Consider the following 573,909-nt stretch of genomic DNA (forward strand, 5'->3'; position numbering starts at 1 on the left):
ACATGTGACCTTCATTAAGGCAATGGCTAGTTGTAGCTCCTTCTGGTGAGTCCATGAAAGCTGGTACATGCACTATAGATAACAAAACCAATAAATACACAACTCCTTAGCATAAAAATTATCCTGCAATGGAGGGGCTAATTTCAGGACTAGACAATTTGAATTCTCTAGCAGGAAAATAGGGGAAAAAAATTAATAGAAGCCATTCTCTGAAGTGGTCCCAACTGCTTGATGGGTTCCCTCATGCATTTAATGGTTTGGCACCTACCATCCTACATTGTAAGGAGAGGCCGAGATTTTTAGCTGCATAATTGCAGACATAATTGTAGAGAAGGCCTTGCAAGAATTTGCTTGAAACCATTTTTTCTTTTTTTGGGAACAAATCTTTATTGAATAAATGATACAAGACAGAGAATCCAGATGAAAATTTTATCCTGACACCGACCGGTTGATGCTTGACAAAGGGTACCAACTCGGCCCACTTCCTCACACAAAAATCTTGCATACTGAACAAATATTGCATTTTTTTTAGAACAGAGTGAGCTTTGGCTCTCCTTTCATTCTCATCTTAAGAAATGACGCTATCTAGAATGTCATATTATGAGAGTCTGGGACTGTAGAAACTAGGTCATAACCCATAAGCCAAGTCCAGATTCAATTTGGGAGGTTCGAAGGAGGCCCATTTCAGTCAATATTGTGTATTTCATTTTAAATATGATACATAGGAAACCAGACATAAGTATCATGTAGCATCCACCTTTACTGTCACTCTCTTCTCGTATGTTTTGTTTTCTAAAAGGATCCTTGACATCCTGCAAAATTGTGTACAAGGTTTGGTTAATTGGAACTGTTCACATAAAGTTTGTTCTAGGGTCAGAAACGCATTCAATATCAGCTAGAAACAGAGAGTTAACAATTTGGAGTTAAAATGATATAAGAAGAAGTGCATAAGAAAATTTTCACAAGGAACCATAAAGTAAAAATATAGTAGATTGTGGAAGTGCCATGTCCTGGTTAATACCTCTAATGCTGCTGATTTAAATTCTCCCAATACCTATTCTCCCATCTCTCCACTTGCTTTATGGAGTTGGCTTTCTTCCTAAGCAATGCTCCAAGGACTGGAGGATCATAGGGAGGGGGCAGGGCGCATGGGCTTGTAACAGAAGGACTATTCACCAAGGATTCCATCATGAATTTCTTCTCTACCCCTTCTGCAGAGCATGCCACTGTCTCAGAGCAGACTTCCACAGCTCCCTCAGGTATGGTCGGCTTGAATCGCAAAAGCTTTGCATACTCATTCAATAGATGAAACATGTAGTCATAGACATAGTCCATCTTGAGCTCTTCTTGAATAAAGTCGCTTGCCGCTTTCCCAATGGCTTGTGCCTGCAAACCCCATTAAACATTAGAGACCAAGCGGTTCAAGAACTCATCATCAGAAGTAAATCAAAGGCATCAACCAAGTGAACTTTGCCTTCTGCTTATGGCTGTTGCCCCAGTCCACAGCAAACTTAATGGATCTGCACTTGTCGTTGTCCTTAATAGGCCAGTAGTGGTGCACGGGTTGCAGACTTCTCATGAAGAAATCATAGTAACGAGGCTTCACCATCAATGTAACAGAATCACAAGCAAGAATGTATTTCTCACTGACAGACCATGCCCACCCTTCAATGTAGATCTTGTATCTATGTGAATTGTGGAAAGGAGAAAACAAATATTCAAGATAGAATCAGCTAATTTAAGACCATCAGAAAATCGATAAAACATTAAATCTGGACTTGTGTATTCACCTATGAGTGCACTGGTTTGATACATCTGATTGCTTATATCCTTGTTGAGATTCAAGCATCCAGTCCTGCAATTTATACCTATTACTATGCTGCTAAAGTACTCGTTCTCAAACGTATCATCAAAAGTATGGCAGAATATATAACTACCTGGACAAATAGTCGAGCATTCCAGTCCTGTACATCAGAGACATTGCAAGTAAGGAGGTCTCTCCGGGTTTCAGCTACTAAAGGGTTTCCCTTCCAGTAGGCATATGGTTCCCTTTCCATCCATTTGGTCCTGTTGTTGCCTTCTTTTAGGTCCTTCAATAAATTCCCCCATGGCTTCATATTAATCTCAGGCCTAATCAATGTAGCCCTTCTATTAGCAAATAAACTCAATACCATGCTTTTGGAGGGGCGTTTCAATTCAAATTATTGAACATTTATGGTAAAGACTAATTTTGAATTGTTGTGCTCTTTGTCAATGAAAGCAGAAAACAAAATAAGCCGATACCATAGGCTCTGTTTGAGAAGTGCTTTCAATAACCGTTCCTAAAAAACAATTCTTGAAAATAGTTCTATAATATTTTATATAACAAAAGTTTGTTTGAGAATTTGAAATGTTCTTTAACTTGTTTTCTATGTTTTTAAGTATGTTTTAAAAATATCATGCTTTATTTTTAATCATTCTTCGTATTTTTATAATTATTTTTTAAAACACTATAGACAACAATTAAATTTGATAGTTAGGTTATAACTTCTTCAATGCTATTTTATCAACATGAATGCCCTTGTAAATTCAATGGAGACTGATACCAAGATGACTTAGAAAGATTGGTATGGTGTGGCTATCATGGGGACCGTTAGAATAGTGATTGACACCTCTGCCATATGCCAATGCATTTAATCCAAACTCCCTAGTTGAAGTACCGTAGGACCTTACTCCTAATCGGCTTTCCCATGGAGGGCTTTTCAACTTGGGAAACTTGTGTTTTGATGGGACCATTTGGGAAATATATGGTTTTTAGAACCTAATTTTATGAAATCTAAAAATCAACTTTTAATGTGGAAAGTTATATATTTTTCATGTACTTTGAGTCGATTGCATATTTTGTGCCGAGATTACCCTCGGGTTTAGTGATTTTCCAAAATTATCCTTTTTGTTTTTCCTCCCGTACCCACCATCCGCCTCTCCCTTCCTCCCAAGTGAAACCGATTGGCACTTTGCCGGTGTCATTACTGGTCGCCACTCACACCTCTCTCCGGTCGGCAATCTCCCTTTCTTTCCCTTTCCCTTCCTTCTTTCTCTCTCTTTCCTTCCCTTTCGACATCACCAAGAGAGAGAAAGAGGGAAAGGAAAGGGAGAGAGGGGGAGGTTGCCGACCGGAGAGAGCTATGAACAATGACTAGTGATGAAGCCAACAAAGTGCTGCCCAGTTTTGCCGCCGATGAGAGGCAGTAAGAGCAGTGGGTCGCTAGTAGTGGTCGACATCGCCATCGCCACCGACAATGGCATTAATGAGGCGGTGGAGTGGCGAAGAGCAGCACCTGGGCACAGAAGCGGAGGTGAAGGGAGATGGGGACATGTATCTGGAAGAGACCTATCTCGATTTGGGTCGTTTAGGAATGAGGCCATTGTCCTTCTCAGAAGGCAAAAGTGGAGGTCTAGTTGGATTCCGAAGATGGGTATGGTGGGTGTGAGAGGAGGCCTTGGGGTTTGGTGGGTTGGTCAAAGCTGCTTCAGAAATGACAACCATCATCATCAGTATAAGTCACATTCCTACCTCCCCCCTCCACCCACAACAACACAGCTACAACCAAACCCAAAACCCAGAAAAGGTCATAGCTGAAAAAACTTGAAAAAACAAAATCAAGAAATCCCAAAAGAAACGCAAACCCCTGAATGGTTTTGGGTGGCATTCAACATTGTCTAAGTACTCAAAAACACCTGGATTCCATGTGGGCTTTGAATATTGGAGACAGACAAAGAGTAAGTGGAGAGTGGTGGAGATTTGTGTAGAGTGTGAAAAAGCAGAGAGAAGAGAGTAGTGGCAGCCGATGATGACGCTGGCAAAGTGCTGGCCGGTTTCACTGGGAAGGGAGGGAGAGGCGGATGATGGGTAATGGAGGAAAAAAAAGAAGAACAAAAAGGATAATTTTGGAAAATCACTAGACCCGGGGCAGTCTCGACACAAAATATGCAGTCGACTCGGAGTGCATGGAAAATATATAACTTTTCACATTAAGAGCCGGTTTTCAGATTTCATAAAGTTGGGTTCTAAAACCCATATATTTCTCAAATGTCCCCATCAAAACACAAGTCTCCCTTTCAGCCTTGTGTTTGTCTGCCATACGTGGAACCTACCTACTACTGAAAAAAATATTGAACAGATCAGTAAGAAGAAGCAATTACCAACCCCAGAAGGACCAGTCAGGAAACACCACATCCAAAGTCCACCGATCCCCACAGTAGCGAAACAGAGGTGGTGGGCTCGTCGAGTTGGGTCCACGGTGGTCGCCTGATCTGATCACCGGCCTGTCATTGCAGTCAAACGTCAGCTCCAAGTCCAGTAACTTTCCGGGGTACCTTCTGAGAAGTTGCAGAATACCCCATATTGTGAACACATCTCTAGTCTGTATCGACTTCTTGTACTTCTCTATGTACACTTTGCCCTTCACAATAACCAGTCTGAAATGGGCACTCCTCTTAGCTCTCTCCACCATATCCCTACTAATCCCTGTGGTCTTCCATGGCTTCAAATCTTCATGGATCCATCTAAAGTAATCTGGGCAAACAGGTTTCCATGCCAAGTCTGTATCAAATGTTGTTGGGTAATTTCCTGGGCAGGTTTGAGTGAGATTCCTGGCGGAGCAGTTGAGTGGGACTACAATTGGCCTCGGCGTTTTCCGGTGATTTTCAGAGATTGGTACTGCTTTGCGCTCAGAATTATTAACCAGAAAGATAAACTGCAGAAGATAGAAATAATCAATAGAACTCATATGGTCATGAACTAAAGAAGTAACTGAAAGCTCTTGGCCAAAACATATGGAAGATCATGGTAGAGAAGTTTTGGTAGTTACACGGCTGCTGAAGCAGAAAAAAGAGATGAAGGCAGCTGCAACAAAGAGAATGAAGAAGAGGAAAAACGTATAGATAGTAATACTGCAAGCTGCAGGTGCTTTCTTCATTAATGGCAGACGAAAAATTCTCAACCCAGAAAAATCTCTGCCCAGTTGAGACCTCTGCAAGATTGCAGTAGAGAAGCGCTGCATATTTTGAATCACAGTCATGAAGATGATCAGTCAATAAGTTTTTCTTGTTAATTTTATCAGACACAGTACAAAGGGCAATTCTGCTTCTTCTCCACCACACATGCGATTCTAATTCAAAGTGTTCTTCACACCGACATATTGTTGAATAGTTCCAGGAAGAAATACACGGAAGAGTTCAGACGCTAAGTCAACTTAAATCAATTCAAGCAATCTGAGAGGGGCTATTTTATTGGCAAGCCTGAACTCTAGATTAGGTGGTGTGCTTAACTCTCCGACCTCTGCTGGGTTATCCTAAAAAAAATACAATATTTACGGATGAAAAATCATGGTTGTTCAATTCAAGAAATCTGAGAGGGGCTATTTTATTGGCAGGCCCGAACTCTACATTAGGTGGTGTGCTTGACTCTCCGACCACTGATGGGTTATTGTAAAAAACATACAATATTTACGGATGAAAAATCATGGTTGTGGGGATCTTCCCCACGTGTCTGTCCATGTAGCAGTACCCTTATTGGACCACTTGTCACTCCCTCCATATCTACTTGGACAACCATCGAAGTACCCAGAAACGTTCTATCTAGACCGCATAAGTTCACTGAGCGAACAACACCTTCCTGCGAGCCCAAAATCCTCCCTGTTATGTGAAACAATGACCATTTGACACAGTAGTGATTGATGAAACCTTCCCCCATTCTTATGTCTGCAACAATGGACCATCACATCCTGTCAAGTTGCATCATGACACGCCGTCTGATGCAGCCACCAGCCACCCTAAAATGCAATGATTGCTTTGCCACCCACTGGACAACCATCATTGCAGTTTAGGTCAAGGCGTCAACTCAACACTACAATGTTTTCCTCCTTGAGCACTATAAAAACCCCCTTGAAATAGAACTTAGGTACACAACACAAAAAGGGCTCCCACATCTCCTCTCTTGTCTAAAGGTTCCTATCCATTTGGTGCCTGACTTGAGCTTCGAAGGGTGTGTCCGAACGACCTATTTGAACATCTTTTGTGTAGGGGAGAAGCTAACCTAGTCTCTAGTTGTTGGATTGGAACTTTCGTTGCCACAATCGAGAGAGAATTTTATCCTCAATTGACTTGGTATCAACAATGGTGAAAAACATTTTCTTCTCCTCTTTTTGTATAGTGAGTGATTGCTTGTATCCGTGAAGAGTTAGTATGAATTGATTAAAAGAAAAATAAAATGGTAGAGTAAACATATAAGATGAAAATTTTCATACCTTTATTAAGTTATGAGTGAATTGGATGGATTGTTTGAAATTGGTTTTTTTCTTTGGAGAATCGTCAACATATTTCTCATATATTCTCTCTCGTTGGTAATGGGGAGCAATTGTTCTTTATGAAAAATCCATACACCATATACTATTTCTCAACGCCAAATATCATACTTAAAATGTCTTCTTTTATGATTTTAAAAAGCTACGAAGTAAAAAGTCCATCATTATTGATCCATAAATGGTATTATAAGATTTTTGTTTCTTTCCTTTAATAGCAAGTTTTTATTTGCGAGAGAGGTGATGGAGAACATTGATGTCTCGAACTAAGGGAGTGATTTGGTTTTGTCATAATAGAAAATTTATAGTGTTTGACTTTATTGAAATCAAACTAGAACATTGATGAGAAACTTAGATATTAAAGTTGTGTTTTTTTTTTTTTTTTTAACTTTGATGAAAAATATGATTTACCAAAATAAAAGGAGTCTTTAATGGTATTTGACTACCATTATTTAAGTGACTTATCATTTGAATAAGCTCAAACTTTTATGCTTAGAGTGTGTAATACACATTGTGAATCCCAATCTTATAAATCTAACTTTTTAGGAAAATTGATTGTTCGAACATTAGAATCTTGTTTAGTAGGAGGTCATATATGCATATTTATTTCTTCAATTTATTAAACCAAATAAAATCTACTTTATTTTCCCAATTTAAAACCACATGGGGTCTTGACTTATTGTGAACATAGGGGGATAGTCCATTGAAATTTCAAATACCAACGAGGTTTTCATTGCCCTGTAAGTTGGAATTCCGTGTATGACCAGGCTTGTACATGTTACTGTCATACAAAACCCCTGATTCAAGCCTTGTATTATTTTCATTAATAAACATAATTATATTTATACATCTCTTATAAGCATAAAGCCTGGTTTGGGCTAAGAATTCAATTCCAGTCCCGGCTTGAAGACTAGCTAGGGGCAACCTGGCCCAACCCAAACCCTAACCAAGAAGGCCCAATCGGCCTGGCCCAACCTGTTTATACTCAAGAAGGAAGTGAAGAAATTGGACGCTTAGGAGAGAACTTGTATTTTGATAGCTAGTAGCAGAATCATGCAGTTTGAGGTGTTAATTTCTTATAATGCGTAAATTCCTGAAGAGGGGGAGTGGGGTGGGAGGCAAGTGTTGGGCAGAGGAATGTTATCAACTCCTCATGTTGAGCTTGAAGATAAGCAAAGCTATCATCAAAAGAAGTAATCACAACTCGCATCTCTCCTGCTAGCGCATTAGTGGTGGTCATCCTCCCATCAGTTCTATAGCTCGAAGGAATGCCTAAAACCGAGCTTCCTTATTCAGTTGTACAAGGCACCAACTAAGAAAGTCAAGGAATCAAAATGAGACTGGTACTAAGAGAAACGATGTGAAAGATCGAGCTAAGTATAACCAATTGAAGCAAATGTAAGAATGTCTTAATGGAATTTGAAAGACTTGAGTGCCTTGAATGGTCCCCCATGTCTCATGAATGGACTCTTGGACAGCTCTAAACATCTCCTCTGCATTGACACCCTCAATCTCCTTCAGTTGAGTCTCCTCTTCTTGGAGGGCCTCCTGTATTACTATGGGTGGTGTTGCTGACTACATTTTGGAGTTTCTCTAGCTTCATTTGATTTTCCATTCCTCTCCACATCTCATTGACATTGTGCTAAGGCTTCATCAATATGTAGCTTCTGATTCTTTAGTCCCTATATAACCAACCTCAGTACTTTCTTGATAAAGAGGGCTAGACTGATCTTATATCATATACATAGATACCTCTATCTTGAGAGTTTCTTTTCTTGGGAACTCTACATGCCTTGAGAAAGCCCCTATCTTTGAATATGATATGAAACACAAAGAACAAACCCTAGTAGAGCAAAAAAGGAAAAGAAAGAGAAAAAGAAAAAGAGTACTGGAAAATAATACTTCCTGAAGTGAGAAAAACCTTAAATTGTGCAACAACGAATGAGAGAATCTCGATGAAGCTTGGAAGGAGAAGAAACATGCCTAACATGCCTAACATGCAAGCCGTGACTTTTCAGATTTGAAAGCTCTTCTCTAAAATGACGCCACATAAAAAACGAGGAGGTTTCCCTCGCCTAAAGTCCTTTGGGCAAAATGGAAAAGGGAGTAAAGTGCAAAGACTTTCTCATCCGACACCAACATGTGGACTTTTGAAAGCCAATCAAACCTCTGTGCTGTCATTATTAGCCTAGCTCTAAGCCAAATCCTGATAAAGAAACCTTGTAGTGCATTGAATGAAGGCACTTTGGCACCCTGATCAAGTTCTCAGAACCAAACTTTCCTGTGGGCAATCCAATTTCTCGAAGCGCTACTCAGCGATCCATGAGAGGTAAGCAAGGAAGTTCTTCTTTGAGTCTCAATGTTGTATATGCTAGTAAACAATCTCCTACTTAATAATTTGTTGTCTTGCAGGAATCTAGAGTGCTAGGTCCAGACAAGTTAGGAGGAATATAATTACTCTTGATATTTTTAGTATTTCTTTTAAAATACTAAAGGGTTATATTGTTATATTAATATTTTTTAAATCATTTTACTATCATATGGTGCCCATCTTCAATTACTGCATACAAGTAGGTTTTCAAAAATCGACTAATTTTCTGAAAAGAAGAAAAAGAGTATAATATTTAGGGGGTGTTTAATAAATCAATTTAATCACTTAATTTGACTTAATAATTTAATTTAAATCATTAAATATATTAAATATGTTTGATAAAATAAGGGTAGATGAAGAGAGGCGATGTATTGTTCGATCAGAGGATCAACTAACACAAGAATAGAAATCTAGTTGCATTTTATGCCCCCTCATTACATCAACACCCTCCAAATAATGCTAAAAAAAGGAGGAAATCCTTTTTCCTGATCTTTTTCTTTAGTACTTCTAGATCTAGACAAAGAAGTTGAAAAAAATCTGAAGGGATCTTCCATGTGAGCATTTCCTTATACAAACAATAAATGCATTCATTCTACCATTTTGTATAGGCATGCCATAAACGTGAGAACATACACACTCCATTATTGCAGGTTTCTTGGCACTTTCCGGGCTCACGAATTTTACATTTGTCGCTAATTGTTCTAACATCTTGAAGGTTTTACACCACTTCTTGTTGAAAGATACTTAAAGGGCATGCAGTACTGAAGTATTGTTCATTCACAAATCAACCTTTTCTTTCAGATGGCCAAGGTCCACCCTCAAAGACCTGCTCCTCCTTCTCCACCTTCTGATTCTTACATCACTTCAAGGAGGGAGACTTTTACTCTGTGGATGAAATCACTTGTCATACGAGGAAATGGATACACTGTCTTCAATTCTGATGGCGAGATTGTTTATCGGATGGATAATTATGACAAGAAGTGCAGCAGTGAAGTTTATCTCATGGATCTTCAGGGCAAAGTTCTCTTCACCATACTTCGAAGGGTGAGTGATATTGTAGTTTGAATGATCATGTCTTAAGATTGATTTATGAATTTTCAGGACTTCAACTCATTTGGGTTTTCTTCATTTTAATTAATCTGTGCAGAAGCTACGCGTTTTTGGAAGATGGGAGGGGTATAAATGCAGTGGTTCAAAGGTGGGCAGTCAGAAGCCATGTTTTCAAGTCAGAAAACATTGCAGAATTCTGGGAGGAGGTTCATCATGTGAAGTTACAGTGAGGCCTAATGAAGCTCAATCATATCATTACAGAATACAGGGCTTGGCCGGTAAATCAACATTCAAGATTGTAAACAGTGAAGGAGGAGTCATGGCAGAGGTAAAGCAAAAGCAAACATCTTCAGGAGTAGTGCTGGGAGATGATGTATTGGACTTGGTGGTGGAGCCCCATGTTGATCATTCCCTTGTCATGGCTCTTGTGGCAGTATGCGGACTGATCCACCATAGAATGTGAAATAAACTTCTCCCCATGAAGATAGTAAAGCTGACTTGAAGATAAAAGAGGCCAGGGTTTTCCAAAGTTTCATCAACTTCATCATACCAGTGATGAAAGAAAGACCAACACCATTTTGAAATGACCCAATGAAAATCTGGCATATACAGGGACGATGGAGTCTGAGGGCTTTGAAGAGGCTCAGGGTTCATGTCATGAATGTGATGAAAAAGATTTGAAGAACACTCAAGGAAATGGGAAATTTGATGGAATAGTCTGCTATACATGTTTCAGATAAAATCCCAATTCTTTCATGATGTAAAAGGGCCATCAGTGTCATCACATTCAAATAATCAAATGACCTTTTTCACTTTTTCCTTCCACTTGAAATTTAAAATAGAAAAGCCCAAAAAGCTAACTCAAAGTTCCATCTTCCCATCACATTACACTCCCTGTCAACCCTCCAAATTAATAATATTTCTTAACCTTTCTCCCCATTAACTATACTTTTTTAATACTCCTCGGTTTCAACCTCTCTCATGAAGATTCGATCTTATTTATTGGAAACCATAATCTATCGTGTGCATGGCTTCAACGTGATCCAATGTCCCATATTTTTATTTACGAGTTTTCTTCTACACTTTATTTTAGAAATTATAATCACGATGATTACATCCATGACTAATCACTTTTAGTTAGGTAAGCTTTCATGTCAAGAACATATTTCAAAGTTGATGCTCCGTACTCCATTTGAACTTAAACAAGATCAAATTACTCTAATACTAAGTAAGAACGAATGAATTTAACGATCTTATTGTTCCTTCTTTTTTCTTTTTCCTTGTAAACAACGGGAGAAGGTCTGAAGTATGAAAAGTTTAATTGTTAATCGATTAACAATAATCTTAAAGATAGATTAAATTAAAGTATAAGTTTTCCTTCCTTCCTATTACATCAAGATATTTTTAAGTTATGACATGAGGCAACTACCGATTGAATGGTTAAAAGATGAAGAATGAGAAAAAAATTAATAGTCTCAAATTAACAATAATCTTAAAGATAGATTAAATTAAAGTAAGTTTTTTTTCCTTCCTACTACATCAAGATATTTTTAAATTGTGACATGAGGCCACTACCGATCGAATGATTAAAAGATGAAGAATGAGAAAAAATTAATTGTCTCAAATTTTAAAACAACTTCATTGACCATCACATGAATGTGTTTGCATTCATTTTAGGGTTTTTATTTTATTTTTATTTTTTATTGGGTGTAATAATCTTTCTTCTCAAGCGTAGAGGATTACTCAAATGATATATAGTTTTCACATGCAACAAAGCTATAGAATATGATGTCAAACCCCATGGCCTTTGGTCCCTCTCTCAACCACCTAACTTAAATATTACGTACAGATATGAATGAACTGATGAGGGTTGAATCTAAGAGATGTGGTTGGTTGCTAAGAGGGCCAACCCAATATTTATATCCCACATGACATCAACAACCTCCAAAACAATGATATTAAAAAAGGGACCGACATTTTCCTAATCTATTTCATTAATATTACATATTATGCCTGCACATATCAAGTCTAAAAAATTTGAAGTACCATCAACGTAAGCATGCTTTCTTAAACAACAAATGCATTCGGCCTCTTCCGTATACGCACGCCATAAACGTGACAAACTCTACCAGAAATGGTAGAAGAATACCCTCAAGTCTTACCCCATCATCAATCCTAAACCTGGTGCATTGCCATGGCATTTGCTCACCAAGGGAAATGATGATCAATAACTTGAGGTGTTGGGATTTTTGTTAGAACTAGGCTTAGGGTTGATGACTTAGAATGAATTTATTTATAACTTTAGAATTTGAAATCTTTGGGGTAACTTCAATTAATTTTGGATTGGAAATTTGTAACTATTAAATTATTTTTATGATTTGATCATTGAATCAGTAACAACTTGCTACAATATGGATTTAGTTAGAGGTAATGAGGTACAATATAAATTTGGTTAATTAAGTTCGATTTTGAGTTAAGGTTTAGAATTCGACATATGAAATGATTGTAGTGCCCTTCTCTTTGAATTTGGGGTCTCAAAACATTTAGACTGCATTTGATTTTTGAAAAATTTAAGGGAAAGAAAATAAAAAGGAAAAGTAAAAGAAAAAAACAACGAAGTAAAATTAAAAGTATATTTAAAGTTAATAAATTATTTTATATGATATTTCAAATTTATTTCATTTATTTTAATTCATCAATGTAACAATTAAATAATTTAAAAATACATAAATTTATTATTAGTTTTAATTATATTTGATTTTTTTAAATATTTTTTTATAAGAAAATATTTTTTTTTTTTGATATTTTTTTTTCCTTAGTCATTTTCAGAAACTAAACATAATCTTAATTAATGGCATTGGAGCTCTCTTCACTCACAAGTCAATTATTTCCTTCATATGGCCAAGGTCCACCCTCAAACACTTGCTCCTCTAGAAATAAGATTTGATATGAACAACCCAAAAAGAGTAAGGTGGTGTTTGTTTTTTTACTTAATTTTAAATAGAACCTTAAAACTTATTAGTGTTAAATATTAAGTTGTTTGTTTTTATACTATTTTATTTCTATTAAGTATTTAAAAGTAAAGAAAAACCAATATATTATTTTTTTATTTAGAAAAAGCTACATATTTTGATTTTTTCTATACAGTAAAAAGTTTATAATAAGTTATGAAAAAAATAGAAAAACAAACAATCTAAATTTTGAAAACAAATTATTTTCAGTAAAAAAGAAAAAAAAAAAAAAACAAACAAACACCACCTAAGACCTTTTTCGGATAACCCAATTCATTTGGAACCCCGTTATCCACTATGTTTCCTATTTAAAAATCAATCCTTTGTCTTTATGTTTTCACATTGAGAATCTTTATAGATGAAGAGATGTAAACGGGCTTCTTATTTGCCAAACAGATCCTCATACATCTATATATAAACGTTGATTTATCAAGAATAATGAAGAAAAGAAGAGTTTTGTTGTGGGTTAATGTACAGGTAAAGCAAAAGCAGACATCTCCAAGGGTGGATTTTGGGGATGATGTACTAAGCTTGGTGGTGAAGCACCATGTAGATCATTCCCTCATTATGGCTCTTGTGGCCATGTGTGGACTGGCCCACCGGATTACCCTGTGTCCTACATTAAATTTCTTTGAGTGATCAATTTTAGTGTAACAATAAATTCTAATTTTTTGAATTGATTTTAATTGCAAAGAAATTTAATAAGAAAATAATTATATTTGTTAAAATCATCATAGTAAATCCTCATATAAAAAAAAATTGCTAACAAATGAGTGTCCAACAATATTACATTAAAAAAATTTAATGATATTTTTTTATACAACCAAATAATGATTTTAGTACTTTTAAACGATTAGGTTGAGGAAACTTGATTTTTTTAAAAAAAATTAATACAAATGTAATAATATTTCTCCAAATCATCTTAATGAATTTTTATTTGAAAAAAAGGAAAAAGAAAAAATGTATTTACATGCATGTATATAATAATAATAATAAAATAAGAACTTTTTAAAAATAATTTAAGTTTTATATACTTACGGGTCAAAGATAATACTTATAATTAAATGTAGTATTTATATTATTAAAAAGTAATATCTAAATAATAAAAAATATTATTTTGTTTGAACTTATGAATTAAAATATTTACAATAATACCGGGTGGACTAATTCTTGACATGATTGAAATGTAATTTGTATGCACCAATAATTCCTAGAAAACTCATCAAGGCAATACCCCATCCTAATCATCACATGAAATAATGGAATAATTTGACTAAAACCATACCTTTTTCACTTTTTCCTTCAAATTGAAATTAAAAAATCATAGACATTAGAAAAGTTAGAAAACCAACTCAAAGTTCCATATTCCTTCACATCAAATTCTTGTCAAACCTCCGAATTAGTGATGCTTTTTCTCCATGTTAACTAACTTTTTCAATGCTCTTAGGCTATATATTAAAAGATTAATGTTATGTTATACTAGGGAGAAAAAAATAATTTAAAAAAAAAGAAATTTTTTATATACAAGAGTATCAAACATAATTATTAGAAATTGATTTATGTTCAAATTGTTTAATATAAAAGAATTGAAATATTTGAAATGGGTTTTAAGTAGGGTATAAAAATAATATATTTATTTTATTTTTTTTTCATTTTTTGGGAAAAAAAATGCTGTCCAAATTTGAAAATGAAAACAAAAAAATAGTTTTTTGGAGCATGTTTGGTAACAGTTTATAAAAACAAAGTTCCTTCCCAAATTTGAGAACATGTTTTATAATTTGTTGATAATAAAAGGCAATTATTTCATAATTTGATACAAAAATATGGTGTTTTTTTAAAACATGTTTTAATTGTTTTTAAAATAAAACACTATAAATAAAAGTTACTTTTAAAAAAATATTTTAAAATATAAAAATTTGACTGAGAATATTTTGAAGTTCCATGGACAACCATCTTCTAAAAATATTTTCAAAAATATTTTTTTTAAAGAATTGTTTCCAAATAAAAAATAAAAATCTTCTCTCAAATCAATTGGGCTTTCTTTTTTGCCCTCGTTTTTCCCGCAAAAGAATTATGACAGCTAGGTAGTGAAGCTTATCCATGACTAGGCAAAGTTCTAAACGTGGAGAATTCAAGGTTGGAAAAGGGTGTGTGAACAACCCAACATTAAAGGGAGTTTTCTTGCTTAGAACTTAGTTGTCTCATATTCTAGAACTACTCCATTGTCTCTACAATGGGTGTTGATTTTAATTGTTGGGACTAATGACATTTTTAAGCTTAAACAATTATTTAAACCAACAATTCACTTATTAATTCGTATGAAATTAGCTTTCTAGTAATAATTATTAAACATCGTTCCACCCTTGAGCCGATTAACCTTGAATCAACATCGTGATTAATTAGTAATAGTAGTCCTTTTTTGTTATCTTCCAACCCTCTAATTGAATTGAATATGTGGACGGTTCGATAAAGGTTAGACTCGGGTTGAATTTAGAGATGTAATTTGTTAATAAGAGGACAAACCCGATACAAAATTAGAAAGCTAATCATAGTTTATGCCCCCACATTACATCAACACCCTCCAAAACAATACTAAAGAAGACACCCTCAGTTTCCTAATCTATTTCTTTAATATACCTTTACACATGAAGTTTAAAAAAGGAAAGAAGGAAAAGGAAATTGAAAGGCCCATCCATGTGAACGAATGCATTCTCCCCTTCTGTACAGGCACGTCATAAACGTGGCAAAGTCAACCAGCAATAGTAAAAGAATACCCTCAAGTCTTCCCCCAATATCAATTTAGGGTTTCTTTGTATTTTTCTGCTCCACAAAAATCACATTTTATTCTCATTACTTTAACATATTAAAGGTCAGATGGCCAAGGTCCACCCTCAAATGCCTGCTGCTGTTCCTCCTCCTCCTCCTCCACCTTCTGATTCTTGTATCACTTCAAGGAGGGAGACTTTTACTCTATGGATGAAATCACTTGTCATACAAGGAAATGGATACACTGTCTTCAATTCTGATGGTGAGATTGTTTACCGTATTGATAATTATGACAAGAAGTGCAGCAGTGAAGTTTATCTCATGGATCTTCAAGGCAAAGTTCTCTTCACCATACTTCAAAGGGTGAGTGATATTGTAGTTTGAATGGTCATGAGCTGATGTTCTTAAGATTGGTTTATGGATTTTCAAGACTTAAACTCATTTGGGTTTTCTTCATTTTAATTAATCTGTGCAGAAACTACATGTTTTTGGAAGATGGGAGGGGTATAAATGCAATGGTTCAAAGGCGGACAGTCAGAAGCCATGTTTTCAAGTCAGAAAACATTGCAGAATTCTGGGAGGAGGTTCATCATGTGAAGTTACAGTGAGGCCTAATGAAGCTCAATCATGTTATTACAGAATACAGGGCTTGGCTGGTAAATCAACATTCAAGATTGTAAACAGTGAAGGAGGAGTCATGGCAGAGGTAAAGCAAAAGCAAACATCTTCAGGAGTAGTGTTGGGAGATGATGTGCTGAACTTGGTGGTGGAGCCCCATGTTGATCATTCCCTTGTCATGGCTCTTGTGGCAGTGTGTGGATTGATCCACCACAGAATGTGAAACGAACTTCTGGCCATGAAAATTGAAAAGCTGACTTGAAGACAAACCAGGACTAGGGTCTTCCAAAATTTCATCAACTTCATACTAGTGATGAAAGAACAACACCATTCGAAATGACCCTATCAATTTGAAGAGATTCAAGCGAACTCTGGGGTTCATGCCAATGAGAAGAAAAGCTTTTACAGCATTCATTTGGAATTTTGGCCATGAGTACCAAATGGGATGCCTAGAGTGGCTTTTTATAGAATCTGTACAGAGAGCTGCTTCACAATCACACCCTTATCCTAAGTTTCATGTTATTTTCATCAACAGTCGTTTCTGTAAATAAATCTCATTCATTTGTTATCATAAACTTATGATCTGTTGTAGTTTTCGGCCCCTAAGCTCTCATGCTGCTATGAAAAATCCAGGTCTGATATTCTGAGAGAGAACAATTCCTCTGCTTAGTTGTCCATTAGACCAACTGACAAAGGATCTGTTGTCAGCTTCTCATCCTATAATTCTGATACGTAGAAGCCCAACTATGTTGACTCAGTACTAATATCAAAGAAGAATGAATCCAAATCTTACAGACCCAACACCTACCCTGAACTACACCATGGGATCATCTGTTGACCAGGGTGGCTAAGGAAGTTGTTTTACAGCTCATAAAGCCCAGGTTGACAGACAGATTCCTAACTTGAATCAAGCCATAAATTCAGATTAAAACAACACCCAAGAGAAGGTTCACAGAATAAATCAAGCAAAATGGAATCCTCACATGGCATGAGAGTGACAAATTGCTAGAAAAAAAAGGGACAAAAATTGGCTATGTACCTTCTGATTTCTGAAAGTTATTATAGAGTTGGTGGCTTTCGAATTGTAGTATAGTGACTAATGAATTTATCTGGATGTTAAACCCCCAGATAGTATTTGTAATGGTCTATTCCCTAACGGATAATCTAATAAATTCTTACGACTTTAAAATGCATTTTCAAATAAGATAATTACTCAAAACTTTCATACCATGTACGAACCTCATGTAAGTATAAAACTAATACATTTGAAGAATGGATTATTTCATTAAGAGGTAAGAATACATTTTAACACAAAAGATCGAAGGTATATATAAAATATTCGACTAATTAGTGCCAATTTTAGGTGTAGTGTATAGATCTGTGCTGTCAATAGGATCAAATCCATAATTACGAGCATAATGTATGTCAAATGATCATTAATTAGGATTTTGTACTCAATATGATATTCTTTTTTGCACAGAAAAAAATTGATGTTAGAATTCTCAAAAGTTAAATTTACTCATTCATGTCAATTTACATGAATAAATAGGAAATGAGAGAAAATCGCAAATTTGAATTGATTTCATCACACAAAAATAAGAAGGTTTATGGGTTCTCTCATGTAAACGTTTTACCCATTTATAATAATTTATTCTCTCCCATATAAATATTATCCACCTAAACCTCATAGGATTTTACAACTTAAAAACAAATCTACATGATCAAATTAAGCTTACTACATATATAGTGTCAAAAATATTTTCCCTCGGTTAATGTTGGAGGTCACATAGCATATACAAGCACTATGGATAACTCACACGTTACTATGGATAACTTTAACCATGTTATACTCATCTTCGAGATGTCATAGGTTACAATGGATAGGTTGCATGTCTTTGTCTTTATTATTTTAAGAACAATATTTTGTCTCTCCACTCCAATTAAGACACCTTATGAATGGACTTAAGCCTTGACATGATTGGAATCTTATCTGTATTGCCAACTACTCTAATTTCATCATAAGAAATAAAGTTTTAAAGCCTTGTAGGCTTAAAATTCATATCCAAAATGGCCCATGCACCCATCATCGAACAATAATACTACAAAAAGATCTATAAAAGCATAATTCATAGCATTAGTCATCACGTTCAATGATCAAATCATAAGACTAAATTACCACCGTTTCCCTTTTTCCTTCATATTAGGATTAAAAAACTTACAAATAATGGGAAAGTCGAAAAAACTATTTCAAAGCCACGTATTTCCATCATATAGAACACACCTTGTCAACCCTCCAAATTAATAATATATCTCTAGCCTCTTATCTGCCCATTGTACTTTAATATACCATCTACATGTCTTGCATGTGATTGAAAATCCCATTTTCTATTTTATGAATTTTATTTTTTGCTCAATTTTAGAAATCGTAATAGTATGAGGAGGCTCCTACTTGTTGTGTAAGCTCTTACGTCACATTCACTTTCAACATTGTGTATCAAGACCTGTTCCTTCGCTATTTACAACTTCGACATAGATGGAATCAAACCATCCTCGTATCAATCCCACAATGTAATTGTTCTTGGTTTTTCTTTTTTCGAGTTTAAGTCTAAAATAATCCATTTGTTGAAAAAAAATGGTAAGAATAGTACTCATCTTAAAATATTTATCAAACTAATCTTTTGTATTCAGGTAAATATCCATATAATTTTTTTTTTAAATGTAAAAAATCACCGTTGGTGACTGTGGTTTTAAAATTTTTAAAAACATCCTTAAAACCACAGTTAGTAATTGTGATTTCAAAATTATTTTTAATCCACGTCCGTTTTAATAGTATTGTGATTTTAATATTATTTTTAAAATATTCTTTATCATAATAACTATAAAAAAAAAATATTTTTTGTCATAATAACCATAAAACCACAGTTAGTAACTGTGGTTTTAAAAATATCATAAAAACCACCGTCACAGATGGTGGTTTTATAATTTTCTTTAAAACCATAGTTAGAGGGGTACTCATGTAACCATAACTAAAAAAAAAAAAGAGATTTTAGAACTTTGCTTTTTTATTTTTAATTTTAGTATAAATTGTAGATATACCAAAATTTCTTAATGATATACCAAATTTCCGTAAAATTCTTTTTGGAATAGGGAAAATTTCTTACAATTTTCTATTGCCTGTTTAAAATTATTATTTTTATACAAATTATCCTTAATAAATTTTTTCTTTATAACCGTTTTAAAATTATATATATATTTATCTTTATTTTTTCATATTTTCCTTGAAATTTTGAGAAAATAATTTGGCATACATGCATTTTCATAAAAATTTATATATTTATGTTAAATAAAATATTTATTTAAGGAAATTTGTAAAAAAACGAACTTTAAGGAAATTTGGTACATCGTTAAGAAATTTTGGTACCTTCATAATTTATACTAAAATTAAAAATAAAAAAGCAAAGTTCTAAAATCTCTTCTTTTTTTTTTAGTTATAGTTACATGAATCCTACTCTAACTGTGGTTTTAAATAAAATTATAAAATCATAATCTATGATTGTGGTTTTAAAGAAAATTGTAAAACCACGTCACAAAGAAAATTGTAAAACCACCATTTTTTATAGTTATTATGATAAAAAATATTTTTTTTATGGTTATTATGATAAAAAATATTTTAAAAATAATATTAAAATCACAATACTATTAAAATGGACGTGAATTAAAAATAATTTTGAAACCATAGTTATTAACTATAGTTTTAAGGAAAATTATAAAACCACAGTTTGTGATTGTAGTTTTAAAGATATTTTTGAAACTTTTAAAATCACAGTCATCAACAGTGGTTTTTTACACTAAAAAAAATATACGTGGATGCTTACGTAGATACAAAAGATTAGTTTGACAAATATTTTGAGATGATACTATTCTTATCATTTTTTTCAACAAATGAATTATTTTGGACTTAAACTCTTCATTTTCTCTCCTTTTTCTTGTAGAGAATTATGAGGGTAATTGAAGCTTATCTCACAACTAGAAAAGGCTCGGTCTCTGCTATGCTTAAATTCAAAGTTGGAAGCCGCTTAGAGACATAGCATTCAATTATGATAGCCTTAGAAAAGATTGAACTTTATTGAAAAGTGAAGAATAAGAAGAAATGTCACAAATTTTGACACAGCTTCATTGACCCTAAAAGATCAATGTGTTTCCCCTGAGTTCAGTTTTTTTCTTGTTTTTTCTTTGAATCTAAGCATCGATTTGTTTAATTGTGTGAATTGATGTTCCAAACTTTGACAAAAAGAAGGGTACCTCCGACAATAAGAGCAGGTCTAGCACTAATTTTAGAAAATGTTTTTAGCTTTTTTAACATTTGATAAAAAAATTTAGATATTAAAAACGTTTTATAAAATCATTATCAAATAGGTTTGAAGTATATGTTTAATTATATTCCCTTTTGAAAAGCTTTTAATAGAAGTGTTTTTTCTTTAAAGTAACTTTTGAAAACACTATGAAAAGAACTCTAAGAGCATATTTGGTTGTTGTTTTTTAAAACTGTTTTGAAAAACGATTTTTTATGTTTTCAGAAAGAAAAAAATGTGTTTGAGAACTAAATTCTGGAAAACATTTTTTGTTCTAAAAAAAAAACAAACCATGTTTGGTTGAATTAATAAAAAAGTCTTTTAGAATAAGTAAAACAAAAAAAAACATGTTTGAAAGTTTTTTTTTTTTAAATTAATAAAGTGTTTTCTTCCATTAACTTGATATTATAAATATATAAATAATTTTCATATGTGCAATTCATTTAAATTAAAAAAAATATATTCCATTTTGAAATTTTTACACCAATTATAATTTTCTTAAACAAAGAATGACTTTGTCACCATGTGTAGGTCTATTAATTTCAATAATTTAAGGAAGAGGAAAGGTTTGCGGGTGAGAAGTGTGGTGGTTGGATGGAATTCACTTTCATAGAAACACAAAAAACAACTAAGAAAACACAAAAAGAAGGAAGAGAAAATATGAAAAATAATATATTTTTTGAACAATGAAAAAACAATTAAAAATCTTTTTATTGTTCTAAAAAAAGTAGTTTTTGAAAACACAAAAAACAAAAACACACCCCCTTCCCCAGATAAGTTTTTTATGTTTTTTGTTTTCAAGAACATAAAACATTTCTTGAAAAATGTAACCAAACATACCCTAAATCACTTCCAATAGCAAACTATTAAACATATAGACCTGAGTTTCAGGCAGGATACATTAGTTTACTCAGCACAAGTGCACAACCACCGCCCATGTATGGTATTGGCCCATGTCCTTCTCAGTCATATGATAAACTCCCCAATTTAATTTAGTACATGGCCGAACTGATAAGGGTTGAATCAAAAGAGGTGACTTATTCTAAGATGATAAACCAATACAAAAATGGTAAACTAATTGTATTTTATGCCCCCACATGACATCAACAGCTTAGAAATAATGCCAAAAGAAGGCCCCCCATGTTCCTAATCTGTTTGTTTAATGCTCATGTCTGTAGACAACAGGTTCAATAGATCCAAAGGGATCTTCATTATGATTATACTCAAACAAACAAGGAGTGCATTCTCCCATTGTCTATACGCAGGCCATAAACGTGGCAAAGTCCACCAGATTAATAAAAGCATACCCTTATGTCCTACTCCAGTATCTGGGCTTCTTTGTATTTTCCCGGTACGCGAAATCACATTTGTAGATGATTATTTTAACACCCGACTCGTCATATGCCAGTTTTTTTATGTACATTTAAAGGCTCTAGAGGCTAGAGCTCTCTTCATTCACAAGGGAGTCTGTTCCTTTTCCTTTTCCTTTTCCTTCAGATGGCCAAGGTCCACCCTCAAACATTTACTGCTGCTCCTCTTTCTCCACCTTCTGATTCTTGTATCACTTCAAAGAGAGAAGCATTCACTATATGGATGAAGTCACTTGTCATACAAGGAAATGGATGCACTGTCTTCAATTCAGATGGGGAGATTGTTTATAGAATTGATAATTATGATAAGAAGTGCAGCAGCGAAGTTTATCTCATGGATCTTCAAGGCAAAGTTCTCTTCACCATACTTCAAAGGGTAAGTGATATTGTAGTTTGAATGATCATGAGCTGATGTACTTAAGATTGATTTATGGATTTTCAAGACTAAACTCATTCGGGTTTTCTTCGTTTTAATTAATCTGTGCAGAAACTCCGTGTTTTTGGAAGATGGGAGGGGTATAAAAGCAATGGTTCAAAAGGGAACAATCAGAAGCCATGGTTTCAAGTTAGAAAAAATTGCAGAATTCTGGGAGGAGGTTCATCATGTCAAGTGACTGTGAGGCCTAATGAAGCTCAATCATATTGCTACAGAATACAAGGCCTGACTGGTAAATCAGCATTCAAGATAGTAGACAGCCAAGGAGGACTTCTTGCAGAGGTGAGCCTTTTGGCTTTAATCTAAAGTTCATTTTTCTACCATGGAAATGGGATTTGTTATGAACGCATTAATACAAATGACTAAAGATGAGTTTTGTTGTGGGTGAACATGCAGGTAGAGCAAAAACAAACATCTTCAGGGGTAGTGTTGGGAGAAGATGTACTAAACTTGGTGGTGGAGCCCCATGTTGATCATTCCCTTGTCATGGCTCTTGTGGCAGTATATGGACTGATCCACCATAGAATGTGAAACGAATTTCTGACCATGAAATCTGTAAAGCTGAGTCGAGGGCACACGAAGTTCACGAGGGCTAGGGTCACCCAGAGTTTCATCAACTTCACACTGAGTGATGGAGAGCGACAACCCTTTGAAATCACCCCATGAAGTGTGGCATGGAGCCGATGGAAATAATAATAGTTTTGAGGAGATTTAGGGGTTGATGTCAATGAGAAGTATAGTTTTTGACAACACTTAGCAGCAAGTATAAGGAATGGGAAATTAGATGGAATAGTCTGCTATACATTTTTGAGATTTGATTCGGAATTTTGCCCATCTGTACCATATTGAAAGAGGGCCTAGAGGGCTCTTACAGCATTTGTAAAATTCTCTGTAAAGAAATTTCTCATGCCTGGCATAATAACTTCTTGGAGAATTGTTTAGACCTCATAGAGCCCAAGTTGACAAACAGACCTAATTTGCATTACGAGATATTGAAAATTTGCTGCAAAAATGGTCAATAAAGAGCATCAACCCATAATTTCAAATCAGGGTTTTCACATCAATGGATTGTCACCTAAACGGTGAAAACAACACCCAAGACGAGGTTCTGTACAAATCAAGCAAAATGGCAAAAAATCTCTCAAGTGCTTGGAGAATATCAAATTGCTACAAATAGTACAGCTAAACAAAATAAAATAAGAAGGGTATGCATGTTCTGATTTGTGAAATCTAGTAAAGAGTTGGTGGCTTTTGAATTATAGTGGAGTGAAATGGATCGAACAGGCATGGTTGAAAGTGGTTGGTGCCAAGCCCTCAAGGTGGTTGATGTTAAGCCTTCAGAAGTTCAATTGAGTCATTCATACCAATATTACTAGCAAAGAGGAGAAAAAAACTGCTAATGTGAATCATTTTCACCACAAAAAATGAAAAGAATATATTAATTATAGGAATATAACATTTGTCAAGACAAGATTTAATGACATTACAGAAGCGTGCATCGGCCCAGGGAAGCAAAACCTACACTCGAAACTACTTGTATTTTTTGTATTATGACAAATAGAACTTGAAAGAGAGGAAGATATTGATCTATATATAACCCATATACATAATGTTTTATTCTTGCCAAGACTCCAATAGAGACAGCCTGCTGATTAATCTATACATGGTGTCCAGCTTCCTGTAATTCAGGGAAAAAAATTTAGCCCTTCTTAGCATTCTTGAGGTTGCGAACTGTCATTACCAGCTGTTGCCTTTCCCCTTCTACCTCAGCAAACTTGAGACTTATCTCTGAATATCTCTCTTGCATTTCCTTCAGTTCACCTTCCATGGATTTGTTCTTTTCCTTCAATGATGTCATTTCCATTAACAAATCATCAAGTTCAAATTGTTCTCTTATGGTCATAGCAGAGGCTTTGGGTTGTTCCTCCAATAAAATTTCATCCTTACTGTCACACAAACAAATAAACAACCAGTAAATTGCTGCAAGAAAAGGTCTAAAACAGTTTTATTGCAATCATGCTCATGGAGCAAAGGTGAACAAAATTGACTAAGAGAAATAAAGTTTTCTTCCATTTAGTCATTCATACCTCTCAATTAGCGGCATCCCCATCCCATTTTCTTTGGACATTAATGCTGTAGTGGTCAAATTTTCAGCCGCACTTCTTATTTCTCCAGGCATATCACCATTCAAAGCTACCTGTATTCCAAATCAATGAGTTTTCCTCAATTTTTGCTTACTATTACATTGGATGATATTAAAAAGCTAACTCAAGTTTGACTTGGGACGACTATCCAACTCAACTATTTTCACTGCAAATAATGCCACCAATGCTATTGTAGATTCACAGTTGTTGAAAACAACTAATAAATTACTCTCACAATGGTTGAACATGCTGATAACTACACCCCTAAACTAATAAATCCCAGTGTGCAATATTGAATACAGAGTTGCTAACCTTTTGGAGTTGGTATTCACAAAAGCTTTTGCTACTTTGGTTGAGATCTTCCATTCTGCTTTCCAGTTCTTCAATTTTATTCTGAAGGTCCTTTTCCTTCTCCAAAAATGAATTAGTTGAGCTTTCTAGAGCAGTTTCCTTAAGCTTTATTTGTCCCTGTCAGATGTAAAACTTCATCAGTACATTATGTCATTTAGTATCATAATTTTAACAAGTAATGACTAAGACTACGATAAAAATTTCAACATATTCAGATTGTGTGGGATGGGTAATGTTGCAAAATAGTCTGTTCTGTGGTCTCTACAGTAGCATTCTACACCTGGTCTACCATTTACTCTAAGCATTTGCTACTCAGAACTCTTTTCTGTTATGCTACTTTGAGTTGCAAATTTACCTCGAGCCATTTTATTTTCTCCTTCAGACTTGCAACCTCTTTAGAGCCACGAGGAACTGGAGCAGCTTTATTGTTTTTTGGAGTCGCTTTTGTTCCATCAGAAATAGGGCCACGTCCATTGCTATCCTTGAGCTTCTTCTCAACAGTGTTGAATGCGTCTTCCTTCTTCTTGAGTTCATTCTTTAGTTGAAAAACCTGCTTCCTGAGTTTCTCTTTCTCAGTCTCATCCTCAAACAAAGAACGTTTCATTTCATTATATCGAGCTCTAAGGTTTTCCAACTCAGCTTGTAAATTTCCAAGTAGGGTCTCCTTTTCATCCTTTAGATATGTCATACCATTTAGTTCCTCCAGCAACTTTTCTGCTTCCTTCCGCAGCAAAGCAATTGTCTTTTCAAGTTCACTTCTTTCCATTATCCCTCTTTGTACCAGCATCTCAGTTTTCTTTGCTGACATCTTTATCTGTTGAAACTCTGCTCTCAAACTTTCATTCTGTTCTGCCAGTTCAGAAAGTAAACCATTCTCTTCTGTGAGCCTTTCTATCTCAGCCATGAGTGTAATGATCTCCTGTGAGAGAACTCCATGAAATTCCTGCTCATGCTTTTCTTGATGTTTGAGCTGCTTGGATTTATCCTCAGTTTCCAACAGAAGCTGTTCCAACTGGCTTGTCTTCAAATTCAATTGGTTGCAAAGATCTTGCAGTTTTGCTTCATAATCATCTCTAATTGACTGGAGGTCTTCATTAGCTTTCTGAAGCATTTCTTCCAAATGACAGTTCTGCATTCGCAATTCACTGGCTTCTGCCATTGCTTTCATGGCCACCTTCTCATTTGCATCAAAAGTAGATGTCATTTGCTTGGAGAGCCTTTTAAATTCTTCCTGAAGCTTCTCAGCTGTATTAGCATTTTGCCATCTTGTCTTTCTCAAGGCTTCCTCTGCTCGGATGGCTCTCTGCTCCTGCTCAACTTTGGCCGATGTAATAACTTCAAGATCAGCTTCAAACTCCTGGGCTTGTTTCTCCAGTTCTTCTTCCAAGTTCCGAACTTGGGTTTCAAGTTCACTTATGGTGACTAAAGAATCTGAGAATTCTCTTGACTGCTTCTTGAGCTCATTTTCCAATTTCTCAACCTGGTTTTCAAGCTCGTTCATGGTAGCAAAAGAAGCTGAGCATTCATACTGCATTTTCAGTTGATCTTGCAGCTGGCTTTGCTCTAGTCTATATGAAATATCATGGTTTTCTTGTTTCAATATCTCATAGTCAAGAGCCAGCTGCTCCATCTGTGCCTCCAACTCATCTTTGTCCCTCCTATAGATCTCTATTTCACTGTAGAGGTCCATGACCTTTTGCTCCAGCAAGTAAACTTCCTTGGCATCGTTATGCTCCTTAACGAGGTCTTCAAGTGCTTTTTGCTCTTCATCATCGTCTGATTGGCATCTTGATGTAGCTTCCCTCAGTTCTTCCCCATTCTCAGTGGTTGCCAGTTTGTCAGAAAGATTGGATATTTCCAGATTTTTCTGCTCCAACATTTCATCAAGGTCACGGACAGCAAGGATCAGCTCAGTGTTTGATTCTTGAGTCTTCTGAAGCTGCAACCGAAGATTAGCGTTCAGGTCCTTTTCATAACTTAGTTCTTGTCTCAGTTCCTCAAGAAGAGCCCGTGGATCCCCACCCTCAAACTGCAACTTGTTTTTTATTTTTGCCTGGTCAGTACGTTTCTGAAAGGATCTGAGGTTTTCACATTCTGCCTTCAGTGCATCTCTCTCCTCTTTCAGGCCACCAACTTCTTTAGATAGATCCTGCCCCCTTTTCCTCTCCTTCACAATTTGCTTTCGAAGAGTCTGTAATTCCAACTCTGCCATTTCTGCCTGCCTGGCCAAAACAAGAAAATCAGTTTTGAGTTTCTCAATTGCAACATCTGGAGCCTGTTGAGACCTTTCTCCTGGAAGGATGTCTTGAGAACTGTTTATTGAGTCATCCGTACATACTCCCTGATCAGAAGCCACTGACCACTCACATAGTGACCTCTGATCTTCTTGATATGTTGTGGCCAGTGTATTTGTAGTTGGTTGATGAGGCAATGAGGTGTGGCTCAGAGAAGATACAAAGCTGGTAGGGTTCTGATGGATGTTATTATTCTTCGATACAATTTCTCTTGGGGTATCAAGTCCAGAGCTGCTCTCAGAACTTGATAGTGTAATGTCAGATCCACTCGATGCTCTGCGGTTGCTGCTCAATTCCATGTTGGATGTGGTTTTATTAAATGGACCATCCTGTGAAACAGAGAAGAAAAGAACGGTTTAACTCCCTTGAAAAAATCCATATCTTTGAGGTTTTTAATTCCTTCTATTATGCAAATGTCTAGAATCAAAGACACATTCTTAGTTCCTTCCCCTGCTCAAACAAAACCAAAATAAAATAAACCTAGAAGTATTCTTTGTTTGGATGGGATAAGACCTTACTTCAGCAGAATTACTCTTGACACTTCCATCTGCATCACCATTGCTTAATTGGTTCCTCAAGATTTTATCCTGAGACTTAATTTTGGCATCATCACTTTCTTCAACCTCTCTGCAAGAATTCACTCAAGGGAAATTACACAAACAATTTTGATAGATTCAAACATTCAAAACCTGAATAAGTAAATAAAAGAATCAAAAGATTCATATTCACCTTTCATCAACATTTCCCTGTATCCTCTGAATGGAAACCTATTTGAAGGACAACACCACATTTCAGTAAAATCTCTACAGCCAGCAGAACTTAATAAGACATTTCATGATATGGGCTTAACTTTCAATGACACTAAAAATCAGAAGCCTAGGGAAGAACATTTTTTGAACTTCATTAAATAATCTGTGACAAACATAAATAAGAGAGAGAAATGGAACACTAACATGCAAAACTGCACCAGAGTTTGAATTCTTCAGGGGAAGAGAAACAGAGGAAGGCTTTGTTGCCTCAGCATAATCTGCAAAATCAATGGAAACCTCTCCAACAAGACCTGCTTTTGAAGATCCCTACAACCACCCAAAATTAAGCTATAAAAATAAACATTTGATACCAAATAACATAAGAAGTTGAGAAAATGGCAAATATTTGTACCTTTGAGACTATAAAATGGTAGATTCTATCATTAATCTTCCCCGACTTGGGGTCCTGAACGAATTTCACTGTTTCATACACCGCATTTTCCCAATAATAGCTTCCGCCTTCAAGCCAAGCTTTCTCTAATTTCACTGTCGGCTTTCCCACATCCGCAGGAACCACAGATAGAAACAATGCCTCCACACCTAACTGAGGCACCTGAAAGAACATATTAAACTTCCTCAGTTCTCAAATCTCCCAATCACATTCCACATATTTCCTATAATAACGACTTTTATATTCACGTTCTACCCTAACCTTCAGTTTGATTGCTCAGAGAAGGGAAGAAAAGAGAAGAAAAACAGAAAACTGATTCTTTTGTTTACTGATGTTCACTTTCAGGAAACAATGAAAAACTCAAGTTTAACCAAACCGAATAACACAATTCTGAAAAATCGAGAAATTATCTCCTCTTTTCTTTTCCTACCTTTTCTCAGCAACCAAACGCGGCACAATTCAACTCACTACTCAACAAAATTCAACCACATTACCAATACCTGCGTTGCACGAAACTGCAATTTGAACACAGCCTTGATCTTGCTCTTCTCGCTCCTCCATCTCGCCGACTTGAACATCTTCGCTTGCCAAGTCACCTCATCATCTTCTCAAACCGAATCCAAGCTCCGCCGAGCTCAACCTGCAACCTCCACATTCATTTCATCGGACTCCGGCTAAACCCCCCGCCGCAATTCGCCAATGTCCACCAAATCGGAACCAAAAATGAGCAAATTCAAGTTGCAGAGCGCACCGAGTCAACACTGTTGATCAATCCCAGTTCCACTCATTCGAAGCTCCGGTCTCATTAGATCTGAAGCCTCTCCCCACTCATCTGACTCTCTATCTCTGCAGCATCACTCTTCCAGTCTCCCATCAAAAGAGAAAAAGAGATGAAAAGAAAAAAGAAAAAGGAAAATAAATTGAAGAAGAAGCTTCTGTAATAATCTATAATTAAAAAATATTTACAAGACGTTTGAAAGTTATATAAAGATGTCTGCTATTCGTAAACAAGGAGAAAATGGACATTGATTTACGCAATGGACAGAAATACCCTTCTGTTGTCCTTGCGTGTGAGGTGAAGGCTTGTTTGGAAAGAATACTTTTTTGTCTCTATACTGGTTTGGGCATAATTTCCAAGCACTAACCTTCTGATTTTTAGAATCATTTGAGGGTTGAATCATTTGATATTTGATTAAAATTGTTACTGTCCAAGGGTAGAATTGGAAGGATATGTTTGATAAGTTAATAGACCACGCGCCACCCAAGCTTTAGAAGGAAGGATCATAATTGACTGAAAACAAATTATTATTGTATTAAGCTGTATTCCACTGTCACTTTTATTACTTTTTCTTCTTTCTTTTTTTACAAAATAAATATAAAATAAATTTGTTAATAAGTGCTAGAAAAAGACTGAAACACCCTCGAGAGTCCAACATCAAAAATCGTTCACGAAATCCTCGAGGGATCACCTTGGCATTCAAGTCATTTACGAGGTAGCTAGGGAAAGATCTGTAGGGGTACTTCTGCCATAAATTCTAGAAAATGAAGTAAAAAGGATAGTATCGGCATATCATAAAATAAAGGGGCACTACAGTCATTTAACATCTCATATAATTTTAATGTGCCGACGAAGTCCATAGGGGGACCGCGGGCAAAGAGAGAATAAGGTAACGCCAACGGTCTCATCTCACCATGAAACCCCCCTACGTACTTCATTTATTTTTTTTATTTTTCAAATCTTAAGATAATGACATTATAACTAAATGAAATTCTTTTCCTTAATTTATTATATTTAAAAAATTTATATAAATATTATCTACTTTAAGTTTAAATAGTATTACAATTTTAAAACACGTTTAATGATAAAAAAAATCTATATTTATATAATATCATAAACTTTTTTCTCTATTCCAAGTAAATTATCATATATATAAACTTTATTATAAAGTATTCTCTAGAAGGGGAGTTCTTACACCGACTTGTATATTGACTTCATTGAGTTGTAATTACAGTAAAAACAATATAGTACGATCTGATCTCACCATGAAACCCCCCTACCTACTTTATTTATTTTTCTTATTTTTCAAATCTTAAGATAATGACATTTTAACTAAATGAAATTCTTTTCCTTAAATTAATATATTTAAGAAAATTATATAAATATTATTTATTCTAAGTTCAAGTAATACTATAATTTTAAATTATTTATATAATATCATAATTTTTTTTATCTATTCGATGTGGGATATCATATATAAACTTTATTATAAAGTATTATTTAGAAGGAGGGTTATTACACCGACTTGTATTATCAACTCTATTGAGTTGTAATTACATAATTAAAACAGTAATTTTAATTAAATAATTATAAAAAAGATTTTTAAAAAAATTATCCCACTTGGAACATTTAATTTTGTGTACTTCTATACAAGGAGAATGTGCAATTTAAAACCAGGCGATCATATAATAAAGTAGTACGGACACACAAATTAAATGTTAATATTTCTAAAAGAATATGGCCTTCAAGATTCATGCATGAAAAATGTACAATTGTGGTCCTACTGCAAACCACGTGGTAGATTTTACATGTAATATTGTAGTACCTTGAGTATATAACCACTAAATAAGATAGATAATATTAAATTTTACTATAATGTATTTATACTTTTGGAGCATATGTATAAAATGTAACCACCTCGCGTTTTGGTAATCCATGTTAGGTGGGAGATGACGCAGCTACATAACTGTAAAGTCACATGTCAGGGGGGCAAAAATGATTCACGGAAATGCCCAATACTTAAAATAAGACAATATTGGTGCCTTTTCTTTGTCATGTTTGTTCAGTTCAAGCACGGTATCATGATTCAACTTAGGAGAAGGAAATAAATATAAATATTATAGACTATGCTTAATAGTGGTTTTTGGTAAAATAGTATTTCTAAAATCAGAAGGAGATGAAGAAAGTCTGTGAGAAAATATTTTGTATAAAGATTTTTGTTAAGTTGTAAGAGACGCAAATAAAAGGTAATGATAATAAAGTTTGTTGTGATTCTTCAATACAATATGAATTTAATATATTTTTTGCAAGTTTGGGTTAAATATAAATGGGTTTAAATCAAATTCGTGTCATCCTATATAACTTGTTTAATAAATAGGTAATTTTTTGGTCAACTTAAGTAATAATATGATCCAAATTAATTAATTTAATAATTTTGTCATTAACTTAATTATATTTTAAAATTATTTAATTCATATTTGATTAACTCAATTTAAGTATTATAATAAGGGATTGATTTAAATCGTTTAAATATGTTACATCACATGTTACCTATTTAATAATTAGATAGTATTTGAGTTTATATTTTTTACACGATTATTATTTGTGTCGGATTTGGATTGAGGTATGTAGTTAAATATTTGAACTTTGACACGATACAAACACAGTGCACCACATGAGTTGGTGGAAGGATGGTAGCCTTACAAAAGAAAATGTAAAATACAAAATATGTTCGTTGTAAAATGAAATTGAAATTATAGAAATATAAAAGGTTGCTAAAATTTGAAGAAAAATAATGGGAAATAGGTAGAGATATTAGAATCGGAGGGAGTATGGTACGTGGGTTGCTTTCACTTTCATGTCCAGCTTTACTTGGCTTTAAAGCTGCTCATATGTTGGGTGTGAGGGGTGGTCACTGGTCACTGGTTTCTGGTCTTAACCACAGTTAATCAATACACCCACGTGAGTTTAAGCGTGCATCTCCCGTCACCCAGTATTTATTATTTACTAGTGACTACCCCTCGGCCCTCATCCCATGTATGTCTGAAAATTTAGTACTACTCAATTTGACGATCCAAACGCCACTGCCAACTCAACTGTCCCCCAAGTCCTGAGTTCTGAGTCCTGACTCGCTTTCTTCCCAAACTCCCCTCTTCAACTGCCAACTTAACTGCCCTGCTCCCTACAACAAATCGGGTCCACATATCTTCTCTCTGATGGGGTGCACCCTCCCAAGGCCCATTGGGAGTCAGACCATGGGCCCAGGCTTTCAATGCTCTAGGCCCACTCTGTCTCTTCCATCATAAATCATAATCTCCTCCACCAATTCACGGAGTATTCTGCTATTCATATGATGCTTTGCCCCTCCCTCTAATTTGATATATTTTTCCATAATTTCCATTTATTACTTAATTATTTAGATTTTTAATTATTATTCAATTAAATATCTAAATAATTAAGTAATAAATGAATAATAGATATCAAATTAATGAATGTTTTAAATGATTTGACACACAAAAAAAAAAAAATTATTAAGATTTTTTGTTTGGTACAAGGGAAGTAGTACCTACTTTTTCCTAATATCATATTAAATTGTTACAATGTCGATAATTAAGTACCAAAAACAACCCCAATGAGATAATTTAGCCAATTATCACTCATGTTTTGTCATTTAAAAAAAATAAATTATGTCCCCATAATTTATCTTTTCATCCATAATCATTTAATTTTTTTGGTATATAGGATTAGAAATATCATAATAACATATTTAAAAGAAAAAGAATTACAATTTTAATAAGAATGAGTTTAATCACTCCATATAAATGGTGAAAAGGTGACTCCTTTAAAAAACTTAAAATTAAAAAAAGAAAAAGAAAAAAAAAGAGGGCAAGTGTTAGGAGAAAGGGCACCATCTTCACATAAGAGAAAGTGGTGGGTGCCAATAGAGGGATTGGTGGCAGAGAAGATGTGGATGTGAAGGAAGAAGATGGGCATCATCATCACCCAAGATGATGGTCCCCTTTCAACCTTTCTTACTTTCTTACAAGGACTACCCTCATCCCTTTCTGGCTTATCCCCTTTCACTCTCCCAACTCCCTTCCATATTTCCCATTCCCTTACCATTTCATACTCCACATCCCATGACCTAACTAAAGCTTTATTTGGATCAATTGGCCTAATAGAGAAGAGCCTTTTTGGGCTTATTATTAAGCTATCATCAAGGGAATCTACTAGGAAAGCATGGGTCATTATTGCTTGTGGGCTTCACTACATGTACTAATAAAAACTTACCCAAAACAGATGTGAAAGAGAAGATTACATTACACATTATCAATCAAATCAATTATAAGACAAGACTCCTAGGGCATGTACCCACCTTAATGCTGAAATTTTAAGTCATCATTAATCTTGATTTTGTTGACTTTATGGGTTAGAATGAATTCCATGTTGTCAAATTTAAATAATTGATATAAGACCAATAAGGTGTAAACTCAAATGCTATCTAAAAATGTCTTTGAGAGTCTCAACAATACATATTAAACCATCTTAATTTGACTTATCTTTTCTTACATTTATATTAAATATATTTAATTTTTATTAATTTAAAATTTCATTAAATACATTATTTACTTAAAATTAGAAGAGAGATAGGTAAAATCAATAAATGAGGATAATAGGAGAGTTCAAATTGATAGTGGTCAGATACATGACTCAAAATTAATACATGACTTTCTTCATGCATTTGAACTCCCGACGAATGAGAAATAAATTAATGTCAAATTTGTTTTGTAATTTTTGAAATAAGTAAAACATTTTTCTAATTAAAAATTTTGAAGTAATGACTTCATTTTTTTTTTTTTTATCAAAAATGTTTTGATGTATTGATTAATTATCGGATGTTTTTACTTTCAATACTTTAATTAAGGGTTCATAATCTAGTATTTTTATAACAAATGATTTGATTCATATTTATTTAGATTTAATTTTATTTCGAAGTCCTAAAAATTGGAGAGAAATATCTTCATAGCATAATCTAAATTACCCCACATTTAGCAAATCCACCATGCATGCAAACCAAACCAATTTGTCTCAAGAACTACATGTTGATTACCAATAAAGATACTAACCTTGCCAGCTTCTCCCATTTCTTTCATCCACGTGAACTAGATTTAAGATTTTCAGCTTTATCTTTTGGAGACACAATAATCACATGAAGTGAACTAGTGAAGTGCCATTAAGTTGGCTTATAGGTAAAGACACTAAAAAGAGAAAAACCTAGGCCACTTTCGAAGTAGAGAGCTGAATTATGAGCATATGTGGACTCATAGGAGACAAGAGAAGGTGGCCATCTGAAAGTGGCAGACCCACGCACACCCACACTAGAAGACCAAGTGGCTCAAAATTTTCAATACCCATGTCAACTCATGATGATCTGGTTGCCCCATTTTGCTTCCCCAAAAGAGGCTTCCAATATATCTCTTGGATGGAGAAAGTAAAAGTTGGGAATAGATGCAAAGGTTCCTAGCCAGTGTGCTAGCTAAAGACTTTTAAGTCATGTGCCACACAGCCAAGAAAATTGAAAAGGAGTCACGTGAGGAAAGCAACAACCATCTTCTCTTTCTCAAAGTGGGGTTTGGGTATCAGATGGAGTGTGTGTATGTGTGTGATTGATGGAGTCGTGGATCTTATCTGCAAACGAAATTAACCTTTGGGAAATGTCGGGTTCTGTTTGGTTACCCTGAAAATGATGGAGAAAGGGTGGGGATTTGTTTTTAGTTTTTTAACCAAATTGATTAATTTGACCGTAAAGTGACCTTACATGGATGGAAAGGCGAAGGCGTGTCTTGAGCTCATTATGGCACCATGCTACTAGTGGTGATGATGCAGGTGATGCAGGTGATTGGGCCTGTAATTTGGACACACTAGGGCCCAAATTTGGACCACCTAATCCTCCAACCATTAAAAAATACCCATAACTCTTTTATAATTATTATCATTGAAGACTATTTGTTTAAAGTACCAAAACACATCACATTGAATTGAAATTAATCTTAATTTTTTTCAGATCAAGTATCTTTTTAAATTACAGTCACCTTATATTAATATATTTCGAAGAGTTCAACGTTTATGTCATAAAATTGTATAAGGGCCCAAAATGGAGGCTTGACCTTAACAAGAAGGTTGACTAGTGGAACCATTAAGCCTGCAACGGTCAATGGGAACTACATTTAATATCTAAGGGTTAGTTAGGTGGCTGATTGGAACAATAAGTAAATATCTCCAATGCCTAGTTTGCTTCCAAACTCTACATTAAGGCCTCCCAAATTGATGAATTTTAAATTATCCTACATTCATTATTATTCATTATGAGAATGTTAAAATATTAAAAAGTGTATTTAATATTCTTCAACTTGCATATCTACTTAGGGTACGATTAATCCGAGTATCATTTTGTAATCCTTTATATTAAAACCAGTAACAAAGATTTTACTTTTCATCTCTTTCTTTGTATGGCTCGAGAGACTGTGATGTGTAAGATATCACTTAGGAAATCATTAAGTGTGAGTTCTCGGTTGAAGTTTTTGTTTCAAAAATAGGGTATTTCTTAAAAAGAGCGTGAAGGAAGAATTCCAACGTAAAAGTCTAATTAAAAGTCGTCATTGATATTAGAACCTTGGTTTGAGATTGAAACTTGAGGAGAATGATTATAAGTCGAATTGCACCAATTCACTATAAAAATTATTTATATTTTTCCATCCCTTTCTCTTTTTTATTTACTCGTGATTGCCCTTTATTATATTTATATTTGTATTTTTCTTGTGGGCATTTGCATTCATCTTAGAAACCCAGCAGGCTCAAATTTGTAAACGGGCCTGCAATAAATATTTGCAGCCCAATTGATAATAGTACAGAAAAACCCGAACAGCCCAATATGATCACAAGGCCCTTTGGGATCTTTACCATATTCTAAAATACGACTAAATTAAAATAATAATGACAGCAATCGGAGAGAAGATTACTTGCAGATTAAGCTAAACATCTACATTTGGAATATTTCTAACCAATCCATAAGGTTCTGACCATGCTTTTTTTATGTATTAATCATAGGCAGTATCTCGACCAACCCCCACTTCTATATTTCAAAAATACTGACTGATCAATCACATTATTTTCATAATCGAAGTTGGACCAAATCTCAAACAACCACTTTTGATGATGCCAAACAGATCATTACTCTAATCTTATGTAAGTTATAAGCTTAGATATTTGTTAATTTGTCCATTATTGATTAATTAATAATTTTGGATGCGACATTTCAAAAGTGCTTAGTGTGCCTTTTGTAAAATACATATCACACGTGAAAGCGATATTGGGTTCAACGCATTAGAAGGAATAGCTAGCTAGGGTTTCTTAATTTCTTTGATTAAGATTATTGTTTTCATATGAATGGGATTTGTTAATATCAGCTAAATATTGTTGCTCAATTTGCTATTAACATTATGACCCGAGCATTTTTATCATTTGATCATAATAATAAAGGGTATTAGAAATAAATTACGTATGATTAAAAGTACGTATTAAGTTTATTAATACACAATACCGTCTTTAGGAATCTCTAAAACATATGTAAAGTTTGTCAATTATAAAAGATGTCGGCTTTTAGCCTAAGGGTCAAACATAAGGGAGGCCAATAACTAGGTCTGGGATTCGATTCCCCAACTGAGTGCAACCATATATTATATGATAAATGGGCGACAAGGCAACCTTATATAAAGATTTTTCCAATTTATTTCTGTTTGTTGGATGGTACGAAAGTCCATTTTCCTATTGTAAGGTATGGCTCTACAAAAGTAAAACAAAAATATGATTATATATTCACATTTTCGGCCGGCCCTAGCAGGCCTGGCCGGCCACACAATCTTCTCTTAGCGTTCACATGCCTCATAATCTCTTGTAACAGCTTACAAAACCCTCCAACCCACCAATCCATGAGCTTCAATTCTTTCTTTCACTGAGAGAAAGGGAGGGTGAAAGATAGAGAAACTGAAGGAAAGAATGAGACAAGCAGGGACGTATTCAGGAATATTGAATGGTGGGATGTCAGGGAGAACCGGGCCACACTTGTTGCCCTTGGCCAGGATCAAGAAGATCATGAAGAGGTCTGGCGAGGATGTGAAGATGATATCTGGGGAGGCTCCGATTATTTTCTCAAAAGCCTGTGAGCTGTTCATAGAGGAGTTAACTCAGAGGTCGTGGAAGGTGACACTGCAGGGAAAGAGGAGGACACTTCACAAGGAAGATGTTGCCTCTGCGGTTATTGCTACTGATGTCTTTGATTTTCTTGTCAACGTGGTGTCTAAGTCTGGTGCTAACTCTGAGGATACTCCTGTTGTGATGGAGAGATGATGGGAATGCATGTCTTGGAAAAACTTTCTTTCACTTTCCTTCATTTTCTTGAGTTTGCGTTTGTTAATTCTGAGTATTCCTCTTGTTGTACAAGCATGGGATTTTATGATAATCATCCCAAAAGCCTTCATCACTACCTTTGATTTTGCGATCAGAAGCTAGCACCTGCCACTGATTCCAATATGCTAAGAAAGCATATAAAATAAAATAAAATAAGAAGTATTTTATATATTTTTTATCAATATATTTTTTCTTAAAAAATAAAAAGAAAAAAGAAAAAAGAAAAAAACGAAGCCAACATACAAGGGAGTGCAAACCGAAAATATTTATAATTTTTTTCCTTTTCTATTTCTCTTTTTATGTAATTTATGTACACTTCATGTGTTTGGTTCAAAAGAAAAAGATAAATAAGACTGAACTTAAAATTCTCTCCTCTTATGTCGAGACCACCCCCAAACGCCCACGTGGCAACCCCGCAGAGCATTCCTCCATGAGACACGTGACACATCAATCTCTGTTCGGACTCCCTCAGGGGGGTATGTGACATTCTTAAACTCGTCATCCGAATAACCCCACTCTCTTATCTGGACATCTTGTCTGGACCCAGTGCTAGCGTCTTAACCAAAAGTCTTGGCCGCGAAACGCAGGCCATCATTGTCTACATTGCTAGAAGCATGCTCGACGGGACCCTCTTGAGTCACTTCAAGCAACCTGTCACAGCCTACACCCCGCCGCCTGTAGAAAGAAAAGACAGGGATGACAACAAGTCATCCCTCCCACAATTCTGACAGCCACCTGTAGGACAATGATGGCTTTGCCACCACCTCAGCACCATCATGACAAGCCAAAAAGTCTTCCCACCATTAAAGAAGACAGAACTCCTGACACTATAAAAGGCTCTCACACAGTGAAAGAAGGTAAGCGTTCTTGCCCAACAAAGAAGGACCCAAAAGAGAATACACAAAGCGTTAGAGATAAAGGCTAACAAAACCATCGGAGGGTGTGTCCAGACCCCCTGTCCGAACATCTTTTGTAGATCGATTGAAACGGGTACCATCTTTAGTTGAGGAGGTGCGTCCATCTGGCAGTTGTAGTGGCCCCGGTGACACGAGGCTTCAACATCTGTGGTCATAGCATCCCTGTCCACTACCTGAACAAAGATGTCGTTCGGGAAGCAAAAGCGCTCACGGAACCCCCTCTCGTTTAGCTTGTCAGTAGGTTTCCCTGAGTAGGATTACCCGGATGCGCTTTTCCCACTGGGCCCAACTGTGCTGGACGAAATTACATCTTTTTTTGTAGGCATGGTGGAGCGTGGGGCTGAGACAAAACCTGCATGGTGAAATGCCAACAGTCAAAATAGAATTACCCGACCCCACAGCCCTGAGAACAACACCCCAGAAGGCTTAAAATAACCAAACTCCCCAAGCCCAACCCCTAACTCTACCCAAAAGACGATTCAGCCATTCACAGAGGCGACAAGGGGGCAACGGAAGCTACAGTGGGCTCAAAACAAAGCAAATCCCCCAAACCCCCCAAAAACCCCTAAACATTACCTCTAACCCTCAATTGCAAACAAATACCCAACAAGCCAAGGAAAATCGAAGAAACAGGAAGCTGAAGATGAAATGATAGAAACAGAAAACATACCTGGCATAAGCTTGCAACTGGAACGAAAGCCGAGATACAATCGCCCAAATGCACCGGTCGAGAAGTCGCGAAAGGGACACCGCTGACAGAAACCCTAGAAGGCGATGCTCAGTCAATGACTAGATGCACAAAGAAGCAGAAGGAAAAATGCAGCCACGGGGGCTGGATTCCCTATTTATGGGATGAGACTCCTCGGTACTCCAAACGACCAGGTGCCTAATCACATTGTTATTGAAACGACATGCCACCTGGAAATCATCCCAAGGACGGCGGCTTGCCATAAATACCTCCCCTCTCTCAGCACCACATGTCATGTAAACCCCAAAAAGAAACGAAGGGGTTAAATGCATCATTTTTAACTCGTCTTTTTTGCCCGGACAAAATAGCCAGGTTAAAAGGGGGGCATTGTAGGGACCACCCCCAAACACCCACGTGGTAACCCCGTAGAGCATTCCTCCATGGGACACGTGGCACATCAACTCTCTATCCAGACTCCCTCAAGGGGGCATACGACATTCTTAAACTCGTCATTCGGATGACCTCACTCTCTTATCCAGACATCTTGTCCGGACCCAGTGCTAGCGTCTAAACCAAAAGTCTTGGTTGCGAAACACAGGCCATCATTGTCTACACTGTCAGAAGCATGCTCGACGGGACCCTCCTGAGTCACTTCAAACAACCTGTCATAGTCTACACCCCGTCGCCTGTAGAGCGAAAAGACAGGGATGTGTCCGGACCCCCTGTCCGGACATCTTGCCCAACAGAGGAGGACCCAAAAGAGAATACACAAAACGTTAAAGATAAAGGCTAACAAAACCATCAGAGGGTGTGTCCGGACATCTTTTGCAGGTCGATTGAAGCGGGTACCATCTTCAGTTGAGGAGGCGCGTCCATCTGGCAGCTGCAATGGCCCCGGTGACGCGAGGCTTCAACATCTAACTAGTTTTTTTAACGAACAATATAATAAAAATTATCTAAAAATGAAAAGTATATAGCTTTGGATTCCTCATTCTTCATATGCAACTTTTTTTTTTCTTTCACCGAATTTCTTAGAAAAGGTTTTCTCTTAAAAGCCGACATAAAACCCTAATTTTTTTATACCCTAATTTTTTTATTGTTGTTTAACTTATAATACATTTGACAACGATGGAAGTGTTTTTAATGGAGATATTTTTTTGAGAAGTATTTTTAAGACGATTTCTCATAAAATATGTTTTCAAAAAACAATGTAATTTTCAAAAACTATAAGTGAGTTTTCAGATTTTAAAAGTATTTTCTAATTTTTTTTTTAAATATTTGATTACACTTTTTTTTTTTTTATAGTGTAAAACACTTTTTAGACTCTAAATGATTTTTAAAATCATAGTAAATTTTTTGAAAGTGTTTTTCTGGTTGGAACCATGAAGTGTTTTTCCAAAAAAGAATATTAAAAGTAATTTTTCAAAAGGATTTTTTTTTTATATATAATAATTTTTAAGGTAAAAGCACTTATTAAACGGCTAGTAGCGTTACTTATTTCACTTTTAGTGTTCAATGGTTTTTTCCGTTCTCCGTAAGATGCTATGAGTGACCATGGTTTCAACACTTCAAAAACAGAGAACAAACTCACCCACAAAGCTAGCCCATGGTAATTAAATAGAGAAACCATGCAGCTTCCGGGCAAAAAGTGAACCCCCAACCCACACCCATGCAAGCTTCTTTTGTCATTTTCATGGCAGAACTGCTCTCTTTCCCAGAAGCTGCTTACGTCATTATCTTATATATAACATTAAAAATCTCAATGCTTCCAAGTTCTCTTTCCCCTTCAAACATGGAAGTGATTGAACAAAAAGAAGTAAAACAAAGGAGAAAGTGAAACTAAAGCCAAATAAAGGGAAAAACAAAAGGTGGATTGCCGACAATAAACGTCCCCATTTCCAAAATGGAAGTTTTTTATTCATGATCCATGCCTATGGTTTGGATTGGTGGAGAAGCCCAGTACCGGGCCCTAAAGCACCATGGCCCAGCCCAACATGATCATGCTATTTTGTGAGGAAACTCTCTCAACAGAAGTGCCAAAATTCAATCAATCACAAATCCCAATTTGTAACCAAAGAAAAATAATCATAAAGACAAGCACCCATCCTTCTATTCAAGATCACAATGTACATATTTATATCTATAACAAAATTTTCATCAAAAAAAAAAACCATAGGCTCATAATCCTTGGCCAACTCTTTTATGCTGAAAAGCAGTTGAAGACGATGTTTTCACTTTGACCCAAAAGCTCTTTCTTCTCAACCCGGAACGTGGGCGACCGTACTTTCTTCTCATTCTCCATTCTCCTGTCGGATTCCTGCACCATCTCCGACCTGTTTCCGGTCCCAGCAGCTGCTTTTCTCTCCATCCTTCTCCTCACGACATACTCCTCAGGAATAAATACATCCATGGGGATAATTCCAAAATCTGACAGAACAATTTATAAAGATCTAGGTAGTAGAGAAGAAAGCTGATGAGAATAGGAGTGTAGAAGAGGTAGTGGGAGAAAGAAGTAAAAGCGGTATTTAAAGGGGGAGTGGAGATGGGAATCTATGGGCTTATGCCCCCCATGTTTTGGTTTAAACAAGCAACAGTTTCTACTTATGAAGAGGCATGCAGCAGACCTAGATGCGGTCGGTTTTCATAAAGCCCACTTTTTGACTCTTTGCTTACTCTATAACGTACGATCGCAGAGAGAGAGAGAGAGAGAGAGAGAGAGGGTGCTTGAGCTACATGTGTTCCTCACAAACAGGGGTTGAACCCGAGGCAAGTTCGGTGTCTCACATACTTTATTGTTTGGGTTTTGTGTAGTAAACTAAGTGATTCATGTCGATTTCTTTCAGGAGTACTAGGACTTTGCCAACTGCACTAACCACAATCATGATCAAAATCACAGAATTAAGTTCTCAGCAGGACGGCAGCCTGTGTCCTTGCATCATGAAAAATCATGGTATTTCTGATAGAAGAAGTGAAGACCATAATTTGGATTCATGGTGGAAGAAGAAGCTGCAATATTATATCATTTTCAGTATTGCTAATGCTTCAAAGTCTTTCAATCGTAATGAATCGAGTACATCCATAACTGTACTTGAACTGTTAGCGGTGATGATACCATAGTTCCTCCCGTTGCTATTACAGATGGTACATGAAATTTTCATATATATATATATATATAATAAAAAATATTTTTTATATTTATGTTTTATATTTTGGGAAACTTGTGTTTTGATGGATCATTTGGCAAATATATACTTTTGGGAATCCAACTTTATGAAATCTGAAAACCAGTTTTTAATTGAAAAATTATATCTTTTTTATGCACTCTGAGCTTGTTACATTTTTTATACCGAGATTGCCCTTTTCTTTCTTTCTTTTTTCTTTCCGTACCCACCATCCGCCTCTCCCTCCCGTGAAACCGGCCGGCCGGCGTCATCACCGGCCGCCACTCATACCTCTCACTGGCCGACAGACAAAGATTGTGTTTTTCAGCCTGACTCAAAAATCGTGGATTTAGAGTTTGTGAAATTTAAATCCAATGGCACAACAACAAAGAGACCCCTAGAACAGATCCAGAAAACACAAAGAGCAAAAAAAAAACAATTGTTTTGGATTTCCTTGGGGGTTTTGCATGGATTTTTTCGGAAAGCAAACGATGATGAATTTTCCGGGAAATCGAATGGGGGATGGATTTTCTTGGGAATCAAACGAGGTGTGAGTGGCGGCCGCTGATGACGTCGGTCGGCTAGTTTCACGAGAGGGAGAGGCAGATGGTGGTTAAGGGAGGAAAAAAAAAAAAAGGCAATCTTAGTATAAAAAATGTAGCCGACTCAAAGTACATAAAAATGATATAATTTTTCAATTAAAAACTGGTTTTCAGATTTCAAAAAGTTGGGTTCTCAAAATATATATTTACCAAATGATCCCATCAAAACACAAGTTTCCCTTATATTTTTTAATAATAGTAATAATAAAAAAATAAATAAAAAAGCATAAGAAAATAAATGTTGATTTGGGAATATTTTTGAAAATTGTTTTCAAAAAATAATTTTAAAAAATGTTTTTATGATTAGTTGTATGATACTTTTTAAAAATAAAAGTTTATTTAAGAATTTAGAATAATTTTGATATCTTTTTTGTGTTTTAAAATATTTCTTAAAAAATCTTTTATTTATAATATTTTATTTTTAATCATTGTTTATAATTATTTTTTAAAATAATTTTTAGAAAATAAATCGAAACAATTAAAATAAGTTTAAAAAAACAATGAATTAAAAAGGTGGTACAAGTCATAAGTCATAAATAAAGGGATGAAAATGTGTGATATATATATATATATATATATATAATTCCTATAACACCCCTAGGTGGTGGGAGCAACACTAGAAGACATTTCGGACATTTGTTGGCCATACAATGAAATTAAACAAGCTCTTATTCTTACAATTTAATCATTCAAGGTTGATTCTTAAACTTGGATGGAATACCTTCTAGATATTATATAGAAGTAAATTATAATTAAAATTACAATATGAAACTAGGGATTTTATTTAAAAAAAATATCATTTAAAACCTAAATTTTAAAATACAAGACTTTTAATTATGTTGCATGTTACTCTTATTTGTTCTATTTTTATATTAAACCCGTCTTTTAAACTGATAAATTTTTGTGAAATCTAATTTAATAGGAATAATGGTGGTTTTTTCTAAAATTATTTTTAATATTTTTAAAATTCCTATATTTGTACAAAAAGTGAATGAAACTTGTGAACTCGTATTTATAAAAGAATAATTTAAAAGTAATTATACGAGATTTGTTAATTATGACACCTTTTTTTTACCATTAATCAAAGGTAAATGTCTTAATCATTAAATTACAATGATCAAGATCCATTTTAGATATTGGGGTGCAAAATTCTTGACATATAGAAGCTATTAGCGTACCAAAAAGTCTTCCAAACAAAGACAAGCATGACCAAAATTGAAGAGAAAATACATGAGATGCATGGTATTTTCCAAAACCCTTTTTGACTAATTTGGGATAAGATCGTGTTCACCGACTTATATAATCATAATTAAACTAATTAATGATGGAAGTTAATTTTTTAATATATTATGAGTTGATTTTTCTTTATTAAGTTGAGTCCACTAAGTCCCCACTAACTTTTCAATTAATCATAATCAAGTCATCGAGCTTTGCCCGTTAAAATAAGTAGTAAAATCATAACTTGTCTCATCAAATGTTTTATTAATAAATCATTTATCAAAAATGTAAAAATAAATTTTATAAATGCTAGTTCAAACCCGGAACGAAACCACATGGTGTTCACGAAAGGAAATACCCCTTAGGAAAAGGGAAAAAACTCATTCATTATCATTACAACACTTGATAAATTGATTCATTTATACCCTTTTGAAATATGTTATCGTATTTTACCATTTTCTCAGTTCATTTTCTAACTTCATCATTAATTCAAACTTTATATTTTACTGTAAAATTTTATTTAGTGTCTATTTTTCATTTATTTATTTTTCAAAAAGGGCATCAAAATATTTGAAAACTTTTAATTCTCTGAAAAAACAATTCGAAATAGGTTATAATGGTAATTAAAGAGAACCATAATCATCGTTTGGACGAGTGGAGGGAGAAGAAAGTCCGTATCAATTTCCAAGCTTTGGTTTTTGGTGTTTCGGTGGGAGGACATGGGATTGGGAACCAGAGGAGCAAGCACGTCACGTGCAGCCACGTGAGAGTTGCTTTGAAATTTGGCAACACTCGATGGGCTTAACGCTAACTTCACCACATTCGAGAAAATATATAGCCACTCAAAATGGTTGAACCTTAGGTGTTAAATAATTATATTTTGTATTATGAGTATTACTATTATTATAGCGTCGGTCCAAACGGTGGGTCACGCTTGACTTACAATGGGCTCTGTTACTCTTAGTCATCGGTGCCGGTGCGTACCACCAGACATGAAATGTCACATGTTTCAGTATCATTTCAAGTCCATAGTCTTTGGTCGTTGGGAAGGTGGGGGCTAAGATCATGGTTGTTGGAATAAGATTTCAAATATCTCTCTATACATCACCGATTTATCCTCGATATCTCCGAATATGGATGTTGATATAAAATTTTGATTTTTTTCAAATATTTTATTGATATTTTATTTATTTTTAAATATTTCAATATTTTTAATAAAAAATATATACTTATAAAATTTATATTTTTTATCGAGGATATTAATATCAAATACGACAAATTATATATATATATCATCTTAAAAAAAAAAAAAACACTTTAAAATGTCTATTTTTTTTCCTTATATAATTTTTTACGGTTTCTCTTACTATTTTCAAAATTTTAATTAATTTTTACAAAATACCAATAATGTAAAATACTAAAATCGAAGTATATCCGATACATTCGTAAAATCAAAATACGATACATATGTAATGAGTGAAAATTCATATAAAATTTTATAAACTTTGTTAAAAAAATAAAAAAGCATAATTTCTTTTAGTCCTATAAAAATTAAAAATAATGGTGTTTATATTTTTTACTTAATTTTAAATAGAATTTAAACTTAAATAGTATTTAATTATATTAAGTATTTATTTTTAAAATATTTTATCTCTATTAAGTATTAAGAAGTAAAGAAAAACTAATAGGTTATTTTAATATTTTAAAAATAAAATATTTTGATTTTCTTATGTTTAGCAAAAAAAAAATTTAAAAATAAATAATAAATCAACAAAAATTTTAAAAACAAATCATCTGAAATTTGGAAACAAATTATTTTTAATTAAAAAAAAAAAAAACCTTAACTATAGAGTAATAAAAATACATTAGTATGTAGGATGAAAACCCATAGTCATAGAAATACAAAGTCAAAAAAAAAAAGTTAAGAGACTAAGAAAAGATTTTCATACACAAAGTTGAAAGAATCACTTACAAAAACTTCATCTTCACACCTTAACTTGTACCATCAGTTGTAGAATATTGCCTCTTCTTTTCTCTCTTCCGGACATATTTAATTCGGTTCTTCCATGCATCAAAGAATCTCTAGATGCTATCTATATTTGGGCTTTAAGACACCTAAAAGAACAACCCAAAATGTGGGCTTAAAAAAATCTCATGGGCTGAAACCCATATGGGCCTAGCCCAATAGTCCAATCAATCATTGCCCATGGCCTTGTTCATATGCTAAACCCTTTGCAACCTCTGAATTGCCCCTAAGTTCTGCGTCAAGTGACATGCGATGTCAATTTTGGTATACAGAAGATATTACAATGAATGATTTTTAACTGTTAGCTACAGAAATCCATGAAGCTTTAGAATCATGATTAATTAGGTGGGTTTTGCATGCCAGCTGATTATTACATGTACCAACTTTCAGCTCACTGAAATGGGTGGGCCCTGACTTTTTAGTTGTTTCAATGATACCCTCCAACTTCCAATTCTAATCCCATCCACTTCATCATGGCAATATTTAACCATTTCCACCGGCCTTCACACCACTTCTTCTATCACCCCTTAACGTAGGAACAATTAATTTAAATACAATTTATTTATTTTTTCTCATTCAATCCTTATTTACCATATCTCACAAAAATATATATTAAAATTGATATTTTCGAAAAACATGGGTTAATATATAGAGTCGACTTGGGTTAAAGTCTTAATGTCCTGTCGATTTTTAACCGATATTTTTAAAAATCGAGACTCAAATATCATGTTAAACTACAAATTTGATCCAAAAGATTAGGTTCTTAGATAATTGACTAATAATGTGCATCAAACCGAATTTAACTAAAACATAACCATATCAGGTGAAGCTTATGTTGTATATATATGGTCTTGAATTTGGTAAGAATGTGAAGTAAATATGATCCTAATGGTTGGTGAGGTGGGTCTAATAGTTAAATCCTAAGGTTGCCTATATGCCATCTAGAAGAGAGAAGGAATGTGAAATATGATCCAATGGTGGGTGAGGTGGGTCTAATAGTTAAACCCAACAGATAGTTATGAAGCCAAAAAAATAGCTGATTTAGGCTCAAATTAGTAGCTTAGTTTTAGGTGATGTTTAAATTTTTTGTAAGGCCATAGTGTGTGTGTGTGTGTTTAGGTATTGTTCAATTTCAAAGGGATAGCTAGGATGGTGATTGAATAATCCCACAACCTGCTTCTGGTAGTTAAATTGCCTTCCTTCTTAAGCATGACCCATACCCATCACCATTGAACTAAAATTCTCACCAAACTAGAACTAACCATTGCCATGAAAACCCTGATCCATTGATGAATGTACCCAATTGAGAATTGAGAAATCATAAGAGGTTACTAAAGCTATTTGATAATTAAACTGTTTTTTAAAATAGTTTTTTGTTCTTCAAAATAAAAATAAAAAGTAAATACTTTTGAGAATAAGAAAATAGAAAACAAATTTTATGTTTTTTGAAAACAAAAAATATATTGTTATAAGATAATATCTTTTAATTGGTTTTAGTTGTCTTGTGAGAATTATTTTAAAAGATAATTATACAAATATGAAAAATAAATATAATAAATCATTATATGTAAATTTTATTTTTAAAACATAAAAAACATGTTAAAACATTTTTGTTTTACAAATCATCATAGAAAACAGTTTTTTAAAAACAGTTTTTCAAAACACTTCCCAATGGAGCTTAAATTTTTGGGTAAATTGGATTGTCCTCCTCCTATTTATGATTCATTAAAAAAAAAAAAAGGCCAAGAAAGATGACATGATTTTACTTTGAAGCCAAAAAGGTACTGCCAAAGGATTAAGTGGGCATCAAAGTAGTTGTGCTAGGGACCAGGTGATTCCTAATCGTCATTTTCTACTACAGATTGCTAGGGTACTAGATTACACCATCCAGGCAAGCTCTTGTACATACAATTTTGGTTGGCCCCATTTTCCATCTCCTATTTGTATCCACCATCATATTTTGGAGATCGCATCTGCTTTGGTTGTTTCCAAAACATCGAAAGTGTTTTTCCTTTTCTCTGGTGAGTTCTGTTTTCGGGCTTTCGTGGGAATCATGGGAGCAGAGGAAGCAAAGAAAGATACAAGTGAGGTAGCTACAGAGGACCAAGCTCAAGAGAAGAGTGTGATTCCACTGCCCGACCCTGTGGACAAGGTCTCTCGTTCAAAAACATCTGCCAATGTTGAAAGTACTCTCTTCCTCTCCTTTCCTAGTTTATCTTCTTTTAGGCTTATAATTTTCTCAGTGGCCAAACATACAATAAGGAGTTTTTGAATGAATGCTAAATATGCTTTTCAAAACAACATTTGAGATATCCTTATACGAGTTCCATTCTTTCACACTCTTAACATGTCAAAATACTTCTTCATTTGCACAGAGGCAACAGACAACCCCAATGAGAAAAACTCAGGAGCAACGGCTGAAAGAGGTAAATATAAGTCATCACTGAACTTACTTTCATTATTCATAGATTGGATTCACAAAAAAACGACTGACTTCAATTTTGGTTCTTGAGATGCTGTGCTTGCTGCAATCGAAACCGAGAAGAGGTTGGCCTTGATCAAAGCATGGGAAGAAAGCGAAAAGTCCAAAGCAGAGAACAGGTAAGAGAACTTCCAAGTTGGTAGCTAGAATTGAGTTTGTGTGTGTTTTAATTACAGCTTGATGAGCAGGGCACATAAAATGCAGTCGGCGACTGGAACATGGGAGAATAGCATGAAAGCATCTGCAGAGGCTCAACTGAAGAAGATGGAGGTAAAACAACTTTGTTGGGTTCCTTCTTCTTCCCTGTTAATTATTGTCATTGGGATGAACATTGTCATGATAAAACTCTGACAAGAACAGGAAAAATTGGAGAAGAAGAAGGCAGAATATGGAGAGAGAATGAAGAACAAGATCGCTGAAATCCACAAGGCAACCGAAGAAAAGAGGGCAATGATTGAAGCCAAGCGCAGGGAAAATCTTCTCAAGATAGAGGAGGCAGCTGCCAAATACCGTGCGTCAGGAACTGCACCAAAGAAGCTTCATGGATGTCTCGGCAGCTTTGATTTTTAGGCTAAAATTTGAAGGACCCAGAGAATGAGAATGGGGCAATGAGTTTGCCTACTTTGTATATTTGGCTTGTTGATTTCCTTATATGTATGAATTCGTTTCTATGTTGTGCATATAACCGTGTTTGCATTGCTGGATTGTGATAAGTTGATAACTGATAAGCCTAGTTGTAGCTTTTCTTCTCCTTTCCTTTAAACAATGCTTATTAGGTTCTTCGGAATTAGGGGCCTTGGGCCTTTCTCTTCCACTGTTTCAGTTTCGGATCCAAGGCTTTATGGTTATCCATTTATCGTCTAGATATCAAGGCATCCATAGGAGAAGAGGTAGTTTGGTCAGGATTCAGAAAACTAGTTTTTGAAAATCATTGTCAAAAGCATTACCAAACATGCCCTCAGATCTTCTACGGAGAACCAGATGGCGCAGATGGTCTTCTTATCGATAATTTAGTTCCTGTTAAAGGCCAAAACTTCATCTCCTCAACGTAAAAACCTACCATGACCACAAAATTAACATAAAAAAAGCTTCAATAATTGAAGAATCACAAGATAACAGAAACTAGAAACTGGAATACTGCCCTGCTAAAAAAGGGGGGGGGGGGGGGGGGGAAGAACTGAAAACCTTAGTGGTAAATACTTCAATAATTGGACGAATCACAGGTATGAGTGAAACTAGGTGGAAGGTAATTCTAAAATCCCACTACACTAAATAAATGCTCAAAATGTCTTGTTCAAAGGCCTTTTTTTTTTTCTTTTTCTTTTTTTCTTTTCTTTTTTTTTCTTTTTTTTTTCCTTTTTTTTTTTTCTTTTTCCAAATAATCAAAACTAAAAGTAAATAACATCTGCCCTAAGTGCAAATAACACTGAGGAGGTGATTTCACCAAGTCTGAATCCACAAAACCAAACCAGTGGCTCATTCCTTGATCCATAAATATTGTTTTTCCTTCTCCCTTTTTTCTCCTTACCATTCTTAAAGCCAATTGTGGCAGAAAGTATTCGGACCAAAGGGAGCCAGAAGCCTGTAATGTTACATGCAGCGCAACACATTCGTAAAAGCGCCCTGTCATCATGAAGCAGCTTCCATTACCCTGAGAACACAAGAAACTTACTTAACATTTTGCCATAACAAAAATGTAAATATATGTTAATGTTGAACTGGTGAGATGAATTGCACTGATTTGGAAGATGTGTATTTCAGATTCTTGAGTAAAATACATTTCAAGCTTGAAAAGAATGCAAATGGAATAAAAAAATATGCCAAATGTATCAGGAGTCAAGACAGTAAATGGAAGATCCATCAAAGATACCAACCCTGAAACACATGCTCACAAAAATGAAAATAAAACAGAAATTAAAAAAAAAAAAATGAAAAGAACACTCGATTATCTAAGACATAAAATTACTAAAAGGTAATCAAACAGACCATTAAGCTCTCTCTCTCTTCCCCTCCCTCCCTCCCTACACATCTCTTTAGATGGCTCTCAATCAATTTCAATCTTGATTTCTAGAAAGGATGGCTCTCAAATCAATCTTGACCTCAATTTCTCAATTAGCTGCCTATCTCAATGGCTCTTCTTGAATCTTGATTTCTTGGAAGATTAAAAATATTGATATTGATTTTGTTAAAGGGTGGCTCTCAATCAGGCTTTTTTTCAATTTCTCTTTTTTGATAGCTCCCAATCGATCTTGATCTCGATTTCTTGAAGAGTTGCAAAGACTGATCTGAATTTTCTTGAAAGATGACTCTTGATCGATCTCAATCTCAATTTCTCAATAAGCTCTCCCTCCTAATGGTTGAAGGATGGCTCTCGATCTCAATTTCTTGATGGGCTCTCTCTCAAGTACTCTCAATCAAATCCCAATCTGGATCACCCAAACGTTATGAAAATCCAATGTGATTTCCTCTTAAGATTACTCTCAAACTCTAACAAGTTCAATCTCACTACCACCACACACCTTGTTCATCCCTCTCTTTTGATGGCTCTCAATGAATCTATATCCTGATTTCTCAATGAGAAATCTGTCTTGACCTCTTTTGGGATCCTCCTCTCAATTTCTCCTAACCTCTAACAAGTTAAATCTCATCACCACTAAACTCCCTATCCCTATCCTTTTTTCCACAATCTTGATGGCTCTCCGTTTATCTAGATCTTGGTCTCCCAACTAAATATCTCTCAACCTTTCTTGGTCAATCTTGATCTTTATGCATATGAAAATCCAAAGCAGTTCCCTCCATCCCTTGATGTCTTCTACTGCACCTCTAACATGTAAAATCTTTGCTACAACTAAAAATGATGTTCATATCTCTCCTCGGGGCTCCATCAGATGGCTCTCGATTCTCCCTAGATGGCACTTGATCTTGATGCAATATGAAAATTCAAGGCAGTTCACTCTCTCCCCTCCCTATCAATCTTCCCCTTTCTATCTCACAACCTTTGCATTAATCTAGATCTTGATTTCCCAATAAAATCTCTCTCAACCACTCTCTAAATGGCTCATAATCAATCTTGATCTTGACTCAAGGTAATTCCCCCATCCCCTTTCCTACATATGGACATAGACACAAAATTTATATGGATCTCTCTTAATCTGTTTGGATGGATCCCGATCAATCTCAATCTTGATGGTTACAAAGTCACGATGATTTTTCTCTTGAGATCTCTCTTAACTCGTAACATGACAACTCTTGATCTCAATTCCTTAAAGGGTGATGACAATTCAAGGAGCACTAATTTTTTTCTCTTTTCATCGAAGACCACCCTAACAAAGCCTACTTTTCTCTAAAGATTTTTGTGAGACCAAGATTCTTGACTATCTTCCGGAAGAAGCTTTCCTATGCTCTATTTTGCAAGACAAAGCTCTTTCTCTTTTCATTTTTGATGCCCAAAATTCAAACTCATACTTCCCCAACCCATGCACACATGTACAACTGCTATTGCACAATTTCATTTTAAGGATTATTCCATAGTTAAGAGGCTTATAGGTACTCTCAATCTTAATCTCAAATTATTGAAAGGTTACAACACCTCTCCATCTTGATATCAATTTCTTACGAGTGCTATAAAAACTCCAGGTACCCTTGTCTTATTCGATTCTCTCCATCCAAGGTTACAATCCCTTAAAACTAAGATTCTTTGGGAGACAAAGCTCCTCTCCCCTCTGTGCTACATGAGGTAGCTTCTTTTATTCTAATTAGCAAGATGTTCTCTCCAGTTATTTTTTATCTTGAAAATTCAAACCAAAGTTTCCCACATGGTATGGCTCATTGCTCAACAGTACAATCACTACCTATGGAACTATTTTATAATTGCTTTTGAAGAATTATTCCATGTTTATAGGTTTATAACCAATACTCACTTTATTTTGTTTCTTTTCACTTCCAAATTTTTTGGCTCTTGGAATTTTAATATATCATACATTATTCAACATGAATTTAAATATTTTTCCTGAACACATCACTTGTGCCAATGACATATCTAGTTCTATAAGATTGACCATTGCATCATTGCAAAGCTGCAGTATTACTTGTCATAGAGAGTATTGGATGTGATAGCTTGTGCCTTCCATTTATGCATCAAGAGACCATTACACCTTTCCCCTTTTATAACTTCTTTTTATTGGGTAAAGAAAATTTTATTAAAATAACAGCTAGAAAAATAGGTACAACCTAAGTACAATTATAGTGTACATGAAGCAACACACTTAAAGCACAAAGGCCTTTTGAGGGCAAAGGCACAAGTCACAAGTCATAGGTCAAGGCTTTATTACTTGTCATATTGAGCATTGGATACATTAGGTTGCTCCTACCATTTATGCTTTGAGATACCATTGCACCTTTCTCTTTTATTAACTTTTTCATTGAGTAACAAAAAATTTATTAAAATAGCAACTACAAAAAAGGGTGCAACCCAAGTACAAAGAAATACACAAGAAGCAACACACTTGTAGCACAAAGACCTTCTTGGAGCCTTAGGCACAAGTCACAAGTCATAGACCAAGCTTTCAATATACTCAATGTGTTTACTCTTCTTCTTTTTCATGTGTTTCTTCTTCGTCATGTTCTTCTCCATGTATCTTCTTATTCTTTTTCCTTCTTTTTTCTTTTTGTGATAGGTAAATAGAGTTTCTATTAGAGGCGCCTAGAAGCGGCGAAAACAGTACACATGAAGTATACAATTAGAACGCCCAAGAAACTATGCAAAGAAGACAAAAAACCTTTCCCCTAACTAGACATATAGCCATTCTATAAAAATCAATCATAGACAAAGTATGATCCTCTCTATAAACACCCTAACCCAATTTACAAGACTTATTCTTTTTCTTCTTCATGTGTCTTCTTCTTCTTCTTCACCTAGGCGTAAGTCCAAGACCAAGGCTTTCTTCTTTAATAAGGGTTAACCAAATGACATTGTTCTACCTTAATGTTAAGCAATACAATGTCGTTTTGCTCTTCTTTTTTAAAAAATAAAACACAAAAATAGAAATTGAGGTGGGTTAACCAAGAGGCACTGTTCTAACCTTTAACTTAGCTTTTAAGCAAAGCAAAATGACGTCATTTTACTCTTCTTTTAAGATAACAAAAAAACACAAAAACAAAATTTGAGGGTCAAAACAACATCATTTTGGCTTGGGTTAAAAAAAGAAAAAAAAAGATTAAAGATGCAAAAGCATACCTCCACCTGGCTACAGGCAAGCACCCAACAAGGGGTTATGATAAAAGCATCCACATCACAACTTCTAATATTCTACACGAGGAAAGACTAGACCAACATCCCCCTTAAGAGGATCCCATCCAACCAATAAAATCAAGCAGAAATGAAAGTTCCCTGCACAACCTTTCTAAACCAAAGCAAGAGAGACCAAATAAAGACTTCTTTAGCTAGTGAACCAAATGCTTCAAGCCTTTGAATTTTTGCAATTTTACTCCAACCACATCACAATAGGGTTGTTTACTGAACCTTCATACACTTCTACCTACAAAGGTCCCATCCTACCTTTGTAAAACCTCATTCACCAACCTAAAAACAGCCAGGAAATGGCCACACAAAAAGGAAAAAAAAAAAACCTTCTTACACTTCTACCTACAAAGCTCCCATTCTACCTTTGTAAAACCTCACTCACCAACCTTAAAAGCACCCAGGAAATGCCCACACAAAAAGAGGGCGGGGGGAGGAAAAGAATAACTACCACAACATATATAACAAATAGTTAGTCCACTCCTCATCTTTCCTACATAAACACCAACAACTAGCTAGAGACTAACTTTTCTCCTGATCTGCTCCATTGTCAAAAAAAAATTTCACCATCTGCAGAGGAAGAACATTCATATCCAGCTCGCAATTGAAAGATTTAACAAGAAACCTCTCATCTTCAGCACATATCTATACCAGCCTACCTTTCTGATCCCTTAGCACCACTACTACCCAAAGTTGTCCCTTTAGTTAAGTATGATAGGACCCACATGTTTATCTTCAGCTATACAACAACTTGCATCTCAAGAAGCCATGCAAGGAAAAAATTGAGTATATTAAAGTGCTCAAAAGAGGCCAAAAACAGTATCATGAAAGTATGCAGTGACAACCTCAAAAAGGTTTAGGAAGAAGAGAAATGGAAAGACCATAAAAGGGGGAAGGGCCGGGGGGGGGAGGGGAGGAGGATTCAACAGCCCATCCTCAACTATTCCATAAAATCAAGGACAGATGTTATCCCTTCCCTAAAAGGATATTAGCAAACCAAATACCAAGAATCAAAGAGACTTTCATAGCCCCAAAAAAGGTTCAGAAGCTACATATCACTACTTCAGCTGCTTGCCTTCTGATCAACTATGGTGTCAAAAGCTCAAAACTCTTGACACTTCTTATATATCAAGGTTGTGGTGTTATTATTTATTTATCACAAAGATTGATACCAAGACCATTTTTCACTTATCAATTTTCCACCTTAAGGACAAGACATCCTTCCACAATATACAAAGCAAATCAAAACAAAAGGAGAAACTCCCAGAACAGAAGTGATACAAGTTGGACAACTAAGAAAGTACAAAAATCTAAGAGTGAACCAACACAATACTAATTACAACTCAAAGAGGACAACGGAAGACACCAAATATTTGGCTTCTTTTTTGGCTAAAAGGTCTACCACTTGATTGGCTAAGCAAGGAACCCAATAAAAGTAGCACACCTAAAATATAAAAAATTTGGCACAACCACCCAACACTCCTATGCGACCATGAAAGACTTCTTTTGATAGTCACCCATGAAAAAACAACAGCACAATGTTTCACTATTGGTTGATCTCAATATCTAATTATGGATGGCACTGAATATTGGAGTACTGTTGGTGGCATGATGCCAGGGAATATCTTTACTCCAACAAGGCCAAAGATTGCCTTCGTTATAAACAAAGTTGCCCGTTATGCCTTGTCCAATCTCCTTTGATAGGATACAAAGCTTATTGAGTATCAATTGCAAGAAAATTTTGAGTTTTGGCCTAGGCTTTCAAAGCTCTTCTCACTGCCATTTGTCACCTTTTCTAATGCCAACAGGCTAGATGTCCGGATGATCATGAGTCCACAAATGCTTCAGTTGCAACTTTTCTGCTGAAACTACATATCAAGCTGTAGCTTCCACATTCACTGAAATTATGTGGATATAGTCTGTACTACAAGGAACATGGTCTGGTTTCTGCTGAAGCTAAAAGTCAGTTGTAGCTTCAACATCAATAGAAGTTATACTATGTCTATTTTTTCTCAAACTTTCTTTGATTTGTATAATGAAGTGGATGACACTTACATAACATCAGATCTCGTTTTTTTATTTTAGTATCACACTGCATTGAAATTAATTTACATTTTTCCTGCAACAAGGTAGCACGGAAGAATCTTATACTTCATCATATTTCAACCTTTAATCAACTGGTTGATTTGCTCACAAAAGGATTATCTCACCAGCTTTTTCAAAGTTTTACATTCCAAGATCAGCATTCACAACAGAAATCTCTTGCAAGGACATGTCAAGGAAATCAAGCTTAAGTCTACTCTTTGAAATTGAATTATTTCAATCATAACAACCTGTGTAATTATCTCCTGTACCTACTTCTTGACTCTCTCCCTTATAGTTGTATCATCACTCACTACAAGTCAATGAAAAGATGCGGATTCCACAGCCCATCTACAACTTTCACACCCATCATTATTTTTTCCCCATACCATCTATATATTTTAAGGTATCAGATCAGCAAACACATCATGCTCTAGCCAAAGGGAAAACCCCTCTTCTTACAACTTCTAATTTTTAAAATAAGTAAAATGAAATCTCACCAAAATCAGCATTCAATTAATTTTTATACTTTTTTTTTGTTGGCAAACAAAAAGATATATTAAAAAGCATCAATGATCTATGTAGGCAAGGAGTATACAAGCTAAGCCACCTAGATGATGACAACAACAACCCAAAAATAAAAATAAAATCAGCACCAAAGACAAGAACAGAAAAAACCACTATCTGTAGTTCAAATTATCAATAAAAATCCAACAGAGAAACACATTCCCTCTCCAACAGGCTTCCAGACGATTTCAAAAGAGACCTCATAAGGGTTTTTTGCCAGTTTGTAGATGTTGAGCTCTTCCCCATCAAAGATCCTTTTGTTTCTTTCCCACCACACACACCAAAACAAACAAAGAGAAGCCATAATCCACACCTGTGTCTTTTGTCCAAGCCCTTCACCTTCCAAATGAAAAGGAGCTGTTTCAAAGAATCTGGAAATACCCACTATAGCCCAAAGATTGCTAATAACATGTCCTGCATCTTTCTGATTCTATCACAATAGATAAGAATGTGGTTTGCTAATTCCTCCCTGGCTTTATAAAGACTTGATGTATTGGCCACCAACCATCTTCTCATAATAACATCAATAGTTAGGATCTTCCCCATGAAGCCTCCCAATAGTTTCAATACGAATCCGGTCTCATCAACATATGAGTCATACAGGTTTCAGAAATTGTTTCTTCATTTTTATTATTCAATTTTTCTTGGTTAGTCAAGTGACATAACAGATGTGCCATTTCCACTTATTTGATAATCCCATCTCAATTTGTGCATCCATGTGCACAAGACACATGCAATTGTCACAAGATCTGAACCAGGTAAAAGACTACTTAAAACAAGGAACTTAAATGAAAATCACCATAAATATATAGTAAAACAAAATTTACCGATGAAAGCACATAATTACACATTTATAAATAAACATATCTTTGACAACTTGTTTTTGGTATATGGGATCAAATCTGAAACCTCTCCATCAGAATATGTAAAGATCTTAGATATTAAGATCATAAATCAGATGATGGCAAGTAAATATAGTCAAATGTTTGTTTTACTCACATTGGCAGCCGGCAGGACTTCATCTCAAGTCACCTGCAGTAAATAGCCTGATCTATGTGTGGAGGAATTTGTTTTATTTCAGCCCCAAGTTCCTGCTCGATCCTATACCTGGAAGAACAAACAAGAATATTTCTGATATATCGACAAAGCAAACATGACATTCCAATAATCAGCTAGGAGGCACTACTTTTTGACAGGTAGAGCAACCAGATACATACAAGTTGAAACGGTCTTCATAAGTTATTAAATTAACTGCCAGGCCAAGGTGTCCAAACCTTCCAGAACGACCCACCTGAATATGAGAAACCCGACAACCATTAGGAACAAAACAAAAGACACCATCCAAATTTTAAGAATGAAGTCAACATACCCTGTGCAGATATGTTTCAGAGTTCTTGGGAAAATCAAAATTGATGACAACGTTGACTGCCTGAATGTCTATCCCCCTTGTAAACAAATCTGTGGACACTCAGAATTTCAAAAGAATTAGCCAATCCGCACAACTCGGAATTTCAAAAGAATTAGCTTTTACCAATGCATCACATTGTTGCCTACTATATGAATTTTTTCAACTGGTAAAAACTATGACAAGCAAGTAGCATGTCACTAATTTTCTCAAAGAAACAATTTTATTAAAAGAAAAGGGAGATACAAAAGGGAAAAGAAGGGCATCCCCACATTCGTGGAACTTTGACTCTTCAACTTAGTGATCTGTGACAACATGGCATGATACGGATGTGGATATGAGATCCTTGCAGGATACACCTGTTTAGCTACCACTAATCTATTTGATCCTTTTTTTTTTTTGATAGATTAGAAGAAAAATATATTAAAAAGGGTCGCCAAAAGAGCAACCCACAGTATACAGAACATTTACACCCACCACCAAAAGCCAAAGCTACAAAAGAAGGAAGGCTTAAGCAACACCACCCTCAACAAGATCACAACCAATCGAAAAAACTGAAAAGAGTTGAATGAGCATCATTTATAAACAACTTCGATTCCGGCCAAAGAAGACAAACAAAAGAACTTTTACATTTTGGATTGAGAGCTCATCCCCTTCTGTTTGATTCTTAATTGATTGTTTTCCTTTCAATGTCCTTACCAATAGTCACATCTAAGAAAGAAAAGAGTTCGTTGGAATTATGAGAATATTTAGCAATAAGAGAGAAAACGAAGGAGCTTTTATTAAGGATATCTTTGCATATGATTAACTTCTAACCCATTTTCCTTTTTCCCCCCTTTCATTTTGTCATATACAAGTATCTATATCCATTATTGAGATCCTTTCTAGTTGAGTCTCACACCTAAAACTTAGGAGATGTGAAGGTTCAAACTCCTAGACACATCCATGCCTAGCACCCACATCTGAACCCATGCAATATAGCTCCACACAAGAGGAATAGGAACGAGGAAGAAAACTAATGAGGATCAGGACTATTCATTTCAAGTTTATTCTAGGTGTAGAAATAGAGGATAAGAAGCATTTCTATTTGTATTAAAATTAGGATTTCTATTTTTATATACAAAGAGACATAAGAAAGGGGAATAAATCAATATTTCAATGCAACAGTAAAATAAGAGGCAAGAACCAGAAGTTAGTGGAACTTTATTTGAATTTGAAACCAAGAATCAATTTGATTCTGTATTTGGTTGAACTTTTCTCACTATGCAAGTAAAAAAAAAAAAATCATTGATTTCTATTAAGTTCAAAACCATGCTTTCAGGTACATACCAAAATTGTCTGGGTCAGAACCTAACTCAAATGAAAACAGCCAAAAAGCTTTGACATGTTTAGAACCTCAAATAAGCCAAGATATGGATCAGTTTCTCAAGCTGTTAAGAACAACTAGTTCAACTATAATTCACTGAACTTTTATTCAATGAAAATTTTAAAAAACCTGGGACTTGGAACATTGGAACCAATAACAGCCTAGAAATTCCAAAATAAAAAACCAACAGAGGATTGGGAAGATGAATAAGAAGAATGTTTATTTGATAATTTCAGAAGACAGATTGTAAAATTTCAGTTTGTTGATGGTATGGACATCCACTTTCAGAACCCAAAGAAGGGATTTGAGGGCCACTGTAGCACCCCTTATATGCAGATTGTGTGACATATTCCTACAATTTAGGTTGCCCAAACATTGATGATTAATGTCAAGTATTTCACCATTTAAATGTTTGAACAAAGAGAAACCAACTATCTGACATCCAACATCAGATCAATATTAATGAACATTAACAAGCAAAGTTTTTAAGCAAATAGAAATCTTAAGGCATCAAAAACATACCAGTGCAGACCAGATTCCTGCATGCACCATTACGGAAGTCATGAAATACTCTGTTTCGATGATCTTGCAGCATCTTAGCATGAATATAGAAGCACGAATAACCAAGCTCTGTAATTTTTTTGGCCAACAGTTCAACCCGATTGACAGAGTTGCAGAAAATTATCGACTGATTGATTTGAAGCTGAAAATAAACTACTAAATGTATCAATTTCATAAAGAGGAGGGGAAGGGAGTTGTCATGAATGTTATATTCTTTAGTTCAGGTCAAACCTTAGAGAAAAGAGTGTTTAGGCAGTGAACCTTCTGTCTTTCTTCCACAAAAGCATAATATTGAGTGATACCCTTGAGAGTAAGCTCATCCATGAGATTAATAACGTAAGGCTTTTTCAGATATCTATCTTTAAAATCCTTGACAGTCACAGGAAATGTCGCTGAAAACATTAAAATTTGCCGATTCTGAGGAAGAAAACGAATCAGTTGCTCCACTGAAGGTTGAAACTCTGGAGACAACAGCTTATCAGCCTGGATGACGACAGAGGCATGTACAGTATAAGATACACAAATTTTTCTTGTCAAAGCCAAGCAGATTACAACAAATATTAAATCACAGATATATTTTTCTGATTAGTAAAAGCAAATGTACTGGGGTGGTCCAAGGGTTATTACTGTTAAATCACGGATATCAAATCATAAATTATTCAACTACTGTTAACCAAGGGTTATTTGCACTGATGTGAGGTGGTCTTGTAGACTTATGGAGGCAACAAAAATGGGTAAAAGGGAAAAAAAAAAAAAAAGAGGAGAAAAAATTACACGAAACACCATTGGATAAGTTTACCTAGTTATGGAGGCTTTTTTTTCATTTTTTTTAATATGCTTACGAAGTTATGGAGTTTAGAATGTATCAGAAATACTCTACCTCATCCATAACAAGCACGGAACAATCCTTCAAAATGCATATTCCTTTTTTAGAGAGATCCAGAATTCTTCCAGGAGTTCCAACCAACAAATGTACAGGCTGATACAAACGCATGATGTCATCCTTCAAACTAGTTCCTCCTGTGGTGACCATGACTTCAATCTTCAAATGCTTCCCAAGTTCCTTGCACACTTGTGATGTCTGAAGAGCAAGCTCTCTTGTTGGAACAAGTATAACAACTGCGTTAAAAGCATAAATCATAGGCCCATGAACCATCAAATAACAGAGGTGTAATAAATATTTGATACAGAATAAAACCACACATGTTCAACAATGATGTGAAATTCACAAGTAATCATCCACATCTTGGATATGAATACAAATACATAAAGGAAGCAGAGATATGCATATCCTGGCTTTAAACCAATAATCAAAACTCAAACAAAAGTACGTATGAGGCTGTAAGAAAGGTTATGCTACACAGCATAGAGTTGCTAGGAAAGAATGCACTGATATATCAGACCAGCAACAAGCAACATTTTTTATGTCAACTTAAAGATACCCAAAATTGATATGCCAATGGACACATGATATTGGTGTTAAATAAAAATATATATTTGAATGTTTAAAATAATTACAATGAAACATAAAAATAAAAAAAAGGTAAGATTACGAACAAACATTCATAAATCAAAGTAAGCTGATTTTCCCTATGTCTCAAAAAATAAAAAAAAATAAAAAAAATAGTCACAAGCAAAACCTTGATAAGAAGAACTCAAGTTTACCCATAATCATATTAACACTGGTTAACATTTATGTCTTGCATAAAAAGATAGAAGTAGGATTCATGATGCTGACCTAAAATAGCCACAGTTATACAAATATCAAAACTGCTGAGCTTTTATACCATCCAAAAAAAAGCCTCATAAAAACCTCAAGGTCTCTTTTATGTTTTAACTTCGCTTTATTCTTGTGTACAAACATCCTCTGCATTCATCCATTCAAAATTTTTAGGTAAACAAACTCTCAAAAATAAATGCAACATATTACTTATTAGTACAGATGGAGACTAGAAGTTTGAACAGGATTGAGCTTATAATTCATCTTCCCATGATGTCGAGAGATAGAGAGAGAGCAGGGTGGGGGGAAAGAAAGCAACTTTCCTAGTATACTTTGAAAACAAAAAACCAATTAAAGTAACTGAAGAATATCATTTACCGTTAATGCCAAATCATGGCTTTGCCAACATTCCATATTACAGTGCATATATTCTTGAAAGGCATAAAGAGATTATAAATATAAAAGAATTTTATAAATATATATGTGTCAATATATTAGCATATGTTAACATCTATGTACCGCATAATGGATCTGTTGCTCACACGCAAAACATACCATACATACATTTTAGATATCAGAGACTATAATACTTGTCATTCCATTTAAAAGTATAAAAAGCATTCGAAACATCACATGATTAATACAACTGCTGAATTGAAACTATCATATTTCTTTCTATTAGATAAGATATACTGGCATAACACCAATCAAATGTCAGAGGTCAATACCTTGAATTACATTATTATCTGGATCAATTTTTTCCAATGCAGGAATGCAAAAGGCAGCTGTTTTCCCAGTTCCATTTTTAGCTCTAGCAAGAATATCACTTCCAGTTAAAGCAATCGGAATACTTTCTTCCTGGATGGGAGAAGGTCTTTCAAATCCCTTTTCATATATCCCCATGAGTAGTTCCCGTTTCAGAAAATAGTCTTCAAACTCATTTCCTTTTGTAGCAGTTACATCCTGTAATGCAAAAGGAGGGGAAATAATAATTAAAACTAATATAAAAGGAATTCAGTTTCCAACCAAATACTATTCAAGTACAATAGCACCCCACAATCCCAGGTAACAGGACAACTTATATAGAGATGCTTTGATAAGGATCAAGCCACTGAATTCCCTAGCATAATGATGGTAAACACAGCAAATAGGCAAATTATTTCCTGAATTTTTTAGTGGTCTAGAGTCGCATAGCACCAATGAGAGAGGTGAAATTGGTTTTATATTGAATTATGTCTGTACTAAAAATACAATGATCAAGATGGAATATACTCCACCAGTTTTACTAATAGTCCTTAGAAATAAATAAAATGGAGGGATAAAAGAACAAGAAAAAAGTCAATATTTCTAAATTAAGGTGTAAGGTAGGCAGCTCAAATTTTGAAAGGTAAATAAAGGTATGTATAAACTAGTAAGAGAAAAGCTACACCATAGTACTCAGGACATATAGGAGCACCTAAAGCAAAGCCTCAAAAGAAAAAGCACAAAAAACACTCTGACACTCAACAAGACCCCATGCACTCTACAAAATCAAACAAAGGCATTGAGCCTTCACTTTAAGTGCATGCTAACCCAAGCTAAAAGATTACATGAGAGTTTTATCATTTGGTCATTTTGAATTTATCAAAAAAAAAAAAAAATCATTTGGTCATTTTGTTCCTTGTCTTCAAAAGATCTTTTTGATTGTGTTCTCGCCAAATTGTCTAAAAAATGAGGATAACCTTTGTTTTTTTTTTTTTTGATGACCAAGGAATCTTTTATGGTCAAGCCCTTAGGACTCTCCATGGGGACTCAAACCTCGCGGTGCTGACCACCTTGCAACAACCAGCACCAAGTAAATTCATGGTATCATTAGTGGCAGGATTCGAACCCAAGACTATATGTCACTTACTAGGGCCACACTTCCCAGTGTTCACCTTGACCAACTATGTTACTTTAATGGGTGCAAAGGAGGATAACTTTTCACACATTTTTCCTTTTCTTCCCCACAAATGAACTATGTCAACTTAAAAATGTATCTTTCACTGAAGAAGATATCACCTAATCTACACTGAATAAGGAAAACAATAAGTTCCATAGAATCCTTGCTTTGGAGCATAGAAGAAGTGAGTGATCAATAGATTCCCCATCCAATTTGCAAAGATAACATTTATTCATCGGTGGTCTCCCTCTCTTCTAGAGATTATTGGAAGTCAAAACTTTTCCCCAACTAGCTTCCCATGCAAAAAAACTCACTTTAGACGAGACCCACAAATTCTGGATAATGTTCATTGGAAAAAGGACCTCCCTCCCCACTTTTAAAGCCGCATAGAAAGATTTGACTGAAAACGATCCTTTTTCAACATCTTTACACACCACCTTATCATTATCGTCCCTTCTAACTAACTTCCTTCTCAAACATGGAGAAAAAAAATATCAACAATGTCCAACTCCCAATCATTAAAGTGCCTAGTGAGCACAAAATCTAATGTCCCAACCCTCTAGTGTCATCCCCCAAATCCGCCATCCATGCCTCCTTTGACAAAGCCAATGCATATAAAGAAGGAAAGAAATTACACAAGGGCTCCTCCGCACGCCATCTATTTGTCCAAAACTTAACACTTCTACCATTACCCACTTCAAAGGAGGTCAACGAAAAAAAATTCACCCCTTCCAAATAGTTTTCCAAACACCAACCCCATAACCACCTCTAACTTCACAAAGGTGTCAACCCACGCCTTCCTTTCCCCTCTATAATCTACCTCCAAAAAACAACTCCATTAGAAGCTTCTCTCCAGCTCCACTAACCAAGGAGGGCCCGATTCAGAAGAGAGAGGCTTCTAATGCCCTAACCCCACTTTTTAACCAGCCAACCTCATAGGTTCAAGTCTTTTAAGAAAGCATTCAATCTTTAGCATGAACAAACACAAGCATAATGGTTGCCATGCATTTCTCTCCAATTGTATAGTAAAATGATGGGTGTTTAAAGGTATGGAATGATAACCAGAGGAGAGAACAAAAGAGTGGCTGCTAAGATGAGAAAGAAGCCATTGGGAACTTTGTCCATTGATTGCAGAAGTTGTATACACTGGATCAAATTGATAGCCATAAAGTCAATGAGATTATTGATAAGATAATTGCTCCATCTTGAGTTGTCATGGAGGGTTTGGAGTTGTTGCAGAAGAAGATTGGAGAATCACATTGAATAGAAACTTTATTTTTCACACAGTTACCTGGGATTACCTCAAACGTGAAAGGGTAAATATTTCAACCAATGAGAGTAAGCAACTACAATATCTTACAAAATCAACCTCTCTTTGATATAAGATGCTAATACCATTGTAAGATTCATAAGAAAGGTTAAACTCAATAATTAACATGGGCATGCAGTAAAACCATTTGAATTCTGACACATTCTGAATATCAAATCTTAGTTGGATGAATGATTGCTTGATTCTTAACAAAATAAATAAATAAAAAGTCCTTTAAAATGCATATTATATAAAAAATAAAATTTAAAAAAAAAAAAAAAAATCGCACCTCTGTCTTGTAGCGAGTATCAGGTGGAGGAACCCTTAGCTGTGCCTTCCAATCTTGGGAACTGAGTACCAAAAAATGATCAATGGTTGGTTCACAAGTAGAGCAAACAATCTTAGGTTTAATAAAATAAGTAAAAAAAATGCTTTCAAAATAATTATCTTTTACACTACATCAACATGTTTCTGTGCGCTTAACAGCATAAAATACCAGAAAATAAAGAATAAAAATGCAAACACTAAAATGATGTAGAATATGTGATAGACCGTGATCCAAAATACAAAAATGATATACAATAAAAGTTGGAATTTTGAACCAGAATTCAGAGTTCAAAAGGTGTCCAAGAAGTCTCAGTACATTAAGTTTCTCTGCAATGTAAATATCAAAATGAATTATTTAAAATATAAACCAATCAAAATAGATTATTAATTGTGCAAAATATGGAGGAATATCACCAAAACATAAGCACGTCATTCATCTCTAGTAACCATCTCTCCCCATCCGCACCAATGAGCACTTATTCCAGGTGTTGGGGTCACAAAGAGATGACATAGCTTCCCAACCTCAGAATCCTCTATTAAAGCTCTTGTGATTTGAGATAGCCCATGAGAGGACCAGCGACTTGGAAATCCTACAAATTCATCTCTAAGGGAGCAAATTTGATCTACTAGCCATTCTGTTCAAAGTTTCTTTCTACACGAACTTCAGATAATACCAACTAATGAACTTGATAGTGGGAGATTATTCACTTATCTCTTTCCCAGATAGAAGAACAAAACACAGCAGTGCTTCCCTCGAATCAATTTGCCAGTCCAAGAAAGCTAAAGACCCAAACCAATCTACTAAAACCCACCCGATTAATCTTAGGATTTTGCTTCCTTTCGATTAATTAGTCACCAAAAGCCAGAACTTCTGCTCCATTGTAAAATAATTCCGGACTCGTTGTTTATTCCAAAACCCACATTCCCGTGAATGTACACAAAAATACCCTATAAACCATGGGAAACCCCTAAAAAGAGTAAAAAATGTACCTCGAATCAACGACTTCGGACTGTACTGTCTTCTCAACTTCATTCGCAGGCGAATCAGTAGCAATTGGAATCCGTCTCAGCCACTGCTGTTGCTGCTGATTCTGCATCGGTGGTCTCTGAAAATACTGTTGTTGTTGGTAATTAGGGTTTCGGTTTTGAAAATTAGGGTTTGAGTGAAAATTTCCGCCCCGGCCGTTGCCGATCCCCGGCGGATACCGACCCCGTGGGTTCATCAGAACAGCTTAAAAAACAAGGGTTTGAATCTGATCCCAATACTCTAATTTCAAAAAACAGAAATAAAAAACAAATCAAACTTGAAAATCGATGATTTCAAGCGTGTGCGAACCAATTCACTAGGGTTTTGAAAATTTTGCCTAGGCCTGTTTCTCTCTAGCTTTGAGGGTATTTGACCTAGGTGACTAAGGGCGCGTTTAGGTTGTTTTATAAAAGCGGTTTAAATTAGCCTTCAAAACTGGAAAATGTTTTCGAAAAGCATAAAATTCTAAAAGCAATGATTGGAGAACCCACGTGGCAGCCTTCGGAAGGTGTTCTCTTTTACAATAAAATAAATTTTGGAAACCTGAATTACTTAAAAACATTTCCAAAACCTAATTTTGGACACGTCGGCTGCATCTCAAATTTAAATACTAAAATCCAAAGAAAAAAAAATTAATATATATATTATTTTTTCTGTTATGTTTGGTTTCGAAAAAAATTAAGAAAAGAAAAAAATATACAAAAAAAAAGATTTTTTCATATTTGATTGTACTATAAAAAAATATTAAAAAAAATCAAATATAATTAAAACTAATAAAAAAATTTATGTGTTTTTAAATTATTTAATTTTTATATTGATGAGTTAAAATAAATAAAATGAGTTTAAAGTAACAAAAAAAATAATTTATTAACTTTTAATTTTTTTTTATTTACTTTTTATTTCTTTCTACTTTTCTTTTATATTTTATTTTCCTTACATTTTTCTTTAAATTTGATGGACCAAACATAGCCTTCATATTTAAATTTTATCAAATTAGATATTATAAATATAAAATTATCATAATAATGTCCAAGTAAGATGTAAACTTTATAAATATACTTATAAATATTTTTTTTAATTATTATAGAAGATAAAAGATAAAAAAAAATTAATATAATTTCTATTATTGACCAAATATCACTATTTTTAATTAACATGATTTTATTTATAATCAATATTATGCAAAATTTACATCATGATATCTAAATGGTCATGGACCAAACAGGTCTTTATTTTGGTATTAAAAAAATTAATTACAATATAATTTGTATAAGATGTCAGTCTAGATTAGCATGGAGTCTATCCTTTAAAAAATAATGTTTTAATTTTTTATCAACTTATATGATATTATTATTGAATATCACAATTGATATGTAACAATATCATTTTCCTCGACAAAACTACTTATTAGGTATATTATTACTTCTTTTTATTAATTTTTTAGAATTTTTTTGGAATATTTTTATGAGCTCTTCATTCCATTGATAATTTTTGTTCATATTTTTTATTTTTATTTTTTTTGTTCAGATTTTTATGAGGTCTCTGAACATACTATTATGAAAAAGAAACATAGCAAAAAAAAAAAAAAAACAAAAAACAACAGAGTGCTCTTTTTCGTTCTCATTCATCATCCTTAGATATATGAGTAGGAAGGTTCTAGATATAGGAGGTTGGAAACAAAGAATGTTGTAATTAATCTGAAACTAATATGTAGCTAATTTGTAACTAATTCCAGTTCATCCTCTTAGAAAAATACAAAAGCAATTGTTTAACTAACATAACTTTATTTTTCACAGTTAAGAGAATCTTAATACTCCCCTTCAATATGGAGAATGCATATTGTGAGTTCCCATCTTGCCAAGTAGAAGTGTGAACTGTGTTGGATGAAAAACCTTTGTTAATAGGTCTGCTACCTGATGTTGAAAGAAACATGAAGTGTTTTCAATCTGCCATCTTGGACCTTTTTCTTTACTAAGTGACAATCAATTTCAATATATTTCGTTATCTCATGGAAAACAGGATTTGTTGCTATGTGCAAGGCAACTTGATTATCACAAAACAACAATGTTGGTTGCAAATGACTTATGTAAAGATCTTTGAATAAGGAAAACAACCATAGCCACATTAATTCACAAGTGGCATTTGCCATGGAACGATATTCAGCTTCAGCATATGATCTAGACACAATGTGTTGTTTCTTTGACTTCCAAGAGACTAAGGAATCACCAATGAAAAAAATAAAATCCACTAATTGATCTCTTGGTATCTAGACAAGCAACCCAATCAGAATCTGCAAAAGCTTTCAATTCAATGGCAGATGAAGAAGAATAGAAGAGACCTTGACCAACTATAGATTTAACAAACTGTAAAACATGATATGTTGCTTGTAGATGAGGAGTTTGAGGCTTGGCAAGAAACTGACTCAATCGATTGATAGAAAATGATAAATCTAGTCTTGTTATTGTAAGGTAAAGCAATTTACCAATCATTCTTCTATACATAGAAGGATCATCAAGTAAATCTCTTTCATCTTGTGAGAGTTTAACATTTGGATCCATAGGAGTCTTTCTAGTTTTGCAGCCAAGATATCTTGTGTCAGACAAGAGTTGCAAAGCATAGTGCCGCTGAATAACAAAAATTCCTTTAGAAGATCTATCAACTTCAAGACCAAGGAAATATTTTAGATTTCCTAAATCTTTAAGTTTAAAACAACCACTAGGAAACTTCTTCAACTCATCCACATTTTCTTGATTATTACTTGCTATGACGATGTCATCAATATAAACTAGTAATGCAATGAAAGAATTACCATTGATCTTAATGAATAAAGAATTGTCAGAAGCTGATTGTTTAAAACCTGTGTTGATAAGAACACTAGAGAACTTAGAGAACCATTGGCGAGATGCTTGTTTTAGCCCATAAGGGACTTGTGAAGTTTGCAAATAGTGTTTACAGATAAGGGCTCCCCCTCATGGTGAAGACCAAGTGGTAAGGACCAAATGGTAAAGACATGTAGACTTCCTCATGCATCATGCAAAAATGAATTATTGACGTCAAATTGAGTGAGATTCCAACCATGAACAGTAGTTAGAGCAAGAAGAACCTTAATAGTTACCAATTTTGTAATGACAGAAAAAGTGTCAAGGTAATCAACACCTTCCTGATGAGTGTAGCCTTTGGCTACCAAACGGGCTTTATATCGTTCAATGGTTCTATCAGCTCGATACTTGATTCAGTAGACCCACTTGCATCCAACAAGGTGTTTACCAAGAGGTACTGTGGTCAATGACCAAGTCTCATTTTCCTTAAGAGCTCTCAATTTCCTAGACATTGTTGCTTGCCATTCTGGAATAACTGCAACCTCAGAATAAGTAGTAGGCTCAAAATTGGAAGAAATGGCATTGATAAGAGATATGTGAGGGGTAGATAATTTATTGTAATCAAGTACTTGAGATAAAGGGTGGCAAGTAGATTGCGAAGCAAGGGAAACTAAGCAACAATGATAATCTTGAAGGTAAGAAGGTGCTTTCCTAGAATAGGTGGGACAATCAAAATATGATGAAATTGGACTAGAAGAAGGATTTGTTGAATTATTGGAAGAAATGGAAATATGAAGTGGAATAACAAGATTAGAGAAAAAATTAAAATGATAGGGTTGTGAGTCATCATTTTGGAAAGGAAACATTGACTCATGAAAAATGACATCACGGGAGATGAAAATGGTATTGGTGGACAAGTCAAGTAGTTTATAGGCTTTATAACCAGATGGGTAACCAAAGAATACAACTTTAATAGCACAAGGTGAAAATTTTGTACAAGAATGGTTCAAAGTGGAAGCATAGCACAAACAACCAAAGGCTTTAAAATGAGAATATGAAGGTTTCTTTTTAAACAACAACTCAAATGGGGTTTTGTTGATCAACAACGGTGAAAGAGTGCAATTAATAAGATATACAATTGTGAGAATGCAATTACTCCAATAAGGCAAAGATAAGTTTGATTGAAAGTGCTAAGTCCGAGCAACATGCACAAAATGTTGATGTTTCCATTCCAAGTATTATAGTTAGCACTAGTGAGATGATGGGATACGAGAACAATACTAGGATGATCTGAATTGTGAAAGAAATAAGGACTAGTTGAATCTTCCATAGATGATAATGAGTTAGGAACACTGGTGATAGCAAGAGTGACTATGCTTCTTCGAGTCATCAGTGATGAAATGAGACAAAACAAAGTATGACGAGCAATAGAAATTGCTATGATACCATATTATGAAAAAAAAAAAAATAGAGCAGAGAAGAATATAAGAAACATAGTGCTCTGTTTCGTTCTCGTTCATCATTCTTATAAATATGAGTAGGAATGTTCTAGATATATGAGGCTAGAAACAATGAGTATTGTAACTAATCTATAGCTAATCTGTAACTAATTCCAACTCATCCTCTTAGAAAAATACAAAAACAATTGTTTAATTAACTAACAAAACTTTATTTTTCACAGTTAAGAGAATCTTAATACATACTGTTGTTGTTGGTAATTAGGATTTCGGTTTTGAAATTTAGGGTTTGTGTGAAGATTTCTACCCTGACCGTTTCTGAATACTGACCTTGTGAATTCATCAGAAAAAAAAATAAAAATAAAAACTAGGGTTTGAATCTGATCCCAAAACTCTAATTTCTAAAAACAAAAATTAAAAAATAACAATAAATAAAGCTTGAAAATTGATGATTTTGCCTAGGCCTGTCTCTCTAGCTCCGAAGGTATTTGACCTAGGTAAACAAGGGCGCGTTTGGGTTGTTTTATGAATACAATTTAAATTAGCCTTCAAAACTAGAAAACATTTTCGAGAAGTAAAATAGTAAAAGGAATGATGTGGACAACTCACATGGCCACATGGTTGGAGGGTGTTCTCTTTTAGAATAAAATAATTTTTGGAAACCTAAGGCCTGTTTGGTTGGTGTTTTTAAGAACTGTTTTCTGTTCTTGAAAACAAAAAACACTAAAAACTTGTTTGGTTGAGAAAGTTGTTTTTGTTTTTCTCGTTCTCTGTGTTCTCAAAATGACACTTTTTAGAGAATAAAAAAATGTTGTCTTCCTTTCTTTTTTTTTTTTACTGTTTATAGAACAAAAAAAACCATAAGAGAACAATTGTTCTTCGTGTTTTTTTCTTCCCGTTTCTTAGTTCTATTATTCGAATGAGATCTGGGTTTTTTTTTTATCATGTATTGTTAGTTTTTTTATTTTTCCCGTTTGGATGCTGAGAAAAGTGGGGAATGAGAAAGAAAAAAAAATTTTGATTTTTCCCGTTTTTTTAGTTTTGATTTTTCTTGAGTTGTTTTGTTCAAGAAAAACAAAAAAAAACCTGTTTAAAGACATGGAATAGAAAGAAAATGAGTTGCTTATTGAGAGGGTTTTGCAGATGACTTTTTTCTTAGTTTTGAAGAAGATGAGAGACGACAGAGAGTGAGGGTAGTAATATGTAAATAAGGTAGTAATATTGGGTAAATACTTTTCTCAAGATTGGAATGGTCAGAGATATTTTTAAGGGATATGAGGGTCATTTGTATGGATAAAATGGTTGGTAAAAAAAATCTCATATATAAAGTGAAAATCTATTAGTCAAAGCATATTGGTTGGTAAAATATATTGGTCAACACAAATATAACACCATTTTCAGTCGTGGGAATCCCTTGGAAAGTGACCATCTTCAAACTTCACCTTACTTACATTTATTTTCATGTCCAATTTATTTTATTTACAAACTTGTTAGATGAAAATTAGTTGTAAAAATTAAATTAATTATTTTTAAAACTTTTTATCTCATCTTAATAGAATGTACTATAATTTTTAATAAAATTAAAGATTAAATAAAAATAATGTTAATAAAAATGATTTTATCTTGTTTGATTTATTTTTAAAAAATATAAAAAAAATTATTTCAAAATTAATCAAACTATTATCATTTTTATTTACTTTTCTTTCATTTTTCCCCAATTTTTGTTTCAAATTTTATAAAAACTAAAAAAAAAAAAGTATTTAAAATATAATTAATATCAAATCTATTTTTAAAATTTTAAAATGAAATAATTTTTTCAATTTAAATAAATTGTGTATATAAAAATTATTTATAATTTTATAATATAAAGTTACTTGAAGATAACACTTTATTAATTGGAAAAAAAAAACACCTTTCTAACATGTTTTTTGTTTTACTTGTTCTAAAAAACTTTTTTATTAACTCAGCCAAACATGTTTTTTTTTTTTTTTAGAACAAAAACTGTTTTCCAAAATTAAGCTCCAAACATTTTTTTTTTTTTTCTGAAAACACAAAAAAATTGTTCTTAAAAACTATTTTCTAGAACAATTTTCAAAAATAGCAACCAAATAGGCCCTAAATTACTTCAAAACATTTCAAAAACATAGTTTTTGACACATCGGCTGCTTCTCAAATTTGAAATTTTATCATAAACAAGAGTAAATATGTAAACATACTTATAATATGGGTTAGGTAACTTGACCCTTATAATGCTTCCAAACTTTTGTTCACTATTCAAGGTCACTTTCAAGTTTTAATACAGAGAGGTGGGCTGCCAACTCCGTGCAATTTCACATTATTATTTCCTTTTGAATACAAAATTAATTTTCTATTATAATTTATTATTATTTTTTAAAAAAAATTCTATTAAAATTTATTATTATTATTACTATTACTGTACAAGTCAACCCTCAACCCATACGACTGTATTTAAAACGAAACCAAAATTGGCGCGATGGCACTCCATGTAGTATGGATAATGGTAGCTATCACACCCCTGAATTTTTCACGAGTGCGTGGTGCTAAGGACCCTTCCTTAGCCAACCTTCTTTCTCAACGTTTAGAAAAACAGAGTAAAACACAGAAAGAACAAAGCAACAGGGACATACACGAGGTTATGGGAATCCTTTCCCAACTTGTATTAAATCACTCTTATAAGACAAAATCGTTTCTTGAACCAGAGTACAATGCTCTCACCCAAGCATACGAGAAGGAACCCTTTTCCCAAACTCTCTCCCTCTGTTTCAAGGCTGCATGAGCCATTTTAAAAGACTCAAACTGCAGTTACAAATTTGAATTTCTCAATTCAAATCTTAAAGCCAACTAGGTGGTTATGCAACTGGCCAGAACCGCCCTTAACTGCCTTGCATAACCACCCACCACCCAGATAGTGGCTTGCACATGCCACCCACTTGCACCAGCCATCATCCCTTAGCCAACTATAGGTCAAATGACGGCTTGACTTGGTCAGTGAGCTAGCTACCACTAACTAGCTGCACTGCCACTAGCTAGCTGCACTGCCATCTCCTCAGGTCTTGCTCGCCAAGCTACTGGAGAGTCCCCCTAACAAGTCGACCCCTCTCCCACAAGGTGCCTCTTGTGACCGAGTGCCCATCAGCATGTCTTTGATCAAGGCCCTCTAAGCCAAGCAGCGTGCACCGACCATCTGACCAAGCATTTGGTGCATCAGTGTGTCTTTCCCACACTGATGTGTGAGCCCGTGCCATGTCTAGGTGCCCATGGCTTGGGCTTGTTGCTTGCTTCCAACTTCCTAGCAACGAGCCATGGCATTGCGCCCATGGCTGATCTCTCTTGGTGCATAGGGCATTGCGTCCTTGTGCTGTGTGTAGGCATCTTGGTGCGAGTCAGCTATTGCTTGGAGCCATCAGACCATGGCATTGCGCCCATGGTTTCATCAGCTGACTCACCGCACAAGACTTAGGCGCCCTCGTGCCTGCGTGGGGAAGGGGTAGGCCGCACCAGGCCTCGTGCTGTTGCGGCCACGGGGTGCACACCACACATGTCGTGGAGCCCATGTGTGTGTGCTTGAGTAGCGTCGTGTGTCCTAGGCACGCCCAAGGCCGAGCCATGGTGCCTCCTTGGTGCGATCAAAGCTTTCCTTAGTGGCTCCCTCCTTTGAGTCACCTACCCCCTTAAAGAGCAATACGAGCTGTTTTCATTGTTTCCTGAGGAGACATCAATATGTATGAGGAGACATAATGGAATAATAATTTTAATTATAAATTAAAATTTCAAGTCCCTCAACTTTCATCTGCACCACCTAAGTTAGGTGCGGGTGCGATGCTCATGTGGTGCGCACGTGGTGCATGTCTGGCTCGCCCATAGTGCGCGCGGGGTGCGCATTTGGCCCGCTCGCGGTGCACATCTGGCTCGCCCGTGGTGCGTGTCTGGCTCGCCCGCGGTGCGTGTCTGGCTCGCCCGCGGTGCGCACGCGGTGCGTGTCTGGCTCGCCCGCGGTGCGCACGCGATGCGTGTCTGGCTCGCCCGCGGTGCGCACGCGGTGCGTGTCTGGCTCGCCCGCGACCTCCTCACATGGCTCCTGGAGTTTGAACCACCAAACCTCTAGGATTTCACTACTTTCATCCTAGGCTCTCATGGGTGCAAGGCCTACCCATGAGGCCTATTCTTGGTTAAGTCAAGGGGCTAAGGGGCTGACAGTAGCTACCAAACACTTTCTATCCAGGATAATAAAAAAAAAACCATCTATTAACATCTATTTTGAATAAATTAATATTCACTATATATATAAGATTTTATCTAAATCAAGAGCAGAAGAATATTCTCTTGTTAAAGAAGAAGGGAGAAGCGGAACTGAAGAAAAATAAAAGAATAAGAGGAAAATGAAGGTTGTTTCTAGTAATAGAGATTTCTGTCAGATGATGAGGACTGTTTATTCCATTTTTGAAAGCCCGTCCATTAATTTTTTGTGGGGGTCTCCTATTAGAGAAGGAGGGAGAAGAGAGGGGAAGAAAGAGAAAGGAATCGGAGAAGGGAGGTTGTTGATCTTGGAAGCTAAGGGAAATGAGGGATTTTCACACATTTCTTGAGTAGAGATTACCCAGGTATGGTTTCTGTTTATCTGGCTCGCCCGTGGTGCGCGCGCGGTGCGCATCTGGCTTGCCCACGGTGAGCACACGGTGCGCACACGGTGCGTGTCTGGCACGCCCGCGACCTCCTCACATGGCTTCTAGAGTTTGAACCACCAAACCTCTAGGATTTCACTACTTTCATCCTAGGCTCTCATGGGTGCAAGGCCTACCCATGAGGCCTATTCATGGTTAAGTCAAGGGGCTAAGGGGTTGACAGTAGCTGCCAAACACTTTCTATCCAGGATAATAAATAAAAAAAATCATCTATTAACATCTATTTTGAATAAATTAATATTCACTATATATATAAGGTTTTATCTAAATCAAGAGCAGAAGAATATTCTCTTGTTAAAGAAGAAGGGGGAAGCGGAATTGAAGAAAAATAAAAGAATAAGAGGAAAATGAAGGCTGTTTCTAGTAATAGAGATTTCCGTCAGATGATGAGGACTTTTTATTCCATTTTTGAAAGCCTGTCCATTAATTTTTTGTGGGGGTCTCCTATTAGAGAAGGAGGGAGAAGAGAGGGGAAGAAAGAGAAAGGAATCGGAGAAGGGAGGTCGTTGATCTTGGAAGCTAAGGGAAATGAGGGATTTTCACACATTGCTTGAGTGGAGATTACCCAGGTATGGTTTTTGTTTATCTTCTCTTCACTACTTTGTTGCACATGAGTCGGTCGGTAAGCTCTGCAACTTATTGCTTCTATTCTGCTTCGTGGGTGTTAGGTGTTTTCTTTTTTTGAGTCTCGGACTTTGCAGTTTTGTTTGGACTCTGGTGTTTAGTCGTTTTTGTTTCTTGGGTCTTGGGTATGTTGTAAATAGTGTTTGAAATATCGAAAATTTTCGGGAATTTCGCATATTAGCCAGCTCTGACACGATATTTGTCGATTACCGATCGATGGAAATTTTTGGTAATTTTTCAGAAATATCACCGATATTTCGGGAAATTTCCCGATATTCCCTACTAGTCCAGCCCACGCATAGGATACAAAATCTAACCAATTTTTTTTTTTTAAAAAAAAAAACAAATAAGATGGTATTTGGTAATCTGATCATGATTTGCGGGCAAAGGAAGCTTTCTTCAGCCTAGCTCAAAAATCGCGGATTTAGGGTTCGTGAAATTTAAATCCAGTGGCATAAAAGCAAAGAGACCCCTAGAACAGATCCAGAAAACACATGGAGAAAAAAAAATCAATTTTTTTGGTTTTCCTTGGGGGTTTTGCATAGATTTTCTCGGAAATCAAATGGGGGATGGATTTTCTCAGGAATCAAACGAGGGTTGTTGCAAAAAAAAGAAACATGATTAGATAAGTATTTGCGAGGATTGAGAGTGGCAGAGGAAAATAGGGCCTTTCTAGGGATTCTCTCGTCTGGAGGGCAACTTCAGAAAATGGCTTCTTGACGACTGAAGTGAGAGAAATGGGTGGCCTTTTGAGGTTTAGATTTATTAGAGATAAAAAAAAAAGGAAACAAATCATGAGAACAATTTTCCTCCATATAAATAATTATTAATTATTAATTATTAATTATCCCTTTTAATTTTTATTAAATCAAAACCGTGGCTTGGGTTCAATCCCTGCTACCCTTGGACTATGATACTATTTGATAATATATATTTAATTTAAATTTGTTAAGGTTCATCATTAAAAAAAAATCTAATTCTAATTATTTTATTTTAAATTATATTTAATTGATTAATAAAAATATAAAAATATAAAAATCAATATTATAATTTTTTTAATAAGTATTTTTTTATATTATTTATGTGATAATTAAATATAAAAAATATAAAAATTAAAAAAATCATATATTTATCATCATTTATTTCACATTATTAAATGTATTTGAATTAAATAAATTATAGTTTTAATATTAAATGTATCATAATTTATCTCATTAATCCTATTCTAAAAAATTACTATCACTTCATTTTTAAATTTTTTTATATTTATACTTTGAATGTTTTTATTTTAAAACATTAAAAATATAAATTTATTTAAAAGACTAAAATATAAATAATAAAATATATATTAAGACACATATATAATTGCATATAGATATTTTTGTTCGTAACAATATTTATGTCAATTATATTTACAAAATAATGTTAAAATATGAATTTTTATTTATTTTATAATTTTATAGTTTTTTCAAATATTTTTATGAATTTCAAACAATTTTTAATTTATTGACATTTTTGTCAAAATATTTATCTATATTTTCGATATATTCGTATTTATCGATATTTCAAACCTTATTATAAATCGCGTCACGCTACACTTACTAATGCACACCTCGCTTAGTCTCGAGTTGGTGTCTTTCTTTTTGTGCATCAGAATGCATTCATGAATCACTTCATGAACTAACATTGCTACCTGGGATTTTTTCGTTTCATTCACCGCTTTCTCTACTCTACCCATTTCTTTAACCTTTTGAGAAATGGGTATATATAACTTTATTTGCGGTTCACCTTTTGGGAAATGGGTATATATAGCGTTATTTGCAGTTCACTTTTACACTCCATATTAGTGCATGATTGATGGATTGCAAGCATCAAAATATTGTGTTGTGGTTATCCTACAATTAATCTCTTTCTTTTTATGGGTTCTGGGTGTTATTTGAAAATTTGAGATAAGAGTGTAGTGATGACATTAGAAAATAGAGGTCTATGGGAAATGAAACATATGAATTAATGATATGTAGTGCTTTGTATAATGATCTTATTCGGTTTATGACAGTATTAAGTAATTCTAAAATATACAGTTGTTTTTCATTCTTCTTGTGTGAAGAAATGGTTCTCATAAGTCATACCACAATGATTTTTTTTGTTGCTTTGTACACCATCCCATAACATAAACCAGAATAAGGTCTTTAAATTTAATATTTGAGCTCCTAAGAAGACAGCCCACCCCGTTGAAGTGACCTTATCCTCCTACATAATCCGTCAATTTTCTTCTAAATTCATAACTCACCTTTTGTTCTTTGTTCTAAATTGAGAACTAACCTCTTTAACGGTTTCAGTTCATGGACTATGGTCTTAAAACATTGTTTTAAACATTTAAAACAATGTGGCTTTCATTTATCAATATAAAAATAATTATAAAAAATCAAAATTTATTTTTCCTATTATATATAACATTTTCAATTCTATACAAAATTTATTACTATTTTATAATTTTAAAAATAAAAATCACAAATTATATCCAAGAAACACTTAATAATTATAAGTAATTAATCAAAATAATGTATACAAGTATAAGTTAAGTATAAGAAATTGATATTAATATGAATTTTTATAGGAAATTTTAATATTTCTATTCATCTGTTCACACAATTTATATTATTTTTAAAAACTTTTTTTCTTTTAAAAATTAATATTATTCTTATTATTGTATTTTTTTTTTTACAGGCACATATGTTCATTCCTATTCCTATTCCTATTTATTATTATTTTGAGCAATATGGGGATCGTACATGCTGCACGTCAGGCCCATTTTCAATGGCATGAGAAGGCAAAGTCTATTTATATAGTATTAATAGTTGTAACAATTAGTGTAGCATTACTTATATGTTATTTTATTTTAAGGTTATGTAAATCACATAATATAGATTCAAACAGTGAACTAGATAATCAAATAGGGAATATAGAACTCAATAGAGTTCAAATAAATTTATTTCCTATTTCTAGGTTTTCTGAGCATGAGATGTACTCAGAGTGTAGTATATGTTTAGATGCGTTTGCAGATAGGGATGAGATTATCATCCTCCCAGTTTGTAGACACATTTATCATATTCATTGTATCACTTCTTGGTTTACATCTCATTTTCACTGTCCACTTTGTCATGACTATAGTGGTTATAGTTTAGATGATTAGACTTCATTGTACACAATTTGAATTATATGTAATAAATTTTTTTATATTTGAATATTCTTCTTAAGTTGGTGAATGAATGTTATGGTTAATTTATAAAATCTTTAACATATCTTGTTGATATAAATAAACGGACATGAGTATTATCATATTAATTTTTCTTAAATTAAATTATATTTAAAAAAGTTTATAAACTTGATAAAAATTAAAACGCTTAAAACAAATTTTGAATTTTATTTATTCTAGTATTAAAAAAATATTAAATCTATTATCATTTTTTTAATTTGAATTTTAAAAAAATAAATTTATTACCCATTTTTTTTAGTGTGTTAATTTTTTTAAATGAATAATTTAATTTCATTTTAATTTTTAAATTAATTTTAATAGATAAGCTTTTAAATTGAAAATCTGATTCTTTAATTTAAAATTTTAAAATAAAAGAAATATAGTTAAATAAATTAATTTCTTACTTTAAAATTAATTGATATAAAGTAATTTTTAATAAAAATTAATATTAAAAGAAATATTTTTTAATTATTTATCATTTAAAAAAGTAATTATTATTTTTATACTAATATTTCTTATTTATTAATTATAAATAATAAAGAAATAATTTTATTTGAAAAAAATGAGATGAGTTTTTCTATGCCCATAAAATAAATAACTCTTAGTTGTTTTTTTTTTTTGTAATATTCATCTAAAAAATAATACAATACACTTAAAATTAGTAATAGTTAATCATTTTTTAAAATTAGACTAATTAATCATTTTTATTAAGAAAAAAAATCAAGGAAAATAAAATTTTTAAATTTTAAATTTTAATTATTTCATAATTTTTATATTTTTAAATTGAAATTTTCTATTTTTTATTAAGAAATTTTTTTTCCAATTTTTATAATATGGGTTTCAAAATTTTGCTAGGTTTGTGGGGGACCAAGAAGCTAACCATGCTTTTTTATCATTTAAGTGTACATATTTTATAGGAAAAGTGGGATTTGATTCACTAATATGAAAAAAAAAAACTCATAAAACTCTAAATTAGTATTAAATTCATCAATTTAAAAATAATTTGAAATACATGCACTTTTTAATGAGTCATCCAATTATTCCAAAAAATGTCATTTTACTTGTCATGCCATTTAAATCAATTGACAACTAGACTTTTCCATATAAATATTTCCCTTCCTTTTATATATTTTATTATTTGAGATTTTTTTCTCTCTCTAGAAACAAACATCTCGTAGGATTCTTATTTTAGTTTTTTAAAAGTTTAAGAAATATTGTGCAAAAAAATGCTATTTAAATAAGATTAATATTTTTTTTTATTTCCTAGAATTTTAAGAGGAAATATTGTCAAACAAATCCTATTTAATCATAATTACCAATTCAAAAAGTAATAAGGTTGTTTATTAAATAATAAATAATTAATTTAGTATTATATAATTATTTTAATTATGATTAATTTATTTAATATAAATTAATTGTTTATTTATTTATTTTTATACTATATATCAAAGTACAACCATATTGTAAAACATTTTATATTGATGGCAATAATAATAATAATAATAATAATAATAATAATAATTCCAATTATTTTCATTGAATCTGTAAAATCCTCACCTGATATTACTTTACACAATGCTCTTTATGTTCCATTTTTCAATATCAATCTTGTTTCTGCATCAAGATTAACTAAAGATAATTCAATTGGATTATTTTTTCTTCAATCCAAATATATCTTGCAGGACCTCAGCAAATGGAGGATGATTGGGCTTGCTGAAGTTCAATTTGGTCTGTACCATCTTCAACAATCATCTGCTCAAACAAATAAAGAAATGTTTTCTAGTTCAATTGGTTTACCTTCTAGTTCTTTAGTTGAGTCTTGTATTGTTAATTCTGATCTATGGCATTTTTGTTTAGGCCATATTCCAAATGCAAAAATACAACTCATAAATAGTTCTGATTCTTCTGTACATGCTACTTCATAACAAAGTTTGTGAGATCTGTCCATTAGCTAAGCAGAAAAAGCTACTATTTCCTATATCAAACAGTCAATCAAATAAAGCCTTTCAATTGGTTCACATTGACATTTGGGGGCCTTTTTCTATTCCTTCATATTCTCGTTTTGTTTTTACATTTTCTCAATAACTAAATAGGGATAGGGTTGCAATGTATTACAGATTTAAATGAAAGACGAATATTGAGGCATGAGTGGCTTTTTGGGTTTAGAAATTTACAAATCCATCATTCATTGGTCAGTCATATGTACAACACGTGACATTTCCATCCACTTAAACTAACATCGTTTAACAAAAAAGCAAAGTGCTGCAATTTAAGAAGCTTGGGGTGCAATGTGTTCGATTTTAAACTTAAAGAGGTAATGTGTAAAACACGGGATAAGTTGAGGAGGTAAAGTGTATTAAACTCAAACTTTAATTAATATGTTAGTTTCTTTTCTAATTTTTTTGTCCTTTTATGGGGAATGATAAGTCAATTTTTATAAGTCACTAGATAGTAAATCATAAAAGGTAAGACGGATGCAAATCAAAATGGATAAAAATTTAATCATAAAACATAAAACATGAAATGAATTTAAGAGATTAGTTGAGGAGATGGTTAAAACAACGTCAAAAATTGTAGTAAAACACTAAAACCATTAGAATATAATGACACGCTTGAAGAGAGGAATAGGGTAGAGGTGTTTCAATGGTAGATTGGAGTCATTTTCATGGTAGGGCAATGAGTATTCTCTCTTGAGAGATGGTTGGGTGTGTTTTCTTTTTAAGGGTTTCAATTTTGTAGAGATGGTTGAGTGTGTTTTCTTTTGGGGTTTCAATTTTATATAAATTAATAGGTTAGTAGAGGGATGATATTTAGGCTTGGGCTAGGGTATATGTTGCCCTGTGGTAGGTTATATAACATCAAATTAATATTAATTAATGGATTTATAGGTAAGTATTTCTTGAAAAAGTGTTATTCAAATATTTTTTTCTTAAAATGTATTGATTTGACCCCATAAGTGGGGCTACCACCCAATAGCATGTTGCTGTCAGAACCTCGTATTTCTTCTAGAGAATTTCATAATTTAGAAAGAAATTCTTTAATCAGAAAGAATTTAGTTTAGATGTAGGATATCTATTCAACTCAATTTTCTTGATAAACATTTTGTATTTTTATAGATAGTATAAATATATATTAAATCATTAATCACTATGTTGTAAGGTAATATCATGATTAATAATTTTCTAAATAAAATCAAAACAAACTTAAAACATTATCTATATTTTTACCATTACATAATAAATTTTAATTATTATACACTAATTTTTATAACTTTTTAGGTTTGAAATTCACCTTCTCCTCCACCCGTCAAGAATATTTAGAGAAAATAAAAAATAACAATTTTGTTCAAAGCATATTTACCCACTAACCTTATAATTAGAAAAAATAATTATTAAACAATATTTTATTAAATTTTATAAGCATAAGGCGTTATCCTTTGTGATCATTTTGTAATAATTAAATCAATGTGTTAAGATAAAAGAATTTAAATAAAGTAACGAATCATTTATAATTAAAAATAAAGAAAAGTGAATTATTATTTTTATTTTTATTTTTTTAATAAAATCTCAATTGCGTAAAGCATATGGGATAAATGATAATGAAATATATTGAGTGAGTTGTAGTCATGGAGGAAAATATCGGGATATATCGGGAGGGATTGACACGATATTTCATGGAGAAAAATCGAAGAGGAGATATTTCCATAAATATCGTCAAAATATCGGCGATATATCGGTTCGGGGAGATATATCGAAGATTTTTTCAAAAAATCGCCTCTGGTGGCAAAAAATCGGTGATATATCGGAGATATATCGCTGATTTTTTGGTGATATTTCCCCTCTTTCATGTAACGTGATCTGACGGCCCAGATCACGCCCGTGTTGATCCGACGGCCTAGATGTGATTCCAATGGTAATATGGCGATCCAACGGCCTGATTGCTCCCAGTTTTTTATCCAACGGCTAAAATTGATTTTCAACAGTAAATTAATGTTCCAACGGCTATTTTGGCCCAAATTTCTTCTATAAATAACCCAAATTTCATCCATTTTTGCTTTCATTCTTCATTTACTCTCTCATTACTCCAATTTTTATTAAGGTTGCTCAATTATGTAATTATTTTAAGGTATATTTGTTTTAAATTATAATTAATTTTGTTTGCAATTGTAATTAATTCATGTATTTTCAATTAATTAGTATGTTTGCAATATGGATGATTTAATGCTATTTTTACATTCAATTGTAATTAATTTTTATATTTTTATTGAATTAACTTAGGTTAATTTGATTATTTAATTATAAATTGATATGTTTATTTTAGATGATTATTTGTGATTTATTTTCACAATTAGAACTAGTTAACTTAGCTAAATTATTTAATTAATTTAATTAACATGTTAAATTATTTAATTAATTTAATTAACATGAAATAGTATATTTTGAATATGAAATATGTTTATTTAATGAATTTAATGTGTACAAATTATTGATATTTAATTAAATGAAATATTTTATGTGACTTTATAATGAGAACAATTACAAAATTAACATTTCTTATAGATCGACATGATGTAATTACATCTAATATTGCAAATTATATCATATATATATATATATATCAAAATTTTCAATAAAACAACTTTAAAATATCAATTATACTTCTAATTATATTATTATGAGGTTTTTCTTATATTTCCATGAGTTTTTAACAATTTTAAGTCTATTGATATTTTTTTCCAGAATATCCGCCGATATATCTCCGATATATCCGATATATCCGTAAAATCGAAGTATCCGACGTACAGATATGATTCAGGTAGTACGTTTTTACCATTTATCAGCGTCGCATCGCGACATTTTATTTTTCCAATAATCAATTCGTAAATTTTTATTTTTGTTTTCTTTCATTACAATTAACGCTCGACAGTCCACTCTTTCACACACTCTCTAGATTTCTTCTTTCTTTCTCTCTCCTCTTCGTCGTCGCTCCGGCGCTCCAACGGGAAGTTCGGGGAGGGTTTGGTGTGGCGGTGGGAGCTGGATTTGGGCCGGAAGTTTTAGGAATTGCGAGATTCTTGAACTGGGTTTGTACGGACAAGTCATGGTTGGGTTAGGGTTTTGAGGCTGAGAAGTGGTGGTCACTCTGTTGGAGGACTCATTGTTTCTTCAATTCATAGCGATTTTCTGTATTGCAAGGTGAGATTTTCTCTTTTATTTATTTATTTTTTTCAGGTGGAGCTGAATGTAGTTCATCAATTTTGAGGGATTGTTTCTTACTGTATGTTGTAGCGTTTTGTTTTTTGTTTTTTGTTTTTGATTTTTATTGTTTATATGCATGTTTTTGTTGATGTGAACGGTTGAATTTTTAGATCTGTGTTGAGAGGGTGTGTTTTGGTTGTTGAGCTTGGGTGTGTTGAGTTGCAGGGAAAATGGAATATTAGAGGGTGGATCTGTTCCGAAGGATGATGTTTCAGTGCCAGGGTCTCTTATGCGAGCTTAAAATATTCTGATGATTTGTTTTTTGAATGCGAAATTGGATATAGATGTATGAGAATTAGATAAGGTCTTGCTGGGCTGTGTTTGGTTGATATAGATTGCACTTGGTTAAACAGTGAAAACTCAATTGAAACATCAAAGAAATGTTTAAATCTCAAATTTAGTGCATTTGGGTATGATTTGCTTGTGTGTGAGGGAAAGGAGTTCAGTTAGTTTATACTGTTGGAATTGATGAGTAAAATGTGGGGGTTTGGTTGTGTTGTTAGATAAATCTACCTTGAGTTGGTGATTCAGTCCTTCTGGTTGGTTAACCACAGAACTAGAGGTGTGCTATCTGCAGATAGAGACATTTAATATATTGATTAAGAATTGGTGTGACTGACATTCAATACTGGGTTTGTTAATTAGATAATAGTGTTAGTGGCTTTTGAACCATGATTTGCTGGGGTTAGCTATGGCATGATTTGAGGACTTTCAAATGGTCACCAGATCTATTTGCAGAAAAACATTTGTTACATCCTGAGACAAAGTGGCTGTGATGTTGCTCATGTGTTGAGGAAAGAGATAGCATTCTATGCATCAGTTATCTGAATGTTGATATACATCTTTCTTGAATGGACTATGAAATTCTCTTCAATTTTATATTCACCTACAGGGTCACTTGTTTATTACCATGGAATTGAAATGTCAATATGCACCATGCTATCATCTTGCATGGATGCCATGCTGTCAATGGATTAGTTATTGAGGTTAGCAACTTTATGTGATGGTGAAAACCAGTCTCGTGCCCTAAGGTTTATTAGTGTTCTCTACTATTTCATTTATATTGACAATTCAATGCACAGGATACAAAATCTGTCCAATTTTTTTTTTAAAAACAAATAAGATATTTCATTAGAATTTCATGGAATTTTCAACATCAGTCTTGTAACCACTTTCAAACCTTGTACTTAGAATAACATAACGCCATCAACAAAAATAGTAGGCTTGATATGTATATAAAAGTTGTTTGAAGCTAAAACACATATTGCTTGAGTGGAGATTACCCAGGTATGGTTACTATGTCTTCAATGTTTCCATTAAAACCTTCTTCTTCTCTGTTTATCTTCTCTTCACTGCCCTTTGTTGTGCATGGGTTGGCAAGCTCTGCAACTTATTGCTCCTATTCTGCTTTGTGGGTGTCATTCTCTTGTTGAGCCTCGGACTTTGCAGTTTCGTTTGGAGTCCTACTGGTGTTTAGTCGTTTTTGTCCATTATTTAGCACTCCATTTGCTTCTGTGGATCTGCTCTTGCTCGTGTATTTGAGCATAAGAATGTCTGTTTCTTGGGTATGTTGTAAAAGTGTTTGAAATATTGAAAAAATTTCGGGGATTTTTCTCTGAAATTTCTCTTATTGGCCTGCTCTGACACGATATTCATCGGAAAATTTTGGTAATTTTTCGGAAATATCACTGATATATTTTTACCGATTTTTTGGGGAATTTCCCGATGTTTCCTACCAGTCCAGCCCACGCACAGGATACAAAATCTGTCCATTTTTTTTTAAAAAAACAAATAAGATGCTATTTGGTAATCTGATCATGATTTGCAGGCAAAGGTTGTGTTCTTCGCCTAGCTCAAAAATCGTGGATTTAGGGTACGTGAAATTTAAATCCTGTGGCATAAAAGCAAAGAGACCCCTAGACCAGATCTAGAAAACACAGGGAGCAAAATAAAAAAAGCATTTTTTTTGGTTCTCCTTGGGGTTTTGCATGGATTTTCTTGGGAATCAAACGGGGTTGCAAAAAAAAGAAAAAAGAAAAAAATAAATAACATGATTAGATAAGTACCTGCAAGGATTGAGAGTGGCAGAGGAAAATAGGGCCTTGATTCTCTCGTCTGGAGGGCAACTTCAGAAAAGGGCTTCTTGATGCCTCGAGTGAGAGAAGTGGGTGGCCCTAGACAACTGATTGTCACAACCTGTTTAAATGATTCTTCAATTGAGCTTTTATAAGAGTAGGAAGCTTTTAGAACCACTTGGAGTCATCTATGTATCCCTACCAATGGGGAAGTGTAGAGAATTTTAGAGAAGCTTGGAGACATCACTTGTATGTGATGTGGAGTATTATGGAATGTTTTAGAAAATTCATGGGAACTCTTGTACATGACTTGTATGTAACATTTGTATAGGGATTTCTAGAAAATTTTATAAATGTATAGGGATTTCTAGAAAATTTTATAAATGTAAGGAGCAGGGTTCCAAAAAGTTCTCTTGGTGCTTATAAATTTGTGTTAAACTAATTTGGTGAAGGTGCTAAGCACTTGAGAGTCTTGCAAAGCTTTCTTGCGTAAAAGCTTCCATTCTTCCAAACTCTTCAAGTGTGCATCATTTGTTTGTCCTCTACCTTATGAGTATAAGCAGCAAAGTGTAAGTAGCTTTGCTTAGCATCGACAGATAAGACCGGGGAAAGATTGACTTAGAAACTTTTAAGAGACTTAATTATCTAAGTGTAGTATGCAAGTTTAAGAAATATTTAAAGTCTATGACAAATGGCATTAGAGCATAGTTACGAGTTAAGTATAACAACAAAGGAAGAATAATGAAAACAATGAAGAAGAGGGTGTGATCTTTGTAGTTATGAATTTTTTTTATTCATTTTCTTGATTCTTGTATCCATATCCTTTATCAAGATTGTTTCTAGGATTTTTTATTCATCTTCCGTTTATTTATTTATTTATTCTAATTTCCATTTTTTTAATTTCAAATATGTACCATTTATTCCACATTAAATCTTCACTACATCACATTTATAAATTATTTTAATCCGTACATTAAACTTCTTAATTTTACTTTTATAATTAAAGCCTATTACTCCACTCGGTTAACTTTTTCTTTTAAAACTTTTATATTATTAGGGTTACGTTTGGTATCAGGAAAATTTGAGAGAAAATATAAGGGAAAGGAAATAAGGAGAAAAAATGAAAGGAAAGAAAAAAAATGAAGGAAAACAAAAAATAGATTCAAAGCCAATAAATTATTTTATATTTTTTTAAAACTCATTTTACTTATTTTCTTTGATTATATAAAAGATTAAATGATTTTAAAATGTATAAATTTCTAATTAATTTTAATTATATTTAATTTTTTAAATATTTTTTATAATGAAATCAAATAGGCAGAAAATCATTTTCCTTAATAATTTTTTCAGGAATCAAACATAACCTAAGTTTTTAAAATTCTAAATTAAATTTGTTGACTTTTGATTTATAAATTAGAAACTGCATAGAAATAGGAAATAAAATTCGTATTTGAGTTGAAATGAATTTTATATTTTAGGTTGAAAAATTATAAAGTTGTTTGATTAAAAGGATATTTGAAAACCCAATTCTTGAAATTTAACCTCTTACCCTGTTTTCGGTATCATTTGGATAAAAACATCTTCATTATTTTCCTATAAAAATAATTATCTTTTTTAAAACTTATATGTAAAACTTGAAATGATAATGTTTATGTTAAAAATGAGTTATTTTTTAAGAAAAAACATGAAAAATAGTTAAATTCACCATTTGAAAATTATTTCATAAAAATTTCTAATAAAACATTCTTTATAACATAATAATATATGAGATATTTTTGTGTCTAAAGTCATATTTATAATTTTATTTTGTGAAATATTTTGGGTTTTGATTCAAACATTTTTTATACAATAATCAACTCTAAATCACTTTTTAAATTAAATTCATTTTTTTTTTTGCAAAAAAATATTCAATTTGTTGACTTTGGCCTGACTATTACAAACTTTTTTATCCAATTGTTTCTGTATGACTTGTGTGTAATATATACAAACTGCAAGAGCAATGAAGTAAGGAAGTGGAATCAGGCAGATTTCTGAGAATACATTCCGAAAATACACAGAGAATCACAATAGTGAAGGAGGAAAAATCCGCTTGCTGAATGTGTTAACCGGACCGGGAAGGTGTTGACTGGAAGGATGTGCTTTACTTTCTTTCCTGTCACAGGCACCATGATCAAGAAAGTTACGGAAATTGCAGAATAGATTGTCAAAACTGAAAAAGAACTGGGTAGAGAATTCAGACAAGCATATTAATTCTTTGTGCTAGTGGGTATATAATTTCTTTCTTTGTTTCTTTGCTCTTGTAAAGATTCCACAGGAGATGAGGGATAAGTTTCTAGAGTGGAAGACATGAAGAAGGATGATAAAAATAATGACCACTCAGACCCTTCTTTCGAGTCATTAAAAAAGGCTGTACAAAAATGCAGAGAAAATAGGGAGTGTTTAATGAGACAAAAAGCTCTCCAGAGGGGATTTCTGGAAGAAGAACCTCAGAAACGTATGGGAATCAGCGATGATGAGGAAAAGGAGAGAATCAGGAGAAGTAATATTGGGCTCATCGTTCAATTGGAATGGGAGAAGTTGGAAATGGAGAAGAAACGGAGGATGGGGCAGATTGGAATCGGCCATGAAGAAGAAGAAGAGGAGCTAAGAAAAACGGAGACTTCCCCAAGATTTCAAGACTCGAATAATTCTAAGATTGGAGTCGAAGATTCTGGGCGGAAGAGGAGGAGATGCATGGGTGTGAAGGTACTGCAAATACCAGCTAAGTAGACTTCAACAACAATAATATTCTGGTTTTTTCATGCAAAGTGTTCTTCATTCAATGGTTATTCTTAGGGTTTCTTCTTTTGGGGTTTTCTGAAAGATTTGTTCCAGTATCAGTTTTTGAAGTGGAGATCTAGCTATGTCATGCTGATTGATTCTTGGTGAATAAATAGTCTGTAGTTTTCATTAATTTTCCTCTTTGTTTTCCTGGAAAGAAAAAGAAAAAACTTTAGTTGGAAGTATATATTCATGTAAATTGAGTTAACATTACTATTAATCTGAATAATTTGGATTCATTACTTCACATCTCTTTGAAAAAAACAAAAGTAAACAAAAGAAAGCAAATATGTTGCTTAGTTATGGATTCCCTATTGATGATGCATCATGGGAATTAATCTGTCCTGTTTTGTCCTGTTTTTAAGGATTGTTTGTGTTGGAAGGTGACTTAAAAACTACTTTAATTTTATGAAAAATAAGGATAATTTCAATATTTTAAAGGGATTTGTTTTAACTTTAAAGTTAACCATTAATGTTTCATCTCTATTCAACATTGATAATAAAAATAATAATAATTAGAAATTCTATATTATGGATATATCATTTAGTACTTAGTTTGAAATATAATTTTTTAAACCAATTGTATCCCTTTTTAATTTTTAATTTTTTTTCAAGCCCCATCCCACATTTTAGTATTTTTTTCTTTTATTTTTATTTTCATTTTTATCTCTACCCATCCATCCCCGTCCATGTAAACTTTGTTTTTTTCTTTTCTTTTTATTTCTTTTATTTTTTTCACACTCAATTGTTTTTCATATTCTTCTTATATTTTAAAACAAAATAATTTATTTAAATAATAAATTATAAAATGATTTTTTCACCAAAAGTATATTATGTAAAATGATTTTATTATATTTAATATTTTAATGTGAAATTCATAACTTAATTTTTTTAAATAAAAATTATTATTAAAATTTTAAAATAAATAATATTTAATTGGAATGGTTTTTTAAAAAATATATTTTTTATTGTATTCAATATGATTTTTTTTTGTAACCCAAACAAAAATATTACATATAACTAGAGATTGATTAAGAATATGAGCAATGTAATAATTATTCGTGTATGTGAACGTAAAGGGACAACGACACTTCTTCGTCCCAGTTCGATTTCTAGGCACCACATCGGTTTTTCTATTTTGTTGCGATCTATAGCCTCCGAATCTCTCGCAGCCTATCCATACTTTGCCACTTCCTGAACCATCAGCTTTAGTGGAACGACAAATAATCACAAATATATTTTGTTGTTCTCCAATTTGTTTAACCTCTTCAATCAACTCTTCTCGATCTTTGATTCTTTTATGTGTAGTGAAGACAATAACATTACACAAAATATTCATCCTACAAAATAGATAAAAAATTATATTTATATCATGAAGACAATAACATTACACAAATTATATGAGAATGTACATGATAAAGTTAAAGCATTCAAAAAATTAAAACATGAAGCAATTAGTTAAAATTTGCAAAAAAAAAAAGAAATTAAAACATTGAAATTAATAAAATTGGCAAAAACAAATCTTGTTTAAATTAATAATTTATGTGGTTACTATCATATTTTATTACAAAAAATTAGTAATTTAGTAAATATTATAAACAAATAAAAGAATTAGAATTTTATAATTATTATAAGCAAAAATTTATGTCATGAAGAATTTTCTAACTATTAAAAACGAAAAATAATTTAGTAACTATTATAAACAATAAAAAAAATTTGATTTTTATAATTATTATAAGCAAAAAATTTAGCCCAACCACCGTCGCTAGTGGTCGCCGACTTTCATCCTTGCTCCAAACCCTAACCGTCGTCGCCGCTACCGCCTCCCAGGACAAGTCCCACTCAGGTCGTTGATTTTTTTTTAAATTTATATATATATATATATATCTTAATAAAAAAAATGAAAGTTATAAATCTTACTTGAAAATTGTCATCAGATGATTGAATTTCGTCATTCATTATATTTCGTATGTAATTCGTAGCCTTAATCAACTAAAATTTAAGTTCAGTTGTTGAGATGAGGTTAGAGAGAGTTCTTTATTAAAAGGGGTATATGTGAAAAAAAAAATTATGACAAAAAAATGTTACGTTTGCAAAAGGGATGCTACGAATAACAATCCCATTATTAATTATTAATTATCCATCTTAATTTTTATTAAATCAAAACCGTGGCTTGGGTTCAATCCCTGCTACCATTGAACTATGATACTATTTGATAATATATATTTAATTTAAATTTGTTAAGGTTTATGTGGACCCCGCATTTCGGCTCATGCGTTTCCCACTCGATGGCGAGCTCGATTATTATTTGAAAATGATTTTATTTATTAAAAAAAAATGACTTGGAGTCGCCACTTATTTTTGTTTTATTTTAAAAGGGTAAACAAAATAAGAAAGAAAACCCTAAGTGCGACTCCTTATTTTGAAAAAGGTGATCTACGAAAAACCGGATCGGGTTCGGGGGTCAGGTTACTTATCGGGAAGGTACGGTGAAGACTGTAGCACCCCTCTAAATCCCTAAAGTTGAGTCTCTACTAATAAAGTGAAGTTGACATGACAATCAACGAGAAAATAAATGAATACTCGAATCGCTCATGCATATATGAGTATCAAAATATACATAGAGAATAACCAAAGTGGAAGTGGATGCGTACTTGATCAGCAAACGGCAACGTGCTATCACAAAAGGGGGTTAGTGCATAGTAATGAATATAAAGCATGTCACTCATATCGCCAAATAAGAAGAAACACCAATAGCACGCATGTCGACATTTTATTCAAATTCATTTTTATTTTGAAGAAAATTTATTTGATGTCGGGCCCCCACCAAAGCCCATTTATTTTTGTATGAATTAATTTCGTAAATTCTATAAATAAGAATTACAAAAAATAAATTCACACTTATTTTAAAACATTTTGAAAATCAAAGAAAATTCGAAAGTGGCTCGCCAAAAAGAAAATGGCAGACCAAATTTTATTAAAAATGAGATGTTGGTATCTAAAAACCCTGGAAAATTTGATGACTTGAAGTTATTTAAAAACCGGCATTTAGAAAATTATTTACAAAATGAAGTTTGGGAGAATTATTTTCAAAATCTAAAAGAGATGAGGAAATGAAAGATGACACGTGGCCCCTTGGTTGCATGCCAAAGGTGGCCATGCAAAACGGGTCGTGCTTGTAGGTTCAGTGCACAAGTGGGATTCTGAACTTGGTGCACCTTGAACACTAGTTGCATGCCTTCTCTAAAATCCCAACGGAACCAGAGTGATGAATACTGCAAGATCATGAGTATACTGAAACTGATTATGGGCGAGGACTGATCAGAGGTACCCCGAGGTGGCCATATGAATGAGGAGCCTTGTGAACCAGCTATCAAAGTCCAATAATTCTGCATTGGAGCCTGAAACTACTGAAGACCCAACTTGTTCTGTTGTGATCTCTACAGCAGTTGATGTTTCTTCCTTGTAGGGAAGCAGCAAAACTTCAGAACTTTGAATTTGCACTGGGAGTTCTTCTTCCTATGAATAGGTAGAACAAGAATCTATTTTTAGATTTGGCTCTCCCTTTGAACGCTGCAATATGCAGAGGAATTCATCCGTTGCTTTTCAATTCGTTTAGATCCAAACCACGTTTCAGCGACTGATACAACAATAGGTCATCTCCTCTCAAAACTGCAAAACACAAGCTGAGAGGCAATTCCATTCTTCCCTGAACTAGCATGCTCTCTATGTCAGCCAAAACTCCTTCCATTACTGGGTTTTTGTGCTCTTTCAAATGCTGAAGTAGATTGTTTATGATTATTGCTCCATCTCCAATGTTCGCTAGAACAAGATTTAGAAGTGCAGTACGATTCAGATGAAGCGGCTGGCACAGTCACTTGGTCCGAGCCGTGAACAGTTGTGGCCTGTAACAAATCACATCTATCTTACCACAGACATCTCTTGTCCTTGTCTCTCCAATTCAGTTAACTCTTGCACCTATAAGCTCCCCTCCTCTTCTGCCTTGTGAGTTAACATGGAACCTGGAATTACATCATCAATAGCACGGACGCCAGCTGAGACAAGAACAAAATCAGCCTCAAGTGTGCTCTGCTCACCACTGGCTGCTGGTTCAAGTGTCAATTTAACAAGGTCTCCAGATGTATCAACACTTGCTACCTTTATTCTGAACATGGACTGCATCTTTTGTTTCTCGAGAACACGCTGAAATTGCTTGCGGACTTGCCCTTCCATGCTTGGAACAATGTCCATAAATCTCTTTCAGCCGCGGCCTCACATGTTCCTGGTAGTAAATGCCCGTTATGATCCAAAGCTACTCCCGTCCAGCACTCACTCAAATCTGCTACGCGAATGTCTTCTTGCCCGGCTACTAGCTGCCCCTGAAATTCCTTATTTAATGAGTATAGTGAGTACACATGACAGGAGACCAAGTTCTCATGACGCCTGATAAATAAAATCCTTGCCCGCCGTGACCTATCTCTTTTCATATCGCCTCTTTCTTTAGGTACCAATGCATCCAAAACCCTATCATTTAATCACTTATTCAGTTGACTATCTATCCCGAGCATGCCCAGAGAATCATCATTACTTCCAACAATTGATAGCTTGCTAGTTTGGTGAATGGGTAAGGGGTATCTGATTCAAATTCCGTAGCCTTAGGAATCACTCTTTGAAGAAGATGTGCCCCTGATAGTAATGATATCCACAGTCAAGATGACAAGGCGGACCACTTTCAGCTTGCATGTCCTACCACTGATTCATTGATGGGTGTAAAAAAAAACAACTGTACTTTCTGAGATAACCAAGCTGCCTCTCAGGAAGATTGTTACCATACGGCATCAGATCAGTGAGACTCAAATGTACCCTGAAAAAGCTCTCATACTCCCCTTATCTGGCCTTCATTTCCACAGCAAAGACTCCAAGGTCTGGAGTACCAAATGTCAGAAAAGAAAACCACCTCAACAGCAACAACATCCGCTCAGCAAATAACTCCAACCTGAAGTTGCCTCCCCACATTCCTTGGCAAAGTTTGGGCAGCCCATAGCGCGGCAAAACTCATGAGTGTAGCTCTCCATAACCTCGAAATGAGAATGCATCTCTTGCAATTCCCTACTCCCTCAGGTGGAGGTGAGAAAACTGACGCTCCATGCTTCCAGAAATTCTAGCTTCATGTGGGAAATTTGGCTCGAGGTAGTTGGAAGGGCAATTCAATTCACAAGGGAATTTGCAGTTGAACTTTGACTACATTTCGAAAGGTCATCTGCTTCTATCCACCTTTGGCATCACCATCATCTCCACTACTCTGTTATATCCTTGGAGATGATAGATGGATAGATTGGTTTCGATGACCAACAAGAGGCTAGCCTTGGAACTGTACAAGCAAACCTGATGCTATATGAGAGTCCAGCTTCTTCTTCACAGAACTGTTCCAGTGGTCCTTTATGGCATTGTCCATCCTTCTCGGTAAGAATTTTGACAACTCTGGCTACTTGTTTCCATATATTCAGTATGTGGTTAAATGTGAGAAGGATGGGTATAATGGTGAATTGATAGGAAGTAATCAGGTTGGCATGGTGATGAGGGTATTGGAGGTATGAAGGTTAGGAAATGGGCATGAAGGATAGGAGGTGTTCAAGGATGCAGGCATGGGGTTATTGGTATGGAGGGTGTAGGTTAGTGAGAGAAAATGGGTATGAGGAATTCGGTGGGTATGGGAGATTGAAGGATGGCTATGCATGCATGATCCCTATGCCTGAGTGAGAAATGGGTTGAAGGCAGCAGGTTCGGCAAAGCAATGATGAATGACAAACTTGTAGGTGAGGGTGCCATGGTGATCAAGTTTAATGGATAATGGAGGAGACAGGGGACGGTGGGCTTGGCATGCATGGTACCTTTCACCCCTCCCTCAACTTTATATTTCATTCATCAACTCTGAATTTTCCTCTGCTTTCTGACCACACTGCGTCTGATACTATCTTTAATATTGGAGCATGACTCCTCCATTCTACCTAATGCAGCAATATTTCTACTGGCATATGAAAACTTTATGGGTAGCTTCAGGAGTTCTTTTGGACAGTCACCAAGGAGATGGGATTGACTGTATCCTCAATTCATATGTAGACCCAGAAAACCCAGCATCATGTGAATCAGATTCAAAGTCTATCTGCTTCAACCTCCGTCTAGAACCAGACACTTTCTCCTCTTCGTCAATCCTCTTAGCCCACAAGCATGGCTCCACTCAATTCCACCAAGCCTCAGATCAAGCAACCCATCAACCACAGCAAGAATATAGGGATGAGAGTAAAAGCAGAAATTACAGTGAACACAGAGAATAGAACCAATAGGGCAACATGCACCACATGAACGTATAGGACCTCATTTCAAGAGGCCCAAAACAGGTGGGATTCCTTAAACTGGATTTGCACAGTGTATACAAAACAGATTCATGCCAGCTCCAAGTCAAACCACGAGAATAGCAATGAGATCAACAACGGCAGAGTATAAGTGTGATCCAGAAATCAACAAAGTTAAGCATGTAATCCATATTATCCGACCCAAGTAGACGAGCAGTGTAGACTCAAAGAAAATGGAAAAAGGATGAGAAATATATGAATCAAAATAAGCAAGAAACTCACCTCAAAACTCACCTGCAGCCCCTTTCTTTCTCTGTTCTCCTTCTCTAAGCTCCAGCTAGCCAAAAACACGCCCAAAATCTCTGTCAAACAGCCCTGAAAAACCCCCTCCTCTGCAGCCTCAAACCTCTCTGCTCCCTCTCTCCCAATGGTTATCTCCCTCAACTTCCTTTTTCAAAGCACCCTCTGGTTCTTGCAGCGCCTAACGGCATATGCTCCTCCTCAACCGTCTGCAGCTTTTCTCAAATCTCCTTTTTCGTGTCTCATCCTCATTGGCTCATTCAATAGCACTAGCTGAATCCATAGCAGCCTCTTTTGAGGCAGCACGTGGCTCTTGAAAGAGCCCTCCACTCTGCAAGGACAATGACCTGCAGAAAAAATTGAGAACGAGCCCCAAATAATAAAAATATAAAAATCAATATTATAATTTTCTTAATAAGTCTTTTTTCTTTTATATTATTTATATGATAATTAAATATACAAAATATAAATATTAAAAAAATCATATATATATATATATATATATCATCATTTATTTCACACTATTAAATGTATTTGAATTAAATAAATTATAATTTTAATATTAAATATATCATAATTTATCTCATTAATACTATTCTAAAAAATTACAATTTTTTATATTTATACTTTGAATGTTTTTATTTTAAAATATTAAAAATATAAATTTATTTAAAAAAACTAAAATATAAATAATAATGTGCAGACCCCCGTTTGGGCCTTTTTCTTTTGCATCTCAGGTTGCTTTCTTTGCAGGTGGAGGGCTCTCAAGGAGCCATGTGGCGACTCATGGTTGAGGAAGCCAGCTGCATGGCCTCCCATGAAGCTCCATGCACGGACGTGTCATGGTTGAGGAATTCACCTGCATGGGGGACACCTCCCATGAAGCTCCATGCACGGACGTGTGGTAAGCACCAGCAGCTCGCCCGTGGTGGTGGTTGGAGGGGATGACATGCCTTCTCAGGCACAGTGAAGCAGGTAGTAGCTTGGAGGGCAAGCCAGCGAGAAGGTAAGAGGGGGGAGAGGAAGAGGAGCGCATCGAGTTTAGAGGTTTTGCAGAGAGATTATGGAGGGGGCAAAGCAAGCAAGCTGGAGGAGGAATTACAGAGGAACATTTTCGTTTTCTTAGGGAGTGTTAAAGTATATTATGTTATGGGCTCTAGGCCCAGTTAGGTTACTTGTATAGTACTTGTACCGCACACTTGTACCGCACAGTACTTATACCGCACCCTTGTACCGCACCCTTGTACCGCACACATATGCCTCCTATATAAAGGCACTGATGTATATTCTTTAATCACAGAATATAATACAATTATTCTATATTTCTAACATGGTATCAGAGCCACTGCTCTGACATTTTCTTAGCAGTCTTGTCTTCATTTGTGAGACTTCCTTTCTTTCACTAAACGCTTCCGCCATCACAATTGTCGCTGTAGCCTCTTGCCGTTGAACCTCCGACGTCATCCAATCGTCGTCCTTGGGTTCCGGACCTACAGCCGCCGTCGTTAAGAAGTTTCACACTACATAGACCACTGCTCTTTGCATCACCGCTGCGAATATTGCTCCGATTTCATTTTTGAAGGTACCACTGAGATCGTCCAACGCCGATCTACACATTCGTGGATATCTCGCCGCCATCGGAGACCGCACGCGCCCCCACGCGCAGCTCAAAGATTCTGCGGCGCCTCCACGCGCTAGGCCTGGTCTACTGACGTCATCATCTCTACCACGTCAGCCCTAACTGCGTCAGCATCCACTGATCTGCTGACGTCATCTCCACGTCATCTTCAGCCGTTGACCGTTGACCAACCGTTGACCGTTAACCAATCGTTGACCGTTGACCATTGACTTTTCGATTGACTTTTTCCCGACCATGTTCTCCTTACCCAGTTTTTCGTGTAGATTTCATTTCTGCAGTAGGTTTTTGCATATTGTGTCTCTAAATGGATAAGAATGATGTTTTTCTTCCTCGCCCCATCCATACTGTATTGGAGGGGAATAAAAATTACTTATCCTGGTCTCAAGCTATGCGCAGTTTTCTTAAGAGCCGCATGCTCTGGCATTATTGTATTGGTGCAATGACTATTCCTGTCAAGTGAGCAAGTGAAGAAGATGCTGCCTTTCTTAGTGGCATGATTGAATGGGATAGTCATAACCACATGATCCTCACATGGATCCGGAACACTTCCATTCCCTCTATTTCCAATCTATTGGGCAGCTTTGACGATGCAAAATCTGCATGGGATATGTTGACCAAAAGGTACTCCACTACTCATGGATCCATGAAATATCAGTTAGTGGTTGAATTGCATCAACTCAGGCAAGAACCGGGGCAATCCATCAATGACTATTATGATCAGCTTCGCTTCATTTGGGACCAAATTGACCTTTCTGATCCAACTTGGGCATGCTCAAAAGATGCTCAGCAATATGCTTCCATCCGAGATGAATTTCGCCTCTATGAATTCTTGATGTCACTTCACAAGGACTTTGAGCCCATTCGTGGTCAGCTGCTAAATCGCAGTTCTACTCCCTCTCTTGATACTGCTGTGAATGAGTTGGTTAGAGAAGAAGCTCGTCTTGCAAACCTTCAAGCCTAGAATAAGCTCAATGTTTTGGCTATTACTCCATCTACTCCACTCATAGAGCAACCTCAGCAATTAGGTGATTTTTCTGGCTCTAGCAATCGTCGCAAGCAAACCAACAAGAAGTTCTGCAACTATTGCAAGCATCCTGGCCACACCATTGAGACTTGTTACCGTCGTAACAAATCTACTGCTGCTGTTTCTAATACTGAACCTACTCCGCCAACGGTTTCCACGTCCTAGTCTTCTGGATCTACTATCAACCTCTCCTCCACTGAACTACAGGAGATCATAGCTCAGGCTGTTCGTATGACTGGTAATGCATCTCTTTCCACTGCCTTATCTGTTCTACCTGGTAAGTCTCAAACTTGGCTCTTTGATTCTGCCTGCTGCAATCACATGACACCTCACTCATCCCTGTTCTCCAATCTTGACCCTGCACCACATCCTCTAAATATTCATATAGCCGATGGTTCCGCCATGCATGGAAATAGTCTAGGTTTTGTTTCAACCTCTACTTTTTCTGTTCCTGGAGTCTTCCACGTACCTGCCCTATCCTATAATTTGTGCTCTGTGGGACAATTAGCTGAACTAGGTTATCGCCTTATTTTTTACTATTCTGGGTGTATTGTGCAGGATCTAAGGACTGGGCAAGAGCTTGGGACCGGTCCTAGAGTTGGGCGTATGTTTCCCGTGAACAATCTTCATCTTCCACCTGTTGCTCATGTTTCTGTTGCTGCTGCAGCAGCTGCAGTTTCTTCCTTACCTTCTTTTGCACTTTGACATTATCGTCTTGGTCATGCACCATTTTCTCGGGTACAACAGTTAGTGTCTAGAGGTCTGTTGGGTTCTGTGTCTAAAGACAGCTTTGATTGCACTTCATGTCAGTTAGGAAAACAGCCAACTTTGCCTTTTAATAACAGTGAATCCATTTCTAAAAGTATTTTTGAGTTAATTCATTATGATGTTTGGGGACCTTCTCCTGTTGCTAGTATTGGTGGATCTCGATATTTTGTTGTTTTTATTGATGATTATTCTCGTTATAGTTGGATTTTTCCTATGAAATCTCGTTTCGAAATTTTATCAATATATAGCAACTTTGCAAAAATGGTTGAAACTCAATTCTCCAAACGTATCAAAACCTTTCGATCTGATAATGCTCTTGAATATACTCAACATGCATTTCAAGCTCTGTTACATTCCTATGGCACTATACATCATCTAACTTGTCCAGGTACCTCTCAGCAAAATGGTCGAGCCGAAAGAAAACTTCGTCATATTCTTGACACTGTTCGTGCTCTACTTCTTTCTGCCAAAATTCCTGCCCCATTTTGGGGTGAAGCTAGTCTTCATGCTGTTCATGCAATTAACCGCATTCCAAGTGCTGTCATCCATAATCAGACTCCGTATGAGCGTCTTTTTGGGTCACCCCCTAACTATCATCACCTTCGCTCCTTTGGATCTGCTTGTTTCGTTCTTCTTTAGCCTCATGAGCACAACAAACTTGAGCCTCGATCTAGACTCTGTTGTTTTCTTGGTTATGGCGAAACTCAAAAGGGGTATAGGTGTTATGATCCTGTCTCTCATTGTCTTCGCGTTTCTCGTAATGTTGTCTTTTGGGAACATCGATTGTTTGTTGAATTCTCTCACTTTCGTTCTTCCTTGACTAACTCCTCTGTTTTAGAAATCTTTCCCGATGAGTCTCTTGTTCCTTCTACAAATACTTTTGATCCTCATTTGGACTTCTCTCCAGATATCTTTGATGCTTCTCCTAGACAGGTTGCAGATGAACAGATTAATAACGAGCTACCCCACTTTGAGCCTGGGTCCCCTGCTCCTGCTCTGCCTGAAGATCCTCCACAAGACATTCCACCTCGCCACTCAACCCGGGTAAGATCCATTCCTCCACACCTCCTTGACTATCATTGTTACACTGCCCTTGCTACACTTCACGAGCCTCAAACCTATCGTGAGGCCTCTACTGACCCTTTATGGCAGATTGCAATGAAAGAGGAACTTGATGCATTAACCAAAAACCATACTTGGGACCTGGTTACTCTCCCTCCTGGACAGTCTGTGGTTGGTTGTAAGTGGATCTATAAGATCAAGACTCGCTCTGATGGATCCGTTGAGCGCTATAAGGCTTGTCTTGTTGCCAAAGGTTTTACACAAGAGTATGAGATTGATTATGAAGAGACGTTTGCTCCAGTTGCTCGTATCTCATCTGTTCGTGCTCTCTTAGCTGTTGCTGCTGCTCGTAAATGAGATTTTTTTCAGATGGATGTTAAAAATGCCTTCCTTAATGGGGATCTGAGTGAAGAAGTCTATATGCAACCTCCTCCTGGTCTCTCTGTTGAATCAAACAAGGTTTGTCATCTTCGACGTGCACTTTATGGTCTCAAACAAGCCCCACGTGCTTGGTTTGCCAAGTTCAGCTCCACTATTTTTCGCTTGGGTTACACCGCCAGTCCATATGATTCTGCCTTATTTCTTCGTCGTACTGATAAAGGCACTATTTTGCTTCTTCTCTATGTGAATGATATGATCATAACTGGTGATGACCTTAGTGGCATTCAAGAACTCAAGGATTTTCTCAGTCAGTAGTTTGAGATGAAAGATCTTGGACATCTCAGCTATTTCTTGGGTCTTGAAATTACTCATTCCACAGATGATCTTTATATTACTCAAGCCAAGTATGCTTCTGATCTGTTGTCTCAAGCTGGACTCATTGACAGCAAAACTGTTGACACTCCAGTTGAACTTAATGCACATCTGACACCCTTGGGGGGGAAACCATTGTCTAATCCTTCTCTTTACAGACGATTGGTTGGCAGCTTAGTTTACCTCACAGTTACTCGTCCAGACATCTCCTATGCTGTTCATCAGGTGAGCCAGTATTTGTCTGCTCCACGATCAACTCACTATGCTGTTGTTTTGTGCATTCTTCGATACCTGAAGAGTACCATTTTTCATGGCCTTTTCTACTCAGCCCAGTCTCCTCTTGTACTCCGTGCATTCTCAAATGCTGATTGGGCAGGAGATCCTACTGATCGCAGGTCCACTACAGGTTATTGCTTCCTCATTGGTTCTTCTTTGATTTCTTGGCGAAGTAAGAAACAAACTTTTGTGGCCCGCTCCAGTACTGAAGCAGAATATCGTGCCCTTGCTGATACCATATCTGAGCTCCTTTGGCTAAGATGGCTTCTTAAGGATTTGGGTGTATCCACCTTCTCTGCTACTCCTCTTTATTGTGACAACTAGAGTGCTATTCATATTGCTCACAATGATGTCTTTCATGAACGGACTAAACACATCGAGATTGATTGTCATTTTATCCGTTATCATCTTGTCCATGGTGCTCTTAAGCTTTTCTCCGTCTCCTCCAAAGATCAACTTGCAGATATCTTCACCAAGTCTCTTCCTAAGAGACGCACTCGTGATTTAGTTGACAACCTCAAGTTGGTCTCACATCCACCTTGAAGTTGAGGGGGGCTGTTAAAGTATATTATGTTATGGGCTCTAGGCCCAGTTAGGTTACTTGTATAGTACTTGTACCACACACTTGTACCGCACAGTACTTGTACCGCACACTTGTACCGCACCCTTGTACCGCACCCTTGTACCGTACACATATGCCTCCTATATAAAGGCACTGATGTATATTCTTTAATCACATAATAGAATACAATTATTCTATATTTCTAACAGGGAGCAAGCTGGATATTCAAAGTAACAGAGGAGAGTGAGGGACTTTGTGGTTGTTGGAGGCTTTGTCACAGAGGAGCTTAATATTCTGAAGGATCAGCGAGAAGAAGAAACACGTAGAGGAATCATTGTGTAAGAAGGCGTCTCAGGTATTATTCCTATAAACTACTGATTCTTTTCGTTTTAATGCCATTTTGTCGAGAGACTCTGTTTTGATGTTGAAGCATGCTCACACTCATGTTGCGTTTGATTACTAACCTATTCTTATAGGATTATTTTTTTTATTTACTTTTTTTTTTTTGAGTTTTCTTTCTTTCCTTCATGAGTTGCCGGCCATCACGATTTGATTGCTCTTTGCAAAATTTCTTGAAATTCATTTTGGCCCACCTCTTTCATGCGAGCTCATGGACTGATACATGAAATGAAGCTCGTATGGTTTCATTTGGTTCCCATTATTCCGTGTTCTGTTTGCCGTTCCCTCTGTTCCTGTGCTTGGCTGTAGTCTATATCAGACTCCCCATCTCCGCTGGAAGAGGACGACACAGGAATACGTTTGCAGATTATGGGTATGAAGAGCCACAACATGCCTATCATGGCTAGATGACTTTATGCCTATATCTGTTGGACATGTGAACAAGGAAATCTGGATCGAGTTCTGGAAATAGTATGAAAACTTTCAGCAGGCATTCTGGGTTCAGTCAACCTAAAGGACGGCAGTTCGATGATGGTGAATGGAAGCTTCGTGAAGGAGGCAACAAAGAAAGAGTGGCTACAGAAAAAGACATGGAAGCTACATTCCTTTTGGCATTTCAAAGCCTCGGGATAGTTTATGGTCGCTTGAATACTGCCCCACTGTATGTGTTCATGTCAATTCCAAAAGAGGATATAATATCAGAACAGAGGGTATATGAACTCCTCTCCTTTATGTTCTGGACTATAACCATCATTCCTCTGCTGAAGTATGCCTTCATAGTATTGAGAGCTGATGACAATGGAGAGGGCGGTCTTTTTGCTTTATACTCATTGCTTTGCCGGCATGCCAAAGTGGGTCTGCATCCAAATGATAGAAGTGCTAATGAAGTTATGAAAAGCATAAGTGCACTTGCTTCTAAGACCAAAGTGGAATCAGGAGCCAGAAGGGCCATTGAAAAACATAAAAGCAGTCACTATTTGATGTTGTTTTTGGCCCTATTCGGGTCTTGCATGATGTACCTGATGAATTTGAGAGATTATTACAGCCATGAAGTGGATGACGCCTTCCTCACCTTTGCATGGCAATACGTGGCCTTCACAAAACCCATACCCGTCACCACGCCCCACATCATCCATTTTCATTCCATCATCTAATACCCACAAAGTCCTTTTCTCTCATTATCCTACCTTCATTCCTCCCAAACCCACTGCTCATAGCCGATACCCGTCTCGCCACATCCTCTGATTTTTTTTCATGCCCACCTTTCGTCCACCACACCCATCATCATTTCTTTTAATGTCTATTAGCTTGCATTCCAATCACCATTGCCTCCCTATCACCCTAGATAACCCATTTTCGGTTCACTCCATTCCTTTCCTAAGTGCATGAAATCCTACATATGGCCGTCTTCATCTCATTACCTTTCCATCATTCATGCCCTTCACATGCCATACCACCTGTCCATTCCACGCTCACCACGTCCATTACATTCCATGCTCACCATATCCAAAATCACCCATATTCTTCATACCCATATCTCATTCTTCACATGCACATACCCATCTAACCACACCACTAAAACACCTTCTTTCTCTATATCCTCATGCCCACTGTCTACCTCTTCACATTCATTTCATACCCACCTCCGTGCCACACTTCCAATTGCTGAATACTCTTCGGGTCCATGTGTTTCATCACCCTTCATCATTCATTTCATCAAGGATACCCATCATCTTCAGCTTCGGACCCATCTTCTATCATTCCATATGAGACCCAGTTTGGGCGTGCCAAGAGTCTCATTCCCCGTGTCTCTCTCATTTCGGCAGTGGCTTTGTTATTTGTGCGAGTCTCGTTCTCCCACCAATATTCAAATGGATGGCCAGGCGGTGCCATGAAGGTGAGCCAGTGGATGAGATGTATATACGTTCTACATTAGCTGTTGTTCTGGCAGTTGGGGTTGGTAGTGATTTTATCTCTCCGGATTTCGAGCGGATACACTGACCTGCACGATGTTTCTGCAGTAAATAGCTTATAAGTTGCTTTAAGCTACCCTCCTCTTCCTGGATTGGTTCCTATTGGAGGAGACCCATGCTTGGATGGTTGGCAAGGCATCCAATGTGTCAATTCAAACATTACGGGATTAATTCTTAATGGTGCAAATTTGGGAGGAGAATTGAGCGGGAATTTGGATCTTTTTACATCATTGATACAGATGGATCTGAGCAACAACCACATTGGAGGTAGCATTCCATCCAACTTTGCCTCCTTCATCAGCTCCAGCTATGCCACCACCATCTCCTGGAATTGCTAACTGGACAGCATCTTCACCTGAAACACCAACTCCTCCAGGATCAAGCAAATTTTTTTTACAAATAAAAGGATCGTTGGGATATCGATTGCTGGGGTTATACTGCTTGCGGCAATTGCATTAGGACTATGCCTTCTTAAGTCAAGATGCTGTGGAGGCAGGCAAGTGACTTACAAAATGACCAGTAGGGATAAACTGGGTCCTTTCGCAACAGAGAATCCTAAATACAAGGAATATTTGCTACAATCTAATAATCAAATAGAGAAAGTTTCCATCAGAGGTGGGATGGAACCATTATGAAACTGCTGGATGGCCTCATTTTGCATGGCCACCCTCCTAAGCCCATTCCCAAAGCCCACTTGCTCCTTTTTTTTTAATTCATTTTCATGCATGCACGCATTGGAGTGTATTATTTATTTATACAAATTCTTCATTCTCAATATCAAGGTTTAATCCTCCGTTTTAATCTTCATTTTCAAAGTTTAATTTCCCAAAATTCTGTTCTTAAATCTAATTTTTAAAGTTTCTATTTTGGAATGTTTTTTTTTAAATTCTCAATTTCCAGAGTTAATTTTCAAGATTCAAGATTTTAATCAAATTTTCGAAGCTCCAATTTCTTCCAAATTTAATTTCCAACTTCAAAATGTCCCATACTTACGTTCATTTATTTAATTATTATTTTCATTATTATTATTATTTTGTTTATTTGTTTATTTGTTTATTCATTTATTTAAAATTCTTTCTCTAAATAATCCTCCAAAATTCCAATTTTTGAATTTAACTCTTAATTTATGAAATTCCAATTTTCTAATTTCAGAACCAATTTCCAAAATACCAATTTTCACATTTATTTATTTATTTATTATTATTATTATTATTATTATTATTATCATTTTATTTGTTTATTTTCAAAAGAATTCCACATTCGATTCGAACAATTTCCAACGATTCCAATTTATATAATAAATTTTTCACAGTTTTTGCTTCTCAAATAATTTCCAATTCCAATTTCTTTCAAATCCAGTTTCCAAATTTCCAATCCTCAAATTTAATTCTCAAGACCCCAATTTTCAAACGAATCCTCGAGACTCTAATTTCCAAATAAATTTCGATAATCTAATTTTTCTCTCGAACAGTTTTAAGTCCATTCTAGTTTCCAAATAATCTCTCGTTCTTCTCGATTCTTAATAAGCACGAAGACAATTTTCTTAATTCCAAACTAATGAAATTTGTGCGATTAATTCATGCAAGATCGATTGGGTTTCGGTGGAATCTAACATATGTGATTTTCTCATTGATTGTTTGATTGCTATACTTGATTAGCTTACCTCATTCTGTGACCAGCATGCGATTATTCTGTACTTGTGCACTAACATTATCTCTTATGATAGCACTCAGTTTGTGACTAAGGTATGCCTCATATCGACGATGTTTATTGATTCATTTGTTATCATGCGTGTCTTGTTGTCATGCATTTGATTATTGTTCAATATCCACGTTTAATCAATCAATTGTCATACTTGCTTCATCTTATTTAGTAGAGACCCGTTTTTAGGGACTTAGAGGGGTGCTACGGTCTTTACCGTACCTTCCCTATAAGTAACCTGACCCCCGGACTTAACTCGGTTTTTCATAGACCTGCTTTTCCAAACAAGGAGTCACACTTAAGGTTTTCTTTCTTATTTTGTTTACCCTTTTAAAAATAAAATAAAAATAAGTGGCAACTCCAAGTCTTTTTATAATAAATCAATTTTTTATAAACAAAATAAAAAGTGAGCATCGCCATCGAGCGGAACGCATCGTGAGAAATGCGGGGTCCACATAATGATAATAATAAAGTTCTAATATTTTATAAATTAAAATTAATTTGATAAGATAAATAATAAATTATATATTAAGACCGATATATCATTGCATATAGATATTTTTCTTCATAACAATATTTATGTTAATTACATTTACAAAATAACTTTAAAAAGTGATTTTTTTTATTTATTTATAATTTTTTTTATAGTTTTTTCAAATATTTTCATGAATTTTAAATAATTTTTACTTTATTGATATTTTTGTCAAAATATCCATCGATCCATATATTTGTGTTTATTGATATTTCAAATATTATAAAGCGCACCATGTTGCACTTACTAATGCACACCTCACTTAGTCTTAGGTTGGTGTGTTTCTTTTTGCGCATCAGTCTTGCGCATCAAAATGCCCTCATGAATCACTTCATGAACTAACATTGCTACATGGGATTCTTTCATTTCATTCATCCCTGTCTCTACTCTATCCATTTCCTTAACCTTTTGAGAAATGGGTATATATAGCTTTATTTACTGTTCACCTTTTGGGAAATGGGTATATATAGCGTTATTTGTAGTTCACTTTTACACTCCATATGAGTGTATGATTGATGGATTGCAAGCATCAAAATATTGTGTTGTGGTCATTCTGCAATTAATCTCTTTCTTTTTATGGGTCCTGAGTGTTATTTGAAATTTTGAGATAAGAGTGTAGTGATGACATTAGAAAATAGAGGTATCATAATTTAGTAAAACTACAACACGTGCATAACATGTGCATTATCTATAAAACATTCTAATAATTTGTTCCATTTAGCAAAACTACTACACGTGCATAGTATGTGCATTATCAATAATGCCAAATTGCAAAAGTAGTTCAGAAGTAATATTTTTATCCGATATTTTGGAAAATTTTAATATTTTTATATTTGCGTTCACACAATTTATATTATTTTTTATTATTTTTAAAAACTTTTTTTTTTCTAAAAACTAATGTTGTTCTTATTATTGTATTTTTTTTATAAGTACACATGTTCGTTCATATATCTATTTACTCTTATTTTGTGTGATATGGGGACCGTACATGCCACATATCCGATCCATTTTCAATGGGATGAGATGACAATGAAGTCTACTTATATGGTATTAATAGTTGTAGCAATTAGTTTAACATTATTGATATGTTATTTTATTTTAAGGCTATGTATTAAATCACAAAATATAGATTCAGACAATGAAAAAAATAATAATGAACTAGATAATCAAATAGGGAATATAGAACTCAACGGAGTTCAAATAAATTTATTTCCTATTTCTAGGTTTTCTGAGCATGAGATGTACTTAGAGTGTAGTATATGTTTAGATGCTTCTGTAGATAGGGATGAGATTATCATCCTCTAAGTTTGCAAACAAATTTATCATACTCATTGTATCACTTCTTGGTTTACATCTCATTCTTACTGTCCACTTTATTGTCATGATTATAGTGATTATAGTTTACATGATTAGATCTTATTGTATATAATTTAAATTTACATTGTTCCTACTTCTTTCAATTACATGTAATAAATTTTTTATATTTGAATATTCTTTGAATTATATGTAATAAATTTTTTTATCTTTGAATATTCTTCTTGAAGGAATGTTATGCTTAATTTATTAAATCTTTAACATATCTTATAGATATAAATAAACATTGGGATAAGAGTATTATCATTTGAATTTTTCTTAAATTAAATTTAATTATACTTAACTTGTTAAAAAAATGTCTATACACTTAAAAAATTAAAACTCTTAAAATAAATTTTGAATTTTATTTATTCTAGTATTAAAAAGAATTAAATCTATTATCATATTTTTAATTTGAGTTTTTTTTAAAAAAAAATAGATTAATGATTTCCTTTTTAGCGTGTTAAGTTTTTTTTTTTAATGAATTACGGATTGATATTATATGAATTTTTGCACATTATTAAAAAAACATATAAAAAACACTTTTTTTTTTATAAGCATTCCAATAATTTGTTCAATTTAGTAAAACTATTACACGTGCATAACATGTGCATTATCTATAAAACATTCCAATAATTTGTTCCATTTAGCAAAACTACTACACGTGCATAGCTTGTGCATTATCAATATTTTGGAAATTTTTAATATTTTTATCCTTGCGTTCACACAATTAATATTATTTTTAAAAACTTTTGTTCTTCTAAAAACTAATGTTGTTCTTATTATTGTATTTTTTTTTTACAAGTACACATGTTCGTTCATATTCCTTTTTATTCTTATTTTGTGCGATATGGGGACCGTACATGCCACATATCCAATCCATTTTCAATGGGATAAGATCATAATAAAGTCTACTTATATAGTATTAATAGTTGTGGCAATTAGTGTAACATTACTGATATGTTATTTTATTTTAAGGCTATGTATTAAATCACACAATATAAATTCCGACAATGAACAAAATAATAATGAACTAGATAATCAAATAGGGAATATAGAACTCAATGGAGTTTAAATAAATTTATTTCCTATTTCTAGGTTTTCTGAGCATGAGATGTACTCAGAGGGTAGTATATATTTAGATGCGTATGCAAGGGGATGAGATTATCATCCTCCTAGTCTAAACACTCTATAAAGCATTCCAATAATTTGTTCCATTTAGAAAAACTACTACACGTGCATAACATGCGTATTATCAATAATGCAAAATTGCAAAAGTGGTTCAAAAGCAATAGTTTTATCCGATATTTTGGAAATTTTTAATATTTTTATCCTTGTGTTCACACAATTTATATTATTTTTTTATTATTTTTAAAAACTTTTTTTCTTCTACAAACTAATATTGTTCTTATTATTGTATTTTTTTTACAAGTACTTCATATTCTTTTTTATTCTTATTTTGTGCGATATGGGGACTGTACATGTCACATATCCGATCCATTTTCAGTGGGATGAGATGGCAATGAAGTCTACTTATATAGTATTGATAGTTGTGGTAATTAGTGTAGCATTACTAATATGTTATTTTATTTTAAGGCTATGTATTAAATACAATGAAAAAAAAAATAATGAACTAGATAATCAAATAGGGAATATAGAACTCAACAGAGTTGAAATAAATTTATTTCCTATTTCTAGGTTTTCTAAGCATGAGATGTACTCAGAGTCTAGTATATGTTTACAAACGTTTACAGATGGGGATGAGATTATCATCCTCCCAGTCTGTACACACATTTATCATACTCATTGTATCACATCTTGGTTTACATCTCATTCTCACTGTCCACTTTTTCGTCACAACTATAGTGGTTATAGTTTAGATGATTAGATTTTATTGTATACAATTTAAATTTACGTTGTTCCTACTTCTTTGAAGTATATGTAATAATTTTTTTATATTTGAATATTCTTCTTCAAGTTGTGAATGAATGTTATGTAGAATTTACAAAATCTTTAACATGTCTTATAGATATAAACATGAGTATTATCATATTAATTTTTCTTAAATTAAAATTAATTATACTTAACTTGTTAAAAAAAAATGTCTATACACTGAAAAATTAAAACTCTTAAAATAAATTTTGAAATTTATTTATTCTAGTATTAAAAAAAAATTAAAGGTATTATCATATTGTTAATTTGAGTTTTTAAAAAATAAATATATTACCGATTTTTTTTAGTGTGTTAATTTTTTTTAAAATGAATTACGGGTTGATATTAATATGAATTTTGCACATTATAAAAAAACATATAAAAAACACATTTTGTTATAAAGCATTCCAATAATTTGTTCAATTTAGTAAAACTATTACACGTACACAACATGTGCATTATCTATAAAGCATTCCAATAATTTGTTCCATTTAGCAAAACTGCTACACCTGCATAACCTGGGTATTATCAATAATGCAAAATTGCAAAAGTGGTTCAAAAGCAATAGTTTTATCCGATATTTTGGAAATTTTTAATATTTTTATCCTTGTGTTCACAGAATTTATATTATTTTTTATTATTTTTAAAAACTTTTTTTCTTCTACAAACTAATGTTGTTCTTATTATTGTATTCTTTTTTACAAGTACTTCATATTCTTTTTTATTCTTATTTTGTGCGATATGGGGACTATACATGTCACATATCCGATCCATTTTCAATGGGATGAGATGGCAATGAAGTCTACTTATATAGTATTAATAGTTGTGGTAATTAGTGTAGCATTACTAATATGTTATTTTATTTTAAGGCTATGTATTAAATACAATGAAAAAAAAATAATGAACTAAATAATCAAATAGAGAATATAGAACTCAACAGAGTTGAAATAAATTTATTTCCTATTTCTAGGTTTTCTAAGCATGAGATGTACTCAGAGTCTAGTATATGTTTACAAACGTTTACAGATGGGGATGAGATTATCATCCTCCCAGTCTGCACACACATTTATCATACTCATTGTATCACATCTTGGTTTACATCTCATTTCCCAGTCTGCACACACATTTATCATACTCATTGTATCACTTCTTGGTTTACATCTCATTTTCACTGTCCACTTTGTCGTCATGACTATAGTGGTTATAGTTTAGATGATTAGATTTTATTGTATACAATTTAAATTTACATTGTTCCTACTTCTTTGAATTATATGTAATAAATTTTTTATATTTGAATATTCTTCTTCAAGTTGTGAAGGAATGTTATGCAGAATTTATAAAATCTTTAACATGTCTTGTAAATATAAACATGAGTATTATCATATTAATTTTTCTTAAATTAAAATTAATTATACTTAACTTGTTAAAAAAAATATCTATACACTGAAAAATTAAAACTCTTAAAATAAATTTTGAATTTTATTTATTCTAGTATTAAAAAAAAAATTAAAGGTATTACCATATTTTTAATTTGAGTTTTTAAAAAATAAACATATTACCGATTTTTTTTAGTGTGTTAATTTTTTTTAAAAAAAAATGAATTACGGATTGATATTAATATCAATTTTGCACATTATAAAAAAACATATAAAAAACTCATTTTGTTATAAAGCATTCCAATAATTTGTTCAATTTAGTAAAACTATTACACGTACACAACATGTGCATTATCTATAAAACATTCCAATAATTTGTTCTATTTAGCAAACTACTACACGTGCATAATATGCTTATTATCAATAATGCAAAATTGCAAAAGTGATTCAAAAGCAATATTTTAATCCAATATTTTGGAAATTTTTAACATTTTTATCCTTGTGTTCACACAATTTATATTATTTTTTATTATTTTTAAAAACTTTTTTTCTTCTACAAACTAATGTTGTTCTTATTATTGTATTTTTTTTACAAGTACACATGTTCGATCATATTCATTTTTATTCTTATTTTGTGCGATATGGGGACCGTACATGTCACATATCCGATCCATTATCAAGGGGATGAGATGGCAATGAAGTGTACTTACATAGTATTAATAGTTGGGGCAATTAGTGTAACATTACTAATATGTTATTTTATTTTAAGGCTATATATTAAATACAATGAAAAAAATAATAATGAACTAGATAACCAAATAAGGAATATAGAACTCAACAGAGTTGAAATAAATTTATTTCCTATTTCTAGGTTTTCTGAGCATGAGATGTACTCAGAGTGTAGTATATGTTTAGATGCGTTTGCAGATGGGGATGAGATTATCATCCTCCTAGTCTGCACACACATTTATCATACTCATTGTATCACTTCTTGGTTTACATCTCATTCTCACTGTCCACTTTGTCGTCATGACTATAGTGGTTATAGTTTAGATGATTAGATTTTATTGTATTTGAATTATATATAATAAATTTTTTATATTTGAATATTCTTCTTCAAGTTGTGAAGGAATGTTATGCTTAATTTATAAAATCTTTAACATGTCTTATAGATATAAACAAGAGTATTATCATATTAATTTTTCTTAAATTAAAATTAATTATACTTCACTTGATAAAAAAAAATGTCTATACTGAAAAATTAAAACTCTTAAAATAAATTTTGAATTTTATTTATTCTAGTATTAAAAAAAATTAAAGGTATTATCATATTGTTAATTTGAGTTTTTTTAAAAATAAATATCTTACCGATTTTTTTTAGTGTGTTAATTTTTTTTAAATGAATTACGGGTTGATATTAATATGAATTTTGCACATTATAAAAAAACATATAAAAAACACATTTTGTTATAAAGCATTCCAATAATTTGTTCAATTTAGTAAAACTATTACACGTGCACAACATGTGCATTATCTATAAAGCATTCGAATAATATGTTCCATTTAGCAAAACTACTACACGTGCATAACATGTGCATTATCAATAATGCAAAATTGCAAAAGTGGTTCAGAAGCAATATTTTTATCCGATATTTTGAAAATTTTTAATATTTTTATCACTATGTTCACACAATTTATATTTTTATTATTATTTTTAAAAACTTTTTTTCTTCTACAAACTAATGTTGTTCTTATTATTGTATTTTTTTTATGTTCGTTCAAATTCCTTTTTATTCTTATTTTGTGCGATATGGGGACCGTACATGCCACATATCCGATCCATTTTCAATGGGATGAGATGATAATGAAGTCTATACATATAGTATTAGTAGTTGTGGCAATTAGTGTAGCATTACTAATATGTTATTTTATTTTAAGGCTATGTATTAAATCACATAATATAGATTCAGAAAATGAACAAAATAATAATGAATTAGATAATCAAATAGGGAATAAAGAACTCAAATAAATTTATTTCCTATTTATAGATTTTTTGAGCATGAGATGTACTCAGAGTGCAGTATATGTTTAGATGCGTTTGCAAATGGGGATGAGATTATCATCCTCAGAGTCTGCAGACACATTTATCATACTCATTGTATCACTTCTTGGTTTACATCTCATTCTCACTGTCCACTTTGTCATCATGACTATAGTGGTTATAGTTTATATTATTAATTAAAAATAATATATTAATGATTTAATATATATGTACTTAGAATAACATAACGCCATCAACAAAAATAGTAGGCTTGATATGTAAATAAAAGTTGTTTGAAGCTAAAGTACATAATCCCTTTTATTCTTATTTTGTGCGATATGACAATGAAATCTACTTTTATAGTATTAATAGTTGTGGCAATTAGTGTAGCATTACTGATATGTTATTTTATTTTAAGACCATGTATTAAATCACATAATATAGATTCAGACAATGAACAAAATAATAATGAATTCGATAATCAAATAGGGAATAAAGAACTCAACGAAGTTCAAATAAATTTATTTCCTATTTCTAGATTTTTTTTAGCATGAGATGTACTCAGAGTGTAGTATATGTTTAGATGCGTTTGCAGATGGGGATGAGATTATCATCCTTCCAGTCAGCAGACACATTTATCATACTCATTGTATCACTTCTTGGTTTACATCTCATTCTCTTTGTCCACTTTGTCGTCATGACTATAGTAATTATAGTTTAGATGATTAGATTTTATTGTATACAATTTAAATTTACGTTATTCCTACTTCTTCAAGTTGTGAAGGAAAATTTTAATATTTTTATCATTGTGTTCACACAATTTATATTTTTATATTTTATTTTTATAAACTTTTTTCTTCTACAAACTAATGTTGTTCTCCTTTTTATTCTTATTTTGTGCGATATGTAGACCGTACATGCCACATATCCGATCAATTTTCAATGGGATGAGATGACAATGAAGTCTACTTATATAGTATTAATAGTTGTGGCAATTAGTGTAGCATTAGTAATATGTTATTTTATTTTAAGGCTATATATTAAATCACACAATATAGATTCAGACAATGAATAAAATAATAATGAATTCGATAATCAAATAGGGAATAAAGAACTCAACGAAGTTCAAATAAATTTATTTCCTATTTCTAGATTTTTTTGAGCATGCGATGTACTCAGAGTGTAATATATGTTTAGATGCGTTTGCAGATGGGAATGAGATTATCATCCTCCCAGTCTGCACACACATTTATCATACTCATTGTATCACTTCTTGGTTTACATCTCATTCTCACTGTCCACTTTGTCGTCATGACTATAGTGGTTATAGTTTATATTATTAATTAAAAATAATAAATTAATGATTTAATATATATGTACTTAGAATAACATAACACCATCACACAAAAATAGTAGCTTGATATGTATATAAAAGTTGTTTGACGCTAAAACACATATTCCCTTTTATTCTTATTTTGTGCGATATGAGAACCGTATATGCCACATATCTGATTCATTTCCAATGGGATGAGATAACAATGAAATCTACTTATATAGTATTAATAGTTGTGACAATTAGTGTAGCATTATTGATATGCTATTTTATTTTAAGACCATTTATTAAATCACATAATATAGATTCAGACAATGAACAAAATAATAATGAACTAGATAATCAAATAGGGAATATAGAACTCAACGGAGTTCAAATAAATTTATTTCATATTTCTAGGTTTTTTTAGCATGAGATGTACTCAGAGTGTAGTATATGTTTAGATCCGTTGGCAGATGGGGATGAGATTATCATCGTCCCAGTCTGCATACACATTTATCATACTCATTGTATCACTTCTTGGTTTACATCTCATTCTCACTGTCCACTTTGTCGTCATGACTATAGTGGTTATAGTTTAGATGATTAGATTTTATTGTATACAATTTAAATTTACGTTATTCCTACTTCTTTGAATTATATGTAATAAATTTTTTATATTTAAATATTCTTCTTCAAGTTGTGAAGGAATGTTATGCTTAATTTATAAAATCTTTAACATTTCTTATAGATATAAACATGAGTATTATCATATTAATTTTTCTTAAATTAAAATTAATTATACTTCACTTGTTAAAAAAATGTCTATACACTTGAAAAATTAAAACTCTTAAAATAAATTTTGAATTTTATTTATTCTAGTATTAAAAAAATTAAAGGTATTACCATATTGTTGATTTGAGTTTTAAAAAAATAAATATATTATCGATTTTTTTTAGTGTGTTAATTTTTTTTTTTAAATGAATTACGGGTTGATATTAATATGAATTTTGCACATTATAAAAAAACATATAAAAAACACATTTTGTTATAAAGCATTAGAATAATTTGTTCAATTTAATAAAACTATTACACGTGCACAACATGTGCATTATCTATAAAGCATTCGAATAATTTGTTCCATTTAGCAAAACTACTACATGTGCATAACATGTGCATTATCAATAATGCAAAATTGAAAAAGTGGTTCAGAAGCAATATTTTTATTCGATATTTTGAAAATTTTAATATTTTTATCATTGTGTTCACACAATTTATATTTTTATAAACTTTTTTCTTCTACAAACTAATGTTGTTCTCCTTTTTATTCTTATTTTGTGTGATATGTAGACCGTACATGCCACATATCCGATCAATTTTCAATGGGATGAGATGACAATGAAGTCTACTTATATAGTATTAATAGTTGTGGCAATTAGTGTAGCATTAGTAATATGTTATTTTATTTTAAGGCTATATATTAAATCACACAATATAGATTCAGACAATGAATAAAATAATAATGAATTCGATAATCAAATAGGGAATAAAGAACTCAACGAAGTTCAAATAAATTTATTTCCTATTTCTAGATTTTTTTGAGCATGCGATGTACTCAGAGTGTAGTATATGTTTAGATGCGTTTGCAGATGGGAATGAGATTATCATCCTCCCAGACTGCACACACATTTATCATACTCATTGTATCACTTCTTGGTTTACATCTCATTCTCACTGTCCACTTTGTCGTCATGACTATAGTGGTTATAGTTTATATTATTAATTAAAAATAATACATTAATGATTTAATATATATGTACTTAGAATAACATAACACCATCAACAAAAATAGTAGGCTTGATATGTATATAAAAGTTGTTTGACGCTAAAACACATATTCCCTTTTATTCTTATTTTGTGCGATATGAGAACCGTATATGCCACATATCTGATTCATTTCCAATGGGATGAGATAACAATGAAATCTACTTATATAGTATTAATAGTTGTGGCAATTAGTGTAGCATTATTGATATGCTATTTTATTTTAAGACCATGTATTAAATCACATAATATAGATTCAGACAATGAACAAAATAATAATGAACTAGATAATCAAATAGGGAATATAGAACTCAACGGAGTTCAAATAAATTTATTTCATATTTCTAGGTTTTTTTAGCATTAGATGTACTCAGAGTGTAGTATATGTTTAGATCCGTTTGCAGATGGGGATGAGATTATCATCGTCCCAGTCTGCATACACATTTATCATACTCATTGTATCACTTCTTGGTTTACATCTCATTCTCACTGTCCACTTTGTCGTCATGGCTATAGTGGTTATAGTTTAGATGATTAGATTTTATTGTATACAATTTAAATTTACGTTATTCCTACTTCTTTGAATTATATGTAATAAATTTTTTATATTTGAATATTCTTCTTCAAGTTGTGAAGGAATGTTATGCTTAATTTATAAAATCTTTAACATTTCTTATAGATATAAACATGAGTATTATCATATTAATTTTTCTTAAATTAAAATTAATTATACTTCACTTGTTAAAAAAATGTCTATACACTTGAAAAATTAAAACTCTTAAAATAAATTTTGAATTTTATTTATTCTTGTATTAAAAAAATTAAAGGTATTATCATATTGTTAATTTGAGTTTTTAAAAAATAAATATATTATCGAATTTTTTTTAGTGTGTTAATTTTTTTAAAATGAATTACGGGTTGATATTAATATGAATTTTGCACATTATAAAAAAACATATAAAAAACACATTTTGTTATAAAGCATTCGAATAATTTGTTCAATTTAATAAAACTATTACACGTGCACAACATGTGCATTATCTATAAAGCATTCGAATAATTTGTTCCATTTAGCAAAACTACTACACGTGCATAACATGTGCATTATCAATAATGCAAAATTGCAAAAGTGGTTCAGAAGCAATATTTTTATTCGATATTTTGAAAATTTTAATATTTTTATCATTGTGTTCACACAATTTATATTTTTTATTATTATTTTTATAAACTTTTTTCTTCTAAAAACTAATGTTGTTCTTATTATTGTAGTTTTTTTTACAAGTACACATGTTCGTTGATATTCCTTTTTATTCTTATTTTGTACGATATGGAGACCGTACATGCCACATATCCGATTTATTTTCAACGAGATGAGATGACAATGAAGTCTAATTATATAGTATTAATAGTTGTGGCAATTAGTGTAGCATTACTAATTTGTTATTTTATTTTAAGGCTATATATTAAATCACACAATATAGATTCAGACAATGAACAAAATAATAATGAATTAGATAATCAAATAGGGAATAAAGAACTCAACGAAGTTCAAATACATTTATTTCCGATGTACTCAGAGTGTAGTATATGTTTAGATGCGTTTGCAGATGGGAATGAGATTATCATCCTCCCAGACTGCACACACATTTATCATACTCATTGTATCACTTCTTGGTTTACATCTCATTCTCACTGTCCACTTTGTCGTCATGACTCTAGTGGTTATAGTTTATATTATTAATTAAAAATTATATATTAATGATTTAATATATATGTACTTAGAATAACATAACGCCATCAACAAAAATAGTAGGCTTGATATGTATGTAAAAGTTGTTTGATGCTAAAGCACATATTCCCTTTTATTCTTATTTTGTGCGATATGGGGACCGTACATGCCACATATTTGATTCATTTCCAATGGGATGAGATAACAGTGAAATCTACTTATATAGTATTAATAGTTGTGGCAATTAGTGTAGCATTATTGATATGCTATTTTATTTTAAGACCATGTATTAAATCACATAATATAGATTCAGACAATGAACAAAATAATAATGAACTAGATAATCAAATAGGGAATATAGAACTCAACGGAGTTCAAATAAATTTATTTCATATTTCTAGGTTTTTTTAGCATGAAATGTACTCAGAGTGTAGTATATGTTTAGATCCGTTGGCAGATGGGGATGAGATTATCATCGTCCCAGTCTGCATACACATTTATCATACTCATTGTATCACTTCTTGGTTTACATCTCATTCTCACTGTCCACTTTGTCGTCATGACTATAGTGGTTATAGTTTAGATGATTAGATTTTATTGTATACAATTTAAATTTACGTTATTCCTACTTCTTTGAATTATATGTAATAAATTTTTTATATTTGAATATTCTTCTTCAAGTTGTGAAGGAATGTTATGCTTAATTTATAAAATTTTTAACATTTCTTATAGATATAAACATGAGTATTATCATATTAATTTTTCTTAAATTAAAATTAATTATACTTCACTTGTTAAAAAAATGTCTATACACTTGAAAAATTAAAACTCTTAAAATAAATTTTGAATTTTATTTATTCTTGTATTAAAAAAATTAAAGGTATTATCATATTGTTAATTTGAGTTTTTTAAAAATAAATATATTATCGAATTTTTTTAGTGTGTTAATTTTTTTTAAATGAATTACGGGTTGATATTAATATGAATTTTGCACATTATAAAAAAACATATAAAAAACACATTTTGTTATAAAGCATTAGAATAATTTGTTCAATTTAGTAAAACTATTACACGTGCACAACATGTTCATTATCTATAAAGCATTCGAAAAATTTGTTCCATTTAGCAAAACTACTACACGTGCATAACATGTGCATTATCAATAATGCAAAATTACAAAAGTGGTTCAGAAGTAATATTTTTATTCGATATTTTGAAAATTTTAATATTTTTATCATTGTGTTCACAAAATTTATATTTTTTTTTTTATTATTTTTATAAACTTTTTTCTTCTACAAACTAATGTTGTTCTTATTAATGTATTTTTTTTTACAAGTACACATGTTCGTTGATATTCCTTTTTATTCTTATTTTGTGCGATATGGAGACCGTACATGCCACATGTCCGATCAATTTTCAATCGGATGAGATGACAATGAAGTTTACTTATATAGTATTAATAGTTGTGGCAATTAGTGTAGCATTACTAATATGTTATTTTATTTTAAGGCTATGTATTAAATCACATAGATTCAGACAATGAACAAAATAATAATGAATTAGATAATCAAATAGGGAATAAAGAACTCAACGAAGTTCAAATAAATTTATTTCCTATTTCTAGATTTTTTTTGTGCATGAGATGTACTCAGAGTGTAGTATATGTTTAGATGCGTTTGCAGATGGGAATGAGATTATCATCCTTCCAGTCAGCAGACACATTTATCATACTCATTGTATCACTTCTTGGTTTACATCTCATGCTCACTATCCACTTTGTCATCATGACAATAGTGGTTATAGTTTATATTATTAATTAAAAATAATATATTAATTATTTAATATATATATACTTAGAATAATATAACGCCATCAACAAAAATAGTAGGCTTGATATGTATATAAAAGTTGTTTGACGCTAAAACACATATTCCCTTTTATTCTTATTTTGTGCGATATGAGGACCGTACATGCCACATATCTGATTCATTTCCAATGAGATGAGATAACAATGAAATCTACTTACATAGTATTAATAGTTGTGGCAATTAGTGTAGCATTACTGATATGTTATTTTGTTTTAAGGCCATGTATTAAATCACATAATATAGATTCAGGCAATGAACAAAATAATAATGAACTAGATAATCAAATAGGGAATATAGAACTCAACGGAGTTCAAATAAATTTATTTCATATTTCTAGGTTTTTTTTAGCATAAGATGTACTTAGAGTGTAGTATATGTTTAGATGCGTTTGTAGACGGGGATGAGATTATCATCCTCCCAGTCTGCACACACATTTATCATACTCATTGTATCACTTCTTGGTTTACATCTCATTCTCACTGTCCACTTTGTCGTCATGACTATAGTGGTTATAGTTTAGATGATTAGATTTTATTGTATACAATTTAAATTTACGTTATTCCTACTTCTTTGAATTATATGTAATAAATTTTTTATATTTAAATATTCTTCTTCAAGTTGTGAAGGAATGTTATGCTTAATTTATAAAATCTTTAACATGTGTTATAGATATAAACATGAGTATTATCATATTAATTTTTCTTAAATTAAATTTAATTATACTTCACTTGTTAAAAAAATGTCTATACACTTGAAAAATTAAAACTCTTAAAATAAATTTTGAATTTTATTTATTCTTGTATTAAAAAAATTAAAGGTATTATCATATTGTTAATTTGAGTTTTTAAAAAATAAATATATTATCGATTTTTTTTAGTGTGTTAATTTTTTTTTTAAATGAATTACGGGTTGATATTAATATGAATTTTGCACATTATAAAAAAACATATAAAAAACACATTTTGTTATAAAGCATTCGAATAATTTGTTCAATTTAGTAAAACTATTACACATGCATAACATGTGCATTATCTATAAAGCATTCGAATAATTTGTTTCATTTAGCAAAACTACTACACGTGCATAACATGTGCATTATCAATAATGCAAAATTGCAAAAGTGGTTCAGAAGCAATATTTTTATCCGATATTTTGAAAATTTTAATATTTTTAGCATTGTGTTCACACAATTTATATTTTATTATTATTTTTATAAATTTTTTTCTTCTACAAACTAATGTTGTTCTTATTATTGTATTTTTTTTACAAGTACACATGTTCGTTGATATTCCTTTTTATTCTTATTTTGTGCGATATGGGGACCGTACATGCCACATATCCGATCCATTTTCAATCGGATGAGATGATAATGAAGTCTACTTATATAGTATTAATAGTTGTGGCAATTAGTGTAGCATTACTAATATGTTATTTTATTTTAAGGCTATGTATTAAATCACATAATATAGATTCTGACAATGAACAAAATAAAAATGAATTAGATAATCAAATAGGGAATAAAGAACTCAACGAAGTTCAAATAAATTTATTTCATATTTCTAGGTTTTTTTAGCATGAGATGTACTTAGAGTGTAGTATATGTTTAGATGCGTTTGTAGATGGGGATGAGATTATCATCCTCCCAGTCTGCACACACATTTAGTATACTCATTGTATCACTTCTTGGTTTACATCTCATTCTCACTGTCCACTTTGTCGTCATGACTATAGTGGTTATAGTTTAGATGATTAGATTTTATTGTATTTGAATTATATGTAATAAATTTTTTATATTTGAATATTCTTCTTCAAGTTGTGAAGGAATGTTATGCTTAATTTATAAAATCTTTAACATGTCTTATAGATATAAATATGAGTATTATCATATTAATTTTTCTTAAATTAAAATTAATTATACTTCACTTGTTAAAAAAATGTCTATACACTTGAAAAATTAAAACTCTTAAAATAAATTTTGAATTTTTTTTATTCTAGTATTAAAAAAATTAAAGGTATTATCATATTGTTAATTTGAGTTTTTAAAAAATAAATAGATTACCGATTTTTTTTAGTGTGTTAATTTTTTTTAAAATGAATTACGGGTTGATATTAATATGAATTTTGCACATTATAAAAAAACATATAAAAAACACATTTTGTTATAAAGCATTCGAATAATTTGTTCAATTTAGTAAAACTATTACACGTGCACAACATGTGCATTATCTATAAAGCATTCCACCAATTTATTCCATTTAGCAAAATTAGTACACGTGCATAGCATGTGCATTATCAATAATGCAAAATTACAAAAGTGGTTCAAAAGCAATATTTTTATCCGATATTTTGGAAATTTTTAATATATTTATCGTTGCGTTCACACAATTTATATTATTTTTAAAAACTTTTTTTCTTTTAAAAATTAATGTTGTTCTTATTATCATTTTTTTTATAGGCACACATGTTTGTTCATATTATTTTTTATTCTTATTTTAAGTGATATGGGGACCTTACTTGCCACACATCAGGCTCATATAAAATAACAAATTAAATGAAATAATATAATAACAAATTAAATGGTTTGAATAGATTGTTAATAAGAAATTAATACACCAAATATGCTACCATTACCATATAAAATAATGCACTACATATCATTTATATCACACCATTAATATATAAAACAATAAATCATTATCATATGAAATAATAATTTAAAAAATCAGTTTCTCCAAATACCCAATTCACACCCACGACTCTTTTTTTCAATATCACCAATTCAATCACAGGACTCACCCACACCACGATGAGATAGGGTAAAAAAAACAGAGAAAGAGAAGGGCAACAACTGTTGTTGTATTTCCAACGGCTCCACCGAAGGTACTCCACATCCATTCTGCAATTAGTGATGCTCTCAACCTTCTTTTCTTATACATCCCCAACACTCATGGTTAGACCGATGTCTTTCTTCTTCTTCATAATGGGTCATGAGTCTTGGTTGTTGAAAAGTTTTTCCTTTTAAAGCAAATCTATATATTTTCATTTATAGTTTTTTCAAATATTTTTATGAATTTTAAATAATTTTTACTTTATTGATATTTTTGTCAAAATATCCATCGATATTTCCGATATATTTGTGTTTATTGATATTTCAAATATTATAAAGCGCACCATGTTGCACTTATTAATGCACACCTTCGCTTAGTCTCGGGTCGGTGTCTTTCTTTTTGCGCATCAGTCTTGCGTATCGGAATGCCCTCATGAATCACTTCATGAACTAACATTGCTACCTGGGATTCTTTCATTTCATTCACCCTTGTCTCTACTCTATCCATTTCCTTAACCTTTTGAGAAATGGGTATATATAGCTTTATTTGCAGTCCACCTTTTGGGAAATGGGTATATATAGCGTTATTTGTAGTTCACTTTTACACTCCATATGAGTGCATGATTGATGGATTGCAAGCATAAAAATATTGTGTTGTGGTCCTTCTGCAATTAATCTCTTTCTTTTTATGGGTCCTGGGTGTTATTTGAAAATTTGAGATAAGAGTGTAGTGATGACATTAGAAAATAGAGGTCTTATAGGAAATGAAACATATGAATTAATGATGTGGTATAGTGCTTTGTATAATGATCTTATTGGGTTTATGACAGTATTGAGCAACAAGAGCAATGGAAGAGGTTTGAGTTTAATTCTAAAAATACATAGTATTCTATTAACAACTATCGGGTAAATTTTATAATATCATTTCATTTTTTCTTCGTTGTTTTACATTCTTCTTGTGTGAAGAAATGATTCTCATACCACAATGATTTTTTTTGTTGCTTTGTACACCATCCCATAACGTAAACCAAAATAAGGTCTTTAAATTTTATATTTGAGCTCCTAAGAAGACAGCCCACCCCATTGAAGTGACCCTATCCTCTTACATAATCCATCAATTTTCTTCTAAATTCATAACTCACATTTTGTTCTTTGTTCTAAATTGAGAACTAACCTCTTTAATGGTTTCCAATTCACGGACTATGGTCTTAAAACATTGTTTTAAACATTTAAAACAAGGTGGCTTTCATTTATCAATATAAAAATAATTATAAAAAAATTTAAATTTATTTCTCCTATTATATATAACCTTTCAATTCTATACAAATTTATTAAGTATAAGACTAATTCTTGTTTTATATTAATAGTTGTGGCAATTAGTGTAACATTAATGTTATGTTATTTTATTTTAAGGCTATAAATCACATGATGTGGATTCAGACAATGAACAAAATAATAATGAACTAGATAATCAAATAAGAAATATAGAACTCAACAAAGTTCAAATAAATTTATTTCCTATTTTTAGGTTTTTTGTGCATGATGTACTTAGAGTGTCATATATGTTTTGATGCATTTGCAGATGGAGATGAGATTGTCAACCCCCAGTTCAGACACATTTCTCATAGTATCACTCCTTGGTTTACATCTCATTTTCACAGTCCACTTTCTTGTCATGACTATAGTGGTTATAGTTTAGATTATTAGATTTTATTGTATACAATTTAAATTTACATTGTTCTTACTTCCTTTGAATTATATGTAATAAATTTTTTATATTTGAATATTCTTCTTCAAGTTGTGAAGGAATGTTATGCAGAATTTATAAAATCTTTAACATGTCTTATAAATATAAACATGAGTATTATCATATTAATTTTTCTTAAATTAAATTTTATTATACTAATCTTGTTAAAAAAAATGTTTATGAAATAAATTTTGAATTTTATTTATTCTAGTATTAAAAAAATTAAATCTATTATCATTTTTTTAATTTGAGTTTTTTAAAAATAAATTTATTACTAATTTCTTTTTTATGTATTAATTTTTCTATTTTTTAAAAATGAATAATTTCATTTTATTTTAATTTCAAATTAATTTTAATAGATAAACTTTTAAATTGAAAATATGATTCTTTAATTTAAAATTGAAAAATAAAAGAAATATAGAAAAATAAATTAATTTCTTACTTTAAATTTAATTGATATAAAGTAATTTTTAATAAAAATTAATATTAAAAGAAATATTTTTTTAATTATTAATCATTTAAAAAAATAATTATTATTTGTATACTAATATTTCTTATTTATTAATTATAAATAATAAATAAATAATTTTATTTGAAAAAAAAATTGAGATGAGTTATTCTATGCCCATAAAATAAATATTCCTTTTTTTGTATTTGTAATATTCATCTAAAAAATAATACAATACACTTAAAATTAGTAATGGTTAATCATTTTTTAAAATTAGACTAATTAATCATTTTTATTAAGAAAAAAATCAAGGAAAATAAATTTTTAAAATTTAAAATTTTAAATGATTATCTCCCTTTCTTTTAGATAATTTTTTATTTTAATATTTGATATTTTTTTCTCTCTAGAAACAAACACATTGTAGGATTCTTATTTTAGTTTTTTAAAAATTTAGGAAATATTGTTAAAAAATCCTATTTAAAAATCTGGTCAGTTGGGGATGGGACCGTGTGGAAGGCCACAAACATACAATATATCATATTATAAACGTAATATAAAAATAGAAAACGGCTAAAAATGAATTCCACCAATTAAATTGAGTCGTGGGAGACATTTGCCATTTTCCTTACATATATATATATATATATAAAATGCACTTGGTTTTGTGTTTGTCCCCTCCAAACCTCCAACCCTCTAAACATGCCTGCTAATTTCGCTTAGATCCAAATAGCACTATGTCAAGTAAGTACCACTGATTTTTCTTTTCCATTTTTTTCTTTGTGATTTTCTTTATTCTGGTTTCCTTGTTTTTGATCTTTGTGTCAGAAAATGTACTCCTTTTTTTCTTAGTTCCTGTTTGTTTATCTGGAAATGAGGTTTTTCTATTCTTATGATTGACTTTTTGTTTTTTATTTTATTTTATTTTATTTTATTTTATTTTGGAGTTGGGACTTTGATGGGCATTGGGGTTGGGTTTTAGGGCTTGAAAATTGCTTGTGGTTATGCCACGTGGATGTTGCATGTGAAATATTTGTGCTTTTTATCCTCCGTGACGTTTTTTGTTGAATGCTCTGTTGACGTTTTGGTTTCATTTGAACAGGGGAGGATTGAAAATGGATTGATGGGTTTGATTCATTTGTTGGGTTTTTGGGGTTTGTGGACCGGTGGTTGAGGTGGGATCTTTTGGCACATTCTATGGTTTGATATGTTATTTTATTTTAAGGCTATGTATTAAATCACAGAATATAGATTCGGAAACAAAATAATAATGAACTAGATAATCAAATAGGCAATATAGAACTGAAACAAAACAATAATGAACTAGATAATCAAATAGGGAATATAAAACTCAAAGGAATTCAAATAAATTTATTTCCTATTTCTAGGTTTTTTGAGGATGAGATGTACTCAGAGTATAGTATATGTTTAGATATGTTTGTAGATAGGAATGAGATTATCATCCTCCTAGTCTGCAGACACATTTATCATACTCATTGTATCACTTCTTGGTTTATATCTCATTCTCATTGTCCACTTTGTCGTCATAACTATAATGGTTATAGTTTAGATGATTAGATTTTACTATAGTGGTTATAGTTTAGATGATTAGATTTTATTGTATACAATTTAAATTTACGTTGTTCCTACTTCTTTGAATTATATGTAATAAATTTTTTATATTTGAATATTCTTCTTCAAGTTGTGAAGGAATGTTATACTTAATTTATAAAATCTTTAACATATCTTATAGATATAAACATGACTATTATCATATTAATTTTTTTAAATTAAATTTAATTATACTTAACTTGTTAAAAAAATGTCTATACACTTGAAAAAATAAAACTTTTAAAGGTATTATCATATTTTTAATTTGAGTTTTTAAAAAATAAATAGATTACCGATTTCTTTTTTAGTGTGTTATTTTTTTTAAAAAAAATGAATTTCGGATTGATATTAATATGAATTTTTGCACATTATAAAAAAAAACATATGAAAAACACATTTTGTTATAAAGCATTCCAATAATTGGTTCCATCTAGTAAAACTACTTGCATAACATGTGCATTATCTATAACACATTCCAATAATTTGTTCCATTTAACAAAACTACTACACGTGCATAGCATGTGCATTATCAATAATGTAAAATTGCAAAAGTGGTTCAGATGCAATATTTTTATCCGATATTTTGGAAATTTTTAATATTTTTATCCTTGCGTTCACACAATTTATATTATTTTTTATTATTTTTAGAAACTTTTTTTCTTCTAAAAATGAATGTTGTCCTTCTTATTGTATTTTTTTTTTTTTACAGGCACACATGTTTGTTCATATTCATTTTTATTCTTATTTTATATGATATGGGGACCGTACATGCCACATATCTGATCAATTTTCAATGGGATGAGATGACAATGAAGTCTACTTATATAGTATTAATAGTTGTTGCAATTAGTGTAGCATTACTGATATGTTATTTTATTTTAAGGCTATGTATTAAATCACACAATATAGATTCAAATAATGAACAAAATAATAATGAACTAGATAATCAAATACGGAATATAGAACTCAACGAAGTTCAAATAAATTTATTTCATATTTCTAAGTTTTATGTGTAACGACCCGCACCCAACCATGTAGATATTGTCCGCTTTGGGCCCAAGGGGGCCCTCACGGCTTTAAAACGCGTCTACTTGGTTAAGAGGAGTCTCTACATATATAACGCCAGGAACTTTCTCCCCTATCCGATGTGGGACATCACAAACACCCCCCCATGCAGACACAACGTCCTCGTTGTATCCCATGGGATTACGGGGCCAAACAGACAAAGCCAAACAAACCCCCACACCGGGGTCGGGGATCGGCTCTGATACCATTTGTAACGACCCGCACCCAACCATGTAGATATTGTCCGCTTTGGGCCCAAGGGGGCCCTCACGGCTTTAAAACGCGTCTACTTGGTTAAGAGGAGTCTCTACATATATAGCGCCAGGAACTTTCTCCCCTATCCGATGTGGGACATCACAAACTTTGTGATGTCCCACATCGGATAGGGGAGCAAGTTCTTGGCGCTATATATGTAGAGGCTCCTCTTAACCAAGTAGACGCGTTTTAAAGCCGTGAGGGCCCTCTTTGGGTTCAAAGTGGACAATATCTACACGGTTCGGTGCGGGTCGTTACAAATGGTATCAGAGCCGATTCCCGACCCCGGTGTGGGGGTTTGTTTGGCTCCGTAAGGGGTGTTTGTCTGTTTGGCCCCGCAATCCCATGGGATACAACGAGGACGTTGTGTCTGCATGAGGGGGTGTTTGTGATGTCCCACATCGAATAGGGGAGCAAGTTCTTGGCGCTATATATGTAGAGGCTCCTCTTAACCAAGTAGACGCGTTTTAAAGCCGTGAGGGCCCTCTTGGGCCCAATGCGGACAATATCTACACGGTTGGGTGTGGGTCGTTACATTATGAGCATGAGATGTACTCAGAGTGTAGTATATGTTTAGATACGTTTGCAGACGGAGATAAGATTATAATCCTCCCAGTCCCAGTTTGCAGACACATTTATCATACTCATTATATCACTTCTTGGTTTACATCTCGTTCTCATTGTCCACTTTGTTGTCATGACTATAATGGTTATGAGTTCAAATAAATTTATTTTCTATTTCTAAGTTTTCTGAGTATGAGATGTACTCAGAATGTAGTATATGTTTAGATACGTTTGCAAATAGAGATAAGATTATAATCCTCTCAGTCCCAGTCGGCAGACACATTTATCATACTCATTGTATCACTTATTGGTTTACATCTCGTTCTAGCTCATTGTCTACTTTGTTGTCATGATTATAGTGGTTATAGTTTAGATGATTAGATTTTATTATACACAATTTAAATTTACATTGTTCCTACTTATTTGAATTATATGTAATAAATTTTTTATATTTGAATATTCTTCTTCAAGTTGTGAAGGAATGTTATGCTTAATTTATAAAATCTTTAACATATCTTATAGATATAAATAAACATCGGGACATGAGTATTGCCATATTAATTTTTCTTAAAATAAATTTAATTATACTTAACTTGTTAAAAAAAATGTCTATAAAAATTAAAACTCTTAAAATAAATTTTGAATTTTATTTATTCTAGTATTAAAAAAATTAAAGGTATTGTCATATTTTTAATTTGAGTTTTTAAAAAATAAATAGATTACCGATTTCTTTTTTAGTGTGTTAATTTTATAAAAAAAAATGAATTACAGATTGATTTTAATATGAAATTTTGCACATTAGAAAAAAATATATAAAAAACACATTTTGTTATAAAGCATTCCAATAATTGGTTCCATTTAGTAAAACTACTACACGTGCATAACATGAACATTATCTATAAAACATTCCAATAATTTGTTCCATTTAACAAAACTACTACACGTGCATAGCATGTGCGTTATCAATAATGCAAAATTGTAAAAGTGGTTCAAAAGCAATATTTTTATCCGATATTTTGGAAATTTTTAATATTTTTATCCTTGGGTTCACACAATTTATATTATTTTTTATTATTTTTAAAAACTTTTTTTCTAATAAAAACTAATGTTGTTCTTGTATTTTCTTTTTACAAGTACACATGTTCGTTCATATTCATTTTTATTCTTATTTTGTGCGATATGGGGACCGTACATGCCACATATCCGATCCATTTTCAATGGGATGAGATGACAATGAAGTCTACTTATATAGTATTAATAGTTGTTGCAATTAGTGTAATATTACTGATATGTTATTTTATTTTAAGGCTATGTATTAAATCACACAATATAGATTCAGACAATGAATAAAATAATAATGAACTAGATAATCAAATACGGAATATAGAACTCAATGGAGTTCAAATAAATTTATTTCCTATTTCTAAGTTTTCTGAGCTTGAGATGTACTCAGAGTCTAGTATATGTTTAGATGGGTTTGCAAATGGGGATGAGATTATCATCCTCCCAGTCTGCAGACACATTTATCATATTCATTGTATCACTTCTTGGTTTACATCTCATTCTCACTGTCCACTTTGTCGTTGGTTATAGTTTAGATTATTATACACAATTTAAATTTACATTGTTCCTATTTCTTTTGAATTATATGTAATAAATTTTTTATATTTGAATATTCTTTTTCAAGTTGTGAAGGAATGTTATGCTTAATTTATAAAATCTTTAACATATCATATTGATATAAATAAACATGGAGTATTATCATATTAATTTTTCTTAAATCATATTTTATTATACTTAACTTGTTAAAAAAAAATTTTATGAACTTGAAAAATTAAACACTTAAAATAAATTTTGAATTTTATTTATTCATTAAAAAAATTAAATCTATGATCATTTTTTTTAATTTGAGTTTTTAAAAAATAAATTTATTACTGATTTCTTTTTATGTATTAATTTTTCTATTTTTAAAAAATGAATAATTTCATTTTATTTTAATTTTAAATTAATTTTAATAGATAAACTTTTAAATTGAAAATATGATTCTTTAATTTAAATTTTAAAAATAAAAGAAATATAGAAAAATAAATTAATTTCTTACTTTAAATTTAATTGATATAAAATAATTTTAATAAAATTAATATTAAAAGAAATATTTTTTAAATTATTAATCATTTAAAAAAATAATTAATATTTTTATACTAATATTTCTTATTTATTTATTAAATAATAAATAAATAATTTTATTTGAAAAAAAATTGAGATGAGTTCTTCTATGCCCATAAAATAAATAAACTCTTTGTTTTTATTTTTTTATTTTTTTATTTGTCATATTCATCTAAAAAATAATACAATACACTTAAAATTAGTAATGGTTAATCATTTTTTAAAATTAGACTAATTAATCATTTTTATTAAGAAAAAAATCAAGGAAAATAAATTTTTAAAATTTTTAATTTTAAATTATTATTTCCCTTCCTTTTAGATATTTTTTTTTATTTTAATATTTGATTTTTTTTTCTCTCTAGAAGCAAACACCCGGTAGGATTCTTATTTTAGTTTTTTAAAAGTTTAGGAAATATTGTTCAAAAAAATCCTATTTAAATAAGATTTATATATTTTTTTATTTCCTAGAATTTTAAGAGGAAATATTATTAAACAAATCCTATTTAATCATAATTACCAATTCAAAAAGTAATAAGATTGTTTATTAAATAACAAATAATAAATAATAATTTTAGTAATATTTAATTATTTTAATTATGATTAATTTATTTAATATAAAATAATTGTTTATTTATTTAATTTTATACTATATATCAAAGTACAACCATATTGTAAAACATTTTATATTTGAAAAACTCTTACTATAAATTTTATTTGTTATTATATTAAATAACTATAATATTATATAATAAATACAAATTTATTATTGGTTTATTTATTATCAAGAATATGAATTTATTTTTAACTTATTATTACTATAATAAACTTTTTTTTTTCAAATTCTTACTTTATAATGCTTCTAGAGAAAAAAAAATCCTAAATAAAATAATAATAATAATGATAAAATATCCGAAAGAAATGAAACATCGACATAGAAGAGTCTAGTTGTCAATTGATTGGAATGAAATGATAAGTTGTGGACCTTACATTTTACTCCATGCATTCCCACTTGATGGCGCTACTCGCTTTTTATTTATTGAAAAATATGATTTTTATAAAAGACTTGGAGTAGTCACTTATTTTTGTTTTATTTTTATAAGGTAAAAACAAAATAAGAAAGAAAAACCCTAAGTATGACTCTTGAAAAAAAAAAAGTTTGTAAAAAACCGAGTTTGGGTCCGGGAGTCAAGTTACCAAAGAATAATCATACACTGGAAGTCAATCTTGCATGGAGAATAAATAACAAAGTGGGATTGGGAGTGTACCTTAACAGGAAATAATAATGTCATCATGAAAACAAGGTTAGTTCAAGTACAAAATAATCACATGCATGTCATAGAGTAGGACAAAAATAAAGCAATGTTTACTAAGCATAGCAATTAATAAATATAAGAGAAAACTCATATGTGGGGCCCCACCAAAGCCTAATTGATTTTTGCACGAATTAATTCCATAATTTCCATTATTGTGGAATTATAAAAATTCATTCATGTTTATTAAAAATCGAGAAAAACGAGAAATTATCTTAAAATCAACGAAAATTTGTAAAAATGCTTACCTGAAAGGAAATGTGACAAGTTTATTAAAACGAGATTTTTGGTGACCCTAAACCCTAAGGAAGGAAAAAGAAAATAAACAACTTAAAATTATTTGAAAACCAAAGTGGAATTTAAAATTCTTAGGAAAACTAGAGTTTTGAAAATTAAATTTGGACAATTGGAATTTTGAAAATTAAAGTTTTGGAAATTAAACCTGATGTAGACCCCCATTTTGGCATGGGTCGCTTTTTCTCTATTTGTTTTTGCAGATCACATCTTTAGCCAGGTGTCACTGTCCTAGCGGGCCACATGTCACATCCTTAGTGGCCGTAAAGAATCAACCTCGCTTTTTGTAGCTGTAGTAGGACTTTGACACGTGGAGGAACTCTCTGGAAGGGGGTCCCGCAGGCCGTTAAGGGGCGTAGATGAGAGAGAAGGAAAGACGGCTGCAATAGGCGTGCAACAGCAGAGAGAGTGGTTGGGCAAGCCATGCTTGCTGACTAGTGAACAGCGGGGGCAGAAGGGTGGCTTGCGGGAGAAGACACAAAAAAAGAAAGAAGAGGAAAGAAAAAGAAAGGGGAGAAATGAGGGCTAGGAACGGGAGGAAGAGGAGTTTTTTTTCGGGGAGTTCGAGAGTAAAGGAGTATTGGCGGGAACTTAGAGAGGAAGCTGAGAACAGAGGGGCGTAGAGTTGCTGGGAAGAGTCCAGGACACAGAGCTGAGAAGAGAGATTTCCAGGTATGACCATTTGTTTTTTTTGTATATTTTCTTTTTTTTTCAAACTGTCCAAGTCTGGTTCTCAGTGATTTTTCATTTCTGCTTGTTGGGTTGTTCTGTTTTGGTGACTGCTGATTAAATATTGGAAGAGTCTGCTGTGTTTTATACCCTATTCTGACGAGTATTTTTCCATCTTAACTCACTGGGTGTTGGACCCATGGATGATACGATGAAATGGGTCCGATATGCTGGTTAAAGTCTTCATGTTCTTCTTCTTGTTGCTATTCTGTTACCCCCTTGTTTTCTTTTCCTCCCTGAGTGCATACTTAAGGCTCCAAAGTCTCAACTGCTTTCCGTGAAACTTCAAGGCTCTTAACCTTGTGGCTAGAATCTGGGTTTTCAGTGATGATGAGAACAAACCTTTTCAGTTTTCTCCAAGCTTTCACAGTCAGCAAACACCCAAGGTTGCATGCTACCAGGCATATTCATCGGCTAGACGTGGAGGCACGTCTGCTGGTGGCCTGCCCATTGTGTTTATGTCCATGCACATGTCTTCACTCTGCATGACCCTTATCTCTATTCTCTTGCAAGCGCATCCCACCTTCTCCGGAAGTCTCACATCCGGAGTCCTATCCGGTCGAAGTCCCACCTTTTCCGGATGTATCACATCCGGAATCCCTGTCCGGCCAAAGTCAACCTTCTCCGGATGTCTCACATCCAGAACTCTGTCCAGCCGCCTTTCCACCTTCTCCGGATGTCTCACATTTGGAATCTTGCCAGGCAGCATTTCCCTTCTCCGGATGTCTCACATTCGGAATCCTGTCCCGCCGCCATTCCACCTTCTTCGAATGTCTCACATTCGAAATCCTGCCCGGCCGCCATTCCCTTCTTCGGATGTCTCACATCCAGAATTTCTGTCCAACCGCCATTCCACCTTCTCCGGATGCCTCGCATCCGGAATCTTGTCCGACCGAAGTCCTACCTTTTCCGGATGCCTCGCATCCGGAATTCTGTCCATCGACATCCTTCCTTCTCCGGATGTCTCACATTCGACATCTGACGCCGGATGGGAAAGGGGGGCGATTCAACTTCCCCCATCAGGCATGTCCGGATCCTTGTTTTATAACTTCTTTTTTAAACCATTTCAAAGCATCCTATCTTTCATCCTTAGAGTTTTTAAGATCACCCAAGAGTCCCATTTCCAATAAAATTTTGTTGTCATCTTTCTTTCTAGCAAGTAATTTTCACAACTTTTTTGTTTTTTAAAATGTTTTGAAATAAGCATAGATTCAATCCCGTAATTCCGAATAATGGAGTTTATGAAATTAATTCATGCCAAATAAACGGGCTTTGGTGGGGGGGCCCCATATAAGTGACTTTATAATTGATTGATTGATTAATTTAACTGCCGTGCATGATTGATCTTATTCTGCTCTATGACATGCATGCTATTATTCCTTAATTGTGCACTAACCCTCTCTCTCGATAGCGCACGGTGGCTCGTTGCCCAGGTACGTACCCATTTTCCTCTAATCGTTGTCTATGCATGTCTCGACTTTTATGTGTGCATGATCATTCAGGATATTCATTGATTTACTAGTCAATTGCCACGTCAGCTTTATTTTATTAGTAGAGACCCGACTTTAGGGACTCAAAGGGGTGCTACGGTCTTTACCGTACCTTCCCGATAAGTAACCGACCCCCGAACCTGATCCGGTTTTTCGCAGTCCGCCTTTTCCAAAATAAGGAGTCATACTTAGGGTTTTTCTTTCTTATTTTGTTTACCCTTTAAAAATAAAACAAAAATAAGTGGCGACTCCAAGTCAATTTTTCTTAATCAATAAAAACCATTTTTCGAAATGAAAATCGAGCTCGTTGTCAAGTAGGAAACGCATCAGCCGAAATGCGGGGTCCACACCTGAAAATTGAAGTTTTGAAAATTATTTGAAAATTGAAGTTTTGAAAATTATATTTGAAATTTATTTTAAAATTAAAGTTTTGAAAATTAAATTTGAAATTTAGAGTTTTGAAAATTATTTGAAAATCGGAGTTTCAAAGATTATTTAAAAATTAAAGTTTTGAAAATTAAATTTTGACATCAAACGACGAAGAATTAAGAGGATGACAGGCACATTTACTTCAAGGTGGTACACTGGAGGGTGGCCATGCATGAGTGGGGCATTGATTGAGAGGTAGGTGGCGTGCATTACTATGCCAATTACCCATTATGTCTTCTTCAACTTACAACCACATAGAACAGTGTTTGATTGGTTGAGTGGAAATCTGTACCCACTGAACTCCATAGTTGCCTTGGAAATCTCACCTAGTTTTCTTTTCCCGAGTGCTTCTCGGCACTGGTATTCTTATCAATAGATTCACTAAGAGAGGATGTCTTTTGCTCTGATCCACTAATTCCAGCATAATATTTACATATGTACAAAGATTTCAGCACATTTGGACTTATGTTTTTCCCTCCATGTGCAGGTTCAAGAGGTGGTTCCCAATGAGTTGCGCCAACTTGCTGCCAGTCAATGCTCTTTGTGGAATCTGATTGGAAGATGAGCTGGTCTCGAACTTCCTGAACATCCTTCAGACCTCCAACTGAGACTGCATATCAACTCCACCTTTGCAAAGCAATGACTTCAATTTTGGATACCCATGTAACTTAGTTAGAATGAAGGGCTTGACCTTATTGTTCTTAAACTGCCTAGAACACAAATGAATTCCAGATGACATTGTATGTGTAACAACAACTAAGCATTTCTTGTAATGCTTAGGAGTCAAAACCATTGCAGGACCATCAATACACTCCACACTAATCACCTAAACATGGGACGTGATGACCACTTCTCTTGGTTGTGGATCCAGCCCTGGAATTACACACATGACTTCCTGCTTGTGATGAAACCAACAAACCTTACCTTTTTCTGTCCCTTCCTATCTTTGTACAAGTCTTCCAAGTAACCAAGATAGAAAATAATATTAATTTTTATATTAAAAATTTGAGGATTGTATGATTAATAATCGGAAAGATTGTATTTTTGAATTCAAATTTAAGTTGAGCAAAATAAATGAATGATGATATATGTATAAATATTTTTTATTTTAAAATATTAATAATTTTATTTATATATTTTATATAGTTATTATACAAAAGATACAAAAATTAAATCTATTTATTTACAATAATTTTATTTAATTTAATTTATAATATATGTTTATATAATTGTATATAAAATAGGGAAAAATGAGATTTGATTCATTAATATGAAAATATTTAGAAAAAAGAATCTCAAATATTTTAAATTAGTATTATTTTTATCTGTTTAAAAATAATTTGAAATACGTACATTTTTAATGAGTTATCCAATTATTTACAAAAATGTCCATTTGTAGACCCTACAATTTTTTTTTTTTAAGTACTTTTATTGATTGCATTTTATGGGATTTTTGTCACCACTTTCTTGCCACTCAGGAAACTTGGTTTTTTTGGGTAGGTTAATGACACCATCTCTACAGAGGAGTAGGGAACGATCTCAGTGAGAGAGAGTGGGCTGCATGGTACGCATGGCCAAAGACATTGCTACCTCATCATTGTGGTGGTTAGAATGAAAACATCTCTAAACGGAGAGCAGTAGAGCTGGTGGAGGCTTGGACGGGAAGAAAAACGGAGTACTGACTGAGAGAATGGGAGAGGAGGAAGAAGGTTTTCAGCAGAGAGGTTTTGAGAGAATGTGAAAAAAGGGAGAACCAAAGAAGCAGATGGGGACTTTTGCTAAGTTTGAAGAAGCTATGGAATCAAGTGCTTGAAGCCAAGCAATCCTTGCTCAAAGGGAGTCGTTTAGGTACAGTAGTTGCATACTCTATACTCTCCCATTTTTGTACCATCCTACTCTGTTTCTTTGGCCCTGTCTTGGTTTCTATGTAAGATGCTTGCAACCATGTTTATTTATTTATTCATCCAACTATTTATATTTAAAGTCCATTTTGGTTTCTCCCACCAGTTAGGAAGCTCACTGATGACCCATGAAAGGGAGCTTCATTTGGTGTTTTCTTTATTTGTTTTAATGTTTTGCTTCATTGGTTTCCTTCCTATTTTTGTCTTCCCCTATTATTGGTAACTTTTCTAGTGTGCATGAGTATGTGTCTCAATGATTCATGATGTCGGAGTGACTTCTGGGTGGATTTGGGATTCCAATCTGTTATATGAGACTGCGCCTTTTGAAATAAGGAGATTGTTGAATGCTCTCCTTCAGTTCAATGTTTCTGGTGAAATTTGTGATCCTGTATCAAATAAATGGGTGGAAATATAGTCGATGCTATAGATGGAGGATATGAAATGAGTGGTCATCTCTTTCTCTTTGCTGGCCAAAGCTGAGATTGATTCATTTCGCTGTGGGGTTTAGCTCCACAGAGCGGGGTCCAGAAGCAGATTGTATGGATATCTCTCAGATAGGCTTCACGAAGGTCAAGGCTTGTGGAATACAAAACACCTGGGTTGGTTTCGTTAGTGAGCCCAGTGCAAGCTTTTGATTGAGGTTCACGAGGGAAAGAAGTTGCATCTCATATGCTAAAATGTAGCTAAATCCCGGGTGATCAGATCACCTCTTCAAGGAAAAATAGGTCAATTGACATGCAGTAGAAATCAAAAGTTTTGATTCATTGCAATCGCCCATACCATTAACAGTCACCTAAGCCCCGGGCCCCACCTCTAGATGGCTCGCGTGGCCACCTTGCAACACTTAAGAGTCACTGTGCACACCTCATCCGGAGCTGGCAAAGTGATGTAGCTCTCTTGCTAATTTGTACCAGAAGAAGCTTTGGCATTAGCTACCCTTAAGCCCGAGGGGTTCATCACCTTGGGAGTCTTTCTGTTTCTGGGCATGATGCGGAGAAAGAAGCTGCATTGGACCCACTTCTCAACCACGTTGCTAGTTCCACCTATCCACCACCATACTGCCCATGTGCATGTGGCCCGTGCATGCATAGCCACCCAAAACTTTTCCAAAACTTTCCATCAAAATCTCCTCCGTCAAACCCATATCCCCAACCTTCATCCTCACTACCTTCAGTTCCTTTCCTTCCACCTTCCACCTGCATGAATTCCTATGTGTATGATCACCCTTTTCTCCATCCAGTCTATCCCAAAGGAGACCCAATTATGCGGTCCGAACCCATCCTCAACAATCATCTTCTTGAAGAAACAATGACTATTTCCTTTGCCCCTCATAAGATGTTAAACAAGATCACCTGCAATTGACTTCTCTTGTGCCGATTTTAATTTGGTTGAGAGTCTCCAGTTTCCTTGCTAGGAAAATCAATATTAAGCAATTTGGATATCCGGGCGAGAAAATACAGTTCATCCCGTCTTAATCCACCTTTCAATAGACATTTCTCTCAATATGAGAACAAGTAATTTGTCCGAAGCGGGGCAGCCGTGTGGCTCATTATTATTTGAAGAACACCTTGGGGGTTTCAGTTCTTGCAGTTGTAGGAACTGAGAGGAATATAAGGTATATGTTCTATGTTGATTCAAATGAATTTTTGCATGCCTATGAGTGTGACACATTGGTCAATGTGTGCACCAAATGGCGAGCCAGGAGAGGTTGCAGACTGGCTTATATCAGTGATCTCCCATCCACTAGATATTACAAATTCAAAGACAAACATTTCAAAACAAGCTTTTGAATCTCTTGAATTCTCAGTGGCTAGCTCCAGTGCTCGTCGGACCCTTCTTCCAGATCAGATGATCCATGTTCCAAGGAAGTTGAAAGCTCAAAATTTAGAGATTGTGTGGTCAGATGATGCGTGGATTTGTACCAAACAGCTCCAACACTACCCGACCTTTTGATGGGACGAAATTACAATTTCTGTACATTCATTTGTATTCATTATGAAAAGCTTTTTGTAATGTATTACATAATATAAAATAATTTTGAAAGAATCAAGAATGTACATAATTATGGAATCAAGACATCAGCCCAAGTAGGATTATAGGAGCATATATTTATTCATAAAATGAGTAGAGAAAGTACATTTGATCCAGAAAGTAAACTAAATATCAATTTCCAGTTGCACCAGAAACACCCCCATAAAGGATCAGATAACCAGGTTCACCTCCAACATCTTCTTTATTGGTTATATCGAAATTAAAACTATCAGCAAACAGCTTTAGGTCCTTAGGAGGTTTTATAATCGTATTATTTACTACAATATTGGCTTGTGCGAAAAATGCATCATAATTGGTGTCCAACTTTATCCCATGACCGGAGCCCATTCCTGGACTAGGGACATTCGGTGGGCTGAATACCTCTCCTCCCCATTCTGCTCCCGTAGCCGTGCTTCCTAAATTGGTGAATATTCGACTTGGCCACCACCCTATCACGGTACGATTGTCATCGTATTGAAGATACCAGTTCAGATTAATCGTGTCCTACATTAATGAGGAAAATAGAGGTGATGAACTTAATTTTATCGCTAATTCCAACAAGTAAAAAAGAAGAAAAATGTCATGCATACCTGCTAAATTGATAAGGTTATTCCGTACGGTTTTTCACCATATCTTGAAACTGGTTCGATAACCATGTCCACAGGTATATCTGCTGAAGATTGTATAAATCCACATGGTGTGTTGAAACAATGTGCTTGACCAGCCTGTTCATGGTGGAACAAACAATGTCAACATGTATTCTTCCAAAGGTTCAATTTCTGGTTCTATTATCACCACCATATAAACCCGGATTCACCTGAAACACAAAATGAACAAATAAATGAGAACACATTTGCTAACTGAGCCGAAGATCTTAAGGATATATATACCAAAGCAATGAGGTGTGAATGTGTGAACTAAAATCATTAATTTTTCTTTTGTCCACTCACCGTCCACCCAGCTTCTAAGCTTTCAGCCGGAAGATTCCATACGCTAAGCATCGCTCCAACTCCATCAAAATCGATATTTGCGGTAGTTTGAGCCACAACAAACTGTGCAATACAAAGTAAATGTCAATTGAATTGTTTTTCTTCTTCTCTTTTTTCGTACTTCCATCAATCCTAAGATTTTCAACATAAATCAACCTTTCTCACAAACAAAAGAAAATAATTGTAATTTTTTTAAAAAAAATTGCAAATACACTAAACATTAATCAATTATGTTGTTATAACGAAATTATAACTTACATGTTTGCCAGGTTCCTCGTCAGTAAGAGGATTAATTTTCGAAGCATGCATTTCTGAATACAATTTGGCTCTAATGAGATCATCTTTAGTAGTCCTACTTATGGGAACTGTTCCCATCGGACATCCTCCACCCTCTAACCCTATTTTCACGTGTTTATAATCAAGTTTTGGCACTTCTTTCTCTGGGCTCACTCTTCTAGGAGGTGATGTTGGCCTCATTGCATCAAAATGATCTCAATAACATTTTATTTATGATTTACAATTAAAAAATTTTGGATCAAGGAATTCCTTTCGCATTTTTTTTTTTCTTTTTACACCTATGTTTTTCCCTTTTTTTTTTTTTTTTTTTTTACTACATTAAACTCACAAGTTTTAAACATATTACATTAAAATGTAGCTCTTAGGATAAATTAATCTGATGAGGGGTCAATATCCCAATAATAAATATAGATTCTTTAAGCATATTTTTCTTCTAATTTTGCAAAATGGGTGTTGTATTTACTTGCCTAATTTCCATATTTATTTCTCAACATGTTAATAATATTATATGATATGGGAAAAAAAATAAAAATAATTTTCACTAATGGACACACAAATTGATGTATTTATAATAGAAATTAAATTCTAAAACATACCTTGGATGCTCTTTAAGTTGATCTATATACCCAAAGTTACTTGGGGGTTCCATTTCCACTCTTAACATTAACTAATAAGTGTCTACGTGTCATACACGTGAGCCAATAACCATATAATGTTGTAAATCATAAGTTTCCTCTTTAAGATAAAGATGTATTAGAAACCAAAAATCCTAAACTTACTACTTTTATACATTTGATGCTAAATTTATTATAACTCATGTATCAAAATAATTTTAATCAAATTTAAAAACAATATGAAAAATACTAACAAAAATATACAAAGCAAGTAAATTAACTCTATCAAATACATAATAATTAATCATATAAGGTAAAATAAATCGGGTATTGTCAAATACATAATAAGATATGATTAAAATAATAAAAACACACATAAAAGTTAAAAACTTAGGAAAATTATTCTTATAATATTTATGAAAAAGGTTTTATTTGATGTTTTGGACATGACTTTGAATATAATGATGAATGAAAACTTTAAGGGTTTAATACACTTTACCCCATCAATCTATCCCGTGTTTTGCACATTGCCCATTTAGGTTTAAAATCGAACATATTGCACCCCAAGCTTCTTAAATTGCAACACTATGCCTTTTTCATTGGACGGTCTTAGTTTAAGTGGACGAAAATCTCACATATTGTACATGTGACTAACTAATGAAGGGTAGATTTGTAAATTTTCAAGCCCAAAAAGCCCCAAACCCAAAAATCCCTAAACAACTCTCTTTTTCTTCCTCAATCTTCATTTTCATTTTCGTCTACAACACATTGCAGCTCTAACCCTATTTGTGGTGCAATTTTCAGAATTTTCCTCCTCTTGGTTAGTAGTTTTAGCATTTTGTTTTTGTCTTCTTATTATATTCTCATTATTCTTACTACAATCTTCAAACCCTAATCATACATTGTTTTCTTAGGCATGGTAGATCTTCCACCTCTGTAAAATGAGCTAAAGGAGCTTAGAGTTTTGAATTTTGGCAGTCTACAGATGGACATTTTCTAGTGTGATTATTTGAATGATTTTTTTGGTTTTTTTTGTTTTGTTTTGTTTTTGTTTTTTTGTTTATGGGTTGATTTTAAAGGGTATCCATTTGAGCAAAATTGATTTTGTTTGAGAAATGCTCGATGAAATGTGGGATTTGGGTGGTTTGACTTTACATGTTCTTGTTGTTTGGTTGCTGAGAAAGTGGCGAAAAAAAGGAGAGATTGAAATTTTGGGTTGTTATGGGTTTTCTTTGATTTGGTTTCTAGAAGGAAATTGAAATCTCTATTCAACTTTGTTAACTAGTTGTAGTGAGGTCGATGGATATTACAATTTAAGAACTTTGATTCGTTTTGTTTTTACATTTTCTCAATAGCTAAATAGGGATAAGGTTGCAATGTATTACAGAATTAATGAAAGACGAGTATTGAGGGATGAGTGGCCTTTTGGGTTTAGAAATTTACAAATCTATCATTCATTGGTCAGTCATGTGTACAACACGTGACATTTCCATCCACTTAAATTAACATCTTTTAACAAAAAAGGCAAAGTGCTGCAATTTAAGAAGCTTGGGGTGCAATGTGTTCGATTTTAAACTTAAAGAGGTAATGTGTAAAACACGAGATAAGTTGATGAGGTAAAGTGTATTAAACTCTAACTTTAATTAATATATTAGTTTCTTTTCTAATTTTTTTGTCCTTTTATGGGGAATGATAAGTCAATTTTTATAAGTCACTAGATAGTAAATCATAAAAGGTAAGACGGATGCAAATCAAAATGGATAAAAATTTAATCATAAAACATAAAACATGAAATGAATTTAAGAGATTAGTTGAAGAGATGGTTAAAACAACGTCAAAAATTGTAGTAAAACACTAAAACCATTAGAATATAATGACACACTTGAAGAGCGGAATAGGGTAGAGGTGTTTTAATGGTAGATTGGAGTCATTTTCATGGTAGGGCAATGAGTATTCTCTCTTGAGAGATGGTTGGGTGTGTTTTCTTTTTAAGGGTTTCAATTTTGTAGAGATGGTTGAGTGTGTTTTCTTTTAGGGTTTCAATTTTATATAAATTAACAGGTTAGTAGAGGGATAATATTTAGGCTTGGGCTAGGGTATATGTTGTCCTGTGGTAGGTTATGTAACATCAAATTAATATTAATTAATGGATTTATAGGCAAATATTTCTTGAAAAAGTGTTATTCAAATATTTTTTCTTAAAATGTATTGATTTGACCCCATAAGCAGGGCTACCACCCAATAGAATGTTGCTGTCAGAAGCAGAATGTCGTATTTCTTCTAGAGAATTTCATAATTTAGAAAGAAATTCTTTAATCAGAAAGAATTTAGTTTAGATGTAGGATACCTATTCGTTTCGCAACTCAATTTTCTTGATAAACATTTTGTATTTTTATAGATAGTATAAATATATATTAAATCATTAATCACTATTTTGTAAGGTAATATTATGATTAACAATTTTCTAAATAAAATCGAAACAAACTTAAAACATTATCTATATTTTTACCATTACATAATAAATTTTAACTATTATACACTAATTTTTATAACTTTTTAGGTTTGAAATTCATCTTTTCCTCCACCCGTCAAGAATATTTAGAGAAAATAAAAAATAACAATTTTGTTCAAAGCATATTTACCCACTAACCTGATAATTAGAAAAAATAATTATTAAACAATATTTTATTAAATTTTATAAGCATAAGGCGTTATCCTTTGTGATCATTTTGTAATAATTAAATCAATGTGTTAAGATAAAAGAATTTAAATAAAGTAACGAATCATTTACAATTAAAAAAAAAAAGAAAAAGTGAATTATTATTTTTATTTTTATTTTTTTAATAAAATCTCAATTGCGTAAAGCATATGGGATAAATGATAATGGAATATATTGAGCGAGTTGTAGTTGAGAAAAATAAGATTAAAAAAACTGATCACATGTTCTGAGAAGCAGGATAATATGGTGCATACCACACTTTCACCTGTAGGATGTGATTCATGACATCATGAGTATCCGACATACGGATACGATTCAGGTAGTACGTTTTTATCATATATCAGCGTCGCATCGCGACATTTTATTTTTCCAATAATCAATTCGTAAATTTTTATTTTTGTTTTCTTTCATTCCAATTAACGCTCGACAGTCCACTCTTTCACACACTCTCTAGATTTCTTCTTTCTTTCTCTCTCCTCTTCGTCGTCGCTCCGGCGCTCCAACGGGAAGTTCGGGGAGGGTTTGGTGTGGCGATGGGAGCTGGATTTGGGCCGGAAGTTTTAGGAATTGCGAGATTCTTGAGCTGGGTTTGTACGGACAAGTCATGGTTGGGTTAGGGTTTTGAGGCTGGTCACTCTGTTGGAGGACTCATTGTTTCTTCAATTCAGAGCGATTTTCTGTATTGCAAGGTGAGATTTTCTCTTTTATTTATTTATTTTTTTCAGGTGGAGCTCAATGTAGTTCATCAATTTTGAGGGATTGTTTCTTACTGTATGTTGTAGCGTTTTGTTTTTTGTTTTTTGATTTTGATTTTTATTGTTTATATGCATGTTTTTGTTGATGTGAACGGTTGAATTTTTAGATCTGTGTTGAGAGGGTGTGTTTTGGTTGTTGAGCTTGGGTGTGTTGAGTTGCAGGGAAAATGGAATATTAGAGGGCGGATCTGTTCCGAAGGATGATGTTTCAGTGCCAGGGTCTCTTATGCGAGCTTAAAATATTCTGATGATTTGTTTTTTGAATGCGAAATTGGATATAGATGTATGAGAATTAGATAAGGTCTTGCTGGGCTGTGTTTGGTTGATATAGATTGCACTTGGTTAAACAGTGAAAACTCAATTGAAACATCAAAGAAATGTTTAAATCTCAAATTTAGTGCATTTGGGTATAATTTGCTTGTGTGAGGGAAAGGAGTTTAGTTAGTTTATACTGTTGGAATTGATGAGTAAAATGTGGGGGTTTGGTTGTGTTGTAAGATAAATCTACCTTGAGTTGGTGATTCAGTCCTTCTTGTTGGTTAACCACAGAACTAGAGGTGTGCTATCTGCAGATAGAGACATTTAATATATTGATTAAGAATTGGTGTGACTGACATTCAATACTGGGTTTGTTAATTAGATAATAGTGTTAGTGGCTTTTGAACCATGATTTGTTGGGGTTAGCAATGGCATGATTTGAGGACTTTCAAATGGTCACCAGATCTATTTGCAGAAAAAAATTTGTTACATCCTGATACAAAGTGGCTGTGATGTTGCTCATGTGTTGAGGAAAGAGATAGCATTCTATGCATCAGTTATCTGAATATTGATATACATCTTTCTTGAACGGACTATGAAATTCTGTTGAATTTTATATTCACCTACAGGGTCACTTGTTTATTACCATGGAATTGAGATGTCAATATGCACCATGCTATCATCTTGCATGGATGCCATGCTGTCAATGAATTAGTTATTGAGGTTAGCAACTTTATGTGATGGTGAAAACCAGTCTTGTGCCGTAAGGTTTATTAGTGTTCTCTACTATTTCATTTATATCGACAATTCAATGCACAGGATACAAAATCTGTCCAATTTTTTTTTAAAAAAACAAGTAAGATATTTCATTAGAATTTCATGGAATTTTCAACATTAGTCTTGTAACCACTTTCAAACCTTGTACTTAGAATAACATAACGCCATCAACAAAAATAGTTGGCTTGATATGTATATAAAAGTTGTTTGAAGCTAAAGCACATATTGCTTGAGTGGAGATTACCCAGGTATGGTTACTATGTCTTCAATGTTTCCATTAAAACCTTCTTTTTCTCTGTTTATCTTCTCTTCACTGCCCTTTGTTGCGCATGGGTTGGCAAGCTCTGCAACTTATTGCTCTTATTCTGCTTTGTGGGTGTCATTCTCTTGTTGAGCCTCGGACTTTGCAGTTTTGTTTGGAGTCCTACTGGTGTTTAGTCGTTTTTGTCCATTATTTAGCGCTCCATTTGCTTCTGTGGATCTGCTCTTGCTCGTGTATTTGAGCATAAGAATGTCTGTTTCTTGGGTATGTTGTAAACAGTGTTTGAAATATTAAAAAAATTTCGGGGATTTTTGTCTGAAATTTTGCTTATTGGCCTGCTCTGGCACGATATTCATCGATTATTGGAAGTTTTTGGTAATTTTTCGGAAATATCACTGATATATTTTACCCATTTTTTGGGAAATTTCCTGATATTTCCTACCAGTCCAGCCCACGCACAGGATACAAAATCTGTCCAATTTTTATTATTATTTTTTTAAAAAAAAAACAAATAAGATGCTATTTGGTAATCCGATCATGATTTGCAGGCGAAGGTTGTGTTCTTCGGCCTAGCTCGAAAATGAAAGCAAAGAGACCCCTAGACCAGATCTAGAAAACACAGGGAGCAAAAAAAAAAAAAGAAGCAATTTTCCTGGAAATCAAATGGGGGATGGATTTTCTTGGGAATCAAATGGGGTTGCAAAAAAAAGAAAAATAAATAAAAATAAATAACATGATTAGATAAGTACCTGCAAGGATTGAGAGTGGCAGAGGAAAATAGGGCCTTGATTCTCTCGTCTGGAGGGCAACTTCAGAAAAGGGCTTCTTGATGCCTCGAGTGAGAGAAGTGGGTGGCCCTAGACAACTGATTGTCACAACCTTAAATGATTCTTCAATTGAGCTTTTATAAGAGAGTAGGAAGCTTTTAGAACCACTTGGAATCATCTATGTATCCCTATCAATGGGGAAGTGTAGAGAATTTTAGAGAAGCTTGGAGACATCAATGTAATGTCAGTATTATGGAATGTTTTAGAAAATTCATGGGAACTCTTGTACATAACTTGTATGTAACAGGGTTCCAAAAAGTTCTCTTGGTGCTTATAAATATGTGTTAAACTCATTTGGTGAAGGCGCTAAGCACTTGAGAGTCTTGCAAAGCATTCTTGCGTGATAAAGCTTCCATTCTTCCAAACTCTTCAAGTGTGCATCATTTGTTTGTCCTCTACCTTATGAGTATAAGCAGCAAAGTGTGCATTATTTATTTGTCCTCCTACCTTATGAGTATAAGCAGCAAGTGTAAGTAGCTTTGCTTAGCATCGACAGATAAGATCGGGGAAAGATTGACTTAGAAACTTTTAAGAGACTTAATTATCTAAGTGTAGCATGTAAGTTTAAGAAATATTTAAAGTCTATGACAAATGGCATTAGAGCATAGTTACGAGTTGAGTATAACAACAAAGGAAGAATAATGAAAACAATGAAGAAGAGGGTGTGATCTTTGTAGTTATAATTTTTTTTATTCATTTTCTTGATTCTTGTATCCATATCCTTTATCAAGATTGTTTATAGGATTTTTTATTCATCTTCCATTTATTTATTCTAATTTCCATTTTTTTAATTTCAAATATGTACCATTTATTCCACATTAAATATTCACTATATCACATTTATAAATTATTTTAATCCGTACATTAAACTTCTTAATTTTACTTTTATAATTAACTATTACTCCTCTCAATTAACTTTTTCTTTTAAAACTTTTATATTATTAGGGTTATGTATGGTATCAGGAAAATTTGAGAGAAAATATAAGGGAAAGGAAATAAGGAGGAAAAGCGAAAGGAAATAAAAAATGAAGGAGAATAAAAAATAGATTCAAAGCCAATAAATTATTTATATATATATATATATATATTTTAACTCATTTTACTTATTTTCTTCGATTATATAAAAGATTAAATGATTTTAAAATGTATAAATTTCTAATTAATTTTAATAATATTTGATTTTTTAAATATTTTTTATAATGAAACCAAACAGAGAGAAAACCATTTTCCTTAATTTTTTTTTTCTTCGTATTTTTTTAGGAACCAAACATAACCTAAGTTTTTAAAATTCTAAATTTAATTTGTTGACTTTTGATTTATAAATTAGAAACTATATAGAAATAGGAAATAAAATTCATGTTTGAGTTGAAATGAATTTTATATTTTAGGATGAAAAATTATAAAGCTGTTTGATTAAAAGGATATTTGAAAACCCAATTCTTGAAATTTAACCTCTTACCATTTTTTTTGTATCATTTGAATAAAAATGTCTTCATTATTTTCTTATAAAAATAATCATCTTTTTTAAAACTTATAAGTAAATACTTGAAATGATAATGTTTATGTAAAAAATGAGTTATTTTTTAAGAAAAAACATGAAAAATAGTTAAATTCACCATTTGAAAATTATTTCATAAAAATTTCTAATAAAACATTCTTTATAACATGATAATATATAAGATATTTTTGTGCCTAAAGTTATATTTATAATTTTATTTTGTGAAATATTTTGGGTTTTGACTCAAACATTTTTTATACTAGAAATGTTTTTAGAAAAACCCAATAATCAACTCTAAATCACTTTTTAAATTAATTTCTTTTTTTTTTTTTTTTGCAAATATTCAATTTGTTGACTTTGGCCTGACTATTACAAACTTTTTTATCCAATTGTTTCTGTATGACTTGTGTGTAATATTACAAACTGCAAGAGCAATGAAGTAAGGAAGTGGAATCAGGCATATTTCTGAGAATACATTCCGAAAATACTCACAGAATCACAATAGTGAAGGAGGAAAAATCCGCTTGCTGAATGTGCTAACCGGACCGGGAAGGTGTTGACTGGAAGGATGTGTGCTTTACTTTCTTTCCTGTCACAGGCACCATGATCAAGAAAGTTACGGAAATTGCAGAATAGGTTGTCAAAACTGAAAAAGAACTGGGTAGAGAGCTGAATCAGAATTCACACAAACATATTAATTCTTTGTGCTAGTGTGTATATAGTTTCTTTCTTTGTTTCTTTGCTCTTGTAAAGATTCCACAGCAGATGAGGGATAAGTTTCTTAGAGTGGAAGACATGAAGAAGGATGATAAAAATAATGACCACTCAGACCCTTCTTTCGAGTCATTAAAAAAGGCTGTACAAAAATGCAGAGAAAATAGGGAGTGTTTAATGAGACAAAAAGCTCTCCAGAGGGGATTTCTGGAAGAAGAACCTCAGAAACGTATGGGAATCAGCGATGATGAGGAAAAGGAGAGAATCAGGAGACGTAATATTGGGCTCATCGTTCAATTGGAATGGGAGAAGTTGGAAATGGAGAAGAAACGGAGGACGGGGCAGATTGGAGTCGGCCATGAAGAAGAAGAAGAGGAGCTAAGAAAAACGGAGACTTCCCCAAGATTTCAAGACTCGAATAATTCTAAGATTGGAGTCGAAGATTCTGGGCGGAAGAGGAGGAGATGCATGGGTGTGAGGGTACTGCAAATACCAGCTAAGTAGACTTCAACAACAATAATATTCTGGTTTTTTCATGCAAAGTGTTCTTCATTCAATGGTTATTCTTAGGGTTTCTTCTTTTGGGGTTTTCTGAAAGATTTGTTCCAGTATCAGTTTTTGAAGTGGAGATCTAGCTATGTCATGCTGATTGATTCTTGGTGAATAAACAGTCTGTAGTTTTCATTAATTTTCCTTTTTATTTTCCTGAAAAGAAAAAGAAAAAACTTTAGTTGGAAGTATATATTCATGTAAATTGAGTTAACATTACTATTAATCTGAATAATTTGGATTCATTACTTCACATCTCTTTGAAAAAAAACAAAAGTAAACAAAAGAAAGCAAATATGTTGCTTAGTTATGGATTCCCTATTGATGATGCATCATGGGAATTAATCTGTCCTGTTTTTAAGGGTTGTTTGTGTTGGAAGGTGACGTAAAAACTACTTTAATTTTATGAAAAATAAGGATAATTTCAACTTCAAAATGTCCAATACTTACGTTCATTTATTTAATTATTATTTTCATTATTATTATTATTTTATTTATTTGTTTATTCACTTATTCATTTATTTAAAATTCTTTCTCTAAATAATCCTCCAAAATTCCAATTTTCGAATTTAACTCTTAATTTCTGAAATTCAAATTTTCTAATTTCCAAATTTAGTTTCCAATTTCCAAAATACCAATTTTCACATTTATTTATTTATTTATTATTATTATCATTTTATTTGTTTATTTTCAAAAGAATTCCATATTCGATTCGAACAATTTCCAAATATTCCAATTTATATAATAAAATTTTCACAAGTTTTGCTTCTCAAATAATTTCCAATTCCAATTTCTTTCAAATCCAGTTTCCAAATTTCCAATCCTCAAATTTAATTCTCAAGACTCTAATTTTCAAATGAATTCTTGAGACTCTAATTTCCAAATAACTTTCGATAATTCGATTTTCTCTCGAACAGTTTTAAGTCCACTCTGGTTTTCAAATAATCTCCCATTTTTCTCAATCTTAATAAGCACGAAGACAATTTTCATAATTCCAAACTAATGGAATTTGTGCGATTAATTCATGCAAGATCGATTGGGTTTCGGTGGGACCCAACATATGTGATTTTCTCATTGATTGTTTGATTGCTATACTTGATTAGCTTACCTCATTCTGTGACCAACATGCAATTATTCTGTACTTGTGCACTAACATTAAATCTTATGATAGCACTCAGTTTGTGACTAAGGTATGCCTCATACCGACGATGTTTATTGATTCATTCGTTATCATGCGTGTCTTGTTGTCATGCATTTGATTATTGTTCAGTATCCACGTTTAATCAATCAATTGTCATGTTTGCTTCATCATATTTAGTAGAGACCCATTTTTAGGAACTTAGAGGAGTGTTAAGGTCTTTACCGTACCTTTCCTATAAGTAACCTGACCCTCGGACTTAATTCGGTTTTTCACAGACCTGCTTTTCCAAACAAGGAGTCACACTTAGGATTTTCTTTCTTATTTTGTTTACCCTTTTAAAAATAAAATAAAAATAAGTGGCGACTCCAAGTCTTTTTATAATAAATCAATTTTTCATAAACAAAATAAAAAGTGAGTATCGCCATAGAGTGGAACGCATTCTGAGAAATACGGGTTCCACATAATGATAATAATAAAATTCTAATATTTTATAAATTAAAATTAATTTGATAAGATAAATAATAAATTATATATTAAGACCGATATATCATTGCATATAGATATTTTTTTTCATAACAATATTTATGTTAATTACATTTACAAAATAACTTTAAAACGTGATTTTTTTTATTTATTTTATAATTTTTTTTATAGTTTTTTCAAATATTTTCATGAATTTTAAATAATTTTTACTTTATTGATATTTTTGTCAAAATATCCATCGATATTTCCGATATATTTGTGTTTATTGATATTTCAAATATTATAAAGCGCACTATGCTGCACTTACTAATGCACACCTCGCTTAGTCTTGGGTTGGTGTCTTTCTTTTTGCGCATCAGTCTTGCGCATCAGAATGCCCTCATGATTCACTTCATGAACTAACATTGCTACCTGGGATTCTTTCATTTCATTCACCCGTGTCTCTACTCTATCCATTTCCTTAACCTTTTGAGAAATGGGTATATATAGCTTTATTTGTTGTTCACCTTTTGGGAAATGGGTATATATAGCATTATTTGTAGTTCACTTTTACACTCCATATGAGTGCATGATTGATGGATTGCAAGCATCAAAATATTGTGTTGTGGTCATTCTGCAATTAATCTCTTTCTTTTTATGGGTCTTGGGTGTTATTTGAAAATTTGAAATAAGAGTGTAGTGATGACATTAGAAAATAGAGGTCTAATACAACACGTGCATAACATGGGCATTATCTATAAAACATTCTAATAATTTGTTCCATTTAGCAAAACTACTACACGTGCATAGCATGTGCATTATCAATAATGCAAAATTGCAAAAGTGGTTCAGAAGCAATATTTTTATCCGATATTTTGGAAAATTTTAATATTTTTATCTTTGCGTTCACACAATTTATATTAATTTTTTTTATTTTTAAAAACTTTTTTTTCCTAAAAACTAATGTTGTTCTTATTATTGTATTTTTTTTACAAGTACACATGTTCGTTCATATACCTTTTTATTCTTATTTTGTGCGATATGGGGACCGTACATGCCACATATCCGATCCATTTTCAATGGGATGAGATGACAATGAAGTCTACTTATATAGCATTAATAGTTGTGGCAATTAGTGTAACATTATTGATATGTTATTTTATTTTAAGGCTATGTATTAAATCACACAATATAGATTCAGACAATGAAAAAAATAATAATGAACTAGATAATCAAATAGGGAATATAAAACTCAACGGAGTTCAAATAAATTTATTTCCTATTTCTAGGTTTTCTGAGCATGAGATGTACTCAAAGTGTAGTATATGTTTAGATGCTTTTGCAGATAGGGATGAGATTATCATCCTCCAAGTCTGCAAACAAATTTATCATACTCATTATATCACTTCTTGGTTTACATCTCATTCTTACTGTCCACTTTGTTGTCATGACTATAGTGATTATAGTTTACATGATTAGATCTTATTGTATACAATTTAAATTTACATTGTTCGTACTTCTTCAATTATATGTAATAAATTTTTTATATTTGAATATTCTTTGAATTATATGTAATAAATTTTTTTATGTTTGAATATTCTTCTTCAAGTTGTGAAGGAATGTTATGCTTAATTTATTAAATCTTTAACATATCTTATAGATATAAATAAACATTGGGACAAGAGTATTATTATTTGAATTTTTCTTAAATTAAATTTAATTATACTTAACTTATTAAAAAAATGTCAATACACTTGAAAAATTAAAACTCTTAAAATAAATTTTGAATTTTATTTATTCTAGTATTAAAAAGAATTAAAGCTATTATCATATTTTTAATTTGAGTTTTTAAAAAATAAATAGATTACTGATTTCTTTTTTAGTGTGTTAATTTTTTTTTTAATGAATTACAGATTGATATTAATATGATTTTTTGCACATTATTAAAAAACATATAAAAAACACATTTTTTTTTATAAGCATTCCAATAATTTGTTCAATTTAGTAAAACTATTATATGTGCATAAGATGTGCATTATCTATAAAACATTCCAATAATTTGTTCCATTTAGCAAAATTACTACACGTGCATAGCTTGTGCATTATCGATAATGCAAAATTGCAAAAGTGGTTCAGATGTAATATTTTTATCCGATATTTTGGAAATTTTTAATATTTTTATCCTTGCGTTCACACAATTTATATTATTTTTTATTATTTTTAAAAACGTTTTTTCTTCTAAAAACTAATGTTGTTCTTATTATTGTATTTTTTTTTTTACAAGTACACATGTTCGTTCATATTCTTTTTTATTCTTATTTTGTGCGATATGGGACCGTACATGCCACATATCCAATCCATTTTCAATGGGATAAGATGACAATGAAGTCTACTTATATAGTATTAATAGTTTCGGCAATTAGTGTAACATTACTAATATGTTATTTTATTTTAAGGTTATGTATTAAATCACACAATATAAATTCCAACAATGAACAAAATAATAATGAACTAGATAATCAAATAGGGAATATAGAACTCAACGGAGTTCCAACAAATTTATTTCCTATTTCTAGGTTTTCTGAGCATGAGATGTACTCAGAGTGTAGTATATGTTTAGATGCGTATGCAGATGGGGATGAGATTATCATCCTCCCAGTCTGCAAACACATTTATCATACTCATTGTATCACTTCTTGGTTTACATTTCATTCTCATTGTCCACTTTGTCGTCATGACTATAGTGGTTATAGTTTAGATGATTAGATTTTATTGTATACAATTTAAATTTACATTGTTCCTACTTCTTTCAATTATATGTAATAAATTTTTTATATTTGAATATTCTTCTTCAAGTTGTGAATGAATGTTATGTTGAATTTATAAAATCTTGAACATATCTTATAAATATAAACATGAGTATTACCATATTAATTTTTCTTAAATTAAATTTAATTATACTCAACTTGTTAAAAAAAATGTCTATACATTGAAAAATTAAAACTCTTAAAATAAATTTTGAATTTGATTTATTCTAGTATTAAAAAAAATTAGAGGTATTATCATATTTTTAATTTCAGTTTTTAAAAAATAAATATATTACCGATTTTTTTTAGTGTGTTAATTTTTTTTTTGAAAAAAAAAATGAATTACGGATTGATATTAATATGAATTTTGCACATTATAAAAAAACATATAAAAAACACATTTTTTATAAAGCATTCTAATAATTTGTTCAATTTCGTAAAATTATTACAATTATCTATAAAGCATTCCAATAATTTGTTCCGTTTAGCAAAACTACTACACGTGCATAACATGTGTATTATCAATAATGCAAAATTGCAAAAGTGGCTCAAAAGCAATATTTTTATCCGATATTTTGGAAAATTTTAATATTTTTATCCTTGTGTTCACACAATTTATATTATTTTTCATTATTTTTAAAAACTTTTTTTCTTCTACAAACTAATGTTGTTCTTATTGTTGTATTTTTTTACAAGTACACATGTTCGTTCATATTCCTTTTTATTCTTATTTTGTGCGATATGGGGACCGTATATGCCACATATCCAATCCATTTTCAATGGGATGAGATGACAATGAAGTGTACTTATGTAGTATTAATAGTTGGGGCAATTAGTGTAGCATTACTAATATTCTATTTTATTTTAAGGCTATGTATTAAATCACACAATATAAATTCCAACAATGAACAAAATAATAATGATATAGATAATCAAATAGGGAATATAGAACTTAATAGAGTTCAAATAAATTTATATCCTATTTCTAGGTTTTCTGAGCATGAGATGTACTCAGAGTGTAGTATATGTTTAGATGCGTTTGCAGATGGGAATGAGATTATCATCCTCCCAGTCTGCAGACACATTTATCATACTCATTGTATCACTTCTTGATTTACATCTCATTCTCACTGTCCACTTTGTCGTCATGACTATAGTGGTTATAGTTTAGATGATTTGATTTTATTGTATACAATTTAAATTTACATTGTTCCTACTTCTTTCAATTATATGTAATAAATAAATTTTTTATATTTGAATATTCTTCTTCAAGTTATGAAGGAATGTTATGCAAAATTTATAAAATCTTTAACATGTCTTATAGATATAAACATGAGTATTATCATAGTAATTTTTCTTAAATTAAAATTAATTATACTTAACTTGTTAAAAAAAATGTCTATACACTGAAAAATTAAAACTCTTAAAATAAATTTTGAATTTTATTTCTTCTAGTATTAAAAAAAAATTAAAGGTATTATCATATTTTTAATTTGAGTTTTTAAAAAATAAATATATTACTGATTTTTTTTAGTGTGTTAATTTTTTTTTTAAATGAATTACGGATTGATATTAATATGAATTTTGCACATTATAAAAAAAACATATAAAAAACACATTTTTTTATAAAGCATTCCAATAATTTGTTCAATTTAGTAAAACTATTACACGTGCACAACATGTGCATTATCTATAAAGCATTCCAATAATTTGTTCCATTTAGCAAAACTACTACACGTGCATAACATGTGCATTATCAATAATGCGAAATTGCAAAAGTGGTTCAGAAGCAATATTTTTATCCGATATTTTGAAAATTTTAAATATTTTTATCATTGTGTTCACACAATTTATATTATTTTTTATTATTTTTAAAACTTTTTTTCTTCTACAAACTAATGTTGTTCTTATTATTGTATTTTTTTTTACGAGTACAAATGTTCGTTCATATTCCTTTTTATTCTTATTTTGTGCGATATGGGGACTGTATATGCCACATATCCGATCCATTTTCAATGGGATGAGATGACAATGAAGTCTACTTATATAGTATTAATAGTTGTGACAATTAGTGTAACATTACTGATATGTTATTTTATTTTAAGGCTATGTATTAAATCACACAATATAAATTCCGACTCGGCCGATACTTCGAACCGTGCTCCAGAATATTAAACATTGTCAGGACAGCTGCTTTGGCCGCACAGCAGGTGTAGCCCTGAGTGTTCTCCAATACCAAGTCCCAGAATGACAAGCCCTGGTCCCAGCTCCAGAATACAGAGTGGTGCTGTCACCCCTCTTCATCCACGAGCTGGAGCAGCTGCTGCAGAGTCTCCTACCAACCGGCCTGATGATGGAAAGCAACAAAGCCACCGATTGCCCCTTCCACTGATAACAATTTCTAATTCTTGCCCTTTTTCTCCTACATATTCGACATCAACAACTCCCTCAGTACCACAAAGTCCTGGTAGGGCGGAAAACCCAATTAGCCCTGGATTACGCTGGAAGAAGGGTTGGCTCTTAGGGAGAGGCGCATTTGGGCATGTATATCTTGGGTTTAATAGGTTTGTGACCAAATGGGGTGTATGCCCACGTAACTTTATTTTTAGAGAAGGGTATTGTTGTTTTATTTTATAACTGATTTGATCTTTGCATGTAAGACATTAATTTTATTACCAGTCAGAAGTTCTGCACTATAAATAAGCCATAAAATTGAAATTACAATCAGCCATTGTTCGTAATTATGATGCGTTTCAGCATTATGTAATTTTTGTTTGACTTCATTATTGAACTTTGGATTTTTGAAATCCCTGAACTGAAGATGCATCTTTTTTCAGTGATTGCTTGCATTTGTCTATTTAATTTAAGCAATCTGCTATTTCTCATGCATTATTCTTTATAATTCTGACTTTTTTTTTTTCTTTTGCTTGGACTTTAGTGAAAGTGGGGAGATGTGTGCAATGAAGGAGGTTACATTATTTTCAGATGATGCGAAGTCAAAGGAAAGTGCACAGCAGCTGGGCCAAGTAAGTTTTCTCTAGTAGATACGCTGGAAACTTACTTGTTTTGAAGAAAAAAACTGGTTTTTTTTTTTTTTTGGCACCTTCTTGCACAGTTGAAGGAAAAATTATAAACTTACCAGTGCTATTTGGCAGGAAATTTCGCTCCTCAGTCGCTTAAGTCATCCAAATGTAGTGCAATACTATGGATCTGAGACAGTAAGTCTTGTGTAATCTTTGTCTTTATTGCTGTTCATGCTCTTGCAAGTTTGATGTAATCCTATTTCATTGGTTAATCATTCTAAAGAATCTTCTCTCATGCTTATTTCGACCATCTGAAGCTTCTATGAAGTTGCAGTACACTGTCACTTTATACTTAAGCCAGTAGTCTGCAGTTAATGAAACATTTGATTGAATGTTGGATGCTTATACAAGTGCATTGTACCAAAAGTTGGCATCTGGCTATGTATTGTCCTTTGAAGTTTCATCTGCATTACATTATATTAGATCACTAGATGGCGATTGATTCTTCAGCTTATGTGAAATTTTCCTTGGCTATATTCCTTGAACAGGTGGATGACAAACTCTACATATATTCGGAATATGTATATGGTGGTTCCATATATAAACTTCTTCAAGAGTATGGCCAGTTTGGTGAAATAGCTATTCATAGTTATACTCAACAAATTCTGTCAGGGCTTGCATATTTGCATGCTAAAAACACTGTCCATGGGTAAGTCAGATCACCTTACATTGTTGGTTTGGTTATCCTAGGCTATCATTCATTACTCACCCCCAATGAATCTCATCTGTTTTAGTCATCTTAGAACATCTGTGCTAATTAGGTAAGTTTTGTATCCTGTTTAGGGACATCAAAGGAGCAAATATACTGGTGGATCCCAATGGCCATGTGAAATTGGCAGATTTTGGAATGGCAAAGCATGTAAGAGTATTCACATGCATTTTTTCTTAAATACTTTGAAACTATTAGAATGAAGAACCTGTGTATCTATTTGAATTATATGTAATAAATTTTTTATATTTGATTATTCTTCTTCAAGTATCGAAAGTATGTTATGTTTAATTTAAAAAATCTTTAACATATGTTATTGATATAAATAAACATCGGGATATGAGTATTATCATATTAATTTTTCTTAAATTAAATTATATTATACTCAACTTGTTAAAAAAAATGTCTATACACTTGAAAAATTTTAACTCTTAAAATAAATTTTGAATCTTATTTATTCTAATATTTAAAAAAAAATTAAAGCTATTAACATATTTTTAATTTGAGTTTTTTAAAAATAAATATATTATCGATTTCTTTTTTAATGTGTTAATTTTATTTTTATTTTAAAAAAAAAAATTGCAGATTGATATTAATATGAATTTTTACAAATTATAAAACAAAACATATAAAAAACATATTTTGTTATAAAACATTCCAATAATTAGCTCCATTTAGTGGCATAACATGTGCATTATCTATAGAGCATTCCAATAATTTGTTCCATTTAGCAAAACTACTACACGTGCATAACATGTGCATTATCAATAATGCAAAATTGAAAAAGTGTTTCAGAAGCAATATTTTTATCCGATATTTTAAAAAAATTTAATATTTTTATCCTTGCGTTCACACAATTTATATTATTTTTTATTATTTTTAAAAACTTTTTTTCTTCTAAAAACTAATGTTGTTCTTATTATTGTATTTTTTTTACAAGTACACATGTTCGATCATATTCATTTTTATTCTTATTTTGTGCGATATGGGGACCGTACATGTCACATATCCGATCCATTATCAAGGGGATGAGATGGCAATGAAGTGTACTTACATAGTATTAATAGTTGGGGCAATTAGTGTAACATTACTAATATGTTATTTTATTTTAAGGCTATGTATTAAATACAATGAAAAAAATAATAATGAACTAGATAACCAAATAAGGAATATAGAACTCAACAGAGTTGAAATAAATTTATTTCCTATTTCTAGGTTTTCTGAGCATGAGATGTACTCAGAGTGTAGTATATGTTTAGATGCGTTTGCAGATGGGGATGAGATTATCATCCTCCTAGTCTGCACACACATTTATCATACTCATTGTATCACTTCTTGGTTTACATCTCATTCTCACTGTCCACTTTGTCGTCATGACTATAGTGGTTATAGTTTAGATGATTTGATTTTATTGTATACAATTTAAATTTACATTGTTCCTACTTCTTTCAATTATATGTAATAAATAAATTTTTTATATTTGAATATTCTTCTTCAAGTTATGAAGGAATGTTATGCAAAATTTATAAAATCTTTAACATGTCTTATAGATATAAACATGAGTATTATCATAGTAATTTTTCTTAAATTAAAATTAATTATACTTAACTTGTTAAAAAAAATGTCTATACACTGAAAAATTAAAACTCTTAAAATAAATTTTGAATTTTATTTCTTCTAGTATTAAAAAAAAATTAAAGGTATTATCATATTTTTAATTTGAGTTTTTAAAAAATAAATATATTACTGATTTTTTTTAGTGTGTTAATTTTTTTTTTAAATGAATTACGGATTGATATTAATATGAATTTTGCACATTATAAAAAAAACATATAAAAAACACATTTTTTTATAAAGCATTCCAATAATTTGTTCAATTTAGTAAAACTATTACACGTGCACAACATGTGCATTATCTATAAAGCATTCCAATAATTTGTTCCATTTAGCAAAACTACTACACGTGCATAACATGTGCATTATCAATAATGCGAAATTGCAAAAGTGGTTCAGAAGCAATATTTTTATCCGATATTTTGAAAATTTTAAATATTTTTATCATTGTGTTCACACAATTTATATTATTTTTTATTATTTTTAAAACTTTTTTTCTTCTACAAACTAATGTTGTTCTTATTATTGTATTTTTTTTTACGAGTACAAATGTTCGTTCATATTCCTTTTTATTCTTATTTTGTGCGATATGGGGACTGTATATGCCACATATCCGATCCATTTTCAATGGGATGAGATGACAATGAAGTCTACTTATATAGTATTAATAGTTGTGACAATTAGTGTAACATTACTGATATGTTATTTTATTTTAAGGCTATGTATTAAATCACACAATATAAATTCCGACTCGGCCGATACTTCGAACCGTGCTCCAGAATATTAAACATTGTCAGGACAGCTGCTTTGGCCGCACAGCAGGTGTAGCCCTGAGTGTTCTCCAATACCAAGTCCCAGAATGACAAGCCCTGGTCCCAGCTCCAGAATACAGAGTGGTGCTGTCACCCCTCTTCATCCACGAGCTGGAGCAGCTGCTGCAGAGTCTCCTACCAACCGGCCTGATGATGGAAAGCAACAAAGCCACCGATTGCCCCTTCCACTGATAACAATTTCTAATTCTTGCCCTTTTTCTCCTACATATTCGACATCAACAACTCCCTCAGTACCACAAAGTCCTGGTAGGGCGGAAAACCCAATTAGCCCTGGATTACGCTGGAAGAAGGGTTGGCTCTTAGGGAGAGGCGCATTTGGGCATGTATATCTTGGGTTTAATAGGTTTGTGACCAAATGGGGTGTATGCCCACGTAACTTTATTTTTAGAGAAGGGTATTGTTGTTTTATTTTATAACTGATTTGATCTTTGCATGTAAGACATTAATTTTATTACCAGTCAGAAGTTCTGCACTATAAATAAGCCATAAAATTGAAATTACAATCAGCCATTGTTCGTAATTATGATGCGTTTCAGCATTATGTAATTTTTGTTTGACTTCATTATTGAACTTTGGATTTTTGAAATCCCTGAACTGAAGATGCATCTTTTTTCAGTGATTGCTTGCATTTGTCTATTTAATTTAAGCAATCTGCTATTTCTCATGCATTATTCTTTATAATTCTGACTTTTTTTTTTTCTTTTGCTTGGACTTTAGTGAAAGTGGGGAGATGTGTGCAATGAAGGAGGTTACATTATTTTCAGATGATGCGAAGTCAAAGGAAAGTGCACAGCAGCTGGGCCAAGTAAGTTTTCTCTAGTAGATACGCTGGAAACTTACTTGTTTTGAAGAAAAAAACTGGTTTTTTTTTTTTTTTGGCACCTTCTTGCACAGTTGAAGGAAAAATTATAAACTTACCAGTGCTATTTGGCAGGAAATTTCGCTCCTCAGTCGCTTAAGTCATCCAAATGTAGTGCAATACTATGGATCTGAGACAGTAAGTCTTGTGTAATCTTTGTCTTTATTGCTGTTCATGCTCTTGCAAGTTTGATGTAATCCTATTTCATTGGTTAATCATTCTAAAGAATCTTCTCTCATGCTTATTTCGACCATCTGAAGCTTCTATGAAGTTGCAGTACACTGTCACTTTATACTTAAGCCAGTAGTCTGCAGTTAATGAAACATTTGATTGAATGTTGGATGCTTATACAAGTGCATTGTACCAAAAGTTGGCATCTGGCTATGTATTGTCCTTTGAAGTTTCATCTGCATTACATTATATTAGATCACTAGATGGCGATTGATTCTTCAGCTTATGTGAAATTTTCCTTGGCTATATTCCTTGAACAGGTGGATGACAAACTCTACATATATTCGGAATATGTATATGGTGGTTCCATATATAAACTTCTTCAAGAGTATGGCCAGTTTGGTGAAATAGCTATTCATAGTTATACTCAACAAATTCTGTCAGGGCTTGCATATTTGCATGCTAAAAACACTGTCCATGGGTAAGTCAGATCACCTTACATTGTTGGTTTGGTTATCCTAGGCTATCATTCATTACTCACCCCCAATGAATCTCATCTGTTTTAGTCATCTTAGAACATCTGTGCTAATTAGGTAAGTTTTGTATCCTGTTTAGGGACATCAAAGGAGCAAATATACTGGTGGATCCCAATGGCCATGTGAAATTGGCAGATTTTGGAATGGCAAAGCATGTAAGAGTATTCACATGCATTTTTTCTTAAATACTTTGAAACTATTAGAATGAAGAACCTGTGTATCTATTTGAATTATATGTAATAAATTTTTTATATTTGATTATTCTTCTTCAAGTATCGAAAGTATGTTATGTTTAATTTAAAAAATCTTTAACATATGTTATTGATATAAATAAACATCGGGATATGAGTATTATCATATTAATTTTTCTTAAATTAAATTATATTATACTCAACTTGTTAAAAAAAATGTCTATACACTTGAAAAATTTTAACTCTTAAAATAAATTTTGAATCTTATTTATTCTAATATTTAAAAAAAAATTAAAGCTATTAACATATTTTTAATTTGAGTTTTTTAAAAATAAATATATTATCGATTTCTTTTTTAATGTGTTAATTTTATTTTTATTTTAAAAAAAAAAATTGCAGATTGATATTAATATGAATTTTTACAAATTATAAAACAAAACATATAAAAAACATATTTTGTTATAAAACATTCCAATAATTAGCTCCATTTAGTGGCATAACATGTGCATTATCTATAGAGCATTCCAATAATTTGTTCCATTTAGCAAAACTACTACACGTGCATAACATGTGCATTATCAATAATGCAAAATTGAAAAAGTGTTTCAGAAGCAATATTTTTATCCGATATTTTAAAAAAATTTAATATTTTTATCCTTGCGTTCACACAATTTATATTATTTTTTATTATTTTTAAAAACTTTTTTTCTTCTAAAAACTAATGTTGTTCTTATTATTGTATTTTTTTTACAAGTACACATGTTCGTTCATATTCATTTTTATTCTTATTTTGCATGCCACACATCAGACTCATTTTTTATTGCATGAGAAGACAATGAAGTCTATTTATATAGTGTTAATAGTTGTGTCAATTAATGTAGTATTAATGTTATGTTATTTTATTTTAAAGCTATGTATTAAATCACATACTATATATTCAGATAATGAACAAAATAATAATGAACTAAATAATCAGATAGGAAATATAGAACTCAACCAAGTTCAAATAAATTTATTTCCTATTTTTAGGTTTTCTGAGCATAAGATGTACTTGGAATGTCATATATGTTTTGATGTGTTTGCGGATGGAAATGAGATTATCATCCTCCCAGTTTGCAGACACATTTATCATACTCGTTCTATCACTCATTGGTTTACCTCTCATTCTCACTGTCCACTTTCTCGTCATGACTATAGTGGTTATAGTTTAGATGATTAGATTTTATTGTATACAATTGAAATTTACATTGTTCCTACTTCTTTGAATTATATGTAATAATTTTTTTATATTTGAATATTCTTCTTCAAGTTGTGAATGAATGTTATGCTTAATTTATAAAATCTTTAACATATCTTATAGATATAAATAAACATCGGGACATGAGTATTATCATATTAATTTTTCTTAAATTAAATTTTATTATACTTAACTTGTTAAAAAAATGTTTATGAACTTGAAAAATTAAAACTCTTAAAATAAATTATGAAGTTTATTTATTCTAGGATTAAAAAAATTAAAGCTATTATCATATTTTTAATTTGAGTTTTTAAAAAATAAATATATTACTGATTTCTTTTTTATGTATTAAATTTTCTATTTTTAACTGATTTCTTTTTTATGTATTAATTTTTCTATTTTTAAAAAATGAATAATTTCATTTTATTTTAATTTTAAATTAATTTTAATAGATAAACTTTTATATTGAAAATATGATTCTTTAATTTAAAATTTAAAAATAAAAGAAATATAGGAAAATAAATTAATTTCTTACTTTAAATTTAATTGATATAAAGTAATTTTTAATAAAAATTAATATTAAAATAAATATTTTTTAATTATTAATCATTTAAAAAAATAATTAATATTTGTATACTAATATTTCTTATTTATTAATTATAAATAATAAATAATTTTATTTGAAAAAGAATTGAGATGAGTTCCTCTATGCCCATAAAATAAATAAACTCTTTGTTTTTTTTTTTTTTTTTTTTTGTAATATTCATCTAAAAAATAATACAATACACTTAAAATTGGTAATGGTTAATCATTTTTTAAAATTAGACAATTAATCATTTTTATTAAGAAAAAAATCAAGGAAAATAAATTTTTAAAATTTTAAATTATTATTTCCCTTTAGATATTTTTTTATTTTAATATTTGAGATTTTTTCTTTCTCTCTAGAAACAAACACCTCGTACGATTCTTATTTTAGTTTTTTAAAAGTTTAGGAAATATTGTTAAAAAAAATCCTATTTAAATAAGATTAATATTTTTTTTATTTCCTAGAATTTTAAGAGGAAATATTGTTAAACAAATCCTATTTAATCATAATTACCAATTCAAAAAGTAATAAGGTTGTTTATTAAATAACAAATAATAAATAATAATTTTAGTAATATTTAATTATTTTAATTATGATTAATTTATTTAATATAAAATAATTGTTTATTTATTTATTTTTATACTATATATCAAAGTACAACCATATTGTAAAACATTTTATATTTCAAAAACTCTTATAATAAATTTTATTTGCTATTATATTAAATAATTATAATATTATATAATAAATACAAATTTATTATTGGTTTATTTATTATCAAGAATATGAATTTATTTTTAACTTATTAATACTAGAATAAACTCTTTTTTTTCAAATTCTTACTTTATAATGCTTCTAGAGAAAAAAAATTCCTAAATAATAAAATAATAATAATAATAATAATAAAATATTTGAAAGAAATGAAACATCGACATAGAAGAGTCTAGTTGTCAATTGATTTGAATGACATGATAAGTTGTCGATCCTACATTTTACTCCATGCGTTCTCATTCGATGCCGCTACTCATTTTTTATTTATTGAAAAATATGATTTTTATAAAAGACTTGGAGTCACCACTTATTTTTGTTTTATTTTTAAAGGGAAAAAACAAAATAAGAAAGAAAAACCCTAAGTGTGACTCTTGAAAAAAAAAAAAAAAGTCTGTAAAAAATCGAGTTTGGGTCCGAGGATCAAGTTACCAAAGAATAATCATACACTAGAAGTCAATCTTGCATGGAGAATAAATAACAAAGTGGGATTGGGAGTATACCTTAACAGGAAATAATAATATGTCATCATGAAAACAAGATTAGTTCAAGTACAAAATAACCACATGCATGTCACATAGCAGGGCAAAAATCAAGCAATGTTTACTAAGCATAGCAATTAATAAATATAAGAGAAAACTCATATGTGGGGCCTCACCAAAGCCTAATTGATTTTTGCATGAATTAATTCCATAATTTTCATTATTGTGGAATTATAAAAATTCATTCATGTTTATTAAAAATCAAGAAAAACGAGAAATTATCTTAAAATCAAAGAAAATTTGTGAAAATGTTTACCTGAAAGGAAATGTGACTAGTTTATTAAAATGAAATTTTTGGTGACCATAAACCCTAAGGAAGGAAGAAGAAAAGAAACAACTTAAAATGATTTGAAAACCAAAGTGGGATTTAACAGGAAAACTGGAGTTTTGAAAATTAAATTTTGAAAATTATTTTAAATTTGAATTTTTGAAACTTAAATTTGAAAATTTGAGTTTTGAAAATTAAATTTTGACAATTGGAGTTTTGAAAATTTGAGTTTTTAAAATTAAATTTTGACAATTGGAGTTTTGAAATTTTTTTGAAAATTTGAGTTTTTAAAATTAAATTTTGACAATTGGAATTTTGAAAATAAAACTTGAAAATTGGAGTTTTGAAGATTAAATTTGGAAAAAACTGGAGTTTTGAAAATTATTTGAAATTTGGAGTTTTGAAAATTGAAGTTTTGAAAATTATTTGAAAATTGAAGTTTTGAAAATTAAATTTGAAAATCGGAGTTTCAAAAATTATTTAAAAATTAAAGTTTTAAAAATTAAATTTAAAAATTGGATTTTAACAATTGGAGTTTCGAAAATTAAATTTTGACATCAAAGGATGAAGAATTAAGAGGAAGATAGACATATTTACTTCAAGGTGGTACACTGGAGGGTGGCCATGCATGAGTGGGGCATTGATTGAGAGGTAGGTGGCGTGCATTACTATGCCAATTACCCATTATGTCTTCTTCAACTTACAACCACATAGAACAGTGTTTGATTGGTTGAGTGGAAATCTGTACCCACTGAACTCCATAGTTGCCTTGGAAATCTCACCTAGTTTTCTTTTCTCGAGTGCTTCTCGGCACTGGTATTCTTATCAATAGATTCACTAAGAGAGGATGTATTTTGCTCTGATCCACTAATTCCAGCATGATATTCACATATGTACAAAGATTTCAGCACATTTGGACTCATGTTTTTCCATCCATGTGCAGGTTCAAGAGGTGGTTCCCAATGAGTTGCGCCAACTTGCTGCCAGTCAATGCTCTTTGTGGAATCTGATTGGAAGATGAGCTGGTCTCGAACTTCCTGAACATCCTTCAGACCTCCAACTGAGACTGCATATCAACTCCACCATTGCAAAGCAATGACTTCAATTTTGGGTACCCATGTAACTTAGTTAGAATGAAGGGCTTGACCTTATTGTTCTTAAACTGCCTAGAACACAAATGAATTCCAGATGATAGTGTATGTGTAACAACAACTAAGCATTTCTTGTAATGCTTAGGAGTCAAAACCATTGCAGGACCATCAATACACTCCACATTAATCACCTGAACATGGGATGTGATGACTACTTCTTGGCTGTGGATCCAACCTTGGAATTACACACATGACTTCCTGCTTGTGATGAAACCAACGAACTTTACCTTTTTCTGTTCCTTCTTATCTTCATACAAGTCTTTCAAGTAACCAAGATAGAAAATAATATTAATTTTTATATTAAAAAATTGAGGATTGTATGATTAATAACCGAAAATATTGTATTTTTGAATTCAAATATACATTGAGCAGAATAAATGAATGATGATATATGTATAAATATTTTTTATTTTAAAATATTAATAATTTTATTTATATATTTTATATAGTTATTATACAAAAGATACGAAAATTAAAATTTATTTATTTACAATTATTTTATTTTATTTTATTTATAATATATATTTATATAATTGTATATAAAATAGGCAAAAGTGAGATTTGATTCATTAATATGAAAATATTTTGAAAAAAAAATCTCAAATATTTTAAATTAGTATTATTTTTATCTATTTAAAAATGATTTGAAATACATACATTTTTAATGAGTTATCCAATTCTTTACAAAAATGTCCATTTGTAGACCCTACATTTGTTTTTTTTTAAAGTACTTTTATTGATTGCATTTTATGGGATTTTTGTCACCACTTTCTTGCTACTCAGGAAACTTGGTTTTTTTTTTTGGTAGGTTAATGACACCATCTCTACAGAGGAGTGGGGGATGATCTCAGTGAGAGAGAGTGGGCTGCATGGGACGCATGGCCAAAGACATTGCTACCTCGGCATGGTGGTGGTTAGAATGGAGACATCTCTGAACGGAGAGCAGTAGAGCTGGTGGAGGCTTGGACGGGAAGAAAATCGGAGTGAGTACTGACTGAGAGAATGGGAGAGGAGAAAGAAGGTTTTCAGTAGAGAGGTTTTGAGGGATGTGAAAAAATGGAGAACCGAAGAAGCAGAAGGGGACTTTTGCTAAGTTTGAAGAAGCTATGGAATCAAGTGCTTGAAGCCAAGCAATCCTTGCTCAAAGGGAGTCGTTTATGTACAATAGCTGCATACTTTGTACTCTCCCATTTTTGTACCATCCTGCTCTGTTTCTTTGGCTCTGTCTTGGTTTCTCTATAAGATGCTTGCAACCATGTTTATTTATTTATTCATCCAACTATTTATATTTAAAGTCCATTTTGGTCTCTCCCACCAGTTAGGAAGCTCACTGATGACCCATGAAAGGAAGCTTCATTTGGTGTTTTCTTTATTTGTTTTAATGCTTTGCTTCCTTGGTTCCTATTTTTGTCTTCCCCTATTATTGGTAACTTTTCTAGTGTGCATGAGTATGTGTTTGAACGGTTGATGATGTCGGAGTGACTTCTAGGTGGATTTGGGATTCCAATCTATTATCTGAGACTGCACCTTTTGAAATAAGGAGATTGTTGAATGTTCTCCTTCAGTTCAATGTTTCTGGTGAAATTTGTGATCCTGTATCAAATACATGGGTGGAAATATAGTCGATGCTATAGATGGAGGATATGAAATGAGTGGTCATCTCTTTCTCTTTGCTGGCCAAAGCTAAGATTGATTCATTTCGCTATGGGATTCAGCTCCACACAGCGAGGTCCAGAAGGAGATTGTATGGATATCTCTCAGATAGGCTTCACGAAGGTCAAGGCTCGTGGAATACAAAACACCTGGGTTGGTTTCGTTAGTGAGCCTAATGCAAGCTTTTGATTGAGGTTCACGAGGGTAAGAAGTTGCATCTCATATGCTAAAATGTAGCTAAATCCCGGATGATCAGACCACCTCTTCAAGGAAAAGTAGGTCAATTGACGTGTAGTAGAAATCAAAAGTTTCGATTCATTGCAATCACCCATACCAATAACAGTCACCTAAGTCCCGGGCCCCACCTCTAGATGGCTCGCGTGGCCATCTTGCAACACTTGGAGTCACTGTGCACACCTCATCCGGAGCTGGCAAAGTGATGTAGCTCTCTTGCTAATTTTTACCAAAAGAAGCTTTAGCATTAGCTACCCTTAAGCCCGAGGGGTTCATCACCTTGGGAGTCTTTCTGTTTCTGGGCATGATACGGAGAAAGAAGCAGCATTGGACCCACTTCTCAACCACGTTGCTAGTTCCACCTATCCACCACCATACTGCCCATGTGCATGTGGCCCGTGCATGCATAGCCACCTAAAACTTTTCCAAAACTTTCCATCAAAATCTCCTCCGTCAAACCCATATCCCCAACCTTCATACTCACTACCTTCAATTCCTTTCCTTCCACCTTCCACCTGCATGAATTCCTATGTGTATGATCACCCTTTTCTCCATCTAGTCTATCCCAAAGGAGACCCAATTATCAAATTCCGGTCCTAACCCATCCTCAACAGTCATCTTCTTGAAGAAACAATGACTATTTCCTCTGCCCCCTCATAAGATGTTAAACATGATCACCTGCAATTGACTTCTCTTGTGCGAATTTTAATTTGGTTGAGAGTCTCTAGTTTCCTTGCTGGGAAAATCAATATTAAGCAATTTGGATATCCAGGCATGAAAATACAGTTCATCCCATCTTAATCCACCTTCCAATAGACATTTCTCTCAATATGAGAACAAGTAATTTGTCCGGAGCGGGGCACCCGTGTGGCTCATTATTATTTGAAGAATACCTTAGGGATTTCAGTTCTTTCAGTTGTAGGAACTGAGAGGAATATAAGGTATATGTTCTATGTTGATTCAGATGAATTTTTGCATGCCTATGAGGGTGACACATTGGTCAATGTGTGCACCTTCTTCCAGATCAGATGATCCATGTTCCAAGGAAGTTGAAAGCTCAAAATTTAGAGATTGTGTGGTCAGATGATGCGTGGATTTGTACCAAACAGCTCCAACACTACCCGACCTTTTGATGGGACGAAATTACCATTTCTGTACATTCATTTGTATTCATTATGAAAAGCTTTTTGTAATGTATTACATAATATAAAATAATTTTGAAAGAATCAATAATGTACATAATTATGGAATCAAGATATCAGCCCAAGTAGGATTATAGGAGCATAGATTTATTCATAAAATGAGTAGAGAAAGTACATTTGATCCAGAAAGTAAACTAAATATCAATTTCCAATTGCACCAGAAACACCCCCATAAAGGATCAGATAACCAGGTTCCCCTCCAACATCTCCTTTATTGGTTATATCGAAATTAAAACTATCAGTAAACAGCTTTAGGTCCTTACGAGGTTTTATAATCGTATTATTTACTACAATATTGGCTTGCGCGAAAAATGCATCATAATTGGTGTCCAACTTTATCCGATGACCGGAACCCATTCCTGGACTAGGGACATTCGGTGGGCTGAATACCTCTCCTCCCCATTCTGCTCCCGTAGCCGTGCTTCCTAAATTGGTGAATATTCGACTTGGCCACCAACCTATCACGGTACGATTGTCATCGTATTTAAGATACCAGTTCAGATTAATCGTGTCCTACATTAATGAGGAAAATAGAGGTGATGAACTTAATTTTATCGCTAATTCCAACAAGTAAAAGAGAAGAAAAATGTCGTGCATACCTGGTAAATTGATAAGGTTATTCCGTACGGTTTTTCACCATATCTTGAAACTGGTTCGAGAACATGTCCACAGGTATATCTATTGAAGCTTGTATATATCCACATTGTGTGTTGAAACAATGTGCTTGACCAGCCTGTTCATGGTGGAACAACCAATGTCAACATGTATTCTTCCAAAGGTTTAATTGTAATCGTTTAAATTAAATTAAACTTATTACATTGGTATAAATATACATTCTGGTTCTATTATCACCACCATATAAAACCGGATTCACCTGAAACACAAAATGAACAAATAAATGAGAACACATTTGCTAACCGAACCGAAGATCTTAAGGATATATATACCAAAGCAATGAGGTGTGAATGTGTGAACTAAAATCATTAATTTTTCTTCACAAGCAAAATCTTTTGTCCACTCACCGTCCACCCAGCTTCTAAGCTTTCGGCACCATTTTTAATCTTTACTCGACCTAAAGTGTATTGAGGAGCTTGAACCGGAAGATTCCATACGCTAAGCATCGCTCCAACTCCATCATAATCGATATTTTCGAAAGTTCGAGCCACAGCAAACTGTGCAATAGAAAGTAAATGTCAATTGAATTGTTTTTCTTCTCTTTTTTTCGTACTTCCATCAATCCTAAGATTTTCGACATAAATCAACCTTTCTCACAAACAAAAAAAATAATTGTAATTTAAAAAAAAAAATTGTAAATACACTAAACATTAATCAATTATGTTGTTATAACGAAATTATAACTTACATGTTTGCCAGGTTCCTCGTCAGTAAGAGGATTAATTTTCGAAGCATGCATTTCTGAGTACAATTTGGCTCTAATGAGATCATCTTTAGTAGTTCTCCTTATGGGAACTGTTCCCATCGGACATCCTCCACCCTCCAACCCTATTTTCACGTGTTTATAATCAGGTTTTGGCACCTCTTTCTCTGGGCTCACTCTTCTAGGAGGTGATGTTGGCCTCATCTGCGTCAAAATTATCTCAATAACACTTTATTTATATGATATGGGAAAAAAATGAAAATAATTTTCGCTAATTGACACATAAATTGATGTATTTATAATATAAATCAAATTCTAAAACATACTGGGGATGAAAATTATGATTCTTCAATAAAGGATGATCAAATGCAGGTTGCTTGTAGAAGTCCACACAATCATATATATCTCCATGTTTTGTCTGGATGTAGTAAAATAATTTTATGAAATTATTTTCTTATTTTATTCAATATTTAGTAATATTTAATTGTAACTTTATTTTTACCTTAATAGTCTTCACTGCACCGCTTAAGTTCTTTCTCGATTTCCAAATCTTCTTCTTTTGATAATTTCATACATCCTTCAACCCCATTGTAATATAGAAAGAGATAACAAACCAACAAACAAACAAGGTAAAACAACCCTCAAACCCATGGATTTGACCTGTAGCAAAAAAAAAGTAGATTAGGAATGCATGAGAAAAAAAAATTATTTTTGAAACAATTACCTACTAAACCAATGAAAGATGGCTGCTACACCTCCCAAAATCACCCCCAAATGAAAATCAATATTATTTAAATGATTTTTAATAATATCTACAAATTTAATAATCTCTTGATTTAAGGAATAATATTGTCCCATAGTGGAATGACTTGAAGGTGAATCAAAAGATTTGGTATTATTCATTCTCATGAATTTGGTATGTAATATAATTTGGTAAATAAAATTAAGATTTTGATTTTGTTTTTATATTTCCATGAAATGATATAAATCCACATGTACATAAAATAATTAAACAAAATGTAGACATTGTATTGAACAAAGTAAACAAATATGATAGTCTAAAATTTGATGCCAGAAGATGTGTTACTTACACAATTAATGTTTGAAAGAAGTTACAAAAAAAAAGTTAAAAATTGTAAATATTTTTATTTATATTTAAATATTAACTCCTTATTTATAAAAGTATGTATAACAATTTTTGCAAAATTAGATACTTCTCTCATATATGTTCAATTTTTAAATTTGAAGTTATCTTTTAAAAAAAATGATTTTTTTTTCACACTAGACCATCCTTTAAAAGGATGAGTTGACTATAACTTTTGTATATTTTCAGTTTATACTCAACTAGTTTTTAGTTTTTACCTTATAAAAAAGCTCGAGTAAGATCATGTTTTTCAAAAAGAATAAAAAAAAAAGACAATCAAGAGAGAGCACAAAGGAATTCAAGTAATAGATAAAAAAAGAAAAAAAATCTTACTTTGTTCAAAAGTCTGCAGATAAGACACCACTAAAATTTGCAAGATATTCACCATAGAGCTTGTATATATATGGTTGAAAAACATCTCAATTATTATAAAAAATATCTTACATATGAATATAGAATTTTATTAAAAAAAAGAAAGAATTTTTTATGTTATATATATATATATATATATATATATATATGGTTATAAACCAAGATTTTCAACTTTTCTAATTAAGAATATAATGATATAATTGAAAATTAATTATGCACATAATTTTTATCGTTTATTATGGCAAAAATTCTCATACATGCTCATAAAATTTTTGGAAGGAATGTGATTTTCAATGATTACATATTTGTACCTAATTTACTATCCCAAATTATTATTATTATTATTATTTAGAAAAAAATAATTTCTTACTAAATCATAATACTATTCTACATTTTATCCTTTTAATTTTTTTTAATCCAAAGTATAACTTAATTTCATTAAATATCAAGTGATTTGTGGGATTTATTTTTATCAATGTTTGAATGCTATTGGTGATTAGAGGTATTTTTTTTATTAATGTATTATTGTTGTTATGTTATATAATCTTTTTTGTCTTAAAAAAAAAAATCATTTTTTTTATTTTATTTTATATAATTAAGATAAATATATTTAGAAACTAATAATTAAAAAAAATAGTAATTTAGTATTGTAGATCCCTCAGATGGGGGCCATTTTTATTTTGTTTTCTTCTTTCTTCTTCCTTTCTTCTTCTTACCACCCCGAGGTTGTGCTATATTGGGTGGCTAGATAAGACTGGAAGTGAAAGAAAACAGGATGAGTGAGGCGGCCAAAGAGGATTGGGAAGAGGCCAGAGAGGACTGGAAATGAGTCGTTCTGGGTGGCCACGGGACTGATGGGTGAGTTGTTTGAAAAGAAGGGAACACGACTGAGCAGAAAGGAGGCATAGCAAAGCAAAAGGCAGACAACTATTTGGAAAAGAAGGAGCATGTTTGTTACTAAAAGAGTGAGGAGCGTTTTCGGGACTCGAGAAAAAAGAGCCTGGGCTTAGGGAGATAGGGGAACGAGTTTTGCAAGCTTGCTGGTGAGGGGGAGAGAGATATGTAAATTTTTTTGGGCTGTGTTACAGAGAGAGGGGGGGTTCAGGTAGCTGAAGGAGGAAGAGAGTTTGAGAGGAGAAAGGTTTTTTTTTTTTTTGGGAGAGAAATTTGAGAGGGCTTGAGAAAGGAACCTACTGATGGTGTGGCAAGAGGAGAAGAAGCGCAGCTGGAAGCTTGTTGGTACCTCGCGTCCCTGATGATCCACGTAGTTGCCAAATGGATGGATACGCGATCTCAACACACAAAGGTTCTTGATTCAGTCGTTATACTTGCAAAAGGCATCCGGACATGGTGTCCGGACGCACCCTTCGATGGTTTTGTTAGCCATGGTCAGAGAGAGATATATAAATCAGTTGGCCTTTTACTATGTATCAGGAGGTTACCTTCCTCTTCGTGTGAAGGTTTATATATATATGGCTCCAGGGGTACTGTTCCTCTCATTAATGGTGAGGAGATATTTTATGTTCTCATGATGACATTAGGAGGCAGCAGGGTCATCATCACCCTACGAGCGGCTGTCAGAAACCATGGTAGGTGATGCGGCTGTCAGAGATCATGGGAAGTGATCATGTAGAATGATCGTGGGAAGTGACTTGTTGTCACCTCTACCTGTCCTTTCATTTCTGCAGGTGACAAGACGTGGGTCATGGCTGGTTGTTATGATAGCGTGTAAGACTTGCTTTACTTTAGTTAATGATCCGGACCATCATATTCGGATGGCACATGTTGATTGTCCGGATGTATTGTGGAGCGGATGTGTTATGGAGGTTGTCCGGATGTCTATGTTTTGTAAGCGTCGTTTGCTCTTCCTTGAGGCAGTCCGGATATGAGAAGCGCATCATATGTATTAGGGAAATCCGGATGAATGGCGATCCGGATGACAATGCGTGCCACGTGTCACTGTGGGATGCGTGCCACGTGTTTCTCAGAGGGAGGGGTCCCAACATTGCCCCCCTTTTTAACTTGCCTATTTTGCCTAAGCAAAAATGGGCGGGTTTAAAATAATTGACTTTTTGAAAATGGAGACGCCGTTTCGTCTAGTTGGGCCACGTGGCGAGTGAGGGTGCGGGAGCCAAAAAAGGCATTTATGATGAGCCGCCGACTCTGGGTATTCCCAAGCAATATACCGTTTCAATGATGGCATAGCTGTTTCGTTTGGTTTTTCGAGGGGTTGTCCCCCTATAAATAGCGTACTATATCTTTTGTTTCCACTTTTCCTACTGCATTTTCCTTAGAGCTCTTTCTTTTTCTCGCTTCTGTTGTCTCCTTTGCTTCTTTGAGTAAAAACCTCGAAAGTTCTTTCGTGTCGGTGATTTTGTATTGCGACATTTATTTGCTGCTGGTGATTTTGTATCGAGACAACACCTTTCTTCTTCAGAGTTTTATTTGGTACGTGCATCTTTGCTCTTTGTCATTCCTTTTGTTGCGTTTGTTGGTTCATTGAACTTGGTTTCTGGTTTGTTTTAGGCAAGTCGCTTGCGACTGTTGTTGAATGTTGGCATTTTGTTGGTGTTCTGGGAGTTTTTTTAGGGTTTTTTTTCTGACTGTTTTGGGTTTAGGGTTTGTGAGTTTTCTGGGTTGCTTGTGTTTAACTGTTGCGCTTTTTGCATGTAGATTGTGGTTCATCTTCGAACGAAGAAATGTCTGGCAAGAAAACTGTTTCATCTGCCCGGGCTAGCGAGGCTCGCGAAAAGGCGACAGATAAACTGGATGTGAAGGAATTCCAGGATCGGTTCTGCATCCCAAATGGCGTGTCTGTAGAATTGCTGAATGAGGAGGTGTCTTTCTCTACTGAGAAAGCTGAAGGAAACGCCATTATTTTCACAAAATAACATTTCAACGCGGGGCTCCGGTTTCCTTTGCCAGCGTTGTTCAAGGAATTCCTCCACTTCTCCCAGATTCCACCTGCCTTCATTCATCCCAACATCGTCCGGGTGCTGATGGGATGCAGCATCATCAACATGTTGTACAATCTCGACCTCACGCTACTGGAGGTGTTCTTTCTCTATTCCCTGAAGAAGGGAAAAAATGACATCTTCAGTATGTCCGCGCACTTGCCCTCCCTTCAATTGGTGACAGAGCTGCCAGATTCGATAAAGGGAGGGGCGAAGGGACTCGTGGTGGTCCGAGGTGGATGGGCGGGGCTATTGGAGCGTCCGTCGAGGCCCTTCTCTCCAAACTATTCCTTAATGATTCCGGGTAGGTTTGCTTTGCGATTCCTGTCCGGATTTTACTTTGTTGACTTTTTGCTGACTTTTCCGGACGGTATTCTCACCTTTTGTTGCTGTCAACGCAGGTCCGGAAAAGAGAGGCCATATTGTGGACTGGGTGGAAAAGGCGTCTTTTGTCTATGTCAATAAATTATTCGAGATAGACGCCAAGGAGAGGCACTATAAGACGCTGCTCTCTGCGCGGAATCTGATGGCGGTCGTCCGGGAGTCCCAGGATTATGTTGTCAACATTCTCCCCAGGAAGCTGCCAAAGGAGGTAGTACCTGGGGAGCATTACACTGTGAAGGAGCTCCCGATCTACCAGGAGGCTAAAGAGGCTGATGCTGAAAAACGCCGAGCGCTCCTGGAGGATCGGGAGAAGAGAAAAAACGAAGGCACTCTCCGGAAGGCTCCCGGATAGAAACGCGGCGCAGCCTCTCCTCCAAAGAAAGCACCAGCGAAAAAGAGGAAACTGGTGAAGAATAATGGGAAGGGAGTGAAGGAGCCCACTCCTCCCAAGGAATTTCCCCTTCCGCCAATTACCCATGAGGCGGATGTAATGATAGAGGAGCCAGTGAACGCTGCCCCCCACTCCATCTCAAGCGGCCCCGGACACGTCGCGGGGCTGAACCACTCGAGTACCTCCCTGGCCGCAGTTGCCCGTCTGGCTAACTTGGCTGAGGAAACTGCATCCATAAACCATCCCGACTCCACCCATCCGGATGCCGATGCAGTTGAGGCCGTTTGCACGACCCCGATGGAGGAAGTAGGGGCAGAAAGCCAGAGTCAGCCCTCTGACGATCCGGACCGTCTGACTCTTGCTCTGGTAAAGGGGCCACCTTCAAAGAGGCCGCGTTCGGCGCACAATCTGAGGTCCGGACTCATCGAGCGGCTTCAAGATCGTCAGCAAGAGATTGAAGTTAGTTGTGCATCCGCCCACGACGCTTATCCGGAGGGGGGCGAAGTGGGGATGGCAACTAAGACTCCAACCGCCCCGGTGGTAATCCTGGATGAGGATTCACCCGGAGAGACCTGTCCGGCCGAAAATGTTGAGGCCCCGCGCCCGGAACAAGAGTCACCTTCTGTTGCCTCATCCGGGGGGGAACCTGTTAATGATGCAACTTGCACCTCCGCTAGCCCTTTTAGCTACGCGGAGTTGGAAGATAAGCTGAAACAGATTCCACCCGGCTCGACTGCCATCATGCCCTCAGCCAAGATGTTCGAGATGGTGGAATCGGTATACTATTTATGTGCTTCTCGTTTCTTTGCTTATTATGATGTGCTTTTGTTGTGTGATTTATAACTTTGCTTTTTTCGTTTGTGTGTCAGCTGGTGAGTGGTCTCCGCGGCATGGCCCAACAACACGACCTTTTTACTGACCTGCTGCGGACCACTGATTACATGAAGACCTTCGCCTCTCGGTGCAAAGAAAGTGAAAACCAGTTGCGCCTGAGACTGGAGAAGGCTGAAGTCAGTTTATCCACCGCTCAAGAGGACAATGAAGCCCTCCAGGTGGAGTTGGCTGAGGCAAAGAGCCGGGAGGAGTCAACGGTCTCCCGCTTATATGAGACAGAGGATGAGGCAGCCCGGCTGAGGGGGGAGGTGAGGCACCTCCGGACGGAAGCTTCCATTGAAAAGAAACAGAAGAAAGACTTGCAGCTGCGCCTGGTTGCGCAAAAAGAGGAGCTTGAGCGGGAGTTTGCTGCAGAGAGTGAGGAACTTGAAGCGGACTATCAAAAACAAGTGGATGATACGTTCATCTTTGGGTATCGCTGCTGTATGAAGAAGAACGGTATCAAGCGAGACGTCCCTTCAATTCCTCCGAGTGAAGAAAAGAAGCTTTATGATAAGCCTGCTCCCTGATAGCTTTTTCTTTTTGTAAATTTTCTGCTGTAATCTTCCTTTTGTATTTTCTGTGGTCCGAAGACCTGTTTGTACATACATTCATTTATATAAATAAAAATACTACTTTTTTCACTTGTACTTGTCTTTCATTGATAGTACTGCTTTAAATTAGACACATTCCATGGTCTAAGTAATGGAGTTCCGTCCAATTTTTGTAAATGATAGGCTCCATTTTCACTTGCCTTTGATACTACATAGGGTCCTTCCCAGTTAGCTTGAAACTTCTCTGCGCCCAATTCAGCAGTGTTTTCAAAAACTTTTCTAAGTACTAGCGTACCATTTTTGAAGCTTCTGGGCCTCACTTTGCGATTGTAATGTGCTGATGCCCTTTGTTGATAGTCTGTCATCCGGATGGCCGTATTTTCCCTCACTTCATCTGCCCAATCCAAATTTCTCCCTAATTCTGTGTTTGCATCATTTTGGTTTGTTGTGTCAGTCCGGATAGTAGGAAGACCTATTTCAGTAGGAATGACTGCATCCATTCCATATGCGATGGCGAAATGAGTGTTTCCTGTTGGTCGTCCGGGTGTGGTTCGATAGGCCCATAGGACGCCGGGTAGCTCCTCCACCCACTTCCCTTTGGCTTGCTCAAGCCTTTTCTTTAAGGCATTGATTAGTGTCTTGTTTGTGGCTTCCGCTTGCCCATTACTTTGAGGATAACGCGGTGTAGAGTATGAATTCTGGATGTTCAGCTCCGAACAAAAATTCCTAAATGCAATGCTGTCAAACTGTGGACCATTGTCAACTATGATGGTTTGGAAAATTCCAAAACGGCAAACAATGTTCTTCCATACGAACTTGGTGACATCTTTGTCTTTGATGCTAGCATATGCTTCAGCTTCCACCCATTTACTAAAGTAATCAGTGGCGACAAGGAGGAATTTCTTCTGGGCAGGTGCTGCTGGGAGGGGTCCCACTATGTCCATGCCCCACTGCACAAAGGGCCATGGGCCTGAGACTGACTTCAACATTGCTGATGGCATATGTGGAATGGGGGCGTACTTTTGACATTTATCACATTTTTTGACATATGATGCCGCGTCTTTCTTTATTGTTGGCCAATAATATCCTTGCGAATGAGCTCTATGTGTCAGAGATCGTCCTCCCGAATGATTTCCGCATATTCCCTCATGTAATTCAGCTAACGCATACTGAGCCTCTGAATGCCCTAGGCACCGAAGGTAAGGTCCTGTAAAGGATCGCTTGTACAGGTGCCCCCCAATCAGAGTGAAACGTGCAGCTTGCACTCGGACTTTATGTGCCTGTTTGGGATCTCCGGGTAGAGTTCCTGTCCGGAGATATTCTGCGATGTTGTATGTCCATTCTTGATGATCCGCTTGATTTGCCTCAATGGTGTTGCAAGTGGAATTTTCTGCGATAGAGGGATTGGCTTGCACATGTATAGGCAATAGAATGACTTCTTTGATGGGGAGGGAGGCAGCTATACCGGCCAAGGCGTCAGCGCGCCCATTGTCAGCTCGCTTGATTTTTTCGATTGTCCATTTGGTGAATTGCTGCAAGGTGTTCCTTACTTTAGCTAAATATCGTGTCATGCGTGCGTCCTTAGCCTCATATTCCTTCTGGACGTGCCTTACCACGAGTTGTGAGTCGCTGTAAATCCGGAGTTTGGAGACGGATAGAGTAAGAGCGAGGTCCAATCCGGACAAGATGGCCTCGTACTCTGCTTCATTGTTAGATGCAGAGAATCCCAGCCGGATGGCTTACTCCAGATGTTCCCCAGTTGGGGACTGTAGTAGGAGCCCAACTCCCAAGCCTGATGAGCGTGAGGCTCCGTCGACTCGCAGAGTCCACCATTCTTGTTCACCTGATTCGTGGTGTTGGCTGGGTCTTCGGGAATATTCTAGCACGAAGTCAGCCATTACTTAGCCTTTCATGGACAATCTTGGTTGGAATTCGATTCCAAATTCACTCAATTCGATGGCCCATTGCAGCATTCTCCCGGTTAGATCTGGCTTGTGTAGAATGTTGCGAAGGGGCTGTTCAGTCAGTACGATCACTAGATGAGCTTGGAAATAAGGGCGGAGTTTCTGGGCAGCGCTTCGAAGGGCTAGGGCTGTTAGCTCCATTTTTGAATACCTGGTTTCTACGTCTGCCAATGCCCTACTGACGTAGTAGATAGGTTTCTGCTCCTTGGGTGAGGGGCAGCGGAATAGAATAGCGCTGATTACCCATTCTGATACAGCCAAATACATGTACAATTTTTCCTTTGGGATGGGACTGCTTAGGATGGGTGGTTGCATAAGACAATGCTTAATCTTTTCAAAAGCGCTTTGACAACTGTCCGTCCATCCGTGTGCTCCAGCCTTTCGTATTGCCAAGAAGAAGGGTCGCAATTCATCAGTGAAGTAGGCTATAAAACGCCCTAGTGCGACGAGCTTGCCTGTGAGTCACTGTAGCTCCTTTTTGTTCCTAGGAGAAGGTGTTTCCATGACTGTCTTGACTTGATCCGGGCTTACTTCTATGCCCCTTTGGCTGACCATAAATCCCAAAAATTTGCCAGCACTTACACCAAAGGCGCATTTAGAAGGGTTTAGCTTCATGTCGTACTTTCGTAAGAGGTGAAAAACTTCTTGCAAGTGAAGAACATGCTGCTCTCGGGTTTTGCTTTTAACCACAATATCATCAATATACACCTCTACCGTGTGGCCTATCAGAGGTTTGAAGATTTTGGTCATCAACCTCTGATAAGTGGCACCAGCATTTTTGAGTCCGAATGGCATGACTTTGTAGCAATAGAGGTCGTGTGGTGTTATGAATGCTGTCTTTTCTTCGTCATCCGGGGACATGGGAATCTGGTGATATCCAGAGAAGGCATCCAAGAAAGAGAGCATCCCTTGCCCGGAAGTGGAATCCACAATTTGATCTATTCGTGGCAAGGGAAAACTGTCTTTTGGACATGCGTTGTTGAGATTGGTGTAATCGACACAAACTCGCCACTTTCCTTCTTTTTTGGGTACCACCACGACGTTTGCCAACCAATCCGGATAAGATACTTCTCTGATGAATCCGGCTTCTAGCAATTTGTCAATCTCATTCCGGATAACTTTTTGTCTATCCGGGTGGAAGCGTCTAATCTTCTGCCGGACGGGTCTGGCAGCTGGAAAGACGTTAAGCTTGTGAGAGGCAATAGAAGGATGAATTCCCTTCATATCAGAATGTGTCCACGCGAAGATGTCATGGTTTCGTCGAAGGATGTTTTGCATGCTCTGAGTTTCTTCTTGTGTCATGAGGGAACTAATGTTCATGAGATGAGTATTTTCTTCTGAGATTTGGATTGTTTGCAAGGGATCTGCTGTCGGGGGATCTTTGTCCACCGGACCCAATAATTGCTATTGGTCGCGTGTATGGCTGGGGTCAGGGGGAGATGCATCCTCCTGGCTGGTTCCTGCTTCTCGTGCTATTTGGTAGCACTGTCGAGCGGCTAATTGGCTGCCATACAAGTCAATCTGTCCTTCGTTGGTGAAGAAACTCACCATTTGATGATATGTAGAAGGGATGGCTTTCATGTAGTGGAGCCATGTGCGACCCAAAATGATATTGAAGGGTGATAACTCTTGTACCACCGAGAATTGTACGTTGAGAGTGACTGGGCCAGTTTGGACCGGCAGTATAATGTCTCCCAGGGATATGGTTGATGACCCATTGAACCCGGATAGGATTCGTCCAGGGTTTTCAAGGCCTGTGAGACTATGTCCCATGTGGTCAACGACCGATGCCTGAACAAGATCGGTCGAACTGCCCGGGTCGACCAAGATACGTCTCACATCGAAATCTCCTATCTCTAGGGAGAGGATGAGGGCGTCGCGATGCGGCTGCAGTGTCCGGGTGGGATCCACTGGTGGGAAAATGATTGTCCCATCTATGGGGTAAGGGCCCTCTCCAGTTAATCCAGGCCGGATGGAATTAATGCGTTCGTGTATTGACGCGTCCCGCAATAATTTCTGCATTTTTCGCCTGGATTCATAGTCCTCCGCTAATATAGTTTATAACGGCCTTGGGGGCAGTTGGGCCCTAGGGGTTGCGGGGTTGTGATGCTGGGAAAACTCCCTACCCCCAGTATCTGAGCGGAGGTATTGCTTCAAATGTCCTGCTTTGATGAGCCTTTCCACCAGATACTGGAAAGCCCGACATGTCTCTGTTGTATGGCCATGATCCTTGTGGAAGGCACATCTCCTGCTACGGTCTCTTGTGGATGGATCCGTTCCGATGGGTCTAGGCCACCTGAAGTCGGATAGGCCTTGGATCATTGGGAGAAGTTTCTCATACGATATAGAAAGGGGTGTGAGAGGTGGTCTTTCCGGGCGACTTGGCCCTTCCTGCCTCCGGTCAACTGGTTTTGGCCGGTCCGGAGGTTTAGCATGTCTGTCCGCACCTCCCCTAGCCGCTTGCCCGGCAACCATGACTTGTTGGATGGCTGCCCGTACGTCATCCTCGAGCATTGAATATTTGTTGGCACGTTTGAACAAGTCATCCATCATCGTAGGAGGCTTTTTGGCTAGTGATTCGAAAAATGGAGTGCCTGGACAGATGCTTCGCTTGAAGATCTGCAGAACGGCATCCATGCTGCAAGCCTCTATTTGGAGTACGGCTTGGCCAAACCGCTTCACAAATTCCCTAAAGGATTCGTTATCTCGCATTTTTATATTCTACAGGGTGCTGATATTTTGCTTATGTCGAGCGGAGCACAAGTATTGCCCCACGAAAGCTTCGGATAGGTCCCTGAAATTGCCAACAGAGTTGGGAGGTAGGCGATGAAACCATGAGAAGGCTTGTCCTTGTAGGCTGGCGGGAAATACTTTACACAGTAGCGCATCGTTGCCAATATCGAGCGTCATGAGCTGTCGATAGTGCATGATGTGATCGAAGGGATCGTTGGTTCCATCGTATGTGGAAAATTTTGGTACGAGGAATCCCCTTGGGGGCTCGTAATGGATGATATGAGAGTAAAAGGGCGTGGAGAGCATGTCGTCCAACCTTTTGCTGATGGAGCCAATGGGTGGCTCGTTTGGGAGGTTTCTCCCAGTCGATCGCTCCGCGGGGTGCGAGTGATCGTGCCGCATCACTGGGGTGACCAAGGGGTCACGATGCGGGCGCACGTTCTGCACCATGGGAGTGACTATAGGGTCAGGGCGTGGTGCCCAAGTTGTGGCTACTGGCGGCTTAGATCTTCTAGGCTCTTGTGGGCCTAGCCTCGCGCGCATTGAACTTGACAACTGTGATTTTCTATCACGTTGTCTTTTTGCTAAAAAATGAGTGGAGTCTGAGCTTTCCTCACGGGGAGCTCGAGGCATGGGTGTGCATGGCTCATGAGGCCTTACATTGTATGCTTCTGGGATAGCTCCAGCTGACCCAGGATATATTGATTCTGGCTCTGGCCTCGAGTTTGCCACCTGGCCTCTCTAACGCTGACGACGAGGAGGCCCTAACGTTGAGGCCTGAATGCGTAATACAGCGTTTTCTTCTCTCAACCTCTCTGTCTCCTGGAGGAGAGTTTTCAGTTGTTTCTCGCTTGCCAACTGTCTTTTTTCGATGGCTTGACGCCATTCAAAATTATCTTCCCCTCCTCTACCAGAGGATTGGCTTCGGGAAGGTGTGGCCATCTTTGCTAGTGACTGAATCAAATGAAAAATAGTATTCCCACAGACGTCGCCAATGTTGGTACCTCGCGTCCCTGATGATCCACGTAGTTGCCAAATGGATGGATACGCGATCTCAACACACAAAGGTTCTTGATTCAGTCGTTATACCTACAAAAGGAATTCGGACAGGGTGTCTGGACGCACCCTCCGATGGTTTTGTTAGTCATGGTCAGAGAGATATATAAATCAATTGGCCTTTTACTAGGTATCAGGAGGTTACCTTCCTCTTCGTGTGAAGATTTATATATATATGGCTCCAGGGTACTGTTCCTCTCATTAATGGTGAGGAGATATTTTATGTTGTCATGATGACATTAGGAGGCAGCAGGGTCATCATCACCCTACGAGCGGCTGTCAGAAACCATGGTAGGTGATGCGGCTATTAGAGATCATGGGAAGTGATCATGTAGAATGATCGTGGGAAGTGACTTGTTGTCACCTCTACCTGTCCTTTCATTTCTGCAGGTGACAAGACGTGGGCCATGGCTGGTTGTTGTGATAGCGTGTAAGACTTGCTTTACTTTAGTCAATGATCCGGACCATCATATTCGGATGGCACATGTTGATTGTCCGGATGTATTGTGGAGCGGATGTGTTATGGAGGTTGTCCAGATGTCTATGTTTTGTAAGCGTCGTTTGCTCTTCCTTGAGGCAGTCCGGATATGAGAAGCGCATCATGTGTATTAGGGAAATCTGGATGAATGGCGATCCGGATGACAATGTGTGCCACGTGTCACTGTGGGATGCGTGCCACGTGTTTCTCAGAGGGAGGGGTCCCTACAAAGCTGACTCACTTTTTTTGCTTGAAGGGAGCATTCCAGGTATGATTATTCGTGAGCTCCTTATTTCTCGTTTCCTTCTTGACTAACTCTCATTCTCATTATTTCTTCTAGGTATTTGGTTTGTTGATTGGTGTGGATATTAGAGGCCACTCATTTTGTTTTGTGGGACTCTGGGTATGCATGCTCTGTTTTTAGATTTACTTTGGATGTTTTTGACTTCTCTTGAAGAGACATCTGATGCTCTGTTCCTTCCCATAACTTGGTGTATCAAAATCACACTCTTGCTCCCTTTTGATTCCACCTATATTGGCCCATGGATGTCATCTGAAATGAGACTCTATACATTCATAGCTTAGTTTCCTGGGCTATTTCTTTAGTCCTTGCCTTGTTTCTATCTTCTCTTGTTCATTCTCCTATTTCTGGTAAGTCTAAGGTGTGAAGGTCTCACTTGGGCTGGCCACGGGACTGCATTGAAGCTTTGGTATTTGAGATCACGTTGTCATCTGGGTTCATTAAGCAGTACAGTGGCAATAAATATGCTTTGGTGTTATTAATTTGGGTGAAGAAGTTGTTTGTATAAATCATGAAGGTTTAGGTTGTGCTTTGAGGTAGAAATAAATCTTTTCCCATGAGAGCTTGGGTGACGACGCTTTAGTTTTCTACAAGTGCTCCTTGTTGTATCCATCCCCACGCATGCACGTAGGAATGGTGCTCTCATCACCACACCCATGCTCTTGCTACCCACCTCGTCCTTCATAAGCCCCCGCGCATATCACCCTTTTCTTCAAAACCCATTAACCCACTTCTCCTATCACACTTTCCATTCATTATCCATTTGTTGCCTATTTTCCTCACATACGTGAAGTCTCATGCCTACATGGTCATCCTTCATTCATCCTTCACCCTTCTCATACCCATTTTCTCTATCTATCATCATGCTCCATTAATCACACCTCACACTCCACCATGCCCGTAACCATACCCACACCCAAGCTCACCACCTCATCCTCCCTAACCTTCCATGCATACCACCATCTCTTTAATACTCTCTAACCTACTTCATTCTTCATCTCTCATTCATCCTATCCTCCATCAAACCCATTGTTTCACACCCATCTTCATACCCATTTTCCAATACCCCTTAAAACCATTCCCCTCACTATCTTCCATTATCGGTTCTGCCATGCATTCCCCACACATTTGTTTTCCGTTCTCCATGAACTTGAGTCGTCATGCAAACGTCTTGCCACTCATCTCTCTATCCCTCATTCTCATCACCCACAATTCATCTCACATGAACTCACCACTTTGCCGAACCCATTACCATATTCATCTCTCCATCTTTCTTACCAATCATGCCTATCTACTCCACCTTCCATTCAACCCACGAACTCATTTCTTTCAACACCCTGCAAGCCCACTTCCTCCGCTACCCATTTATCCTCATGCATGCATGGCCATTTTTCATGCCTGTTTCTCTCACTACCCGTTTTCACTCTTCCCATACCCACCACATGCCTATGTCTCCATCCATCGTTTCACCACCTCATCCATTCGAATCCGCTCTCCAAGTCCCATGTACATGGTCAGGTCCGATTCCGCACTTGCTCTACTCGTCGTCGCTGCATGACCATCCAGGAAGGAAAACGTGACAATGGATGGTTCAAAAATCGCGAAATCTAGTGAATCAAGGACAGAGTTGCTTAGTAGAATTCAAATACCGAAGAGACAGCCTCGTGGAACGGCTTTATACACTGGTGTCTCGCAATGCCTGGAATGCGACTGCGATCGAATCCATAAGCCAAACGGTGATCGGTATGTGAAAGAATATGTTGTAAACGTATAAAGATTAACAGTTCATACTTATTACAGTGCATGTGATCAGAACGATAACGGGGTGGTTAATCCGGAAGCGGCAAAGCTGGAACAGATTGAAGAATCTGATAAGATGGATGTAGATTTAAAATTTTAAACAATGAAGCCCACCAAGAGTCTCAGTCGGTACATGTGAAACCATCAAAAGTTAAGGAAATCTCTACTCCAGAAGATAGCGAATGTCCAGAAGATGCAGAAGGGTATAAGAAGCAATGTCTGAATGTTGTATTTATTGGCCACGTGCATGGGCGGCTCAAACAAATGCCACTTTTCCAAAGCTGGCAGGCCCTCAACTTGTCTAGGTGTTCATTAGGGATGGGGCGCAACGTGTCCGTGATGCCTTTCAGTTTGCTAAAGAGTAATCTCCTTGCATCATTTTTAAAGATGAAATTGATGCCATAGACACAAAGCGGTTTGATAGTGAAATGAGTGGAGGCAGGGAGGTGCAGCAGACAAATTTAGTGTTATTGGATTAGCTTGATGGCTTTAGCAGTGATGGACGCATGAAGATAATATCATCAACAAACCGAGCTGATATTTTGGGCCCACTGCGTTGAGGAGAGAAGTAAGAGAAGAAATACTCCTCCAGAATGAGCCCAGAAGAAAGTACTCTTGCATGGTGCGCCTTATGCATGGCCACCTTTGGGCCACGTGACATCTCTCCATTCATCATCCTTGATTTTTGAAAATAATTTTCCAAATCCTTTCCTTCAAATAATTTTTCAGATTTTAGTTTTTTTTTTTTTTTAAATAATCCCAACTCCACATTTTTTCTCACCCTTAAGATTTTTAGGTTCCAAAAATCCTTCCATTTTTAACAAAATTGGTTGCCATTTTTCCCTTGGGTAAGCCTTCTTCACATTTTTCTTGATTTTCAAAATGTTTTAAAATAAGTACGAATTAAATTCTATAATTCCAAATGATGGAATTTATGGAATTAACTTGTGCAAAAATAAATTGGCCTTTGGTGGGGCCTACATTGGTGATGCTTTCTCTGAAAATAAAGTTGAGTGAAGTGTGATATTCGATGATTAATTATCCTGCTTAGTGATGCACGCGGCATGTTTTATCCTCATTATTATGCACTAACTCCATTTCATGATAGCGCATTACTTGCTTGTTGTCAAGGTACGTACTCGCTCCCACTCTGACCAATTCTTAATGCATTGTTGTGACTCTCATATGTGTAATATCACATTGGTATCTCTTGATCAACTAACCAATTGCCATGACTACTTCATTTCATTAGTAGAGATCCATTTTTAGGAACTTAGAGGGGTGCTATGGTCTTTACTGTACTTTCCCGATAAGTAACCTAACCCCCGAGCCCGAAATCGATTTTTTGTAAACCTATTTTTCCTTCACGAGTCACATTTAGGGTTTTTCTTTCTTATTTTGTTTTTCCCTTAAAAAAATAAAACAAAAATAAGTGACGAATCCAAGTCATCTTCTAAAAAAAAAATATATCATTTTCAAATAAAAAGCAAGTTCGCCATCAACTGTAAGCGCATGAGCAGAAAAACAGGTCCACAAATATTTTTTTTTTAAAATACTATATATGATTAAGATAGATATTTGAAAATAATAATAATAAAATAATATATTTTGTATATGGCAAAAAAACTAAAAAGATTATAAAAAAAAGGCTTATAATGAATATTAAAAAAAAGTTTATATAATGTTAATAGTTGTGGTAATTAGTGTAACATTAATGTTATTATGGACCCCGCATTTCGGCTCATGCGTTTCCCACTCGATGACGAGCTCGATTTTTATTTTGAAAATGACTTTTATTGCTTAGAAAAGTGACTTGGAGTCGCCACTTATTTTTGTTTTATTTTTAAAGGGTAAACAAAATAAGAAAAAAAAACTCTAAGTGCGACTCATTACTTTTGGAAAATATGGTATACGAAAAACCAGATCAGGTTCGGGGGTCAGGTTACTTATCGGGAAGGTACGGTAAAGACCGTAGCACCCCTCTATGTCCCTAAAGTCAGGATCTCTACTAATAAAATGAAGTTGGTGTGGCAATCAATAAGAAAATCAGTGAATACCTGAATCAATCATGCACATATGAGAATCAGAATAAGTGTAGAGAATGACAGGAATGGGAGCAGATGCGTACCTGGGCAACGAGTCACAATGCGCTATGAAGAAATGACGTTAGTGCGCGCACAATTGATGATCATAAAATGTAGCACCGATGTCACTAAAACGAGCAATAAATCATCACATGCCACAATTCAATCAAATAGATTTTCAAAGAAAACATCCAATAATGTTGGGCCCCCACCAAAACCCGATTTATTTTGCATGAATTAATTCCATAAATTCCATTATTCGAAATTACGGAATTTGATTCTTGCTTATTTTAAAATATTTTAGAAAATCAAAGAAGATTCGAAAGTGGCTTACCAGAAAGGAAAATGGAGACCATATTTTATTGAAAAGCGGATTTTTGGGATTTGAAAACTCTAAAGATGAAAATTTTAAGAAATAAAATTATTTGAAGAATTTAGAAATTGGAAAAAATATTTTAAAATTTGAACTTGGAGGATTCTTTTAAGATCGAAGATGGTGAAAAATGATAAAATAAATAAATATAAAAAAACATGAAATAAAATAAAATAAAAATAATTAAATAAAATAAATAAATAAATAAGTAAAATAAAAAAAGAAAGAGAGGACGTGTGACTTAAAGGTAGCCATGCAGACCATGCAAGAGTGGGTCCCCCAGAGTTGCAACTGTATGAAACTGTAAGGTAACCATGGAGTGACCAGCCACAAACTCCTCAATGAGACCCTTTTTTCTGACACAGCCTTCAGTTCCTCCATCAAAGAATTAATCTCAATGTCTATGTCTTTCAAATCGTCTCTAAGTTTCTTGATTTTGGCCATGACAACTTGCTTCTCCTTCCTCAATTGATATGATTTCATTGAAGTTTTTGGTATTGAGAATACCGAGGCAACGCATACCATGCTGATGGTGCCATTCCTTAAAATACCGCTCAAAAGCCTTATACTCCCAGTAACTGTGATCCCCACATAAATCACACTTGAATTCCTGTCCAAGTGTGGCTCAATAATTGTCAGGAACTTAAGGATGGAAGATGCTTTTCTCTGCAAGTTTGGGGATGGGGTCTTTAAAATTTCAACAAGGCGAGCAATCGCAAAGTCTATGACATCTTTCCTTGTAGTTGGTTTCGATGCGGCTGTCACATCCATGTTTCCAACGAATTGAATAGTGGCATAAGGGCTTCCCATTGCATTCAATCCCTTCTTTGATCCATTAACTGGTACATCATAAAACTTTGATTTCATTTCTTTACCAGGGTCTAAAATCTGTACCAAAATATCCAAAGTCTTTTCCATCAAAGTTCCAGATGTTCCTTTGTGCTTTAGAGCATTAAGTAAAGGATATATAACACCTTCAACTTCGATTAGCTGGCAAATGCTGTTGCTGACAGACAACCTTTCCAAAGCACAAGTGACAGCAAATCTGACCGAAATCATTATTATGGTCTAAAAGTCGAACTAGATGCTTCACGGCTCCAGCTTCCTTGAATGAGACACTGCCCAGGTGTTCTTTGACTTCATTAACCATCAGTCCTGAAAATGCACTAGATGTCTTCCCCCAACTTCCTCTCTCTGCTTCGTCTCCTCAAACTTGCCTCACTGAGCCAACGAATTCTCCTCGCTGCTCAATGTCTTACTCTCCAAGCTGCTTCCAATATCCTTCATCTCAGCTCGGGTTCTTTCAAACTTACTCTCCTTCTATCAACTCCTCTGTAAAACTTTCTTTCTTCCTTCTGGCTTGCTACCTAAGCTCAAGGAATACTCTCCAGAAAATATCTCCTCTTCACCCCTGTTTTTCCTTCAGCTTCTTCCCCGTTTCCTTGAAGATGATCTCTCCCACATCATGCCAATGGCATCACCTCCTAGAGAATCGTACCACAACTTGAAAGCGTTTGGAAACTCTTCCTCTAAATCCCCAATGAAGCACCTCAGTGGATCAAAGTCTACCAGTAGCATGTCTTTCAAATCTGGGGAGTTTTCTTTCATGCGTTCATGGCAACAAAAATGGATGAAAAGCCTTGCTAGCATTGCCCTGAGCAACATGCTTCCCTTGGTTCAATCTCGGATGGGAAGAGAAGACGTGAGTGGTGAGATGAAGATGTAAGTGGGGATGCAAGGATGGGTACAACACTAGTTTAATGAACGGGTTAAAAATAGCGGGTTTTGGGGACATATATACAGGTAGAAATGGTGTAGACAGATATGAGTGGGGTGTTAATCAGTTTCCATGTGGCAGTGTCCCAGAGTTTGATCGATGCACTACTCCCACCTGCAACTGCTAGAATAGAACCCTTAGGATCAAACTGCATTTGCCACACTTCCGAGGGAGGAGCTTCCAGAGTGGCGATTGTAGCATTGGTATCGACATAAAAAACGCGAACGAATCTGTCTAACGAAACTGAAGCAGCGATGATGCCAGATGGGTGAGCAGCAACGGCGACAACACCTAGGCAGTGGCCAGTGTTGTTTGAAATTAGCACAGGTAATGGAGCAAAGACAAAGATACTCGATCCCTTTCTTGTGAGATCTTTTGAAGCTCAATGACACAATCTTCCTCAGAAGCAGACAGCTCCAGAGGCTGCCGCTGGGACTCATCAAACTTTAATGACATGGTTGATAGCTGCTTCTTGGATTCCTTGGCATCTTGCTGAGCACTTCCTCATCATCCCTATCTTCAGGCTTCTTTGCATCAGGATCTGGTATCTCTATCCAGTGATGGCGTCACCTACCACATCTGGGCAACTCTCCATTATTATTCACTTGAACCAAAACCTTCAAATGTTTTCTTCTCATTATTTATGCCTTCAACCATGGCTAGATTGAGGACTGTAGCCAGGAGCTGTTTCATCTTATTGCTCTGCAAATGCTCAATAAAATACCATTCAATGTCTTTTGGAAGCTGTATTGCTCTTTCATTCATCTCTTGAGCGTAGCTTTTGCCAAAACAACGGTGACCGACGTCGTGGACTTGTCAGAGTAGGAACAAACAGGGTAAGCACAGCCTGGGTCAACCATTTAATCAACTGAGTCCTTGACCTCCCATACATGGAGGAAAATATCGGGATATATCGACGATATATCGCCAATATATCGTGTATCGGGAGGAGTCGACACGATATTTCATGGAGAAAAATCGGAGAGGAGATATTTCCGTAAATATCGCCAAAATATCGGCAATATATCGGTTCGGGGAGATATATTGGAGATTTTTTGAAAAAATCTCCTCTGATGGCAAAAAATCGGTGATATATCGGTGATATATCGGTGATATATCGGAGATATATCAGTGATTTTTTGGTGATATTTCCCCTCCTTCATGCAACATGATCTGACGGCCCAGATCACGCCCGTGTTGATCCGACGGTCTAGATGTGATTCCAATGGTAATATGGCAATCCAACGGCCCGATTGCTCCCAGTTTTTTATCCTACGGCTAAAATTGATTTTCAACAGTAAATTAATGTTCCAACGGCTATTTTGGCCCAAATTTCTTCTATAAATAACCCAAATTTCATCTATTTCATCCATTTTTGCTTTCATTCTTCATTTGCTCTCACATTACTCCAATTTTTATTAAGGTTGCTCAATTATTTAATTATTTTAAGGTATATTTGTTTTAAATTATAATTAATTTTGTTTGCAATTGTAATTAATTCATGTATTTTCAATTAATTAGTATGTTTACAATATGGATGATTTAATGCTATTTTTACATTCAATTGTAATTAATTTTTATATTTTTATTAAATTAACTTAGGTTGATTTGATTATTTAATTATAAATTGATATGGTTATTTTAGATGATTATTTGTGATTTATTTTCACATTTAGAATTAAATTAAACTAGTTAACTTAGCTAAATTATTTAATTAATTTAATTAACACGCTAAATTATTTAATTAATTTAATTAACATGAAATAGTATATTTTGAATATGAAATATGTTTATTTAATGAATTTAATGTGTACAAATTATTGATATTTAATGAAATGAAATATTTTATGTGACTTTATAATGAGAACAATTACAAAATTAACATTTCTTATAGATCGACATGATGTAATTACATCTAATATCGCAAATTATATCATATATATATCAAATTTTTCAATAAAACAACTTTAAAATATCAATTATACTTCTAATTATATTATTATGAGGTTTTTCTTGCATTTCCATGAGTTTTTCACAATTTTAAGTCTATCGATATTTTTTTCCAGAATATCCGCCGATATATCTCCGATATATCCGATATATCTCCGATATATCCGATATATCCGTAAAATCGAAGTACTGATATATCCGTGATTATCGATATTTTCTTCCATGTCCCATAGCAAAACCCTACTCACCAAACCATAATCCATTCTCATTATAATAAGCACCTTCAAAACCAACACTGATAGGGCCTGGAGTTGTTGAAACATCGAAAGGCTCTTCTGGCCAACTTTACACAGCTTCACGATAGATCTTCTCAGGCCATTTCCCAAGGGTTTCTCGTGGAGCTTATACAGAAGTCTTACCTGCCTGCTCTTTGATAACATCTTCAGCCTGAGGATATATATCCTTATAGGAGTTCATAACCAGATCTGGGTCTTCTTCCTCACAGCCCATGCATTTGGATAAGAGCTACAAGAAAGAAGAAACCATGAAAATAGAGCATAAAAGAAAACAAAGAAAGATATTATCAAATGAGGCTCCACTTCATGGGTTATCAGTGAGCCCGCTAACTAGGTAGGAAGATCCATGTCAATATGAACAGGTCATGATTCTCAAGCATTTCACAGTGTAATTGCCAAGAAGAAAGAGAAACAAAAAAACTATAACAATGAATCCATATTCATCCCATAAAATCAACAGAAATCGAACAATGGGAGTATCCACACTCAAACCAGCAAACAATACCCAGAAGCAGTAAGAAGATAATAGATAAATAATGATAATAAGAAAAAGATTGGAAAATAATCATAAACTTACCTGGAGATCCTCCCTTGTCTTCTCTAAAAACAGCTACGCCACCCCTGGCAGCAAAAGCACCACCTCCTCTGTTCTCTCTCAGACTCTCAGTTGCTCTCTGTTTTCCTCCTCCCCCTAGGATCCCCCCTCAAAAAATCTTCAGCCAGCATAAAAAAGCCTCCCTTCTGCCAGAAAATCCTCCCCAAAAGCACCTCTCCTCAGCTTTTGCATAACAGACCCGCTCCTCCATAACGACTTGAAGATTCTCATGCCACGCGTCACCCGCTGATTACCTCCAGAAAAGAACACTGCCCATCCACCTTCTCATGCACGTGTTGCCAAAAATAAAAAAGGTGGTAAAGAAGGCTCCCTAAAATGCCCTTACCTATAGACCAAAACTGAGGGTCTACACTTATGTTATTTTATTTTAAGGCAATGTATTAAATCACATAATATATATTCGGATAATAAACAAAATAATAATGAACTATATAATCAAATAGGGAATATAGAACTCAACCGAGTTCAAATAAATTTATTTCCTATTTCTAGTTTTTTGAGCATGAAATGTACTTAGTGTATAGTATATGTTTCTATGATAGTGATGAGATTATCATCCTCCGAATCTGCAGACATATTTATCGTACTCATTGTATCACTACTTGGTTTACATTTTATTCTCACTATCCAATTATCATCCTCCAAATCTGCAGGCACATTTATCATACTCATCTCATTGCAATTGTATCACTTGGTTTACATCTTATTCGCACTATCCACTTTGTCATGATGACTATAGGCGGTTTAGATTATTAGATTTTATTATACATAATTTAAATTTACATTGTTCCTACTTCTTTTAAATTATATGTAATAAATTTTTTATATTTGAATATTCTTCTTCAAGTTGCGAAAGTATGTTATGTTTAATTTAAAAAATCTTTAACATATGTTATTGATATAAATAACCATTGGGACATGAGTATTATCACATTAATTTTTCTTAAATTAAATTTAATTATACTTAACTTGTTAAAAAAAATTGTCTATACACTTGAAAAATTAAAACTCTTAAAATAAATTTTGAATTTTATATATTTTAGTATTAAAAAAAATTAAAGCTATTATCATATTTTTAATTTGAGTTTTCAAAAAATAAATTTATTACCGATTTCTTTTTTAGTGTGTTAATTTAAAAAAAAAAAAAAGAATTACGGATTGATATTAATATGATTTTTTGCACATTATAAAACAAAACATATAAAAAACACATTTTGTTATAAAACATTCCAATAATTTGTTCGATTTAGTAAAACTACTACACGTGTATAACATGTACATTATCTATAAAACATTCCAATAATTTGTACATTATAAAACAAAACATATAAAAAACACATTTTGTTATAAAACATTCCAATAATTTGTTCGATTTAGTAAAACTACTACACGTGTATAACATGTACATTATCTATAAAACATTCCAATAATTTGTTCCATTTAGCAAAACTACTACACGTGCATAACATGTGCATTATTAATAATGCAAAATTACAAAAGTGGTTCAGAAGCAATATTTTTATCTGATATTTTGGAAATTTTTAATATTTTTATCCTTGCAGTCACACAATTTATATTATTTTTTTATTATTTTTAAAAACTTTTTTCTTCTAAAAACTAATGTTGTTCTTATTATTGTATTTTTTTTACAAGTACACATATTCGTTCATATTTCTTTTTATTCTTATTTTGTGCGATATGGGAATTGTACATGCCACACATCAGACCCATTTTTGATGGCATGAGAAGACAATGAAGTCTATTTATATAGTGTTAATAGTTGTGACAATTAGTGTAGCATTAATGTTATGTTATTTTATTTTAAGGCTATGTATTAAATCACATAATATAGATTCAGGCAATGAACAAAATAATAAGGGAGAATTATCTTTTGGGGGTAGATGGGCCCCCAAATTAACAAAAGGTCCATATAACTCTTGAAATTGAGTTGAAGGATATGAAATAGTAACGGACAAATATACCCTTTAAGAACACATATAAAATATTTTATAAAATTAAGTTAAATAATTTTTTTTCAATAATTTTTTTTCAAAAATATTAAATTAATTTTTTGCAAAAATATTAAATTAAATTAAAGTATTTTAAAAAAATATTAAATTAATTTTTTTTAAATATTAAATTAAATAAATTTATTTTTTAAAAATATTATATTAAATTAAATTAAATTATTTTTTAAAAATATTAAATTAAATAAAAGTATTTTAAAAAATATTAAATTACATAAAAGTATTTTTAAAAAATATTAAATTAAATAAAAGTAATTTTCAAAAATATTATTTTTTTTTCTCAAAATCAACAAAGGACATTTTTGGAAATATTGAAGAATGATATCCTTCAACTCAATTTCCATACTTTCATTGGGTCTTGGGCTCAATTTGAAGAGTTACATGGACCTTTTGTTAATTTTGGGGCCCATCTACCCCCAAAACATAATTCTCCCAAATAATAATGAACTAGATAATCAAATAGGAAATATAGAACTCAACCAAGTTCAAATAAATTTATTTCCTATTTTTAGGTTTTCTAAACATGAGATGTACTTAGAGTATCATATATGTTTTGATGAATTTGCAGATGGAGATGAGATTATCATCTTCCCAATTTGCAAGCACATTTATCATACTCGTTATATCACTCCTTGGCTCCTTGGTTTACATCTCATTTTCACTATCTACTAATTTACATTGTTCCTACTTCTTAAAATTATATGTAATAAGAAACAAAATTTGAAAATTGGAATTTTGAAAATTAAAGTTTTGATAATTAAACTTGAAAATTGGAGTTTTGAATATTAAATTTGAAAATTTGGGAAAATTAAATTTTGACAATTGGAATTTTGAAAATTATATGAAAATTAAAGTTTTGAAAATTAAACTTGAAAATTTGAGTTTTGAAGATTAAATTTGGAAAAAATTGGAGTTTTGAAATTAAAATTTGAAAATTAACGTTTCAAAAATTAGAGTTTTGAAAATTATTTGAAAATTAAAGTTTTGAAAATTATTTGAAAATTAGAGTTTTGAAAACAATTTGATAATAGGAGTTTTAAAAACTATTTGAAAATTGGAGTTTTGAAAATAATTTGAAAATTAAATTAAAAAATTGGAGTTTTAAAAATTGGAGTTTCAAAATTTAAATTTTGACATAAAAAAACTGAAGAATAAAGAGGATGTACTTCAGGTGATACACTTGAGGGTGGCCATGCATGAGTAGGACATTGATGGAGAGATAGGTGGTACACTGGAGAGTGGCCATGCATGAGTGGGGCATTGATGGAGAGGTAGGTGGCGTGCATTACTAGGCCAATTACCCATTCTGTCTTCTTCAATTGACAACCACACAGAACAATGTTTGATTGGTTAAGTGGAAATCTGTACCCACTGAACTCCATAGTGCCTTGGAAATCTCACCCAGTTTTCTTTTCCCGATTGCTTCTCGGCACTAGTATTCTTATCAATAGATTCACTAAGAGAGGATGTCTTTTGCTTTGATCCACTAATTCCAGCATGATATTCGCATATGTACAAAGATTTCAGCACATTTGGACGCATGTTTTTCCATCCGTGTGCAAGTTTAGGGGGTGGTTCCCAATGAGTTACGCTAGTTTGCTGCTAGTCAATGCTCTTTGTGGAATCTGATAGGAAGATGACCTAGTCTCGAACTTCCTGAACATCCTTCAAACCTCCAACTGAGATTGCATATCAACTCCATCGTTGCATAGCAATGGCTTCAATTTTGGGGACCCACGTAACTTAGTTAGAATGAAGGGCTTGACCTTATCGTTCTTAAACTGCCTACAACACAAATGAATTCCAGATGACAATATATGTGTAACAACAACTAAGCATTTCTTGTAATGCTTAGGAGTCAAAACCATTGTAGGACCATCAATACACTCCACACTAATCACCTGAACATGGGATGTGATGACCACTTCTCTCGGCTGTGGATCCAACCCTGGAATTACACACATGACTTCCTGCTTGTGATGAAACCAAACCTTTACCTTTTTATATCCCTTCCTATATTCGTACAAGTCTTTCAAGTAACAAAGATAGTTGCTCTCACCTCCAACCATAATGAATACAAATGAATGTACAAAAATGGTAATTTCGTCCCATCAAAAGGTCGGGTAGTGTTAGAGCTGTTTGGTACAAATCCACGCATCACCTGACCACACAATCTCTAAATTTTGAGCTTTCAACTTCCTTGGAACATGGATCATTTGATTTGGAAGAAGGGTCCGACGAGCAGTGGAGCCAGCCATTAAGAATTCAAGAGATCCAAAAGCTTGTTTTGAAATGTTTGTCTTTGAATTTGTAATATCTAGTGGACGGGAGATCACTGATATAAGCCAGTTTGCAACATCTCCCGGCTTGTCATTTGGTGCACACATTGACCACTATGTCACCCTTATAGGCATGCAAAAATTCATCTGAATCAACATAGAACATATACCTTATATTCCTCTCAGTTCCTACAACTGCAAGAACTGAAATCCCCGAGGTATTCTTCAAACAATAATGAGCCACACGGTTGTCCCGTTCCAGACAAATTACTTGTTCTCATATTGAGAGAAATGTCTGTTGAATCCAAATGATTTTCTGAAACTGGAGACTCTCAACCAAATTAAAATTCACACAAGAGAAATCAATTGCAGGTGACCTTGTTTAACATCTTGTGATGGGGTAGGGGACATGGTCATTGTTTCTTCAAGAAGATAACTGTTGAAGATGGGTTCGAACCGGAATTTGATAACATGGTCTCCTTTGGGATAGACTTGATGGAGAAAATGGTGATCATGCACATAGGAATTCATGCATATGGAAGGTGGAAGGAATGAACTGAAGGTAGTAAGTATGAAGGCTGTGGATATGGGTTTGACGGAGGAGATTTTGATGGAAAGTTTTGGAAAAGTTTTGGGTGGCTATGCATGCACGGGCCACATGCACATGGCTAGTATGATGGTGGATAGGTGGAACTAGCAACGTGGCTGAGAAGTGGGTCCAATGCAGCTTCTTTCTCCGTATCATGCCCAGAAACAGAAAGACTTCCAAAGTGATGAACCGCTCAGGCTTAAGGGTGAGCTGATGCCAAAGCTTCTTCTAGTACAAATTAGAAAGAGAGCTACATCACTTTGTCAGCTCCAGATGAGGTGTGTACAGTGACTCCAAGTGTTGCAAGGTGGCCACGCAAGCCATCTAGAGGTGGGGCTCAGGGCTTAGGTGACTGTTATTGGTATGGGCGATTGCAATGAATCGAAACTATTGATTTCTACTGCATGTTAGTTGACCTGCTTTTCCTTGAAGAGGTGGTCTGATCTTCCAAGATTTAGCTACATTTTAGCATACGAGATGCAACTTCTTTCCCTCGTGAACCTCAATCAAAAGCTTGCACTAGGCTCCCTGATGAAACCAACCTAGGTGTTCTGTATTCCACGAGCCTTGACCTTCATGAAGCCTATCTGAGAGACATCCGTACAATCTCCTTCTGGACCCCATTCTGTGGCTAAACCCCACAATGAAATGAATCAATCTCAGCTTTAACCAGCAAAGAGAAAGAGATGACCTCTCATTTCATATTCTCCATCTATAGCATCGACTATATTTCGACTCATTTATTTGATACACGATCACAAATTTCACCACAAAAATTGAATTGATGGAGAGCATTCAACAATCTCCTTATTTGAAAAGGTGATAACAGATCGGAATCTCAAATCCACCTAGATGTCCACTTACGGTCCACCCAGCTTCTAAGCTTCCAGCACCATTTTTAATCTTTACTCGACTGAAGTGTATTGAGAAGCTTGAGCCGGAAGATTCCATACGCTAAGAATCGCTCCAACTCCATCATAATCGATATTTGCGGTAGTTTGGGCCACAGCAAACTGTGTAATACAATGTAAATGTCAGTTGAATTCTTTTTCTTCTTCTCTTTTTTTTTTCGTACTTCCATCAATCCTAAGATTTTCTACATAAATCAACCTTTCTCACAAACAAAAAAAATAATCGTAATTTTTTAAAAAAAAATTGCAAATACACTAAACATTAATCAATTATGTTGTTATAACGAAATTATAACTTACATGTTTGCCAGGTTCCTCGTCAGTAAGAGGATTAATTTTCGAAGCATGCATTTCTGAATACAATTTGGCTCTAATGAGATCATCTTTAGTAGTTCTCCTTATGGGAACTGTTCCCATCGGACATCCTCCACCCTCCAACCCTATTTTCACGCGTTTATATTCAGGTTTTGGCACCTCTTTCTCTGGGCTCACTCTTCTAGGAGGTGATGTTGGCCTCATCTGCATCAAAATTATCTCAATAACATTTTATTTATGATTTATAATTAAAAAATTTTGGATCATAAAGGAATTCCTTTTGCATTTTTTTTTTCTTTTTACAACTATGTTTTTCCTTTTTTTTTTTTTTACTACATTAAACACACAAGTTTTAAACATATTACATTAAAATGTAGCTCTTAGGATAAATTAATCTGATGAGGGCTCAATATCCCAATAATAAATATAGTTTCATTAAGCATATTTTTCTTCAAATTTTGCAAAATGGGTGTTGTATTTACTTGCCTAATTTCCATATTTATTTCTCAACATGTTAATAATACTATATGATATGGGAAAAAAATGAAAATAATTTTCTCTAATGGACACACAAATTGATGTATTTATAATAGAAATCAAATTCTAAAACATACCTAGGGATGAAAATTATGATTCTTCAATAAAGGATGATCAAATGCAGGTTGCTTGTAGAAGTCCACACAATCATATATATATCTCCATATTTTGTCCGCATGTAATAATATAATTTTATGAAATTATTTTCTTATTTTATTCAATATTTAGTAATATTTAATTGTAACTTTATTTTTACCTTAATAGTCTTCACTGCACTGCTTAAATTCTTTCTCTATTTCCAAATCTTCTTCTTTTGATAATTTCATATATCCTTCAACCCCATTGTAATATAGAAAGAGATAACAAACCAACAAACAAGGTAGAACAACCCTCAAACCCATGGATTTGACCTGTAGCAAAAAAAAGTAGATAAGGAATGCATGAGAGAAAAAAATTATTTTTGAAACAATGACCTACTAAACCAATGAAAGATGACTACTACACCTCCCAAAATCACTCACAGATGAAAATCAATATTATTTAAATGATTTTTAATAATATCTGTATTTAAGGAATAATATTGTCCCATAGTGGAATGACTTGAAGGTGAATCAAAAGATTTGGTATAATTCATTCTCATGAATTTGGTATGTAATATAATTTGGTAAATAAAATTAAGATTTTGATTTTATTTTTATATTTCCATGAAATGATATAATTCCACATGTACATAAAATAATTAAACAAAATGTAGACAAATTGTATTGAGCAAAGTAAACAAATTTGATAGTCTAAAATTTGATGCTAGAAGATGTGTTACTTACACAATTAATGTTTGAAAAAAGTTATGAAAAAAAAGTTAAAAATTGTAAATATTTTTATTTATATTTAAATATTAACTCCTTATTTATAAAAATATTTATAACATTTTTTGCAAAATTAGATACTTCTCTCATATATGTTCAATTTTTAAATTTGAAGTTATCTTCTAAAAAAAATGAATTTTTTTTTTCACATTAGACTATCGTTTAAAAGGATGAGTTGACTATTTAAACTTTATGAAATCGAACTTCAAACTTAATTTTTGTATTGAAAAGATAAATTTAGTTTATATTCAACAACTTTTGCCTTACAAAAAAGCATGAGTAAGATCATGTTTGTCAAAACAACAACAAACACACACACAAAAAAAAAAAAAAAAAAAAAAAAGACAATCAAGAGAGAGTACAAAGGAATTCAAGTAATAGATAAAAAAGAAAAAAAACCTTACTTTGTTCAAAAGTCTTCAGATATAAAGAAACCACTAAAATTTGTAAGATATTCACCATAAAGCTTGTATATATGGTTGAAAAACATCTCAATTATTATAAAAAATATCTTATATACTGAAATAAAATTTTATTAAAAAAGAAAGAATTTTTTATGTTATATATATGGTTATAAACCTAGATTTTCAATTTTTTGTAATTAAGAATATAATGATATAATTGACAATTAATTAAGCACATAATCTTTATCATTTATTATGGCAAAAGTTCTCATACATGCCCATAAAATTTTTTGAAGGAATGTGATTTTCAATGATTACATATTTGTACGTAATTTATTTCTATACCACTTATAGATGTTTGTGGATTTTTTTCCAATCTTAAATTCCCAATTATTATTATTATTTAGAAAAAATAATTTCTTACTAAATCATAACACTATTCTACATTTTATCCTTTTAATTTTCTTAGTCCAAAAGTATAACTTAATTTCATTAAATATCAAGTGATTTGTGGGATTTGTTTTTATCAGTGTTTGAATGCTATTGGTGATTAGAGGTATTTTTTTTATTAATGTATTATTGTCGTTATCTTATATAATTTTTTTTATCTTTAAAAAAAAATCATTTCTTTTTATTTTATTTTATATAATTAAAATAAATATATTTGGAAACTAATAATTAAAAAATAGTAATTTAATATATTTTTTTTAAAAATACTATACATGATTAAGATAGATATTTTTGGAAATAATAATAATAAAATAATATCTTTTGTATATGGCAAAAAACTAAAAAGATTATAAAAAAAGGTTTATAATGAATATTGTGCAATCAATTGGGAAATTGATAATTAGATAGTAATTAGGATTTTTAATTATGTTAGGTTGCTATGTGTATTAAATTGTTGAAATTTATTCATTAATTTTGATATTTTTAATATGGGAAATTAGGAAATCAAATCCTAACTTATATGTTTCAATAGTCCATTACAATGATAGATTCTAATCAATATTTAGATGAGTATAAATTATGTTTAGTAGCTTTAATAGGAGAAATTTTATTTGGATGAACAGATTCATTATGGTTTTATTGTATTGTAAGTGTTTGTACTTTAAAGAAATACATTAAATTTATTTCTAATTCAAATTTTATGTTATTATTCTCTTGGTTTTTGAATGAAAATTTTCCTATTTTCATTGTAGAGAAAATACCTTCCATAAGTGGGTGTTGTATTTACTTGCCTAATTTCCAAATTTATTTCTCAACATGCTAATAATATTATATGATATGGGAAAAAAATGAAAATAATTTTCACTAATGAACACACAAATTGATGTATTTATAATAAAAATCAAATTCTAAAACATACCTTGGGATGTTCTTTAAGTTGATCTATATACCCAAAGTTACTTGGGGTTCCATTTCCGCTTTTAACATTAACTAATAAGTGTCTACGTGAGCCAATAACCATATAATGTTGTAAATCATAAATTTCCTATTTAATATAAAGATATATTAGAAACCAAAAATCCTAAACGTACTAGTTTTATACATTTGATGCTAAATTTATCATAACTCACGTATCAAAATAATTTTAATTAAATTTAAAAATAATATGAAAAATACTAACAAAAATATACAAAGCAAGTAAATTAACTCTATCAAATACATAATAATTAATCATGTAAGGTAAAATAAATTGGGTATTGTCAAATACATAATAAGATATGATTAAAATAATGTTATAAACTTATAAAAAGACACACATGAAAGTTAAAAACTTAAGAAAATTATTCTTATAATATTTATGAAAAAGGTTTTATTTAATGTTTTGGACATGACTTTGAATATAATGATGAATGAAAGCTTTAAGGGTTTAATACACTTTGCCCTCTCAACCTATCCCGTATTTTGCACATTGCCCATTTAGGTTTAAAATCGAACATATTGCACCCCAAGCTTCTTAAATTGCAGCACTATGCCTTTTTCGTTGGACGGTGTTAGCTAAAGTGGACGGAAATCTCACATGTTGTACATGTGACTAACTAAGGAAGGGTAGATTTGTAAATTCCCAAACCCAAAAAGCCCTAAACCCAAAAATCCCTAAACAACTCTTTTTCTCTTCCTCAATCTTCATCTTCATTTTCGTCTACAACACATTGCAGTCCTCAGCCTATTTGGGGTGCAATTTTCTGCATTTTCCCCCTCTTATAGGTGGTTAATAGTTTTAACATTTTGTTTCTTATTATATTCTCCCCATTCTTACTCCAATCTTAAAATCCTAATCATACATTGTTTTGTTAGGCATGGTAGATCTTCCACCTCTGTAAAATGAGCTAAAGGAGCTTGGAGTTTTGAATTTTGGCGATTTACAGATGGACATTTTCTGGTGTGATTATTTGAATGATTTTTTTGATTTTTTTTTTGTTTTTTGTTTTTTTTTTTTTTTTTATCTTCCTCTCATAGGAAAACCGAAAAACCCTAACATTTTCCTCTCATTACAAAACCTCCCTGCCTCATTATCCTCTGATTCTGAAAATCCAAAAAGCCCTAACCTATTACTCTCATTCGAAAAAATGAAAATCCAGTGCTGGCGACGACTTCTACCTCACTCTCTAAAAAACCAAAACCTAAGGTAAACACTATTTCTCTTTTTCTTGGGTTCTCTGTTTCTTTAGAAGATAATAGTCAAAATTTTCTTAAATTAAAGGATTTTGTTTTTCCTATTTTGTGGTTTTTTTTTCCATTACTAAGGTTCAGATATTTTTCTATTAAAGGATTTGCAGAAAAACATTTGTTACATCTTGATACAAAGTGGCTGTGATGTTGCTCATGTGTTGAGGAAAGAGATAGCATTTTATGCATCAGTTACCTGAATGTTGATATACATCTTTCTTGAATGGACTATGAAATTCTCTTGAATTTTATATTCACCTACAGGGTCACTTGTTTATTATCATGGAATTGAGATGTCAATATGCACTATGCTACTTCTGATTATGAGAATGGAAACAGAACCACTATGTATAGAGGTTTAGACAAAATGATTCACACAATTCTTATTAGAAGAAGAGGTATAAATACAAATATGTGAAAATAAAGAAAAGAATGAGTTGTACAGATTTCCTAAACTAGCTGATCAAATGCAGTTACGAATTCTGATGTTGATTTTCTGCATGAATACTAGTTGTCCTTATATGCCCCCTCAAGATGGAGGTGCCATCTGCAACACCAATCTTGGATCTTAATAGTTGAAAGCGTTGACGTGAGAGTGATTTTGTAAGGAGATCAGCTAATTGATCAATGGTATGGATGTGCTGAACACGAATAGTTCCCTTTTTGACAAGATCTCGTACAAAGAGGAGATCAATGTCAATGTGTTTCATCCGTGTGTGTTGGATTGGATTTAAACTGAAATGGTTGGCGCCAATATTATCACAAAATATTTGAGGTGCTTCTTTGAGAGTGAGACAAAGTTCCTTGATAAGAGAATGAAGCCAAATTGTTTCTGATGTGGCAGTAGCTAGTGCCCGAAACTCTGCTTCTGTAGATGATCTTGAGACTGCCCTTTGCTTGTGTGCAGACCATGAGATTGGATTAGGACCGATGAATGTGATGAAAGCAGTGGTTGAAACACGAGTGTCCATATTTGATGCCCAGTCCGCATCACTATAGGTCTTGAGTTGGAATTGATCATGCTTTTGGAGAAGGATACCATGAAACATGGTCTGTTTAAGATATCTGAGTGGTCTTTTTGCTGCGGCCCAATGGTTTGTTGTCGGCTTCTGCATGAACTGAGATAATTTGTTGACTGCAAAGGCAATATCGGGACGAGTGAGTCCCAAATACTGAAGTGCTCCAATGATCTTGCGATACTCAATGTTGTCAACACATTCAAAATTATCTTGAACTATAAGCTTAGCTGTAGTGGACATTGGAGTGAGTGTTTCTTTAGCATTTTCCATGGAGGTTCGTGAAAGGAAATCTCGTATATACTGATGTTGAGATAGAAAGAGCCCCTGTGGCGTTAGAATCACTTCTATTCCCAAGAAATAATGCAAGGAGCCCATATCTTTGACTGAGAATGTAGAGTCAAGCTTGTTTATAATGTTATTCACAAAGTTGAGTGTGTTGCTTGTGACAATTATGTCATCAACATAAACAAGGCAGTAGCACAAGATATCATGAGACTTATAGATGAACAAAGAGTTGTCAGTGGCCGAGTGAATAAAACTAAAGCTGAGGAGTGCATCCCGAAGGGCCTTGTACCACTGTCGTGGGGCTTGTTTAAGACCATAGATACTCTTTTTTAGCTTGCAAACATGCTGAGGTTGAGATGGATCTTCAAATCCTGGAGGTTGATGCATGAAGACTGTTTCTTCAAGATTACCATGCAAGAATGCATTATTGATGTCTAACTGACGAAGGGGCCAGCCATGCATGACAGCAATGGTTAAAAGAAGCCTAATTGTTGCTGGCTTTACGACGGGGCTGAAGGTTTGAGAGTAGTTAATACCTGGTCGTTGATGAAATCCTTTAGCGACAAGTCGAGCTTTATATCGACTGATTGTTCTATCTGGATTTCGTTTCTTCCAAAACACAAATTTACACCCAACAAGATTCTGGCCAGGAGTGGGAGGAACCAATTCCCACGTCCCATGTTGAAGGATGGTTGTCACTTCTTCTGACATAGCCTTGCGCCAGTGAGGGTTTTTAAGAGCTTGACTTACACAACTTGGTTCGGGTGGTTCAGGTAAGGGGTGCTTGGTGGTGGTGTGGAGTTGTTTTGGCCGAAAGATATTGTTCATGGAGCGAGTGATGATGGTTCATGGACATGGTGGTGGAGATGATGGTATTGAATTTTCAGGTTGAGAAACAGAAGTAGAAGGTCTAAGAGTTACCTGATCTGAAGTGAAGAGTGGTGCATCTTGAGGTTACACAAGAGCTGGATCTTCACTTGGAGTCGAAGAAGCAGAGGGGATATCTCCTTGAGCCCGTGTGATTGCTGGAAGCTCCCTGGAAGCAAGTTGCAAAATTGGTCCTGAAAAAGAAGAGGTTTCTGGTAGGGATGAGTCAGTGGGTGATTGCATGAAAACCTGTTTGAAGGGGTAAACAGATTCATCAAAGGTTACGTGTTTGGAGGTGTATATGCGCTGACTTTGTAGATGAAGACATAAATATGCACTTTGGCTAGTAGAGTAGCCAACAAAGATACAAGGAACAGATTTCTTTTGAAATTTGTTTGTGTTATACGGCTTCATCAAGGGAAAGCAGAGACATCCAAAGGAACTTAATTTTTCATACCGAGGTTGTTGCTTGAAGAAAGCTTGAAGAGGTGATTTATGATGAAGAACAGGTGATGGAAGTCGATTAATTAGATATGTGGCTGTTGCAAAAGCATAAGCCCAATATTCTGATGGAAGAGAGGCATGACTTAGAAAGGTTTGACCTGTCTCCACAATATGGCGATGACGACACTCAGACACTCCATTTTGTTGGGGTGTATAAGGGGTTGTCGTATAATGACTAATTCCATGGGTTGTGAAAAAGGGTCGAAGAACAGTGAACTCTCCTCCATTATTGGAATAAACTCCTTTAATTTTGATGTTAAAACGAGTTTCAATCATTTTGTAGAAATGAGGAAATATGGTTTTAACATCTGATTTTTGATGCAATGGAAAGAACCACACATATTTAGTAAAGTGATCAACAAAAATAACATAATATCTGTGGCCATTGAGACTAGGAGTGGGAGAAGGTCCCCATACATCAGTGTAAAGTAAATCAAATGGTGTTGTGCTAGTTAGACCGTGTTTATGAAAGGGTAACTGATGAGCTTTATTGATAGAACACGAATGACAATTATTAGAACCAGAAAGACATGAAGTGGTAGGAAGGGAGAAAGAACTAATGAGGCGAGTGACAACTTTGAATGATGGATGACCAAGGGGCTGATGCCAACCAGCTACTGATGTGCATTCATGGACAAAAGCAATTGGAGTAGCAGCAGGCGATGAGGGCAGATGGTAGACTCCATTTTCACACGGTCCTTGAAGAAGAATCTCCCCCGTTCTCCGATCCTTCACAAGAAAATAAGTTGGGTGAAATTCCAAGATAACATTGTTTTGCTTTGTGAAGTGGTGAACAGATATCAAGTTTTTGTTAATGGTAGGAACACATAGAGTATCTTCAACTTGAAATTTTCTATTTGGAAATGAAAGAGTAAGAGAACCGGAATGAGTAATGGGCAAACCTGATCCATCTCTAATAATAACTTCATCAGTACCATCATATTCAGAGTGAAATTGTAAATTTGAAACCTGAGAAGTGATATTATGGGAAGCCGCAGAATCAATGAGCCAACGTTTGTCTGGACTGGAAGTAGTAGTTGTGCAGTTCACAGTGGCTTCAGAGGGTTTCAATTTCGGACAGTATTTTGCAATGTGGCCTTGTTGATCACAATATTGACACCTTGGAGGGTACTTGTATTGTTTCGACTGTCGAGACTTTGATCTGGAGTCATTCTTGGATTGTTGATAAGTTGATGAAGACTGATTCTTTGAGGAGTGTGAGTCCCTGCGTTGAGTGGTATTGGCAGTAACTACCAAGGATTGAGCAGTGGAGTCAAGCCTTCGAAGATATGCCTCATAACCAAGTAGCAGATCATGTAATTCTTCAAATGAGAGTGAAGACTCTCGGGCTCGAATCGGGGCAACAATGTCACGAAAATCTGATCCTAAGCCATGAAGAACATATAGGGTGATGTCATCTTGAGATAATGGGGCATCAATGAGAGCAAACTTATCGACAATGGTTTTTACAGAGTGTAGGTACTCTGTAATGCTGCGATTGCCACGTTGCATGAGGGTGAGATCCTCTTTGAGCTGCATGACACGAGTCCTGGATCTACTAGCATACAGTTTTGTCAGTTTAGTCCAGGCTTGATATGACGTCTGGGAGGTTGTTATGAGTGGTATCACAACTGGGAACACTGAAGTCAGAATTGCACTTAGAATAAGTTTGTCCTGACGGAACCAAAGGTGATGAGCTGTAGTGGCAGCTGCATCAGTTGACGTCGGTAGGAGTGGGCAGGTATGAGTGCCATCGACATAGCCAAAGAGCTTATAGCCGAGGAGGAGAGACTCAAATTGAGCATGCCATGAAGGGAAGTTGGTTGGTGTGAGACGTGCAGTAATTTGCTGGGTGGCATTGATGGCTATTAGAAAACTATCAGAGGAAGAAGTGGCCATAGCAGAAGTGAGAAAGACAAGAAATACTCGTTGGAGTTTTGAGGCGTTAATCTGATACCATATAGAGGTTTAGACAAAATGATTCACACAATTCTTATTAGAAGAAGAGGTATAAATACAGATTTGAGAAACTAAAGTTACTCCTAAACTTGTGCTAACGTATAACAACATATGTGAAAATAAAGAAAAGAATGAGCTGTACAGATTTCCTAAACTAGCTGATCAAATGCAGTTACGAATTCTGATGCTGATTTTCTACATGAATACTAGTTGTCCTTATACTATGAACAACCCTTCTAGGTGAGTTTGCATGTGTTGTTAAAAAGCCATGATGTTTCTCCATGGCTGTGATGCTTGACCCATTGTGGTTGTATTATTGCTTTGTTATTGTGTTTCCTATTCCTACTTTTTTTCTTTTTGTTTCCCTTTTTGTTTGCAATCTGTTTTGACAAGTTTATCTCTACCTTTGTTGAAGCGTAATGCACACGGATCAATCTCCTGTTCTCATCCCGAGGAAGCCAAGAGAAGCATTGAGGCCAGCTAATCTTTTGTTAAACAATCAGATTCTCTCTACATCACCTAAATGGGTACCTTTAAACACTCGTGCCAAATTTGCCAGTTCATGGCGCTTTTGTAGTGCTCTAGACACCTCGATGTCAAGCATGGTTCAAAGTTGAGGTATTGGTCTTTAACTCGGACGGTCCTCAGGCACATTGGTCTCCGTGTCTCGGCTCGGTATCGGATGATATGCAAAATATGATAATTAAAAAAAAATTAAATTACAAAAATATTACAAAAATTTTTAGAAAAATAAATATAATTAAATAGGTTTAAAAAATTATAAAATAAAATTTATTTCACATTTAACATTATTTAAACAATTATAAAGCCTTTGCAAAAAACAATTTATAATAATATTAAAAATTTTAAATTATTTTATTTCACATATAATAATATTTTTACTAAAAGACATAACTCAATTATCAATTCCATTTTTAATTTTGATTAAATGAATTTAATAATATTAATATAATAACAAATTAAATGGTTTGAATAGATTGTTAATAAGAAATTAATATACCAAATATGCTACCATTACCATATCAAATAATGCACTACATATCATTTATATCACACCATTAATATATAAAACAGTAAATCATTGTCATATGAAATAATAATTTAAAAAATCAGTTTCTCCAAATGCCCAATTCACACCCACGACCCTTTTTTTCAATATCACCAATTCAATCACAAGACTTACCTACACCACGGTGAGATAGGGCTAAAAAAGCAGAGAGAGAGAGAGAGAGAAGGGCAATAGTTGTTGTTGCATTCCCAACGGCACCATTGAAGGCGCTCTATATCCATTCTACAATTAATGATGCCTTCAACCTTATTTTCTTGTACACCCTCAACACTCATGGTTAGACCGATGTCTTTCTTCTTCTTCATAATGGGTCATGGGTCTTGGTTGTTGAAAAGTTTTTCCTTTTAAAGGTAATCTTTGATTTTTAGGTTTTTTAGGTTTCCGCCTCCTTGAGTCTCCCCCCCTCGCTCTCTCTTTCGCATTTTTCACATTTTCCCCTTTCCAATTCTTCATCCAACTTGGATGCTCCAAATACACTTCACCTTTTCCCCCACCCTACCCTACCAATAAATGAACATTTTGTTACTACCTTTTAAATATGTGTACAATTATTGCATTTTTATAAAAACAAATGAATCCAATTAACTTTTATTTTTTGTCTATTTTATTTAATTTTTTTTACTTTATTCCACTTATGTGTAATCAAATATTATATAACATATGAATCTTTATTCAATAAAACTGGAATTGTATATAACATGGATATAGAAATTCATTATTATTATTTTTTAAATATGATGAAGAATGATAAAGATTCAAGTGATATAAGCAAACAAAAATGATTATTAAGATAAGCTTTTGTCTCCATGAATGCCTGAAAAAAGCAAACAAAAACTATTATTAAAATTAACCCTGCCCATCTGGACGGTCAAAATATAAGTGACACCGTACAACTAAGACGACAAAAATACTAGGGAAAACTGTGTTTTGGCCCGCCCATTTGGGCCTAATAGCTTTTTCGTAACCCAACTTTTCATAACCCAAAATATGTCCACGGTTCCCAAAAAAAATATAATTTTCATGCACTATCCACTGTTTATAATTTAATTTCCAAAATTACCCCTCCAGCCTTCCATGTCAGCAGCCATCTCCTTATCCGTGTCAGCACGGGAAGTTGTGTTTTTAATAATTGAACACAAAAATATTAAGCTTTAGAGTTAGCATTTGCAAAACCCACGACCCGACTCAAAAATTTGGGGAAACGCTCTGACTTCCTCGCTTTTTGCCCTATTCTCTCCTTTTGCCTGCATTTTCATGGGTGGTTTCTGGAATCGGCGGTGGAGCTTCGTCTTCCTTTTGGAGTAATCGCAGGTGAGTTTCCATTTAACAATTTGTTTGGCTGTTGAGAAAAAATTTGGGCTAAATGTTGTTTTGCATTGTTCACGAGCTGTCCAAGCTTTTTGATTTTATTTTATTTTTTAAAAAACATAAGATGCTATTTCGTAATCTGATTACGATTTGCAAGCAAAGGTGGTATTTTTCTGGCTGGCTCAGAAATCGTGGGTTTAGGGTTTTTGAAATTTAATTCCAATGGCACAATAAGATGCTATTTGGTAATCTGACCACGATTTCCAGGCAAATGTGGTATTTTTGAGCCTGGTTCAAAAATCGTGGGTTAGGGTTTGTGAAATTTAATTCCAATGGCACAATAAGATGCTATTTGGTAATCTGATCACGATTTGTAGGCAAAGGTGGTATTTTTCAGCCTGGCTAAAAAATCGTGGGTTTAGGGTTTGTGAAATTTAATTCAAATGGCACAAAAGCAAAGAGACCCCTAGATCCAGAAAACAGAGGGAGGGAAAAAAAAAACACAACTTTCCCTATATATTAGATGAGTGTCTCCCAACTCCCATCCCACTCTAAGAGAGAACTTATCGCCAAACAGGTCCCTTTTCTTTTATTTTCCTTTATTTTCTGGTTATTTTCGACTGTCTGTGACCTTTTAACTTTCTCTTTTTAGTGTAAGTTTTGTAGAATGTGAAACTTATTTCTGATTCTGGTGTTTTGCACCTTGTATTATAACCTTTCGATTGATAAGATTATGCGAGTATTTGTGTGACTTTTTCAATGTTTTTATGGTACTCGGATTGCATAGTTAAGTTTCAATTAGGTTTTAAATTTTCTATTTCAGAATGGACATTTGAATTTCTGATAGAGCTCTTAAATTGGCCTGAAATGCCTCTTTTACCTAGAGCTTTACTAGATTCCAATGTTTTTCATGGTGTATTTTATATGGAGGTGAAAATGGATTTCCATTCTCTGAATTTTATTTTTTCCAATTTTTTCTAATAATTTGTTGGAGTAGTTTGCCTTTATTGTGATTATTGCAGAGAGCATGCGTATTATTTTTTAATTTTTTATTTTTCTTCATGATTTCCTTTTATGCTATGCTGGAAAATTTTGCATGATGATGCTGAGAAAAGAATGCTTGATTATTTTTTTGTTCTAATTTTTCCTACGTCCAAGTTGCATTGGACTTAAGTGAAGATGAAAAACAACATCTTCAGAATTTGGAAGATGAAGAAGGCAGGTATTAATAGATGTTATCTTCACTTTTGGCTTATTCTGTAATTTACTATAAGTATTTGTGAAATTCTTCTTTCACTGTTAGAAGTACCTTGAGCCGTCTATTAATGGTTGTGTTAGAAAGGGTGTCATAAACTTACCTTATGTTTGGTTCTTGGAAAGTAATAAGAAAAGGAAAGGAAAAAATGCTAGTGAAAATGGTTTTCTCATGTTTGGGTAGCATGCGAAAGATGAAGAAAAAAAAAACGAAAGAAAAGGGTTGGGGTGGTGGTGGTGTCCATTTTCCTTAACAAAAAATGAGGAAAGTTAGTGGAAATTACATTCTTTAGCAATTTAATTTTCTTTCCTTCAATTATTCAATGGACAATCAAATAAAAGAAAACTTTTATAATTTTTTTCTTATATTTCTCTGCTCTATTTTTTTTCCTTAAAACTTTCCAGAAACAAAACATAGGCTTAGCTTATATGGTTAGAAGTCGAATATAGCTGTAACAGTTATGATATTGAGAAGCTACAGATTGCTGATCTAGTGTGGTGGTTCCAAACATTTATTCATGTAATGGATTTGTTAAAGTTTGTGTTCAAAAATATTTCATGCTTCATAGGTGTTCTATCCTGTTTGTATTTCTCGAATCTAGCCACCTTTCATAAATTTAATTTTCATGTTAGTGAAACATATTTCTTGTGCTTGTATATCTATTATTCCATCCATTGTTAGACAAAAGTATATGGCATCCAGTATTTTGGTACTGTATTAATGGAATACTATAATTAAAATACCAACACTAACTTGTTTAAGTATTTAACTCTTCTATCATGCTTCGATATTTTTTTCTCCCGTTTAATCTCATTGCCTTTATTAGTTCTGGTCTCCTGTATCCCCTTGACATTTATGCTATTTTGGGATAAATTGAATGGTGGAAAGTGGTATAGGACTTGTTAGAATGTACCAAGATATTTGTGGATACCTGAGCTCTCAAAACTTTCCTGAGGTTAGAAGGGAGTAAGATTTTAGAATCTTTCGAGTTTAAGCTTGATTCCTAAGGGCCTAAAGGCTAATGAAAGAGAGGAACTCTGTTAATGGAATTTAAATTACTCAATCTTATCCCTGGAGGTGTCTTCCAAAAAGTCTCATGAGCAACAAACTGTGGCTGCTCAAGATGTAGACAGGTGGGCTTATCAAGCAACATGTCTCCTCTTCAATGTTCTTAATCGCTTAAGTCATGTGAACTAATGACCCCAATATTTGTTTATGCAGTTTCACTATATTGTGTCAACAATTCTTAAATTCTCTGAAAAAATAAAAATAAATTCAAATATCCATCTTTGGGTAATTTTGCATTATTAATAATAGGTCACTGACCCTTTTCCTAATGGGTAATGAGGTCTCTAAGTAAAAACTGGGGACTTTACACAGGCTACCCTGTTGTTTACAACATAGCCCCCCACCTCTCCCCCTCCCCCTCCCCCTCCACTCTTTTTTTTTCCTTTCTTTTTCTTATGATACAATATAGGGAAAACTGTGTTTTGGCCCGCCCATTTGGGCCTAATAGCTTTTTCATAACCCAACTTTCCATAACCCAAAATATGTCTACTGTTGCCCAAAAAATTATCCTTTTCATGCACTATGTACTGTTTTATAATTTCATTTCCAAAATTACCCCTCCACATCCATGTCAGCAGCCATCTCCCTCTCCATGTCACAGGTTGTGCTTTTAATAAATAAACACAAAAATCTTAAACAAGTTAGCAAAACCCACGCAACACTCGACTCTGAAATTTGGGGAACCCAGGTTAGGGCAAAAGGAGAGAAAGTCACAGAGAGTCCTTAGCTTCGCTCTCTTCTCTCTCTTTTCTCTCTGTTGTGTGAATTTGTCAATGAAAAATCGAAAGCTTGTAAGTTGTAATCGATTCACGCGTGTCGCCGTACTACTGATCCGCAAATTTCTTCAGATAAAGCGATTTCATCTCCAGGTTCTCGCCTTCATTTAGAGATTTCCACTCTGTTATGAGCTCTCTTACACTATTCAAGTTAGATTCGCTTTCTAGTCCTTCTGTTTGGTTGCTCAGAAAACTGAGGTAAATGAGGAAAATATGAGGCGAAACTTATATGATTATTTTTTTTTTGTATTGTTGTTGGTTTCTTTGCAATGAAAGAGAGCAAATGTTTAGGCGCAGCTGTAAATCTCGAGCTTTGTTCTTTATTCCCGTTTTTTTTCTTCTGGCGACCACACGAACGAACGATAAATATGTACATTTTTGTGTATTCTTTACTTGGTCTTTCCTGATTACTATTTTTGTTTGGTAATTTTTTTTCATTGATTTCATGCATCTGGAACTATTCAGTGCACGTAATTTAGGTTTCTGGCCTAATTTTTGGGATTTAGGTTCTCTTGAGATTGACAATTAATTAGTGTTTGTATTTTTAATTGCAATTTAGCACCCGAGGAAAGCTGAATTTATGAACTTCTGTTGTGTGATTAGATGCTTAGTTTGTGACATGATTGATTTTCTCGAATACCTATGTAATTTCTGCTCTGTGGGATGGTTGATTTTGTTTGACCTTGATTGAATTTTTAAACTCTTTTTTCGCTCTTGGATTTGGTTCTTGAGGTAAGATAAAGTTGTGGGTATGTTTTTATTTTATTTGTTTTTGTGTTCTTTTAATAAAAGCTTGCTGTTTTTATGTTGGGTGTTTGTTTATTAATGTTTTTTTAGCACTTTGTGTGGATTGATTGATTGTAATCCTAATTTTCTGTGCTTCTTATTTTTTTTGTTTTTTTTTTCTGGGTTTTTTGGTTTAATTCGTTCAAGGGTTTTGTTTAAAAGTGGTAAGGAGCAGATTATATAAGCCTAGAAGCATGTATTCAAAGCTGGTTGGATTGAGGAAAGCTGAACTTCTGCTGTGTGATTAGATGCTTAGTTTGTGACATGACTGATTTTCTCGAATATCTATGTAACTTCTGCTCTGTGGGATGGTTGATTTTGTTTGACCTTGATTGAATTTTTAAACTCTTTTTAGTTAAATGTTAATGGAAACTGATGCAAACCCTAATGAGTAGGTGTGGCAATATGAGCTCTTGGGAATTAGGACATGTTTGGGAGACAAAGTTGGAGAATTCAAGAACAGATGGCAGAGACAGTATAAGCTATTTGAACCAAAACCCACCTCTCCTGCCACCTAGAGAGCTGTTTTTTATTTTTTATTTTTAAATTAAGTTTATAATTTGTTTTTCCTTTTTTTAATGCATAGAGCTTCACATCAAACAGCAAATAAGGTTTTCTTACTTTGTGCCAAATGGAGGGTCCTTAGCTTCTCTCTCTTCTCTCTCTTTTCTCCCTGTTGTGTGAATTTCTCAGTGAAAAATCGAAAGCTTGGGTTCTTATCCATCTTAATTTTTATTAAATGAAAACCGTGGGTTGGGTTCAATCACTGCTACCATTGGACTATGATACTCTTTGATAAGATATATTTATTTTAAATTTGTTAAGGTTCATCATTACAAAAATACAATTTTAATTATTTAATTTGAAATTATATGCTGTAATTTTATTCAGATTTGTTTATATTAGCTACGAGATTATTTCTTGCTGGTTCTTGCTTCTCAAAAGTTGTCTTAAATGCTTATTATGTTGCCACTTGTCATAACCCTTGATACTTGGTTCAAGTAGCAAAGTGTTGGGGTGGGATGCTGGTAGGTTTCCAATTTCATTTTCAGGGGAGGAAAAAATTGTTACCTATATAAAATGTTTATTTTGTTGTGATACTTATTTACAAACATAAGTGACTTTAACTTCTTCCTGTTAAAACATACAAGAAGAAACCTATGTTATTTACAATAAGCATTAATGATTTTTAGCTTTTTCATTATGTATTGTATGTCAGCTTTGAAATTTCTGCCCTGTCCCTTCTTCTTTTCCCATTCTCAACTTCTCATTGTTGGATTACAGATATATATATGGACTGTTTGCAAAAGGCAAGATTCCAACATTCAGGATCCAGGTCTTTCTCTCTCTCTCTCTCTCTCCTTCCCTTCCCCCTCCCCCCTCCCACAATACATGCTTGCATGAAAATTGAAGGTTGATTATGCATCATTGGTCACTAATATGCACTTATTTCTCTGGTTGATGTGTCCATGCATCTGACTGTCCTTGGGCTATTCCTTAAGTTATGCATGTAGTTATTGTGAATTCGTCTATTTTATTTGAAAATTTCTTTTAAGTTGATGGTCTAGACCAACTGATTGCTTTTGGATGTGGTAGTAATGTCTCACTGAAAGTTGTTTTACATCAGTAGTTGTGTGAATGATGACTGACATTAAGGGTATATCAACTTTCCTCTGTGGCTATATGGTGTCACTGTTCTAATTGCCATTTATTAGAAGCATTTTTTTTTAAATGTATTATTGTTAAGGATGGTGATATTCTCTCCATTATATGTGCCCATGAGCCACATTGTGAGAACACTGGAAATTTATCAATACCTGTAGGTAGGACTTGCAGAAAGCTATTTGATGTTTCTTGTGATCTGGCCCAGTATGTCAATTCTCCACTGAATTGTCTTTTTATTGGCATGTCTTGTTCTTCTTAGTGATACCCATACCCGGAGGAACTTTTCAAGCCCTGTTTCTCCTATTGGGAGCCCTCTTTTGCATTCAAGATCACCACAACATATGAGTGGGAGGATGTCTCCCTCTCCCATATGAGTGGAATTTTCAGAAGTCCAATTTTTAGATTTAATTTTTGAAAAACTCCAATTTCCAAGTAATTTTCAAAACTCTAATTTTCAAAATTCCAATTTTCAAATAATTTTTAAAATTTCAATTTTCAAATTTATTTTTTAAAACTCCAATTTCCAAGTAATTTTCAATACTCTAATTTTCAAATAATTTTAAAACTCCAATTTTCAAAACTTTAATTTTCAAAATTTCAAATTTATTTTTTTAAAACTCAAATTTCCAAGTAATTTTCAAAACTATAATTTTCGAATAATTTTCAAAACTCCAATTTTCACATAGTTTTCAAAACTCTAGCTTATCAAATAATTTTAATTCCACTCCGGTTTTCAAAATAATTTTCATGCCACTCCGGTTTTTGAAATAATTTTAAGTCCTCAACTTTCATCCTTCATTAGGATTTTAGGTCACCGAAAATCCCGATTTTAATACGCTTGCTGTCATTCTCATTCTAGCATGCACTTGTACAAATTTTCTTTGATTTTCAAATAATTTTTTGTTTCTCTTGATTTTAAATAAGCATGAATATGATTTTCATGATTCCAAAATAATGGAATTTATGGGATTAATTCATGCAAAATAAATTGGGCTTTGGTGGGGCCCAACATCCATGATGTTTTTCTTTAAAAATGATTTGAGTGAAGTGCATAATTGCCATTAATGATTCCTTGCTCTGTTTTGTGACACCTACAATATGTTTTGTATTCTTTATTGTGTCCTAACCCCATTTCATGATAACACACTATTACTTGCTATGTATTAAATCACATAATATAGATTCAAACAATGAACAAAATAATAATGAACTAGATAATCAAATAGGAAATATAGAACTCAACGGAGTTTAAATAAATTTATTTCCTATTTTTAGGTTTTCTGAGCATGAGATGTACTCAGAGTGTAGTATATGTTTTGATGCGTTTGCAGATGGGGATGAGATTATTATCCTCCCAGTCTGTAGGCACATTTATCGTAATCATTGTATTACTCCTTGGTTTACATCTCATTCTAACTGTCCACTTTGTCGTTATAACTATAGTGGTTATAGTTTAGATGATTAGATTTTATTGTACACAATTTGAATTTACATTGTTCCTACTTCCTTTGAATTATATGTAATAAATTTTTTATATTTGAATATTTTTCTTCAAGTTGGGAAGGAATGTTATGCTTAATTTATAAAATCTTTAACATATTTTATTGATATAAATAAACATCGGGACATGAGTATGGGAACGCATCATGCAAAATGCGGGGTCCACGATATCCCAATTAGAATTTCATGGAGAGCACAATATCGTCAGATGAGGACTTTTTATTACCTTTTAGAGAGCACGTCCATTCATTTTTTGTGGGGATCTCCTATTAAGAGGAGGGAGAAGGGAGGGGAAGAAAAAGAAAAGAATCGGAGAAGGGAGGTGGTTGATCTTGGAAGCTAAGGGAAATGAGGGATTTGCTTGAAGCTAAGCACATATTGCTTGAGTGGAGATTACCCAAGTATGGTTACTATGTCTTCAATGTTTCCATTAAAACCTTGTTCTTCTTCTCTGTTTGTCTTCTCTTCACTACCCTTTGTTGTTGCGCATGGGTAGGCTTGATATGTATATAAAAGTTGTTTCTGGTAATAGAGATTTTCATCACTGAATGAACCCATTTTAAAAGAAATTTTCTGTCGGATGAGGACTTTTTATTTCCTTTTAGAGAGCACATCCATTCATTTTTTGTGGGGCTCTCCTATTAGAGGAGGGAGAAGGGAGGGAAAGAAAAAGAAAAGAATCGGAGAAGGGAGGTTGTTGATCTTGGAAGCTAAGGGAAATGAGGGATTTGCTTGATGCTAAACACATATTGCTTGAGTGGAGATTACCCAGGTATGGTTACTATGTCTTCAATGTTTCCATTAAAATCTTATGCTTCTCTGTTTATCTTCTCTTCACTGCCCTTTGTTGCGCATGCATTCATTTTTTGTGGGGATCTCCTATTAGAGGAGGGAGAATGGAGGGGAAGAAAAAGAAAAGAATCAGAGAAGGGAGGTTGTTGATCTTGGAAGCTAAGGGAAATGAGGGATTTGCTTGATGCTAAGCACATATTGCTTGAGTGGAGATTACCCAGGTATGGTTACTATGTCTTCAATGTTTCCATTAAAACCTTGTTCTTCTCTGTTGATCTTCTCTTCACTGCCCTTTGTTGCGCATGCATTCATTTTTTGTGGGGATCTCCTATTAGAGGAGGGAGAAGGGAGGGGAAGAAAAAGAAAAGAATCGGAGAAGGGAGGTTGTTGATCTTGGAAGCTAAGGGAAATGAGGGATTTGCTTGATGCTAAGCACATATTGCTTGAGTGGAGATTACCCAGGTATGGTTACTATGTCTTCAATGTTTCCATTAAATCCTTGTTCTTCTCTGTTTATCTTCTCTTCGCTGCCCTTTGTTGCGCATGCATTCATTTTTTGTGGGGATCTCCTATTAGAGGAGGGAGAAGAGAGGGGAAGAAAAAGAAAAGAATCGGAGAAGGGAGGTTGTTGATCTTGGAAGCTAAGGGAAATGAGGGATTTGCTTGAAGCTAAGCACATATTGCTTGAGTGGAGATTACCCATGGTTACTATGCTTTCAATGTTTCCATTAAAACCTTGTTCTTCTCTGTTTATCTTCTCTTCATTGCCCTTTGTTGGGCATGCATTGATTTTTACTGGGGATCTCCTATTAGAGGAGGGAGAAGGGAGGGGAAGAAAAAGAAAAGAATCAGAGAAGGGAGGTTGTTGATCTTGGAAGCTAAGGGAAACGAGGGATTTGCTTGATGCTAAGCACATATTGCTTGAGTGGAGATTACCCAGGTATGGTTACTATGTTTTCAATGTTTCCATTAAAACCTTGTTCTTCTCTGTTTATCTTCTCTTCACTGCCCTTTGTTGGGCATGCATTGATTTTTACTGGGGATCTCCTATTAGAGGAGGGAGAAGGGAGGGGAAGAAAAAGAAAAGAATCGGAGAAGGGAGGTTGTTGATCTTGGAAGCTAAGGGAAATGAGGGATTTGCTTGATGCTAAGCACATATTGCTTGAGTGGAGATTACCCAGGTATGGTTACTATGTCTTCAATGTTTCCATTAAAACCTTGTTCTTCTCTTTTTATCTTCTCTTCACTGCCCTTTGTTGCGCATGCATTCATTTTTTGTGGGGATCTCCTATTAGAGGAGGGAGAAGGGAGGGGAAGAAAAAGAAAAGAATCGGAGAAGGGGGGTTGTTGATCTTGGAAGCTAAGGGAAATGAGGGATTTGCTTGATGCTAAGCACATATTGCTTGAGTGGAGATTACCCAGGTATGGTTACTATGTCTTCAATGTTTCCATTAAAACCTTGTTCTTCTCTTTTTATCTTCTCTTCACTGCCCTTTGTTGCGCATGCGTTCATTTTTTGTGGGGGTCTCCTATTAGAGGAGGGAGAAGGGAGGGGAAGAAAAAGAAAAGAATCGGAGAAGGGAGGTTGTTGATCTTGGAAGCTAAGGGAAATGAGGGATTTGCTTGATGCTAAGCACATATTGCTTGAGTGGAGATTACCCAGGTATGGTTACTATGTCTTCAATGTTTCCATTAAAACCTTGTTCTTCTCTTTTTATCTTCTCTTCACTGCCCTTTGTTGCGCATGCGTTCATTTTTTGTGGGGATCTCCTATTAGAGGAGGGAGAAGGGAGGGGAAGAAAAAGAAAAGAATCGGAGAAGGGAGGTTGTTGATCTTGGAAGCTAAGGGAAATGAGGGATTTGCTCGATGCTAAGCACATATTTGCTTGAGTGGAGATTACCCAGGTATGGTTACTATGTCTTCAATGTTTCCATTAAAACCTTGTTCTTCTCTGTTTATCTTCTCTTCACTGCCCTTTGTTGCACATGGGTCGGCAAGCTCTGCAACTTATTGCTCCTATTCTTCTTCGCTGGTGTCTCTCTTGTTGAGCCTCGGACTTTGCAGTTTTGTTTGGAGTCCTACTGGTGTTTAGTCGTTTTTGTTCATTATTTAGCATTCAGCTCTTGCTCGTGTATTTGAGCATAAGAATGTCTGTTTCTTGGGTATGTTGTAAACAGTGTTTGAAATATATTTTTCTCTGAAATTTCGGTAATCGGCCGGCTCCCGTCCACAGAAATTTTTGGTAATTTTTCGGAAATATCACCGATATTTTGGTAGTTTTACTGTTCGCAATATTTCCTACCAGTCCAGCCCACGCACAGGATACAAAATCTGTCCAATTTTTTTTTTAAGAAAATAAATAAGATGCTATTTGGTAATCTGATCATGATTTGCGGACAAAGGCTGTTTTCTTCAGCCTAGCTCAAAAATCGTGGATTTAGGGTTATTGAAATTTAAATCCAGTGGCATAAAAGCAAAGAGACCCCTAAAACAGATCCAGAGATCCAGAAAACACGGGGAGCCAAAAAAAGCAATTTTTTTGGTGTTCCTTGGGGGTTTTGCATGGGTTTTCTCGGAAATCAAAGAAGAATTTTCCCGGAAATCAAATGGGGGATGGATTTTCTTGGGAATCAAAAGAGGGTTGCACAAAAAAAAAACATGATTAGATAAGTACCAACGAGGATTGAGAGTGGCAGAGGATAATAGGGCCTTTCTAGGGTTCTCTCGTCTGGAGGGCAACTTCAGAAAAGGGCTTCTTGATGCCTCGAGTGAGAGAAGTGGGTGGCCCATTTGAGTTTTAGATTTAGTAGAGATAAAAAAAGGGAAACAAATCATGAGAACAATTTTCCTCCATATAAATAATTATTAATTATTAATTATCCATCTTAATTTTTATTAAATCAAAACCGTGGCTTGGGTTCAATACCTGCTACCATAGGACTATGATATTATTTGATTATATATATTTAATTTTAATTTGTTAAGGTTCATCATTAAAAAAAAAAATCTGATTCTAATTATTTTATTTTAAATTATATTTAATTGATTAATAAAAATATAAAAATCAATATTGTAATTTTTTTAATAAACCTTTTTTTTATATTATTTATATGATAATTAAATATACAAAATATAAATATTAAAAAAAAAATCATATATGTATTATTATTTATTTCATAATATTAAATGCATCATAATTTATCTCATTGAATCGCTTCATGAACTAACATTGCTATCTGAGATTCTTTTATTTCATTCGCCCCTTTCTCTACTCTATCCATTTTCTTAACCTTTTGAGAAATGGGTATATATAGCTTTATTTGCAGTTCACCTTTTGGGAAATGGGTATATATAGCGTTATTTGCAGTTCACTTTTACACTCCATATTAGTGCATGATTGATGGATTGCAAGGATCAAAATATTGTGTTGTGGTTATCCTGCAATTAATCTCTTTCTTTTTATGGGTTTTGGGTGTTATTTGAAAATTTGAGATAGAGTGTAGTGATGACATTAGAAAATAGAGGTCTGGGAAATGAAACATATGAATTAATGATGTGGTGTAGTGTTTTGTATAATGATCTTATTCAGTTTATGACAATATTGAGTAGTAGGAGCAATGAAAGAGGTTCGAGTTTAATTCTAAAATATATAGTATTATATTAACAACTGTCGGGTAAATTTTATAATATCATTTCATTTTTTCTTCGTTGTTTTCCATTCTTCTTGTGTGAAGAAATGGTTCTTTAATAATTTTTTTTGTTGCTTTGTACACCATCCCGTAACATAAACCAAAATAAGGTCTTTAAATTTTATATTTGAGCTCCTAAGAAGACAGCCCACCCCATTGAAGTGTAATCCATCCATTTTCTTCTAAATTCATAACTCACCTTTTGTTTTTTGTTCTAAATTGAGAACTAACCTCTTTAACGGTTTCCAGTTCACGGACTATGGTCTTAAAACATTGTTTTAAACATTTAAAACATGGCTTTCATTTATCAATATAAAAATAATTATAAAAAATCAAAATTTATTTCTTCTATTATATTACATTTTCAATTCTATACAAAATTTATTACTATTTTATAATTTTAAAAATAAAAATCACAAATTATATCCAAGAAACACTTAATAATTATAAGTAATTAATCAAAATAATATATATATATATATATATATTAGTATAAGTTAAGTAGAAGACTAATTACTGATTGATATTAATATGAATTTTTATCTGATATTTTGGAAATTTTTAATACTTTTATCCTTGTGTTCACACAATTTATATTATTTTTATTATTTTTAAAAACTTTTTTTTAAAAAAAATTAATGTTGTTCTTATTATTGTATGTTTTTTTGCAGGTACACATGTTCGTTCATATTGCTTTTCATTCTTATTTTGAGCAATATGAGGACTGTACATGCCACATATCCAATCAATTTTCAATGGCATGAGAAGATAATGAAGACTAATTATATAGTATTAATATTTGTGGCAATCAGTGTAGTATTATTGATATGTTATTTTATTTTAAGGTTATGTAAATCACATAATATAGATTCAGACAGTGAACTAGATAGTGAAATAAGGAATATAGAACTCATTAGAGTTCAAATGAATTTATTTCCTATTTCTAGATTTTCTGAGCATGAGATGTACTCAGAGTGTAGTATATGTTTAGATGCGTTTGCAGATGAGGATGAGATTATCATCCTCCCAGTCTGCAGACACATTTATCATACTCACTGTATCACTACTTGGTTTACATCTCATTCTCATTGTCCACTTTGTCGTCATGACTATAGTGGTTATAGGTTAGACGATTAGATTTTATTGTACACAATTTGAAATATATGTAATTAATTTTTTATATTTGAATATTCTCTTGAAATGAATGTTATGCTTAATTTAATATAAAATAATTTTGAAAGAATCAATAATGTACATAATTATGGAATCAAGATATCAGCAAGTAGGATTATAGGAGCATAGATTTATTCATAAAATGAGTAGAGAAAGTACATTTGATCCAGAAAGTAAACTAAATATCAATTTCCAATTGCTCCAGAAACACCCCCATAAAGGATCAGATAACCAGGGTCACCTCCAACATCTCCTTTATTGGTTATATTGAAATTAAAATTATCAGCAAACTGCTCTAGGTCCCTAGGAGGTTTTATAATCGTATTATTTACTACAATATTGGCTTGTGCGCAAAATGCATCATAATTGGTGTCCAACTTTATCCGATGACCGGAACCCATTCCTGGACTAGGGACATTCGAGGGGCTGAATACCTCTCCTCCCCATTCTGCTCCCGTAGCCGTGCTTCCTAAATTGGTGAATATTCGACTTGGCCACCACCCTATCACGGTACGATTGTCATCGTATTTAAGATACCAGTTCAGATTAATCGTGTCCTACATTAATGAGGAAAATAGAGGTGAGAACTTAATTTTATCGCTAATTCCAACAAGTAAAAGAGAAGAAAAATGTCGTGCATACCTGGTAAATTGATAAGGTTATTCCGTACGGTTTTTCACCATATCTTGAAACTGGTTCGAGAACCATGTCCACAGGTATATCTATTGAAGATTGTATAAATCCACATGGTGTGTTGAAACAATGTGCTTGACCAGCCTGTTCATGGTGGAACAAACAATGTCAACATGTATTCTTCCAAAGGTTTAATTGTAATCGTTTAAATTAAATTAAACTTATTACATTGGTATAAATATACATTCTGGTTCTATTATCACCACCATATAAACCCGGATTCACCTGAAACACAAAACGAACAAATAAATGAGAACACATTTGCTAGCTGAACCGAAGATCTTAAGGATATATATACCAAAGCAATGAGGTGTGAATGTGTGAACTAAAATCATTAATTTTTCTTCACAAGCAAAATCTTTTGTCCACTCACCGTCCACCCAGCTTCTAAGCTTTCAGCACCATTTTTAATCTTTACTCGACCTGAAGTGTATTGAGGAGCTTGAACCGGAAGATTCCATACGCTAAGAATCGCTCCAACTCCATCATAATCGATATCTGCGATAGTTTGAGCCACAGCAAACTGTGCAATACAAAGTAAATGTCAATTCAATTGTTTTTCTTCTTCTCTTTTTTTCGTACTTCCATCAATCCTAAGATTTTCGACATAAATCAACCTTTCTCACAAACAAAAAAAATAATTGTAATTCAAAAAAAAATAATTGCAAATACACTAAACATTAATCAATTATGTTGTTATAACGAAATTATAACTCACATGTTTACCAGGTTGATCGTCAGTAAGAGGATTAATTTTCGAAGCATGCATTTCTGAATACAATTTGGCTCTAATGAGATCATCTTTAGTAGTTCTCCTTATGGGAACTGTTCCCATCGGACATCCTCCACCCTCCAACCCCATTTTCACGGGTTTATAATCAGGTTTTGGCACCTCTTTCTCTGGGCTCACTCTTCTAGGAGGTGATGTTGGCCTCATCTGCATCAAAATTATCTCAATAACATTTTATTTATGATTTATAATTAAAAAAATTTGGATCATAAAGGAATTCCTTTTGCATTTTTTTTCTTTTTGCAACAATGTTTTTCCTTTTTTTTTTTTTTTTTTACTACATTAAACACACAAGTTTTAAACATATTACATTAAAATGTAGCTGTTAGGATAAAATAATCTGATGAGGGCTCAATATCCCAATAATAAATATAGTTTCATTAAGCATATTTTTCTTCAAATTTTGCAAAATGGGTGTTGTATTTGCTTGCCTAATTTCCATATTTATTTCTCAACATGTTAATAATACTATATGATATGGGAAAAAAATGAAAATAATTTTCTCTAACGGACACACAAATTGATGTATTTATAATAGAAATCAAATTCTAAAACATACCTGGGGATGAAAATTATGATTCTTCAATAAAGGATGATCAAATGCAGGTTGCTTGTAGAAGTTCACACAATCATATATATATCTCCATATTTTGTCTGCATGTAATAATATAATTTTGTGAAATTATTTTCTTATTTTATTTAATATTTAGTAATATTTAATTGTAACTTTATTTTTACCTTAATAGTCTTCACTGCTGGCTTATTCAAGCGCTTAAGTTCTTTCTCTATTTCCAAATCTTCTTCTTTCGATAATTTCATATATCCTTCAACCCCATTGTAATACAAAAAGATATAACAAACCAACAAACAAGGTAGAACAACCTTCAAACCCATGGATTTGACCTGTAGCAAAAAAAAGTAGATTTGGAATGCATGAGAAAAAAAAATTATTTTTGAAACAATGACCTACTAAACCAATGAAAGAGGACTACTACACCTCCCAAAATCACTCCCAAATGAAACTCGATATTATTTAAATGATTTTTAATAATATCTACAAATTTAATAATATCTTGATTTAAGGAATAATATTGTCCCATGGTGGAATGACTTGAAGGTGAATCAAAAGATTTGGTATTATTCATTCTCATGAATTTGGTATGTAATATAATTTGGTAAATAAAATTAAGAATTTGATTTTGTTTTTATATTTCCATGAAATGATATAAATCCTCATGTACGTAAAATAATTAAACAAAATGTAGACAAATTGTATTGAACAAAGTAAACAAATATGATAGTCTAAAATTTGATGCTAGAAGATGTGTTACTTACACAATTAATGTTTGAAAAAAATTATGAAAAAAAAACTTAAAAATTGTTATAAAAATATTTATAAATTTTTTTACAAAATTAGATACTTCTCTCATATATGTTCAATTTCTAAATTTGAAGTTATCTTTTTTAAAAATTGAATTTATTTTTTCTAGACTATCCTTTAAAAGGATGAGTTGACTATTTATATTTTATGAAATCGAACTTCAAACTTAATTTTTGTATCGAAAAGATAAATGCAGTTTATACTCAACAACTTTTTACCTTACAAAAAAGCACGAGTAAGATCATGTTTGTCAAAACAAAAAAAAACAAAAAAAAAAAAAAAAAAGACAATCAAGAGAGAGCACAAAGGAATTCAAGTAATAGATTAAGAAAAAGATTCTTACTTTGTTCAAAAGTCTTCAGAGAAATAAGTCTTCAATATGAAGAAACCATTAAAATTTGTAAGATATTCATCATAAAGCTTGCATATTTATGGTTGAAAAACTTCTCAATTATTATAAAAAATATCTTATATATGGATATAGAATTTTATTAAAAAAAGAAAGAATTTTTTATGTTATATATATGGTTATAAACCTAGATTTTCAACTTTTCTAATTAAGAATATAATGATATATATGAAAATTAATTATGCACATAATCTTTATTGTTTATTATGGTTGAAAGCTTGCATATTTATGGTTGAAAAACTTCTCAATTATTATAAAAAATATCTTATATATGGATATAGAATTTTATTAAAAAAAGAAAGAATTTTTTATGTTATATATATGGTTATAAACCTAGATTTTCAACTTTTCTAATTAAGAATATAATGATATATATGAAAATTAATTATGCACATAATCTTTATCGTTTATTATGGTTGAAATTCTCATACATGCTCATAAAATTTTGGGACAATTATGTTTTGAACCTAGTTGGCCTCAAAAATTAAGTTTTGGTCCATATAAGTTCACTATTTAAGCCAAAGATCTAGAAGAAGTGTGAAAATTGATAAGAGGATATGAATTTTTTATCTTTCCAAAAATAATCTTTATTGACTATGAAAAAAGAGAGTAGAATAATTTAAATTTTATTCTTTTTGCAAACCTCAATAAAATTTAATGATTTGGAAAAAAAATGCACCATTTTTCCAAAAAAATAAAAATAAATTATTATTATTTAAAAATCAAACATCTTGGAAAATATATATATATATATATATATATATATATATATTTAAAATTATGTATATAAAAAATAACTAAAAATATGTCAATTTTTTTTTTAAATGATATATTTTTATAATATATATAGGTTTTTTTTAAAAAATAGTTTTCTAAAAATAATAAATTTTCAGAATAATTATTAAAAAAAATTAAGATAAAAAATTTTCTCATAGTAGAAAATAGTTTTGAATAGTATATTGGTCTTTTCATATTTTTATATACCAAATCTTAATTTTTGGACCCAAATGGTCCAAAAGACAATTGTCCCTCAAATTTTTGGAAGGAATGTGATTTTCAATGATTACATATTTGTACGTGATTTATTTCTATACCACTTATAGATGTTTGTGGATTTTTTTCCAATCTTAAATTCCCAAATTATTATTATTATTTAGAAAAAATAATTTCTTACTAAATCATAATACTATTCTACATTTTATCCTTTTATTTATTTATTTTTTAAATCCAAAGTATAACTTAATTTCATTAAATATCAAGTGATTTGTGGGATTTGTTTTTATCGGTGTTTGAATGCTATCGGTGATTAGAGGTATTTTTTTTATTAATGTATTATTGTTGTTATGTTATATAATCTTTTTTGTCTTTAAAAAAAATCATTTCTTTTTATTTTATTTTATATAATTAAGATAAATATATTTGGAAACTAATAATTAAAAAATAGTAATTTAATATTTTTTTTTAAAAATAGTATTTTAATATTTAAAAAAAAATACTATATATGATTAAGATAGATATTTGAAATAATAATAATAAAATAATATATTTTGTATATGGCAAAAAAACTAAAAAGATTATAAAAAAAAGTTTATAATGAATATTATGCCATAATTAGGAAATTGATAATTAGATGGTAATTAGGATTTTTAATTATGTTAGGTTGCTATGTGTATTAAATTGTTGAAATTTATTCATTAATTTTGATATTTTTAATATGGGAAATTAGGAAATCAAATCCTAACTTGTATATTTCAATAGTATGATCGATTCTAATCAATATTTAGATGAGTATAAATTATGTAATTATGTTTAGAAGCTTTAATAGGAGAAATTTTATTTCGATGAATTTATTCTGGTTTTATTGTATTGTAAGGGTTTGTACTTCAAAGAAATGCATTAAATTTATTTCTAATTTGAAGTTTATGTTATTATTCTTTTGCTTTTTGAATGAAAATTTTCCCCTTTTCATTGTAGAGAAAATATCTTCCATAAGCATACTTTTTAGTTTCGCTTCCACAAAAATGGGAATAGTTTGCCAAAGAGATATTTTAGTGTTTTTTTTTTTTTTTGATAATGGGTTGATTATCAATGATTGGATCTTACATTATTTATGGGCCTATCTTTCTCTAAGAAAAAATAAAATAATTCTTGGCCTACCTCTATAAATCCATGATTAATATAGTTACCACTTATTCATACCTAATATAAGTATCAATACAGTCCTCTGTCTTTTTAGACCTACCGTTAGTACTTACCATCTCTTCAAACCCACCTTTAGTACCCTCATCCCATATGTCGACCCCTTTTCACTACACTTTGATGTTTAGTTACACCATTAAGAATTAAGTTTGTGACATCAATATTACTCTTAGTACAAATATCTAAATCATCTAATCTACTACCACCAAAGCTATCTATATTTGTTCAAATACGGATTGTCACATCTACTCGATCAAATTTACCCCAAAACATCACGTCGACCTAGATTTACTTCAGGCTCCATCACAGATGGATGTTCATCACATGTCACTTGTAAATTTAGTAATTATTACAATTAGAGAGGTGCAATTAAAGAGAAAGAGTAGTAATTAGACAGGTTTTTTCCCTATGGAGACATTCAATATTATTTTTTTATGATTTTGATGAAGCTAGTAAAAATTACATTTTATAAAAGATTTTTTATATGGTTTTACTTTCTACCTTAAATGCAAAAGATCTAAAAAAAAGAAACAATTATTTAAAAAATAAATAAATATTCTAAAAATATTATTAAATTAAAAAAAAAATAAAAATAAGAATAATAAATCTGTCAAACAATTATTTCCAAATTTAAAGTTCATGTGTACAATGTACATAATTGATTTGTTTGTTATTTCTCTTGAATATCTCTTACATATAATTTCTTTTATACTCCGGCTCGAGAAAGTATGCATGTATTTTAGAAAGGAAATTGAATTCGGCCCCACATATTTGTCAATTGATTTGTAAAATTGTTGGGGGCAAAAAACAAAGGGGCATGAGTGAAAACATAATGTCTCTTGCTAATAAAATCTCTCTCCCTAAAGCTATAACCGGAAATTGAATCAAATGTAATTAATTTAAAAACCACATTAATAATAATATAATAATTTTAAAGGATTTTTATTTGACATCCTCAAAATAGAAAAAAAAGAGAGATAATAATGAAACATATAAAAGTGTGATGTTGATAAATAAAATAGTAATTTATTTTTATTGAAGTAATACCAAATCTTTAAATTTAAATATTTTTATAATAAGCTTTAATTTTACGTAAATAAAAGTATTAATTACTAAATAATCAATTTTAATATATGGCATTTACATAATTATTTTATAATTTTAAATTATAATGATATTATTTGTACATAATTATTTTAAAAATAATATATCAATAAATTAATGTCATGCCACCTTTGGATTTTTTTTTTTTTAAAAAAAAAAAATATGCTAGCTATACATCCTCTCAAGATTTTTTTTTTAATTTCATTTTTTTTCACTCTTTTATTTTTTCATATTTATTGATTTTAATTATTTATGGATACTTTAAATATAAAACAATAATAATATAATTAATAAGAAAAATTAATATAAAAATAAATATATAATGAACTAATTTAAATGACATAAGATTTTATATATTCATGCTAAATAAAATAAATCTTATCATATAAATTAAATAAAAATATCATTATCATATTATTTTATTATTTATATTTTTAAAATTTTCATTCAAAATCAATGATCATCGTTAATTTGATTGTAGTTCTAACTTTTTGTTTGATTAAAAAGTTTAATTTTTATTTATATAAAATAAAATTTTCATTGTGGTTCTAACATTTTCCTTGGTTAAAATTTTGAATCTTTTTATATAAAATAAAAATAAAAAATAATTTTTTTAATAAAAAATGTATTTAATATTTTATACTAATTTTCTCTTAATTTTCTAAGAATTAAAAATTTTGCTTATTGAAGTTACGCACATTTCAAATGAACCAATAAAAAATAGTATACCCTTGAGTGTATCCTCTTTCATCAATGATACTTTTTTTATGGAATTATATCATTTTTTCTAAGACACAAAATCTTTCAGGCATTTCATGTGACTTCACTATTGCATAAGACATGTAACAACAATAATTATGGTTTGAAATATCAGTAAACACGAATATATCAATACTTATGGATATATCGAAAATATTGAAGAAATATCAGTGAGAAAAAATTATTCAAAATTCATGAAAATATTTGGAAAAACTCCATTAAATGATAAAATAAGTAAAAATACATTTGTTAAAGTTATTTTGTAAGTATAATTCACATAAGTATGGTTAAGGAGGAAATATCAGTAAACAAAAATATATCGGTCTTAATATATAATTTATTATTTTTCTTATCAAATTAATTCTAATTTATAAAATATTAGAACTTCATTATTTTTATTTTTATTAGCATTTTTTTAACAAAATTATATTTTTAATATTTTAAAATAAAAACATTCAAAATTAGAAGGATAAATATAAAAAATTTAAAAGTGAAGTGATAGTAATTTTTTAAAATAAGATTAATGAGATAAATGATGATATATTTAATATTAAAACTATGATTTATTTAATTTAAATGCATTCAATAATGTAAAATAAATAATGATGCATATGATATTTTAATATTTTTATTTTTATATTTAATTATCATATAAATGATATAAAAAAGACTTGTTAAGAAAATTATAGTGTTGGTTTTTATAATTTTATTAATCAATTAAATAAACTAATTAGAATTAATTTATTTTTTTATTTTTTAATAAGAAAGTTTAACATATTTATTGTGAATATTTACTTACAAAAGTGAATTTGGTTTATTAGTAGCCACGATTCAACCCAAGCATTGTGGCTTGGGTTCGAATCCTCCCGACCCTAAGGAAAATGGCTTAAGGCTTTTGGAGCCGGCTAAAGAGCTTGTCAAACCATGATGATAATTTACCTTATCCTAAATCAATAAAGGATGGTAGGTCCTTCCCACCAATTGTATTTTCAGTATATATTAATGTTACTTTTAACAAATATCAATATTACTTTCAACACACATCAATGCACTAAGTGTATTTGTACCTGTTGTTCCAAACTTGTATAAACATGTCTATGGTAAGTATACTTGTGTGTTTTTATCGATGTTAATAAAAATATGAAAAATATTTTATATATTTAATATAACCGTCTTGTATATTTTTAAACATATGAAAAGCTAGGTGACTACGAGATTATATCTTCCATTATGACTAAAATCATGGTTTCACGTGTGATTAATCCATGAGATTTACTTAGAAGACAAAAGACCTTAAGAGCCTAACCTACTACTAAAGTGAGAAATTGAGTACAATAAATATTAATTTGTAGTTCTTATGATAAATTAATGTGATAAAAGTTCAAAAATCCAATAATAAATTTAGTTTCCTTACTGATAAATAAAAAAATTAAGTCAATGGATAATTTTTTTTTCTACCATTTCTAAGTTTATTTGCCAAAACTTACAAAACAATTTCTATATTTAAAATAAAGAAAAAATTACATGCTTAAGGCATATTAGATTGAACGCATCGTTTTGTTCCAAGACCCTAATCCATCTCTTTTGAGACTCTCTCAATCGACTCTGCCAATCAAGGCTTTTCACTCTGAAGCTCCATCCTTCTGTGCACATCTCGCCACCGCGCATCCTTCTCTCATCATCTCAGGTCGGTTAGTTTCGTTTTCAGTCGTAGGTTTCGAGATTGGTTCGAGTTTTGATTGGGTTATTTTGTTCTGTTCCTTTTTTCCCGGAAAAATTGGGATGCTTCTCGTGGAAAATAAATTTCTTATTTTATTTCACGATGGTTGGGTGGGTGAGTCAGTTCTAGGGTTTTCGAAATTGTTTGGGGGCTTGTTGAGTTTTGCTTGGGTTGCCGAGAAAAATGAGGAAATGAAAGGAAGGCTAAGGGCTTTATAAATTGGGGATCTTTGTTTGGCCCTCCTGACTATGGAGGAAAGAAAGAGATACATTATTCCAGGCCTGTAAATGAAATTTTGCAAGAAGAATTTGCTTTGGACAAAGGAGTCAAATTATTTAAATTGTAATCCTTTTCCCTTGATCTAGATTTAAGACGGTTGAGAAGGCAAACTTTCATGTTGTATCAGTATGACTTTAGCATACGAGTCAAACTGAGCCTGAAAATGATGTGATGAAACTATGATGAAAACATCAAGTTACAAGGAAGAAAAAAAGACAGAAATTGAATATCAATGTTATGATCCACCAATTAAGAAAGACACTTAGGCCATGTTTGGAACTCTAGAATTTCCCATTCATTAATGTGCTTGGATTGTTTTTTTAGAATGGGAATAGGAACAAAAAATTCATTAGTATGGAAACCAAATCTTACTCTCACTCTCACCTCAATTCCCATCCTATTTCCATTCTTATTCCCATGTACCAAAAAATGATTCAATGATAGGAATCCAAAATTCAAAAATTAAAGAAAATAGAAGAACATGTTTCATGTTTTTCATCATTTATAAATGATGGAACCAATTGATGAATGGTGTATTTCATCCTGTTAGCTGTGATTAGTCAATAATTGTGGATTAAAACAGTGCTTTAAAAAAATAAAACTTACATGGATGAGCAATGAGGCTTGCCTTCTTGCTTTGCTGGTGCCCTTTGGATGCATCCTGCATGTTCATTGTGTGTGCAACCACCCATGAGTTTGAGATTATTGTATGAGTTCTACCTTTTAGCTTAGATTCCATGGCCAAAGGAAATAGCTTCTATGAGTTCTGCCCTTCAGGTTAGCTTCTATGGCAAAGAAGATATTGTCGCATTTCTTTTGTTGATAGTGGGATCTTTTACCAGACAGGTTGATTATCAATTGATGGATCTTACAGTACTTATTTTCCAATCTTCCCCCAAGAAAGAGAAAATATCGGTGTGAATGCTATTTAATTCAGCTGCAGATACCGCAATTACTAATGCATGACCCCTTTATAGAGATCACTTATTTTCTATTTAATGTAATTTTAGTTAATCTCGATATCTAACCAGTTAACTTTTCAATATAATTTTAGTTATATCTCAAGTATCTAATTAGTTATTTTTTCAATATAATTTTATTCATATCTCAATATCTAACTGGTTATTTTTTCCTAAATGATTCGCATGGGTAGCTACTTTCTTGGAGTCATGGTTTTGAGATTGAGTGAATTCTAGACCAACATTTCATGTCTCCAACTTGAAATATTCTTTTGTGTGTCTGTTTTATAAGTTTCTAGGAAATTTGAGTATTAACTATTGAGTATAAATTTTATGCTCAGATGGCCTTGCAAGAAAGTTTAGCTAAATTCAAGAAGCAACAAGAAAAGTGCCAATCGACTCTCACCAGCATTGCAGCCAAGGCAGGATCTTCTAAGCCCACAGTGCCTCAGAAGTTTACCCCAGCAGCTCCTACAAAACCTCCTACACCTGCAGTAAAATTCTCCAATGATACTGAGAGACTCCAACATATTAACAGCATAAGGAAAGCCCCTGTTGGAGCTCAGATTAAACGTGTCATAGACTTGCTGCTAGAGGTGAAAATCTGACTCTCTTTTCCTTTATTCATTTAATACTTCCTGATAAATAGGTAAAAAAAATACCAAACCCTCTAAACCTCTTAACTCTGTTTTTTTTCATTTTCCAGACAAGGCAAGCCTTTACACCGGAACAAATAAACGAAGCATGTTATGTTGATACCAATGCCAACAAAGCTGTCTTTGACAGTTTGAGGAATAATCCAAAAGTGAGCTATGATGGGAAGCGCTTTGCGTACAAGGTAACTCTCAATATTATACACTTGTGAACCCTGTTTAAACAAGCTTGCATTTAGTTTTAGTATTGATCACTTATCGTGAATGTCTAAGGGAGTCTATGGATCATAAATTTATGAGTATACTTTTTCCTTTTATCTTTTTAAGCAGATAGTTATTCAATTTTTTGTTTGTTTACAGTCCAAGCATGACTTAAAGGACAGGAGTCAGCTGCTTGTCTTAGTACGAAAATTTCCAGAGGGCATTGCAGTCATTGACCTTAAGGACTCATACCCAAGTGTGATGGAAGATTTACAGGTATACATAACCTTTGATGAAATTTATGTGATGTGATATTTATTTTTATTACAATAAATTAATACTGTACCAGGCAAGTTCTGAGAAACATGTTCATAGCACCTGAAGTCCGCCAAAGAAGTATTTTTTATTATTATTTTTCAATGTTCAGTTTGCCCGCTAAAGAAGCCATTATTTTTATTTTTAAACATCCTGTAAGGAACTACATTCAGAGTTCTGCTGTAACATGTAAATTGAACTTTAATCTAAGCGGAATTGCAAGTGAGATTGAAACCAAAGGCAGCCCATTATTAGAATACCTCATCTGATGGCTGTAAGCAGAGGATTGATTCTTTCATAATGTAACTTCTATTGCCTCTAGTTGATGAAGGTTTTTGGCCTGTGTTATTAGTTGATGTAATATTCAAATTGCATGTGCCCACCTTATGATAAGCTTTATAAGATAAAAGGTTCTCTTAACACTATCATATTAACAATGATCTTTTTAATTTTTTAGGCTTTGAAAGCTGCAGGGCAGGTTTGGCTGCTGTCGAACTTTGATTCACAGGAGGACATTGCTTATCCAAATGATCCCCGGGTGCCCATCAAAGTGGATGATGACCTCAAGCAGTTCTTCAGAACCATTGAACTTCCCCGTGACATGCTTGATATAGAGAAGGATCTGCAGAAGAATGGGATGAAGCCTGCTACAAACACTGCCAAGAGGAGGGCCATGGCTCAGGTTCATGGAATTGCCTCCAAGTCTAAGCCCAAGAAGAAGAAGCATGAAATCAGCAAGAGAACCAAGCTCACGAATGCCCACCTTCCAGAGCTCTTCCAGAATCTTAAGGATGGTGATTCTTCAAAGTAGATAATGGTGATCCTTCAAAGCACCGAACTCATGAGCAAGTTGGTTCAGGGTTCTTCGATTAATTCTAGATGGGCTATGTACATGTCAGGTGTTGGTTGTCCTGCAGCATATGAACGGCCTACATTACAGTTGAATTCCTCTGTACCCATCCCCAAGTTCAGAGCCCTTTCAGGACAAATTCTTCATTTTTTAATTGTGCTATAATCAATTGTGAGTTTATCTGTTATTGTATTGACTGTCAGAACATTTTATGAAGCCAATGATAAAGAAATTGAGGAAAAGAAAACAGAAAAAAAAAAAAGTAAACAGGACAAAGACCCATTACTGAAACTTCCACTTCAATAGGATCAGAATTGATCCAATCATCGTATTTGTTGATGATATTAAGGATTGAAGAGGCTGAAATTTATTCGCCTAAATATTTGGCAAATTAAAGGTATAAATGCCAACAGCCATTTGTAGGCTCTTTCAATTAAAAGAGTAACTATACAAAATTAAAAATAAAAAATCTTTAATATGGAGGGTAATTTGGTAACAAAAAGAAAAATAAAAAAAAGAACTTAATAAAGGCGCCAATGATATTTAAAAGGTCGTTTTTCCTCAACCACCCATATTTTTATTGCTCTCCAAATCTCTTGAGCACCACAATTCTCTCTTTTCTCTCCTTCCTTTCCCCGAAAGCAAACCCATTGCTTCAGAGGAGGAGAGGGCTGGTCAAAAATGTGCTCCACAATGTGCATTCAAACCCCTACTTTCAGTCCCTCAACCACTCACTGCTTCTTCAGACAGCCAATTTCTTCCCCCTTCCTTTCTTCTTCCAGAAAATTATATAATGGTGAGTTTCCTCATCCTTTTCCTCTTACCTTCTGTTCGGTTTTTGAGAAAATGAAAGCTTCATTTTTAGTTTTTTGGGTTTCTGGAGAAAGAAAAACTCGGCCTCACTTAAACCCAAGAGTGGTATTAGTAGGGGTCATTGGAGTGGGGATTTTAGGATTTAGCCCTGACTAAGATTGATTTCTCTCTTTTCCCGTGCTTTCTGTGCAAACCAAACACAGAAATTGGTCTGGTTCAGGATAGTTTAGGTCCAGGATAGCACGCAGCTCTTTAATTTACTTGGTTTATTTCATCGTTTCATCTTTATTTTATCTCTCAGTTTTGAGATTGAATGGAGGTGTGAACGTGCAATTCTCGAATGGAAAGAAACGGGGAGCGATATTTTCAGCTTCTGTGGGGCAGAACTCAAGCAATGACACTGAGGGGAAGAGGTTTTTCCTTTATTCTTTAACCCCAACAAATTTAGCATCATGAGTACAATAATTGGCAGGAGTGCAAGTGCCAAACAGAAGAATGCAGGAAAGCTGTATGAGGAATTGACAAACATGTGCCAATGACAGTATACATAGGATTGGAGTCACAATCGCTTGCTAGAAAATAGTTAGCTTTACAGAGTCAAATATTTTCTTTTTCTCTTATTAGATCTTATAAATTTTCTCATATATCTGTGACAAAACAACTAATCATGCATGAAAAGAAATCTGTGATTTGTCAAGCAAAAATATAGGGATGACATAATTGGTTAGAGATAAGCCATTTGGTAGGTGCAAGATTGATTCATTGATCAGTATATGTTGTTGTAGGTCCACTCTCTTTAATTTAAGCATCGTGATATAGTACTGTTTGTATCTGTTGATTCTGGCTATATTATTGCTTACTAATCTGTGGCTACCATAGCGCATCACATGTATGTTATGTGAACCATTCCAATGCATATGTTTTAGGATAAAGATAAGATTGCTCTGCAGTGATATATAGGTAAGATTATTAATATTCTCACAGAAAAGTTGTGGAACACATATGTCTGCTCAAAGCAAAGGAGAATCTGTCTGAAGAGGAAGAGAAGGATATGCTGGATTATCTTTACACAACACAATACCAAATGCGTGGCATTATTGCAATCACATTAGGTAAGTTTTTGTCTCTGAATGATATGCAGTTGCACATTGCATACAGATTGCATTACTTGCTTGAAAATTTTGATATTTGGCGTATTTGGTTTATCTCTCATCATTGATGTTAAGTGAGGAAATCAATTTTCATTGTGCATGATCATAAATCATTGACATCTAGTAAAAGGATCCAAATTTTAGGCAGTAATCATCTATACCAGCCCTTCTTGGTTTATATGGCAACATGAATCATGCCTTACAACTCTGAAGAATAATTTCCTCTATTTGAGGTTTCAGAAATTCATATCAAGTTTATTTTTTAACGTAGTTCAACTAGTTTTGATCCTAGACACTAGGTGCAGACTCAATGTATTACAGTTACTGAATGTGCACTGGCACATGAGTCGGTGGGGGGTGTCTGCCATATAATGTCTGTAGTTATATCTTTTAACATATATGCTTCAAACCATCCTCTGTGACTGGATGTCCTATGACTCCTATTTACTCCCGCAGGACGTATCTCTGATCAAAACATTGAAAACTATACCCATGCTGTCTACATGCGTTTTCAAAGAAAGGAAGACCTTGGAAAGTTCTATGAAAACCCTTTCTACTTGGGAGTTCTCAGAGAGCGTGTAATGCCTTACTGCCATGTACGCCCTTACATGTAAACACCAACACCCAGTTTCCTTAAACTTTTATTTCCTTCCAGTTTCCTGCTGAAATTTCTTATCAACGGTGAGATACACTTAAGCAACTTATTGGACTCGACTTTTCTGCATATTGACAGGGCCTAATTTATGTGGATTTTGAGTCTGAAGTAGAAGATGATATCCTCCCCATATTCCGGAAAGGAGAGGTGACATATGAGCCTGTGTTATTCTTCTGAATTTGCTGATTTTTGCTTTTTTACATGAAATTATGACTCGCCTTGCTTGTGGACTTATGTTTTAATTCCTGTAATACTGAATCTATATACCACTCTCATACAAATTTAAATCTAGCATAACAAGTACATTTAGATGTTCGAAAATGATTTTATTTAGTTGCCATTCTTTGTTGGAATTTTTGTTTAGCTAACTGGAATCTTGATTATCCCTTTCTAGTTTCAAGTCAGTTCCACGTATTGCAATAAAGCTCTTGTGCATTGTTACTGGTTTTACTGTAACTGAAGAGAGCCTAATTACTTTTGGTGACAGGAGTTCAACTACGGTGTGGAGTTCATACTCCTAATTTCATTTGCTAAGAGCAAATTTGGAGGGCCTGCAGAAGACGCTTTGGCTTCTCTTGCAGAGCTGATTTTGGAGTTTCCATCCTTGATTGTGCAATCTACTCAAGGTATGTTTGATACAATAATACAATTTGTAAATCGACGAGTCTTTCCAGCAATTAATCATACTGCTGTCTGGAAATTCTCTTTTAAGTATACTAAGTATTCAATTCTACATCCCTCAAATTTCTTCTAAAATTAATGCTCATTGTTGGAATCCAGTTATATTTTTCTTTGCAGATTGCAGAGATTCTACCCATTCAATGCTTTTAATTATGTGTTATTCCTTACTAGTATTCCATTTTCAGGTTTGAATTTTTGTCCCAGCAGCAAGGAATATACACATGGTGTAGTGATACGCTTCCGGTCAAGTGAGCTCTCTTGCATTTTGGAACATTTGGTTACTTGGGACCTCCCTTTTTGACAAGTACTATTTGTTGTTACACTTTGCAGTTGAAGCCTTGGAGTTATTCACGGGCAGCACAGAATACAAAGATGTAAGGATATCAATATGTCATATTGGCACTTAGACCTTATGGTATGAATTGTAAGCTGTTCTGGCATGAATATGAGATTCCTGATTTCACATACCTGTATTTTCTAAAAGTAGACTCTATCAATTTGCATGAATCCAAAAGTAATTGGCATTTAATTTTGATTGCAATGTCAAAACTCCCGGAATTGCACCCCAAACTGCAGTTGTTTCGATTTATGTTGATAAAAAGATCAAATGGTTAGAATATGAATTGCCTTTGAATTTGACAACACAGATATGGAGGTCTAAATTCCAGATGATCGTCCAGAAAACACTTCCCATTCATTTTTCTGTTGATCCGGTGGGTACTGAGATTATGTAGCAAGGATCCATTGCTACCAAGGTAGGTTACCCATCTCATTTACTCAATCCATATATAAAGGAATATATAAATCTTATATTTTGTGTGGAATATTTTCAGGGTTCTAAAAGGGAAGACTCGTACACACTTCATTCTGCACTTCAGGGGCAAATACTTGGGTAAGTCATTAAGAATCAAAGCTGACACTTCCCTTTTTGTCCTTCAGTTTTGTTTATTTAGATGTCTTTTATCAGCAACACTATTCCCTTCTTGCACATTATGAGTTCCTTTTCGAAAAGTAAATATAGATTTTCACTTCATGTTGCATCTCTATTAGCTGCTGTAGTTATATCTGGAAAGTTGTCTATTGTTTTTGTGTACAACTAATTATCCATCTAAACATAATATGAAAGATGCTTAGGCCAAATGGGAAAGGAAAAGTGTCTTGGAAGAAAAGCTGTTTTCTTAGAACAAGTCATAAATGTGGACCACAGGCATAAACTGTGGCTATTGGGTGCTTGATTTTTTTGCCTGTGGAGATCTTGCGAGAAATCAACTTTGTCTGGTTGATTCAAACATTCTAATCAAACCCCATTTTCAAAGATAACGAAAGACAAAAGGGTTGTATCACACGAAAAGAGATCTCGCCTTCTTTCATATAATCATCTAGTTGTTTAAACATCTAGTCAACTTGATTTTTGGAAATGAAAAATAATTTTCTAGGGACCCATTGAGTGATCATTCCAGTGTGTCGGTAAGCATATGGCACATGCCCAACTGACAAACCTTCCGCAACCCTTGCTATCCTAAGCGCTCTACCCGTGTAAACCCAAACAGAAAAAAAGGGAAAAAAAAATGTATAGATCGCAATTATATATGTATCAACCCCTCATATTCCTCCAATTATATGCATTTCGGTCATGAAGTTGCATCTTGGAATCCATCCAAATGCATTGTTTGACCTGCAGAACAAGAAAACAATAAATATGTATTAATAAGCAACTGAACAACTGTTTCTGAAATCTTTTCTTTAATCCTTAAATATCCAGAAGAGCCAAAATTTTGCCCCACCATTCAGACTGCTAGCGATAAAATAATACAGAAGAAGAAAAATTCTAATATAAAAGTGAAATTAATTATCTATTTTATTGAGGTGTTTGAGTTTTGACCTCATTTGTAATGCTCACACCTTTAGTCGGTCACTAAACCAAATATAATTGGCCGTCCTTTGTACTTTAGTCTCCTCCCCAAGCCTGTCATGAATTTTTTATTACATGATTCTACAGATGGGTTAGTTGCCCTTAAACCAAGCCACCGGCTTCAATGACTCATAACAATGCCCTGCAAGAAAAGAGAAAGCCGGCAACATATAGAAGTGCAACTTCTTCTATTCCTGCAAGCTTCTATGCATCCATATGGTCATTCAGTATTCAATTAAGTACAATTGCTATCTTTCAAGAGTTAGAATAGCTCACATTCTTTTTCAAATTTGTATGTATTATACATCTTTGGCAGTGAAAAGAGAACAAAATTTACACTGTAAACTGCAAAAACTCGGTATAACTGCAATAACATCAGATTTGCAAAAAAGGCTAATCAGTTGTGAAGTGGGTTTGGTCCCCCTGGAACGGATCGGTGGGAAACTCCATAAATTGGATCTATCTCATCTCCACCGTATTCTCCAGGAGCTGGTGCAGATGAATACGTTGAAAACCTGGGCTCAAATTCAGCTTTAGATGCCTGCTGAGCTTCTTCACTAGCTTGGCGGATGTGGCGGCAACTGGAGAGCTGGCTGATGGCAAGCATGATTATGAAGATCAGTAATGGAAACCTGAGTTTTTGTATTCCCATGGCCTTAATGATGTGATGAAGTTCAGCAGAGGAAAGATGCGATAATAGAGGCAGAGGAGGCAGCTTGAATTGAGTTTGGTCACTAATGTAGGCAGGTGTGAAGTCTTTTAATATGAGATCAGGCAGCAACCTTAGGCCAAGATGGAGCCAAAAAACTCAATTAATTCTCTTGAAATGGCAGGACTGCCCATTTCTTTTCAAAGAATTTGCAGTCATATCCTCACTTACCCAAAATACCCCAACTGCCCTAGCAACATCTTTTGGTACTCTTAAAGCTTCAGTCTTAGGCATGCTATTCATATCTGCAGTTGTTCTGACAGACTCTTATCTGTTTTGCAGGTCACTATACAAGCACCATGCTCATCAAATGATCCGAAAACCTTTGCAGGTCGTTTCCTTTAATGCATATGGACACTGATACATTGTTCCACACATCTATACTAAACCTGGGACTTATTTTTGAGGCCAATATGGTCCTTTGTGGAGTTCCAATATGAATTGCCCTTGGATGAAGGGCTTTGTGCCCTTGTGATTGTGGGCGTTGACTCTCTGTTATTGGATCTTGCCTTTGCCCATTTGGGGTTGTTGATAAACTAACGTGCTATAATTATTGGAAGAGACTTGAGGTACATTCATGGAACACGTGGTCCAATGGTAGGTTGACAAGTGGAGCACATGTTTGCTATAATTTTCAATGGCTTCCTGCTTCACATGTTTCCATCCAAGCTCTTAGAAGTTGTACTTCAAGGACAAAATCCAGTGGTAGGCTCCATTCCCTCCCCTCCCCTTAGCAGGGGTGCTTAAGCGTGTTGAAACAGAACCAAGATTTCATGGTGGGAAATCTTGAGAGGAATAAGCTTGGTGTTCATGAAACGTTTTCGGGGTTTTTTTCTTTCACTTGTGCTTGTGGAAAAAGAAAGTTTTATCAGCAGAGGGTGATGACCAATGACTAGGCAGATTATTTTGAAATTCATTTTCTTGGAGATGGCGTGTTTGGAAGAAACAAATCCCTGGAAAATCATGTCATTTTCGAGGAATTTTCTTGATTTGGACCTATACTTATTTTAATCCTTGCCTTGCGCTAGTTCAAAATAGAGTTTAGTCTTGTCCCCCTAAACTTTCAGCACATGTCTAAGGTGGGTTTATTTAAGGTAAGAAAGTTCAGGGAAGATTTAAAATATCATGGTTGAATCCCAAGGTTATAGAAAAGGGTGTCATTTTTTATTTACTAATGTTGCCCTATTTCAAGTTTTCAGAATTTTGTTTCAAAGTAAGGTCCTTTTTAGTGCAAGTTTGGCATGATATCTTCTTCCTAAAAATCTGTGAAACAATATTTCCTATGTGATAACTAGAACGGTTCTAAAGTATAGAACCTTTCTTTATAAGTCTTTTGGTCAAAGAAGCTATGTCCAACTCAAATAAGAATAATTATTTGAACATGTTTTGTAGTTCATCAATCTGAACTCAGTTGCAGCAATCGGATACGGAAAGTCAACCTAAAACACCTAAAGCTCCCACAGGAAAACCTTGAAAAGCTCTGATCTTCAAGTGGATTCCACTCTTTCATAATTTAATATTTCTTCAGTTTATTCTCTAATGGGTCTGTTCTCTCTTTTCCTAATACCGTGAACCCTATTCTAACACATAGGCTACCATCATAGAAGATGAGGCACACAACATTTAATGTCACATAATAGTAGGTCCTAACCGCATTCAGATTAATTATGCATCAAACAAGCGGTCCAAGACCAGATTCCATAATGACAAGGCATTAATCCTCATATACATTCACTACCAACCAAGGGTTAGGTATGCTGGCGTCGGCATTCATAATCACAAATTGACCCCCTATCAATTATAAATTCAGAATATGAGTGTAATATCAAAGTCAGGATCAATAATCAGCATGCATTCATACTACTATGCAAATTTAAAAAATATCAGAGTTATTGCAGCTATTTCAGCCATGTAGCATCACCAGCAGGCAGGTAGTCATCTTAGTTGACAATTCTCTGAACACATCATGAATCCACGCCTTTCTTCCCTATGAGAAAGGGTATAGATTAATGATTTTCTTGTGACTTCAATAACCATTTTTAAGGCGGTATATCACTCTTAAGGGAGAAAAGGATGGGGAAATTGATGACTTTGAGGGCATTAAGAGTCACGATTGTGACTATTCCAAGCTTGCGATGAGATGTCTTTGACGTCAACATTTAGGAATACCAGCAGTTGGCTGGTGATGAATACCCAGTGGAAGGTATGAAGAATCTAAAATGATTACTGATACGGATGTATAGATTATATGCTTATGGCTATACATGAACCCTATTACAGATTAAGAGTTTGTTATCTCCCCATAATTTATGGGGACTTAAGAAAGGAGCTTCAAAATGTGCTTTCTTTGGAGCAAATGTGAACAATTTCCACAAGCTAAATCACCAATATTAGATGGCAACCCTAGACAAGGAATGAAAAGAGGGTTGAACTGTAAACCAGAGCATAGAGACACCATGGAAACAGAAAACTTTAGCTCTTCTCTGTCTGAGAGAAGCCAAATTGTGGTTGAACTCTACCAAAAAGATCATTCTCCACAACTTAGGTAGGTAGTAAATAATGGAGAAAAGGAAGTTCAAATTCAGCCCCACAATTAAAAACAAGTAAGACTTACATCAAAACCCAACGAGCAATTTCATCTCATGATCTGATCATCTGTTGTATTTTCCTACATGTTTCAATAACCTAAAGTACTGTGTGGAAGCAAATCATTTTGCAGATTTCAGTTCTGATGCTAGATTGTAGTGAACAATTTTCTGAGATTTGATGTAACACATGGAATATTGAAGAATGCAGAAGCAAGAAAACAACAATTACCCAACATTTAGTTTTAAGGGGTTACTGATAATCTGAGATCTATTGGCATGTATTTTCCTTCCCAAAAAGGCACAGACCCCATCTTGTGTAAAATGGTGGAAAGCAAGCATGGTCTTTTGTTGAACAGAGAAACCCAATTGCAAAGCATCAGTTTTCAATATGGAGAAACTGTGAACTTGCAGCATGATGTCACTTCACCACACAAGCCACACCACCAGTGGGCAAGTTCACTTTCTAGATCTTTCCTTCATTTTCTTGACCACCACACAAAGGGTTAAAAAAAAAGCCTCATTCTTCTTAAGTGATAACATGACTAGATTTTTGAGAGAACATTGAGAATCATTAAAATGAAATGGAGCTGAACCCCAATTTCCCTCTGATTCTTATAGTAGTCCAAGTGAAGACGTACAAGCTAACTATTTTGTGACTCTAGATGCGCAAAAGCCTGAGTACAGAAGGGACTCAACATGGTAAACTCATCTCTTTCCAACTTCAGCCTCTATTCAAATTTCAAATTGTGAAAAACAGAAATTGTTATAATAATAATACAGTCAGATAAATGATATGTTCTGCTTACACAATCATTCAATCTAGCCACCAGAACAATCTTTTCAAGTGCAGGTAATCTAAAAACAGGCTTATTGTAAGTTGAACTGTATGCTGGACTTGCAACAGAAAAATATCCATGAAAGCACAACATTGAACTCTATTTGGCTATTTTCTATTCCATTGAGTCTTTCTTATTTAGGCCAAATATTTGGAAGTGCCCATTCCCATGGAAACTATTGTACGAGTGGAAGTGATGCCACAATTTGTGCAAGAATAAGAGTGCATTGGGAGTGATTTTAAAAAGTGTTTTTAGTATTTTTAACACTTGAATGATAAAAATTTTCAAGTATTAAAAATATTAGAAGTGTTTCCTAGAATCACTACCAAACAAGCTCTAAGTAAAAGCAAATTATGCCATATACAAAGAGACACAAGGTTTAATATGGTTTAGCTAAATCATGCCTATATCCATGGATGAAAGAAATGCCCCACCATACGATAGAAAGTGTTAAAGATGAAAGAACCACGGTACAAGTCCCAGATCATTCTTTTTCCCACTCCTAGTATCTCCACCTTAATGCCAAGTTCTTGAAACCAACTTGAGATTTTCCCTTTTGGCCGTCACATTTTCTTCTTATATATAAAGCATGTGGAGTATAAACAATCCTAAAGACACCATGTTTAGGGCAGTCAAAACAAGTTATAAAAAGATTTTCTAGTTCTTCTGCTTTAAAACTTTAGAGCATTTCAATTCTTTTTCTTTTTAATACATCGTGTATACTTTTCTTTTTAATACAATTACTTTTACCCTTCCAAAAAAAAGGTCCATAACTTTTATTCTGCATAATCCCTTCAAGCAACATTAACTTCAGTATAATATGATCTTAGAGCATTTTCCTCAAGTACTAAATCAATTTCAATGTGAAATTTTTAGGGAATCCGAATATGCTGTCTTCTTAAACAAATCATTACTCTCTAATTAGTAATTTCTCCTCAATATGATTGTCTATTATTGATTACATATGAAGCCTTGACATACAAGAAAGATGAATATATCATAAAGGCTGAAATGGGGAAAAGATGGGAAAAAAAGTTCCAATGGTATTTTCCTCAAAACTAGAAGAAAAATATGAGGGAAACAAAATAGATTTAGGCTATGTTTGGTTCCTAAAAAATTTGAGGGAAAATGCAAGAGAAACAAAATACAAAGGAAAAGTAGAAAGAAAGAAAAAGTCAAGGAAAATAAAAAAAAAAATTAAGAGTCGATAATTTTTTTTTTTTTGTTACTTCAAACTCATTTTATTTATTTTAACTCATCAATATAAAGATTAAATAATTTTAAAATACATGAGTTTTTAATTAGTTTTAATTATATTTGATTCTCTTTTATATTTTTCATAGGACAACCAAATATGAAAAAATCATTTTTCATTGCATTTTTTTTTTCCCGTATTTTGTAGGAACCAAACATAACATTAAAAAATGGAAGGAAAGAAAAAATGAAGAAAAAGAAAAAATGGATTTAAGCCAATTTTTCCTTTTCTATTTAAAGATTAAATAATTTGAAAAGGCATAAGTTTTTAATTAATTTTCATTATATTTCATTTTCTTTCTTATTTTTCATGGTAAACCAAATATGAAAAAAATCATTTTCTCCTTGGCACTTTTTTGAAACCAAATATATAGTAAGTTTTCAAGTTATGTTATTGATAGAAAAATTATCAACAAATTAAAATATAATTTTTATAATTTAACCCTTTTTTTCTTGAAAATTGATGAACGGACGTTTTAGGTATCCTTCTGCTCTCCTTTTTTTTTCCTTTCCATGCCAAACATATGCTCAAGCACTCTTGTAAGCATTCGATTGCCCTGGGCACCTACCTTACCGAACATTCTCTCCATATGTTTTCCACTTGCTCTGTGGCCGATAAGGCCCATTGGAAGCAAGTAGTCTCAAATCAAAGCATTTTTGGAGCAAAATTGTCAATTTAATCCAGTTATACTATCACAATAACAGTATCCACAACAGTTTACGTTTCTATTTTCCTCAATTTTCTTAGCAACTAGACAAAGTCAAAATTTTACACAAAAAAATAAGGAACAAAGGAACAAAGAAACATTAAATTAACATAAATATAACATCCAACCTCAATTCCTAGGAAACCCTAAGCTAAAAAAGTATTTACTATAGTTCTTCACCTGAGATTTGTTCTTTCCTCTCTTTCCCCCACCCCCTCCCTCCCCTTTTGGTTCTTTTTTTTTGTTTTCTTGGTTCCTAAAAGGTTAAAATTTACTTTCAACTGAACTCAATTTTTTCTATTTTCCTAAATCGAGTCAATAACCAGATAGTTTTCATGGTGGGTCTTGACCAAACATGGATATTTAGAAGAACAAATTTACTTTCTCAAACCATCTTACTAGTTAAAACAGACAAACCACACTTGTTTCACATGATCAGCCTATGTACACAACAACAACAACAGCAATAATAATAATAATAATAATAATTCAAGGTAAAGGAAGGATTAACACAAGCGAGAAGATGAAGGAAAACAAAGATATACAACTATCAAAGAAGAAGAAGTCACCTTTGCCTTTGCCTTTTCAGCCCTTTGTTGCTAGCCTCATTTTTCTTCCCTCACAACGCTTGAACATCAGATAGAAGTGTGCGTTCTGATTTAAAGAGACCTCACTTTGGAAATATCACAGATGGCTCTTCATGTGGAAGAATGTAACGTAGAAAGAGTATTAACTCAGTTCTTCTGACATGGGTTTTGGATTCCAAGTTTGTGACATCATCAAACCAAAGGCTGGTTTGTCATTGTTGGAGTGGATGCTTATCGTGAAACACAGATTTCCTTCGGATGAAGAGGCATGAGGGTTAAAACGCGGGAATGGAAGATCTTTTGGGATGACTGATGCTTTGGGTTGAAAAGTGCGTAGAGATTGAGTTCTGGGCGTATAAATACATCTTTCTCTATTGCAAGGTTTTTAAATATTTTTAAAAGTTTAAATTTTGAAAGGTTAATCACATACATATCAAATTTTATTGTTTTTTTCCCTTAAAATTTTTTCTTTTAATGTTTCTGAGCAACCAAACATGTTTTATGAACTCACTTCAATAATCCTAAAAAAAATTGGGATTCAACTAACTGCTTAATATTACTTCATGACCAATCTTCAAAATAAAGGGCCACTAATTGTATCCCAGATGATTGCCCAGTGTGGGAAATACTTGCACATTAATTAGACTTCGTTAATTTGCACTTAATTGCTTTCACTTTGTGCATAACTACCTTCAAATGAAGAGAGATATTGGCACATTGATTGCATGATTGCTTTGTGCTTGTGTTCTTTTAATGGTTGAAGGTTACAATAATGTTTGCATCGAATGCAGTGGCTTGACAAAGGACTGTGGCTCTCAAATACATTACACAGAGTGGCATGATGCAATCCAAGGGAGTTGAACTTTCAGGCAGCAATATAAGGCGCTGGTCATGCAGCAAGAAGAATGAAAGGCTGTACCTCATCCAGAAATACACTCAAAGGCTACTCTTCCCATTGAAGAATAGCTGAACCTGTTCGCGATTGACATCTGGGATCCTCACATGTCTCTGAAACTGTCCCTTCCATTCCCATCTAAACTTGGCATAAACTTGGCACCTTGTTTTTCCATGCTTCAAGTTATCACTACCTTCGGATTCTGATGCCAGGTATACCTTTCAAACCCATTTTCAGGGCTGTCTTCCGGAAGAGTAGAGGAGGTTTTTGTAAACCAATTGACTCACAAAATTGGTTGGCTAGCTCAACAAGTGTAGTTTTATCTCTGCCTGTTTCTCTGATCGAGTTATAATAGCCAAGCCAAGCATGATATGCTGCTTCTTTGACACTAGTATCAATCTTGTCCATCGAAGCACCCACCTGCAACCAGAAACAGTTCCCAGGTGTCACACAGGAAAAAATTGATTTAACTTCTATTTCAGTTCACAGAATGGAGATAAATAACACTGGTACGTAGGTGACCTATCTACTTAGCAATCTTTCAGAATTATTAATCACAGAAGTCAGAAATAGTTAGAAAGCAAATTGGTGTGTGTGTGTGAAAAGAGGCAGTGAGGCAATCAAAATTAAAATTTGCAAAGAACATTGGTTTGTTTCCAAAGGGAATCCTGTATTTCTTGCATCTATCAACATTTTTTAGTTAAAGACACTGCCACTCTAGCAATCATGCATTTTGGAAAGCCAAACTACAGTCAGAAGTATGAAATCAATCCATGAACTGATTAACCAACAAACCGGACCATGACATTTGGGACAACCTTTTAGAACATGTAGCCTGTAGGCCATAGTAGATCTTATTTGAGAATCTTATCTCATATTCAATTTTGATTTTAAGCAAAATAATTTGGTTGAATTGCAATAAAAACTATAAAGGCGAAACAAAAACATAAAATGAGTCAGACATGAACCTTGAGCTTTAAGTCTGGATCCAATAATGGTAAAGGAAATTTCTCAATAGGCAGGTCTTTTATTTCATCCAGGAAATATTCTTCCCATGGTGCAACCAACAAGATGCCTTCCCCTTCTTTGCCTTCTCGTCCAGTTCTTCCAAGACGGTGTATATATTGTTCTCGATCAGAAGGAATACCCATCTGTCAAAAAAAAGGTTCTATACATTATTTAACAGTAATGGAATCACAAGCATGCACAAAAACTATGAACAATTTGATGACCAAGGTCCACTTAGCCAATTAGTTAATCTAGAAATGCATATGGATACATCCATCAGCGAAAGGAAGTAAGATTGCTTGTTATACATTCAGATATTGTCCAGAGTTTCATTCTGCAACACCTGAACCTTACTACATAAAAGAAGGAAATAAAAAATGGGAATTTGAACATCTCACAAGATGGAATTGATCAATTGTATTTTACATAGTCTTTAAAATGCGCCTGTTGCGTATCAGAAAAAAAATAAATAAATAAGAGCAACTATTTTTTTTAACACTAATTCACAAAAGGGTTTTGATAGATGCCTGTTTCTTTTTTTACATTCGTGATTACAGTTACACCCCATAACTTTTGGAGAGAGAAAATATAGAGATACCTCCATATATGGCTCCAAGTTGTGCCCTCAAATGCTAAAAAAGGCCAATGGCACAATCCATTCATCACAAGCATTGGTACACAAATACCACTTTTGTGCAAAGAGGGAGACAGGAAAACAATTTGTAAAGAGCCAACATGTTGATACATATCTAAAGAATTTTAAAGGTTCAAGATTTATATGCAGAAGAAAAATGGACAATCATCTCAAGCATTACCCTACCTGAATGACCAAAGTAACATCAGGATAATTAATACCACGAGCTGAAACATCGGATGTGATAAGAACCAAACGTTTTGATTCCCTGAATTCCTCAGAGATGCGAGTTCGATATATCTGAGGCTTTCTAGAATGTATCTCCCTGACATTCACTTTCATCTCTTGAAGAAGTAGAAACACAAGTGATGTTACCATTGCAGTTGTACAGAAAACAATGACCTGAATGAAAGCTACAACAATCATGCCTCAACTATATATGTAGGAAGCTAGGAAAAAGAAATCCCAAAGCTACAACATTGCACCTTGTAATCTGGCACTTGCAATATATGATCCTTCAAAAGGTGGTACACAATTTGAAAATGCAGTTTATGTGGTGCAACAAGGTAAGACTGCCTAACCTGGAGAAGTGAGGAGAAGAAAATTAAACTTGGAAGAGAATGCAAGTTAAAATAAATATAATGAAAATTATTTAAAAATTTAGAAGAAAGGAGAAGAAAATTAAACTTGGAGAAGTGTGTGAGAAAAAATCATTGAACTTGTATCAATCTTTTATTTTCCTTCCTTTTTTTTTCTTCTACATTTCTCCTCTATCATTTTTTTTCCCTTCAAACTCTCCAAGATCTAAAACAAAGCCTAAGCTTTGATAACATATATATATATTATTCAGAATTGAGTTTGCAAAGAATAACCATCTTTTCATAATACAAGGTTAATCACAACAGTAGCTAAATCATACTTTTGCATGAGTTTCTGCATTACCCAGACCCACTGTATCAACAAAAGCATGTTCCTTTTTCAAAACAAGTTGAGATATTCGGCGAACCTGCAAATCAGGTCACAAACTCAAATTTAAGTTGATTTATACAGCAAAAAGCTTCAGATAGGAGAATACAGGACAACTTAACCTCTTTAGGGACTGTAGCAGAGAACAGCAACGACTGCCTCTGGCGGGGTAAACAATCTACAATTTTCTCCATGTCTTTTCTGAATCCCAGGTCCAGTAAGTGGTCAGCTTCATCAAGAACAAGCATTTTCAATCCCATCAGACGAACAGAGAAGCTACCCTTATTCTCAATATGATCCAACAACCTACCAGGGGTAGCCACTATAATCTGCAAAATTAAAATTAGAAGTAACATGAAATTGTTATGTTACATTCATTAATATTTTAGAAGCTTTTAGTATTTCTGGATTTAGTTGACCACTCCCAACAAACACAAGCCTTTCACATAATAAACAATATAAACAGGCATGACATGTAGGCAAACCTGGCATGGATCTGACTCTAGGCGTTTCTGATCAAACTTGAAACGTGTACCCCCAATTAATGTTTGAACACCTATGCCATCATGGTACTTTAGCATAACATTTGCTTCCGCAGCGATCTGACTTGCAATTTCTCTTGTTGGGCAGAGAATAAGAACAAGTATTGGTGGCACCCGTTGAATTCTGTTGCTACTTGTAGCCTTCAAAACTGCTTCAATTGCAGGAAGCTGTTCGTATTTAATCCCATATTTGGAAGAAAGAACAGAAAATATTATAAATCAGTTTACACAAACATTAAGAGGCTTGATATATACCAAGAAAGCAGCACTTTTGCCAGTGCCGGTTTTAGCTTTGACTAAAGCATCCTTTCCTGTCACAAGTGAAATAAAAACAATCTTTTAGTTTACAATGTTAACAAAGGAACATTTCTTTTACAAGTAAAGACTAAATGTCTCAGATTGAAGCCATAAGAAGCAGACCATCTGCAAAAGTTACCTTCAAGGCAAACATCAAGAGTAGCCTCTTGTACCCTTGTCATTTGTACATAGCCTGCTGAAGAAAGTGCCTTGACTGTCAATGGAGATACACCACATTCATCAAATCTGAAAAAACAGACCACAAAGTTATTAATGCCAAGTAGAAATTCCAACTTCAAAAACTAGAACCAAATTACACATACATCCAGAAGCAAGTAAAACACAAATCCCACTTTGATTCATTTCACAATGTCATAAATAATATTAAAATGCTCAAATAGGCTGAAAGATCAACAATCTGAGCACATCTGTATCTGGGCTTCCCAAAAATAAAAAGCTAGCATGAACTAAGGATGGAACCCATATCACACATAGAAAAGATGGCCATTTTACTTCCTCTGCTCCGAAATGAAGAGAAATAAAAAAATTCAAAACCCTGATATTTCTCTTAAATTGTCTCAACATGGCAACAGGTGTATATCACAAATCCCCACTGCATTCTCAAGAAAATTCAGAACCAAATTCACATAAAATGAAATCAATAGTAAGCCAATTTGTCTACCTTTTCTGACTAAGAATGGACTCTTCATCCCCTTTTTCCTCTTCCTCCGCCAAATTCTTCCTACTCAACTCATGTCTAATCAACTCAATTTGCTCCGAAAAATCATCCCCTTCATCAATAGACTTCGGCATCACCCGCCTCTTGATCTTGACATCGTACTTCCCCAAAGCAGCACTACTCATCATCTTTTGTACATTTCTCCTTCCCCTCAATTCCACATCATCATCCACCAATCTCCCCGAAAATTCATCCCCAGAACTCACATCCGAACCATCATCGCTCGACGAACTCTCGTTTCTCCGAAACCTCCTCCGCACTTGCACAGAATAATGCCTAGGTTTCAAAGCCCTGCTCACAATTCTCGCATTTCCGGGCCCCAAACTCCGCCCATGGGATGTCAACTTCCGAAGATCAACCGGAGGCTCAATCTGCCGACTCAATCCATTGGATGGCCGCCGCGGCAGTAGTGGAGGAGATTTGACGGGGCCGTCGTCGTCGTTCCAGAGGTCTTCGGCGCCTTCCTTCATGAACCGATCAGCGAGGGCTTTGATGTGGTCTTGGGGGGACATGGGGTTGTGATTCGGATGATCCGAATCCGGAGAGAATTCGGAAACGGGTTTCCCAGCGAGTTTGGCCCGGATTTGCGATCGGATTCGGGCTTCGTAGAGCTGTTTCTCGTGGTCGAGAAGTCTCTTCTCCTTCTCCCTGGCTTTCTTCTCGTGGAGACGTTTCCATTGCCATTTGTTGATACCGCCGGGAAAGGTTCTTGGACCGCCGCCCATTGGGCGGGCGAAGAAGAAGGTGCAGAGAAGCTTCGAGGAGGAGCTGGAATGTCGTCGAAGGATAGACGAGTACATGACTATAGTTGAAATGGCCAATGAGTAACGAGAGAAGGGAGAAATGGTTTTGAGGCAGGGAATGCGGGGTTTATGGCGTTAGGGTTTAAGGTTAAGAATAGGAGGAGGAGCATGGGCCAAAGTTTTGTGCCATGTCAGCACTAACCATTTGGTCTTTATATGCCTTCTTTCACCAGGTGTGGGGGCAAAGCAAATATGCACTATTCTTTTATACTGTAGAATTTTCCATATCAGACTTCTTTTCATTCAAAATTATATTGATAATTGAAAAAAAAAAATGTATGAAGACTCAAAAGTTCAAAACTCAAACCACCCTTGATTTTGACTTCATTCCTAATTTTAAACGCCATTGACAAGCTCCTCTAAAATGTGTTTTTGAAAATAAAGAGTCATTATTATTATTCAAAATATTTATGAAAACTAAAATTTGTACTTTTGTTGGGATCCTAATTCCTTTCTCCCACTTCCATCTAGTATTCCCGTCCCTCGTCATTTCCTTAAAAGTTAACTTGAAGAATTAAATCTTTTTCCAAAAAGATTCACTGAATTAACCGTTCATAGCCCTTTATGTCAGAAATTGGGAGTTGATTCTCATTTCTAATCATTTTGAAAAAGTATTATTAGTAAAAGTATTTTTTTTAAAAGTGTTTCTGAAATAATATATATTTAAAGTGTGGTTGATTATGATTTTAAAAAATATTTTTAATTATTTTAATACTTGAATAATAAAAAAACTTTAGTATTAAAAATATTATAAAGATTTCTTATAATTATTATTAAATGAATTTTTAGAATCTATTTAGTAATAATTTTAGAAAACGTTTTTAATATTTTATTATTTAAAATTTTTTATTATTCAAATATCAAAAATACTATAAATATTTTTTAAAATCACTCTCAAAAGTATTATTATAATACATTTGATAATGTTTTTAAGAAATATTTCTAATTTTTATAATACTTAAAAAATTTTATCTTTTAAATATTAAAAAAATATTATAAACACTTTCTAAAATTACAGTCGAATACACTCTTTAATATTTTTTTTAAAACAATATAAATGATTTTTTTAACTTATTAAAAATATATTTTAAATTTCATCAAACTCCTCTTTGTTTTTCTTTTTTTTTCTTAAAATCGTTTTCTTGTGTTAAAAGTGTTTTTTTTAAAACACTTAAAAAAAAGTATTACTGAACCTCCAAATTCTTATTGAGCGAGAAGAAATTGATTCGAAATTTTCTTTAAATGGACTCCTGTTCAAATTAATCGAGTTAAACCTACATTTTCTTAATAAGCCGCACTTTTTTAAAAAATGGTTTTATAATTTACTTTGAAAACTCGTTTTGAAAAAATGGTTTCATAATTTGCACTGAAGCTGCATTTTGAAAATACCATCTGAAAAATGATGCCTCAGATTACATTGTGAAACCGCATTGGCCTCAGTCGAAGTAGAAAACTACTTCCAATTAAAATAAATAAATAAGCAGCATGTCATCCTTATGCGCATCACCAGAATACAATGAAACACAAGTTTGAAAGTGTCCACGTTTGATAAAAACAACGGAGTAATCTACTTCTGCACTTCCTCTTACTGATCTCCCATACCCACAGCAAAGAAGCAGAGTGAACAACTCAACTTTCTTTATTATCTGACGCTGCCCCTCTTATCTCTTCCAGTTCACCCAATCACATCCTTTGCTCATTTGTTCCACGAGTCATAATACCAATCCATGAGAGGCCTACAGCACAACCTCGAAAATCAGATATAAATCAGACATCCCAATGCTTTCTCAAGTTAGCCTACCGGGTGATTTTCCATAGAAAAAGACACTTGGAAATTCATATATATCTCCATTGTTCCAACTTCCAACTATTAGTCTTAGAGTGCATTTAGGAGTGATTTTAGAAAGTGTTTATAACATTTCTAATACTTGAATGATAAAAATCTTTAAGTATTAAAAATATTATAAGCGCTTCCTTGAATTATCACCAAACTAAATCATTAACTTCATACATCTCATAAGACCAACTATCACTTTCCTATAAGATCAATCTTTCACTCTTTTGTTTGATCCATGTTAAACCCAGTAGCTTACCTCATCCAAAAATCCACAAAATAGAAGAAACCGTCTAGCTGTGTTTAGCATTGTACAAGTTGCCATCTGGAACCTTTCATTTCTACCAAAGACAGCATTTTTTTTCCACTCAATGCACAAGGCATTTACCACAAAGATCTTTGCTCAGAGTCCCAACTTCTCACTATTCAGTTCACTTTTTCCTTTGGTGATTGATGATTCCACTTCTGCCAAAAAAACATCACCCTTGGCCTATAGTTTCAGATCAGATCTTCAGTATCAGGGGTTGAATGACAACCTTGCAGCTACAACTCACTGAGGTAATGGCAACAGATCAGGTTGTTGAAGAACAGCCCTGAACCATTCACCAAGCATGGACATTAGTTTTTGATTCAAAGAAAAGTCTGGTGCCTGCAGTTCTAGCAAATGCTATCCTATGAGGAATGTACTTGACATTACTAGACATTGTGGAGAATCATAAACCCTCATAATTTTTAAATTTTTATCAAATCCTACCAACTTTTTTTAACAGGTAAATCTAAAAAAACTATAAAATCACCCATACAGCATGAGCAGCCTGTTTTTTTTTTTTTTTCTTTTTCTTTTGATAGATAGCATGAGCAGCCTGTTGATTTCCCCAAAATGACCCTCCCATAAAAACTAGTCTCAAGTGCTAGGCTTTTTGATGCTGTGAATTATATAATCTAAGACACCCCTAACAAAAATGGAATTCTAAATCATTTAGTTGCAGAAGGTACAACTTAATTAGTTGACATGCTCAACCACCATTGTGTCCAAATCATAAGAATGCTCCTAAAATCTCCACAAACAGAAGGCAAGGCAACCCTAATGATCAAGTAGCCAGCTTATTATGACTAGGCACCTATCAGTTCAGATTACCTTAGCTTTCAAATGATTCATACATCATACCAAAACTATCTAGAGAAGCTGTAATTGCATTTTATTTTTTGATTTCGCCATAATCTCTCAATGTTGCAACCGATTATTTTTATTGATAAACATTTTTTACCCTACCCCAACTCCCTATTTCTGCATGAATCTTAGTTGAACACACAGCTTAATCTTTCATCTCTCTTCCCTCCCTAGATATATAATTGAACCTCAGCCATGTGAAATTCCCCTTCCCCTCTGTTCAAATTGGAAACAAGAGGAACCTCAGGCAGTTTTCATGAGCCAACTAAATGGAACCTAATTGATTAAACAGTTCTTGCTTTCTTGGTCCACATGTTCATGAGGTCTACACCTTGTATATATCTGAATCCCACATGACCCTTCTAAATTCCTTTTACTAGGAGAAAACATGCAATGATGTAAATAAAATCATGGTTATCATGGATATGCAAAGGAAAGAAACCTATGGTAGAAACAATACATTGGAGACCAGCTTTTAGAGCCAAATATGTACCAACAAATATACCCAAAACCAATTTGCAAAATTCTGGATCTATCTATGTTCCCTATTTTCTATCACCCTCACTTTTGTACCATAAGTTTTTCCCCTCGCTCTCAGTTAATCATCTCTATCACACCAATACTAACCACAGCTCAGACCAGTTTCTTAAATAAGACGTTTTCTATACCTAGACCAGAAGATACATTAATAGCAATGGCATGAATGGAACTCCCAATCTCCATTATTTTAACAATAAGAATGTGATGCTCATAACAGAACCTTATCTTAATTTCCAAATGAGTCACTTCAAAGTGAACTTATAATCTAAATCCTCCTATACTTGGGAAATTTCCTTTCCTTTCATTCTGTTTTCCCCCCAAAATTTGAGATGTGAGCAGAAACTATACTATCAAGGACCCTTGTAGGCTATAGATATCATATAATGATTGACACCATTCTGGCATAAAGAACTGAAAGAGCAAATAGATAATAAATAGGCTGAGTGAAACACAAACCCAACATGCATCAACTTCTAAATTCGAAAACTCATTGCATCAGTCGAATTTTGTCTTGGTTCTCAGGGAAGAAAAGAGAAAATGATCAGAAGTACACAAAAATAATATCTTTTCAACATCCAAATACAGATTAAAAAATTCCAATACAATCCTACATAGAAACACCTCATACCAATATATATATATAACATTTTCCACAGGAAATTTTCAAATTTTCACCTTGATCGAAATAAAAAGAACCCTAAACACAAAAAGTAGCTTCACAAGGGAAGCCATTTATATCAATTTTCACCAATTTCCTCCCCCTTCCCACATTCTTTCGCAAGATCCAGACAGGGCCTAAAATCTCAGCAACTATTGAAACAGAGCCTCAAAAAATATTTCAAAGAATCGGCCAAACCCTACATAACACTTCAATAACACACCCTGCGTCTCCCTCATTGAATATTCCAACGGAACCCAAAATTCCAAAAACAGGTCATGAAAGCAATCCATTTCAAATAAAATTTCACCATTTCCTCCCAATTACAAATTAAACCAAAAAAAAAAAAAAAGAGAGAGAGAGAGAAAAAGGAACGAATCTAATTTTCATCAATGTTCACCATTTTCTCTCGCTAGACAAACGGGGCCCTGATACCTTACCTCTTCACATCCAAAACAAATTTAAAATACTGGAAAGAGAAACCCTAAATTGAACGAGAAGATTTTCAAATTTCCCTCCATCTCCATTTAGCTCCTAAAGGACCCAAATTTACGAAAATCGAAAAAAAACCAATTTATTTTGAATCAATAAATCCCAATTTTCCTACCTTTCCTGAGAACCCTAAAAAGCTTACCTCTTCACATCCAAAACACAATCTGTATACAAATATACGTAAAAAGATTCAATTTTACACTTGCAACAGAACCGAAACGAAATCAATCAACCAATCAAAGATCACCGCACCCATTGGAGCCAGCCTCACCGGATTGATCTCCGCCGTCGCTTTTGCGACAGCCATGATCATGATGACGATGATGGTCGTCGTCGTCGCTATCGTCCTCGTCAAAGGGCTTCTGCTTGTGGAAGATGCAGCACTTCTTGGAGCTCTTCCTCTGGAGGAACTCGTTGTCGACAGTGCCGTCCTTCCATGCCACTTTCTTCCTACGATTCAGTCGCAGCACCAGCGTGGTTTGCTGCTGCTGCTGTTGTTGAAGTTGCGATGGAGATGGGTTTTGTCGGGTTACGGTTGTGGTGATGGTGGAGGACGACGAAGACGATGATGGCCTTGTGGGCTCAGCCATGGTGTTGGCGGTTAAGGAATCAGCCGCGGAAGAGAAGACATATATCGGCCAACGAGAAAGAATGTGCCGCGAATTTCCTTCACAAACTAACCAACGAATTCTCTCCTTTCAAAAATTTTCAATGGATTCAATCTCATTTCACCCATTTCTCTCTCTCTCATTTCATCTTATTCCAGGTTATTTTTTTATAAATAATTTTCTTATATAAAATTAATAAAACTAAATATTAATTAAAATTAATAAAGATAAACATATCAATTTAATAATTTAAAAAAATTAAATTAATTTTACTAATAACTTTGATACTTAAAGTTCAAATAAAAATGTTTTAAGCTAATAGTTTTTAAATAATTTAGTTTAAAATTAGATTCATTAAAATTAATTTAATAGTAAAAAAAAAAAATCGAAGGAAAATAAAAAAAATGAATTTAAAATTAATAAAAAAATATTTATATATTACTTTAAAAATTAATTCACTTATTTTCACATTTTTATATTAACTTCTAATAATTTTAAAATTAATAAGTTTCTAATTCACTTTAATAATATTTAATTTTCTTTGATATATTTTTTTTTCTTCACATTTTTTTTGCTTTGCTTACTAGTCTCCAACAACCAAACATAACTAAAAGCAACTCAAACACCACCTAAAATGAACTCAATCCTAATTATAAAAATTCAAATCATCACTTCACCCATTTCACTTTTTGCTTTCTATTCTTCATGTATACAACCTGTAAGTTCTATTCTCTATCCCCTACTACTAAGAAATCAAAATACACATTCATATCAATCTTTGACTACTGATACTGAAGAAGAATCCAAATCTCACAAGACCACATTATACCCTGAATCACACTGAAATCATTAATCAACTGAAAATTTTAATTCACAGTTCATGTTGCTAAGTTAACATGGCACTATGAGACTGAAAACTAGCTGCATCCAAAATCAAAGTCAAGATTCATACATAAACCGAGTCACAATTGAATAGCAAAAGTGACAATGCGTTTAATAATGGTTTTTATTTAAAGTGTTTTTAGTGAAAGTATTTTCTCTAAATGTAATTTAGGAGAATCACCTATCAAGTGCTTCTTTGAAAAATACTATAACCGCTTTCTAAATGCTCTGTCAAACAGACTCTTGAAGCAGGGATGGGCTTCAAAGCATAAATCAATCATTTCACCATCAAATTACAGATGCAGATTATTAGAGTGAGCAGGGTTTGGAGCTTTACTAGAGTGGGTGATGAGCCCAAGAATTACCCTCAGAGTAGCTGATATCAAACACCAAGTGGATTGCTCAAGAGCATCATTCAAATTTCTAAGGGCTTAAACACTCAAGATTAACCATGGTCAACAATAAAAATAAAATGATCTCCCATTTTACAACCTGGAATTCACTTTCCATACACCCAATTTGTATTTGTTAGTTGTTTGGAATAACTATGTGAGTCTAAATGTCGTATAGTTTAGAAGGGACTTGAATAACTATATGATTTCTTTCCCTTGGAACCGTTCAGTTCCTGGAAAGCAGGAGATGAAAAGAGTACCCTTAGCCATGGCCACTTTCTTGGAAAACTTATCAGCATTTCCCTTCTCTTCATTCTTCCTCAGACTGAATCAGGGTGCTGGTGTCCATGGACAAATTTTTACATGATGGCTTTCCAATGTTGTTTACACATGAGACAATAAAACCTCCTTTCTTTTTTCCTGTTTCATTTGATAAATGAAAAGAATTCCCAGTTACAAATTAAACAATCGATCTAACAACATGGTCTTGTACATGTATCAGGAAAGATTTCTGAAGACATACTGTTCCTCTTCAAGCTTTAGAGCGGCTGCTTGTAGCATTTCGTCTTGCACAGCATCCCACCAAGTAGACCATTGACTAGGATTGCATAACAAACAAAAGTCAGGTGAAAAAGCTAATGATTAGAGGGATAGAGAAAAGAAAGATTGCTGCCAAAATTTTAGTAAATGTTGAACTCATCATATAAAACTAGAAGCACTTTTATGAAATTTCAACCCCTTGACTACAGTAAGATACCCTTTTCTCAGAATTTTTTCCTTTTTACAATCAAGAAAGGATAATAAATGAAAAAACTTAACAAGACATAATCCCCAAAAGGAAGTGTGAAAAGAAACTTTGAATTTTACAGTTTTTCAGCAGTTCTCTCTCATTGTCATAAATTGGATGAGAGGGGTTATCTTACCAAGACAACAAAGAGAACCACATTAAAGATGGCAACCACTCTCCATTCAGTTTTCATGTATTGTGCAACTCCAGCCCTGGAAATGTGATACAAGAAAAGCAAACAGCAATGAGAATCCTTTTGTAAGAGGAAAACATAGAAAGAGAGAACAGGAAGATGATGGTGTTTACTTGCAGGAATCACAATTGTAGCACTTGATTGCTCGGGAATTCTTGTAGAGTTTGCAATCTTTGTTGGAACTGATTGGGTGAAAGCTCAAGTCATAGTATGAAGCATTGACAGCTGGATATCCACATCTAAAGAATATGTTGAATCCCAGAAAAAATATCAGTTACAAATGTTCATTGATAGCCAGATTAATCACAATTTTTTGTTTGAATAGGACAGACACACACATACACCCACACAGAAACAGATACACATGCAGAGAGACCATAAGAAAGAAGGAACCTACTCAGATGGTGGTCGACAGCAACCAGCCTCAATGGGGGTTAATTTTGCAATCTTATATTGCTTAAGAGTCTGCATGGAATGAGTGAAAACACAACAATTGGAGTCAAAGAAAACAACTAGGCGGTCACAACTTCAAGTTGAAAAGTGGACCTTATATTTTTTGGACAGGTTATTGCAGTCTTCAGATTTCACAAGACAGCTTTTCAAGTGCTTCCAGTTACGTGTATTGTTCAGCTGAAATTAAAAGGTAAAATTGAGTACTCTAGAGTTGATACTCTGATAATGATACTCTATAATGCTGATAAAAATGCGGTCACCTGTTTTAGAAACCATGAACTGTAATCTTGAAGCTGATACTCCTTGTACCTGGCCAGACAAAAATAGATTAACTGCTGCTGTTGTGCGACTACTAGCACACTCATGGAAAGAAGAAAAATAAGAGGAAGAGAAAGATGTTTTCCATTTTTTTTTTCATAGTATGTGAATATATTCCTTTCACAAATAGATAAGCTTTTCGAACATGTTCCTTCCTCTCATGAGAGAGAGGGATGAGAGAGGGGGACTGTTAAATGTATTTTTCTCCTTTTACTCCTCACTATAGCTCAAATTGAGACTTCAAGGAGTGAATTGCACAAGCAGGCATATTCTTTCACCCACAATTAAAATGAGACATGATAAGACTGATGCTCTCAGATATTGCAAGTGCTTTTACCTCAAACCAGCTACATTATGACCAGATCCATTATTTGTTATAATGAACCTATAAGAGAAAAAGCACAAGGTCAAATTATAATAATTAGATGGCAGTAACAAGTTCAAATTATAATAATTCAATGACAGTTAGAAGATCCATGATTGGGAGCTGTGTACAGGTCCAAACCGCAAAATCCTGATGCAAGCAGGGGTCAATCCCAAATCTCCAATACACACTAGAAACTTTACCAAGAGCATAGCTGGCACCTTATTATAACTATTTCTTACAACTTGCTCTAAAACACCAATTATGATGTATCTAGATAGTTTTTAGAGAGCTCTGGAATTGGGCATGCCTAAATTTACAAACCAAATGCAAAATAAGAACAGTTATATTATAAAGTCTGAGTGATGCTGAGAAAGAGAACCTAAGTTGAAGTGAAAAGTGAGGCACCAAAATTGCAAAATAATGGAGTCGTTTCAATTAATAGTATTCTATCACCTATTCATCCAACTATATGAAGCATTTAACAAATAGTGGACTGCCCTACTTCATACTCTCCAAGAGATTTCAATTGATAAAAGAGGCTGAGTCTCTATCACCTTCCCATATCTGCTATGAAGAAAAACTTGCGTTTCAATTGAGGGCAGAACAGTTTTCCTTCTCCTTCTTTTTTCAAAACACCGTTTGCTATGAAACATGATGACTAGAAGCCCTCAATTCCAATCTTAAGCTCTAGTTTGTATCACCTACCCATAGTTCTATAAAGAATCCCTCCACTATAACTTATACCAGCACGGCTTCTAAAGGCTCCACCCCAATTGATTGCAAGAAAACCATAATTTTCCTTCATTTCACAACTAGAGATCTAGGAAACTCAGCATGCATGAATTCATTTGAAAGCCTATGGGTAATGAACAAAAGTATGCCCCAGTTCCCAGTCATGCCCACTACTTCAAGGGTAATTTTCTGAGAGTTACTCATTTCCCTTCACACACAACAGTAGCTTGACAAAAGTAATGAAAGAAAGAAAAGGGAAAAAATTCTCTAGAGTACTACCAAGATACCAACATGGCAGGACATGGTAGGAGTTCCATACAGATTGGCTCAAACCGATCTATTGTAGACATGAAAATAGGAATCAACCCGATTAACAGTATATTATTGTTCTATTTGAAGGTTCCCGTCATAACATGGTGTTTGAATACTGACACAAGAAAAAGATTTGACATTGAAAACAATGCCAGCAAATTACCATTTCATTTAAGCAAAATTACTTGGTATTTGGATAAAAAGTTGAAAAACCAAGTTTGCACAACAACTGGATTCAAGACAACAGATACCACACCCTCAAGTGCTTAAACTTCCTTGCAGTTTTAAAAGTAATGAATTGCAACACAAGCACTGAAATGCAATGCTTCAAACCTAACAACTCCAACTATTCAATGCACCCCCTGCCAACCATGTTTCAGGCCAATTTCATGAATGATTCAATATGGTTCATTGTCAATATCAAACAGAAGGAACTGAGAGAGAGTATAATCCTACAACCCATTCAAGCTAATTTCAGCTCTCCTCGACAAACATGCACTACAACTGAAGACATGCAAGACTTTTTTTCTTCTTCTTACAATAGGCAATAAAATAGAATATATTAAAAGAGGCCTAACAAAATTAGGGGCAGATCCATGCATATGAAGTGTACTAGCAGCACTCAAAAACCTTACACATGAAAGGCTTTGACAATAAGGTGGCATTGATTCTTACAGCATTAAAAATTTTACCAATAGCAAAAGATGTTCAAACAACATGTGGAAGAGAAAATGGAACCTTAACACAGATATAACGTAGCTTTAAACATCAAACCAACCCCACTAGAAATACTTACGCCAATACTGTGAAGACGAGAATTGCCACCAAAATGAAGCACAACATGATCAAATACTGCAAGTTCAAAGTCAAGGAAGGCCCATACCATGAAGGAAAAAATCATTGAAAACTGGGGTAAAAAGGCAACAATGTAGACATTTTGTACTTCACATTCATTTCATAAGGATACAATCCATAGCAGTATGGAGTTGTTCTTCAATGCGCCCATGAACCCGATTATAGATCTGAAAATTAGAAAAAATATATAAATATCTAGAGAAGAAAAATTGGGGGAGGGCAAAAGCTTAGAGAATGAAAGAAAATGGTAAAGCTCACATCAGAAAGATGAAGGCACCAAGGCCTAGAACAGGGAGTGTAAGCGACTTTCGACAGCCGTCGTGATGAGTGCTCATCCATACCCCAAAACCTATAACACCTACAGCTAAAAGCTGCACAGTAAACAAATGAAGTGAGCTTCCAGCACATAGTAACAGAACACCACAAATTTCTGTTCTTTCTCTTCGATTCTCTGCTTATATCTTCACCCCACACATAACTAGAGCTACCCATTCATTCTGGAAACTGGAATTGGAAAATTTTAAAGTTATGCCAGAAATGGCTAAGAAATGGGCAGAAAGATCATATTTTCTTCTACTCCAAAATTTAACCTGAGCAAGAGCATTGAAACTCAACACACACCGGAGGTAATTACCAAAACCAGGCACATGAAATAAAGCAATCCCATTTAGGAAACGAGTGCTGAGGGGCCAAGAAATGGAGAATGGAAAGAAAAAGGGTTCATTTAATAAAGTAACAAAGAATCCGCTTTTGAAGAGGAAAGCAAAGAAAAAAAAAAAAGAGTAAAAATAAACAAGAATACACGAGAAAAGAGATGGCAGACCATGGTGAGAAAGTTGATCCATCTGATCACAAAGGTACTGGTTCCAACACCCATCTGAGAGAGAGAGAAAGAGGGTAGGTGCTGTGAAGGTGGTGATCCAAATTTTAAAAACTCAAACTCTTCTCAGCAGTTTGCACTGTAAGCAACAGAAGGGGGAGGACAAGGGGACAAGAAAACAATAGCAGTGAGGCTTGTGTGGGAATAATGGTCAGAGTTGAGGGTATTTCAGTCAATAAGAAAAACACAAGCACATGGTTCATGTACCATGGTTCATTGCCACCGAACACACGACACCCATAAAACGGAAAGCACAGCTATTAGGTATGAAGTTATAAACTCATGCCTATCTGCCCCTTCAATATACTAAATGACGAGGTTGACCCTTGTAAGGAACATCCAGAATTTTAAGATAGGGATGATTGAATGTTTTTTAGCCATCATTTTGGTTGGTTTGACCAGTAACTTGAACGTGAACGATATGATTAGAATGTGGGCTTTGCAATGCCAAAACTCTTCATCCATTGCTGATATCATGGTTATCAACATTTAAGGCCCTGAAGCTAAGCCATATTTTGCGGGGAGTTCCATTAAAATTGCCCTCTTAGCTCAAAGCTAAATTTCAAGGCATGGAAATGGGAAATCGAAGTTCAAAATCACTATTCCCATCATTCTGGGTGTGTACCCCACAAATTTCTTACCATAACCCCTAATTATTATTATTATTATTTTTAATTTAACAGAAAAAAAAAAAGCATATAAAATTACACAATTATCCTCCCCTTTCTCTTCCCCAATTCATCTCTCCTTTGGGCTTTGCATAAATCCCATATTCCTTGGAGTTTAATTTCAAATAAAACAAAGGAGGCAAGGGGCAGCCATGGGCATGGCAGATAAGGTGGAAGAGAGAAAGAAGGTGAATAATGAGAGGAAGATGGGAACAGAGCTTCGTTTGGGTGAGAGGGAGCAGATGAAGATGATACTGTAATTTCACATATTCTATCTTGTACTGATTGACCAGAAGGGGAAAATGTGTTTTACCTTTTAATAAGTTCATCATAAAAAAGCAAAATCAAAATTTATAAAATCTAAATTTAATATATCCAATTCAAAATATTTAAAAATTTTCATGAATGAGTACTACTTTGACCTACGTCTTCAATTATTTTTAAAAGGTTCCATTTCATCGTTTGAATGTCAATTATGAACATACCAACTATTATGAAGACCAACAATTAGCACAAAATATGTTCACAACCATGATCCTGAACAGAAATTCTCATACCCCAATGAATAATAGCAGCCAATTTTTTCAGAGGCTTCAAACCAAGATGGCCGCAAATAAATAGATTACATACAAAACCAGAGCCATTACCCTTTTTTTAGATGCCAGGCACAAATTGCTAGCTCATCAACTCTACTACTGTTTGTACAATTGTGCCCCTAACAATTAAATAAATACAATATATCATCATATTTAAATTATTTCCCCTAACAGCACGAATGAATTTGTATGAAGTTACCAGCGTAAACAAGGAAAAAGAAATCAATCCAAGGAAATAAGTATCTCGAGGGGTTAGCCCTGGTCGAGCCTGTGGTGCCAAGTTCGCAACATGGAGGACGGGTTCAAAATGGTCAACCAGGAGTGTAGAGAACATTTCCATGAGCCAGTGAACAATATATGATTGTTACACTCTATTGGTACAGGTTAGAATTGCAGATTTCATGTCTTCTTTACCCAAGGATGCTTCAACTATCACCTGCCCAACATTATGAATCAAACATTCATCATTAGATTCTTTACTGAGTTTGTAGAATCACCAAGATTTATAGTAACTATTAAATGAGTAAAAAATCAAAATTAATGCAACATGTAGATGGGTTATCCTTGACAAACATAGAGCTAGATGCTAATTATAACCCAGGCCCTCAATAGTAAAAAAAATGACCATTACACAAGCATAAATAGATTGAGAAGGAAATGTATAAAACCTTGGCCAATTTATTTATGCTGTTTCAGAAGAAAATGTTAGATGACTGTGACATTAAACTCAAGCCAACAGGGTTATTAATGATCAGATTGCAGCGAAAGGCTTTTCTCAAACTATTCAAACAGATAAATTCGTTAAAAGAGATCAAGTTTATTTAATTTGCAAAACTGAGCCGCCAGCTGAAGAATAAAATCAATTGTACTTTTGGTTAACAACCCTAAGGGGTAGCTCAGTTGGTCCGACCTTGGGTTTGTTCCCCAATGGTCACCAATTCGAGTCCCCTCAGGGCCACTGGAGGTTTACCCGGTCGTTAACTTCAGGGCCCCCGTGGGATTAGTCGAGGTACACGTAAACTGGCCCGGACATCCACGATTATCAAAAAAAAATTGTACTTTTGGTTAACTATTACCATTGGAGATACAGGCCAAAACCAGAAGGAACCTTAAACATTTTACCTCTTGTACTTTGTTTCCAGATCGTGCAAGTAACTTGTATTGATTCTCAAACATGGATGCCATGTAAACCTGCACCAGATATTGGTTGGAAGAAAAAAGTTTAGGAAATTGAGTCTGACAAGATTAAATCACCATTCTCAGAAATCAAATGGAACAAAATTGTCAAGTACAAGCAGTTTGTATGAGAACAGAGGCACGTACTTAAATCTTCAATAGTAAGGCTAGTATAGAAAGTAGATGAGCACAGCTAATAGTTTTTACAAACCCAAGGCTGTACCCGAGGGGAAAAGAAAGACACCAAGATGGGGATTGACTAGGAACCATTAACTTGGTTGTGTTACAAAAGAATTGCTCCTGGTAATAATAATATAATCAAAAGAACATAACCTCTCCCTAGAAACAATATGCCAAGGAAGAGTCAACTCTTTGCGTAGCTTCCATAAATGTCATATGCATACTAAGGGAGCATTTAGTAAATTATGTTTAACAAAATAACTTAATACTACTGCTTAAAGTTAAAAGTAACTTAAAAGTAATAAATTTAAAGAAATCATTTTTTCCAAATTCAAAACAGATTCTTGCTCTTATTGCCCATAACTCTGAATTTCTCATCAACTTTTAACACAACCATCATTTCTTCCTTTCTTGTTTCCCTCTTATAAGTTTATTGTTTAATATTAATAAGAGTAAATATGCCAAATTTCATAGTTTCAAAAATTTCCTAAGTAATTTTTACAAAGCAGCCTTAATACTTAAAGTAACATTTAAGTAATAAGTTTTAAGTCAACAAATTTAGAAAAATCCAGATTAAGTTGTCAAATGCCACCTTAGTTTCAAAGTATGTCTTGGAACCTTTGTGTTCAGAAAAGTGAGGATATCTCAGAGTCAGATAAATCCCCAGCCACTTAAAGACTTAAAAGAAAATATCAATGGGAATTTCTTCAAGCCAATAACACTATGCAATGTCTAAGTCAACTTCCCACCAAGCTGAATCTATGAACTGAAGTGCACATACCTGAAATGTGGGAGCTAAACCAGGGCTCAGGAAAAATCGGCCTTTTGATACAGACTGGATCCCCTCAATCTGTTCCAGTTCTTTGATGAGTGATTCCACATCAGGCCACTATCCAATTTCAAATTCAGATTAATTAGATCAGCTATCATGACATAGTGAAATTATATTAATAAAAAAGAGAACCACTTCTCAGGAAAAACTGAATGAAAAAAGAAAAGAATTTCCTGTCAACCAAGAACACCACAAATGTGCAATTTCCATTAAGAGTGACACCACAAAGGAAAGCATCTTTACAAGTTCACTAAGAATACCACTTCTCAGGAAAAACTGAACAAAAAAGAACAAAAGAATTTCCTGTCAATCCAAGAACACCTCAAATGTGCACTTTCCATTAAGAATGACACCACAAAGGAAAAGCATCTTTACAAATTCAGTAAAAGAGGGCCTGAAAATCATAAGTTATATGAGTTGCTGTTTGGATGATGTAAGGGCATTCCAAAAAAAAGGAAAAAAGAAAAGAGAAAACAAAGACCTGATTGCATAAGAATTAAGAAGCATTAAAAAGGACAAGCTGTTTCATGGCTTCTATCAGTTGACATTGACCATGACATTATTATTGGAATATAAATAATTCAAAACACCTCGCTTTCCAGATTGGTGATCCTCTCAACCACCAAAATCCAAAAACCAGTCTCTACTTTTTTTTCCTCTCCTTTTTGAACAACAAAACTTCTTATTCACTTCATTTTTACGAGTTTCTATTAAAATATCAAGAGACTTTCAGATATTTAAGTTGAACATTAGCAGGGTCTTTTAGCATTGGCAACTTCAATCCCATTTCAAAGATCAAGGAAAAATTTTATGATTGGTAGTTTCCAGATTTAACTCTATTTGCATGAATGAATTGATTGGGCTTATATTTTGTTGAATTTTATGTGAGCTTGTAAACCTTGTTAGGCTTTAACTTCTTTATGCACTTGAGATTTTAACATAAAAGAAATCAAAATTAAAAATGCTAACAGGTTCCCTTAATTCATCAGCATGCTAAGCATCCATGGTAAGGAATTGTGATAACTAGCTTGTTTCCTCCAACCCCTCTCCCCTCTTACTTTTTCACTAACATTACTTCAGGATATTTTATTCATGCTCAACATCCAACTTTTATGCAATTGCTGAGAGATGCACGGTACTGCATGCAGTGAGCTTTTGTAAAAATATTATTTGACTCATTTATAGTTTCAATTATGTCCTCCATTATCTCTTCTTGAAATTCTAGACATTCTACAGGCATTTTACGATGCAAATGGCAGCTACTGAGTTCTGTAAAGACCAAATAATACCATGACTAAGACCAATACGCAAAAACATGCTGGAAAGAAATGTCTTTAACCTAGTCATGAGCATAAGTGATTAAATTTGTCCAAAGATGATCCCACATACAGCAAAATAAGAAAATGTATATTTTCCTACTGCTAAGGTGAAACAAAACCTCAGTATCTGCTTGTGCTGCTTCTAATCTCCCATCCAAGGGATTATCACCAACTACAAACTCCAAAGCCTCGATTAGTGGATCTGGCTGCCATGGGAAACGAATGGCAGAAATTTAACATTTCAATTAAAAAAAATCCAAATCTACAATTGAGATTCAGGTAGAGGGAACAGCTATAAGCAAATTCAGAATACCGTTATCTCCTTTAATGATAAGAAAATGCGTTCAAGAGAAAAATCCAATTGGTGGACTTTTGCCTCAACAATCTGTAACCAAAAAAAATATCTTTAGAATATAAGAATCGGAAAGAACATTGAGTTATAAGCATGAACAGGTGAAAAGTTATTTATCTAGTTCAAGCAGACAAAGCACTGGACCAAGAAAGCATACTCCTATGAAATTAACATGTATGTTGTAAAGTAAAACAAACAATTGTTAATTACATTTATTTTGATTGTCAAGGACACTGAAATACCTGACCAATTTTGAAATATGATGCAGGATCCAGAGTTGCATCCCATGACACTTCAGTCTGGTGAACCAGTGCAGGTACTCCTTCAACCTACATTAGTACATTCTCGGTTAAAATATGGTAAAAGAATCTCTGAAATATTGGCTCCATGATGGGGCACTTTAGATATAGCCTTATAGGTGATCAAAAACCATGAGGCATGGATCAAAACTTTACATAAAACTCTGCCAGGTCCAACCACTTGCAACTACTCCTAGGCTCAAACCTCCTCATCATGGAGCTAGTATCATGAAATTAAAGGCACCCATTCTGGAAAACCAAATAAATAAATAAATTGGCTAGAAACACCAGCAGTAGAACTTAGATTTACCTCAACAAAAATACCGAAGTAAGTAATCTTTTTTATGCGACATTTCACAATGTCCCCAATGCTAAGTTTTGCCTGCAATAAGGAACATTAAGAGAGTTTAGAGACTACAGTTCTGATAAATTAAATTAAATGGACATCAATCTTCTCAACATATATATGAAATGTAATATTTAGAATATTAGAGCAACTTCAGAAAGTAATAGATATACTTTCAATTTGAAATAGAATTTTACCAAATTCCCGATATATTTGGAATGATCTGCCACCTTCATTCTTTGTGAATGAATAGTTCAGCAACAAATAATATGGTAGTAAACAAATTGGGAAAAAAAATTGTGGTGTATGAATTCACTAAAAGCAGTTCCAATGGGCAAACCATCTATAAATATGACCAGGAAACTCCATTGGCATAACTTTAAAGTACTTTGAAATAAATATGTATCAATAAAAATACAGAAAATGAAAAGGAAATAGTTTTTTTCCTCTTTTCTAGTAAGCAAAACACAAATAGAAATTAATTTGGTATGTGGTTTCAAGCTCTCATATGGTGATCAATTAAAGCAAAATAAGAACAAACAAAAAGCAGTCATCATAAGCTAGAAGTTAAAACTGCACTCAGCTCCTACCATGAGACTTCTCTTTTTCTCAACCATTTCTTCCTTTTCCTTTGGCCTCCCGGAAAATATTAGTCTTCTAGTTTTTCTATCAGCCATTACCACATTCACATTGATTTTCTGCAAAGATAAAAGACTATTAACATCCAAAATAAATGTGACAAAGCTTCGGCATCAAACCGAGTGCTTCAGACCTGACCAACAAACGATGACAGGAATTTGATTTTCTCTTGGTCATAAATCCTAAGAAGATCCTCCAAGTTCATATTCGGTGAAATTTCTCCCTCGAGCTGTTTATGTATTTCTGGACCTGGGTTTGCATCAGGAGAGGGATTGTTCGCAACTTCATGACTTCCCACAATACCTAGATTTTGCCTGTACATTGATGGGTCTAAACCTTTCCTTCTCAACCATGACTCAAAGGCCAAGAACTTCCACTTAGCAGCAAGATTACGATATGGCAAAAATCCTATCAAAGAGCCAAAAGATACCTGAACAATGTTGGAACAAAGTTAGAGAAGTGAAAAGGAAAGAAACAACTACATAACACTTAAGCATCATAAGGGACAAAAAGTAGTGCATATGTGAGCCTATCAAACCGCCTTTTTAAATGCACTCACAACAAAGCCTCTGGTGCTAGAGCTTATCAACTCTACTTCTTCCCTTCCTCCGGTCTTAACCAGATCTTCTGCCCTTGACCAGTCTGTATCTTCATGTCCCTACAGTTTTATTGCACACTCAACATCAATCATAGGCATATGATATTTCTTGATTTGAACAAATAAAGGAAACAAAAAATAAAGAAATCCTACCTTCAAAGATGATGTTGCAAGGAAATTCTCAAGCTCAACAGAATTGCCATAACTCTCAGGATTCGCTAGCACTGTTTCCGGTTGACTCAGATTTGACATTTCTTTTACAGATTGTTCTAACCTATAACACATTAATCTCATAAAAAACAAAACTATGTTGCAAAAGAAAAAGAAAGAGTCCAAAATTATAAAGATTGTGAGTTAGAATACCTCTTTGGTTTTCCTTGCAGCGCAGCTTCCATAGACAACTTGCCTTTCGGGTCAACTGATTTTCGATTTGATGGTTCACTTGCAGCAGTTTCCACTTTAGCAGGTCCCATATCAATGATATCACTATGCTCAAGTGGCTGTAATCCTTGAAAAAAACAAGCAGAATGTTAACTTTTACATATCCACTATAAATGTCAATTGAAAAATAGTGCATTACCAATTATGGAGTTATCTACTAGCTCAGGTCCCATTGAGAATGAGTCATCCCTAGTTTCTAGAGATTCCTCAATATCATTATTCATGGAATTAGCAGCTCCAGTATATTCAGATGAACCTGATGAACTACCCTCCTCAATGCCAATGCTAATCTTTGCTTCTGCATCACCAGAATGCTCTAGTTTCTCATCAAGGTTTGCACTGATAATTGTAGGCTCAGGCTTTCTCATCAGCATGACATCATTAATTTTATCATCTGTTCCTTCCTCTTGCAATTTCAATTCAGTATCATCAGTAGCTAGAGCTCTGGCATCATCAGAAGACTCTTGCTTTGTTTCATTCTCTGCGTCAGCACTTAATTTCTCAGGCTTTCTTAATAATGTCATGTCACTGAACTTCGCTTCTTTCTTCATTTTCAGAGACAAATTTGGTTTCATCCTCAACCTGGAAGGCTTGCTATCAACATCATCTTCATTAAACACAGTCGGTTTTCGCAATATAACATTAGGAACAGTATTCTTAGTATTCTGTACTGCCTTCCCAGCTGGCTGACTCTGCTTCTTCATCTCATTCAATTTATCATCCCCCTCAAACTTGATTCCTTTCTTTGGAACAGGCCGCACCAAATTCAATCCACTCAAAGAATTGGGCGACCCCCCTTGTTCAGACCCATCAAATACAATGTCCGGTACTTCTGCATCAGCTAATTTACCTTGTTTCTTGTGAAATTTTTTCTCAATTTCGAGAGGAGTGACATCAGGATTTGATTTCCTACCCATTATCTGAAACAATAGAAGAACATAATCGTCAAATGGAACATCATAAACCCCTATAAATGAACTGCATTTATGCCTCCGTTGGTTGCTGAGGAAAACGTAGGAAAAGCGGGGGGAAATCAAAATGGTTGGAACTTTACTCAGTTAATCCTATCGCAACAACTTAGATCATACAAAGACAGTTTATCGTGTCTTAGAATTAAAAAAACATAAGACAAGATACTAAAACTTAGTTTTTCTTTTATTTTCTTTTCGACAGTTTTCTGACCAAACAAACAGAAGGTAATAGATAAAGGACCTTGGCTAGGGTTAGCTTGGGGTCTTCACCGAGCAAACGACCGAACTTGAGCTCCATTTGGTCCCATTTATCGAGCTTAGGATCGTCTTTGGAGGCAAAAACCCGAAGCTTAGGGTTACGAGAGAAGAAGATTCTTCGGGAAGAGAAAGTGGCGACATGGGAGCGATTGATGGAGAAGGAGGTAGTAAGCGCGAGACCGTCCATTTTAAGTACTCAATATCAAAGTCATCAGATTCGCGCGAAAACCATTGAGATTGAAGGATTCGCAGAGCACCAGAAAACTATACTCTATCTGCGTTTTGGCTATGGAGAGAGGAGGGAGTTGAGATCGAACGGCTAGCGAGAATTTTATCCGGACGGGAGGGTTCTGGGTTTGGTGCGGTAATGATCAGCGCTCTACTGTACGCTCGGTGCTTTGTCGCCGCGTGGAGGCCTTGATTCAGAGATTGCGCCATGGTCCCACTTGATAAAGTAGTTTTAAGCAGTGGATCCAGTATGATGTGGATAAAAATAAACCATGGAAATCCAGTGGCTCGCACGTTAATCAAAACGCACCGTTTTGAGTATTGACGACAGTTGTAGAATCGTTTCCGGGATTTGCTTGATAAAACGGCACCGTCTTGTCTTTCCATTAAACAATGAAACTTTTAAATAATATTTTTCTATTTTATATATTAATGTTTTTAAAATCGTAACTCGTTTTAATAAAATTATTCAAATAAATATAAAAACATTTACATTGATGAGAACTAACAAACGTATTCAAAATCTTGGTTTTGCTTTCCTATCAAAACAAGTCCAAAGCCCAATTACAAACATGACATGAGGCCTAAAGTCAAGTACAGAAATAAACATATGCCAAGAATTGGTAAAAATGAATAAATAAATAACAGGGAAAAAAAAATCAAAGATTAATTATGAAAAGCAGATTATGATTGTTCTTGGGTGTGGCCAGGCTCTGGTTCTGATCCTGGTGTTGGATCTTCCTCCGGCGTGGTGGCCAGCTGTTCTTGTCCAGAGTTTTGGTCCGGCAATGGCGCTGCAGCAGTACTTTTCTTCATTGAAGCAGTCTTGTTGAGAGTGCTGTAGCTGCCTCTCTCCCTGAACAACTGAGTAAAGTGAGGCTTGCAGTAGAGGATTCCATCTAGAGCGGCATAGGATGAGGGTGTGAGGAAGCAACCCCCATGAGAACACCTGAAGCATGATTTATGGTAAAATTCTCCCTCCACCGTCACCTGTCACAGAATGTTAAAAAGAAAAGCAATGACCCTCATCCTCACGAGATGAGAAGGAATTTGATTATTTACCTTCTCAAGTGGGTATACGGTTTTCTTACACAAGGAGCATTTGTCTTGGGTCCCCGAGAACATGGAGGAGAGTTTGCTGGGAGTCCTAGACTGCAACAAACGGTCACAACATAATCACAATGAGAATTCGATCAAGCCTTCTGGATTCACATAGGGAAAAATGTAGGATGTGTACCAGATCTGCCTTGCCAGCTGATATCAGTCAGTCCATATAGCAAACAAGAAGAAGCCCACCATTAGCTAAATGAATTGAATGACAATAGTCTACAATATTATATTGGCTAGTATATCTGAGAGGAGAGGGGTCTCACATGATTGGAACTTCTTACTCAAACTGCCAGATTCCCTGAAGAGTTGCTCAAAATGAGGCTTGCAGTACAAGACTCCATCCATGGAAGAGTAGTTGCTCATCTATATCATACATGACATATCATGGCATGAGACCATAAACATATAAAACCCGAACACCTTATAAAATAAAAACTGTGTAGATATTGTCCGTTTTGATTCAAAGAAATCCTGATAGCTTAAAACTTTATATAGTTAAGAGGAGTTTATACATATATAGCTTGAGATCCAGTCTTTATGTAATGGTACGAGAGAAGGAAAAATAATAATAATAATAATAATAAATAAATAAAGATAAAAGACGGGAATTCATACCACAAGAGGTCCATTGCAGTGACTGCATCTGAAGCAGGTCTTATGATAAGCAATTCCATCAGCTGATATTGTATCAATGATATGGACAGTCTTATCACAGGCCTTGCATTTCTGTGTTGTCCCACTGAAAGACATTTTCCCTTGGCTTCCAACCTAAGTCTCAACAACACAAATGTTATGACAGATATTTCACTGAGACGCCATGGGAGTTCTGAGCTTTAACCTCTATCCCAGAATTTGAGATTAAAAAACAAAAAGAAAAGGGTGTGGATTTGAAGGCCTAGATAAAATGGATGGAGAAGGTTGGTTTAAGCAGGTATGCAAGACACGTGATTGAATTTCCGATCAGTTTGGAGCATTTTTAGTGGAAATGCAAGAGAACATATTCTGAATTTTCTTACCCAGTCTTTGACCTTTTCTTGTGTTGGTAGTAAGGGTGTAAATAAAATTGTTAGGGTCGTTTTTTTTTTTTTTTTTTTTAGTAAAAAATGAATAGAATTGATAGTCCAATTATTTAACATAAAAACCAAACCAAAGTAAGCCTTTTAAGATCAATTTGGTTTGATTTCATAGATCGATCGGTTTGGTTTGGTTCAGTTTCGTAGATTGGTTTTTGACCTAATTTAATGATCTTTTTTAATCTTTAGCCTAATTGTAAATTTGTTTTTGTTTTAAACCTAAAATCTATTAATTTGAGTTTATATTAAGTCTTAAGTCTAATTTATTTTTAAAATTAATTCAAATCAACTTGAATATAATGTTAAAAATATATTGAATGCATTTAAAATTAATTTGATCACAATATATATAAAACAATGAATTTAATAGAATCTTATATATATATATATATATATATATATATATATATATACTAAAACCTATTAATTTGAGTTTATATTAAGTCTTAAGTCTAATTTATTTTTAAAATTAATTCAAATCAACTTGGATATAATGTTAAAAATATATTGAATGCATTTAAAATTAATTTGATCACAATATATATAAAACAATGAATTTAATAGAATCTTCTATATATATAGATAAACTTATCAAATATCAAACAATTATATAAGTTTTAGAATGTTAATTTGATTCATATACTGGTTAGAAGATAAGAATATTAGAAATTGAATCGATAAGGTTGGTTTTCAAAATTCCCAAATCGAACCACCTTTTTTATTATTAAAAATTGAACCAATATGATCAATTAATTTTGGTTGGTTTGTATCAGTTTGTTAGTCTTTTCGATTTTACTTACACCCATAGTTGGTAGCTATGATAGTTGGGAACCTATCTACTTATGTATCTAAATTGTTATATCATATGATAATCTCATATAATTATATATGGAGGGTTTGATTATGTCCTGGCTTTTTTTATTTTTTATTATTTTATTTTTTCTACTTGAAAAATAAAAATATTCCATAACTTGGTAACTTTAATGGATAATTTTTATCATATGACAATTAGTAGTGAATAATAACACGGGAGTTTTCAATTTAAAAAATAAATATTATGAAAATTCTCATTCAATATAATTCACCATTAAAGTATTATACCAAAAGATGGATAGCAATTTAGATTTTTTTTTTTTTTATGAAAATAAGATTTTAAAATTGGAGAGTAGAAATTTTATCAAAATTTATTTATTTATGAATAAAATATTCTCATAGAAATTTTAAAATTTTCATGTAGGTAAGTTTATAATTAGGAAATAAACATTTTTATAAATTCTCAAAGTAAATAATTTATTTCAATTTAATTATTAATGTTTTAAAAAACTCTTAATAAATGAAAAAGATTAAGTAGGAGAGACTCTTAGGCAAGCCCACAACTTTTATTATCAAGCTCATCTTAAATTAGGTTCATTACCACCCCCGTGGTGCATTGGGTCTTAAAAATTAAGTGATATGGACTCTTCATATAGACGATATTAGATATATCTATAGTGAAAGTGACCACCCTCGTAGTCTTTACTGGGTGACATTAATAGTTTGAGAAGAGTGGTTATACGCTTACATATGAAGCGTTAGTATTGAATCGTCAATACAATCTCATTTACATAGTTCGTGGGTCAAAGTAAACATATGTTAACCTTACTTTAAGTATATTTTATGGTTAAAGCATAGTGTGTGGGTCAAAGTAAACGTATGTTAACCTTACTTTAAGTATATTTTATGGTTAAAGCAGATAAATCAATTTGAGAAAGTCTTTAACTAGTACTAAGGTCATGATTTTCCCCATGTAAGCTTAATTCTTATTACATTAAGGTGCCTTATAAAAGAATATGTAGTCTTAAGAGTTCTACATTTTTGCTAAACTTTTCTTTGCCTTCAATGCTCAATTATATTAAATGTATGATGATTTTCTTTGTTATAAATATCATGTCTATTTTTCTTTGTCACTCTCTTTCTCATAATGGACCAAAGTCAACTAATTTTTTTTATTGAACATTAATATAATTTGGATACGATAACTAGTTGCAGAGAAGTTAATTTAGGTAAAACTAGTTATTTCTTGTGAATTAACCTAGTGAGAAAAAAGAGTGGTATATCAAATGCGACATTAAATGGATCACAAAATCAAGTATCTCATACTTGAAAACAATTTTGAAACATTCAAATTACAAATATGTGTTACCTCTAGATTTAATATCTATTTTTTATTTTTACTATCATAGTTTCTTATTGCATTAGATTTAAAGGGTTTATAGATAGATAGCATATACTAGATGACATCAAAGTCAAGGAATGGAGTAATCTATATCCCAACATAAAAATGCCTGCAAAGTTTAAAAATTTTGTATCATTTTTTAATAAATTATTTTTCATATTTTTTATTAAATAATTAGAAAAGTATATTTATTTGAGAATTCACCATTTGAAAAAAATGAAAATAATATTCAAAACTCTCATTTTCCCAAATGCAAAACTCCCATTTCTTTTTCTCAAGTCTTATCATGAATCAAACAGCCAAAAACTCAAAAATAAAAATAAAAGTTCTTTTAATATAAATCAGTAAAAATGAAAATTGAAATGTGCAACACACTTGTGAAGAAAAAAAATTCAATATATTGTTGATGAAAAAACAAATCATCAAATTCTTTTGTTGGAAGCTAAACAACATAGGCACAATAATCGAGATCCAAATGGAAAAATTCAACTATTTTCATAAATTTATTTATTTTTTTACCCAAAAACTAGGCTCCATGACAATGGGTTTTAGGGAATGAAGATTCAACAACATCAAAATGAGGAAAAAAAATTGGATCCAATCCACTAGCATGCTAATAAAAAAAATATCAAACACTATCTAAATTTATGTTATAATTCAAAAATAAGTTCTTGATGTAACAATGAGTTATATGATTCAATTATTTACCTTCAATTATTGGTAAATTTTTTTGCTTGTTGAATAAGTACGGACGTTAAAGCCAAAAAAGAAAGAAGTTCTAGACGTAATAATGAGCAGTTCAATCACTATGTGATTCAATGATTTACCTATTGGTAAATTTTTTTACTTGTTGACACCTGGATAACAATTAAAAAAGTTTATCATATTAATATAAAAATATAATGATATTATTATTAATATAATATTAAAATATATAAATGATAAAGTCAATAATAATCATAAAAATAATAGATAATATTAATAATAAGATGGGTAATTCATGATATATATATTATAAATAAAATAATATTATTTAATAATAATAATAATGCAATTAATCTTAATATATAGTTTTTTTAAGGCTAGGTGGGGCTGTTAGGAGCTATGGAGAGGATATTCTCCTAGTTCCAGATGAGGACACTTGGCAAAAGGGGGATATTGGGTTTGTTGAGGGCAGCAGATATTCCCTGCAGGTGACACGTTTCGAAGAGGGATTCCTTCTTCTTTTAGGCGGGTTAGTGGGCTGAAAAGCATTGCTTCTTCTTTTAGGCGGGTAAGTGAGCTGAAAAGCAAGAGTAACCAGCAGGTGACGGGAGTAGTGGGTTTTCCTGGCCGTCGGGAGACTCTGGGAGGAAGAAAAAGGAAAAGTAGGAGAACCGGAAAAGAGGGAGGAGCTGGTACCTGAGAGAGGAAAACAGAGAGCTAGAAAGGAGCACCGGGAGAAAGAGAGGAGAAAGGATTCATCAGTCTGCATTTTCCTGGAGGTAAGTTCTTCACTGTAACACCCCTGCTCCTTTTCAAAAATGCCCCCAAGTGTTCCCTTTCACTCATACCTCTCTGACTCTCTCCTTCATTCTCCTCCTCCATCGCTCTCCATCCGAGACTACACAGTAGGAAAGATGCTCCACTTTCATTCGACATCGTTCATCGGATCGAAGGTGGTAACCCTCTATTCTTTTGTTGTTTTTCTTTTCCTTTTCTTTAATGTCTGATTGTCTTGAAATGTTAGTTAGGGTTTTGGGTTTTAGGATTGTTTGGTCAGGAGGAAAGTATGAGAAAATGAAATCCGTAATCCTCAAATGTTTTTACTGGAATTACTTCCAAGCCTTAACAGTTTTAGATCTATTTTTTAGTAGAGCAGTCAAGTCTCATTTTCTGGTACTTCTCTCTTTAAAACTCTCATTCTTTATTCTGGTTCACATATGCAATTGCTCTGTTTAGGGTTTTTGAGTTCCAGTGTTGCATGTCCGTTTCTTTTTTTAAGGAAGAAAAACTTTTTTTGGTGATATCTTGTTATTTAGAGATCGTTTGATATGGTTGTTATCTCATTGTTTATTTGTCTTTAATTTTGTGATTTTTATTCTTCACATTATTATTATTATTATTTTAAAAAAAAAATTCCATATGGGTACTGCACAATCATCTCCAAGACAAAGATCCACTGCTAGGTTTTTAAGGGAGATCAAGAGTTGGGTTTAATTTATGTTTGGGCTGGCCTTAACCTCGGCCCAACCTGATGGGCCTAGTATGAATTTCATGTCCTCCTTACCAATGATATAAGTATAATATTTATTCGGGAATTTACCATTTGAAAAAAATGAAAATAATATTCAAAAATAATATTCAAAACTCTCATTCTCCCAGATGCAAAACTCCCATTTCTTTTTCTCAAGTCTTATCATGAAACAAACAGCCAAAAACTCAAAAAATAAAAATAAAAGTTCTTTTAAAATAAATCAGTAAAAATAAAAATTGAAATGTGCAACACACTTGTGAAGAAAAAAAATTCAATATATTGTTGATGAAAAAACAAATCATCAATTTCTTTTGCTGGAAGCTAAACAACATAGCCACAATAATCGTGATCCAAATGGAAAACATTCAACAATTTTCCTAAATTTATTTATTTTTTTCCCAAAAAATATGCTCCACAACAATGGGTTTTAGGGAATGAAGACTGAACAACATCAAAATGAGGAAAACAAATTGGATCCAATTCACTAGCATGTTAATAAAAAAAAAATCAGACACCATCCAAATTTATAATTCAAAAAGAAGTTCTTGATGTAACAATGAGCAGTTCAATCATTATGTGATTCATTTATTTACCTTCAATTATTGCTAAATTTTTTTACATGTTGAATAAGCACAAATGTAAAAGCCAAAAAAGAAATGAGTTATGGATGTAACAATTAGCAATTCAATCACTATGTGATTCAATAATGAATCACAATTTACCTATTGGTAAATTTTTTTGTTCATTGAATAAGCACAGACATAAAAGCCAAAAAAGAAATCAATCAGTTTATCATATTAATATAAAAATATAATGATATTATTATTAATATAATATTAAAATATAAATGATAAAGTCAATAATAATCATAAAAATAATAGATAATATTAAGAAGAATGATATTAATAATAAGATGGATAATTCATAATAAATATATATATATATATATATATATATATATATATATTATAAATAAAATAATATTATTTAATAATAATAATAATAATAAGTAAAGTTACATGGGAATAGGAGGAAAAAACAAAAAGAATATAATTGGAATTATGAGATGTTCAACCTTTCAAATCATTACTTAGGATTTGAAAAATAAATAAATAAATAAATAAAATATATATATTTTTTATCTTATTACTTTAAAAGACCTTTACTCTATTTTTTTTTTCAGCAAATTAATCTTACTATTTGTATTTTTTTCAGGCATGCTTATTCTTTCTATTCATCATTTTGAGCTCTATGTCAACAGCAGTTGCCACGGATCAGCTCCATTTTCGATGGAAATATGAGAAGCAAGGAAACATTCCTATCATTGCTATCATTGTATTAATTGTAATAGTTAGTATATTTGTTTTATGTTTTATTATATATAGGATATGTTTTAAAAATAACAAAGAAAATGAGAATCAACCACAAAATCAAGATGAAGTAGGAAATATAGAACTCAACGGAGTTTAAATAAAATTATTTCATATTTCTATATTTTCCATTGAGGGTGAGTGTGATTCTGAGTGTTGTATATATTATGATGAATTTATAGACGAATATGAGATTATGATTCTTTCCATTTGCAGACACATCTATCATCTTTATTGTATGTTGACTTCTCATTCTTACTATTCAGTTTGTCATCATGATTATAGTGGTTACAATTAGATGATATAATTTGATTGTAATCTTGAACTAAATTTGTAATAGTGTATATATAAATTATCATTTTACTTAAATGCATTTAATTAGGTGTAAATAAATATTTTATTTGATTTTCTAATTATTATTTAATTAAAATGATTAATCGATTAAGCTTCAATTTTTATTATGATACTAACATGAATGAAAGAAAATCCAGGAAAAGAAAAGCTTAATCATATTACTCTTTAATCATCCTTTTTCTATCATACATGTCCTAATTATATATATATATCATATCATGTTTTCCTGATTCATCATCATTAATATATTTTTAAGTTATAATGTCATTTTTAAATGATCTTTTCAATTATAAACTTCTTCCAAAAATTAGTTTTTGAAATACCAATTAACTTGTAAAATAAGTTATAGAGTTTGATCAAGCTCAAGTTGCTTCTAAGTTGAAAAATTTAATTTTTAAAATATGTTTGATAAAACTTAATATTTAATGTTTAATGACAATATTAGTGAAATATTAATTGAAAGTCGTCATTTATAATTAGATTATTTCACACTATTCCAATTCCACCTACTTTTGATCATATTGCTTTGAACACCACATTGTTTTATTACTATTATTACTAAAACGAATTGTTGCAACAATTATAGCCCTTTTTAGACCAATTAATTTATATAAAGAAGATCAAAAAATAAAAGAGACATTTGTCATTCCACTTATTACTAGTCTTAACATATTTAGCTTTTACATTTATCTTTGCTTTTGAGGTAATCTTGGCCTTAGAAAGCTGAAAATGATACTTTTCGCTAGAAAAACACAATGAATTGTCTTTTGATTATTGAATGTAATAATTGAAATTGAAATTACATCTATGATTAACTAAAATATAAAAATTAAATTAAGAGATGATATATAAATAAATAAATAACCTAAATGGAAAAGAAAAACTAAAAATTAGAATGCAATCCATAATTGCGCTTTTGGGATAAGAAAAAAATATTCACATGAACACTTAAAAAACTGTGTTTTAAGTTTTTTATTTATTCTAATTATATAATAATCTGACCATATTTTTAAATTATTTATAAGAAATACCAATTGCTTTTATATATTAGAAATTATATATATATATATATAATTAGTAGCATTGATCAATAATAGAAATTTTATTTTTTTATAATAGTTTTTAAAAACTATTTTGTAAATATGTTTAGAAGTTTATGCTTTACTTGAATTTAAAATAAGTGAATATTTTTTAGGACATTATTAGAATATTTTTTATATTTATAAGAATAGAACTTGATAAAATTTAAATATGAATAATACGGGAGATTGATTTTTGCTTCCCACCCCACTTTCCAACTCATTTTTTGAAAAATGCTCAAAAATAAAAGTCCTACTTGTGATGTATAAAATGTAAAAAGATTAGTAAGAATGTATAAAGATTATGATTAGTAAGAATTCTTTTTTCTTAATGATAATAATAATAATTTTAAGTGGGAATTTAAGGTTGAAAGCATAGACAAACATCATTTTTGTAAATGGGATAGATATGAATTATGTTCAAATATGTGATAATTGAAAATCACATTTTTTCCAAAATTTTTGTGAACATGGGGATGTCTCTATAATAAATAACAAAGATTATAGACATAATCAATTATAAAATTGTCTTTTGTGAACATGTATGAGAATGTCTCTGTAATAAATGACAAAGATGGTAGACATAATCAATTATAGAATTGTCTTCTTAATTGGAAAAATTGAAAGCTGATATATGATATAATTTTTTTTCTTTTTTCGTAAAATTTTATATACGGATATATAAGATATTTTTTAAAGAATAAAATTTCAAGATACAATATTTTACAAGTACATATATGCAATAAAAAGTTCAATTTGAGTTGTTTTCTTTGTAAGTTCAAAAATCTTCTCTTCATTTAGTATTTCCCAAAGTAATTTTACTTGCTTTTCTTTTGTTGAATTTTTTTCTCCTTCTAAAATGAGTAAAAACTGCCCTCTGAAAAGTCATGAATCATTACAGAGAGACTTAGCTGGTATGAGAGAGATAGTTGGTAGTTTCTAGGTGTGGATTTCGGCAGCTTCCCGGGATGTGCTTCCAGCTCTCTGAGTTCATGGCTCCGGCTCAGCAGCTTCTGAACCTGTCACAAAGAACGGTACGCACACTTGAATCTATTTGATCATGGAGGAAAAATAAGCCATTTTCAAGTAAATGTAAGAGTGTGAACTGTTAAAAATCCCTTTTTTTCATACATTTTGCTGCTTCTGCTATCTCCATCCATGTGATTCATATGTTCATCGTGATGGACCCATGGAGCCCCGTCTCCCTCAAACACAGCCTCTCGATTGACTGGTTGGCAGTAGGCTTAGTTGTGAAGAAGAGAAAGAGGTCACAGCTAGGGTTTATGCTGCCCTCTTCTTCGTTCCGATGTACTGGGTTTTCATGGGAGATGAGAGTTGGGTTTAATCTCTGTCCCTAGGTTTTTAAGGGAGATAAAGAGTTGGGTTTAATTTATGTTTGGGCTGGCCTTAACCTCGGCCCAACCTGATGGGCCTAGTCTGAACTTCATGTCTCTCCTTACCAATGTTATAAGTATAATATTTATTTGGGAATTTGCCATTTGAAAAAAATGAAAATAATATTCAAAACTCTCATTTTCCCAAATGCAAAACTCCCATTTCTTTTTCTCAAGTCTTATCATAAAACAAACAGCCAAAAACTCAAAAAATAAAAAATAAAAGTTCTTTTAAAATAAATCAGTAAAAATAAAAATTGAAATGTGCAACACACTCGTGAAGAAAAAAAAAAATTCAATATGTTGATGAAAAAAAAAATCATCAATTTCTTTTGTTGGAAGCTAAACAACATAACCACAACAATCGAGATCCAAATGGAAAACATTCAACAATTTTCCTAAATTTATTTATTTTTTTGCCTAAAAAGTAGGCTCCACAACAATGGGTTTTAGGGAATGAAGATTCAACAATATCAAAAAGAAGTTCTTGATGTAATAATGAGCAGTTCAATCACTATGTGATTCAATTATTGGTAAATTTTTTTGCTTGTTGAATAAGCACAGACATTAAAGCCAAAAAAGAAAGAAGTTCTAGATGTAATAATGAGCGGTTCAATCAATATATGATTCAATGGATTACCTATTGGTAAATTTGTTTTTATGTTTTATATATTTTTTTAAATCAAACCATTAGAAACATGATTCACAAATTATATGTGGCACATAATGTATGCATATGGATGAAATTTGCACCATTATACAAGGGTGTTATACTAACTCTACAAAGTAAATGTTCAATTGGACAAGACAAATGTTCTAACTGTACAAAATAAATGTTTTAACCATACAAGGGGTATACAAGGTTATCATTTGTGAAAGATTTCAATCAATTTTGGATAACTTTTTTTTTTGTCTTATCATCTAAGGATTTCACACTCTCAAGGTACACATTCCTCTATCACACACTCATCTTATGCACTTTATTTAACTTGCATATGATAATTCGAATATTTATCCCACTAATGATGTTTGAGAGAAAATTTTGTTTTTTCATCTTCCACTATTTTTTGAACCAAACTAATTAAAACATGATTAATTTACCTATAGTTACACATTGAGTAGGGGGTATATGGAATTTGAGTTACTGTATAAGGTATTTACACTAAGTGTACATGATAAATATACTAACTGTACAAGGGTGTACAAGACTATTATTTGTGAAAGATTTTAAGTGATTCTGAAAAATTTGTTTGTTTATTTCCCCTAATCGATGATAGATGACATTCCTTACACACATTAGTTAAACATACATTCATTTCATGTACTTTATCTAACTTATATATGATCATTTGAATGGGTATATCACTTATGATGATTGTAAAACAAAATTATACAACAATTTTTCTTATTTTTTAAAACAAAACCAATGCAAACATGGTTAACCGAAGTCAAATATTCATGAGATGATATATAAAATTTGAGTTATTATATAAGGGTATTACACTAACTATATAAGACAAATTTACTAATTGTATAAGGGTGTACAATACTATTTTTTGTTAAGGATTTCAAGCGATTTTGAAAAACTTTCCTATTTTTTTCCACTCAAGGGTTTTTCCGCAATCAAATTCTCTCACTCAAGAATTGTTTCGAAATTTATTTTTAAATTTCATCATCAAAAATTTGTAATTGCATATTTTGTTTTTGAAGTTTTAGTAGTGTTCTTTCTTTCCACTTTTTTTTTTTTTTTTTTTTTTTTTTTTTTTTTGTGAAATTTTATCCAAATGAATTTATATTTAAAATTATAATCATATTTATCAAAATTTTTACTAAAATTATCTTTAATTATTTTAATATATTTATACTCATTTATTTAAAAACTGAAAAACTAATTTTTTTTTTGTAACATGTTCTATTACCTTTCAAGTAAAAAATTAGATAAGTTTGAAAGTCAATAAAAAAATTAAATACCACTTTCAATAATTTTTAGATAAAATTTCATATAATATATTTTCTTTGAAATTTAATTTCTAAAGTTTCACTAAAAAATTATATTGACAATTTTCTAGTTGTGAGTCAAAATACTTTGCATTAGTCTATTTAGATAAGAAAAATTATTAATTTAATATTAGAACTTCATATCTTAGTTATTTTTTTCAATAAATTTATCTTTTAAAAAATTTTAAAATAAAAACATTAAAAATTAAAAAGCTAAAAGGATATATATATATATATATATATATATATATAATAAGAGTGAAGTGATAGTCAATTTTAAAAATTTTTAAAATATGGTTAATGTAGAAAATATAAAAAATAATTAAAAATAAGAGTAAAGTATAAATAAAAGGGTAATATAAATTTAAAATAAAAAATAAAAGTTAAACTAAAAGATAAATACAAAAAGATAAAAAAGATTTGGATGAAAAATCTCAAAATTTTTATCCTTACTTATAATAAGAGTAAAAAGATTCAATATCTTTAAAAATGAAAAAATGAAAAAGAAAAACATTATTACTTTTTATTTGACATAAAATAGAAATATATATTGGAAGAAAAAAAAAAAGTTAGAAATGAGTAATACTTAATATGGAATAGAAAAAGGAAAAAAAATACAAAAAAAATTGAAATTCACACTCACTATGTGTCTATGTAATGGATAAGGGTACTTTAGAAATTAATGAAGAACAATATTTTTTTCTCCATTTTCAGATTTTCTTTGGGTGTTGGGCTTAATTATGTAAGATATATGAATCAAATTTTAATTTTTGGGACTTGGGCTCAAAACAGAATTCTCCCTATTTAAAAAAATTTTCTCATCCTTTTTTGCTATATATTTATTTCAAAATTTAAATATAATAATAATAAAATTAAAAGAAAACATTAGAATTAATCAATAATTTCTTGTTATTTCTGATCAACAAATGGTAAGAAAGAGGGGATGGGTCCCATCTTAAATTAAAATTTAAATATATTTATATTAATTTAAATATATTTTTATTTAAAACTCTAAATATATATATATATATATATATATAAGGGAAAAGGTAATGAAGCAAGAAAAGAAATGAGAAGTAAATGAAACAACTGCTTTTCTTTTGTCTGTTTGTCTGAAAGAAAGTAAAGCGAGAAAAACTGCCAACTAACTGTTCGGCTATGATGATTAAGGGCTTTGTTCAAGCATTTGCAGGCCTCAGCCCAAATGGCAGTCAAAACCTGAGTTTGGGGGTATAACTGCAGACTGCCACATCACCAAATTAGTGGTTAAAAAACGAATGCTCAGCCGACGTGGCACACTATTAACGTGCTAGTCATCAAAATTTACGCCACGTGGAAGAAGTTAAGGAAGTTAATCAAAGAGAAAGGGAAAGAAGGAAAACCTTTAGCAAAAGGAGATGATGATGTAAACCCTAACGGTCACATGAACGGATATCAGGAGACAGGCACGTGAGAACCACGTGCATGGCAGCAGACAGACTCACAGGCAACCCCGAATAAAGGGAAAGAAAGAATAAAAATTTCAATCACACGGTCCGTACACCAACTCCCCAACGGTCATATTTCACCGACACCCTCCAACGGTCACTTGGGCAACCACAGTCCACCGTCCGATCTCACCATCCAACGGCCACACCCACGAAGCTTCTCAACTTTTCTCCAACACCCTTTTCACCTGCCATCATTTTTCAATGCTAGGTAAATCAAATCAGTGGCAAAACCCCAGGAAAAAAAGAGCATGGTGTGAGGTAGTACTGGTATACCAGAGGTAGAAGAAGAGGAGAGTGATTTGTATAAAAGAAGGGTTGTGTATGGTTTTATGGTTTTTTGGGTAGTAGATTACTTTTACTTCAGTTTCATGTACGCTTGAAGGGTTCTGAGAAGCCGGGGTTTATGGGTTTGAGGGGGTTTTTGGGTAGTGGAGGGTTTATTTTCTTACATGTTTGACGGGTTCTGAGGGCTGAGATTTCTGGGTTCAGTTTCAGCTGTTATGGAGTTGTTCTATTCTTCATTTGCTGATTTGGGTCGGGAATTTTCTGAGGGTTTAAGCTACAAATTCGAGGATGAATGTTGCTTGAGGTGCATGCTTGGCGTGGATTCTCCTGTGCAGAGGAATCATAGCCTTTCCCAATGAGTTTTTCCTAAAAGTTTTGGAATCCGATGATCAGTTTCCAGTAGGTGTTTGACATTGTATTCAATTCTTTCAAAGGTGTGTGGGATAGTGTTCAATTCTTTCATTCTTTTACAGGGTGGGGTGTTGCAGATTCTTCATTGCATTCTTTATTTTTCATATAGAGACACACGTATGAACGTTTTTAATTGATTTTATTCACTTCGTTTCGTGTAATTCATCGGATTCCAGTCGGGTTATGGTTTTTTATTTGTTTAAATTTCACACACTCACATAGTCTGTCTCTCTTTTCAGATTTACATGCACATTTTCATATAATTTTACAGAAATTTATACAGAAAGATCATACATTGCATAGTTCACAAGTTATAGAAACAAAAAGAGAGATAAGCAGATAGAGAAAAAAAGGGTGAGTGAATTGAAAGTTGAATAGAAAAAAAAGAAGAGAAAATTGGAAGAAAATAGAGAATGTTGGCTGGGTGTTCTACATTGTTGTCGCCCAGACATAGATTGAGGAGTGAAACATCTGCACAGTTTCAAGCTTGCCATTTCCAGTTACCTTCAATGAGCACACAGAGATTGGATTTGCCATGTAGCTTCCCCCGAAAAGATGCTTCACGGTCGCAGCCCATTAGGCCGGTCGGCCTTTCTGTGGAGAAGTCCATGGAAGCCAAGACTAGTACTTGTTCTCTAAAGCAGAATATTCGGCTCCCACCTTCAGCAACCAGTGCTCAGACCACCTTCATCGAAGGAAGGAGGGAGATCAAAGATGAGTTTTGGGAGAAAGGTAAGAGTTTGAAGAGGTTTGCTGAGCAGGGTTCAGTGGACGAGTCCTGCATGAGCAGAGCCAAGAGAAAAAGGAGAAGTGACACTTACGGGAAATCTGAAGAATCTCTGGAAGGCGGCGGCCAAAGCTTGAGCTTAGGCCAACTGGGTAGTGGGAATTTTTGGTTTCAGCCAAGTTTTGGGGTGCCTAGATCAGTTCCAGGCGTTGGAAACAACCCTCAAGTTTCTTTCCCTCTGACTTGTTCAGGAGAGGAAGAGAGGGTCTGTTTTGTGCCTAGTGAGGTGATTTCCCCACCTCTTCCATTGTCAAACAATCCTTGGCTGGAATCTGTAGTGACTGAGATTACAAGCCTTGGTGACAATGATTTGGAGACCAGCCATGGAGTTGTTAAGGAAGCCTCCGGATCCAGTAATTCTTCAGAGAGTCATCCCTTGGCCCTTAGGCTACATGAGAGCACTGTAGAGCAGGAAATCGGTAATGGGTCGAGCCTACCTCACCTGCATGAAGGCCCTAAGATGTCAGGGGACGACGAAAACAACCAAGGGGAGCATCAAGGTTTCGAGCTCATCAGCCTGCTTATGGCTTGTGTTGAAGCAATTGGCTCAAGGAACATAGCTGCCATCAGCCATTTCATAGCTAAATTGGGGGATCTTGCCTCTCCAAAAGGAAGTCCTATAAGCCGTGTTACTGCTTACTTCACAGAAGCTTTAGCTCTGCGGGTCTCAAGGCTTTGGCCTGCTATCTTCCATGTTACTACCCCTCGAGAGCTTGATCGGGCAGATGATGACACTTGGACTGCACTGAGGCTTTTGAACCAGGTGAGCCCAATTCCAAAATTCATTCACTTCACATCCAATGAGATTCTGTTGAGGGCTTTTGAAGGAAAAGACAGGGTTCATATCATAGATTTCGACATTAAGCAAGGGCTTCAATGGCCTAGTTTGTTTCAGAGTTTGGCCTCTAGGACTAATCCCCCGAGCCACGTTAGAATCACTGGGGTAGGCGAGTCTAAACAAGAACTGAACGAAACAGGAGATAGGCTTGCAGGTTTTGCTGAAGCATTGAACCTTCCCTTTGAATTCCATCCGGTGGTGGACAGGTTGGAAGATGTGAGGCTGTGGATGCTTCATGTGAAGGACAAGGAAAGTGTGGCTGTGAACTGTATTTTCCAACTGCACAAGACTCTTTATGATGGCAGTGGAGGAGCCCTCAGGGACTTTCTAGGCCTAATCCGGAGCACAAACCCCAGTATTGTTCTTATGGCGGAGCAAGAAGCTGAGCACAATGAACTCAGCTTGGAAACAAGAGTTTCTAACTCACTGAGATACTACTCTGCCATATTTGATTCAATTGATTATAGTCTTCCATTGGATAGCCCAGTGAGGATGAAAGTAGAGGAGATGTTTGCTCGGGAAATTAGGAATATAATTGCATGTGAAGGAAGTGACAGGGTAGAAAGGCATGAAAGTTTCGAAAAGTGGAGGAGGCGGATGGAGCAAGGAGGGTTTCGATGCGTGGGGATCAGCGAAAGGGAAATGCTTCAGAGCCAAATGCTGTTGAAGATGTACTCCTGTGAGAATTATAGTGTTTCAAAGCGAGGCCAAGATGCGGCGCTTACTCTAAGTTGGCTAGATCAGCCTCTTTACACGGTCTCAGCATGGACTCAGGTGGATGTTGCAGGCAGCTCTTCCTCTTTTTCTCTGCCAAGTTGATCCGGACGGGGTTCTTCTTCTTCATACATACCATCACTTTACATTCCATTTTCGCATACAAAAGGGAAACTAAATTCTTTGTAGGTAGAAGAAGCATTTCATTCTTTCATTCTTTGGTTGCAGATAAGATTTCAGTCTGATAGGCAAGAACCAATTTCTACAGATACAGTAGCTTGATACGGATGTCAGTTCTTCTCAGGCCAGAGTTCTAGGTTTCAGTCCTTAGTATTTGTTGTCAATTTGTTTTTATTCTTTGATTCTTTATGTATGTTGAAATTCTTTCTTAGTCATGTATGCCGAAATTCATTTTTAGTCATATGTAATTCTATTTATTTATTTATTTTCGTCACTTGTCAGGAGGATCATTCTGTTCTGAACCATGTAGTTGGGAATTGGATCACCATATATGAAATGATTTCATTTGATTTGTGTTCGAATACTCATTCATTATCTTCTCACATATCTCATAGTTTTTGTTATACAAGCTTGATGTCACATTGAGATCCTCGTAAAAGTAGAAGTAAAACAATCCAAAATATAGAAACATACCAGCTACAGTTTTGAGTACCGTTTTTTCAACAGCAACTGACATAGATATTATAAAAGTATGGAAATCAATGAAAATGAAGAGCTTCTCTTGATCATTTTCGAACTTTAGGAATGATGAGTAGAGGTTGTTCCTTCTGCAATGCTATACCGAACTTATCATTCATGTCTAGCTCATCTGGAGTGGTTCCATTTGGAAGAGACCAATCAAAGAAATGGGTCAAGGAGGCAAGAATCAAAGGAAGAAGCCTTGCAGCCATGGGCAGACCAGGGCATATTCTCCTTCCAGCACCAAAGGGAATGAATTCTAGATTATTCCCTTTGAAGTCTACAGCTGAGTTGAGGAAGCGCTCTGGTTTAAACACTAGAGGGTCTTCCCAATTCATGGGGTCTCTCCCAATTGCCCAGGCATTTACCCATATTTGAGAGTCTTTTGGAATGGTATAATTCATAACTTCACATGAGACTGATGCACGGCGAGGAAGGAGCAATGGTGCCGAGGGGTGCAGCCTCAGGGTTTCTTTGACACAGGCTTGGAGGTATGGTAGGTGAGGTAGATCAGATGCTTTTGGCAGATTATCACTGATTTCTCTTGCAAGTTCTTCATGGACTTTCTTCATGGATTCTGGACTTTTTATCAGTTCTGCCATTGCCCACTCCAATGTTGAACTACTGGTGTCTGCCCCTGCAGTAAGCAACTCCTGCTAATACATGACAACCATCAAAACAGTATTCTACTGACTATATATATACATGTATGCTAAACCAGTAGCTGGGTAAGGCCAACAAGTACTAGAATTAAAATAACTAAGTTCCCACAAGAAGAAAAAATGGAGGCAAGGTCATCACCTCCTGTCATTACTTTTATCATATATACCAGCTATCACCAAAGGCAATAAATTAAAACCGAAACAAAGGAAGGGTGGGGGGAGAAAGAGGTGGAATAAGTGAAATGTGAAGCTATCACTGAGAGTTTCGCAGAATGATTCATGAACCACAGGAGGCACACCGGAGTTTGCAGGGTTCATATCCTAACAATTAGAGCTGTAAATGGTCTATCAAATGTTGAACTGTAAAGGTCAGTTTGGTTCAACTTGGATCAATCTCAAGAACTTGTTCATTGGCCTGATCTGTAAAGCAGATCCATGCCTCAGTCTCAACTCTTATAACTGTAAGAAGTCTATGTGCATCCCAAAATTACTGATATATGTCTCCCCTATATAAAATTTGAGTATTTCATTATCTTCCCTATTGGTTTATGCTATCACAACCGCACAGCTCCTTAAAAACTGTTTAGATGCCAAACTATAATTAAATTATGTAGTAGTTCTGTGAGGAAATCTTTGACCAAATTTATGGACCCTTATGTTTGTTTTTAACCTCTACGGATCGGGTTTTCAACAGGTTTTCAATAGGTTAGTTTCTGTATGAGAGAGGAGGAGAGAGAGAGAACCATGAACAATTGATTGATTTGATCATCCGAGTAGCCGCTGCGGATCAGAATATTCAAGAAGTCCTGCTTGCTTGGGTCATCGCTTGCACCTTCTCTTCTCTCTCTGATGACAGACTCCCACATGGAACAAATCCTTGCAATCAGCTCCTTGGTCTTCTTGTTCAGACCTTGAAGATCCAATCCACTGAAAATTAAATAAAAATCATCCAAATTCGGAGCAGCCATGGCCATCATCATTTTCCTTACAAGTCCTTTCATGCCTCCATCCTTATAATCATCCTCAAAGCTGATAAAATCTCTGGACATAAGAACAGTAGTCAGGGTATTAAGTACAGTAGCAAACACCACTTCTCCAACTTTCATCACCTCCCCCTCCTTTGTGCTCACAAATCTCACCATCTCCATCACCTTCTTCTCTCCCACCCATGCTTGAGACTCCATTACTTTGGTTGAGAAAAGTTCAGCCCTACAAACTGTCCTTAGATTCTTCCATGCATCATTGCACTCAACTGCCCATCCAAGAGACATGCGGTTGATTTCAGAATTCTTGGCTGGTACTGCGTGAGGAACATATCTACCAGATAGAACACGATCATGCGTCTTGAGAATTTCCATGGCGGCGGAGGATGTTGATGCCACCACCAAGATTTGGGATCCGAGTCTTAGCGAGATGAGAGGACCATAGGACTGGCTAAAGCGAGCTAAACTGATGTGAGGCATGTTTCCCAGATGCAAAAGATTGCCTAAGATTGGCCATGGAGAAGGTCCTGGTGGGAGTGGTGGAGATTTGAGCGAAGATGAATCTTTTAAAAGCTTTAGGATGAGAAAGACCAGAAGTGGGAGGAGGAGGAGGAAAGGCAAGAAGACATCGAAGAAGCTGGTTCCTTCTGCTAACATGGCTACCATGAATTCGATTGGGATGAGGAAGGAAAGTAACAAAGTTATCCCTAATTCTCTGAATCTCCTCTCCAGTGATGAAAACTGACATAAGTTGACCAGGATATTGCTTGGGGTCATGCTACGATACCCACCTTTTTGGCCGATAGAGTTAAGTGGCAGACAAGGTGAATAAAACATTAAAAAAAAAACCAATTCTTCGGTTTAACCAACCTTACTAATCACCACACATTGTTATCATCTATTATAATAATCAATTATAAAATCTGTTGAAATGTTTAATATAATAATTACCTTTTGAGAATTTTTTTATGAAGTAGAAAAATAAAGAAAATTTTAGAAAGAGAAATTAGAATTTATTTATTTTTGTAATATAAAGTGATAAATCCAAGAGGTAAAGAAAAAAAATTTAATTTAAAATAAACTATAAATTCTAAAAAAAATCATTTGGTGATATAATTTATAAATTAAGGAAAAATAATTTTATTTTATTTTAACTTCAAAATTATTTGTTAAAAAAATTGGATGAATATTTGAAGTGTGAAAAACAATATAATTGGTTTATGAAGTGAAAAAATATTGAATAATTTCAATGAATAGTAAGTGAAATTAGATTTTTTTTTTTATAAAAATAGGAAAAATAGAAATAAATTTAAATAAGTATATATTATCTTAAAATTAAAATAGTTATGTACTAATTATTAATTCAAAAATATATGAATAAATTAATTTTTAGCATTCAAATTTAATTACAAAAAAGATTGGTTGAAATATAGAAAGTATATATATAAAAATATAATTACTAACAATATGGAAATCAACACCCCTCGCTAACATTCATTGAACACCTCCTAAATGTAATGAACTTGTCTAAATAATTTTCAAGTTATGTGAAATCGCAAAAAGATTTTAAAAGTTCAAAGAAGTGGAGAATGGGGAGGTTCGTACCCTTACTAATTTTTTAGTATTTTTGGATTTTGATTTTTTTGAGCATCCATTGAACACCCTCTAAGTGTAATGTACCTATCTAAACAATATCCCAACTATATAAAGTCCCAATTTTTTAAAAAAAAGATCAAAAAAGTGGAGAATAGAGAGGATGTAAGGAATATCAGGATTCTTCATGTTCTTCGTATTCTTGGTAATTTTTTAGAATTTTTGGATTTTGATTTTTACGGGTATCCATTGTACACCCCCTGAATGTAATGAACCTATATAAACAATATTCAAGTCATATGAAGTTCCAAAGAATTTTTAAGACTTCAAATATAATTATAACAACCACAAAAAAAAAAAAAAAACTTATTCTTTTACATATTTATATTTTGCCTTATTAGTAATGTATCTAAGCTCTTACAGTAAATTAAATCAAATCATTTAAGTCAATTTTTATAATAACAATAAATTAACTTCCTTTTCTATTTCCATTTTTCTATACTAAAAATGTTAGAGGTTTCATCATTTTTTTTAAATCACACATGATAACTTATTGTCATTATTTCTTTCATCTTGGTTCAATGTATAAATGACAAGAATCAAGATGACTCTAAGATAAAATGAAATCAAAACAATACATAATAAATCAAATATACTTCCACTGTCACATTATCTCAACAAAAGTTTTTCTCGGATTTCAATAAATTTTATATTTGTATCTTACAACAATAACAAATACCAAATAAATTGTAAACAAAATTTTCAGTCCAAATTCCCCACAAATTTTATTTCACCTTCCAAAAAAATTCATATTACTAACTTACAATCAATCAAACGCAAAATAAAATACAAATATCATTACCATTTCAAAATCCTCCCTAAATCTCTTTACATTTTCAATGGTGACAAAATTAACATATAAATTATTTTCAATGTTCAATTATGAATATAAACACATTATTTTTCATTAATGTGATCAATTCATAAATCTAATAAAAAACACAAAATATAATCAATACAATTTTGTAAAACACATCATCAATACTCACATTTTTTTTCTTAATATAGAACTACTCAAATAATTACAACACAACCGTCTTTTGATTAACAAAAAATTATGTTGGTTTCAACTTTCTTTTTCTTCATACTTCAAGTCGTTTTCTTCTTCTTTCAGCTACGTCTTTAATTCAGGTCTTTAAACAAGAGAATTTAAAACTTAAAAACACCACCTTACAACTGTTAAACCAAAGATCAAATATGAAGAAAATGAGGGATATGAAGAGGAGAGGGGAAAGCGAGAATATCATACTCTTGATTATCACACGCCTTACTTGAAAACACCGATAAACACCTGAAATATGAAAATGAAATATGGATAACAGAGGAGGATACGGAGAAGAGAGAGGGAAATCGGGAAGATGACACTCGTACGGGAAGAATTTTGCACTCGTACTGGAGGGGGAGGCCGCTATCCAGGTACTCGGTTTCAGCCCAGAATTTTATTTTATTTTATTTTCAATTTTCATTTGGACGGCTAAGATTAAACCTTTTTCATCCAATGACCCAAATCAAATGGAGGGACGATACCTCCGGAGGCATTATAGATTTTTCCTATTGCCAAAGCTGATCAATGTGGACCTCATGAACCTTCTCTTTTGACTTGCTTGTCACATGACGTTTGCATATGCTTTCAAATGCAAGATGAGGCACACACATCTTCTATTAGAATTTTTTATTTTTTTTTAAGAATTATTTTTGGGATTTTTAAGGTGGACTGAGGTTTCGTTGTTATCAAAACAAAGAAAGTCGATTTGAGTCAGCAGTCCAGATTGAGAAGGTTGGTGGGAAATGCAGTTGTTGATTGATTCTTGGAAAAAACCATGGGGTTGATTTTGGATTTGAGGAGAGTGTATGCCATCTTGTTGCAACGGCAAAGCGTCTTTTGGCTTTTGGTTTAGATGTCAAAAAGGAGGGAAAGAAAAGAAACAAAGAGGAAAATGCCTTGAAGGAGGAAATAACTATTAGGTAATTTTCAGCATAATTCTTTGCTATTTATTTGCTTTTTTTTAAATGCAAGGAAGATCAGCAGTGGCAATGAATACACTACCTGTCTCCACTCGATAAATAACCCAAAAGAGCGAAGAAAAAAGGACCACCTCTAGTGCATATCTGAAAGAAGAACTCTCAAGTCTTCCACCCATGTCAGTTATAGGAAGTGTCTTTCATGGAAGCCTGTAACTTGACTGGCAGTGTAACACAAACAGTGGTGCCAATCCGCTCGATGCCCTAGCCATGTGTACAGACAGCTCTAAATACCCAGAATGCTTACTGTTCACCATGTGAAGTCTCATAGTTGAATTCTATGAACAGATTTCAGAGTCAGATAGCATTAATTGCCATTTTTCTTTTGTACAAATCAAAAAAGTGGCCAAAAAGTATAGAGGCACTGTTCTACCATGTCATCTTGACACAAAACAGAAAGAAACCTAAGATACTGAGCGTTTATAGCAAGCAGTGTTTCATCTAAAAGTTGATATTTGGCTCAAAAAGTTATATGGTTAGCATTGCTTCTAGTGGAAAAGCTAAGCCTCCTCCCCCCAACTAGTTTACCCTGGTAGGATATTCCTTGTTCCCCTCCAGGCTACATTGTCCATGACTGATTCCACTGCAACCGGGCAAGCTTACATTTCCTTGGGCAAAACTGATGGTTTTGAAGCAAAGTGCTGTCTGGGTACAGATTTTTCTTGTGCATCAAACTGGGAACTTGGTAAACCAAAATCTGGCAGTGTCAGGCTACTGTTCTGGGTGTGAGAAGAGTCAATTTGTTGCTGAAAGTAACCCTCAATTTCCAGATTATCTTCTATGGGTATAGCACCCGTAAGAGTTTTGAACGCAACTTCTAGGCATGGATCTGACCAGACATCCATAAAAGGGAAGTCCATTGGTGGCAGCTCCGGCTCATCACCAGTCTTTTTCCCTGTCTCCAGTTTCCCAGCTTCCTCTTCTTGAACAGCTTCATCTTCAAGATGCCTATTGTCTTTCTTTGATTGCTCTACATCTGATGGAGCTTCTATGGCTCTGGAAGCATGATGTCCAGGCTCTGCTTCTAGGACAACCTCAAGTTGACAACATGCCGTATTGTCCAAACTGCCCATTATCACACCTAGAGCTGGAATTACTTCACTTTTACCAGAGATCTTATCTGCAACTGCAAGAGCCTGTTCGCTGGATCCTGAGTTGCCTACCAGGTCGGGTTTGAGCCCAGCAAGCCGTTTTGATGAACGGCAAGGCAAGTTACAGTCTTTGTTTTTTGATTTTCTCTTGGAACCTTTGTCCTTTTGCAGATCTGAATTCCTCCTACCAGAGCTTTTCTTAGATTCAGCATATTTTTCATTCTCCACCAGAAGCTTCTCTTGGAGAGTTTCAGTTGAGGGCTCCAAAGCAAACTTAGGTTTAGAAAATAGCTGCTTGGTTTGCCTTGAGCCCTGATTTTCTGGCAAGGATAAGTTGCTCATTTCAGAACTTCCTGTATCTGCAGAAGCAGTTGCTGCAATGCACGCACAAACAAACAGAATAAGAGTTCCATTATAAAATCGACTTCTTGTGACGTGATCACAACATAAAATTAGTTATTTATTGACCAAACCTGAGAAAAGGCGTCGCCTGGTTTTCTGGTGCATTAATTTCTGCCTTTTAGCTCCAGGTGGTGGCTAATAACAGAAACATGTTCTCCAAAAGTTTAAAAAAAATGTAATACTTTATAATTTATAATAGAGAAGTAGTCCAAGCAATATTGGTTGCTGAGATGACTTGCCAAAGTAAAATAGTAATTTGAAACAGATGATGCATCAAGCTTGAGTAAGGCCCATCAGTTTTCACAAGATTCGTGAAAGGAACCTCTAGGAATAAGTTGTGGTCCTTGTGGAGGAAAAGTAGTCACCCAATGGTCTATTTTCAAATAGCATGCTTGAAATGACCTTGTAGCAGTGTTGAATGAACTAATAAAAGTAAAAGATAAGATGCAAGAAAGATTGTTTAAGTAATAAACAATTTTTAAAATTCGTGAGATAACATATCCCAATTTTATTAACTTCAAAATAAAATGCAATTAGTAAGAACTGTGGTAATTTCTAGATATTTAAATACTTGATCTTCTCTCAGCATACTCTAGCTTATTTGGTAGTTGCAAGATCTCTCTTCACTGAATCAGTTTTAACCATCTAATGTGCATGTTTTTTCTCTGAACATTCTCAAAGGCACCTAATGTGACAGCTGATATGGCATCACCAACATGGTAACATGACATTCCATTTTGGCATAGGGGGGCACATATTCATGCAGCACTGATGTGATGACATGGGTCAACTGTCTAGTAAAATAAGTTGGTAAAAGCATAGGTCAGCACAGTATTTTCCAACTCAATACTTCATACTTCCATTATGAATATCTTACACCTTAATGACAATATCAAAACAGGATGCCTAAGTAAAACAGCAAGAGAACTCTAATAAGTTCAGGTGCTTAGCAACATGTAAACTTACAGAGATCTCATCATTTGGCAATTCCGGAACATTGATGCACTTATTCTTTGGTTTGAATGCATGCCTACTAATCTCTCCAGTTTTTAGATAGCGAAAGACATCTTTTCTGGATCGGAAAACATACCCACTCACAGGATCCGTATAATACTGTAGCAAATTAGCAATTAAGTATCAATCCAAGTTCATTAAAAGATCCAGATCTGAAAATCTTTGGGTATAGAAATGAAAATTTAACTATAAATAGTTGAAAAATAATAATTCAGGCAAAGTAGGACATTTGAAGACATGCAGGCACGCAAGAGGCACAAACTAGATAAAAAATTAGTACCGGGTCTCTTCGGATTCCATTTTCATTCATTCTAATTTTGATTTCCTTTATCCACCCTGCTGGTAACCCATCCGCTGTAGACCTTTCAATTACAACCTAGATACAACTTGAAAGATCAGAGCTAAGTAACTGATTAAGAAAACGTAGTCACACAAAGTTCATAACTATGAATGTAATAAAAGAACACCATGAATCTGTCTGGAGCAAACATTCCTTGCAGTGTGCACACCTATACCTAGTTTCTTCTGTTTGGTTGTGCAATGTATGCACTTTCCAGTTATGCAATAGCAGCACATTTTTGTTTGAGTTAAATATGCACATGGTTGGAGGATCATCATAATGCCGCAATAAGAATGCAGTTAAATAAGAATTTCTAGGGAAGTATTATGTCAGGAACTGAAATTCAATTAAAGCATGTTCCATTTCTTGTTTTGATATGCCTTTTTTTTTTTTTTTCATTTTTCCTTTTTGTTCTTTTTGGGCTCCCCCAAAACTCTTGTCCACTGAGCCAGGTTTCAAAAGACTGGAGCATCCTCAATTTTTCTGATGGGTAATTGTTTTTTTTTTTCTTTTCTTTTCTTTTTCCTTTGTTGCTTTGTCTTTTCTTTTTCTCTTTTCTTGGATATTACAGAACCAAACCTGGAACTCCCCCATTCCCATTCCAATGGCTTGCCATTTGGATCAAGCCTTTGTCATAAGATTTGAAGAGTGGTTAAAGCATCTTCAAATTTTATGAAGCATTGGTCATTCTTTTCCCTTGTTTTCTAAGCACATCATTTTTTCTGGTTACTTCCTTTAACAGTAAATTGCTACTAATTATAACAAACAGAAGGAAATTAAATCTGTAAAAGTAATACCAAAGAAACACCTCTTTTCTCTTCAGTTGCAGACTAAGATACAATAAAGGCTTTGGTGAAGATTTCACTGAGGCAGGAGGGCATTATACTTGTGTTCTAATCCAATTCCAAAATTCATTCACTTCACATCCAATGAGATTCTGTTGAGGGCTTTTGAAGGAAAAGACAGGGTTCATATCATAGATTTCGACATTAAGCAAGGGCTTCAATGGCCTAGTTTGTTTCAGAGTTTGGCCTCTAGGACTAATCCCCCTAGCCACGTTAGAATCACTGGCGTAGGCGAGTCTAAACAAGAACTGAACGAAACAGGAGATAGGCTTGCAGGTTTTGCTGAAGCATTGAACCTTCCCTTTGAATTCCATCCGGTGGTGGACAGGTTGGAAGATGTGAGGCTGTGGATGCTTCATGTGAAGGACAAGGAAAGTGTGGCTGTGAACTGTATTTTCCAACTGCACAAGACTCTTTATGATGGCAGTGGAGGAGCCCTCAGGGACTTTCTAGGCCTAATCCGGAGCACAAACCCCAGTATTGTTCTTATGGCGGAGCAAGAAGCTGAGCACAATGAACTCAGCTTGGAAACAAGAGTTTCTAACTCACTGAGATACTACTCTGCCATATTTGATTCAATTGATTATAGTCTTCCATTGGATAGCCCAGTGAGGATGAAAGTAGAGGAGATGTTTGCTCGGGAAATTAGGAATATAATTGCATGTGAAGGAAGTGACAGGGTTGAAAGGCATGAAAGTTTCGAAAAGTGGAGGAGGCGGATGGAGCAAGGAGGGTTTCGATGCGTGGGGATCAGCGAAAGGGAAATGCTTCAGAGCCAAATGCTGTTGAAGATGTACTCCTGTGAGAATTATAGTGTTTCAAAGCGAGGCCAAGATGCGGCGCTTACCCTAAGTTGGCTAGATCAGCCTCTTTACACGGTCTCAGCATGGACTCAGGTGGATGTTGCAGGCAGCTCTTCCTCTTTTTCTCTGCCAAGTTGATCCGGACGGGGTTCTTCTTCTTCATACATACCATCACTTTACATTCCATTTTCGCATACGAAAGGGAAACTAAATTCTTTGTAGGTAGAAGAAGCATTTCATTCTTTCATTCTTTGGTTGCAGATAAGATTTCAGTCTGATAGGCAAGAACCAATTTCTACAGATACAGTAGCTTGATACGGATGTCAGTTCTTCTCAGGCCAGAGTTCTAGGTTTCAGTCCTTAGTATTTGTTGTCAATTTGTTTTTATTCTTTGATTCTTTACGTATGGTGAAATTCTTTCTTAGTCATGTATGCCGAAATTCATTTTTAGTCATATGTAATTCTATTTATTTATTTATTTTCATCACTTGTCAGGAGGATCATTCTGTTCTGAACCATGTAGTTGGGAATTGGATCACCATATATGAAATGATTTCATTTGATTTGTGTTCGAATACTCATTCATTATCTTCTCACATATCTCATAGTTTTTGTTCTACAAGCTTGATGTCACATTGAGATCCTCATAAAAGTAGAAGTAAAACAATCCAAAATATAGAAATATACCAGCTACAATTTTGAGTACCGTTTTTTCAACAGCAACTGACATAGATATTATAAGTATGGAAATCAATGAAAATGAAGAGCTTCTCTTGATCATTTTCGAACTTTAGGAATGATGAGTAGAGGTTGTTCCTTCTGCAATGTTACACCGAACTTATCGTTCATGTCTAGCTCATCTGGAGTGGTTCCATTTGGAAGAGACCAATCAAAGAAATGGGTCAAGGAGGCAAGAATCAAAGGAAGAAGCCTTGCAGCCATGGGCAGACCAGGGCATATTCTCCTTCCAGCACCAAAGGGTATGAATTCTAGATTATTCCCTTTGAAGTCTACAGCTGAGTTGAGGAAGCGCTCTGGTTTAAACACTAGAGGGTCTTCCCAATTCATGGGGTCTCTCCCAATTGCCCAGGCATTTACCCATATTTGAGAGTCCTTTGGAATGGTATAATTCATAACTTCACATGAGACTGATGCACGGCGAGGAAGGAGCAATGGTGCCGAGGGGTGCAGCCTCAGGGTTTCTTTGACACAGGCTTGGAGGTATGGTAGGTGAGGTAGATCAGATGCTTTTGGCAGATTATCACTGATTTCTCTTGCAAGTTCTTCATGGACTTTCTTCATGGATTCTGGACTTTTTATCAGTTCTGCCATTGCCCACTCCAATGTTGAACTACTGGTGTCTGCCCCTGCAGTAAGCAACTCCTGCCAATACATGACAACCATCAAAACAGTATTCTACTGACTATATATATACATGTATGCTAAACCAGTAGCTGGGTAAGGCCAACAAGTACTAGAACATGCAAAAAAGAACTATTGAATTAAAATAACTAAGTTCCCACAAGAAGAAAAAATGGAGGCAAGGTCATCACCTCCTGTCATTACTTTTATCATATATACCAGCCATCACCAAAGGCAATAAATTAAAACCGAAACAAAGGAAGGGTGGGGGTAGAAAGAGGTGGAATAAGTGAAATGTGAAGCTATCACTGAGAGTTTCGCAGAATGATTCATGAACCACAGGAGGCACACCGGAGTTTGCAGGGTTCATATCCTAACAATTAGAGCTGTAAATGGTCTATCAAATGTTGAACTGTAAAGGTCAGTTTGGTTCAACTTGGATCAATCTCAAGAACTTGTTCATTGGCCTGATCTGTAAAGCAGATCCATGCCTCAGTCTTAACTCTTATAACTGTAAGAAGTCTATGTGCATCCCAAAATTACTGATATATGTCTCCCCTATATAAAATTTGAGTATTTCATTATCTTCCCTATTGGTTTATGCTATCACAACCGCACAGCTCCTTAAAAACTGTTTAGATGCCAAACTATTTAAATTATGTAGTAGTTCTGTGAGGAAATCTTTGACCAAATTTATGGACCCTTATGTTTGTTTTTAACCTCTACGGATCGGGTTTTCAACAGGTTTTCAATAGGTTAGTTTCTGTATGAGAGAGGAGGAGAGAGAGAGAACCATGAACAATTGATTGATTTGATCATCCGAGTAGCCGCTGCGGATCAGAATATTCAAGAAGTCCTGCTTGCTTGGGTCATCGCTTGCACCTTCTCTTCTCTCTCTGATGACAGACTCCCACATAGAACAAATCCTTGCAATCAGCTCCTTGGTCTTCTTGTTCAGACCTTGAAGATCCAATCCACTGAAAATTAAATAAAAATCATCCAAATTCGGAGCAGCCATGGCCATCACCATTTTCCTTACAAGTCCTTTCATGCCTCCATCCTTATTATCATCCTCAAAGCTGATAAAATCTCTGGACATAAGAACAGTAGTCAGGGTATTAAGTACAGTAGCAAACACCACTTCTCCAACTTTCATCACCTCCCCCTCCTTTGTGCTCACAAATCTCACCATCTCCATCACCTTCTTCTCTCCCACCCATGCTTGAGACTCCATTACTTTGGTTGAGAAAAGTTCAGCCCTACAAACTGTCCTTAGATTCTTCCATGCACCATTGCACTCAACTGCCCATCCAAGAGACATGGGGTTGATTTCAGAATTCTTGGCTGGTACTGCGTGAGGAACATATCTACCAGATAGAACACGATCATGTGTCTTGAGAATTTCCATGGCGGCGGAGGATGTTGATGCCACCACCAAGATTTGGGATCCGAGTCTTAGCGAGATGAGAGGACCATAGGACTGGCTAAAGCGAGCTAAACTGATGTGAGGCATGTTTCCCAGATGCAAAAGATTGCCTAAGATTGGCCATGGAGAAGGTCCTGGTGGGAGTGGTGGAGATTTGAGCGAAGATGAATCTTTTAAAAGCTTTAGGATGAGAAAGACCAGAAGTGGGAGGAGGAGGAGGAAAGGCAAGAAGACATCGAAGAAGCTGGTTCCTTCTGCTAACATGGCTACCATGAATTCGATTGGGATGAGGAGGGAAAGTAACAAAGTTATCCCTAATTCTCTGAATCTCCTCTCCAGTGATGAAAACTGACATAAGTTGACCAGGATATTGCTTGGGGTCATGCTACGATACCCACCTTTTTGGCCGATAGAGTTAAGTGGCAGACAAGGTGAATAAAACATTAAAAAAAAAAACCAATTCTTCGGTTTAACCAACCTTACTAATCACCACACATTGTTATCATCTATTATAATAATCAATTATAAAATCTGTTGAAATGTTTAATATAATAATTACCTTTTGAGAATTTTTTTATGGAGTAGAAAAATAAAGAAAATTTTAGAAAGACAAATTACAATTTATTTATTTTTGTAATATAAAGTGATAAATCCAAGAGGTAAAGAAAAAAAAAATAATTTTAAAATAAACTATAAATTCTAAAAAAATCATTTGGTGATATAATTTATAAATTAAGGAAAAATAATTTTATTTTATTTTAACTTCAAAATTATTTGTTAAAAAAATTGGATGAATATTTGAAGTGTGAAAAACAATATAATTGGTTTATGAAGTGAAAAAATATTGAATAATTTCAATGAATAGTAAGTGAAATTAGATTTTTTTTTATAAAAATGAGAAAAATAGAAATAAATTTAAATAAGTATATATTATCTTAAAATTAAAATAGTTATGTACTAATTATTAATTCAAAAATATATGAATAAATTAATTTTTAGCATTCAAATTTAATTACAAAAAAGATTGGTTGAAATATGGAAAATATATATATATAAATATAATTACTAACAATATGGAAATCAACACACCTCGCTAATTTTTTTAATAAATTTCGATTTTATATTTTTTAGTCATCCATTGAACACCCCTAAATGTAATGAACTTGTCTAAATAATTTTCAAGTTATGTGAAATCGCAAAAAAAATTTAAAAGTTCATAAAAGTGGAGAATGGGGAGGTTCGTACCCTTATTAATTTTTTAGTATTTTTGGATTTTGATTTTTTCGAGCATCCATTGAACACCCTCTAAGTGTAATGAACCTATCTAAACAATATCCCAACTATATGAAGTCCCAAATTTTTTTTAAAAGATAAAAAAAGTGGAGAATAGAGAGGATGTGAGTAATATCAAGATTCTTCACATTCTTCGTATTCTTGGTAATTTTTTAGTATTTTTTTATTTTGATTTTTACGGACATCCATTGTACACCCCCTGAATGTAATGAACCTATGTAAACAATATTCAAGTCATATGAAGTTCCAAAGAATTTTTAAGACTTCAAATATAATTATAACAACCACAAAAAAAAAAAAAAAACTTATTCTTTTACATATTTATATTTTGTCTTATTAGTAATATATCTAAGCTCTTACAGTAAATTAAATCAAATCATTTAAGTCAATTTTTATAATAACAATAAATTAACTTCCTTTTCTATTTCCATTCTTCTATACTAAAAATGTTAGAGGTTTCATCATTTTTTTTTAAATTACACATGATAACTTATTGTCATTATTTCTTTCATCTTGGTTCAATGTATAAATGACAAGAATCAAGATGACTCTAGGATAAAATAAAATCAAAACAATACATAATAAATCAAATATACTTCCACTGTCACATTATCTCAACAAAAGTTTTTCTCGGATTTCAATAAATTTTATATTTGTATCTTACAACAATAACAAATACCAAATAAATTGCAAACAAAATTTTCAGTCCAAATTCCCCACAAATTTTATTTCACATTTCAAAAAAATTCATATTACTAATTTACAATCAATCAAACACAAATAAAATACAAATATCATTACCACTCCAAAATCCTCCCTAAATCTCTTTACATTTTCAATGGTGACAAAATTAGCATATAAATTATTTTCAATGTTCAATTATGAATATAAACACATTATTTTTCATTAATGTGATCAATTCATAAATCTAACAAAAAACACGAAATATGATCGATACAATTTTGTAAAACACATCATCAATAATCACATTTTTTTTTCTTAATATAGAACTACTCAAATAATTACAACACAACCGCCTTTTGATTAACAAAAAATTATGTTGGTTTCAACTTTCTTTTTCTTCATACTTCAAGTCGTCTTCTTCTTCTTTTAGCTACGTCTTCAATTCGGGTCTTTAAACAAAAGAATTTAAAACTTAAAAACACCACCTTACAACTCCTAAACTAAAGATCAAATATGAAGAAAATGAGGTATATGAAGAGGAGAGGGGAAGGCGAGAATATCAGACTCTTGATTATCACACGCCTAACTTGAAAACACCGATAAACACTCGAAATATGAAAATGAAATATGGACAACAGAGGAGGATACGGAGAAGAGAGAGGGAAATCGGGAAGATGACACTCGTACAGGAAGAATTTTGCACTCGTACTGGAGGGGGAGGCCGCTCTCCAGGTACTCGGTTTCAGCCCGGATTTTTATTTTATTTTTTTTTCAATTTTCATTTGGACGGCTAAGATTAAACCTTTTTCATCCAATGAGCCAAATCAAATGGAGGCACGATACCTCCGGAGGCATTATAGATTTTTCCTATTGCCAAAGCTGATCAATGTGGACCTCATGAACCTTCTCTTTTGACTTGCTTGTCACATGACGTTTGCATATGCTTTCAAATGCAAGATGAGGCACACACATCTTCTATTAGAATTTTTTATTTTTTTTTAAGAATTATTTTTGGGATTTTTATGGTGGACTGAGGTTTCGTTGTTATCAAAACAAAGAAAGTCGATTTGAGTCAGCAGTCCAGATTGAGAAGGTTGGTGGGAAATGCAGTTATTGATTGATTCTTGGAAAAAACCATGGGGTTGATTTTGGATTTGAGGAGAGTGTATGCCATCTTGTTGCAACGGCAAAGCGTCTTTTGGCTTTTGGTTTAGATGTCAAAAAGGAGGGAAAGAAAAGAAACAAAGAGGAAAATGCCTTGAAGGAGGAAATAACTATTAGGTAATTTTCAGCATAATTCTTTGCTATTTATTTGCTTTTTTATAAATGCAAGGAAGATCAGCAGTGGCAATGAATACACTACCTGTCTCCACTCGATAAATAACCCAAAAGAGCGAAGAAAAAAGGACCACCTCTAGTGCATATCTGAAAGAAGAACTCTCAAGTCTTCCACCCATGTCAGTTGTAGGAAGTGTCTTTCATGGAAGCCTGTAACTTGACTGGCAGTGTAACACAAACAGTGGTGCCAATCCGCTCGATGCCCTAGCCATGTGTACAGACAGTTGTAAATACCCAGAATGCTTACTGTTCACCATGTGAAGTCTCATAGTTGAATTCTATGAACAGATTTCAGAGTCAGATAGCATTAATTGCCATTTTTCTTTTGTACAAATCAAAAAAGTGGCCAAAAAGTATAGAGGCACTGTTCTACCATGTCATCTTGACACAAAACAGAAAGAAACCTAAGATACTGAGCGTTTATAGCAAGCAGTGTTTCATCTAAAAGTTGATATTTGGCTCAAAAAGTTATATGGTTAGCATTGCTTCTAGTGGAAAAGCTAAGCCTCCTCCCCCCAACTAGTTTACCCTGGAAGGATATTCCTTGTTCCCCTCCAGGCTACATTGTCCATGACTGATTCCACTGCAACCGGGCAAGCTTACATTTCCTTGGGCAAAACTGATGGTTTTGAAGCAAAGTGCTGTCTGGGTACAGATTTTTCTTGTGCATCAAACTGGGAACTTGGTAAACCAAAATCTGGCAGTGTCAGGCTACTGTTCTGGGTGTGAGAAGAGTCAATTTGTTGCTGAAAGTAACCCTCAATTTCCAGATTATCTTCTATGGGTATAGCACCCGTGAGAGTTTTGAACGCAAATTCTAGGCATGGATCTGACCAGACATCCATAAAAGGGAAGTCCATTGGTGGCAGCTCCGGCTCATCACCAGTCTTTTTCCCTGTCTCCAGTTTCCCAGCTTCCTCTTCTTGAACAGCTTCATCTTCAAGATGCCTATTGTCTTTCTTTGATTGCTCTACATCTGATGGAGCTTCTATGGCTCTGGAAGCATGATGTCCAGGCTCTGCTTCTAGGACAACCTCAAGTTGACAGCATGCCGTATTGTCCAAACTGCCCATTACCACACCTAGAGCTGGAATTACTTCACTTTTACCAGAGATCTTATCTGCAACTGCAAGAGCCTGTTCGCTGGATCCTGAGTTGCCTACCAGGTCGGGTTTGAGCCCAGCAAGCCGTTTTGATGAACGGCAAGGCAAGTTACAGTCTTTGTTTTTTGATTTTCTCTTGGAACCTTTGTCCTTTTGCAGATCTGAATTCCTCCTACCAGAGCTTTTCTTAGATTCGGCATATTTTTCATTCTCCACCAGAAGCTTCTCTTGGAGAGTTTCAGTTGGGGGCTCCAAAGCAAACTTAGGTTTAGAAAATAGCTGCTTGGTTTGCCTTGAGCCCTGATTTTCTGGCAAGGATAAGTTGCTCATTTCAGAACTTCCTGTATCTGCAGAAGCAGTTGCTGCAATGCACGCACAAACAAACAGAATAAGAGTTTCATTATAAAATCGACTTCTTGTGACGTGATCACAACTTAAAATTAGTTATTTATTGACCAAACCTGAGAAAAGGCGTCGCCTGGTTTTCTGGTGCATTAATTTCTGCCTTTTAGCTCCAGGTGGTGGCTAATAACAGAAACATGTTCTCCAAAAGTTTAAAAAAAATGTAATACTTTATAATTTATAATAGAGAAGTAGTCCAAGCAATATTGGTTGCTGAGATGACTTGCCAAAGTAAAATAGTAATTTGAAACAGATGATGCATCAAGCTTGAGTAAGGCCCATCAGTTTTCACAAGATTCGTGAAAGGAACCTCTAGGAATAAGTTGTGGTCCTTGTGGAGGAAAAGTAGTCACCCAATGGTCTATTTTCAAATAGCATGCTTGAAATGACCTTGTAGCAGTGTTGAATGAACTAATAAAAGTAAAAGATAAGATGCAAGAAAGATTGTTTAAGTAATAAACAATTTTTAAAATTCGTGAGATAACATATCCCAATTTTATTAACTTCAAAATAAAATGCAATTAGTAAGAACTGTGGTAATTTCTAGATATTTAAATACTTGATCTTCTCTCAGCATACTCTAGCTTATTTGGTAGTTGCAAGATCTCTCTTCACTGAATCAGTTTTAACCATCTAATGTGCATGTTTTTTCTCTGAACATTCTCAAAGGCACCTAATGTGACAGCTGATATGGCATCACCAACATGGTAACATGACATTCCATTTTGGCATAGGGGGGCACATATTCATGCAGCACTGATGTGATGACATGGGTCAACTGTCTAGTAAAATAAGTTGGTAAAAGCATAGGTCAGCACAGTATTTTCCAACTCAATACTTCATACTTCCATTATGAATATCTTACACCTTAATGACAATATCAAAACAGGATGCCTAAGTAAAACAGCAAGAGAACTCTAATAAGTTCAGGTGCTTAGCAACATGTAAACTTACAGAGATCTCATCATTTGGCAATTCCGGAACATTGATGCACTTATTCTTTGGTTTGAATGCATGCCTACTAATCTCTCCAGTTTTTAGATAGCGAAAGACATCTTTTCTGGATCGGAAAACATACCCACTCACAGGATCCGTATAATACTGTAGCAAATTAGCAATTAAGTATCAATCCAAGTTCATTAAAAGATCCAGATCTGAAAATCTTTGGGTATAGAAATGAAAATTTAACTATAAATAGTTGAAAAATAATAATTCAGGCAAAGTAGGACATTTGAAGACATGCAGGCACGCAAGAGGCACAAACTAGATAAAAAATTAGTACCGGGTCTCTTCGGATTCCATTTTCATTCATTCTAATTTTGATTTCCTTTATCCACCCTGCTGGTAACCCATCCGCTGTAGACCTTTCAATTACAACCTAGATACAACTTGAAAGATCAGAGCTAAGTAACTGATTAAGAAAACGTAGTCACACAAAGTTCATAACTATGAATGTAATAAAAGAACACCATGAATCTGTCTGGAGCAAACATTCCTTGCAGTGTGCACACCTATACCTAGTTTCTTCTGTTTGGTTGTGCAATGTATGCACTTTCCAGTTATGCAATAGCAGCACATTTTTGTTTGAGTTAAATATGCACATGGTTGGAGGATCATCATAATGCCGCAATAAGAATGCAGTTAAATAAGAATTTCTAGGGAAGTATTATGTCAGGAACTGAAATTCAATTAAAGCATGTTCCATTTCTTGTTTTGATATGCCTTTTTTTTTTTTTTTCATTTTTCCTTTTTGTTCTTTTTGGGCTCCCCCAAAACTCTTGTCCACTGAGCCAGGTTTCAAAAGACTGGAGCATCCTCAATTTTTCTGATGGGTAATTGTTTTTTTTTTTCTTTTCTTTTCTTTTTCCTTTGTTGCTTTGTCTTTTCTTTTTCTCTTTTCTTGGATATTACAGAACCAAACCTGGAACTCCCCCATTCCCATTCCAATGGCTTGCCATTTGGATCAAGCCTTTGTCATAAGATTTGAAGAGTGGTTAAAGCATCTTCAAATTTTATGAAGCATTGGTCATTCTTTTCCCTTGTTTTCTAAGCACATCATTTTTTCTGGTTACTTCCTTTAACAGTAAATTGCTACTAATTATAACAAACAGAAGGAAATTAAATCTGTAAAAGTAATACCAAAGAAACACCTCTTTTCTCTTCAGTTGCAGACTAAGATACAATAAAGGCTTTGGTGAAGATTTCACTGAGGCAGGAGGGCATTATACTTGTGTTCTAATCCAATTCCAAAATTCATTCACTTCACATCCAATGAGATTCTGTTGAGGGCTTTTGAAGGAAAAGACAGGGTTCATATCATAGATTTCGACATTAAGCAAGGGCTTCAATGGCCTAGTTTGTTTCAGAGTTTGGCCTCTAGGACTAATCCCCCTAGCCACGTTAGAATCACTGGCGTAGGCGAGTCTAAACAAGAACTGAACGAAACAGGAGATAGGCTTGCAGGTTTTGCTGAAGCATTGAACCTTCCCTTTGAATTCCATCCGGTGGTGGACAGGTTGGAAGATGTGAGGCTGTGGATGCTTCATGTGAAGGACAAGGAAAGTGTGGCTGTGAACTGTATTTTCCAACTGCACAAGACTCTTTATGATGGCAGTGGAGGAGCCCTCAGGGACTTTCTAGGCCTAATCCGGAGCACAAACCCCAGTATTGTTCTTATGGCGGAGCAAGAAGCTGAGCACAATGAACTCAGCTTGGAAACAAGAGTTTCTAACTCACTGAGATACTACTCTGCCATATTTGATTCAATTGATTATAGTCTTCCATTGGATAGCCCAGTGAGGATGAAAGTAGAGGAGATGTTTGCTCGGGAAATTAGGAATATAATTGCATGTGAAGGAAGTGACAGGGTTGAAAGGCATGAAAGTTTCGAAAAGTGGAGGAGGCGGATGGAGCAAGGAGGGTTTCGATGCGTGGGGATCAGCGAAAGGGAAATGCTTCAGAGCCAAATGCTGTTGAAGATGTACTCCTGTGAGAATTATAGTGTTTCAAAGCGAGGCCAAGATGCGGCGCTTACCCTAAGTTGGCTAGATCAGCCTCTTTACACGGTCTCAGCATGGACTCAGGTGGATGTTGCAGGCAGCTCTTCCTCTTTTTCTCTGCCAAGTTGATCCGGACGGGGTTCTTCTTCTTCATACATACCATCACTTTACATTCCATTTTCGCATACGAAAGGGAAACTAAATTCTTTGTAGGTAGAAGAAGCATTTCATTCTTTCATTCTTTGGTTGCAGATAAGATTTCAGTCTGATAGGCAAGAACCAATTTCTACAGATACAGTAGCTTGATACGGATGTCAGTTCTTCTCAGGCCAGAGTTCTAGGTTTCAGTCCTTAGTATTTGTTGTCAATTTGTTTTTATTCTTTGATTCTTTACGTATGGTGAAATTCTTTCTTAGTCATGTATGCCGAAATTCATTTTTAGTCATATGTAATTCTATTTATTTATTTATTTTCATCACTTGTCAGGAGGATCATTCTGTTCTGAACCATGTAGTTGGGAATTGGATCACCATATATGAAATGATTTCATTTGATTTGTGTTCGAATACTCATTCATTATCTTCTCACATATCTCATAGTTTTTGTTCTACAAGCTTGATGTCACATTGAGATCCTCATAAAAGTAGAAGTAAAACAATCCAAAATATAGAAATATACCAGCTACAATTTTGAGTACCGTTTTTTCAACAGCAACTGACATAGATATTATAAGTATGGAAATCAATGAAAATGAAGAGCTTCTCTTGATCATTTTCGAACTTTAGGAATGATGAGTAGAGGTTGTTCCTTCTGCAATGTTACACCGAACTTATCGTTCATGTCTAGCTCATCTGGAGTGGTTCCATTTGGAAGAGACCAATCAAAGAAATGGGTCAAGGAGGCAAGAATCAAAGGAAGAAGCCTTGCAGCCATGGGCAGACCAGGGCATATTCTCCTTCCAGCACCAAAGGGTATGAATTCTAGATTATTCCCTTTGAAGTCTACAGCTGAGTTGAGGAAGCGCTCTGGTTTAAACACTAGAGGGTCTTCCCAATTCATGGGGTCTCTCCCAATTGCCCAGGCATTTACCCATATTTGAGAGTCCTTTGGAATGGTATAATTCATAACTTCACATGAGACTGATGCACGGCGAGGAAGGAGCAATGGTGCCGAGGGGTGCAGCCTCAGGGTTTCTTTGACACAGGCTTGGAGGTATGGTAGGTGAGGTAGATCAGATGCTTTTGGCAGATTATCACTGATTTCTCTTGCAAGTTCTTCATGGACTTTCTTCATGGATTCTGGACTTTTTATCAGTTCTGCCATTGCCCACTCCAATGTTGAACTACTGGTGTCTGCCCCTGCAGTAAGCAACTCCTGCCAATACATGACAACCATCAAAACAGTATTCTACTGACTATATATATACATGTATGCTAAACCAGTAGCTGGGTAAGGCCAACAAGTACTAGAACATGCAAAAAAGAACTATTGAATTAAAATAACTAAGTTCCCACAAGAAGAAAAAATGGAGGCAAGGTCATCACCTCCTGTCATTACTTTTATCATATATACCAGCCATCACCAAAGGCAATAAATTAAAACCGAAACAAAGGAAGGGTGGGGGTAGAAAGAGGTGGAATAAGTGAAATGTGAAGCTATCACTGAGAGTTTCGCAGAATGATTCATGAACCACAGGAGGCACACCGGAGTTTGCAGGGTTCATATCCTAACAATTAGAGCTGTAAATGGTCTATCAAATGTTGAACTGTAAAGGTCAGTTTGGTTCAACTTGGATCAATCTCAAGAACTTGTTCATTGGCCTGATCTGTAAAGCAGATCCATGCCTCAGTCTTAACTCTTATAACTGTAAGAAGTCTATGTGCATCCCAAAATTACTGATATATGTCTCCCCTATATAAAATTTGAGTATTTCATTATCTTCCCTATTGGTTTATGCTATCACAACCGCACAGCTCCTTAAAAACTGTTTAGATGCCAAACTATTTAAATTATGTAGTAGTTCTGTGAGGAAATCTTTGACCAAATTTATGGACCCTTATGTTTGTTTTTAACCTCTACGGATCGGGTTTTCAACAGGTTTTCAATAGGTTAGTTTCTGTATGAGAGAGGAGGAGAGAGAGAGAACCATGAACAATTGATTGATTTGATCATCCGAGTAGCCGCTGCGGATCAGAATATTCAAGAAGTCCTGCTTGCTTGGGTCATCGCTTGCACCTTCTCTTCTCTCTCTGATGACAGACTCCCACATAGAACAAATCCTTGCAATCAGCTCCTTGGTCTTCTTGTTCAGACCTTGAAGATCCAATCCACTGAAAATTAAATAAAAATCATCCAAATTCGGAGCAGCCATGGCCATCACCATTTTCCTTACAAGTCCTTTCATGCCTCCATCCTTATTATCATCCTCAAAGCTGATAAAATCTCTGGACATAAGAACAGTAGTCAGGGTATTAAGTACAGTAGCAAACACCACTTCTCCAACTTTCATCACCTCCCCCTCCTTTGTGCTCACAAATCTCACCATCTCCATCACCTTCTTCTCTCCCACCCATGCTTGAGACTCCATTACTTTGGTTGAGAAAAGTTCAGCCCTACAAACTGTCCTTAGATTCTTCCATGCACCATTGCACTCAACTGCCCATCCAAGAGACATGGGGTTGATTTCAGAATTCTTGGCTGGTACTGCGTGAGGAACATATCTACCAGATAGAACACGATCATGTGTCTTGAGAATTTCCATGGCGGCGGAGGATGTTGATGCCACCACCAAGATTTGGGATCCGAGTCTTAGCGAGATGAGAGGACCATAGGACTGGCTAAAGCGAGCTAAACTGATGTGAGGCATGTTTCCCAGATGCAAAAGATTGCCTAAGATTGGCCATGGAGAAGGTCCTGGTGGGAGTGGTGGAGATTTGAGCGAAGATGAATCTTTTAAAAGCTTTAGGATGAGAAAGACCAGAAGTGGGAGGAGGAGGAGGAAAGGCAAGAAGACATCGAAGAAGCTGGTTCCTTCTGCTAACATGGCTACCATGAATTCGATTGGGATGAGGAGGGAAAGTAACAAAGTTATCCCTAATTCTCTGAATCTCCTCTCCAGTGATGAAAACTGACATAAGTTGACCAGGATATTGCTTGGGGTCATGCTACGATACCCACCTTTTTGGCCGATAGAGTTAAGTGGCAGACAAGGTGAATAAAACATTAAAAAAAAAAACCAATTCTTCGGTTTAACCAACCTTACTAATCACCACACATTGTTATCATCTATTATAATAATCAATTATAAAATCTGTTGAAATGTTTAATATAATAATTACCTTTTGAGAATTTTTTTATGGAGTAGAAAAATAAAGAAAATTTTAGAAAGACAAATTACAATTTATTTATTTTTGTAATATAAAGTGATAAATCCAAGAGGTAAAGAAAAAAAAAATAATTTTAAAATAAACTATAAATTCTAAAAAAATCATTTGGTGATATAATTTATAAATTAAGGAAAAATAATTTTATTTTATTTTAACTTCAAAATTATTTGTTAAAAAAATTGGATGAATATTTGAAGTGTGAAAAACAATATAATTGGTTTATGAAGTGAAAAAATATTGAATAATTTCAATGAATAGTAAGTGAAATTAGATTTTTTTTTATAAAAATGAGAAAAATAGAAATAAATTTAAATAAGTATATATTATCTTAAAATTAAAATAGTTATGTACTAATTATTAATTCAAAAATATATGAATAAATTAATTTTTAGCATTCAAATTTAATTACAAAAAAGATTGGTTGAAATATGGAAAATATATATATATAAATATAATTACTAACAATATGGAAATCAACACACCTCGCTAATTTTTTTAATAAATTTCGATTTTATATTTTTTAGTCATCCATTGAACACCCCTAAATGTAATGAACTTGTCTAAATAATTTTCAAGTTATGTGAAATCGCAAAAAAAATTTAAAAGTTCATAAAAGTGGAGAATGGGGAGGTTCGTACCCTTATTAATTTTTTAGTATTTTTGGATTTTGATTTTTTCGAGCATCCATTGAACACCCTCTAAGTGTAATGAACCTATCTAAACAATATCCCAACTATATGAAGTCCCAAATTTTTTTTAAAAGATAAAAAAAGTGGAGAATAGAGAGGATGTGAGTAATATCAAGATTCTTCACATTCTTCGTATTCTTGGTAATTTTTTAGTATTTTTTTATTTTGATTTTTACGGACATCCATTGTACACCCCCTGAATGTAATGAACCTATGTAAACAATATTCAAGTCATATGAAGTTCCAAAGAATTTTTAAGACTTCAAATATAATTATAACAACCACAAAAAAAAAAAAAAAAAAAAAAACTTATTCTTTTACATATTTATATTTTGTCTTATTAGTAATATATCTAAGCTCTTACAGTAAATTAAATCAAATCATTTAAGTCAATTTTTATAATAACAATAAATTAACTTCCTTTTCTATTTCCATTCTTCTATACTAAAAATGTTAGAGGTTTCATCATTTTTTTTTAAATTACACATGATAACTTATTGTCATTATTTCTTTCATCTTGGTTCAATGTATAAATGACAAGAATCAAGATGACTCTAGGATAAAATAAAATCAAAACAATACATAATAAATCAAATATACTTCCACTGTCACATTATCTCAACAAAAGTTTTTCTCGGATTTCAATAAATTTTATATTTGTATCTTACAACAATAACAAATACCAAATAAATTGCAAACAAAATTTTCAGTCCAAATTCCCCACAAATTTTATTTCACATTTCAAAAAAATTCATATTACTAATTTACAATCAATCAAACACAAATAAAATACAAATATCATTACCACTCCAAAATCCTCCCTAAATCTCTTTACATTTTCAATGGTGACAAAATTAGCATATAAATTATTTTCAATGTTCAATTATGAATATAAACACATTATTTTTCATTAATGTGATCAATTCATAAATCTAACAAAAAACACGAAATATGATCGATACAATTTTGTAAAACACATCATCAATAATCACATTTTTTTTTCTTAATATAGAACTACTCAAATAATTACAACACAACCGCCTTTTGATTAACAAAAAATTATGTTGGTTTCAACTTTCTTTTTCTTCATACTTCAAGTCGTCTTCTTCTTCTTTTAGCTACGTCTTCAATTCGGGTCTTTAAACAAAAGAATTTAAAACTTAAAAACACCACCTTACAACTCCTAAACTAAAGATCAAATATGAAGAAAATGAGGTATATGAAGAGGAGAGGGGAAGGCGAGAATATCAGACTCTTGATTATCACACGCCTAACTTGAAAACACCGATAAACACTCGAAATATGAAAATGAAATATGGACAACAGAGGAGGATACGGAGAAGAGAGAGGGAAATCGGGAAGATGACACTCGTACAGGAAGAATTTTGCACTCGTACTGGAGGGGGAGGCCGCTCTCCAGGTACTCGGTTTCAGCCCGGATTTTTATTTTATTTTTTTTTCAATTTTCATTTGGACGGCTAAGATTAAACCTTTTTCATCCAATGAGCCAAATCAAATGGAGGCACGATACCTCCGGAGGCATTATAGATTTTTCCTATTGCCAAAGCTGATCAATGTGGACCTCATGAACCTTCTCTTTTGACTTGCTTGTCACATGACGTTTGCATATGCTTTCAAATGCAAGATGAGGCACACACATCTTCTATTAGAATTTTTTATTTTTTTTTAAGAATTATTTTTGGGATTTTTATGGTGGACTGAGGTTTCGTTGTTATCAAAACAAAGAAAGTCGATTTGAGTCAGCAGTCCAGATTGAGAAGGTTGGTGGGAAATGCAGTTATTGATTGATTCTTGGAAAAAACCATGGGGTTGATTTTGGATTTGAGGAGAGTGTATGCCATCTTGTTGCAACGGCAAAGCGTCTTTTGGCTTTTGGTTTAGATGTCAAAAAGGAGGGAAAGAAAAGAAACAAAGAGGAAAATGCCTTGAAGGAGGAAATAACTATTAGGTAATTTTCAGCATAATTCTTTGCTATTTATTTGCTTTTTTATAAATGCAAGGAAGATCAGCAGTGGCAATGAATACACTACCTGTCTCCACTCGATAAATAACCCAAAAGAGCGAAGAAAAAAGGACCACCTCTAGTGCATATCTGAAAGAAGAACTCTCAAGTCTTCCACCCATGTCAGTTGTAGGAAGTGTCTTTCATGGAAGCCTGTAACTTGACTGGCAGTGTAACACAAACAGTGGTGCCAATCCGCTCGATGCCCTAGCCATGTGTACAGACAGTTGTAAATACCCAGAATGCTTACTGTTCACCATGTGAAGTCTCATAGTTGAATTCTATGAACAGATTTCAGAGTCAGATAGCATTAATTGCCATTTTTCTTTTGTACAAATCAAAAAAGTGGCCAAAAAGTATAGAGGCACTGTTCTACCATGTCATCTTGACACAAAACAGAAAGAAACCTAAGATACTGAGCGTTTATAGCAAGCAGTGTTTCATCTAAAAGTTGATATTTGGCTCAAAAAGTTATATGGTTAGCATTGCTTCTAGTGGAAAAGCTAAGCCTCCTCCCCCCAACTAGTTTACCCTGGAAGGATATTCCTTGTTCCCCTCCAGGCTACATTGTCCATGACTGATTCCACTGCAACCGGGCAAGCTTACATTTCCTTGGGCAAAACTGATGGTTTTGAAGCAAAGTGCTGTCTGGGTACAGATTTTTCTTGTGCATCAAACTGGGAACTTGGTAAACCAAAATCTGGCAGTGTCAGGCTACTGTTCTGGGTGTGAGAAGAGTCAATTTGTTGCTGAAAGTAACCCTCAATTTCCAGATTATCTTCTATGGGTATAGCACCCGTGAGAGTTTTGAACGCAAATTCTAGGCATGGATCTGACCAGACATCCATAAAAGGGAAGTCCATTGGTGGCAGCTCCGGCTCATCACCAGTCTTTTTCCCTGTCTCCAGTTTCCCAGCTTCCTCTTCTTGAACAGCTTCATCTTCAAGATGCCTATTGTCTTTCTTTGATTGCTCTACATCTGATGGAGCTTCTATGGCTCTGGAAGCATGATGTCCAGGCTCTGCTTCTAGGACAACCTCAAGTTGACAGCATGCCGTATTGTCCAAACTGCCCATTACCACACCTAGAGCTGGAATTACTTCACTTTTACCAGAGATCTTATCTGCAACTGCAAGAGCCTGTTCGCTGGATCCTGAGTTGCCTACCAGGTCGGGTTTGAGCCCAGCAAGCCGTTTTGATGAACGGCAAGGCAAGTTACAGTCTTTGTTTTTTGATTTTCTCTTGGAACCTTTGTCCTTTTGCAGATCTGAATTCCTCCTACCAGAGCTTTTCTTAGATTCGGCATATTTTTCATTCTCCACCAGAAGCTTCTCTTGGAGAGTTTCAGTTGGGGGCTCCAAAGCAAACTTAGGTTTAGAAAATAGCTGCTTGGTTTGCCTTGAGCCCTGATTTTCTGGCAAGGATAAGTTGCTCATTTCAGAACTTCCTGTATCTGCAGAAGCAGTTGCTGCAATGCACGCACAAACAAACAGAATAAGAGTTTCATTATAAAATCGACTTCTTGTGACGTGATCACAACTTAAAATTAGTTATTTATTGACCAAACCTGAGAAAAGGCGTCGCCTGGTTTTCTGGTGCATTAATTTCTGCCTTTTAGCTCCAGGTGGTGGCTAATAACAGAAACATGTTCTCCAAAAGTTTAAAAAAAATGTAATACTTTATAATTTATAATAGAGAAGTAGTCCAAGCAATATTGGTTGCTGAGATGACTTGCCAAAGTAAAATAGTAATTTGAAACAGATGATGCATCAAGCTTGAGTAAGGCCCATCAGTTTTCACAAGATTCGTGAAAGGAACCTCTAGGAATAAGTTGTGGTCCTTGTGGAGGAAAAGTAGTCACCCAATGGTCTATTTTCAAATAGCATGCTTGAAATGACCTTGTAGCAGTGTTGAATGAACTAATAAAAGTAAAAGATAAGATGCAAGAAAGATTGTTTAAGTAATAAACAATTTTTAAAATTCGTGAGATAACATATCCCAATTTTATTAACTTCAAAATAAAATGCAATTAGTAAGAACTGTGGTAATTTCTAGATATTTAAATACTTGATCTTCTCTCAGCATACTCTAGCTTATTTGGTAGTTGCAAGATCTCTCTTCACTGAATCAGTTTTAACCATCTAATGTGCATGTTTTTTCTCTGAACATTCTCAAAGGCACCTAATGTGACAGCTGATATGGCATCACCAACATGGTAACATGACATTCCATTTTGGCATAGGGGGGCACATATTCATGCAGCACTGATGTGATGACATGGGTCAACTGTCTAGTAAAATAAGTTGGTAAAAGCATAGGTCAGCACAGTATTTTCCAACTCAATACTTCATACTTCCATTATGAATATCTTACACCTTAATGACAATATCAAAACAGGATGCCTAAGTAAAACAGCAAGAGAACTCTAATAAGTTCAGGTGCTTAGCAACATGTAAACTTACAGAGATCTCATCATTTGGCAATTCCGGAACATTGATGCACTTATTCTTTGGTTTGAATGCATGCCTACTAATCTCTCCAGTTTTTAGATAGCGAAAGACATCTTTTCTGGATCGGAAAACATACCCACTCACAGGATCCGTATAATACTGTAGCAAATTAGCAATTAAGTATCAATCCAAGTTCATTAAAAGATCCAGATCTGAAAATCTTTGGGTATAGAAATGAAAATTTAACTATAAATAGTTGAAAAATAATAATTCAGGCAAAGTAGGACATTTGAAGACATGCAGGCACGCAAGAGGCACAAACTAGATAAAAAATTAGTACCGGGTCTCTTCGGATTCCATTTTCATTCATTCTAATTTTGATTTCCTTTATCCACCCTGCTGGTAACCCATCCGCTGTAGACCTTTCAATTACAACCTAGATACAACTTGAAAGATCAGAGCTAAGTAACTGATTAAGAAAACGTAGTCACACAAAGTTCATAACTATGAATGTAATAAAAGAACACCATGAATCTGTCTGGAGCAAACATTCCTTGCAGTGTGCACACCTATACCTAGTTTCTTCTGTTTGGTTGTGCAATGTATGCACTTTCCAGTTATGCAATAGCAGCACATTTTTGTTTGAGTTAAATATGCACATGGTTGGATGATCATCATAATGCCGCAATAAGAATGCAGTTAAATAAGAATTTCTAGAGAAGTATTATGTCAGGAACTGAAATTCAATTAAAGCATATTCCATTTCTTGTTTTGATATGCCTTTTTCTTTTTTTTCCCTTTTTGTTCTTTTTGGGCTCCCCCAAAACTCTTGTCCACTGAGCCAGGTTTCAAAAGACTGGAGCATCCTCAATTTTTCTGATGGGTAATTGTTTTTTTTTTTCTTTTCTTTTCTTTTTCCTTTGTTGCTTTGTCTTTTCTTTTTCTCTTTTCTTGGATATTACAGAACCAAACCTGGAACTCCCCCATTCCCATTCCAATGGCTTGCCATTTGGATCAAGCCTTTGTCATAAGATTTGAAGAGTGGTTAAAGCATCTTCAAATTTTATGAAGCATTGGTCATTCTTTTCCCTTGTTTTTCTAAGCACATCATTTTTTCTGGTTACTTCCTTTAACAGTAAATTGCTACTAATTATAACAAACAGAAGGAAATTAAATCTGTAAAAGTAATACCAAAGAAACACCTCTTTTTTCTTCAGTTGCAGACTAAGATACAATAAAGGCTTTGGTGAAGATTTCACTGAGGCAGGAGGGCATTATACTTGTGTTCTAATCCCTGATACAACCCTAGGATGGCCTAGAAGAAAATATCCTGGGCATTTGAGAGCTATGTAGTAAAAGCATGCCTGGCATAAAGGGATTACTGAGAGAAGTGAGATGAGTTCTGCAGTGGGGCCACCTCACATAGAATTTTTCCACAATAAGGATATAATAAGGCAGCTTCAGCAATTACTCAGGTTCTCTGCAGGATGAACTCTCAACTCAAATGCATTAATGACTGAAATCAGGGAAGAGCACAAGATGCTGAATTTGAAATATTCAAGTCCAGAAAAATCTTTAAAGACCAGAAAAAAGATTCAGATCATGATGGCCTGCTGTAGTAATAAAATAAAATTCAGATCATGATGGCCTGCTGTAGTAATAAAATAAATTCAGATCATGATGGCCTGCAGTAGTAACAAATTGTTTCAAACTGCAAGTTTGATTAGAAGGGCAAAGATTGAATTAGTTGTTCAAACGAGAGCTGTGCAGTAGCAGATCTTGCATGCAGTGCAAATCCAGAGTGACTGATTGTTTTATGCATGTCTAAAAGTTGGAGAGAAGTGATGAGCTTATTAAGAATGGGAAAAACATTTTATCATATGAGCAAACACTTCATGATAGGCCATTTTCAGATGAGATAAGGAAGACAGCTTTCAAAACCAACTCTTTAAATGCCTCCGGTCCTCAATGGCATTCAAAATGACAGGACATCAATAGGTGGACAAAAATATTTCTCCAATACTGTCAAGCATTTCTGTAGTTGATCATATTTGCAACTTTCAAAGTTAGTGGAATGGAATTGTGAAAATTCAAAGGAATATCAAATTTGCTCCTCAACAGGATTTTTAGAGGCTGAAGTTTAGAATTTTAGTTTGCTACTGCTTACCTCATTTCTGAGGTAATTCTTTTGTCAAGGTGTTGCCTGTCACGTATTGAGATATTCAGGTCCCATTGTTCTTAATTCAGTCTTTCTTTCTTGGCTGTCATTCTGATGAGTTCTGATTTTTTTATCAAAAAGGCCTGTAATAATTTCTTATGAAATAAACAGCATCATACAGAGTACAGATATTTTTAAACCTGAGTAGAATGAGCATGCCAGTTAAGAATAAGATATCGATTCAATATGTACCTACCAAAAACAAGGATATTGATTCATAGCTTTGCATATATTGTGGAACAAACCTTGCCTAAAGAAGGCATGCCAGGTCCAACTTTCTTCTGTCTTGATGTGCAACTATTGTGCTTTATGGTTTTGAGATATCGGAACACATCTGGCTTGGAATAGAATCTGTATCCAGTTGATGGATCAAGATAACACTGCAAGAAGAGACACTCACATTAGAATAGTAAGCAAAACGTTTATAAATGAAAAGAAAAGTTCCTGAAGGGTCATGAAGCTTAAATATATTTATTTGTGGTCAGGTAAATCCCAACAATGAGAGATGTGTTGGAAACAGTAAATATAGTCACAGAATAAGGTGGGTGGCAGAGAAGAAAAGGAATGAAAGTTTTGTCTGCAAACAACACTTTACTTTTTAGGTAGGCTAGTGGAGACTTTGGCAATTGATGCTGCTATGTTTTGATCTCATTTCAAGCTTGAAATTAATTTGCAGAAAAGTGGGATCATTCCTGTTAGTGAGGTACAGAGGGTGGAGTCTACTTTTATGCACCCTTCTTTAGGCACTATTAATATAATTGCTTTTACATATATATATAAAGAGAGAGAGAGAGAGAGGTACAGAGGATGAAGAGATTCATCTCCTACTTCAGTTGCAAAGTTGGGAGCCTTCCTACCACGCACTTGGGCTTTCCTTTGGGCGTGACTCACAAATTTTGTGCAGTGTGGGACTTGGTAGAGGTTGGAAGGAGATTAACCTTTTGAAAGAAGCAATACTTGTCATCATTAAGAGCATGCTATCAAGCTTTCTAGTATAGTTCATGTCCTAATTTTTTATTTCCAGGAAAGTGTGAATCATATTAGAAAAGATACAAAGAGATATTTTAGAGGAAGAGTCATTTAGAGGAGAATAAGGTGCAACTGGTGAATTGGATAGCCAGATGCAATGATAAAAAGCTTGGAGGGCTGGGAATCAGTCGGATGCTCTAAATACTGCTTGGGAAATGAATGTGGATATTTGCTTATGACAGAGACAGAGGAAGATCATGCAAGGCAAGTTTGAAGAGTTGAATTGGGTTGGTGCACACCCGAGGTTAGAGAGACTTTCAGTGTGGGATTCTGTAGAAGATAATGGGAAAATCTTTATTCTGATCAGGTTGAGGATCAGTTTCCGTGGCTCATAGGCAGAAGGAGAGGATAGTTTGTGTGAACAGAGAAAAAGAAGGGGGGATTCCAAGTGAAATCTCCGTAATTCTTTATACACCATGAATGCAGAGCTATTCCCTGCACAAGAAATGTGGGGTACCAGATTTAGTTTTTGTATTGTTAAAGAAGAATCAGATATCACATTCTTATCCACTGTAATAGAATTGCCAAATCAGACAATTGTGGGACATGTTATTGACTATGTTTTGGTTGCAGTCCTGTTATGATGGAAGATTCAGGGACTGGACAAACATCAGAGGAAGGTATGACAAATGGCTCCAGTTTTCTCTCTTGCTGCCTCTTGTATTCCCCCTATGGACAGAGGATGTGCCTTCCTTTTGTTAAGCAATTTTAATATATCTTTTGTTTGCCAATAAAAAAGAAACAAGTATAGTTACATAATCCCTCAATATTATGAAGCTTAATACCTTGTATTGTTTACCAACACATGAACCACTCCGTTGAGTTTTCAACTCGAGGATCCAGCCATTAGGTAACCAGTCAGGGAATTTTTTTGTTTTAATTCCAAGCTGTGAATAATAATAATCAATCAAATAAAAAATTAGAAACAAAACGAGTAAAGAAAGAGCCAAAGAAGTACAGAATCTTCAAACTCCAAACTCACTGGCATTATTTTGTTTTGTGAACGCCTTTTATTAAGCATATTGATTGGTTGAGAAGTATCACAATGAATGCTTCCCCTTTTAACATAGCGGATGATGTCATTCTTGGAAAAGAACTTTTGCCCAGTTTTTGAATTAAAGTAATACTGCAAGAGCCAAGTATGATGAGTATGTAGCAGCTCTGCCAGCAAACTACCATGTTTTCCAGTTTGGTAATAGTTTCTTTGATCATAATCCTTCACACTACTCTTACCACTCACTTTCTTACTAAGGAAACATGCATTTCTAACTAGATGTAAAAAAATATCAAATTAAGTTAACTTAATTAATTAAATCAAAATGAAAATAATATTAAAAAAAATTGCTTCAACATGAAAAGAATGGTGAAGTTGCGAACTATATAATGAAATTAATAAAAAAATTATTCTCTTTAAGATGAAAAAGCTTTCCAGATGACTGAGGAGATTTACCTGTTTGGTATAGAGGTGTACCAGCTGTACAAGATGAGCAAACCTCTATTTCTAGATCATTAACTTAAAATCACCTCGATCACACTGTAACGATTCAACGTGTTTGACATGGTTTAACTTTATGATCTAGAAACAGACACTTCTTAATGCATTCTGGTTTGTTTTCCTATAAACAAAAAAACAGAAAAAGGAAAAAAAGAAAATCACATTGTAATGATACAAAAAACTGATCAGACACCATAAAGTTCCAGAGGATCCCTTGAGAGTACCGCCACATATTTTTTTGTTAAATATTGCCATTTTTTTACATTTTTAGCCAAACAGTTTCAAAAGAGAACTCATTCCATGTGACTGCTCTAGCAAAATGTGGTATACATGCCTATCCAAAAAACTTCTACAATTGGATTTTCACATATTCCAATTTTGAACTAAATAAAAAATTGAATGTTTCCAAATCTCTTTAATATTTGTATAAACTTAGTTTTCATTGGGGAAATTGTACAAGTGGACTGCCATTGGTTGATGGTGTATTTGACAATATAAATATTAAGTGCACATTTGGATACACTTCCCATTTTCTATTGTTACTTATCTTTTGTTTAAAATTTTTAAAATTTGAAAATGTGAAATTTTTTTGATACTTCAATGTTTTTAAACAATTTTTAGAAATCATTATCCTTTGAATTTTTAGAAGTCATTATCTTTTGAAGGTAAGTTTCAATGAGTTCTTGCATTTTTTATAAAACATAGTAACATTTTCTGTTTTTAGAAACAAAAAACAAAAACTACATTCCAACAACACCTAAGTAATTGAATTAAAATTACTTGGTAAAACAAAATTTTCCATCATTCATTAACATTAGGATCATCCAAAATGTCAAAACAAATTCCAACACCCCAAATGAAATAAATGGACAACTTTCTAATTTATTGCATCTAACATTCTTTCCCAAATATCATTGTTCCGTTGCAATATCATCCAACCCTTAAAACATTGCCACATTCAAGTTAACTCACTATAACCTCCATTCAAACTTTCTTTTAAGGTTGTCATCCAACAAAGTTGTTTGTTTTCTCCATCTGCCAACAGTATTCAATCATCCAAATGAAAGGCAATATGGATTTATGAGTGTTCTATGGAAATCTCCATGGCATTGCCAAAAATAAAATGTAAAAAACCAATGAGATATTTAAGATGCAAGTTAACACCATTTAGATTAGTTTTCAGATACGGCTCCCATTTCCGTCATCCAGAAACAGTAATTATCCAAGAATAGTAGCATAAATACCAGATTGATTAATACTGACTCAAACTTTCTACAATCAAATCATCCTTTCTTCCCACAAGCCAAGACACATGAATGGTAGGGTTTGAAAACCAGTGAAAAGACAAAATTACATAAAGGGTAATGGCATGAGTTAATTCATAAATCAGCGAACTGTAACAAATCAATCACAAAAACCGCGAACATTGAATGACAGTAGTCAATTCCTCTAATATTTGTAAAATTAGTTGTTCCATCTACCATTGCCACTTCAGAGGCCATAAAGTTTCAGCTTCAACATTCAGACCAAAGATAACTAACCAAAGCCCTAAAGCTACGTTCTCCGTTCAGCAACTGAGAAAACGTATGAAAAATAAAAAATAAAAAAGATATTGTAATCTATAAACATTATTTCTTTCCTTTCCCTCACTTTCCAATCAACCAAACAGATTTCACTTAAAAATAAATAAATAAATAAATAAAAGCATCGAATAGAGTAATCTCACCTTAACGTTCCGGCCATTCTTTGCCAGTTTGACTTGTACCGTCCATCCCTCTGGAATCCAGTCCGGCGAATTCTCAACCATGATATCGCCGGAAAAATACGCTGTCCTCCGACGAACAAATGTCTTTCTCTCTCACACAGTTGAGCACAACCTCCACACACAGGGAAGTCACTAGTCAAAACGCGGCGTTTTGGGAGTCTACAATTTGATAAGTCGGTTTGGGTTACTATTTTTTTTGTTTTTTGGATGTTTATGATTTTGTCATAATATGTTTTTGAAATATTTGGTTAAATAGGATGAAATAATCTGTAATCCGTCTTTTATATATATTTTTAAAAAAAATATTTTTGATATAAATACTTTTTACTATTTTAAATATTTACAAGTATATTTTCAAGTAAAATATTATTTTTATAAGAAAATAAAAAAAGTAATTTTATCAAATAAAACAAAAATGATAAAAGAATTAAATTTCAAAAATTGGATTTTGACTTACCTTTTAATCAAATAAAACCAAATAGGGTAATATCAAAATAGTTTTAAAAATATAGGGTTATTTGATTAAAAGGTAAGTCAAAATCCACGGTTAGTCGAGGTGCGCGTAATCTGGTCCGGACATCCATGGTTATAAAAAATAAAAATAAAAAATATTACCCTATTTGGAAAAAAAAGGTGAAAATTTTGATATATATATATATATACAAATTTTCATATTAATTCATAAGTTATTTTCCAAAATACTTCATTCTCCATTTAAAATATCTTATTTTGATGACATGACAAAATCTTAATTTTATAATTTGAAAAAAAAAAAGTTACTATTCAATTCATTTGTATAAAAAATAAAAAATGGAATTTTAGTATAACAATAAATATTATTTTTTTTAAAGTCTATTTGAAAAAATAAATAAATTTAAAACGAGAAAAAAAATTATTTTAAATTTTAAAGTCATACATTCAGTTTTTATATTTGTCATATTTTTTCTTTTTTAAAAATTAAAATAAATGAATGCTTTCCCTATTTAAAATATATCCTCAATTTATTCTAAAAAATAATTTGATGTAATTATAGGAGGTTTTCATAAAGTGTTTAAAATTATTTAAAAAATATAGGGAATATTTTGATATTTTTGGTATCGTATGCAAGTGTACAAGATTTAAACTTTCAAATAGAATTTTAACTTTTTGAAGCAATGAGCATGAATCACTATTTTAGTATTTTTTCCATTTAGTTGTTTTATATATATTATCTCTTAATTTAATCTAATAAATATGTTACTAGTAATATAAACCGGTTTTGCTGGTTTGTAACCTATTTTTCTTCGATAAGGAGGCCGAAGGATAATGGACATTATCTGAAGATGAATATTTGAAATTAGAAGAATTTAAGCGTTTGAATAAGTCAATTGTGAAGACTATTAGTATAAAATAAAACTATTATCGAATATTACTCAATTATGAAGAAAATGAGAAAATAAATTGATAGAATTATTTTACTAAATGCCAAAAAAAAAAAAGGAAAATATATATGATTGAGTGGATTTCTACCAACAATCTATATATCACTTTTTATCAAATAACCACAATTTTCACCCGAGGTTTGTTTTAGAATTTGATCACCGATTTGATTTAGAATTTGGTTTTTATTATAAAAACATGTACATGAGAATCTCACGAGACACGTACATGGTTAACAGCATGAGAAGAGATTCTTTGGTGTTTCTAGCATGTTCTCCACCGTAAAAAAATTGATTTGGAAACATTTAAATATAAGCATAAGTATTTTTTCTTTAGATCTTTATTCTAATATGGTTTTTGAAACTATTCTTTTTTGTTGCATTAAATCTAGATATTCATAGGGCTAAATATATACACCATACATATTTAGGGCATGGAAATAGAATAATTTGGGATTCCGATAAGGTTGGCAAAAACTTTCCTACCATTGCCACCCTCACTAATAATCAAATTGCCTCTATTATTTCAAAACGTTAAATTCCATATAAAAAAAAATGAAAAAAGCTTTCTTATATAAAATTAACACAGCATGAATATAATATTTTGTGGAAATTATGAAAAAAAAAAAAAGGCTCCACATGAGACCATTAATTTACACGTGGGTGCACTATTATTCAATCTATGAACCACCTAAAAGAAATTTTGAAAAATTGACCATCCTCACCATGCCAATCATAGCTCGTTTTTCTATTTATGCAATCACTCCTCGTGCATTATTTTTATACATTGTACAATAATATCCAAACTACCCAAAAGAAAATTTGAAAATTTGACCATCCTCATGATGCCAATCATAGTCACTTTTGTCTATTTATGGAATTACCATTTAACCTTCCTATGCCTTATTTACTGTTTTGAAGACACTTTTACCATGTAGTTAAAAATAACATTATTATTATAACAATAATATTGTGATGATGATTATTATTTTTATTATGTTAGGAAAAAGCACGTGATGTACGTGAAGATGTATGTAGATAGGTGATTGTCGATATATAGGATTAATGGGATGAGAGAGATAATACACGTGAAGGTGATTGTCGATATATAGAATTAATGGGATGAGAACATTTGAATAGGTAATTAGTGAGTGAATTTAAATTTGTTTGATTTAAATTATTTACAAATAATTTTACATTGATTAATTACAAATTAAGTTTAATAAATACTACTAATGAATTACCATAAAAATGTAACATGAAATAAAAATAATTTTATTTAATTTTTTTATTAAAAATATTATTAAGTAAAATTATCAAATAATTTCAACATCAAATAATAAAAGATGTAAATATGGAATAAAAATATTTTTCAAACTGAATTTTTTATTAAATAAACTAATTTTAATTCATCTTAATTATTAATAATAAAAATTAATAAAAAAACATTAAATAAAAAATCCATTATAATTTTAAAAAAAAACTCATCTTAATTTAAAAAATAATAATAAATACTGAAAATTGAATATGGAATAAAAATTTGAAGCAAAATCATTATAGAATTCATCTTTATCTTTGCATTTTGACATTTCAATAAACTTAAACAAAATGGGACGTAGGTTTGTACATATATTGTTTGTATATTGAAGAGTGGATAAATGGGGTCTACTGTCTCTCATCCATAAAGTAGAGAAAACGGTTGCACTTGATTCTCAATTAAATTATATATATATATATGTTATTCTTATTGGTTTGTGTAATAAGAGATGAATGACAATTTGATAAATATTTAAATAAAATAAGAATATAAAAAATAAAAAAGTTACAACAAAACTTTTATTTTGGCTTTTATAGTATAAAAATATAGTATAGATAAAAGCAATTGGTATTTCTAATAAATAATTTAAAAATATGATTTAGAATAAATAAAAACATATGCAAATTCGCTGTTATTTCCATTCAATTCCCCTCCTTCATAAAATGAATTTTTAAAATTTCATTCAAGAATTATTTTATGGTTTTCATTTTTTTATTTTTTATAATATGATTTAATTAGGTTTTTAATCTCTAATTTTTAGTTTTATCAAACATTATTACTATGTAAGAAAAAAATAGAAATAAAATATATTTTTAGTAAGAAGAGAGGGTATATTATATATGGAATCAAGAGATTAGTAAGAGCTTAACTTTATTTGATATAATAAGTAGAGAAAGTATATCATAAAATAAAAGAAAGTGAGCTAAATATCAATTTCCAGTCACTCCACCAGGCCCCCATAAAGGATCAGATAACGAATATCACCTCCAACATTTCCTTGATCGCTGACTGTAAAATTATTTACGTCTTCAATAGGGAGTAGTTCACTAAGGTTAGTGTGTGCAGAGAACGCATCATATCTGGTGTCCAATTTTAGCAAATGACCAGAACCCATTCCCGGAGAAGGGACTGAAGAAAATTTAAACAGCATAGGATCACATGTTGACATTTAAGCATGCATTGAACGGCAAAAACGGAAACGTTCACCTTGGTTAATTCCGTGAAAAGCCATTTCTTGCTCTTTTCTGGTATTCAGGATGCTCCTCCAGTGCTTGATGGTGCGAGAATTACGGGGTAATGAGTTCTTCCCTTCTACACCCAGATTCAGTCCAAAATGAGAGTGCGTGCTCTCTTTCAGCCAAAGGAGGAAAGAGCAAGGTAGCAAGCCTACAAGAGAGCTCCTTCTTTATATATATATATATATCACACACATTATTTGGACCACCACTTGACTTAATGGGCCAATCAAGTGAATTAGGGTGAGTCCATAAAAAATCAAGCAACAATATGTGTCCAGTCCCATTATGGACCACAATGCAAAAATAAATAACACTGATTTATGACATTATTAAATTGATTATGTAAGTCCACACATAAAAATTCCAACAATCTCCCACTTGGACTACATAATCAAACATTACAACATACACAAAATCATAAATCAATGTCCCATAGAATCTCATCATAAATAAATAATCAAAAGCAATCATATATGCTTCATTGCTTGATTCATAGGGAAATGCACAATAATAGCAATCCTTTCAACAATAACATAATATTACAATACCAAAAAATGGCTCCCACTAACTTAATACAACCTAGGCTTCCAACAACCCCATTTGAGATACATGTTCCTGAAACGCAATTATGGGTAAGCCTTTTGTTAATGGATCCGCCAACATACTTTTTGTGGACATGTGTTCAATATCAATAAGAGACTCTGCCACTTTCTCCTTAACAAAATAGAACTTTACATCAATATGTTTGGAGCGAGAAATACTCCTAGTGTTCTTGGAGAAAGCAACAGCTGCGGAATTATCACAAAATAATTTCAGCGGTCTACAAATGGAGTCAACAACTCCTAAAGCTAAAACAAAATTCCACATCCACATAGCATGACAACAAGCCTCATAACATGCCACATACTCTGCCTTCATAGTTGAGGATGCTGTAAGTGTCTGCTTGACACTTTTCCAAGATACAGCTCCTCCTGCCATCATAAAAATATAGCCCAAAGTGGATTTCTTATCATCTATGCAGCCAGCAAAATCAGCATCACAAAACCCAACTACATCAAGTAAGCTGGTGCGCTGATATGTCAACATTAAGTCCTTAGTTCCTTGCAAATACCTAAGGACCTTCTTAGCTGCTTTCCAATGTTGACTCCCAGGATTGCTCAACTACCTTCCCAACATGCCCACAACAAAAGCAATATCAAACTACAGTTGTGCATATTGAATCTCTTCATATCTTTTCAATATAAGCTCTTTGAGACAATTTAAGCACTCCATTAGCCCTATCACGAAGAATCTTTATGCCCAAGACATAAGAAGTCTCACCAAGATCCTTCATGTCAAAATGGGTTGACAATATGTGCTTTGTCTCAATCAACAAGTCAGGATCATTTGATGCGAGCAGTATATCATCAACATATAAAACAAGAAATATGTAACTACTCCCACTGACCCTCAAATATATGCATCTGTCAACTGTATTTTCTTTAAAGCCATTTTAGGTGATAATACTATCAAACTTCAGATACCACTAGATCTTTCATCAACAGAGCTCACATCTTCAAAATATGCAACCCTATCTAACTCAATGATCCTGGTGGTATGAGATGGACAATAGAATCTGGAACCCCTTGATCCAATGCAATAACCAACAAAGAAACCACTAATGGTTTTAGGATCAGGTTTCTTTGACTGTGGATTATATGGCCTAACCTCAGCCTTACATCCCCAAACATGGAAATGGTGAAGGCTGGGTTTCTTTCCTGACCATAGCTCATAAGGTGTCTTAAGCACAGACTTACTGGGCACTTGATTCAAAATATATGTCGCAGTCCTTAAGGCTTCACCCCACTGAAATTCTAGTAAGGAGGAATTAGACAACATGCACCTCACCATATCCAACAATGTGCGATTCCTCCTTTCTGCAACCCCATTCTTTTGAGGAGTGCCTGAACTCAAATTTACTTGGCTTATCAACTCTCAAAGCCCAGTCCAAAATGTGCATAGCCATATGCACATTGAAAGACTCAAAACATTCCTCAAAATTATTCCAGTAAGAGGTTTGATGGTAGACAATTGCAGAGTAATACCAGGATTGCTAGTAGTTGGAAGATAACAAATTAAGCAATATGCATGTTACTACAAAATCATGCATTTGCTAGTTTCCAGAATTTCTCAATTTAGCAACAGCTTGGAATTTTGAAAATTCCACGGCGGTAAGGACAACCAATTAAATATCACAACCAAGATGCACTAATTTTATTACCGAAAGGGCAAAGAAAATTAGTACGATTCATAATATAAAATTAATTTCCTTCACCAATCCAAGCATCCTACCAAATATTATAATCATCGATAGGACAATCACAATACCCGTATGGACCCTAGTTATCACAATAATAAAACAATCAAAAGAAGGAGATAAAATATCTCAACAAAGACAATTTGACACATATAGGATCACAATAGGCAACCACACATATGTTCACTATTATCATGTATAAAATTCAAAATATCTTAATTTTCACAATTTGACACACTTGGAATTGTAATAGGCAATCACACAAGTGTGCTTCATTGCCTCAATAAATTGAAATATTTAACAAAATTGACATAGGACAACATTATTGATATAAAGAAAAATTATACCATAAAGAACAATAATAATAATAATTGTCCCAATAAAGCCAAATTTAACAAATGCATAATAATTCTAGCATATGCACAATCAATCCAATAATACCAAGGCAACAAACAAACAAAAAAAAAAATTTGGTTTTTTTTTTTTTTTTAAATGACGTCATGATGACATCATCACGTCACTATTCATCTCCTTCCCCATCTGAACACGACCTGGTGCAAGAGAAAAAAAAAATTCCTTTTTCGGCCAAAATTTTGGGCATTTTCCAACAAAAAACGTTTAGATTTCCATCCTCAAACATCAAACCTTCAATCTAATCCCAAAATTTGCACAAAAAACGCATAATAGGAAGAACCAAAGCAAGCCCTAATTCTCGAAATCCCACCAAACAAGCTCCAAAAATCAAATAAAATGATGGGTTTTGCTCCAAACAATATTCTCTACAAGTTTCCAACAACAATCGGGCTTGAAAACAGATAATCAACATCAAACGAGAAATAAAATTCCAAAAAAATAGCTTCCACAACAGGAACCGGGAAACCCAAAAAATTAACCCAAAATTGCAGCTCAAATGTCAATCATGCATGCTCTCTCTGTGTGGCATGCTGGCTCCCAGCTCCTTCCTCCTTTGGCTGAAAGAGAGCACGCACTCTCGTTTTGGACTGAATCTGGGTGTAGAAGGGAAGAACTCATTAACCCGTAATTCTCGCACCATCAAGCACTGGAGGAGCATCCTGAATACCAGAAAAGAGCAAGAAATGGCCTTTCACGGAATTAACCAAGGTGAACGTTTCCGTTTTTTCCGTTCAATGCATGCTTAAATGTCAACATGTGATCCTATGCTGTTTAAATTTTCTTCAGGGACATCCGGTGGGCTAAATACCTCCCCTCCCCATTCTGCTTCTGTAGCCTTGTCTCCTAGATTGGTGAATATTTGCTTGGGCCAAAATCCTATGTCGGTGCGATTTTCATTGAGTTTAAGCCACCAGTTCCAAATGGACATCCTCCACCTTCCAATCCCATTTTCACTGGTTTGGAATCAGGTTTTGGCACTTCCTTCTCTAGACTCAACCTTTTAGGAATTGATATTGGTCTCATCTGCATCAAAATTATCTCAATAACATTTTATTCATGATTTATAATTAAAAAAATTTGGACATAAAGGAATTCTTTTTGTTTTTGTTTTTCTTTTTCTTTTTCCATCTATGTTTTTTCTTTTTTACTATATTAATAATCATTACAAAGATATCAATTCTAATGTTTTTCTAAATTAAAAAATTATTGTGTCATTGTTTTGAAAAGTACTTCAATTTTTTTCTCATCAAAAACAAAATAATTATTTTTCTCCCTGAAATACATAACATTTTTTGCACTTAAAACATAATATCATTTTTACAAAATTAAAAATGAAGTTCTTTATAGAATTCCAAATCTCATTAGATTGGGTTTGACAATGATTTTGAAAAGTGTTTTTAGTCTTGCTAACACTTAAAAATTCTTGCTTTTCAAGTATTAAAAATATTATAAGTACTTTTTAAAATCATCGTCAAATGGACTCTTATTTTCTTTTTAATGGTTATTGTTTATTTCAAAACAAAAAATGAAAAACTTGACATTTGTTTAATGATTTGTACTCCACAATTGATACCTACTATTCATCATCATGCATAGACACATGTTTAATAAATATTTTCTAACATTAATGGTAACTTTGATATATATATATATATATATATATATATATAATAGACTAATCAATCATTAAAACTATACTCACAAGTTTGAAAAATATTGCACTAATGTATAGCTCTTAGGATAAATTAATGTGATGAGAGGTCAATATCCCAATAATAAATGTAGTTTCCTTAAGCAAAGGCCTATTTTTTTCCTCATTTTGCAAGATATGAGTCTTATTTACTTGCCTAATTTATATGTTCAATTCTCAAAATGTTAATGAAACTACGCAATAGGGAAGTAAAATGAAAATAATTCACTATAAGACACACAAATTGATGTATTTATAATAGAAATCAAATCCTAAAACAAACCTCAGGGTGAAAATTATGCTTCTTCAATAAAGGATGATCAAATACAGGTTGCTTGTAGAAGTCCACACAATCATATATATCTCCATATTTTGTCTGCATTTAGTAAAATAATTTCATGAATTTATTTTCTTATTTTGTTTAGAATTTAGTAATATTTAGATATAGCTTTGTCTTACCTTAATAGTCTTCACTAATGGTTTACTCAAGTGCTTAAGTTGCTTCTCTAATTCCAAATTTTCTTTCTTTTGATAATTTCCTATATCCTTCAACCCCATTGTAAGAGAAGAGACAACAAGCAAGGTAGAACAACCCTCAAACTCATCGATTTGACCTATAGAAAAAAAAAATTAGGAATGTATGAAAAATATTTGAAGCAATACTAATTTTTCTATTTGGAAATGATTTTAGTGAAAGTATTATTAGTTCGTTTGACAGTGATTTTAGGAAATATTTCTAATCTTTCTAATACTTGAAAAATAATTATTTTTTAAGTGTTAGAAAAGTTAAAAATACTTCTCATAATTACTGTCAAATGCACTCTTAATTTAATCATAAAAATAGTTTTAATTAAGAAAATTAATTAGTCTTTTAGATATAAAAAATGTTTTTAATTGTATATTATAGAATAAACAAATAAAACCAATAAGGAAGGACTACTACACCTCTCAAAATCACTTTCAAATGCAAATCAATTTTGTTAAATTAATTTTAATAATTTTTACAAATTTAATAATTTCTTGATTTAAGAAACAATATTGTCAAATAATTGAATAATTTGAAGGTGAATCAAAAGATTTGGTGGTGTTAGTTACGGTTATGAATTTGGTATCTTATATAATTTGGTTGATAAAATTAAGATTCTGATTATATTTCCATGAAATGGTATAAATCCACATGTACAAAAAATAAATAAACAATTTGTATTGAACAAATATGCATTATTAAGGGTTTATTTGGAAGTATTTTTTAGATAGTCTAAAACTTGATACTATAGAAGATTTCTTGATTTCACAAATTAGTTTGACAAAAGTTTTAAAAAAATTGAAATTTTTTTATTTATATTTAAATATTAATTAATTATTTATAAAAATGTTTATAACACTTTTTGCAAAATTGACTGCTTCCCTAAATATGTTCAATTTTTAGATTTGAAAATAATTTTTTTTAAATGAATTTGTTTTCACACTAAATTATCCTTTAAAAGGATGAGTATTCAAATTTCAAATTCGCTTTCTATATCAAAAAGAAAAATTTAATTTAGTGTAAGAAAAGATTAAACACAAAATTGTTTAATGTACAAATGTAAAAAAAGGCTAAGTAGGATAATGTCAAACACAAAAAGATTAAAAAAAAACATAAAGAAATAGTACAAATTTAGGATGGCATCATGCACAATTTGTTATTAATAAAAACAAAACAAATAAAAAAAAAACAAGATTTAAAAAAAAAAAAAAAAAAAGGCAAAAACGAATGCAAAATAATAGATAAACGAAGAGAAGATTCTTACTCGTATAGAGAACTTAAAAGAAAATCACTCAAATTTGAAAGATGTTATAGATATGCATTATATTTGTATATATATACTTATAAAATATTGTATCTTAAACTTTTATTCTTTAAAAAATATATTCTATATCCATATATAAAATTTTACGAAAAAAGAAAAAATATATATCATATATTAGCTTTCAATTTTTCCAATTAAGAAGACAATTTTACAATTGATTATGTCCGTAATTTTTGTTATTTATCATAGAGACATTCCCGTGTTCATAAAAATTTTGGAAAAAATGTGATTTTCAATTATTACATTTTTGAACATAATTCATATCTATCTCATTTACAAAAATGATGTTCGTCTATGTTTTCAACCTTAAATTCCTATGTTTAAATTATTATTATTATTATCATCATCAAGAAAAAAGAATTCTTACTAATTATATATCTTTATACATTCTTACTAATCTTTTTACATTTTATACACAGTTACAAGTAGGACTTTTATTTTTGAGCATTTTTCAAAAAAAATGAGTTGGAAAGTGGGGTGGGAAGCAAAAATCAATCTCCCTTATCATTCATATTTAAATTTTATCAAGCTCTATTCTTATAAATATAAAAAATATTGTAATAATGTTCTAAAAAAATATTCACTTATTTTAAATTCAAGTAAAGCATAAACTTCTAAACATATTTACAAAATAGTTTTTAAAAACTATTATAAAAAAAAAAATTTATATTATTGATCAATGCTACTAATTATATATATATATATATATATATATATATAATTTCTTGGAGTTCTTTTTATTAGACAAGTTGATTATAAATGGTTGGATCTTACGCCAATTTTTCCCCAAGAAAAAGAAAATATTGGTGTGAATTCTATTTAATTTTAATGGAGATGACATAAAGAGTAATGTATGGCCTTTTACCACAACTAATTCTCAATCTAGTACAATTAAGCTCATGTGAATATTTTTTTCTTATCCCAAAAGTGCTACTATGGATTGCATTTTTTTTTTTTAGTTATTTTTTTCCATTTAGGTTTTTTTTATTTATATATTATCTCTTAATTTAATTTTTATATTTTAGTTAATCATAGATGTAATTTCAATTTCAATTATTACATTCAATAATCAAAAGACAATTCATTGTGTTTTTCTAGCAAAAAATAGTAATGACAAATGTCTCTTTTATTTTTTGATCTTCTTTATATAAATTAATTGGTCTAAAAAGGGCTATAATTGTTACAACAATTTGTTTTAGTAATAATAGTAATAAAATAATGTAGTGTTCAAAGCAATATGATCAAAATTAGGTGGAATTGGAATAGTGTGAAATAATCTAATTATAAATTATGACTTTCAATTAAATATTGTCATTAAATATTAAATATTAAGTTTTATCAAACATATTTTAAAAATTAAACTTTCCAACCTAGAAGCAACTCGAGCTTGATCAAACCCCATAACTTATTTTACAAGTTCATTAGTATTTCAAAAACTAATTTTTGGAGGAAGTTTCTAATTGAAAAGATCCTTTAAAAATGACATTATAACTCAAAAATATATTAATGATGATGAATCAAGAAAACATGAAAACATGATATGATATATATATATAATTAGGACATGTATAGTAGAAAAAGGATGATTAAAGAGTAATATGATTAAGCTTTTTTTTTCTTTTAATTTCTTAGTTTCTCATTAATTCATTCAAATAAAATTAAGAATTTTCATGGATTTTCTTTCATTCATGCTAATCTCATAATAAAAATTGAAGCTTAATCGATTTATCATTTTAATTAAATAATAATTAGAAAATAAAATAAAATATTTATTTACACCTAACTAAATGCATTTAAGTAAAATGATAATTTATATATACTATTACAATATAATTCAAGATTACAATCAAATCATATCATCTAACTGTAACCATTATAATCATGACGACAAACTGAATAGTAAGAATGAGAGGTCAGCATACAATACATACAATAAGGATGATAAACGTGTCTGCAAATGGGAAGAATCATAATCTCATATTCGTCTATAAATTCATCATAATATATACAACACTCAGAATCACATTCACCCTCAATGGGAAATGTAGAAATATGAAATAATTTTATTTAAACTCCACTGAGTTTTATATTTCCTACTTCATCTTGATTTTGTGGTTGATTCTCATTTTCTTTGTTATTTTTAAAACATATCCTATATATAATAAAACATAAAACAAATATACTAACTATTACAATTAATACAATGATAGCAATGATAGGAATGTTTCCTTGCTTCCCATATTTCCATTGAAAATGGACCTGATCCGTGGCAACTGCTATTGACATAGAACTCAAAATAATGAATAGAAAGAATAAGCATGCTTGAAAAAAATACAAATAGTAAGATTAATTTGCTTAAAAAAAAAAAAAAAGAGTAAAGGTCTTTTAAAGTAATAAGATAAAAAAATATATATTTGTTTTATTTATTTATTTTTCAAATCCTAAGTAATGATTTGAAAGGTTGAACATCTCATAATTCCAATTATATTCTTTTTGTTTTTTCCTACTATTCCCATGTAACTTTACTTATTATTATTATTATTATTAAATAATATTATTTTATTTATAATATATATATATATATAGATATATATATATATATATGAATTATCCATCTTATTATTAATATCATTCTTCTTAATATTATCTATTATTTTTATAATTATTATTGACTTTATTATTTATATTTTAATATTATATTAATAATAATATCATTATATTTTTATATTAATATGATAAACTGATTGATTTCTTTTTTGGCTTTTATGTTTATGCTTATTCAACGAACAAAAAAATTTACCAATAGGTAAATTATTGAATCACATAGTGATTGAATTGCTCATTGTTACATTCATAACTTCTTTCTTTTTTGGCTTTTACATATGTGCTTATTCAACATGTAAAAAAAATTACCAATAATTAAAGGTAAATAAATGAATCACATAGTGATTGAACCGCTCATTGTTACATCAAGAACTTCTTTTTGAATTATAAATTTGGATGGTGTTCGATTTTTTTTTATTAACATGCTAGTGGATTGGATCCAATTTTTTTTCCTCATTTTGATGTTGTTGAGTCTTCATTCCCTAAAACCCATTGTTGCGGAGCCTACTTTTTGGGAAAAAATAAATAAATTTAGGAAAATTGTTGAATGTTTTCATTTGGATCTTGATTGTTGTGCCTATGTTGTTTAGCTTCCAGCAAAAGAGATTTGTTTTTTCATCAACAATATATTAATTTCTTTTTTAGCTTTTATGTCTGTGTTTATTCAACAAACAAAAAAATTTACCAATAGGTAAATCATTGAATCATATAGTGATTAAACTGCTCATTGTTACATCCAAAATCTCTTTCCTTTTTTAGCTGTTACGTTTGTGTTTATTCAACAAGTAAAAAAATTTACCAATAATTGAAGGTAAATAAATAAATCACATAGTGATTGAATTGCTCATTGTTATATCAAAAACTTTTTTTGAATTATAACATAAATTTGGATAGTGTTCGATATTTTTTTATTAGCATGCTAGTGGTTTGGATCCCATTTTTTTTTTTCCTCATACTGATGTTGTTGAATCTTCATTCCCTAAAACCCATTGTTGTGGAACCTATTTTTTGGGAAAAACATAAATAAATTTAGGAAAATTGTTGGATGTTTTCCATTTGGATCACGATTGTTGTGGCTATGTTGTTTAGCTTCCAGCAAAAGAAATTAATGATTTGTTTTTTCATCAACAATGTATTGAATTTTTTTTCTTCACAAGTGTGTTACACATTTCAATTTGTATTTTTACTGATTAATTTTAAAAGAACTTTTATTTTTATTTTTATTTTTTGATTTTTTGGCTGTTTGTTTCATGATAAGACTTGACAAAAAGAAATGGGAGTTTTGCATTTGGGAGAATTGAGAGTTTTGAATATTATTTTCATTTTTTTCAAATGGTAAATTCCCGAATAAATATTATACTTATATCATTGGTAAGGAGAGACATGAAATTCATACTAGGCACATCAGGTTGGGCCGAGGTTAAGGCCAGCCCAAACATAAATTAAACCCAACTCTTGATCTCCCTTAAAAACCTAGCAGACAGATTAATATTTTCTGTTGTGTGATTTTTTCAGTATGTGCTCAAAATAAGTGGACCATTAGATAGATTGCCTATCCACAAAAAGGTCATCTTTAGGAAAATTCATGTCTAGTGCCATTTAGAGCGTATATTCATATTCTGTCAATATTAACAGATTTCCAAACCATCTAGACTTTTGAGGTCATATGGTTCATATCTAGGAAACAAAGATATATTGTTATATTGATGGTATTATTATTATCATTATTATTCTTATTATTACTATATGAAAAAATTATTTTTGACAAGCCTAATTTCATGGATTGATTAACAAATTTCTCTAGCTTGAAGAAAACGTTGCTCCAATGACTCAAGGACTAGCAACTTTTGTACTTGTTGAAATCCCTTTCTCACGACAAAAAAAAATCTACTCAACTTTATCTTGTTTATACCCTAGGTACCACCATGTTTACCTTAAATTTGCCTCCAAGGGGAGGTTTCCACAGCAGCAACCCCTAAATATCATACAAACTTCAAATCTTAATCCATTTCTATAAGACTAGTTACCATTACAAAAACAAGAAAACGAGAAACAAACAAACATGTTGATGTTCAGAAATGTTTGAAGCATCATGCAAACACAATCACATCAGCAAGCATATAACTACATTGCAGTCAAAAGCAAATCAATCATATGGTTTTACTAATTGAAAGCAGGCCCCCCACCAGAAACAGAACATTAAGTAAATGATTATTTGAACACAATCATTCACGTTTATTGCAAGCATGTAAAGGAGTTTCCTGTGCAATGATCAATAACAGCTGAGAATGGCAAGATAAAATGTCTGTACTGCAGCTAATTAAATAAATCCCAAATATATACTACTCATTACATGGTGTGTCAGTCTCAAATAACACAAAGCCCCCTCTTTTGCACTCAATCTCAAATACCTAAATAATAGTTACACAATCATTTTCATGTCAAAAATACAAAGCAGGGCCTCAGTTTCCTGCTAGATTTATGATTCATCTAAAAAAATCTGCAAGTGAGTAAGCCTTCTTTCTTCCATGTACAAATATCAACAGGGCATTGAAAATCCAACATTCCAAAAAATGTCACCATTCCAACAAAGAGCAACACAATGTACCCACTTTCAGCCGACAGCTACATTGCTTGCTTCAAAATCGCTAATAACTAAACCCAAAAAGACTAAATTGAAAGAACTCTAAGCTTTTGACCTCCTGAACTCAAACCAAATCTCATAATGATTGAAGAGTAAACTATCATGTGTATGCTTGGCAACATACTCAAGTCCTAAACTTGTAAGCCTCTTTGTGCACTCCTCTCCTCCCAAACGCGACCAGAACTTTATATTATTTTTGACAATAGAATTGAGATCTTGTTTCTCTTGGAAATGAGTCTAAGACCTGAGCAGACCCCTGCTAGCAAATAGCAGACCGCTAAAAAATAGGCATAGAACTCATGGTCAGGCTCAGATAAGACTCTTCATGGTCTAGAACACCAAAGAAAGGGGGCAACTTCCTATTAGGCAACTTATTAAAGTCAAGACCCTTCAAAGGCCATAGATATGATTAGAGGTTATACCAGAAAGGTCTAGGACTTCAATTACAACCTATTATCAAATAGCTTAAATTAGATTTGGCTCTCTAATTTGCACAACCCTTGATAAAGTGAAATTATTGAAGCCCTCTTAGGTAAGTTAGGCAAAGTGTACAGGAGAGGGTTCCCCATTTTTTACCATCACCGGGCATGATCAACCCACATGGTTCAGAGCTCAAATTCTCTAGTTCTAGGCTAATACATTTTCTCAATATCACATATGCACTATGTTCACTAGGGAACAAGATTGACTTGGCTAATTTCAGGACTCGTCATCTTTGAATTGAAAATTGACCAAGAAATTATTTCAGACCTTATGTTAGCCCAATGAACTAGTGGCTAGTTTAAGTAAGGTGATGGCAGCAAAGACATGTAGTTGGAGTCAATACAAATAAAACAAGATGAGTTGCAGCCAAAGTTCGCCCATTGTGAAAGAATAAAAATTTTCAAAGGAATATATATTTTTTTTTCCTTTTCATTTACACGTCTTTCCTCCTCTCGTGTACTCCCTTGGCAGATATGATTCAAGTTAAATGAAGGTACAGAGACATGGAGAAGGCCACTAAGGTCACCAAGTAAAAACATAAATAGAAATGAACAATAGGAATCATGAGCAGGACTGCCATCCCAAGATGAAAGGACGAGCTTGAATTATGGCGGGACCTATTCCTACATTTTCATTTCTAAAATGCTAAATGCAAATAAATAAATAAAAATGCTAGCAGTGGATCTTTATCTTGGAGATGATTCTGCAGTACCCATATGGAATTTTTTTTTTTAAATAATAATGTGAATAATAAAATCATAAAATTAAAGACAAATAAACAGCAATGAGACAACAACCATATCAAACGGGCTCTAAATGACAAGGTATCACCAAACAAAGTTTTTCTTTCTTAAAAAAGAAACGGACCTGCAACACTTGAACTCAAAAACCCTAAACAGAGCAATTGCATATATGAACCAGAATAGAGAATTGAGAGTTTAAGAGAGAGAAGTACTAGGAAATAAGACTTGACTGCTCTATTGAAAAATAGATCTAAAACTGTTAGGGCTTTGAAGTAATTCCTGTAAAAACATTTGAGGATTACAGATTTCATTTTCTCATACTTTCCTCCTAACCAAACAATCCTAAAACCCAAAACCCTGATTCACATTTCAAGACAATCAGACATTAAAAAGAAAAAAAAAAAAGGAATAGAAAAACAACAAAAGAATAGAGGGTTACTTTTGATCCGATCAACGATGAATCCTTTCTCCTCTCTTTCTCCCGGTTCTCCTTTCTAGCTCTCTGTTTTCCTCTCTGTGTCTCAGGTACCAGCTCCTCCCTCTCTTCCGGTTCTCCTAGTTTACCTTTTTCCTCCCAGAGTCTCCCAACGGCCAGGAAAACCCACTACTCCCATCACCTGCTGGTTACTCTTGCTTTTCAGCTCACTAACCCGCCTAAAAGAAGAAGCAATCCCTCTTCGAAACGTGACAACTGCAGGGAATATCTGCCGCCCTTAACAAACCCAATATCCCCCTTTTGCCAGGTGTCCTCATCTGGACCTAGGAGAATATCCTCTCCATAGCTCCTAACAGCCCCACCTAGACAATTGTGTTTTGTACTTGAACCCAAAAATTAAGTTGTGGTACGTTCATTATTTAAGCGCAAGAAGAAGTGTAATAACGAACAAGAATGATATAAAGTTTTTATCTTATATAAAGTTTTTATCTTTTCAAAAAAGATTTTTATTGATTATAGAAAAATAAAAATAAAATAAATATTAATTTAAATTTTATTTCATTTACAAATCTCAATAAAATTTAATATAATTTAGTGATTTGGAAAAAAAATGCACCCTTTTTCAAAAAAATAAAAATAAATTATTATTATTTAAAAATCAATCATCTTGGAAAATATATATTTTTAAAACTATGTATATAAAAAATAACTAAAAATATTTCAAATTTATTTTTTTTAAATGATATATTTTTAAAAAAATTAGTTTTCTAAAAATATTAAAATTTCATAATAATTATTAAAAAAAAAAAAGATTAAAAAGTTTCTCAAACATTATAGTAGAAAATAGTTTTGAAGGATATATTGATTTCTTCATATTTTATATCATTCTCATCAATTATATAACTTTTATGGATCAAATCTTAATTTTTGGACCCAATTGGATCCAAAAGACAATTATCCCTTTTAAATATATGAGAGAGTTAAAATAGAAGTATTGAACTTGTTTAAAACTAAATTGTCGTTTTAATTTTGATTTTTGAAAAGTATTAATGAAAGAAAAAAAATATTAAAAAAATAATTTTTTTAATATTTAGTTTTATTATAAAAAAATAAATATAATTAAAATTATTAAGAAATTTATATATTTTCAAATTATTTAATCATGAAAAAAAGTTGAAAATGTTATATATGAATAATTTATGGGCTTTAAATCTATTTTTTATTTTTTTATTTCTTCTACTTTTTTCTTTTTATTTCCTTTCTCTTCTATTTTCCTTCAAATTTTCCATAAACAAAACATAACCTAAAAATCTCATGACTCCAAAATTTTAATATTAATTATTTAAAAAGCCAATCATATGAAATTTAAGACAAGTTAGATCTTCACATTAATATTTATTAATTTCTTTACACATTTCTCAAATTTTATTTTTCCTCCTTTCTCTTCTATATAAAAATAAATTGTAAAAATATTTTTTATTCTATTTTATTTTGCTTCATACTTTTTAAGATAAACCAAACAAGTCAATTTAAATTCTTTCGTCGGATTTTAAATAAACATAAAAAATTTAAAATTAAAAGGAGAAAGAAAATATAAAAAAAGGGCTACTTGGTTAGAAGGATGAAATCGTCCCAATTTGCATGTCTAACCTTTTGCTTTTTTTCACTTTAAAAAATACTTATTTTGGACAAAAATACTCACTTTTTATTTTTCTTTTTCTTTTTGGTAAAAATAAACTTTTTTATATTTTTAATCACATAAGTAAATAATCAATATGTTGAAAGATCTCTATATCAAAAATTGATTACTTTTCAAATAAAAAAATAAGTAATGTTAAACTTACAAATTTAAGGTTTTTTCATCATTTTAATCAATTAATTTTATAAATAAATAATAAAAAAATTAAATTTAAAGATTTTTCTTTATTTCTTCCGAACATACAATATTTTTAAGTCATTTCATTTTTCTTTGTGCTTTCAAATTAAAAATAATAACAAAACAAGAGAATTAATCATGTTTTTAGAAACAGATTTCTATTAAAAAAACAGTAATAGAACACAATAAACCAAAAACAAAATGTTTTTAAATTATTTTCATGTGTAACTTGTTTTTAGATAACTATTTAAAACAAATTATATAAATATAAAGAATAATTAAAAATAAAACACCACATATAAAAATTATTTTAAAAATATATTTAAAAACATACATTTCATTTTCAAAAACTATTTTTAAAAAATTGTACCAAACAAACCCTAAGCCCTTTTTTTTTTTTCTTTACAACTTAAAATAATTTTCTAACTCAACAAACAGTTTTTAAAAACTTATTCTAAAAGCATATTAACACAAATTTAAGATATTTATTTGTTATGAAGTATTCTTAACAATAATTTAAAATATAGAGATTTTAAAACTGTTACATTATAAATGAATATATATCAATTTTATGAAAACATATACTGATTTTACGAAAAATAATTAAGAACTATATTTAAAAACTGCTCTTTAAAATTTAAATTGGCTTTTGTCTTCCTGCAAAACATCATGACTGATGGAAGGAATCCCAATACCATATGTCAAGTGCAATGCTTATGCCCTGTCCCCTGTCACAAAATTATCACCAGCACCTGAAAACAGAAATTACAAGAAAGTAGAAACTCTCTGTCCCTTCACCCACCCAATATTTCATCTTTTTCATAATCCAATACCATACCATACCATCACCTGAAGCAAAGCAGCATTCATGGTTTCCAATGAAAAAACAAAAAAAAATAAAAATAAAAATAAAAAATAAAAAATAAAAATACAGCCCACCTGAAATGGTGCTGGCCCCAAACCTAGCAGGAATACAACTAGTAAGTAATTTCAACCCTAGTGCAGTCAATGGGGACACCCTAAAGAGGTTATAAGAGACTGCAGTGCACTGCTCTGCAGTCAATTGAAGTTCTATCTCATCCATTTATATAATGAATTACTGAATATCTATACACAGTCATTTCCCAAGAGCAACCAAACACCCAACAATTAAATCGAATCCTGGAAGTATGATTGTTCTGCCCCTTCCACAATCACAATAGCTTCTTCTCCATCTCCTTCTTTGATTCCATGTATTCCAACCAAACATCACCAAAAATCCCAAATAACATCCCACATTTCATGTATTATTTTATATTAAAAAACAAACTAGATTTTTCAAATTGAGTAACTATCCAACCTCGGAAAAATCATTTTAAATCAACTCCAGAAATAATGCTTCTTGTTTGCTGGTCAGCCCTAGTTCATTCAAGCTTAAAGTGCTCTCTCCATCACTGAAAGCGCGTCGAGGGTATGGTCTCACCTGTTCAACCAAAGACATACAAAAATGAGGGTTAAGCAGAAAAAACCCTTTTAATCTCCATCCAATTTTTCCCTGTATTTTGTGGATCAACTCAAAATAATGGTTAGCTATGTAGTGAATTTAAGAAAATAATATTAGTGGAAAAACCACACCTTATCTTTCTTTTTTCAATTTTTTGGAACAGGTTTCATTCCTAGAGAACTCACACAATAGATATGTGCACTAAATCAAGTTGACTCAATAATGCCTCTACCAATTTCCCTATTGACAAAGTTGTACCATGCTTTTATCTAATTCACCTGACTTTGGCTGGAGTAAAACCAAAGTCAGCTGAGTTTCAGATGAACTTTAAGAATAATAACAGAATCATAAAAAGCCAGCATTATAGAGTTTCTGATGTGGCTGTCACTGTTTCCTAAGACTAAAGAACACATGATATATGGGTACCACCTGTGCTGACCTTGGGCTCCATTAAGAATCAACCATAATGAAATAGGCCATGCTGCCTGTACATGGATGTTACTTCAAGACAGTTTTTCTTTCATTAATATCAAAGATAAAAAACCCAACCAGTTGATTTCACAGCTCAATATGTATTTTCAGTCTAAGAAGCATTGAAAGAAAACAGATGAACAATTACCAATCTGTAAGTGCCAGGCTTGACTGCTCTACCAACATCTATGAAGTTAAACAGAGACTGCAAAACAAAAAGCAATCGGGTTTGAGACAAGAGGATGACAAAATGCAGTAATTAATCAAGCAAAACTAGTCTTATTCACAAAATTTACCTGTAGCTTATCAGATTTAAGAAATCGACGGCCTCGTCGACTGCCATCAGGCATCCGCACAAGAAGAGTTACAGCATTCTCATCATCGGATCCTGGTTCTTGTGGCAGGGAAGCTTCTTTTGCAGCTAATTGTCTCTCAAACTCCTGGAATTAAGAATGAAGCATCAGGAATGCAGTAGTAAACCATTCCAAATATGATGTTTGTAGCTACCCAAAGGAGAAAAAGTGGTTACAAGATGAAGAAAAGGCTTACTCCTCCTTTCTAGCAGGAGGAGTGAAATCTGGAATCAGAGATCTAATTAAAGGCACTGTTATCCCCAGAGCAGAGTTAGAGGATGAAAGGATGTGTACATTCTAACAATAAGCATTACTCAAGAACACAAATTTAAAAAACAAATAAAAAATGAAAAATGAAAAAACATTAGGCATCATCGTCAGCCTACCATGTGCCCTTGAAGATTAAGATATCTATTGAAGAAGTAATGCCTGGTGGAAATAGACCCTCAAAAACTAAAATAATTTGACTGGCTGGAAAGCAAGGACAGGCTCCTTATTGAATTCACTAAAAAATTTGAGAGATGAATGCATCAGAAAGACTATGACCACAGTATTAGCAGATGCCCTAGCAATTGAATTATTTGTCAACAGCCCATGTCATTGATTGAAACAAAAGCTAAGATAGAGGAACGGTAACAATAACTAGAACTGACAACTGCTATCCCTTGGCACCATCTAGTCTTCATGGATAGCTAAGAGTGAGAAAGTTACTGAGCCAAAGCAGTCTCCATCCAAGAAGCTTGTCTCCATATGAATGCTTTGGCCCAGAAATGTAGTGAGGATTTAAACCCACTGTTCTACCACCCACTGCACAACCCCCTCCCCCAATCCAAAGGATGGAAACAAAAACTGAAAGATAGTTAGCGACTTAGTTGGGACCAGAGGCTGGAGCAAGTAAACACAGACCCCAGAAACCATCCCCCAACAACATGCTAATCTTTGAGTGAGAGAGAAGGAATGGTACTGTGAATTAACATGTTCTAAGGGAGAGCAGGCAGTGGACTGATTACTTGCTAAAAGAGGACAGTAGAAGATGGACAACTTGTTTAAGCTGATTACTAAATACTGTCTCCTCACACTCCTTGGCCACAGACCTCCTATGCACCCAAAAAGGGAAGTCACAAACAGCTCCAGAGATGAGGTCACTCAAATTCTTAACATATTCAGTTTCTTTTCCTTGTTTGTCACATCATTTTCTCAATCAATGAAAAACCAATATCAGAAAACAAGATTTGCCCTTGTCAGGACCTCCTCAACACAGCAGTTGAAGAAGACTAAAATACAGTCATAAAATGGTTACCAAGGCCCATCAGGGGAAAATGAAGGATATTCCAGAAGCATAATAATCTTAAAGAACTACTACAGCTTAGAGTGTAATAAATCTCAAACAAAATACATAATTCACTTTACTGTGCAAGTTATCTTATTGCAAACGTATTTCAAAACAATATGAGAATATAAGAAAGTAGAAAATGAATCCATACTACTTGAGGAATATCAATGCAGAAAGGCATGATATCTAACATGCCAATATTGCAGCATACAAGCAAGGGAAGGTGTCTTCTCATTCCATCTTAAATAACAAGGTAATATAAATTAAGTAGGCTTTAATACAGAGAAATGTTAGATGAGCAGTTTCACACACCAGATACTGGACAGATTTTTGTATTGATCAGATACAATACAAAGTTTACAATTAACATTACCTGTTGCTCCTCCAACTTCCTACGAGATTCTTCTTCCCTTCGCCTTTCCTCCTCAAGAGCAGTTTCTCTAGCCATTTGCTCTTGTAAACGACGAGCTTCAGCTTCCTCCTTAGCCTTTAATTCCTTTTCTTGGTCAGCTTGCAGTGATGCAAGATATGCATCATCCTGAATGCATCACAGAAGAGTTGGAATTCAGTGATGTCAATAAAGCCAACATCATTGCTGGTCTAAAGTTCTGATAAAAAAATTGCTGGTCTAAATTCATACCTGTTGTTCCCGTATCAAGCGCTGAGCAGCCAAACTAGGTGATGGGGGGCGAGCTATAGGTGGAAAATTTCTATCTAAACCAGGATGCATAAATCGATGGGGACCAAATCCAAAATGATCAGGAATTCCACCAAAGAGCGCAGCCTCAAGCATGACTGCCTCATCATGTTCCTCGGAAGAGATGCCTCCCCACTTAAAAGCAGTAAAGGAGTAAAGTCATATTCACATCCATAATAAGAGAATTAAATATCAGGTTTAGCTAGAAATTTTCATTGAGAATTCACAAAGGATTTATGTAATGAAAAGAGATACCTCATCAGAATGGAATGCAGTTCCATTGGGGTCAGGATCAGCACCAACATTCTGCCGCCTGGGACTGGACACTGGGCTGACCTCAATTGCTTCAGTTTCTTTGACAGATTCAACTGAGCCAGAAGACATACGTCTAGTCCTGTTCCTAACCAGTGGCTGTTCATCAATATCTTCAGCTTCATCTTGGATGGATGAGCTTCCTGCCTCCAACTTAGGTCGACTTGAAGTAACTTTGTCCAAAGAACCAAATCCTTGCCTATAAAAGTTAAAAGTCCACATATCAAAAACATATGCTGGTCACTCTTCAACATTGCCACTGCCAAAGGGGCACACAAGACATACATGACTACCTCCATTTGCAAGCAACCCCACACATACCATCAATGTAAACATGCATACACAAAAAAGGGAAGGAGTTCCCCAGCATGAAATAATATCAAGTATGTATATATTATTCATAAGCAGCCCCCCAAGAAAAAAGAAAAAATGAAGAAAAATAAGAAGAAAAGAAGAAGAAGAAGAAGAAGAAGTTCACATGACTACCTCCATTTGCAAGCAACCCAACACATACAATCAATGTGCACATGCATACACAAAAAAGGGAAGGAGTTCCCCAGCATGAAATAATATCAAGTATGTATATATTATGCATAAGCAGCCCTCCCAAGAAAAAAGAAAAAATGAAAAAAAAAAAAAAAAAAAGAAGAAAAGAAGAAGAAGAAGAAGCATATACCTTCCATTTGGTGCAGGTAATTCCCTCAGCTCTTCCACCTCAGCTGGACTGTCAGCTCCCAGTTCTGATGCTCCTACTTCTCCCCCTTGCTCACGCAGTGCTTTCTCTTGTTCAGCAGTCTGGATCCATAGCAAGTCAAATGGGATCAAGACATAACAATGAACAACTCACAATAAAAAAAATCTACAGACCTTCAAGGACAATGAAACAGCACGTGCAAGTGCAGCATCTTCTAGGTGAGATGGCCTTTGTTGAGGCCCAGGATTACTTAACTCCTGCAGCACAATATAAAGAATCAATCCTTACCAACAGAGAAAAAGGGAACCACTCCATCCTAACAGTGGAAATCACTGTCACATACATTATGAGCACCAAATTGCTGATTTGAGTAACCTTCTTCAACCTCCCGTTTTGAAGCCTCAATGGCAGCTCGAACCATTTCTTCTTCTATATCATTTGCATAGTCAGGCAAATTATTAAAACCAGGAACAATTGGTCTAGAACGTCCATCATGAGAACTATCACCCAAAGTATCATCTCTTTGGGCATTTTGCCCTGCACCTTGTGCACTTGGAGCAGTTGGAATATCATCATCATCTTCATCCACAGTCATGACAGCCCCACGGATTTCTGGTTCATGTGCAGGGGCAGTATCAGTGACATCTTCTATTGTAGGAGTAGAGCCAGACTGGTGAGATGTCTCATTCCCATCCTTGAATTCTATAGGGATCTCCCTCACCTCCCTTGGATGTGAAACAGATGGTCCCCGTCTAGTCAAGTCAGAATCACTATCGAACAAACTTCTATTGGAACTTGGATCGAGGAGTGGATCGAGGAGTGACAAAGGGTTCAAATTTGTAGCAGCAGATAAAAGTGATGAAGCAGGCCCCTGGGATTCAACTGGGATTGGATCATCTATATCCATGAAATCACTTTGAGGAGCAGCAATTGAAGTTTCACGCGCACTGGACATGAAGGGCAAATGTTAACATTGATATTAAATGAAGAAACATGAAACATCCCAAGATACTCTTTGCCAGAAAAATCAGAAGATAAATAGAAAGGGGAAAAGAAAAAAGAAGGGAAACTGACATAATAGGTACTCACATATTTCTATCTCCTTCGCTGAAATGTGCATTCACAGCTTCATTAAGATCACCACCATGCTCCTGATAGTCAAGGAAATATAAATGGAAATCAAATTAAAGATATAAAAACAACTAACTCAATTTGGAACCTCGCGCTCAATATTAAATGCTAGAGAACTTGCAAATACAAATAACTCCAAAAACTTAGTTGTCCTCTATGATTATCATTATGGATTCCCACTGATGTTCCAACACGATATTTGGCACCCACATGTTCAATTTCTTCCAAATTGCCTGTCTACAAAACTCATATTTTCATAAAAAGGTAAGAATCAAAGACATGATGAATGGGATACAGTAATTTATCAATAACTCTAATATTTTTTATGAATCACAATGCCCATGTGTAAAAGCTCCAGCTATATTTTCTTTACATCATATGACAGAAAACTCAAATTCTGTTGGCCATTACCATACAGATGGATTACAATTGTTATCATCCAAGGCCCCTATTTTGAGGGCTGGCCTTTCAGTCTTCTGAAAATGAAATCAAATGGCTATGAAAAAGAATCCAAACAATATATAATAAAATCTCTATCAAATTATAAGTCCTAGACTGACAAGTCCAAAAAACCTCAAACTTCTATACAATCACCAATTCTATTAATTTAATCACGGATACTTCCTCCAGAAAACCCAATTAACTCACTTAGTCATAAACATAAAGCACGAATAAAACTAACGAAAACCCCCAAACCAGCAGCCATCAACACGCAATCAAGACCGTCCATAGACCCCAAACCAGAATCCACAAAAGGGAAACCCTAATTCAACAAAAATTCCCAACACGCACCGCCAATCCGACACATCCAATCAAAACCCTCACAAATTACAACAACCCATAATTCAGGGGATGAAAGAGAAATTACCTCGAGCTTGCGGAGGGCGACGGCCTCGGAGGCGCCGGTGATGCTGATAAAGGTATCGATAGCCTCCTGATTGGGGGTGGCCATGGGAACAAGAGGGATTTGGTGTGAATTATTCAGTGGTTTTGGCGGGGGGTTTGCAGAGGAATAGATGGTTGGGTGGAATGTGGGCGTTGGGGGATTTCTGGGGTTATATATAGGAAGAATTATGGGGGCAATTGTAATGTGAAAGAAAGGGCTTTTGTTGAAGTGAGTCTGTTTCTTGGGGCCTGGGGGTCTTCTCAATTGTTCTACACCTGACTTGCAGTCTAAGTAGGCTTTTTTTAGATACATGCTTGTGGGAGGGGTCATCCTTGAAAGGATATTTTGGTCATTTCTCGTTTACATTTAAATTAACAAATTTCTAAAAACAATAAAATAAAAAACACAGATGAAAATGTAACATGACTTCTCTTCCATTCCTTGTTAAATAAAGTTAAAGAAAGTCGGAGAAAACACATTTTTCAATCAATTTTCCTATCTACAATAAATAAACAATCAAGTCAATGTAAAAACAATTCACCTACTCAAATTTAGAAATAATGAAATAAATTCGATTTCTAACTCAAGGTACTTAACTTGAATTTCATCCCGATATCATTTCTTTAAACCCAAATTGATTGGGTTAGTAAGACATAATTCATAATTCATTTATAATGCTTTTTAAAATAAAAAATCTATATATTTATATATAAATTTAAATAATAATTAGAACAAAATTTTAAGATAATAAAAAAAATATTTATATATCATTATAAAAAATGAAAAAATATATAATTTTTTTTCTTAAAAATCTAAAAAGAACATGAATATGGGTTTAGGTTAGCATTGGGATATCAAAATTTTGGTTCAATCCAAATCCAAGTTGGGATTAAATTGAAAATACTCAATTTGAATATTGAAAATGATTATTAAAGTTTGTTAAAATATAAAGTTAAGTTGGATTAGCTTGCTTTAAGTTGTGTCCCCTAAAATTAAACAAAAAGATAAGGAGAAGGGGAAAATGTGATTTGAGATTGGTTTTAGCGGACAAAAAAAGCTTTAAAAATTAAGACAATTGGAAAAAAAAAAAATTCACAATGAATCTTCTCAATTTCAAACACCAAATTTGAGAATTTTAAATAAATTATTTTTTCGCCCAAAACTAAAGAATTTTAAATGCTAAAAAACTGCTATCAAGTTGACGATCAACATATTTGATATTCTTTGGGACCCCCACTTTGGAAAAGTCTTCCTTCCAATCTCGTTTTAGAACTTTCCTATTTTTTTATTTTTTTTACTATTATCTCAATTTTTTAATATTTTCAATTTGAGGACTTATTTTAAGTGTAATTATGAGGTGAGAGTGAAAAGGTTTCAAAACTATTTTAGGGTTTCAGTTATTCACATCGGAAAGAACATGAAGTAAGTAGTGTTTTGAAGGAAAAACAAAAGGAAAGAGGTGTATGATGGTGGGCTTCGACCAAATGACACTCTATTCTTTTTGTCGTTGAAAGTGGTGGTAGGTTGGAGGGTTATTTCAACCCCTTTAACCAAACAACCCAAAATTTTAACGCCATGTTTGGTTTTAGTAAAATATTAAAGAAAAATAATTATTTTGCCATAAAAAAATAATAATAAATAAATAAATAATTATATATATATATATAATTAATATTAGTAAATGAGGGTTTTTTTTTTCCTTTCTATATGCTAAGCAAAACACCCATCTTGAAGACTAACAGTACGGAAGGGGAGATTAAAATATCGGTAGTATTGAAAGTAACGTTTCTCATAAATAATCTTTATTTTAATAGAATATTTAAATAATATGAATTTTGTTATTTTCCACGAGGGAAAATAAAATATAGTACATTTTTAAAAAAAATCCTACCCTTTTGAAATTAGACGTTTACCTATTATTAAAATAATCACCTAATCCTTGAATCATCAAAATTTTATATAAACTAGTTCTCAGACTTCAAATTTTCTTAGTCACCAAACACACATTTCTGATTACAAGTGATTCAGTACTATTAAGAGTCCAACACATACTCATTTTCTTTCATTTTACAGGTAGTTTACTAATTTTAGCCATCATCTTCACCGTCAAATGTGACCGTCCCATGGATCTCCGGTTCATGTGCATAGACATGGGAAGCATGAGTGACATCCTCTATGGTGGGGGACGACCCATTCCCATCTTTGAATTCTATGGGAATCTCCCTTACCTCCCTTGGGTGTGAAACAAATGGCTCATTCCGATCCCCGAATGCAAAGGGGATCTCCCTCCTGTCCCTTGCAAAGGAACCAAATGGTGCCCAGCTCCATAACTCAGACATACTATCAAATAAACTTCTCCCGAAGTTTGGACCCAGGGGTGAGAACGCATCAAAATTTCTTCTAGCCGCTGAGAAAATAGATGAAGCAGCTTCCCTGGACTGTTGGTGAGCCATATCAATCATGTCCGTGAGCTCATTCTGAGGAACGGCGCGAGCACTGAACACAGGAAAGTGAATGTGTGAAAGCCATGTTAGAGAACGAAATATGGAACATCAAAAAGTACTCTATGCTTAGAAAACATGAAGACCAAAAAAAAAAAAAAAGATAGCACTGACATGGTTCGATCTCCTTCACTGAAATGCGCGTCCACGGCTTCGTTAAGATCACCGCCATGCTCCTGAATACCCAAAAGATTAACGTTAAATAACACGGAAAAATGGACTCCGAAAACTCAGTTTTTCAGTAGGAATAACAATTAACTAGGAGTATCCTCAAATCCAACGCATCTATAAAAAGTTTGATCTTCTTCTTCATCATGCGTACAGAAAGCTCCATGGTCTCAAAGAAAGCTCAAAGCTTAAGTAGTGTGTAAAAACTAATTTTCTTCTTTGGTACAAATGTACTGATTCTTCTCAACAAGCTAGGTCCGGCATACTTGTATTTTCATTCAAGTGTACAAAACAGAGACTAATAACATAAAAACTTTGATCACAGAGCTTTTCTACCAATTTTTTCATTCTTTCCGTTACAGAGGGTGGACGCCAACGAGGAAGACAACAAATTATCTATAAAAATAAAAAATAAAAAATAAAAAAGAGTTGCAATTGCGAAGCACACGCAAAATCAAGGAACACACTCGATCTACGTTCTAACCACCATCAACACGCGATCAAGAGAGTCAACTGAGAAATGATGCGCAAAACAGAAACAATGATAATTAATTAATTAAAAAAAAATTGACAACACGACGCAACAGAAACCCTAGCTGAAGAAAAAAAAAAAAAAAACCTCAATTTACCAACCATTCAACCGAACCCTCAGAGATAACGACAGAGCAGGAATTCCTCAAGAGGAAAGTGAAATACCTGGAGTTTCCTAACGGCAACGTCCTCGGAAGCGCCGGTGACGCTAATGAACGTGTCAATAGCCTCCTGATTGGGTCTGGCCATTGGAGCTGGGATTTTGTGGAAACCAGTTACCAGGAGCTGCGAAATTTCGCTATTTGAGTGTGTTCGGGTAAGTGTCTGGGACCTTCTCCAATGTTCTACACATTACGTGGAGGGCAAATCTTTAAGTCTATATTTTACATAATTTCATTCCCTTTCCCTTAATATATGGAGATTTTATTATTTTTATTCATCACCCCCTCCCGCTAAAAATAAATAAATATATAAAAAAATTTTAAATCAATAAAAATTAAATACATTTAATTAAATCCTAACAAAGATGTGTAAAATTAACCATAAAATATTTAACTAAAATAGTGAAATAATATTTATAAATAAACACATATTTTTTATATAAAAATTTATAAAATTAATCATTAACATGGTTTATTGTTACATAACGTTATATCAATCATTGAATTTTTGGTATTAAATATATGACATATCCAGTAAAACATAAATAAATAATATTTTTGATGAACTAATAATCTTGTTTAAATAATAAAATTCTATAATCCCAGACCAATATATTAAATTACCAACCTCATTAAATATATAAGGTAATAATTTTTTTAAAAAAAATTTAAGGGTCTAGTAAACTATAAATCAATAATCTATTAAGCATATAAAAAACTAAGAAACAACAATACATCTAATTTTATCAATTCAATTATTTCTTGAAAGCATCCAATATTTGAAATATTTTTATTTTTCAAGTTATTATATTTTGACATCACTTCTCTTTATTTTATAATTTTTTTCTTTTTTACCCTTAATAGCCATATTTTCTCTTTTTAACAATCTCTTTAGCTTCCATGTATTTATTTTAAACCATATTTGTTGTTTTATTTATTTATAAGTCATACATATATAATAAATATTAATTTATGATAAATTAATAAATTATTTAGTATTGATGAATCAACAAATTCATTAAGATAATAATTTCTCTTTCCAAAAAAATTATTAATATTTTTTATTTAATAATTTAAGTTGATTTTAAATTAAACTATATTTAAGTTATTGATTTAAAACCTGTTATTTAATTTTTATTTTTAAGTATTAAGGTTGTGTAATAAAATTAACTTAAAATATATCCTAAATTATAACATTCACATATTTATCATCATAAATTACAACTAAAATAAAGAAAGTCTCGGAACAACAAAAGTCATAAAATAACAAAAGAGGTCATTAAAGTAATTAAGATAAATAAGATCGAAATAAATAAGTGAATTTTAGAATAAATAATTATGTTTATTTATTATTCAATTTTATTTTTTTTACTTTAAGTCATAAGTTATTTTACTAAATATATTTAATTTACTTAATAATTAAATATATTTCATTTTATTATTTTATATTTTAATATTAATTATTTGTATTTGGTTTATTTGTTTACATTTTGTTTCTATATAATTTTATTTAACTATTTAAATCTCACAATATACCTTTAATTACATAGGATTTGTTTGATAATTATTTTTAAAAGTAATTTTTTTATTATTCAAAACAAAAAATATAAAAAACTATTTAAAAACTAAAAAGTTATTATTATTATTTTTTAAAATAATAAACATGTTGTTTTAAAAAAATATTTTTTAATTATTTTCCATTAATTTTTGGACAACTGTTTTAAAAATAATTATATAAATATAAATAATGAGTAAAAATAAAAGGATAATATAAAAGTTATATTTCAAACATATTTAAGAACATTTAGTTCCGATACGTGACATCAAATAACAATTTTGAAACACCGTTCTTAAAACCGGTGGTAATCCATTTTGTCAATGAGAAAATTCTTTGCTTTAATATCTCGTTTCGTTGAAGAGAGGGGAGATCAAAGAGGAACTGGAACGACGCCGTTTTGAATCAGGAACGCCCTGATTCCAAATTCAGACGTCGCCCGAACGCCCCGGACCCATCGTCAATCAGCGCAGAAATGGAGGAAGAGAAGGAGACGACGACGACGACGACGACGAAGAAGAAGCAATGCTTTTGGACTTGGGCTTTGGCATCAGTGATCTTCAGACTGGTTCTCATTCACTTCTCCAGAAATCTCAACTTGGCTTCTCGTCCCGAAGTCTCCACTCCTCTCACCAGCCTCCGGCGCTGTATTTTCTCTCTCTTCCTCTACGATTCCCAAACCCCCGCACACAGGTTTCTGTATTTGAATCTTGATTTGAACTCACCTTTTTCGCTTTTGCATTGCAGTGGCCGAGGGTTACTGGCTGAAGCAATCCTCAATTTCTCCCTATGCAGGTTTCTACAGAAATTTCAAATTAATCTCATTCAAATTATTCATTTAATTTGAACAGAACGAGTATTTGATTCGTATTCGACTGTTTTACAGGATCCATGTACCACGGTTCCCCTTTGTTGCTCTCAATTCTTGGGCCATTGACAGTTCAAAGGTAGTAGTTGAGTCTTTACCAACACTTCTTTCTAGGTCACTCTACAAGATTCTTCTGCAGAATCTAGCATTTTTGGGGTTTTGACTATTTATCTTACGAGAAACGATGTTTATGATATGATAGTTGGTTTGATTAGTTTTAAATTTTGGGTGATGCAGAGGGGAAGGGCAGTACAATCATCTTATATGCAGGTGAGACTTATTTAACTTTGCAATGATTATTGTGGCTCGTTCGAATTATTTTGTTTTATTTGTATCTAGTGGCACATAGTTAGTTTTTTACATTGCCGCAGCATTCTCTGCTAATCACTGGTCTGAAATAATTAAGCTCTACATGGCATTGGAGCCCTCATTTCTCGTTAGTTCTTATTCCCAGTGTTTAGCCCAACTCGATTGATGAGAGGGTTGAATGGTATGTTTTTTTGTAATATGATGGTCATGGGGTGATATTGGCTTTTGCCAAAATTTTAGGAAAGGAAATATAAGTGCATCTCTATTTTGTGCCACTTCTATGTTTTATGTTCAATAATTAATTGGAATTTTAATGGATGCTTAGCCTTAATGTAAAATGAAAAGCAAAATATTTTTTAATCCGCATAAGTAGTTTACATTGACTCTGTTTAGGAATTGTTTTCGAAAACAGTTTTTTAGACTGGTTTCATGATGTTTTGTAGAACAAAAGTCCGTTTGGAAACTTAAAATGTTTTAAACTTGTTTTTATATGTTTTTAAATATATTTTAAAAATAATTTTTATATATGGTGCTTTATTTTTAATAATTTTTCATACTTGTATAATTATTTTATAAAATAATCATCATAAAACAAATGAAAACAATTCAAAATAATTAAAAGATATTTTTTGAAAACAACTTATTTTTTAATTAAGAACATAAAACTGTTTTTTGTTTTGTGGTTAACAAACATGTTTAGGAGAACATAAAACTGTTTTGAAAAGTAGTTACCAAATGGGGCCTATATTTCCCATTCATTACACTGAAAACACTTACAAAATAGAATTTTTTTTTAAACAAGCTTATTAAACTAGTTTTTGGTGGCTATTCCTTCATTGCGACCTTTTTTCTTTGTTTTAACAAATCATTTCAAGTATTATTGATTAGAAATGGTCAATGCATTGATTATTAATATGGCCCAATTATCATGGAATAATGTGCTGAGATGGAATGAAGGTTGGGCTCTCTGCCAGCTTCTAGTCTGATGTTTTATTCTGTATCTCATCATTTCGGGGTTCTTTGAGTTTTGATCACATTTGGGAGTCTTTGCATTCTCTTGATACTTGTCAATTTGAGTAGAAAATGAGGTTGTAGTTTGAAATATGTAGCAGAATTGGATCTTTCCATGCCTTTTTTCATTTTTCATGTTTATCTTTAAAATTCCATTTTTTTTTCTAATTTTTGTTTGTGTTTTCTTCCTATTAATTTCATGTTCCTGTTTAAGCACACAGTTAATATCAACTCATTTTTGGATACAGTTTGCTTTTTGTGATTGCAGATTTTATGACTGCAGTGCTGATTCGTGCAACTGGTCAAAGTCTTCAGATGGCATATAATCAGAGTTTGAAATCTCTAGGCATTGTTAGACTGTTAGAAAGATCAGGTACTTTAAACTATCAAGAGGGTTGTACTTTCCCATAATCTGTGATGGGAAATTTCCTTTTATTATGCCCTTTGGTAGCTGTTGAACTTAAACATTCGTGCTGCTTTCAGAGATGCTCTCCTCTGGAGATATTGCTGCTCTCGTATACTTATGGAATCCTCTGACAATAGTCACATGTGTGGGTTCATCAACATCCCCAATTGAAAATTTGTTCGTTGTTTTGTCCCTCTATGGAGCATGTAGACGTAAGAAGCTTCCAAATATTGCTTTGCATATGAACATTTGTTGTTTTTGTAGCTCTCTTTCTTTCTTTCTTTGTCTTTATTTATTTTATTATCTTGCTGGCTTTTATAGGGTTGATGCTTGCCAACTTCTTCCTGGTTACAATCATTTGTTCTCTAAAATCATACTTCTGTTCTTTAACTCAAGTCAGGAAACTGAATTGCTTTCTTGTGGCAACTATTTTTCATACTCCAGTTTTCTTAGGATTAAGTTTTCAGTCCTCATTTTGAGTTCCCCATACAATTATTGCTCATGATGATTTTCGTTTTATGGCTTTATCTGCATTTTATGTAACATTATGGAGCTAGTTGTTGTATAAACTTTGTTGTCAGAATGTTCTTTTGTCTAAAATATTCATTCATAAATGAAGTAGTCACTTTGGTTGGAGAAACCTTGGTGGCTTATGGCAACCTGATGGGGATTGAATGAATATGGTTGCCATATGAGCTGCTTAGGTATTAATGTGAGAAAGACATGGTCACAGTTTATCAGGAAGTACATAAACCGAGTTGTAAAACAAGACTAATTTAATTAAGGAAAACACCCAAGAAAAAGTGTGTGGGGGAGGGGTTGAATTGGGTGATTGTGATTGAAGACTTATCAAAAACTATACAAATTAAACTACAATTGAAGCAAATAAGTAAATGCAGGAGGGAAGAGATATGGAAACTCTTTCTATAGTAATTTGGCAATCTTGCCTATATCCACTCTCCTCAATCTCCTTTCCGAGTTAGGGTTCCATTAGTCAAGACTTCAAACTAAGCCTTCAATCTTGTACACTTAGATTCATGACTCTAATGGGCGTTACACTTTCTCCAAGTTCAATATCAACTTGAAGCTTCAACCACTTAATCTTTAATCGATGAATGAAACTTTGTAACTCTCAATCCTAGCACAAGTTTTGCTCAATACAAAGAAAAGTTAGGATGAATAAATGAGGGTGCACTAGAAAGATTAGCAAGTGAAGGAGTAAATGCACTTGAATAGAGAGCTTGTAATGAGAGAAAATGGTAGGTAAACAACCTAAAATGCTTCCAAACACAATTTTAATCTTTTGGTAACTTGAGCATTTCATTTAGAAACGTTTATAGGGTATTTTTGAAAGAATTTAGCCAAAGGTTTCGATATAAAAAACGTATTCATTCAATTTTTGAATGTTTAAGGTCTTTTTTAAGAAAAACTAAGTATCAATGAATGCATCGAAAGTGCATGAAAAATGGTTTAATCCTAAGTGCATCCGCGAGATTCATCTTACAATGATTCCTAGATGTCTTAAGTCTTCAAGAATCCATCTCTTCATGACATTTGAATCTCTTTTAGGCGATCTTGAGCTTTCTTTTTATTTTCACAATAAAACCGGAAACTTTACTTGATTTAAACATGTTAGTACACTTAACCTTGTTTTGTTATCATCAAAACATACTTAAGAGAACCCTTGAACCAACACAAGTGTCATTCATTGGATGAAGTCAACCCTATAAAATTAACCATCAAATTTATTTTTACGTGGACAAGTGTCTGCACACTTTGGTGATTGGCATTTTTTTGGTAGTAAAGCATTTATAAAGTTCATTTGAAAAGAAGGCATAAGAAAAGCCTTCTGTCCTCCCACAAGTTGTTATGCAAATTTGTAGGTGTTAATGTTTCCTCTTCTTTTTTGTAAAACCACAAAATTGAAAAGAATAAAGATTTCTTTTTTTATAGAACACAATAATACTTCTTTTAATCAGAAATAACAAATTTGGTAATTATACTTTGAATAGCTTTAAGTCCAAAGTAAAAGTTTTAGTGGCTAATTTTGTCTTGGAGCAATTGTTTCTATTGTCAAAGGACAGCTTTTGTTAAAGAACAGCTTTGCTGTCCATACTAGGACAGCTATCAAAGGACAGCTTTGCTGTCACACTTCCTTCCTTATTTTAGCCCACACTTGCTGTCCACACTTCCTTCCTTAATTTAGCCCACCCTTCTTTCCTTATTTTAGCCCACAATTGTTTCCTTATTTCTTCATTTATTATTTTGTACAGTTAACATATATTATTTGACAGATTATAGTTTACATGTATAGGGCTAGAATCATGCTGGAATTTATTTGCTTTTATTTGCTTTCCATGTAAAGCATCCTTGTAAAGTCTATATATAATATACAAAACTCAAGGCCAAGGTATTCGGTCATTCACACAATATTTTGACATGGTATCAGAGCAAGGTTGCTAATTTTTCTTCCCTCAAATTCTTTTCTGTCTTTTCGGTTTCGGAAGTGCCTCTCGTGTCTTTCGGTCAAGTCTGTGTTGATCACTTCGTGGGTCAGTTTTCTTCTGGGATTTTTTTGGTCAATCCTTTTGTCTCGGGTTCTATTTATTTTCTATGGATTCCGCACCTCTGTGTGTTAAGTTTACAGACACAAATTATTCTACCTGGGCATTTCAGTTTGAACTTTTTCTCAAGGGAAAAGACCTTTGGGGTCATATTGATGGCACGGATGTTGAAAAACCATCCACTTTTGAAAAATCTCAGGATGTTGGGTTTTCTCCTTCATGGGCTGTGCTTGATGCACGCATCATGTCTTGGCTTCTTGGTTCAGTGGAGCCTCATATTGTCACCCACTTGCGGCCCCATCGCTCCGCTCAATCTATGTGGGCTTATTTGAAGAAAGTTTATCATCAGGATAACGATGCTCGTCGCTTTCAATTAGAACATGCGATTGCCATGTTTCAACATGGTAGTCTTTCCATCCAGGACTACTACTCGGCATTTCTGACTCTTTGGCATGAATATGCTGATTTGGTTACAGCGGATGTTCCTATTGCCGCTCTCTCAACTATTCAGGCTATTCACGCGACTACCCGGCGTGATCAGTTTCTTATGAAACTACGTCCGGAATATGAATCTGTTCGCTCCTCTTTACTGAATAGATCTCCTGTTCCCTCTCTTGATATTTGTTTTGGGGAGTTACTTCGCGAAGAGCAACGCCTTAGTACTCAAGCTATTTTGGAGCAATCTCATGGCAGTTCCGGGACGACAACTGTAGCTTATGCTGCCCAAGGACGCGGACCACCTATGCATTCTAAAAACTTGCAGTGTTTTTGCTGCAAGGAATATGGGCATATTGCTGCCACTTGCCCTAAGAAGTTTTGTTCTTATTGCAAGAAGAAAGGTCACATTATCAAAGAATGTCGTATTCGCCCCCAGAATCGTCAGGCCCAAGCATTTCAGACTTCGGTTATTGTCCCTCCTGTAGCAACACACGACTCTTCTTCAGCTGCGTGCTCTGTTCCTGCACCTCCTGCACCAGATTACTGCACCCCAGAAATGGTGCAACGGATATTAATTTCAGCATTATCAGCAATGGGGTTTCAAGGTAACAATTCTACTAAACTCTGGTACGTGGACTCGGGGGCCTCTAATCACATGACTAATAATCCCACCGCTTTGTGTCATGTTCGGCCCTACGCTGGTCAATCTTCCATTCAGACTGCCAATGGCAGCTCTTTGCCCATAGCTGCTATCGGCGATGCCTCTTCTAAGTTCACTGATGTGTTTCTTGCCCCTCAGCTTTCCACGAATCTTATTTCTGTTGGCCAATTAGTTGATAACAATTGTGCTGTTAATTTTTCTGGTAATGGTTGTGTTGTGCAGGACCAAGTAACGGGGAAGCCGATCGCAAAGGGACTTAAAGTGGGGCGCTTGTTTCCACTATTTTTACCTATTCCAGATTTTTCTCCACGTTCTTCTATTAAGTCTTTTGCTTGTAATAATGTTTCAGATCTTAGTATGGTGTGGCATCGTCGTTTAGGCCATCCCAATACTCAGATCTTATCTCATGTATTGAACTCTGATTTACCTGGTAATAAGGATCGTTATTCTTTATCTCTTGAGTGTGATTCTTGCAAACTTGGTAAAAGTAAAACTCTTCCCTTCCCTTTGCATGCAAGTAGAGCATCTCACTGCTTTGATCTTATCCATAGTGATGTTTGGGGACCCCTTCCCCGGTTAGTTCACATGAGAAATTTAAATATTATGTGACTTTCATTGATGATCATAGCAGATTTACTTGGGTCTACTTTCTTCGCTCTAAATCTGAGGTCTTTCGTACTTTCACTGAGTTTTTAGCGTATGTTGACAATCAATTTTCTACTTCTATTAAGACATTACGCACAGATTCTGGTGGTGAGTATTTGTCTACTGAGTTTCAAGCATTCTTGGCTTCTAAGGGTATTATTCATCAACGTTCATGTCCCTCTACTCCTCAACAAAATGGAGTTGCCGAACGCAAAAATCGTCATCTTTTAGATGTGGTACGTACTCTCTTGTTAGAATCTTCTGTTCCATCCATGTTTTGGGTAGAGGCTCTAAAAACTGCCACTCACTTGATTAATCGTTTACCTTCTCAAGTCCTACATATGGAGTCTCCCTATTTCCGCTTATTTGCTAAGCAACCTAGTTATGATCACCTTCGTATTTTTGGTTGTGTATGCTTTGTTCATTTACCTCCTCATGAGCGACATAAATTATCTGCTCAATCTGTTCGATGTGCTTTCTTGGGATATAATATGTGTCAAAAGGGATTTGTTTGCTATGATCCTACATTACATCGTACACGTATTTCTAGGAATGTTATTTTCTTTGAAAATCAACATTTCTTTCCTGTATCCTCTTCTACTGTGTCATCCTCTTCTACTGTGGTCCTTCCCTCCTTTGAGCAACAGTTCTCAGATCTTCATCCAGTCAGTTCTCGCTTTCAACCAGGTATTGTGTATACGAGACGCTCCCGCCCACAGTCTCTTTCGGTGGCTCACCCGATATCTGATCCTACCACGCTCCAGATGCAGTCAGTTGCAGCACCTTCAGTACGTCGCTCTTCTCGAGTGTCTGTACCTCCGAATAGGTATGGATTTCCCTCTTCCAGTTCTGGCAATTCTATTTCAGCCCTTACTGCTGCATTGTCCAAATTTGATATTCCCACATGCTACTCACATGCTGCTAAGCATGATTGTTGGCGACAAGCTATGCAGGAAGAAATTGCCGCTCTAGAGGCCAATCACACTTGGGACATTGAGCCCTGTCCTCCCACTATTGTTCCTCTGGGTTGCAAATGGGTTTACTCAGTCAAGGTCCGATCTGATGGAAGTTTGGATCGTTACAAAGCTCGGCTTGTTGCACTTGGGAATAATCAGGAATATGGTGTCAATTATGAAGAGACCTTTGCTCCTGTGGCTAAAATGACTACTGTTCGTACGATTCTAGCTCTTGCTGCTTCCAGTGATTGGCCATTACATCAGATGGATGTAAAAAATGCTTTTCTTCATGGGGATCTTAAAGAGTGTATTTATATGAAGCCACCCTCGGGATTGTTTCCCTCTCCGACTTCACATGTGTGTAAGCTTCGTCGCTCTCTTTATGGTCTCAAACAGGCTCTGAGGGCCTGGTTTGAGAAATTCCGCACCACTTTATTACAATTTTCATTCAGGCAGAGCAAGTATGACACTTCCTTGTTTCTTCGGAAATCAGACATGGGTATTGTTGTTCTTTTGGTTTATGTTGATGATATTGTGATCACTGGTTCCGATTCTGCTTTACTTGGTCAGCTCAAAACTCATCTCTCTGAGTCCTTTCATATGAAAGATCTTTGACCTCTCACATATTTTCTTGGTCTTGAGGTGCATCATAGTCCCTCTGGTATTTCCCTCAATCAACATAAGTATGCGAGTGATTTGGTGGCTACAGCTGGTCTACAAGGGGCTACTTCTGTTGATACTCCCATGGAATTAAATGTCAAGCTTCGCAAAGAGGAGGGCGACTTACTTGCTGATCCCAGTTTATACAGGAAGTTGGTGGGTAGCCTTGTTTATCTCACCATTACTAGACCGGACATTTCTTTTGCTGTACAGCAAGTCAGCCAGTTCCTTCAGACTCCTCGTCATCTTCATTTGGCTGCTGTTCGTAGGATCATACGCTATGTTCAAGGCACTTCTACTCGTGGCTTGTTCTTCCCTGCAGGCAATTCTACTCGCCTTGCTGCTTATAGTGATGCTGATTGGGCAGGTTGTGCGGATACCCGTCGCTCCATCACTGGTTGGTGTGTGTTCTTAGGAGATGCATTGATATCTTGGAAAAGTAAGAAGCAAGACAGAGTCTCTAAGTCATCTACGGAATCTGAGTACCGGGCGATGTCTCTTGCTTGTTCTGAAATCATTTGGCTTCGAGGTATGCTTGCGGAGTTAGATTTTTCTGAGACCGATCCTACACCTCTCCATGCCGATAATACAAGCGCTATTCAGATCACGGCCAATCCTGTCTATCATGAGCGCACAAAGCATATTGAAGTGGACTGTCACTCTATCCGTGAAGCCTTTGAAGCTTGTGTTATCACTCTTCCACATATTTCCACCGACTTACAAATTGCTGATATCTTCACCAAGGCTCTCCCTCGTCATCGACATTGCTTGCTAAGTAGCAAATTGATGCTTGTTGATCAACCTGCATCAATTTGAGGGGGGCTGTCAAAGGACAGCTTTTGTTAAAGGACAGCTTTGCTGGTCAAAGGACAGCTATCAAAGGACAGCTTTGCTGTCACACTTCCTTCCTTATTTTAGCCCACACTTGCTGTCCACACTTCCTTCCTTAATTTAGCCCACCCTTCTTTCCTTATTTTAGCCCACAATTGTTTCCTTATTTCTTCATTTATTATTTTGTACAGTTAACATATATTATTTGACAGATTATAGTTTACATGTATAGGGCTAGAATCATGCTGGAATTTATTTGCTTTTATTTGCTTTCCATGTAAAGCATCCTTGTAAAGTCTATATATAATATACAAAACTCAAGGCCAAGGTATTCGGTCATTCACACAATATTTTGACATCTATACCCTTCAACTAACCTATGTAAACTTGACAATCTATTAAGTGATGCATATAACTTCCAAGCTAAAACATTCATGTGTCTTTATATCAGAGAATCTATTCTTAACATCTAAATTCCTACAGAACCAGTTGTTTCAGATGATCAAACTATTTGATGGACCTCAGTCTGCAACTAAAATGAAGTATAAAGAGAAATAATCTGGAACTAATTGCCTACTTCATTACATAAGATGTATGAAACAACCAATTTCTCAAATAGTTATGGTCTACATGACTATCATGGAGGCATGGGATCCATGCATGGGTGGGTTTAGGCACTTGACGAGACTGATACTTTTCCTCGTGTTAGTTGTGGGTTGAGTTTTGCAACTATGATGCAGAACTGGCCTTTTATCATCTTTATTCTTGGTTGAGTTTAATAACTGGGTTCAGAGTGCATTTTCCTTTTATAGTTGGTTCAAGGCCATCGAAGTCAAATGCTACTGTCTTATAGTTATCCAAGGACATCCATCTAAGCTATTATGCTCCTCATAGTTGTTTCAAGAAGGTGCAGGTGACTGATGCTTACTGTTCATTGGTTGTATGTTATACATTTTCTGGGAAAAAAACATGAATCACATGCTAAGCTTAGAGGGTTGTGGTCAAAATGTGAAAACCAGGATGATGTTAATAATGTGCTTCCAATGTTAACTTATCACACTTGAGGGATTCTTTTCAAGCTGCTTCTTAGTGAGACATATTTTCCCTACAAAGCAGAGATCAGAAACCATTGAAATAGGATTGATAAAGACACTTTCTGAAGCACGGAGTTACTATCTATTTGTATTTGATGCTGAATATTTTTGCCTCTGATGGCTTGCAGGACTAGTTCCCCTAGCAGCTTTTGGATGGGTCATTGCAACGCATTTGTCTCTTTATCCTGCAATCCTAATTGTACCGGTGTGCAGTTTTCTCCTAAGCTGTTATAGATGTCAAAAGCTTTCCTGGAAATATAGAATGAATAACTCATGAAAGATATCCTATTAGTTTTCCTTTCTGCACAATTAACTGATTTCCTTCCCTGTGGTAACTTTGATTTATTTTTGTCCCAGCTGATTCTTATATTAGGATATGGTCCAGATTCTCCTCGAAGGAAATTGTTCCAGCAAAGGGCATCCAGTAAAGTTGGAGAGAACCCCTCAACTGACATCCGTTATCAACAAAAAGAATTGGCCAGCCAACCAATGCTACCATTTCGTTTCTCATGGCGGCTAGTTGTGCACTTCATATTGTGGGCTTCTCTTTGGTCATGCTATGTGTTGCTATTGTGTGGCATTTCTGTTAGACGGTATGGTGGCCTTGGGGAGATGTTTAAAAGGTATCATATATTTCTGAACTTTTTGAAGCAGCATGATATGGCAGAACATTAGCAAGTATTCAAAATGAAGCATTTGCTAACTTTTCATATTAATCTAGAGGAGAATTATTTAATTCTCTTGCTAGATCTCTAGGGTATACATTGTGTTACTGGCCTATTAGATGTATAGTCCTTCTTTTGGAGGACAATTCTAGAACCATTGAGTCTTGTGGCTCAGGAATTTAGAAAATATTTAGGTGTCTATATTGTTGGAAGGGAGCTTATAGCATTTTAGGTGGAAAAGTTGGCTTTGTCCAAGTTTTGTCTTCTAGTGTCCTTATCTAGTAGATTTCCTTATTTAGGATTCTGGCCAAATTGGCTTCTATAATCAACATAGTGTGAAGGGGCTTCTTTTGTTATGTAGTTGGGGAGGCTAAGTTGTTGTTGTTGTTTTTATTTTTAATTAATTTAAATTTAAATTTTTATTTAATTTTTTTTATATGCAAAATGGGATAATATATTTTAAGTGCCTAAATAAAGGCACACCAAAGAACAAACAATGGTTGGGGAGGTTGATAGAGATTATCTAATTAAGTGGAATGTTGCTTTCAAGCTTAAATGCTAAAAGTGTGTTGGTTTGTGTGAAGTGACCATAGGAATGTCACTTTGTAGGTAAATGGTATTGGAAATTCCTCTGGAAAAGATATCCTTGTTGCATCCACTGTTCAAAGGTCCTTAATGACATTGAGAAGACTGATTGGGACAACAATTTGGCTATTAGGGATTCCCATGAACATCCTTTGAAGGTCATTTCTCAGCTATTGGGTTCTCTCTCATTTATCATCATTGATAGTGGTTCTCATATTTGGGTTGATTTGTCATGGGATTCTAAACGGTTTTGCGTGTCTTCCCTCGGTTTTATTCTCTCTAACATCAAAAGTGGCTAGGTCATGGGCTTTTTAAATTTGAAACCTTTGGTTCATGGAATTTCCCATTCTTCCATGGTCTCTCTGATAGATAAATTTCCAACTTGTCGTCTCTCCTTATGATCCTTAAGGACATGGCCCTTTCTCTATTTTCTTTGGAAGCTCATATGTGGTTGATTGAGAAAAATAGTTGGTTCTCTTGGAAGACTAAGGTCCCACCTAAAGGTTTTTCTTTTTCTTTTTCTTTTTCCTTTTTTAAGATAACCAGGAAACCCCACTAAGGCAGGGCTCTTCAGATCCCACCCATAGCTTCCAAACCGCGGGGAACTTGACTGCACCTGCCACAGCCAACTCTGAGTAATCCAGGGATTCCTAATGGCAGGAATTGAACCTGAGACTATAGCCTCTACCCCACATCCCGCCACACGCCCTTACCACTAGGCCACACTTTGATGGGTAAGGTCCCACCTAAAGTTAAGGTTTCAGCTTGGTTACTAGTCCACAATAAAGTCAATGTCATGCCAAGATCTAAGCTAAAAAACTGAAAGAGGTTCTTTTCCTGGTATTTGTGTGCTCCGTTATGATGATGAGTCTTTTTGGTGCTTTGTTGGGTCCCTTCCCAGGTCCCAGTGTTGTGTTGACCTTAAATTTAGGAGTTACAGTGGAGAGGGGAAGGGGATGTAATGTTATGGCTGTTTATTTTTAAGCTTTGATACGAAGCATTTGGATTGACTGTAATTATAGAGTTTTTTTTTTGATAAGTAAAAACTGTTATTATAGAGTTTTGGTATTCTTTCTAATGTTTTTATTATATGATAATCTCTAATAAATGTGAAGTATTTCCACTTCCTTTAGTTGGGTGACTTGCTTGCTCAATTTGTCACAAACTATAATTGTTTTAACTTGTCTTGATTGTCATTTATGCATATGCGGGTTTTGCAGCACCTATGGATTTATTCTTACTGTACCAGATCTGTCACCAAATATAGGTGTTCTATGGTGAGTCCTTAGTGATATGTGTTGTATATGAACCGAGAAGTGATTTTGCATAAGATTTAAGGTGTTACACTTGTGAACTCATGTATAATTTTTGAATCAGGTACTTCTTTGCAGAAGTGTTTGACTATTTCAGAAATTTCTTTCTGATAGTTTTCCATGTGAATATTCTTTTCATGATATTGCCATTAGCCATACGTCTAAACCACCGGCCCTGCTTTTTGGCTTTTGTCTACATTGCCATCTCTTCGCTGCTTAAATCTTATCCATCAGTAAGTTCTTTCATCTTTGATAAATATTTAGTTTCACCAGTATTTTAGTATCTTTTGTGGCCCTGAAAAATATCATTATGGGATCATGAGATTAGGTCTTCTTCACTGGTCTTGTAAAACAGCCTAGTTTTCTGTGGGCAGCACTCCCTTACACTTTGGAAGGCCAAGTTCTTTTTTTTCCTGACCTGTTTTGAAACCTGGTGAAGTCTGTGCAAGTTTTCTTTGATATTGGGAAAAATTAGTGAGAGAACTTTATGTTGGGACATTTTCATCATTAAGTAAAATATCTGAAAATAATAGTACTGAATCCTGTTTCTAGATGAGACCATCAAATTGGAACTTTCTTTTTTATTATTATTATTTTTCTTATAGAAACAGATATTTCATTAAGAAAATAAAATGGTACACAGAAAGATGAGCTACCCTTCATACCAAATTAAAAAGAAACATAAGGTGGACAATGGAAAAAAAATAGCAAAGATTGTTTGGAGCCCAACAAAGGATCCTAGTGCACTCCTATAGAATATCTCAGGGAGGCAAAAAATCCCCCATGAAAGCCTTATATCAAAAAGGGCTCTGTGCTTAGCTAACTAATCATCTGCCTTATTAGCCAATTTAGGAATCCAGATGGAAGAGCAACCCAAACCTTCACCTATCTAAATTTGTTGAAATTGCATTGACAGTTTTGTCTTCTATCATAACCCAAAAATAACATAATATGTAGAATTACATGATAATACATCCAAAACTGCAAAATACATTTCAACAAAATAATGCTTTACTTCTGACATTGATACGTGTTTATTATCAATTTATTTGATTTGATTTGATTTTTTATTTATTTTTTGAGTTTTTAAGGGAGTGAATTTTAAAAGTGGCACTTTAAACAAGAAGGAACTTTCATATGGTTGTTCAGAAAAGAGTTACAACCTGTGACCAAAATCTCTGGTGGACTTTCCTTTGTGGTGTACTACATTTTCCACCATGTGATCATATATATATATATATATATATATATATTGAGAAATAAAAGTTATGCGTTAAAAACCATCTTAAAAGGGGGTAAAATACTATTAGACTGGAAACATTCAGACAACTCTTCCAATAAAAGCAAGGAAAACAAAGAACAGCTGCAAACAAGAAAGGGCATCCTCTTACGCTGATCCCTCTGTTACACTCATACCACTAATTCAATCAATGGAAGAACCACCTTCCTAGTAACATTTTCGTAGTGTGGAGAGAGAGATTTGAGGCCATTTTGCCTTCTTGAGAATGCATGCTTCATCTTGAAAGCTAAAAAGTTGCATTCTGGAGTCTGCTACTGATGCAACTGCCTTCCAAATAATCCTGAATCAAATCTTAAGGTTGCTGATCTCATCCCAAATTTGCATCCTTCTGAAGGTTTATCTGGATAAACAATGAGAATAAATAATTTAGTCTTACAATTTGGTCTTACTGTTCTTTTGATTGTTTTGGCAATATATATATATATATATATATATATAATTGTTATCTCATTGTTATTATCATCTGGTTCAGGTTGGAGATTCAGCTCTGTATTTGGGCCTGCTGGGCTTGTTTGTTAAGGAATTAGCAGGCAAGTTAGTTGGATGACTTTTGATTCTGATGGTTTTGAACATGATTGGCAACTTAGGACCTCTATCTAATATAACATGCAGATATGCAATTCTCCTTTTTCCTCTTCTGTGGATATGTTGGAATATCTTTTCTTAGCCCTGTGATGCACAATCTCTGGATATGGAGGGTATATCTCTTTCTCTGAAGAATGTATTCATAGACCATAAGCAAAGGGATGTTTTAGTCTAACTTGCTTATTGAACTTGTAGGGAACTGGCAATGCAAATTTCTACTTTGCAACTGCTATGGCTTATGCTTGCTTTCAGGTTTGATATCTTTAATTCTTTAATTGAAAATAAGCTTTTTGAAGCAATCTGTAGCTATGTTCAGTAACATTAATTTTAAAATGTTCAAGAAAACTGAACAAAATTTGTTTTAGAGGTATGAGTTCAGATAATTCCTTTTTCACACAGACACATAGAATACCTGTTCTATGTTGAGGATAAGCCCTTGGAGTGTAGCAATTCCAGCTACCACCAGATCGTGTGGTTAGGAGTAAATTTCTACCACAACCTTTTTGGAAAGCATGCATTCCAAGTTACCACCTGGTCCTGTTGTGTGACCTATTAGCTAGCTCAGTGCTAATGATCCAATGTTGCACTGAAGCCAAAAACCAAGCAGCTGTCCTCTCTTGCAACCTACCAGCATCCAGAGGTCCAGGGTCACTTTTGAACTATCTAAGTTCAGCTTGACCCATGAATGGGGTGAAATTTCTAAGAAATTGAGTTTGGTCTTTTAGGGTCATCTGTCCTGCATGGAGTTTTGGGCTCTTCCATGGTTCTGCCACCAAGGACTGTATGAAAATTTCCTAATTGTACCTACTGAAGCTGGTGTAAAACCTTGGAATGTGAAGCTTGACTGGAAGGTATAGTAAAGAAATAATTGGATATTGATGCTTTGGAATGTTGGTAGAAACTCATCTTCATTGGAAATAACTTGTAAATAATACACATTAATACATTTAATAAACTTTTAGAAACTTTGTGCATAAGCATAGTAGTAAACTAGATACTGTTTTCCGTCTGAACATCTCAATTTCTGCTTTAAGCCAGGTAAATACCCAAATTATTGGCCAGAACATGATTGTTATGGAATTGTTAGCTTATCCCATTTGGAATTACTTTGAACTTATCCCTATCTTAATGAATGCTTATATTTTCTTTCTTTGCAGATAATTTTGGTGGTGGAGAGTGTGAGTGCAATGCTTAATCATGACCGGATGCTAAGGAAGCTATCCATCATGAAGCCTTGAGGTGGCGGATCACCATCTTTTGCAACTATCCTTACAGCACATTCTCCATCTCTCCGCATCTTCTGGTAATTTATGTGAAGCACGAGAAACCTTAGTGATTGTAGGTGCGAGATACCTCATATATAGGCCACATCTTATTTAAGGCTATGAAATATCTGGGATTTTGGGTATTCACTTTGCAAAGGATTTTGTTATCATTTGTTTTTGTTATCTTAACCAAATGATTCCTGTCTATAATGAGTGTAGGCAGATGAACATAATCAAAAGGAATATCATTTCTCGGTTGATTAGATTTTTCCTAGGCCAGAAAGTCCCTCTGTTTATGGTCAAGTAGGCATCCATGATGAGTTCCATGATCTTGACTGAATATAGGTGGAAGATTATCAAGGAAAAGATGATTGAATCCTCTGAAATCCACATATGCTATATGCTAAAAAAACATCCGCCTATAAGGTTTCATGACTGCCAATTGCCAAACCTCTAAATCCTAGTTCCAATATTTTCTAGAATATTAGAATTTATTTCTTTTAGTTGTAGAGTGGTTCACATTTGTTCCTTATTCATTGACAGGTTATTATTAATTTTTTCAGCCCATATTATATTTTATAAATATTTCCTAAACACACTCTCTCTCTCTGTAAATTAGTGGTTCCTCACTTGTGAATGGTAAGAGTGATGTTCTACGATTTGCCAGCAGGATAATGTACGGTTTCCGATGGGCCCAAGGCCCAGCAATGGACTCATAATGATTGGGCTTTGAATTATCCCATAAAATGGACCCAGGAATCCTCAAAGCTTTAGCACTTTATGGAGGGGCTCTAAGTGGTCGGCGATGACCTCACCACTCACAAGTAGTCAGTCATACGGCCAAAATTAGTTAAGTCTCCAAGGGTCAACTCATTGACTTTTGTTGTTGGATCGTGACACAAAGGCCCACCTAACATTGGGGGGCCCAAGTCCATTATCACCCCCATTTTATAATATGTCCTAGTTTACAGCTGACTACTATATTGAGGAGTAGATGATCTAATTGCTCATATTCCCCCACTTTATAATAATCTCCCTCTAATGTTTATTCTTATCTTAATGTCAACTCAAATCTTTTTGGTGGTCTGCATCAGTTGATTCCCACCTCTAATACACACACATACACACCTACTTGTTTAATTTTCAAGAGTCTCACCGTTTAACCGGCGAGTCGCGTGGTATTAACTACATAATTAGTGTGAATCATTAACATTATGGCAATATGTACCTTTATATTTTTGCGAAATTTTAGGTCTAAGTTATTGGAATGTCCTTTCATTGAGTGAGAGGTGAAGAGTTATTCCATAACTCAATGAGAACTGCCAAACAACCCCCCAAATATAGAAGAAGAGGTGAGTTGTAACTTGTAAGGGGTTTGGTAAAGGGTCATGTGGGGTTTAGTGGAAGTGAAACAATGAATATATGGTGCATGCATGAATGAAATGGAGTAGTTTGTAATTTTAGGGCACATGTTTGTGATGATGTTCTTTGGTCATGGATGACTTGTATTTTTAATAGCTTTGCTTACTTCAACTATATAAAATTAAAGTCATCTGAGGAGCTGATTGGATGCAAGATTTTCTTTATCATTTTTCATAATATGGTTTCCCCTTGTGGACCTGTATTCTTGTGAAGAACCCATATCTTTTCAAAGATCTTAGAGAAAGGGTCTAGTCTGTCTAGAAGGGAAAGAGGAAAGGATATCTATATATTTTTTGAATAGATGATATTCTCATAGTACCTGTTTGCTGATCAAGGAAATTTTTAAAGATTCTTTGATATAACTCTCTATTCATATCAATCCCATACTTTCTATTTGCTAAATATGATCATATTTTTATTTTATTATATTAGTAAGATTTAATAAAATTATTCTATCACAATTGTAAGCTCATATAAAACCCACCATCTAATTAAAAAACAATTAATTCTATTTTCACTTCTTCCTATGCTAACATAGCTTACAGCCAGAGGAGACAACCTATATTCCAAACAGTCTCTTAATCATCATCTTGAAGAAATGAACGTGGCAAGAAATGGGCCGCTAGTATAATAAAACCCTGGCTTTAATGCTTTTGATTGATTTAAACTACAAGGATTTAAGTGCATTTTGGTCAACCCTTGTAATCAAGTCACCAACATCATTTGCATTTTGCTACCCATTTGGTACTGTATTTATCAAAATTACAAGGCACTCTTAACTCCTAGGCATTCAACACATGGAACAACAGTGTGTGTGAGTGTTTTTATTTATTTATTTTATTGTTTCTCCTTCACCATTGCTGCACCAGTGTACTGGGAGTGTAGGAGGTAAACTAATGGAATTTTTTAATACTTTGGATTAGAAAATGACAGTAAAAAAAATTGTAAAATGCTATGCTTTAAGCACATGGGGGCTAATGATCTAGGGTTTTGTCGGTAGTTTCGGAAATTAATTACACCTAGATGCTCCATTAAGATTTTTAATCAAGGGTTCTGGGAAATTTCATTATACTAGGATAGGGGTCATTTGGCCTTTCAATGGCTTAAAATGTGCCTCAGAACATGTTCATGAGCAGTTTACACACTGCCTTTTTGTTGAAAGCTGTATCTGTGATTCAAATATAGATGGGGCAGAGGCAAGTCTCCATTTTTCAGCTCCCTAACTCTACTTCAATTGATATCCTACTCCACAATGTCCAAGTAAATTAATAATTTATTGAAAATCAAGCCAATATAATGAAAATGGACAGTATGGGCCTCATGGGAAATTTGCTTCATTAGAATATGGCTAACCCAACAGCAAACTTCTATCAATTCCCAAGAATACATGGAATACACAAATCCTGTCATGCATTTACTGCTTTATGCTCTTTGGTTACCTTGGGTTTGCTTTAAGTTTTGGTAACAAAATGCTATCTTAATCAAATCTTTTTGGGGTTCTAACTTCTAAGTTCTGCAAGAAGGGCAAGGAACATGGAAATATGGGGGGAAACGAAAGCAATTTCAAGTATCTGTAACAAGCTATAAAGGGGGTCTAAGCAACAACATAAAATTAAGGAGGGAGATTACAGTTGTGTCACCTCAATAATAGTCTTAGACGGCTGCTCATTTGACCAAGTCATTGCTGCTAATAGTTATTAATCCATTCCACACGCGCACGGCACAGACAAGGAGAACAACTTCCTCCTCAATCCTCTCATCCTCGAGTAACCTGGAACCTATTATTATTGTGATGATCTCCATTGTTATCAGGGTTGCTCTTTGGAGAAAGTCATGCTTACTGCCTCACTACCCTGTAAATCCAAAGAGATGATTACTGATCAGCTGATCACTTCAAATAAAATGATGTTGAAAGGTCAAGGATTCATCAAGAACAATTTACACAAGGAATTTGATCATCAGATGGTAATATCATGGAATATAGGGTGACTGCATCCAATGGAAAGTTAGCCTTGTGCCATGGTATATGAGGACAAGTAGGACCCCTAACTATATAGTCCACAACCCACTCGTCATAAGGGATTATGATAAACTAATATTAAAGAAAACTAACCTTTATAGGGTCCAGAGAACTTGAGTTCATGGCAACACATTTTAATATTAAATTGTATAGTTTATGCAGAGTTCCAAAATAAGAGGTGATATAGCTGGCATTTTTGTGCACCCCTAAAGGAGACCTTTCCAAGTCCTTGCCAAGCAGTTAAGCAATCTGTGTCATTCTATCAAAAAAGTTAAAAAAAAGAGGCCCCATTCAACCATTTCAAGTTTTCTTAAACAAAAAACACTTTAAACCAAAAAGACAGAACTCCAAAAGAAAGCAATATGTGGTGTTGGTATGCTGCTTTTGATTGGATCTGACATTTTATATGCAAAGTGCACAGTAACTTATACTGTTCCATGTCGTGTTTGCATGGACTTCACTGATATGTTCTTCATTCTGCAAATTCTACAGTAGCATTTGTCCCTTTACCATATTTAATAAGAGCAAATTTTTGCTCCAATATTGCATTAAAAAAATGAGCATCCAAACACCCCTTTACAAGCCAAGAAATGGTATTAGCTTTCAAGCTTTAATATCCCAGATGTCCTCTGACTCAAAATTTTAAGTTTGAATACAAAAAGTTAGAGGAATCACAAGACCCACAACCAGACAAAGTTTTAGGATCCCCATGTCTATGTTTTCTAGCTCTAGACCCTCTCTAAATTCCATTCTCTTGGGTCTATATATGAAGCTTCGTCCAATATTATAATGACAAACACTCATGGTTAATACTTAATATATTCTAATGGCATATAATGGTGGCCAAAATACACAGTGACCTACCTATATTGTGGTAGTTGTTGCATGGGGCTGAGTCCGTGGCTCAATGGGCCGGTGGAGCGGTGCTCTATGTATGAAAATGGGTTAACCTGATCTATTGGCTTAGCTTACCTACCATAATATACAGTAGTTGCATGCATATCCAGAACACCCATTTGAAATTGCCAATGAAGTCACAGGATTGAGAATTGGACTTGAGATTGTGATTACAGCTAAGGAAGATCTAAGAAGGAGATCTATCTCTAAAAAAAATGAAAGAAGAAAAAGAAAACACGAACATGTGTGGCATCTCCAATGGCATCAACATCACATAGATACTAGAGTATTTAGCTTAGATATTCAGAAGATCTCAATAAGTTGGCAAAGCCCATTAGATTCTAGTAATTTAATGATCCATTGAAGATTGGTTCTGATACTTAATTTCATCACACAGATCTTTTGAATCTCTATCTTCTGAAATCTAGGGAAGAGGCATCAAGTTTCTGCAAAATCTCCTTAAAAAGGGCCACATTTCTGCCTCGTGCTTCTTCAGATTTGTGATTTATGCACTCTTAGTCTTAATTATCCACATACAGAGATAGGTAGATACACGGAGGAGGGAGAGAGAGAGAGAGGAAACATCTTGTAAGCTTCACAGTTATGCTAGGCTTTTACACAAATTTTTATAAATGCCGTTGACAAAGGGATAATGAGTGGTCTATAGACAAATTATTCTACTATTTCGACTTTATCTCCAACCACTTGTACAGCTTCTTGAGCAACCAATTTCTTCAATAAAAAAACAGAGAAAAGAACAGAGCCAACTTAATATCTAAATTCTAGCTTGCCTATTTAAGTAGTTCTCCTCATGGTTTCTAAGATACATGCCAGCATTTTCCTTCTTCTTCTTGTCTTCTCTTTCCACATTCCAACCTCAACCCTTCCATTTCTTGTAATCTCAATCTGTATGTTTCTGTCTCTTTGTAATTCCACTTTTGCATTATAGTTCTCCCTTCCATTCAAGATCTTCTTTGTCCTTTTTCTATACTAGAGTAAGATGTGGCCAATTGCTTTGTGCATTGGAACTTTTGTTATTATAAGGATTATACATTGGGGTTACAGCTGGAGGAATCCCAAATGCAATGGGAAACTTCCACCAGGTTCAATGGGCTTGCCATTACTTGGTGAGACCCTTCAGTTCTTCGCCCCCAACACTTCTTCTGATATTCCTCCCTTCATTAAAGAGAGGATGGAAAGGTAAAATAGTGATAACTAACAAGTCTTGTTTTTCAAAGATTAGTGCAATCTTCTTCTTAAAGGTATTCTCTGCTATCACATTTCAGGTATGGGCCTATATTTCGAACCAATTTGGTGGGACGGCCAGTTGTTGTATCAACAGACCCAGATCTTAACTATTTCATCTTTCAACAAGAAGGACAATTGTTCCAGAGCTGGTATCCAGATACATTCACAGAGATCTTTGGGCGACAGAATGTGGGTTCCTTACATGGGTTTATGTACAAGTACCTTAAGAACATGGTGTTGAACCTCTTTGGTCCTGAAAGCCTGAAAAAGATGCTCCCTGAGGTTGAACACGCCACATGTAGAAATTTAGACAGGTGGTCATGTCAAGACACTGTTGAATTGAAGGAAGCAACTGCAAGAGTAAATTCAGGCTAACTGACTCTTCTTATTGGGAATTCATCAAACTTTCTTTGTGTCTGATGGTGATTTTATCTGTGCAGATGATATTTGATCTGACTGCAAAGAAACTCATCAGTTATGAACAAGACAAGTCCTCAGAAAATCTAAGGGAGAACTTTGTTGCTTTCATACAGGGATTAATCTCCTTCCCTTTGGATATTCCTGGAACAGCTTACCACAAATGTTTGCAGGTAAATCAAATTCCACCATACTAAGCTTGATCATTCAAAACATTTATATATATATATATATATATATATATATATATATATATATCTCTTTTTTTCTTTTTCCTATATGCTTGGCCATTCAGGAAAGTGGAAGACTAGGCCAACTAAAACTCTATGAAAACCCCTGAAAATGTGTTTGGTAAACCAAGAGAAGTGAGTGCAATTTTGAGACTATTCACAACTGCAGTAAATGGGTGAAATTTCATCCATACTTTTCTGATTTCCTGTAAATGCACAAGCTGGAAATATCCTTCAACCAAATTCTGGTTTTCTGAATAATCTTGTTCATTTTTTATCTTGACTCTTTTTGGTTTGCTCAGGGAAGGAAGAAGGCAATGAGCATGCTGAAGAACATGCTAAAGGAGAGACGAGCAATGCCTAGGAAGAAGCAGAGTGATTTCTTTGATTATGTAATTGAAGAACTTAAGAAAGAAGGAACAATCCTCACAGAAGCAATTGCATTAGATTTAATGTTTGTACTCCTCTTTGCCAGCTTCGAGACAACTTCATTGGCTATAACTTTAGCTACGAAGTTTCTTTCTGACCATCCTTTGGTGCTGAAGAAATTAACGGTCTGTGTAATTTAGTTCATGCTTTCTGAACTCTCCCTCTCTTTTAGGACCTATATTGTGATCCAAACTAGCATGCACTAAATGTTCTTTTCTTCTATCAGGAAGAGCATGAGGCAATTCTAGAAAAACGGGAAATTGTGGATTCTGAACTTACATGGAAAGAATACAAATCAATGACATTCACATTTCAGGTGGAAAAGAACAGTTCTATTTCTCTGATAAAGCTTGATCCATTTATCCCATTATGTTGTCCTTTTCTACAAACTAACCACTTCAACTTGCAGTTCATCAATGAAACAGTTAGGCTGGCAAATATAGTTCCAGGAATCTTCAGGAAGGCGCTGAGAGAAATCCAGTTTAAGGGTATCTATATTCAAATATATGTAGTCAGTTTTTAGCTATAGCAGATCTAGTTTCATTCAAAGAAAAATCTTACCCATTTGACATGCCTATTCAATTTGGAATTGATGCAGGATATACCATTCCAGCAGGTTGGGCGATTATGGTCTGTCCGCCAGCTGTGCATCTGAACCCAGCAAAATATGAAGATCCCCTTGCCTTCAATCCATGGAGATGGGAGGTGGGTTGATAATTAAGAAATTCATGTTCCACCTCCAAACATTACAACTAATATTAATATATTGACCTTGGGTTGCACTTCAAACTTCCCAATGTTTCTTCTAAATTCTCAAGTTGAATTAAAAATAAAATAAAATAAAAATGGTGGCATACAGGGAGTAGAATCCAGTGGTGCATCTAAGCATTTCATGGCCTTTGGTGGTGGCATGAGGTTTTGTGTCGGAACAGACTTTACCAAAATGCAGATGGCTGTGTTCCTCCATTGCTTGGTTACAAAGTACAGGTAAGTGTCCATTGGGTGTCTCTGAGACAGAGGGAAAGGGGCAGAAGCTAACCTGTCCACATCTATGAACTTTTTCCAGGTGGCAAACAGTCAGAGGAGGAGACATTGTCCGGACTCCTGGTTTACAATTTCCAAATGGTTTCCATGTTCAGATATTGGGGAAAAATTAAACATCTGCAGGATATAAACAGAAGCAGGAGCAGTACATTAACAAAATGATGCAAGGCAAGTCATTCATAAGGGCTAGCGTCTTACGAATTTGGGATTGCTACTGAAGCTTCCAGAAAAGAGTTTTTTCGGTACATTCAATAGAGTTGAGGGAGATGCAATTACAGTAGCTTCTTTTCAAACCAAGACCAAGCTGAAGATAATTTTTGCTCATAGACACATGCTAAGTTTTGTGCTTTTCCATTTGTTTTTGTTGCAATATATAACTGTGGGATTAGAAGGAAAAGAAAAGACTAGGGCATGTATAAGAACCAATATAGCATACTTATGAGTATGAAGATTAGCATGTAATAATTAGTGTAAATGTTTTCAATATATATCGCCCTTTTTTGTGCAAACTGGCCCTCTGAGTCACAAAATTACATGAATTGTCAAAGGCTTACTAACAACAAACACCACCCCATACCTAACCAATATACTGCTTTCCCGAGGTGAAGCAAACTAAGATGATAACTTTTATTATCAATTGAAATCCAACTATTCTCTACGCTTGGCATGCAGCTTGACATGTGTGTCGTTGAGCAGACCATGTTTGTGCTCGTTGAATTCATCGTGCTTTTCTTGACCATGTTTCTCTGGTAACTCCCTTTCCTTTCTGCACCTGCGCTGCCCAATACCGTCATCCTCCCTTCTGTCTGAGTAGACTTGATGCATAATACTTGAATTCTTACTTCTCCCTTGTTTGTGCTTGTTTTTGTGAACATGGTGCAGATAATAATAATAATCAGAGTCCTGTAATGAATGCTTATGCCTGCGCTTGTCATGAATGCTTCTTCGCTTACTTTGAGCATCATGCCTGTAGTGCCTTGCTTCCTGCTTATGATGTTTGAGATGAATATGGGGGTTGTCAACATCAATTCTATGGCGCCGAGTGTCTCCAATACTCTGATTGTCAGCCCAAAATCGATCCTCCCACCAGTCATATAGAGGATCAAAGAGTCCTTTTTGATGTAAAAGCCAGAGCAGCACAAGCACTGCAATCCAAAGTAAACTGTATCATCCATTTCTTACAAATCACTCACTCTTATGAGTAAATTTCCAGCTAAAATCAGATTACCTGTTGGGAAAATTGCCAGAAGTAGACCAAACATCACCATCCAACTCATACATATGTACTGTATATGGCAGCTAAAATCAAAAAATCTTGAGCATTTCCTTCTGCTCACAAGCAGAACCATAGGAATATCATTAACTGCACATCAAAACTAAGGGGGGAAAAATAAAAGAAACAGACAGATAGATGGGGAAAGAATAGTATCATGAAGACTATAAATAATTATATTTGTCCTGCCATGGAGTCATATGCTGCTCTTCACATCTAGGGTGCTACAATAACATAAACATTTATATCAATACAACAATTGTAACATTTTCCATCTGGACACAGTTAAATATCTTGTTTTGATTGTACATCATGAAACATGGGCAGAGCAAAGCTTTTGCAAGTCCATAAGTATGGAAGCAAACTTTGAAACAAACAGAGTACCAAATGCCAAGAACCAATATCTGTGTTTGTGTGGCAAAGAAAACCATTCTTAATGCTTGCAAAATTATAGATTTCCAATAAGAAGATTTTGAGTACATAGGCAGCTGTGATCATAAGGCTCATCCCATCCTTATTCACAGGGTTAGATATTTATAGATTAGAATAATCAAATAGTAAATTAACATAAAAACACTTATATGCATGGAAGGCAAATAATAACTTGCTAAAAGAAACCCCTATCTTGTCTAATCATATCAAATCCCCCATCCCTATCTCTCTATATCATTTACATATAGGTTATCCCTTCCAAAACCAATAATTTACAAATTCAAGAGGTTTTATCACATTAAAGTGTAGATATCAGATCCAACTTCTTTAAGATTTATTATATGGTCATCAAGTTTAAGGAATGCAAAAGGACAGAACAGAAGATATGAACACACCTAACATTCCATCCATAAAATTCACCTGCTACTGCCTATTGATTGGAAATATGTGTTTAACTCAACCTAGCACAAGTGCAGTAAATAAATTGAGGACATCTGAAATATTCTTTTTGTTTCCATAACCAACAGAAATTTGGTTTGTTCTCTATTGAATTCTATGCATATCGAAATGATTTTATTCCAAATTTATAAATCTGCATCATTCCCAGCTTATTGAAGACAAAAATAAAAGAAGAAGAAAATTAGGATTTTTCGTCATATATGATCTTTCAACCTAGGTTTCAATAAAGGAACCAAATGGGTTCATCTTTTTTTCTCAACTACCACCTTTTAGGGTTTGATTTAAGTGAACAGTGGCACACAGATTCTGGAGAGTGACTCCGGGTTTCAAGATTGTAAAATGTTTCTTCTGAAAACCCAAAAAAATGAGAAGGTCTTTTTTTTTCTTTTTTTTTTTGTTCCCCCGCTTTAGGTTTAAAAAATGTTCCCACAAAACTATAATCTAGGCAAGTGACAACATAGAATCATTATAAGAATTCACACAATATGCACTCACATGTGAACAGTTAAAATACATTATATAAAAGTTTAGTTGAAAGCCAAAGATGTAAGAGAGCACTTCTATATTGAACTGAGAAAATATATGACTCATGAGTACAAACTACAAAATGGTGCTTGATGTGAATGACTTTTCAAAGTGGAGTGCCTTGTTGAATACTGGAAACAATAAAGACATCACAATCAACAAACCCTCAAAATAAGTAGCAACCCATGTCATTGTAAATCTTGAAAGAGCACCCAAATTTTGAAAATAAGCTAGAACTTCTGAATATTTCTATAGCAAAATTCATTCCTAGAAACTGTACCTGCAAGTTTTTCCAGTGATGAAGTCTACAAAACCATCCCAAAATTTGTTCCATATGCTTTCAATAGACTCGAAGAAACCATTTATACTGGTCTTTGGTGGTTGAAAAGGAGTAGTCTGTAATAACTCATAAATTTAAGTGATTTAATAAAAAACAAAGATCAAATTGTTTAAAAACTACACTAATACACAAGCATGATTTACATTGCCTACAATTTGGATTAAATAATTCTCAAAACAGAAGAATGAAGTCTTTAGAGGTCCAAAGCAAACAAATCGATCTAAGATAAATTTGATACCCCAACAGAATTTCACATAAAGAAGTGAGGCAAATAGCATATTTCTTTCACAACCTAAACAGAAAGATGTTATAATCTTCTGCCTAAGAGTAGTTCACATTGTGACAAAACTAAACTCAGCTAGCGTTCCACATGTCAGTCAAAAGGATAGTTTGTTAATCCTCTGATTGGCCCCATGTATCTTTCAATAATTAAGAGATACAGGTATGACCCTCAATTATGACGCCTAAAGCATTTTTTTTCAAAACAATTGAACCAAGGGTAACATTTTGAATTCAACATCCCAGGTACATCCACTTTTATGTTTTGATCTGCATAATGAATACAGTTCTTGCTGCTAAAACCCAATAGACAAGACTGGAATTTGGATTGCAGGTATTCTTTATGGTCAATGCTTTTCCATCCACTGTAGCTTTAACAGATCCAGCTGATTTTTCTTTTCTCTTGTCCCTTCTGTGTTTATTAGAGATCACATGCGGTCAACTTAAACAATGAAAGGTTGGCTGTTTGTTCGTGAGAATTCAAGACATCCTTCATGAGTCACTTGTCATGATCCACTCCTGAAGGTTCTGGTCCGTGATACACCGCTTGTTGTTTCCATGATCAAATTATGTATCCAGAGATAGTGTGCCAGCACATTCAATTGTGTCTTCAAGATTCCATGCATTGTCAACATTGGAAATTTGGAATTGTCCTTGATCATGCTCAACTACCTGATCTGTTGCCTAATCTCAAGCTTTGTATACGCAATGAAATCTAATTTTAGAAAACAAGGGAAGTATGTCAAAGGACTACATTTCCATCTGGTAACTTCCAGCTACATACAACTCAATTAGACAAACTTCTTTTCATGTATTTTAAAGGGGAAAATTTGTCTTCTTTCTGAAACACAAAGGCACTTTTCTAAGAATAGTTACATGTATAATCAACTGCATGTTGTTGGCTTGATCCATTTCATGTTTTCTATTAGAAGAGTGTTTTATTTACTTTAGTTTATTTTAAGTTTAAATTTTTGATACTACCTCCATTTCTAGCCCAAACAACTGCATATATTTTTTTTGTATATCCACCTCATGAATGAAGAAATGCAAGATAAAAGCATCTACCACCAAACCTGTGATCCATTATCAAAAACCGTAGCTGTAGTGGTGAATTGGCACTCAGCTCTATCAACTTCAGAATAATCTGAGTCCTTTAGAATAGCTGCATTCAAGCAAATTTTTTTACTGAAATTCAATACTCTTTGACATCAGTGTTTATCAATTCATGAAGCATCCAAAAGTGGCATACAGACATAGCATTTTATCTCACCTGAACATACATACTTTGCAGCCTGATCAGTTGTTGGATAAAGTTTAAAAGAACGAATTATATTTTCATTTGGTTTCATTATGAAGAATTGTTCCTGCAACAGTACCAATTTCATAAACAGAATCCTTCATGAGTCCAAAATCACAATGACATTATGGGTCTATACATAAAGGTGAAAAAACAGTTACCTCCATGAGGGTGACACCTCTTGAGCAATCAAACTGCAAGATTAAAAGTTGATCACAGCAGACCCTCAAAACAACTTTACAACTATGTGACCAATATTTACACACTAATAGATACACAACTAAACAAAATTGCAATAGTCTCAATAAACTTTGCATATACTTTTATTTAATTTTGGTCTACATAAATCTCTGTATTAAGATATTGACACCAGTAAAATTCTTATACATTGTAGGTATCTTGGTACTTTTCTAGGATGCCATACTCTGTAACCAATAAACATGTATCCCTGAATGTTTCCTCTTGGGCGAGTAGAAAAAACTATAAACAGACATCTCTTTAAGGTTATTCTAGAAAGAGACTGATTTTTTCCCCCTTGTTGCAGTAGTCAAAACCACATTAAATATTAAACCAGCCCTACAATACACAAAGTTGCAGAATATTACATTAAGCCAATCCATTTGCAGTTAATGTGACATGCCTTCTATACAACAATTTAGTAGTTCCATAAATAAATGGAGTATTTAGCTCTATATCTCACCAGAGTTGAAAGCATGAATCAAAATCTACTCAAATAATATAACCGCCATTGAAACAAGATGTACGCCCATTAACCAAAATGTCAAACAATGGTATGGAAAAGGCTAATAATTCCCAATAAAGAGAAAGGGAACAAAATATAGCACTGAATCCTCCCTAACATAAAGTGCCTCTACAAACTACAGGTGCATACTAAAAAATAATTGCTTCACAGTTCAAGTGGGAAAACTTCAATTGACAAGAAACATACAAACTATTCATCAGCATAGTTTATACTGTAACATGTAGGTGTCATCATGAAGCATGCCTTGGAAAAGTTCAAGTAGGATACCGTTAAGCTATATGATGCTTCCACTTTACCAACATTCTTAGTTGTGATTGTAGCAGTCCCAAATTGAGTAAGGGCCTCAAATGTTGGGATAGTGACACTCAAGATTTTCCCAGGACTCCTACAAGAAGATGGAAACATCAAGCTCACTTGTCCATAACAAAGGGATTCTGCTAAGATATTGAAAGAAACAGAAAAAACATGATTCCAACCTTCTCAATGTTTTATGTGATTTCTAAAATAAATAAGTTCACATATACCTTGTCTACCCAAACTAGATTGTAAGAATCTAGTCAGTGTTAATATGTAGTTCCCTCCCCAGGGTGGAATGATGTCAACTCTTAACCATATAGATCAGACAGAAGACGACCAAGGTGAAAGTTGGAATTACAGATTATGGTATAACTTAAAAATATTCTTTAAATCTAATTTATCTTAATCTTAATTGTTAGGACATAGTACTGTACATGGTAGCACACCACATAAACATTCATAACAAAAATAATTTAAATACTACTACATACTACAGAAAAATAGCGAAAAGGAGAAAAGATATTGTTCTTATATTATGTTTCAAGTTGGTAACCAAGAATTTTCTACAACTCTGGTTTCTGCTTAAGATCAACTCAAAAATTTCCAATTCTAACAAAGTACAAGAATGAATAGAACATCTGGATCACCCGCATATGCATAAAATAATAATTTGGAGTGAACTTCATGTCTGGATGGTTTATACCGCTCTTGCCATATTAACACAGCCATATAATACAAGAAAGGATTAGCACAACTGGGTATTGGGGCATGACAGTAAGCCCCTATAAAAAAGGTTTAATACTAAAATAAAATTTCAAGCGAACAAGATGTGAAATTGACAATTCTGTTTTGGTGCTAATTCAACAAAAATCAGATTTCTTCAGAAACAAATTCTTGGTGATATGTCATATAAGACAACAACAATTATAAGCAATCCATAGAGAATAAGATGAGTGTTGTTGCTAAAAGTTGAAAACCAACAGCAGGTGCTCACTAAATTTATCCCAATCAGACATTACAAAGGAATTACAATCAACCTCTGATATACATATTCTATATCATCAGCACTTAGTTCAATCAACAGGTTTGTATTAAGAACCTCGGTGATTCCTATGGAGAATGATCGTGTCCCAGCATTCTGCATGAAATAGCAAGTGGTTTAAAATCCAAATAGTAAATCAATGTAGATATGAAATCCAAATTTCCTGAAACATAACTGGATGCTGGTTTATCCTTTCAAACCTTCCCTCCACACCATATAATGGCAACTGATGCCTATCGATTCGGTTTTGGTCTGCCTGTCAGAAATAAAGTAGCTTCTTCTAAGTTCAAAACAACAATTAATACAAACAATGAACACATAGTGACATTCAAAGGTTGATATAAGTTAAGGATGTGATTGAACAGATATTACTAGTGAAAGGAGTTTGCATATTAACAGAAAAGGAGATGAATACTCATAATAGTTTACAAAAACCTGTACAGAGAACAACAAATCAAGTCCGTTTATCAATGATCATGTCCATGTTTGTGAGTAGAATGACATAGTCCAAATAATTAAATTTGGCAATACTAAAAGATAACCAATAAATCTGAACAAGCAGCCTAAAAATGTAAATACTATCCATAAGTTTAAAAGAGAAATTCACCTCATATGGACATATAGCAATACACAGAAACAAAAAATCATATAAAAGAAAAAAGCTAATCAGAGAAATATAATCACTGTAATTGCTAGTTAGAATTTGATATACTAACTTCCCGGAAATTCCACAACTGGTTATGCAAGCAATTCCAAAATGGGGAAGAACAGAAGTTTGGCTGCCCATTGAAAGCCTCATAACTGACACCAATTTTATTACATTCAAGACCATCTAAGGTAAATCTCACTCTCTCGAGCAGCATCCACATAGAAAAATTGACCCCCAAATTTTGTGGTTGACCTGGGCCACCCTTCAATAGGAGAAGAAGGAAACTCTCAGCAAAAAACAACCAAGAACACAAAGAAAATAACTCAATCTTCCATCACATGCACTGGAAAATTAATATCTACAAGTTCTCAGAATATCAACTAGTAGATCACCTAAAAAATTGTAGGAAACATTAGGCAAAAGAAAAAACATAAAGTTCGGGATAAAAGCATCATGTTGAGTTGATGGGGAATTGGAATATTGTATCCCACCAGTAGGTACATTGATAAAGTACAATTGTTTTTCTGACAGATTAAGAAATAAGCCATGGTTTTTATTCAGTTTTATCATTGGGAATATTTGAATTAATTCCCATAATTTCTGTAAATATAAATCTCATATAGCTGTCACAGTGTAAAATAGTTGCATTCCCAGAAATTTTCTTGTAATTAGCATAGGATAGTTTTATTTCCTTATTTGGTTGTGATTGGGTCAACTATTGTATATAATCTTACTGATTCGGAAAATCAATAGAGATCATTTTCCATCCTTTTCTTCATGGTATCAGATAGGGTTGATGCCTGATTTTTATTTTTTTTCATCCTTGGCTTGCATTGCCAAGAGAAGTTCTTTTTGTCTGGCCTTTATTGCCAAAAATTTCTATTTCTATTGTCAATAATCTCTTAAAAACACTTATATTTTTCCATCCTTTTGTTATATCTGTACTTGTTTCATCCCTTTTCCTGCAGTCCCTCACCTAACCACCTAAAATGTCAGAAACATCTGAAACCATTACCTCCGTCAATCCCAAAGCAAACTAAGATTCAATTTTTAATGGAAGTCCTACATGTTGGGAATTGTCCCAAATTCCTAATTAGTAAATATTCCTTTTTTGTAAAGAATATTGTATAGAATATTTCTAGGTTGATATATTATTGTAATATTAGACTTCCTTATAGAATAAGGAAGGTTGTTAGAAATATCTCTATAAATATTCTAGGTCATGAGGGGAAAAAGTTATGAGATGGAGATGGGCCTATAGAGACTATACGAGGTGGATAGAGATGTGAGGAAGAACGTGAGGTACCTGGTGGAGCGAGAGGGAGCGAGAGGACTCGTAGTAAGGTATGAATACAAGGAGTGGGGAAACATGGGATGTTTCGGGAACCCAATAGTTGTATCTGGTTTTATCCTCTGTAATATTCTCTATTGTATAGTGAAATTATTCTCTCTCATCCGTGGACGTAGGCATGGTTGGCCGAACCACGTTAAAACCTCATGTACCATATGTGTGATTGTTTTATCTTTGTGTTATTGAACTAACATTGTTGGCATCAAAGCTTTCGCTGGCACTACAATTGGTATCAGAGCTTGGGTTGAAGATTTCTGGAAGAGTAAAAGATCACAAAACACACAAGATGAAAACAAAAGGAATTTTCACTGAAGGTGGAGTCAATTGCTCTTTCGTGGTGATATGATACAAAAAGGTTTGTGTCATGGAGAGATTGAAGATTAACTTCATGTAATTTGGTCCAAGGTGGAGATTGTTGGGAATTGTCCCAAATTCCTAATTAGTAAATATTCCTTTTTTGTAAAGAATATTGTATAGAATATTTCTAGGTTGATATATTATTGTAATATTAGACTTCCTTATAGAATAAGGAAGGTTGTTGGAAATATCTCTATAAATATTCTAGGTCATGAGGGGAAAAAGTTATGAGATGGAGATGGGCCTATAGAGACTATACGAGGTGGATAGAGATGTGAGGAAGAACGTGAGGTACCTGGTGGAGCGAGAGGGAGCGAGAGGACTCGTAGTAAGGTATGAATACAAGGAGTGGGGAAACATGGGATGTTTCGGGAACCCAATAGTTGTATCTGGTTTTATCCTCTGTAATATTCTCTATTGTATAGTGAAATTATTCTCTCTCATCCGTGGACGTAGGCATGGTTGGCCGAACCACGTTAAAACCTCGTGTACCATATGTGTGATTGTTTTATCTTTGTGTTATTGAACTAACATTGTTGGCATCAAAGCTTTCGCTGGCACTACACTACACTCCAAATAATTTCCTTGAAATTGAATGGCTCAAACTTCATGGACTGGTCTCAATCTGCCAAGGTATTTCTGAAAAGCAAGGGGAAATTGGGCACTACATCATCATTGAGTATAGAGGATCCCAGGTTCCAGGCATGAGAGGCAGAAAATTCAATGGTGATGTCCTGGTTGCTTTACCCAATGCAACTAGAAATCAGTAAGATCTATCTCTTACCACTGCAAAGTACATTTTGGAGGCAGCCACTCATACTTAAAGAAAGATATAGCAGCCCAGTAATATGAACTAAAGTGGAAGATTGTCTCTACCAAGCAAGGTTCTAAGACTGTCACTGAGTATGACAATACTCATAAAAGGGCTTTGGCTGGCATTGGACCTTTACCAAGATGTGGAGACAGAATTGGCAACTGATACGAACAGACTGAAAGATATGATTGAAATGGCCTCAATCCAAAATATGATCTAGTTTGTTGTCACATTTTGGGCAAGGAACCTTTTTGAATGGGGAAAGCCTCTTAGAGTATATTTAAAAAAGGGAAGGAAAGGAATACATAAACTTTAAGTTTCTCGGTATTAGTTGGAATTAAATTAGGATTAGTATTTATCAAAGTTAAATTAGGAGTAGCGAATTATTAGAATCATAATAGGGAATTAGAATAGAATAGAATAGAATTTGGATTTCTTAGAGAAGCCTATAAATAAGGCTAAATGACGTAAACCCATATAAAGTTATTATATGATATTATTGCCCTTTGTATAGTTTGCAATTCTCAATGGTAAACTCCATTGATTTTCTTCTAGGTGAGATTCTTAGAGGACCTTACAGAGACTCTAAGATTTCTATCTCTTCTTCTTCTTATCCTCTTTCTCTATATTTTTTATTTTTTATTTTTATTTTTTTGCTACCATAAACTTTATCCCTTGTTCCTCTCCTTAAACCTTAAAAAGATAAAAACCCTATCCCACCAACCTAATAGTAGACATCCATCCTAGGGTTGTCCTACATCAAGTCTTCCATCTATAAGAGAGGTATTTGCTTATGTTCGAGGAGAAGAAGGCTGAAAGAGTGTGAGGCTTGGCAAATCAGAATACCCAACACTCGAGAATTCTGCTCTGGTAGCCATTGAATCTGGTTTTTAGGGGGGAAATTATAGACGAGGGAAAGAGACCTGTGGATAAAGACAAGCTATGGCATGACTATTGTCACAAGTAAGGACATACTCAGGACATGTGCTGGAAACATAATGGAAAGCCACAATTTGGGAAAAAAATTTCCCAACAGGAGCTGGCAGAAAAGGAGGAAACCAAATGACCAAGCCTAGGCAGACCTATCAAACAGCAATGTTGGAAGACCCCCAAGAAACCTTTCTTAGAAAGACTCATTTGGAGAGGTTATAAAAGCTAAACTAACCTGAGAATCAAGCTACAAGCTCCACACCAATTTAAGGTTATTTTTCTGTGACTCGATCAGGTACTATCTGTGCTTTGAATACCACTAAAGACTATTATTACAACACCTGCATCATTGATTCAGTACCAGACCATATGACTAGTTTTTCCGGATTGTTTTCCACATGTTCAGATTATTATGGAAAACAAAAAATCAAGATTGCTGATGGGCCATTTTCATCCATAGATGGTCAAAGAACAGTCTAGATAACCCCCACTTTGGTCTTAAAATCTGTTCTTCATGTTCCCTGTCATATAATCTTTTGTCTATAGGAAAACTCACTAAAGACCCACATTGTTCAGTTGTATTTACATCTTATTGTTGCATCTTTCAAGGACTATGACAGGGAAGATGATTGGGCATGCTATATTGAAAGGCAGGTTATATACTCTACCTGAATACCAGTTGGAATACTAGCGGTGTAAGGCCTCAAGACTTAGTTTCTGCCTCCTCTCCAAATGCAGACCAAATTTTGATTGCACTGCTTTCACTTGGGTTTATCTCATGAAACCAAATATGAAGTCTCATCAATTTTTCCTATCTTTCACAATCTTATGCACACTCAATTTGGGGCCAAAATACACAAACTTAAATCTGACAATGGAAAAGGATATTTCAATCAAGACCTGATCACTTATCTTCAAAATAAGGTATTGTTCATCAATCATCCTATGTAAATACAACTTAACAAAAATGGGTTTTCCAAAAGAAAAAATAGACACTTATTAGAGGTTGTTCAGCCACTTTTTTCCAAATGGAGTCCAAAAACCTATTGGGGGAAGCTATTCTAACAGCTACCTATCTAATGCCTTCTCGAGTCCTTTAGTTCAAATCTCCTATGAATAAACTTGCTGCCTTTTTCCAAAATTTTCAAGGGATTAAAAATCTGGCTCCAAAGATATTTGGATATGTCTCCTATGTTCACATACACAACCATTTGAGGGGGAAACTTAATGCTAGAGCACTTAGGTGTGTCTTCTTGGGGTACTACTCCACACAAAAAGGATACAAATGTTATGTTATCATCCTCCTGCAAGAAAAAATACATAGCAATAGATTGTTATATTTGTAGAAAATAAACCTTATTTTGGGGGGCACCTACCTTCAAGGGGAGACTAAAAATATGGAAAATAGGTGGTGGAAATTTGATTAGCAGCAACTTCCAAATTCGAGTGTCACATTCCCTAGTCAATCAAATCTAAGTGCTACACCTAAAAATCCTTTACCAAGTGCATCTAGTCAAAAAGAGCCTTCATTGGACTTGTTGCCTTCTGAAAATTCACCTATAGAACCTACAGAAGTTACTGAAAACAAGAGGCTTAAGCCTCCTAGTTTCAATGTGTATTCTAGAAAGAAACAGCCCTTTACTACTTTGCATACTCCAATTGAGGACCTAAAACCATGCCTTTATAACTCAATTGCCCAGCCATGAACTTCCTTCAATTGACCAGCCATGCATGCTCCACTAAAGTCCCATGTAAAGGCCATGTATAGTATTATCAGGTATCTCAAGGCAGCATAATGTTACAGAAAAATGGCGACAGAAAGTTAGAAGCCTACACTAATGCAAACTGGAGAGGTTCTATAATAGATAGACAATCAACAACAAGATATTGTGCATTTCTAGGAGGAAACCTTGTCACTTGGAGGAGTAAGAAACAATCAGTTGTTGCTCGGTCAAGCACACAAGAAAGTTTAGAGTTATGGATTAAGGCATTTTTGAGTTACTTTGGCTCAAAATAATACTCGAGATCTTAAGATTAAGATAAAAGAGCCTCCAATGTTGCATTGTGACAACAAAGCAGTCATAAATACAGCTCACAATCCAGTCCACCATGATTGAACAAAACATACGGCGGAGGTGGATCAACACTTGATCAAAGAAGTTGGACACCAGTCAAGTGTGCACACTATATGTCCCATGAACCAAGCAACGGGCCAATGTGCTTACCAAAGGTTTACTAAGCCTAATTCCATCAAATCTTAAACAAGATGGGGATGCAAAACACCTTTGCACCACTTGAGGGGCAGAATTGGGAAAATTTTATTAGTTCATAACTTATGTAAATATGATCTCATATAGCTGTCACATGCGTACAATAGCTATATTCTCATAATTTGCTTGTAATTAGAATAGGATAGTTATATTTCCTTATTTGGTTGTGATTGGGTCAACTATTGTACTAATTCAAAAAAGTAATAGCGACCATTTTTTTCATGCTTTTCTCCATTTATAAATAGCTCAAGAAAATCTAAAGTTTTATGATATTATTTTTAACCCACCAGTTGCCAGTATGCAAACTCCTAGTAGGGAACACATTGTCCAGATAGAACCACACCAACAAACTATTTTGCTTGCCTAAGCCAATAGCGCAACCTAGGTCATTTAAGTCCAGGCTAAGCAAATCTTCTTTCCCATCCTATTCTAAGCATATGTTGTTAACCATGAAAATACATGGGAACATGCATTTTCATGCTATATAGATCCTGGCAACTAATAAGCACAATACATCAGGATACTTCTTTGTGAAGCAAACAGAAATACATTTTTCTTGTTGAGCATCAAAACAATACAACTTGGAAATCTAATCCCTTATGCATACCACCCACCAGACTGACTGCAACATAGTGCATGTTTGGCTCAAACTGCTGACCCCCTACACTAAGTTCTCTTGCTATGGATGTCAAAAATCCATATAAAAAATGCCAAAGGAGTGTCGTCCACATAGATAAAAAGTATATGAGCTACACCCAGCTCAAAGAACAAAAGAACAATAAGAATAATAGAAAAGTCAATAACCTCTTAGCATATCAGTGAAGTTAAAAAAGGCTCAACCAGCCTCCCAAGAATTAGATTATGGAGAAGACCCAAATTTCTCCTACTTCCAGATTTGACAATATTATGCTTTTTATTGATTACAAGACGGCCCTACGTTGTCTTAATAAACACTTCTACCAGTTCATTTGTGGTTTGCCATGAAACAATGCAAGCATTCAGCATTGAACTGCTTTCTTGGTCTCAAGGAAGAAAACATTTTTCAACCCAAGAATTTGAAAGGAAAACCTCAATATAAAGAATCATGGTTTAATATATGGATGTCTTACAAAATAATGTGTTTGTGAGTATGAATTCTTGTCATATTTTTGTAAGTCAAAGAAGTTTTATTTTAGATTTTTTTTCTTGTGCTACAACTTAACAAGTAAAACTACATCTATACAATGGTTGAATAGATTTAAATGTTATTTCAAACTCCAACTTGTGTTGTGTAACTTGTTCTCTTCAATGTAGCTATTGTCCACTCTAACCTAAGGGCCCTCGCAACTTTAAAATGCGTTTACATATTTAAGGAATACACACACATCCTCTTGTATAAATACTGTCTACTCTAAGTCTTAGCACCCTTGCTGCTTTAAAACAAGTTTACACAGTTAAGATGAGCCTACTACACACAAAGTGTCAAGAACTTCTATCCCTAACCAATATATGATATCAAATGTTGTCTTTTAAAATTCAAAATGTGGTCCAGGATGCATGTCATGTAAAAAGCATATCAAAGTAAACCATAGAAATCAAATTAACCATTTCATGAACTAAACATTTAAACTCATTCCACCTTAGTTCAAATATAAACCTAATTGAAGTAAGTTTAACCAAAAGGGAAAAATGAAAACTGAGAGGTTATTAGTATTTTGCTGCTGGATACTTGAGTTAATTCATACCCACCAAGACAATTTGTAACTTGCTCATTATCGTTAAATCAGCAAAGCAAGCATACCTGCCTTGGAGTGACGAGATAGAAATCCTCAAATGATGGAATGTTCGTATATCCAGCAAAATCCCCAATAAGATTAACTTTTAGAAAATTGTCATTGGACATTACTGTTCTATTTTCAGGACCTACAATGACTTCCTGTTAGCAAAAGAACAGAAAAAAAAAAGTCCAAAAATGAGAAGGGAGATTTTATCCAGTATCATGTTGTAAGTTTTTCTTATGATGTCAAATCGTGAGAAAGAAGATTTTTTTTCCAGGGCAAGAAATCATAATATCTAAAAATAAATAAGAAATGAGCAATTTCAAAGCAAAATTATAACTTCTATTAGAAGACAAGTGCAGTGAATTGAAATATAAACCCTTGGCAACCAATATATCTGTGCTACTACATAGAGACAAGAGGTTTCTCCTGAATTCACAATTCCTTTCCTATAATTCCTTGCAAGAGCTTTTTGGTAAAGTTCAATTAAGGAAAAAAAAGTTTCAGATGATGTGAAAAGCGACAAGTAGGTTGAATAAGTGAGATAACTGAATGAGAGAAAGGAGACTTAGGTGGCTAAGAAACATGGGCGCATGCAACCTTTGTGTAGATATAATACAATGATATTGAGAAACAACATACCGAAATTTTTGATCCTGTCTTCACCTCAATGTGAACACTAAACCCCAATGATCGTTGTCCAATACCAAAAACATGGAACCTAAGAAGAAACATGCATGCTCATGGTATTACTAAGACACAAAAGTTGAGAGAAAAGAGGAGAAAGACATCAATCAACAAGAATACGATAAGTTTTAATTAAAATGTTCATATAATCTACACTTACAGAATTTAATGGCAGTGATTTTTTTCTATTTATTTTTAATGAATTTTATGAAAGTGAAGAAAATGAACAATGAGTCATAACCTCTCCAACTCATACAGCAGATCAGTAAAATAAGACAAAATTATTCCAAAAAAATCTTGTAATAAATCATTTTTCCTCAAAAATTTTCTATTTTTATTTTATTTTGATCAGCCTTCTAAAATCAAAAGGTTTATATTCATCAAATTGTGAGAAGTTGTGGAACTTCAACAAATGTGAACAGAGACATGTTCATAACCCAACCCAATTCCAGAAAAGAAAAAAAAAAGAAAAAAGAAAGAACAACAACTAGGCAACTTTCAAAGGAAAATTTACCGTAGGATAGAGAATCATATCCATAAGATAATTTCAAACTACCTTTCAAATGTTACCTACCGCATGCTAATTTTTATAGATTGGAGAAGGATTAACCAAGCAAAACAGAGTAGAGAAGGTAATGGGAAAAATCATACCAATCACCTGGAAATCGGAGACAATGTGCAGTATTGGCCTTTCCTTTCATCAACTTGTCAACTGATAGAAAGAAAGAAAAATGACAATCAAAAACCAAAAACCTTAAGCTGCATCCTGCATGTAAAATTAGACAAAGGTGTCAGAGCACTTACAAAAGTTTCCACATGATGAAGGCACCCGTCGGTGGGTCCCACAAGGACAACAGATGGGCTATGCAGCAAGAACAAGGAAAAAAACAAGAGTGGAACACACAAAATGGTTAGAAACAATGTATAGATTTTGCAAGGCTCTTGTTAGCAGGTTATGGATAAACAATAAAATGTACCAGTAAAATCGGTAAACTAGTATTAAAAGAAAAATTAGATGAATGATGATTGCAACAGGAAATAAGACCAACCTGACAGCAATATTACCTGAGTATGCTCAATAATATGACCATTTTCATCTTGCAACCTATGAAACAGATACAAAAAGTCAAATCACTCAAACTCAAATACATACACATACATAATATAGTCCTCCGGTTTCTTCTTTTCCAGCTAACAAGACATTTTCTTTCCTCCTTCCACTTCCTCTTGCTTCTTCCTTTTTCTTCTTCTTCTTAGTGAACACAAATATTTGTTTTCCCCCTTCTCCTTCTTATTCATTTGACACGAAGTGTCTTTTCCTCCTCCTCCTGGTTCCTCTCTCTCTCTCTCTCTCTCTCTCTCTCTCTCTCTCTCTATATATATATATAGATATACACACACACACACAGATATATATATATATATATACATACATACTGTAGATGCATTTGAGTCGGATACATTTCTGTGGTTGTTGCCACTGGTAAGCTGTAGATTAATGGAAATTTTTTCTTTCTTAAATGTGACAAGATGTTTGGAATGTTATCTTATATACATATTGTAGAAGGAAAGATAAGATATTTTAAATAAAAAAAATTATCTTCTATCATTTTGGAATTTGAGGATATTTTAAGAATCTTACACTTCAATAATCATTTCAAATCTACAGCCTGCCTTCCTGAAGAATATTGAAACTAACAAAAGCTAGCAGAAGACAACCTAATGATTATTTCCATGGTCATGTGAGATCCCATGTACACCATAGTAGAGGTCATCAGAGCAGTTATCAAATATCCCTTTTTTTTTAAAACCACAAACCAAAATTTATATGAAGTGAACTCTTAAATGGTTACCTACTAAACACTAACATCTTCTGTGTCAGCTGAGAAGGCAAAGTCATTCCCTCATAAACCATCCATGTCAGACAGCAAGGTTTCTGCATAACCTCTTTGCTTATGTCTTTGTTAACAAACCCAGAAAATTGACATTTAATGGCTGACAGCTGTATTACACTACTTAAGCCACAAGAAAATTTTCTGAAGACGTGTACTACGAAGTGATGTACAGAAAAGACTCCTTGTTTGCCAAGTTAGAGGAATAGTTGCTTCACACAGTTGCTAAGTGACAACAAAAATGAGGTTTGTTTAGAGAAAACTAAAGATGGTTGGCATTAATCTAGACAGGGAATGCGATAGTAACAAACCATTTTCGTTCTGTTAGGTATGCTTTCTAGCACCATTTCTGAGGGCTATACTCTATAGGCAAGTCTAGATTATCATGGAGACTAGGATTTTTAGGTGAAGTTTCTTTACCTGCCACAAGTTCAATGATTTGGACATGCTCAAGTTCAGACACTGGTTCTTTCTTCCTGAATAGACCTTGAGCAGCAATGTAAGATCATCGCCCTCCTTCTCCTGCTCAGTGGGTGACTCCAACTGGGGTATGGTTACTTCCTCAAAATAAGGTACAATGATGGGAAAACTCAGTTGAGAACTTTCTAGCAACTCAAACCTTCTAGGATCAGGAGCACTAACTCCACCATTGTTGTTCAGCTTGGAGTCTGCAAAGGCCCAACCATCTTAAGAATTATTTCCAAGCAGCACATTCATCCATCTTTCTTCTCTTATAATTGAGAAAAATTCTCTTGATGAGGGCAAGGGCTCTTCTCCAAAAACCTAAACTCTTACCTAATCTAATTCCATGTCAAGCACAACCAAAAATTCAAATATCCTCTCCCTCTTAAAGAACTTTTGTAATGTGGCAACATCTTTACTACACTACATTTTAAGATTTTAATAGTGATCCAACTTAAGCCCAAAGCTCTTCATGGTAGTATAGTACTCAGTTCCTGATAAGGTACCTAGTTTTGTGGTGAGAAACATGCAAGTCCTACTTATCTCTAGTTGCATGGAGTTCCATAGATAAGACATGATCATCAAATATTCTACATCCTAAGATTTGAATCTGGGGTCATCATTGCTTGATTTTGGTCCAACAAGATGGCTCAATTTCCCATTCCCCTTGATTAAAGTCTTGACCAACTATAACCATTCAAGATAATCACACTCATTCAGTTTGACAACTATAAAGGAAGTTTGGTGTTATGGTTGCGATTTAAGCAGAGGATAAGGAGATGGTTTTGGTGATTTTAGAAATGGTTGACAGAGGAGTTTTGGTAAAGGACTATTTTTATGGCTTTCTCTCTAGTTGGCAATGATCGCCAAACTGTAAGATTTTTCTCAATAATGAAGGCTAGAAAAGGTTTTTCAGAGAATTAGAGTCATAGCTCTAATACCAGGAAGAAGAATGATAAATTCTTTTTCATAATCTGTGAAATTACAAGAGTATATGCTTAGACCCTATACAAACAAAACAAAAAGGAAATAAAAGAATACACAATCAGGAAACTAACTACAATCAAGCAACCCTCAGGGAGAAAACACAGGGTCAATGAACAACAGAAAAAGGAACCAAATACGTCATAAATATACACAAAATATCTCACATAACTTATGAGATTTTGTCAATTTCCCCCATAGAAAACATTCCCTAACTACTAACCAGTATCCACCAGATTCTTCAATAGAATATTCAAAGCAGTCTTTGTGAAGAATCAAAAGAGAGATTAAGAGAACAAATCAAGCTCTATCTTTAAAACAATTCAGAAAAAGAAAAACAAGAGATACATGCCTCTCGCATATCTTCACAACTTTCGCACTAGCATCTGGCTCACATTTGCGTGTCTTAACAAAATATTCTTGTGGTTTATAAGGAACATCCTGTCCAGTGAAACATCAAACTAATATGTTAAAGAACATAAAAAATTTTAAAAATAGAGATGAAAAGTTTTAATTTGTTTTCCTTTTATATAGGTAGGTACACTAGAAGCAAGAAAACTAGCAAAAAAGAGCATTATTATTATTATTTTTTGAGCAGCCCTTTGAAGAAACCGAAAAGTTCTGATTCATAAAATAATAACCTAATGACTCCATAAATTTGATTTGTTATTCATAAGCATACAAATATAAATGCTCTCTAATTTAACAATCACATTCTTTTACAATAGAAAGCAGGGACCACTAGTGCCAGTGGAAATGAATCCAAACAAAAAACAGTAACTAGGTCAGATCATAAATGTAACCACTTTCCAGGACAACATATTAATAGGATACCAAGATGATTGTTTACATACTCGTATATATGTTATCTCATATACCGCATACGCAGACGACTTGTTGACTGTTATCGTGGGTGGTACCCGCAAAGTTTGCATCTTGTGGGTTGAATTCTCCTCTACCTCCACTACTTCTGCAACAATGGAAGCCTCCCCACCACTCTGGAGAGCAGTAAAACAAATCATATCACAAACAGAAGCGAGGGCAATGGATAGAAACTGGCTGATTGTACTCATCCTATATAGCCTAACATGGGTTAGCACCATCCTGTCAATTTCAAAGCATCCTGTCCATCATTTCTATGAGTTTTATACAGAAATCAGCCATTAACACTCAATTAAGGAGCAATACCATAGAGGAAAACTTATTCAGAAAGTCCACTTGGTCTAACATGGGAAACCACCTAGCCTTTAATATCTAAGCAAAAATAAACACCATTGTTAGTAATGGCAAATTGGCAACATAGCCATAGCCCTCATGAATTGCTCTGTCTGGATAAACCAATCCAAAGAACACCACTTCATAAAAGACACTTGAGAGAGATGGCTACGAATTCCAGCATTATGCCCAATCCTGTATACTCTCCCATCTTTCAGGTAGTAGGATGTAGCAATTTGGATTTTGTGTCAAAGGGAAAACGCGAATACATGTATAAGTATGAATGAGCTTGACAGAGTATTTAGATATTGTTCCGAAATCGCATGGATAAATACAAGACTAGTCACCATATTGGTCTTTAAAAACTTAAAAAAACCAAAACAAACCAAAACAAAAATAAATAAAACAAAAACAAAAGGTGATTCTGTATCTATGCTATCACAGCAATTCAAAACAACTTTTAAACATCTCATCATATAACTTTTAACAAAAATAAATGAATCGATAAAATGGTAATCTCAAATCACAACTCTTTCACTGCTCTGATAAGATAACTGATAAACATGATTATAATTTAGAAATATTTGGAAAAACATACTATAGGACATCACCGGGATTTCTACCAAACGGAACTCAAATTGAATTTAATGAAAAGAGGAAGATAGGCTCACCGATCCGCTAGGAACCGCCATGTCTAAAATGATCTTCTTGGTGCAATTGAGGTTGTCAGACTCTGAAACCTTCTCACATTTTTCTAGTTTAGATTTCGAAAGAATCTGGACCCCGTAAACTGAACCGCCATTGATGCTGAGAAAAATGATGGTGATGATCAGTGCGAGGGGCCTTCTTCTGGTTCTCGGCTTTTGGTCTTTCATTGGCGGAGAAACGCTGTGATTGTGATCAGTTCAAACTGCGAGAAGGATTTTGAGTGCGGTTTTGGCGGGGTTGAACGTGGAAGTTATTTAACTGCCAATAGTGTTCCTTTCCTTTTTTTTCTCTTTTTCTTTTTTACCCTTTTTTTTTCTTTGGGTTTTGAAATGAAGTTAGGTTGCATTTGGTTGCTGAGAAAATCGCAGTAAAAACCCACAAGAGGTTGAGTATGTTTTCATTTCCCTTCGCCTGTTCCTCGCAGCAACCAAACGAGGCTTTAGGGATTCACTCTCGTGTGAAGCCACGGGGTAAATACCGCCAAAAATGGAAATCATAGACCGACGTCGTTTTATCTGTTTTTCCACAACAGGATTTTAACGACGGCGTGTATTGAACCCAGTAAGTATTAACGGATAACCATTAATGAGTTCCGAGCCATCAAATCCAATGACCAAAGCATGCTTGGAATCGAGCACGAAGATTATTTTAAGGTCATCATCCATCCATACTTGAATCAAAAACTGAAGGGTGAACCAACCTATTAATGATAGAAAATTTGAATTAAACAGATTCTAACATAAAAAAAAAACTCATCAAATATTTAAAAAATTATAAATAGATTGGATTTTTATTGATTTGAATATAGGAAAACAGAAAATCAAACCAACAAAATCCATTTTCAAAATTCTCCAACTATCCCAATAAGATCGATTTTAATTGATTTGATTTGGATCCCTTTTTTTTTATTTTTTTATTTCCACCCATAGATTTCACAAACTTCTTCTAAATTTTTGAAACAATCAAACAGGTTTGGTATATAATGTGCTCTTCTCACAATGGTATAGGACCATGCAGTTTTAGGGCAGTCAGTATCCAAATCGAGCCTACTAATTTTGAAAAATGCGCGAGTACAGGACAAGCAAGACCATGACAATCTGGGCAGGTTGACCTAGCAACGAACACCGCTCTGACCATCTCATGGAATACAAAAGGGGCGGAGGGCCCGGGTATGTGGACAAAATTTCCATTGTCCAAAGGATATGGCTTTCAGAACGACTGTGATCCCCACAGCATCCCTAAAAAGATTAGGCTTTCACAATCCACATTGACGAAGTACCCAGTAGTGTCAAGCTAAGGATACCATATAATTCTGCCAACATTTAAAACTTTTGAGTTCCTTATTCTTGCTGCAGTCCCTACAGGATGACTGAAATTTTCAACTCAAAAAAAAAAAAAAGAAAGAAAAATCCCTCAAGAAACCTATTTATAAACTTCAAAATTAAGAAAGAGAAGAAAAGGAAATGCATTGCGCTAATGCTGAGGGAGGTCAGGTTTTTTCTCGATCATTTCAAACTGAAGGATGAAGTTATCCTGCAAGCCACATAAATGGCGTTAGGTTTATTATCCAAACAATTTCTTTTGCTAATTGTGCGTAGGAACTGATGCATTAAGCCAGATGGAGTTCAGACCTTGCAAGCTGTCTCCCACGTGTTGGGATCAAAACAAAGGTAGGATCCTCTCTCATACGAGTTTGTCTCGACAAGGGGCTTCATGCTTGCATTCCTAGTCAGCCACAGCCGCTGCTCCTTGTGGTAGAACCATCCTCTAGCATGCCTGCAAATGTTCATAAATGAAGCTTAAGTCAGAGAAAGAAAATGTATACAAATCCCATTACAGTCATATCGTTGAAATACAGATGATGTTTGGATAGATTTTCTATTTTTTACTTTTAAAAATAAAAATTCTTGTGTAGAATGTAAAAAATTTATAGGTATATACCCTGTATATTAGAAAACACTTATTAAAATTTTAAAAAGTAAAAAATTTCATTTATAAGAGTTTTTAAGGATATAAGATAAATTTCTACCTTTTGTACAAGAATTCTCTTCTTTTATATAGGATTTCAATTTAAAAAAAAAAATTGAAAGTATATCCAAACGTCTCTAAGTATCTCAATTCTACTTTCTTAAAGTCTTCCCGCTTATCACCTAATATTACACCCACAAATTAAATTTGTTACTACTATCTCTATTGTACAGTCTCAACATGGAGAAACCATGTTCAAACCTAGTGTGGAACCTCTCCTGGATCTAAAGTCTGCTTCTTCAAACAACATTTACCATCAGATAGAAAAACCCTTGACCTTATGACCTATATTAGTCCGCACATTACTTGTTCAACTGGTCATCTCCAACTAAAACATAGTTCTGTTCTAAAGCTCTGATGGCAAAGGGCCTCTGATTCTGAAAAGAATTATGGCACAGAGGAATTCCTTGATATATTTATTCTAAGAGCTAGATCAGGATTGTTCCTATAAAAATCATGAGAAGCATGAAACTCATGCACAGAAAAAAATGACAGCAGAATATTTAAACCTGTATCTGGTGTCAATCTGAAGATGGCTCATGTAAGCGATATGTAACCATTTTTTATATTGAGAAATGATTTTTATGTCAGGGGCAAGATTGTAAAATGACTGTTTAACACATTTTTCTTAATTTGTAAAATCCATGTGTTTGTCTAGACCTGAGTGGTTAAGGGTGCAAACAAGCATCTATTTTGATTTTAAAGCCCAATGCTACTCAAACATAGAATTCCAAATTCCATTTGTTATCTTTGGCATTATGTCTCAAACTAAACCTTTGTCCTTCATATTTGATTTGCTCACTGTTACTACGATCATCTACAATATTCAAGGAACATTCTGCTAGTTCCATCCTAGGTTGAATTGCTCTCTATTTGATAGAATCCACCCTTCTCACAGGATATTTGGATTCAGATGCAAATGGAAGGAGCAAGAAAGAAACTAAATATGCAATTACAGAGAAACAAAGAGGGGACATACAGTTCATGTGCTGCATATAGCTGTGCCTCTTCTCTCGGCATGCTGCACACAGGAACAACAAATATCACATCCTCTTGGGAATCTATCAAATTGGAAGAGAGAGGGGGGGGCAAGGAAAGAGAAAGAACCAACCTGTAAAAGATATAAAATAATGTCTCCAGATGTAGTTTTGCAAAATGGGCTTGCTGCACATACAGCACAACCAAAATTGGAATGAGAAGAGCAAGCATATAGCATTCTTCAAATAACTACATAATGTCAAGTTAGATGAGCTCACATTAAGCACAGGCGGCTGTTTAGCATAATAACATTCTGGGATACTGTATTGGGGCTCCCCCTTGTGAGGTTCTTCAGCCCATGGAGAGGCAAACCTTTTGTGAAGATCGTCTGAAGCATTCAAATTCAAACCCAGTGTTGTAAGATCAATTCCCAAAGCAAGGGAGGTCAAGTCTGGATTATTCATCCTTATGACCTTTAACAAACCACGCAAACCAAACTCATCAATGACAGGTTCTGGTGATTGTGACTTCAGGTCCTGGTCTCCATGTGGACCAACCGCTGAAATTTGCCCCATGCGAAATTGAGACTGGCTCTGAAGCTGTTGATACTGCTGAATGAGTTGATCATATGGTCCTACACCAGATATTGTATTAGATGAGTTCATAGGTCTCAGACCAATGGAAGGTGGTCCACCGCTTCCAACCTGAAATGGGGGAAATGAGGAAGAAACTGGAGGATTTGAGAAATCTTTTGGAATGAACTAAGATGCTAGGTGATTGGATTCAGAACCAGAACATGATATGATACAGAAATAAAGACATCGACAAACACATGCAAATGGCAGGTTACTGAGAAAATGGCAATGAATCAGAACCACGTAATCTAGATCTTGATTACAGGTAAAAACAGAAGGCACTTCTGCCGCAACATACCGATGAAGCATGTTGTTGTTGCTGCTGAAGATGAGATGAATATGGGACACCTAAGTTAAATCCACCAGACCTTCCCATCTATACGAATAAAACAAGGAAGCGTGATATTAGCCTCAGCATTGGACAGTATTTTGGTGAGATGACATAGGAGTCTCAAAACATCAAAACCAGAACTCACAGGAAAATGCTGAGATTGCATCATAGACACAGCACTATCATGAAGTTGTTCTTTCCGGTGAGAGTCCACAGGAAAGTCAGTATTTCCACCTGTAACATAATCACTATTTGTAATCCAAAGCTCAACAATACACCCACCAATCACAGAACAAATAACAGAAGAAACCACCTTTCCAATATGTAAAATTCGAGGAATCCCATAAGCAAAAATTTCTTTTTATCCAAAGACAACAAATTCATTAAAATGAATTAAAAAAATAAAAAGAAAAAAAGATGAGACATCCTTCCAAAGGTACATGAACTGGTAAAAAAGAAAAAATACATCCCAAGTGCTCTAATTCAGAACATACAAGAGCTAAACAAAAAAATCAAAAAGTGAACTACAAAGTCAAAGGTGGTGAATAATCCTCTGCAAAGGAATACAGCTGTGAAGTCCCCACTTAGCTAGCTGATCCACAACCTGACTAGGTAAGAGCAGAATCCAAGAGTAGGAGTTAGCCAAGTCTCTAGACATATAGATAATTTGGAAAAGCCACCATTATGCTTCTATAACCTTGCTTTCATGTTTTTTACACCTAAGAAATGATGATAAATGAATCTCCTTCAACCATGAGGATACCCAAAAGACTTAGCCAGAAGCAGACCTTCCAAAACGGCTGTATTTCTACCCCAATGACCAATCCCTCTTTAACTAATTTGGAAAAGGAATTTGAAACTCTACCACAACCAATACCAAACTATCTCGGATTATATAAAGAGTACCCATCAAAGTTCAATTGAACTAAACCTCCTGAAAAAGGCGTTCACTCTATTTGCTTCACAGCAACTCTCCTCTTGGTGCTACAAACAAGGTTCCAAACTAGCATGAATAAGCTCAATGAAGAACTTGCTGAGGACATGATGACAGAAGCCTAAAGAAACAAAAAGCAGTATACCATGTTCCATAAAGACTATGTTCATTTATCCTTAAAAAATTCTGGCATTCCTCTCTAACCAGATTATTCATATCAAAGTGAGGTTAGCCAATAGACAAAGTACCCAACCTATTAGAAAGTCCTCCAGAACCCCTAAAGTAAGTGATCATCAAATCAGCCACTTTTTGGAGGAGTTTAGTCAATCCTAGAAGTTTAAATAACTTGTGGCATAGTCATGGAACTAGGATCTGCTCCAGGCTTTAGAAATTGGATAATCAGCAAAGATCACTGCACTTGATAACCTGTCCAAGGAAGAGACACTAGTCCATGGTGATTCAACACAGTTTCAGCACTACAGAAAGAAAGATCAAATCTGATACCAAATACTAAGGGAAAAAGACGGGCTTTCTAATTCCACATATACATCATCCAAAAGGACGAGTTGTAGTAGCTACAAACAGTGACATGAAATGCATGCTGTGGGAAAATATGGGTACATTCATTTTTGGACAAACCAATTATAGGAAGACCTACAGGATCACAAACAGCATCTTCAAGGAAACATGAGAAACCATCACAACAACAAAAAATATTTTTTGTTTTTAAACCTGCAACATTGAAAGAATAGGAAAAGACCATACAGAACTATTTAAATTTAAAATTTACCACATCCCAAATACATACTATGTCAGTTCAGACTAAGGGGCATTGCAAAGCCTCCTTAACCACAAATTGTTATTGGTATTGACCTTATTAGTCACTTAAAGGCCTTAACTCTAAGGGGGGTTTTATATTTTCGATGAAATTGAAAGGGTCGTCAAATTCTGAAAGAGCTTTAAGCAAGGAACTGACTTAGAGTAAGCTTAAGGAGGTCAAAAAACAAATCCTCAGATCAAGAAATGTATGTGATAAACATATATAGAGTCAAAAGGACATCAAGACTAAGAATTCATCAACTTCCGCATCAAATAACAAAGAAAGTTGAAATTCCATACAGGAAAAGAAGAAAAGTTACTTACTATTATTGAAATGAATGAATCTCAAGACGTTGAGATCCAAAAGAAAATAGTTGAGGAATTGAACATAAAGAGGTTTGATCACCTAAGCAGATATATCTTCTCATAAACAAATTTTTGAATCATCACCCAGAAAAGAAAATATGGGAAAAATCAAGGAAAACCTGGGCATTAACTTTACATGGCCAACAGTGTGAAGACTTGACTATATTGTTTATGTCTCATACATTGGAATGAACAAAGTTCTTATTGATAAAAGAAATCTCCCATAAATCCAAACCTCCTTCACACTTCAGTGTAAACACTTGAATCCAATTAGTGAGACAATCTCTCTTCCAGTTCCCAACTTCTGACTAGAGAAGAGACCTTACACACTTGCTGAAAATATGCGAGAATGTGAGCCAAATAGAACTTAGTGAGTTTACCACCTCAGAACCATCTAGTCTTTGAGAAATTATTTCTTAAATCAAGTTTCAGAAAAGGGCACTCTGAGATTGTCAGAGCAGAAGGCCCAGGTATGAGATGAACCAACAAGAGAGGATGGCAAGTCCAAGGATCTAGCCAAGACTGATTTGATACCTGACAGGGTATTCTTATTTGGATTTATCTTGAGATCTAATATGAACCTGTAACCTAATAGGAGAAGTTTTAGATTATACATATCATCAATTCTAACTCTTGAGAAAAAGATGGAGTCATCCATGAACTGCAGGTTTAAAGCCATTATAAGGCTTCTACCCATTGTTAAAACCCCCCTCCAAGATACCATTTTCCTTACCTGCAACAACATTCTGCTCAACACATTTACTATAATGGTGATGAAAGGAGGGCGAATGCATGACTGAATCTTGCCCCTCAAGATGCATTAGTCCATAGTTTGGCACTGCAGTCACTGGAGAGTTAAAGCTAATCACTGATAAGCACCTTCAAATCTATAGCCTCCATTTAGGACTAAAAGCTTTTCTATTTAACCAATGGCCCAAGAAATCCTAATGTACATTTTCACAAAAATCCATGGGAACATGCAAGTTGACCCAAAAATTGGTATGGACTGGTATAAAATGTATGCATTGTCGTCTTAAAGCATTTCAATAGAAATCATGCAATTACTTGTCAGCTTCCTAAACACTACCATCAAAAGAGCCTGTCAAGGGAGGTCATCAAACCCATACCCTTTGGCAGCTGAAGTACAAGTCATTGACATATAACATAACATGCAACAACTTAAGCCAACAATATTCTGTTAACAAGGTTATGATAAATAAAGCCAATATTATGTTCTAATAATAACTAATCAACAATATGGCCATATGAAGAATCCTAGCATATTTAAATCCCAGGAAAAAAAAAATTATATATATGAAGCACCTTTAAATCCAGGTAATGCAGGAAAATCTTCATTCTGGATGCTGAATTCTTGGTTTTGATGGACAACTCCAACACTTTGCTTCCTCAGAGAACCTGCACATTAGCAAGTCAAAAAGAAAAATTGTTCTTTTTTTTGTTTTCTCTTTCTTAAAAAGCCACTACAGGAAAGCAAGCCAAATATAAGATGGTCTATCCTTTAATTACCCAGCTGTCCTTGAGAACTACCAGCAGAATTAGGGTGAGCGGTCAGTTGAGGAAAATCATTTATGTCAAAAGGAGCATTCTCATGGACACTCAAATCCTTTAGTAATGCCATGGAAGTTAAATGATTATTCCCTGCTTGGACTTGGTTTTGAGATCGTAGCCCTCCCACAGAAGAATAAGAATTTCCAAGCATAGATATCACCTGTGGTGCTGAAATCCTAGATGTCATTTATATAAAATATACGCTCCACAGAAAGGACCAACATGCATAATCCATATGCTACATTAGTTGGATCACAGAGTTCCACGTTCGTATATAAAACAAAATGAATCATAAGCAAGCTTGCCCATAAATATTAAAAAGAACCAACAATATAACAAATTCTGTTACTTAAGAACACCTTAACCCAGTTATGTCCAGTAATGGCAACGAAATTAACACAATCGACTATATTACCTTAATCACAAGTTCTTAATGCTTTTTATTTGAATCCCATATTTCAAATATACTTCTGAGTCAAACAATTAAAATCTTAGGCTCCAATCCTTCCTAAGAGGTACCTAGATTTTTTTTTTTATCAGAAACAAAAGATGTATCAATCATGGATAGAAAGTCCATGAGAAGGATGAGGAGTCCTCCCCACAATTAAAAAAAAAAAAAAAACCTGACACTATAACTCCACCATACAAGCAGTACCAAATGGTTCAGTCCACATAAGAATAGACATAGATATCATTTCCTCAAATGATATCCTAGAAATTTATCAGGGCACACCTTGTATAATCCTAGGATCTTTATAAAACTACCAGGATTGAACCCAACCAAAGTCGTTTAAAAAGAAGAACCATGATAAAACTTGTGAACTAAACCATATCTTCGCCAATTCTTTAAAACCCACAAAAAGTAGGACCTCCCTCATCATGGAAAGAAAAAGCCAGGTGAGACCCAATCTCTCCAGCCAAAAACAATATATGGCACCATTTATCAACTTAACAACAAATTCAGATAACCTAGATGTCTGAAGACAATTAATAATTCTTTAATTTGTAAATGAATTCCAATTTGAATAAAGCATACTCCTTATGATTTTATGATTTGATTTAGATTTTATCAATCATGAAATATAGTGTACTACCATTTATTATAGTTTTTAAATAAATGCAATAGCCTCAATCTAGGTAAGAAAAAATAACATGAGTATCAGTTCAACCTAGGATCACAAAAATTACAAAAGTAGTCATGCAACTTTCACTGATGATTGGCAGGTGCAACTAATCACATTTAAGAACTAAAATTAATAAGCTCTAGTTTCAATAATCAAAAATAATTAATGTATCAAACAAAAAATCATAAATAATTCAAAGTAAATACAACAAAACATGCTCCAATCATATGAAGCAATAACCTGCATTGGCCAATCTCCACCTGTTAGGAACTGCTTGTGCTAATGACGACAAATTTGATAGTGCACCTATTGCTAGGTTTGTAAATACTTAACACTCAAGGGCAAGCATCCAAAAGGAGAGATCGGGGTATATTCCAAAAGGGAGGAGAGATGATGGAAGCAGGACAAGAAAAGGATTTTCTCTTGCTTGATCCGGAAAATGGATGCAGGACTTCCAAAATCAAGAAAAAAAAAAGGAGAAAGAAAAAGGTAAGGTAAGAGATGGACAAGAGAGAAATGATGTTTCACAAAATTGGCCATAGAGCTCAACAATTACACCTACTTGTTCAACACTATACTTCAATTATGCCCTTCTAAAAAGAACATTGGCTCTACAATTCCATCTCGTCAACCAAAACAATTGGAAATGTTACCAAGTAACACTAAAAAATAAAAATACAGAAGGTAGATGTAATGGAAGTTTCTAGAAGAATAAAAGAAAAGGAAAGAGAAATAGAAGGAAGAAAGGGCTAAATAAGAGAAGAGTCTTACCACGGTTCTTTATAACCCTTGATTAGTTTCGCCTCTCAAGGATTAGAAGCCTAGTGAAGATGTTGCCTCTGATTGTGCAAAGAAGTCTCTTCTTGCACAGGAAAAAAGGAATTCTGCCCTACATCATGTCAAATGAGGGCATAAAATGCCCTTTAAAAGAGAGGATTGAAACCTAATCACATTTGCAGACAATGGAACAAAACGGAAATGCAAATGAAAACACGGCATATTTTTACAAAATAACTTAAGGAATATTCCCTAAATTGGCACCTTCTCACTAACGGACCAACCGAAAGGAAATAGGTGTTTCACTCGAGCCTTAAAGATCCTAAGGGAGAGGTGTCCCTTCCTAACCATGGGCTCAGGAGTATGCAGCCATCAAATGTGCAGCACAGAAAGAAGAGTTACCACCATATGTAAGGTTCTAGGATACTACAATGTAACTCGATTGAATAAGATACCAAATGCATCACTAATTATGGATCCATGGGTTAAGGCACATGGTGGGAAAGCACAAAAAGCCAATGCACAAAGTCAGCCTCTAATTGTGCCCAGGAACATTATTTTAGGTTAAGACAATTTCAAAAGAAAAATAGAACACCTCAGCAACAAAAAATACGTAGCATCAAAAATGATGATCTAAAAGCAACAAGATACTGTTATTCAAACAAAACATTCCCAAGAATTATTCAAATGGTAAATCAGCCAAAACAAATGATGCACAAAGTGCTAAAGGTAAAACCATGTAAAGCATCAATCTTTAAGATCTTATGGAACTTAGTTATAGAAGGAGTAGATAAATGAACTAATGAAACTAAGGAGCATTCTATTTCCTTCATGGACAGTAGTACAACTAGCATAATATCCTTGTACTTGTTGGGATCCAATATGGAGACTCTGCTTGAAGTTCCATCCCCAGCTCTTATGTATCGTTCAAAGTTGGTATTTGCATGTACTAATTTGTAAATTTCCCTCCCTTCAACTATATTTTTTACTTGCCAAAAGAAATAGCCAAACAAATTCAAATACTCAGCAGAGTCCATATGTTAGAATAAGAAACTACCCATATTTTGCAATATAATTTCACAAATGCCAGTTAAAAAAGATACCTACTTTGAAATGCTGCATAACATAAATTAATATGCAGTGGCATGCCAAATTAAGCAGGCAATTAAAACTGTTAGCTCGTTGCCCAACAGGTAGTCCATCAATAAGATGCAGAATATGGATTGGGATCATATCATCCCAACTCCAGAAGATACTTGTATTTCTAGACATTTGCAGAATCTTCAAATTCATTTTCAAACATTCGGCACATTCCAGTGAGTTGAGTTGATTGCCCTATGCGTTCTCATAGAAACTAAACTATTTCCATCAGTTTAGCTCAACAGATGCTTATTTTTAAGTTTACCACCTTCAAACTTTTCCCTACAAGGCTGTAAATATAGAAAAATTTACCACACTCAACCTAGTGCGTTATGCACTAAAACTTTTGTAGATTTGAGATAACTAAGTGGTATAGTCATTATTGAAACTCATCCAGTTTAGGAAACTGCTTAACTACTTGCTAAAGCCTACAAAGCACGGAATATTTTATTCTCCCACGTAACTTACCTAAAGTCTTTATTTATCAAAAAAAAACCTTACCTAAAGTCAAAGGGTTGGAGAGTAAAGCATTCCATCTTTGAAGGAGTATGTATGTGAAAACTAACAATCAAGCGTTAACTGTAATTGCTTAATTTGGAAATGCACCACAATCATCATTATTGTCTAATCTTATCTTTAGACAGTTAGCACTACTCAAAGGTTTTGATAACTTACTTCAGACTTTTATCTGTGCCAACTCACCATCTAAAATAGTAAAAATAAAACAAAGCAAATGCATGGAAATGCAAAACTGTATATCTGATAACAGCTATCTTGGTATTTTTTATTTAATGTGCCAATACAGAGAACAAATCAGTTTATGACCAAATTTTGGAGGTTGACATCCAAATAACCCTTTCCAAATTAATGGGTGGTTGGACAAGTATTGTCCCAAATAGCATTTGAAATTGGAACTATGACGAGCTCAGTTGTTAAACACTTGTCTTCATATGTTAGCGAACTAAAAGAGTAGAAAGGCCATCATGAACATCCTGTAAAGCAAGTTAACAGAGAGACAGAGAGAGAGCACCCAAAAAACAAAGCAGTCTTGGTAAGCACTGGTGTAATATAAGTGATTATCCAATCAGAACTTCTATGGGGTTTAAAGTCCCCTTCTTTAGAGCGTGGAGATGAAGCCACTACCTTGTGAAAGAACGCCACCCATTAATCTGTTAGATCCTTGTATACCCATATTCCCAGATCCATTACTAATTAAACTTAGGTGAGATGCAAGGCCAGGCATAGCCAATCCTCCACCAGAGCTTAAACTCCTTCCAATGTTGCCCCCGCCAGCCAGGTTACCTATCGAGCTTGTAATTCGTGGACCAGTGTTCCCTAACATTGGAGATACCCCTGATCCTGCAATTGCATTCTCATTGCATATTATAGAAGAAGATGGGGATCCAAGAAAAGAAAATACAACTTTGTACCCTGCAACTATTTAGATTCCTGCAGCACCATTACCTCCTCTATTTGTGACCCCTGGATGTCCATGGGAGCTAGCATGTGATAGCTGCATTAGAAGGAAAATTGCTGATTAGAGCAGAGGCTTGGAACTGGTAGCCTCAATGTGACACACAAAAACATACAACAAATGCATGCACACAAGTGTGTGAACACAGAGAAAGAGCTAACTAAAGAATATCTAATGAACTGCCAACATGAATATCCCTTATGCTGCACAACGTTCAAACCTTCAAAACCATACCTGAGAAAGAGCAGTGGGAAGATGGTTTATTGGAAATCGCCCATTAGATAGGCTTCCTGTAGGCTGTTGAATACCACCAGGATGCCCACCATTTATTGTAGAATTTCTTGATGCAAGGGAGCCTGGCATGTTGGGAATGTTAAAACTCCCATGAATATTATGTAGCCCTTGTATGGTCCCTATTACAGAGGGGAAAATTTTTTCTCAGTGATTATTAAATTTATCATGCATCATGGTGATTACAAAATTGAAAATCGAGCAAATATTTCCCACCAAGATGATTAAAAGCAGCAGCTGAACCAGATTGGGCAGAAAAAGAAGTTGTAAAAGATCTTCCTGTAGTATCTGGAAGATTTGAACTTGATCCATTGAGTCCTGACTGCAATCACACATTCTAAATAGTATTCATGAATACGGAAAACATGTGTACAAGAGAGAACATACAGAAGCAATGTAGATTGAATCTATATTCATCCATTAAAGAACTTAAAATAAATTTCAGAACCAACGTTATTGGTGTTTGCTAAGGATCAACTCTGGATTCCGATCCAGATACATATGAGGATTCTTCATAACATGTATGACTCGCTTAAATTGATGAAATCTTGTCATAAAAGTTCAGGGAACTAACTAAAAAAGAAACCGGTGGAACAGAATTGCTAGGTTCCATCCAAATTCAGTGCCTTGTGTTAAAAAGAAGAGATATTGCCAGAATTCTGCATCATAGAATGATTTAATATCTGGAGGAAAGAAGAGGAAATACATTAAGCAGCCCGGACATTATAGAAAGAATGAGGGGAATCAAAATAAATTGCAGGAAGTCATTCCTTGTGCAGAACCAGGCTTTGTATACTTTGGTTGTAGCTTGAAAACAGAACACCTTCCCTGAAAAGGGAAACAAATAAGAAGATACCAATCAAACTTCCATACAAAGAAATCTCCTCAACTTGTTATTCAGTCATTCTAGAAATGAGCATTAATAACTTATCATGATAACTAATGAATGATGCCAATAATAATTAAATTTCCAAAATAATGATTGTTAAAAGTTCAGATTGTATACAAAATGGTTCAGAAGAAAGTTGGGTTTTGGCAAAGTCATCACTATTGTAACTTGGAAAATGATTTATATAGCATCATAAGTATGTAGGTTTGCTTATTTATTTTATTTGCTTATTTATTATTTATTGATGCATAAAGGGAAAGCCACATTAAGTATGAACATTATCGGCATGAATTTGATTGTCATTGCTGTTAAATGTTCCCCATCCTTTTTTATGTAAACTACACCATAATTGAGACCCTTTTGTGTACAACAATGGATCAATACTAAAACCATTTTTCTTTTTTGATAGGTAAATAAAAATATATTAAAAGCGCTCGCAAAAAGGCGCATCGGAGTACACACGAAGTATACAAGGACATGTCACAAGGCAAGCTGGATCAATACCCCAACCCCCCACAGTAATAATATAAGAAATTAAAAAATAAAAAATAAAAGGAACAAGAATTCCACCCCAAACACCCAATGAGCTAAATGCCTAAATGGGTAGCATAATCCTGATATTATGGCTAACATATCACACGTACACGAGCTCATTTCTTAATGAAAAGATTCATAATAATTGATTTGTCATACTATACTTCATGCAAACTTCTATAGTGCGCACACAACAAAAGGAAGAAAAGAAAATTTTAAACAATTAAATGCAAGGATGCTCCTATTAGCAACCCAACTAACAAAAATACCACAAAGAAACAACTACATACACTCAATGGGAAATGTGATTAATTTCACGTGCCATTTGATATTACAAAGTCGAAAAGTCAGAAAGCAGAGTCTGAGAACTAATTTAGAGGGCATGCCAAGCTTATGCATTAAGCCATCAAGACATGGCTCAAGAAGAGCACACCTTAGAGGCACCTCAAAGGTACACTTCACAGCTTCAGTCGCATCTGAACTCTTTTAGACAAAATACCTCATGCTGACCCAAACATAGTTCTCTATGCCAAAACTGATACTTAAATTGTTTCCTCTCATTCTTGAAGTTTATTCAAACTAAGACAGCATTTACTATGTCCATCTAATTACAAGTTCACAAAACTCTTTTGCATTCCTATTTGCATGTGAAACATGTTAATACACACTGAAGAAAGTTGGAGCCATTTGTTTGTAAAGTGGCTTTCTATATTCTTTGCAAGATTATTGTTACGATTAGAATTGCACTAGAAATCCATGATTAAATGTCATATATTATCAACATGTGATGATAATGGAGACTAAAGGTAATTGCTTGAGTTCGTAGAACACTTTTGCATCTCTATCTTGTGTGAAGAATTACCTTAGTGCACATTGAAGAAAATCAGAAGCATTCATTCATAAAATGATATTTTTATATCTTTACAAACAATCCATTCTGATCATAACTGCCCTATGAATTGATTATCAAGCGATGTATTTTATCCACACAAGATGATCAAAGCAACTATGGCACTCCTCTGGTGCTCTTAACACCATGGTTTCCATATATGAAGATAAGACAATTGCTTACTTCTATCTAAGATTATATTTTCTTTTTTGGTAATGAAAACCAAAGGGAGAATGAGGATTATATCATTTCCCAGACATGGAATTTTTTAGAAGTCAATTTATGTAAGGTTCTTGAAGTGCACGTAAAGAACATGAACAACAATCAATGATATAACAAAACATCCAAATATCAAATTAAACATTCTTACAGTCACTCATAACCCCGGAAGTCTAAATCCACAAAACATAAACCTAACACTGCATTTAGCCGCTGGGAAAAAAAAAAAAAGTAAAATAAGAAAAGAAATCAAAATTCTGTATCTTAAACTTCCACTGTTCACTATGGCTGATACAACCATTTAACCTAGTTGAGATAATCATTTCATTTTCAAAAACAAAACAAGAAGAAGAAGCAAACCGCTCAGAATTTTGATTTCCTTTTCCTTTCCTTTGTTCTCTCATCAATCACATGGAAAGCGAAAGACAAACAAAACAAGAATTTCGATATCAAGTGAGCAAACACCCCCAAATACGAGTACACGACCTCACACAATCGACCTCTTTCATCCTTTAACCCTCGGTTTAGTAACTAAGAAAACAGAAAGGAAAAAGAAATTTGATAACGAAGAATTTTCAAATCACGTGTTTGAACCTTCAGGCTTCAACTCACCTCGACCAAACCAAATTATAATATCGAACAGCGAAAGATCGAGATTCGGAATTTGAATTTCTTCTCTTCTCCAGAACTTTCTCGGCGACCAAACGGAAATCCAATTGGCAGAGTGGCGAAATTAGTGGGTAGATAAAGAAGGGCGCATTGGGATCGGGGGATGAATCGAGTCCAGTGTCGTCTGGATGGTCTTGTGGGGTTGCCCTATAGCTCCTGTGGGGCCAGTCCTTTTGCGCCACGTCACAATCCTTTTTTCAGATGAAGAGCTAAAGGTGTACTTTCACGTCACTTTTAATTTTCATTCCTAGTGCGGAGAGATTGACCAAATCGAAGATTGGTTAAAGCCGTGATTCTGCGAACCGTTTCTAATATTTTTAATATTTTAAAATTTTTATAAAAAATATAAAAATATTTCTTAAAATCACTATAAATATATTCTTACTCTTCTTTTAATTTTTTTATTTTTTTATTTTTTTTCATTTCAGAATTCAATAACCCCTTGTGGGGCTTCCTCAGGTTTCTAAACGCAATTTAAACAATTTAAAGTAACTTCTTCATATCCAAAATCTTATATATAACGATAGATATTTATCCTTCCATAAATAAAATAACTCTTCCAAAAGCCTAATAACAATCATTTCATCATTCCCTTATTCTTCTTCATCTACAATTTTCGTATTTTTCTTTTAAGCCATGAATGTGATTTGTAATGGTGAATGTATTATGTTTAATAATTTAAGGATGACAATAAAACGGGTAAAATAGGTCATTCGTATCCAACCATTTCTCATTTATTAATATATTTTTATTTTTATTAAAAAATAAATAAACAAAATATGATTGGATGAATATAAGAAATTCTTATATATACATTCGTTTAAAAAAAATTAATATTTTTTAATTTTTTATTTATAAACTTTAAAGTGAAAGTAATATTTTATTTTATATTTAAAAAGTTAAAAATTAAAAATATATATATATTAAAATAAATTTTTATTTAAAATTATATATAATCATGATAATGTGAGTAGGACAAACTCATACTCAAATTCATCCTAAACACATTTAAGAATTTTAGAAAATTTTCATTTTCGTTAGGAGTGAAGCGATTACTTGAAAAAAACCCGACCATTGTCATCCTTATCCTATGTAATATAAGTTTTGTTATATTTATTCAATAATGTTGAAGACATTATAACCTCAAATAAATAATTTAAAATAAGAGAGTTTTAGTTATGTTGAACCAATGCATCACCTAAATCCCATACTTATCAAATATTAATATCTTATGTTTCCCATTTTTAACATCTAATGTTTGAGATTGAAGGAACTTAATAGGTGAAAAATATGAAGTATCCTATTCGTTGAGCGTCTCAGTCATTAACCTAAAAGTGGTACTGCACACGCACAATATTTTCTCTATCCTTTGACCGACAGCCACGCATTGAGGTCGTAAAATAATATGATACGGTTGAGTGTAAGCAACCAAACCCTTTGCGAATCTCACTTCCTTCTTTCAAAGCTCAACCCGATGGCGGCAAAGCCTAAAATCGCCATTTAAGGGAATAGACAGGGGTATTTTCGGGATAAAGTGGATAAACCTCGCCAGCCCGCTAGCCAATCCCACGCCTTTCCTTCACGAAGCAGTGAAGCACAACAGAACAAAATTTCATTTCCCAAATATGCCCTCTGTTCCCCTGCAGTCTCACCTCATTCGCTCCCCTGGGCTGGCACTGCCACGTGGCCAACACTCTTTACTGTCACGATTCGTGCAGAAAATAATATACAAACGACAGTGACGTAGAACATAGAAGGGCGTGGCGACCATTCCAATAAAACGACGCGTTTTGAGCTCCGGGTGCACCTCAACATTCCCATGGCCGCCGACGACGTGTACAGGGCCCTGATGGATCGGTTTCGGAGCTTGGAGCAGAGCCAGGCGAATATGAGAGCCCAGTTGGAGGTGCTGATGGAGGAGCGGAGCAAGGAGGAGAAGGACGGCGGCACTCTGTGGCCGGACAGCGGATGGGGTCACGTTCCGGGGTATTTCTCCGGCGGGGGTCCGTGCCGGAGTGTCTTGGATTCAATGGGTCACTCTGTTTATGCGTTCACGCCTTGGTCTGGGGAGATTTTTTTCTGGTATATATCAAATACCCATTTGAAATAGCTTGTTGCTTCATTGATTCTTGGTTAATATTTTTATTTTCTTCTCCACTCATGATCTTTTCTTGATGTTCCTGGTGGATTTAGCATAGAGTAGTTGATGTCTGAATTGTTTTGATGAGACTGATGCATAAAGATGTTTGGTTTCATGCTAATTATAGCGAAACATATGCGGAGGAACGCATATGTTTGAAGGTGAAGCCTCGAATAATGAAAACTGAATTGGAAGTTTAATTTAAAGCTTGTTTGAAGGTGGAACGCTTATATATTTTCTATGTTTAATTGAATGGCTCTACCCGGAGGAACAGTATTTGTAGTATTTGCAATATGGCCAGTTGTTCATTTGAAGGTTTCTTTCCATTGAATCAATTAGACCTTCTCCTTGTTTTTTTCTCTTCCTTTTCATTTAGTTGGATTAACATGAACATGCTCATAATACCAAGGTTTAGACACATGATGAAGGAACTTGACAAGAACATTTGGAACAAAAAGCCCAACCAGGCTCAAGCCTTGAGGTGAATGTTAATAACTTGGGTATCATGGCTTATATCTCTAGGTTCACTATATGTTTGATCCATGTTCACTGCATATTATAAGGGGGTCCTTGTCATGATTGTGAAACTGGATAATCTAACTTATTTCTTTTTACTTCTGGCTTGTTCAGAAGATTTTGTTTTGTTTGTTTGTTTTTAATATTTGATGCATCTAGGGGATCTGTGGATATCTTATGAAAGTAGTAGGTATGCATTTTTATCCGGATTGAATCTATAATGGAGCCATATAAGAAAATGAGACTCATTACCAAGAATAAGGTGTAAGATCAGCTCAATGCTTCTTGAATTGACACAATTTTAGATTTTAGTGTCATACATTGATGGTCATGGCTGGCATCTTCTGGAAATTTTTTTGTTTAGGATGATGAATTTGTACTTCCAACGTTACTTTGAATACAGTTGAAGAATTTGATTTAGAACACAAGTTCGTATTTTTATTTTTCTGTTCTCGCTTGTAGGTATCTACAGGGCCATTAATTTACACATTATCTTGTGTGGTTCAACAATTTTATTTTATTTTATTTTATTTTTTGACGCAAAAGCAAAAAATTTGAAATTTGAATTGATGATTGAGCACATGTTTTGAAGAGCTTTAATCTGAATTTTCTGAAATTTGTGCCATTAAAAAGTTTGCTAAAATCAAGTGCTTCTTGAAAAGTCAAAGACACAACTTTCACCCGGATAAGTTTAGTGAACAACTGTTGTTTTCCCATTTACATTGTGCAAATTTTGCAATAGGGGTAAAAGCACATGCTCATTTGGTAAATACATCTCCATCTTGCTCTGGGCTCTGTAACTGCCCATGGCAACTGAGTCCAGAGGTCAATGATCTTAAGCTGTTATAGTCTTTTTTCCTTTTTTCTTTTTGGTATATTAGCTGCTATCTGTGCAGCTTCAGCCTCATGACTTTTTACTTTTAGTGGAATAAAATATATTATATTTTCAGGAATCGTTCAGCTGAAAAACTCTATGGGTGGAAGGATTGTGAGGTTCTTGGGCAAAGAGTTGTTGACGTTCTTATTGATGAAGCATATTATACACATGTTAAAAAAATCATGGAAAAGTTGACCAATGGGCAATCATGGTCAGGTCAGTTTCCTCTTAAGAAGAGGTCTGGTGAGATATTTATGGCTATAGTGACAAAAAGCCCATTATACGAGGACGGTGATTTTGTTGGTGTTATCACTGTTTCAAGTGATGCAGCTTTATTTAATAATATAACCTCTCAATATCTGAGAGCATATGAGGATCATGCTAATTGCCAACATAGAGTACGGGAGTTAAACCTGAAAAAGATTCAGTGGCAATCACAGCCACAGATTGCATCGTCTGTTTCAAATCCGGTGCTTATGTGTAACACTTCCACTTTGTTTCTATTTTCTTCTTCTGGTTCCTTCAGTTTAGTTTCTAAATGGGTGTGGTATAAATTCCTCAGGCCTCAAAAGTTCTGTCACAAAATTGTGGGGAGGATGCATGCAATCCATTTGCAAGTTCCCAAGAAAAGGGGAAGAACATGCTGGATGCCAAAGATAAGAGTTCAGAGAAGTCTGAAACACTAGTAAGCTGTTAACTTATTGGTATTTTCTACTATGTTACAATAATGAAGTAAAATGAGACAGTGGAAATTTCTCATTTTCCGGATGCAAATCCTAGGCTCCATTTTGACATCAGGAAGAGCAGAACTGACGGGTGGATCATTCCAAAGGATGAATCTGCATTTCAATTCGCTCAACCTTACAAAATTGTATTCATTTTATCTTTCACCTTTGTTTCTTAGAGTCACTTAGAAGTTAGAACTTGGGTTTTGATTTTATTCAGATAGGGAATAATTCAAAATGTAGGATATGTTTTCATTAATGATGTATGTTTGGGCTTAATCGACTTGATATGGATTGTTGGCGCACTATTATCTAATGGCTTAAGCTTTTAAGTCAAGTTTGTATCATAACATGGTATTAGAGCCTTGGTTGTCAATAGGTCAAGCTCAAATCTCACTGCATGTTTATTTCCCTGATTAATGAGCCCACACATAAGCCAAAAGAGGGCTGTTCATGAGCCAGGCCGATTCACTACCTAATAGCTTAAGTATTTGAGGGTGAATTGGTAGTTTAACAATATGGACGATGACAGGTGACAAAACTAATTGTTCAAAATATTCTTGATATTTGTGAATAATTACAGAATTGTGTCACTTTATGTTATACTGCTAGGTAATTCATGCTTAACAAATAAGCTGAGTATATTTCTGAAGTACCTTGAAATCATAGAATTTTTTTCATATTTTACCATTCAAAAATAATAATCACCAGAACAATTTTTTTTTCCTTAAATTTTATTTTTCATATAACTTCTTGTTTGAATGACATCAACACTGATGCAATTGTTTGAGATGATTGCAGGCAGCAAAGGTATTAGCGAAGTTGCGCATCAGGGGAAGTGGAAAAAATGCAAAAGAAGATGATAGAAGTTTTCAACAAAATAATTCATCCTATTCTTCAGTATGCAATGAAGTAATAAAAGAGCCAAATTATCATAGAGATGCAAAAGAATCATGTCCAAACTGCCGCAATTTTGATACCAGGTATAAGGGAGAAAATCCCAAGAAAAAAATTGTTTCCTTTGCTGCAGAAAGAGAATATTCAAATGGTAATGAGCACAGGATTCCAAATACTCCTGGAGAGGGTTCTTCCAAAGAGTGCCACAACTGTTTTGCAGTGCCCAGACTCAGATGTTCATCTCCAATATTAACCTTTCAATTGGATGCAAAGGAGTCAGAGCCAGAACTAGAGGACTTGAAAGTCCTGGGGATACAAAGTTCAGTGCAACAGCACCCAGATGTCAATCAATCTCCAGGCACAGGGGGAAGCATCAATAGCAACAATGGAAGTTCATCAAGTAAAACAGATAGTGAGTCAAGCTCAGTCTCAGATTGTGAGATTCAGTGGGAAGACTTACATTTTGGTGAGGAGATTGGCCGAGGTAGGGTGAAGAGGTTCAGTTTATGTTAAATCTTTCCTATGCTTTCATGCTCTTTTTTTCTTGAGTTCATTCTTTTTTAGCATGTGTGTTGTTGTGGGAGGGGGGATTTACAAGTGAAGATCGCTCCTAATGTCTTCTTCGATGCCATTCACTTAATAACTCAACAACAACCTATTTGTTTTATTTTGAGGCTTAATATGCTTATTTGTGCCTGCTAGTGTGAAGCTTAAATATGTTTATTTTTGTGTGTGTAGGTGCATTTGATCATGGAAAAGTAGATCTAGGAATGATTTATGAAAACTGCCATTATTCTCATGTTTGGAGCACATTCAAAAATGTTTAAATAACACACTTTGTTGGAAACATTACCCCCTTTTATGTTTGAAATTTTGATAGACTTTAGATGTTTGTGTGGCCTTTGTTTTTTAAGTTAGTCTTGAGGGTGTTTTTTTTTAGTTTTTTTGTTGAAAGCAATTCGTTTTCAGACTTTAAGTTGTTTGTTTTTCTACTTTTTCATTATTTATTATAAATTTTTGCTGAATAGAAAAAACCAAAATATTTGGCTTTTTCTAAATGGGAAAAACAACATGTTGATTTTTCTTTACTTTTTAATGCTTAATAGAAATAAAATATTACAAAAACAAACAACCTAATACTTAATACTATTAAGTATTAAAGTTCTATTTAGAGTTAAGTAAAAAAAACAAACACCACCTTAGTTTTTAGATATCTTGTCTGAATACAAAAACTCCAAAATTTTAACTATTATTTGAAATTTGAAGTCTGGATGACATCTTTGCCTTGATTTCAGACAAATTCAGTCTTATTCAAATTTCAGATAAAAAAACAAATGCCACCAAATGTCTACTACTGTTCAGAACTAACAAAAAGCGACCCTTCCTTAACCTTGTGGGAAGTTGCCTTCTAAATCATATGTTGGTCAAAGGCAAAATGCATATTTGGTATTACTGTTTTAGTAAATGTTGAGACTCAAAAACTTCAGAAAATGGGAAGCATAACATAATGCAAGCAGAAAGATTTTTGCATTCATTTTATTTGTACCTATTCATTTCCTTTTGCCTTACAGGTTCATATGCTGCTGTCTATCATGGAATTTGGAATGGATCGGTAACTTTTTAAATCTATAAATCGTCAAGTACTTATCCTGTTCAGAGGGCAGTGAATCAATATAACAATCATGATTGTTTCTGTGTTTATCAGGATGTTGCAATTAAGGTTTATTTTGGGAATGAATACAGCGAAGGGACTTTACAAGACTATAAAAAAGAGGTATTTAGAACTTTTCAGTGAACATCTGTTTGATTGTAAGTGTTGTCAGTGGTCAGAAGTCCAGATCCTGAGACCCAAATTCTTCAGATTGATATAATGAGGAGATTGAGACATCCAAATGTATTGCTTTTCATGGGAGCAGTATATTCACAAGAGCGACTTGCCATTGTTACAGAGTTGTTACCCAGGTAGAGAAGCATCTCTCATGTTGCTAAGGTGTGCTTAATGTTTAATAGGATGGGTTGGTGAAACCTACTTAGAGCTTGTTTGGCAGTGATTCTAGGAAGTGTTTCTAACATTTCTAACACTTCAAAGCAATTCTTTTGATAAAAATTTTCAAGTGCTAGAAAAGTTAGAAACGTTTACTAGAATCACCACCAAACAGATTCTTAATATGATATTCCAATGGCTCATTAGAATGTTTTTTTCCCCTCTTTGAATGTTTATAGCTTTTGTTGATACAGTTTGCCTATTGTCAACCCACAAATCTCATGTTTGTGCATATTCTGGTATGTTGTTCCTTTTATAGAGAGATGTCGTGCAGTTGGATTAATTTTGTTTTAATGGTCCAGGGGAAGCCTCTTCAGAGTACTTCACAAAAGCAATCAGGTCTTAGACATCAGGCGGCGTCTCCGGATGGCTCTTGATGTTGTATGTTTTCTATTTAAATGCATGAGCTTCTTCTTTTACTAGTTTTTGGAAAAATTTCAAAGAACACTTTCATAAATGCCTAGACAAGTAAAAAATTCTCAATACAAATCTCAGTCAGCTGACAATACCTTTAAGACAAATTCACCTCCCTTCCAGTGGAACTTTAAGCGCAAATAGAAATGAAAGGCAAACAATCTCCAGGGTATTAAGGACTCAGAACCGCTATTACTGTTTGTGGGATTTGCACAACCTGAAAACAACATGAACTCCGAAAGGAAAGAACAAGAATGCTCTGAAAACTAGAACACAAAAGATTGTTTTGTAGAACACGCACACCCAAAGGAATGAAAATTGCAGATGATAACAAATGCCTAAGACTATATCTGTTTATTTAGATGTTGAAGAGGTGGAAAAAGACAGCCTTTCATGATTCAGAAGACTCATCCATAACTGGAGTTGCATCAATTAGATACTCCCACTTGATTAGTCACACCTTTTTATGCATACCAAAGCTATTCATGACAAATCATCTCTCTTTGTGGAGATGGCTGTTCATGTCATATTCGTAATGTCACTTCCTCATAAAAGTTGTGACTAAGAATAGGTCTTACATCCACTCTCTCTCTCTCACACACACACACCAGAATCAATGGATATGCTGTAACTTTTGAGTTAGAGATTAAATTTATACCTTTTTTTTCTGACTGCAGGCTAGAGGTATGAATTATTTGCATCACAGGAATCCACCAATAGTACATAGAGACCTGAAATCTTCAAACCTGCTAGTTGACAAAAATTGGAATGTCAAGGTACTATCTCCTAGTAAATTTCTTAAAATGATTTTGGTAGATTGAACATTTTACAAGTTGCTTAGAGAAGTTACATAATTTCTTTTTATCAGGTTGGTGACTTTGGTCTGTCAAAGTTGAAGCACACTACTTTCTTGACTGCAAAATCTGGAAGAGGAACGGTAATGATTTTGATCTTGTTTGTCTTCAAATCTTATTTGCAAATTCTGCTTATTGCAAGCACATTTGATATTAATATGCATTGTTGCTGTTGTGGATTTCATTTCATCTCTGCTTTTGTGTGTGCAATGAATTTTTCCAGTGCACTATCTTGACTTTTTCTTCCCTAATGCAGCCTCAGTGGATGGCTCCTGAAGTCCTCCGAAACGATCCTTCAAATGAAAAGTGATCTCCTGAAACCGAGCTTGAAAAGCCCCTATAAATGGTTTAACAATTTCTCTTCATTCTCCCTTTGTGGAAAGGAGAATTGCTCAATGGACCTGAATTCTTCAAGATCTAGGGATCCTAGCCCCTCTCTTTTCATAGAATAGAAAGAAGTTCTCCATCTTTTTGAATCCACTCAACTTACCATGTGGATGGTTTATGATTCAAAAGTCAGTTATTCTGATTAATCGGGAACTTTCTTTCTTTACATCCTGGTCATAATTTTTGGAGTCAGTAGACCATCTGCAGTTAACAATTAGAAGGGGCAGACTCTTTTTTTCTTTTTTCCCACCATTTTTTTTTTTCTCAGGTGGCAATCACGCACAACATTTGGCTAATGCATATATGTCATTTTTCATTCTGAACAGGTCTGATGTGTTCAGCTTTGGGGTCATCCTGTGGGAACTCATGACTCAGTCCATTCCATGGGTCCACCTGAATTCCTTGCAGGTTTCTCTCTCTCCTTCTCTCCCTCTCTCATGAACTTGTTCCTTTAAGTCTTCAAAAGCTCCACTAACCCTATCCCATTCCATTTGGAAGGTTGTTGGAATTGTAGGCTTCATGGATAGAAGGTTAGATCTTCCAGAAGGCCTTGATCCCCGAGTTTCATCCCTTATCCAAGACTGCTGGAAAACGTATGCTTCTACCTCCTACTTATTCAATTCCATTCCACATTGGAGCATGCAAGTCACTGAAACTAAACCTCACTTTCTTACTTATAAAATGCAGCAACCCAGAGCAACGTCCATCGTTTGTAGACTTAATTCATTGCGTGACATCTTTAATCCAGACATTTGCAACAGAATCCGTCCAGGAAGCTCGGGGCCTTAATTTGCATGTGGTTTAAACTCGTCAAAATGGGCTTAAGACAGTAGGAGAACAAACAGACATAGCAACCTAGTGTAGAAACACGGTTGACACGTGAAAGTTTTGTCTTTGCATGGGGTGGAGTGTTGAAACTTCATAGTTGGGAGGCAAAATGGTGCTGCTCTGAGAAGAAATGACTGTAACAGCTCACTCTAGAGTGTGTTTTGTTGTGGATATATAACCTTTATACCATACAGAAATAATGTAAAATAGCTTGACCCCTGTACAACGCTGCTCAATGTGACATTCCATGGGCCTCAATGCAATGGCACCAACTCAGTTTATCAGCTTCCAGCCCCTTCCAGCAAGGAGATGATCATCCTTACATTAGAGTTTTCATTACTTGTTAGTGTGAGAGACCCCTTTGCTTACTGTTGAAAGGAAGAATTTGTATCGGACTTTGGGTTGGTAAAGTTTGATACGATTTGTCACTCCAACTTGAATTTGATATTTTTTTTTTGTAGATTTGGGTCGAGTATAATTGTGTTTAAATTGAATTCATATTGAACTACAAGAATTGTTTAATAAATAACGTTCTTTTTCTCAACACTATAGCATAAATTTAACCTGATATTTAATAATCATATTGATTAACTTAATTATAAACTGTGAATATGTCAAATTAAGAAGTTATTCATATTGATTTAGGCATGATATTACTCAATCCAATTATTAAATACAAGAATTAACTCTTAATAATTAGGTCATATTTTAATATTGTGCATGGGTTAACCTGTTTAGTCGAGTGTTTGAGTTTTGATAGGACACAAATTCGACTCATTAACATAAATTGTCACCTCTAAGCACATTATAATTAGAAAAAATGGTTAAGCAATATATGTTTTTATTTCCTCTAATAAACCCTAAAGGAATACAATCCTTGAAGAAGGGTGTTGGAATGCATGGCATGTGTGGTTGTGGGCCAAGGCCACTTAATTAAATCAATAAATTCAAATAATCTTTTATGATCCAACATAAATTCTCAACCCTTCTTTCTTTTTATTTCCATTAAATGTCAAACAAGCAGCAGTGTACTCTACACAGCTGTTCCTCCAATGGAGGATAAGAGCAAACCGTGCCCAGCATTAAAATTTAATGAAAGCAGGCAGGCTCCTCTCTACTAATACTTCACCTCCATCCTTTACACATCCACCACTCATTCATTGCCCTCCTTCAACAAACCACACAGGGGCAGGACCCCCTCTTCTGGTACATGTTTTTACTGAAATTAAATTAAATTAAATTAAATGTTGAAATTCAATTCATATCATTCATTGCCAATTTGCCACACATATCCGAAAAAAGAAGAGAGAAAAAAAAATTATCCATTAATTGCGGCTCCTATAATGAGGATGCGTTACAAAATTTATGAACTTTTATTTGTACGTTGAGATGTGGAATCAAACTTTTTACCTAACTTTTGTGCTCCATTCTCATTAAATTTCAAGTACACTTTCACATGCTACAAGTAAACAAATGTTACACCACATTCCTCAACCAATATTCATTATACGAATATAGACTATATAGACTAAAAAGGTGTTCACGGCTTTAAAACAAATAAATTGACAATTTCGGATCTTTACAGTTTTAAAATAGATAAACAAATAATGTCATTTGAAAACATCAAGGTTGAAGATTAACTTTGATATTATTTCTAATTGTGTAAATATTATCTATTTTGAGTTAAAAAAATAATTAAAATTTTAAAAAAACATTTATAATATGAAGAAAAGATTATAATTTTTCTCCCATCGGATTTTAGATATCATAAGACTTGCAATTGAAAATTATAAGAGGTAAAATATTTTCAATAATAATTATTAGAGTTTGATATCCTGAATTCTATTTTATCCAATTTGAAAAACTAATGGTGTGATATATATGGTGAAATTATAATTATAAGAGTTTTTTTAAAGTCTTGTAGTGATAATAAAAGGATTGAATTAATAGTTTTAGGGTTATGATGATTATGTTTTTTTTTTTTATATATACAGTGATTTTTTTTTTCCTCCTTTTTATCTAATATTATTTTTTTAGGTAGATTTATGTGTTTTTATTATAATAATCAATAAAACTATTTTATAAAAGTTTAATGGTTTCTTTATTAAAATAGTATGAACACGTCAAGAATTACGAACAATAATAACAAAAACTATTTTTTATTTTGGAAGTCAATGAGGCCCCATTCCACTTCCTAGACCGCTAGAATAAACGACGTCGTTGAGGTTAGGGCGTACGAACATGCAATGCTTACTGTGGCACGACATCAGGGACAGCAAAGTGGAGATGCAGCCCAATAAATGCATAGAATGTGTGATTCATAAAAGAAGAAGAAAAAGCTACTTTTCACATTGGGCGCCCAACGTGGCCGGTTTGACCGAGCCAAACTCCGCCTGTTCCCACCCCCAGTCTAACCATGTGGTGGACTGGTTTGACCCCCACCTCACCCACCTCTGACCCACTGGACACACCTGGGTCCCACTACCCAATTTTACATCACGTGTCGCGATCACAGTGGCTGAAGTTGAGGGCAGCTGTTGGGAAAGTGGAAAAGGAGTGGCTGAGTGGAAGGTGGATGTCGGTAAAGATATGCATGTAGATTCATGGTGATGTGGAGTGGAGGTCGTTGCTGCGTATCTGCCGTCCGATTTGAAGAATCCGAATGCACCGACTCCGGTACTTCGTCATGTTTGACCATGTGATTCCCTTTTCTAAAGGCCGCCGCCTCGTGCCGTACTCCATCAATCACCCAGCATTCACGTGCTCTCCGGCGCTCATCAGGAGCGAAAACTTTTGGGCGTTTTTGGAGAGCGATATGAAATCATGTCTTGTCTTTTTATCTTATTCTTAATAATAAAAATACTCAAATTATATACATTGTATGATCCGATTAGTAATTAAATTTATTTAATTTTTATTTAGTCGAATGTTTAAATAAAATCTATCACTATGAATTATATGTCGGGGAATCTTTTGCTCATCACATCTTAAAAAGTTACCTTGTTGGATGACAAAGACAATGACGCCAAAATAGTCCATGTTCAACTCATTGCTATATCAAATATGCACGCCAAAACATATGTCTTCTAATCAAAGTCATATATAAATCCATACTTCTTCAAAATCATTCGAGTATCAATTATATCTGCTTCCCAGTCAATTGGTCCACAGCATCATATTCCTAAAAAAAACAAAAAAGGATGATAGACTGCTTCTATCATCTACCCACATGTAAATCCTACGTGGGATGTAATTATTGATGACTTGTACGTCGATAAATTTTAGAAAATGGAAAAAATAAAAATATATATAAAAAAAGAAATTATTGTAACAGGCTGACAGCAACCCACAGGTCAAGGATACAGAGGGTAGGGAAGCAAGGCAAGAGGGCCGAGGGGGGCTCCCCCACAGTCCAACCGAGCCTGTGAAGAGGAAGGTCTGTGTGAGATCCTAGACTTGGATACCTTCACCTACTCACACTCTCGTTTCCAATCTTTCTCGATAACGTGCAACACATACTTAAACCCGGTCTATCATCATAGCCGTACGGACACTAATAGACTAAGACTGTAGTCTACACACCTGCGGTCAAAGAAATCCGCTTCAATCACTCTAAAACGACATCGTTCCCACACCAAGGTCTCGTGAAATTCACCCTATCCATGGGGGGAAATATCGTTTTCAGGGAGATCTGAGCATCATCCCAATTCCCATGTGGTGGCCCAGTACCATGAAGTGTATGTAAATGGAAGGTGATGGTAAATTTGGGAGCCTAGCAGGGGTAGAATGGTAAATAGGAGGGGGTTGGGGGTTAGCGAGCACATCCATATCTGGTCTCTTTTTGTTTCAGTGGGTTCAGAAGGAAGCAGTGGAACTGGAATCAGATCAGAAGAAGAGATGGGTGGGAGGTTAGGGCCCGTATGGGTTCATCCTTCCACTTCCACATGGGTGCGTAGACTGTGGCGTTGGGTTGCATCCCTACTGCCACTCATTGTTACTGTTGGCGGTTAGTCTCACTGAGTTACTTTGGAAAATGGGTTCTTGTTTTTTTCTTTTCTTCTCTTTTTTGGGAAACAGGGCTTTTTGGATTTTTTTTATTTTTTTTATTTTTTTATTTTTATTTTTTTGTGGGTTTAGTGACATGCATTATATTATGGGCATTTATTAAGTTTGGTAGATTGAAGGACTCACATCACTTCAATAAAAACTTGTTAATATCCATTTACTTTATTAAGAAGTAAATAAAATCTAACATATTAAAATATATATATATTGATTTTTTATTCAATAAAAAATTTAAGAAATAAATAAAAAATTAATAAAAAAAATTAAAAATTAAATATTTTGATTTTTAATGTTCAATCAAAAATTTAAAAAATGGATAATAAATTTAAAAAATCTCAAATATGATTTAATTATTAAATAAATAATAAATCATATAACTTATTCAATAAATAAATCAAATGAGTTAGGTGGTAATTTGTTTTTCACTGAATAGAAAAAAATTAAAATATTTATTTATTTTTATTTAGTTAAAAATAAGATATTATATTAATTAATATAAGTAAAATAAATTTATTATCGATAGATTCAATTTAATTATATTGATTGATATTAAATAGTTACTTTTATCTATAAAAAAAAACATTCACTCAAAAAACAAACATCACCTTACTTTTTGAATCGATCTAATTAACCTTTTGATATAACATGTTTATAACACAATAAATCTATTTATTTAAAATAAAATTTTAAATGAATCAAATATGGATTAAATAAGTTTATTAAGATTAAATTATTATAAGATAAATATTCTATTTATTAAATATTTAATTCGAATTTGATTTAAATATAAATATATTTAATCCAAACCTAGTGAAATAAATGGAAAATCATATCAACCTTACATTGATTGAGCCTATAGTCTATGTGGTGGATTGAGTATGCTCATTGGAGCCTTGTTTCCTTGATTGTATCAATTTGGTAGGAAAGAGGGACTGCACGCGCCACGACGAGAGTAGGATTAGCAGTCTCGCAATCTATTCTCATAATTCATTTTTATTTTCTTGTTCACAAGCTGGACCCTATATTTTCCGTATTTATACATTCACAAGTATTTATCTCCCACTCCACGGGCGGACCACGGCCTCTCTCATTTCAGTCTCTCTTTCTTATGCTTCTGGAAATGCGACCTCAAGTTCAACTCCCAAAACCGCTAGCGGTTTACCGGCACTGACAAATGGGTAAAGCATCCAAGTGGTTTCGTGGACTCCTCGGCCTGAAGAAGACTGATTCACCGGCGCCGACCCCGGCTCCGGCACCAGCTCGCCTGGACAAGTCGGTGAAGCGGAGGTGGAGTTTCGTGAGATCATACAGAGAGAAGGATCACACCAGACACGCTAATGACCGCAGAGGAGCCCTGTACGGAGAGCCGCATCCGCCTTCGGCGTACGCAGACGGTGTTGATCCGAACAAGCACGCGATTGCAGTTGCGGCTGCCACCGCTGCGGTAGCGGAGGCCGCCGTAGCTGCAGCTCAGGCCGCTGCGGCGGTGGTGAGGCTCACCAGTAGCGGGAGGTCAGCGGCTCCCTCGGCGTACGTTAGCGCTGGCTTCTCGGCGCGAGAAGAGTGGGCTGTTATAAAAATTCAATCTCTTTTCCGTGGTTACCTGGTTGGTACTCTGCTTTTCTTCCTCTTCGTCAATGCTTTATCAATTGGCCTTTGAATTTCGACAAAATTTCTAAAATGCCATAGCATTACAGTCACTTTAGCTGTGGTTGAAGAGGCCGACAAAGTATCACTGCTCTCTTCTCTCATCTGCTTCTTCCTCTCTGCTTCCCAAACTCTGAAGCTATGATGGGGTTTCTGTTTTGAAAACAAATGTTTCTCTGAATCCGTCGATAGGAGAATCTGCTTTTTTCTGTTGCGAATCCAAACAATATTTGTCTTTATTTTTTATTTTTTAAAAGCACTTCATTTGTAATGTTTGTTTTGATTATCAGATTGATATCTTCAGTGCTTTCACTTTCTGAAAAAAAAAAAAAATTTGGGTTCAGCGTAAAATAGATTTTTTTCCATTAAGGCAGCGTTTCGCTGCTAGTCTCGGGAAAATCAATATGGCCGAGGCGGAAGCCGCAGATACAGTGACCACCTCTTCCTTCTGTGTGTCGGTTAGATGCATCAGTTCTTGAGCCTTCTTGACGACGTCGTTTAGCAGGTTGGGCAGTGAGATGAGTTGTTCATCTTCGTCGTTTTCTCAAAACCACAATAACTAAAAAATGTTTGAGTACCAAACAGGGCATTTACTTTTTCCAATAATAGTCCTATTAATTATTGGATTCTTACTCCACACTGACCACCACCAGCACCTAATTGGAAGAGGACGGGAGGATGGTTGGGTTGGTGATGGCTAACCTGCACCGATAGGTAGGCATCGAACCCCGTGTGGACCCTCCTCTCAATGTTTTCCCAATCGGTTTATTTTGCAATATTTCCGTTGTGATGGCGCTTTCACCATTGAAGATTCAGAATCCTTCTCTGTACATCGAGTTAATGATCTTGAGTCGGAGGCTGATTGCGCCATTTACTTCCTATTCTGGGATCAGTTCTGTAATTACGCCCTCTCTACCCTCCCCAATTTTAATGGCCCTATTTATTCAATACAGTGAGGATGAGTTCAGTCTTGACTATTTAATTTCTGGGCACAAATTGAATCCCATAAATGCCCTATATTTCGCCAAAAATTACAATCATGTTATTGTATTATGTGTTGAAATAGTGATGTCGTGGCAATTAAAAAGCGATAAATCTTTTTTTGGAATTGGGTGAGCAAGAGTTGAAGTCAGTCTCTCCCCATAGTTTACATTTTTGGGGCTTTGGGTGCAGCGAGGCAATTGTTGGGTTGTCTGGATCACCACAAACATAGGTACCGTATGTGTTTCTTAAAGAGTATTTGTATGTCTTTTTGGGAAAAAGCTGGGGTTGGCTGATTACTTTAGTAGAAGCTAGACTCAGGCTCGTGCATTGCTTTTCTTTCTTGTGTAGGACGGCTAGTGAGATGTCATTGTCTTCTTCAATGTCAGACTTTCACTGAGAGACTATGTTATGAGAGAGAGAGAAAATGGTTTCTCCAAGGCACCTCTTTTTACCTTGCAATTTTCATATTATCGTGTGCAAGGGCTTTTGCTTGGCGCCATCATTTTAGAAAGTGCCATTCAATTTAAATTCAATTTAAAGATGTTCGATACATTATCCAGTGTGGTAGTGGCACATTGTTGCTGAATTGTCTTGTTATTGTCTCTGACCTCTGACTTTATCAGATGCTTGATTGCTTTATGATTACAATCGGGTTTTGTTTACTTACCTTTGTGGGTGTTCTTGTAGGCGAGAAGGGCATTGCGAGCATTGAAAGCATTGGTGAAGCTACAGGCATTGGTGAGAGGCCACATTGTGAGGAAGCAAACTGCAGATATGTTACGACGCATGCAAGCTTTGGTGAGAGCTCAAGCTCGAGCACGCGCGGGACGAGCCCAGATTTCTGAATCATCACATTCAAGTGGCAAGTCTTCTCAATTCCACCACCCTGTAAGCAAAAAATTCAACTTTCCCTCCATGTTATTTAAATTTAAGTTTATTCAGTTGTCTCTTTCAGTGGTTTCTTTTACTAGTAAAGCTCTATACTTTATGGACCTTTGTAGCTTAGAGACTTTTTCTTATATAGCATAACTTTTCAATGATGTCTCGATCCTTGTTTTGAAAATTTGAAGTCATCCTTGTTAGAAAATATGATAAGGTGGTTGAAAGGCACCATGTGACGCAGAAATTTTAGACATGAAAAGTAGATGAACTGGATTTAGAGTAAATATTGTAATTAATTTATTATATAAAGCACTTTATATGTGTAATCATTTGAAGAGGGTTTTCTTAATTTCTTTGCATAGGCAGATTTTAAAATTTTTAAATATAATAATATTGTCAATTATTTGTAAGTCAACTGCTTTTCTGCAACGATAATGTGTGCATGGTTTCATTCCGCCAATCACGGGAAATTGAGTCAAGATGATTTTAGCAGTTACCTGTTACTTTAGAATGAAGAACAGGATATGATTCAACCATTACGTTTTAGTATTACAAACCAAATATATCTTCTGTATGGCAGGGCCCTGCAACCCCTGAAAAGTTTGAACATGCCATTCGGGCAAAGAATATGAAACAAGACCAGTCTTCTATACTCAAGGTATGTGCTGTCATTTTTGGATTGGTAAGTGCTATATAAATGTAAAAACAATTTCCACTGAATGCTACTCCAACAAATACAGAGAAATAGCTCAAAGGCGAGTGGCAGGAACATCATTGATCAAGACAAAACTCACTTGAGTAGGAACTGGTCAGACCGTAGACTGGATGAAGGATCATGGGACCAACAAGGGTCCTCAATAAGAGCCGGTCCAACAGATGATGAAAAGAGTGACAAGATACTGGAAATTGATACAGGGAAACCCAATTTCACTCCTAAACGCAGAAACCTGTTTCAATCTTCTCATCATGGTGTGGCTTCAGATCAAATTAGTCATAGCTTTACTACTTCAAAAGATTCAACAACTCATCAAACAGTTCCCAGTCCATCATCTTGTGAAGTTCAATCTTTAAGCCCTTTGAAATTCTGTCAGGAGGTTGAAGAAGGCTCCTTTTGCACTGCTGATAATAGTCCACAATTCTATTCGGCATCATCAAGAGCTGGTAGTTCAAGGAGAGGTCCCTTCACTCCCACCAAGAGCGATGGCTCAAGAAGCTACCTGAGTGGTTACTCAGACCATCCAAACTACATGGCTTACACAGAATCCTCGAAGGCTAAAGTGAGGTCTTTCAGTGCCCCAAAACAAAGGCCTCAATACGAAAGATCTAGTTCAACAAAGAGGTATTCTGTTCATGGATTTGGTGATTCAAGGTCAAATGCACAAAGGGTTTCTGCAATGCATGCCAACTTCACCAGCAAAGCTTATCCTGGATCTGGACGCTTGGATAGACTTGGAATGCCAATAAGAAGTGAAGCTTTTGGTCTCAGTGGTGGGTTTAGCAACAGCAGATATTAGAATTAAGTTTGAAGGATTTTGGTTTTTTTTCTTCTTTTTTTTGTTAATCTAGTTTATCTTCTAATCTGGCTAACTAATGTATTTAGTAACACTTGTTTTGTCTATTGTTAAGGGAAGGTAAGAGTTGAGAGTTTTGTTTGTGAATCAATGTCTTAGGGTTACTCTTGAATCTGACTCAATATTAAGAACTCTGTAAGTGCCTTTGTAGTAAGTAGATGCTACTTCAAGTATTGTACTCAACATCACTCATGAAATCCTGCCCAAAAGGTGTTGGGATAATCAAGTTCTTTTGCTTCCTTTTCTTTTGAACTTCGGGTTATTTAACGTAATAATATGCGATATGATTGAGCTGAATCCGTGGTGCAATTTCAGACTCAATTTTCTCTCTTGAAATATTGAATCATTGATGAATTAGAAAAAGGTTGGTTTCAATGGGAGTAGGCCAAAAACAGAATTATTCTTTTTTGGGGCATATATGGACTGCAAAACAAAGCACTCAAATGGAGGACTGCCCCCTTTTCCCCACATCACTCTAGACCACTTTGAAAATGTAGTTCCACTTTTCTCCTTTTTCCTTTTAATCACTAATGAGTCATGGCAGTTAGGGTTAGGGCCACCCCACATGGCGATGGCATCAAATAGCAGGGAAAATTCTCTAGTTTAAAAGGCAAAATGTCGGTGAAAGGTCCTTCAATGCTGACTATAGATGCCGGTCTACTTACGTTCCTCCCTTGCATTCCTTCAATCAATGCTTGCATTAATTTTTTATTAATGAATGCCTTCACTTTGTTCTTAATCTAGCAAAATATTTAATGAATCTTTGGGACTCACACTATGCTATGATTTCAACCCATCAACCACCGGAGGGAGACTATTTCTCCAAACATTTGATATAGTATATGAAAGTTTCTTCTTATATTCTTTTTCAACTTCATTAGTAGTTACCATTACATGAAAACACTCCTTAATATATGACTACTATAATTGATTTGTTGATGGCAAACATGCCCTAGAGATGAAGTGTGGGGCATCTCAAGAGAATTTTAGGAGAGAGAGGGGGGGGGGGGGGGTGTGCAATAATGGACAATTGAACAAGACCCACATGCCCATTTAGCCTCAAAACCCATTACAAGATGGATGGAGAAGGACAATACGTAGTGGGCTTGGTAGGGTACTTGTCCTATTAAATGTCCTCATACTTCTCAGTACCACATGGGTTGTGTACATTTGCATTAAAAGGGACATTGAAACTTGTAAGAGATGGACCCTTTGGTTTTCATAGGATATTTCATAACCAAGGATATACAGCTACCTTCCTTCTCCCTTTATTTCTCTATTTGGCTATTATTTAATAAAACATGGGATGCCATAGAAGAGCCATTTAATTCAAAGGCACGGTTATGAGCCTTCTGACTTTTATGCCAACCTACATCCATGAGGACTAGAATGTAAGAGTTGTTCTTTTCTGTACTTGAAAACAAAAAACATAAAAAATTTGTTCGAAAAAGGAGATATGATTTTGTGTTTTCAAAAACCATTTTTTTGAAAACAATAAAAAAATATTTTCATTGTTTTTTCACTATTCAAAATATTAAATTATTTTTCATGTTTTTTTAATTGTTTTTTATGTTTCTATAAAGGTAAACTTCATCCAACTACCACACTTACACCTATAAACCCTTTCTTCTTATTTAAATTATTAAAATTAATATACTTACACACGGTGATAAAATCATCTTTTGTTTTAAGAAAATTATAACTAATGTAAAAATTTAAATTTTTTTTTATTAAATTTAAATGAACTGTGCATATGAAATTTATTTATATATTTATAATATCAAGTTAACGAAATAAAACACTTTATTAATTAAAAAAAACTTTCAAACATGTTTTTTGTTTTACTTATCTTAAATTTTTTTTATTAATTCAACCAAATATATCTTTTTTGTTTTTTAGAACAAAAACTGTTTTCCAGAATTCAGTTCCCAACACAATTTTTTTTTTTTTTTTAAACACAAAAAACTGTTCTTAAAAATTTCAAAACAATTTTCAAAAACAGCAATCAAAGAGGTCCTAACTTTGTAGTAGGTTTTATTAATTTCATATTTTCCTTTACTTCAAGTTTCATTTGAATCTTTTTCCTATTGAGAGTATTTTCTAATAATACGGTGATTAATATTTTTTTATTAACAAACAATTATAAGTAGCTCTAATATTGTCAGTAAAAATGTTTTTTAGGCAATAGTACCTTATTTGGTCATGGCTTTGTAGCATGGAGATACTCTAACCAAGATTTTCTTGAGAATATATTTTAATTATTTTCAATTTTTTCAGGGTTTTTAAAAAAATAATAGTATAAATATGAGAAATAATTGAAAATAAAGTAATACAAATAAAAGATATTTTTAAGAAATATTTGAAAATACATAGCATTCTAAATTACACTTTTATTTTAGAAAACATTATAAAATTACTTTTTAAAAACCATTTTCAATTTAGAATTAAAAGATTTTATGCATGCTTCGCGAAAATGAAGAAAAGCATGAGGGAAGAGCTGATTCTATGGAATTTGTTGATATGTGGGGCTATTGATGCATGCACGAGATGGGAGAGTCCATTTGTGTAGTAATATCTTCTCTTTATTCTGTCATGGGATTTAGATGGTTATGGCTTTTCCATTTGGAAATGTTCAACCACCCATCAAACAATTCCCAGTCCAGCCTCTTCTGAAGTCAATCTTCGTGCCCTTTGAGATTCTATCAGGAGGTAGAGGAAGGCATTTCTGCACTGCTATTGATAGCCCTCAATTCCATCCAGCAGCATCAGGGGCCAGTAGTTCTAGTAGGGGTCCCTTCACTTCCTCTCCCAGTTTTGCAGAGACAATTCATGATAGTGCATCGTGTTTGCATTATGTCAAAACTTAAACATTCGACTAAATAGGTTAATTCAAATATGACACAAATACGATCTAATTATTAAATAAATAGCAGTTAAACTAAATCTTATTTAAGCCAATATAATTAATCTTCTCCCAACCTAACATGTTTATGATTCAATTAAACTATTTATTTAAAATCAAATTTTAATACAAAGCCCTAGTCTTCCTTCACTCAAAAGAGGTTACGAGTCAATGAGTTAAATAGGTTATGATTATAATTACGTTAATCAACACCACTATTGAATATGTATCAAATTCGTGTGGGCGTGAAAAACATATCAAGTTTTATTGACAAATCATATCAAATTTTGTTACCCGAATTTTGCCCTTCATTTCAATGTTGGATTTATCAATGGATGTTAGAACTTAGAATAAGTTGGGCTTAGCCTTATTCTCTGTGAATTAATGTAAGCACCCAGCTAAATTGAAATACATTGAAATAACTTTATTGTCTGTAATCACTAGGTCAGTGTCCATATGATGGGAAAAAATTCCCATGTGAATCCAAGAAAACAACACTTCCTTTCTGTCCAAAGACAACTACAGAAATATACTTTAAATATCAGGAACTATGAATTTACACGCAAGAAAGCACACCAGTGTGAAAAAAATTAAAAAATATAAAAATAAAACAAGAAAAGAATGAAGGAAGGAAGCTGACGAAGGAAGACACACAAGTGTGAAATTAGTAAGATGTTGAAAACTGTTCTGTTCCATCAGTTGTCACATTTCCATTTAGAGGTAGGCACACAGCTTAAGTAATGACACCAGCTACAATGATCATTTCCATTCTCTCCTCTGAACAGCATCACCAACCCAACAGTAAATCTGTAGGGTTTAACAGAAGAGATTGCAAATTAGATTGTGTCCAAGCAATTCGTAATCAGTAATCTACAGAGTTAAACTCACTACTGGAAATAATACAAACTAAAGATAAGCAAATGGCAAACAATTTTTAGGGCACATCATTCTCTTGGACAAATGATATTGTTCTTTTCATGTTTTAAGTAACACCTGAAATGGTAAATTTTATTTTTCACATCATTTGAGATGAATCTATCTTTCATATTGTATTCAATTTTTTTTGTGATGCTCAGAATTTTACAATTACTTTGTCTCTTTTATATCTGTTGGCACTATCTGAAAGATGGATTGTGCCTTCTAGTGTTGAAGGAGATGGGTGGAAAATTTATTTCCATGGGATGCCAGATGTTAAATTAGGGTTTAGTGCAGAACTCACCCGACAATCAGTAAAGCCATCGCAACCAACCAGAACGCGTATTGATAAACCTTGTGCTTGGATTTGACACGGGCATCAGCTGGACGATGCTGGCGCTTCACCCACCCAAACTGGGGTCGGAGCAACAACATGAAGCCAAGGAGGAATCCCGTCAAGAATCCTCCAATGTGGGCAAAATTGTCAACATGAGGAAGAATTCCAACTGCTAAATTAATGGCAATGATCACGACAAGTGTGAACAGAGCTGCAGCCTACAAAAGCAAGAAAGGAGGAAAGGTTAAATGCCAAGAATCTAAACAATCTTCTTCAAACTTCCTGCCTCAAAATCAAATTAATAATTAGAGCAACAACTTGAGTGAAAAACATCTCCCCCACCCCAACTACACACACAAAAGGAAAAAAAAAGGTAAATCAAGGATTAGCAGCAGTCACCTTGTTGGTATAAATACTCCAGTTGGTAATAAGCTCTGAAAGCATTGCTCCAAGAAGTCCAAACAGAGCACCAGACGCACCCACAGAGATATTGTGTTGAATGAAAAGGGAAGAGAGAATGCTCCCACCAAATCCAGACACCAAGTAGATTATTCCAATACGCACTGCAGGTTATATCCCCGAAATAAAAGAAAAATGTTAGGATACATAAAGTCATAACAAAATATTCAAGACAATAAAACACAATATCAGAAAAGCTCCATGTCATTAGTATATTAAAACGCCGCTTTATCATCATTGCCTAACCACCTAAGTCAAGTCCATGTATAAATTTTTTTGGCATGCAAATATAGGCAATCCTACAATTTCATTAATTCAAAATAGGGATAAGCAGAAATACTCCAGCAGCAGGAAAGAACAACACCACATACCAAATCCAAATTGTTGCTCGAGGCGAATCCCAATAAAGACTAAGCTCAACATGTTTGCGAGCAGATGTATAACACCTGCATGTAACCAGATACAAGTGACCAGTCTCCATCCTTGATCCCCATAAACTACCTTGTTCCACTCAAGACCTCCCAGTTTTTCCAATCTGCACAAGGGTAGAACAAAAATTAAGAATCGATAAAAATGAGTTCTAGTATGCCTGTTTTTTCTAAAGATAAACAATCAGACGTAATCAAAATTCGAACAGAGGGGGAAAGAAAAAAACAACAGAAAACAAGCAGAAGGAAAACCAAACTATGAGCTGCTTTTTTTCAACTCAAACTTATATATTCACATCTCTCCTTCCCAGCAAAAAAACTACACTGAAGTGGTCAATGATTAATATGCATAACTGGCATATACTTTCTACTCAATCTGTCACAAAATGATTTAACAATCTTTGACCAAGAAATTATGATAATCATGACATGACCTCAATTTTTTATAACAACTAGCAATTTTATAAGATTGTCTTCATGCTCAATGTATTCAAACTTTTGAGCACCAACAGGATTACCAATTACAACAGCCCAACAGAAGGTCTGATGATGGCTCTCATGGTTTTCCAGATAAAGATCATTCTTGTCAAACTTCAACAAGCTTAAAGCCAGGAAGGGTAGGAAATGAAGCCTCCTATTGAGTTTTGATGGCTTGGATTGAATATCTAATAACTTCAGCCTGCCTCAATTCTCCAGAGAAAAATGATCCAACATGAACAATAAGATTTATCAACCAAAAATTTCGTAATACAAGAAGATGAAAACCAACAGAGAGAACCAAAACATAAAAAGAAAGTGGTCAGTCTCATCTCTAGTACGCTCCATTTTTTCTCCCACTTTGCCTGTAATTACAATCTAATAATTAGACCCACCAACTTATGGATCTCATTAGAATTCCAAGGGTATAGAAAATCAGTATGATTTTAACCATGAACTATGAAGAGTTTTGAAATTGACCAAAGGATTTTATACAGGTCAACAAGAATCAGTCTAAGCAGATTAACACATAAGGTGGGTGTTTCTACAAAGACACACACTAACACGAAACTGAATAAGAAGACCGACCTGCACGAAGATTTTCTTAACTAGATGCCAAAAATTTTCACAGAAAAAATGAACTCATTCTCCCAATCATATACTTGAAGTCAACCCGAGTAAATACAGAACAAGCAATAGCAGAAATTGAGACTCGTTCCAAGCATATAGCATGGAATGCCACAATCAAATCAAACTAAATTTTCCAAGGACAACCTTACAGAAAGGAAATTTTTCGGAAAACCATGAAGCCAAAACTCATGCAGAACAAACCCAAAAATCAGTTCAACATAAACCAACAAGAAATTTCAAAAAAAAAAAAATCTAACGAAACCCATAAATGCCAAAACCCATTCACAAAACACCAAATCAATGAACCAATCCAAAGCAAAAACAAATTAGGAAATGGGTATTGCAGAAAACTCACGTAGAAGACGAGGGGCCAAAGAGAGGGTTCTCCCTGAGAGGCTGAAACGAGAGCCTCCGAAGAAACTTAGCAACACAAGCCCCCTCGATCCCGGTATTCTTCTTAGGGCAGTCATTGACATACATGACCACCACAAAAACAGCGACATTCGCTACAACAAACATGGGAATCAACCACGAAGTCCAGTGAGTCTCGGAAGCCTCCGCATAGTACGTAGAGGAGTAGTAGCCCGGCGGGTGGCCGTTGTTGCCCCTGTTCTTCATTCCACCTCCCCTCTCCAGATCTTCATTCGCCATTTTTCCCCTCTTTTTCTCTCTAAAAAAAACTGGCTCCGCAATCGCTGTATTGAGCTTAAATCTACCAGAGATAATGTATTTAAATAGAGAAAAAGGATTGTGAATTAAGAAGTAGCTTGGAAGTGAATCGGTGAAGGCTTCAATGAATGGAAGTTTCAGACGAAATAGAGAGAAAATTTGTGGGGTTGCAGATTTAACCGTTGAAAAAGCATGGTGATGGTGTGATATACGCACCCCTGTAGGCTTCCAACGCAGACGATAAGACCACCTCAAATTACCTCTTTACCCTTTCTCTTTCTTATCTATTCAATAATTATTTTATTTTTATTTCACATAAATTCGGTTATTGGACTCTTTATATATAATTATCGATTTCTTTTAAATTCATATTAATCACATTACAATAAATAATAAAAAAATCATTTACATAATACCCAAAATCTCCCTCGTAAAAGAAATAAAATTATTTATTTATGATTTTCTAATTATTTCAGTTATTAAAATGGACAAACTCCCATTTTCATGTCTTTTAGAAGAGGGCAATGGGCCCACACGGTTTCAAGTCTGAAGGGCAAAATGAGTGATGTGTTTGAGGTTTGTGCCACGTGGAATTAATATTAAATAATTTCAACTTGGGGGCATTTCTTTTGGGTGGTGAATTGGCTTTTCATTTGGACCTTTTCTTATGATGGCTACATTGGAGATGTAAACTATGGCAATTGTCTCTTCCTTTTTGGGCAGATTGAATGGTGGCTTGGAAATTGGTGATGAGGACATTGAGAGGGTTGGACCAGGATGTTGTTGTCAATTATAAAATACACGTATTCTGTTTTATGGACTGATGGCAAAATGTAGATGGTTTGAAAAAAGAAAGTACACTTTTTTGTGTGTATATGATATTCAAGTTGTATGAAGCAAAGAATTTGTATGTGAAAGGACATTTAACAACTCCCAACTTCCATTGGTGTAGTTCTCTATATCAACCAAGTCAAGTTTCACACCACATGTTCATCACCAATCTTTCCTCAAGTCAATTTTGACCACAATTGCATTGCCAACATTGTTGTCACAAATCTTTCCTTTTTATTTTTCCAATGCCATTGAAAAACCGAACAAAAATTTAAATGTCAAAGAGATCAGAAGTGTTTTCTAAAATTACTATCAAGCATATTAGTGTTTTTATGAAAAACGTTAAATTAATTTTCAAATTTTAAAAAATTAAAAAGTGCTTATATTTATTTTGAAAAAAAAATTATATTCCTAAAAAAATACTTCAATCAAAAAAGTTTCAAAATAAAAACATTCCTAAAGAAAATTTAATACAATTTTTTTTAAATGTAATTAGATAATTATTTTAATCTTCTTGATTGTAATTATCCCTACAAGGGCTTAACTTCAACCTCAATTTAATTTTTTTTATTTATTTTTGCAATTAACTTTTTGACCTTTTTCTTGGAAAGCAAAATAATGGTTTAAATGTGAAAATAAATATAAAAGAAATTGATGAGGGTATTTTAGTAAGTTGGGAAGGGGTGGTGGGTAAGGGTAAATGGGTAACAACCCCAATGAAGAGGTGCGACGCGTTTGGGAAGTGCAGGCGTGTAAGCGCGTAGAAGCACCGCGGAATATCCACGGTTACGTGAGATGACAGGCTGGCAGCTTTGGTTGAGAGGTTTTGCTTAGAAGCCACTGCCTGTCCTTCTTTCTTAGCCACGTGGTGATGTGTCTTCTCCACTCATCCCACCTTGCGTTTTGACATTGACGTCCGGCCTTGCATTTTATTTTTTCCAATTAATAATTTTTTTTGGGTCCATTCAATTAATTTCAGTATCATATTTATTGAAAGATAGGATATAAGTGTATAACATCAAATATGATAATATATATATTTATATTATTGAAAATGGGATAGAATATCTATCATATATCATAAATTTATTATTTTTTTATCACTTATTTTACAAAATAAGTAATTTTGATTAAAAAAATATAATTTATAGTTAAAAAAATTAAAAATATATATAAAATAATAATTGTTTGATACATAAAAAAAATTATATATTAAATAATATAATATTTTTATTTATAAATTATAAACATTTTAATGATGAATATTATTAATAATTAATTAATTATTCACTGAATTTTAAATTATTAAAAAAAGTTTATATTTTTAACAAATATTAAAGTACAATATAATATTTATTTTAAACAAATATTAAACATTAAAAATAATATATATATTTTTTATTTTTTTTATTCATTTTATAAACTAAATATTTGCATATAATATCTTAACACATTCGTCGGGAGGAAATTTCCTCATTGGACGATAAATACCTACCATAATATAAATGAATCATAGGAGTCTATACATTTTTAGTAAGGACAACAACTTATACCGGTCTAGAAAAACTTAAAAGCACTGTTTGAAGACTCGACTTGTTGAAAGAGCTCACTTCCTTAATTCATTTATTTAAAACTTATTAACGAAAAAATAAAGTCTGATAAAATATATTGTATATTATTCTTTTTTCGGATAGACTAGACCTACACCTACCTATATATATATATTTATTTAATTTTTTTATTTTAAAAAATTTAAATAAAAAGAGGAGTAGACTAACTTATTTTAAATTCTTGATAAGTATTTTTGGAAAAGAGGGTGAAAGTGGAAAATGTGAATTCTACACCATTCTTAATATGTGATAGTGTTAAATAGCAGCGGTTGGTAAACTCTGCAACCACTAATACCCTTTTCGAGCAACCAATAGAATTCATTCTTAAATTAAATTAAAGTAGTATACATTTGGAAAAATTACTATTTAGTATATAAGCTAAGTGTCTGCTACCGTCCCATTTCTGGATAGGTGATAGGCATGATATTTCTAAATGGATTTGATGATGAATCTGAAAGTTGAAACATTGGAATTGTTGGTTCAAGGGATCAGATGAAAGCATTCAAGTCTAAGGAACAATGAGGTTGGTGGGTGTCTAGTCATCTGTTTTCAAAGCCACTGCATTTAATCTGCCAATGCCCAGTGGCCGACTCGAGATTTTCATTTCTTCAATCCTTTCATACCGAGGCTGGTGGAATCGGATGATCCATGAGGAGGCCGAATTGGATGATGCCTCTTGGTTAAACCGCTGAATTGTTTCCTTCTCTTATCCAACGAAGAGACTAGTTTTGATGCACTCAAAATGTTTTTAACAAAAGTGTCTTCTTACGAAGTATTCATTTAATCTTGAATTCTTCGCCCAAATATGGAGAGAATAAAAAGGGGACAATCTACAAGTATAATCTCTAACATATGATCCATTAGATTATAAGCTAAGTCATAAAAAGCATCAACTGTGAATGTTGAAGAGTAGTTTTAACATGGCATTGAAAGTAGAAGAATCTTATTTTAACTAGATATAGAATAGCTCCAAAATAAAGTAATCATTCTTATTATTGTTAAAGTGTTGTCTCAAAAATATTGGAAACAAGATGGTTTTCTAGAAAAAAGCTTTTCTTAAGTTTTTTTTCCCTAAATTCTTTGTTACTAGGATTGCATTGATTAATGTATGATATAACACTTTTTATAATAGAAATTTTGAACATTCCCAATTTATTCATTTTCGTTTTAATTTTCTTAAGTCCTTTTTTCATAGCTTGTTTAAAAAATAATGGCTTTTTTTTGGATTCATTCAAGATATTTTTCCTCATCTAGTTGAAGAGAGATTCTTCAATTTTCAATCTCATATTAACGTTTTTTTCTCAACATTCAAAAGTAATGTTTTTTATGACTCAACTTATTATCTCATAGATCATATGTTAAGACAGTTAGACTAGAGCCTTTAAAAGTATAACATGATGTAATAAATTTGGATTTATTATTTATTTAATAATTATAGTTTCACTTTTATCTATTATATTCCATGCATTATATGAGTATTTTAACCTGACATCTTTTACATTATACATAACTTAGGTGTATTAAGAGTTACACGAAATATCCAAATCATGAGTTTCTTATAGATAGATGATTTATTCACAACAGATTTGTGAACTTAGACAATACATTTGAGACTATAGTGCATTACATCTTAATTGAATGGATGACTAGTCTTAGCCATCAAAATTGGGTTCCCATAGTGAGTGCATTGATGTGTATTAATTACACATTAGATGGGACTTATGACGAGTCAAGACTTCACCAAGCTACTATATTGTATGATGTCTCAACCTTAAGAGAATACTTAGCTCATGACAAAGTTTGTAGGGACTTTATCCTATGGGTAAGATCATAATGTAATCATATATTTCTTATGGATTGGATCACTATTAATGGAAGTCAATAGCAATTGGTATTCTCGATAGAGACACCATGATATTTCATAGACTTTAAAACAATGTATCCCTTAGGATGTTCAAAGAAAGTATATTCAGCTAAACTAAGGTTATAGTAGTTCCTTAAGTGAAACTTAATATAAGCTCTTTATGAGTTAAGACATATTGGTTGATCACATAATAGAAGAATTTGTAATTCAAGAATGACAAAAGTAATCTTGATAAGTTGATAACATTCACCTTATTAGATTATAAATGTCAGTCCATAGGGAAACTATATATAGTGGATAGTAGGTCATAAGCTCGAGCACCTTGTGTCTTATTATAATTACATAAGGTACTGGAGTGCAATTGACTCTTTGTAATAAGATATTGAGTCAATTTCAGAATTAGATTTTGAGGAAACTAATACCATCTTGTGGTTTATAGTGGTTTCCGCTCGAACTCATATTCCTTGATGACATGGTTTTACGAGGGTTTGATTAGTTCTTAGTTGACTTATGTGCATAAAGGCATTTTAAAAAATACACAAGATTGCACAGGGGTTAGTGAAACATCTCTCTAGATTTGGTTAATTGATTAATTGAAGTTTAATTGGACTAATTAAACAATTAAGACCTTTTTAGACTAAATTAAGTGATTCAAGGCCAAGGTGGATTCATGTTACTTCAGTTCATAAGAAGCTTATAAATTACTCATTTAAGGGTTAGAGCTTCAAATTTCTTTTATTCACTTTCTCCTATAGTTTCCATCCTCCCAAAGATTTCTACCATCTTAGTGTTAAGACTCAATGATGAGTCATTAGTTGGAAGATTAGTGGGTTTGCAAGATTTATAACTATAGTGGATTTGGCATATATCATCATCAAAAGAAATTGATATAAGAACATTCAAATCTAAAGTAAGCACACTAGACTTATTTTCTAGATTTTAAAAAAAAAATTAATGTTATCAGTGCTTCCATTATTAGGATCTAGAAAAGTCTTAAGAAGATTGCTTGTACCTAATAAAAATCCAGGGATAGGAAACAAAGAAATCCAAAACTCCCAACAGAGACCATGTTTCTTCTCCATTCCCCCCATATTTATAATAGAAGTATGATCATCATCTCAAAACTTTATTAATTTTTATACTTTTTTTAGTAATATTTAAAAATATATTATGAAAAATATAAATAAAAATAGAGTAGCAGAGTAATATAAAAAGAAAATCCTTCTTAATATGTGTTTTTGGCTATTCTTGATATGTGATTGCATTAGTTGGCAGTGGTTACCACCTCTCCAACCACTAATCCCCCTTTTTGAGACAGCAATAGAATTCATTCTTAAATTAAATTGAAGTATTTTACATTTACTAAACTACGATTTAGCATGTAAGCTATGGTTCCACCGTCATCCCATTTCTGGACAGGAGATGGTGTGAATGTGATATTTCTATTCACGTGGGAATTGGCTTTTAGAGATAAAAAAAAAATTAAAATTGATGCATTCAAGTCTAAGAAAGCATGAGATTTTGGTGGGTGTGCAGTCATCTGTTTTGAAAGCCACCGCATTCAATCTACCAATGATCTCTAGCTGGCTTTGCTTTTCATTTCTTCTGTCCTTTCACACCCAGGACCAGGAAACGTGCAATGCATATTGGATTGACTAATCTATTGGTTAGGTTAAGGGTTTACCAGAATTCTATGGCATGTTTACTTCATTAAGGCTCAACCCAACCAGAATTTTTGGATCGTGAGGATGATTTTACCATAGACCTTAGTATGAAAACTCTCTCTTCTTTAATCAAACTTTCATCGTAACAAAATTATGACTTAAATATTGACAAACTTAAAGTCTTATTTGAAATAGTTTCTTTGAAAGCTAAAGCTAAAACTATTAAGGTAACATTGGAGCTTAAAAAAAGAAAAGAGAACTTTGATAAGAAATAATACTTGTGTTGCTTGTCAGGCTTCTTTTATTTTTATTTTTTACTGTAGGTTATAAATTAGTCAAATATACCTGAAAGCTATTATAGAATTTAAAAAAGAGTTTGGCTTTCAAAAAGCACACCCAAACATGGCCTACAAGCCTGACATCTAACACCACAAGATTATGACCCAATCATACAACGCAAGAATTTAGTTCTTGGGTTGAACTGGTAACAAATAGATAATGCACAGTTAATTGACTGTATAAAGAAAGGTTGCTAGTGGGTTTTGCCACAAATTCAAGCATAGATAGAATCACTCAAGGACAAAAGGTTGTTTGAGCAATATATTATATCAGTAAGCAGCACTCACGGTTGTCAAGGGACAAAGTCAGTATTCTGCATACATGATCACATTAGCAGCTTCCTTATATCTATGGATTAACCCTATTTCTCAGTTGTGATGATAATGAAGCAACCCCATCATTGAACTAAAAATAAGCCCAACCCCTGGTGATCATTGTGGTATAAATACAAGTTAAACATGTTTTTGATTCATACGGGTACTTTCGGTTTCTCCTAACAAACAATGCATGAAGCTAGACATAAAAAACTGTTAGCTAATATTTATCACCAGTGGAAGAGGCAGAAAGATTGCAGTTTCCATTTCCAGTTCCCAGCTCCTCAAAATGCTTTTGCTGTTTCCCTAACAACAGCAAGCTTGGCAAGGAGACCGCATAGCTGAAGATACGAACCAACTCCATCACAGATTCTCATATGGGCGAAGCCAGTTTCCTGCAGCCTCAGAAGGGTAAAATTAAAAACCATTTCAAAGATAAAATTTATTGAGAGATATAGCAAAGAACCATTAGACCTGATAACAGTAGACATACCTTCATGAATTCTAATTTCAGGTATTCAGCCATGTCATAATTTTTAATGATTCGGAAAAGGGTTGTGATTATGTCAGTGGGGGAATAACCAAGATCATACAGCTGCTTCAATCCATAACAAGCATCATCAAATTTCCCCTCAAGTACATTACGGACCATATTCTTCACATGCAAAGGATGAGGTTGGTCACAGACCTGAAAGCCCAAAAAGATTAACAGTGCAGAGGGGACAGTGATTTTACAAAATTTTAATTAAAAATGCTAGGTGTATTCCCAGGTTGTGAGTGTGCAACCTTAAAAACATTTTCTTGGTTGACAAACCGGAATCCGCTGTATGTAGCTTGCAAGTTATTTAATGCTTGCCTCATATCACCATCAGCAGTAAAGATGATTGCTTCAAGACCTTCCGGGACAAAAGGAACCTTCATTGTTTAAAAACACCAATTAGTTATATATTTTCACCAATTTATGATCGGTAGTGTAATAGATTTCAAGGCAATGCCAAAGAAATTAGATGACAATTTACAAATAAATTGGAAGGAACCCATGCAAAGCAAATATGGAGCACCCACCATCAATTTGCATTCAACAACCAAGAAATTTATAAGAACAATAATGTATTGATAGTCAAAGTCAAAGGCTGCATAACCTTGGACTCGATCGAGATGTATCACAACCTTCTATGGGCTAAACGCTAAATCCGATTGGATGAAAAGGAGCCAAGGACAAACCAAGAGAGGTTTGTCCAATTATTTTGATCTGCAGACCAGGGTGTTTCCTTCTTATTCTTTTTCCTTTATTGAATTATAAAATTTTTCTAATGAGGGAAGGGAAAGGACAAGTAAGCTGAGCCTATCTAGGCCAACAAACTTCAAAGGGATTTGGCTGTTTGTTATGGTTAGCACAATGCCAAAAATGCAGTGATAAGCAGAACAGACAGCATGAGTTGTCATACCACATGATGTAATATCCCATCTAATTGCTAAAAATGGTTTGTACATCAAACATTGGTAGAGACTATAATTCAACAAAGACAGGATAGTTCTCCCATCAACAGTCTAATCAAGGCAGAGGCCCATCCCTTTTACAGCCTAAAAGAGGCATGTGATTACCTGAACATTTCAAGATAAGATACAATGGCCAACTAAAAGCCAGCAAGAATTTTGGTTTTGCCAGAATGTTCATCTGTAATTGTATGTGAAATTGAACAGCTACAGTACTGAAATTTAGTCATGCAACTGGGAAGACTGAACCAGGAAAGGATCAAATTGAAAAAGCCTAAGGACCTAAAGAAACACCCAAAAGCTTGAAAAGCCTAGGTTTGATAACTGGAGTCATGATGCTCCACCAGAAAATCCATGAAAACTTCTAGCAAAGTATTTTGCATCAATATCAAATAATGTCATACAGGGAGTTTCATCTTTCATTGTAGAAAGCTACCACTCTTTCCATGGCATTTTTCTTTGTAAAGAAACAAGTGAGTAAGAGCCTATTGGCCCACCATAGTCCTACCTGTCGCTGTTTGTAAAAGCAGAACTTTGTGAACCTATCACCCCTCTGATTAGCTTAGTGGGGAGCCTAAGTCTTATACTGCCCCATGTATAAGACACTTCTGTGCATTATATCTATTGAGGACCTATCTTCTAGCCCAGCTGGTTTGCTCATCCAAAGTAGCGCAAACCAATGTATGCCAAGAAAAAAGCACTCAATAAAAGGATGATCAAATATGAACTAACAAGTCAAGGGCAGTTAGCTTGACATTTAAGCAACATAAAATAAACTGTGTGATAATTCCTGCAATGGTTTCCAAGTGCTTTTTAAGCCCTAAGCCTACTGGGTGCTTTAAAAGGTGAAAATGCAAGTGAATAAATTACACTGATGCAGCCTAACTTCAAAGCAAAAGCACATGTCAAGAAAATTCAGAAACAGAGTTAAGCAGTTAATTGTCATTTTAAGACGACAAAGAACATGGCTTTTAGCATCCAGTTTGGGGAGACAAACTAATTTTAAATTGATGTAAGGGCCTAACAATTAAATTTGAGGTGAGTTTCAGGAACTGAAGTACGTATTTTACATTAGGTAATAGGTGCAAGTGCAGAGAGCTTTTTACTTGAGATGCTTTGATTGAGTCATGCATAAAGGAAAAAGCCTAGAACATCTTTTGAAACATCGATCCACCGCATAAGTGATATAGTAGACAAGATGTGGGAGACACTATTTGCAAGTACACTAAGAGTGCATTTGGTAGTGTTTTTAAAAAGCACTTCTCACATAAAAAGCGTTTTTTAAGAAAAATCAAACGTTTGGAAAATTTTAGAAAGCATTTTTAAAAAGTTTGAAAAAAAACATATAGTGCTTCCTGGAAAAGCACTTGATAGATGATCCTTCCAAAAATTCTTCTAGAATAAATACATCCAATAAAAATACTTCGAGTAGAAACACTATCAAACACACTCTAAGAATGTCAAAAGGACATGGGAAAATTATACAATTAGGAAAATTGTTAACAAGTCATTTTATAAGTGACTAAATGGTTTTTAAAGAGCAATAAGAGCCAGACAGATTGATGTTTTCAAACCCACAAATTGGAAAATGATAGAATAATCATATTTCAATCAATCAACAAATATTGTAATCACAACTATGTTCCTTCATCGTGTGCCATTGCATGGAGTATTGAGTAGAAAGTGTCGAACCTTCTCTGCTTCAACCACCACCATCAGTCGACCAAGGATCTCCTGATCAGATAATCTTGAAAATCGAACAATGGCACATCTACTCTGAATAGGCTCAATAATTTTGGAGGAGATATTGCACGCAAGGGCAAAGCGAGTGGAATTTGAATATATTTCCATTGTCCGTCTCAATGCTTGTTGCGCTCCAGTTGTCATGCTGATGTTTGTTCAATATAACCAAAAAACAACACCCCAGGAGAAGGACATAACAACATCATAAGCCCGGGTAAATAAAGAAACACTGTGAAAATTGAAAAATAAAAAATCCAACGAGTAGTGAAGATAACATTTTACAGAGATGGTCCTTTTTATAATTTCCGGGTCATGGATAGAGGAAGCCAAAGTGATACAGCTAAAACATCAACATTGTCAAACATTATCATTTCTACTCACCTGTCAGCTTCATCCAATATGACTATTTTGTGACTCCCAGAAGGCAATGTTACTTTCTTTTGAGCAAACATCTTGATTTTGTTCCTCACTACATCAATGCCCCTAAATGGAACAATGACAAAAGATTTAGAAGGAGAAGAAAAAAAAAAACACCAAAAATATATGAAACGCCCAATGCTAAAAAAAACTTGAGTTTTCTCCGACCTGTCATCTGATGCATTTAACTCTAATACCGCCTCCCTGTAATTTGCTCCCAAAAGCTCGTGTGCAAGAGCCAATACACTCGTGGTTTTGCCAGTTCCAGGAGGGCCCTTAAAATTATAATTAGAAGGAAGAGTGTCCATCAACAACAAAGTACTTATAGGAAGGACTTAATCAGAGAAACAAAAAAGCATATATAACCTATGTGAACAAGTTAAGCCATATCATCATTAAAAATTCCAAAATTGCAGACTTCAACCCATGCAAGTAAGAAAAATTAGTTCTGAAATGCTAATCAAACAACATAATCTGAAATTTAATTCGTTGCTTTTCTTGGAAGGAGAACAGATCATTACTTTGTCACAACCAAAAAAACACTGAACCACTCCCAGTAGACAAAAGCCAACGACAATTCAAACGCATTTCCCTTAATTTCAGAAATTCCACACAACCACTCCTCAATTCCACTCATTCTAAAATCTAATTTCACCCACAGACAACAATACCCGTAAGAATTAAAAAACAAAAAAACAAAAGCACAAACAGAAATAAATAATGGTTTAATTCGCGCTAAATTGAAAGGAAATCCTAACCGATAAGATCAGATTTGGCATATTGCCATCGCGAGCTATGACTTGGAGCCTAGAGACGGTATCTTCGTTGCCAACAATATCTGCTACTTTGGTGGGTCTATACTTCTCCACCCATGGCATGTCGTAGTTGCTCATCGAAGACGATGACGCCATTGTTGGTTTCGCAGGCGATGAAGAATTCCAAAAACCCTATTCTAAACCCTCAATTTGGAGGGAAAAAAGGCGATCTTGGGACTGGTTTTCTAATTTTCTTTTCTTGGATTTTGCAGAATAGTCCTCCTTATTTGCATTGTTCTTTCTGAGCCTATAGACGGTATATATATATATATATATATATATATATATATATATATTTTCCGATAATGAAAAAATTCTGTGTTACAAAATTTATGATGGAATTAAAATTAAATTTATACATATTTCAATTACTAGGAGGTTGTATTTTTATAGATATTTAAATTAAAATTTTTATATGATTTTTTAAGAAGGGTTTAACTATTCCTCTCTCCTTTATATGAATTGAAGAAATGACATATGACTTATTTTATATAAAAATTAATTAATTTTTTTATAAGGGTTCTTTGGATGGAAGAGTTTTATTAATAGGGGTAGTTTGGGTAAAAAAGTTTTATCCCGAGGTTTTACTTTTAGATTAATAATAATAATAATAATGTATATATATATTTGAAATTTGATATATAATTTTTGTTTTTCATAAAACAAACCAAAAAATATATGTTTATAATTTTAGGACTATGTTTGGAGGAAAAAAAAAGTGAAGTTTTATTTTATGATGACTAAATCGTACGGTCAATTATAAAGAACTTTGTATATACTTTATGATATAACTATCACATATTTATATGAATCCAAAATATATATGTTAAAATCATTTACGGATTCAAAATTTATGAAACAAACAAATGCTTTGATTATTTAAAATGCTCGAAACAAATAATTATCCGAAGTATTCAAATATATAGAGCAATAATTGAAAATTAAGTCATTATAATAGTATAACTGATCAAATTTAAATGATTATATGACTTAAAGCGAGAGTTTGTAACTATTGCGGTATACCTAAACGATTTCAATTTTATCATAAATTATTGAGAGCTTACAAGAACGATTAATTATTTAAAGAAATTTGTTTAAATAAAAATATTTTGAAATAGCAAAATTTTACCTTAACCCATAAATCGAGTATAAATATTAATCTATCGATTTACATATGCAGAAAAAGTCATCGAATATCTTCATATGGACAAATTGTATTAATTTTGTATCTTCGTGGTTGTTTGTTTACTTAAAATAAAAGATCTATTTCATCTTAAAAAATAAAAATGAATAAATATTTGGTTTCACGGTACCATGTCTCAATGCAATTAACGTACTATTATACCTTATAAATTGTATATGATCGAATACAACATCTCTATTAATCAGATAGCAAGATACAATTATGTACCAATTGAAAGACATTAAAACGGGGTTAAACGATTATGTATCATTGAAATATAAAAATTCAAATATTTTTAAGTATATGAACTAAACAAAGCATAATTATATTAACACCAACGGAAGCATACTAATATGAATATTAGTGCGACATGCTATATATATTTCATTCAATTTTTATCTTATTAGGTTTTAAAGACAAATCTTTTATGAGGCTATCCTAACTATCCAATTCATTTAAAAAAATACATATTTTTTCCCAACACTGTTTTCCACAAAAACTTTTATTAATGGGATTTTAATGAGACATGTTTTAAGAATCATTGACATTAAGTGAGAAATGTTATATATGTGTGAAAAAATTCAAGAATATCATAATTTCTCGTGCTAAACCTTAATTTTTCAATGTGACATTCATATTAACATTGATTTTATATGTATTAAGGAAATATATATAAAGTGGGATGAGATCGGGTAATACTTGAATTGAAACATTTACAATCTGTTTGGTAATGATTATAAGAAACAATTTTAATATTTATAACATTTGAATTTTGTTATAAAAAATACTATTTACGAGTATTGAAAATATTAGAAATGGTTTTTAAAATATCATTAAACAATCTCATAATATTTATTTATTTTTAACTCAGTCGGTGTATTTCTATCATTTTATTTATCCATAATCGTTTGAAAAATTAATCATTGTAATGCAGAGTTTGTTTAGCCATGTGATTTAAAAACGGATTTCTATTTTTAAAAATTTATAACACTATCTGGTTGTTGTTTTTTTAAAACGGTTTTTAAAAAACAAAGTAAAAATATAAAATAATTTTTAGAGAACAAACAATAGTTGTTTTCACCAATTTTATCATTTTCCAGTTACCATGTTTTTTGATTTTTTTTAATAAATTAAATAATAAAAATAAAATTTAAAAACAAAATTCAGAAAACAAGGCCTAAAAATCCATTGATTTGCCTTCAAAATTTTAAATAAGTATTTGAATTAATGGTTTCAAATAAAACATTTAATAAATGGTTTAGAGGACAAAACAATTTATTTATGTTTTTATACATCATGAATAACTAGCTTCTAAATTAATTTCCAAATATCGTATCTAGCTAAAATACTTTTTTATTAATTTATCATTATTTTAGAGCTACCTTAATCTCTAAATTACTAGTCACGTGATCCTTTTATAGTGATAGATTCCACAATTATTATTGATACCATTTTCTTACGTTGTTAAATTTCGATTCACATTTGAAATCATATCATCATAATAATTCATTGAAATTACCCCAAAATTAGAAAATTATCATCACTCAACAACCGGTGACTATGCTTGATTGCTCTCTTATTAAATTACAAAAATTTCAAACTACAAGACAAAAATATAATGAATATTATAGCTCATTTAGGTGTGACGATTTTCTTTAATGAAAACATTATAAATGCTAAAAACACACCTTCAAGTTATGGGACAAAAATAAATTACATTTTTGAAAAATAATTTTATATTTTTTGGAATAAAAAATACAAAAAAACATGTTTGACAATAAAAAAATATTTTTTGTTTTTTGTTTTTAAGAATAAAAGACATGATATTTTAAAAGAACATCTTTTAGTTATTTTTATATTGTTTTTACTTATTTTTTGGATATTATTTTAAGAAATAATTATACAAGCATATAAAATGATTAAAAATAAAATACTAAATATAAACATTATTTTTAAAACATATTTAAAAATATTAAAAATAGATTAAAATATTTTATATTTTCAAACAGACTTTTGTTCTATCAAAATAAGATAACATATTTTAAAAACTGTTATGAAAAATTATTTTTTAAAATTGTTTTAAAAATCAGTTACCCTACATACCTTAAATTATTTTTAGATTTTAAATCGATTGTTTTTTAAAATTTTGTATTAACTTATTACTTATTTCTCAAATTTTTAATTGAATAAAAAATATCAAAATATTTGAGTTTTTATAAATAGTGAAAATATTGATTATTTTTCTTTGCTTCATAAAAATAAAATATTAAAATAATAATACCTAATACTCATTTAAAATTAAGTAAAAAAAGAAAAAACAAACACGCCGCACTCAAAGCATTTTTCTTTAAATAAAAAAAATGACATATTCAAACACTATGTCACTAAATTGAGTGCTTTTTCTTTAATAAAAAAATGAAAAAATAAAATAGTGGGTTACAACTTACAAGGATGATCAGACCTTTTGGTTATTTTTCTGATTTTCTAAATAAAAAAAATGTAAAAATAAAATAATTATGAGCCATTTCCTCCTTTACCGGTGGCAAGGCCCAATCATTGATTTTATTTTTAATATAAAATTAAAAATTAATATATAAAATAATATTTTCTTCACTTTAATTAGAAATGCAATAACTATATTGCATTATTCCAATGATTTTATTTTAAGAATCATAAATAGATGTGCCAAGTGCCACGTACCACGTGTCACGTTTTAATTATTTATCAAATTGATATTAGAATTATATTTATTACACGTGAGTGTAGATTATGATAAACTTACCAGCTGTCTGGATAACTGTAACGTACCGGATTGGCCCGAACCCGAGGGCGAACAAGCAAACAAATCCATTTCAGCTTTTCTCTTCATCATCACCGCCATTTCGTTGTCACGATTCATAGCACACCGCCTTTCTCTCAACCCTAATTTTGGATCCGGATTGTTTTTCCCCCCCTTCTGAATCGGACATCATCTTTTCGTCTTCACAATGTTGATATAGTTCTCAAACCCCTAGTCTCCATGGATTGAACCGAGTCGACCCGGTGAGTTAGGGTTTCTGCGGATTCGAATTTGATTCGTTTGGCGTGTAGGAATGTCGACCACAGGGTCAACGGAACGGGCGTCTGATGACATCATCGATGCGTCGACGCCGCTGCTTGGGAATGCGGCGGAAGGTCGGGATGATGATCGGAGCCGTCGATCTGTACGGAGACAGAGCCTTCGGGAGGCTGCGCGGTTTCTGCGGCGAGCGAGCAGCCGCCGGATGATGCGGGAGCCGTCGATGTTGGTGAGGGAGACGGCGGCGGAGCAGTTGGAGGAGCGGCAAAGCGATTGGGCGTATTCGAAGCCGGTGGTGGTTCTGGACATGATTTGGAACTTTGCGTTCGTGGTCGTGGCGGCGGCGGTTTTGGTTCTCAGTCGGCGTGAGTCGCCGTCGATGCCGCTGAGATTTTGGATTGTGGGGTACGCTTTGCAGTGCATTCTGCACATTGTTTGTGTGTCTGTTGAGTACCGGCGGAGGCGCCGGCGGGCTGGGGTGTTTGGGTCGGAGGACGACGGAATTGGCAGCGGCGGGAGCTACAGTTCAAGCCCGCAGGGGGATTCGTCACAGTATGTTACGTTGGCCAGTCTGGGTGATGAGTCTTCTACAAGGTACATTTGCAAAGAATTTTGCTCTGTTTTGTTTTAATTTTTTGAAAATTTAGAGGTAAAGAAAAAGAAATGAAATTTATGTCTTATGATTGATGCTATTTTGGTTCTAAAATTAAAAATAAACACACGTTAGCGGAGACAAAGATGTGAAGATGGGTCTTAACTCTTAATCCTCTTCGCTTCATGGATACGGAAGCTAATAATTGACAATTGCCCATGACGGAGGAACACTAGGAAAAAGAAACGTGAAGAAAATGAAATTGGAAGGTTGTTACGTTTGCATTTATTTTTGGGCAGGTTTCTAGGCCTAAGCTATCATATAAAAATTAATAGAACATCCAAGCTCAGTTGGGATACACTTTCCAGAGAAACTTGAAAAAGATGAAAATGGAATTTTAAATCTTATGTTTCATGTTCTTTTTTAGTTTTAGAGCATTAAAAGTTACAGGGTAAATAGTTATGGTAGGTTCAGGGGAGTGGAGGATCTGGAGGTTTCTTTCTTAATTCTTCTGTCCCTCTAAGAGATCTGGCGATAGGCTTTCTGTAATGAAATCAAGGTTAAATTAATTTAGTGCATTATGAGTCATGCCATTTCTTTGCTTTCTTTTCCCCTACTCTCTACTGCTCATTATGATTTCTTCATCTTTGCGGAAAATATTGCCATTGTGATGCAAATGCAATATTCTGTCCTAGGTGGCGTGTTTTAATATCTTTAATTTGAATTTTTTTTTTGGATAGGTAAAAAAGAGAGTATTAATAGAAAAAGGTATACACGGTGTATAAAAAGAGACCCAACTACCAAAAAAAGCGTGAAGACGCAAAATATCTTTAATTTGATATATTTGATGAATCATTCATAAGATGTTGATGAACACCATTCACAAACTTGTCAATTCCTTTCTCTTCTCAGCAGTGTTGCAAAACATTTGGAATCTGCAAATACCATGTTCTCATTTATCTGGTGGATCATTGGGTTCTATTGGGTATCTGCGGGCGGCCAAGCTTTGGCACGGGACTCCCCTCAGCTCTACTGGTTTGTGAAAAACTAGTTACATTATTGTGGTTTGGATCTAACATATTTTTTGTGACTGAATATTAACTTAGCAATGTCTCTTGGTATGCAGGTTATGTATAATTTTTCTGGGTTTTGATGTGTTCTTTGTTGTTTTCTGCGTTGCACTGGCATGTGTCATTGGAATTGCTGTTTGTTGCTGTCTTCCATGTATCATTGCAATTTTATATGCTGTGGCTGATCAGGTAGTTCTCATTTAAACCCTACTCTGTGTGTAAATATTTTTAAATAGCTCATTTCATGCATTATCTTAATATCATCAACTATAAGTGCCCTATTCCACCAGACAGTGTTAGTTGCGTGATCTTGCATGCAAGTTCTAGCCTACAAGAACAACATATTTATTTCTATCCATGTCGATTTTGGCTGCATATCATCAACAAGAACTTTCATCTGGAACCAACCATCATTGATGTTGCAGTAGGCTTTGTTTATCCTGTTTCTTTGCTCCACCAGTCTCTTGGAGCCACTTCTAATCCTTTGGGCTTACTCACCCTGTCTATATCCTCTCGTCACACCCATTATTAATGGTACCTTTTGGAGTTTTTATGCCTACCTTAACATCTCATTTTAGGTACATTCATCACATAAACGTCTTATGTCTTGTTTGAATATTTAACCCATGATGCATTTATGATTTATTTATAAAATGCTAATTCTATCAGTTTCAGAGGAAGTGCTGGAGAAGCATTAAACTTTTGGATCTCATCATTTTCTATATTAATATTAGTTAAATATTTGAACTATGATAGATCAGATTAGAGCAAATTAGAGGAGATTATCTTTCTATATATGCCTTTTGTGGTCTTTATGATGGAATTCAGTTATGAAAGTACTTCTACATTTTCTTTTGCTTGTGATGGATCACAGATGTTTTACTTGAGGCAAATGACCAAGATAAGGCTTTTTCTTGGGAGTGATCAATTTCCTAGATGACATAGCATGGAGATCAACAAAAATTACAGCATTTTGTATGCAATTGAAAGGAATTGAGATATATAGGATGCTACATGTTGAAGGTTGATCAATACCAGGAATTGGTGCTTGTGAAATAGGTCCATTGCTTATCTTAAGAAAAGACATGGCTGCATGGGGTCCTAAACCTCTTAAGTTACAAGATTTCCTAATTAGAAGGATGAGCAAATAGCTATAATTATGTTTGGTTGTTATATGTTAGGCAGTTCATTATACCTCAAAATAAGCTAGTATGATAGAGAATAGGCTGCTAAAAATCTCCAAGGGCAAAAAGCTAGCTTTGAATGTTGACTTATTTCAAAATTTCCATCAATTTGATGAATGCCACATTTGTTTTGATTTGAGGGGTACAAAAGGCTGTTTGGTTTTGTGGAGAACCTTAGCTCCATTTTTTTTTTTTAAGAACAAAGAAGGGCTTCTTTTTTGTGCCTGCAATAGTCCCCCAAAATGATCTATTATGCATTGATCCTCTTACCAAACAATTGTTCTTTCATTCCTTGGATTAAAGAAGGGCTTCTTTTTTGTGCCTGCAATAGTCCCCCAAAATGATCTATTATGCATTGATCCTCTTACCAAACAATTGTTCTTTCATTCCTTGGATTAAAGGAGGGATTTTGGCATTTTATCATGTTCGTTAGTCGGATTGGATAGGGATGGCAAAGAAACCTTCAGGTTGGGTTTAGGTAATGATAATCGGGGTTGGGAATGGGGAAAATTGAATAGACCTGAATTAGGTTTGGGGATTGGGAACCCAAACCAGGTACGAGGACCCTATTCCCCACCTCAAACCTGCCCCGATTATATATGTATATAGGGATAAAGGTATTTAACAATCTTTTCAGAACCGGACCGATCATTGAACCAGAAAAGTTATCGGTTCATGGTTCACTAGTCATACCAGTGGTCGAACCGCAGTCGAACAGGTGATGTCATAAATATATAATTTATATTTTATTAAAATTAAGAATAATTTTAAGAAATATATATATGTATATATATAATATTAAAATTATAGCATTTCATTTTTTTGTATTTAATATGTCTATTAATTGATAAACATAAATATAAATGTATTAATATATCAAATTTCATTAAATAGAATATGTATAATATTTACATATGAGAAGAAAATTATAACATTTAATTTTATCTACATATCTATGCATTTTATTATTTTAAAAATATTATATTAATTAATTTATATTATTTGCATATTTATTGTTAATAATTATTATAAAAAATTGCAAAGAGCATTAATATAAAATATTGTTACTCATATTTAATAAAGGGATTGTGTAGCATGATGGTTGTCTCCTCCTTTTGTAAACCTTAGATCTGAGGTTCAAATCCTCACAATGCAAGCATTTATTTTTCTTTATAATCAAATCCCACATCCCACATCGGAAACTTACAAATTTAATGAGTTCCATAAATAACCTGCTCATTGAAGGAAGAGGAAAGCTGCCCAATGGGCTGCGTGACGAGTGGGCTGCTGGTGGGAGATTAGGAGGATTTTGGGCCCCCAATGCTGCAAGGCTTGCCTGGTGGGGTGGAAGACTAGGAAGATTTTGGGCCAATGTGGCCAAGGCCCCATGGCGTTTTGGTTGACCCACATGTTGACTGGTTCATAGAAAACCGGATGGTTCGTCCGGTTCGACGACTCAACCATCGGTCCGTCCGGTTCGACGTCAGTCCAAAACCCCTTCCAGCTCAAAAGCTGAACAAGACTAGATCAGGGTCCGGTCGACGGTTTAACCGGCCGGTTTGGTCCGGTTTTTAAATTATTGGTATTTATATATATATACAGGCACACAAACACACACACACATATTGAAAATTTAAAAATTAAATATGAATTCAAAGATAGGAAATGGGAATGGGGGCAGGGGTGGGGATTGGGAACTTGTCCCCTTAGAGGAGATTTCCTCGCCCTGACCTGCCTAGTCTAAGACAAGGAATGGGGAAAATTACAAGCAGGGAAGGGCGTGGGGGACCCCTACCTGCCCCACCTCACCTTGTTTACATCTCTAGGATTGAAATGTAAAAAGGATGTGGACTTTAAGGTTATAAAGAGTTGCTTTATTATATCTGGTGGGATGTAATTTCACCTTTTTTACTTAAATAGTTTTAGCTTTCTCAGTCTAGATCCCAAAATTCCATTGCCTTATGTTGGTTAGTAGGATTGGAACTTTAAAAGGTGAAAAGGATGTAGAATTTGAGGTTAGAAATAGTTGTCTTATCAACTGTCATTCTGGATCCCAAAATTCCATTGCCTTGTGGTTATTCTGAAGTGAAGCTCTGAGTGTATCCCATGTATTGACTCCTTGCTGCACACTATGTCGTGTCCGTGTTCATCTTGAATTCAATGACTCAATCAACAACCCACTAGAGTTCCCTTTTTTGGGTCAATGTTTGGGACCAGTTCATACATATTTTAAGACACATGACACCTGAAGGTGGATGAATTAGCTTTATTTGTGTTAAAAGAGAAGATGTTTGAAAAGTGAAATTACACACCAGTGCTTGAGTCCTTACCACCCTAATATTGTTGACTAGATCATTGAAACACCTTTCATCCTAATTCATTATCAGATCAAGATATTTTGGTTTTCTACCATCCAAGATTCTAGAACATGCTCCTTATTTATGAAGAAAAGGTGGCATGGGTACTGTGTGTATCAAGTGAACTCGTGAATTCTAATTTTGTACCTTTTGGTGACTATGATGATAAAGTTTTGAACTTGCTAGGAACCAACCCATGTGGCATTGGGCATAGAAATTTAGTTTTATGCCAATTAAAATTCTTCATCCGCAGCAAGCTATTAGCATCTTATGCACTATAGAATTGTTATGTATGCATTCTCTTTCTAAGATTTTTTTAACTACGAACTTTGTGCTGCGGTCTCTTTTTACAGTGTCCAACATTTTACTTAAAAATTCCATTTTCACTACTCATTTTTGTCATTTTTTCCAATCAGTTGATATTTCCTTAAATATTGACTCTGATATGGATATTTAATCATTATTTAGAATGTCTCCTCTTGGGTTCCCATCCTCTGTTTGTGAAGTTCCAATTCATGCCTTCTTAGTCGGTCATCCCTTGTCACTTGTTTGAGCTACTCAAGTTCCTTCATATTCTGGTTGGTTGTGAAAATTTGCGTCTTTCTGCTCATTTTGTGAGTCTTTCTGCTCATTTGTCTCAATGTTTCTTAGGGCTTGTGTGGGAATGATTTTGAAAACAGTTCTCAAAAAGAAGTTTTTGAGAACAGTTTTAAAAAAAAATTCTATGATATTTTCTAGAATAAAATCTGTGGGAACTTGGAATGTTTTCAACCTATTTTGTTTCCAAATATTTCTTAAAAATAAAATTTATCTATTATGTGTTATTTTCTATCGTTCTCCACACTTGCACAATTATTTTTTAAATCAACCCACTAAAAAAGAAGTGAAAACAACTACAATATGTTTCTCATAAAACATTCTTTTTTTAAAAAAATTGTTTTCTATTAAAAAATTACCAAACTTACATGTTTGACAGAAAAAATGTTTGAAAACTGTTTTCACACATGTTTGACAGGAAACATGTTTGAAAACTGTATTAAAAAACAGTTTACAAACAGGTTCTTAGCATCTAAGTTCTTAATGTTTTTGGTTTGAAAACAGGCTCTTAGCATCAAATTAGCACACATGACCTTATTGACCTTATAATATTTCTCTTTGATTAAATTTAAAAAATATTGTCCATGGAGGGCTTAATTTTTTTTTTTTCAATATAGGACATAAAAATTTTAATTTTGCCCTGAATGATGTTATTGTTCATCTATTCATTTGTCTTTCTGCATTTTACGTCATTATTTTGTAACATCGGTCATCAAAGCAGGAAGGAGCATCTAAAGAAGACATTGATCAACTTTCAAGGTTTAAATTCCGGAAGGTTGGTGATATTGAGAAAATTGATGGTGACATTCAAGGAGCTTGTGGAGGAATAATGACTGAATGTGGCACAGATGCACCCACAGAACATGTTCTTTCACAGGAGGATGCGGTATGTTGTCTGGTCCTTCATATGTTCTTTTGTTTTGTTAGTTTTATTTTCTTTTCCATTTTGCTCCTTAAATGAAAGGAATCATTAAATTCAATGTTATGATTTTTTTAATATATGTGTTAGTATTAGCTTGAAATCTAATTGAGCTCTTATGGAAGCTTCCTATTTATCATTTATCTGGTTAAGGAGAAGTTCTGCCAGTACTGAGGAGTACTTTCGCATCTTTTACTTGTATTTGTGAGGAAGATCTAAAGGAGTTTGTTTATCTGGGCAATGTTTCTTACACTTGCCATTGGTAATGTTTTATTTTTACCCAAGGAAAAAACACACTGTCATTGTCTGAAATGGTGCTTATGGTAATTTGTAGGAGTGTTGCATTTGCCTGTCTGCTTACGATGATGGGGTTGAGCTGCGGGAACTCCCTTGTGGGCACCATTTCCACTGTACCTGTGTTGATAAGTGGCTCTATATCAATGCTACATGTCCTCTCTGCAAATACAACATTTTGAAGAGTAGCAGCAATGGCCGGGAGGAAGTGTAGGAGGAAGAATCCCAAAGAGATGTCATTAGGGATGAACTAGGGGCTATGCATGGTGTTGTTGTTCCGAAGAGTGGGTTTAATGCAGAGCGTGTCAATACTCAATAGAGGCCTTTGTTATTCTTGTCTGATGATGTAGTATTTGTCCTCGGTTGAATTTGTTATGGTGGTGGTGGTGGCTGTGTTATGATGCCCCTGGTCTGGCTTTTATTGGCCCTTGTGCATAGGGGTTTCGGCTGTAATCATCTCAATTACACTTGTTCGCCCTTTCTCTCCCGCTCTCTCGCTTTCTGTTAATTATATTATTTGCTAGAGGACCGTATTTTGAACTTTGAAGAAAATTTACTACTGTTAAAAAGGCTTTTGTATATATCTCAATCCAAAGCTTCACAAACATTTGAATGAGCATTTCTCACTTAAGCACATCATTGTAAATAATGCATTGGTATTGAATGTATGATCAGAGAAACTACTTGTGTTGTGCAACCTTTGGGACGGTGATCGATGTGGGAAACCCCCCTCCCCCACCCCACCCCCCCAAAAAACAAGTATAAAAAAAAAAAAATGAAGAGGAAAAGGATCACCTGCTGTCACTTCCTGTGGACATATATGCTGTGGTTACCAACTGAATGGTGGTGTTTGGCGCGAAGCCGGAGCAGTAGTTTGGCTAACACATTGTAATTGTTTTTGTTCTCAATTAGTTTTAAATAGATTTTTATTATTGAAAAATGGGAAAGCCCTTTTTGAAAATTATTATTAAGAACTGATTTGGAAAATATTTTCTAAGGCCTTCACCTCCCTTCAGTTTTATGAATTTTTGATGGTAAAAATGAAACTTGTTCATTTCCATTTTTGTTTTTCAAAATTTAGAAATAAAAAGTGGAAGTGAAGCAAAACTAATCTCGAAAATATTTAAACAACAGTCGTTGCATTTAAAAGCTACAGGAGACATGAAAACAAAATGTATGTGCATTGTTTTTGTAAATATGAAAATATTTTCCTTGTTTCCACCGTCAAACATTACGCTCCCCATTGTCCTTTTCGTTTCGTTAAAAGAAAAAACGAAAAAAAGAAGTTTGCAAATTGTAAGTTTCCTAAAAAGGCTAAAAGGCTGAGGGTTCCGCGTGAAATTTTCGTTAAAAGGCGCGAAGCGGAGAAACGGGGTTCAGAAACGCCGACTGTGGACTGTGGAGGAGGGTAAAGCGGGAGCGGAGAATCCAACACTAATATTCGGCCTAAATTCTCCCACTCGCATGGATGGAGTCTTTGCTACAGAGATACCGTCGCGATCGTCGCAAGCTTCTTGATTTCATCTTATCGTCAGCTTCCATACATCAAATTCCAACCTCATCTGCTCCTACTGCCAATGTTTCTGACAGTGATCTTGATGTCGTCAGTGCTGATTACGTCCTCGATTGCCTCAAATCCGGTTAGTAGGATTCATTTCTCCCTCGTTTGGTTTCCGGGAAAGCTGCAGGACAATAAATTATGATGTGTCGTGTTTTTTTTTTCATTTTTTTTCCCTTTAATTGTTCTCTTCCTTCTCGTTATAGCCAATTTTAATTATCCGAGCTGGATAGTGTAACACAAGCTTGATTGAGATTTTTTTTTTTCTCGTTTCTTTCAACGGTTGGTTTCGCATTTCATTTTCTTTGGATCTCTTAAAACTCAAACTGCGTTTCTTGTCCTGGAAATGAAAAGGACAACACTGAACTCTTTCAAATCTGTGTGCATGTTTTTTTCATCAAGAAAAGGAAAGTTGAGCTAATCTAAGTTACACAATGGTGAACAGAGACCTGATCTGAGTTGATTTTTGAATGTAACTGAAACAATAAAACACAATTATTTACTTGGATGATGGCAAAACTACGGGGAAGTGAGGAGTGCTGTTTGTAGAAAACAGTATTCTGGATACAAGTGGGGGCTGACGGCAGAGCTGCTTTAGGGAGTGCTATTTGTAGGAAAACAGTATTCTAACAGTTTCCCAGGTAAATGCGGCGAAACTTATGTAGCGTATAGAAATAGCAAAGGCTAATCAATATAGAGTTGACATTTTCCAAGTACTCCAAGTAAATGGGTGAAGAGTTGCAGAGATTTCTGTGACAAGGTTAGCATAACTTCAATCCCTTTATTCTTAAAAATTTGCATGGAATGGCTCATCAATCCAATTCTGGATGAGCAAGAAGAAGCAACATCTGAATTCTTTCTTAAGCATTACCGACAGTATTGCTTTAACTTTCTGGTTGTGTGATAGGTTTATTTTTTCTTTCTTCATTTGTTCTCTTTTTCTTTTCTCAGCTGAAGAAAGGATTTTATATAATTATTTTATTTTCGCTCTCTTAGAAATCATTTGAAACGTTCTTGTCCTTGTCCTGTTCTCTTTGAACGTTCTAATTATGTAAGGTGATATTATCTTGTTATCAGGTGGGGTGGTTGATATCTCGGAAGCAACTAAAAGGTATTATGAAGAATCAGCTCGTCCAGTAATGGTAAGGAGAGATGCATTGATTCTCTAATTTCTCCGAACTTCATAGTTTGGTTGTTCCAGCGAACAGTTTAAAAAAATTTAGAATTATGGTTCTCACAAGATACACTCTATTTTCGTTCTGTGGAATTTGTTTGGAATTGAAGTACCAGATTGATTAACAGATTCCTAATGCAGTCTTCATTTTTTAGACTTCAAATTTCTTATAGATATTTTTAGTCTTCGATCCTTTCCCCTGATGATTCTTGTTTGATTCATTTTGTTGAAATTTGTGGTTTTGATCTTACAAGTATGATCTTTCTTGAAGGTGTTTAGAGAGCTGTAATAAGAGTTGGCATGTTTCCTGAATCTCCCTTTTCACTTATCAATACATGTTTGTTGATCTCTCTGAGTGGATAAGTGCTAAAAATGGGTTCCTTTTTGCAGATTCATTCTCAATTAGGGGATTCCTATTTTCTTTCTTCAGATCCAGATTTGGCTGAATCTCCTCCTCGGCGCCTGCCTCCTCGAATCCATGTGAATCAGAGCAGTAATCATTCATCTTCTTCATCTGAGAACATTGCAATGTCCGGGGATGGCCATGACCTTAAGTATACTACCACAACATCTACCCCTTTGAAGCCTGTAGAAAATCTAAATATTTTTTCATTAGGATTACCTATCCTGAATACAGGTATCAGTTGTTCAATTTGATTTTCTTGTGAGTTTTAGTGTGATAGAAAGCTTCTACCTTTAGCAGTCCAACCACTAATTACGCATCTTGTTTCTTAATGTTATCTGGTTGTTCTGTTTCATTTTTTTTTTGTTAATTTGTTTCCTAAGCCTGGAGGTTTCATCTGTTGAGTAAACTGATACATAGCTTTAGGGTTGTTGAAGGATTGTCGGATGATGATTTGCGGGAATCAGCTTATGAAATAATGCTTGCATCCATAGTATTTTCTGGGTAATACCTCTCTCCTTCTCTCCTTCCAATGCTCCCTATCTGCTTGCCTCATTCTAGTTTATCCACCTCTTAATCTGACAAGCACTTAGGTCTCTTTCTCTCTTTTGCTTAATAATCTATTTCTTTTTCTCTTTGCACAACTAGGGTTCAAGTATATACTGTCCAGGATAGAAAGAAAGAGAAAAGTTCAAAATTTCTTTCAGGATTTAAGGGTAAAATGGATAAAGCACATTTACAATCTCAGTCTCTAGGGAGACATTCAGAGCTCATTGACACCATCCGAGTTCAAATGCAGGCAAGTTATTGTGTTCTTACTTTTAGCTGTAATTCTTGGTGGCTGATTTGGGATATTTCCTGCAGAACTTTCCAAGTTGAGATTACTATGTGTATGCCCATTGACTGTCTAAAAAATATTCATTGAATTAGGCACTCATAAAATAATGATCTTATATATTAATTCACAATCATGTAACTCTGATAATTCTTATGGAATACAGATAGTATAATAAAGCGATGTTTTCAGGGTAGCCATCTTTAACTAGAAATGCTAAAAGTAGTATTATTTAGGTAGTGTACAGGGTTCTGAATTAACAAAACTACTTTCCCCTGGTCGTGTGTTTCACATACTTGTCTATTAGCTTTGTACTTTCTAGGAAAAAAATAAATTAATCTTGTGCAATTTGCTTAGCATGCCAGAGAAAAAGTAAATTAACTGTACATTTTATGAAAATCAGATTCTGACTAGATTGATGAGAATTAGATAATATATCATGAATCCAAGTAATCATAGTGGCTGAGCAGCCACTGCCTCCTGATTGTAGTTGAATTAGTAAGCTGAGTAGAAAGACTAATTGTGTATTTTCAGTCAACCATTGATGAAACATGATTTATGTGGGGTTTTGCCTATTGTGCTGAATTTGTGGCTATAAAGCAATTGACACTTTTTATATTATCCTGAATTATGTCTCTTTGTGCAGGGTTCTGCTCATTGTATGTGTAGTTAACTTATATATTTACCAACACCAAAACCAACTTTAGTTTAGTTTTTTGTTTTATCTCAAGGGGTTTATACAGTTTTATGCAAAATTGTGCTGAAATGCAGACCCTCAATTGAGTAGTACCCCTGCTTTCTTTAAGCTCCTCAATTACATGTTTATATGTGGAAAATGTGGCTAAATGGTTTATCAACTTATATATTGGGGCTTGAAAAAATCAAGTGGAAGTCTATTTGTGTCATTGCATGTGTACCATCTTTAGCTTTTAATTTAATTTAATTTAATTTATTTTTTGTTCTTCTTCTGCTTCTTTTTGCTCCCAATTGGAAGCTAAACCCAATTGCTATGATTCCTCATGAATAAATTGTTTTTTGCTAGATTTCAGAGGTAATGGATCTATGCATGAGACAAAAGTTGATGCAGTTTGCTACAAGGAAACTGTGTGACCGAATTGATATTCCTCAAATCTCGTTGGGGCTGTTAAATAGCATTTTCAAGTCTGATTTTGTCCATGAAAAGTCATATATGCAATGGAAGTATAGACAGGTAAAAATAAACTTGCGTATTGTTTTATGACAATTCCTTTCCGTCTAGAATTCCCTCTTCTTTTTTAAACAGTGGTTTTATAAACGTATTATCCGTTGTTGGCTTGAAGGACTTTAGTTGTTATCATGTTTGGTTATTTTGAACAAACAATAGTTTTCCATAAATATGTCATCCTTCATTTTTAGGTATTTCTAAGAGAAACCAGTAGTTTTGAGTTTTGCATAAAGATGCTGTGAACCAGTCATCCTATTGCTAGGACTTTTCACTTTGCCGCCCTGGGTGTGTTTATCATTCTGAAGCTAAATTGATGACCCTGTAAGTAGGGGCGGCCATGCATGGGTGGGTTTGGGCTACGCCAATCACTGAAGTTAGGGGGACTTTGCTGATCCATCCAACCTTAGGCTTAGGACAGTGTTTAACAGTCCAAGGGGTTTAGAGTATAAAAGTAGGCTGGGTCTAATCCTATAGAGTTATGTATGTATATATGTATGTATGTATGTGTGTATGTATGTATGGATGGATGTATGGATGTATGCTTGAAGGAATTCTTTTATAGCAAGTAATCATAAACTTAATGTCAATCATCATTGTCAGGTGGGGCAGGGCTTGAATTGGTCTTGCTTGGAAATGAGATTGGCCAAGAAATTCAGGACTTGCCTGGCCCTACTGCTATGTAAGGCCCAAGCACTGTCCATGGCCACCTGTGCAGTGGTGGATCCAGCATAGGATGAGGGAGGTCATATGCCCCCCCTTGAAAAATATAAAAGAAGTATTGATGAGAGCTGGGTTTGAGCCCACTCCCTCTTGTTAAGAAGAAAAATAAGCCAATCAGTAGGCTAGTTTTTTGTTTTTGGATCATTTTTGCCCCCTTGGATTAAATCTCATGTATTTTTCCCTCCCTACCTTCACTTTCTGGTACTGCCACTGCACCTGTAGCTGTAAAATGTGCTGTTGAAAACTGTAAGTCTGGATAATTATTTTAGCCAGTGCTGTTGCATGTCTAAGTAATTTACTCAACTGTGATCTTCAACATATTTTTACCAATTGTAGATGGTGCCTAAATAGTTCCTCAGTTGTGTTCATGCTGAACAGCATAGGTGTAGGAGTAAATTACCAAAAAAATATGTTTTTTCAGGCTGCTTACTCTCCGGTCTTGCAACTATTTTCATGCAGGCAAATATCTTAGAAGAAGTTCTCTATTTTTTTGTCAATCTTAAAACAGCTGAGCGTCTAACCATTAAAAGTTCTCTCGCAAAGATCAGGAACACAAAGGTACAGCCTAGTTATGGGTTTGTGATGCTTTGGTGACTGTAAATTTGATGACTCATGGAGTGGCTTGCTTTTACATTTCTTTTGATTTCCTCTACAATCTAATAATAAATCTACTTGACTTGTTCTGTGTTGTAGGAATGGGATTTTATAATGCCCCCTTCTGAGCGTGCTGAGGTTCTACTAGCTATGAAAGAGGTTGCTTCAAAATTAGCATCTGTGCCAGGACAATTTGGCATACATGATGAGACTTGTTATTGGACTGCTGGTTATCACTTAAACATTAGGATTTATGAGAAGTTGCTCTTTGGTATGTTTGACGTGCTTGACGAAGGGCAGCTCATAGAGGTACGTGTTTCTGCTCGGTCTTTTCAGTGTAGGAAATTTCCTGATATGGTGTAGTAAGTAACTTTGAGTGATGGTCAAATATGTTATGTGATCATTATTAGGAAGCTGATGAAATCCTGATGCTCATCAAGTTGACCTGGTCTAGTCTAGGCATCAATCAGAGAATGCATAATGTATTATATGGCTGGGTGCTTTTTCAACAGGTACACATTCTACTTTGGGTATTACCTGAGTTTAACATTCACAGAAGTTTCTTGTTTATTTTATTGTAAAACTGAATTCTTTATATATGATTATTTTTCACGTGGAAAAATTTCCTTTTTAGAATTTTGAAACAATATAGAGATTTAGATATGTTATCTCCATTGCATTATTGTATAACATAGTTGATTATATATTATGTGAACTCAATCAAATGTCTCACCTAGGGCAAAGTGGGAAAAAATTATGTCTTCCTGAATGCCATCTTAATATGCAATGGATACTAGGCTCATGTTTTTGACAGATAAATTTATCCTTATATAGCTTTGTGTAGAATGTGCATGTTGGTCATTGTAGGTTGATCCAATCATGGTTACATTTTACCAAGTTTTTGTTGCTAAGTACAATGAATTGATTATTCAACTACCCCTGGAAATTCGTTCTATCATGAATGCGGTTGTTTTCCATTTTTTGAGAGTGACTATTTTGGTTTCTTTTTATCAAGGATATGCTATTTTTTTCTGTCGACTTCTCATTGAATTTTTTTTGTTTATTATGTTGTATCCAATTACCATTAAAGATCTTTTTTCAGTCAAGTCCTCGTATCCTAAAATTTGTGGAGAACTAGACATTTAAATGTATACCCACACCCAACAGTTGTATCAGGACTCATATAACATAAGAAGGAAGGGAACTAGATGAGAAGAGAAGAAAAATGTAATTAGGTGAGGAAATATACGAGTTGAAGAATAGGGTTTCACGGGAATAATTTTCTTTCATTGAGATTATTCTTTTATAGAGTTTACATCATATACAAATCCTTCAAATTAGGAAACTAAATCATTGATTAAAAGGAAAGAATAACTCCTAACAATTACTTTCCTAAAAATGCAAAGATTGACAACTAATAAATAATTTACAGCTTTACAAAGTTATTTCTTTCCATATTAGTTTCGGTTTTCCAACACTCCCTCTCAAGCAGGCTTAAAGATATCTTCCATAGCCAGCTTGCCAACTAGAAAATTGAATTGCCTTTTGTGTAGTCCTTTGGTGAAGACATCAGCCACTTGTTCCTCAGTAGGGATATAGGTCATACAGACCAATCCATTGTCTATCTTCTCTTTAATGAAATGCTTGTCCACTTCCACATGTTTGGTGCGGTCATGGAGAACCGGATTGTGAGTTACTGAAATTGCTGCCTTGTTGTCAAAATACAACTTCATAGGAGATGAACCTGTCATCTTTAACTCTTCCGGTAATCTTCTTATCCACATAATCTCACAAATGCCATGAGCTACAGCTCTAAACTCAGCCTCAACACTACTTCTAGCAACCGCGTTTTGTTTTTTACTTCGCCACGTAACCAAGTTGCCACCTACAAATGAACAGTACCTAGAGGTGGACCTTCGATCCACTATGCTTCTAGCCCAGTCTGCATCGGTGTAGGTTTCAATTTGTAGGTGTCCTCGTGACTTGAACAGAAGACCTCTACCTGGTGTCCCCTTTAAATACCTTAGAATCCTGTAAACAACTTCAAAATGCTCTGGTCCAGGCGCATGCATAAATTGACTAACCATACTCACTGAGAATGCTATGTCAGGGCGTGTATGGGATAGGTAAATCAATCTCCCAACAAGTCTTTGATAACGATCCCGGTCCTTCACATTCTTGGCTTTTGTAGGTTGCAGTTTTACATTCAGCTCTATAGGTGTTTCAGCAGGCTTACATCCTAACATACCTGTCTCATTAAGAAGATCAAGAACATACTTTCGTTGATTTACAAAGATACCTTCTTTGGACCTAGCAAACTCCATCCCAAGAAAGTATTTTAATGCCTCCAGGTCCTTAATCTCAAATTCCTCAGCAAGTTTCCCCTTCAGCTTCTCTAGTTCATTGCAATCATCCCCAGTTAACACAATATCGTCAACATACACAATTAAGATGACTACTTTACCTTCATTTGAATGTTTGTAGAACATCGTGTGATCAGCTTGACTTTGAGTATATCCATAATGCTTTATTACTTTGCCAAAGCGCTCAAACCAAGCTTTAGGCGACTGCTTAAGTCTGTATAAGAACTTCTTCTATTTGCACACTTTCCCAACTCTAAAACTTTCTTCAAAACCTGGTGGAGAACTCATGAACACTTCCTCCTCTAGGTCTCCATTAAGAAAGACATTTTAAACATCCAATTGGTGTAAGGGCCAATTGGAATTTACTGCAAGGGACAACAAAACTCTAATCGAGTTTATTTTAGCTACGGGGACGAAAGTCTCTTGGTAGTCTATCCCATAGGTTTGAGTAAAACCCTTTGCCACAAGTCTGGCTTTGTATCTCTCAACACTTCCATCTGCTTTACTCTTTATTGTAAACACCCATTTGCACCTTACAACTTTTTTTTCCCTTGGTAAATCTACAACCTCCCAAGTGCCATTCTTTTTTAAGGCATTCATTTCCTCAAACACTGCCAATTTCCAACTTGGTTCATCTAGTGCTTCTTGAATATTTCTAGGTACCACAAGTTTTGAAATATTTGTAGTGAATGCTTTATAGTTGTCAAAAAGGTTACTATAGGAGATATATTTGGCAATGGGATGTTTAGTGCAAACTCGGGTTCTCTTTCTAAGAGTAATAGGGAGATCAAGGTCAAGGTCCTATGCAGGAACAATTGGGGCTAATCCTAAACCGGGTTTGGGTGCAGATATTTTTGGACTTGGACCAAAGTGTGATGGTAAACTTAGATCAGTAACAGAAGAAGAAGAAGCATGTATATGAGTAGGAATAGAAAGAGGGTTACCTGAGACATTTAGAGAGCCATTGCCCAGGGCTTTCGGTTGACCATGTGCTGGGATGATCAGCTGGTCTTTACTTTTTTCAGGGACTTTTTTCCTTGAATAAACCACAAGCTCAAGATTGTTTCTATTTTTTTTCATTCGTAGTATTTCTTCTTCTGATAGACCAATTTCAGATTCGGATTCAGTAGGCTTAGTTTCCTTATTTTCTTTTTCAAGAGAGATATCAAGAATTACACTAGACAAAGGTTCAACAATTTCCCAAAAATTTGGTTCCACTAATTTTTCCCCCTGAAGTAAATTTTTGGTAAAATATGGGACATTTTCCATAAAGGAAACATCCATAGTTGTGTAAAAACGTTTTGTAAGGGGATTAAAACATTTGTAACCCTTTTTATTAGGAGTATATCCTACAAAAACACATTTTTCTGCTCTTGGGTCTAACTTAGATCTTGACCTTTTTGGAATGTGTACATATGCAGTGCAACCAAATATTTTCAAGGGTAATTCAGAATTAATTCGAGATTCTGGAAATACCTTTTTCAAGCACTCCAAAGGAGTGGTATACTGCAAAATTTTTGTAGGAATCCTATTGATTAGATATGAAGCAGTTAGTATGACATCCCCCCATAAGTATTTTGGAATATTCATGTAAAACATCATAGCCCGTGCTACTTCTAACAAGTGTTTATTTTTACGTTCAGCTATTCCAGTCTGTTTAGGGGTATCAGAACACAAGGATTGATGTAAAATTCCTTTCTCGTTTGAAAAGGTTTCCAAAACTTTATTAAAGTACTCAGTCCCATTATCAGATCTCAAAATACTGATTTTTGTTTGAAATTGGTTTTCAATCATTCTGTAAAATTCTTTAAAAATCCTTTCGACTTCAGATTTTTCCCTCATTAAATATACCCAACAAAGACGTGTATGGTCGTCTATAAAGGTCACAAACCATTTTTTTCCTGAAATTGTGGTTACTTTTGAAGGTCCCCAAACATCACTGTGAAAAAGATAAAATGGTTTTGATGCATAGTAGGGTTTTGGAATGTAAGTTTTTCTTTAGCTATTTGCCAATAAACAACTTTCACATTGAAATGATAAAGGGTCAACCTTTTGAAATAACATTGGAAATAAATGTTTTAAATAAGAGAAACTAGGATGGCCTAATCTGCAATGCCAAACCATTATTTGATCATGAACAGAAAGAGAACTAATACTACTTAGTCCTTGAGCAATTTTATTACTAGGTAAGTTATCCTCGAAATAATAGAGGCCATTGATCATCCTAGCACTGCCAATTGTCTTCCCCGAGCTCTGGTCCTGAAAAATACAATGGGATTTATAGAAGATAACACAACAATTAGAATCTCTAGATAATTTGCTAACAGACAAGAGATTACAAGTAAGTTTAGGAACATGGAGAACAGATTAAGATCTATTCCCTCAGAGATTTTTATTAGACCTTTTCTTGCAATAGGTGAGAAATTACTATTAGCTATCCGAACCTTTTTATTTCCAGGACACGGTGAATAGGATTCAAACATGTTTGAGGAATTGGTCATGTGGTCGGATGCTCCAGAATCGATTATCCATGGAGTAGATTTAAAACGACAAGATAGAGCATATAATTCATTACTTGTGTGTGCCAAAGAAACACTAGAAGTACTGGATGTCAAGTTGGATTTCAGCAGTGCAAGAAGATGCTCCATTTGCGCAGTGGTGAAGAGGCTGGTCTCAGTCTCATTAGCAGTAGGAATAATGGCTCGGCCTGGTTTGTCACCTGTTTTTCCTTTCCAATTTGCAAGTTTCCCATGAATTTTCCAATAGTTTTCACGAGTATGGCGAGGTTTGTTGCAAAAATCACACCAAACTTGTGGTCTTTCATCTCATTTGCGCTGAAATGCAGCAGCTTTATTATAGCCTCCACTCGTGGTAACCAAGGCCGAACCTTCAATAGCAACTCCAGGTCCCTTCTTGCCCAGCATCACATTCCTCCGACTTTCTTCTCTTTTAACTTCTGAAAAAACTTCACCAATTGAAGACAGGGGTTGTCTTCCAATGATTCTCCCCCTTACCTCATCAAACTCGACATTAAGGCCAACCAAGAACTTGAAGATCCGATTGTCTTCCATGGTCTTCTTATGATGAAGTCCATCCTCGGCAGATTTCCACTTATAGGTGTTGAAGAGGTCAAGGTTTTGCCAGATCCGCTTCAAGGAGTTGAAGTACTTTGTGACGTTGTCCTCCCCTTGTCGTATCTCACCAAGTTTGAGGGTTAATTCAAAGATCCGTGATTGATTCCCTAAATCAGAATACATCTGATTTACATTCTCCCAAAGCTCTTGTGCTGTTGGATAACACATGTAATTAGAGCTAATGTCTTCTTCCATAGAATTCACAAGCCATGTCATCACCATGGAATTCTCGGCATCCCATATAGCATAGTTTGGATCATCCACTGCAGGAGCCTTCTTTTCACCCGTCAGGTAGCCCATCTTTCCACGTCCTCTGATGTACATCCAAACTGATTGAGACCATCTTAGAAAATTGTCGCCATTCAAGTGAATCGTGGTGATTTGGACAGAGTGAGATTTCGAGGTGGTAGGACTGATTTTTGAAGAATCAATGATGATGGGATTGTTCAGAGAAGGTTGAGGAACAGTAGTGGACTCGTTTGAAATATCCAACATGGTTTCAGAGAATAGGGATTGAAAGAGAGGAAGAAGGAGGATTTCGGCAAGCAAATTGCTAGCTTTGATACCAAGTTGAAGAATAGGGTTTCACGGGAATAATTTTCTTTCATTGAGATTATTCTTTTATAGAGTTTACAACATATACAAATCCTTCAAATTAGGAAACTAAATCACTGATTAAAAGGAAAGAATAACTCCTAATAATTACTTTCCTAAAAATACAAAGATTGACAACTAATAAATAATTTACAGCTTTACAAAGTTATTTCTTTCCATATCAGTTTCGGTTTTCCAACAATACGAAAGTAGAACAGCAAGAAAAAAATGTAAATTCTCTTAAATAATTCTGAATAATAATAATAATAGCTGCAAATTATGTCCCTATTTATAAGTAATTGAAGAATGTTAAAAAAATAAAAACTAACTGATAGATACTAGTTGACATGGGAAAACACAAAGTGATAAGAGTTGAGCTCTTGATTTTGATAAAAATTGAAATCCTAATTTGATGTGAACAGGAATCCTTTTATCTCCTACTTCTACACCTATAATAAACTTGAAATGGGTGGTCTTGATCCCCATCAGTAGGTAGTATTGTATTTCTTTGTTACGCTATATTGTGATGTTAGAAACAAACTAAGAGGGTGTTTGGTAAATAGAGAATGACTTAATATGACAATTTAAGTCATTAAGCTTATCAAGGCCTTGTTTGGATTGATTTTCGAGAAACTAAAAACTCTTTTCTATGTCTGCTTGATTAATTTCATTGAACGAACTTATGGCTTAAAAAAGAGCTTAATATGGAAACCAAGAAAATGTTGCTTCTCGTAAAAACTCTATTTTGGCTTATGTAAGAAGTTCTTTAATGTTTAATAAAACTTTTACAATACCAATATTACCCTTTAAATTCATTGACTCTGGCTTCGGTTGTAGCTTCCAACTTAAGCAAAAAAGGAAGCTATCCCAAACAAGGCCTAAATATGTTTCATAAAACAAATTAATATTTGGACTTAAAATTAAAAATGACGTAAATAATAACTTAAAATAAATATCATTTTTTAAATCCCAAATATTTTTTGCTTAGTTGCTGTGTCTCGTATCTCCTTTATTTTCTCTTATAACCTCATTACTTAATATCAATAGGGGTTGTTATGTCAATTGAATGGTTAAAGGAAAATTGTAAGTTGATTTTACGTCAAACAACCTTAATGATTAAAGCAAGAAATTAAGTAATAAGTTTTTAGTTAACAACATAAACATAATTTAAATTAAAAGTCATCTTTAGTCATTACGCATTAAGTGTTAAGTTTTACCAAATACCATCTAAGAATGGTGTTTAACTTATTGACTTATGAAGTCAAAACTGATTTTTCATCAGAAATCTGCTTAACAATTACAACTTTTTTTTTTTTTAAATATTTAATAAGTTCCATAAAAAGGTTCCTAAAGTTTTAATATATTCCATTGGACTTTTGTATTAAGATACTCACCGATATATTTGTAAATTAAGATGTTGACATATTTGTCAACATCAATGTTTAGAACCCATGATTTTCCCTCATGGTTCGAATATGCTTTATGGTTTGATGATTGTATGCAGTGGGGCTAATGTGATGTTTAAATCTCTTTTATGGATATGCAGTGTGTTGGTCATCAACTTGAAAACCAAGTAGATTTCTGGGATGTTGGAAGATAATTTTGTGTCATGGGGATTAGACCAACAATATAGGAGGCTGGTTTCTTAAGTTGTTGATCTTGGTGGGATATGTAGATGCCAAAAATGGTTCTAAGTGAATTGAAGGAATTTAGCACGTATGATCCCAAGTACTCATACTTATTTGCAATATGGATGCATAAAGAGAACATATATACTATGAACTTCTGTATAAAGGTTGCTGTGGATGATATTATTTGTGGATTGAAATAGAATTGCACCTCTTTGATCTTGTGGTAGACTAATTGTTTGTTCGCAATGTATTTTTTTCGTTGGTGGATAGCATTGTGCCATGTCTGGCAATCTATGTATTGGGCTGCTAAACATTTTCAATCATTATGGTGTATATTGATTGATATCCCAACTTTCTAAGCTATCTTAAACAATTTTGACTTTTCATGGCCTCTAGAAATATGCTTTTTTTATTTATTTTAATTATTTCTCTCATGCATTTTTCCATCTTGAAGTTTGTTGGGACAGATGAAGCAACATTACTAGAATATGCAATCCTTGAGGTACAACAAGTCCTGTCAACTGAGGATATTGATGGGAAGGAAGAGCAATATATGAATAGCTTAGTATGTTCCAGGGTTTTCAATGGCAAAGAAAAAAAATTAAGTCTGGTGGAGGCTATTTTTTTCTCGATGAGCATCTGGTGTGACAGTAAACTGTTGGATTATCATCTGCATTTTAGTAAGGTTAGTAGCTATTAGTTATTATATTTTGTTACTTCATATTTTATTGTTCATATTTAAATGATAGCCAACATTTTTGACATCTTTGTAGCATGTTCTGTCATGTAGACTTGACTTTTGTCTAAGATCTATGTGTTCTCCATTTAAGTCTCCGTGAAGGGTGAGTCCAGGTCTAAAGTTCAGGCTGAAAGGCATAGCGGATGTTCCCCTGATCTTTTGTTGATATTGTTATTATTAGTGATATTTCTATTGGTGTTTTTGTTGTTAAGTTTATCCATTTGATTCAAAAGTTTAATGGGCCAACAATATATCAATCTGACTTGCACTAAAGTCCTAACACCCTGCCTTATAGGCAGCCTTCTCTGGCTTGAATGTAGATTTAGTAAATAGGGGAAATACGTAAGCGTTCACATTTGAACTCTTGACCTCTAGGAAACCAGGCTTCGATATCATGTTAAGTTACTGATTTGATGAAAAGATTAAACAATTAGGTAATGGGACTCAATATATATAAATATATACAGTTGACTTGGACGAAGCATGGTTATTATTATTATTATTGTTGTGTTGGTAATATGTTAATTGTCAACTTGGTTGCCCAACTTCAACATTGTTGGCTTTTCTTTTTCTTCTTTAATAGGAAGCAGAAGATCATTATTATTAGCTTCTTCAAGTCCCTGGTAGTTCCTTCTATACCCTGTATAATGTGATTTTATTTCCAGAGTTTCTATGCCTAATTATGATATTTTCTTTTCAGAAACTCGACAACTTTAAAACAGTTATGACCTTGGCATTAGCAGTTGGTTTTATCACTTCTAGTGAAGGCGGTGAAATCAAGGTTAGTGTTGCTAAATTGTATGTCATTCATTTACCTTGCGGGTGGCAAAAGGAACTATGCTATTTCCAAGGCTTAATTTTGTATTTTGGTGTTCTAACATTTGGTTGTTCAGATGTAGAGTCCTTTTTGCCAAAAAATTGAAATCTTTCTTTGTATTCCAATTTGTATGTCATTCATTTACCTTTTTGGTGGTGAAGGAACTATGCTACTTCCAAGCCTTAATTTTGTATTGGTGGTCTAATATTTGGTTGTTCAGATGTGGAGTCCTTTTTGCAAAAAAATTGAAATCTTTTCTTGTATCCAATTTGTATATGACCTATATCAAGTTAAACCAGTTTTTTCTTGTTACTAAGTCGTGGTTAGTTGTTGGATGATTTAGTTAGTTGAGTTTGTCCCTTTTATTAATTTGTCTAGAAACTAATATGAGTAGAGCTTGTTTCTAAAGGTTAGTGGTGATCTTTAACTTGCTGACTGAGTTCCATGGGGATAGAGCAATGGATCAGAATTTTAGTAGAGTTAGGAAGGATTTTAAAAAAAGCTAATGCAAAGGTTTTCATATGTGAAGGTTTTTTCTCAGAGTGATTATGGTGACATTAGCAGCTTTTCTTCTTTTGCATTTTCTATATAATTAAAGGTTTTTAGATTAGTTCACTTTTTCTTTATGCCCATCTTATCTTCTCTTCAGTCTAGCCCATGAGAGAAGCTAGCCTCAAGTTGATTGGCAATTGATGCTCTTTCTGTCTGATGACAACCCTCTTTTGTTTAAAATAGTCATGTTGATCCATCGCATTAACCATTTTACTGTCCTTAATTTTCATCTTACAAGAAAAGTTTTCATACTTGCAGTTAACAAAAACTAATGGTTTGGACGAGATTGCTGCTAAAAAACTTCAAACTTATATTCAAAAATCCATTGAAGCTGCATACAGCCGGGTAAGTTGGCTAATGATTCACCTTTTTATGATCGCTTTTGGTGTCCAAATAATAGTTCTTTTTTGGTGAAGTCAATATATTTATTTCATTGTCCTTAGGTAGCAGCTACCATGGATCTTGAATCTAAATTAGAAAGAACACATCCCTTGGCTCTGCTTGCAAATGAACTAAGATTGATTGCAAATAGAGAGTTAACTGTATTTTGCCCCATCCTACGTCATTGGTGTCCAGAAGCTGGGATGATATCAGCGATGCTGCTAAACCAACTTTATGGGGAGAGACTGGTCTGTTTCCATGATGACTAATGAAAATCATCTCTATGTCTTTGCAGCTGGTGCATCCTTACTGCTTTGCTGCATCTTTATTTAAAAGGCTGTTGTTTTTGTTGACATGTAGAAACCATTCCTCAAAGGAGTAACGAGTCTTTCTGAAGATGTCAAATTAGTGCTTCCTGCAGCTGATATGTTAGATCATGACCTGACTCAACTATATTCTTCTGCATGCAAGGACCATGGGTCATTTCACCCTTTTGTCCAAGATTTTGATCATTATGAGGTTGGTTTCTTCCTTCCCAACCCACCCAAATTTCCAAACTGAAAATTTTATGTCAATTGTTCCAATATGGCATGTCTCTGATAATTTGATATCACTGTTCTTGTCTTATAAAATCATATATTCTTCCTGCATATCGTTTGAGTTTCCCTGTTTTAGGCATCTCAGTAAAATATGGCTTAGATAATATGAAAATTAGACTAGAATTATATAGCAAGAGCACTTCTAAAAAAATGAAAGTTTAATTCTTGACTTTTGGAAGTGAAACTATAAGTAATGGATGTGCAGCAAACTGAAATTTTAGATCAAGTGCATTTCATGCGCTTCGGCGGCCTGAATCTTAAGACACTTCAAAGGTAGCAGAACCAAGCTTCCTACTTAATCATGAAACATGGTTCAAACATTCATAATGCAATCCATTCCAATTCTTTCAATCTACTGCACTTTTTTAAAGTTTGTCTCCTTGTTCATGAATCCTAATTTTTAATTAGCCAAACTTAACACTTTGTCGAAGGACTGTACCTATTACAATTTACAAGCAAGGGCTGTCAAATGTGTTCTTGTGAACAGGTTGTCTTAGGTAAATTTGGGAATTTTTATGCTGTTTAAAAACCTAATCCAAATTAATTGAATTCCATTTGCAATATAATTATAATAGCAAACAATCTGAACTGCAGCAGATCTTATTCATGCCCATGGACGAGCATATGTGGAAAACACCCTATGATTGTGATTTTTTTACCAGAGTTAAAAACCCTGGGCTGAACAGCTGCAGTGGTAATTCACTAAATAAAAAGGGCTCAGAGAATTTCTTTGAATCTGAAATGCTCATCCCTCCTGACAGACTTACTCTTGATTGTACTTGCAATCTTTTGTCACTTCCTCGATGTGGCAGTCCCCAATTGCTCCTTAATTATATGTTTCTTCTAGCATTTGTCTTGTTTACACAATGGGTATGAGGATCATCCTGTTCCTGGGATTAAAGTTCTTACATTTAAAAACTATGATAGCATTCAATCTGTGTCTTTTGTGTGACTCTGGGTCCTATTGACATAGAAGATGAACTGTCTTGGATGTTGGTGCTCACAGCGATGCACAAGTACTCTTGTTTGAGAGCCCGATCATTTAGAAGTATCTTTTTTACATGTTTTGAGTTGTAATCTGATGCTTCATGTGCTTTGTTATAATAATGAGATGGAGAATGAGCTGTTTGTCCTTTTTCTTTGTGTGCAGATTGGGGAAATTTCTAGACCTATTATTCTTGATTGGGTGATTGCTCAACATGGGCGCATCTTGGAATGGACTGGACGTGCTTTTGATCTTGAGGTTGGTCATGTACTCAGTAGGATTCTTTAGCCTTTTAGTATAATTGTATTCTTTGATAACAATCCAGTAGAGTACATGAATCAGTGTCTTTCGCCATTGGGAAAGATTAATTAATAGCCATTTAGTGGAAGTATGGAGGCTCCCTTTCAAATAAAAAACTTCACCTAGAATATCAGGCGTCCGTGAGTTATCTAGGTCTCCTCTTAGGTGGCAACCTGAAAGTGCCTGCTTTTGGAATTTGGTTATTGTGGGTGTCTAAACAATTAGGTGGTTGAAAGGAGTCTTTTATTTTGTTAGGAATCTGAATCACATTGAATCAATCCTTCCTACTCATATCCTCACCTATTCTTCTCTTTTTTGAATCCCTCGTAGGATTGCTACTGGGATTGACAAACTTGCTGGATTTATTGTGTTGAAAGGCAAGGAAGGTGTTAGGGACCATCTAATTAGGGGGAATTGACTCTCGTGGGCTACTCTAAATGTTACTGTCTGAGCCTGAAGGGTATCTCATCCTTCTTTAATTTGGGTTTTTCTTAAAAAGATTTGTTTGTTTCACATAAAAAATTTCAAATAAATTCTGTGTGTGTTTATTTACCAGTATGCATTAAATATTTTATTGTGGCAACTAAATGGAGAAAATGTTGTTCTAGTTTTTCTTTTAGAGTTATTGAGAGGGTTATGAATGCCTGTGGGGCTAGGCATGCATGGGCTATCAGTTGTTCATGAGGGCCATGCAGAATGGTGACATGATGAATGTGCCAATAAGGACTGGCAATTTAACTCCAGTTTGATGTTCTCCGAGTATGAGAGGAAGATACAAAACTTGGGTTGAAATGGTAAGAAAAGACATGATAATGTTTAATGTGATGGAGGACATGGCCCTGGATAAAGCTGAAAGCTGATCAATGTTTCACATAGCTGATTGTTAGCAATTGGGGTTCAGGGCTTTTCTATTGTAGTTATTTTAATTTTTCTAATGACTCAAGTTAAAAAAATGTCATAGTATGATTGTTTTAATCAGTGAAAAGATTTTATGTGTCAAACAATTATCTCTATATTCAAAGCATTGTATAGTGACTAGGAGAGAGCAGTGGATCTCTCCATGATTGTACAGAAAATTAGAGAGGGAAATTTAGTCATGTTGTGGATTATGATGAAGTCCAACATTTACTAAAATAATCCTGCATACTTGATACTTTTTAAATGCACACTGGAAGTTGGACATGATGTGTTTGATTTTTGGGCACATGCAGGATTGGGAACCTTTATCATCTCAGCAAAGACAGGCAGTATCTGTAGTTGAAGTGTTTAGAATTGTAGAGGAGGTATGTATTATTATTAGGAGAGTTATTTGATGCACTGAAGTAGTTTTTTATTGAGACATTATAAATTTAATCGCCATATGATAAAAAATGATATAGATGGAGGTTGCTCAAAATAGAAGTTTCTTAATTGAGCTTTTTGGAAGGGTTTGTCCCACTATGTTCCATTGGTTGTCTTCTCTAACCATTCCACTACAAATTTGTACTCCCAGGATTCTAAATTCTTCCTTTCACAGTTTTCTTCTATGGATGGCATTTGTGCCTTTTATGAATCTAGCTTTTCTTAAATGCCTTCAGTTTTGTATTGTATGGTGGCCTTATATTGAACTTTACTTGCAGACCGTGGATCAATTCTTTGGGTTGAATCTTCCAATGGATATCACACATTTACAAGCTCTACTATCTGTTATTTTCCATAGCCTGGATACATACTTGCAGAAAGTAATCAGCGAGTTAGGTTAGTGTCATTATGTATTAGCATACTTAAAATTGGATTTACTGCTAATTAGTTCTTGCTGCTCCTTGAACCTGACTTGATAAAAACTATGTAGAACTGAAAGAAACTCTTTTGTTTAGGGGGCATTTTTCTTTTTGCATCTGTTATTGGTTTTGTTGTATCACTTATGAGTAAGGACGAAGGCTTCCATATGGTCCTTGGTAGAGGAATACATTATAACTGTCCTTTTAAAACTAATATTTAAAGCTATGATGATGACCCTCGAAAAGCAGTCTGATGCTTTTATATTTGATTTTCAAGCTACTTATCAAAAAAAAAAAAAAATATATGATTTTCAAGCTGACTAGTGAGAATGAAATTGATTTCCATGAAACAGTTGCTAGATGCTCCCTTTCCTATCGTCTAGTGTGTAGGGTTGCAACTTGGGGGGGTTTAGTTGGGTTGATGGCTAACCTGAGCTCAACCCAAATTAAAAAACAATCAACTCGAGTTGAGTTCATGTTGGTTGGGTTAGATTTGGGTTGGTTGTGTTGATCGGGTTGCATAATTCAAAAACCATCTGTAATGTTTTTTTTTTATTTAATTTAATTTTTTTCTATATATTTATATAAAAATTTAAATAGTAAATAAGACAAAATTTAAAAATAGCAACAAAAAAGTAAAAATAAATTTATATATATTTTTAAAATAATGAAAAATTATATGATATAATATAATTTGATATTTTTTCTTAAAAATTTGAAAAGAAAATGAATATTATTAATATAGGATAACATACATCATAAATATTGTAAAGACATTAAATCGGGCTCGGGTTGCACAAACCTTGTCCCAAGTCCAACCCAAATTGAGCTTGGGTTGAAATCACCTAACTCAAGCAAAATCTGAGTATTGAAAATGATTGCTCCGGCCCTTCCAAATGTTGGGTTGGATCGAGCCAACCTGCCCAAGTTGCATCCCTAGTATATATAGTTTTATGCAGAGGTGTTTATGCATATACATATGTGTGTGTGCGTATACTACGTATGTGTGTGTGTGTGTGAGAGAGAGAAATTAAGTCTAGTGCTTCTCTTGTGTTTGGTTATTTTTTTATTATAAGAAATTAATGAATCCTTTTTGTGAAAATTATTTTGTATCCTCAGAGTCCATTGCAAATGTTGCAATTATTTAATCGAAAACATGTTGTCCAATGTAAAATACTGATCATAATGCTGTTAGTGGTGCAGTTGAGAAGAGCTATTTATTCCCTTCTACTCCTTCTTTGACTCGTTATAAGGAGATGGTTATTCCAATAGCCAAGAAAAAGTTGGTCGAGTCTACACCCTTGGATGAGAAAGTGAACAATAAGTTGAATGAATTGACAATATCCAAACTGTGTGTCAGATTGAACACTCTTCAAGTGAGTGCCATTTTTTTCTTTTCGATTTTTGGAAATTAGTCTTTTACATGATTTCTGTACTTGTTTAGCTAACTCGAATTTTTTTGCATGAGTATGCTTGATGTTTGTGGTTGTTAAATGGACCATACACTTCTCAAATTACTTCTACTGTGTAATATTGAATTTAGTTCATAAGTTGTGAGTTCAAAAGAAAATAAAACAAAAAGAATGATGGTGTCATTATAATGGTTTAGAAGTACGTTTTGAGGGAGAGATTTTGATTGGTCCAGAACAAAATGCTTTGGGAATATTTGGAAATAAAAATAAACAATATAAATTTTTGGAAAAGATTTGACAACATGCAGGGATGCTTGAAAGGGACTGAAAAAGGAGCATTTATTAGATCCGAAGATATGCTAACGAGGTGAATTATTGACTGCACTGGAAGGACAATAAATTACTTTGCCTTACAAATTATTGATGCTAATTTTTCATTTGAACACAAAATTCATAAATGATAACAGAGAATTATGAAGTGCTAATCCAAACACTGATACATGTGATAGTTCCAAAGTGTTGTGTTATGCTTACACATGCAAAACAAAAATGCTAATATTCCTTTCTGTCCCTGTTACTAAAGTTTTTATCTGCTTGGACAAGCTCAAGTACTGTCATGTATTAAGAATATTATATTCAAGTTTCCCAAGGTGATTTTATTTATTTCCCTCCTGATTCAATGTTGTTTGTTTTGATTGGCAGTAGAAACATCGACTTGGTCACTATGACACATAGGTTATTTACTTGTTCTGATATAAGAGGTCTAGACTTTTGTTACCTGGAACCCCAACTTTAAAGTCACAAGAGTAAAATGTAGGTCCTTACTTAGAACTTTTGTTTTGAATGTCCTTGTGTTAAAATGTCCTCATATTCTCAACTCTTTTGTTTAATGGTTTTATTTCCTTCTTCCCTGTGGCCTTGAAGATTTTCAGAGCTTAATTGGTATACAGAGTCATCTATTACAAGGATTTTATTTGTGTACTGCATTTGCTGAAACACAATTTTGTTTGCAGTCAACATGCCATCAAATCATTTCTTTATTGTTGTTGCTCCTGTGCTGTTGTTAACATCTATTGTTTCTTCATGCAGTATATTCAGAAACAAATGCGTACCCTAGAAGATGGCATTCGGAAATCTTGGGCACTTGTCAGACCATCTGCTAATCAAAGATGGAGTAAGTTTTGTTTGGTTGATGGCAAATGGACAACCTAATATTTATGCATTTCTTTAAGTTTTAATATATTGGCAATGAATTAACCTTGTCTAGACTTTTTTAAGCCTCTCTATCTCTATATCCAGAGCCTAGGCATGATAATTTTCCAGTCTACTATTTTACTTGCTGTAAAGAATGCTATCATTGTGAATAGATCACACTATGGGTAGATGATAAATTTAAAATCAATGGACTAATGCTGATTAGTATTGCTACAGGCAACTACCTGGGCAAGCATATATTTGCCTCTTACCACAACTTCATAATATGTTTGTATTATGTCTCTATCTGAAGGAAACGATAAACCTACATGAAATAGCAATTCAAAGTGTAGAGAGGCAAAATATCATCTTGTATCTGTTAAGAGGAAATCGGAAACTGGGATTTCGAAATTAGAAATGGCATTTTTTTTTTTCTGAGAAAAATGACTTTGGTGTATGTTCTCCATTCTGGAATATTTTATCATGCTAATGGTAGTCTTGACTTTAACCCATTATGAATTTTGATATGTTCAGATTCTTTATTCATTTTCTTTAAGTGAAAATCAATAGGTGTAAAATGATTTATATGTAACAGTTTTGACTGTCATCCTTATTTCCAGCCAAAGAGGAATCTCTAGAAAATTTGGAGGAGAGTTCAATGATGTCTAGTGAATCAATTGATGAACTATTTTCCACCACCTTTAACATAATCAGGGATACTGCTACTGATGCTATCAACAAAATTTGTGACTTCATTGGTGAGTTAATAAGCTCCAGTATATTAGTAATATGCATCTTACTGACACACTGATAGATTTTCTCCATGTACTTGAAATATGTTTGTGAAATTTAATTTGTCATAATTTGTAATTTTAACAGCTGGAACAAGTTGTTTCCTTGAATGCCTGTATCTTTGTGCATTACATTGCTTGTCAGCTTGTAAATTGCTTTCTAAGTGCATGTTTGGGCACATTTCGTTTTTTTCTTTTTGTTTTAAAAATAGCCTTATACAAAATGTGGGAATTCTGATACAAAAAGTAGGTAGATACCTTACATACTTGAAAACACTTTTAAAAATTTAAGAAAGTAAAAAAATATCACTTCCACAGTTTTTTTAAATTTTGAAAAGAGTCTTAAGAACACAAGATAAATTTTTGTTTTTTGTTTAAGAGTTCTTATATTTTGTTTATAAGTTTCTATTTTTAAAAATAAAAAATAGGAAGTATATTTAAATGTCACCTAAGTTATATACAATGATTCATTTTTTTATTTTTTTAAAGACCTGGATCAAAGATTATAAACTCAAAAATTTAAATACACAACACTCTTTCAAATGGTAAGAACCCTTTATTTGGATTTTCTTTTCTATTTTCCTTTTTTTTTTTGGTTGATTAAGGTTACTCTTCATTTCCAATCTAGAGATGGCCATTACTAACCAGGACCTACCTTCAACCTCACCAAAATGAGCAGGTTCAAGTCAACTTAACAGATTGCCTATAGGTTTGGCCCTTCCCTAACTGGACAAACTTGAAATCAACTTGATTAGTGAAATGCCTTTCTTTACATTTAACTAATAACATTGGGCCATTGCTTGGTTAGTTGACTAGTGGCTTGGCTATGTCTGGAACCCCTTTCCAATTTGAATTGCATATGCATCCATTCAATACAATTTATATTGTTTTGAAACAACATAGTTGTAAGAATTCTCGCCCATCTTACTTTTCTTTCTTTTACTGAGATTTTGAAGCCATGCTTCTCTCTCTCTTGAGTGGAAGGAGGGTGGATATACAAGGAGGAAGAAACCACTCTCTGTGTGTGATCAGAAATAACTGTTTCATTGCATTGAAATATTAAGTGCAAAGAAAGCATGATAAAGCGAAATCAGTCTCTCTTTGTGGGTGGGATGGTGGGAAAAGTCAACAAAGAGGAAGAGAATCAGAGGATTTAAGAAAAGCACAAGAGCCACATGATGGGGGTGGTGGGTACTGAGTTAGTGTAGTAGAGTGAGCTTGGTTTGCTGCATCTTAAAACGGAATTCTACAGTTATGGTAAAGCTTTGTTCAAATAATAGAACTCAGGGCAAGAAATCTTAGAAAAACCAACTTTAACTAGATTATGATCTCAAGATAGGGAATTTGTATAAGAAGCTTTGCATTCTATGCATTGTGGTAGCAGAAGCTGTGACACCATTTTGTTGTGCAATAAGATATATCACATGTAAAGCAAATCCACACATAAAGCTGGACAATATATAACATGATTTAGCCAACCATACACATCCATGAATGAGAAAAAATCAATTCACTATATAGAAAATATTACATGGGGAAGCAAATGCAGATACAAACAATAGTCTCTCGAAACATCTATGCTTTTGTGCTCGTAGTATTACATCTTAAGCTGAGCTCTGGGACATCCCATGTTTCTTTGCTCTACCTATGTCTTCCGTCTCTCCCTTATATCTTTCATTCTCAGTATAGCCTTTAAAGTGCCATCTTAATTTCATTTCATTTTCTTGTTATGGCAAAAAATATCTGTACAGACATCTGAAATCTTTCCTTATTCAACAAGGAAATCTATTTCCATGAGGAAGTATCAAAATATAAATGATTCTACACAAAAATGAATTCTTATGAAATTAGTAGTTGAATTAAATTGGAACTTTAGATGCCTTCTAAGAATCTCCACCTTTGGCTTAAATTCCATGGTGTTGGCCTTTGGAAATCCATAACAAAGGAGTGGGATCTTTGAGCAGCAGAATATCATTCTCAGTAGGTAATGGTTAGAGAGTGAGATTTTGGAAGCATAAGTGGTGTGAAGATGAGTTGCTTTGTGTTTCCTTTCCCTACTTATTTCACTTAGCCATTTCTAAGTACGGGTGGGTGGCAGATGTGTGGAACTCAATAGTCAAAGGGGGTGGATGGGTTCTCGCTTCTCTAGGTCGTTTAATGATTAGGAGGTTGAAAGTGTGGAGCGTTTTGTATTGAAACTTCAAGCAAAAAGGGTGTATAGGGATGAAGAAGATAGGGTGATTTAGATGGTTTCAAAGAGTGGAAAGTTTTCAATCATATCCCTCTATTCCGTTTTGGAGCCTAGTGACCCTTTATTGTTCCCGCAGAGCATCATTTGGAGTTCTTGCGTGCCATCCAAGGTGGCTTTTTTTGCTTGGGAGGCAACTTGGGGGAAAGCCTTAACTTTGGATCATGTCTAGAGGAGGGGGTTTCTTTGGCAAATAGATGTTTTCTTTGCTACTCTAAAGAAGAAACTGTTTGATCACATTCTTCTCCACAGTGCAAAGAGAAGGATTATTTGGAAGCTGCTTTTTACTTTGTTTGGAGTGTCTTGGGTTCTTCCCTCTTTGGTTAAAGAGACACTCCTTGGGTGGCATAGGTCCTTTTTGGGTGAAGGTCGCAAAAAGCCTTGGAAGGTTGCCCCTTTATGTATCTTTTGGACCGTTTAGAAAGAAAGGAACATGCTTGCTTTTGATAATGCGGAGTTAACGGTCCAAAGGATGAAAAACTCTTTTGTTTGTAATTTGTGGTCTTGAACTAGGGTGTTTATAGATATGGGCCCTACTTCTTTTATTAGTTTTATTGATTGGCTAGGTTAATAAGGGCAGGTGATGTTTTTTGTTCTTTCCCTCCCCCACTCGGTTAAGCCTTTCGGCGGCTAGTGTGTACTTCCTCTATACTTTGGGACGCTATTTGGGCATTTCCTTTTAATATATACTCTTTGTTTTACCTATCAAAAAAAAAATGTGCCTTAGCTAGTGCACACTCCTTCAAAGTGCCACTGCTGAGGCATTTAATCAATGCACTCCATTTGGAAACTTGTTTGAAGCACATCTACTAGATGCTGGACTTTTGAATAAAAGAATACTGATAACCATCTATCATCTCCAATCCTAAGTTCACAATACTTGATGTTCCAAATCCTTTGCACAACATATCCCTTGTATGCTACTAACTCCCCCAGTTTCACCTTCTAGTATCTCTAAATTGTTGAGACACTTTAACATTTCTAGTTTTCATGATTCAATAAGTGTCTTGCAACACATTCCTAATTCATCGAGCTCATACTCCATGTATCATATGAAGATGAGAGAACAAATGATTCAATTTTCAATCAAAATTCCTGTTGCAATTCTCTTATACAGTTTGGATCTCTTGTGGCATCTTTATGTTCTAATTGCACATTCTGAATCGCCAAATTTGCACTTCCTCCTTGCACTTCCATAAATCTTTACCTTAGCTTTGATACCACATGTTCTAATAGAAGATTTGACTCCAAATTGTTGTGTGATAAAAGATAAGCAAATCCACACATAAAGATGCACAAGGTTTAATGTTGCTTGATTAATTATGCTTATATCATTCAATGAGACAAATCAGTTCACTATTACCATAGAGAACATTACAGAGGGAAGTTAACACAGATATAAAACTTGAGTCCCTAAACAATCTATGTTTCATTGGTCCTAGTATTTATACCTTGAACCTGGACCTGAAACATTTCATATTTCCTCTTCCAATAGATGGCTCCCTTCTTTCCCTCACTTTACTTCCTTGGTATAGCCTCTAGAGGCACATCTTAATCACACAACTTTTTCTGTTCATGACCTCCAATATCCATGGAGATATTTGCAACGCTATGTCTGGTTTCCAAGAAGTACTAAGGAAAAAAATGCTAAGAATTAATTCCTCATGTTTGGTTCACCATAGAAAATACAAAATAAAATAAAAGATATTTAGAATTAGTTTAAAACTTATGCATTTTTACATTATTTAATCTTTATATAGAAGAAAAATAAGTAAAATGAGTTGGAAGAGGTATCTAAAAATAATTTATTAACTTTAACACAGGGTATGGCCATCCCTTATTTAACAAGGGAACCTGCTTCACTATAAAATGTTCAAATATAAATTGTTCTTTTCTACAATATTCTACACCAAAAAAAATTCTCATGAAAATAATGCTTGAATCAAGTTGGATTGAAGTCAGTTTTCAACAATATAAATGATACATGGATCAGTCAGGAATATAATGCCCTTCAGTAAAGGAATGGATGGTATCGAGGGCTAAAAGGAAGCATTTATATTTATAGTGTTATTTCCTCTTCCTTCTGCTTCTTCCTCTCCATAAACTGTAATTTTTTCCATACAGCTTTAAACCCCATTATACTCAAAAAGCATGTCAGTACCCTTTACTGTTATTGTATACCATTAGTTATGATTCTTGAAATTTAGTTCATGTTTTAATTTTCTAGTACTGAACTTTTATAAAAACCTACTTAGCAATGTGGCATTCTAACTAATAATTATTTCCAAATTTACCATGTTGTACTTATTATGTTTTTGACATTTCCAAAGACAATTTACCTTGGTTTTGTTTGTTAAATTTAACTCTTAGGTACCAAAGTTGTGTTTTGGGATTTGAGAGACTCGTTCTTATTTCGTTTATACCGTGGTAATGTTGAAGATGCTCGCTTGGACAGTATTCTTCCACATGTTGATACTGTAAGATATGAATGTTAATTGTCTCTCTTTATCTTTGTATGTATGTACATGTGATCACATATCGAATTTCTATCATAGCTTTGTAGTGTTTTTCTCTATTAAGCTGGTTACAAAACCCTTTTAATCTAGAGCCCATTGTTGTAGGTCCTTGATCAAATATGTGATTTGATTGATGATGCTCTCAGAGACCTCGTGGTTTTAAGCATTTGTAAGGCAGCATTGGTATGCTCTCAACCTTGTTTGTCAAAATCTGTCAAGGTCCCTTTCTTTGTGGTCCTGATTTTCTATGTTCTCATACAGGAAGCTTTTGTTTGGGTTTTGCTGGATGGAGGACCTTCTCGGGCATTTTCTGATTCAGATATCCCAATGATGGAAGATGACCTCAATATGTTGAAGGTATGGAACATTTTTCCCAATCCTTTTGGTTTAATTTTATTGGTCAGTACATCGAATCAGCATACTGCTAAATGTAGTCAGTTTCTGTTTGAAAGGTAGCAACTGATTGGGTGCCACTGATAAACCCAAGTGGAACTGTCACGATTACTTTCCTGATACATATTTGCTTTCTATTTTCATTTCAATTTCATTGCCGTCTAATAGAATTATGCTGCTTTGCTTTATAGGACTTATTTGTGGCAGATGGAGAAGGCCTTCCACGCTCATTAGTTCAGAAGAAAGCAGAATTTGCTGAACAAATACTGAGCCTTTTTGCCCTTCAGGTTTTGTTCACCCATGGTTGATAATTATGCACACCCACAAATCAATACACGGCCAAAAGAAGGAATAATAGAAACTAGCATCATGATGACTTCTTCCTTTTTTTTTCTCCTGCAGACAGGAACAGTTATCCAAATGTTGATGACGGCAAGTGAACACATTTCAACAGGATTAGATTCTCGTAAACATGGTCGCCTATGCTTGGGAGACGCTCAAACCTTAGTACGAGTATTATGCCACAAGAAAGATAGAGAAGCTTCGAAGTTCTTAAAAAGGCAATATCAGCTCCCCATGTCTTCAGGTTATTTTTTTATCCCTCAGTTAGACTACCCTGAAACACAATGTTTTAATTTGGTATTGGTTCCTAAGCGGTATTGATGTTGTTCTAGTCTATTCTGGCAGCCTTCACATCATTACATGCTCAATGGAAAATGAAACCTCTGGGAAAAATGAATGCCGTATCTTAGAAGTGTTTTGGACTAAAACATCCTACTGCACTTGTGGGGGTTTTTCTAAAGCTAGGGTCCCCACTTTGAGTAGTAAGCAGGGGACTCAATTCAACACAGTAAAACGATAACATTTATCCTGAAATGGTTGGGATGATGCGTACACGCACTCTCACACTTGCTTTTCCAACCAAGATCCAAAATCTAAATACTGCTTGATTTACTTTTCATTTTTCCTCCCACCTTTCTCGGCAAGGGTGCAAGTTCCTTTTGTGGCAGCTGTTTAATGCTTTTGGCCAATCTTTGACTCTAAATCCCAACCATCTTTGCTCGAAACTTTATAATCTGGTTTCCCTTACATTTCACTAACTAAAAAATAAGCTTAAATCCTTTCTAGCCACCGCCAGAATATAATAAAGTTAAGTGAAGTGATTTATTTTTTTGGCAGAATATGACGATACTCCGTCAAAGGATTCAACTTTGAGAAGTCCCCTTATTTCAGATCTCATAAAGCGAAGCGCATCATTCCACTGGACGGAGAAGGGCCAGAGTAGCTTCATATCTTTAAAAAAGAAACTCCAAGAAGCAACTTCCGAAATCAGATGGTAAACACATTTCCCTTATTCTTCCGTGTCACATGTTTGACACGGAGCTCTAAGTCATTATGGGCATATGGGAAAGGCTATGGTTTGGCCCCCTTCCGTTTTACGGTGTAAGGGCGTGCCCGTCATAGCATTTTAAGCGTTAATATAACGCAAACTCTATAAATCAATAGTCCCCCGCGGCCTACCCACACCAATCATAGCAGAAGAGTGCCATTGTCTGATGGGCCCTGCTGCCATTACGTCTCAAAGTTTGCGGATGACAATCATTTTGGATAAATATGTACCTCCAGGTCTCCCCTGATGTGTTCAGAAGAAAATGTTGTGTGCTGATTTGATTTGGTGATGGTCCCAAAAAGCTAGAGCCGTGTCATCTAGATTTATCCTATTCGAGCTTTGGAAAATGATATGCTACCAAATGGGTTTCATATCTAAACTTCAAGATTGAACTGTGTATTAGAATTTTGGTAATTAAATAAAGTCATAAAGAAATGAGAATGGATAATATTAATAAAAGAAGAAGAAGAAGAAGAAGGTAGAAGTGATCAAGTGAATGAAACTTGGATATAGATCGATGAACCAAATAAAAATATAAGCTAATGAGATATTTTTGACATGGGCATCTTTTTTCAAAGCATATATAAGTTATAGTTTTGTGAATTATGTTTACATTCTTCCTTATACCTGTGATATCCCTTATTTTTTTTTTTCTATATTCTATCAATCTGTAATTCAAAACAGCTGAACAATAATTTAATGGTGGAAAATTTTTGAAGTATATATTGTAGCCGTGCATGCAATTTCTTACTTCCCACACTCCAATAAACTTGGAAACACTGCCACATCTAGATTTTTTTTTTCTGCCCTACCGTCGAAGATTCGAATCCAAGGATGTTAGTCTCTATTCTCTAAGAATTTCCAAGATGCTACGAATTTGCTTTGGGTAACCGGACGTGTATAACAGATATTCCCGCAAAAGACCTAGTCAACCAAGTCAACTGGCTTGCATATATATATATATATGAAAAGTCACATGTTCATCTTTTAATTTTTGCCTCTTTTTTTTTTTTGGGTGTTAAAACAAAAGCTTTCAAATCCCAATCACACGGGATATGAACATACACTTTGCAAAAGCTTTAGGCTTTCGGCGCAATGAGACAGAGTGAGAGCCAAGTTCATTTCCACTAAACAAAGCAACATCAATATTTATGATTTGCCCATCCCGTGGATTGAGGACTACTGTAGCAAAATCACAGCCGACATTCAAACCATTGATTTTGTTCAATCACATCATTACCGACTTCTCTTCCTTCTCTTCCACTTGTCGGCCGCTTCCCTCCTCTACACCCACCTCCCAACGGCACTACACTACCCGGAACCAGAGTCACCGGAATGCCAATTGCCATCTGAGATGGGTCCACCGCCGGCAACTGCGTGTGGCCAGGGTCCGCCGGCCTCTGCTGGAAAACTGGAAATGACCCTTCTAACCTCACGGCAACATTCACAATCCCATGCCCTCTCGTACCGTCTCTGTCCCGGAGACGGTAGCTTAGGTGCCGCAGAGTCCCCGCCGGAGAGAACCCTTCTAGAATATCCCCGGCCGGAATCTGACACCAACCCAGCTGAATCTTGCCCTTCATGAGACGCTTGGTGTAGATGTGGAGGTAAATGGCGGAGTATCTGTGGGAGAAGAAGGTGGCTTCCATGGGCAGCCGGAACTTGTCACCCCAGGTGGGATTGATTCCCCCCTCGTCGTCCACCCTTGTCATGTACACCTGGCTCTGTTTATCAGCGCCAGTGGGCTTGTAGGGCGTGGGTGGGGCAGTGGTGAGAGTGATGAACGGGCGGATGCGTTTAGAGAAGAAGGTGGAGGTGTTCTTAAGGCCCTCTGCTGATACAATTGTGATTTCGATAACGAAAGGCTGGCGATTAGTATCGAACATGGTGACTCTGTGAGGGATTAATTTACATACAAAATTCAAAATAGAGTTGAGTGAGTGAACGAGTGAAGAGCCAATCTGGGTTTTTGAGTTTCATATATACAGAGAGAAACAAGAATGAAAAAAGAGGAGTTGATGGGAAGTTGGGATGCTACTCACTCTGCAATTTCCCTTGTGGAATAAACTCCCCCATATATGGAAATTTCATGTTGGCTGAGTCAACTAACTCGCATGTGATGACCACGTGTAGAACAGTATATTTACATATACACATTTGAGATTATTTTCTGTTTTAACCTATAATTTTTTTAGGTTGCCGTAATAAAGACAAATTTTCATTGTTCTACCTCTTAATTTCATTTATTTTTTATCTTATGGGTTAGGTATATCTTCGGCCGTTATTTATACTCTTATTTAATTATTTAGATTTTATTTTATTTTAATATTTTAAAACCGAGATAGGAATTCGGTGATCACTTCTTCTTACCCTAGTAATTTTTTATTTTATTTTATTTGTTTCTTATTAATTTTTTCTTGGTATGATCAATGATGATTACCAACATCCAGAAGATGATAGGTCATATTCAATAAAATAAAACAGTGGGATAATACAGACAAATTATTAAAAAAATAAAAAGAAAACAAGAATGGAGCGGGCAGTGTGTAGTGAGTGGGACGGAAGCTGCCAAACCCCTAGTTGTTTAGAAAAACCAAAGTCCGGCCAATAACTGCCATTGAAATAAATGGTCAGTTTTTTCTCCTATACGCCATCACCCACGAAAGTGGTTTGGGAGTTTAGCGGAAAACTGCTTGAACCTTCCCTGCAACTCAGCAATCGCACACCACCTTCTCCTCTACCCTAACGACTCAGGCAACTGTGGATTCTTCAAACGTCCAAGTCAAGCCCATACCTGGAAAACAGGAACCAATTAATTATGTAAATTTCCATCACGCTTCTTAAAAAATTCTGTGAAAGTGGAAGAGAGAAGAGGCCAGAAATGGCTCACATGGCTAGGTGTAAATTGTAATGAAGGCGTGAGTCACGGGGAGAGCAAAGAGAGGTGAATCACATGGCCCAATTCTCCCAAGTATTTCTTTACTACACTTACGAGCCTATGACTGCCCCCCTCCTTCCCCCACCCCACCATTGAGGGTTTCTGCAACAAGTTGGCAGGGGTGAAGAAAAGTAAGAAACACAAGACCAAGAATAAGATGTGTCACAAAGAACAATTCTTTTGAAGGTGGGGCATAGCTCCATCTAAGACATTAATGGAATTGCGGGTACGTAGGTTTATTATTATTATGTCATTTTTATTAGACAATTCTTGATAAGAAAAGTCATCTCCCTTATTGATTACGTTTGGTACTTGTAGGATAAAATGCTAATGAATACGCTTTCGTGTGGAAGACCTATTTATTATTTCACCCAAATCGCCCCAGATGACGACTTGTTTCTGTCAATGAATTAAGTGCTCCTACACATGATTTGAAAAGGTCAAAAATGACATTTAAAATATATAAAATCAAGCAACCTATTCTAAATTTCTAATCAAAATATAAAAAGAAAAAGCTGTAATTACCAAAATGACCTAAAACCATTAGAAAAATAATATTTACATAACAATTTAAACAAAATATTGGCTCCACCACTGTTTACAAATGTTTTAAATTTAATTTTTTTTTCTCTTATATTTTCCTTTAAAATTTTCTCGAGACCCTACATGGCAAAAATGTTGAATTATAGAGTTCAATGTTCTGTGCGTTTTTTGAAATAATTCTCTTATTGAATTTATAATAATAAAAAAATTAATTCAAGGAAACTCAATTAAAATTTTATTCATTTTTTTTTTCTTTTTTTACGCCGAAAGGTGGAGGTGAAGATGTTGAGAGGCCCAAAAATGGTTTCACGTGTAGGGTAAGGTTTGGGTGCAAACCATACAGGCGTGAGTGCCGAGGTAGCGAGGTGGATCACATGAAATGAAGCCAACACTTTCTCCACTGGCCCCCACTCGATCGATGGCCCCCTCCATAACTTGTTGATTAAGGGTTGCATCCATTGTCATGGAGAAAGAAAGGTTTTGGGAAATGACTCATACGAGGAAAAATATCTCCCTTAGAAAAGATATGTTGGATGTTTTAAGATCCTTCCAAACAAACATGTTATGTCTCATGATTTTCAAAATAGACATATTTAATTTATTAAAGATACAGTTCCTTCAATAATCACCACCTATAATTATAAATATAGCATCTTTGATTTGTTTGGTGTATTCTTTTTGTTCGGTCTTCATTTCTAGCATTCCAGTTTAGTCAAATATTAATTCAATCAAGAATTTAAGAGAGCGTAAATCATTAAGTGATTCTTTGTTTCTTATGATTTAAACTGATCATAAGAAAATAATTATTATATCATGGGAGATAATCACTTTTATACCTTAAGCATTTGATCGAGACAAAATTTGTGTTAAAAACATTGAGTCGAACTTTAACCTTAATTAACTTATTGTTTATTAGTTTAATTTTATTGTTTGATTTCAAAATTAGATGTTCAACTACTTTTTAGTTTGAACAATAATTTTAAGACAAATTTGTTTTTATTCATTGTTAATTTTAATTACATAATAATTTTTTATGAAAATGATCTCTACATCTTTTGTTATATTGCACATGATAAGAAACCTAATAAATTATACAGACTTCAAAAGGTGGCCATAAAAGATATTATACCTTACAACTCTAAACCTCGCTTGGATCTCATTTGAGAATGCCCCCACATTAAAAGTGGGTAAAATTGATAAGCAAGTATATGCAGTTGTGGAAGCTTAGAATAGTTCTTACTTCCCATGCAAGAACTATATTTTCAATAGTTTGGATAACACATTATATAACATGCATAGTCTAATAAAGGTTGTTACGGAACTATGAGGGTTCTTGGAGAAAAAAGTATAAGATAGAGGATGTTAGCTTGAAGAAATTTGTAGTTGACATATTTTTTAAATTCAAAATGATAGACTCCAAGATATTTATGAGTTGAGTCTTAAGAACTGCAAATCATTTTGCATGAGATGAAATGTTATTGAGTGGGTCTTTCCAAATTGCAGTTATAATGGAAAATTTACCACTCTTATGGAAAGATTTTAAAAATTACTTGAAGTATAAATACAAAGAGATGTGACTAGCTTCAAACAATTGTGAGATTGAGGATTGAAGACAACAATCAAATTTCTCACAAAAAAGTTAGGAAAACTTTCTATAAAGTCCAAGGCAAATTTGATAAAGTAGAAAACAAAAAAAAAAGGGATGTATTTCGATGAAAGTCCTAATCAAAGGAAAGACAAATTTGAAAATTTAATAAAAAGTACTATGTGTGCAATAAGGTAGGGATTCTTAGTCTAAAGGATAAGACAAGAAAATTAAATACATATGATTGGAGAAGAGAAATTGATAAATAATGCATTAGATTTGATTCTTTCTACTACATAGTTTGAAGGTGAACAACTCTAAGGAATTGTGCATGGACACGGGAACTACTTGCAATGTATGTTCAAATATAAAGATGTTTATTTTCTTATGTACAAATAAATGGAAAGAAGTTATACATAGCTATGTCTAAAGTCAAAGGCATAGGAAAGGTGGTATTAAAGATGACTTTAGGAAAGACACTCAATGATGTGTTGTATGTGCTAGATATCCATAAGAATTTAGTGCATGACTCGTTATAAGAATGGCTTCAAAATGGTCTTCAAATCTAATAAATTGGTATTCACCAGGAATGACATGTATGCGGGCAAAGAATATCGTGCAAAAGGGTTTGAGATGAATATAATGACTTTATTGTGAGATTTTAGTAATAATAATAAAATTAAATTTTGTGTTTATTTACTTTAGTCTTATAATTTGTGGCATAACAAATTAGGATGTGTGAATTTTTATTCTTTGTGAAAATTAAGAAATTTAAATTTATTGTCAAACTTTCATATCAATCTTAGTCATAAGTGTGAAAACAAAAATACGAAGAAGCAAGACAATTAGAGAATTTGAAGTACCTTTTCATGAGCTCTCTTTAAAACATGGTATTATTTATCAAACTCCTCACTCACCTTGATCAAACGATGTTGTTGAACATAAGAACCAAATATGAAAGGAAATGATGAATGTTATATTGATAAGTTTTGGTTTACCCTATAATTTGGGAGGGGAAGCAATTCTTTTGGCATACTACATTTGTGCTAATGATATTAATGCACATGGATTCCTTGTATATGCATTAAACATTTCTTTTTAATTTGTGAAAATACGATCATTGAATCAAGAAATACCTTTTTTTTTTAAGAACACATTTCCCTATAAAAGCATATCAGAGAAAAATTATCAAAAAAAGAACATATAATATTGATAGTAATAATCATCAAAACATTGACAAACCTAAACATAATAAGTTTGATTATTTGACTTATATACATTAAAGAATGAACCCTAGATATTTAAAAAATTAATTTCTACATGGTGTTTGCATTTTTGGTTAAATAGAAAAAGTTGAAATATTTAATTTTTTCTATTTAACTAAAAGTAATCGATTAATGTAATTAAATTGAACCTATTGATAACAAACTCACTTTAATTATATAGGTCAATATCAATAGATTACTTTAAGCTGAACAATAAAAACTAAAAATAAATAAATACTTACCTTTTTATTCAATCAAAAAACAAATACGATACTAATAAGCCTTTTAGGTTATAAATGGAATATTAATTGGAAATTGAAAGTCGAAGGAGAAGGATGTAAAAATCACTATTAAAAATTTAGATAATTATTTAGAGATTCTTGAATTGCATTTGGTAGGTATTTACTTTGTTATATAATACATTGTCATCAAAAATATTTTTTTATTATTTATATTTAAAATTAGATTTTTTTTTTCAAACCATTAATGATAAAAATGTTATTATTAGAAGCGTTATGTATTAAAATCCTTGACAAACAATTTATAACAAAATGTTACTATGAGATTAAATTCCTTTTCTTGATGCATCCTTGATAATGTATCATTAATCCTCTTATTTACTTCAATCGAATCAATCCACCAATGGTATAGTTACTTTGAATTGACCTCAAATTGAAATGCTAGAATCAAAATGGATAGGTTACCCTTCTATGATACTATCCCGTTTATATAAATTAATTTTCATTGTCGTCTCAATAAAAAAATCTCATACTCCCATGGGGCCATCCCATTAAATTAAATTTTTTTAATTATATTAAAAATAAATATATTTTATAAATAAACATATATTATAATTTTTGTAACTTATATGATCTGTCCAACTTTATCTCTGAATGATAGAGTTTAATATTAAGAAATCGTGTGTACAATAAAATTTGACATTAAAAAATGCATATAAAATAGGAATTTTCGTCGGACGTTTAAAGATGGAGCGGAGCTGTCACCTATATCTAATTTGAAAGCAATGTGTATTGTTCCAGGCTTCCAGCCATGCATCTACTGTGCAAACTACAAGTCTACACGGCTGGTGTTGATGCCAGCCACGTAGTACTTGTATCCAAGCTGGCCATCCATAGGAATTTAGAAGGTGGGCATGTTGGGCTTATCCATAGCCTGATTCCGGATATTTCATATTTGTTTAATCTTCTTCTCGGCTCATTGATTGGGTTGGGACTTGGGACCAAACTTTGTCTTCAGTCTCTGTGTGTTGGGACGCTTGACAGTTGTTGTTACTTATTGACTGGGAGAAGAAGGATGGACGAGTGTCACTGCAGAATATAAAATAAATCATCCCCCACTTCATCCATTCTCTTCCATAGTCCAGCTGTCCCAAATATCGGCTGTAAGCCTGTAACCACCGTCAAGTTCGCCAGCTGCCCCACTTATTATGTTGCCCAACTTCTTTCACATATTCCTATGAGATGGTATTGGGTCCCAACACTATTGAGTACGCCTACCGTCACTTCAACCATGAAAAATTCAATTTTTATTGAATCTCAGGGTGTGGACTCTCATGCTTTTGCTCCCCGAAGCCCAGCCCAAACCCGGTCTCACATGCAATTTAGTTCTCAACGTATTTTCCTTCAATAAGAGCCTTCGATTTCTGATGAGAAGAACCCCACCTCTACTCTCAGCAGTGAGTCAAAGGCCCACCAACCGTGTAGGTGGTCCAAATATGAAATATCAGAGACTGTGGAGCCCAGACTTGCACCATCATCCCTCTGTCTCTATCTCCTTCGGCTTCTCTCCAATCCCTTTTGGAAACCACTTTTCCCTTTTTATCTTCTCCTGTGGCATTGTCCTTGCCAACAGCTACCCAAATGAAATGATGACCAGAACCTTCCAGCCCCTACGCTATCTCCATGAGCTGTTCATCAGAAAGCGACACCCACTGGCCAAAGCAGACCTACAGGTGCCGAGCCAACTCAGGCACTCGTGGTCACCAAATTAACCTCGGTATTAGTCCTGAGTCATGACCCCTCTCCACCGGATCATCTCCGGCATTTCCGAGGATAACCGCAGGCGGTGCAGCGTACCAAACGTTTGTGTCCCATTATTTTCTTGCTTGGAAACTGTTGACCGACACTGCAAAACTCTTGAACTCAGTTTCTTTCCGCAGTTCCATCAACTTTGTAGACGCATTGGGCTTTCCACGTACATACTCCTGCAGCTGAGACCAGTTTATTCAAATTCTTATACATTATCTAGGAGGAGGCAGAGCTATAGTCATGTTTTAATCTAGTAGGATAGGAGATGACCCATAATCGATCATCATATATAGACACGATCATCATGTAGAAATTGAGTGAGGATGAGTTTTACACTTTTACTCACCTCTCGAAAGGCATTCTTAAGGGGGAATAAAAAAAACCAAAATTATGTTACCTTTAATAACGTTTGTTCTCAAAAATTGTTTTCAAAACTATTTTTATAGTGTTTTTTAAAACAAAAATCAATTTAAAAGCATTATCAATATACTTTTTATACTGTCAAATATTATTTAAAGACAAACTTTATATTATAGTGTTTATTTTTAACTTTTTTTAATTTTCATCTCATTATTATTTTAAAATAAATTATAAAAATCAAATAAAAATAACTAAAATATATTCTCCAAAACATCATATTTTATATTTTCAAAAATAAAACTCTCGAGATAAATAATATTTCCTTAACTTTCATATTAAACTTTATTTTAAATCATAAGTTTTTTTCAACAAAATCATTCAAACAAACATAAAAACTCCGAGTAAGCTTAAACAAGAGCTAGCTTCTCAAAACCGATTTCCACCATCTAATTTCTTGCATATGTTTCATATTAAGCACTACTTGTATTTTTCTAGTAAGACAAAAAGGTGCTTGCTATCAAGTATCAAGAACGAAGGTCTTTTAAGGTAAAACCCAAAATACAGGCCCAATTACAAAGTTCTGACAACTGTCAAAAGCCATTTGAAATCTGGACCAGTAAAACACTGCTGTTTTGGCGGCCCAAAGTTTGGACATGAAGGATGTGGAAGAGGCCTATGGTTAAATTAAATATAGAAGTGGGGGTGGGGATGGCATATGGTAATGTAATAGGCTTACATCAATGCAAAAAGCTAACCAGGAGGATTTTCCAAACCCATTGCATTAATAACTCCTCCCAAATGTTGGAGACATTTTTAATATAAATTTGTACTACTTATTAAAATAGGAGATGTTTGTTAACTTTTTCTTTTCAAATATACCCTTAAGTACCAAGAAAATCTATCCATAAATTCATTAATAAATATTAATTTAATCTTAAATTAAATTTATATCATTTTTTAAGGAAGCCGATGAAAATGAAAGAACAAAAAAAGGGATATTAGAGCCTTTCAAGCATTATGATTTTTTTTTTTGAAAAGTTAACTTCTCTCTTTTACGATTATAAGAATTTAAATATAATTTATGAGTTATATTTTATTTGAAATCATATTTTCACTTTAATTAGTTTTATAAAGAATTTTTATAGATCTTATGATATATTTTTATTTGTGCTTTTCTCTTAATCGCAAACTTTGATTTGTGTAAAATTTTTTTTGCCCAAAACCACCCTAATAAAAATTTTTAATTTTTTTTATAATACTATATATATATATATATATAGAGGTTGAGAATAAAATTATAATTTTAAAACCATGATTTTAATATTATAAATATTCATTAGATAAAAAATAATCTCTTATATATACTAAGATTTCATTTGGATAGTTTCATGCTTTAACTTAGTTGAAAGCTAAAATTTAAGACAAAGTTATGATTTTTAGAGAAATATTTTAAATTTTTCACTAAATATGAAAATTTTTAATTTATAAATCCAAATAAAACTTCCAAACCACCTTTTCCTACTTCCATATATTCCTTAATCAATTTAAAAATAAAACTCTTAAATTTCCAAAAATTGATCCAAATAGAGAATAAATTAAATATATGTTTTTATGGAAATAAATCTTCTATTCCTCCTTTAAATAAATTTCTCAAAATTTTATAATTTTCCAATATATATATACATGTTGACAGATCAAAACTGAAAATTCTTAAAATATATGCAGATTTTCTTCAAACAATCAATCAAAGCAATAAACAAAGTCTAAGAGATTCAGAGCAAAAGTCATAACCTCTACATTGGCAATGATCCTCCTTGTCAAGTCTACCTCTAACAAGTAATGATCCTAAATTTGCTCCGGGCTGTAAGCCAAAAGTTTGGAATAAACTAGTAATGTTTTTCAAAACCCATCCCATCCGACGAGCTGGCAAATCTTAAAACCATTATTCACGGATCATGGGATCATGGATCATTAAGCTGAAACCGTCACCGAAAATATCAAATAATTCTATACTTAATTTGACATTGCAAACCAACCTAACCTTGATGAGCCTCCTTCCTCAGCATTTCCAGAGAGGGCAGCTCGCTGCGGTTCCACGTTTCCACGGGCAAAAATTACACGTCACGTCTCACGGAGAGGGCTTCCGAGAAACAACTAGAATGGAGCTTCTAAATATACAATTGGAGCGACACGTGTCGATCATGGCACGCTCCTACCTCGAAAAGCGTTCCTAAGGTGCCCACTGTTCCTGTCACTATCAATTCTAATCTAAAACGTTTAATCAACTGCGGAGTTCTAGCCACGGAGGGTCTTGATGATGATCAGAACTTCCATCCAACGGCTCTGATTTCACCTCTTGTTGCTGGGTCTGAGCTTCCTTCTCTGACTCCTCCTCTTCATCTCTTCTGACGCGCTTCACGCCGATGGAAACACCGAATAATCGTGGGCTTAAATCGCCCTCGGCCTTGACGCCACTCTGTCCGGCTTCCACAGGCAACTGTCTCTCCGTCAACAAGTCCAGCGGCCTGCCTTCCGGAATACCTCCTGCGTCAATTTGGCCGGCGGCGTAGTTTGTCATCAGAGCGAGTATGTTATTACACAAGCCCCTCAACTGCGTTAGTTCCTGAGTTAGTTGCGAGTTCTCCCTCCTGAGCCGTTCGTTCTCTTCTAGAATCTCAGGCGTACTGGAGCAGCTTGAGGTGCGATGCACCGTAACGGGTACGGTGGCGGGTGATGAGTTCGAAGAGAGAACTTGTTCATCGCCGGAATTCGTCGGAGACACCGCCCGAGCAACAACGGGAAGGACTGCCGCAACCGTCACCGTCGTCGCTGCAGCGGCAGCCATCGGCGAGATTTTCCGGCGCTGTATGTCTCGCAAAAGCGCTTTTTCTCCTTTGCGGAAGTAGTCGTTGGCGAACTCCCATCGGTCGGGCACAACCTTACGAAATCCCTGCAGATTAAAAAGAGAATAAACAAATCATTTAATAAAGCATACTTTCTAAACGGAAGAAAGATCAAACCTTTATCATACGTTTGGTTTCACAGCAATAGGAAGAAATAGAAAGAAAGGAAAACTAGGAATCCGCCATATTGTTAGATTCCAAATTTTCTTTTATTTGGCCACAACTTCTAGTAGCATTATCAGTTTCACGTATAAGCTTTTCCGGGAGGACACTTACATAAGTGTTTAGCTGTCGAACGAAGCTTGAGAAGTTATTGTGTTTGAAGTACTTCGGAAGCAAATCCCTCGCAAATTCAGCAGGTCGCCAAACGATGAAGGTTGATCCGTCTTCGTTCCACGAAATAAGATCGTCCACAGCCGGATCGTCCACAAGCTGATATGTTTTCGTCAGAAACGGCGTCGGGAGCGATCTCTGTGATTCTCCGGCTAGTGATTCGCCGGTCTGTTCAACCGGCAATGGTGCCATGAGCTTCGCTCTCAGATCCGAACCCTAAGAAACTGGAACATCTATGAAATTTACTTGTTTAGTCCTTCGACTAAAATTTTTTACATGCTCAAATCAAATTTACTAAAAACGAAAGAAAATATCCAACCTCTATTTGCCCCTGAGAAAGGGCAAGAAAATGTGAAAAAAAAAAGTTCATTTTCCAAATTAAATTAGAAAAATCCTAAAGAGAGAGGGAGAGAACAACTATCGCCTAACTGAGCCCCAATCAACCACGGTCAGTTATTCACTTTGTCTATGACCAGCAACATATCGCATAACATTCAATATTCCATCTCCTACCTCTTGTTTTCTATTTTCATCACAGTTTTCTCACCAACCAAACAAACTACTTAATCAAACTAGACTATTTCTATAGCAAAAAACTATTAAAATCAAATAGAATTACCTGATAACCTATGCTTACATCCAAAAGAGGAAGAAACACCGAACCAGAAACGATCGCCGGAAAAGAGAGGAGAGAGAAGGTTGGAGAGAGGTGGGTGTTTTTTTGTGCTGGTTCTAGAAGTTTCTGGGTGGAGTAAATGATGAAGAAAAAGAGAATTCGTGAGTTCGAGAAGGAAAAGGAAAGAAAGGTGAGAAATAAAAAAGAAAAAGGAAAAGGGAGGCAAAAAAATTAATAATAAAAAGAGGTGGGGCCCACAAGCACACGAAGGAAGAGAGAGAAAGATAAAAGGATAGGAAGGTGCGAGAAGGCAGCAATGGTGTTTTCCAGAAGCTTCGTTCTCTATCATTCATTTTTTTTTCCTTTTTTTTTTGAAGAATTTAACCGGTTGTCTTCTACGTGTCGGCCATCTGATGGAGTCCAAGCTTAAACTCAAGATAAGGATGTTGAGACTTGAGTGGATGGATGGGGTCCGATTCACTCACCCGGTGGTGAAGTACACATGATTATGCCCCCAAATTCTAACCTTACCATCTTTGCCACGTGTGAAAGGAATGTGATTGATTGTTTTATTCATCCTACTTATGACATTGAATGGTTACTTTTGATTAAGCCTTTTGCCTCTGTATTAAATTTTTATATTTGTAATTTTTTTTTATACTTACATATGATAACACAATGACACCGTATAATGTTATTCAAAAGTAAACGTGGCCGTATCTACTTTATACTCTCAAATTATAATTTGAATGACCATAATTTTGACTTTTTTTTTTTTATGAAAAAATTAAGGCTTTTAAAATTTATGGTTGGGTAAATTGATGTTTTAAGTTTGATTAAGATTGATAGTGCATGGGACCATATAAATGTACGACTTTATATAAGATTTAACGTGATGACTTACAAGTGTAGACAAAAGAAAAGTGAAAAAATAGACAAATCACTTATAAGTGTCGGACCATTTTAAAGTTTATTATTGAATTTAATCTCTTTTTATTCACATCTAACTCAAATAAAATATATCATTTTTGAGTGAAAAATCTTCTTTTAATTTATATGGAACTTTTTAATAAATAAATTATATTTGTAAATAACTTGGTTATTGTACGTAGAAGTCTAAGATTGTCGATAAAGATCATATCAGACGTTGATAATTTCATTTTTAGTTGGAAATATGATGATATTCTCCCAAAACTCAATGTTGTATCAAACAAACATGAGGAAAGGGTTGGTGCAGCAATTATGAGATTCCTTTCTGAACAATCGCAAAGAGGAATGATGAGTTGCTTTAAAATAGAAAGGATCCAAGATTTTGTAAATAATAGAGACCCAATGCATTCATATGATTTTCCACCCTATGTTTGTGGCAAATTGGAACATATAGTCATTATATCGATGAAAAAATTGGAATTTGATAACCATGGTTGGCATGACCTTTCTATTTACATTTCTTTATGGGAAGAAGGTGAAAAATCTTCTAAGGGGAATCAGGAGAGATGGCTGTAAGAGGCCAAGGGATCATCTTACAGAATCTCTACATCTTGGCCGATCTCTTCACCACCCTCGATCTCTATTGTTCTCAGGCTCTCATCACTGCCCTCAATCTCTACTGCTCGCTCTTCATCGTTAAGCTCGCTCCTCCGCTCCCTAGAGCTCTTCCCACGCTCATCCTCTGCAGAATCTGCCAAACGAATATCAACACAATAAGAATTAAATGATTGAAAGAGATAAAATGATCATCCAAGATCTATAAATCTAATATTTCTCATGTTTGGTTTTCAAAGGTAAGCTTTAGAACCTCCATCTTGCTCCAAATCACCATCGGCTTCATCCTCGGATGATGTCCAACCCCCAAACTGCCTCTGACCTGAAGCTACCTCATTCAGAGCTCGAATTAGAGCCTCAGCATGTGCAGAATTATCCTCGAATCCCTCGAAATTTTGTAAAGGAGACACACAACCTGTTAGAAACAAAAGCAAGAATATCCAACGCTAAATGGTAAATTTAAGGGCACCTGCAGGAGAAGAAGAAAGTGAAAGCAGATTTACCATTGTCTGCATCAATCATAGTGTTATATGGCGTCTTGGGTTCTGGAATTTTCTGCCTTACAGGTTTGCTTTCTTCATATTCACGAATTTTGGCTTCATCCCATGTCACACGATGACCCCTCATCTCCAAACATGTACTAATAGTACCAGCATATATGGTTTCTTCTAACTATTCACTCTCATGGCAAGCCAAAATTCAACACATATGTTTGGTTACCGGGAAATTGAAGAAGAGAAAACTGGGGAAACATGACTCGACTAGACTAGGCTTGCGGACTATGGAAATGGATGGTTTTAACTCTTACGAATGGTTTGAAATATAGAGAGGAAAGCGTGTCTTCATCCACTAAGGAATAACTTGATTCCACAATTTTCTTGGGCCCATCAACTCTTTATACCGTTTTGAATTCAATGCCATAGATGAATGCCAAAACGCAGCGTTTGAAGCCAAGACCGTGAGATGGAAAAACCCATAAGCCCCATGGACAAGGATAAACACATCAAAACCCAGGCATTTGATTAAATAGAATAATCCAAATATAACATAAATAATAACGAACTAAGTAGGATGATTATTAAAAGTCAATTCAAGTCAAATAATATAATGGATATAAGTTTTAAGTACGAATACTAGGTGTTTGGTAAAAATGATATAATCCTTTAGTATTTTTGTTAAGACGAGTCTTCCGTATTCTCAAGAACACGAATATCTATATTCGATAATAACATAAATAAAAGAATATTTTCTATTTATTAAGAGACACATTCATCAATAAAGGATATGTGTCTTGCTTAATAAATTATAAAAGATCAAGAATCTTATAGAGAAGAAGACTTTTTGAATCAAAATAATGAATTTATTTTAAATACAATTATATTTCATCCAAATATGTGAAAAATGTATTAAGTTAAAGTTGTGTTTCCAAGACGTATGAAACTTTTATTGGTGTAACAAATAGATCTGAGTGAACGGTGAAACCAAAAATATGTTTTTGAAAGCGTTTTGAGGACGTGTGGAGACAACGGAGAAACCAAAGCGCTGCGTTTTGAGGGGAAAAAACGAAGCCGTTTTAGTGGGTTGCATGCAGCGAGCTCTGGGATTTGGAAATTGGAGCCTCCCGTTCGAAATGACCAAAACGGTGCGTTCCAATTGTATCGGTTCTCTCACTGTGTAACAATTTGGTGTGTTGTGCTCTGTCGGGCGGAGAAATATCTGAATCCTCCTTTTTCTAAGGTCTCTCTCAACCCAAAAACAAGGTTAGTGTTAGGGTTTATCAGAACCCTTTTTTTTTTTTTTCCTTGGGCTTGTTTTGTTTTGCATTTCATTTCTCTGGTTTTCAGGAATTAGGAGGAAAAGATAGTTTGGAACCCATATTTTCCTTTGGTTTGGTTTTGGAAAAGGTAACTCAGGTGGGCTTTGTATTATTGCATGGTTTGGATAAGATGGGTTTGTTTTCTTTTCTCCACTGAGAACCAGAAACAGAAAATTGGAGGAAAAAAAAATAATTTTCCACTGTTTTCTCAGCGTGCAAACAAACCCTTGCTTCCCATATGGTTGAGTATTGTTCCAGTGTTGTTTGTTCACTCATTTCCACGCATTTCCATGTATTGTTTTTCGTGGTCTCATATTGTTTGACAAAATGCCTCAGTTAATGTGGAAATGATTTTGTTAAATGCAAGTCCTTGAAAAATAGATACTAATGCCTTATCAGATTATGAGGACAAAAATCTCATCAACTTCAATCAACAAATTCTTGGTACTCGTAATGTTGTAAAACCCCTCCCATTGTATGCTCGCTCAGGCTTTGATTCTTTGCTTGTTCAAGAACATGATTGACAAGATCAAGCTGTTCTATTGCATTTTTTTCTAGTTGAACTTGAGTAGTAGATTTGATTTACCACTTTTTAATGGGAAATTGTTCTAATTTCGACTTAAGCATTTCTGCATTTTCAGCTTGGTATTCATACTTTTAAGTGTCTCTGTGGTTCAGTTTGCATGCACAAAAGATAGAAAATGCCTCTGTTTTGTGTGTACCAATGTAATGCTGATATTGTGTTCATTCTTACATGGTTGAATTTGCAGCCTAAGAGGAAATCTTTTCCATTTTGTTGAAGGGCTTGTATGATCTATTGATTTTCCTATGCTACTTGTGTGAGCTACTGTGATCGGGCTATATTACCACTGCTCGGTCAAATATACTGAAGATGCAGGCATTAGCCTCAACTCGATTGCTTCTTCTTGTTGGAGATTGTTTACCCGTAGGAAAGTTATTACATGTTTCTCGATTCCATGGAAGTGTACGTTTTCTGAGTCGGGTTGATCGTGAACATGGACCTCTTACTCTTGCAAGCCTTGGATTCAAAAGTGAATTTGAAACAACAAAGGGTAACAAAACAAAACCACTTCATCAACTGAATGCTGTGCCTGAAGTCTCCAAAAATAAAGTGAAGGCGGTCAGAAGCAATGAAATGAAGGCAGTTGGTACCAAAAAATCAATTGAAATAGAGGCAGCTCCATTTGCTGCAAAGTCATTTTCTGAGCTTGGTCTCCCTCCTTTATTGATTGACAGGTTAGAACGGGAAGGCTTCTCAGTTCCAACTGATGTTCAATCTGCAGCAATTCCCACAATTCTTAAGAATCATGATGTTGTGATTCAGTCTTATACTGGCTCAGGGAAAACATTGGCTTATCTCCTTCCTATACTGTCTGAAGTGGGACCACTGAAGAACAAACCTCCCAATGCTGACAACACATCTAGGAATAAAATGGAGATAGAAGCAGTGATTTTGGCTCCCTCTAGGGAGCTGGGGATGCAAATTGTGAGGGAGGTTGAGAAGCTGTTAGGACCAGCAGACAAAAAACTCGTTCAGCAGCTTGTAGGGGGTGCAAACCGAACAAGGCAGGAAGAAGCTCTCAAGAAAAACAAGCCATCCATTGTCGTTGGGACACCTGGACGAATTGCAGAGATGAGTGCATCGGGGAAACTTCGTACCCATGGCTGTCGTTACTTGGTCTTAGATGAAGTTGACGAACTCCTTTCGTTCAATTTCCGGGAGGACATGCACAGAATATTGGAACACGTAGGAAGGAGGTCTGGTGCAGACCCACATGGTACAAAAAGCCCACTTGAAAGGCGGACTGAGCGGCAAACCATCATGGTGTCTGCAACAGTGCCATTTTCAGTGATAAGAGCAGCTAGGAGCTGGGGGCGTGACCCACTGCTTGTTCAAGCCAAAAGTGTAATCCCACTCGAGTCTCTACCTACTGGACCTGTTAATTTGTTAGGGCCTACATCCACTTCGAGTTCAAGCTCAAGCTTGCAGACTCAGGCAGCAGCAGAGGGCCTGCCACCAGTTTTGAAACATTATTTCTGTGTCACAAAGTTGCAGCACAAGATCGATACATTGAGAAGGTGCGTTCATGCACTCGATGCCAAGTGTGTGATAGCTTTCATGAATCACACCAAGCGGCTAAAGGATGCCGTCTTCAAGCTGGAGGCTCGTGGGATGAAAGCCGCTGAGCTACATGGGGATCTTGGCAAGCTTGCCAGATCAACAACTTTGAAGAAATTCAAGAATGGGGAAGTGAGGGTTCTGGTGACAAACGAGCTTTCTGCCAGGGGTTTGGATGTGTCCGAGTGTGATCTTGTGGTTAATCTGGACTTACCCACAGACTCAATTCACTATGCACATCGAGCTGGCAGGACAGGTCGACTTGGCAGGAAGGGTACTGTGGTCAACATATGTGAGGAGCCAGAAGTGTTTGTTGTAAAGAAACTGCAGAGGCAGCTTGGGGTCCCCATTCAGGCTTGTGAGTTCACAGAGGGCAAGCTTGTTGCAACCACAGATGAGGAGAAAACCTTAGAGGCTGTGAAGTAACATGACATCCTATCATCTTTTTCAAATCTTCTCAAGAGAATTCATCTGGATAGTTTTCCCTTCAGATACAGGTATCTTTTAGGGTCTGTTCTCATACCAATTAGTAGTAATAATGTTGTTGAACTTTTTGTGTATTTCAGATCGACAAGAACTACTTCCTCTGATGAATTGGAAGTTTGTCTTCAGATATGAGCTACTCATAGAATTATACTGTATTGACTCTACTGATTGCTTTTTTGACCTTCCTATGGAGAGCTTTTCATCAACCCTGACTTAATAAAGTAACTAAAATTAATCAGTAATTGGACAATTATTTCCAGGACCAACCCTTTAAAAGAGTTGAAGAGGATTCTAAAGCCAGAGTGGCACTTTGCATAAAAAGCATGTGCATCCATAGTCCCACCATCTAATAGAGCCCATTTTAATAAGGCTGGAAGGATCACTTAGATTAAGCTGGACAAGCGCTTCCAAGTTGGAGGTCACATTTATTTTTGTTTTTCTTTCTAATTTCCAGGTGTTCGCATTTGATATTTCTTTCCCAATTTGAAATGATAACATACTGAAAAAACTAATAGTGTAAGCATGATAGAGGAACTTCTGTGTTATTACATTTCCTATTTATTGAAGCAGAGAAGTTCAGATTAATAATGGGGGAACTATTTACACCAGGATGGCATCACCATATGACTCTCTTACAAAGTTTGTAGCCTGAAAAGAGGGCACAGATTGCGGTAACAAGGAAAGCTGCAAAGGACATGCAAACAGAGACTATGCCTGCCTTCCAGAGTGCAGTTTGTTCCAGCCGCTGAATGGCTGGTATTATCACCGAAGAAGAGGATGCAAGAAGATAACCCACCAACTGTTGCATGCAACTAATCAATCACAGCTTAAAAAGACAAAAAGAAGATTAAAAAAACAGAAAAAGGAAAGGAAGAATGAGGAAAAATGTAAAGTATTTGTCGGTTTACTGCCTAACCAATTCTGGGAAGTTATTTGATCATTTAACATTCTATTTGATTCTTGAGCTCCTAGGGTGATGGTAGTAGTAGACATGCATGGATCAAGCTGGGCTAAATGTTGATACAGATCCATAACAACCTAAATTGGACGGTCCAATCATCTGGACTATAGTCTTCCACATAGTTTGAGGTTGCATGAAAATGTTTCGACTTTGATCAATTCCATAATCCATGGCAGTTGGCACTGTGTCAGGTGTACCATAGACAGGGATATTATCAGGCGAAATGGTTGTTAAGCATGAAGAGAAAGGGTACTTACCTGATCAAGAATGAAGCTACTGTAGTCGGACACCCTGTCTGAGATGAGAAAGCCTTTGTGGGTAATGTCACAAACACCTTTACATAGTTGGAAGGCTGAGTAAGTGAGAGCCAAAATGGTTACAACCAAACAGTACCTACATGAAGGCAACCAGAATATCTTATGTGAATGAACATCGCCGCTGGTGGATCAGACCAAATTAAAAATGAGCATAAGTTTGGATTAGAACAGAAGAACTGCTTTTTCCAAAACTAAAGCGAATCGCCCAATTAAAAACTAAAGGATTATAGGATTATTTGGGTTAGGAACTCAGACGCCATCAAATATTTCCAAGTTCTTTTTTCTGCCCTCATAGGTATGAGATCCTAAACTACAAACATTAGAACTAAAATTTCTTTGAATTTTGAGAAATTATTATGCTTACGTTAATTCTGGGTACTTTGTGAAGCCAGCTCGTCCACTTGATGGGGCCGTGACCGTGAGGGAGAGAGCAGAGACAAAAGAGAAAAGAAGAGCCAAGCTTCGGAGGAAGCAATGGGAAAAATAGACAGAGGGTCTAGAGCTCCACCCTGTAGTGGCAACTGAGAAGGAGAAAGGAGATGGTGTTGGAAACAGCTGTGTTGATGGAGATGGTGTTGATACCGGCTGTATTACCGGAGATGCTGTTGGTAATGGCTGTGTTGCTGGAGAAAGAGCCGCTGCAGGTGAAACGCCAGCCATTAACCTACAAGCAATCACCACCAAGTCTTTTTCTTCTTTCATTGCGCCCTCTCTTTTCTATCTCTTTAGAGATAATATTCCTGAAGAATGGAAGGGAAGATAGAAGGCATCTTCCTAGGTCCTCAACCCTGTTGATAAACTTAGAAGAGTTTGGTTCGAAGTCAGCAAGTCAACATTTAAAACGAACATGCTTAGGTAATTACTTTAGGACTTAAAATCATCAAATCACAAGAAGCCATGTAAGCATGTAGGGGTGATTCTTGGAGAGATGAAGCTTCTTGTCCCTAAACGCTTCCCAATTCAAAAAGGAGGCAGGTAATCGAAAGAGAAATGTTGATGTCAACCCTCGTGATTTAAGAAGTCCTGAATCAATAAAAAATAGCACACTTGTGGAAAACCAACAACATGTTAAAGATAAAAAGCTTACCCATGTGATTTTTTTGTTTTGTAGTGTGATTTGTTTTGACCAGTAACTTCACTGACGGGATAAGGGCACAATGAAGGGATACAGAGACATCATCATTTTGGAACATAGATCAATGTTCAATTCAATAATTCATTCTAAAGATACAAGTTTGTCATCAGGAAGGGCCATTTATTGCCCAAATAGCAATGGAATAAAGTGATCCAAACATGTATATCTACCTTATTTCATTTGTAGGATAAAGGAGGTAATTCATTAGCTTAAGCCCTAAACTCAAAGAAGGATCCAATTTATCAGTTCATAAATGTTTGATGAAGTCCAATGGATTTTTTCTGGCCCCAGTGTGATCTGGGTGGGGGTGCTAAGTATTACATGGTGTTTCCACATAAATTTCCTCTTCAAGGCTTGGAATGATACCCCCATGGGTTATTACTAGCCCACTTCCATTGATCCCTGCACATCTCCGCTATACCATACTTTGCCCTGAAATGGTATCCCAAAAATGGCTGTGAGAACTAATACGAATTATGCAGGATCCACCAGAAGGAGCCATACACAACAACTATTTCAACATCATACGAGTTATAACAAGCATGAGGAGAAGAATGGAACAATCCAACATCATCAGCAATGTGACAGAATGTGCATGTCATATAGCTAATTATGCAGAAAGAGAAATATCCACAAACTTACTTCCAACCAAGCTCTTTTGCAGCTTTCTCCGTAGAAGCGTAAACAGCAGTTGCATCCCCTGCTCGCCTTGGACATAGTTTGATAGGGATTTTCTGAAAGTTTCAAATAAACCGTGGCTTATAATTTACCAGTGAGGGAGAGGGAGAGAGGTAGAGAGAGAGAGAGGCTTGGGTGGGGAGGATAAACTAGGGACCCCAAGATGATGGTTACCTTGCCAGATGCTTTCTCAAATGCAGCAACCATTTCAAGTACTGATGTACCTTGCCCAGTCCCCAAGTTGTATGCAGTGCAGCCTGATATGAGATAGTGCAATCAAAAACCCCAGGGAAAGTAACAAGGCTTTTGCCATTTGAAACTATTTTCCACTGAAAAGCTCAGATTATACTCCTATAGTGAATGGGGAGAACATGAGTTAATTAACATGAAATCATCTACAGAAAGAAGTGATCACCTATATCCTCTGATGTGAAAAGCTTCCGGAGAGCGGCAATATGACCGTCTGCTAGGTCCATAACATGGATGTAGTCTCGTATCTATCAATCAAAACATTAATTAGCATTGAAGGAATAAATGAAAATCTGTTTTATGACCACAGGATGACCATAGTGTTTATGGATTAGCAGTATTCCAAAAATGAGCATTCAAGCAGAATATATGCTTCAACTTCTAGATGGTACTCGGTCACTTCTATCCTACATAACACTTAGTTCCAAAGCAAAAACATGAAAGAAGAATGAACATACCGCACTACCATCCCTTGTGGGATAGTCATGACCATAAACATTAAGCTCAGGCAATCTGCCAACAGCCACTTGTTGTATGTAGGGCATGAGATTATTTGGGATACCCTTTGGATCTTCACCAAGTTTACCACTTTCATGAGCCCCAACAGGATTAAAGTACCTCAGTAAAATAATTTTCCAATCAGGTTCTGCCTTTTGAATGTCACGAGCAATTTCTTCAAGGAAAAGCTTCAACCATGGAATAAGACTATATTTAGGTAAGCAAGGAATTAGACTACATTGGCACTGTCTCAAAGGTGTTTGTCCAGACTTGAGCATCAAACAGATGGTTATCATAAACTAACACAAATTTGAAATAAAATAGGATAATTTTTAGGGACATGATGAAATTTTACCTTAGTACGGCCATATGGATTCATGGCCATTAAGTTGAAATCCTCGACACATGGAATTTTGTCAGGTTGACCATAAACAGTTGCAGATGATGAGAAAACCATCTATTCAGAATCATAGTACTTGTATCATTAGTGGACAGAGCATGACATGAAGCCAATGCAGAAAGGTAAAAGAAACATTAAGTGGTTTTCACATATGGATTCAACAGGACCAATAAATGTCATAGAAACTGAAGAAAAGAGAGGAAGAAACTATAGAAAATCATAAAATCAATTTTTTCTTGAAAGTATTGAATATAGCAGCTTCTATATATTATTGTTTTACATAAAAAATTTTGGTATTACTAGTCAATGAAAACTTCATCAGAAGTGCAAATACATTGAGCGAGAGAACGAAAGGAACAATGCGAGTCATTTTGGTGAAAGAGCAAAATATATTGCAAGAGAGAAGGAAAACAATCAGAAGGGTTCCAGAAATCTGCAAAAACATTCCCACATTGTAGTATCATAACAATGTGGATGGGAAAATCTTATCACAGGAAGTGGCCTTGCAGTGGTCTAAAATTTTCGTATCCTCCATATAATTTCATAGTCCATACACAAAGAAAGTCATACCTTATGGTATCTAATAAGCATTCAACAAAAGGGACATCTAGAACAACAGAGTTACCTTCCTCCAGAGGCTAAAGCACGCATTTCATAGAGTTTGATGGGATGCAAGCAAAAGAAACTAAAGTTTATTTTTCATTGCTCAACAAAACACAAGAAACAGTACAACATATCTATAAACTTTATTAGTAAAAAACATGACCCAGCAATTGCTATTCATCATGATAAATAAGTCTTCCAAAATAGTAATGGACTAATGCTGAGCTACTTTAGAAAAACATGATACTTTCCTTCCTCATACAAGTTCCAATTGAACCAGTTGACTAAATCAGAGAAAGCAACCAAAAGAATTGGCAGACACACCTTTTTACAGTTATATTTCGCCATGATCTCATAGAGATTAATTGTGCCAATCAAATTGTTATCAAAATAGCGGCGAGGATTCACTACACTCTCTCCTACAGCTTTAAGGCCCGCAAAATGGATCACAGCATCAAATCTGTTACATTGTCAAACATAAAGCACAAGACCCAAAATACCAAATCAAAATTTTCGTAAAGAATTAATGTAAAGCGACAAATGATGAAATAAGTCTGAGGACCAGAAACATTAAGAAATAAATAAATAAATCCCCATTAAATAAGAAAAACTGTAAGTTGCAATAGAATTAGTAGAAAGAATAAGAACAGGAATAATACATATTTGATCTGTTTGTCACTCCTATTACAGTGTGGGACCATAACAAGAAAAGGAACCACAAGTAATTCTCGACTAAAATGTGAATAGGCTCACTTTGAAATTATCAAAATCGAAAAGAAGGGGTCAAATCCGCATACTTGGTTTGAGAAAAAAGCTTCTCCAAATCCGCCTTATTCCTAAGATCACCCTGCAATCAATCCAAACCAGTCAAATCCACGACGAATTAGCACAAAATGAGAAAAAGAAAAAAATAAAATAACTTGAGCTTTCCAAAGATTGCGGAAAAAAAGTCTAAAACTAGTTTGAAAAAAACGATCATTCCTTGTCCTTTTCCTCCCACATTTTCTCAGAAACCAGCACTCAGACTCACAAAACCCCACACAAACAACTCCTGATCCGATCCCGTACCAGATTGAAATGGAGTTTCCGAGAGAGCTCAGCACCGACCAAGTCCCGGACCCTCTCAATAGCCTCCAGAACAGAATTATCAAGGTTGTCGATAATCCAAACCGTGAATCCCTCACTCAGCAGCTGTACCACAGTGTGAGTGCCGATGAATCCGGCACCACCGGTGACGAGAATCGTCCGATCGTACAACGCCATTGCCTAGAAAAAATGCGATGAGAGAGAAGTAGAGAAAAGGAATGATTAAGGAAGCAATGTCGAGAGAAATAAAAGAGAAGATTTAGGGTTTGAGCAAATCAAGGAATCAGTTAGGTCTTGGATAAGCACAGAGAGGGAAAGAAAGAGAGAGAAAGAGAGAAATGGGTCAGTGACTCGAATTTGTTGTTACGTTTTAATACAGGTATGTCTGTTGCCGCGCTTTTCACTGTTGGTCACTGAGTCATGCGCACGTCAACCTCAAGAGGCAGTTTTTTAGAAGTGGGTTAAGACGATAACGGAATGGATAAACGTTCCTTTTTTTTTCCAAAAAAAAAAGATTTTTCATTTTAATTTTTAACAATTATTTTCTCTTTTATTATGAAATTAATATTTTAATTAAAATAATTATATACAAGGAAAAGAAATGTTCTTTAAAAGATATCATAATCATATCAATTCTTTTTCCTAAAATAATATGCTATTTAATGCTATTTAAAGTATTTAGAACTCAATTAAGGAATATTAAAAATCAATTCAAAAGATCCAATTTTTATATTGATATTTAAAAAATCAATAATTATTTTTCTATAAGGTTAAAAAATAAAATTTTATGACAAAATCACTATTTTATTTTTATTTTTTATTTTTTATTCATTCAATTTTAAAAAAAAAACATAATATTTTTTTCTTTTTTTATAATTTACCTTTTCTATTAAAAATAAAAAATATATATAAAATGTAATAACTCTTACATAAAAATATGAATTTTTCTTAAATTCTTAATAATTATTTTTAAAATTTAACACAAAAATTATAATTATTTATTTAAAATTGAAGGTTAAAATTGCCAGTAATTTCTTCAAATTGGAAAATATATTAAAGTCAACAAATCTAATAATTTTAAAACATGTGGATAAGCTTGAAAAGGGGCTGAAATTTTGAAAGACTCATACAAGTGATAAGGATGATAGTTTTGGACAAAAACAAAAGTACAGGGATAATGATCATTTTATTTCATTCAATAATTGCCTCTTTGTGATTTCAGAGCTTTTTTTTTCTCTACCATATCATATATAATACCTTATTTAGGACAATAATTTGATACTCAATCATACTTAACCTAAATTAAAAAATAACCATCTAAAAACGATCACATTTAATTCGATATATTTAATCTAAATCAAGTATAATCTCATTGGGAATAGTCAAATTTGATCAAGTTATATAATATATTATAAATATTATAAAGTATTAAATCGAGTTTGGGCCACATTTAGATTATTTGAACCTTGGTTTACATCCTAAATTGAAAATAATTTACGGTAAGTTCAACTCAAATATTAGAAATAATTGTCTAAGTGCGTTCAAATATTATGTTTGATTTAGTTTAAATCGGGTCAATCCTTCCGAAAATTGCACCAGTTACCTTATTTAAAAAAAAATAAAATATTGTAATATATCTTATTAATTATTATTAATACAAATATTTTTAGCATTTATTTGTGAAAATTTACCCATGTTTTCCCGAAAAATATTAGACTCCCTAAAACATAAACCAATATAATCAAGAAAATCATGATAAAGAGATTTTAAGACAATTTGTTATGAATCATTTATTGATTCATAACAAATATGAAGACAACAAAATGCGAGATGAATTTATATCATGGCCTTTTGATCTTTTGAGAAGATAAAAAATAATAAGCCATGATAATTTTCACATTCCCTTGATTTGTAGGGTAAGTTTGATTTCCAAAAAATTTGAGCAAAAACTTATTATATTTGGCTCCTATAAAATATTAAGGAAAAAAAAAGGTAAAAAAATAATTTTTTCATATTTGATTTTATTATGAAAAATACAAAAAAGTAAATTTAATGAGAAATTTATATATTTTCAAATTATTTAATGTTTAAATATCTTAAATGAGTTTTAAATAAAATATAAAATAATTTATTATTTTTTAATATATTTTTTATTTTCCTTCTTTTTTTTCTTTCTACTTTCCTAATAAAAATTTAAGAAAAGAAAAGTAGAAAAAAAATAGATTTAAAGGCAATAAAATTATTTTTACTACCTCAAACTGATTTAATTTATTTTAGTTTTTTTGTGTAAAGGTTAAATAATATGAAAATGTATAAACTATTAATTAAATTAAATTATATTTTATTTTTTATATTTTTTTTAGTAAAATCAATAATAAGAAGGGGAGAATTATGTTTTGGGGGTAGATGGGCCCCCAAATTAACAAAAGGTCCATGCAACTCTTTAAATTGAGCCTAAAACCCAATGAAAGTATGAAAATTGAGTTGAAGGATATCATCCTTCAGTATTTCCAAAAATGCCCTTTGTTGATTTTGAGAAAAAAAAATTAATATTTTTGAAAAATACTTTTATTTAATTTAATATTTTTAAAAAATACTTTTATGTAATTTAATATTTTTTAAAATACTTTTATTTAATTTAATATTTTTTAAAAATAAATTTATTTAATTTAATATTTTTTAAAAATAAATTTATTTAATTTAAAATTTTAAAAAAAATTAATTTAATATTTTTTTTAAATACTTTAATTTAATTTAATATTTTTGAAAAAAAAATTATTTAATTTAATATTTTTGAAAAAAAATTATTTAATTTAATATTTTTGAAAACTACTTTTATTTAATTTAGTATTTTTGAAAAAAAAAATTATTGAAAAAAATTATTTAACTTAATTTTATAAAATATTTTATATGTGTTCTTAAAGGGTATATTTGTCTGTTACTATTTCATATCCTTCAACTCAATTTAAGGAGTTATATGGACCTTTTATTAATTTGGGGGCCCATCTACCCCCAAAAGATAATTCTCCCAATAAGGAATTTTTTTTCTTTGTATTTTCCTAAAACATAGTGGGTATTTAATAAAACTTAATAATTTAAATTGACATTAACTTAAATTGTTCTTAAGTTGTTAACTTAAAACTTTTATTTATTTTTTTACTTTTAAGCATTAAGGTTATTTGGTAAAATTAATTTAAAATTTATTTTAAGTTATTAAATTGACAAATTTATCTTTATTAATTGTAACTAATGTTTATTATTAAAAAATTTAACTAATATTTATTTTTATAAAAATGAGTCAAGAATAAGGAGTCTTGGTTATTAAATATATTATCATTAAATGTGAACAAATAACAAAAATGGAATTAAAAATAAATTAACTATTTTGACTTAATATTTAAAGTCATTTTTAATTTTAAGTTGTGATATTAAATTATTTTACTAAACATTAGTAAATTTACTTAATAACTTAAATTTAGTAAGTCATTTTAAGTTATTAAGTTGATTTACTAGAAACAAATTCAAGAGTATCAATCATTTTTCATCTTTTTTTTTTTATATCTAATTAATCAAAATTACTTTATAAGATTATAGAAGAATATTTTTAAATAGAAAACATTTATAGATTTAAAAAAGAAAATTGAAGCCTACTTATTAAAATTACTTTATATGATTACACTAAATATTTCGATATATGACACATTTATTGCATTAAGTTTTTTTTGAATAAAATTGATAATGAGATTTTGAAAAAAATAAATAAATTTGCATATTCAAGAGCATGTTTGACAATGTTTTAGGAAGTGTTTCTACCCTTTCTCCTAAAAACATTGTAAAACAGACTCTTAAGAATTATTCTTCGGAATTTCAAAAATCCCTTTATTTAGTTATCATCATAAACCTTAGCCAATATCACATTTTCACCAAATCTGGCAATGATCTTCCTGATCTGCAAATGGTGGAGGAAGATTTTCTAAAGATAACTGAGAATCATCCAAGAAAAGGAATTTGGAATTTGAGTGCACGTCTGCAACTCCTCAGGCATCTTACTTTCCGTAGCAAATTGGAAGAGAAAAATTGACCACTTCCAAGTTGGACTGACGTGCCATTATGCCTGACGATTAGTTTGGTGTTCAAGCAAACCTGCACCAATAGCTGCTGCTGCGTTCATAACTGTTACCATCTCAACCTTTCAATTAGCTTAAAAGAATATTGAAAGCTTCATAGCAGAGAATAAAAAGAGATCATACAAGTTCAAAATGAACCTAATTGCCCTTTATTAGCATTTGTACAGAAAATGATCAGGGATTATTTGAACGAAGCTCGAAAACTAACTGACTAAATCCTAAACGAGCCCCTGTTTACCAAAGGGGAGGCAACCCCTTTTGATGTAGAGGCCATTACATTTCTCCAAACCTTGCCTGTTTTCAGTCCCTCCTTTTTTTTTCTTTTTTTTTTTGAGAAATTTAATTGCTGTCTTCTAATGAAAAATAAGAGATGAAGATGAAAAGGTTCATATAACCAGTGAAGAACACTGAGACCTTTGTATTTAAATCCAGCAGAGACACAGGACTTGCCTCCAACCAGCAATGAAAGGGAAAAATTAAAATGTCTTTACTTTCCATCAGAGTTGGCACTGGTTCCCACCAGTAGTTCCACTGTTGGAACTGTGAAATCTCACTTTGTACATGTGAACGGCTCTTCTCCATTATCATCTAATTCATTCTGATCAGTTCTCTTCTTCAAGATGGTCAATGACCATGGCATCAGAATGCTGATTTTATAATCTGCAAAACAAGGAGGGTAAGAGAGAAGAATGGATAAATTTTGAAAAGATCACACAGCTCAAGAATGGGGGAAAAGCAAAGTTCAATTCATGCATTCAAGCATACATAGATATCAAGAACTATAAGAACTTCCATTCAGAGAGCAAATGAAAATTCAATCATGCCAAAAGGTAATTCAGTCAGCTCCATTTCAAAAGATAAACCCCTAATTTCATCCTATTATGATTTCCATAGGCTTTTATTGCTTAGAAAAACAATTATCATGCATAACAACCGATTGAACAGACCTGACTAACCCATTGATTCTCCATATTGTAGGCAACTATGAATTGAAACTGCTCTTCTATTCTCAAGTATATGTACAACAGTAAAATTTTCTTGCCAAATATTTTTCTTTTCTCAAAGGGTAAAAAATGATTTACAGAAGAACACTCTACTTCGCATGTAGGTTCAGCATCCAGATGGGATCCATCAATACGTGAGTTCATTTCACAGTAGTTACTGATAAATGCATTTATGCTTTCATTTGAATGCAAAGAAAAATGGAAAAGAGACTAATAGTAAAAAGGTTTGGTTCCCAAAAAGTATTAATGAAAAGAAAAAATGTTAAAGAAAATGAATTTCTAATGTTTGGTTTATCATGGAAAACATGAAATAAAATTAAATATAATTAAAATTAGTTAAAAACTTATTCATTTTCAAATTATTTAATATTATATAAAAATGAAAAATAAGTAAGATAAATTTGAAGAAGTATGTAAAAGCAAAAGAGTGTGAGCGGCAGTGATGTCCAAGTTTTTTCTTCTTCTTCAGTATTCAGAAATCAAACCGAGCAAAGGGAAAGAATAAAAAAGGATTGAATTATATTTACCAAAATCACCTTAAGGTATCAAGACTCTGTTGGCACTAAAATTAACATCTGGAGTTGCAGTCGAAGAAACTGAGGTGCCACATTTAACTCTGGATGGATCCCATTCCATATCAAACGCATATTCCAAGCATCTTCCCAGAGTCTTCACAGAAACTGGAGCTTCGGGTTTACAGAGGGAAGCAACCAAACCCTGCTTTGCATTTGGAAAAGCTTTGCTGCTGTTGATATCTTCACCATTCTGAGTACATGGGACTGTTTGTGCAGGTGTGGAGCAATCAGAAAAGTTGTTGCTAGATTTTCGGGAAGTTCGCTTTCTTATAATAGAGGGAGTATTTCTGAAACTCATTGCTGAGCTCCTTAATATAGATTCTGGACTCCTGCTGTTAATAGAGACACTCTGTGCAACTTTGGGAGTGGTAAAACCACACGATGGACTGCTTGAATACCTAGTATGGTTGTCTGTACTTGGAAAACAATCGTTCTTTGAAGCAACCAACAAGTCCTTCGAATGTATTGGCTCATAACAAAACCAACTATTCTTTATATGCTCTGACTGTAAAGGTGTTGAATTAAGTTTGCTTTTCTTGCCAACTTGGGTATCATCATCACCAAATCGAAATGCTGAGAGGCTAGAAAGGGAATCGCCTGTTTCACTACTAAATCTCAAATCTGTAACACTCAAATCATAAGTCCAAGGCCTTTTAGGAGATTCCAGTCTTCGCTTAGAAGTGAGAGAAGCAACAGCCTCAGGAGCATTACAAGGATTACAGTTTTTTTTAACAGAACCAGGAAGACCCAAGGGAATAGACAAAGGTTCACACATATTTGCATGATTGTCATTGTCTGTGCATGGTTCACCAATAACAGCAGTACCAGTGGCATCTTTACCATCAAACTGAAATCCATTTGGCAGATTTAAATCCCCTCCTGAAGGGATAACAGATTTTGGTTCTAAACAATTCTCTCCTCCATAAGCATTTCCAAGAACCAAATCAGTCAAACAAGTCCCAACAGCATACTCTGACCCGTCTTTCTGATGAAGAGAGACTATTTCACCGTGATTCTGCTTGACAGCTGTGCCCTTCGTGCTGTTTGAATTTGTTTCACAATTTTGGGAATCAGGAACGATAGCTCCATGTTTATCCAAGGTGGAACGGGCAACTAATTTGGTCTCCGATTTCTTCTTTATTGAGCAATTCCAATGATTTTTTATTGCATTGTCATTCCTGCCATTTTCAAAAAGATATGAAAAGATAATACCACATCCAGGAGTAATTCATTTGTTCTATCTAGTGAGAACATGCATTAAATTATTTTTTTTTAAGAATGAAAGAATCATATTCAAAACAAAAATCAGGTACTTCCACCCAGAAATTGCATTTTTTGAGGGGGGAAAAAGCCCTAGCCAAAAGGATTTGATTGAAAAAAAGAATGCAACCATGATCTGATTTAGATTCAAAAATACCTACAAAAGAACCATTTAGCCTTTAAGTTGATAAAGACAACTTCATATTACCCTGTAGAGCTTTGTAGATCCAAAGTACAGTATCTCTCTCCTAATGCATGGTTTTAAATCAAACAGAAGAATCTCTCCCCTAATGAATTTCACTTTTAGATCAAAATAGAGCAGAATGGTTTTTTCTTTTTTCCTTTTGCCTCAAATATCCAAAATGTAAATAGAAGTCAAAGTAATTTTGAGTTCTCTAAAATGCATTTTTTTGGGGTTACTTTTTATTTGTCAAAGACATTTGAATATTTCCCTCTTTTATTGCAGGGATAATGTGATAAAGATCTTTCTATATATCATTAATGATTCAGTTCAAACCTTCCAGGCAGGAACCTTGCTATTTCTGCCCACTTGTTCCCATAAAGTTGATGATAGTACGTAAGAATTGCCTCCTCTTCTTTGGTCCATGCATCTTTCTTTATAGCTGGGTCTAAATGGTTGTGCCACCTGAAAAATCGATTTGTGACTTCAGAATTTTGGAATTAATGTACTCTATGTACTCTATATAAGAACAAATACATTGATGGGGCACAACAATATGCTGAAAATGTTAGAATGTATGGATCTTGAAGCACATTCATCTGCTTAGAACCAATTAAATTATTTGCTTGTGACTTAGGTGATACTTTTGCACACTAATTAAGACAACTGGACGGCTTTGGTAATATATAATCATTATACATATGCAATAGAGAATACCATCAGCATAAATCACCAACATAGATCTCCAAGCAGATGATATACAAAACCAAAAGGTCAATAGTGAAAAGGGTATTCCTTCCTAGCTGTTGTAATGCATTTACATGATAAAGAGTTCCCAAAATTGGAGCAAGCAAAAACATAAGAAACTACAAAAACAATCACACTTCTTAAAGCATGTCAAAATACCCTTAATGAGAACTCAGGAAGGTCTCAGAAGTCGACATTGTTAATAACAAGAAAGAAGAATGTACATAGAATGCCATAACGTTGGTGCCTTAACTAGATTTTACATACCTTTCTCGGCATTGCTTGCCTATGCGGCCTGGTAAGGCCTTTGCAATCATAGACCATCTCTTACAACCATACTTTTTAACTGACTCAACAATGCAGTCATCCTCCTGAAAGTAAACAAGCCACAATCACATTTAATGGTATCATAATCTTCGAGAACACAACAAGCAGTAAGGTTTGTTTTTACCTCCTTCGTCCAAGGTCCTTTGACAAGTTCAGGATTTAGAACCTTCTGCCAGCGATGCAAGCACTGGATATCTGTCCGTCCATGAAGATACTCAGCTGTATAAATTCAAAAGAAATCAAATCAACAACACTGAGAAAGGCAATGAGTAGTATGGCATTTTTACCCAATTTCTTGGTATGTTTTATCCAATTATTACACAAACTGGTGGAACAATAAAAAAAAATTAATCAAACATTCTACTGCAATAGAAAATGCCATGCTCACCTATTTTCTTCCAATTTCTTCCATTGAAGTTTTTCACAACAGTAGTTAAAAGATTGTCCTGTCCATCATTTAAGGAAAACCAAAAAGTAAGTTATGATGTGCTTACTGAGGTTAGAAAGCTTCAGCGGTGCAAATTCAAGATAACAAGAAAGAAAACAATTAAATCTAGAAAAGATGTAGGCAGTAATTTCTCAATTTCGAACTTATTGTATTCTTCCATTTTTGTTTTTCTTCTTATTTCCTACACTCTGAATACTCTAAAAATGAAAATTTATTTCAAGAAACTTTATGAGAAACAGTAAGCTGGCCAATTTGAATCTGCTGCTCATCTACTTCCCCACTTATGCAAACTATATAAGCTGACCAAAGCAGAAACTTCAGTGACTAACCTCTTCCTCTGTCCATCCTCCCTTTGTTGATCGTCTGGTCGGACCAGTTATCCTCCTACAGAAAATAGCCCATATCACAGTTATCACAGTTCTATGCAGGAAAAAGAAAGTTGCCCACCAAAGAAAAGAATCTTTTGTAAGCCATATCAAGCAGCAATCAGGGGAGGGAAATCATCAAAGATTGGTTGACAGTGCAAAAAACGCCATCATCTATACCAATAAGGGTGACTTGAAACAACTTAAATGTGCTACTGAAGAAGAAGACCAGAAGAAAAGACTGAAATAAGACATGAATATGGCCTATAGTTTTAAACATGCCTATGTTTTTTAGAAAGGGAATGAGCCCAAATTTTCATATTTTGATAAGTGGGCTCTCCTGATTTGAACTGTAGCTGAGCTTAAATAAGCAAGGTTAGTTAACTTTAGGTTTTATTTTATTTTTTCCAGTACACTTTGGAAGAAAATTTAACCACCGCACACAATGAAGTCGTAATGACTTAACCAAACATAACAAATATTAAAACCAGTAAGATCACCCCCTCACGTGGTTGGGTTTTCAATTTCCCAAACATCCCCTACAGGTATTCATTGAGCTTAATCAAGTAAAATGAAGTTAATCCAAAAGCGATAACTACCTGAATCAATATTCTGATACTCCAGAACATTCTATTACAAATTTAATGTATATCTTCACATAACCAGTGAGCCTGGATGAGGTTTATACTGAATAGCCAACGGCAAATTTATCATCTACTAACACAGGCCCTTTAAAATTTTAACTTATCAATCAAAAAGCTTAACCGATAAACTGTAACTTAAATTGGGAATCAAGGCAGATCAAAATGCTATAAACTAGGTTAGTTAACTTTTGGTTTTATTTTGTTTTTCCAGTACAGTTTAGGAAGAAAATTTAACCACTGCATGCAATGAAGTTGTGATGACGTAACCAAACATAACAAATCTTAGAACTGGTAAGATTACCACCCACGAGGCTGGGTTTCAATTTCCCAAACAGCCCCTACAGGTATTCATTGGGCTGGATCAAGTACAATGAAGTTAGCAAAAAGTGGATAACTACCTGAATCAATATTCTGATACTCCAGAACATTCTATTATAAATTTGATATGAAATCTAAATAAATATCTTCACATAGCCACCCTGGATGAGTGAGGTTTATACTAAATAGCCAACAGCAAATTTATCATCTACAAACACAGGCCCTTTAAAATTTTAATTATCAATCAAAAAGCTTAAACATTTTCAATAAGGCCTGATAGACTGTAACTTAAATTGGGAATCAAGGCAGATCAAAATGCTATAAATTAGGTTAGTTAACTTTTGGTTTTATTTTGTTTTTCCTGTACACTTTAGTAAGAAAATTCAACCACTGCATGCAATGAAGTTGTGATGACGTAACCAAACATAACGAATCTTAAAAACGGTAAGATTACACCCACGTGGCTGGCTTTTCAATTTCCCAAACAGCCCCTACAGGTATTCATTGAGCTGAATCAAGTACAACGAAGTTAAGCGAACGGAAATAACTACCTGTATCAATATTCTGATACTCCAGAACATTCTATTATAAATTTGATATCAAAACTAAATGCATATCTTTACATAGCCACTTCAGAGCCAGGATGAGTGAGGTTTATACTAAATAGCCAATAACAAATTTATCATCTACAAACATAAGCCTTTTAAAATTTTAAATTATCAATCAAAAAGCTTAAACATTTTCAATAAGGCCTGACAGACTGTAAGTTAAACTGCGATCCAAGGCAGATCAAAATGCTATAAACTAGGTTAGTTAACTTTCAGTTTTATTTTATTTTTTCCAGTATACTTTAGGAAGAAAACTTAACAACTGCATGAAATATAGTTGTAATAACGTAACCAAACATAACAAATCCTAAAACCGGTAAGATTACCACCCCTGGCTAGTTTTCAATTTCCCAAACAGGCCCTCCAGGTATTCGTTGAGCTGAATCAAGTACAGAGAAGTTGAAGTACAAAGTGATAACTGCTCGAATCAATATTCTGATACTCCAGAACATCCTATTATAAATTTGATATGGAATATAGATGTATCTTCACATAGCCAGTTCAGAGCCCGGATCAGTGAGGTTTATACTAAATAGCTAACAGAAAATTTTAACATCTACAAACACAAGCCCTTTAAAATTTTAAATTATCAATCAAGAAGCTTAAACATTTTCACTAAGGCCTGACAGACAGAAACTTAAATTGTGAACCCAGGCAGATCAAAATGGTATAAACCAGCAATTTATCACATCAAACAGAACTAAGAGAACACAGAAACCTCTATATTATAACAATTGACAATACAAGAAAGCAAATATGATCAAGATGGCATACTTCTGAGCAGAGGCCGATCTCAGAGCAGCGGTATCAGAACTGCTCTCAGAAACCGAAGAATTGGAAACGAACTCAGCTTCCTTATTCAAATCCACATTACAGTCCTCCTCCTTAACTCCCGACATGATCGCGATCACCACCTCTCCTCCGAATCAGTCCTGCAAAAATAAAAAAACGGAGCAGAAGTCAGAACAAACGAAACCAAGTCAAATCCCAAAATCACTCACGAAATCCATCCCAATTTCAATACCCGTTAGAAAACTTCAAGCCTTCCTTCGTTTCCCGCAGTTTCTGAGCACCCAAACACCACTTAACGAAAGCAGTTTCTAGGGCTTATCTCAATGAATTGTCAAGCCTATGTAACCGCCAAAGAAATGAGTAGCGACAAGTGTTTGGTATTCATAAGAAAGTGAAACTGAACAGAGAAAAAAACTTTGTCTTTCTTTTTTTGGATTAAAGAATTAGGGTTTGAAGAGGTGTAGAGACATTCGGATCGACACGAAGTAGCGGGAAAGTGAGGAGAGAGAGAGAAAGAGAAACTGGCTTGTTGCGTTTTGATTTAAACGGCTCACACACAAAAGCTTTCTTTGGAAGCAATGAGAAGAGAAGAGACGGTCACGGTCGTCTTTTTACGCCGTTTATTATACCGTTACAATTTCTTTCTTTTCCGGCGAAGTTTGTTTTTTCTGCCCGCTGCCTTATAATAAACTTCAGTGCCATTTATTTTTAGAGTTGAATTTTAATAATTTTAATTTAACCTTTATGTGTAAATATAAATAATATTTATATTCAAATTTGAATCAAATTATTCCAATAAATAAATAAATAAGAAAAATTGTGTTTTGATTCACTAATATGAAAATATATATAAAAAAAAAACCTCAAAATTTTAAAATTAATATCATTTTCATATATTTAAAAATAATTTAAAATATATGCATTTTTTAACGAATCATCTAATTATTCTCCGGAAACATCTATTTGACTTGTCATATCATCAACATCATTTAACAATTACACTCTTTCACATGTATTTCTCTTCCTTTTAAATATTTATTCACTCTCCAAGTAAGTAGTTTTTTTTTTTTTTTTCTTATCTTCATCAACAAGCATTCCATAGGAAAAATGGCATCGGCGTAATGAAAAAAAAAATATTTAAAGAGACCGTGGAAAAAACCATAAGTCTTATTTTCAACAAAACTCAAACCCATTTACAATAAGTTTCCCTACTTTTAATATTCACACTCTTCAGTGGGCTGTTTGTTTCTAGATAAAAAAATAATCTCAAATAATAATAATAATAATAAATGAAAAATATATACGAGTCTAGTTGTCAATTGATATTGATGACATGACAAGTCAAATGAACATTTTGGAGAATAATTGAATGACTTATGTATGTATTTCAAATTATTTTTAAATAAATGAAGATTATATTGATTTAAAAATTTTGAGGTTTTTTTCTATATATTTTCATATCAGTGAATTAAAACCAACTTTTCCCAAATAAATACCATCAATGTTGTAACACCTTCTATTTTTTAAGTTTATTTTTAAATAAAAATAATATTTTAAAAAAATCATGTGTAATTTTACTATGTAAAAATTTTAAAATAAAATATGTTCAAATGTATACCTTTTTAATTATTGAATTTCATATTAAGGAAATCAAATAAAAAAATAAGCTTAAAATAGTAAATAAAAATAATTTATATTTTTAAATTTTTTGTTTTCTATTCCTTTTTAATTTTTCTTTTTATGTTTCCAAAAGCTTGTTTAGCTATTTAATTTAAAAATGTCTTTTTTTTTAAAAAAAAAAAACATAAACCTATTTTTATTTTTTTTTCAACATTGTTCTACCATTATTCTTTGGAAATAATTTTTAAAAATAAAGTGAAATAGAAAATATTTTTTTCACCTATTTTTAAAATGAAAAAGGAAAACATGAGTTAATTTATAAACAAGTTTTAGAAAATATGACCAATGAATCCTAAATTTCTTAGAAATCAAACATAACATTAACGTAAGAAATCAAACATAACATTAACGTAATTTTGCTTTTTGAGTGTTAGTAAGGATTTAACAGTGTAAGATAAGTCACGGATTTGAAAAAGGAAATAAATTTTCAAAATGTCGTTTGTAAATTATTAACAATAAAAGAGAAAATTAAAATAAAAACATAAAAAAGAAAGGAACAAGGACGTGAATTTATTGACTTTTTGGGGTGACTAAAGTTTAATGAGAAAATGAAAAGGGCAAAAAGGCAAGAGTCATTTTGGAAATATTTTAATACTAATAAAGGTATCATTTGGTTATTATGTTTCGTTTAAAGATAAAACAATGGACGACCTTCCATTATTTTTAGTCTTATTTTTTATTTTCAAAACATAGAAAACAAAAACATGTTTAACAATTGGAATATTTTTCAATATTCATGGGAAAACACATCAATATTGGACATGGGTTATCAATGAATGTGGATTTTCCATTTTAATATTTTGGAAATTAAAAAATTAATTTATTATTATTATTTCAAAATTTGCTATGTAATTTTAAAAAATATAAAAGAAAAACATTTTTCAAATGTGAAGTCCATTGATTTTTTTGTTTAGCTTATTAAGGAAAATACGAAAAATAAATAAATAAATAAAATTAAAATTTTATATATTTTAAAATTATTTAATATAGAAGAACAATAGGTGAAATGAGTTAAAAAAAAAGTGTGTAAACAATAATTTATAACTTTAAGAATATTTTTAGTTATAAAAAAAAATTGAGAAGAAAAAAAAATTAAGGAAAATAACTATCTCACACAAAAGAAAATTAAATATAATTAAAAAAATATTAAAAATTTATATATTTTTAAATTATTTAATTTTTATATAAATAAAGATATATTTAAACATAATTTATTAACTTTAAATTCATTTTTTATTTTTTTCTCTATTTTCTTTCTTTGGTACTTTTACTAAAATTTTCTAAAAACCAGAAAGAAGGTAATTTTTTTTTCCACATTTTATTCCCTGATATAATATATGAAATAAAAAAGAGAGAATTATGTTTTGGGGTAGATGGGCTCCCAAATTAACAAAAGGTTCATGTAACTCTTTAAATTAAGTCCAAGACCCAATAAAAGTATGGAAATTGAGTTGAAGGATATCATCATTCAGTATTTTCAAAAATGTCCTTTATTGATTTTGAGAAAAAAAATTAATATTTTTAAAAAATACTATTATTTAATTTAATATTTTTTATTTAATTTAATATTTAAAAAAAATATTTTTATGTAATTTAATATTTTTTAAAATACTTTTATTTAATTTAATATTTTTTAAAAATAAATTTATTTAATTTAATATTTTTTAAAAATAAATTTATTTAATTTAATATTTTTTAAAAATAAATTTATTTAATTTAATATTTTAAAAAATATTTAATTTAATATTTTTTTTAAATACTTTAATTTAATTTAATATTTTTGAAAAAAAAATTAATTTAATATTTTTGAAAAAAAAATTATTTAATTTAATATTTTTGAAAACTACTTTTATTTAATTTAGTATTTTTGAAAAAAAAATTATTGAAAAAAAAATTATTTAACTTAATTTTATAAAATATTTTATATGTGTTCTTAAAGGGTATATTTGTCCGTTACTATTTCATATCTTTCAATTCAATTTGAAGAGTTATATGGACCTTTTGTTAATTTGGGTGTCCATCTACCCCCAAAAGATAATTCTCCCGATAAAAAATAAAGGTATATGTTAAGACCTTTCTTAGGTTTCTTCTTTAGGAAGAGTCTTCACTAGTAGACGACTTTTTTTTGTAGGGATGGGCATAAGGATCCCTAATGCCTCTAAAAAATTAGGGATGGGGAGTTAATGTCTTCTGTTGAAATCCCCTTATAGAATTTCATGTTATATTGTCTTCAAAACTATGAGAGAGCATCCAATAATCAACCATAGAGGCCTTACGAACGACCCCTGTTGGAACATGCTCCCAAGAGTATGGAGTTGTACCTACCTTTTTATACAATGATGACTCTAACATAGAATAATAGCATGGTGCCCTAAAGTTGACCATCCTAAGCACCCTTAACAACAATCTCACAATAGATGTCCAATTTAGTATCCCTTAAGTTCTACAAAGAATAAGATAATTAATTAACAAATAATAATAATATGAAATAAAAAAAATTAAAAAGAGATTAGGAATTGTCATACCATCTTCACCTTCTGCAATAGGCATTAGAGGAGCACTCTATGGCACATTTGACTACCCCTCCCACTCCGTTGCTAACTAGCAAAAAACTTTAGTTCTACCATTTCTTTGTGAATTCTAGAATCCTAGAAACTAAGCACTAAGACCTATAACTAGGGCAAATATACCAAGTAGTGGTTCTATGATGCTTGACTTGATACAAAAATAATAGTTCCCCAACTCCAATTCATTATTAGGAGTCATATTCATGATAGTTATAGCCATTAGAGCAATGGCTATGTTGGGCTTAAAACAATGCAAGGGAGCTTTAATGAAAAAAGAGAAATGTTGCACTAGTAGTGCAAGTGGAAGGCTTATCCAACCCTCAAATGTTCTACTAGGACTATGCACTCCCTAGGTTTAAGGGGTTGAAGCTCTTCCTTCTAAAGAAAAACATGAAACTTCACAAAGGAATGAGTCTTGAAGCACTCAATGATGACCTCAAATCAACCATATACTTTTTACAAAGAAAAAATGAGCAATGGAGAAGAAAGACAAAATTTTAAAAAATATGAAAGAAAATCAAATAAAAGTCTTTATATAAGGCACTAGGGATGGTTGACTACTAACCCACAATGCTTGAGAACATATGGATAGCCTACACTAAAAAAACACATCATCCATCTTTTGATTTTCTTGCTCATTCATTTAATTCCCTAGAAAATTGGGGGAATATGTAAGGACGAAATGAATTTGTGACATATCCTTCCAAGAACTTGAGATAGCCTTGGTCTAGAAGAGCTAGAAACAACATAACAATCAAGGGTAGTCACTAGACCCACCATCATCATGACTCACTAAATGTCAATTGATCATTTTTAATCATTATAGTGATGATAAAAACCCCACTATGCTTCTCATGCACTTCCTAAAAAAATTATAAATAGTGAAATGGTTAAGCCATTCCTAAACCATAATAGTAACCCTTTAATGACACCATATTCAATTCAATAATGGAGTACTAAATTCATTCTCCAAAAGTCTATAAAATGATCTAAGATTGTGCATAAAAAGGTAAAAGAACAAAAAGTCACTCTCTATCTGTTTTTCCTTTGATCAAACTCATGGTTGACTTGATCATTAGTAGAAGGATCGGTCTAGCAAAGAGTGTAACAAGGTTCTCCACATAAATACAAAATGAAATCAAGATTTCATGATAGCCTAAAATCTTTTATTATTTTATATTTCTCAACCAACTTAATCTATTGGTAATAGTGATAGTTCGAATCCATTGAATAGTCCATCGTTAAAAAAAATTTATTGGTGACGAAAAATTTCTATCGATAGACTTTTTGCCAACACATCTTTCTCCGACTACCATGCATCAAGATTATCCGTTGATAAATGTTTATTCTGATAGTGTTTATCAATTGGGAAAAGTAAATTTTTTTTAGTGCCTCTTTCCCTTAAATCATAGCCCACACACTAGTTTCTTTCGTTTTATTTCCCTTACCTCATTCCCCTTCCATATTTCTTCTTCCATCACTTTTTCAATTTTGAAAAAAAAAAGAACAAAAATATAAGAATAAAAAAGAGATGGAGTCACAATTACGCAATCATAACACCACCATGCACTATTGTAACCATTGTAATGCCATGGCAACAATAGCACCGTGATCATTTTTCTATTTTTTTTTTTTCATCCGGGTGAAGAAAGACCAAAAGGAGAATGGGAAAAAGTTAAGGTTAGAGGTATGATTAGGTGTAGGGTTCAATGGATATAGATATTCTTAAAGGCAAAAGTGTTTTAAGCATTTAACATTTTTTTTTAAATAAAATAAAATAAAAATAATAAAAGTAATAAGAGTGTGTTTGATAGTAATTTTGGGAAATATTTCTAATTTTTCTAGTACTTAAAACATAAAAAATTTTAAGTCTTACAAAAATTAAAAACACTTTTTAAAATTATTACCAAATGCATTTTAAAAAGAAGATGAAAATGTTAGGTAGCGATTCAATATCTATAGAACTTATAATTCGAGAATATCATATGAAATCTAAATTGTTAGATAAAAGTATAAACAAATGAAACCAAAATTATAAAAAAAAAATAAAAAATCAAATTGTAAATGTGATCTGTATTAATTGTTCACACTATGGGTAACATCAATCAGTAGTCAATATTTAGAATCCCATAAACAAGGCTATTCATTGTGAATGATTTAGAACTTAAGGGAGTGTTTGGTGCTCGGGAATAGAGAGTGGGAATAGACATCTCATTCCTTTTCTCCCTTATTCCTATGTTTGGATAAATGTTAAGAAGGCGGAAATGAAATAAAAATTTGTTCCGACAGAAATCAAATCCAACTTATGAGTCAGATTTGCATTCATTAAAAGTAGGTGGTATTCTGATTCATTAAACCTATTTGATAATATAAAATAACCTAAATTACTATTTTACCCTCTTATCTTGTTCTTCAAACCCGATGTTTATCTTCTTTGTAAAGGTAGAGATTCATTCATCATCCACTTCTTATCTTCTTTGCAAAGCTAGAGACCCACTCATCATTCAATTCTCTACAACAAGTGATTCTTCCAAATTGAATCAATTAAACCTTCCACGATATTTAAAAAAAAAAAATCAATTTCTAATTTATAGAGTTTTGGATGTTCATTTTGATTGTTGGATCTAGGTTCTGAAAACTCCCTTCTACATCTTCGATCAGGTTTACCTTATTTTCTCTTTCTTCTTCTACTTCTTTATATGTGTTTCTTCTTCTCTATAAATCTATTAATTTTTTTTATTAATTTATGTTTGGAATCTAAATTTGAATTATTTAAAATTTTGATAAAAGAACGAATATTTAAAATTTTTTAAGGTTATGGATTTTATCGGATATGATACTTGTTGAAAATTAGAATAAATTTGAATTCTTTTATTTCCTTTTTTGAAAATAGAAAAAACATTTGCTAGCTTTGAGAATTTAAATATTATAATAAATAATTTTTTTTGAAAAATATAATTTTATAACTACTTAAGCATGACAAATTATTCAAATTTTTAATAAAAATAATAATTGAATATTTGTGCATTAGGGTTATACGATTTTTTATGGTTAATTTTTTATTTATTGAGTATATATATATTTTTTAGTCTTATTATTTAATAACAAAAAACCTCTCAAAATTTATTTTTTTAAAATAAAAGTAAAAATAAAAAAATATTTTAAATTATATGTAAGGATATTATTGTAAATTTATTTCTTTTTCATTTCCATTCCTATTATTATCAAACATTGGAATGGAAACAAATAATCATTCCAATCTTGCATTCCTAAGTTCATCCAAATGCTAGAAATGGAATCATCAAATTCATTCCATTCTATTTAAAAATAGGAAAGGAAACAAAATATTATTTTCATTCCCTATTCCGATGTACCAAACAATTAAAGGGAAATAATCAATGTCATAAATAAATGACTAATCATGTTCGTCTATGTAAATAGATGAAAAAGAAAAATACACATTAGGTGAATTATGGAAATATTAAGAAAAATGAAAAAGAAAAAGTAAGCAATAACTTAAAATCACTTGCTTAGTTTAGGATTTGCCATGACAAATAAGTTATTAATTACTCAAACTCGACATGATTTTTGCTGATTTTGGTTAAATAAAATTGTTTTTGGGTTTAATTCATGTCGATCTATGTGTAAAACATCAATTTGACTTGAATTTATACGTCAAGATTCATTATATTAACTCAATAATTATTTGCATTACATTTGGATTGACTTATTTAACCAAGTACCTAAGTTTTGAAATGATACAAATGTGATCTATCAACACAAATTGTCGTTCTTAATGTTTGGTTTAGTAAAGTACAAAATAAAGAAGAAAAAAAATTAATAAAAATGATTTTTCTCATATTTGGTTTATTATTAAAAATATGAAGCAAAATTAAATATAATTAAAATTAAATAAAATTTTATGTATTTTCAAATTATTTAATCTTTATATTGATTAAGAAAAATAAGTAATATGAGGATGAAAGAACACATAAAAATAATTTATTAACTTTAAATTTATTTTTTAGTTTTTTCACTTTTTATTTTATTTTAGTTTTTCTTTCCCTCTTCTTTGGCTTTTATTTTTACTCAAAGTTTTTGAAACCACATATAACCTTAATATTTAAATATGCAAAGAAAAATAAGAAATATTAGCTTGAAAAAGTGTGTAAAAATAATTTATTGATTTTAAGATTGTGTTTGATTCTTACCAAGTACTAAAAAAATAAAAATAAAAATGTTACACTAAATGATTTTTTTAGCTATATTTTGTTCTCAAAAATCATGGAGGAAAGAAAAAAACTTAAGGAATTGTTTTTTTTTTTTTCATGTTTGGTTTCACTGTGAAATATATGAGAGAAAATCAAATGTAATTAAAATTAATTTGAAATTCTTGTATTTTAAACTTAATTAATATGTATATAATGAAAAAAAATAAGTGAAATGAATTCAAAGAGCATATAAAAATAATTTATTGAATTTAAATATATTTTTTATTTTCATTTATTTTTTCCTTCTATTTACTTTTCCTCTATATTTTTTTCCCATTGTATTTTCCCTCAAATTTTATAAGAATTAAACATAGTCTTCATGTTTGATTTAACAAAAAAAATACAAAGAAAATTGAAATGAGTAAAACTTATTTATTTTCAAATTATTAAATCTTTATATAGAAAAGGAAGCAAAAAAGGTCGAATGAGTTTATAAAAAGATGCAAAAATAATTTGTTAACTTTAAACCTATTTTTTATTTTTCATCACTTTTCCTTTCCTTCTACATTCAATTTTTTCTTTCAAAATTTTCACCAACCAACCTTTGGTTAATGAAAAATACTAGGAAATGGGAAATAAAAAAGTTGGAAAGAATTTGTCATTTGATTTACAATGAAAAATATAAAGAGAAATAAAAAATAATAAAAATTATTTAGATACTTTTATATTTTAAAATTATTTATTCTTGAAAGGGGAAAAAAATTATGCCATGTTACATTGTAGGAAATTGATAAGGAAAGAAAAAAAAAATACTAAAAATGATTTTTCTTATATTTTTGTTTTTTATTTATTCTTAATTTTCCTTTCTATTTTGTTTTTTTCCAAACCTAAATATTATTTTATTTTGTAGTTCTTTTAAACTTTTGTGTATATTTTAAATTTTTATAAAATTATTATAATTTTAATAAAATATTAATTATATATTTATATCATCATCGACAACATCCAATCACCAACCTATCGATGGAGACCCATGGGGCAATAATTTATTGGTAAACAAAATCCGGTTGTGAAAACATTGATCTTGTCCCATTTTTCAATTAAAGAAAAAAAAAAAAGAAGATAAAAAAGGGCAAAAGTTCTATTAGCCTTCTAAAGCCCAATTACCGACCCAATAAAGTTCCGGAGAAATTGTATCCTGGGCTCGTGGGCCAAGCCCATTATTCTTCCACTCGAAAACGACATTGCATAGAGTTTGTTCCCCATAGGATGTGGAAAAACCATACGAAAAATAGTTTTAATGCTACAAAAATTTATTTGCCTGTCATTGAATGATTTAAATAAACTATTTTTTTTTTCAAATTTATTCTTATAAACAAGTTTTTTTTTAAAATATTTACAGATCAAATAAAAATTAAATCACCTCTGATTTTTGAAAAGTGACATACATAATTCAATTGAGATTTTTTTTTCCTCTAGAAACAAACATCTTAGAAATATTGAACAACAAAAAAATAAAATTTTTTAAAAATTTAAAATAAAATAATTAAAATTTAAATATAAATAAAACAAAAAAAATTAAAAATTTTAAAAATAAAATATTGACTTACATTGGATTTTAGTTCTTTTTAGGTATCAATTTTTTGGACTAGTGTATTTTATGAGAAGTGAAAAACAATATTTTATTTTTTACTTTTTTACTTTCTTTTTTAGTTTTAATTTAATTTTTAATTTTTAAAATAATTTTCTAATCAATTTTATTAAAAAATATAAGAAGATGAGGTGATTTATATAATACAAAATATGAAATTATTATTAATTAAAGGATTAAAAATAATTTTATTTATTACTTGAGGATATTAAAAAAAATTCACAATAATTTATATCTTATATTATATAATAAAAAAATTATAATGTATATACTTTTATTAACTTCAAATAATAAATTAAATTTTTTATAATTGTATTTAATATTATAAAATAAAAGAATCATTTTAAAAAATAATTATCCGATATATGAAAAATTGCATGCACAAAGATAAAACGTTCTTTTTCCCGTATATTTTCGGAGTAAAATCCCACTTTTCCCGGGTTATCGCGTACGTGGAATGAAAGGATGGGAATTCTTGAATAGTTGATTAGTTCGGTCTTCATCCATGAATCCATCTAGAAACAGTGGGCTTCAAGGTGCATTCCTTAGCCCATTGGGCCTGACACGACCGCCCGTATGCCCTGTGCAGCCCCGTTAGCTGACTTGCTTGCGTCTATGGAATGACGTCAAGCACGAGGGCACAAAGATATATGACGCCATTCCTTGGAATTTAATAAAAGCTGTTTCCCACTTCTCCGCCGCCCCCACCCTATATAAACCCCTACCCATTTTCTCATAAACCACCATCACCACTACAAAGCCTGTCTTCCTCAAAATGGGCCTTTTCAAAAGCCTCTCCATTTCCTCCTTCCTTCTCGCCACCCTCTTCTTCACCTCCGCCCATGCAGCCATTTTCAATATCCAAAACCATTGCTCCTACACAGTTTGGGCAGCAGCTGTGCCGGGTGGGGGTAGGCGCCTCGACCGGGGACAGTCCTGGAGCCTGACTGTGAACCCTGGCACAACTGGAGCCCGTATTTGGGCCCGGACCGGCTGCAGCTTCGATGGGGCTGGGCGTGGGAGGTGCCAGACCGGGGACTGCGGTGGCGTCCTCCAATGCACAGCCTATGGTGCACCCCCCAACACCTTGGCTGAATTCGCACTTAACCAGTTCAACAACCTGGACTTCTTTGATATATCCTTGGTCGATGGGTTTAATGTGCCTATGGCCTTTAACCCTACCTCCAATGGGTGCACCCGTGGGATACGGTGCACGGCCGACATCGTGGGACAGTGCCCCAGTCCGCTCCAAACTCAGGGTGGCTGCAATAACCCATGCACCGTTTTCAAGACCAATGAGTACTGTTGCAATTCCGGGAGCTGTGGCCCGACAGATTACTCAAGGTATTTCAAGACTAGGTGCCCTGATGCTTACAGCTACCCTAAGGATGATCAAACCAGCACCTTTACATGCCCTGGTGGTACCAACTATGAAGTTATCTTCTGCCCATAAAGCCTCTATTAACTATAGTATGCATGTATTCGCCAGTCTAAACTACTAGGGTGCTTTTGAGTCCATGTTGAGATGCAAAAGTCTAAGGAATAAATTTGAGCACATGTATGTGTACTGAATGTGCTCATGCAACAACTTTTCTACGCTAGTAGAATAAATGGATGTTTTTATGAATCTTTGGGACTTTATGCATTTCATTAAGAAAGTATTTTATCGTTATTATAGGAAATATTTTTAGTCTTTTTAATATTTAAAAAATAAAAAATTTTAAATATTAAAAAAAGTAGCAACACTTCCTAAAATTATTAGGAAATCATTACCAATGGTTAATTTAGAGTCTTTAGACCACTGGAATGGAGGTTTCAAGGAAGAAAAAAAAAAAAGAAAAGGTTTGACTGGGAGCATAGCTTTGCTGACTGACCTCACTCCCAAATCAATTTTCCATGTGGTGGAAGACACGATGGGTAGGCGGCTGTTAATGGAGAGTTTGGAGTTTCCCCACCCACTTTCAATTATATCCATTTACATGGAAATATATAGGAAAAGAAAAAAATTTAATATTTTCAAATTTTAAAATTTTTCGTCAAAAGCATCTCCTTTCGATTGTTATATTAAAGATTTTGTGATTTCAAATCTTTTCTGGTTTAAGTGCTGAATTCACCCTAAAGAGTTTGCCTTTTTTTTTTCTTTTCTTTTTCTGTCCCTATTTAATATATATAATTATGTAGATTTTCTATTTTGTATTTCATAGTACATAATTTTGATAATATTTAATGTCTTTTGCTTGATTCCCTGCATAGCACGTGGGTAGGATTATTTTTGGCTTTCAAATCTGCTTGCATCTTCAATGTAGCCTTCATGATTTCATTGAACTGAAGTGGATAGGACGAGCTTGAGTTATTCGTAATGGTGCTGTCTGGCCTTGCTGCACATCTATCTACGACCATCATATACTCAGAGCAGTAATGGTGCTGTTTGGCCTTGCTGCACATCTGATCTACGACCATCCTACACACTAAGAGCACTAAACTTACTAGCAAAGATGAAAATATCGGTAATCACGTATATATCGGTACTTCGATCTCACGGATATATCGACGGATATTTTGAAAAATAATATCGATAAATCTAAAATTAATTAAAATTTATAAAAATATAAAAAAAATTCATAAAAATGTAATTAAAAGTATATTGCTATTTTTAAGTTGTTTTATTAAATAATTTGATATATGTATAATATCGTATGGATCGATAAAAATATGAATTTTATAAATGTACATTTATTATTAAATTACATAATATTATGATATTTGATTGTAATATATCTAATTTTAAAATATATATTAATATTAAAATTATGATCCATTTAATTCAATTGTATTAAACAATATAAAATAAGTTATGATATATGTATAATTTTTAAATATTTAATTAATTATTAATGATATTAAAAACATTATGAAGAAAATTATATAATTTTTATATTTTTGGTAATTAATTAAAATAAATTTTTGTATTTAATTATCAAATAATTATAATTAATTTGCTCTTTAAAATATTCTTTTAATATTTTCTTTAGATAATGAGTTTAACTATATATATATATATATATATGTATAATGCATATGATATAATAAAGGTGAGTTTGCCCAGATGGTTAGTGGTTTGAACCTCAAACCTTTTGGTTTGGGGTACAAATGCGATATATCGATGAGATATCATCGATTTTTTGGGTTTCTGGAGAAGTATTGCCGAAAATATCGTCGAACCGTGTTGACCCTTTCCGATACACGATATATCGCAATATTTTCCTCCTTATTAGCAATGTCCCACCAAAGTTGCGTGCATTGAATTGTATAATATCAGGATATTTTCCTCCTTGCTCACTAGCAATGCCCCACCAAAGTTGTGTGCATTGAATTGTATAATCAATTGACTGTTCACCTTTATATCTTCAATGACACTAGTTCTAGAGGTGCATTTTTTGTGTGCATCCTCATCGGATTTATCAGTGAAAATTTGATTTTTGAAAAAAGAAAAAAACAGTTGAAGTTCCTCTTTATTTTAGTTTTTTTTAAAAGAAAAACCAAAATAAGAAGAAAACCGTTCCAAATTCTTTGGAAAAGATATATATGTAAAAATTGAATTTAGACTAAAAGATTAGTCATTTATTGGAAAAGTACCATGGTGATGTGTAACATTTCTTCATGCTCATACATATATGTCTTTACTAAATGAATAAAAGAAACTATAACGATTAATTAATTAATCATAGATACCAAGATTAAGAACACAAATCAATATACAAACCAAAATAAGAAGAAAATCGTTCCAAATTCTTTGGAAAAGATATATATGTAAAAACTAAATTTAGACTAAAAGATTAGTCATTTATTGGAAATGTACGATGGTGATGTGTAACATCTCTTCGTACTTATACATATATGTCTTTACTAAATGAATAAAAGAAACTATAATGATTGATTAATTAATTATAGATACCAAGATTAAGAACACAAATCAATATACAAAAAAAAACGATAAAATCAAATTAAAATAATACCCGAAATAAATGACACGAGAATTTTACAAAATAATTTATTAAACAAATTAAAAATATATATATTTCTAAAAAATTATTTTTTTAAGAAATCAAAAAGAAATTTATTAAAAACAATTTCAAATAAATAATTTCAATTTTATTTACATTCAAATTTTATTTTGAAGAAAATTAATTGCACTTAATTCATCAAAAGATTTTTTTTTAAAAAAAAAAATCAATTTGACAATAAAAATGATTTTTACTTACTTTTATTAGAAAATAATAAATTTTTACAACTTTATTTAGAAAAAATATTTTTATTTTATTTTATTTACAAATGAATTAATTTATTTACAAATGAATTAATTTATTTACAAAAAAAAAATATTTTTAATCTAATTTTATAAAAAAAATGATTTTTACAACTTCAATTTACCAAAAAAAACTTTCATTTTATTTTTATTAAAAGGACATCGAAGACCTTTATTTATGAAAATTACTTATAATCTTATTCCAAGGAAAGAGAACTTATTTAAATATCATTTTTTTTTGGATAATTTTATTAAAGAAAAAACTTTTGGGCAATTTTAATTAAACAAAATAAATTTTCACACAATTATTATTAAAAATAATTAAATACAAGTTTTTGAATTCCTTTAAAAACATTTTTTGAATTTTTTATAAAACTTTTTAGAACTATTATTTTATTAAAAATTATTTACCAAATTGTATTTTTGGTTTGTTCAATACAAGTGAATATTTATAGAATCAATAGAAATAAAACCAAATAAAAGTAGAAAATAAAATGTGTACACAACAAGCTTTCATCCTTCTTTTTCTATGTGAAATTCAACCCTTCATGTGTCACACATCCATACTCAGTCAATACTCAATAGAATACCAATGCAAGTAATGTAATGGGTCCATGCAAAACAAAAATGAATCAGTCCAAAACAAATATTCAAATCCAAATTTTAGAAGCCAATAACAAAATTCAAATTGGTCCAATGAATTTCACCAATGAAAATAAACTCAAATTAACAAGTATAACCCAACAAAAATATTTCATTTACTATAAGCATTAATTCAAAAATTTCAAATTAATAACTAATATATAAGCACAATCTAATATCCTTCAACAAGCAACAAATCAAAAGATTTTCAATTAAATCCAAATTTAATATTTCATACTCCAAACTCAATTTAATAGGCAAACCCAAATCAATAACCAAAATCAAATTAAATAATTCATGAGCAAAACCCATATCAAATATCAATCAATCCAACAAATTTTACCAACAACAAAAATAGCTTAAATTCCATATTAATTAATAAACTCAAAACATGACAAATCAAAATAAATTCAATCAAACCTAAATTCAATATCTTTAATTCAAGCCTAATTTAACACTCAAATCCAAAACCCAATAATCACCGAATCCAAATAAAACATAAACTAACAAACCCAAATTTATGAATACAAATCAAAATACAAGGTACAAAATGATATCCAGATTATCTAAGCTTACAAATAATGTCCCGATCAAGTAAATGCAAACATGAAAATAATAAAAATTAGTCCAAACCAACAATCTCAATAATCAAGAACAAATTATTGTAGTAATTAAACAGAAATAATAAAAATAAAAGGACATAAAATTACCCGGAACCCATTGTAGTAATTAAACAGAAATAAAAAAAATAAAAGAAAATAAAATTACCCAAATTTGAAGTATATTGTTGAAGGGTTGATAGAGGAGAATGAAAATAAAAATAAAATTAAAATGAAAGAAGATGAGAAGGAAAGAAAGAGAAAATGGTGAGATGGGAGACAGGTCGAAAGGGAGAAAGAGAGGGGAAAGGGGGGTCGCCGGTCGGCTAGTCACCGCCGCAGCAGATCACTGACGGTGACTGACGGGGCCGTGTTGCCGATAGTACGGGTTTAGTGAATGTGGTGAGGGAAAAATGAAGAAGAAAAGAAGAACACAAAGGAAGATAAAAAAAAATACAAAGAAAAAAACGAAAAGGAAAGAAGAAAGGTGGGGCATGTTCTCTGGAAGTGGGTCTGGGGGGAGAAGAAGAAGGGGAAAAAAATGGGGAAAAAAAAAAAGAAAAAGAAAGAAAAGAGAGGAAAAAAGGAAGATAAAATGGAAGAGATGAGAGTGGGGGGTATGGGTTCTCTGACGTGGGAATGGGCAGGAAAGAGAGAGTTGAGAGAATGGGTGGAGTAACTGGCAGAAAAAGAAAAAGAAAAGAAAATGAAAGAAAAGAGAGGAAAAAAGGAAGATAAAATGGAAGAGATGAGAGTGGGGGGTATGGGTTCTCTGACGTGGGAATGGGCAGGAAAGAGAGAGTTGAGAGAATGGGTGGACTAACTGGCAGAAAAAGAAAAAGAAAAGAAAAGAAAAGAATAGAAGAAGAAAGAAAATGAAAGAAAATGAGAGGAAAAAAGGAAGATAAAACGGAAGAGATTTAAAATTAAATAAAATATAAAATAACAAAATAATAAAATTTAAGATTTAAAATGTATAAGTAAGTTAAAAAAATTCAAATTAAGATTTAAAAGGTATAAGTTGATCAAAAAATTTAAATTAAGATTTAAAATGCTTGTATGGGTAAAAAAAAATCAAATGTAATCGATTTGAAATATAAGAATAAAATTAAACTTAAAATTAATATAAAACAAAATTTAGGAAAAATTTTAGGATTACAAAAAGTAAGAGTATGGTACAAAATTATTTTTAAAAATAATTTTTATTATTTAAATAAAAAATTATCTAAAAACATTAATTTATTTTTTTAAAATAAGAAATAGTTTTTATGAATTTATTCTTAAAATGAGAAGAGAGTGTTTAGAATATATTTTTTTCACTTATTTTCTAAAAAAGTATTATAAAAATCAATTTAATAAATATGAAGAATAATTAAAAATAAAATATTATATACAAAAGTTATTTTAAAAAATATATTAAAAAAATTCAAATTTCTAAATGGACTTTTCTATTAAAAAATATTAAAAATTGTTTGAAGCATATTTTCAAAAATAATTTTTCTCTTTAGATTTCAAAAATATTTCCAAATAGATTTTAACATATCGTTTCAAAGTGATTCTAATTAAAATATTTTGATTTATATTTTTTAATTCAAAATATATTGTTCAACTTTTAAATATAAAACCAATTCAAAAATATCCTCAACACATATTATTTAATCATAAAAATTCTCATAATTTTTTTACTCTTCAAATACTTTCCAACAAAGATCAAAAGTCACATGCGAGTGTAGATACAATAAGATTCTTCCAACAAATTTCAAATGCAAGTGACATACATATTTCAACACTCCCCCAACATAATTCACAAGAATAATTTCTCAATAACACAAATCTCAATTTCTACTAAATATCTATATCAAAATAAATAGAAAAAATATATATTTAAGATATCCAAAGATGATCACACCTATTTTAGTTCATTGTTCTTCCATTCAACTTATATCCACAAGTATTAAATGAAAACTAAAACTGAAAATAAATTAAAGAGTATAAAAAGAAAAAGATAGATAATGATATCAGAATTTATGTGGAAAACATTCAAAAAGATAAAAAAAAATATGGACTTACCACCAATAAAAAATTTCACTATGAAGAACAAGCAATGTGTATAATGATTTACCTAACTCGAGTCTTTTAATTTTTCATAGACTTAACCAACACCTTCTCACTTTAGCCGAATGCCTTGACCTTTCAAAATATACTTGACATTCTCATCAATCTTGATTTCAACCTCTCCTTGAAGCTTGCTTAAGAAGAAAAATGAGTTTTTACTCAATCCCAAATAGATCATAAAATGAGAGAAAAGATATTAACCTTTTTTTTTTCTTAAGAAAATTTGTTGAAAGCAGCTTTAAAATCAATAAGAAAATGAGATTTTCTTGGCCACCAAACACCATAAATTTGGTAAGAAAAAAAAAAGTACAAGGGCAAAACGACTACTAGTGTCTCCCATTTCAAAAGGCAATTTTTGTTTTTTAAGTCAAAAGAAACTTTTATCAAACGATTGAAATAACATCAAGAAAGTGCAACTTGGATTGAATTAACATAAAGTTGGATCAATCCTGGAACATGACATTTAAACACTTAACAAAAAAAAATGCTTCCTAAATCTCCTTTAACTCCTTAAAATATATATATATTTTAAGAAAAACAACATTTAAAAAATATGGTTGATTTAATTTCATCTAACTCTAACCTCAACTACATGCTTTCATCTTTTAGCAAATCCAACAACTTAATTTTCATTAGACAAATAGTTTGAAGAAGGATTTGAAAAATAATTATGATCTAAAACTTAAGGATTGTCTTTATGTACTCAAGACTAGAAAGAATCTTGTTTCAATTTCTAATTTAAATAAATGTGATCATTTAGTTTATTTCAATAAATATGTTTTTATTAAAAAGAATAATTCATTTATTTACTCAAACCCATAGGTTAACATTCTCAATCATTTTACTTCTAGTTATATTCTACCTTATGTTGAAAACAATCATATCTCACTAACCAAACATATTTGTGGCATTTATGCTTAGGTTATATAAATCTAAATAGAATTCAAAAACTAGTTAAGTCTAAAACATCGTACTCATTAGTTCCAAAAAATCTTTTAGTTTGCGAATACTGTATAAAAGGTAAAATGATTAAGAGGTCCTTTATTGCTACGGAGGTTAGAGCCAAAGAATGTTTAGAGTTAATGCATCCTAATGTGTATGAACCCTTTAATGTCCATGCACGAGGAGGGCATGAATATTGCATCATTTTTGTTGATGATTAATCTATGTATAGTTATGTTTATCTTATGCATAAGAAATCCAATGTCTTGAATGAATTCAAGGGGTGTTTGTTACCTAGGAATGAGGAGTGGAAATAGAAATCTCATTCATTCCCTTCTTCATTTCTATGTTTGAATAAATTTTACGAATGTAGGAATGAAATAAAAAATGATTCTAATATAAATCAAATCTCACTTATAAGTGAGATTTCAATCCATCACAAGTAGGTGGTATTCTAATTCATTTATCCATAAGAAAATATAAAATAGCCTAACATTACTATTTTACCCTTGAATTTCATTTATCGAGCTCTAATGCGTTTTCATCCCATAACAAAACCAATTTTTTTTTAGTTTTATTATTTTGCAAAAAAAAAAAAACACTCAAAAATTATTATTTTAAAATGAAAATAATTTTATTTTTTAAACTATATGTAAGGGTATTATTGTTAATTTATTTAATTTTCATTATCATTTATATTATTACCAAAACATTAGAATGAAAACAAATAATCATTCTAATATTAAATTCCTAGGTTCATCTAAACACTAGAAATAAAATTACCAAATTCATTTTCATTCACCAAAAATAAGAATGAAAACAAAATATCAATTTTCATTTTCTATTCTTATGTACCAAATACCCTTTTAATGAATTTAAGGCAGAATTGGAAAATCAATTAGGTAAACACCTCAAGGCATCGATCAAATTGAGTTGGATGGTACGTGTCTAGTGAGTAGGATTCTTTCTTGGAAAAGCATAATATTAGGTAAACATCTATGAAACAATCATTGTTGGATGTTGATTCTAAATGTTTCTTCCCCTTTATCGAGGTAAGAAATGTCCACAAAGTAAGCAAGTCGGAGGCTTACTTTTTTTAAATAAAAAAAGAAAAAAGAAAATGCAAGACACGTACAAATTAACACGTTTTTTTATTTTCATAATATGAAAATCATATAAAAAAAATAACAAAATATATTTTAAAATTATAATATAATTATATATTTAATATATAAATAAAATTAAATAATGCAATTTTCCTTCCATTTTTAATATATATCTTCATGTTTAAATATTATACATATTTTATTTAATAAAATTTAAAATATTTAAACATTTACATTTATGCATGATTTAATTTGACAATATTAAAGATGAAAAATAAATGTTATTGCTTTAAAAAAAATTTGTATATATTTTAATTATTTATAATTATTTTATTTTAATAAAATATTAATTATATATTTATAATGTGATGGCAACATTTCAACCCGATCAATGATGGAATGATGAAAACATTGATCTTATCCGATTTTTGCATGAACAAAAGGCGCAAAAGTTCTATTTAGCCTTTTAAAGCCCAAATACAGACCCAATAAAATTATGGAAAACTTGTTTCATGGGCCAAGCCCATTAGTCTTTCATTCGAGAATTACACTACACTGCATAAAGTTGTTTCCCCAAAGATGTGGAAATACACCAAAATCACGTGCTTTAATCTATTTTATTTTGTTAGAAAAAAATTTGGTATGAAAAGTAGTTTCAGTGCTACAAATATATCTAGATATATACTCTTAATTGATGTCTTCTTCAAAATGGCCCCCATATTGTGTTCTAGCCACGATAGATAGTACGATTGAGATTAATGAGATCTCGCTTAGTTAATCCTTGTGTACGTGGAATGAATGGATGAGAATTCTTGAATACTTGACTAGTTCAGTGTTCACATTAATCCATCCTGAAACAGTGGGCAGGTGCTTTCCTTAGCCCATTGGGCCCTGCCATCTACCTTGTGCAGCCCCATTAGCGGACTTGCTTATGTTTATGGAATGAAAAACCATCACTCAAGGCATAAAAAAATGTGATGACAAAGACAAATAATGGAACAAAGGATATAACCAATGAATTATGATGAAAAATGATGGTAGGAGGACAAAAAAATAATAAACAAGGTGAACTAGTAAGTCTGTGGCTCATGAAACTTTTGAATAAAGCAAATATACACTAGAGGGTCCCTATTCTAGTGTAAAAGGTGAGCAAAGCTATAAAAAAGAAAATGTTATGATGCTCATGCGAGGCTCAAAGGGCTAACAACGACCCAAATGTCAATAAAGGTAATAGAGTGTGAGCTAATCAAAATGAAGGTCACACATCTTTCAACCATGGTCTCAAACATTGTGCTCTCAAGACCTCAAATGATCAATACTAAAGATCGATATTCATTTGATATAACCACGTCAACCCTCTGAAATCGTGTGCCAAACCCTACTCCAGATGCTCCATAATAATCTCAAAGATGATCATCTCAAAACAAAGTAAACAACCATCTTGTCAAGCACAACTGCTCATCACAAGCCAACTCTCATTATGCAATACCAATCTCTATACTCATGGCAGAATAAGTGACAGTTTCATCAGACAATCAACCAATCCTCACATCATAAACCAACCAAAGATCATAAGTCATCCCTCGCCATGTAAGATCAACCCTAAGCTCAAACTCTTCACACTCTACCTAGTTGGATTAGATAGAGGATGTGCAAAGCTAGAAAAGTTGAGGATGAAAAGGTCATATAATGGTGTCAAGGGTGATGTGTAAAGCTCACAATGCATGGATGTAGGTCAAAACAAAGTCAAGGTGTGAGAGTGAATAAGGCACTGCTCTGATCATAAGAAGATGGGTCACAGTCTCCAACTCCCTAAGTCAAATATGTGGTCCTAGGTTAATAGGCTCAATATCCTCCATGATAAGTTAGGCTTCAAGACCATAATGTGCAAGTGAAAAGATGTCTCAAGTAAAAAAACCTAACATAACACATGGTATGTGGTCATGTGATGATAATCAAAATTTGGATGTATGACAAAGACTATAAAGTCATAAAAGTGTCCACTATGAGATGACTACAAATGTGATTAAAGAATTTCTATGAGTGATCTAAAAAATGAATGAGGTGTGAAAAACAACATTGCCAGGAAATCGATACTCCATCTATAACAAAGTATCCCTAATTCACTTTCAACTTAAGCTCCATAAATAAAAATGATAAAGTGATCAAGGCAGATCTTTCAAAAAGGGTGTGAACGTGAAAACATGTTTTTCACATTTCTGTAATGAAAATATCGAGTTGAAAATAGAATTAAGTGAATCGACCAAAATAAAGTATCAAGCCCATGATAAGTGAAGAATGTAAAAAGGTGAGCATGATCAATGAGCATACCCCAAAATGTCAAGCACAATGACAATCAACCAAAAGAATGTTAACTCAAGAAAGAAAATATGTCTAAAGCCCTAAGGGAAAACGTGCTAGACTCAACAAGCAATAAGAAGAAACCAACACTATACAACAAAGAGTGGTCCAACTGATTCTCAAACTTGCACTGATCTCTAAACACTCTCAACTGAAGACCCAAAGATGGAGTATTGGATCCATGCTATGACTAAAGCAGCCCCAAAGGCTCTCAAATGCACTCACGTGTAAGTAAGAAATCCTAATCAAATGATCTAAGACTCAACCTAATAGGACAAAGCGGCTCTAAAAAGAAAAAATGGTGGACTTTAAAGGATCCTTAGCAAAAGAAATCGTATCTTTCCATGGTACGCAACCTCATGCACACCTCCAAAGAGACGGAGGCACTTCCATGCAATGTGGTCATCACCTCCACACATCCACTATCTCTCATCCTAGAGGATTTCTTAATGGTGAAGGTTGTCACATCTCTCAATACTCAATGGTAATCTAAGGTGCATAATGAACGGTGTGGGTGAACCCAAAAATCCTATCAAACTTAGCAAAAAGAAAACACATCGGTCACACAAATATCCTGAAAATCTAGCTCTATGCTATACAAGTCTTCAAAGATTGGACTCTAATCAGTATCAATGTGTTGACTTTCTCCAGAATGCTCCCAAACATAGATATAGACCATTATTAAACTCTACTCTGAATCACCAGCTCGGTCGAAGAGCAAACAAAGTAACAAGTCTTGTATCAAATATGAGATCAAGAAAAACAAGGTCAATCGAGACTAGAGAGTTAGAGGTAAGAGGATAGATGTGTGTCCCACACAGACAAGCAATACATGCATCACATAGAAAAAGAGCAATTATGCACCAAACAATCATGCAAATAATATGTATATCACTCATATCTATACACAAACTAGGCATGAATATGATAAGCAAGATAGGTATTTAACATAATAGACAATATGTTGAGACAAACAAAATGTTATACAACAAAGATAATCAATCATGTCAAGATGAATGAGATATACAAAAATGAGAATATGCATGTCAAGGAAAGCAAGATAATCATACAACAAAATGAGTCACTATGAAAGGTAGATAAGAGAATCAATCGATATAATCAACATGTGAACATCTCCAATGAACAATAATAACCAAACATGCATCATGGATAAACATATTGAAACTCTCAACGTGTAATCAACACCCAATCATACAAAGGCACATAGAGAGGGGTATCCATTGATCAACCAATCAAACACCATATTTCCCTCAACTCGAGTTCAAGTTTGACTCTCTAAACATACCCAGTGGAGTCGCCATTTTGTGGACCTGCGTTTTTCACGTGCGTCCCCGCTCGAACGACGAAATTCGTTTTTTATTTGGTGAAAATTTTATTTTTTAGAAAAAAACTTGAAGTCGCCACTTATTTTTGTTTTATTTTTTAAAGGGAAAACAAAATAAGAAAGAAAACTCTATATGACTCCTTATTTGGAAAAAACATATCTGTAAAAAATCGAGTCTAAATACATGAGTCAAGTTACCTATTGGGAATGTACGATGGTGAGCCATAGAACCCCTCCAAGCCCGTATACCTACAACTTATACTAAATGAATTAAGGGAATTGTAACAATTAATTAATTAGTCATGGATACCAAGAAAAAGAATTGCACAAATGAGTATGTACAAATTATGATAAAAAAAATCAAATTATAAGAATAGATAAAATAAATAACAAGAGAATTATGCAAAATGATTTATTGAACTAAAAAAAATATTAAAAAATTAATTTTCAAGAAATTTCAAAGGATTTTATTAAAAACAATTTTGAATTAATGATTTCAATTTATTTATTTACAAAAAAAATTCAATTTATTTTCAATAAATGATTTAATTTAATGTAATTTGTATTCAATTTAAAAAAATGTTATTTACACTTATTGTTATTAAAGGAATTTAGTAAAAAAAAATTCAATTTGACAATAAAAAAATGATTTTTACTTTTAAAAAATGATTTTTTACAATTTTATTTACAAATGTATTTTAATTTGATATCTATTTAATTTTTATTTTTTTTTACAAATTTTATTTACAAAAATATTGTCAATCCAATTTTCTTAAAAAAAAAAAAAAGATTTCTACAACTTCAATTTACAAATTCCATTCTTATTAAAAAAGTTATTTAAGGCTTTTATCTACAAAAATTACTTTTAATTCCATTATACTTAAATAGAGAGAATTTATCTAAAAAAACATTTTTTTGATCAATTTTATTAAAATTTAACCTTTGGGACAATTTTATTTAAAATAATAATAATTTTTTTAACAATTATTATTCTATTAAAAACAATTTTTTCAAATTCTATTAAAAACAATTTTTATTTTATTTTTCTAAAAGCATTTTTCTGAATTTTTATTAACAAATAACTTTCTTTTATTAAAAAGAATATTTTAAAACTATTATTTTATTAAAACATATTTATTGAATTGTCTCTCTTATTTAAACAAAATTTCTTGTTTGTTCAATGTTCAATTCTATATATAACAAGTAAATATATACAAACAAATATTTATAAAAACCACTAAAAATAAAATCAAATAGTAGTGGAAAATAAAATATGTACCCAAATAAGCTTATAATAAGCTCAATGTCTTCCTATAGTTTTTCGATTCTCACTTTATTCCATGAAATTCTATGCGCCACATGTCATAAATTTATATTTAGCCAATAAAATTGCAAAATGAACCCATGGAAAAACAAAAATAGTCCAAATGTAAATATCTAGAAATTTGCAAAGTTCAAAATAAATATTCAACCTCAAATTCAAAGTTCAAATTAGTCCAGTAAATTTCATTAATTAAAAATGAGTCTGAATTAGTAAATATAACCCAATACAAATATTTTACATGTTATAAGCCTTTGTCCAAAATTTTCAAATTAATAACCAAAATATAAACACAATCAACCAAACTTAAAATTTGATAAACTAAAACAAATTTCATTAGGTCTAAACTTAATTTCCCATCATCCAAACCTAATTTAATACACAAATTCAAATTCATAACCAAAATCAAACTCAATTTAATATGAAAACCCACATCCAGAATATATCACAATTGTCTTATGCCAAATTAAAATCCATATCAACCACAAATCCATCCAACAAATTTTATTAACCACAAATGAGCCCAAATTTCATATTAATTGACCAACAACAAATTAATCCAAATTCCATATTAATTAACTAAACACAAATTTCATATTAATTCATCAACAAATGAACCAAAATTCCAAATTAAATCACCAACCCAACTTTCACAAACTATTATTATTAAAATCAAAGTAAGAAAAATAATAATAATAATAATAAAATAAAACAAAATAAACTTACATCGTTTTTCTTTTTTTTGAGACCATGGAAGGAATATTGGGGATGGCAGTGTGTGGAGGTGGCATCGTTAGCAAGCGGTTGATAATCAGTTGACAAATAAAGCGGTGTAGTAGGTTTGGGTGGAGAGAAAGAAAAGAAAAGAAAACAAAAGAAAATTAAAATAAAATAAAATAAAAGGAAAAGAAAGAAAAATGATGGAAGGGGAGATGATGGTGTGGGTGTTGTGTGGTGTGTGTTGGAAGTGTCGTTGAAGTAGGAAATGGAAAGAAGATGGAAGAGTAAAAGAAAAAAAATGGGGTCGTGTGGGTGTTCGTCGTGAGTGGCCGTGTGGGTGGAGATGCAATCTGAGCAAGTGGGGTGTGGTAGCAGTAGTGTGCAAAAGGAGAAGGAAGTGGAAGAGCAAAAGAAGCAAAATTATAATAAAAAAAATGGAGAATTGTGTTTTGGGTTCAACTGGGCCCAAAAATTAACATTTGGTCCATATAACTTTTATAATTGATGGAAATGATATAAGATGTTAAAAGACCAATATATCCTTCAAATTTCTATATATTACCTTTTAAGGATATAAAATAGTGATGAATTAAAATACCCAATGACCTTTGACATAAGTTTTTTTTTTGTCTTTATTGCACCACTATTCATGCAACCATAATAATTTTATTTTAACAATTTGGATTTTTCATTGTTTTTAATTTTTTTTATAAATAATTGAAAATCAATATTATTTTCTATTTTAAATTATAAATAAAGAAAAATTATGTTCAAAAACTATTTTAAAAAATACTTTCTAAACAAATGGTAATATGATTTATATTTTTTACATTTTCTTTTTGAAAAAACATTTAATTAAAAAATGAAAACTATTTTTTTAAAAAAAAAATTGAAACCTTGTTTAGTACTATTTTTTATATGAAAATAATAAAAAGAATTAAATTACATTCATTGATTATCCATTTTTATTTTTTTCCATTAGTTATTTTAATAAAAAAAATAAAAAAATATAGTATGTTTACAATTAAACAAAGAAATTGATCAATTATATATTTTTTGTGGGGCTATCTTTTACATGAAAATATAATTAAATAACTAAATTATATATATTTATTACTATTTTTAATTTAATTTTATTTATTTATTTTTTGTCTAATAGAAAATTTTAATATATCCATAATTAGCTAAGTAATAAGTCAATTGTGCACATTTTAATCTATTAAAATAAATTACTTTCTAATTTAAATAAATAAAATGAAATAAGTAAATAAATTTGGGATTATTTCTGTTTTTTAACATATCTTATATCAATATTTTTTATGGTTAAATAAATTTTTTATTTTTTTTCTTTAATTCAAAAAATAAAATGAAATAAATAAATAAATTTGGTATTTTTTAACTGATCTTATATTTATATTTCTTATGGTTAAATAAATTTTTTATTCTTTTTTCTTTATTTCCAAAAATAAAAGGAAATAAATAAATAAACTTGGTTTAAATAATAGTTTTTTAAGTAATTTCTTTGTCTTATTTTTAATTACATTTTGTATTGAAAATAAAATAAAATAACGTTTTATTTATTTTAATTATTTTAAATGTCAAACTATTGGGAACATAATTTACACACTCATGTGGATATAATTTATACATAGATATGAAATTTATACCATTATACAATATTATTACACTAATTGTAAAAGAGGTGTGCAAAACTGTACATTTTGAACAACTTTTTTTTTTCTTGTCATCTAAGGATTATACGTTCTCTTACCACAAATTCTTTTATTTCATGTACTTTATTTAACTCGCATATAAAAATTCAAATACTTATCTTAATAATGATGTTTAGAGAAAAATTTTGTTTTTACATTTTATATCATTTTTTAAATCAAACCATTTGAAACATGGTTCACACATCATATGTGACACATAATGTATGCATATGAATGAAATTTGCACCATTGTATAAGGGTGTTATACTAACTGTACAAGGTAAATATTCAATTGGACAAGACAAATGTTCCAATTGTACAAGACAAATGTTCTAACTATACAAGGGGTATACAAGGTTATCCTTTATGAAAGATTTTAATCAATTTTGGACAACTTTTTTTTTTTATCTTGTCATCTAAGGATTGCACACTCTTAAGGTACACATTCCTCTATTACACACTCATCTTATGCACTTTATTTACATGATAATTCGAATACTTATCCCACTAAGGATGTTTGAGATAAAATTTTGTTTTTCCATCTTCCGCTATTTTTTGAAACAAACCAATGAAAACATGGTTAACCTACCTATGGTTACACATTGAGCCAGGGGTATATAGAATTTGAGTCACTGTACAAGGTATTTACACTAAGTGTACATGACAAATATACTAACTGTACAAGGGTGTACAAGATTATTATTTGTGAAGGATTTTAAGTGATTCTGAAAAACTTGTTTGTTTATTTCCCCTAACCGATGATAAATGACATTCCTTACACACATTAGTTAAACATACATTCATCTTATGCACTTTATTTAACTTGAAAAGGTACCTCACTTATGATGATTGTAAAACAAAATTATACAATAATTTTTCTTCTTTTTTAAAACCAAACCAATGCAAACATGGTTAATCGACCTATTGTCAGATATTCATAAGATGATATATGAAATTTGAGTTATTGTACAAGGGTATTATACTAACTGTACAAGACAAATTTACTAATTGTACAAGGGTGTACAAGACTACTTTTTGTTAAGGATTTCAAGTGATTTTGAAAAACTTTCCCCCTTTTTTTTCCACTCAAATATTTTTTTCCCACTCAAATTCTCTCACTCAAGAATTGTTTCGAATTTTATTTTTAAATTTCATCATCAAAATTTTGTAATTGCATATTTTGCTTTTGTAGTTTTAGCAATGTTCTTTCTTTCCACTATTTTTTTTTTTTTTTTTGTGAAATTTTATTCAAATGAATCTATATTTAAAATTGTAATAATATTTATCAATTTTTTTTACTAAGATTATATTTAATTCTTTTAATATATTTATACTCATTTATTTAAAAAATGAAAAACCAATTTTTTTTTTTTTTTGTAAACATGCTCTATTACCTTTCAAGTAAAAAATTAGATAAGTTTGAAAGTCAATTAAAAAAAAAATTAAATACCACTTTCAATAATTTTTAGATAAAATTTTATATAATATGTTTTATTTAAAATTTAATTTCTAAAGTTTAACTGTATTGACAATTTTCTTGTTGTGAGTCAAAATACTTTGCATTAGTCTATCTAGATAAGAAAAATTATTAATATAATATTAGAACTTCATATCTTAGTTATTTTTTTCAATAAATTTATCTTTTCAAAAATTTTAAAATAAAAACATTAGAAATTAAAAAGCTAAAAGGATATATATATATATATATATATATATATATATATATATATATAATAGAGTGAAGTGATAGTCAATTTTTAAAATATGGTTAATGTAGAAAATATAAAAAATAATTAAAAATAAGAGAAAAATATAAATGAAAGGATAATATAAATTTAAAATAAAAAATGAAAATTAAATTAAAAGATAAATACAAAAAGATAAAAAATATTTGGATGAAAAATTCCAAAATTTTTATCATTGCTTATAATAGGAGCAAAAAGATTCAATATCTTTAAAAAAAAAAAAACATTATTGCTTTTTATTTGACATAAAATAGAAATATAGATTAGAAAAAAAAAGAAAAAAAAGTTAGAAATGAATAATACTTAATAAGAAATAGAAATGGGAAAAAAAATACAAAAAAATTGAAATTCACACTCATTTGTGTCTATGTAAGGGTTAAGGGTATTTTAAGGATTAATGAAAGATAATATTTTTCATCTTAATTTTCATACTTTGTTTAGGTTTTGCACTTAAATATACATGATATATGGACCAAATGTTAATTTTTGGACCCAATTGGGTTTAAAACACAATTCTCCCAAAAAAAGAAGTTGGAGGAAGTTGTGGGGAGATGTGCAGAAGAAGGTAATGGGTAAAGCGGTTAATTGGAGAGGGTAAGATGGGAAGAAAGAGGAGAGAGGAAAATGAGGAAAATTAAAAGAAAATAATAATAATAATAATAATAATAATAATAATAATAATAAATAACAAAATAAATAAATAAATAAATAAATTTTGAAAATTTTTGGTGTTTACAAAATCATTTAAAAAAATAATTATCTCATCTATGAAAAATTGCATGGACGAAGATAAAACGTTATTTTTCTTGTATAATTTCAAATTGTGAGTAAACTCCTACTTTTCCCAAATTTTGTGTAAGTGGAATGAATGGATGAAATTTTTTGAATAGCTAAAGAAAGAGGAGAGAGGAAAATAAGGGAAATTAAAAGAAAAAAGAAGGAAAAGAAAATAATAATAATAATAAATAAAAATTTTAAAAAAATTTGGGGTTTACATAATCACTTAAAAAATAATTATCCCATCTATGAAAAATTGCATGGACGGAGATAAAACGTTCCTTTTCACGTATAATTTCAAATTGTGAGTAAACTCCCACTTTTCCCGGATTATTGCGTACATGGAATGAATGGATGGGAATTCTTGAATAGTTGATTAGTTCGGTCTTCATCCATTAATCCATCTAGAAACAGTGGGCTTCTAGGTGCTTTCCTAAGCCCATTGGGCCTGACACGACAGCCCATATGCCCTGTACAGCCCCAATAGCTAACTTGCTTACGTGTATGGAAAGAAATGAAGCACGAGGGCACAACCATGATGCCAAGCCTTGGAATTCAATAAAGCAGTTTGATATTTCTCCGCCACCCCCACCCTATATAAACCTCTACCCATTTCCACATAAACCATCATCACCACCACTACAAAGAGCGTCTTCCTCAAAATGGGCCTCTTTAGCTGACTTGCTTGCGTCTATGGAATGAAGTCAAGCACGAGGGCACAAAGATATATGACGCACGAGGGCACAAAGATATATGACGCCATTCCTTGGAATTCAATAAAGCAGTTTGACATTTCTCCGCCACCCCCACCCTATATAAACCTCTACCCATTTCCACATAAACCACCATCACCACCACTACAAAGAGCGTCTTCCTCAAAATGGGCCTCTTCAAAAGCCTCTCCATTTCCTCCTTCCTTCTCATCACCCTCTTCTTCACCTCCGCCCATGCAGCCATTTTCAATATCCAAAACCGTTGTTCCTACACAGTTTGGGCAGCAGCTGTGCCGGGTGGGGGTAGGCGCCTCGACCCGCGTCAGTCCTGGAGCTTGACTGTGAACCCTGGGACAACTGGAGCCCGTATTTGGGCCCGGACCGGCTGCAGCTTCAATGGGGCTGGGCGTGGGCGTTGTCAGACCGGGGACTGCGGTGGCGTCCTCCAATGCACAGCCTATGGTGCACCCCCCAACACCTTGGCTGAATTCGCACTTAACCAGTTCAACAACCTGGACTTCTTTGATATATCCTTGGTCGATGGGTTTAATGTGCCTATGGCTTTTAACCCTACCTCCAATGGGTGCTCCCGTGGAATACGGTGCACGGCCAACATCGTGGGACAGTGCCCCAATCAGCTCCGAGCTCAGGGTGGCTGCAATAACCCATGCACCGTTTTCAAGACCGATCCGTACTGTTGCAATTCCGGGAGCTGTGGCCCTACAGATTACTCAAGGTATTTCAAGACTAGGTGCCCTGATGCTTACAGCTACCCTAAGGATGATCAAACCAGCACCTTTACATGCCCTGGTGGTACCAACTATGATGTTATCTTCTGCCCATAAAGCCTCTATTAACTATAGTATGCATGTACTCGCTAGTCCAAACTACTAGGGTGCTTTTGAGTCCAAAAGCCTAGAGGAATAAATTTGAATAAATTTGAGCACATGTATGTGTACTACATGCGATCGTGTAACAAAATTTCTAAGCTAGTTGAAGAAATGGATGTTTTTACGAGGGATTTTACCGATATTATTAAGAATGTGTTTTATAGCGATTTTATAAAGTGTTTTTAATTTTTTTTTATATTTGAAAGATAAAAAGTTTTAAATGTTAAAAAAAGTAAAAACATTTTCTAAAATTACTGTCAAATACACTTTAAAAATGGATTTAATAATGATTCTAAAAAGTTTTTATAATTAAATATGAAAATTTTGAAGTATTAAAAAAAACTAAAAATATTTTCTAAAATTATTATCAAATATATTCTAAATAATGTAGGACCTAATAGAGAAACACTTTTGCATAAGAATTTTAAACAAATAAAAAAATAAAAATCATTCCATCAAAATAATTCTAACTTTCTTTTTGTCTAATTGGATTCCAAGTAAGCTCGGTTTTTGTCCGCAAGACCAATTGTTAATTTAGTCTTTAGACCACTAGAATGGAGGTTTCAAGGAAAAAGAAAAAAAAAGGGTTTGACTGTGAGCAGTGCTTTGCTGACTGACCTCACTCCCAAATCAATTTTCCATGTGGTGGAACCGTGGAAGACGCCTTCCTTAATGGGTAGGAGGCTGTTAATGGAGAGTTTGGACTTTGGGGAGAAATTGATTGTTTCCCCACTCACTTTCAATTATATCCATTTACATGGAAATATATAGGAAAAGAAAAAAATTTAAAATTTTTCGTCAAAAGCATCTCCTTCCAATTGTTATATTAAATATTTTATGATTTCAAATCTTTTCTGGTTTAAGTTTTGAATTTACCCTAATGAGTTTGCCTTTTTTTTTTTCTGTCCCTATTTAATATATATAATTATGTAGATTTTCCATTTTGTCTTTCATAGTACATAATTTTGACAATATTTAATGTCTTTTGCTTGGTTCCCTGCATAGCATGTGCGTAGGATTATTTTTGGCTTTTAAATCTGCTTGCAGCCTTCATTGAACCGAAGTGGATAGGAAGGGCTTGACTTATTCGTATACTCAGAGGGCACTCAACTCACTAGCAATGCCCCACCAAAGTCGCGTGCATTGAATTGTAAAATCGATTGACTTTTTACTTTTACCTCTTAAACAAAAGGACACCTTCTCACTCCTTCCAAATTTTTGAAAAAGATATATATATATATCTAAAAACTGAATTTAATTAGATTATTTATTAGAAAGGTAGGGTGATCATTCATAACACTTCTCAATACTCATATATGTACTGTTTTTACTAAATGAATGAAAAGAAGTATGATGATTAATTAATTAATCATGAATATTAAGATTAAGAAGACAAATCAATATATATAAAAAAATAATCAAATCAAAATAATGCACAAAATAAATGACAAGAAAATTTTACAAAATAATTTATTAAACAAATTTAAAATATATATATTTCAAAAAATTATTCTTTTAAGAATTTCGAAAAAAAATTATTAAAAACAATTTCGAATAAATAATTTCAATTTATTTTTTATTTTTAAAAAGTTTCAATTTATTTCCAACAAATGATTTGATTTAATTTTATTTATATTCAATTTATATATTTTTTTTAAATAATTACACTTATTTTATCAAAAGATTTTTTTTAAAAAAAAGGAAAATTCAATTCCACAATAAAAATGATTTTTACTTGCTTTTATTAGAAAAAAAAAAAGAATTTTTACAACTTTATTTTCAAAAATAATTTAATTTTATTTTATTTACAAAGAATTAATTTCTTTACAATAAAATATTTTCAATCCAATTTTATCAAGAAAATTATTTTTACAACTTCAATTTGCAAAAAAAACTTTCATTTTATTTTTATTAAAATATTATTCAAGACATTTATTTATGAAAATTATTTTTAATGTCATTCTAATTAAGGAAAGATAACTTATTTAAATTTTTTGGATAATTTTATTAAAAAAAACCTTTTGGACAATTTCATTTAAAAATCAATTTTTTTGAACAATTTTAATTAAACAAAATAAATTTTAGACAATTATTAAAAACAATTTTTTAAAATTTTAATTAAAAACAATTTTAGAATTCCTTTAAAAACATTTTTTGAATTTTTTTATTAAGCAAACTTTCTTTTATTTAAAAGAATCATTTTAGAAATATTATTTTATTAAAAAATATTTATTAAATGGTTCCTCTTATTTAAACAAAAATTTTGGTTTGTTGTGAATATTTAAACAAAATTTTTGGGTTTGAATCAATACAAATAAAACCAAATAAAAGTGAAAATAAAATGTATATCCAACAAGCCTACAACTCTTTTTTCTTCATGAAATTCAACCTTTCATGTGTCTCGAATCCATACTTAGACAGAATACCAATGAGAGTAGTGGAATGGGCCATGAAAAACAAAAATTAGTCCAAAAGTAAGTATTTGGAAATATGCAAAATCCAAAATAAATATTCAAACCCAAATTCTATAAGCCCAATAGGAAAATTCAAATTGGTCCAATGAATTTCACCAATGAAAATAAATCAAATTAACAAGTATAACCCAACAAAAATATCTCATTTGCTATAAGCATTAGTTCAAAATTTTCAAATTAATAACCAAAATCTAATATCCATCAACAAGCCACAAATCAAAATAATCTCAATTAAGCCTAAGCCCAATTTAATACGCAAACTCAAATTCATAATCAAAATCAAACTCAATTTAATATACATACCTAAATAATATCTAAAATATATCACAATATTATCTCATACCCGAATTAAATAATTCATGAGCAAAACCTATATCAAATGTCAATCAATCCAATAAATTTTACCAATAATAAAATAGCTTAAATTTCATATTAATTAATAAACTCAGAACGTGATAAATCAAAATAAATTGAATCAAACATAAATTCAATATCTTATAATTTAAGCCTAATTGAATATTCAAATCCAAAATCCAATAATCACCAAATCCAAATACAACATAAACTAACAAACCCGAATTTATATGAATACAAATCAAAATATAAGGTCCAAAATGATCCAGATTATCTAAGCTTACAAATAATGTCTAAATGCACACATGAAAATAATAAAAATTAGCCCAAACCAATAATCTCAATAATCAAGAACAAATTATTGTAGTGATTAAACAGAAATAATAAAAATATAAGGATATAAACTTACCCATGAAGAACCCATTATAGTAATTAAACATAAATAACAAAAATAAAAGAAAATAAATTTGCCCAAATTTGAAGTATATTGTTGAAGGGTTGATATAGGCTAATGAAAATAAAAATAAAAATAAAATGAAAGAAGATAGAGAGGGAAAGAAAGAGAAAATGGTGAGATGAAAGATAGGTGGAAAGGGAGAACGAAAGAGGAAAGGGGGTCGCCGGCCGGCAGCAGATCACCGATGGAGACGGACCAACTGTGTTGTCGATAGTGAGGGTTGAGTGAGTGTGGTGAGGGAAAAATGAAGAAGAAAAATGAAGAGAAGAAAAAAAAAAAAAAGAAAGGTGGGGCATGTTCTCTGGAAGTGGGCCAAGAGGGGAGAAAAAGCGGGGAAAAAAAGAAGATGAAAGAAAATGAAAGAAAAGAGAGGAAAATGGAAATGGAAGAGAGGAGAGCGGGGGATATGGGGTCTCTGACGTGGGAGTGGGCAGGAGAGAGAGAGTTGAGGGAGTGGGTGGAGTAGGTGAGAGAAAAAGAAAGAAAAGAAAATAAAAGAGGGAGGGAAGGAAGGAAATGAGAAAAAAAGAAGAAGTAAAATAAAATTAGATAAAATAATAAAAAATTAAAAATTAACATTTAAAATATATAAATAGGTTAAAAAAATTCAAACTAAGATTTAAAAAATATAAATGGACCAAAAAATTTAAATTTCGATTTAAAAGGTATATATGAATAAAAAAAAAATCAAATGTAATCCATTTGAAATATAATAATAAAATTAAACATAAAATTAATGTAAAAAAAAAATAGAAGAAATTTTAAGATTACAAAAAGTATAGGGCATGGTACAAATTTATTTTTATTATTTAAATAAAAAAAGATTATCTTAAAACATTACTTTATTTTTTAAAATAAGAAATAATTTTTAAGAATTTATTCTTGAAATGAGGAGAGTGTTTAGAATATTTTTTTCACTTACTTTCTAAAAAAATATTATAAAAATTAAATTAATAAATATGCAGAATAATTAAAAGTAAAATGTTATATACAAAAGTTATTTTAAAAAATATATTAACAAAAATCAAATTTCGAAACGGACTTCTTCTATTAAAAAAATATTAAAAATGGTTTGAAGCATATATTCAAAAGTCGTCTTTTGAGAGTAGATTTCAAAAATATTTCCAAATAGATTTTAACATATCATTTCAAAGTGATTCTAATTAAAATATTTTGATTTATACTTTTTTATTCAAAATATTTTGATCAACTTTTAAATATAAAACCAATTCAAAAATATCCTCAACACATATTATTTAATCATAAAAATTCTCATAATTTTTTTATTCTTCAAATACTTTCCAACAAATAGTCAAAGTCACATGCAAACTCTTCCAACAAATTTCAAATGCAAGCCACATACATATGCAACACTCCTTAACATGATTCGTAAGAATAATTTCTCAGTGACACAAATTTCAATTTCTACTAAATATCTATATCAAAATAAATAGAAAAAAAAATTCAAGATATCCAAAGATGATCACACCTATTTCAGTTCATTGTTCTTCCATTCAATTTATATCCACAAGTAATAAATGAAAACTAAAACTGAAAATAAATCAAAGAATATAATAAAAATAAATAAATAAATAATGATATCAGAATTTACGTAGAAAACTTTCAAAAAGATTAATAAAACACGAACTTACCATCAATAAAAAATTCCACTATAAAAAATAAATAATGTGTACAACGATTTACCTAACTCAAATCTTTTAATCTTTCGTAGACTTAACCAACACTTTCTCACTTCAATAGCATATCCTCATCTTTCATAATATACTTGGCCTTTTCATTATACTTGGCCTTTTCATTATACTTGATCTTAACCTCTTCTTAAAGCTTGTTTAAGAAGAAAAATGGGTTTTTTACCCAAACCCAAATAGATCAAAAATTGAGAGAATGAATGAATAAATAGATTAACCTTTTTTTTTTCTCAAGAAAATTTATTGAAAGCGACTTTAAAATCAATAAGAAAATGAGATTTTCTTGACCACCAAACACCGTAAATTTGGTAAGAAAAAAAAGTACAAGGGCAAAATAACTATATATATATATATATATATATATATATATTATTTTGTTAGAAAAAAAATTTGATATAAAAAGTAGTTTTAGTGCTACAAATATATCTATATATATATATATATATACTCTTAATTGATATCTTCTTCAAAATGGTCCCCATACTGTGTTCTAGCCACGACAGATAATACGATTGAGATTAATGAGACGGCACTTAGATAATTCTTGTGTACGTGGAATGAATGGATGGGAATTCTTGAATACTTAAATACTTGACTTGTTCAATGTTGTGGGCTTCAAGGTGCTTTCCTTAGCCCATTGGGCCCTGCCATCTACCCTGTGCAGCCCCATTAGCTGACTTGCTTGCGTCTATGGAATGAAGTCATACACGAGGGCACAAAGATATATGACGCCATTCCTTGGAATTTAATAAAAGCTGTTTCCCATTTCTCCGCCGCCCCCACCCTATATAAACCCCTACCCATTTTTCCAAAGGTTGAATTCAATTTAAATAACAAATCCATCTTTATAAAGTGAAAAATAAATTTGTTTTTTCAAAAATCAAGTTTAATATTAAAATAAAACAGATAAGAGATTAAAAACAAAAGTTACAAAACGGACAAGAGAGAAGAATGGAATGTGGTAAAAAAAAAACACATTTTGTATTTATTTTTAAATAACAATTTTAGTAATGATTTTATAAGGTGTTTTTAATATTTAAAAAAAAATTAAAAATACTTGTTAAAATAATTGTGAAACGCATTGTTAGACTTTTTAGACCATACAGGTTTCAGGGAAAAAACAATAAAAAATAAAATAAAGAAGATTTGATTGTGAGCAAAGCTTTCAATTTTCCATGTAGTGGAAGAAGCCTTCTATATGGGTATTTTATTTTGTCCTCATAACATGATATTTATCATATTTGGTATTTGCATAGTATATATACAAAATTCTTTTTGATTTTTCTACTCTTTGCACTTCTTAGTGGTCTTTCTATTACTTTTATACATAATAAAAGTCAATAACTAAATGTAGAGATTTTTTGCGGGCCCAAAAATCACACGGTTAGTTCATGGAGTTGCTTTCGGAGAGGCCTGAACCACCCACCAAAGTTGAGCTTATCTCTTCGCTTTTACATCTTAAATGACACTAGAAAAAGGTATATGGCATAGTAGAAAACTATTTTTAATTTTTTTTTTATTATTTAAATAATTTTTTTTTACCTGAAAACTTTTATTATTATTTTAAATAAGAAATTGTTTTTTAATTATTTATTCTAAAAATGAGAAGAAAGTGTTAAGAATATTTTTTTCACTTATTTTCTGAGAATCATTTAAAAAATTTAATTATATAAATATTGAGAAGAGTTGAAAATAAAACATTACATATAATTTTTAAAAATATAAAAATTTTATTAAAAATATTTCAAGTTTCTAAACATGCTTCTAGTAAAAAAAAAAATTAAAAATTGTTTGAAACATATTTTCAAAAATTAATTTTGGACAACAGTTTTAAAAAATATTTCCAAATAGACCATGAAATATCATTTCAAAATGATTTTAATTAAAGTTGTGCAGAGTATTTTAACAATGATATGGACCTTATCTGGAAAATATTTTAAATAAAAAATATATGTTTATTTAAATTTGCGCCATTGTATTTGCTTACAAGTTTATTTATTGTCATGTTTCAGAAAAAAATATCAGCTTCAGTTGAAAAGTTTTGAAAGATACTTCGTAGTGGACCCACATGGATCACGAATCCATCTAAAACCCAACATTTACGGGCTTTCCATGACATTGGGCCCAGTCACGTGTCTTTTAAGTGGAAAGTAAACTTTGGATTTTCTCTTCTCTGGACTGGGTTGCTTCTCAGTATCTTAAACGATAAATGATGATATTATCGAAAATAGTCCCAGTCTCAGAATAATTGAAGTGGCCAATCATATTGGAATAATTCAACAGGCTGTCTCATTGAATTTTGAAATAAATTTTTCCAACAACATCCACCGACGTTTTTCTCATTCAGCATTCGGTATTTATGAATTTACATAAAAGTTAGGCAGATTTCTGAAATTATAAAAAATAAAAATAAAAATGACAATGACGTGGGGCCTCGTCTCTGCAAAATATTTTAAATAAAATTATTTATTTTCTAAAAACAAACCTTTTTCATTTGAAAAAAAAAATTATTGGCTTTTGATGATAAGGTTTGTGGAAGAAAAAGGCCATCCCGCATTGACTCTTTCTTTCATGCCTACGAGTCACAACGAAGTCGACCACAAAGATGATGCCATCATTTGGAATTTTTACAAGGCTTTATGCACGCGGTTTTTCCACACTCACACCAACCCAAGCCCTCCTTCACACTATACAAACCCTTTCTTCAAATTGATAAATGATAGTTTTTTTCATTCATACTTTCATTTGTTCATATACAGAGTATATATAGAGGGTAATCATCATTCTAAGAATGAGAAAGAATAATACAAGGAAAGAATGATATAAGGAAATAACAACTAATATCCTAATATCTCAACTTTCCTAATATTTCAATATTCCTAGTATCTCAATATTCATAATATCTCAATATTCATAATATCTCAACATTCCTAATATCTAAACATTCCTAATATCTCAATACTAAATGATATAAGGAAAGAATGATATAAGGAAAGCATTCCTAATATCTCAACACTCCCCCTCAAGTTGGTGCATAGATGTCACACATACCCAACTTGTCTAAAAATTTTGAGAACACTTGACTTGAGACAGCTTTGGTAAGGATATCGGCCAATTGATCTTCTGATCGAATCTTAGGCAATTCCACAATCTTATCATCCAACTTTTCCTTAATGAAGAATCTATCCACCTCGACATGCTTTGTATGATCATGTTGTACTGGATTATGAGTAATGTCACATGCGGCTTTATTGTCACAAAACAATCGGATTGGTTGCCTAGATAGGTAACTTAAATCCTGTAAGAGGAGTCTTACCCATAATGCCTCACAAAGTCCTAGAGTCATATCTCTAAATTCCGCTTCTGCACTTGAATGAGCGACGACATTCTGCTTCTTACTTTTCCATGTCACAAGATTACCACGTACAAAGGTAAAGTAACCAGATGTAGATCGCCTATCATCCACTGCACCGGCCCAATCAGCATCAGTATATACTTCTATACTCTGATGATCAACATTTTTAGTGAACAAAATTCCCTTCCCAGGAGCATTCTTCAAATACCTCAAAATATGCATGACTGCATTCATATGTTGCTCTCCAGGATTATGCATGTAGTGACTCACTACACTCAATGCATAAGCAAGATCTGGTCTTGTATGAGCTAAGTACATTAATCTCCCCACAAGTCTCTGGTATCTTCCTTTATTGGTTGATACTTGATTAGGCTCAACACACAATTTCAGACCTTCTTCTATTGGTGTATTAACAGGTTGACATCCCGACATTCCAGTCTCCTGTAAAAGATCTAAGGCATACTTTCTTTGAGACAAAAAAATTCCTTCACTTGATCGAGAAACTTCAATCCTAAGAAAGTATTTCAGAGGACCTAGATCTTTCATTTCGAATTCTTTAGATAGATAATTTTGCAGAGCTTTTCTTTCTTCAGGATCATTTCCTGTAACTACCATGTCATCCACATATACGATGAGTGTCGTAATCTTACCATGTTGCTTTTTTAGGAATAAAGTGTGATCTGAATTACTTTGACGATAGCCAAAAGCTCTCATTAACTTTGTGAACCTTCCAAACCATGCTCTCGGGGATTGCTTCAACCCATACAATGACTTCTTCAATTTGCACACCTTCTGACATTGCTTTTCTAACACCATGCATCCTGGTGGAAGATCCATATATACTTCTTTAGATAACTCGCCATGAAGAAAAGCATTTTTCACATCGAATTGTTGTAATGGCCAATCTAGGTTTGCAGCTAAAGACAATAATACTCGAATTGTGTTGATCTTAGTTACAGGTGCAAATGTCTCTGTGTAGTCAATTCCATAAGTTTGAGTGTACCCTTTTGCTACCAGTCTTGCTTTAAATCGTTCAATACTACCATCTGCCTTGTACTTCGCAGTATAGATCCAACGACACCCAACTGGCTTCTTTCCTGGTGGACATTCTACGAGTTCCCATGTTTCATTCTTCTGCAATGATTTCATCTCTTCATTCATGACTGCTTTCCACCTTGGATCAGCTAAGGCTTCTTGCACACTGTTAGGAATAGATACAGTAGATAATTGATTTACAAATGACTTATTTGATTCAGACAAACGATGGGTAGACACATAGTTGCTCATGAGATATTTGACTTTATTAGGCAATTCAGGTTCATATGTGGGTTTAGGAATACCTCTATTATGACGATGTGGTAACCGTTTCATGAAT

The 573,909-nt window shown here is 33.5% G+C and overlaps 49 protein-coding genes, 5 long non-coding RNA genes and 1 other non-coding gene across 94 annotated transcripts; 26 read left to right on the forward strand and 29 right to left on the reverse strand.

Moving 5' to 3' along the window:
* Window positions 1–624: 624 nt before the first annotated feature.
* LOC100263289 (uncharacterized) lies at window positions 625–5,521 on the reverse strand. Of its 2 annotated transcripts, XM_010662574.3 has the most exons (7): window positions 4,851–5,515; window positions 4,183–4,736; window positions 1,938–2,130; window positions 1,791–1,855; window positions 1,475–1,685; window positions 1,022–1,386; window positions 625–812 (listed from the first exon to the last, which is right to left on the reverse strand). In XM_010662574.3, the coding sequence occupies exons 1-6, from the start codon at window positions 5,058–5,060 to the stop codon at window positions 1,024–1,026; spliced, it is 1,596 nt and encodes a 531-aa protein (XP_010660876.1). In that variant the 5' UTR covers window positions 5,061–5,515; the 3' UTR covers window positions 625–812; window positions 1,022–1,023. The 2 variants fall into 2 exon arrangements, with proteins under 2 accessions (XP_010660876.1, XP_059599017.1); XM_059743034.1 differs by having other exon boundaries at window positions 784–1,386; window positions 4,851–5,521.
* A 3,029-nt stretch (window positions 5,522–8,550) lies between these two features.
* LOC100246131 (protein LURP-one-related 4) lies at window positions 8,551–10,574 on the forward strand. Of its 4 annotated transcripts, XM_059743039.1 has the most exons (5): window positions 8,592–8,670; window positions 8,754–9,266; window positions 9,363–9,427; window positions 9,514–9,756; window positions 9,860–10,574. In XM_059743039.1, exons 4-5 carry the CDS (start codon window positions 9,514–9,516, stop codon window positions 10,223–10,225), a joined length of 609 nt encoding a protein of 202 aa, XP_059599022.1. In that variant the 5' UTR covers window positions 8,592–8,670; window positions 8,754–9,266; window positions 9,363–9,427; the 3' UTR covers window positions 10,226–10,574. The 4 variants fall into 4 exon arrangements, with proteins under 4 accessions (XP_002269503.1, XP_059599022.1, XP_019081281.1 ...); XM_019225736.2 differs by having other exon boundaries at window positions 8,754–9,427; XM_010662580.3 differs by lacking the exon at window positions 8,754–9,266 and having other exon boundaries at window positions 8,608–8,670.
* Window positions 10,575–15,656: 5,082 nt separating this feature from the next.
* LOC100251273 (protein LURP-one-related 4) lies at window positions 15,657–16,736 on the forward strand. The gene is made up of 2 exons (XM_002269433.4): window positions 15,657–15,902; window positions 16,015–16,736. Exons 1-2 carry the CDS (start codon window positions 15,669–15,671, stop codon window positions 16,378–16,380), a joined length of 600 nt encoding a protein of 199 aa, XP_002269469.2. The 5' UTR covers window positions 15,657–15,668; the 3' UTR covers window positions 16,381–16,736.
* Window positions 16,737–22,006: 5,270 nt separating this feature from the next.
* On the forward strand, window positions 22,007–23,231 carry LOC100256427 (protein LURP-one-related 4). The gene is made up of 3 exons (XM_002269401.3): window positions 22,007–22,255; window positions 22,367–22,597; window positions 22,712–23,231. The coding sequence occupies exons 1-3, from the start codon at window positions 22,007–22,009 to the stop codon at window positions 22,844–22,846; spliced, it is 615 nt and encodes a 204-aa protein (XP_002269437.1). The 3' UTR covers window positions 22,847–23,231.
* Window positions 23,232–23,724: 493 nt separating this feature from the next.
* Window positions 23,725–29,257, reverse strand: LOC100261513 (uncharacterized). 2 transcript variants are annotated; one of them, XM_010662604.3, is made up of 9 exons: window positions 28,805–29,257; window positions 28,266–28,466; window positions 28,058–28,180; window positions 27,834–27,871; window positions 27,623–27,731; window positions 25,166–27,433; window positions 24,772–24,927; window positions 24,403–24,512; window positions 23,725–24,261 (listed from the first exon to the last, which is right to left on the reverse strand). In XM_010662604.3, exons 1-9 carry the CDS (start codon window positions 28,880–28,882, stop codon window positions 24,015–24,017), a joined length of 3,330 nt encoding a protein of 1,109 aa, XP_010660906.1. In that variant the 5' UTR covers window positions 28,883–29,257; the 3' UTR covers window positions 23,725–24,014. The 2 variants fall into 2 exon arrangements, with proteins under 2 accessions (XP_010660906.1, XP_010660910.1); XM_010662608.3 differs by lacking the exons at window positions 27,834–27,871; window positions 28,058–28,180; window positions 28,266–28,466; window positions 28,805–29,257 and having other exon boundaries at window positions 27,618–27,707.
* Window positions 29,258–36,972: 7,715 nt separating this feature from the next.
* Window positions 36,973–37,645, forward strand: LOC100266714 (nuclear transcription factor Y subunit C-3). The gene has a single exon (XM_002269323.4). It carries the CDS (start codon window positions 37,138–37,140, stop codon window positions 37,486–37,488), a length of 351 nt encoding a protein of 116 aa, XP_002269359.1. The 5' UTR covers window positions 36,973–37,137; the 3' UTR covers window positions 37,489–37,645.
* A 10,345-nt stretch (window positions 37,646–47,990) lies between these two features.
* LOC100263385 (remorin) lies at window positions 47,991–49,370 on the forward strand. The gene is made up of 5 exons (XM_002271424.5): window positions 47,991–48,346; window positions 48,536–48,586; window positions 48,674–48,761; window positions 48,831–48,912; window positions 49,003–49,370. Exons 1-5 carry the CDS (start codon window positions 48,214–48,216, stop codon window positions 49,210–49,212), a joined length of 564 nt encoding a protein of 187 aa, XP_002271460.1. The 5' UTR covers window positions 47,991–48,213; the 3' UTR covers window positions 49,213–49,370.
* A 345-nt stretch (window positions 49,371–49,715) lies between these two features.
* Window positions 49,716–66,741, reverse strand: LOC100241111 (DEAD-box ATP-dependent RNA helicase 8). Its single transcript, XM_002271321.5, has 10 exons — window positions 66,190–66,741; window positions 65,162–65,222; window positions 62,371–62,605; window positions 60,803–61,041; window positions 60,154–60,405; window positions 59,884–60,064; window positions 57,960–58,048; window positions 57,808–57,881; window positions 57,590–57,697; window positions 49,716–50,293 (listed from the first exon to the last, which is right to left on the reverse strand). The coding sequence occupies exons 1-9, from the start codon at window positions 66,420–66,422 to the stop codon at window positions 57,619–57,621; spliced, it is 1,443 nt and encodes a 480-aa protein (XP_002271357.1). The 5' UTR covers window positions 66,423–66,741; the 3' UTR covers window positions 49,716–50,293; window positions 57,590–57,618.
* A 17,245-nt stretch (window positions 66,742–83,986) lies between these two features.
* Window positions 83,987–89,371, forward strand: LOC104881671 (uncharacterized). Its single transcript, XR_009467784.1, has 2 exons — window positions 83,987–84,280; window positions 84,509–89,371. It is a non-coding gene; the product is annotated as an uncharacterized LOC104881671 (long non-coding RNA).
* Window positions 89,372–143,903: 54,532 nt separating this feature from the next.
* On the forward strand, window positions 143,904–145,871 carry LOC109123773 (uncharacterized). Its single transcript, XR_009467785.1, has 2 exons — window positions 143,904–144,187; window positions 144,416–145,871. It is a non-coding gene; the product is annotated as an uncharacterized LOC109123773 (long non-coding RNA).
* Window positions 145,872–155,733: 9,862 nt separating this feature from the next.
* On the forward strand, window positions 155,734–157,553 carry LOC104881672 (mitogen-activated protein kinase kinase kinase YODA). Its single transcript, XM_010662639.3, has 5 exons — window positions 155,734–156,112; window positions 156,487–156,574; window positions 156,704–156,766; window positions 157,120–157,280; window positions 157,415–157,553. The coding sequence occupies exons 1-5, from the start codon at window positions 155,796–155,798 to the stop codon at window positions 157,518–157,520; spliced, it is 735 nt and encodes a 244-aa protein (XP_010660941.1). The 5' UTR covers window positions 155,734–155,795; the 3' UTR covers window positions 157,521–157,553.
* Window positions 157,554–159,751: 2,198 nt separating this feature from the next.
* On the forward strand, window positions 159,752–161,571 carry LOC132254847 (mitogen-activated protein kinase kinase kinase YODA-like). The gene is made up of 5 exons (XM_059741446.1): window positions 159,752–160,130; window positions 160,505–160,592; window positions 160,722–160,784; window positions 161,138–161,298; window positions 161,433–161,571. Exons 1-5 carry the CDS (start codon window positions 159,814–159,816, stop codon window positions 161,536–161,538), a joined length of 735 nt encoding a protein of 244 aa, XP_059597429.1. The 5' UTR covers window positions 159,752–159,813; the 3' UTR covers window positions 161,539–161,571.
* Window positions 161,572–169,326: 7,755 nt separating this feature from the next.
* On the reverse strand, window positions 169,327–181,749 carry LOC109124253 (protein neprosin-like). Its single transcript, XM_059741817.1, has 8 exons — window positions 181,581–181,749; window positions 181,425–181,495; window positions 170,886–170,987; window positions 170,549–170,767; window positions 170,184–170,357; window positions 170,003–170,059; window positions 169,823–169,918; window positions 169,327–169,698 (listed from the first exon to the last, which is right to left on the reverse strand). The coding sequence occupies exons 1-8, from the start codon at window positions 181,747–181,749 to the stop codon at window positions 169,327–169,329; spliced, it is 1,260 nt and encodes a 419-aa protein (XP_059597800.1).
* A 28,181-nt stretch (window positions 181,750–209,930) lies between these two features.
* On the forward strand, window positions 209,931–220,352 carry LOC104881675 (uncharacterized). Of its 6 annotated transcripts, none has more exons than XR_009467788.1 (4): window positions 209,931–210,302; window positions 215,469–219,081; window positions 219,196–219,563; window positions 219,678–220,352. It is a non-coding gene; the product is annotated as an uncharacterized LOC104881675 (long non-coding RNA). The 6 variants fall into 6 exon arrangements; XR_787631.3 differs by having other exon boundaries at window positions 209,932–210,302; window positions 215,469–219,563; window positions 219,678–220,046; window positions 220,141–220,352; XR_009467790.1 differs by having other exon boundaries at window positions 209,932–210,302; window positions 215,469–219,322; window positions 219,437–219,563.
* Window positions 220,353–224,031: 3,679 nt separating this feature from the next.
* On the reverse strand, window positions 224,032–224,559 carry LOC104881970 (uncharacterized). The gene is made up of 2 exons (XM_010663719.2): window positions 224,416–224,559; window positions 224,032–224,220 (listed from the first exon to the last, which is right to left on the reverse strand). The coding sequence occupies exons 1-2, from the start codon at window positions 224,557–224,559 to the stop codon at window positions 224,032–224,034; spliced, it is 333 nt and encodes a 110-aa protein (XP_010662021.2).
* A 7,279-nt stretch (window positions 224,560–231,838) lies between these two features.
* LOC100259920 (uncharacterized) lies at window positions 231,839–235,583 on the forward strand. Its single transcript, XM_002283521.5, has 5 exons — window positions 231,839–232,026; window positions 233,639–233,893; window positions 234,004–234,135; window positions 234,311–234,427; window positions 234,924–235,583. The coding sequence occupies exons 2-5, from the start codon at window positions 233,639–233,641 to the stop codon at window positions 235,275–235,277; spliced, it is 858 nt and encodes a 285-aa protein (XP_002283557.1). The 5' UTR covers window positions 231,839–232,026; the 3' UTR covers window positions 235,278–235,583.
* A 300-nt stretch (window positions 235,584–235,883) lies between these two features.
* On the forward strand, window positions 235,884–241,820 carry LOC100244522 (stress-response A/B barrel domain-containing protein UP3). 6 transcript variants are annotated; one of them, XR_002029056.2, is made up of 12 exons: window positions 235,886–236,112; window positions 236,431–236,542; window positions 237,114–237,241; window positions 237,737–237,876; window positions 238,014–238,082; window positions 238,423–238,561; window positions 238,802–238,864; window positions 238,947–238,990; window positions 239,264–239,371; window positions 239,450–239,508; window positions 241,015–241,275; window positions 241,520–241,820. XR_002029056.2 is itself a non-coding variant. In XM_019217062.2 (10 exons), exons 1-9 carry the CDS (start codon window positions 235,998–236,000, stop codon window positions 239,348–239,350), a joined length of 897 nt encoding a protein of 298 aa, XP_019072607.1. In that variant the 5' UTR covers window positions 235,886–235,997; the 3' UTR covers window positions 239,351–239,371; window positions 239,450–241,820. The 6 variants fall into 6 exon arrangements, 3 of the variants coding, with proteins under 3 accessions (XP_010660993.1, XP_019072607.1, XP_019072615.1); XR_002029055.2 differs by having other exon boundaries at window positions 240,616–241,820; XR_002029054.2 differs by lacking the exon at window positions 241,015–241,275.
* Window positions 240,782–253,230, reverse strand: LOC100254793 (probable DEAD-box ATP-dependent RNA helicase 48). The gene is made up of 11 exons (XM_002276936.5): window positions 252,234–253,230; window positions 251,691–251,797; window positions 251,510–251,565; window positions 251,198–251,422; window positions 250,835–251,041; window positions 250,666–250,752; window positions 250,232–250,327; window positions 249,933–250,148; window positions 249,073–249,255; window positions 247,192–248,524; window positions 240,782–243,028 (listed from the first exon to the last, which is right to left on the reverse strand). The coding sequence occupies exons 1-10, from the start codon at window positions 253,088–253,090 to the stop codon at window positions 248,294–248,296; spliced, it is 2,265 nt and encodes a 754-aa protein (XP_002276972.2). The 5' UTR covers window positions 253,091–253,230; the 3' UTR covers window positions 240,782–243,028; window positions 247,192–248,293.
* Window positions 253,231–257,933: 4,703 nt separating this feature from the next.
* Window positions 257,934–259,585, reverse strand: LOC104881682 (protein phosphatase 1 regulatory subunit INH3). Its single transcript, XM_059743080.1, has one exon. It carries the CDS (start codon window positions 258,376–258,378, stop codon window positions 258,025–258,027), a length of 354 nt encoding a protein of 117 aa, XP_059599063.1. The 5' UTR covers window positions 258,379–259,585; the 3' UTR covers window positions 257,934–258,024.
* Window positions 259,586–259,689: 104 nt separating this feature from the next.
* Window positions 259,690–264,830, reverse strand: LOC100265107 (tetraspanin-10). Of its 3 annotated transcripts, none has more exons than XM_010662709.3 (12): window positions 264,511–264,830; window positions 263,946–264,058; window positions 263,800–263,854; window positions 263,629–263,684; window positions 261,759–261,806; window positions 261,364–261,412; window positions 261,197–261,280; window positions 261,048–261,115; window positions 260,764–260,889; window positions 260,594–260,669; window positions 260,194–260,268; window positions 259,690–260,090 (listed from the first exon to the last, which is right to left on the reverse strand). In XM_010662709.3, the coding sequence occupies exons 1-11, from the start codon at window positions 264,562–264,564 to the stop codon at window positions 260,203–260,205; spliced, it is 795 nt and encodes a 264-aa protein (XP_010661011.1). In that variant the 5' UTR covers window positions 264,565–264,830; the 3' UTR covers window positions 259,690–260,090; window positions 260,194–260,202. The 3 variants fall into 3 exon arrangements, with proteins under 3 accessions (XP_010661011.1, XP_059599062.1, XP_002283515.1); XM_059743079.1 differs by lacking the exon at window positions 264,511–264,830 and adding an exon at window positions 264,322–264,459; XM_002283479.5 differs by lacking the exon at window positions 259,690–260,090 and having other exon boundaries at window positions 260,193–260,268.
* Window positions 264,831–265,767: 937 nt separating this feature from the next.
* Window positions 265,768–273,668, reverse strand: LOC100265091 (uncharacterized). Its single transcript, XM_002276895.4, has 14 exons — window positions 273,226–273,668; window positions 272,153–272,933; window positions 271,936–272,080; window positions 271,726–271,846; window positions 271,534–271,632; window positions 271,108–271,404; window positions 270,926–271,033; window positions 270,300–270,371; window positions 269,933–270,019; window positions 269,652–269,723; window positions 269,458–269,544; window positions 267,969–268,076; window positions 266,954–267,022; window positions 265,768–266,267 (listed from the first exon to the last, which is right to left on the reverse strand). Exons 1-14 carry the CDS (start codon window positions 273,427–273,429, stop codon window positions 266,196–266,198), a joined length of 2,322 nt encoding a protein of 773 aa, XP_002276931.1. The 5' UTR covers window positions 273,430–273,668; the 3' UTR covers window positions 265,768–266,195.
* A 302-nt stretch (window positions 273,669–273,970) lies between these two features.
* Window positions 273,971–275,641, reverse strand: LOC100242820 (LIM domain-containing protein WLIM2a). The gene is made up of 5 exons (XM_002283446.4): window positions 275,196–275,641; window positions 274,844–274,943; window positions 274,708–274,724; window positions 274,533–274,622; window positions 273,971–274,460 (listed from the first exon to the last, which is right to left on the reverse strand). Exons 1-5 carry the CDS (start codon window positions 275,328–275,330, stop codon window positions 274,155–274,157), a joined length of 648 nt encoding a protein of 215 aa, XP_002283482.1. The 5' UTR covers window positions 275,331–275,641; the 3' UTR covers window positions 273,971–274,154.
* Window positions 275,642–278,933: 3,292 nt separating this feature from the next.
* Window positions 278,934–281,689, forward strand: LOC109121805 (uncharacterized). The gene is made up of 2 exons (XR_002029063.2): window positions 278,934–279,526; window positions 281,320–281,689. It is a non-coding gene; the product is annotated as an uncharacterized LOC109121805 (long non-coding RNA).
* A 6,265-nt stretch (window positions 281,690–287,954) lies between these two features.
* On the forward strand, window positions 287,955–292,177 carry LOC100247949 (scarecrow-like protein 28). The gene has a single exon (XM_002276844.4). The coding sequence runs from the start codon at window positions 288,899–288,901 to the stop codon at window positions 290,927–290,929; it is 2,031 nt and encodes a 676-aa protein (XP_002276880.1). The 5' UTR covers window positions 287,955–288,898; the 3' UTR covers window positions 290,930–292,177.
* On the reverse strand, window positions 291,335–294,011 carry LOC100247960 (probable (S)-N-methylcoclaurine 3'-hydroxylase isozyme 2). Its single transcript, XM_002283425.5, has 2 exons — window positions 292,929–294,011; window positions 291,335–292,176 (listed from the first exon to the last, which is right to left on the reverse strand). The coding sequence occupies exons 1-2, from the start codon at window positions 294,003–294,005 to the stop codon at window positions 291,571–291,573; spliced, it is 1,683 nt and encodes a 560-aa protein (XP_002283461.3). The 5' UTR covers window positions 294,006–294,011; the 3' UTR covers window positions 291,335–291,570.
* A 3,103-nt stretch (window positions 294,012–297,114) lies between these two features.
* On the reverse strand, window positions 297,115–300,388 carry LOC104881692 (methyl-CpG-binding domain-containing protein 13-like). Its single transcript, XM_059743099.1, has 4 exons — window positions 299,631–300,388; window positions 299,303–299,449; window positions 298,408–298,471; window positions 297,115–298,308 (listed from the first exon to the last, which is right to left on the reverse strand). The coding sequence occupies exons 1-4, from the start codon at window positions 299,658–299,660 to the stop codon at window positions 297,443–297,445; spliced, it is 1,107 nt and encodes a 368-aa protein (XP_059599082.1). The 5' UTR covers window positions 299,661–300,388; the 3' UTR covers window positions 297,115–297,442.
* LOC132254881 (scarecrow-like protein 28) lies at window positions 299,819–301,476 on the forward strand. Its single transcript, XM_059741835.1, has 2 exons — window positions 299,819–299,849; window positions 300,647–301,476. Exons 1-2 carry the CDS (start codon window positions 299,819–299,821, stop codon window positions 301,474–301,476), a joined length of 861 nt encoding a protein of 286 aa, XP_059597818.1.
* A 425-nt stretch (window positions 301,477–301,901) lies between these two features.
* On the reverse strand, window positions 301,902–304,572 carry LOC100253084 (probable (S)-N-methylcoclaurine 3'-hydroxylase isozyme 2). Its single transcript, XM_002283379.5, has 2 exons — window positions 303,494–304,572; window positions 301,902–302,721 (listed from the first exon to the last, which is right to left on the reverse strand). The coding sequence occupies exons 1-2, from the start codon at window positions 304,568–304,570 to the stop codon at window positions 302,116–302,118; spliced, it is 1,683 nt and encodes a 560-aa protein (XP_002283415.3). The 5' UTR covers window positions 304,571–304,572; the 3' UTR covers window positions 301,902–302,115.
* Window positions 304,573–307,712: 3,140 nt separating this feature from the next.
* Window positions 307,713–310,986, reverse strand: LOC132255195 (methyl-CpG-binding domain-containing protein 13-like). The gene is made up of 4 exons (XM_059743084.1): window positions 310,229–310,986; window positions 309,901–310,047; window positions 309,006–309,069; window positions 307,713–308,906 (listed from the first exon to the last, which is right to left on the reverse strand). Exons 1-4 carry the CDS (start codon window positions 310,256–310,258, stop codon window positions 308,041–308,043), a joined length of 1,107 nt encoding a protein of 368 aa, XP_059599067.1. The 5' UTR covers window positions 310,259–310,986; the 3' UTR covers window positions 307,713–308,040.
* LOC132254882 (scarecrow-like protein 28) lies at window positions 310,893–312,074 on the forward strand. Its single transcript, XM_059741847.1, has 2 exons — window positions 310,893–310,939; window positions 311,162–312,074. The coding sequence occupies exons 1-2, from the start codon at window positions 310,893–310,895 to the stop codon at window positions 312,072–312,074; spliced, it is 960 nt and encodes a 319-aa protein (XP_059597830.1).
* A 405-nt stretch (window positions 312,075–312,479) lies between these two features.
* LOC132255196 (probable (S)-N-methylcoclaurine 3'-hydroxylase isozyme 2) lies at window positions 312,480–315,170 on the reverse strand. The gene is made up of 2 exons (XM_059743087.1): window positions 314,092–315,170; window positions 312,480–313,319 (listed from the first exon to the last, which is right to left on the reverse strand). The coding sequence occupies exons 1-2, from the start codon at window positions 315,166–315,168 to the stop codon at window positions 312,714–312,716; spliced, it is 1,683 nt and encodes a 560-aa protein (XP_059599070.1). The 5' UTR covers window positions 315,169–315,170; the 3' UTR covers window positions 312,480–312,713.
* A 3,147-nt stretch (window positions 315,171–318,317) lies between these two features.
* On the reverse strand, window positions 318,318–327,198 carry LOC100263341 (methyl-CpG-binding domain-containing protein 13). Of its 4 annotated transcripts, XM_010662761.3 has the most exons (9): window positions 326,962–327,162; window positions 325,191–325,356; window positions 324,723–324,866; window positions 324,526–324,627; window positions 322,957–323,091; window positions 320,834–320,929; window positions 320,506–320,652; window positions 319,611–319,674; window positions 318,318–319,511 (listed from the first exon to the last, which is right to left on the reverse strand). In XM_010662761.3, the coding sequence occupies exons 3-9, from the start codon at window positions 324,759–324,761 to the stop codon at window positions 318,646–318,648; spliced, it is 1,449 nt and encodes a 482-aa protein (XP_010661063.1). In that variant the 5' UTR covers window positions 324,762–324,866; window positions 325,191–325,356; window positions 326,962–327,162; the 3' UTR covers window positions 318,318–318,645. The 4 variants fall into 4 exon arrangements, with proteins under 4 accessions (XP_010661063.1, XP_010661051.1, XP_010661055.1 ...); XM_010662749.3 differs by lacking the exon at window positions 325,191–325,356 and having other exon boundaries at window positions 326,962–327,163; XM_010662753.3 differs by lacking the exons at window positions 324,723–324,866; window positions 325,191–325,356 and having other exon boundaries at window positions 326,962–327,181.
* A 19,838-nt stretch (window positions 327,199–347,036) lies between these two features.
* On the reverse strand, window positions 347,037–353,699 carry LOC100251323 (plant UBX domain-containing protein 8). Its single transcript, XM_002276722.5, has 11 exons — window positions 353,353–353,699; window positions 352,443–352,504; window positions 351,697–352,300; window positions 351,527–351,610; window positions 351,336–351,454; window positions 350,603–350,858; window positions 350,291–350,482; window positions 350,024–350,188; window positions 348,261–348,404; window positions 348,113–348,169; window positions 347,037–347,472 (listed from the first exon to the last, which is right to left on the reverse strand). Exons 1-11 carry the CDS (start codon window positions 353,680–353,682, stop codon window positions 347,365–347,367), a joined length of 2,121 nt encoding a protein of 706 aa, XP_002276758.2. The 5' UTR covers window positions 353,683–353,699; the 3' UTR covers window positions 347,037–347,364.
* Window positions 353,700–355,323: 1,624 nt separating this feature from the next.
* On the reverse strand, window positions 355,324–356,950 carry LOC100256474 (plant UBX domain-containing protein 8). The gene is made up of 3 exons (XM_002283339.4): window positions 356,736–356,950; window positions 355,986–356,047; window positions 355,324–355,866 (listed from the first exon to the last, which is right to left on the reverse strand). Exons 1-3 carry the CDS (start codon window positions 356,817–356,819, stop codon window positions 355,458–355,460), a joined length of 555 nt encoding a protein of 184 aa, XP_002283375.1. The 5' UTR covers window positions 356,820–356,950; the 3' UTR covers window positions 355,324–355,457.
* Window positions 356,951–358,530: 1,580 nt separating this feature from the next.
* On the forward strand, window positions 358,531–374,705 carry LOC100261568 (uncharacterized). 3 transcript variants are annotated; one of them, XM_019217161.2, is made up of 15 exons: window positions 358,531–358,933; window positions 359,034–359,081; window positions 359,173–359,233; window positions 359,392–359,424; window positions 360,723–360,847; window positions 360,958–361,092; window positions 368,858–368,934; window positions 369,087–369,352; window positions 371,200–371,256; window positions 371,357–371,525; window positions 373,065–373,122; window positions 373,205–373,290; window positions 373,373–373,429; window positions 373,903–374,028; window positions 374,335–374,705. In XM_019217161.2, the coding sequence occupies exons 1-15, from the start codon at window positions 358,762–358,764 to the stop codon at window positions 374,413–374,415; spliced, it is 1,551 nt and encodes a 516-aa protein (XP_019072706.1). In that variant the 5' UTR covers window positions 358,531–358,761; the 3' UTR covers window positions 374,416–374,705. The 3 variants fall into 3 exon arrangements, with proteins under 3 accessions (XP_019072706.1, XP_002276721.1, XP_059599120.1); XM_002276685.5 differs by lacking the exon at window positions 373,903–374,028; XM_059743137.1 differs by lacking the exons at window positions 358,531–358,933; window positions 359,034–359,081 and having other exon boundaries at window positions 359,167–359,233; window positions 360,743–360,847.
* Window positions 372,578–381,757, reverse strand: LOC132255202 (uncharacterized). Its single transcript, XR_009467845.1, has 3 exons — window positions 381,667–381,757; window positions 377,505–377,717; window positions 372,578–372,932 (listed from the first exon to the last, which is right to left on the reverse strand). It is a non-coding gene; the product is annotated as an uncharacterized LOC132255202 (long non-coding RNA).
* On the forward strand, window positions 378,400–382,475 carry LOC100258216 (cytochrome P450 87A3). Its single transcript, XM_002283301.4, has 9 exons — window positions 378,400–379,981; window positions 380,068–380,389; window positions 380,470–380,619; window positions 380,979–381,230; window positions 381,332–381,421; window positions 381,515–381,593; window positions 381,704–381,810; window positions 381,965–382,092; window positions 382,172–382,475. Exons 1-9 carry the CDS (start codon window positions 379,782–379,784, stop codon window positions 382,260–382,262), a joined length of 1,419 nt encoding a protein of 472 aa, XP_002283337.1. The 5' UTR covers window positions 378,400–379,781; the 3' UTR covers window positions 382,263–382,475.
* Window positions 382,476–382,563: 88 nt separating this feature from the next.
* LOC100266763 (protein HAPLESS 2) lies at window positions 382,564–403,698 on the reverse strand. Of its 5 annotated transcripts, none has more exons than XM_010662804.3 (18): window positions 402,896–403,698; window positions 401,864–402,007; window positions 401,362–401,450; window positions 398,737–398,776; window positions 398,476–398,533; window positions 398,323–398,383; window positions 397,627–397,705; window positions 397,008–397,142; window positions 389,573–389,767; window positions 389,032–389,112; window positions 388,852–388,952; window positions 387,785–387,902; window positions 386,916–386,948; window positions 386,728–386,821; window positions 386,531–386,619; window positions 385,119–385,234; window positions 383,378–383,478; window positions 382,564–383,294 (listed from the first exon to the last, which is right to left on the reverse strand). In XM_010662804.3, the coding sequence occupies exons 1-18, from the start codon at window positions 403,097–403,099 to the stop codon at window positions 382,798–382,800; spliced, it is 2,235 nt and encodes a 744-aa protein (XP_010661106.1). In that variant the 5' UTR covers window positions 403,100–403,698; the 3' UTR covers window positions 382,564–382,797. The 5 variants fall into 5 exon arrangements, 3 of the variants coding, with proteins under 3 accessions (XP_010661106.1, XP_019072685.1, XP_019072692.1); XR_002029076.2 differs by having other exon boundaries at window positions 383,271–383,294; window positions 383,378–383,525; XR_002029080.2 differs by having other exon boundaries at window positions 383,271–383,294; window positions 383,378–383,646.
* Window positions 403,699–404,215: 517 nt separating this feature from the next.
* Window positions 404,216–418,773, reverse strand: LOC100263354 (probable NOT transcription complex subunit VIP2). Of its 6 annotated transcripts, none has more exons than XM_010662780.3 (15): window positions 418,542–418,772; window positions 415,973–416,226; window positions 415,615–415,720; window positions 415,342–415,520; window positions 415,098–415,146; window positions 414,777–414,992; window positions 410,551–410,760; window positions 410,347–410,439; window positions 407,050–407,138; window positions 406,872–406,949; window positions 406,217–406,642; window positions 406,072–406,124; window positions 405,940–405,981; window positions 404,564–404,708; window positions 404,216–404,465 (listed from the first exon to the last, which is right to left on the reverse strand). In XM_010662780.3, exons 2-15 carry the CDS (start codon window positions 416,009–416,011, stop codon window positions 404,406–404,408), a joined length of 1,785 nt encoding a protein of 594 aa, XP_010661082.1. In that variant the 5' UTR covers window positions 416,012–416,226; window positions 418,542–418,772; the 3' UTR covers window positions 404,216–404,405. The 6 variants fall into 6 exon arrangements, with proteins under 6 accessions (XP_010661082.1, XP_010661086.1, XP_010661101.1 ...); XM_010662784.3 differs by having other exon boundaries at window positions 416,105–416,226; window positions 418,542–418,770; XM_010662799.3 differs by lacking the exon at window positions 410,551–410,760 and having other exon boundaries at window positions 418,542–418,773.
* On the forward strand, window positions 415,615–415,692 carry LOC132253389 (small nucleolar RNA snoR35). The gene has a single exon (XR_009465228.1). It is a non-coding gene; the product is annotated as a small nucleolar RNA snoR35 (small nucleolar RNA).
* A 1,586-nt stretch (window positions 418,774–420,359) lies between the features above and the next one.
* On the forward strand, window positions 420,360–428,714 carry LOC100244444 (probable serine/threonine-protein kinase SIS8). Of its 2 annotated transcripts, XM_002276653.4 has the most exons (14): window positions 420,360–420,680; window positions 422,205–422,601; window positions 422,694–422,816; window positions 423,658–424,237; window positions 425,325–425,365; window positions 425,459–425,527; window positions 425,615–425,715; window positions 426,100–426,178; window positions 426,889–426,987; window positions 427,080–427,148; window positions 427,322–427,371; window positions 427,779–427,860; window positions 427,951–428,045; window positions 428,140–428,714. In XM_002276653.4, exons 1-14 carry the CDS (start codon window positions 420,418–420,420, stop codon window positions 428,255–428,257), a joined length of 2,166 nt encoding a protein of 721 aa, XP_002276689.1. In that variant the 5' UTR covers window positions 420,360–420,417; the 3' UTR covers window positions 428,258–428,714. The 2 variants fall into 2 exon arrangements, with proteins under 2 accessions (XP_002276689.1, XP_019081313.1); XM_019225768.1 differs by lacking the exon at window positions 422,205–422,601 and having other exon boundaries at window positions 420,463–420,680.
* Window positions 428,715–433,392: 4,678 nt separating this feature from the next.
* Window positions 433,393–437,612, forward strand: LOC100254717 (protein IQ-DOMAIN 22). The gene is made up of 4 exons (XM_002276615.5): window positions 433,393–433,951; window positions 435,664–435,864; window positions 436,439–436,516; window positions 436,599–437,612. The coding sequence occupies exons 1-4, from the start codon at window positions 433,520–433,522 to the stop codon at window positions 437,370–437,372; spliced, it is 1,485 nt and encodes a 494-aa protein (XP_002276651.1). The 5' UTR covers window positions 433,393–433,519; the 3' UTR covers window positions 437,373–437,612.
* Window positions 437,613–440,730: 3,118 nt separating this feature from the next.
* Window positions 440,731–444,425, reverse strand: LOC100241085 (RHOMBOID-like protein 2). The gene is made up of 5 exons (XM_002283223.3): window positions 443,933–444,425; window positions 442,414–442,577; window positions 441,983–442,146; window positions 441,551–441,801; window positions 440,731–441,138 (listed from the first exon to the last, which is right to left on the reverse strand). Exons 1-5 carry the CDS (start codon window positions 444,226–444,228, stop codon window positions 441,027–441,029), a joined length of 987 nt encoding a protein of 328 aa, XP_002283259.1. The 5' UTR covers window positions 444,229–444,425; the 3' UTR covers window positions 440,731–441,026.
* Window positions 444,426–450,788: 6,363 nt separating this feature from the next.
* Window positions 450,789–455,589, reverse strand: LOC100246202 (replication factor C subunit 2). The gene is made up of 7 exons (XM_002283210.5): window positions 455,284–455,589; window positions 454,694–454,800; window positions 454,490–454,591; window positions 454,058–454,253; window positions 451,655–451,783; window positions 451,362–451,556; window positions 450,789–451,263 (listed from the first exon to the last, which is right to left on the reverse strand). The coding sequence occupies exons 1-7, from the start codon at window positions 455,434–455,436 to the stop codon at window positions 451,153–451,155; spliced, it is 993 nt and encodes a 330-aa protein (XP_002283246.1). The 5' UTR covers window positions 455,437–455,589; the 3' UTR covers window positions 450,789–451,152.
* Window positions 455,590–459,123: 3,534 nt separating this feature from the next.
* LOC100251339 (E3 ubiquitin-protein ligase At1g12760) lies at window positions 459,124–467,201 on the forward strand. Of its 2 annotated transcripts, none has more exons than XM_010662847.3 (5): window positions 459,124–460,175; window positions 461,086–461,208; window positions 461,300–461,432; window positions 466,103–466,267; window positions 466,635–467,201. In XM_010662847.3, exons 1-5 carry the CDS (start codon window positions 459,616–459,618, stop codon window positions 466,806–466,808), a joined length of 1,155 nt encoding a protein of 384 aa, XP_010661149.1. In that variant the 5' UTR covers window positions 459,124–459,615; the 3' UTR covers window positions 466,809–467,201. The 2 variants fall into 2 exon arrangements, with proteins under 2 accessions (XP_010661149.1, XP_003631422.1); XM_003631374.4 differs by having other exon boundaries at window positions 461,089–461,208.
* A 687-nt stretch (window positions 467,202–467,888) lies between these two features.
* Window positions 467,889–497,373, forward strand: LOC100259829 (protein unc-13 homolog). 2 transcript variants are annotated; one of them, XM_002276588.5, is made up of 26 exons: window positions 467,889–468,234; window positions 469,230–469,294; window positions 469,717–469,963; window positions 470,167–470,233; window positions 470,378–470,528; window positions 471,607–471,774; window positions 472,948–473,046; window positions 473,182–473,391; window positions 473,493–473,594; window positions 481,259–481,489; window positions 482,244–482,324; window positions 483,171–483,257; window positions 483,356–483,541; window positions 483,654–483,812; window positions 485,043–485,135; window positions 486,389–486,460; window positions 486,797–486,914; window positions 488,141–488,313; window positions 489,439–489,523; window positions 490,164–490,301; window positions 494,953–495,059; window positions 495,204–495,281; window positions 495,360–495,455; window positions 495,683–495,778; window positions 495,894–496,077; window positions 496,671–497,373. In XM_002276588.5, the coding sequence occupies exons 1-26, from the start codon at window positions 468,063–468,065 to the stop codon at window positions 496,829–496,831; spliced, it is 3,426 nt and encodes a 1,141-aa protein (XP_002276624.2). In that variant the 5' UTR covers window positions 467,889–468,062; the 3' UTR covers window positions 496,832–497,373. The 2 variants fall into 2 exon arrangements, with proteins under 2 accessions (XP_002276624.2, XP_010661162.1); XM_010662860.3 differs by lacking the exons at window positions 467,889–468,234; window positions 469,230–469,294 and having other exon boundaries at window positions 469,850–469,963; window positions 470,156–470,233.
* Window positions 497,374–497,791: 418 nt separating this feature from the next.
* Window positions 497,792–499,106, reverse strand: LOC100265013 (BON1-associated protein 2). The gene has a single exon (XM_003631376.4). It carries the CDS (start codon window positions 498,765–498,767, stop codon window positions 498,075–498,077), a length of 693 nt encoding a protein of 230 aa, XP_003631424.1. The 5' UTR covers window positions 498,768–499,106; the 3' UTR covers window positions 497,792–498,074.
* Window positions 499,107–507,327: 8,221 nt separating this feature from the next.
* LOC100256486 (heat stress transcription factor B-2b) lies at window positions 507,328–509,679 on the reverse strand. Of its 3 annotated transcripts, none has more exons than XM_002283103.5 (3): window positions 509,476–509,678; window positions 508,800–509,080; window positions 507,328–508,570 (listed from the first exon to the last, which is right to left on the reverse strand). In XM_002283103.5, the coding sequence occupies exons 2-3, from the start codon at window positions 509,046–509,048 to the stop codon at window positions 507,902–507,904; spliced, it is 918 nt and encodes a 305-aa protein (XP_002283139.1). In that variant the 5' UTR covers window positions 509,049–509,080; window positions 509,476–509,678; the 3' UTR covers window positions 507,328–507,901. The 3 variants fall into 3 exon arrangements, with proteins under 3 accessions (XP_002283139.1, XP_010661169.1, XP_059599139.1); XM_010662867.3 differs by having other exon boundaries at window positions 508,800–509,089; window positions 509,476–509,672; XM_059743156.1 differs by having other exon boundaries at window positions 508,800–509,679.
* Window positions 509,680–510,782: 1,103 nt separating this feature from the next.
* Window positions 510,783–511,928, reverse strand: LOC100261582 (protein phosphatase inhibitor 2). Its single transcript, XM_002283093.4, has 3 exons — window positions 511,521–511,928; window positions 511,271–511,432; window positions 510,783–511,153 (listed from the first exon to the last, which is right to left on the reverse strand). The coding sequence occupies exons 1-3, from the start codon at window positions 511,642–511,644 to the stop codon at window positions 510,996–510,998; spliced, it is 444 nt and encodes a 147-aa protein (XP_002283129.1). The 5' UTR covers window positions 511,645–511,928; the 3' UTR covers window positions 510,783–510,995.
* A 354-nt stretch (window positions 511,929–512,282) lies between these two features.
* On the forward strand, window positions 512,283–515,665 carry LOC100252990 (DEAD-box ATP-dependent RNA helicase 47, mitochondrial-like). Of its 2 annotated transcripts, none has more exons than XM_002276495.5 (2): window positions 512,283–512,777; window positions 513,604–515,665. In XM_002276495.5, exon 2 carries the CDS (start codon window positions 513,726–513,728, stop codon window positions 515,397–515,399), a length of 1,674 nt encoding a protein of 557 aa, XP_002276531.1. In that variant the 5' UTR covers window positions 512,283–512,777; window positions 513,604–513,725; the 3' UTR covers window positions 515,400–515,665. The 2 variants fall into 2 exon arrangements, with proteins under 2 accessions (XP_002276531.1, XP_010661191.1); XM_010662889.3 differs by having other exon boundaries at window positions 512,530–512,921.
* Window positions 515,666–515,985: 320 nt separating this feature from the next.
* Window positions 515,986–517,439, reverse strand: LOC100258122 (CASP-like protein 4A4). Its single transcript, XM_002276468.3, has 3 exons — window positions 517,102–517,439; window positions 516,678–516,813; window positions 515,986–516,258 (listed from the first exon to the last, which is right to left on the reverse strand). Exons 1-3 carry the CDS (start codon window positions 517,437–517,439, stop codon window positions 516,076–516,078), a joined length of 657 nt encoding a protein of 218 aa, XP_002276504.1. The 3' UTR covers window positions 515,986–516,075.
* Window positions 517,440–517,919: 480 nt separating this feature from the next.
* Window positions 517,920–521,756, reverse strand: LOC100266776 (bifunctional UDP-glucose 4-epimerase and UDP-xylose 4-epimerase 1). The gene is made up of 9 exons (XM_019217222.2): window positions 521,369–521,756; window positions 521,098–521,147; window positions 520,625–520,760; window positions 519,653–519,754; window positions 519,258–519,485; window positions 518,966–519,047; window positions 518,725–518,807; window positions 518,515–518,606; window positions 517,920–518,304 (listed from the first exon to the last, which is right to left on the reverse strand). The coding sequence occupies exons 1-9, from the start codon at window positions 521,561–521,563 to the stop codon at window positions 518,220–518,222; spliced, it is 1,053 nt and encodes a 350-aa protein (XP_019072767.1). The 5' UTR covers window positions 521,564–521,756; the 3' UTR covers window positions 517,920–518,219.
* Window positions 521,757–525,635: 3,879 nt separating this feature from the next.
* On the reverse strand, window positions 525,636–533,376 carry LOC100263258 (uncharacterized). 3 transcript variants are annotated; one of them, XM_010662907.3, is made up of 9 exons: window positions 533,015–533,374; window positions 532,765–532,922; window positions 530,385–530,439; window positions 529,996–530,053; window positions 529,732–529,826; window positions 529,548–529,651; window positions 528,870–528,998; window positions 527,045–528,270; window positions 525,636–526,173 (listed from the first exon to the last, which is right to left on the reverse strand). In XM_010662907.3, exons 2-8 carry the CDS (start codon window positions 532,887–532,889, stop codon window positions 527,055–527,057), a joined length of 1,782 nt encoding a protein of 593 aa, XP_010661209.1. In that variant the 5' UTR covers window positions 532,890–532,922; window positions 533,015–533,374; the 3' UTR covers window positions 525,636–526,173; window positions 527,045–527,054. The 3 variants fall into 3 exon arrangements, with proteins under 3 accessions (XP_010661209.1, XP_010661205.1, XP_059599147.1); XM_010662903.3 differs by having other exon boundaries at window positions 527,054–528,270; window positions 533,015–533,370; XM_059743164.1 differs by lacking the exon at window positions 525,636–526,173 and having other exon boundaries at window positions 526,499–528,270; window positions 533,015–533,376.
* Window positions 533,377–543,612: 10,236 nt separating this feature from the next.
* Window positions 543,613–544,518, forward strand: LOC100244461 (thaumatin-like protein). Its single transcript, XM_010662912.3, has one exon. The coding sequence runs from the start codon at window positions 543,667–543,669 to the stop codon at window positions 544,342–544,344; it is 678 nt and encodes a 225-aa protein (XP_010661214.1). The 5' UTR covers window positions 543,613–543,666; the 3' UTR covers window positions 544,345–544,518.
* Window positions 544,519–563,217: 18,699 nt separating this feature from the next.
* LOC100249610 (thaumatin-like protein) lies at window positions 563,218–564,330 on the forward strand. Its single transcript, XM_002283028.5, has one exon. The coding sequence runs from the start codon at window positions 563,463–563,465 to the stop codon at window positions 564,138–564,140; it is 678 nt and encodes a 225-aa protein (XP_002283064.1). The 5' UTR covers window positions 563,218–563,462; the 3' UTR covers window positions 564,141–564,330.
* Window positions 564,331–573,909: the final 9,579 nt, after the last annotated feature.

The sequence above is a fragment of the Vitis vinifera genome, chromosome 2, assembly GCF_030704535.1.
Source record: "Vitis vinifera cultivar Pinot Noir 40024 chromosome 2, ASM3070453v1".
NCBI classification, from domain to species: Eukaryota; Viridiplantae; Streptophyta; class Magnoliopsida; order Vitales; family Vitaceae; genus Vitis; species Vitis vinifera.

Coding starts and splice junctions, on each gene's coding strand:
- LOC100261513 (XM_010662604.3), bottom strand. CDS start 28,882: ATGTTCAAGTCGGCGAGATGGAGGAGCGAGAAGAGCAAGATCAAGGCT. Junction 28,467..28,804: donor TGCAGTTTCGTGCAACGCAG/GTATTGGTAATG, acceptor ATGTTCTTTCAG/GTGCCTCAGTTAGGTGTGGA. Junction 24,513..24,771: donor GTGAATACCAACTCCAAAAG/GTTAGCAACTCT, acceptor TTTGGAATACAG/GTAGCTTTGAATGGTGATAT.
- LOC100256474 (XM_002283339.4), bottom strand. CDS start 356,819: ATGGCCAGACCCAATCAGGAGGCTATTGACACGTTCATTAGCGTCACC. Junction 356,048..356,735: donor TTGCCGTTAGGAAACTCCAG/GTATTTCACTTT, acceptor TTGGGTATTCAG/GAGCATGGCGGTGATCTTAA. Junction 355,867..355,985: donor AGTGAAGGAGATCGAACCAT/GTCAGTGCTATC, acceptor TCCTGTGTTCAG/TGCTCGCGCCGTTCCTCAGA.
- LOC100244461 (XM_010662912.3), top strand. CDS start 543,667: ATGGGCCTTTTCAAAAGCCTCTCCATTTCCTCCTTCCTTCTCGCCACC.
- LOC100266714 (XM_002269323.4), top strand. CDS start 37,138: ATGAGACAAGCAGGGACGTATTCAGGAATATTGAATGGTGGGATGTCA.
- LOC100241085 (XM_002283223.3), bottom strand. CDS start 444,228: ATGGCGAATGAAGATCTGGAGAGGGGAGGTGGAATGAAGAACAGGGGC. Junction 442,147..442,413: donor CGAGCAACAATTTGGATTTG/GTATGTGGTGTT, acceptor TATAACCTGCAG/TGCGTATTGGAATAATCTAC. Junction 441,139..441,550: donor ATGGCTTTACTGATTGTCGG/GTGAGTTCTGCA, acceptor TAAACCCTACAG/ATTTACTGTTGGGTTGGTGA.
- LOC100256427 (XM_002269401.3), top strand. CDS start 22,007: ATGGCCAAGGTCCACCCTCAAACATTTACTGCTGCTCCTCTTTCTCCA. Junction 22,256..22,366: donor TCTTCACCATACTTCAAAGG/GTAAGTGATATT, acceptor TAATCTGTGCAG/AAACTCCGTGTTTTTGGAAG. Junction 22,598..22,711: donor AAGGAGGACTTCTTGCAGAG/GTGAGCCTTTTG, acceptor GTGAACATGCAG/GTAGAGCAAAAACAAACATC.
- LOC100241111 (XM_002271321.5), bottom strand. CDS start 66,422: ATGAACCCACGGGGTCGGTATCCGCCGGGGATCGGCAACGGCCGGGGC. Junction 60,065..60,153: donor TAAACACTCTTTTCTCTAAG/GTTTGACCTGAA, acceptor GTTTATTTTCAG/CTTCAAATCAATCAGTCGAT. Junction 57,882..57,959: donor CTGAAACATATCTGCACAGG/GTATGTTGACTT, acceptor TCTCATATTCAG/GTGGGTCGTTCTGGAAGGTT.
- LOC104881682 (XM_059743080.1), bottom strand. CDS start 258,378: ATGGCTGAGCCCACAAGGCCATCATCGTCTTCGTCGTCCTCCACCATC.
- LOC100266776 (XM_019217222.2), bottom strand. CDS start 521,563: ATGGCGTTGTACGATCGGACGATTCTCGTCACCGGTGGTGCCGGATTC. Junction 519,755..520,624: donor CGAAATATAACTGTAAAAAG/GTGTGTCTGCCA, acceptor GATTCTGAATAG/ATGGTTTTCTCATCATCTGC. Junction 519,486..519,652: donor ATCCATATGGCCGTACTAAG/GTAAAATTTCAT, acceptor CCATGGTTGAAG/CTTTTCCTTGAAGAAATTGC.
- LOC100252990 (XM_002276495.5), top strand. CDS start 513,726: ATGCAGGCATTAGCCTCAACTCGATTGCTTCTTCTTGTTGGAGATTGT.
- LOC109124253 (XM_059741817.1), bottom strand. CDS start 181,749: ATGGATGACTTGTTCAAACGTGCCAACAAATATTCAATGCTCGAGGAT. Junction 181,496..181,580: donor CCGGAGGCAGGAAGGGCCAA/GTCGCCCGGAAA, acceptor ATCCGACTTCAG/GTGGCCTAGACCCATCGGAA. Junction 170,768..170,885: donor ATAATTTTCATCCCCAGTAT/GTTTTAGAATTT, acceptor ATTTTGACGCAG/ATGAGGCCAACATCACCTCC.
- LOC100253084 (XM_002283379.5), bottom strand. CDS start 304,570: ATGTTTTATTCACCTTGTCTGCCACTTAACTCTATCGGCCAAAAAGGT. Junction 302,722..303,493: donor AAATCAATCAATTGTTCATG/GTTCTCTCTCTC, acceptor ATGTATTGGCAG/GAGTTGCTTACTGCAGGGGC.
- LOC100247960 (XM_002283425.5), bottom strand. CDS start 294,005: ATGTTTTATTCACCTTGTCTGCCACTTAACTCTATCGGCCAAAAAGGT. Junction 292,177..292,928: donor AAATCAATCAATTGTTCATG/GTTCTCTCTCTC, acceptor ATGTATTAGCAG/GAGTTGCTTACTGCAGGGGC.
- LOC100254793 (XM_002276936.5), bottom strand. CDS start 253,090: ATGTACTCGTCTATCCTTCGACGACATTCCAGCTCCTCCTCGAAGCTT. Junction 250,753..250,834: donor CTGCTACAGTCCCTAAAGAG/GTTAAGTTGTCC, acceptor CCTGATTTGCAG/GTTCGCCGAATATCTCAACT. Junction 248,525..249,072: donor ATCCAGACTTAAAGCTCAAG/GTTCATGTCTGA, acceptor TTCTGGTTGCAG/GTGGGTGCTTCGATGGACAA.
- LOC132254881 (XM_059741835.1), top strand. CDS start 299,819: ATGAATCTGTCTGGAGCAAACATTCCTTGCA. Junction 299,850..300,646: donor TGGAGCAAACATTCCTTGCA/GTGTGCACACCT, acceptor GGGCTTTTGAAG/GAAAAGACAGGGTTCATATC.
- LOC100261582 (XM_002283093.4), bottom strand. CDS start 511,644: ATGAGGGGTCATCGTGTGACATGGGATGAAGCCAAAATTCGTGAATAT. Junction 511,433..511,520: donor TATGATTGATGCAGACAATG/GTAAATCTGCTT, acceptor TGTTTCTAACAG/GTTGTGTGTCTCCTTTACAA. Junction 511,154..511,270: donor TGATTTGGAGCAAGATGGAG/GTTCTAAAGCTT, acceptor TTCGTTTGGCAG/ATTCTGCAGAGGATGAGCGT.
- LOC100249610 (XM_002283028.5), top strand. CDS start 563,463: ATGGGCCTCTTCAAAAGCCTCTCCATTTCCTCCTTCCTTCTCATCACC.
- LOC100265107 (XM_010662709.3), bottom strand. CDS start 264,564: ATGGGTGTTGGAACCAGTACCTTTGTGATCAGATGGATCAACTTTCTC. Junction 261,281..261,363: donor GTTCATGGTTTCTAAAACAG/GTGACCGCATTT, acceptor TTTTAATTTCAG/CTGAACAATACACGTAACTG. Junction 260,269..260,593: donor TGGTTCTCTTTGTTGTCTTG/GTAAGATAACCC, acceptor ATGCAATCCTAG/TCAATGGTCTACTTGGTGGG.
- LOC100265013 (XM_003631376.4), bottom strand. CDS start 498,767: ATGTTCGATACTAATCGCCAGCCTTTCGTTATCGAAATCACAATTGTA.
- LOC100263385 (XM_002271424.5), top strand. CDS start 48,214: ATGGGAGCAGAGGAAGCAAAGAAAGATACAAGTGAGGTAGCTACAGAG. Junction 48,587..48,673: donor AGGAGCAACGGCTGAAAGAG/GTAAATATAAGT, acceptor TTGGTTCTTGAG/ATGCTGTGCTTGCTGCAATC. Junction 48,913..49,002: donor CTCAACTGAAGAAGATGGAG/GTAAAACAACTT, acceptor TGACAAGAACAG/GAAAAATTGGAGAAGAAGAA.
- LOC100263341 (XM_010662749.3), bottom strand. CDS start 327,042: ATGGTTGAGAATTCGCCGGACTGGATTCCAGAGGGATGGACGGTACAA. Junction 319,675..320,505: donor TGCCAAATGATGAGATCTCT/GTAAGTTTACAT, acceptor TTCTGTTATTAG/CCACCACCTGGAGCTAAAAG. Junction 319,512..319,610: donor CAGGCGACGCCTTTTCTCAG/GTTTGGTCAATA, acceptor CGTGCATTGCAG/CAACTGCTTCTGCAGATACA.
- LOC100263289 (XM_010662574.3), bottom strand. CDS start 5,060: ATGACTGTGATTCAAAATATGCAGCGCTTCTCTACTGCAATCTTGCAG. Junction 4,737..4,850: donor TTTTCTGCTTCAGCAGCCGT/GTAACTACCAAA, acceptor TATCTTCTGCAG/TTTATCTTTCTGGTTAATAA. Junction 1,856..1,937: donor ATGCTCGACTATTTGTCCAG/GTAGTTATATAT, acceptor TATAAATTGCAG/GACTGGATGCTTGAATCTCA.
- LOC100251273 (XM_002269433.4), top strand. CDS start 15,669: ATGCCTGCTGCTGTTCCTCCTCCTCCTCCTCCACCTTCTGATTCTTGT. Junction 15,903..16,014: donor TCTTCACCATACTTCAAAGG/GTGAGTGATATT, acceptor TAATCTGTGCAG/AAACTACATGTTTTTGGAAG.
- LOC100258122 (XM_002276468.3), bottom strand. CDS start 517,439: ATGAAAGAAGAAAAAGACTTGGTGGTGATTGCTTGTAGGTTAATGGCT. Junction 516,814..517,101: donor ACAAAGTACCCAGAATTAAC/GTAAGCATAATA, acceptor GCCTTCATGTAG/GTACTGTTTGGTTGTAACCA. Junction 516,259..516,677: donor GTAGCTTCATTCTTGATCAG/GTAAGTACCCTT, acceptor TGCATGCAACAG/TTGGTGGGTTATCTTCTTGC.
- LOC132255196 (XM_059743087.1), bottom strand. CDS start 315,168: ATGTTTTATTCACCTTGTCTGCCACTTAACTCTATCGGCCAAAAAGGT. Junction 313,320..314,091: donor AAATCAATCAATTGTTCATG/GTTCTCTCTCTC, acceptor ATGTATTGGCAG/GAGTTGCTTACTGCAGGGGC.
- LOC100261568 (XM_019217161.2), top strand. CDS start 358,762: ATGGAGGAAGAGAAGGAGACGACGACGACGACGACGACGAAGAAGAAG. Junction 358,934..359,033: donor TCTCACCAGCCTCCGGCGCT/GTATTTTCTCTC, acceptor TTTGCATTGCAG/TGGCCGAGGGTTACTGGCTG. Junction 371,257..371,356: donor CCAAATATAGGTGTTCTATG/GTGAGTCCTTAG, acceptor TTTTTGAATCAG/GTACTTCTTTGCAGAAGTGT.
- LOC100259920 (XM_002283521.5), top strand. CDS start 233,639: ATGGCCTTGCAAGAAAGTTTAGCTAAATTCAAGAAGCAACAAGAAAAG. Junction 233,894..234,003: donor TCATAGACTTGCTGCTAGAG/GTGAAAATCTGA, acceptor TTCATTTTCCAG/ACAAGGCAAGCCTTTACACC. Junction 234,136..234,310: donor GGAAGCGCTTTGCGTACAAG/GTAACTCTCAAT, acceptor GTTTGTTTACAG/TCCAAGCATGACTTAAAGGA.
- LOC100244522 (XM_019217062.2), top strand. CDS start 235,998: ATGTGCTCCACAATGTGCATTCAAACCCCTACTTTCAGTCCCTCAACC. Junction 237,877..238,013: donor GTGTAATGCCTTACTGCCAT/GTACGCCCTTAC, acceptor GCATATTGACAG/GGCCTAATTTATGTGGATTT. Junction 238,991..239,263: donor GCAGCACAGAATACAAAGAT/GTAAGGATATCA, acceptor TTGACAACACAG/ATATGGAGGTCTAAATTCCA.
- LOC100246202 (XM_002283210.5), bottom strand. CDS start 455,436: ATGGCGTCATCGTCTTCGATGAGCAACTACGACATGCCATGGGTGGAG. Junction 451,557..451,654: donor ACCAAGAAAATGTTTTTAAG/GTTGCACACTCA, acceptor TTGGGCTTTCAG/GTCTGTGACCAACCTCATCC. Junction 451,264..451,361: donor TGAAATTAGAATTCATGAAG/GTATGTCTACTG, acceptor CTGAGGCTGCAG/GAAACTGGCTTCGCCCATAT.
- LOC100254717 (XM_002276615.5), top strand. CDS start 433,520: ATGGGTAAAGCATCCAAGTGGTTTCGTGGACTCCTCGGCCTGAAGAAG. Junction 435,865..436,438: donor CTTCTCAATTCCACCACCCT/GTAAGCAAAAAA, acceptor TCTGTATGGCAG/GGCCCTGCAACCCCTGAAAA. Junction 436,517..436,598: donor ACCAGTCTTCTATACTCAAG/GTATGTGCTGTC, acceptor CAACAAATACAG/AGAAATAGCTCAAAGGCGAG.
- LOC132254847 (XM_059741446.1), top strand. CDS start 159,814: ATGACAAGCCCTGGTCCCAGCTCCAGAATACAGAGTGGTGCTGTCACC. Junction 160,131..160,504: donor GTATATCTTGGGTTTAATAG/GTTTGTGACCAA, acceptor CTTGGACTTTAG/TGAAAGTGGGGAGATGTGTG. Junction 160,593..160,721: donor GTGCACAGCAGCTGGGCCAA/GTAAGTTTTCTC, acceptor GCTATTTGGCAG/GAAATTTCGCTCCTCAGTCG.
- LOC100256486 (XM_059743156.1), bottom strand. CDS start 509,048: ATGGCACCATTGCCGGTTGAACAGACCGGCGAATCACTAGCCGGAGAA. Junction 508,571..508,799: donor TTCGACAGCTAAACACTTAT/GTAAGTGTCCTC, acceptor TTTAATCTGCAG/GGATTTCGTAAGGTTGTGCC.
- LOC100244444 (XM_002276653.4), top strand. CDS start 420,418: ATGGCCGCCGACGACGTGTACAGGGCCCTGATGGATCGGTTTCGGAGC. Junction 422,817..423,657: donor CAGAGAAGTCTGAAACACTA/GTAAGCTGTTAA, acceptor AGATGATTGCAG/GCAGCAAAGGTATTAGCGAA. Junction 427,861..427,950: donor TCCACCTGAATTCCTTGCAG/GTTTCTCTCTCT, acceptor TCCATTTGGAAG/GTTGTTGGAATTGTAGGCTT.
- LOC100246131 (XM_010662580.3), top strand. Junction 9,428..9,513: donor ATTGTTCTAACATCTTGAAG/GTTTTACACCAC, acceptor CTTTTCTTTCAG/ATGGCCAAGGTCCACCCTCA. Junction 9,757..9,859: donor TCTTCACCATACTTCGAAGG/GTGAGTGATATT, acceptor TAATCTGTGCAG/AAGCTACGCGTTTTTGGAAG.
- LOC100259829 (XM_002276588.5), top strand. CDS start 468,063: ATGGAGTCTTTGCTACAGAGATACCGTCGCGATCGTCGCAAGCTTCTT. Junction 495,282..495,359: donor GCATTTGTAAGGCAGCATTG/GTATGCTCTCAA, acceptor GTTCTCATACAG/GAAGCTTTTGTTTGGGTTTT. Junction 495,779..495,893: donor TGAGCCTTTTTGCCCTTCAG/GTTTTGTTCACC, acceptor TTTCTCCTGCAG/ACAGGAACAGTTATCCAAAT.
- LOC132254882 (XM_059741847.1), top strand. CDS start 310,893: ATGGCTTGCCATTTGGATCAAGCCTTTGTCATAAGATTTGAAGAGTG. Junction 310,940..311,161: donor GTCATAAGATTTGAAGAGTG/GTTAAAGCATCT, acceptor TCACTGAGGCAG/GAGGGCATTATACTTGTGTT.
- LOC100247949 (XM_002276844.4), top strand. CDS start 288,899: ATGTTGGCTGGGTGTTCTACATTGTTGTCGCCCAGACATAGATTGAGG.
- LOC100263258 (XM_010662907.3), bottom strand. CDS start 532,889: ATGTCGGGAGTTAAGGAGGAGGACTGTAATGTGGATTTGAATAAGGAA. Junction 530,440..532,764: donor AGATCGGCCTCTGCTCAGAA/GTATGCCATCTT, acceptor TATTTTCTGTAG/GAGGATAACTGGTCCGACCA. Junction 529,827..529,995: donor AAGAAATTGGAAGAAAATAG/GTGAGCATGGCA, acceptor GAATTTATACAG/CTGAGTATCTTCATGGACGG.
- LOC100263354 (XM_010662780.3), bottom strand. CDS start 416,011: ATGGAACCTAGCAATTCTGTTCCACCGGTTTCTTTTTTA. Junction 415,721..415,972: donor TTCCACCGGTTTCTTTTTTA/GTTAGTTCCCTG, acceptor GTGTGATTGCAG/TCAGGACTCAATGGATCAAG. Junction 404,709..405,939: donor CTATATGCAGCACATGAACT/GTATGTCCCCTC, acceptor GAACATTTGCAG/GCATGCTAGAGGATGGTTCT.
- LOC100258216 (XM_002283301.4), top strand. CDS start 379,782: ATGTGGCCAATTGCTTTGTGCATTGGAACTTTTGTTATTATAAGGATT. Junction 381,231..381,331: donor TGGTGCTGAAGAAATTAACG/GTCTGTGTAATT, acceptor TTCTTCTATCAG/GAAGAGCATGAGGCAATTCT. Junction 381,594..381,703: donor GAGAGAAATCCAGTTTAAGG/GTATCTATATTC, acceptor GAATTGATGCAG/GATATACCATTCCAGCAGGT.
- LOC100251339 (XM_010662847.3), top strand. CDS start 459,616: ATGTCGACCACAGGGTCAACGGAACGGGCGTCTGATGACATCATCGAT. Junction 460,176..461,085: donor GGTGATGAGTCTTCTACAAG/GTACATTTGCAA, acceptor TTCTCTTCTCAG/CAGTGTTGCAAAACATTTGG. Junction 461,209..461,299: donor GACTCCCCTCAGCTCTACTG/GTTTGTGAAAAA, acceptor CTTGGTATGCAG/GTTATGTATAATTTTTCTGG.
- LOC104881692 (XM_059743099.1), bottom strand. CDS start 299,660: ATGAATGAAAATGGAATCCGAAGAGACCCG. Junction 298,472..299,302: donor TGCCAAATGATGAGATCTCT/GTAAGTTTACAT, acceptor TTCTGTTATTAG/CCACCACCTGGAGCTAAAAG. Junction 298,309..298,407: donor CAGGCGACGCCTTTTCTCAG/GTTTGGTCAATA, acceptor CGTGCATTGCAG/CAACTGCTTCTGCAGATACA.
- LOC100266763 (XM_010662804.3), bottom strand. CDS start 403,099: ATGAAAGACCAAAAGCCGAGAACCAGAAGAAGGCCCCTCGCACTGATC. Junction 397,706..398,322: donor CTCCGATTTCCAGGTGATTG/GTATGATTTTTC, acceptor GTTTCTTCTTAG/GTTCCATGTTTTTGGTATTG. Junction 389,768..397,007: donor ATCTCGTCACTCCAAGGCAG/GTATGCTTGCTT, acceptor CTCCTATTGAAG/GGTGGCCCAGGTCAACCACA.
- LOC100251323 (XM_002276722.5), bottom strand. CDS start 353,682: ATGTATCTAAAAAAAGCCTACTTAGACTGCAAGTCAGGTGTAGAACAA. Junction 351,611..351,696: donor AGCAATTTGGTGCTCATAAT/GTATGTGACAGT, acceptor ATTGTGCTGCAG/GAGTTAAGTAATCCTGGGCC. Junction 351,455..351,526: donor CTGTTTCATTGTCCTTGAAG/GTCTGTAGATTT, acceptor CTATGGATCCAG/ACTGCTGAACAAGAGAAAGC.
- LOC100242820 (XM_002283446.4), bottom strand. CDS start 275,330: ATGTCTTTCAGTGGGACAACACAGAAATGCAAGGCCTGTGATAAGACT. Junction 274,944..275,195: donor ACTGCAATGGACCTCTTGTG/GTATGAATTCCC, acceptor TGTATGATATAG/ATGAGCAACTACTCTTCCAT. Junction 274,461..274,532: donor CCGTATACCCACTTGAGAAG/GTAAATAATCAA, acceptor ATTCTGTGACAG/GTGACGGTGGAGGGAGAATT.
- LOC100265091 (XM_002276895.4), bottom strand. CDS start 273,429: ATGGACGGTCTCGCGCTTACTACCTCCTTCTCCATCAATCGCTCCCAT. Junction 271,633..271,725: donor TTGCAACATCATCTTTGAAG/GTAGGATTTCTT, acceptor ATAAAACTGTAG/GGACATGAAGATACAGACTG. Junction 269,724..269,932: donor CATATTTCAAAATTGGTCAG/GTATTTCAGTGT, acceptor TTTTGGTTACAG/ATTGTTGAGGCAAAAGTCCA.
- LOC104881672 (XM_010662639.3), top strand. CDS start 155,796: ATGACAAGCCCTGGTCCCAGCTCCAGAATACAGAGTGGTGCTGTCACC. Junction 156,113..156,486: donor GTATATCTTGGGTTTAATAG/GTTTGTGACCAA, acceptor CTTGGACTTTAG/TGAAAGTGGGGAGATGTGTG. Junction 156,767..157,119: donor AATACTATGGATCTGAGACA/GTAAGTCTTGTG, acceptor TTCCTTGAACAG/GTGGATGACAAACTCTACAT.
- LOC132255195 (XM_059743084.1), bottom strand. CDS start 310,258: ATGAATGAAAATGGAATCCGAAGAGACCCG. Junction 309,070..309,900: donor TGCCAAATGATGAGATCTCT/GTAAGTTTACAT, acceptor TTCTGTTATTAG/CCACCACCTGGAGCTAAAAG. Junction 308,907..309,005: donor CAGGCGACGCCTTTTCTCAG/GTTTGGTCAATA, acceptor CGTGCATTGCAG/CAACTGCTTCTGCAGATACA.
- LOC104881970 (XM_010663719.2), bottom strand. CDS start 224,559: ATGGGGTTGGAGGGTGGAGGATGTCCGATGGGAACAGTTCCCATAAGG. Junction 224,221..224,415: donor ACGATCAACCTGGTAAACAT/GTGAGTTATAAT, acceptor TGTATTGCACAG/TTTGCTGTGGCTCAAACTAT.